Genomic DNA, 451,448 nt, shown 5'->3' on the forward strand with positions numbered 1-451,448 from the left:
AGGGACATTTTACTCCGCTTACAGATCATGGGGTAGAGTCTACCGAGAATAAACGCGGCACGGTCACGGACTGATTTTATATGCGGGCGGAATGTCATCGATGCATCCAGGGTAACGCCCAGGTACTTGACCTTCCTGGCCCAGGGTATGGGTTGTCTAAAGAGAGTAATCGGGGGTGCGAGATTCCTCCTCCTAATCCGGGAGGAAATCCGTGTGGAGCTTCTCCTCTGAAATAGCACCGCAGTACTTTTCGCTGGGTTGATGTCTATGCGCCATTTTCGGAACCACTGTCCTAGGACTAGGGCTGCGCTCTGAAGCTTCTTCGGGATTAGGGACTTATTTCTACTAGAATAGTAAACAGACGTGTCGTCGGCGAATAAAGCTAAATGGGTCGGCGGCGACCGGGGAATATCGTTGACGAATAAGCTAAATAGGAGAGGTGAGAGGACAGAGCCTTGCGGGACTCCAGCTGTGAGAGGTCGTGGGGAGGAGCGGGTTCCCTCGACTCGATATCGAAAAGAGCGGTTCGACAAGAAGTCCCGTATGATGAGCACGAGACTATCCGGCACGCCCATGTTGAATAGTTTGAAAATCAAACCATTGTGCCAGACTTTGTCGAACGCTTTTGCGACGTCGAAGAAGAGAGCTCCCGTGTATAACGGTTTTGGTCGATTAAGCCCCACAAGAATGTGCTCCGTGAGGCGGTGCACCTGTTGAACGCATGAGTGATTTGTACGGAATCCGAATTGTTCATCGATGAGAATGCCCTTGGATGAGACGAAGTCTCTGAGGCGTTTGTAGAGCAGACGCTCATACAGTTTGCCTAGAGACATGAGGAGGCTAATCGGGCGGTAGCTCGTCGGATGATTTTTTGGTTTACCGGGTTTATGTATGCCGATAACGTCCGCTTCTTTCCACACCGCGGGAAAGATACAGTTCGCCATAGCGGCATTGAAAATAGATGCCAACATCACGATGAGTTGGACGGGTAGAAGTTTAATATCGGAAATAATCGGGGTGACGGGTGGTAACGCATCCGATGGTGGCAAGGAGGCTCTGCGTTCTACCTCACTGTCTACTAATTCTACATGAACAGGGTCCACGGATTGAGTGCTGGGCGTGCACTGGGTTTGCAATGTATCGGCCAGCAGCTCTGCTTTTTCGTCATCATCGAACGCCGCGAGTCGGCCTGAGGAGCCTACGAGGGGGGGCATAGTTACTACCGTATCCGATTTGAGAGTACGAGCTAAGCGGTAGTAAGACCTTTGGGAGGGCGCGAGTCCTTCTAAGAAATCAGACCATCTGGCATCTCGGACTTCGGCGATGCGAGACTTTACGTCGCGTTGTAGGGCACGCATTCGAATACGATTTTCCGCGGTAGGATACCTGTCGTAGGCGCGTATCGAGGCGTTCTTAGCTCTAAGGAGTTCCCTAATATCGTCGGACAATTTGAAGCGGTGAAGGAAGTCCTCCGCTACAACTTGTTTCGATGACCTATCTAATGTCGAGGTGATGTGTGACGTTAAGATGTCTATGGCTTCAGCGGTATCCTGAGGAGACGGGATAGAGTCCGGGTTAAACGGGAGCGATGGTGGATCAGATTCAGCCAGGCTGATGCCCAGCGTGTGCCAATCCACCACAGTCCTCGTGACGGGAACGGAATCGGGAGCGCGACCGAGCTTCATAACGACGGGACGGTGGTCTGAATCTAACTCTGAAACTACTTCGATCGAGTGTAAGCGCAGAGTTACATTTTTTAATAACGCTATGTCGAGTATATCCGGGCGATGCGCGATATTTAGTGGGTAGTGAGTCGGGGCTAGCGGAGCGACGATATCGAAGGCGAGATCATCGACTAACGCGTCAAGCCGCCTGCCATTCGGGGTTGTGGTGTGTGAGTTCCACCTGATGTGTTTACAATTTAGGTCGCCCGCCAGAATGACAGAGCTCCCCATACCGAGCAGCGCCTCGATATCACTGCTTAGAACGATCTTATCCGGTGGAAGATAAACGGACGCGATAACGATCGGCGCGTGTCCCGTCAGTGAGATTCGGCACACTGATGCTTCGATATTAGCGAGCGCGGGAGGATCGAGCGGGACGCAATGCAGGGCTCTTCTATAGTAAATGACGGTACCACCACCACGGGCAGAGAGCCTGTCGTTCCTGACCATGTTATAGTTCGCGATTTTAGGGTCACGGCGCGCGGGCTTAAGTAGGGTCTCCTGCACTAAAAATATATCAATTTGATGGTCACGCAAAAAGTCAGAAACCTGATCACGTTGATTTGCGAGACCGTAAGCGTTAAAAAATCCTATCGTTACGGATAGGGGTTTTATTCTACTTATATACGCCATTGATTACCGGCGGAGTGAGGGGAGGACGTACGTATTTAATGACGCGTATACGTCGGCGTATTCCTGCACAACGGCGATAAAGTGTTGTGCAGTGGAGGCAGCGCGAATGGCGTCGCCCAAAGCGTTAACGCGCTCAAAGTTGATCGACTGAAAGAAGTCGATCGCTAAAGCGAGATTTTCGGACGCGGTCGGAGGGCAAGTCGCGGCAGAGGGACGAGTCGCGGGGGCGGGACTAATCGCGGAGGAGGGAGTTGTAGCCGTGTTCGTGTACGGCAGCGGTTTTGCCCAGGCCGAGACACTGGGCACCGCCGCCGGAACGAACGCTGGCTTAGCCTGCGACGCAGAGGGTGCCGAGGCTTTGATGTCTGGGCCGGAAGCTCGGAGGCGGTTTTGGCGGGCGACGCGGCGATTTATTTTAGGGGCTCGGGGGCAACCACGGTAATTCGCGGGGTGACCCTGTGTTCGACACAGGACGCAGCTAGGCGGTTCCGTCGCAGTTTTTTGGTCGCGAGCGCAGAGGGCCGTGGCGTGATCGCTCAAACACTTAACACATCGGGGGCGCGCGTGACAGTTACGGGAAGAGTGCCCGTACAATTGACAGTTATGGCACTGGCTAGGAGTGCCTTTTTTATGGGGGGCTTCGATGGCGATACCGGAGAGCCTACAGACGGTCTGTGTGTTGAAGATTTTCTTACCCTCGGGGGTAGGCTGGAGGGTGACTAGAACCATATTATATGGCTCCCTACCGCGACCGGTGTGCATACGGTGCACAGAATTCACTGGAAAGCCCTGTTGTAACAGATCGGCCTTGACGAGCTCTACATCTAACTCTTTAGGGATTCCGCGTATTACAACGCGGAGTTCGCGCTCCTCCTGGAGCGTATAAGTATGGAAACTTATACGTTCCTTACGGAGGTAAGAAGAGAGGGCCCTATGGTCGTCGGGTGTTTGAACCTTAATTTGAATGCCGTTCGCGAGGTTACGGGCATTCGTGAAATTTATATTTTTGGCCTTAAGGGCCAGGCAAACTCTATCCCAAGCTGCCTTCTCCTGAAGGATAACCGGGGGAGGGGTCTGGTTTTTATTTTGTGCCACCGGACACGGCGACGGAGTGGCACGGGCTGGGGGCGCAACGGGAGTCTGAGGGCGGGGGCGCGACGCGTTCACGGCTTTGCTAATTTTAGCGGCCGCGGGAGCTCGAGACTCCGCGGCACGCTTCTTACCCTTCTGTACCAGGGTGAATCCATCCGTCGATGAGGCGGGGGCGAGGTCGACCTCCATGTCCGAGTCAGAGTCGGAGCACGAGGAGGCGGGTGCAGGCGACCTACGAGCAAGTGTAGGTGTTTTAGAGGGCGCGACGGAGGCCGCGAATGATCGCTCAGCTGAAACGATGGTCACGGCGGACGACGCAGCAGCTTTTCTCGCCAGTATAGGCGACACGGGAGCGGCAGGCACGACAGAGGCTGCGGTGCTCAATGCAGAAGCTCTGCACGCAGGTACAGGCGACGCAGGGGCAGCGAGCGCGGCGGAGTCCTCGAGAGGGCTCACAGTGTGATTGGCCTTGAAGGCCAGAAACTCTGAGGCGAGCTGTGGGTGGCAAAGTCGGAGGAATTCCGCGAATACAGCGTCCATGATCGCTGAGTACCCAGGTGGGGCGGCCCCGGGTCTTGAAAACACTCGCCTTGCGGCGAGGCCCCAACTTCTCGGACCTGAGCGGTTCTATTGAACACAGGTGGCAATGCGGCGCGATTACTACAGGACAAAGAAAAAGCACAACAAAACAGAAAAGAAAAAGAAACAAAACAAATAAATACTTGCAGGAAAACACTTTGTCGGCAAATGTTCCACGAACACAAAAATTACTAAAACAAAACAAATAAAAGCTTCCAGGAAACACACTTGGTCGGCAGATGTATCACGAACACAGGCCGCGCGAACAATGGCCGGGCTAACAAAAGCCGGGCGAACAAAGACCGGGCGATCGAGTGGACGATGAGCACGTCCGCACGTGACGGGTGCCTCTATCGGAATGAAAAAGTACATATATGTATGGTGTATATGTATGTACGTCCATAGACGATACAACACTTTCGTGTCCGTAAGCCACCGACAATGAGAAATGAGGTCATATATCATCATTATATTCTACATCATTATCCTGCCCTTCTCCCAGTCTCCTGGGGTCGGCGCAACGTGTTTTCTCCTTCCATACTCTTCTGTCATATACCATTTCTTCGCTCATTCCCCTCTCACCCGTATCGTCTTTCACGCAATCCATCCATTTCTTCTTAGGTCTACCTCTTTCTCTATATCCTTCCACAATCATAGTTAACATTCTCTTACCAACCTCATTTTCATTTCGTCTCATCACATTTCCATACCATCCCAAACGCGCACTTCTCAGCTTCTCTCCGTTATATTCTATATGGTTTTTCAAATCTACATGCTCGATGCATCATGGCTGCCGTGTAGACCATGGTCCCTAGCCGTGCGGATGTACGATATACCCTACCACCGGTAAATAATTTTGAAGTTGTCGCGGCCTAAAGGTTAAGACGTCCGGTACATTCGTGTTGAGCGATGCAGCGGTGCTCGAATCCCGCAGACAAGTATCAATTTTTCTAATGAAATACATAGTCAACAAATGTTCACGATTGACTTCCACGGTGAAGGAACAACATCGTGTCATAAAAATCAAACCTGCAAAATTATAATTTGTGTAATTACTGATGGTAGGACCTCTTGTGATTCCGCACGGGTAGGTACCACCAATCTGCCTAGGGTGGGGCAGCCGTTGTAACTATAATTGAGACCTTAGAACTTATCTCAAGGTGGGTGGCGCATTTACGTTATAGATGTCTATGGGCTCCAGTAATCAATTAACACCAGGTGGGCTGTGAGCTCATCCTCTCGTATCCTAACAGGTTTTAAAACGATCTCAACGTATTTTTTATTATTAAACATATTAAGGCTGTCAAGTACAGCAGAGGACAGAAACAAATGTAATCCTTAGAGAAGGCCTTTGTCGAAAGACAAGCTGTTAAGAGAAATGATAAGCCGATTGCCGAGAATGTGTTTTAGTTTAAGTTTATAGTTTTTTTAACTCTATTGTTATCATTTTACGTTTAGTTAAACAAGTTAAAATTTAACACCAATAAAGGTTTATTTATTATTTAATGTTGTTACATTCCGTGAACCATTTTACACTCTGCATCGTGCCACAGATCCCCGGTTACGAAGATAACAAACTCACAAGCGATTATGGTCCTTCGGAGGTCAACTTTAAGAAGTAACAAAAAAGTAGTTATTGTTATGCAGCCTTGCGCATAGAATACTATACGAACTTGTAATAGGACCACTGACGACCTACATTCAGAGAAAAAGCTACATGGTAATCAGTGACGTAACCACAGTTGTGAGCCGCTCAGCGGGACCGGTCCGACGAGGCCCCGAATTCGTAACGAAGCTCGCTACTACTATCAATGTTGCGTAACCACACAGTCACTTGCGATTTCAAACGTAGTTCATTTGCGGACAGTCGTACAACGTTGTTATTGATAATGGTACGCAGAGGACTTCCACTTAGATTTTTTTTATTGGCCTTGTAGACAGACGAGCATACGGACCACGTGATGGTGAGTGGTTACCGTCGCCCATGGACTTCAGCAATGTTAGGGACAGAGCCAAGCCGCTGCCTACCGTTAAGTACTCTCACCAAGCCGTATTTTTAACTAAACTGTATTTCATTTTAGTAAATGAAGACAAATATTTTTTTATTACCTTAATAAATAGACGTGCTTACCTGATCGTGAGTAGTATCCACATGCTCATAGATGTCAGTAATGTCAAGGGCAATGCTGAGCTTATCGCTTAGGAATATCCTCGAATCTACTTTAAGAAGAGATGTTTTTTTTTTTTTTTTTATTGCCTTTGTAGGCAGACGGGCATACGGCCCACCTGATGGTGAGTGGTTACCGTCGCCCATGGACTTCAGCAATGCCAGGGGCAGAGCCAAGCCGCTGCCTACCAAAATGTAAGAGCGTTTAGGAAATTTCATGAAAGGAAGATCTATACAGGAACAGAATGTGCCTGAAAAAATCGCTGGGGAGTTTCCAGAGAGCTTTTTAGGCTAGGAATACTAACCATTTTTATATCTTAAGGATTTATGAGCTAGAATGAACCGGCAAGCTTATGTTTCACCCTTTGTTAACAGCTAAGCCCACCGATATGAAAACCGCCATGACCGTTCCCTTACTCATTACGTTGAGGACTCAATTTGACGTTACCCTGTAGTCTCTATAGCCTTAAACTATAGCGCACGGATCACTGCAAAAAAAATCATTAGTAATTGAACGAGGGGGAAGTAAACGAACGAGGAGGTAATCCTGATAAAGGGAGGAACTTATAGGGGGAAAGAGAAGTTGTACTGCTACTATGGAGGAAAAGTAAAGAAGATGAATTTCCGAATAAAATAAAATGATGAAGAGTTTAAATCGGAAATGTCCTCATTCGTTTGAAATACTCGCATGTCCCTTATCATACAATAATAGTAGAATACAAGATTTGTTAAATAAATAACAAAAAGTATAAAATGAATTTATATAATGTGATATGCTATATACGACCTCATAGCTGTAATGGTAGGTACTATATTATTATGCCACAAGCCCTTCCTGCGTGCAACTCTAGGGATGTTAAGGGCTAACAAACGAACGCCAATAAATAAAAAACAATGCAATTGCATCAGCGAACATACATAGATACGTGTTCTTGTTGTGTGACATATTAAAATAAAAAATACTATATCTCTCCCACAACTAAGAGGAATCGAATGATACCTCAAGTGTTGAAATTCGTCAAAAGGCTTAGGCTATGATTTTTTTCAAAGAATAATAGAAATTGTTCATTTGTCCTTCTTTTCCCGGTCACCAAATTCAAATAATAGACACTCCACACTTAAGGTGAATCTAATGAGATCTTACATGTCAAAATAGGTGAAAAGGCTTAAGTTCTCGAGCTTTCCAAAATATTGTTTTTTATTTTTTTATTGCTTAGATGGGTGGATGAGCTCACAGCCCACTTGGTGTTAAGTGGTTACCGGAGCCCATAGACATCTACAACATAAATACGCCACCCACCTTGAGATATAAGTTCTAAGGTCTCATGTATAGTTACAACGGCTGCCCCACTCTTCGAACCGAAACGCATTACTGCTTCACGGCAGAAATAGGCAGGGTGGTGTGACCTACCCGTGCGGACTCACAAGAGGTCCTACCGTCTGCATTATTGTTGCATTATGTTATTTTACTTTTTGTCGCGGATACCATATTGAAATTATATAGGCTGTAACGCATACCACAGAATCAGACATATTAACACACATGCTCGGCAAACTACATCCCTACAACAGCAGAAAAGGAATGATTAAAAAAGACAAACATTGAACACAGAGTTACAGCACTGTTTCTCTATACACTATGTCTAATATTTTGAGCCTTGGCCCAAACCCTCCCACGCCATTCCTAATCTTCTAATCAAACATAGTCCTTATTACTATAGAAATAAGGATCAATCAAACGGCAACTTCAGAGTCGTGCATTCACTTTTCTTTTCAAGTATCTTAAATATTAATGTTGTTGATTTTTCTCATCGTAAAGAAGGCTTTTGATCAAAACAAAACTCTCTAACGTTATATTGCTTAAGAAATTAATTTGTGCTATTTATAGATTCCCTTTTTAATAAGTAGAGCAGACCTTACTCAGGTAGGTATCGGCAAACAGTGTAGTCACACCGCGGCACCGCCAATAAACGTTATACGTAACAGCGTCAGTGGCTTGAGAAGTTGGTCGACCCTGGGACAACCTTTTTAGTATTCTCTCTACTAAAATTAAGATAACTGTAAAACAATCTCTCAGAACTCGCAAAATCTATTAAAACTTACATAGTTAACAATGATCGCATACCTTCTAAAACTACGATTGAAATTCTTGAATTGTGGCATCGGTTCTATTTATTTAATGGGGAATATATTGAATACAGACCATTTTTAACAATTACAGCCTTTGTATGGCATTTATATGTATAAATTTATATGATCTCAGGATTTTGTTCCTTAGAATATTGTATTTTTATTGTATTGTGCTCTTTGATCCTTAGAATATTGTATTAAAGTTTTACGTGCTTACATAGCATATTACAAGCCGCTAGCTAAGTTTAAAGAAGATAGAGGTAATTCTTTGTAAGTTAATAATTGGTGTGATGTGATGCACTTCAGGTGAAAATAGTTTAATATAAAGTGCCGGAGAAACATCCTTATTATGGATTTTAGATTTAAAAAATAAGATCTACCCACATCGGAAGGATCTGGCTTGAGCAGTTTGTTCTGCTTTTTTAAGGGTTTTGTGGGATATAATTTTAGATAAATAAATAACTTAATAATAAATTTAAAATCAAATATTTTAATTAAGATGTCGTACAACGCTTATGTTGTACTTATTGAATAAATCGTCGGCTCCAAGAAGAGCCACAGAACAAAGAATCTCCGAAACAGACTCAGCGGGTGCAACTTTTTTTATACGAAATGGTCGCATTGTTCAACTTAAATAGTTGATTGAACTTTTGAATATTCTTGGATATAGACGTCCAATAATATTGAAAGGGTCTGGAAAATCGACTAGAGATCTTGTCTACGGAACAATTCCTAAGATCTTCTCATCTTGTCAGAGACTGCCAACTCTTCGATATTATTATTATTTATTTATTTTATTGCCCTTGTAGGCCGACGAGCATACGGCCCACCTGATGGTGAGTAGTTACCGTCGCCCATGGACTTCAGCAATGCCAGGGGCAGAGCCAAGCCGCTGCCTCCCGCTATTATGCCCATACCAGCCTTAAATAACAAAACTCCACTTCATAATTCCTCGACGGCTTATTAAATTACCCGACTGTCTCTCATGATTCACTCTAAGGCTAATTGAGTAATTGCTCTCACATCGTATTAGCGCAATTTATACTAATTACTCAGAATTTGATGACGCTTAGGGCTACCTCTATCTTTTAATATTTGATTTGAACAATTGCGATACTCCTAAGTCATCAGTCACTATAGCTACGCGATTATGTACTCAATGTGTTCCCGAATGACTTCCACTACTAATTGTGTAGTAAAATTAAATCAGTAATTTCGGTTTATCACCGATGAACGTGGAATTGTAGTGAGTTTAGATGATGACACCGACAACAGCTCTTTACGGAGTAACTAAACAAGTTAACAATAGAGTAAGCTACCCACATACCACTAACTAATTGATTCCCCTTTTAACGTAGTGCCCCAACGGCCACAATACACCTTATGTGAGATATGGCGTCGAGTTTTTTAGCCAAGAAATGTTTTAAGAAGAAACAATTGCCCGGATTTTAGTCGGGTGCCTCAAGAGCTCAATCGAACTATCTAACAGAATGAGTCTGTCAACGATCGGAATTGTGACGGCTGATAAGATCCGTCGAGAAAATCACGGGCTGATACTATGAACTTATATTAGGTACTAGTGGTAGAACCTCTTGTGGGTCCGCACGGGTAGGTACCACCACCCCGCCTATTTCAGCCGTGAAGCAGTAATGCGTTTCGGTTTGAAGGGTGGGGCAGCCGTTGTAACTATACTTGAGACCTTACAACTTATATCTCAAGGTGGGTAACGTATTTACGCTGTAGATGTCTATGGACTCCAGCAACTACTTAACACCAGGTGGGCTGTGAGCTCGTCCACCCATCTAAGCAAAAAAAAATAACTAAGTGCCATGTGATGGGTAGGATAAATGGTAGGATAGATGACCTGCGCCATGACCACTGCTAGTGCTACGCGATCTTCATATACTCTGCAACACATATGCGTATGACGTTTTGTATATTTTCCTTCCTTTCCCCTGGACTCTATTATAATAACCTAAAAATGGACTTAAATCCATGAATATCAGGAAAAACAATTTTAAATATGAGATCGAAAACTGAGTCTATCAGGTTTTCCGATAGAATTTATTTTACGTCCGGTGACTCACCGCGGCACCATACCTACTGTTAGAGATATTCGCTTTCTATCAAGTGGCACGTGCTGATTTTCCTAAACTAAGAAAAATAACTTAAAAATCCAAATAGCCCAAGTATCTATTTTTTTTTAATTCATTTTTTTCTAGGCGTTGCGACGCCCCCAATCGTTTAGTTATTTAAATTAGTTGTAAGGTTAGTTTTTATATAGTTTATGTTCACTGATTGTCTTCCAATAAAAAATAAAATCTATAAACGTAATCTAGCATTCAACCAGAACTCGATATATGAAACTAGTGCTCAATGGATTTATTGGTAGGGCGGATAGTGAGTGAGAAGGAAGAAGTAATTGCACCAGTATTGATGAGTCTGCGATCTCATGCCTTATGGTGAGCGATGGAATTCGTGAACTCGGATACTTAGCGCAAACAAAAAAATACACTGATGACTTACATGTCTTGCGTACAAATTCTTCATAAACATTGAAAATAATTGCATTAAAAACAACTTTATCATTGAACATGATTTAAAATTGTGAAGAACATCAAAGGATTTACTCCTGTTTGTTACCGATGTTTAATACAAACAAAGTATCCCTTCGAATAAGCCTTTATATCTCTGTCAGCCCTAAAACCGCTCATGACATTATTAATGGGTCCTTACTCCCTAAGTGGTGAATTAACGCATGGATTTATGTACTGTGTGATGTACACCACCGGGCTTTGTAACGTAGCGCTTTTGGACTAAAGTCAAATGTAGGATCACCGGTTCGAGATAAGGTGAAAACAGTGTAGATTGTTTTCAGATAAAAAATGGTTATAATCAATGTAGATTCGAAAACAGGCTTATCCCACCATATCGACGCTTGAAAGGCAAACGTGACTAAGCGACAATAACTGCTTTGTACATAAATGATAGGCAATACCCATATTCGATGCGCAAAAAAAATTATTTCTAGGTCTATTAAACTCATTTCAATCCTACGGCTAGATTCGTTAAAATAGATTTTTTTTCAAGTATTTCAACTTTAAATTAGTCTACTGTAAATTTTATGCATTGTCGCTTAGTCACGTTTGCCTTTCAAGCGTCGATGTGTTTAGTTTTTGTTGTTGTATTAAGGTAATTACTGGTGACAAGGCCTATTCTGAGCTGACATGGGTTGGGACCTCCGTCCTGACTATATATTTTGGAAAACACGTGCGTTCCAATAATACGTTCACGACTGGCAGCTACGAATAACTTGCTTCTTACTCCTATTTCTATCTTACTCCAAAGTAAACGTCAGAATAGAACACCCCGCAATGTTTCTATAAATTTTTCGGAGATTGGTACAAAATGAACGCGCCGAGTGCCTTCTCTCGGAAACTGTGGAACCGGTAGTGGTCATCATTCTCACGGGCGTCACTCGCTCATAGCTTACGTCATCTCAAAAAGTGCGTGTCGCACAGCCCACGGTTTAGTAAAAACAGCAAAATAATCGTTCCACATACAACGATCCTAGTCAGGATTTTTTTTTATTGCTTAGATGGGTGGAGGAGCTCACAGTGCACCTGGTGTTAAGTGGTTACTGGAGCCCATAGACATCTACAACGTAAATGCGCCACCCACCCTGAGATGTAAGTTCTAAGGTCTCAACTATAGTTACAACGGCTACCCCACCCTTCAAAACGAAACGCATTACTGCTTCACGGCAGAAATAGGCAGGGTAGTGGTACCTACCCGCGCAGACTCACAAAGTTCCTACCACCAGTAGAAGAGAGAAAAAATCAACAAGTAGGTAAATGAAGCTTCAATAATATTTACCTAAGTTATTGAAACGATAGGATACAATTAAGATCTATATAATTTTATTTCATCACTTGAGGCACTTGTATAGCTCGTGTAACTACCCCGACCCTTTCAACTATAGACTCAACAACCCAATGGGCCGTGAACTGGGACGAAAACCATTGCACGTCCGGCCCCTCAGTACTAAGCTATGCTATGCTATGCTACGCCTACATATGTAGAGAAAGCATCCACGATCAAGTCGCTTAGAAACCCAAAATAATGAGCACACAAATATATAACTAAATAAATTTAGCATTCGTCAGTGTTTTAACAATTGGCTAGACATTACAATAGGACAGCTTCTCACGACACGTACATAATATTGTGTATAACATTATGTAGGTACCTCTGCACTCACACATTAACTCAATGATTCATTAACAATTTCTACACGTTTTTATAATCGATCATTAAACACATTTTCTGATGCTTGACTTTTTGTAAAATATTCACTTATTCACTTGCGAGGCATTTTTCTGATACCGTCCCAATGCTCTGGGTGTAGTCTTGTAGTCGTGTTTATCAGCTAAGCCTGGTAGAAGATCTTAAAAGTTAAAAGACAAAGAAGCATAGGGGCAAATATAAGGTTCACGTTTTGAATTAGACACTACCAACTGCCAGAAATGTCACGAAAGTCGGTCCAGCCGTTAATCAGAAGACACAGAAGTGCGGTCACCCAATTAACTTCCTATTTGTTCGTGTCAAGGAACCTCATATTGGAAACTTACTTAAGTTTTTAAATAATCAATTTTTCGAGGCTACTAATTGTAAATTGAATTTGACGGAGGACTCAACTTGCAGTTTCTACTAAAGCGAAACAAAGGTCCCCTCCTTCGTGGGAACGATGTATGTATAGATAAGAGGAGATACACAAGAGATATGAGAGTACGTTGTCTGCATTTAATTCATATAAAACTATTACTCTGATACCACCGTGGATAACGAAATTTTGACAAACATTCGTCTCGTGAAACCTGTATCTACTGCTGGCTTCTTTTGCCTTAAACTAATTCATGTACAGATTAAAAAACTTCAAAATGACTAATGGCTGACTTTTTTCCTATTTACAGACACGTTTTGTGAGTAAACAAAGCAAGAGCAAAATACACGTGCAAATGTCGTTAAAATATATTACATTGATTTTGAAGAAGCTGTTAATCTCAGAAGATGGGATAAACAGAATATTGCTCTTTTTTTTTATAAATCACGCCACGTTAGGAGGTCCCGTGATAAGTTCGTAAAGAACTTGTGTTGCAGGTACCAGATTACGGAAATAAATGTAAGGTTTTTATTATACACATACATATATTTAATATTCATCCATAACCCTGGAAAAGACATTTTATATTTAACATACAAATATCTTCCCTTGGGGGGATTCGAACCCGCGACCCCCTTATGTAGTCACCAAGTCACTTACCACCACACCAGACGGCCGTTTACTCGTACATTTGAGTTTTCAGTCAAGCTAGTATCCATTAACGGTGCTTTTAGGCACTACAAGCACCGGCCACCGTCCTCGTCGAACCCGTCGCTTGCGACGAAGGGCTCGACCAGCGAACTAACCCATAGACACAGCCCACTGAGTTTCTCGCCGGATCTTCTCAGTGGGTCGCGTTTCCGATCTGTTGGTAGATTCTGCGAAGCACTACTCTTGCTATGGTCAGTGTTAGCAACTCTCCGGTTGAGCCCCGCGAGCTCACCTACAAACGTTAGGGCGAAGCTGAAATAGCCTCTCAAGGCTATCAGCATAGGTAGGAAGAAAAAAAAGGCAAGCTACAGTCCCCATTGCCGTTAATTGGGAATAATTTAACGAAACAAGACTAGAGTATAATTTTTAATAATTTATTTTTATAGAACTCGTGTTTCCTTTGAATGGCCCGTCTACCTTCTAGTGAAGCAAAGTGGCGTGCTGAACGCAATTGAGATTAGTCTTAGCGTTTCCGGCACCATTCACACTGTGCAATCAACACCTCAAAATATTCTTTCTTTATCTGTTATTAAGAAAACTTGAACTATGACGCATTGGAAATAAATTAAAGGTTTTATAAAACCGCATTCCGGGCGGATGCCGTCACCTGCGAATCAAGGAAAAAATATAATTGAACCACGCGGAGTGCAATCGTGTACAAATTACCTGTAAATCCGTTCTATGCGTTCCGTGTAGAGGCATGCACGACTAGATACAAACATCTTAGATTAGATATAGCCTGTCTATTTCTGCCGAGATGCAGCCTCCCGTACCACTATGAAGGGACAGGCGCATTACAATACAAATTGAGACTTCGGCTGAAGACTTTGTCATTGATATCCATGCACCGGAAACTATTTGACTCGAGGTTTCCATTAAGCAAGCTACATTTACGTACATTAACGTTTTTAGCCAGTTCAGCTACTTAGGTGATGAGATTATTTACGTTTACGTTACGTTTGAGAGGGATGCTGAGTCCTGTTCTCACAAAAGGGCTGAATAATTGCACGGCAAGTACAAAACTAGCTAGTGCCTAGCTATAGCCCTAGACACATCCCGATAGATTCTCCACTATCTGTGCTGTAACAGCGCCCCTATCGACAAACGTTGGCAAACGTTCCAACTCCATACATAATTGAGTTAACTTTTACGCTATCGACAACGTTAAAAAACGCGCACTAAGCACACAGGCCACTGAGTTTCGGATATTCTCTGCGGGTTTCAGTTCCGTTCCTGTGCTAGACCACTCATCGATCCTCGAACTGCTAGACCTGCTTCGGGGCTCGTGTGGCTATTACCCAATCCCACCCCCGGGAGAGCCCATAACCGCACTCCCACGTTATTGAAGAAGGAAAAATATCCGGGCTGTCCATCTATGCATTTTTTTAATTTTTAATGCTTAGATGAGGCCGAGCCCAACTGGTGTTAGGTGGTTACTGGAGCCCATAGACATCTACTACATAAATGCGCCACCCACCTTGACATATAAGTTCTAAGGTCTCAAGTATAGTTACAACGGTTACCCCACCCTTCAAACCGAAACGCATTACTGCTTCACGGCAGAAATAGGCAGGTTAGTGGTACCTACCCGCGCGGACTCACAAGAGGTCCTACCACCAGTAATTACGAAAGTTATCATTTTGCAGGTTTGATTTTTATTACACGGTGTTATTCCTTCACGAACACCTGTGCATCGGACGTCTTATCCCTTAGGCGGCGACGACTTCAAATAATAAATAAAAGCAATTCGTCTGATCTTTAGTGGGACAACAATCATACAAGCCGTCGTAAGAATACGTGATACAGCATCGTGCGTTGTGTGAGTGCAGCTCGCGGCGCTGATGCAACGGCTGCACAAGGTCGCACATAATGCCGTGCGATTTACCTGTTTGCTCCAAGTACTTAGGTACTTATCACGCTCGTGGCTCGGCGACGTCACGCGCGCCGGCGTCTTGAGGGCCGCGGATTTGGCACGGTACACGGAAACCAACATGTTTGGTTGGAAATCGTTGTAAACAGACGTCAGCCGATGATAAGAGGTTACTGGAGTTCAGAGACATAGTACTGTTCCCAAATAATTTTCTCACTAGATGATGACCGAGCTTTGCTCGGTTTTTTTTTGATAACGCCATTTTGTTGTGTCTTTAAAGCGGTTAGTTGTCCTCAATTAAGAAAAATAGTCTTATTATTCGCCAATAGATGTCGGGAAGAGTTAATTATTGAAAACACGAATAAAACAACATTTTCTGAAAATAAATCGTAGCTAGATCGATTTATCGCCCCCGAAATCCCCCGTATACTAAATTTTATGAAAATCGTTGGAGCCGTTTCCGAGATTCATATTATATATATATTTATATACAAGAATTGCTCGTTTAAAGGTATAAGATAAAGAAAAATAAAACATTGATAGTATTAATTAGAATATTTAGGTATTTAATTTATAATAAGCTGACGTAACCACAGCTCGTAAACAATTACTTAATTATACAGTTTTTTTTTTGTTTTTATATAAAGTAATTGTTTTTTTTTGTATATATATGACGTCACAGACAAAGATCATACCGACGTGATAAAAAGTCTTACCCAGCACATTGCCTTCTATCCCCTGTTAGTTTAATGGGTATTGACTCGGACTGAGATTTGGGATGTTAAAATGAGATGTTTAACATATTGTGTGTTTAGTGCCTCCCTGTTCTCGTCACGCACAAGCCACATTGGGTTTTGGTTCTGTAGAATAATACTTAGGTAGATACTCTAAGCTCTTAAAATATATATAGTTATAGGTACGTATTTTTACTGGTGGTAGGACCTGTTGTTAGTCCGCGCGGGTAGGTACCACTAACCTGCCTATTTCTGCCGTGAAGCAGTAATGCGTTTCGGTTTGAAGGGTGGGCCAGCTGTTGTAACTATACTGAGACCTTAGAACTTAATATCTCAAGGTGGGTGGCGCATTTACTTTGTAGATGTCTATGGGCTCCAGTAACCACTTAACACCAGATGGGCTGTGAGCTCGTCTACCTATCTAAGCTATAAAAAAATTTATATTTATTTAATTTGGTTAATAAATATCTACAGATTTGAATGCGATGTCCAAAAGCAGTCAAGTCATCCAGCACGTGCGTAAAACTGTCAGTTAAACAAATTTGAGCTACATTAGTAACTACGTGACAAAATTGTGTATATTATTTAATTTTGAACACGTAGCGTTAGATAAAATGTAATTGCAATCGTGAAGATCGGAACAGCTTCGTCAGCAACGCGTGCACGACCTATCCGATGGTAAGATGGCGGGCGTGGTGACGTCACAGAGCGAGGCACTCCTGCGCCCTTCAAGCTAGATCTTGAGAGGCTTGAGGTCGAATTTTTAAATTAAAACTGTAATTTTATTAATAAGCAATCTTTGAAAGTCACCCGTACCGACCAGGTGTAAGCACTGACGAGCATAATTCACATGCGTTCAATATTAAAGAAAAAATTAAGTCAAATATAAGCAGTGAATTTGAAATTCTGTATAAATAAAAGTCTTTTTTTAATATAAAATAATTAAAATACTTTATTTCATAAATGAAACCAACTTAAGACTAGTATTCTGTTATTTTAATATTTTTTTTTTCATTTTAACTATATTTTGATGAAAAGGTGTAAATAAAAATGATTATTTTTTGCATGCATGTATTTTTTTTTTCTTATGTTTTTGTACCCATAGTTATCTTTGGCATATGGAGACATTTGTTATATATTCAGTATAGGGACGGAATTATTACATAACGCAATTCCTAAAAATATCTATTTCATAAACATACTTATAATATATTAACATTATAGATCATACTTTGAGACTCTTCGGTAACTTAATATTAACGCACCAAATCGAAGAGATTCCTGAACGAAAACAGAGATTTAGACAGTACACTAACTTTAAAATACATCAAATCAATTTCCTTTGCATAAAAAAAACTAAAGGTAAATAATTTCGCTTTGCTTAAAATTCATTAAATAGGTACATTATTTAAATATATTGTGGTAACTATATTTTTAAATTTAGAATCTAACAAAATGGCCGATATTTCAAAATGGCCAATATTTCAAAATGCAGACTTACATATCAATAGATTGTGCATTTGTTTAAATATTGACGCTTTAGAAAGTGCCTCTGCGCAACATGAATGTCGAAATTTTTATAATTCTGCTCACACACACACACACAAGGAGGTTGCGTAAAAATTAACATACGGACTGTTCAAGCGACACACCTCACAGCTTACACAACCGACCTCGATCCATGGGCACCATGAGCCGCCAATATTAATCAGAACCACTACACTAACAGTCCTTCATATAAAAAACAGATCATGGAGTTCTGGCGATGGAAAAAACCAAAATACAATGATCTAAAGCTGTATTGATCATCACTATCATAGAGGTCTCTGTTGTTTGGTATAAACCAAATAGTTAAGAACCGTGAATGATAAAACTTTTCATACAACGCTTAGATCTATGTTTCTTGGTCACTAGCAACGTCAAACATTCAATGAACCGTGACGCTAGTCAGCGTTCTAATAATTGACGGGTCAATTCGAATTGGATAGCTACATTTGAGGTAGAATTTTTCTCATGGACCTCTGCTGGTATGTGCTAACATATTTCGAAACTTGAGCTTAAGAATGGAGTCAAGGAGAATTGTCAATTCTATTGATGTTTCATGCGCTGTACATCTCACAAAAGCAGAGGATATTCTAAGTCATCAGTAGTTCTGTGGAAACCGTACGATTTCTTAAATATAATATCTTAAATAAATTAAATTTATCTTTTAGTACTTTGACTAACTTAGGGTCTTTTAACAAAACTATAATCGTCATATAATAATGACATTCCAACGGTAACAGATATGTGAAAGTTTCGAGTGTGTGATATAATCGTAGTACATTGCTCGCTGACTGCGTTCTAAATAAACAAAACTTTCAAACCGCGCAGCAGTGGATTATGAAACAAAACGTACCATCGGTACTCGCGTTCAAACAGTTTTCACTATTATAAGTGTTTATCTTTCGGAACTAGAAGATTGTATGTACGAATTTCGAAATTGTAATGTATGCTTTATTTTCAAAGGAAGAATGTTTGTTTTTGAATGAAACAGCAAGCCTTATGAAGAGTTTTTCAACAATTTAAAGATAAAAGAGTATCAGTCGAAGGAGGTTATCGCATACTAATTAAACTAAGATGATTCTCATTCGCAGTAACCTATCAATGTATTCTAAAAACGAGATTCCATATTCTTAATACCATTTAGACGTATCTATTCTCGAAACATACAAAAACGGACTCTATACATCGTGCTGTAAGCTTCAATTTCTTGAAAATTTATTAATGACCACGCAAACGTCAGAATTTTTTTGATACAAACCCGGAACATCCAACTTTCATTAGAGACGTCATTAAAATGTAATTTATTTGAAATCGTTTCTAACGACGGAAATTAATAGTTAATTAATTTATGAGCGTAACATAGAGGTGGGCGCGTGAGTTCACAGTTACTCACAGTTTATTGAGTCATATCGTTATGAGTCACTCAAATAAAAAGGATACAAATTGAACCCACTCAAGATTCAACCCGTGACCCTTTGGCAGTAATTACATCTAACAATAAGACAGCTTGCCTTAAAAAAAGCTTTTTAGGAAAACCTTCCTACGAAATAAAGATTTCTAAAATTCCTTCCACTCAAGGAAATGAACTTTACTTCAACGAAAAAAAAAAAAACATTTGACATTCGTTATGTTAACAAGATATCCTTTCGAAATATTTCGATAATACAATATGGACGAAAAACCTCAACTTAACTACAATTAAAATTGAAATAAAATTTAAAATATATTAAATAATCAACTAAAATATTTACCTCTCCGGCATCTACCCAACGATCGTGTCGTATAGAAAAAAAAAAAACATAAACGATCCTCAAGGCGTCACACGAACAAAACCCTTCCTCCTCGGTAATAAGGCACAAAATCGGCGGTACAATTTAATACTAGCTTAGTATTTGATACTAGCATTCGGTTTCACCTTCCTTCCGCTCATGGATGTAGTGTTCCACCTCTCGCAGCGAGTGAAACAGTCTCCAGGCCAGCACGACGCCTGCTATTTCCACTAGCGATATCAGAAGCGACGCTCCGGCGACCGAAGAGCTGATGATTTTGGTGTACACGGATGCGACCTTGGCACAGCCGAGACGCTCGTTGGCTTCCTTGTCGGTGAAGTCGCAGGAGGCCCGGTAGTAGCTGTCCAGGCAGCACGTCAGGGGCAGATCGTTTCTCCAGCTCCGATAGTCCCTGGCGTCGTTCGCACCGCAACACCTCAGTTTCCTTTCAATCCTCCCGAACGCTTTGAACACGTCAGGATTCGACTGGGAGTTGTAGTAGCCGTCGTAGACAGTGTCCTTGATGAAGCGGTCAGTGTCTTCTCCGTCCACAAACACGAAGATTAACGTGGCTGCGATCGCTTGTCCAACGATGATGAGGATCAGGAAGATCCCGTAGATGCCCAGAAGTCCTCGGCTCTCTTTGTTAGCGCCGCACCATCCGCAAAACGCCACCATCATAACAAACAGACCCAGCAGGATGAAGAGCCATGGCGCGACCTGTGGCCAGTAGACGCGGTAGTCCAGCAAGTAATGGTTGCTGTTTCTGAGACTGACGAACTCGGCTAATTGCACAAAGAACCATATCCCGGTCGCGGCGGTGACTAGACCGAAAACAGCGTAGATCACATTGACAACGTACAACACTCCTTTGATAAGTTCCTCCTTGGACATTTTGATTTCGTTCGTATCGTCCGCGCGCTTAGATCGTTGTCGACAAAATGAGAGGTGCAGTCGTTATGCAAGTAGTTTTATAAACTTGGTCGCCGCGCCTAAACGCTGCCGTGCAATAAGGCCGGCCACGAACTTACATTCGCCGAAACTAATATTGACATTTTACTGAAAATAAAAATCCACTTGTATTTTAACAATAACATACTTATGTTGCGTAATGCGTAGCGTAATAATCAGAAGAGTCTTGACATCAACTCGTAAACCGCATTCACGTATTTTCAAGTAATTTAATTAATTATAGTAATGTATTTGTTGTTTGACGAATAATAAGAAGAGTTATGATTCATGTTGTATTCGATGTTGGCAGTCAGGAAGTTTAATAATTATTGGAAGATAATTTAAATAAGTTTGTTGTTCTATGTTTCTGATGATTTTCCCTTTTAATTAACAGTAAATTATTTTCTGAAATCAAACTTTGTTGTTGTACATTATTGAAAGACGTCATATACTTTACGTAAAACATTTTCTGTAACAACAAAGATTGGTCGGACCAATTCGTCCGGGCTCATAAAATATTTTCCACGATCACCAATAAGCATAGTAGTAGCTAAAAGAATTTATGTGATATAATTATTTTTTTTTATTTCTTATACGCTATTATATTATAATACAATGTATATATTTCCTAGGAATACAAAGCCTGAAACAAAAGCGTAAGAGAGAAATAAGTTGTCTACAAACGGGCCTTATCTCGCATGACGTTTTCGTGAGAAAATTAATTCCATTGTATTTCCTGTACGAAAATATCAAATACTCTTAATGAGGAAATCCAGTTAAATTAAATTAATTACCCATTGTTATTTTCAGACCGTTTTATTACATGATAAATATTTAGCCGCAATATATTAGACATATAGAATGAAGGTTCGGAAGGACTTTTTCCAACCTATGCTAGTAGCCTCGAAGGGTTATCCTAGATTTGCCGATCGATTTGATGAGCTCACGGAGCCCTAACCTGACGAATGTCCTAACACAAACCCTAGTAAGAGCAGTGCTTCGCAGAATCTACCACCGGATTGGAAACGCGACTCACTGAGAAGATCCGGCAAGAAACTTAGTGGGCTGGGTCTGGAGGTTAACTAAAAAGACCATTATGATTTTTTTCTTTTAAAGAAGACAAGAAGGCGCTCTGTCTGTTACGAAAACGTCAGAGTCATTCAAAGACGTCCACAAACACAGGATCACAGTCGCGACTCCCTCCTCTAAAACTATCATTGGAAGAAATGCATGAATAATACTATCATGTTACTCTAGAATTTCATGCCCAGTTTCAACCTCCCTGAGAACTCTTCCAACTTTCCGAAATCAGGTTTATATTCTGCCAATTTCGGTTCAGTTTGTGAGCTATGACGTCGTCGTGGCCTAACAGATAAGACGTCCGGTGCATTCGTGTTGAAGCGATGCACCGGTGTTCGAATCCCGCAGGCGGGTACCAATTTTTCTAATGAAATACGTACTCAACAAATGTTCACGATTGACTTCCACGGTGAAGGAATAACATCGTGTAATAAAAATGAAACCCGCAAAATTATAATTTGCGTAATTACTGGTGGTAGGACCTCTTGTGAGTCCGCGTGGGTGGGTACCACTACCCTGCCTATTTCTGCCGTGAAGCAGTAATGCGTTTCGGTTTGAAGGGTGGGGCAGCCGTTGTAACTATACTTGAGACCTTAGAACTTGTATCTCAAGGTGGGTGGCGCATTTATGTTGTGGATGTCTATGGGCTCCAGTAACCACTTAACACCAGGTGGGCTGTGAGCTCGTCCACCCATCTGAGCAATAAAAAAAAAGAGCTATACACATTTCTTATATTCCTACAGTAAATGAATTATCATTCTGTATAAATGCCTCTTAATTGACTCTCATTAAAATAAACGAATATTAAACTAATTGCAGTAACCGGTAATTAAAGTGACTATTGCATTAATTCAGATTATTAAATTATAATTATTATACAATATACAAAGTTATTATCCACTCTATCCATTGTACCTTCGTGTAATAGAAACTCTTTCCTTTACAATCTTATGAATAAATTTTTACACTATTTAAACAGTGACATTTCATTGATCGACATTTGGGTCAAATTCTCTGTATAAGGTTTTCAGATCTTGTAATGACTTACAGGAGAGAGAAGCTCATAATTTTGGGTCGCATAGAAGGCAAGCGCGTCGTGGGCAGATCACCAGCTAGATGTTCAGATCTGGTTAAGGGAGCGGTTAGTGGTCCGTGCCACCCGTGTCCAAACACTGGAGAGGAAAGTCACATGTAGTCGCTATCCTCAGCAGTGAGGGACGATGAAGAAAAAGCAGAATGACGTACCATTAAGTAGGTCGTGATCATGTCTGCGCGGCTACCCCGAAATAAATCCATTAACTCGTTCTCATTATTCATTACACTTTAACAATTTCCGGCTCTTCGAATAGTTTATGTTACGGAAGGCTGATAATGTTTAATGACGTCTACTAGGTGAGAGCCATAAGCAATCTTCATATTTTCTTGTTATAACTCAATATTGACTTCAAAATCCTGACGGTATATGTCAAGCCTAATGTTGGACCTTATAGTACGTTCCGCGCATAACGTACCTTATCTGTGACACACTTTCAGGTACTACAAATAAAGCACTATTATTTACTTTGTGTTTGCCTGTGAATTTTTTTTATGTTGTTACGTAACTTATTGACGGCTTAGAGGTAGCTTCATTTAGCACGTCCTCAAATTTCTTGTTTAGTTGCAGGAATGTAAGAATTCATGATTTAACGTAATATATTGCGTCTTCAGTTAAAATTTAAGTTCAATAACGATGCTTTACGTAGAGTACAACTTTTACTATACTCGTTATCTATATATATAAAAATGAATTGCTGTTCGTTAGTCTCGCTAAAACTCTAGAGCGGCTGGACCGATTTGGCTAATTTTGGTCTTGAATTATTTGTGGAAGTCCAGAGAAGGTTTAAAAGGTAAATAAATATGAAAATGAAATAAATAAAAATAACAGTTGCAGTCGAAAATTCGACCTGATTATGGGTTGCGTTGGCCACTTAGCAGCAGTCAGGGCGTGCGCTCGACTACCGAGGCCAATATGAAACCATAAAGAAACTGCACACAAACATAAAAAAATAGATTTTATTGTAAGCCTTCTGTTAGTGCCTTATTTTGTTACCATAATGCAACATTACATATGTGAATTAACATCTAAAGACTTATTGATTTATTTTTACAAAAATATAAAGTTTTCCTCAGAATTTTGTATTGTATTTTTTTTCTATGTATCTAATATACTTTTCTACAGAAGTTCCATTTACCTAAATCGATAAGAAATTGTGAATAAAATTACCACAAGAAAAGTACAGATATGAGATTTCTCTTACAATCAAATTATTTCTAGTATAAATACTTGCCTGAGCACCTAAGGCAACCACATACTGTCGAGAATGGGTCTCACTTCATAGAAAGCTATCAGTTTAGGTTGACGGGTTTTGTAAAAACCATTGTTTCTTCTAAAAATAGAAAAAATTAACTTACTAAAACCTACCACACATCGTGGAATAATTACAGATTGCCGCACAAAAATGAACAACCAGTAAAAATGCAAGTATTTCGTAACTACATTTTATTAATAACCTTAAACTAATCGTTAGCGGTAGACCTTACTACTCATCATAACATGAGTCTTCTACTTAAAATTACGTCACACAAAACACATACATACACAAAAAATCTTTCACAATCTGTAATTTACAAAATTATCATCACAACATCTCATATTATTAGCAAAAATAATACTTTTGTAAGTCGTGATAATGGTGAATTTTGCTTGAATACATTCGACACATACTACAGTTTAAACCGCTTTACAACTTGTTTACTAAAGACATATTTACATACATACGTCGTGTATTAGAGAGAAAATGCTGTTTACGTAATGCTCATGTCCAGTTCGTGGCTTGCGCAAGCATCCAAAAGCTTGTGAGCTTTAGAAAATAGGTAGATACCGAAAGCACATATACATAATCATTTTGTGTTCTGTCACATGAAACACATTAGAAATATATTTGCCCTAAAATATTGAAAATACAACGTTTTGAGTTTACAAATAGTAAAAATTTGAGTTAACAATGAAATAGACACAATTTGAAACATTTTTTTCAGAGTGATTTGTTAATGCATTTAAAATATTGAAATGTTGTGAATTAATTATTAATTAGTCTATTGGTGGTTGTTTAATATCTTTGGCATTCTATCCAAATTTTTGAACTTTTGCGTAACATACCTTTCTATATGACACATATAGAAATTTATCACATCATTATTTAAATTCTCAAGTAACTTTTCAATAAAAGAAATCTTGAGACTTCTCCAGTCTCTCGACCTAAATAAATTAAAGCAAAACAGATTGAACCGAACAACTTTTACTGAAGTCTCCATAAGGAGATTGTCGCAGAAAAGTTATTTGATTCAATATACAAACATCGATCCAAGATCACTCGTTCAAACCCGGAACTCCAATGAATCATCACTAAGTCAAAACCAATTAACACTGGTTACGTAGTCCTTATAGTAACACCTTCTTGCTCTCCGCTTCGTACTGAGCGACTAACACTTTGGGATGATGTCGATTCTTCAGTTTCCTCAGGAGCGCAATCATCACAAACAAATTGATGACGCCAATAAGCGCTATGAAGGCGGACGTCGCAGAGAATGCCTTTATCACTATGCTCGTGTACTCGGAGGCGACCTTGGAGCAGCCGTGGCGGCTGTTGGCCAGCGAGTTGGAGAAGTCGCAGATGATGTTGTAGGTCCCGATCCAGCCGTGGTAGTAGGTGTCGCAGCACGAGACCGGGAACTCATTCCTCTTGTTGATGTAGTCGCGAGGGCTCATAGCGCCGCAGCATTGCAGTCTCTTCTCCATGACGCCGAAAGCGGACTCTATCCCGTGGTCGTTCTGAGCGTGGATGAACGCGTCCCATATCGTGTCGCCGACGAAACTCGCCGTCCCATCAGAGTCGGCCAGCGTCAAGGCAATTATCGCGATCACAATGAGCAGCAACACCGAAACTGATTGGAATATAATGTGCGTCACCAGCAGTCCTTTGCTGCGCTTGCTAGCGCCGGCGAACCCGCAGCACGCCGTGAACATTGCCATCAAGGCCACTACACAAAACACCCATGGTATCGCCTGAGGCCAGTACACGTTGTAGTCTAAGAGGTAGTGATTTGTGTTCCGAAGGGAGGTGATGCTGACTACCTCGACGAAGAACCATATCGAGGCACAGGCGAGGCCGAGGCTCAGGAGCATCTGCAGCGTGTTTAGAACGTACGTGGTCGCGGTGAGGACGGTGGAGGCCATGGCGACGTGTGCGCGCGACGACAATTCACAATGAAATAGCGTCGTGCGCGCGATTCCACTGTTTTATAAGCTGCGTTTAGTTTGAAGGACGCGTGGCGGTCCACGCCGTGAATCACCGATAGGCTTTCCGCATATACTAAGATTTTATTAATTCCGAGAAATACACTGTATGTACCGAGCAAATGAATGAAACAATTAAGGTACGTCGGGAGATTGAACTGGAAACGCTAAACGAAATCTTGTATACGACATATTTATTGGCGGTTAGGCGCAGTGTAGTCTTACAATTACATACTACAGATTAGAACAACGCGCTTCAGATTGAAATGTAAATTAATCTTTGTTTTAATGCAGTTAGGGCTGTGACTTCATTGCAATGTCATTCACATTGCAATAGCTTTCCACCCAGGCTACTGTTTGAGGTACCTTATAAAGTCGACTGTTAAAGGCAACGCCACACTGTAAGTTAGGAGCTTCGATCAAATAAACGCGAACAATATGCTGAGTAGTTTAAAAAACTTAAGCTTTAATTATTATGTTGTTCTAAACATTTATGACTCACTACATTTTAATATCATATTATTTAACAGCACCAGCGCCGGTATATCGGAAACTAATTCGATATAGATATCGTGGTAAGCACCCATTAAACTATTGCGTTATTAATTATTTTTTAATGATGAAATCCATCCAAATTGAGAAGTGTGATTAAAGTTTATCTGGTAACGGGAAGCCGGAAGGCGAGCCTGGTCGGCGGCGCTCACAAAATTAGAACGAGCTGTTTTAGGGTAGAAACAGTCACATGGGTTTTTTTTTGGTCAAAAGGAAATCGCCGGACTCCCACCCTCCACTGGGTATGTGGAAATCGAACCGACTAAAACCTTCTGTCGCTCAACAACCAGAATCCAAACCTCGCATGAGACAGAATCATGAAAAGGCAAAGGGGGGAGAGTGAAGCGTTTAGTGCGGAGCACATCTCTCCCATCACCCTCCCCCTCGGGACGCCGGACCGGCGGTCATCGGCGCCACGACCACCAGCGCTCTTGGTCGGCAGGCTATCCGGAGCCCGCCCAGATGGCGCCGGTTAGAATGGGTTATCCTACGGAATAAGTCACAAAAGTGGGACAACCGGTAATATTTATTATGTTTAACATTTTGAAACATTCAATCTGGGGACTGTTAATCAAATATGATGCTTAGAAAATCATTCAGCCAGCATTTTCTCGGTACACTTGCCTCGACTGACTTGTGGACAAATGGAGTATTCCAAGATTAATCTGAGCGTGAAACATATTTGGTTGCCGGGGTCTGGGTGTTTTTGTTTCGTATGTCATTCCGGAGCAAATCCTGCGCATACATATAACCAATTATTTTAACAATTTATCTAAAGATTAGACTATCATTTAAAGGTAGTGAATAACGAAGCTAAAACTGAGTTCCTTTAGACAAAGAGCAATACCACACTTGGACGGGAACACGTGTTTGCTTAGCGACAGCGGCAGGCGGCGCGGGGCAGTTGGTGGTCGACCATGTTTTTGAGGCCAAACAATTACCGATTTTACTTATTACTGTTCATTATCTAGATGTAAATAACTTAAATGCGATGCACCGGTGTTCGAATCCCAGGCGGGTAGCAATTTTTCTAATGAAATACGCACTCAACGAATGTTCACGATTGACTTCCACGGTGAAGGAATAACATCGTGTAATAAAAATCAAACCCGCAAAATTATAATTTGCGTAATTACTGGTGGTATGACCTCATGTGAGTCCGCACGGGTAGGTACCACCACCCTGCCTATTTCTGCCTTGAAGCAGTAATGCGTTTCGATTTGAAGGGTGGGGCAGCCGTTGTAACTAAAAAAAATACCGCTATCCAACTAGAGTTATGAGTTCTAAGTCTAATTTTTTTAGTAAAACGGTAGCCCCTTTCAGCAGTCGGTAGCAGCTATCTTTCAAACTAAATCCTATTCGCTTACTGCTTCACAGACAGAAATAGACAGGGTGGTGGTACCTACCCATGCGAGCCCAAGTCATCCTTATTTAATGTAACATAGCTCCCGGGTAACTTGCTCGAGTCCGATCATATCCCAAAAGATGGTTGAACATCAGTAAACTTTTTCAACAAAACAAACAAAACAAAAGACCTCAAGGATCAAAGCGACGCAAATTTTTTGCCCAATAAGTTGTGGCTCAATTCAAAAATAAATATTTTCAAACGTCGTGTGGTGCCAGCGGACCAGAGTAGCATCACCCCATATCTTCCCGGGGCTGTAGGAGCCGATAGAGAGAGTGCGATAAAGACTAGTCTAATGGATAAAATTCGCTCGCACTAAATTCTTATTACCTTTTATCCTATGATCTAGAAAAATCCTAATTAGCGCATCAAAAAACGCGACTGTGTTGTTGTACAAATCCCAAACGCAAATACAACATTTCTAATTACAAAAATTCTGCCAACAGAGCAATGTCCGCTCGGTGGAAGATCTTCCCTTTTCGTTATCCCTATACTATTAGTTATTATTTTATTACTAGTGGTAGGACCTCTTGTGAATCCGCACGGGTAGGTACCACCACCCCACCTATTTCTGCCGTGAAGCAGTAATGCGTTTCGGTTTGAAGGGCGGGGTAGCCGTTGTAACTATACACTTAGAACTTATATCTCAAGGTGGGTGGCGCGTTTACTAGTTACTAGCATTTAGTATCTAATGGCTCCAGTAACTATTTAACACCAGGTGGGCTGTGAGCTCGCTCGTCTACCCACGTAAGCAATAAAAAAAATACTAGATAGTAATGACGTGTATTGTGAGAGCACACGAATGCTGATATCAGAATCCTACCTGCTCCTGCCGCAAAACCGACATGTGTTCCGGTTTGACTCGCCGGCCGGGCGGCTGCTGAGAATTCGACCTAAAGTCCAAGGATGGGTGGCGACATTCATGTTGGGACACCTAAAGGCTCCTATAACCACTTATTGACAGACGGACTAGGGGCTCACCAAAGGCAAGTAAAAAGACGTAAAATTGTCGAAGACTGTGTCGGTATTCGAACCCCGCAGGCGGGAAGCAAATTTTTAAATAAAATACGTACTTGACAGATGTTCACGAATGACTTCCACGGTGAAGAAATAGCATCGTGTAATAAAAATCAAACCCGCAAAATCGTGTCACAAGTTAAAACGGATTTTCATTAAGAAGACCTACAAATCAACATGAATGTGGTAATGGTCTTATGAGGCCGCACGGCTATGTACCATCACCCTGCCTATTTCTGGCGTGAAGCAGTAATATTATTATGTGTGCCGGTTTGAAGGGCAGGGCAGCCGTTACGCTGGAAAACTGAGGCTTAGAATTCATGTCTCAAGTTTTAATTACGGTATTTACGTTGCTGATGCCTATGGGCTCCAGTTACATCAGGTGGGTCATGAGCTCGTCCACCCATCTTGGCATTAAAAAAAAGAACTAATGTCCGTAAAGATTAGTGCCAAGCATGTTGGGTACGGTGGCCACTTAATATCCAAATGGACTTTGAGCTTAGTTGCCTGTCCACGAGTTTTGCCTTGATTTCGTAATTAGTAATTGTCATCATGGTCCAAGACCAAATAGCCAGTAATTGAGGAAACTATGACCTTCCGGTAAACAGCGTGATTGTTGAGCGATAATAATCGGGCCAGCAGGAATAACCCGAGTGTGATTTACGCGCTTCCCTTAATCAAGATCATCCATCCCAAGGTCCTGCATTGCCTGCACCCAACGCTCTTACTAAATCTGACCAGCAGATACGAGTAGGTACTATAATCCTGCCTATATCTGCTGCGCCGTGATAACACATACCCTTTTAACATCTTATTTTCTTACCTCATAAGGCGGGCACTTTATTCGCGTCGCGGACCCATAAGTGTATGATATCCGCTTAACATAAGGGCAGGTGAATTTAGCTCATTTATAAACAAAAGCAGAACTAAACAAGCTATGAGAAAAGAAACAAAACAACATAATTTTGTTTTTTTTTTATTATTAATAGAACAACAATAATTGACTAATTTAATCTTAGTACTTATTTCTATATTTACACAGTGACTACTAATTTACACATTTATATCTAAAAAATAACAAATTCCTTCCAGGTCAGAGAACTCACTTATGTAAGCACAAAACTCAAAGGACCATACAACTACATGCTTTTTTTATTGCCTTTCCAGACAGACGAGCATACGGCCCACCTGATGGTGAGTAATGGTAAGATGGTAGCCTACCAACATGCTTTATAACTAAAAACAAATATAATTAATAATTAAATCACAATTTAATAAATGCTGCACTGTTCGAGGTATTTCAGCCACTGCAACTCATTAGTTACATTTCAATTACAAAATGGTTTGCTAATAAAAGGAAACCATCACTTGTCATCTAATAACTTTAGCACAACAAAACGTTTTGTTTATACGCATTATTAACATAAACCCTGTATGGGCCTCCAACACTTAAAAACACAAATTAGATATCATTACTGAAACCACCGGTACCAGCCCAGCCGAAATTATAACAAAATAATAATTACACAGATACATTGCACCACGAATGCAAAATTAAACTAATACAACCAATGAATGTCATTACAACAACACTTTCTGACAATCAGCTTCGGTTTCGACGGCAGGTTCCAATTTCTTGGTCTTCATCTTCATGGACAAGACCACGGCAATCAAAAACCCAATTACGCCAACGATCGCCACCACGACCGATCCCACAGACATTCCTTTGATGAAATATTCGGTGTATTTGTCCACAACGCCGTTGCATCCGCTCAATTTGTTCGCGAAATGATCTGAGAAATCACAGGGCTTACCCGAATAGCAGCAAGATGCAGGGAAGTTGTTCCTTTTTGGCACATAGTCTCTGGGACTACTGACGCCGCAGCATCGCAACCGCTCTTCGAAGGAATTGTACGCGCCATCTTGGCTGTCTATACTAGTGTAGAAGACGTCCCACATTGTGCTTTTGAAGAATTCTGCGGTGTTAGGTCCCTCTGCGAGGGTAAGGGCGACGAGAGGAGCACCAACCAGCAACAATATGGACATCATTTGAAGTACCACGTACAGCAAAATCAGAGGTCGACTCTTCCTCTTCGAACCGCACAAGCCACATATGTCGGTCAGTATGGTCAAAATGGCCGCCATGAGAAAGACCCATGGGAGCACCTCGGGCCAGTTCAACGTCTGCTTCAGCTGGTAATGGATGGGGTTGCGCAGGGAGGTCAGGCTCACGACCTCAATGAAGGACCATATCGCTACACCACCGAGGACTGACGCGGACAGCACTTGTATGACATTGAATGCGCACAGGAAGACCGTGAGACACAACGAAGTCATGTTGGTCGCGGAACGATCGCTCACAATTAAATGATGTGTTTCGTCCGCAATTTGTTGTATTTATATTACGGCCAGTTGTATGGTGTTGATTCACTCGGTTTTATGGTGTATTTTTGACGTATGGGGAAATTTACGTATATACGCACGATATTGTTTCAGTGTTTTTATTTTTCATTGTTGTTTTGATAAATTTTTATAATTTAAATTTTTTGGTTCAATATCGTGGCCGATTCATTCCCACAATAGGCTACACAAGTGCACGTTATAATGAAATCAATTATCGGTTCAATACTATTTCAATACTATTTCAATATAGTCACTTAGTGATATTTAATCAATTAAATATCCATACTATATGGAGTCGGCACAGCATGCCCCCTTATAATGCAGCATAGGGAGCTCGAATGATAAGATTAGCATTGTTCTTGGACCGTAATTATTCCTTTATTTTGTAAAATGTACAGAACATGTATCTTGGGATGGTGGCACCATTTGATACCAGTAAACCGCTTTCCAATAAGTCAGCCATTCTGCAGACAACGATGTTGAATCTTTGCTATTTATATGAGCATGGGGGAAGAGTCTAGGATCCTTATGGTCCTCTTTCTATTAATGCGAGAAGTACTGGATGCAGAAAAATGAAAACAATTTTTTTTACTGTGACATCAAATTGCTGCAATTTACAATAGATGACGTACAATTATGTATGGCGTTTGCGAGTGGAGCATGATCGCAGGCGCGCTATTGTCACAAGGGCAGAAGGTCAACTACGTTTCCGCTCCGACGATCATTGTGTTCCAATTGACCATTGTCAAGGGCTCCGCAAAAAATATTTCACGTAAAATATATTATTGAGGATCATGACAAAAATATTTTAGGACTTTTTATGAAGTGTCATAGTAAAGGAGTGGAGGTCGATCCACGATCCACGGCACAGGACCGCAGAGGACTCTGTATAGCGGCCCACACAGCAACTATGCGAACAGATCTATAAGGTCTATTCACACAAAATATTCTAGTTTTCAGTGTAATCTTAGAATGTCTGTACTAGAAGAGTTGGGCATCAGTACAGATCTACCGTGACTTTTGCATATGGTACTTCAGCCATCAGATGAGGTCTAAATCATAAATCCATTCGTTTTTTGTACAAGAGCAGTGGAGTGTTTGACCCGCCTGATGGTTAACAGATAGAGTATCTCATCCCTTTCAAATTTCTCTTAAGAAGGATATGTCAAAGTATAGGAAAACCTATGGGGATGTCTTCATTCCACAGCCGATTTTAGTGGATGAAGATAGCGAAACTGATTACGAAAAACGCTCAGTGCTTGAAATTCCGGAGAGTACAGTTGGGCCTTGCTCCTATGGCGGGAGGAGGGAATGTAGAATAGAAACGAAATAGCTCATCCTATTTATACAGCATACAGCACTGACAAACACCTCGACAGCCAAGCCCCTCCGTATGCCCCGAGGTGCCGGACGATCCTTTGTGTACGTGACCAGAAACGTTATCAAATCCTGGGTTTTTTTGATGTAAACAATGTATTGTTTACCGAACCTGAATGAACGTAGTCAAATGATTTGTCATTAAATGTGTAACTCCATTGAATCATTGTACACAAGTTTTCCCTGACAATATTATTGATGCATTATAAAGAATACAATATTGCTTATCGCCTAACTGTACAATGTTACACAGATGGGCATTATTTGATTGTCTTGTTAATCACCTGGACTACTATACATACCATGGTACAGGTTCGATGCCCAGTCCATGTGAATATCTTAGATAAGTTGGTGAAAACACATGAACTATTCCACCAGTGGGTGGTAGGACGTCTTGTGAGTACTCACGGGTAGGTACCACCACCCTGCTTATTTCTGCCGTGAAGCAGTAATGCGTTTGCGGTTTGAAGGGTGGGGCAGCCGTTGTAATTATACTTGAGACCTTAGAACTTATATCTCAAGGTGGGTGGCGCATTTACGTTGTAGATGTTTATGGGCTTCAGTAACCACTTAACACCAGGTGGGCTGTGAGCTCGTCCACCCATCTAAGCAATAAAAAATATATAAATAAAACATGAACTAAATGCTGTTTTCGTAATTTTATAGCGGAAGAGACGACTGCTATCCAACACGGCAACCAGCTAAGCTCGAGCTAATTCTCGGGGACACGGCATACCAGATTACCCCTCTCCTGTTTCCCCCTATAATCACAACAGCAAAGATAAATCGAAGCGAGTTGGATCTGATGTATTTTCCATCGAGTCTGCCAGTCAGTAATCACCTAAAAGTCAATGTCAATGTCATGTTCATAGATACTGAATAAAAGAAAAGAACAAAACGCTGCGTCGTCGGCCCGATGTTACATCGCGTCTCTGACCGGACTTGAACACGTTACCCTAACTCCTCAACCGTTATTCCATGTTACATAATATTCATATAAAAGATTCATTATAACACGAAATAAACAATTAAGTAAATCGCAAAATAATAACATTTGTGACGTAATATCATTATAAACTTTGCTACAATACCTACCGTAAGAAATACGTAATGCTATCTGAATGACGTACCGTGTTCAATAATTGTGGTTTTCAAAACAAACAAATTACAATAAATTTGAATAAAGTTTTTGTGGCGTTGCGTGTTGTGAGCCCGCTCGCGACCGTACCACAGTCCGACTTATATTGTCACGTTACCATCTAATCCATATTTTATATATTTTTGGTAAATTAATAACGCTATCTTCAGATACTTGTTGATTCTAATTTCAGGTCTTGTGAAGATCTTTTTATTTTTTTATTGCTTAGCTGGGTGGACGAGCTCACAGCCCACCTGGTGTTAAGTGGTTACTGGAGCCCATAGACATCTACAACGTAAATGCGCCTTCCACCTTGTGATATAAGTTCTATGGTCTCAAGTATAGTTACAACGGCTGTCCCACTCTTCAAACCGAAACGCATTACTGCTTCACGGCAGAAATAGGCAGGGTGGTGATACCTACCCGTACTGCCTACACACAAAAGGTCCTACCTCTGGTAATAGATCTACATCGCTCACGCACCACGGTGTTCCGACAGCTGTCCTGCAAAGCAGGATTGGATGATCTCAAGAGAGTTGAGGTCTGTACGGGCTGCCTGAGGGAATACTTCACTTGCATAGGTCAAGATCAAGTAAGAACCTGACTCGGTTGCGGACTGAATTGACTTGTGGACGGAATGTCATCTCATCAATGTCGAGGATGACCCCAAAGTATTTGACCTTCGCGGATCAAGTGGTGGTGTCTGCCAGGCCTATAACTTAGCTAACAATATTTTGATTGTTATAGCGGGAATGGAGCTGCCGCGCCTAATACGGGATGGGTAACGTCTGTGCTTTTCGTGGGGTTGATGTTGGTGCGCCACTTCCGGAACTACTGTCCTAAATTGTTGGCTGTGATCTAGAGTTTACGATGGATGAACGACATCTTCCTACTCGAGTAGTAGATAGCCACATCATCCGCGAAGATGGATTGCTGGCGACTGGGGTATATCATTGAAATACAACTAACAAATAACAGGGAGAGAACGGAAGCTTTGCTTAATTTGTGTTGTTAGAGAATTGTGTATTCTGATAACATCCGCTTCATTCTACACTGCAAGAAGATGAAGTTCGTCATAGCGGCATTTAAAATAGAAGCCAACATAATTAGCAGTTGGGCGAGTAAGTTTTTTAAAACGCGATGCGAAATGCGCCTTTTCCCTGCTTGTAGGTTTTCGATTAATTATTTGACTTTGGTTGTGATAATGGGGGTAATGCGTGCGAGGGTGGCAGGCAATCTCTGCGCTCGCCATAAGGTAAAAGCTCCTAATACGGCGGTAGTCAAAATCGCTTCCTATTACGGTGGTATTTCTATTTTCGACATTTATTCTTGTTTTATTCAGTTTAAGCTCACCGAAACGGAATCTATTTATTCTAAATCTATTACTTCATAACATAACTGACATTTTCAAGTGTAGCATATAAACAACACTACAAGATCTATCAGTTTGTAGCACGGCATCAACGTGAGAGGAGTTTCCATACAAACGCGGAACAAAAAAATAAGTACACTAATATTTAGATACTAAGTTTTTTGTATTAATAAGTCGTTCAACTTTGTTTATGTGTTATTTATAGCATTTTCCTACTATTATACTTACTTTTTAAATAGCTTGTTTCATATATGTAACTCATTTTTTACTCAAAAAATCAGAAACAAAATACCGCCGTAATACGGTACGAATTTTATAGATTAATCCTAATACGGTGGTATAACTCCGAAATAGGAAATATACTGGGCATATTTAATTGTTTATAACTTTCAATTTATTAAGTTATTGAATTAGTTCCAAGTTTAGTTGGAATAATTATTAATCTTGTAAATTAGAAACCATATTCTGCGGTATGTATTATTCATTAAAAATCTAGTTAAATATGAAAACTGTCGAGTGCAAAATGTTGGTTTCTTAGAAGGGGTAAAAATAGGAAGGTGTATTTTAATTAATCACAAATCATTTATTTTGTATAACTGTTGACTTGAGTTTTACACATCTGGGCCAAAAAACTGTTATCGTTTGATTAAGTATTTACATTCTTTGTTTATCGAAATTTTTATGGGTCAGAATTAGGATTAAAAAAATACGAGTAGTTTTCCTATTACGGTGGTAGTTATTTCCAGGTAACTCTGTGTTAGGTTCTATGATCTCCTATTACGGTCATATTCATAGAACATAAAATTACAAGTTTTAGGATTCCGTAGAAATAATAGAAAGGTTATTTATACTTATTTTACACAAAAAGATAATACAATAAAAACAGATTTAAAGAATGTCTAAATACTATGTACAAAGGCGAGCTTAACTCTTCATGAGTTTTCTTCCAGCAAACCCTTTTCAGAGAGAAATACGATGTATAAGAGGGGAATAGTGTACAAGTGAAAGGTTATTAAAATATATTAAATACAGTGGATTTCATTAATAACGACCTCGGTTATAACAACGTCGAACTTACGTCCCTTGAATTTAAAGCATACTTTCGTAAGAAATTCATTCGATAAGAGCGACTTTGGATACTATAGCGTCAATTTCGGGTATAGCGATTTGTTTTTATGAACCATTTATGACAGATTCCCAGAAATCCCGTACAGATATTTCTATTGAGTCGGTAAAGGCACAAAGACTCATTCATAAAACTATTAAACTTTCTTATCTTTTGTTTACATTCACAGATGACCATCTGTGAAACATTCACAGATGGTCAAGCAAATGCTTTGTTTGTTTGTTCCTAAGCAGTCCTCAATAAATTTACCATTAAGTAATTCTATTTTGTTCATCTTAAATATGTATAGCTCTATTCAGACAGCAGTGGCAGCGGCCGCCGCATCAGCCACCGAACATTTTTATCCTTTCAAGCGATACTGATCTATAAAACAATGTAGATAAAGTTTAAAATTCTTTCAAAGCTGAAAGTGCTCTTCGCACCTTTTTTTTCTCCTACCAATGCTGATAGCCTTGGCAGGCTATTTCAGCTTCCCCTTGACGTGTAGATGATCTCATGGGGCTCAAACCGGGAGTGTTGCTAACACTGACCCTACGAAGAGCAGTGCTTCGAAGAATCTACCACTGGATCGGAAACGCGACCAACTAAGAAGATCCGGTGAGAAACTCAGTGGGCTGCGTCTATAGGTTGATTTCTTCTTCGAGTTCTTCATCGCAAGCGACGGGTTCGGCGAGGACGGTAACCGGTGCTTGAGGTACCTAAAACACCGTTAATGGATCGGGAAGATCCGTAATGACGTGCTTAGGGCGACGTCGACTGTTTACCATTCGGTCCACAAGATCGGGTAGGCCTTCGCATCGCTGTCGGCCGTTGCCACCAATGTCTGAATTGAGCCGAAAACTTCACTTACCTTAAGTTTACCATTAAGTTTAAGTCTAAAAAACCTTAGTTACTCCTTATATCATCAGCTATCTATTAGTGAAAGTCTCGTCAAAATCGGTCCAGTCGTTCCAGAGATTAGCCGGAACAAACAGACAGACAGACAAAAATTGTAAAAAATGTTGTTTTGGTGTATGTACCGTATATATATATGCATTTATATGCATGTGGTAAAAAGCGGCTATTTCAATATTACAAACAGACACTCCAATTTTATTTATGTGTATACATTCGAAATTCCCTAGAATTCTCATGTTAAAATACAATCCAAATCACTTTTAAACGCGGTAAAAATGTACTCTTCTTTCCGAGCCGACCTGTGTGAATACACTGTTATACTTACTAGGTACATTTGTATTATAAATTTCATTAAAAGTGGTCAATTAATGCAAAACTTACAATTTAACTTCTTCACATTTATATTATTTACTTAATAAATATTATATGTTCGGAACTTAATAAATATAATTTCTGACCCTCTGTATTAGGAACCGTCTACCGCAGTAATAGGCTCTGACCTCAGTCATACCTCCGTATTAGGGAAAATCGACCCGGCTATTTAAAACATTTTTTTAAATAAGTAATTTCTAGAAAAGAAACATAGACTCAAAAGTAATACGAAATTTAAATTCCATTTTTGACGATGAAAATTTTTTCCATCTTTAGAAATACTTACAAATGCTTATTTTTTTTTCTTACTTTCAAATTTTGCGAAATACCTCCGTAATAGGTGCTTTTACCTTACCTGTCGACTTATGCGGTGTATTCGGAGTCCCCGGTTTGAACAATGACGTTGCACTGCTCTTGCAGTCTATCGGCCAGTAACATTGGTTTCTCATCGCCATCGAAAACTGGGCGTTGGCCTGAGAGGTGTAGCAAGAGCATAGTGACAATAGTTGCAGAATGAAGGGTCCCAACTAGTCGCCTAGTTGGAACCCTAAATAAGTTTCCCACTTTGTATTTCGCGCTTCGTCTAGTCAAGACTTGGCATTCCGCAGTAGACGTCGCATCCGAATCCGTTTTGATAGAAACCTGAACTGCCGCGTTCCTTACTTTTAGGAGGTTCTTAAGCTCGGGGAAGTTTAAGTATTAAGGTTGATATTTAGTGCCCATGGCTACCATCATGCTTGGCGCGCAGGCTTGCTTTTTATGTTACAACAAAATCGAGACTCCTGCCACACGTCTCAGAGTGACACATTCCCGATGCGATGTCCATGGACTCCGATAACTACTTCACACCAGGAGGGCGTGAGGGCGTGAGGAGGGCTATCACCATCAATCTAATAAATGAATGAAAAATTCCCAGCGTCTTCTTATCTACATAATAAACATAAAATATATATTGCCCTTGTAGGCAAACGAGCATACCGTCCACCTGATGGTGAGTGGTTACCGTCGCCCATGGACTTCTGCAATGCCGGGGGCAGAGCCAAGCCGCTGCATACCGCTTAATACTCTCCACAAGCCTCGTTTGAAGAAGGACATGTCATAGCGCTCGGGAAACACCGTGGAGGGGAGCTCACTCCATAGCCGGATGGTACGTGGCAAAAAAGATCTCTGGAAACGCACTGTGGATGACCGCAGCGGTTCCAGATAATATGGATGAACTCTGCTCCGATGGCGGGAGGTGCGATGATAAAAAGGAGATGAGGGTATCATCTCAAGCAATTCCATAAAAATAACAATTCCAATATGACACACAGTCAATTTTATTTGATGTTATGAGTCATTCAACAACGACCAGCTTCATTCATCCGCTCAAAGTTTCTCAGAAAAACGAAGTAGCTCGTCGTAGTTGGTTGTTGTTTACGAGAATTGACGTCCAAGGCCGGGCAAGGTCAAGAAATACTATATAGCAATAATTTTATTGTTGAACGTTTTCTTCATTCATAGCTCTCGGTGGATGAACAAACTCACGGCTCACGTGGTTATAAGTGGTTACCGGCGTCACGTTGCTGCTTTGCACTAACAGAACAGGATAGCTGCCATAACAGTCCACACTAGCAGTAATGACGCAACATGTAAATTTAAAGTAAAGTTTTCTTTTTTATCGCTTAGATGGGAGGACGAACTCACAGCCCACTTGGTATTAGGTGGTTACTGGAGCCCATAGACATCTACAACGTAAATGTGCCACCCACCTTGAGACATAAGTTCTAAGGTCTCAAGTATAGTTACAACGGCTACCCCACCCTTCAAACCGAAACGCATTACTGCTTCACGGCAGAAATAGGCGGAGTGGTGGTACCTACCCGTGTGGACTCCAGTAACCACTCGTAGGTTGTAAGCTCGTCCACCCATCTAAGCAATAAATAAAAAAAACAAGTCAGTTGAACCAGTTATGCTCAACCAATCGCGTCCACAAACTGGTTTTAAAAGCTCAAAGTTAATATTGAGATCATCGGTACAGATTATAGCATCGACGAGAGCGTGACCTCACCTGATCTTATATGAGTCTTTTAACTCTACCGGAGCTCGTTGATAATATAAATTGAATATTGTGTACCCTGCAGAAATACATTTCACGCAGCTGATATGGACGGATTCACTTTGACGTTTGTAACTAATTAAAAGTAATATTTGGTGCCAATTTGACCGTTGTTGTTATGGTCTTTGAAACGAGCCAAGCACGCGATCAATTTGATGGTGAGTGGTCATTATACGCCACGCCTTTTAATCTCCATGTCACAGATCCTGAATACATCGATGTATGAGTACATTCAGACCACGAATACCACAATCATTATGTGACTAAGAACGGATCGGCGCCCCTTCCGAAGGTGCACTGGTCCTTAATGTAAATACTTGGTTCCCAGTCATATGTGAACAATGTCAGTCGTAATGTCATTTAAGACCACAATAAAATGACAGCACTATTTAATTACGTGACATTAGATCAATCACACAAAATGGCGCTAACACTGATTCATGTGATACTCTACTGTGTACATTCCTCAAACAAATCATTTACCTTTAAGATAATGTTGAAGGGCGAACATAAAAAAAAAAAAAATGGTTCCGTATATATAAACAATGAAAGGTTTAGTTGAGTTTTATTTTAACAGCCAATACGAACAGACGAAGGTCACCTTATCTAGACCAAAAACGTTTCTATTTCCGTCGCAAAGTAATAACGCATTCCTACCTGAAGAAATAAGTATAATAGCTAAAACTATCAAAAAACTACTTTAAAACTAAAAATTAAGGTTAATTAATTACACAATACGGAATTCTAAAATCAGATAACGTTACACCAAGCTAGGTGGTACCTACTATAGTTGTGGCGATGACTCAGACAAATACTTCGAAGACTGCGGCTTGTTCGTAGAATAATGTATTCAATTAATTTGGTCTGTGACTGTTGATAATAAGACTTGTTGACTCATTCACTCTTGGAATGGGTTTTTAATACAATCTGAGCGACCACTTCCTCATGATCCGTCCTCAGTAGGAGCTCATTGCTTCCGTATATCGAAAGAAGTGGCTTGTAGGACATAGGGTAAAGCCGAGATAGATGCCCCACTTTTTGAAATAGTCATGTAATTTTGAAAATATTAATTTTATACGAATAATTTCCATTAATATAGTTAGCTCAATCCTTTATGTTTAATTAGTATTAATTTTTTTAAACCTATCAAATACAGATTTTGCAGAAACTCGTTTTTCGTAGAACCTTTTTTTGGAGGATAGATGCCTACCTGTATGGATAGTTGCCCCACCAAGAAAATACTGAGTAGGATAGATGCCTGCAGTGCAGGATAGATGCCCTTTATACCGTGTAAACGAAAAAACCAATCCAAATATTAAGAAGTTCTATTCCTAACAGAGCAATTGTCTCCAAGAAACATGGGTCATAATAATAAAAAATATTTTGTATTTTTTAAGTCTTTCAATGTTTATAATTAAAAGATAATTCTCATATCACACAAATGATCATAGTTAAATTTTTAAAGCGTTAAGTAAGCGTAAGCGAAACTACAATTTTTTTAGTTTCAACATGCATTATCCTATTTTTTTATTAAATTAAATTTTACAAATATTTATTTAACAAAAATATAACTTGTTAATTGTTTATAAAATATTCACATTAAGTGTCAATGTGTACATTGCAAAATCATATTTTTTTAATTAAATTAACACAATAAAGATATCTTTATTATTTTGTCAAATTGAAGTTTAACTGGATAGTGCTTTCAATTTTCGGATTGCGACTATTTATAGTTTTCAAAACATTCAATGCAGATATATTTACATGCGTTTTAGGTTTATCCCTTAGATTTCTTTAGGGGCAAATCTATTGTTTTATTTCCTTTCATTTTATAGTAAAGTGGATTGTCTTCATATTCGCTGCTTGAACTGTAAATCATTTATTATTATTATTTTATTTGTGTTTTATGTTTTCGAGCCATATTTCAGCTATATTCTGAAATGGCAGAGTATAGAGGGATAGATGCCCCTAAAGGCACCTATACCCCAAAAAATCAGGGCAACTATCCTTTTTGATAAGGATAGATACCCAAATTTTTTGTAAATAAATTATAAACATAATAGCATTTATTTACACCTAGATGCAGACTCAATGAACCAATATATTCACGTAGTAAAAAATATAATGGAATTTTACACTAATTATAAAGTTATACCACGCTAAATATTAACCTTTAAATCTTTGACGTGTTCGTGAAATTCCGCGCGGAGAAAATTACATGCACGAGGAAAACACTTCGTCACCACGCGATTCTCAAATGGTATATAAGGTATATGGTGACTGTGGTTCCTACTTCTTCAATAATTTTTTTGTTATGAGTGCGGGAAGTTAGGTTTTTAGAACATGAGGCATCTATCCCGCTGCGGCATCTATCCAGGTTTTACCCTATCGTCTTCTCGCATTAAAACTGTACTAGAGGTCCCGCAGTAGTCGAAATTCAACTATAATTAATTGGAATTGTAAGTTTGTACACTATTATGATTGTATTTTATACTTCTATAATCACAAATTTCGCCAAGACTATACTATAAAAAATATTAATACAGACAAACAATATTTAATCTATTCTCATTTTGACAACAGACGTCAAGAACAAAAGTTTGACAATAAATAGTATGCATGCGTGTGTGCGTCAAATACATGGTATGTAGTGTGTGTAATGCTTTCTTTATTGATTTAATGTATCTTTTATGCATTATTTAAAAAAAATATTAGCTTTGTGCACTCCTTCTCTATATTCTCTATAAGTGTGGAAAATTTTATACTCCTTCGTCCGCGCAATTTTCGTAAAAAGGCGTACAAAGTTTTTGCTTCACGTATTAATATATAGATTGTATGTACACTTTTAATGCGAAAAGGTGATATGTTACTGGAGTCTTACTCTTTGTGATTAATTTGTGGGCTGGGTCGGGGATAAGTCGTAAAACCGTAAGCCAAAGCAAAGCTATCTGCTATGCCATGCAATCAAACTACACGGTTACTGCTAGTTTTACGGGTTAAGCTTGCGTTTATTAGTATTTTACGACCGACGATACTGTTAAGACTGTCGTGCGAGAGGTAAAGTAATTTCCATAAATATATCTATATATTAATACGTGAAGCAAAAACTTTGTACTCCTTTTTACGAAACATTTCGCGGACGGAGGTGTATGAAATTTCCCACACTTATAGAGAATATAGAGAAGGAGTGCAGAATGCTTTTTTTTTAATTATGCATTACTAATACATTAAATCAATAACAACATTACATTACACACACTACCATGTATTTGACACACACACGTATATTATTATATACTCTTTGTTTATTGTCAAACTTTTGTTATTGCTTAAAGTATGTGGCCAAATTGAGAATATGTAGTAAAATTATATAAAAATATTGTTTATCTTTAATATTATTTGTCTATAGTGTGGTTTTGGCGAAATCTGTTAATAAAGAAGTCTTTGACAATAGAACCTTAATAATGTTCAAACATATAATTACAATTAATTATAGTCGAATCACGACTACTGCGGGACCACTAGTTATATAAATTACACGAGGATATAAGGGGAACTCTGAAAGTTATGCGTGGCCCTCCTGTCTGAGCCCCCAGAGCTCACCTACGCGCTAGGGCAACGCTGAAATATCCTCTCAAGGCTATCAACATAGGTAGAAAAAAAATTACGCGTAGCCTAAATAGAAAAGGACACGCTTGGTAGGCAGCGGCTTGGATCTGCCCCTGGCATTGCTGACGTCCATGAGCGACGGTAACCACTTACCAACAGGGTGGCAATGCTCGTCTGCCTACAAAGGCAATAAGAAAAAAACGCTGTACCGACCATACGTAATGTGAGATATTAATAAGACAGGTTAGAGACAGAAGAAGATGAATACTTTATAAGCTATACGACGGATACAGTGATATTCATAGTCCGATGAACACCATTTTGATATCGCGTAATTAAAACATGGAGGCTGAATTGTGAGATGAGGCTGAGAGCACACACGGGAGAGCGAACCCGGCAGTCTCAGTGGCACCATCAGCCAGCGATGAGCTTGGATGTAAATTTAACATCCAATCAAGAACAACACTTCGCGCTGAAGGGTTCTGATAGCCCGCTGTTTTTAATTGTCTAACCTTAAATGCTCGTAACAGTCTGAATAAAACCCTTTGCCTAACCCAAATCTCGTTTAAACGATAATTAATGTTTATGACGCTGCATTCACTGAGCAATACCAGGACAGAGAGGTACCAATTATTATAATGAAATATGTACTTAAATGTGTTCATGAATTACTTCCAAGAATTAATTACTTTACTTGTTTTTTTTTCCCCTAACTAGCTGAGAGCCTTGAGAGGCTATATCAGCATCGCCTTAACTAGTAGGTGAGCTCACGGGGCTCAAACCTGACGACGTTGCTCACACGAACCCTAGCAAGAGCCGTACTTCGCAGAATCTACCACCGGATCGAAAACGCGACCCACTGAGAAGATCCGGCGAGAAATTCAGTGGACTGTGTCTGAGGGCTAATTTACTTGAAGGAATAACATCGTGAAATATGTATGTACATCGTAAATATTTTTGTCCATCTTTAAACGAGGCTTGTGGAGAGTATTTAGCGGTAGGCAGATTGGCTCTGTCTCTGGCATTCCTGACGTCTACGGTAACCACTCACCATCAAGTGGGCCGTATGCTCGTCTGACTACTAGGGCAATCAAAAAAAATAAAAAAAGCTAATTAAGTCCGGCAAAAAAATCTAATTTGTGTAATTACTGGCGATTATAAGCCCGCACGGGTAGCTATCACCACTACGGTTATCAGATTTTTTTTCAGCCTATAAGGGGCAAATGCTTAAGGAGGCAAAAAATACGGGAATTTAGTTTTTTACTCGGGACAAATAGAAAACAAATTATATAGTGAGTTTCCATATTTTTTTTATATTTCTCCGACGAGCAAGTCAGTTTTAACATATTTTTATCGGTTTTAAGATATTTATCAAAATCAATACAATTTCGTATGGTTCGAATACGGGACAGAGTTAGTCCTACCGGAACATTTTAAACTAGGCCTAAAATATGGGACGTCGCAGGAAATACGGGACGTCTGGCAATCCTAATCACCGCCCTGCCTATTTTTGTCGCGAAGTACGTTCCCGTCTGAACTGGACCCCCTTATACAATAGAATTAGAACTAGATAGACCTCATGTCTCAAGGCGAGTGGCGGAATTTAGGCTGTAGTTGTTCATGGGCTTCTGTAGTCACTTAACACCAGGTGGTCCATGAGTTCGTTGACCAGTCTAAGGAATTAAAAGCTTGTCAGAGCCCGATCCAATAATCTTTGTCGATGTTCTGTTCAGTCGATTATTTTACAAACCGAGAGATTAAGATCATCGAGGACAATAAAACAATCTAAAAACAGGACAATTAATGAATTTACACTAGTACGTACCTACAGGCTGAGCCGATTGATTTGACCTTGTAGGTTCCATTGCCAACTGACAATAAGAGGATTGTTCGAAACATTATTTGTCAATTTTACTCACTGTAAACAAATCTCAATTGTAAGTTCACATTTAACCTCATTTTCCGTGGAGATCGGCAGGGACATGTCGAAGCCACTTCCTACCGCTAAGAACTCTTCAAAAGGACACGCCATGCTCGAGGAAATCCTTGGAGGAGAACTTATTCGAAATAAATAATAATAAATTCTTTACTAGTCAAAGTGTAAGTCAACTGACTCTGGAAGTACTTTTTTGAAGTGAAACTTCTTTAAAATCGTTGGGTGTGACTTCAAACTCGATGAAACGAAAAAATGAAACGTGAAGTTAAAATATCAATTCACAGAGGGCGCTACCTATTTTTTTTTTATTGCCTTAATGTGTGGACGAGCTCACAGCCCACCTGGTATAAAGCGGTTACCAGAGCCCATAGACCTCTACAACGTAAATGCGCCACCCACCTTGAGATATAAGTTCTAAGGTCTCAGTATAGCTACAACGTCTGCCCCATCCTTCCAACTTCTACTATTTCACGGCAGAAATAAACAGGGCGGTGGTACCTACCCGTACGGACTCACGAGAGGTCCTACCACCAGTATCAGTACTCTAAGACTCTTCGAAATTATTCTCGAAGCTCGATCTTGTCATGCGACCACCAGTAGCGCCCCGCCATCCATCCGCACTGGTGATATTCTAACCCTATTGAACTACCTTAAAGTTGCTCCTGCATCGCCCATTCTAGTTTGACTCCTGACTATGTATTCCTACATCAAAGGAATTTCGGGTTCCATTTTGAAAGGCAGTGTAGCTGACATGCTAATTCATCCCAATCTCCCTCGTAATGCCTCGAATCTGGGACGTGGTTGAACTTCGTGGAATCACTGGACCTCAGAAGGGCCGCGCCGTCAACTAAACTTAAAACTGATATTATGAAGAGGACTCGATTATTGCATGGATCCGCTGTTATTTGCATACGACTATAACATACAACAGAGTTGGATATTTTTACTTGTAGGTTAATTACGTTTAGAAAAATGTTCAAGGGCATCCTCCACGTTATTAATAGGTAGGTTAATGTAATTGTTTAATGTATTATATTGTGATATTTTCTTCCTTACGTTATAAGTTAGATTAGTTTTCGTTATCGTGTTGTTTTGTCGTAATTGTAAGGAACGTTGTTGTACAAATTCAGCACTATATGTCTTGTTTTGTCGTGCGCACATAACTTATGTTGCAAGCCAGATTTTGTTTCTTTTTACTTGTGTTTTTTTATGTATCTTAAGCTTATGATGTGTATTGTGAAAATAATAAATAAATAAAATAAAACATTTTTTTCCGTGTTCACGTCATAGGGAAACACTGAACGCTCAACTGAACTACTGCCCCCTTTAAAATATTGATCACTGGAGGAAAACTAAGCGGCCGCGTGACGTATCGAGCATTACGAGCCGACTCCGGACCGAGCACGAGACGACTTTTTGTATTTTATAACACGCCACCTCGCGGCTTCCGCGGATGATGCTTATTTATATACTTATTGCTTAGATGAGTGAACAAACTCACGGCCTACCTGGTTACGGTAAGGTAGTTGCCAGAGCCCGTAGTCATCACAACTTGAATGCCCCCATTTTGCCACGTACCATCCGGCTATGGAATGAGCTCCCCTCCACGGTGTTTCCTGAGCGCTATGACATGTTCTTCTTCAAACGAGGCTTGTGGAGAGTATTAAGCGGTAGGCAGCGGCTTGGCTCTGCCCCTGACATTGCTGAAGTCCATGGGCAACGGTAATTACTTACCATCAGGTGGGCCGTATGCTCGTCTGCCTACAAGGGCAATAAAAATAATCTTGAGACATGAGGTCGATTTTTCGGTTGCATTGTACAACGGCTACCCCACCCTTGAGACTGGATCACACATAACTATTTTTTTCTTTAACTAAGTTTATTTTTTATTGTGTACTCTGCAATCACCGCGATGTGCTAGAAACAGATTTGAGATGTGTTCTCCAGTGAAAGCAGCATCGCCTCGATATGTAATATTATACTCGTAAATTCATGATACAATGGTTTAACAGTTTTATATAACTTCATGTTGTCAATTCAATAGCCACTTACGTATTTACACAAAGATTTCTTAACAACCATACATGGACATATATGGACATTTTTTACTGGTGGTAGGACCTCTTGTGAGTCCGCGCGGGTAGGCACCGCCCTGGTACACCGCCGTGAAGCAGTAATGCGTTTCGGTTTGAAGGGTGGGGCAGCCGTTGTAACTATACTTGAGACCCTAGAACGTATATCTCAAGGTGGGTGGCGCATTTACGTCGTAGATGTCTATGGGCTCCAGTAACCACTTAACACCAGGTGAGCTGTAAGCTCGTCCACCCATGTAGACATAAAAAAAAAATTAAAAAATAAGCGATAAAAACAAAAATAAAATCAGATAAAACAAATTGTGTACTGTATGTGCGTGTGTTGTGTGTCTGTGTGCATGCGATTGTCAATCCCGCCAATACTCCTACCGACTCGCGCTACAAACAAACACAAAATAATAATGCGGCTGTCAATTATTACGTTATTGTTCAAACGCATATTTAACCCACTTTAAAATTAGAGTAATGATAGATTAGTCACTAACTACCGCTCAATACAATAGATAGCACCGCCATTCATTATGGTGCGGTTCTTTGTGACCGTATTTAGCTTTAACTAGCTGATTAAATCTAAAACAGTGATGCTTACCCGATTCAGAGATACGACATCTCGAAATGCATGTCGCGGCCACCGCGATACTAATACGTACTGAATGTAGCCGCGTGTGAAGAATCTAATAACGACCACAACTGATTGTCATGCACTTATTAGAAAAATACAACTAAAAATACTTATTTACTTCGATAAAAAAAACATAATTAATATTCAGCACGTAATGTAATGCAAATCAAAGTAACTGTCATTAATACACCTAGAAATTTATTTGCCGGGACTTCTTCACACTTATTGACTTCTTTATTGCGCTAAATGCGTGGACAAGTTCACGGTTTATCTCATGCTATGTGATTACCGAAACCCATAGATATAATGTCGGGAGTACCGGCACCTATCTTGACACCCGGAGGTCAAATTCTCAATCATATTGTACACAAATACTCCAAACTTTAAACCGAACCATTTGGCTGCTTTGCGAACTAGTCATAATACATGTTTTATTATATTTTTTTATTGCTTAGATGAGTGGACGAGCTCACAGCCCACCTGGTCTTAAGTGGTTACAGGAGCCCATAGACATCTACAACGTAAATGCCTCCACCCACCTTTGAGATATGTGTTCTAAGGTCTCAGTATATTTACAACGGCTGCCCCTTCAAACCGAAACGTATTACTGTTTCACGGCAGAAACAGGCAGGGCGGTGGTACCTACCCGTGCGGGCTCACAAGATGTCCTACCACCAGTAAAATGATTGAATCTACCTGCACACGGCACAATAAAACTAGTAGATATTAAAATTTATTATATCCGATTTGATTTTAATACGTCCTTCCTTCATTGAGAGTCCTTTGTGAATACGACAGTTTAGTCAAAATAGATATGCGGGATTTGAACCCAGGCATAGGCGTATCACTCGACACGAATACGCCGGTCGACTTACCCATTAGGCCCTGCATGTATTCAAGCGGTGTGGAATATCTGTGATCACATACCCATGCCTTCTCCAATACGAACACCATCTAAGATCATCTATTTGACATAATATTTTTGAGAGCTTTTAAATACTTTGCATTGTGTGTGTATAATTTTATTTTCATAGTGAGTGCCGCAATGTCGCAACTTACAGAGAAGTCGTGTCTGTACATCAGTTAATAACAAAAGTCTAAACGTAAAATTCCCACTCGAGAAACAGTTTTCCAACAAAAGCTGACACAGCTATCTAACAATACGCGCAGTGGCCCAGAAAGAAAAGCTCTTTAATAAAGCACAATGAAAGCTCAATTAAACCGCTGGACGGCTTAAGCGAGCTTCGATGTAAGTCCGTCTGTCACAGTGCCACCGCTTGCAGCGAGTGCAGTCGAACAATAACTGATTTAATAACTTGCAGTGAATAAGTGAAAACAAAATAGAATTATATTGAATACCTTTATGAATACAATTGGTTTAATAATACATAATTACTGTACTAATGATACCGATTATAACCTAGGTAGAACATTATTTTACTTCAAATAATAATATACAAAATATCTCGCAAAAACTTTGGTTGTATGAGTAATACTAATGATCGTCAATAGAAGTGACGTCACGCATTGTTCAAAAGCAAACCGATAATTTAATAAATATAAATTGTGTTGTAATTCTAACTTAAGCGTTTAATGATCTTGCAAACGTTCTATGAAATATTAATTTGGTAGTAATAAATAGCAATTCGGAAGTTTCTTTTTAATAGAAGGTGGTCTGTGTGCTTAGTGCGAGTTTTTTAACGTTCTCGATAGCGTAAAAGTTAACTCAAATTTGTATAGAGTTGGAAGGTTTGCTAAGTTTGCCGCTAGGGACGCTGTTCCAACTTCTTACAAATTGGAGTTAACTATTCTCTCCACTCGATACACTCACGTTGTCTTTAGACGCACGCCTGCAGCTTTAGTATTAGAAACAGGCATGCTTCCCTGGTATTGGTACCCGTCGAACTCGTCAAAGAGTCCGACGTGAAGTGTCACTTCTAATCCATACATCAACCCGCTGAGTTTCTCGCCGGATCTTCTTAAGGGCTCACCAGGACAGGTGGGCGACAAAGGCTCAGCCAGGAGGGATGGGATTTGCTAACAGCTGCCCGAGTGCCTCCGAAGGAGACCTAACAACTCAAGAGCAGCTGCTTCGCGAATGAATTTACTATCGGATCGGAATCGCGACCCGCTGAGAAGATCCGACGAGAAACTCAGCGGGCTGATGCATGGGTTAGGTTGCACGACGAACTCTTTGTCGAGTTCGACGAGTACGGTTACCGGGGTCCCTAAGCCTGCTCCTAGTGTTAAAGCTGAAAGCTTCAGTGGCGCTCGGGCAACTGTTAGCAAATCCCACCTCTCTTGTCTAAGCCCTTTTTCGCCCACCTGGTCTAGTAAAACCGTAAGCACCTCCGGGCCACCAGTAATAATAGCTCCTTCTAAAAAAACACTTCTTTCCAGTCCAAAACTTGCCAAACAGACTGCACAAGCACGTTAGTTCAAGATCACCTTGACTACTTAAGATCTACCTACTTACACAGCTACTGAAAAATAATCTTAGAAGAGTGTCCATGAATTTGAAAATAGTTCAAGTGGAATTGCCAGATTTAAAAGATAAAAAAGCAGAGTTAATTTTTAGCACGATCTTTGAAGAATGGCAATAATGAGAAATCTTTATTAGCATTCGTGAGATCTGCTAATCTTCATCGCGAAATAATTGTTAAGATTGTAATGACATCCATTCACGAATAGCAACAGTCTGAAGCACCACATGAATCAGAGATATTCACACTGATTTCAAATCTTGTACAATGTAAAAGATCGGGATGTCAAAACGGAACTAAGTCACTACGTCCACATGTACTGTGCAATGTATATTTCGACCATTAAGCGCAGAAGGTCACAGGACTCTATCTACCCTGTAATCGCTAGGATTTATGATGATTCGTATCGCGACCCTCGCGGTGCACTAAATATAATTAAATTTTAACATTTGTTTTAAAACATTTCAAGGGAATTTTGGCGATAAAAGTATATATAGATAGATAGATATAGATATATGTATGTATGTATGTGGCGTCTGGAGCTCTCACAGATACCACGAGATAACCTCTTTTTATAAAACCTGTCTCACTCTTCGAAACAGAACGCGTGATTGTTTCGCGGCAGTAACAATTATATAGTGGTACCTGTCCAGGTCTGCTCATGATGTGTCCGATCTAGAACAAAAACTTAGTAGGAATCATCGATAGAAGATAAGTTGGTACTACTTACTGGTATTTCTGTTCCAAGGATTTGCAAACTTTATTTAGAAAGTTTTATTACTGATGGTAGGACCTCTTGTGAGTTCGCGCCTGCCTATTTCTGCCGTGAAGCAGTAATGCGTTTCGGTTTGAAGGGTGGGGCAGCCGTTGTAACTATACTGAGACCTTAGAACTTATATCTCAAGGTGGGTGGCGCATTTACGTTGTAGATGTCTATGGGCTCCAGTAACCACTTAACACCAGGTGGGCTGTGAGCTCGTCCACTCATCAAAGCAATAAAAAAAAAAATGTACGTTCTAGATGTTTATGGGCTCCGGTGATCACTTAACATCAGGTGGGCCGTGAGCTCATCGACACAATATAAAAAATAAATGCAATGCGTCCATACATCATCCATGCAATAATAAATAAAAAATCATTTCAGATCAAAAGACTCAAGAGTACCATTGAGGTGTCGACCATATGGTATAGATTGGGTAGGAGCATTCACTTTGTGACCTCTATGAGCTCTAGTAATAACTAAACACGGGTATACATGTAACAAGTACAGTACAAAATCAACCCTACAAACTAACTAAAACTGTGAATAGGTTCACACAGACCCTGCGCGTAGCTAACCGCTATGACCCTCGATCACCAAATCTGAAGATATTAACATAAAAACAACAGTGAGTCATTAGATTACTCATATTTATGCCGTTAAATAAGCCATGGCATGTTTTGTGGTACGCTTACCGAGTTACGTGCGGTCATGGAATTAGTTTTATTTAATACACAATTCGTACTAGAAGTGTTCGAGACGCATTGAATACTAATATTATTTCAGTCTTAAATTGTTTATATTTTAGATTGATTGTTTCATTTCATTCAAGTTTATTATGAAAATCAAAATGTATGGTGTTTTCTGTAATTTAGGGTTATAGTATTGTGAAGTAAAAAATTTGGCTTATTATTGCGACCTTTGCAACAAGGGAAGTTCACTATCAGCTAAACAATCGTGCCCAGACCCTTTTGATTCAGGGATTTTATTGCCTTGGTTACTGGTATTGGTCTTTATTTTGCCTACAGGGGTGGACAAGCCCACCTGGTGTTAAGTGTAAAGTAAATACCATCACCCACTTTAAGACATGAATTCTAAGGTCTCAGTTTTTAAAGTACAACGATTGCCCCATCCTTCAAACCAAAACGCACTACTGCACAAGACCAGTGGTAGAACCACCAGTAACTACGCAGATAAAATTTTGCGGGTTTGATTTTTAATGCACGATGTTATTCCTTCACCGTGGAAGTTAATCGTGAACATTTATTGTTAAGTTAGAAAAATTGGTATCCTCACGCCGGATTTGTACACCATTACTTCGCTCGATACAAATCCACGGAGTTCCTTATCATTTAGGCCAAGACGACGACGAACCTCCAATAGCATCAGAATTAAATTATCAAAACTATAATTTCTATACTGATTTTCTATTTTCGGTAATTTATTCTACTTACAAACCACTTTGTGAACATAATAATATCATCAACAAACAGAACGTAGATGGCACATCTAGAATCTTTAATTCTCGCGTAATCAGGACACGTTCGCGTTAGTCATATACACGTGATTTACATTAAAACAATGGCTCCAGGTGCAAGGGAGCTTGTATAGAAAGCTGATTGGTATGATAACCATTTAATAATATAATATTGTAGGAATGTTGTAACTCTGAGCCGACTCGCGCCTGTTGAAGCGCGTCTCTGAGGAGAAGTCGTGATTTTAAACGACTCTAAAACATACATTTGCTTAATTGCGTTGCCTTGTTTGAGATGTGAGCCAACAATCTCTCAGAGCGGCCTTAGGACATCATGATAGATTTTTATTAAGTTTTTATTACCTTTATACTTTACCATATCATTTTATCCGTTAGTATGTAAAGGAATCTTTGAACGTGATTTTGACCACCTTCAAAACGTCGGATTAACTCGAAATTTGGCACTTTATTAATAAAGGTCCTTAAGGACCGATGACAATTTAATATTTTAAACAGTTGAACCCGTTATTTACTTTCGGTAGTCAAAACAACAAATACATTTGAGCGTCTTCTTTTTTTTCATTTAGCAAATTGGAAACTTGTATTTGCGTGAATGTACATCAATAAATAATTTACGAAACGTCATGAAACTTAAACTAAAAAATAAAAATTAATTGTTTATAAAAAACTAATTTTTTTTATCCAATCTTTTTTTTATTGCTTAGATGGGTGGACGAGCTCACAGCCCACCTGGTGTTAAGTGGTTACTGGAGCCCATAGACATATACGACATAAATGCGCCACATACCTTGTAACCACCACCACCAACTAAAGAAATCCAACTAAAAACTTCCGCAGTTCCGTTCCCTCCATCTGGAACACATTACAGCATCACGGCAGAAATGGGCAGACTCTAGCTGAGTGCACGCCTACCTGTCCTGGTGAAACTGGAAAGGCCTACAGAACTCCAAGTATCCCTCCTCCCTAAAAAAAAGATGTGTGGTGTCGTGGGACACCGGATAGGAACGAAGTTCCTTATTATAAAAATATTAATTTTAAGTTCTATTCGAGGTATAAAGAAAATAATTGTTCGGGTATATATTTTTTATTAATAAAAATAAAAAAAAATCGCAAGGGTCAACCACTCCGCAGTGCAATGGAGCAGCCTCGCCCTGGGGGAACCGCCTGCATGCTCACGGTATCCCCTACGCCAGATAAGTATGATTTAGCTAGAGAAATACGAGAACGTCTATCAATTGTGTTGCATCTCGTCACCGCGATTCAGGAATTGTTGAATTTATGTGCAGCGTACATCTGTTAATAGTAGATTAAATAGAAAAAATCTTACGTTACGGACGTTTTCTCCCAGTTAGGGTACCCCTCCACATCGTCCCATAAGGAACTTCGTTCCAAAAATTCAGGTTGTGGTACCTACCCAGCGTGTTTCCAAGACGCCATTCCACGAGTAATTTGTGTACATAAAAACGTGTGCGTGTGTGTGTATATATAGACAAATAGGCCCCTGTCGTGGAGTTCCAACCTGGGAACATCCATAGCACTCGATGCAATCAGGCCGGACGTCGTACCCATTAATTAGGCCATTCGTTTACGAACAACCTCAAAGTTACACGTCGCACGCACATCGGTCACTATCGTCTTTTATTCACGTTATCTCAAGAATAATATAATATCTGTAATCCATAATAACCATGATTATTGTATATTTATCAATAAAAATAAAAGTGACGTAACTCAGCAATTTTAAAATTTCATATTTTTATATGAAAATTTTTATAGGAATTTTTTATTGCCCTTCTGGGTAGAAGAGCATCCGGCCCACCTGATGATAAGTGATTACCGTCGCTCATGGACGTCAGCAATGCCAGGGGCAGAGCCAAGCCGCTTCCTACCTAATTATGAGGAGTACTATTAACCACCTGTCCTGGTGAAACTGGAAAGGCCGCCGAGCCACCAGACATCCTTCCTTCATAAAAATAGTACTATTAATAGCTATAACAGATTGTCACTCATATCTCTACGTTACCTATACGACAGGTAAGTACGTAGGGGTGTTCAATGAAAAGTGGTAATGAGTATATAACGCAATTATCTTGTATTAAATGTTAGTTTATTTTTCGGCGTTATCATCTTTAAATCTACACCCCTAAATCTTTAGCAGAAATCGGTAGAAATCACTAGGAGGTAGGTACGGTCAATATGGAAGATATTCCATCAATTTGTTATTTATCCAGCCTACAAGAATGAAGGTATTCGATCATTACCACCTCTTGGCTGGTCCAGAAAAAAACAGCCCATGATCTTACTGGCGGATAGAATCGCCTTGAATTTCTTCAAAGTCGGGAGATAATAGTCTGGACTGTTTTCTCGTTTCTGGGTCATTATGGTGAAGCCAGTTTTCGTCCATAGGCTCGATACATAAGTATCACAAAAACCCAAGTAAGTAAGTACCACTGGTTAGTGGTACCGATTTTTGTCGGAAAATCGGTCAAGATCTTATTGTAACAAAACCAAAAAAGCAAATTCTCAGTCTCCTTCCTCCTTTCTTTGGTTCTGCAGAAAAAATTCTGGTCAGCCAGCGTCCTTGCACATTCTTCATACCCAAATGATTCTGTAAAATTTTATGGACACTTCTATAGAAATATTAGTTTCTTCTGCTACATAAAAAACACTAACACGACGACCCGCCAAGACAATGTTTTCAACTTTTTTAATCATTTGTTCCGTGCGAGGGTCGTCTTTAATGGAAGTTCTTCCTCGCTTGAACTCAGCACAACACGTAACCGTCTAATATGGAGAAACATGAACCCCTAGTGTTGCTATCAAGTTTTGATTTACCAGCTCTGTAGTAAAATTCTTCGAACAGACACATTTTATTATCGCGCGAACTTTAATTATATCTATTTTTACGTTCCGACATAACGCAAGAAAATGACTTCTATTTATTTAAAACAAAAGATGTATGATTGCTTTTTTATTATTCTTATATTTTCGGGCTACGTCTGACACTTTTTTCCAAGGAGAATGTATCGTATCATCGCTATTTATTTTATACCCCTCGTAGCATCACGAACAAGAACCCACAAAATACAGACACCCATCTAGATTTCGCTCAGGTTAGTCAAAGAACCCCACTGAGCGCTCAATTAAAGAAGGAAGGAATTACCGAAGAAAACAGAAAAATGTATTATTTTTTGGTTGTACTACTTAATCATTAGAAAATTGATTAAAGAATTATGCTAAGATAAAAACTTGTATCAGTTATATAGGCCACTTATCATTGTAAAGACTTGTGTTTATTCAAAAACAAATATGTGTAAGTATTTTTTTTATTATTATGACACGGGAACCTTGTTATAACAGCGAAGAGGCGCTTAGGAAGAACCGTTATTTAGATCGATTTATAAAGGATAAGGCGCCCGATGTGCTCCTCTGTCTGGGCTCAAATCCCGCAAGCAGGTATCAATGTTTCCAAACAAATATGTACTTACATCACGTTCACGACGGACTTCCACGATTAAGGATTAACATAATGTGGGAATGTATAAACCAAATCGTTCCGCTGAATGTCAAATACGGACTGTTTTAAATGTAGAAGCAAAAGTTGGAACGGATAATAGATGAGAGGATATACCAAGCTGATAGATGATTCATATCATAACAGGAATACAGAAACAGAAGTCACACACGGTCGGTTACAAGCGGCGAGGTTAATCTTTATAATAATTACCAAGCTAAGTGAAACTTTTCTCATCTCACAGGGTTGCTTCTGTTAATTTTGTCTCCGGTTCTGGCGTTAAAGACCTTGGAGCCGAGCCCTTCAGCGTCTCGATCAGGACGAGTTCCCATTGAAGGATGGGTCGATGTCAGACTCAACCATTTCAACGCAGCGAATACTGCTACGTTTCCCATGGTGAGCTAATACCGGACAATTCAAATCTGGTCACGCACATGCCAAATCTTGTTCCTAATTACGCCATGAAAATAACACGCGTCTTTTACCTGCTTTATATAAACTCGACTCGTGCGTCATGAGTTAATGATGTCCGAATGGAATCTTTAAGCACATTTATCCTTATAATTCTTATTTTATCATGTACCTTAGTAAGTGTCTACACCTGCTGACAGTACAGGAATACGTGACCATCGAGTTAGTCTGCTGATGAAGTTGGAATATCAGGAACTGAACCCTTGATTGGTTGTTAATAGACCTATCATTTGGCCTCATTTTAATCACCACCAAACGGACTTTACGGTCTTTTGAAAAATAAATTGAAATTTACTTTAATTTATGTTCTTTGATTACGTAGATGTGTAAAGTGTGACAGCCACGACCACTCTGCCAAGAGTGTAGGGATGAAGAAAAAAGATCGGTGAACGTGCTTACAGCCCAACTGTTAAATGGTGTTCAGTAGTTACTGGAGTCCATAGATCACTATGTGTCGCCACCCACTTTGAGACATGAGTTCTAAGTCTTATATGTATAATATATCGGCTGATCCAACCTTCCAACCGAGACATATTACTGCTTCACGGCAGAAATGGGCAGGGCGGTGTTATCTATCCATGCAGTCTCACTAAAGCCCTACCACCAGTACAATTGTCTTCACAATTGTCTTCAAAGACCACTATCATATTGTTGGAAATAACCAAAGGAATTATAATTTCCCCAGCGTTACTACTACAACAATGAATTCGCGTCCGAGAACATTGTTATCTTCGTCGGGGGTGAGTGGGCGATCTCCCCGGGGTGGGTGAGGTCCGGTCTTGCTTACGAACTAGCGGAGGCCACGAGAGCTGGACTCTTCTACACCGAGCATCGATATTATGGACTCACCAGACCAACTGAGTAAGTATTTTATCATCAGCAAGAGTTTGGCTTTTCTATCTACGGTCTTCTGATATCAACAGAGATTTCAGGTCGATAGTCAGGTAATTTTTTCGGCACGTTTTGATACCGAGGTCCTATTTATTTATGCCCCAAAAACATTTAGCGCATAGCTTTGATAAGATAAAGGACCATTACACAAATGTAAGCAAGACTTATATACTGTTATAGTGTTATACTGTATTATGTGACTGTTATAGCTTAAAGCGGGAGGTCATTTTTAAGTATCAAGAATCTAATCTTCTTCTTTTTCTCCACCTTATCCCACTAGGTGAGGTCGGCACTGCTATTTTTCTCTTCCATTCTCTTCTATCAGCCGTCATCTCAACACTTACTCCTCTCTCTCTCATATCGTCATTCACACACTCCATTTGTGTCTTCTTCGGTCGATCTCTTCTGTCTCTACCTTGCACTACGATTTCCATACATCTCCTAGTCACATGCTTGCAAGAAGCTAAGAACCAAAAGTTACTAGTAGAAGTAACTAGAGGAATACGGAAGAGGAGTGTCTAATGTTAGCAAAATATCCATCTTCTATATAAACGTCGAGCGTTGCATTTGATGTAACTGTGGATTTATGGCTGAAGGCTAAATATGGACATCAGAGCCTTAGCGCAGCGCTGTCGAAATTCAATATTCAAGGGTAGAGGAAAGGAGTTTATTTTTATTTTTATTGCTTAGATGAATGGACGAGCTCACAGCCCACCTGGTGCTAAGTGGTTACTGGAGCACGTAGACATCTACGACATAAATGCGCCACGCAACTTGAGATATAAATTTAAAGGTCTCAAGTATAATTACAACGGCTGCCCCATCGTTCAACCCTAAACGCATTACTGCTTCACGGCAGAAATAGGCAGGGTGGTGGTACCTACCTGTGCAGACTCACAAGAGGTCCTATCACCAGTAAAAAATAGCCTATTTCATTATTTAATAAACCTTTTAATTAGCTTTGTGAAATATGACGACTAAACCACAACGACCCAGGAAGCTGACATAATTGTAGTAATTAATATTCGCGGCATCGAATATTATGATAGTTTAACGGGAATCGAAGCCGGGCCCGCGTGCCGAACTAATGTGCTCGTTTGAGTCGATGCCAGGACGACTGCCGCTCACACCGTGCCGTACCCCCGTCGAACCACTTATTTGTTATTTGATATGTTTTTAATACGCTTTTATTAGATTCAGACGTATCATATGTATGTTAGTATGTAATGGAATCTTTTGAATCATTTTAGTATGTAACGCTTCGGTAGGCAGCAGCTTGGCTCTGCCCCTGGAATTGCTGAAGCCCATGGGCGACGGTAACCACTCACCATCAGGTGGGCCGTATACTCATCTGCCAACAAGGGCAATAAAAAAAGCATGATTTTGACCCCCTTCAAAACGTCGGATTAACTTGAAATTTGGTATACTTATTAAGGACCGATGGCAATTGAATATTAAAAAAAAAATTGAAAAAATTGAAATTCTACTAAAAAATGAGAAATAAATAATAGTTTAAAAAAACTAACAATAGATAGCTTATAGAAAATCCAACTAAAAAATTGAAAATAAATTTTAATAAATTTGAATTAAAAATAGTGTAAGAAAAAATGATTTTATTGTAAAAAAACCGTGGGGTGCATGGTATCAGTAGTTATAACTATTTTATGAACAGATATGAGTATAATATGAGAGTTAGGTTTATTTTGATAATATCTTGAAATGCACGGTGTATTCCTCCTTTTTTTCTTGCTTGCTGATAGTTTTTAATTTCTTTGTTTCTATGTTTTTATCCAGATAAACCTCTAACTACCGCTAAGGTCTCTTTTCTTTTTAGCCTCGTTAGTATATAGGCTAGGATATGGTACTCAGGAAGCGCCATGGAAGAAAGTTTATTCCAGAACCGGATGGAATATGACAAAATTTATATCTGCAATCGTAGCATCACAGCGCAGTGGCTTCAAATAGTAGGGATGAACTCTGAACTCTACCCCGGGGGTCAGTAGCGCGATAGTAAAATGGAGAGGCTAAAATGAAATTCAAGAATAATTACAAAATTATTTGTTGTGTATAGGTAATCTCGCAACCTACCCCGTGATAAGCGATTACCGTAGCTATTAATCACCATAACCCTTGACTTAGCTGTTACTCCAATATAAAGAGTTTTTGCTTTCTATTTTTTCTTGGTCGCAGAGATAAAAACAGTATAATTACACTACAGTGTAAATGAGCCCCATGCCGAGCGCTAACGACGCCAATCTACAACAAACCGAACATTAATTAGTCTATTCGGATTCCGAGCCACGACTAAATGATCCCCCAGATACGGAATGTTCGGGCCATTGCGTTCGCGTTCGGTGTAAATGAGGTCTTATGTTTATTCATTACAGCTAATTTATGGATTACGTTTTTCGATTTTAGGGTACCACTGGATTCAAATGTTTTGTAGATCATAAAATAATCATATTTCCATGGTTATCAATTTCTCTCATCGTGTCTTCCGGATAGCCTATTACACTTTATGTAATTAGTAGCCGTAAGATAACTGCTCTTACTTCTAAGGCCAGTTCAATTGCTTAGAAAGACACTTAAGTTCATGCTTCAAGTTGGCCTGATTTTAATTAAAAGATAACTGTAGTATAAAAATTAAAAAACATAATATATATATTTTTACTAGTTGACCCGGCAGACTTTGTAGTGCCCTAATCGATAAATAAAAGACCTAAACTTTTGTATAAAATATACTTAAAACAAACAAAAGGAATCCGTCCGACGGGGGACACATCAAAGGAAAAACAACATTGTTATTTTTATTTAATTCCGGGCATTTTCATATTTATCTACCTTTCAAACCTTCTCTGGACTTCCACATATAATTCAACACCAAAATTAGCCAAATCGCTCCATCCGATAATATAAATAGATAGATAAACAAAAAATATTACTGTTTATACACGTCGGACTGTTTATGATAGAATGTGGGTGTATTAAACCCGGTCCACACCCGCGGGACAATGGAGCATTGAGCACTGCGATCGACACGTTTGGAGAGCGGCCAAAATATCTATCGCCGTTTAAACAGTTTAGTTAATAGTTTGTAGTGTTTCTGTTCAGATTCCAATCTAGCTGGGAGCTGCAACGCTCTGCGGCTTCGTAATGATTCCGAGTTGTTTCCCGCACAGTGGTCCTTCACATATCCCAGCTACATCTAGCTCAGAGTCTTTTGCAGCTCTGTAGTGATCACGATCTCTTCTCCTACTTAGAGATCCAATCTATATCTAACAAAAGCTGCTTTACTACACTTCTACAGACGCACTCCTCTGCAGCTCCACTTGTAAACTCACATATCGTCTTTTCGCATTATAAGTGTACAATTTCCAAAAATATTCGAAATTGAGTTAATATGCGGAATCATTTGGTATCACCAGTATTTTTCTCATAAATACTGTAAAAAGAGCGTAGTTTAGTTTTAGTTTTTTTTTTTTACCTATATTTTGACTACTATAACATAATTAATACATAATTTTATCTTACTTTGAAAGACAGATAATGTAAGTGGTAAAAAAAAAATGTTGCAAAGATAATTAATATTAAAAATATCACATGTTAAACCTTTAAAACACTCTTCTGTAAAATTAGTAAATTTTGAGATTATACAGTTTTAATGCGAGAAGACGATATCTGAACTAGAGGTATTTAGATGAAAGCCCACTGCAACTCTGTACTGATCTCTCGAACAGCCTCGGGCACATTGCTATGGAAATTATAATATTTTCTTCCTAATTTTGCTTTCCGTTCACTGTCTGAACAAAACGTTCAATTTTACGCAAAGCTGACTTTAATTTGTGAAAAATATGGGGATGGCGTATTCTTATGCATACTAAGTTGGCTAAGGCGTGTTCTGCGATCCACTAAAGCCTTATTCTTGTAAGAGTAAAGGCTGCTTTAAAAAAAATTACAAGAACGTAACAGTTTCTGGAACGAAGTTCCTTATGGGACGATGCGGAGGGGTACCCTAACCGGGAAAAAACGTCCGTAACGTAAGATTTTTATTAGTAATGCACAATGTACAACTTAACTTTGTAATAACGTACAAATTAGTAATGCACACAGTGTACGACTTAACTTTGTAATAACGTACAAAAAGTAACATATTTTTTTATAATTCATTAACCACGATCTCAGAGCGTTCGTTTGCGCAATACACTAACTCTTATGCAAACAACCCTGAATGAAGTGTACCACAATAATTTCGCACGTTACCGAATGATCGTGGGTTGTTGCTAAACCTCCAGTTTTATTTTCTTTATACCTCGAATAGAACTTAAAATTAATATTTTTATAATAAGGAACTTCGTTCCTATCCGGTGTCCCACGACACCACACATCTTTTTTATTCAAGATATGTTAATCGACATTAATTCGTTTAATGAAACAATGTAGGTTAATTTTCTGTTTATTTAATTTGCATTGACGCGTGACCGCGGTGGGTCGCTCATCCACTGTACTGCATGTGGATCGACATCATCAACAGTAGAATATATACTGTTGTTAGACATTCTACTAACTAGACGGCGTTGGCTAGGAATAGCCGGTTTGGAAATAAAACTCGTTGTAGTTTTCCGTTTGAGTCATCTCTGTTGGAAATCCCTGTGAGTGGCGCCAAGCCCGGCTACAGATGCCAGCCAGGCGGCGAGACACCAGCTTCAGGTTCATGGCTCTCTGAATATACCTGCCTATCTGTCAATGTTGGCTCTCTGAATATACCTGCCTATCTGCTAATGTTGTTCTTTTTCTTCTTATCCTACATTAAACGGGGTCGATGTAGGATGTTTTCCTATCATGCTGCATAGGAAAGACTGGTCGCTTGCCTGATGTCAATCCTCCATTTGAAACCTATAACAAGTTGCTATGTAAACAATTAATAGCATCTCAATATAGCCCGTCATAGCCCGACCGTGACAGTGATATAGAATCATCCGAGATTACTTAAACACTAGTTTAATACAATTTCATGTTTTTTTTTTTTTTTTTATAAATAAATAAATATTTACTAACAATCACGTCACGTTAACTGGTCCCGTGATAAGTTCGTAAAGAACTTGTGTTACAGGTACCAGATAACGGAAATAAATGTAAGATTTTTATTATACACATACATATATTTAATATACATCCATAACCCTGGAAAAGACATTTATATTTATCATACAAATATCTTCCCTTGGCGGGATTCGAACCCGCGACCCCCTTGTGTAGTGACCATGTCACTTACCACTACACCAGACGGCCGTTAAACATGTCTTTTTTTTTTTTTTTCCTACCTAAGCTGAGAGCCTTGAGAGGCTATGTCAGCGTAACCCTAACTTTTGTAGGTGAGCTCACGGGGCTCAAACCTGATGAAGTTGCTAACACGAACCCTAGCAAGAGCCGTGCTTCGCAGAATCTACCACCGGATCGGAAACGCGACCCACTGAGAAGATCCGGCGAGAAACTCAGTGGGCTGTGTCTGGGAGTTAATTTACTCGTCGAGCCCTTCGTCGCAAGCGACGGGTTCGACGAGAACGGTGACCGGTGCTTGAAGTACCTAGAAGCACCGTTAGTGGATCGGGAGGATCCGAGATGACGTGTTTTAGGCGACGTCGACTGCTTTCCATTCTGTCCGCAGGATCGGGAATGTAGTTACCGGCGGCCACGATGAGAGGGTTCTCGTGTCGTGCCGCTTTATCGAAGTGGCGCATTGACGCCGACTGCATATACTTACTGGTGGACTCTAAGTCCAGGTCGTCATGGAGGTCGACGTTCCTGACGAACCACGGGGCTCCGACGGCTATCCTGCAAAAACGGGATTGAATGACTTGGAATGATTTTAAGTGTATGCGGGCCGCGTGAGCGAACACTACACTTGCATAGGTCATGACGGGGCGTATGCAAGTTTTGTAGAGTGTCACCTTATTTCTAAGGGACATTTTACTTCGCCTACATATCATCGGGTAGAGACGTCCTAGAATGAAGGCGGCACGGTCGCGTACCGTCTTGATGTGGGGGCGGAATGTCATCCTACTGTCGAGGGTGACGCCTAAATATTTGACCTTCGGGGCCCACGGTATGGGCTGGTCGAACATCGTGATTGGGCGAACGGCGGGGGCGGGGTTATTGACGCGCCTAGTCGGGAGGGGGATGCTCAGCATGGTGTTCGGAGGGCGACCCCTTTTGAAGAGCACCGCTGTGCTTTTCGTGGGGTTAATGTCGATGCGCCACTTCCGGAACCACTGTCCCATGGTGGTAGCTGCGGTCTGAAGTCGTCGATGAAGCAACGCCTTCTTCCTACACGAGTAGTAGATGGCGGTGTCATCGGCGAAGAGCGCCAGATGGGTCTCCGGAGACCGGGGTATATCGTTGATATACAAACTGAATAGTAACGGGGAGAGGGCGGAGCCTTGCGGGACTCCGGCTGTGACGTGACGGGGCCGGGAACGCGTTCCCTCGACTCGATATCGGAACGAACGGTTCGACAAGTAGTCTCGTATGATGAGCACGAGTCTGTCTGGCACTCCCATGTTATACAGTTTGTATATCAAACCGTTGTGCCAGACTTTGTCGAACGCCTTCGCTATATCGAAGAAGAGGGCTCCTGTCGGAATGGGTTTCCGCCTGTTCAGCCCTAGTAAGATGTGCTCCGTGAGGCGGTGCACTTGATGGACGCACGAGTGTCTGGCGCGGAATCCAAACTGCTCGTCTATAAGAATTTTATTCGCGGATACGAAGTCCCAGAGGCGTTTACGAAGGAGCCGTTCGTATAGTTTGCCTATCGCCGGAAGGAGACTGATGGGGCGGTAACTCGCGGTTTCATTTTTCGGTTTGCCCGGCTTGTGTATGCCGATAACGTCCGCTTCTTTCCACGCCGCGGGAAAGATGCAGTTCGTCATAGCAGCATTTAGTATGGTGGCCAACATCGTTATCAGTTGGGCTGGTAACAATTTAAGCGCGCGGTTGCGGATGCCGTCGGAGCCGGGAGCTTTCCGTGGTTGTAGGCTATCGATCGCCTCCTTAACCTCGGAAGTGGTAATGGGGGGTAAACATGTCGATGGTGCCGATATGTCATTGCCGGACTCGTCTCGCGTGTTGGGTAGCGCGTCACTACGCAGACGTCACCAGACGCTGGCACCAGTGTACTTAGTGCGAGTTTTTTAACTTCTCGATAGCGTAAAAGTTAACAGCTTCCCTTGGTTTGCCGCTAGAGGCGCTGTACCAGCTCCATACAAATTTGAGTTAACTTTTAAGCTATCGAGACGTTAAAAAACTCGCACTTAGCATACTGTACGCGCTAACTCATATACACTGACATTTGTTATGAGCAATTACCGTATTGTACCGAAAATAGAACGCATATTTTGACGTGTTTTGTCTGTATACGTCTTATATTCGATAGAGTGGGACGACGCGGCGACGGTTGCTTTTCGCTCATCAAATTAAAATGACAATAAGCAAAAAATGACGGATAATAAAATACATTTTACTGTTCTACAAGTAATATTTTGTTGGTCCTAAATACATAATTCAGGTTTATTTATTTATTTGTAGCTTGAAATATTTGGGTGCGTCTTATAATCATGAGCTTCTTGCAATCTATGTAGTAATACGGTACACGTTATATTAGCTCTACAAACCAAATCTCGAAGCCGAGATCATTAAACAGGATATCGTTAACACTATCAGCAGATGTGACCGGCCGATGACACGATCCTGGTCAGTAATTCCGTCACATGCATTGTCAGAATTTTAATAGGGTCAATTGTTCGTTGACCGAACGACCTGCGTGTCACGCTTCCGTCTTGTAAGGGCGGGCTGAGATTTTACATATTTGATAATACAACGGCTGCTCCGACCTTCAAGCTGGAACGCATTACTACTCAGGATGGTGGTACCCGTGCAGGCTTACAAGAAGTTCTACCACTAGTAATTATTACGCAAATTATAATTTTATTACACATTTGCAAAGTACGTATTTCGTTAGAAATATTGATACCGTCACACCAGTCAATACTAATACTTCTTGCGAGTCTGCGTAGGTAGGTTCCACCACCATCCTGCCTATTTCTGACGTGAAGCAGTAAAGTGTTTCGGTTCGAAGGATGGGGTAGTCATTGTACTTTAAAAATGGAGAACTTAGAACTCATAACTTAAGGTAGCTGGCAGCATTTACGTTGTAGATGTCTATGGGCTCCGGTAACCACTTAACACCAGGTGGGCCGTAAGTTCGTCCACCTAACGCAGCAATAAAAAATATAACATACATAACTGCGATCTGGGTCTGATATAGAGGCTACATCCGATGTTTTCAATTCACGCATTGTGTGTTTGTACTTGTTACGACCGGGATATTCGCGTATAGTAAACAAAACAAGGAAAGATTATAGTAAAATGTGTTTCCTTACTCGAATGTTCATTTACAAGAGTCGGCAGGGAAGTCACCTATATGATCTAAGTGGAAACGGAGTCCGCCTTGCAAATGACTATACTACAAACTAGCGACCCGCCCTCGCTTCGCTTCGGAAACTGTAATTTATTATTGATTTCTCCACTATTTAATGGATATTATTATACATATAAACCTTCCTCTTCAATCACTCTATCTATTAAAAAAAATCGCATCAAAATCCGTTGCGTAGTTTTAAAGATTTAAGCATACATAGGGACAGAGAAAGCGACTTTGTTTTATACTATGTAATGATGTATTATTTATGTTGATTGTTTCCCTCACAGAGATACGGGGCTGGAGTTCCTGCGCTTCTTGACCGTGGACCAGGCCTTGGCGGACCTGGCGCAGTTCATACAGTACGTCAAGAGCGACGCCTTCGAAGCAGGACAATTCAGGTTACAAAACTCCTCACGTTTGTCCACGATTGACTTCCACGGTGAAGGAATAACATCGTGTAATAAAAATCAACACCCGCAAAATTATAATTTGCGTAATCACTGGTGGTAGGACCTCTTGTGAGTCCGCACGGGTAGGTACCACCACCCCGCCTATTTCTGCCGTGAAGCAGTAATGCGTTTCGGTTTGAAGGGTGGGGCAGCCGTTGTAACTATACTGAGACCTTAGAACTTATATCTCAAGGTGGGTAGCGCATTTACATTGTAGATGTCTATAGGATCCAATAACCACTTAACACCAAGTGGGCTGTGAGATCGTGCACCCAACTAAGCAATAAAAATAAATAATTAAACAATAAAAAAAAACTCTTATTTCACTGGCTGTGTTGTGCTTCGAGGGTTTACATAGTCGGCCCGGTTTTAAACAAACATAATATGCAAATAAATACAATGTGTTTGGGAACTCGTGCCTCAGATTTTAGTAGAGTTAGATATATCGACAAATATCACACTTTGAATTTTTTTTATGCCACTTAAGCAAAACGGCGGCCATTTTTAATTTTATTTTACGGAATCACAGGCGCTTGTGCTAATTTAACAATATTTTGGTGTGAAAATTCTACAAAATTAAAAAGTCTCAATTGAGAGCTCATAATAAAATAAAGCTCTATATAAAATAAAACAAAAAAATAAAAATTGTATGTATATTGTATATATACGAAACATTTATCGTTTTGGAACGGAAATGGAACAAGAATTGCAGAAAAAAATTGTATTTTTCAAAATTAAAGCTATCAACCTATTATTTTTTTACTGTCTTGAGTACGATAGTTTAAAAGTAAAAATTTTGACCAAGTATTTAATAAAACTAATACTTATTATAATCGATACTAGTTTATATCAACAGCTATCTCCGTGTTGTTGAGGGCATGTTGTAGTTTTTATTGCCACAGGTTGCGTAGAGCGTCGGATCATCTCCTTCTCTACCCTTAAATAATTTCTGACTCTCATAATTTTTCTATTATTTTTCCTCGGATGTTCCAAGAGTCTTGCCTCCACGTGGTTTGAAGATACTTCAGATTTCGACTCAACCTAGTGTCAGAGAGCGTTCGTTAGTACTTACATTCCTCTAACAATAATCTATTACATAAACTGTTAAAACGGACTGGGATATTAGCGTCATCACTTTGATACATTGTCCAACGTGACTCAAACGTTGCCCGCCTTATCAATCCTATTTGACGTCAATAAATAAGTTCGATCTCAGTGCTCTTGTACTGAACGATTATTCTTAAAGCTTGTGGTTTCATATAAATATTAAATGCGTAAAGACTTCTTTGAAACGCACGTAATTGAAATACGTAATATAAATATAATAATAATGTAATGTTTTATCGCTGCTAGTATACAGGGTTTAGTAAGTAACCATTTATAAATCCACAACAGACTGCAGCGATGGAAATAAAATATATTATTAATTTACTTTTAAAAATTCGTCAGGCAGTGGCTTAGCGATGGTAGCCACTTACCGTCGAGTAGGCCGTGTGCTCATCTATATAAAAGGGCATTAAAAAATTTATTAAAATTTCATAAGCCAGCAATGAACACGCAGGTATCTGTTGTACGCCACTACATTGCGGGGTTGATTTGTCATCTCATTTCCTTTGTTTTCCATTACGTGTCGACTTTTACTGTAAATTTAAGTTATTTCTGAATAAACATTAGATATTTATTTTCCAATTTCGGTCTACTCCCTTTATACGATATAAGTCAACTAACCAACAAGTAGTACTCAACGGAAGCGTTCAAGCCGCCGAGTCTAACCTCCCTGTGGTCTATTAGAAACTGTTATGGGAATTTACTCTGGGGTCGTTTTAAAAAAGAAACTTTTAGGATACGAACTATTTTATTTGATTTATACAATAAGGATGAGATACGTAACTCTCAGAGCAACCCCAGCAGCCGCACACGTACCTACTCTAAGACAGTTGACTCTCTCTACTGACTGTCTCTACTGACTCTCCTCTAAAGTTTCTACCTCGGACCGTCTAGTCAGCGGGTCGAGGGTATCAGAATTTTAGGGATCAGTACAGAGATATGCACCGCGTGTCTCAAACCACCAAATCTCATTTTCAGGCAGGCGAAAGTGGCTTTGGTTGGGTGTTCGTATGCGGGCAGCATGGCGACTTGGATGCGACTGGCTTATCCTCATCTAGTGGACGCAGTCTTCTCTGATAGTGGACCGCTACATGCTCAAGAAGACTTTCCAGGTACGAAGACCAACTTTAGTAGGGATTCAAGACCCGAGATAACTTGACATGAGACCTCTACATAGGTTCACATGTCATATAGATATCATGTTATTATTAACAACTTTGAAGTAATCTATACTTCTATACTAATATTATAAAGAGGAAAGATTTGTTTGTTTGTTTGTATTGAATAGGCTCCGAAACTACTGAACCGATTTGAAAAAAATTTTCACTGTTTGGAAGCTACACTATTCCCGAGTGACATAGACTATAATATAATCTTTTTTGAATAAAATTAGGGATCCTTACTAAAACTCCAATAATGTAACCCAAAGTGTAAAAAAATAACCTAAATGTCGAACTAATCAATAAGTGTTATTTTATTTAAAAAAATAAAACAACGTCAAATATCGTTGAAATTTTTGTTAAAGACCCTAGCGGAGCCAGAGCGGGCCGCTAGTGTAATTATATGCGCGCATGGCATATCTCATGATCTTGCTTATTTCTGCCGCGAAGTCAGGTATTCTGGTTTGAAGGCTGGGATAGCCGATATTCAATACAATTGAGTCTTCGAACTCATGTCTGAAGCTGGGTGGGACGGTAGTCACGTTGTAGCTGTCTATGACCCCCGGTAACAGCCTGACAACACGTAGGTCGCGAACTCAATGCAAGAAAATAAATAGAGTGATCCAATAGTGACTATTATTGAAGTTTCATGTGATTGCAGAATATCTGGAGGTTATTACAGAGGCCATCAAGGTACAAGGCGGACAAAATTGCTTATCCAGCATAGAAGAAGCGGTGCAACAACTGACATTGTTATTGACCACGAGCGAAGGACCGGGACAAGCGTCGCAAATGTTCAAGTATATAATATTTTAAAGAATTCTTCAAGAATCAGTCTTCTGAAAGTCAATTCGTAAAATATTAAAAACATTCACTAAATATTTCATTGATATGTTCGTCGGTGTGTTTAAAAATCTAGTGGCTTTTTAGTTGTAAAATAAATTTTATATGGACTCTGAATTTTTTATGCAAACTGCAAAAAACTGGCAAATCTGAATTTAACAAACAAACAAAGATTATCAATAAGTAGGACACGAAAATTCTCTATTGATAACTTCTCTACTGGTTTTAAAAAAAAACAAGTAACATAAATATGATTCCCAGAGCTCCAAGATAATCCTTCATTATCACTGATTTTACTATTTTGACTTTTGTAGTAGGATTTTATAGTATTTAGCTGTTATATCTCTGAATAATAGCTGTTCGTAATCACAGTTTTTAATTAAATTGAAAATGTATGCTCTTAAACGTCGTCGTGGCCTAAAGGATAAGACTTTTTTTTTATGATTGAAGTATTATTGGTGGCCCGGTGGCCTTTCCAGTTTCACCAGGACAGGTGGACGAGCAAAGGCTCAGCCAGGAAGGGTTGGATTTGCTAACAGCTGCCCGTGCGCCTCCGAAAAAAGCCTAACGACTCAAGAGCAGCTGCTTTGCGAATGAATCTACTACCGGATCAGAATCGCGACCCGCTGAGAAGATCCGACGAGAAACTCAGCGAGCTGATGCTTAGGTTAGGTTGCACGTCGACCTCTTTGCCGAGTTGGACGAATACGGTTACCGGGGCCCCTAAGCCTGCTCCTAGTGTTAGAGCTGAAGGCGTCTAATGCAAGAGATATTGAATCTGATGGATCCACAAGCACGTGTCTAGTGCGACGACGGTGACTTGCTCCTGCGTGATCAGGATTCGAGGAGTCAGCGGCGGCAACGATAAGGCGATTATCGTGACGCATAGCCTTATCGAAGTAACGTTCCGACACTGACTTCATGGCCCATCACGGATAACTTTACTTTGCCAATTTTTAGTAGCATTATGTTGTTTTCAGGACATGTTCGCCAATCAACGCGCGCTCTACTCTAGACCTAGCAACATTTTTCTGGTATGGAATTACGGAAACGTTTGCATATTTGGTACAGTATGCGGTACCAGGCGACATACCAAACGCTTGCAGCGTAATTACAAACACTAGTGTCGGTAAGTGATAAAGCCGAATAACAGATGGCGCTGTTTCAAACTTTTACGAATATCCTTAAACCGTTTTCAAACAAATATTTATTATTTTCACTAACAACTAAACTTATCATTCATACTAATTTTAACTTTGCCTGTGATCAAGTAGTATTAAATGAATAAGTGAGAATTGAACTGCATACTAAATACATAGAAGTAGCGACATCTAGTGATCTTAGATGAAAGCGAACACAAGGAATGAAGCCTTCATTTTAAAAACGAACTATGATTTTTATTCCTAATTCCACAGCTAATCCGGTGCAGCGTTTGGCTAATTGGATAACCGCACAGAGCTGGACACAGCCATGTATCGAGACAAGATACAGTGAGGTTGTCGCTACACACAGAAACACTAGTTATACCTCAGAGAAGACCACAAGTTAGTTAACCCGTATTCATTACCTCACACAAATTAATAGTTGTCTTCGATCAAGAATACTATTGTGTATTTAGTTTATGATTCACTTTGTTTATTATTAACCTAAATAAAATTGGTGATTAAGCAACTTCGATGATTAGTTATGTTGTGGGGAAGGCAGTTCATGAATGTTATGTTTTAGCTCTTACTAGATGATGACCGATTTATACATCTTGTTGTGTCTTTAAAGCGGTTAGTTGCCCTTAATTAAGAAAAATAGTATTATTATTCGCCAATAGATGTCGGGAAGAGTTGATTATTGAAAACACGAATAAAACAACATTTTCTGAAAATAAATCGTAGCTAGATCGATTTATCGCCCCCGAAATCTCCTGTATACTAAATTTTATGAAAATCGTTGGAGCCGTTTCTGAGGTTCAGATTATATATATTAATATACAAGAATTGCTCGTTTAAAGGTATAAGATAAGATTATTATTTTTATTTAATTCAATTTTTAATGAATTTCGGAGCAGAATAGAATCAGCAGCTAAAGGCTTGTTAAAAGGAACATTTGCATTGTAAATGACATGTTAATTGTTAGTGACGGAGACAATTCAAGTTCTGACACACAGCTACACGGAACAGACAATACGAGTATGCTCAAATAAATCAAATGCTTGCTCGTAGTCATTATGTTCTATTGTAATTTATTACTAAGATTACCTGCAAATATGATCCAAGAGCAACCCAATGTCTTAACTTCATCTAAATCATATTGTCGATCACCTTACAAAATGTGTTCAAAGAAACTTGGAAAGAAATTCTATATGGGTATCCCTAGTGCAAAGTTCGGAAGTTTAAGATTAACAAATGTTTTCAATGTCTGTTTGAAGGTCCGCCACATATATTTATCTATGTGAATATGCAGGTACAAAATAAGAAACCAATTGCGTTAGCCCGTTTTTATTAAAACTTTGTGTTATAGATATAATTACAAACTGTAATTGTACCTCAAGCACCGGTCATCGTTCTCGTCGAACCCGTCGCTCGCGATGAAGGGCTCGACGAGTAAATTAACCTACAGACACATTCCACTGAGTTTCTCGCCGGATGTTCTCAGTGGGTCGCGTTTCCGATCCGGTGGTAGATTCTGCGAAGCACGGCTCTTCCTAAGATTCGTGTTTGCAACGTCGTCAGGTTTGAGCCCCGTGAGTTCACCTACTAGTTAAGGTTACGCTGAAATAGCCTCTCAGGGCTATCAGCTTAGGTAGGAAAAAAAAACAGTAATTATCTCTTAGAATAAGATAACAATAAAGTCACATGAAACTTAAACACAAACAGAGACCAATATCGCTGTCAACAAGGTACACATACATGAACAAAAAACTAACAAATCGTATGCAGATGTTGGATACTAAGTCGGTTTGATGTTCTCTTCGTCTGTGTACAATAAAGGCGTTCCATCTCGGCCCGCCATTTGATTTGCAGATTGCAACACGCGCCAACACCGTACCGTGACTAACAACTACCAGCAAATAGACTAATAGTGGCATCTTTTATGATTATCAAAACACAAAATATATAAAGAACAATGCTACTTTTCTGCCTCTCACCAATCGCCGGACTTCCGCCCTCCACTGGGGATGGAGGGCGGGGCATGTCAGAGTCGAACTGACTAAAACCTCCTGTCGCTCAACAACCAACGTCCAAACCTCGCATGAGACAGAACTCATGAAGAGGCAGAGGGGGGAAAGTGAAGCGTTTAGTGCGGAGCACATCTCTCCCATCACCCTCCCCCTCGGGACGCCGGACCGGCGGTCGTTGGCGCCACGACCACCAGCCCTCTCGGTCGGCAGGCTATCCGAAGCCCGCCTAGATGGCGCCGGTTAGAGTGAGCTATCCTACGGAATATCCCGCTGGACCAGAACCAGCGTGAGTCGAGGATAGCCGGCCTTCCATCACCCGGATGCTCTTGCGTAAAACGCGTGCAGAGCAGCTTGCACGTCGTCTTCTTAGGCCCCCCTCGCCGGTCCCCAGACCGACATGTGAGGGGGACCCGAAACACTTAGAGGGCCAGGGCTTGGGCGAGATCCGCCTCCCTGGCCCCCGCTCGACGGCGGCGGGATTGTGCGTCTCTCACGCGCCCTGCCGCCTCCTTCTGCGAGATGGTGCACTCGCAGAAGTCGAGCATCGCCTTCCACGACTCGTCGTCGCCGAGCATCGATGCCACGACACTCGGCAACGACAAGTCGTTTCCTGTTTTTGCGACGAGGACACGGCGCCACCCCTCCCATGCGGGGCAGGCAACGAGCGTGTGCTCCGCCGTGTCCAAGTCGCAACCACAATGGTGGCACTCTGCCGTCGGCTCGGCTCCGATCCGGTGCAGGAACTCACCGAAGCAACCATGCCCAGTGAGCACCTGCGTGAGCCGGAAAGTGAGGCGTCCTCTGTCACGATTCACCCAATCCACAAGGACCGGGCGAATCGCCTCGACGGTCCTACGACCGGCCGAAGGATCAGCCAGCCGTCTGGACCATGACTCCAGCACGGACCGCCGAGATTGAGCCCTCCGCGCTCTGACCACACAGGGGCTGGGACGCGCCACGCCCCGGGCACGAAGGTCAGCCCGCCACTGATAGTCAGCAGCGAGCGCCTCCGCTTCCAGAATCCAAGGCGGCGTCCCAGCCAGTACACACGCCGCCTCAAAGGAGATGGTGCGATAACCACGGATGACCCTGACCGCGATGGTGCGTTGCGGCCGTTGCAGCAGCTTCGCCACCCCCGCGGCCAGGGACTGGCCCCACACAGGTGCCCCGTATAGGGCCATTGATCGCACCACCCCCGTATAGAGACGGCGCGTCACCTGGTCAGGCCCCCCGACGTTGGGCAGAAGCCGGCTTAACGCGCCGGCCACCCCCAACAAACGAGGGACCAGGTTCTGAAAGTGAGCACGGAAGGTCCAACGACTGTCCAGGATGAGGCCGAGGTACTTCAACTGCACCCCGACCCCGATACGGACGCCTCCAACCACGATATGGGCATCGACAGGTGGCACTCTCCGGGGCCTGTGGAACCACATGGCCTCGGATTTACTGAGCGCCACGTCGAGGCCCAATCTCCTGATTTTGCCGACGACATGCGCCACCCCAGCGGTAGCAAGACGGGCAGACTCAACAAAACTCCCCCCCCGGGCCACGACTAACGTGTCGTCTGCGTAACATATTACGCTCAGGCCCGGGAGGAGGGCACCCCTTAGCACCCAGTCATACCCGATATTCCACAAAAGAGGGCCGAGCACCGACCCCTGTGGAACACCGCGCACGACCGGGAACCGGTGCAGGATCCCACCGTGTCCGGTACACGTGACCGATCTGTCCTCCAAGTAGGAACCCACCAGCCGGCGGAGGTAGGGAGGCACTCCATGTCGTTCCAGCGCCCCCCCTATCACGGACCAGGGCAGGGTGTTAAACGCATTGGCGATGTCGAGCGACACCGCCAAAGCCACCCCACCCCTGGAGACGGCCTCCTCCGAGAGGGCCCGCACGCGAAGGATCGCGTCTACTGTTGAGCGGCCCTCTCGGAAGCCATACTGCTCCGCCGACAGATCGGGTCCCACCCTGACCAGATGCTGAATGATGCGGGCCGCCAGAATGCGTTCCAGCAGCTTGCCCACCTCATCCAGCAACACGATGGGACGGTACCCAGCGGCAGTATCCGCCGGGCGCCCTTCCTTTCTCAACAGCACGAGTCTGCCCGTCCTCCACGATGAAGGAAACCGTCCCGACTCGAGGCAGGAGTTGTAAAGCCTCAAGAGTCGGTCCCCTAGGGCACCAAGAGCCAAGGCCCAAACCCGGCCATGGATGCCATCCGGGCCGGGTGCAGTGTCTTTCGAGCACATTTTGCGCACGGCCACACGGAGCTCCGCCCCCGTTATGCGGGGCACCTCAGCAGGGACTTCGCCGTCGTATTCCGGCGGCGCGTCCATAGCGGGAGCGACAAATCCTTCCCGCTCCTGCGGGAACAGCGCCGAGACGATGTCCCGCAGCTGCTGAGGCTGGAGACGCTCCGTGATCGGGGGGGCCCATGGGCGCATTTTATTCCGCACCATATGATAGGGCCGCCCCCACGGATCCTCATCCAGCGTCTCCAAGAGACCCTCCATGTGTTGGTTCTTGGCTCTTCTGATGGCCAGCTGCAATGCCCTCTGCGCGACGCGAAATGCACCGTGCAGCCGGGCCTCTGCCGCCGCGAACGCAACCGGATCGTTGCGCCGCGGCAGGCGGCGGCGGCGATGCCTGGCGCACTCGCGCCTCGCCCGAACGCACTCCACGCGGAGTTGCGCAATTTCGGGCGACCACCAGTACGCCTGGCGATTAGGAAGTCGAGGGCCGATCCGGGGCATCGACGCATCACAGATGCGACGCATCGTGTCCCGGAACCACCCTGCCTCTCCCTCGACCTCGACCAGGTGTGGACGCATGGGCGCCCACGCCGCCACCGTAGAGGCTTCCATCAGGAGCTCCTTATTCAGGCGCTTCAGTGCCCACTTGGGGAATGACCGGGACGCACCACGGGGGTGGTCCCCGTGGACGTCCGCGACTGCGGAGCGGGCGGAGAGATCAAACCGAATATATCGGTGATCTGACAGTGTCTCCGCCCCCTCCAAAACTCTCCAGTCGCGGATACGGCGTGCGATGGCCGGGCTTGCGAACGTAACGTCCACAATAGACTCGCCCTGCCACCGCACGCACGTCGCAACCGAACCTCTATTCAACAAACAGAGGCCGGCCGCGTTCGCCCACCTCTCCAGTAGCCTACCACGAGCGTCCGAGCGGGGGGAGCCCCATGCGACAGACTTCGCATTGAGGTCCCCCGCGAGAATCACTGGGCGGGGAGCAAGGCGGCGAGCAATCGCCCCGATCCCGCCCAGGAAATGCCCAAACTCGACAGTAGGCCTGTTCGGAGAGAAGTACGCCCCGATCACGACGGTCCCTTCCAACTGCACCGCGACGAACCCTTGGCCCCTGGTCACCATCGCCAGGGGGGGGATCGCCGCGTCTCTTCTTATGACTATGGCCGCCAGGCCGTCATCGTCCCCGAACCAGCAATCATTTGCCGGGGGAACGAAGTACGGCTCGGCGACCACAGCCACATCTATGGACCACTCCGCCATGCTCTGAGACAGCATGTCCTGAGCTCTGGCGGAGTGATTCAGGTTTCCTTGGAGGAAACGATAGATGTGGTCCATTACTGTTGAACCACATCCATCGCTCCCTCCCCTTCACCGCTGCCCCCGCCCTCCGGCACCGGCGCCGCAGCGGGGATTACAACGTTGGCCAGTGCTCCTCTGGCCAACTTTCTCTTCTGCCGGCGCTTTGCCTTGCGACGCCGGTTGCGTTCGGTATTATCACCGGACGGGAAGCACGCTTTGCCTCCTGCCCGATGGTTTGCCCCGCGCCCGGCTGCAGCGCACAGAGCGCAGTGCGGGGCGGCCGTGCAGGACGCCGCTTTATGACCCGGTTGGCCGCATCGGAAGCAGAGACCACTGCGGTCAACCGTGCTGGTGCACCTGGCGAGGCCGTGTCCAGTGCTAAAGCAGCGCAGGCATCTCCAGGCCCGCGGTTCTTGAAGACGCACGTGGGCTGCTATCCAGCCCACTCGCAGTCTCCCTGGATCCCCCGTCGATCTTCCCGGTGGAGGAGTGGCCAAGAAGGTAGCCGCCTCAACCGGATAGCGCGCCCACGCCGACCTGGCCCCGGAGTACCCTGAGCGGAGTTCACCCACGGTCACACTCTCTGGAGCACATCCACCCTGGGCGGCTATCGCGGCTGCCACCTCCTCTTTGGTGGCGCAGTCGTCCAGGCCGGTGATCCTAATCTCGGCCATCCTCACCGGCCTGTGCACGCGCACCTCTTCCTCCGGCAGCGCCACGCGGAGCGTCGCCACTAGTTTTTCTGCGATGCCAGAGCTGTCGGCACCGGGACACTCCAGCAGCTTCGCCCCATTGGCAGTCTGCCGGAAACGGAGGCCTTCTTCTGCCCCGATTTCTTCCAAATTTACAGCCGCGCGCGCCCGGGCCATCACATTATTATAGGTAAGGCCCTTTTCGGCGGCGGCCGGCAGCAATGTCACTACAACGGCAGCCGACCGCGCTGCACGCGGCTTCTTCTTCTTGCTTTTCTTCTTGCCAGCGGCCGGTGCTCGACCCTCGCGGGGAGCAGCCACGGCCGCTAGCGCTGTTTTACGGGCTGCAGCGGTCGGCGCTCGACCCCCCCGGGGAGCTGCCAGAGCCGCTGTCTGTCGCAATGCCTGGGTGCCCCGCCTCACCACTTCCGTCCAGCCCTCGTCCATGCTTGATGGGGGAGGAGGAAGGGGACGAGGCTGTGGTTGGGACCGTGGGGCGGGATTCTGGTCTCTCACACCTCTGTTGTTCTGGTTCCGGCCTCCACGCCGAACCACTCTCGCAGGTGGGGTAGGAGCGGAGGTCGGCCGGGCGGCCCGATCCCGCGGGCTGACCGCGGCTGTTGGCACCGGGATGCAGTCTCCGGAACGAATTGAGGAGCGGAGCATCTCCTCGAGGCCGGCAAAGTGCTTGCCGACCTCAACCGCCACCGCCCGCGAGATGCAGGCCACAATTTCCTCTCTGCTTGGGAGGCAGTCATCCACCCCCCCCATCCCAGCAGCCATATTGTTTGGCCTCTGCGACCCCGCAGCACGCGGGGGCGAAAGAGGCGGCTCCGCAATCCTAGGCCGTGGCAGCGCCGGCCACTCGTCCACCATCTTCGCAAGTGGCGAACGGATGTCGCCAGCCTGCGCTGGCGCAGGCCTTACCCTTCCTCTCCGTGTGGATGCAGAGGCAGCCGGTATCGACGGAGGCGGCGCAGGCCTTAACTCAACTCTCCGTGGGGGTCGGGGGAGCACGGGAGTGAGTGCTCGCGTCACAGGGGCCACAGGGATGGGCGCTGTCATAGGCGCCGCCACACTCATCGCAGCCTGCGAGGGCACGTTAGTGTCCATCGTCCCCACGGAGGGCCCAGAGCATGCCAGCGTAGGCACTGGCGACAGGGAAGTCTCTCCCCGCGAGGCCGAGGAGTCCCCCGGGATGCGACTCTCCCTGGAGTCAAGCTGTGCGACGAGGCCTTTGTTTTCAGCCTCCCGGCTCGCCACCAAGTCATAGAGCTTGGACATGGTGGGGATCAGTCTCGTCCTTACCATAGCGGCTCCCTCCCGAAGCCTTTTCCGGTAGCTGCTGCCTGGTTGGGCGCCCTTGGCAGCCACGGTTGACAGCAGTTTACCGAGATTGACCAGCGCGAGGTCGAGATCACGAAACGTCTCGTCCCCGCTAGCCAGAGACGCAACCGACGTCGACATCGACTCCACCGATGTCGCCGGTGACACGGCACCCCTCCTCCTTACTGGTGCCCGCTGGGGTGCGGGCATCGTGTCTTTCGACGCGGCAGGCCCCGAAATCACCGGAGCCACGTCCTCGATGGCCATGGTCTTTTCCGGCACCTCAGTGCTGGAGGATGACGCACCGCCGTCGTCGGAAGTTACTACGGGGGTCTTCCTTCGGCCCCTCTTTTTCCCCGCCGATGGTTTGGTGGGGATGATCGCACCCGAATCACTGGCGAGCGCAGAGCGCATCGAGCCGGCGATCAGGGAGCGCGTCGGTTCGACGGGAATTCCGCTGCCCGTCGCACAGCCTCCTTCATCCTGGCAATTGTTGCCCCCCCCAGAGTACGTGGGGCAGCGTGCTTCCACCGAGGTAGAAGCACGGAGGGATTCTCCGCCCGACTCGCGGGCGGTACCCTCCTGGGGTACTAACTTTTCACAATTGGCCATTGTCATGTAGGTGTTCCTTTTTTATTAACCAGGGGTTTGGTCCCCTAGGATCTACGACACCCTCGGGACTGGAAACCCTCCAGCCATACATCCCATCGCCGGGTGTCGAGCTTGAGATTGGGGCATTTTTTAAGAGGTTTACGTCCTCGCGGCTCCGACCAGTAAAGGTAGGAGCCCCCGTTCCCTATCACTGGGGTTTACGGTTTGGCCGACGGTGGCCGAAGCCTGTCCGCCGCCCACAACGCGGTGTGGAGCCACGCCGGCAAGCCGGTACCTCCCATATCTGGAAGGCTTTCCCCTGTAGCCGAAGCCGGGGACATGGCAACCCGCAGCCGGAAGACACAAAAGTGCCGCCAGCTCATCAGGCTCCCGAGAGCCAACCCCTCATCCCCTGAATGCCTCCCTTTGCCAGTGCAAAGGGCGTGGGGAGAGAGCCCCTCGCTCTCTCTCAAGGCAGCACCCGTTGAATACGGAGGCAGCCAAGGAGAGCTGGGTGCAGTTCTCTTGGTCGCGGCGTCCCACACAGATTCCTCTGCACGCGATTTTAGGGACGCACGCTTAAGCCCCACCGCCACGACAAGGCGGAACTACATTCGGTGGGGTGTTACAGACAGTAACACATCTTACTATGCATAATCTATGTATTTTACTGGTGGTAGGACCCCTTGTGAGTCCGCACGGGTAGGTACCACCACCCCGCCTATTCCTGCCGTGAAGCAGTAATGCGTTTCGGTTTGAAGGGTGGGGTAGCCGTTGTATACTGAGACCTTAGAACTTATATCTCAAAATGGGTGGCGTATTTACGTTGTAGATGTCAATGGACTCCAGTAACACTTAACTTAACACCAGGTGGGTTTGTGAGGTCGTCCATCCATATAAGCAATAAAAAAAACCTACTGCAATTTATTGGTTCCTACATAATATTATTGGATCTTAAAGAAACAATTTCACTTTATGACTTCAAATATACATAATAAAAAATATAGATCATAACTGTTACTTGTGCAAAGGAAATAGTTCCTTTGAAGGGTGGATTAGAAGTGGATTTGTAAACACTAAAAAGGGCATCCCAAAAATGTGATGAATCGTTCTTTGGAAAACAAAAAGCCAGTGCGTGTCACTTGTTGGATTTCAATCACCAACGCTAAACTTCAGTTTCTTGATGCACAGTACGTATTGTATCAAACTGTGAGGCTGACGTTGATAATTTGACTCCCCAATACACAAAACTTATTTGAAATACACAGACAGTAATAACTTATTTGAAATTCATTAATCTAAGAAATAGATAGAAATCTACATAATAAATAAAAATGAATTGCTGTTCGTTAGTCTCGCTAAAACTCGCGAACGGCTGGACCGATTTGGCTAATTTTGGTCTTGGATTATTTGTGGAAGTCCAGAGAAGGTTTAAAAGGTAGATAAATATGAAAATGCTCGGAATTAAATAAAACTAACAATTTTGTTTTTCCTTTGATGTGTCCCCCGTCGGACGGATTCCTTTTGTATGTTTCAAGTTTATTTTATACAAAAGCTTAGGTATTTTATTCATCGATTGAGGCACTACGAAGTCTGCCAGATCAGCTAGTTCATTAATAATATTTAATCACTCTTTTACACATTACGTGTTTTTAATTGCAGTGCGTCTCTGGACGTACCAAACGTGCGTGGAGTTCGGTTGGTACCAGACGACGACAAGCACGCGCCAGCCCTTCCTGACTACAATACCTCTCGAATACTTCCACCAAATGTGCAGAGATTTCTTCGCTTTGAAGTAAGATTACATTTTGTTTTCATTTGGACGTCCGGTGCATTCGTGTTGAGCGATGCACCGATGTTCGAATCCCAGGCGGGTACCAATTTTTCTAATGAAATACTAGGGTCTGAAGGGTAGGGCAGCTGTTGTAACTAGGTATACTGAGATCTTAGAACTTATATCTCGAGGTGGGTGGCGCATTTACGTTGTAGATGTATATGGGCTCCAGTAACCACTTAACACCAGGTGGGCTGTGAGCTCGTCTACCCATAAAAGCAATAAAAAAGAAAATGTTTTATGCAGGCAGTATTACAAGCATTGTGAACACAGCCATAGCTGATGATCACTGACCATTCAAACGTGTTTACATAATACACACAATTACACAAATGAAGATCAGTTTTTGTACCAGCGTAGTATGTTTATAATTTTAAAAATTTTGTAACAATTTTGTGATCGCAAATTAATCATGAAATTTGTTTCGTAATTATAATATTACTAGCGACCCGCCCTCGCTTCGCTTCGGAAACTGTAATTTATTATTGATTTCTCCACTATTTAATGGATGTTATTATACGTATAAACCTTCCTCTTCAATCACTCTATCTATTAAAAAAAACCGCATCAAAATCCGTTGCGTTGTTTTAAAGATTTAAGCATACATAGGGATATAGGGACAGAGAAAGCTACTTTGTTTTATACTATGTAGTGATAGAGTTGTATTTTATATCACTTCACAGCATCAATGAGAACCTTCTACGCGCAGGAATTGAAAGGACCAACTTGATGTTCGGAGGTTTGTCGCGACTTCCGGATAAAGTAGTCACCGTGATGGGGAGCCACGACCCCTGGAGTCCTATGGGACCTAACGTAGACCATCAGCACCATTTAGCGCCCGTGTTTGTTGTACCTCAAATCTCCCACTGCAGAGCTATCAGGTATCCTTTTGATGAGCAATGACGCTTTTGATTGAGATTATAAAATAATTAAACCAACTATTGTGATATTTGAGAAATACTGGTGGTAGGACCTCTTGTGAGTCCGCACGGGTAGGTACCACCACCCTGCCTATTTCTACCGTGAAGCAGTAATGCGTTTCGGCTTGAAGGGTGGGGCAGCTGTTGTAACTATACTGAGACCTTAGAACTTATATCTCAAGGTGGGTAGCGCATTTACATTGTAGATGTCTATGGGCTCCGGTAACCACTTAACACCAGGTGGGCTGTGAGCTCGTCCACTCATCTAGGCAATAAAAATAAAAAAATAGCCACGTACAATCGGTATCACTTAGTTTCATTAACCATGTCGACCACACACCCTCGAGACGTGATGTGGATGCACGGACTGTTCACAATATATCGTTTATTTTCACCGTCACCAGCCTGACGTCACTACTTCTTGGAAATCAGACAACTAGAATAGGTATGCTACGAATTAATTGACTGCTGCGTCTCGCAGATAGTGATGCTAACTACTGGCCCATGAGCTTCGGGTTCGATGCCCGATCGTGTCAGCGCCTTTCTTAAAGATATTTGTTAATCGATATCTGTCTACTGGCGTTTGTTTCCATTGTTCTCGACACACATACCCTGCATAGTAATTACTGATGGTAGGACGTATTGTGAGTCCGCACGGGTAGGTACCACAACCCTGCCTGTTTCTGCCGTGAAACTGTAATGTGTTTCAGTTCGGAGGGTGAGGTAGTCGTTGTACTTTAAAAACGGAGACATTAGAACTCATATCTCAAGTGTGTGTGTTTTTTTTATTGCCCTTGTATGCAGACGAGCATCCGACCCACCTAATGGTGAGTGGTTACCGTCGCCCATGGACTTCAGCAATGCCAGGGGCAGAGCCAAGCCGCTGCCTACCGCTTAATACTCTCCACAAGCCTCTTTTGAAGAAGGACATGTCATAGCGCTCGGGAAACACCCTGGAGGGGAGCTCATTCCATAGCCGGATGGTGCGTGGCAAAAAAGACCTAATATGTGGCAGCATTTACGTTGTAGATGTCTATGGACTCCGGTAACCACTTAAAATCATGTGGGCCGTGAGCTCGTCCACCTAAATAAGCAATAAATAAAATAAAATTAAAAAACATCATAAAGAAATATCCCAGCTCGGAGCTGATGGCTGGGATGCATGGGATATGAGGATACTTCTACTGGTGGTAAGGTTGGTAGGCAGTGCGCGAAGCTGACGTTGGCTTACCGCTGCCAAAATGACAAATGTATTTAATTACTGGACAATTAGGTCGAAATTAGATTGTCGAGCTGAATTAACGTTTAGTGACATGACTTCCAGGCCGACGGGAGACAGCGAGACCGAGGAGTTAGAGCGCACGAAGGTCGCAGTGCTGCAGAGGATGCAGAGCTTTGTGACCGGCATAGACAGCGGCGCGAGCGAACTGCGTGCGGTCGCTTCTATGGTCATTGTGATCTCGGTTCTGGCATTTATATAAAATAAATGTGTTGAGGTGATAAGGTTGTGTTTTGAGTGGCTTGATATTTTGAAATAAAATACATGAGTGTTGTGTAGCACTTTCTATAACACTGACCAATATCTATCTATCTATCTCTTAGGTTTATGGCGTTTCCTTTTAGATTTCGCCAATGTCAAGTGTATTTATTAATACTCTGCTTTCTATAGCGGGCTTCGTGAACGAGCAAGGTCACAGATATTCACTAAGAATTAAGTGAGTAGCTAAGAATGTTTGATGACAGGATCTCTGTTGATTTACCTAAAACAAATAAGACGCACACAATATATATACAGGGGTTAGTTCGATAAAAGGACCAATATGTTTGTGATTTAAAATAATAGAAATATGACAGTGATTAGCCGTAACGCTTTACATACAAGGAGTGTTAATAATCTAATGTTATACAAATAAATCGAACAAAATGCATAATGAGATAAACCGTTCATATTTGAGACTAGTTTCCGTGTGTTACCATGGATCTCTGCTAGAGAGAGCCACAGCGGATAACGTTACCGACGTTTTCATCAGCGTTAAGTACTAATTCTTTAATGCCATTGAAAGCCAATTTTTTATGAAAATAAATCTCTAATTGTCAATTTTTTTTAATCCAAAGTTTTTACCTTTGTTTACCTCTATTAAATTAAATAGTGCAGGCTGTGCAGCTACGTATTCTGTTTACTACTAATGTCAGTTTTGGATCTTGTCTATAACCTCAAAACACTCTAATTTCAACTCAAAGCGCGGGTGAAGAATACTTTAAAACTTGTCGTCGTATCTGTCAATGCGGTGTATAACCGATGCTGTACTACCTCGTAGAAAACTTTATTTCATCCCACCTCATCTCGTTTCATTCATCCCAGTCATAGTCTCAAATAAATCAGCTTCTCTTCAGTGCATCCATACCATTTCTCGCTCCATATTACTTTTCATATTAGGTTACCTTTGCCTTTCCTGTTTGGACCATAGATAAGACATATTTGTTTAAGTTGAACAAATGAAACCATAGATAATACAACTGCCAGGTCTTTTTGGCGGGAACGCGAGGAGTGAAGTTGTGTGAATGTATCTATTTTGTGTTTCTTCAGGCTTAAACGTGTAATAGCGGTGGTTAGTTAACTGTTTCTCAACCCTCCCTGTTATTATATTCATTGCAAGATGCCATTGGGAGAATTTTCTGTTCGTTTTTTTTTTTTTTTGTGTTTCTTGTACATACTTTATCTGTTTTTGGTTATTTCTATTTAATATTTTCATTTAGATACCAAAAGTTAAAATAACTACAATGATTATTTAAAAAAATGTTAAGAAAGTTTCAGTTAAATGGTCTATATTTTCAAAATAAATATTAAAATGGAAATTTCTGTTTTTTTTTATTAATGGCTGATATCGAAAAGATACACACCATTGGCGACACCCACAACGTGGCGTGACTGAGGTTCACTAGTTTTTTATAAAATTTAAGTTTTAGCCTTTAGTATGCCGCGGCCGGAACACAGAACCGCGCTGAATCGACTCCACGTGATTTTTTCAATGTTTCTTTAGTATTTACATACAGATAAGGCTGAAAATCAAAGAAAGGAGTTCCTATTCAGTGAAGTTATCTTATAATTCGACCAAACAAATTATTTTCGTTTCAAATTCGTGTGGTTTTTTTTTATTGCTTTGATGGGTGGACGAGCTCACAGCCCACCTGGTATTAAGTGGTTACTAAAGGCCATAGACATCTACAACGTAAATGCGCCACCCACCTTGAGATATAAGTTCTAAGGTCTCAGTATAGTTACAACGGCTGCCCCACCCTTCGAACCGAAACGCATTACTGCTTCACGGCAGAAATAGGCAGGGTGGTGGTACCTACCCGTGCGGACTCACAAGAGGTCCTACCACCAGAATTTTAACGCGTCAACCAAAATTAATGTTTACTTCTATAAACAATTTCCTCATAAAGTGTTTTTATTTATTAGCTTGTAACACAGTCCCGGGTCGCCCTGGGTTGGTGGCTCGGTCGACACTCACATTTGAAATAAAACTCGCATAATTTCGTAATAATTATAATGACGATATAACACAGGCGCGCCACTCGCGGGCCGCTCACATACAGACTTACGTATGGAATCATTTATTTATTACATATAACAATAAGATAAAGCTAAATAAACAATATATCATTTTATTACAAAATATACATTTTTCGTATTCGATAGCGGTTAACATTATTTACGACAGTAATGCTGGAAAGCGCCCGGATGTTGCCCGGATGCTGGCCGGACGCTGGCCGGACCGATGCGGGCCCGTGACGTCACGTCCGTCCAGTCCCGCGGGGCCCGTGCCTCGTCGAGTTCCGATTTTGGTTTAGTTTTTACGTATTTTATTGAGATGAGAGATCACCCTCCGTTGCTCGCCTGCTCCTGGGGGAATATATGCATTTGCTGTTAGCAGTTGTGGGGGCGGACACGAATAAAAGCAATGTGAGAAATAGGTACAATAGATTTTAGTCAAATTTAAACTATAACACAATTGGTATTAATTTTAAATATTAATCATTCAAATTTTAATTGACAATTAAATAAAATTATTAATTTAAAAATCTATTCATATCGAACACTAATCACAACGCATGTTTTTATTTGTTTCATGTTTCTATGCTTAGCTCGTACGTTTGGCCCCAAATGACGTCATATGCAGTGAAAGCGTGTTAAATGGGGTTTCAGAAATAGTGTGGCCGTCTAAAAAAACAAAGTTTAATATTTTAATTTTAAATTTCAATGGTATCTTTAGGCTATGAATTATTTAGTACGTCTAGTTGCGATGCACTGACCGGTGTCGCAGCTCCGGGCGCCGCGTCCGTGTCGGCGGTCGCGTCCGGCGCCGCTTGTTCTGGAAACATAAAATCATTATATCAATAAATAATAGTATTGTTACGCCATCTGTCGCCGAATAGCCGAAACGAATATCGAAAATTTTGGCAGCATCTAGAACACTCGAGAAGTACAACACCATCTATTGTCAAATAGCGGAAACACACGGGAATGTTCTCGACAATTCTAGAGATATCGTATCGACTATAAAAGCGATATAGAGATGGCACGCAGTCAGTCAGTAATCGGAACTACTCGAAGCGAAACAAGCGAATTGAGAATTGAGAATTTCAAGTGTTCGTTAAGTGTTCTAAGTATTGAATACAGTTTTAATTTATACTTTGGTAAAATTTTTATTTATCCTGAATTCTTAGCGCATAGTAATATTTCTACATTAGTCGGATATCTATATAGCCGTGTATATGGGGTGGGGTGCGTACGTGCTCGCAGGGCGCGGTGCGCGAGGCGGTGGTTGGTCTCGCTGAGCACGGCGAGGTGCTCCCGCAGGCGCGGCGGCGCGGCGGCGGGCGCGGTGCACGCCACCAGCAGCCGCCGCGCCGCGTCCTGCAGCCCCAGGGCCGCACCGGCCACGCGACACGCCAGCTCCTGCGCCGACACCTCGCCTTCTGTCCAGAGATATACTCCTCGTTATCGATACACACAATAGAAATAGTTATTCAATACGAATAAGAGATTGTATAGGTACAAATCTAAATCTCCTCCAGCCAAACCTACAGCGACCAAACTATACGTTACAAGATGTCCGAAAATCAATTCAAATTAATAATTTTACATAACGTTACAGCGACAACATACATGACAACCGCTCAGCCGTTCCACATGTACATATAACACGCGCTTACATACTCACAGGAGCGTGCCGCGGACAGGTGGGATAGAATAGTCCAGTTGGTCGATGTATTTTCACCATAGTTATAGTTGAGCCAAAATAAAACTGAATGTTCAAAATATCGTAGTTAAGAGAGACATGGCACTGACCGTAGCTGTCGTCCAGGGCGCCGCCCTCCCCGGCGTCGGGGGGCGGGGCTCCGGCGGCGCAGGGCGCGCACGTGCCCCCCGCCCCGCGCCGCTCCGCGCCCTCAGCCCCCGCCCCGCCCTCGGGCGACAGCGGCGCTAGTGGAACTACGCGACAGAAACAGCAGAATAAATATGAGGGTTTGATTAGTGGAGCCCGCGGACAACGTACACATCGCCGAGCCTCTAAACATGTGAGGCCGAGATCACAATTGCTTGTGTGAGGGCTGTTCCACCTTTCTAACCGCAACATATTTCGCAACAAAAATTGGCAGGACGGTGGTCCGTGCGGGCTCACTAAACGTTCTATTATCAGTAAGAAGCTATTAATTTGAAATAATTGAATTGTCTACGGTTCATAAATTTAATTAATTAAACTTTAATTTAATTAATTAAACAAGTTCTAAAATTTCGAATGTGTCTGAGACGCGTCAGTTGTCACGGTATTTTACGGTAGGTAGCGACTCGGTTCTGCCCCTGGTATTACTAAAGAAGATAGCCACTCACAATTAATGAACCGTATTGCTCGTCTGCCTACAAAGGCAATAAAAAAAATATATAAAGAAGTCAGCTAGTATAAACGTATAAGCAAACAATTACTCAGGTCGTCGGCGGCGAGGTGCCTGGCGGCGCGGGGCGGGCGGGCGCGCGCCAGCACGGCGGCGGGCTCGGACGCGCGCAGGCCGCGCCGCACGCACGACAGGATCTCGTCCGCTGCGGACAACACGCACGTCAGTACACACGCACCCAGCGAGGCGCCCCCTCCCCCTTCCCCTCCCCCTCCCCCTCCCGCGACACTCACCCTGCGCGAACGTCGCCAGCAGCAGCTGGTGCACGTCCGGCTCCGCCCTGTCGCCCTCCTCCTCCACGCTGTCGGAGCGGGAGAGCCGGTCGCCCGTCGAACGCAGCTCCTGGTCTATGTCTGTCGAGTGAACAACGGGCGGTCAGGCTCCGTAATGTAACCTACTACGCTACTACGCTACTACGTCAGAGCGGGCGCGCTTCAGAGGGAGCCTGGTGTGTTAGTAATGTTTTGGTGGTTTTTACTGGTGGTCGGACCTCTTATGAGTCCGCACGGGTAGGTACCACCGCCCCACCTGTTTCTGCCGTGAAGCGGTAATGCATTTTGGCTTGAAGGGTGGGGCAGCCGTTGTAACTATACTGAGACCTTATAACTTATATCCCAAGATAGGTGGCGCATTTACATTGTAAATATCTATGGGCTCCGGTAACCACTTAACACCAGGTTGGCTGTGAGATCGTCCACCCATCTAAGCAATAAAAAATAAATAAAAGATGTCGTGTACACACCGACGGTCCCCAGCGTGTCGGCCACGCACAGCTCGGCCAGCTGCTCGTAGTCGCGGCGCGGCACGCCCAGCATGTCGGCCACGATGTCGCGCTTGGCCAGCATCGCGCGCCGGATCTGCGAGTCCAGGCGCCGCAGGTACTCTGCAAGCAGGGCGCGCGGGTGAGCGGGGGCGGGGGGCGCGGGGGGCACGGGGGTGGCCCGGGGGGCGCGGGCGGGGGGGCGTACCTTCCGGCGTGCAGACTGTGCGCGCGGTGTGCACGGGCGGCTCGCGCACGGCCAGCGCGGCGGGGCCCTGCAGGGGGGCGGGGGGCGCGCACACGTGCGTGCTGATGCAGCCCACCGTCGGCCGCCGCGGCCTGCACACGCACAGACAACTACTTCACCGGTGACCAATTTCAGTCAGAACAAAAAATACACAATATCAAAATGTCATAACTCCAGACACTGGGAGGGCGCAGTGGGACCTGCAGTTAGACAGCATCCTTTTATATTGAAACTTGTTGGTTGAGCACTGACGACACATATGAGTCAATTATAAAATCAATAAAAACTGTTCTGTCGTCATATTTCACATCATTTCGTTACCTCATGGGAATGTACACACATATGACGTCACCCACAGCCCACACTTGGGCGCGCCGCGAGGAGAATCAACTCACGTGTGCTTCTCCTCTCTGTCGGACACTTCCTCCTTGTCCAGGGAGCGCCTCTCCTCGAGTCTGGTGGGGGTGTTGTCGTCCCTCTCGCTCTCGGCGGGGCTCCGGTCGGCGGAGGTCCCGTCTCGCTCTGGCGGCGAGGGCTCGTCGGCGGGGAGGGGCGACTTCTCCGACGCGTCGGAGGGGTTGCGCGACACGCTGGCGCCTGGCAGATGACACGACACGTTAAGGGCGACCTTGTTAGTTCTGTAAGATTCTTAAAAGGACAAAATATGTTCAAAATATCTAAATTATATTTCTTTCCATATATTATGTAAGTAATTTAAAAAGCATAAATATTGTTGAAATAAATGGTGCACGAGAAAGAAGTGAAACTTCTATAGTGGTTTACATCATTCCTCAAATTTTAAATTAAATCTACGTCAAATCACATTTCCCTTGTAATAAGGAATGCTGTGTATAAGAGAAACGACCTAGCTCGCTTTGTCCTTTCCCTCTCTCCACGGTCGAGTGGTTCGCGAGATGACATCTATTCTCTCACTCTCGCTCGTCCTAAATTGTATCTTTTCTCTCTAGCCGTAACGAATTTGTCGCGAGTTAAATTTTACTCTCAACACGCCTAAAGAAGTTTCACTTCGAAAAATAAAATTATGCTGACTATACTTTTTGATGTCGGTAAATAAGTTTTTTAACATTGCGTCAGCGCATAAACCAGTAAGGTCGTTTTGTGACATACTGACCCGTGTCGTCGACGGAGCGGCTGGTCTGGTGGGAAGGCGTCAGGCTCGACTTCAACTCGGTCAGCTTTGCCAGCGGAGCCTCTTCTATGTGCTTGACCCAGCTGTTGAAACAAACGGAGCAATGTAACACAGGGGTCGGGTGGCGGGGAAGGCGAGGGCGAGGGGGCGACACTCACGCGGCGTACTCCTGCGCGCTGCTGGCGGAGAGCTCGTGCATCTGGACGCCGTTGATGTTCATGAGGAAGAACGTGTTCCTGACGGCCGCGTTGGGCCGGAACAGCACCTTGTCCCTGCGGGTGAGAGCACAGCTGAGTCACTGCGGGGGCGGGGGGGCATGGTGCGGGGGCTTGAGGCGGGGGTTGGGGGGAAGAGCCATACCACTTGACGAGCGGCGACAGCAGCTGGTGCTGCGCGCTGCTGGACTGCGGGATCGGCTTCAGCACGAACTTGTCGCCCTCCCGCTGCAGCAGGACCAAACTGTCTTCTAGCATCAACGCCTGGAATGTACCGATTTAATACGTCATTCTTTTATTTATAATTTAATTGCTAAAATTGCTGGAAGATCTCATGGCTCGTCTAGTGTTAAGTAGTCACCAGAGCCCATAGACAACCACGTTAATGCCACCACCCTCTTTGAAACATGAGTTCCGAGTCTCCAATTTATGCAGAATTTTTTTTAACACAATTACAGTGATTGAAAATTATAGTTGTATCTACTAATTCAATATATAATTAACATGGTAATCATTTTTTTAATAAGATAAGGAGCGTAGGGGGCTCCGTGAGTACGGGGGGCGCGGGTGTACAGCACTTGAGACAGCTTAGACAAAGAACGAACAAGAAAATTAGTGTTTATTTATATTAATTATAAGTCTATGTAGAAAAAATATTTAAGCTAAATTTAAAAGGCCTGTTTAAGTAATGAATGCATCTGACTTGCACCGACTGTCGGAGGAAGTGACCGCAACAATACCGTACCGGGGACCGCCCGGGGACCGATCCTGAGGGCAGGTACAGGACGCTGAGCCCTGACAACCTTCAGACGCCTAGTCAGTGCAATCATCGAGTAGGATAATGGAAGTAAATATTGTATGAAGTTCAACTTCTGCACTAGTAACTCTAGAGAGGGGACCGTTCATAAATCTTAATAAAAAGTTGTCTCGGTGAAAAAAACACAAGTGTACGGTTTTCAGTGTGTGGGGCCTCACCAGCACGTGTATCTTCTTGGTGGAGTCTCCTCGGATGGCCAGGTCTCCCTCGAGGCGGAGGGCGCGCTGCGTGAGGTCGAGCCGGCGCAGCTCCTCCCACTCGCCGCCGGCCGGCACGCGGACCTCCAGCTTCTGCTGGATGCTGCGCAACCTGCAACACGCTCGGCGCTCACTCGCAGGCTCGGCGGGGGCGGGGGGACGGGGCGGGGGGGGCGGTGCGGGGGGACAGTGCGGGGGGTTGGGGGGGGGCGCACCTGTGCTCGTTCTCTGCGGTGCGCACGGCGGTGTCGACTCCGTGCAGCACGTCCTTGGCGACGGCGAGCGCGCGCCGCAGCCGCCCCACGTCCTCCGCGCTCTCCTCGTCGCCCTCCGATACCGTCTTCAGGATGTTCTCCAGCAGCAGCTGGTACTTTGTCAGCCTGTGGACGGACAACGCTCAACTGTACTGTGGACTCATCAACAGCAGATCTCCTAGGTGAACTGGTGTGGGACAGGCGGCACTGACCTCTGCCACACACAGGCCAGCAGGTCCCTGAGCTGCAGGCGCCCGCAGAGCGGCAGCTGCTCCTTGCTGGACAGGAACTGGTGCAGCTCCTTGTTCTTCCGTCTCCGCTCCCGGAGCACGTCCAGCGCGAGGCGCTGTCCGCTGCAGAACCGGGACAGGCACGGGGCGTAGCCCGGATCGCCCAGCTGAACGAATTAATTGATAATAATAACTAAAATGACTGCTTTAAAAAACTATGACTTCCCTCCACCGGCGATAAAGCGACCAGCGACCCAAATTTACCGGTGGTAGGACCTCTTGTGAGTCCGCGCGGGTAGGTACCACCACCCTGCCTATTTCTGCCGTGAAGCAGTAATGCGTTTCGGTTTGAAGGGTGGGGCAGCCGTTGTATCTATACCTGAGACCTTAGAACTTATATCTCAAGGTGGGTGGCGCATTTACGTTGTAGATGTCTATGGGCTCCAGTAACCACTTAATACCAGGTGGGCTGTGTGCTCGTCTACCCATCTGAGCAATAAAAAAAAACTAATTCCTTAATATTTTCACCATGAAATAGTAATTAATTTTGGTTTGAAAGATGGCCATTTCCAGCACGGGTACCACAGCAATGGTAAGCCCACTAGCGCCTGATGTCTGTGGTTTCCCGAAGGACTCGTGGGCGGACCGCCGAAGGAACAGTGATCATTATAATAGACTTGTTGAATTATTGAACTTTATGAAATACCCATAGAAGCATTTACTATTGTACCTAGTTGTGCCTTCCGACACACCACGCGAACCTCAGCGAATAAAGATCAAAAACACACAGTCCATAACCTGCAAGTAAGTTTATAATATCGATAAAGTTATTTTATTTCCCCCCATTCAATCGAACAGTAAATCCACGTACCGTCTCCAGAATAGCATCAGCTAATGGTCGGATGGTGACCAGCGGGTTGGCGGGCACCGCTCTGAGAGCTTTCAGCGAGCAGTAGAGCCGCTGGTGCCTCTCTCTCACGGCCGGTAAGTTTGGGAACAAAGCTCTCAGCTCGTCGGGGGGCAGTAAGCTCGGCTGCGCTTCTAGGCCGCGCAGGAACACGCCGCCCAGGACTTTGAGCCAGCGGACGTGGGAGCCCTCAGACACTATTAGCTCTGTGGAGGAGACGCGCACCCATTCATCACTAAACATTCCTTGACAAGCGACACATAGATTAGCTTTCATTGATTATACGTTAAGCTGCTTTCAGACTATGCTATAATATAATAGCTCATAACACAACAATATCGCAGACCATACATAGTTAAGGACACGTTCACACTACTGTACTATATATTATTGGCTAAGTATAGACTGCTATACTATATGGCACTATAGTATAGTGAAGTCTGAAAGCAGATTTAAACGTGATGGGAGATATTTTCACAGTTTCATTACCATACAGCTATGTATTTGTATTTAATTTCATATCTGATCATGAAAAAATTATTGACATTTCATATCATATTAAATTGTATTGTGTTTAATATCTAATATAATAATTTCACGTAGAAACAAAAACTTTGTACCCCTTTTTACGAAAATTACGCGGACGGAGGAATATGAAATTTCTTACACTTATAGAGAATATAGAGGAGAAGTGCAGAATGCTAACATTTTTTTTTATTGTGCATTAAAAATACATTAAGTGAAAATAAAAACATTACACACACTACCATGTATTTTACACACACGCATGTTTTATATACTCTTTTTTTTATTGTAGCAGTCAGTGATCTAATTGAGAATAGATTAAAATTGTTTGTCTTAATATTATTTGTCTATAGTGTAAAATTAAATTAATAAAATATAATAATATAAATTAGTAAAATAAAATTTATTTTCTATTTATTAGTTAGATTTTCTATAAAAGCGTATTTTGTTAGTTTTTTTAAACTATTATTTATTTTTCATTTTTTAATTAATTTTCAATGTTTTCAATATATTTTTTTAAATATTGAATTGTCATCGGTCCTTAATAAGTATGACAAATTTCAAGTTAATCCGACCTTTTGTAGGGTTTCAAAATCATGTTCAAAGATTCCGTTACAAACATACATACATACGTCTGAAGCTAATAAAAGCGTATTAAAAACTGTTCGCCGCGTTGGCACTATACAAGTAATGACGACCTGCGTCGAGAAATATTCATTAATAACTTGGTAGTAAAGAGTAGTTAGTGTGCACAACGCACCGTGTATGACCTCCTGCCGCTTGCGGAGCCTGGCGCTGAGGTCGAGCGCGTCCAGCACGTGGGGGGGCACGCTGTCCACCCACTGCGCGGCCAGCGGCTCGTCCTCCTCGGACCAGTCCGACTGTGTGGCTGCGGGACACAAAACAAACATTTATACATCTATTTTCTTATTTATTACATAGATGGGTGGACGATATCACACCTGGTGTTGAGTGGTTAGTGGAGCCCATAGACATCTACAACATAAATACCGCTACCCACCTTGAAATACGAGTTCTAAGGTCTCAGTATAGTTCCCCACGCTTCAAACCGAAACGCATTACTGCTTTACGGCCGAAATAGGCAGGGTGGTAGTACCTACCCGTGCGGATACACAAGAGGTCCTACCACCAGTAATTACGCAAATTATAATTTTGCGGGTTTGATTTTTATTATACGATGTTATTCCTTTCACCGTCGAAGTCAATCGTGAACATTTTGGTACCCGCCTGAGATCCGAACGCCGGTACATCGCTCAACACGAATGCACCAGACGTCTTATCCTTTTTTAATATTATATTATTTACTACAATTTATAACGTAGGTAATTTCTGCAGAAGCTACATGTCTTCATAAAACTTAATCAAAGACTACACGAGGGGGCTGCCGTGGGGCGAGGCCCAACTACGATCGTGCGTCACAAATAAGCGCTAAAACGCAACTTTCCGAACCAACCTCTACGTTCTTTAAGTGAGAGAGGAGATTGTAGGGAGTGCACATATTTAATTATTTTGAAGCAGTCGCAATTTAGAGTTTATCACCGACGGTTTCCAAATTATCGTTGTCACCAAGCTGGATAGCATTTGAGAAGCGCTGGCTGCTTACCTTGTTGTTCGGCTACGACGGTGTTGCTCTCATTGCTCCGGGATGATAAGCTCGAGCTGCTCGAGCTGCCGGAGGGGGCCGTCGGCGCCCCGGGCTCCAAGTCACTGCAAGCGGAGGAGGATTTTATTTTATTTTTTTATTGCTTAGATGGGTGGACGAGCTCACAGCCCACCTGATATTAAGTGGTTACTGGAGCCCATAGACATCTACGGCGTAAATGCGCCACCCACCTTGAGACACAAGTTCTAAAAGGTCTCAAGTACCCGGGACCGCGTGGTACGCTTACATGGAACATTCTAGTCCTATCCTTTCGATCGTTGTTGTAAGTAAATGTAGACTCGCTTGACGCATCCTTTTCTGATTTAGCAATTTCCACAAAAAAATCTATCAAACAAAATATATTTAGATCGCTTAGTTTGTTCAATAATACATAATTCCTATGACAATAAAAACTTTTTTTTTTCAGTTAAGAACGTTGCAAAAGATTTGTCTAAAAACTAACATAGACTGTTATGCTGTTTAATTTTTCTAATTAGAGCATAATTGAAGGTTAATATTTTACTGCAAGCCACGTTACACTGGTGTCCCGTGCTGTCGATGAGCAGATTTGATCAGAGCCCATCGGGACGGTGTGCTCTACACGCGATGATATAGTAAAGCTGTTTTCTGTTATGTAGGCTTAGTGCGAGTTTTTTAACGTGCTCGATAGAGTACGAGTTAGCCCAACTTTGTATGCAGTTGGAACAGCGCCCCTAGCGGCAAACGTACACAAATGATCCCATTCCATACAAATATTTCCTTAATTTTTTTTTACTGGTGATAGGACCTCTTGTGAGTCCGCGCGTACCAGCGCCCTGCCTATTGCTGCCGTGAAGCAGTAATGCGTTTCGGTTTGAAGGGTGGGGCAGCCGTTGTAACTATACTGAGATCTTAGAACTTATATCTCAAAGTGAGGGGCGCATTTATGTTGTAGATGTCCACGGGCTCCAGTAACCACTTAACACCAGGTGGGCTGTGAGCTCGTCCATCCATCTAAGTAATAAATAAAAAATAAAAAATATATGAGCTAACTTTTACGCTATCGAGAACGTTATAAAGCTCGCACTAAGCACACCGTTATTGTATGTAGTGAGTGAGAGCAGCGGCCACCCAAGTGAAATCTCAGAGGAAACTCAATCACAAACAGATTGAAATTGGCTAATCCCGTCCGGAGTTAGAAGCATTTCACTAATTGAGTTACGTGTTTAGATTACGTCAGAAGCTTTTTGCTGCGCATTGGACGGTCCGAAGATATTTCAGGTATGCATCAGACGCAGCTTCCACGAAGTGCTTCAAATAATATAATCCAATCCTAATTTTCCACGCTATTGGTCGTTGTTCGAGCATTGGTCAAACAACGTTTTCTGTGGTTCTAGACACACTATAGAATAAAAGGAAGGTAGGAAATTGCGAGATCGCTTTAAAAAAATCTCACGAAAATTTGAGAATAAACATGGTGCATTGACTTTATCTGAAGCTCGTGAGAACGTGGAGGAGAAGAGTTCTGTATTCTCCCTGCCCCAACCGGAGTAAAGGTTCGCTCATTTTAAATACAACCAGCCGTACTCGCCCGCCTCGCTGGGCATTTAAAATTAACATTATTATTTATTGTCATTATTATTAGGTAGTCCAACACTCATATAAATATTAGCCTATCCATTAAGCACATGTATTTTCTAGATGGATACCAAGTTTCAAGTCAATCGGATGCATGGTTCAGTAGTTATAACGGAACATCCGTAAAAACCACTGTAGATTTATACATTAGTATAGATGAGTCTAGTTACAAAGACGGACATAAGTAGCTATTGATCATACATATTGCCAATGTTGATGAAATCCCGAGAAAGATACAATAAATTAATTACCGACCTATGTAGGTTTCAGTGGAATCAGCCTCCGCGTCAATCGGCAATAGATTATTATCAAAAGAACTTTGATAGGTTTCTCTACTGCGTTGTATAACTATAACTAGATGATGATTTTTTTTGATAACGCCATCTTGTTGTCTTTAAAGCGGTTAGTTGCCCTCAATTAAGAAAAATAGTATTATTATTCGCCAATAGATGTCGGAAAGAGTTGATTATTGAAAACACGAATAAAACAACATTTTCTGAAAATAAATCGTAGTTAGATCGATTTATCGCCCCCGAAATCCCCTGTATACTAAATTTTATAGAAATCCGAGATTCATATTATATATATATTAATATACAAGAATTGCTCGTTTAAAGGTATAAGATATTCGTTTTCTTATTTCAATAAATAGGTACATACCCGACATACGAACTTAAAAGCCTTCCGCCATACAATTACGTCACGGAGGTTACATAGAACAATGACATTAAACACGTTAAAGACAATTAAACTATTATCTACCCACACGCTTGTACAGTGCGCAGTAATCGCAATGAGAAATTAAATTTGCATTACTTTATTAATCACCTTGACATGTACAACGTATTAAATTAAAAATAGGAGCATCTAATTTAATTTTAAATAACATTTTCAAAAGTAATTCTTTGAAAGTGTTATTCTATTGTATTTTATATAGATTATGTTGGCTGCGCTGACGGGCCGCATGCATTATTCTTATGCATAGCTGCTAAGAAGCAATTACTGAGCAATTTTGCGACAACACAGCTGTGTCTCTCGCTCCGGTAGCAAAAGGATAGCTTATGAGCATCACGCAGCAACCAATGCTATCCGTATGTTCATTAACAATATCCATAGCGTACGCATCGCAACAGTGGTCGTTATCTGTCGGCCGGGCTGCATACCGGGCCAAGAGATAACCAAGCGTTTCGTTTTATCTCCAACTTGCTTTATCAACAAAAATATATTATTTTGACGCTCCGTTTATGAGAGATCACGCTTTTTAATAAATAATAGTTTAAAAAACTAACAAAATACGTGTTTTATAGAAAATCCAACAAAAAAATAGATTTTTTTTTTAATAAATTTGAATTAAAAATAGTGTAAGAAAAAATGCTTTTTTGGTAAAAAAAAGCGTGGGGTGCATGGTATCAGTTATAAATATTTTATGAACAGATATGAGTAGAAGGGTTATTTTGATAATATCTTGAAAAGCACCCCACGCTTTTTTACAATAAAATTATTTTTTCTTACGCTATATTTAATTCAAATTTATTATAATAAAATTTCTTTTCTATTTTTTAGTTGGATTTTCTATAAAAGCATATTTTGTTAGTTTTTTTTAAACTATTATTAATTTTTCATTTTTTTTGGTTGAATTTAAATTTTTTCAATATTTTTTTTAATATTGAATTGTCATCGGTCCTTAATAAGTATACCAAATTTCGAGTTAATCTGGCGTTTTGAAACATGTTCTTCGACTAGTGAGCTTAGTGCGAGTTTTTGAACGTATCGATAACGTAAAAGTTAACTCAAATTTGTATACAGTTGGAACACCGTCCCTAACGCAAACGTAGGCAAACGTTCAAACTCCATAAAAATTTGAGTTAACTTTTACGCTATCGAGTACGTTAGAAAACTCGCACTAAGCACACAGAATAATATGACAGTTTCATTAAATGATTGCATCGTCATCGATCCTTGATAACTGTATCGAGTTTCAATACTTTAAGACGCTTTGAACTCTGTGAAAATGACTTTGTTGTGACGGTGAAAATAACTTTTACGCTATCGAGAAGTTAAAAAACCTGCACTAAGCCCACAAGTACAGAAAATCGATTAATAACAAGACGGAAGTATTACAGAAACATAATTTTATATAATATACTGTACCTCTCAGACAGCGTCCTCCGGGCCAGCATACCGACGGCGGGCTGTCTTCCAGCCGGCAACGACACATTCCTAGACACTCTTGGCGGCGCGGTCGCCATCTTTGTTTACGTAATTCAACACTACACTGAGACACTTATATTCAAAGCACCATGTTCCTTGACGCGGCGATCAGTTATGTATTGCTTCTTGTTTTGAACTTATAGGATAGGTATGATTTTAGACGAATTTCTTCACAGATCTACATGACATGAAAATACAGAAACTATGGTTTGCGTTTTATAATTGCGCGCGTCATCTAGTATAATATTTCTCATAAATTTCTATTCAACTGTATACTATAATTATAAGTTATTACTCTATTATCCAATTAAAAGACAAAGGTCCAATCATTATCCATCAGCACAAGAGTACAATATATCATTGCCGTATGACCATATGAGACAACTCAACGTCCTCTATGTATTCAACGAATGCCCTAGAAGATATGTTAATCAAAGATACGTGCATCTAGAATTGCTAGTGTTGTTTAAAACCAGAGTTATTTTTCGATTCATTCTTTTTTTATCAATGTTCTAACTGCAAATAAGCAGTAGGCAGCGGCTTGACTGTGCCCCTTGGATCGTTGATGTCCACGAACAACAGGGCCTATTTATCATGAGCAGATCCGTACGCTTTGCTTTGGAGGAACCCAAGTCGAAGATACGCCAGCGGGCTAATATCCACCGCAAGAAGTACCCACACTAGAACAATCTACGTGTAAATTAACATTTTATTGTATCATTAAGCCGTAAATCAACCCGATCAACACAGAGCAATTTAAGATTTATTTCATGCTAGACAGAGAACGCACTCTTTTGTATAGTGACGTCAATGTTCAGGAATTTAATCAGCCCACTGAGTTTCTCACCGAATCTTCTCTGTGGGTCACGATTTCGATCCGGTGGTAGTTTCTGTGAAGCACTGCTCTTGCTAGGGTTAGTGTTAGCACATTCTCTCAGGTTGAGCCCGTGAGCTCACCTACACGTCCCGGCGTAGCTGAAATAACCTCTTAGATTACTAGCGAATAGGTGGGGGGGAAAGGAAGGATAGTCCCGTATCTTGATGCTCCCTCACTTGGACGCAACGCAGCCACAGCTTCAACGGAATCGGATAAGCCCCGTGTGGAACAACAAGAACAAACAAAAAACTTATTATTTTGGAAAAAAATACTTTTGCTCACTCGACGCACACACAATAATATTGTTAATATCACGGTCATGCTACCAAACTACAACATTAAAGTTATAGTTCAGCTAATTCGTATGGTCATATAATGGCAAACAAAATCGAGTTTGTGACACCCGCAAAAACTCCGGAGGAAATTAATTTTGAAGTATCATCGGTAATTAATTTTAATGTGAGTATTAAATGAGCTGGTTTCACCGCGACGGACGACGCTGCGTGTTTTAATTATATATAAACAACGTTAGTTAGAAACGATACTTTCATTGCTTATTATGTTATTGTTCGAGACGAAGTTACAGCGCGTTTGAATGATATATACAAAGAGAAAAATGGAAAATGTCAATAAAATTATTTGGAAAATGCAATTTAACACGAGGTTTCCATTATCTATTTTGAATATATTTTTTTATTGCTTAGATGGGTGGACGAGCTCACAGCCCATCTGATATTAAGTGGTTACTGGAACCCATGGACATCTACAACGTAAATGCGCAACCCACCTTGAGATATAAGTTCTAAGGTCTCAAGTATAGTTACAACGGCTGCCCCACCTTTCAAACCGAAACGCATTACTGCTTTACGGCAGAAATAGGCAGGGCGGTGGTACCTACCCGCGCGGACTCACAAGAGGTCCTACCACCAGTAAACCAAAAAACAGTTTATTTGGAATATTCTTCAACCACCAGAATTGGCTGATGCTTGGCAAAAATGTACTTTGGCAAATGTACACTGGGCAATGGACGAAGCGGTTTCAGGTAGTATGGAGACTATTGGAGACGACAGAATCTATTCTCAGGGCACTCCTCACTCCTCACACAAGACGCTAATTGTTCAGATTCAAAGAACAACGCATCAATTTTATAATTTTCATAAATTAAAACGTTCATTTTTCATATGACAATAAATATCTCAAACAATAAATAAAGTTCACGCTCAATTTCTACAACGCAACACTAATATTACTTTTTTTATAATAGATCTAATAATACTTTTACTATTAACACAACACAAACCGATTTATCAAATAGAATAAGCACAACACACGACGACCGTGTACTGACAGATGTGAGGACGTGTAACAACGCGCACGCTGCTGTCACGGGGCCACACTATACGAGACTGGGATCTGTTAAGCGCCGACGAGACTATATTAAGGTTCTGTCGCGTGTGACGTCACGGACCGTATACGGCGGGCTTTGATGACGTATATAGATAATTGCCTTAACATTCTTACTAACTACGATATAATTAGTTGTTTACTTTTTAATTTGTGTCGCGAACCCCAGTTTGAAGAGTTCATGAGAATTAAATACAAAGCGGTTTGATTTTATGATTGTTAAGCTAACAGGTCGGGATTCATTTCCTAGTTTGTGTCAATATTTTTGGTGAATATATTATCTGATTGAAGTTCGATGTTTGTATTAATTATTAAGCTATTGCATAGCTTTTATCGCAGACCTTGAGCGCGGCGACCGAATCATGAAATTCCGTAACGAAAAAAACCTTCCACCCCTCACTCCGCCTACCATGTAGCTCGCGTTTAACACATTCACACGTTGCGCTTGTGTAGTGTTTGTGAATAAGCGCGTGGCGTGACGTCACACTGCATGCGCATCATGAAAATCTCTCGCGCGGTCTAGCTTATGAGTGTGAAGGGGACAGTTAATGTTTTGCCTTTATTAATGTTTAATATAGCGTGGTCTTTTTACATTATTGTTTTAATATTAAATTATCACTGTCTAATTATAATTTCATAAGTTGATAAAAAATGCTATGCAATAGCTTTACCGCGGCAGTCCCGAGTGCAACACGTTTTTCTTTGTATATATTTCCGATGATCATACACAGTCGGAAACACTAGGTTCGCGTCGCTGTATAACAAATGTATTTTTGTTTGTTTGTCTCGTCTCATTCAATACACAATGAAAGTGGAACCAGTTCGTGTCTAACATGGCTACCTTTTTTTCCTACCTAATCTGATAGCCTTGAGGAAAGGTTATTTCAGCGCAACTTTAACTAGTAGGTGAGCTCGCGGGACTCAAACCTGACGACGTTGCTAACGCGAACCCTAGCAAGAGCCGTGCTTCGCAGAATCTACCACCGAATCGAAAACGCGACCCACTGAGAAGATCCGGCGAGAAACTCAGTGGGCTGTGTCTGAGGGTTCATTTACTCGTCGAGCCCTTCGTCGCAAGCGTCGGGTTCGACGAGAACGATGACCGGGATGGCTTCCAGTAACCGCTTCATACTGGACGGGCCGTTTATCATCTGTCAAACAACAAAGCTGGCACAAACCACACCCACGCACACTCCCCTAATAGCTTACGTTATGATTCGCAAACATAATAAGCGAAAGTTTACATGGTCGTGGAAGCTACTTTGTTTTCTTACGGCGCGCCCTGAGATTGCACCCCGCACACTCGATCTGTCTCTACTCAATTTATGCTAGCTTCCATATGGAAAGTTTACATTTTTCCACGCCAGTAACTAGCCGGCAAGAATAAATTCAACTAATATTGTATGATTCAATTTGAACACGTTTTTGAAGATATGTTTAAAATCCGTTTTCGATAGAGAAACAGGCACCAGATTTAACGACCGCTTGTCGAAATTCCAAAGAACTTTTGACGGATGAACCAAATACTATATTCATTTTACATACAATCATTATAGACAAATTTCTTATATCAACTTCACTACATGGCAAAAGATAGTGGACTGAATTATTGATTAGAAAACCTTTACACAAATCTCAAAGAAACTACGCCTTCTCCTTTAAAGCCATTTAAAAAAAAAATGCAACGACGTCCCCCAAAACTGAAACTGAATAAAAAAGCAAGATCATACCACAAATATTTTTACCTAGTCCCGATTCCCCGACAAACATTCCTTCACTAAAACACTAAACTTCAAGACATCAAAAATACATAAAATAAAACATGAAAACACGCTCTTAACCCACATACGAATACTTCTACGCGAAATATAAACACACATACATGCGTGCACAAATTCAGGTCATCGAATAACAATAGTTTAAAAAAAATGAGATCATATCGAAAACTACGAAAAATATGATCGAAACATTTCGACGGGAGCAGTTCTAAATATTAAGCACGGTCCGCCCCGCGGATCTGCTAGTGGACCCCGCTTTATAATCTCAAGAGCCGGGCGGTTCAATCTCGACATTAATATACATATTTCCAGGGAAATCGAATAATCATTATTGGCGTGAGTTTCAGTATACTTGGCCAAATAGATAAGAAGTCCCACATACTGGCAGGCCTTCGATTAAGTCGTTCTTTCTTGTCTTACCCTAATCCCACTATGTCGGGTCGTCGTTTTATGTCCTCATTTTCCATTGAGACCTATCATAATTCACCTATGCTCTCACACTCTTCACTCGCATATGATTTTTCACAGAGTCCATCAATGTCTTCTTAGAACGACCATTTTGTGCATTTGCCCATTTTTTGTTAAACATTAAATATTGGTGAATACCACTAGGGTCTACTGGACCGTTCCTCTTAGCGCTGTTCCCTAGTTCTCTTCTAAATAAAATACCTTTTCCTCATACTATGTATCACGTTATGAAATAATCGATTTTCATCGTCACTATCCGCGATCTATTTAGTGGATCGAATCCGTTTCGCGCATCCAGTTCCAAGGAAATATTTGGCATCAGATCAAAAGATACACGATACTGTGTAACCGACGATTGATTTACGTTTCCACCTATAAAGCGTTCAGATTTCTTTCAATTAAGTCTGAACCGGATCGGTCTGCGAAACCGCCGCATATCTGAGACGAGGTCGTTCCAACGGGAGACATTAATAGTGCACCGGACAGGTAATTTAGAATTACAATAGTTGTGGTTATTAACAGGGCAGGGTCGAGTTGGGCAAGGGCTGTGGCGGGGGTGGGCGGAGCGGGGCGGGAGTATACTCTCCTATTCGAAGCAGGATAACAGACGTTAGCAATAGATAAAACCAAAATATGATCAGCAAATTGCATCTGAGCCCGTGCGAGATTGGCATACAAATTCGAAAATATCTATTTATTATTAACATAGAAGTAGAAACACAAGCATAATGTGCATCTGCGCTTGAACTAGGTGATAAAACCTGTATCTCAAGCAGCAGTGCTCCTCGTACAAAGAATACAACAGCTTTACTTCAAACCTACTTAAATAAAAACCGTCCGGTTCGGGGCTCCAAAATACCAGCTCAAGCCCAGGCTCCGAGTTAGAGTTAGATACTAAGACCAGATAAAGATAACAGTACCACGTGTCGATGATGAAGAAGTGGTTGTAGAACTCGATTAGTTATAGATCCATTTTTTTTCTGGCTTTAGCAATGTCCATATATTTGTATCACAAGCAGCCCTTTCGCGCGTACGTTATATTTGTACGTTGGCTTTTAATTTTTATAAAACAATTTAATGTCAATGAAATTGTGCCGGAACTTTGCAGCAAAACGGATTAATAATGACATTAATTACATACACAGGAAGATAAACTTACAAAAACCATAAGACAGTATTAAATCACAATTGTTTACTTCATCACATGTAACTGATGAATCTCATAAAACTGATGCTTCATAAACTTTTACAACTACGCAAACATTCGTTCAATATCGTCTTTGATTATTTGAATCGCATCAGCTATAAAAGAATAGACCATAGTCAATTCGTCCAAAAGAGTGTTATTTTGGGTTTTAATAACGATAAATTATTTCCTTTGAACGAAGAAATAACTTTAAAACCAATAACATAGAACGATATGATAAAGTTACAACAAGTTGCTAGCCTTATGCACTATCGCCATTAATTGACTACGCAACAGATAGTCAGGACAGTGGTACATGATAGCTCATTAAACGCCTTACCACTTTCAATACTTATAAAAAGGTTAGTCTATCTTTTGTTCTTTATCCAAAGCACAAATAAGTTATGCCCTCAAACTGAGAACCTCCTCAATCATGCTAATTTGAAGCCCACGTGTCTAGTACCAACAACGACCTAAAATACTTGAATAAAGTACTAAGATATACAAGGGCTAAAAGCAAGCAATACACCAACCGAGTTGGCACCTGTCAGTTGCTGTGAACAAATGGCCTAACGTGAACCGAAAAAGTGTCGAACCGAATCAAGATGAATAGTACCAACCGTCCATAAATCACATGGGGTGGTTACACTGTAAGAATATTTAAAACACAACGTTATAGACAACTAAACGTTCCCTCGAGAAGGAACAAGCGATGATAACCATGACGGCAGCGCGTGGGATGATGATAACACGAACTCTGTCATCCACCACCAGTAGCTAAATATAATTGTGTTCTATACGGTTCTAACATCTTACGGTTCTAACATCTTGCATTTTACTCTATCTATAGGCATGATTGCAAGGCTCTTTTCAGCGAACCAAGAATAAAATTACAACAAAGGAAAAAGAGGATTCTGATAAATGTACAACAACATAACAGTTCCAATGTTATTAAAGCGTCTAATATAAAAATTTGCAATCCGTGGAAAGAATCCATCGAAACAGAAGCAATCAATCAGCAGATAATGGAAACATTTCTATTTTACAACAAAGAAACGAATATTTTAAACAACATAGACATGAAACGCATCGAAATTGTATTGGCATTGGATACAAGTCGAAATATGAAAAAATACGATCAACCAGAAATTATGACTATTTGGGGCTCTGTTATACGAAGAGAAGATATATTAGGAATGTGGACGTTGGCGAGTTTCCAATCAAACGGCAAGGAAGTTATGAAATATAAAGCACATGAATAAAACGCACGTATTTTAAAACGAAGACAAATTGAATTTAACTAATGAAGTTCCAAGGCACCACTGGCACACAACACACATATGGATAATTTTGTCGGTTTCCCTTCATTAAACTCAAATCGTTTTATAGATCGCTTTCATTCTGTAAACTTTTTTTGAACCTCATTTTCGTAAATGCTGATTGCAAAACTATTGCAACTGCGGCTGTTAGGTACAGAGTTAATAATCGTTTAGAAGATACTATGAGATTTGAGAATGAGGTGTTCGCTCCAGATTGTTTTATTTTGTTGTAATTAAGTTGTTCAGGGTTGTCAATGGTAAAAGATCTCGTGGACGAAATCTCATGCGCTGGACTGATCAGATGACAATCCTCACCAAAAACCCTACTTAACGAGTGCATGCGCCAATCCTCAGGTCGCGAACTATGGAAAACAGCTGTCAAGGTTTTAATAAACAAGGATTCCACATGACCACGACTGCTCTGTCAAGAGTAGCCGACTATGATGATGATAATGAATTAAGTACTAATCTTAGCTTTTAACGCAACTATGCATTAAAATTATAGTAATAAAGTTTTTTTATCCACATGAAAGTTGTTCGACCTCACTTCACCACTAAGACCACTTATGTTCCCACGTGACAATAATTATTAATCTATACCATATGCTTCGAATCAAACGAAAACCATTTTCAAATATCTGCAAAATTCACAAAAATCTCAACCTACGGTAAGTCCATTGCAAAAGTTCCGTCGTCACGAGTACTAAAAGCTGCATCAATTACGTAACCCCTCACCGAGATACTCCATCAAAGTCCCAGATAAACGCTTATCTGGCTTAGTGGTCCTCGAAATGTGTCCCCGTGCAAATTGATGCTATTTCTGTTATTTTAGGTAAAGCTCTCTCGTGAGAGACCGGAGACCTTGAGACCTATCGACATACATTTGTTTAAAGTATTGCAGCTCCTTAAAATATTGGAAAGAATCAAATATTTCATCTTGATTAATGTCATTTTATTATTCGAAAGAACATAAAAACAATCTCTTGGCCTCTATTATCACATAATGCTTTCCGTCGAAATTAGATTCCGTAAAAATTTAAATTTGTGATATTCAAATATTGGGTCTTTATCATTATTCACCGTCCACTGTTGAACATTCACATCTCCGACAAACACACAGAAATTAATATAGAAACTGGGAATCCAATTTATTATCCAATATCATAAAGTCAACTTTATCAAGTTAATCATCACAATCACGAAATGGCTGGCAGCAAGATTCCCGTAACCTAAGGGTGCGTAACTATAATGAAGGCCTTTAGCACACAATGACGTTCACCACATCACATAACCACTCTTCGTCACACAATAATACGACATGGATTTAAACTTACTTTAGCTTAACATTGGTTGAAAACACATACATTGTTTACCGCTTATATTAATGTACGAAATTTTCTCAATTTCATCTCAGGGAACGATTTTATAAGTTATAAGGGTTGATCGTAGAGGGGTGAAAATTTACGGTTGTATGTATTTTTGTATGCTGTATCATAAAAAAATAAAAACCAAAAAATTTGATTAAAAAATAAATAAAAAAATTTAGGGGTGGACCACCCTTAACATTTAGGGGGATAGATGTTGTCCGATTCTCCACTCTAGCCAATATGCACGCTAAGATTCACGAAAATCGGTCGAGCCGTTTCGGAGGAGTTCAATCACGCACAGTGTGACATGAGAATTTTATATATTAGATTTAGAATTCATGGTCATATGGATCACATAATTTACCTAAACTGCATCCAAATTTAGAACGTATTTCCATAGCCACAAAACTTATCCCACATGTAAGAAAATCTGTAGGTTTCCATTGCGCGGAAACCTTCCGGTGCGGGCCCGGAATGTTTACGCTTATGGAAAACCATCGCCGGTTTTTATTGACGGTCATAATTCTAAAATGTGTCTGAAGGCAGTAAAGTCGCGTCGCGAGTATGATTCCTTTCAAGGTTCCGTGTATGTTGGAGGACTGTGAGAGACAAATTTTCTTGGAGACAAATTTGCGTCTTTACGAAAATTTGTCTCCAAGAAAATTTGTCTCTTGTATCATTCTGAATGCTTTTTGATATTGTAGACACATGTATGTATATGCGAAAAGGACGTTTTGAAAATTACAACAAGACTGTGGGAGAAAAAAGGCAATTACAGATAGGTAATGAATGACAAGGTAACAAAAGCTAACGAAGAACCTGAATAGTGGAAAATATGTAAGAGTGCCATCAGATGACCGAGCTAAATCCACGCATAATACCAAACTTTTTCAGACAAAGGAATTTTCTGAAACTAGATCATCTAATCTCATTCTAGCGCACGATGTGAGAAGGGGAATATGTTAAAAGGATGCCCACATTAGACTCTTTCATTCTAAACGATATTGGAACGTGTTATAAATTCGATCACACCAATGCATTGCAAATCGGGATGTGGTGGCACACATATGGCCACTAAACGTAGGAAGTCTCGCCTGCCGTAACCATCCTCGTAAACCCACACACACGAGCAAACATCACATTAACAACATATAAGGACTACTATGTGCTGATGCTGAAACTACGTCAAGACATTAAAGTATTACTGTACACGCGTTACCAACAGTTATGCGTCGATAAAAATTTATATCTAGCGCTAAAATCAGTGGGTGCTTTAAAACGATGCTTTTTCTACACTGTCAAGCTATAACGTCTGCCAAAGCGAAACATAAGCTTTTTGTTACCTTAGTCTGGCAAAAATGCAGGTCGTTTAAAAAACATAATGATAAAATGATGAATTATTAACAAGGTTTCGATCAGAAAGGCTCATTATTGTAATCCACAATACCGCACTTTTAAACTTTGTTCAAAGGTGAACAAGCCATATCAGAGTTAAAGCTTATCATGCTTAATAGCCAGCTCATGTTTAAAGAGCTTTTTGCTGTCAATTTTACTACGAAGTGTACTACGAGGTAGTCCGTAAACGTGAGCGCTTACACGTCATTACGGATCCTCCCGATCCACTAACGGTGCTTTTAGGTACCACAAGCACCGGTCACCGTCCTCGTCGAACCCGTCGCTTGCGACGAAGGGCTCGACGAGCGAATTAACTCATAGACAAAGCCTACTGAGTTCCTCGCCGGATCTTCTCAGTGGGTCACGTTTCCGATCAGGTGGTAGATTCTGCGAAGCACTACTCTTACTAGGGCCAGTGTTAGCAACACTCCGGTTTGAGCCCCGTGAGCTCACCTACACGTTAGTGTGAAGTTGAAATAGCCTCTTAAGACTATCAGCATAGGTAGGAAAAAAAAGTGAGCGCTGTGATTGCCTAAGGTTTTAAGAAACGCTCAATGGGGACCGGTGCAACATCACGGGAGCACCACGACACGGAGCTGTTGGCACAACGCCAGGAGTATTACAAGGAATTAGCGTCGCTTGTAATGCAATAAAACTTAGCACGCGTCATCCAGGCGCATTCGGTATTTTCAGGGTATATTTTAAACAGCTGCTTATTTTGGACAGACCCGATTTAAATGTTTATTTTTGGATAAGACTTTCTTTCTCGTCTTGGATTTATAGATCCATAATTATTAAGATTTTTGTCATTTATCATGTTGATATTAACTTGTATTTTTAGAATTTGTTTAGTATTTTTAATTTATTTTGTTGTTACTGTAACTCCAACGGTAGTTAATCAATAGAATGTTTGCTCATATCGTTTATTCGCTTCGCGTTGGAAGCAAAGGATCCCCCTTGGAGGAGGCTCTGACTACTGAGTAACGAAGCAGTAGGTTTTCAAGACCACAATATGTAATATAAAATTCAAAAGGCCGCAAACTTATCCGCGTTATCTAAATATTATTTTGAAGTCGTCGTGGCCTAATGGATAAAACGTCCGGTGCATTCATATATAGCGATGCACCGGTGTTCGAATACCGCAGGCGGGTACCAATTTTTCTAATGAAATACGTACTTAACAATTGTTCACGATTGACTTCCACGGTGAAGGAATAACATCGTGTAATAAAAACCAAACCCGCAAAATTATAATTTGCGTAATTACTGGTGGTAGGACCTCTTGTGAGTCCGCACGGGTAAGTACCACCGCCCCGCCTATTTCTGCCGTGAAGTAGTAATGCGTTTCGGTTTTAAGGGTGGGGCAGCCGTTGTAACTATACTGAGAGACCTTAGAACTTATATCTCAAGGTGTGTGGCGCATTTACGTTGTAGATGTCTATGGGTTCCAGTAACCATTTAACACCAGGTGGGCTGTGAGCTCGTCCACACATCTAGGCAATAAAAAAATAATAATAAAAAAATATTAATACGTGAAGCAATAACTTTGTATCCCTTTTTGCGAAAATTGCGCGGACGGAGGAGCATGAAATTTTCCACACTTATAGAGAATATAGAGAAGAAGTGCACAATGCTAATATTTCTTTTAAATAATGCACAAAAGATACATTAAATCAATAAAAAAAACATTACACATACTACCATTTATTTGACACACACACCCATGCATAACTATTTGAATATTGTCAAACTTTTCTTATTGCTTATAAGTCTGTGGTCAAATTGCAAATAGATTAAATATTTTTTGTCTTTATTAATATTTGTCTAAAGTATATGCATAGTCTTGGCGAAATCTGTGATTATAGAAGTAGTCTTTGACAATATAATCATAATAGTATACAAACTTATAATTTCAATTAATTATAGTCGAATTTCGACTACCGCGGGACCACTAGTAATCGTAATTATCTTAAATGGGAGGGGTAATGAAAATAACACTAACGGAGTGAATATAAAAAGACAAAAAGAGAGATTAATATCCAATCTAGAATGCACTATCTGGGCTAATGTCAAAAAGGCAAAATGGCAATTCATGTCTTACTTAACATGTGGTGCCGTGTACAGTTACAGACAACATCACAACCTGACCACCCACGCTGAGATATTAGGTCGAAACCTCTATAGCATTGGAATAATTGACGATACCTTACCCATCAACCCGATACGCATAACTGCTTTTACTGCAGAAACAAACAGTTTTGTGGTTCCAAATAAGGATCACAGGTGGAGACGTAGGAGTCAAATTGTCAATAAGATGAAAATAGGTTCTCGAAACGAAGGGTTTGAATATCAATTTCTTCTGAGAACTAATAGGCCAGCCAAACTGCCATCAGTGACATCATTTCGCAAAAAAAAAGTAATAGAATGTTATATACCCTGGCAAGAACCCATCATCATCAGCCTATAGCAGTCCACTGCTGAACATAGATCCCTCCAATTGCACGCCACTGAGCTTGATTTACGGCTTTTTTCATCTAGCTTTGACAAGCAGTAATAAATTAATCAGTAAATGTGGTGGTATCTATGAGTCCTTTTAACAAATCAGGCCAAAACTTGAATCCCAATAATCGCAAGAAACCTTGCACGAGCACCGTCGGTCTACCGAGCAATAACATAAAAGTGCTTCTTTATATATAAAATAAATGATTTTCGTTTATACTTTTATCCTCTATAAGTTCTCGAAGCATTTATCCGATTATGGACGAACTTGCTACACTTGTTATTGGCACTCCAACAAAGGCTTCTGTCATGGTACCATCAACGTACGACACGAGGGGTACACGAGAAATTTCATCATACAATAACACAATAAATAGATTCCAGCAGCGCAATGGCAAGACAAGACTCGGTTCCATACTATACTAATATTGTAAAGCTGAAGAGTTTGTTTGTTTGAACGCGCTGATCTCAGGAACTACTGGTCCGATTTGAAAAATTGTTTCAGTGTTAGATAGCCCATTTATTGAGGAAGGCTATAGGCTATATGACATCACGGTAAGACCAATACAAGTGGAGCACCATTAAATAATGTTTCAAAATAGGGGTTTAAATAGCTCCCTAACATTCTATAATTCAAAAATTTTTTCACTTTCTACGTAAATGAAGTGTTGGTAAAATTTAGCGTTATGCCAAAGTAACTATTCCAGGCGGACGGAGTCGCGGGAAAAAGCTAGTTTTCTATAGAGCCGCATGGAACCGGTGAGACAGCCGTTTTCGTGATGATAACGACCAGACCGGGGAGACAAAGGCTGTTTGTTCACTTTAATGTGGGCATCATATCGTTTCACGGCGAATAGGTAAGGCGCCCGGTGTACCGACAGACACAATGCAACGGCGCAATCTCAAAAATAGTATGACCAGACTTTGGGTGACTGAAACTAGAGTGGCCATCTTGGTGTCGCGACACAAGAATTTCCGGAAACGAATTCCTCAATTTAATTTTCTACTTACTATTTTATTCTGAGACGGACTATACCTTAGAATACAAATAACATAAAAGTATGTTTTGATAATTCGTAATTTCTTCAGTACGTCGTATTAAAACTTTACTGCTCTCAGTTTAAGAGACAAATTCGCTTAACACAGAACGACACAGCGCCCGCAATGCGTCGTCGACCGCGTCCCGATTTGTACTGAAATCTGAAATAGTATGAGCTTGTTACTGAAACGATACGTCCAGCAAGGCTTGATCTCTCGTAAGCAATAACATTTTCATCGACCGAGCTCTTGTCTTATTGGATTCAATAAACCAATTAAAGTTGCCACCTCGGTCCGTTACGCTGGGAATTTCGTCTAGTACAGTGTGTACTTTATTTTTCAAGTTTCAGTTATATTTTACTGTCCTTGTAGACAGATAGACGAGTAGCATAGCCGCCTGGCAGTAAGTGGTCACCGTCGGTCATGGACGTCAGCATACCAGAGGTACAGCTAAGCCGCTGTGTCAAAGTATTCGAATACCATACGCTGAAGATAATAAGGAAAATGGTGTCTCCTTAATTTTATAAATGAAGCGTAGCTTGAGATATCACACAAAAACCATTAAACTTGACCTCAGGCAGATAGTAGATTCGTTTGAAACGCAGGTCGATGTTAATTTGCTATTACCGGCATTGAGACCACTTTAAATAGATCCATTGTCTGTAAAACTGTTTACAAACAGACGGCTCACATTAAACTTTACGTGGGTCTTGTTTACGCAAATTATGAAGAAAATTATCAATGTTCCAAGAATTTACAGTTTCTAGTAATGATACCGAAATAACAACCTGCAATGCTGGGCGCAATTGGATTTTCAGATGATTCAATTGATGATAAGTGACTTTGCGGTAAGCATTTTGCTATTGTAGTTTTACTGAAATTATTTTTGTCGAGAACACATCCAAGTACCTCGTGATCTCAACGCTACTGATGATAAACAGCATACGAGATCCAAGAACTAAAAATAAGACAGTAACACTATGTAATAATGACGTCAACTATAGAATTTGTACACAATCACCAATAAAACTAGATGGTTTAACATAAAATAGCACTACATTATTGAAATTTTCCTACTAAAAAATGTATTATAGAAGAATACATTTCTTTTTTCAATAAAAACCATAAAATATTCAATAGAAATTGTTCTAACACAAACAAAACTCGATCTAGAATTTTGTTTCTAAATAAAATTGGTATTATAATTCCGTTCACAGAAAATTTGTATTTATTCTCAAGAGAATTAAAGGTGATAACCGTTTGAAATTCTATTTGAACTTGTAACAATTTGATGTCTGAACGCCTGAAGTTTGAATCTGGAGAGAACACGAAATAAGAAAAAGATGCACGCAAAATCGATAGCGTGCAGAAGGGTCGACTTAGAACTACGGTATAAATAGTTATTAATATTTCTCTATGGACTTTTTTGATAAAACATATAGATTACTGAGTTTATTAGGTGGTTACTAAGCCCTGTAATTACAACAGTTATAATACAGTTTGCCAATCACATTGTAATTATTTGCGAATTGCCTTTCGTTTTTTTTTTTCTTATTTTGTTGGACGAGCTCACAGCCCACCTGGTGTTAAGTGGTTACTGGAGCCCATAGACATCTACAACGTAAATGCGCCACCCACCTTGAGATATAAGTTCTAAGGTCTCAAGTATAGTTACAACATGTTACAACGGCTGCCCCACATTTCATTAGAAAATTGGTACCCGCCTGAGATTCGAACATCGGTGTATGGCAACACGAATGCACTGGACGTCTTATCCATTAGGCCACGACGAATTTAGTGCAACATGGGAAAACTAATGAATATAATACGATATTAAAACTAAAATGATGTGTGAATTTTTATCCTTCTGTAAATGTGACTAGACTGTGACATTTTACAGCTATCTCCTATACTAACTAGCTAGCTAGTGAATAGGTGTTTTCAATGGAGAGCGCTCGAGCGATGAGTTGCTATCGATTGTTCGTCCATAAATTATTCCAGTTAATCGGGACTAGCCAACTTTATTAATACAAATACATAATACGAATCAACAGAACGTTTGAATTTTTTAATTTACTGTCTGTTTTATTTTACTGATCTTGTTGAGTATATCAACGATTTTTGGGTTCCAGTTAAATTATTGATTGAATCTATACGGAATTCAGGTACCTAGCGACGTAAGTACTTAGTAACACTTCGATATTATTACTCAAGGTTCGCAAACTAGTAATGTATTTTTAACATTAAAATGTTGATGTGAAGTTCAACAATTCAATCACTATCAGGTCATAAACCAGTATTGCCTATAGCTGGATATTTTTGTGACGTCACTGAATTTGTCCAAAAAGGAACGATCTGAGCCTCCGAGTACGTTACATACATAATAACATTCAACTCAACGTATTTTATAGCGAATTAATTTCCTATTGATGTGTTTTTTACGGTATTCTGACTGCACGATCGACACTACGTGGAATTCTGTAGAACCTTTTGCAACGTTAAAAATTAAACACGAATGTTCCAATGCTCTCAAAATGTGGGTAATATTATTTTCTATTATAAACCTCATGTGTCCGCTATGATATAATTTCCTCAATAATTTCTTGAATAGCGTTAGAATTTCGTCAAGTTTTTTTTTATTTCAATTCTCACCTGGAGACTGTTTTTAGATAACATCTGTTACTATTTGATACCGTCAGCGCAAAAGTGATCTAAGCTTACCATCGTTAGTGTGGAGGTAATGAAATTTTAGTTAATTTTACACTGCGTCGTAGGCAAAAGTAATGTTCGCGCAAAAATAATGTTTACAACGCCATCTGTTATCTATGGTTGAAACTAGGGATAGGCCAGTTTTGCATCAAAATTTGTTGTTTTAAATCGATTTCAATACATAAGCATGAATATGAAAAATTATAGATTAGACAATTTTTGCGCGGACGGCCTTATTTATAAGTTCTATATTCGTGTAATATAGTTGATATTGAGCACTCACTGGTTGTTGTGTGCGGTGAGTCGGTTGGGGTCGCTGGCGTTGCGGTGCTTCCCGCGGCGGGGCGCGTCACGCTCGCGACAGCTCTCGGCGCGGTTCACGCCGCGACCGCTAGATGTCGTTGTACGCCAACTGTACGCCACAACACACATTCAAAACGTTATCAAACTTTGATAACAATATTAGCTATTGTTGAGGTATTGATAAGGTTGTGTTTTGTGTGGCTTGATATTTGAAATAAAATACGTGTGTTTTGTGTAGCACTTTCCATGACACTGGCAAATACATTTAAAATAATAGAAATATGACAGTAACTGGCCGTATGTAACGCTATGCATGCAAACAGCTATGTAATATCGAATCTGATCGTATAATGTAAAAGAGGGGTTGTTGTAATATGTTTGAATGCAACTATACACACACTAATTTTTTAGTTTACCTCTGGTTTCTTTTTTTTGCGAGTAAGTCTAAAAATATCATTATCATTAATAGACAGTATGTTCCAGTCCAGTTCCAGCACTGTGGTTTAGCAAAAGTTCAATCGTGACCACTTCCATCTAGTGTCGATTAGCAACAACACAGTTATATTTCACTTTAAGCAGATGCAGTCACTAGCCCTTTACATTTGGAATAATTGAGAACGGTTTAACTGTATCAATTAATGTATATTTAATATGTAGTTAATGTAAAACGTATCTTTAGATGCCAATGGAAAATTTCTAGCCAGGAATATGGTAAAATGGCAATATGACGAAGGAAAATTTGGCATCTACACATAACATACAGCTGTTATGTATTCAAAAGAGAGTATCTTTGAAAACCTCTGTAGTTACAGAGCGACAGGACATAGACAGAGCTAATTAATGTGATAACGAAAAATCACTCTTTGACCGTACCTACCTATTGTTGTTATTAGTATTATATAGTAATTACGGAGTTTACTAGAAGAATGTCAGTTTGCAATGAGAGACAGCGACCACAAACAATCAGTCAGGGGTGATCGTATCCACAGTGTGAAGTATATTTACCACCCATATCTCCAATACAACGGAGGCTGATCTCTGGCCGCACCACAACCTGGGCATCAACCATATTCAAGTGTCTATGGACTCCTACACGTCTGTGTGAACGTAGGTAGTTATCAGAGGTACAGTCCAGGCGTTTTCTTTTCAAACATGGGTTGAAGTAGGATATGCTACAGTGAAACAGCGTAGAAACAGGCTTTATCCCAGACTCCAAAAGAAAATGAAAGAGTTTATACAATTAATGTCAGAAGTAAACATACTTGGTTTCCTTGTCAGCATCTTTAGAGTTGACATCGTTACTATCAACGTCGACTTCGGGGGCGGACGGCTCGTCCGTCGAACCCTCCCTTCTTGACTCTCCTGGGGAAATTAAGGTCAATATTATAGAAAATGAATGAAATTAAATTCATAATGCACGGTACGATTACAACAGTTTTACGTCACGTCGTCCATGACCACGAACACTCTACTACATACACAAGCAGCATTCATAAAACGGGCAACATGTTTGTAAAATAGCAACTACGTTAATTCATTAGGTGTCGAAGAATGTCTAACAGATTTCAGAAGAACAAAATTGATAACAGCGCCATCTCTTATTAAGTTATAGAATTATTTTGGTGTTCTTGGAAAATTTACAAATATTTTGGACATGAACAAAAAAACTGATATGTAAATAATCAGAATCAACTTTACAATTGTTTGTTTAGGTGTTCTTATAATATTTCTATCCGCAATCAGTTTACTTGCCGACTTTCCACAACTTCATTAACGATTTAACAATTATAAAAATCAGCAAGACTTGTGTAAATTACTCCTGTATTATTCAATATAATACTCTAATAAACATACATACATATATAAATGTAGGCGTTTGTAACAGCGAAGAAGGTTGTTTCCCTAATATAATAAAGGTCGAACCGATTCCGTAGCAATAATGTATATTAATACACGGACAGAGCCGCACGGGGTCAATGTTAAATTGATAAAGCGCTATCAGCCGGACCGGACCGGGCGGCGGTGACCGCATGCGGAAACCACTTCGTCACACCGACTATACGCGTCATCGACACTTTTCTTTAGACTCAAACAAAAAATTGCATAGATGGGTGGACGAACTCACAACCCACCTGATGTTAAGTGGTTGCCGGAGCCCATAGGCATCTATGACATAAATGCCGCCACTTACCTTGAGATATAAGTTCTAAGGTCTCAGTATAGTTACAACGGCAGCCCCGCCTTTCAAACCGAAACTCATTACTGGTTCACGGCAGCAATAGGTGGGGCGGCGGTACCTACCCGTGCGGACTCACAAGACGTCCTACTACCAGTGTATTCGTACGCTACGCCTTCACGACACGACTATTAAATGTAAATGTCATTTTTACATTGTTGTTGGTTGCATTAAATAAAGATACGTTCTTATAGAGAAGTCCATAGATATAAGTTCGTGAATAATGCCGCTCAAGTTGAAACATGAGTTCGAAGTCTCAATAGTATTGGAATGGCATCAATCTGTCCCTTCAAACCGGAACGCGTTGACTGAGAGGTTCTAACCGCCTCCTGCCACGCGTACAGCTGTCTCGTCTCCGCGACCCAAATTCCGGATCCCACGTCTTCAGCCGGCCACGGCGAGCACAGCATCAACTAGACATTAGCCAGTGTATCTGAACGATTCGGAATGTATCGAGCCGTCGACATAAAACTCATACGAAATTAGCGATGATCTCACGAACCATGTACCCGTCATTGCTGTACACAGTGTATTTATAACGGCGGTATCGATATTATTGTTTTTAATGTTACATTTCCTTGTGAAGCCGGATCACGCCTCGCTCGTGTCCACGGCTGAAAGAACCACGCTGACGTTTGGAAACTACTTGCGCGCTGTTTTATGGCGCTATAACAGAATTCTTCCCAGGAATACCAACAACAGCCGTTATGTACAAAATTTAATGTCAATAGGACAGATGACACGGACTCGTTACTAAGATTATTTATTACTAGCTTTTGCCCGCGACTTGGTCCGCGTGAAATAGTTCACAAATAATGCTTTATTTTAGAATAAAATTTGGTTAGCATAAAAAACGTTATAGTGAGCCAACTTTAACATAGAGAAATATTATTATGCTGTCACAGACTTTTTTTTAGATCATTTAAAGGGGAACAATTCTGTCATACATTATTTTAGTGTAACTTTAACCGTTTCTGCAGCGCACGCAGCGGAAGCTCTCAAAAGGTTAAAATAACCCCGATTTTGAAACATTCTTTATCGGTGTTCCGCTTGTATTGGTCTTAGCGTGATGTTATATAGCCTATAGCCTTCCTCGATAAATGGACTATGTAACACTGAAAGAATTTTTAGTTCCAGAGATTAGCGCGTTCAAACAAACAAACACTGCAGCTTTATAATATTAGTATAGAAGTATAGATTCATTTTAATTTATTTAAACCAAAAATTAAATAGTTTTGTTCGTTAACGTTGAATATACATTATGACATGAAACACTTATATATAGACAGGGAAAACTAAAAACATTTATAATTACATGTTGACCTCGCAACGGCTTTTTTCCTGTGCATTTCTGTGCTCTAAGCACTGCTGTGTGTGTTTCAATAAACTGGAGACTGTCGCTAAAACACAGCTACCATCTCCAAAGCTATGATCAGTTATGCGCTAAATACCAGGTCGATCTTGACGACATGTACATGTTGTAAATTCAAATAAAATGAAAAATTCGGTTGTGCAAAAATTAGCAGCTAATCTAACATTGTTGCCTTCAAAACATTTTTCGTCATAATGAGTATGTACATAACGAACCTACTGCGTAATCGCTACACTGTCGCTACATCTCGGAACCCGTATATTATTAACTGCACAAAGCAGAGACATTATTCAACTAATCATTGACATTTATCAAAGAAACATTACGTGTGACTGGATAATTATTTTTCAATTGTTTTTTTATTAGCGGGTGATTCGCAGCCCACTTGACGTGAAACATGAAGACTCTACCAAATCAATATTCCCAGCCTGCGGCATCCACATGTGGCGTGTTATCTTTGGACTCCGATAACGGCTTGCCATCAGGTGTATCGTCTGCTCTTATACGCAAATAAAGAACAACAGTTCTGGGTTTACGAAGAAGTAAGTGCTCATGGCCGCTAATAACGTTAATGCCGAGTTCACAGTTCGAGTCGTTGCCTACTACTAAGGCCCTGTTTAAGGCTCCCCGCGCACTAGGCAGCCTGGCTGCGGCAACCGAAATATTTAAGCAGCCAATTATAGAAACCAATCGTCGCCCATTTATGATTCTTTCGTCGAACGATTTGGGACTTTATCTTGTAAAACAACGCAAAGCAAAGAAAAGACACTGGATTCATCCGCTTTTTCTAGAACGGCACACAAAAGGCTTATTCTATAACTATTTTAAAGATGTTCATACATACCCAGACCGGTTCTTTTAAATACAAGAGATTGAACAAGCATGCTGTGTCAAATAACTAACATTTGACAAAACGAATATGCATTGGCTGCTACAGCAAGTGCGCGGGGACTGACAGCAGCCACACAGGCGCGTTGTATTGGCTGCCGCAGCCAAGAGTTCCGGTCTACGTATGTGCGTGGGCTCCCATACACCGCCATATAATCGTCTGGCTGCCGCAACCTGGTTGCCGCAGCCAGGCTTCCTAGTGCGCGGGGAGGCTAAGGTCATTCAGGATATTTTTATATCGAGCCGAGCTCAAATCCTAAAGGCAGATACAAATTGTTCGGTAAACACGTACCTAACTAACGATTTCCATGTTGAGAGAATATCATCGAATCTATTTTTTTTTTCCAAATAATATAACCAGCTCACTTAAAATTTAACTTAATACCATAATTTAGCTTAATTGTAACAAAACAGTATTTTTATTATTCAAATGCAAGTTTTTTTTTGGGAGTCGAACTGACTAAAACCTCCTGTCGCTTAACAACCGACGTCCGAACCTCGCATGAGACAGAACTCATGAAAAGGCAAAGGGGAGAGAGTGAAGCGTTTAGTGCTGAGCACATCTCTCCCATCACCCTCCACCTCGGAACGTCGGACCGGCGGTCGTTGATTCAAATGCAGGTAGGTGAACATAAACTAATATGAACATCATTGAAGTCGTGTCCAAAATGAAAGCTAAACATTTAGCGAACGTAATTTTACAATCACGCATTCATCACTCGAGCGACAATCGACGAAGGCTAATCCTAATTTAGTACGGGAATCGAACCCCGACAATGCGGCCCGGTGACTCAACGAGGATACCCATCTATAAATAAGTACTTCCGGCGCGCGCGTGCTACTGAGCGTCTCCGAGTCTTCACAAGGACTCGTTTATAGTTTGCGCGGTCATACTCGCTCTGGGTCGACGGACATTTCAGTTTTCACTAGATTTTTAAATGAAAATAAATCTTCAAGCTATTCTTGCTACTTCCTTAACTTTCTCCATGCGACTCCTTCATCTATCTCTGTTTATTAGCCAATTTCCATTACTCCATTTTACTGGTGGTAGGACCTCTTGTGAGTCCGCACGCTCTTGTGAGTAGCACCACCATCCTGCCTATTTCTGCCGTGAAGCAATAACGCGTTTCGGTTTGAAGGGTGGAGCAGCCGTTGTAACTGTACTCGAGACCTTAGAACTTATATCTCAAGGTGGGTGGCGCATTTACGTCGTAGATGTCTATGGGCTCCATTAACCATTTAACACCAGGTGGGTTGTGAGCTCGTCCACCCATCTAAGCAAAAATTTTTTTTTTTTAAATCTGTAGTTATTAGTAGCATCTGTTGTGAGCTCCAACTAATTGCGTGTGCGATCGGAGTCTCAATTGTGTAGTCTAACCGCCATTAAGAGCGGAAGGCAACTACTACGCACCAAGAATAGGCAGCGTGTTACCTATTGGCGCGGACGCACGACACGACCATACTACCGTTTAACATAACCATCCTAATTATAATAGTTTCCCATCCAGTATTCATACAAGAATCCTTGGACAGTGTTACCAACTCTGGCGGTTCCCTACGCGCCCCGCTGCCAGCCACGCACCAATATTAGCGGATGACGAACAAAAAACAATGTACCTACCGTCTTACGTATGATTAATGAATTCTACGTTGGATTGGCAGGAGGCCAGCCGACTTGTAACCGTGTTTGTAAACTCGAGCTGTAATGCGATGTTGTTTTAATGTTTTCTCGTTACGAGAAAACATGTACATAGTTACGCGTATGTATTATAGCTACTTCTGAAAGTTAATCTATATATTATTATATAAAAATGAATTGCTGTTCGTTAGTCTCGCTAAAACTCGAGAACGGCTGGACCGATTTGGTTAATTTTGGTCTTGAATTATTTGTGGAAGTCCAGAGAAGGTCTAAAAGGTAGATTAATGTGAAAATGCTTGGAATTAAATAAAAATAACAATTTGGTTTTTTCTTTGATGTGTCCCCTCGTCGAACGGATTCCTTTTGCTTGTTTTAAGTTTATTTTATACAAAAGTTTAGGTATTTTATTTATCGATTTAGGCACTACGAAGTCTGCCGGGTCAGCTAGTTTATAATGGTTATAGCTCACGGGCATCGGCAATGCGAGGGGCGCAATCGAAGAAGTTAAGGCCATAGTTTGAAGGTAAAAACATAAAGCAATATGGTCGATCGCTAGACGTGAGCCGGTGACCGTTCTAGGAATGCGGTCCAGCCTTCATCACACTCCGACACGGATTAGCGAAGGGGCACAGTCGCCATTGCAGCGATCTAATCTAACGAAACAATACTACTAATATGTCACTGAACTTGTTCAAAATAAACCTTATCACTTGTTAATTCCGCCAAATCTATACTAATATTATAAAGCTGAAGAGTTTGTTTGTTTGAACGCGCTAATCTCAGGAACTACTCGTTCAATTTGAAAAATTCTTTCAGGAACGCTATGGGCTATATAACATCACGCTAAGACGAATACAAGCGGAGCACTACTAAAGACCGTTTCAAAATCGGGTTTTTTACCTTTTGAGAGCTTCCGCTGCGTGCGCTGCAGAAACGGTTAGAGTTTCGATAACATAATGTATGACAGAATTGTTCGCCTTTAGAAGATCTAAAAAAAGTCCGCGACAGCATATGTCTATATGTTAAGGTTGGCTCACTATAACGTTTTTTATGCTAACCAAATTTGTTCTAAAATAAAGCATTATTTGTGAACTATTCCACGCGGACCAAGTCGCGGGCAAAAGCTAGTTCAAAATTAGAAAAGAAAAATATTACTTTTAACAGGTTCTGCTAGTGGGTATTACGAGATTGCGTTTCTAATTTATTTACCTTATTTTTCATAAATATTTCAATACAATAAATCATAATAACTTCCCACAAAGTAAGGCAAAATACACAACTGAAATAATTCAACAAATTCAGAGTTTTTCTCTTTTAAACTAACTGTACTGTTAATTTGACGTTTTGCTACTATATATCCACAGGATGTTGTTATAACGATATTACTTACGTTAAAAATAACACAAGCAAATAAGAACAATTTATTAAATTATTTATAATATCGATCGAGTGTCGCGTGAATGAAGACCGGACGTCGTGTTGAAAGCTTTATAATTTACATTTTATTTATTGTGAAGATAATTATAATCATCATTATTATAACCGCTGTAGTATTCAACAGATATGTCCTGGATGTATATTTGTGTGGAATATATGCTATCCTACCCTTCGAGATACAAAAATAGCCTGAGCGAAAAAGTCCCTAGCTTCCTATTAGTTGATTCCCAAAAGAAAACTGAAAAACGTGTAGCAGACCGTATAGAAAGATCATCAATCTATTTGAGGACTGCTCTTCCCAACTATAAGGCCTTTAAAATTGGATAAAGTACGGTGAGTAGGAGTAAGACAGCAGTTTCTAAACATAAAGAAACATAATAGTGATAACTAAATAGAAATAATTATATTTGGCTTTAGTGATTAAATTACATAAAAAATATTCCAGTTTCTCTTACCTCTGTATCCACTGAACAACCATGAACTATGTCTCATCGAATCAGAAGTCTTCTTTTTCACAATGGGCATGTTATGTTCCACGACACTAGACTGTCTACTCCTACTGACAGGCGTCTTCACGCTCTTCTTTTTTCCTTTCTTCAAAGTTCCGCTGTGAGATTTCCTCAGCGTATTAACCTTTAAAGACTGACTCTTCCCACGAACTTTGCTTTTACTCCTCGAGGTCTGCCTACTCAACCGTCTTCTGTGTTCTGCTATCTGTTTCGGTGTGGGTCCTTCATCGTCACTGTCACTCTCTACTGGAGGCCTTGCGAGGCAGGTAGAAGAATGCCTTTTCTCTCCTTCGAGGAATAATTTGGTATAACTCAATATCTCTTCAATAGAAAGCACTTTCCCACCATCTTCTGCCACTGATTCTATGGGTTTAGTAGAAGTTGGAGTTTTTCTTCTTCTCAAGAAATTAAGAGCACTCACAGAAGAACCTTTGCTTGTCTTTCTGGGTTTAGGCGGATCTGTATTACTGGTTTTTCTGTCTTTTTTGCTGTCTTTTTTTATCTGATCCAGCTTCATAGTGGATCCGTGTATTGACTCTCTATCTTCTTCGCTCCAGAGGCTTTCTCTAGATTTCTTCTTATCGCTGTTCTTGTCGAAATCTCTTAAAAGTTCATCTCCTAGATTCTTGACGATTTCCAAAGGATTAGATAGGGACATGGTTTTCCTGTGTCCTTTCTTCCTCACTTCGATTTCTTCGTCCGTAATGGCGAGCTTGAGAGATTCCTTGCTAATCGCTGGGGTCTTGAGCCTCGGGATGGCGTCATCGCTGGCCGATATCGCATCGCTGTGACCGTCGGCTGATTCGTAAAGTGATTCGTCGCTTTCATCGCGACGCTCTGCACAAATATAATATTATTTCTTAAAATCTGAATACATTTTTATATATTTCTCGACAATAAAGCTTTTACAGTTTGGTTTATTGGTTAATAATAATGCGAATGTCTTTATATATTTAATCTAAAATTGATTTTCTATTCATAGCACTCAATTTAGTATTAATAACAGACAACTGTTCAAAAATGAACCGTTACATTGTCAACGTAATGAGATTAATCTTCTACGTTTGTGATCGATCGCCCGTGAAGTTTGTTCCCGAGACGAGACAATGACCCCGTTGATTGCAAACTCAAATTTAAATAATAACCGATCTGAATTGCATCACTGCCTTGTCGGCAATAACCGTAACGAGGCGACTCAAGACTAACACAATATTTTCTGAGTTGTAAGTTAAGTATCTGCTACGATAGATCACGACCAACATTAATTGCTGGTTGTCTATCCAACAGCCATCAGTCTATGGACCAACGAACACCATGAAATCGATGCCTCCAATGAACACTACTCTAATTAAAATTTTTCAAATTTTTGTTTTATTGATGGGGTTCGAAGCAAGAGTAAATCAGCTAGTTACATAAAAAGAACCATAAATGTATCTGCAATAATAAGGATTTTATCAACTTTCTTCGTTTAAACGCTCCTCCTGTAAACCAACGAATTTGGAGTTAGCGTAGTGTTCATTGGAGGCATCGAAACGATCTACCCTTGTATAAAAATAGAAACTACAACTTAACTTAAAATTACGATAACCCGTCGTTATCAATGTTAACCCGCTTTGAGATAAGAGACTATCACGCCTTAGGTAAACATTTATTTTTGTGCTATAATCTTTATTAAAATAACAGTATTAATCTGTGAAGCAGCCTGATATTCTCATTTAAATAACGCAAGCATCAACATAAAAAATCCTTAATCAAGAGATTATCAACAGCACGTAATACCGTTAACTTAAGTAAATGACTTACAATTCAAAACTTTGACGAAGCATGTTGCTGATAACTCTGTTTCTATAATCTGACTAAGGCGCGTGTTGCGGATAATAATATATACTTTTAGGTTATTAAAATAATATTTTGTGTAAATGTTTGAAAATAAATTTACTTATGATTTGTTAAAAAAAATCAACTAATAGTAATGACTGTTAAATTTAAATCTATACATCTAAATAAAATTGGAGTGTCCGATTCAAAACTAAGCTATTCTATCGTTAAATATCTCATCAAAGAAAAGCACGAAAGCTAGTTAAAGCTCGTATTATGTTACACACGATCACCACGAAGCTTTAGGTCACAGCGTGTTCACATCGCTTCGTGTGACTAATATGTGAAGCACGCATGTGAAGAGCCCGCATGGCGGCCTCACACAAAGACTCCCAAGCGATTTTGTTTTTATTTTGGCGGAGGCAGTCCTGTACAGAGCGGCCCACTTTACGCAGTCAAGACGACGTCTTCATCACTAGTAAAGTAGGTACGATGTAACTTTATTCGGATAGCTTTTTATTCTTCCATAGAGTTTTCGACAGACATGACTATCTTTCTGCTACAAAGAAACCATGTTCCTAATTGAATAGGCAATTTAGAAAAGGGCACATGTCGCATATTTTGTCAAATACGTTTTTTCATATACATGTAGTTTTGAGGCTTACCTACACCCATTTTATAATAATTCCAGTAATTTTCAATTGCTAAATAACACTAAAATATATCTCATAAGTTGTAATAATATTTTAAATTTTACACAGCTTTAGAAAATAATCAGTTTTTTTTTTCATTTCCTGAACATTTTACATTTTCAGAGATGTGCCCTTTTCGAAATTGAATATTCAATTGTATATCACCGTCATCGCTGATATGAAGACGCCTACCGAATCCGCCATAGAATATATTTTATTCTACATAAAGTATATTCAATGGCGCACCCCAGACCTGGTTTCAATAGGAAATATTATTATAATGAAGATAGACCACCACAGAGTCGTAACGTCCCTGAGCACGCGACCCTCAGCGTTGCCTGACCTAGATTCGACCTAATACTTTTATTGCTACCCATTGTACTACTGTATACTACTTAACTATAACCAATGAATGTATTGTTCTAATTGCCCCTCCTGTGTTAGTAACTCAATGTACGCTCTAACGTATTTATAAACGTATGCATTCCACATTTTCATCTAAGAGTCTGCCGTTGATATGTCAATGAGCTACAACAACCGCTAAATATTATATTACCTCAAAACTCGTTCAATCAGAAAGTAATAATTAATATCAGTTCAGCGGTAGAATCGATAGATTCATCTTTCCGCGTCACTATTATGTGACTACATCACTAGTGGCGCCTCAATCAAACAGCTTTTAGTTGAGTAAATTAATCAATTGGACAAAGATATAAAGACATTCACATTTAATTCAACCCTAATCCGTTTTTAATTCTGAATATAAATTATAAAGAATCGTCGTTAAGAGTACATACCTTGAGAGACCCTTATATCGAGTATGTCAGAATACCGTCGCTTCTCTTTCTCGCTCTCCGTCGACGTCTCCCTCTCGCTGGACTCGCGAGTCGGTTGCAGGAGGACGGTTTTCTTCTTCCTCAGTTTCCCATTTCCACCATTCTCGATCGGCTTCTCGACAGCCGATTTCGGTTCGCGTTTAAACCACATCATTTTCACGGTTACACATTTATTTTCACTGCTAACTCACTTAACACTTTCAGAGGCAAGTCCAAGTACAAGTTTCTTTCAAATCACACAGCGAGCGATGCGCGCCCCTACTACGTGTGCGGAACTCTCATTTCGGGACAACCGAATGTTATTTTTAGAAGTTTTTCCTTTAACACTTCCCGCAAAAGATTTTCAATTATTTTTAGTGCTATCCTTTCCTGTCGAATGACATCGTATCATTAATGACGTTATTGGCAACGTACGTTAATATGATTTAGTTATAAATAGTAACGAGATTGTCGCCCTGACGGTACTCCACGGTGCTCCATCACCACTCGATATTTTCATTCATTGAATTATTGTTTCTAATGATAACAACGTGTGGTTATTTTTAGTTTATATCCGATCGTTTTGACTTGTTCATAATGCACTAAAATGTAACGTATAATCTCATTTAATTTAAAAAAAAAATTTGAAAGAAAGAGAGATTCTAATCCCCTTAGCATTCTACTCCAGACTGGATCCATTCTGGATCAAATCCAATTACATTAGCCACGTGCCGGATAATATGTGAGTGCAACAAGAAACTTTATGATGTATACGTAACTTATTTTTTTTAAATTACGTATTCATACCACGCATTGGATTCAAAACAAAGTTTTTAGCTAGCATATTTTTAGGGTATTTTTTTTATTGTTTATATGGGAGGCCGAGCTCACAGCCCATCTGGTCTTAAGTGGTTTCTGGAGCCCATAGACATCCACTACGTAAATACGCCACTAGATATAAGTTCTAAGGCCTCAAGTATACTTACTACGGCTGTCCCACCCTTCAAATCGAAACGCATTACTGCTTCACGACAGAAATAGGCAGGGTGGTGGTACCTACCCGCGCGGACTCACAAGAGGTCCTACCACAAGTGAATGTTCAATATTCATTACTTACAGAGAACTATCGTCAAACAACCCTCGATAAAACGATGTGGAAATTGAGCGTTGTCTTATCAACGAAACATAACCGGATCGCGAGTCTAGTCAGAGCACGTGCCGATGTCCCGGCGCGGCGGAGTGACGGAAGGATACGCCCCGTCACTTCCGCGCCGGCCCACGCGCTCTCTTCCTACTCGTACTGTACGCCATTGCGAGATCGTCCTGCGTCCCCGTTCACACGACCACCGCAGATGGTCACAATTAGACTAAGCACATAGTATCAATATCAAGGCTCAATAAGACCTACCGAAGCCCATAGACATCCACAACACAAATGCGCCACCCACCTTTAGATATAAGTTCTAAGGTCTCAGTACAGTTACAACGGCTGCAGCGCCCTTCAAACCGAAACGCATTACTGCTTTACGGCAGAAATAGGCGGGGCGGTGGTACCTACCCGTGCGGCCTCATTATATTTTTGGGGGTTTGATTTTTATTACACGATGTTATTCTTTAACCGTGGAAGTCAATCGTGAACATTTGTTAAGTACGTATTTCATTAAAAAAATTGGTACTTGCCAGCAGGATTCGAACACCGGTGCATCGCATCCTACGACGACTTATTATTATTAAGGCTCAATATTAAGCCTCATAGTATCAATATATTATTCATCCGAGATCTCTCATTCATTGCAGAAAATAAGGATTGAAGTTTTGAATATTTTCATAAGTGACCTTTGTATATTCTATAAACGCTTCCAGATTTAAATGATCATTGTTCACATCGAGGATTTCAACAGTCGTCAATAAGAGCAAAAGATATCATTACGTAGAATGGCTGACCTGGTGTAAAGTAATCACCGGTAACCGCCGTTCTAGACCGGAAATTTAACTAAGCCATTTAAACTAATATAATAAACATCCCAAACATAGGTACTCGCGTGTTCCACCCTCAAAACAATTTTATTGGAGTTACAAAAGATAACAAATGACTTTTAAATTAAATTAAAGGTCATTGACCCGCGACGGGCCTACAAAAAGCAGCCCTAAAACATTGCATCGCACAAAACACTCAAACTGATTGATCATCCCCCTCTTTGTGTTTTACCAAAAACGCATCTTATTAGCTTCAAGGTAAGAATGAAAATAGAAAAGCTAATTTATTTTATTTTGTATCGTCATAAACAGCCCTAGTATTTCTGCGCGTAGATTCGTTTAACGACGAGCTTACGGCCCACCTGGTGTTAAGTAGTTACTGCAGCACTAAGACAACGCGAGTTCAGCTAACCTTTAAGACATGAGGTCAAAACTTCAATTGATGATTACTAAGTATCCAGACGAACATTTAAATCATCTGAAGATAATTGATAGCCGTCAGAGGCTATTTCAGCTTCGCCCTAACATGTAGGTGAGCTCACGGGGCTCAAACCGGAGTGTTGCTAACACTGGCCCTAGCAAGAGCAGTGCTTCGCAGAATCTACCACCGGATCGGAAACGCGACTCGCTGAAAAGATCCGGCGAGAAACTTAATAATGCTAAAGACACATTCAAACCAAACAAATACGCGTTAATAATAATAAAAAAACGATTTAATCTCGGACTCACTATATTTTCCAACGTTTTGCCGTACGTAGTCACGAAAGACATAATATACTCAAATATAACAATTCTAAAGGATAAACAGTTTTCAGCTACACAACTATAGGGTTCAAAATAGAAAAACCAGAAAAAAAACGCTGATTCATTAAATTTCCAGTGAGACTGAAATGAATAAAAAAACGTTTACCGCCAGACGAGGGTTGCAGGAAATGAACGAGAAGCAGTGAGGGATAACATAGACTATTCTGAAAGCTTTCGACATCCGTATGAATGGAAACAAGTTTAATTCGGTTAGCGTTATTGATAGCCATTGACGACGGTGACCACTCGTCATCATGCCGGCCGTCTGCTCGTCTGCCTGGAGGCCATAATTTAAAAAAAAACTTTTAATCTAAAAACGCGAACCGATATCCACAACATGACAATATGGCGTAACTTTTGCGTAAGATTCACAATTTACTTCACTAAACTCAACTAAAGGGTACTAAAACATAACGCTTCTTCATTTCACGAGATCTGGGACCTATAATGAGCGATCATAACCACATACAAAAGGGTCATACGATCGAGTACTTTTGGTTTCTCATCAGGCGACATATAGCACTAGGATTTAAACAGAACTGCAGGAAGCGACCAAACACCTAGGTATAATTAATGTTAAAACGTTATTAAAATTAGAATGTCTCGCGTGAGTTATTGATGATTCACTTTCCGCGATGCCTGCGGTTATTCCTAGATCCTTGCGTCAAGAGTCATTCATAATTCACAAACAACATCACCTAGTTGAGCGACATTAACTGCTGCATTATGCATGCACCCTTTGTGTGAACATTTTTTAGCTCTAAGCAAAGGACTAAACGAATTTCTGTGACAACTTCAGGCTCGATAACTCTCTTTATATACGTATATTGGTCATCAGACGTAAACAAAGCGGAAACGTACAGAACTCTGGTACGGAAACTTTCAAAAACTCGTCGGATGATCTTCGGAGAGTTCACGATACTACGAGTATTGGGGACCGAACGTTTCAAAAATGTTATTCTTGAGCGTACAACTGCCGTATCATGACATTAAGTATATTAACTAATTATAATTATATATTATTAAATGAAGGAGGTTACACATGATGCTAAGGCTGGCTGGTACTTTGCACAGAGAGTGAGTCTGGCTGTCCAACGAGGTAACGTAGCCAGTATCTTGGGGACTGTGCCTCCTTCAAGCGCATTGGAAGATTTGTTCTACTGTGTGGGTTGAGTTATGTTAAATTATTTTGATTTGACTTTTTCTTAATAATATTAAATGAAGGTAAGTTTATTCAAAACAGCCTTGGACTATAACACAGACCTAATTAACAAGCTAATTAGTACATAAATGAACTTGTTTACAACCGATTTTTTTTTAAATCATTCGAGATATATTTTCGAGTTCCCTACAAGTCGTATACGCCGTGATAGGCCCCGGAAGTGCATCGGCGGCGCAGACTACTGGTGACGCCCTTCGCAGATTAAACGTTCTGACGGTTCTGAGCGTCATTAGAGATCTTTGTGTACCTAGAGGCAGCGGAATTCAAGTTAAGTGAACGCTGCCGTCAAACTTGAGACGCGAACTAAAAATTACGATAACATGTACTCACTACCCGGTACTAAGAAAGGAGTCGTTCTGACCAGGCTCGGATAGGCAGTACAGTTGTCCAATTAATAAAACCCTGCCATTACTGTCGCGAAGCAGTCAAACGAAACTACTAACTTATTACTGGTGGTAGGACGTCTTGTGAGTCCGCACGGGTAGGTACCATCACCCCGCCTATTTCTGCCGTAACGCGTTTCGGTTTGAAGGATGGGGCAGCCGTTGTAACTATACCGATACCTTAGTACTCATATCTCAAGGTAGGTGGCGGCATTTACGTTGTAGATGGGCTCTGGTAACCACTTAATACCAGGTGGGCTGTGAGCTCGTGTACTCATCTAAGCAATAAAAAATAAAATAAATTAAAAACTGTGGGCATACGACAAAGGGAAGATCTTCCATCGATTGAGACATGCAAGCTTATCTTGAAAATGGCGTAAGCGAGTTTCAGGCATTTGTCAAATATCTCTTGTTAAATGATGGCTAGCGCCACAATACTTTAGATCAACTTTTTAACTTGATGACTGCGCACCAACATCAAGCAGCCCCTTTACGTGACGAAACGCGAAGCTTTTTGTGAAACGGTTCACGCGCAAACAACCTTTACGGCGAAGCGTCATTGTCTGTCAGTCCGTGGCTGGTGTACGTCAACAAGCAATGTGCTCGCTGAAAAATTTAAAAATACAAACACACGCACACACGCACACGCGCGCACACACACACACACACACACACACACACACACACGGTGCGCCTACAGAGATCCACCAACGTACTGCTTGTACAACTCTCTCTTGTTTTTCTTACAAATGTTTCGATAGAAACTGTCAATCTTTGAGTTCGATTGAAGACTGTTTCGGAGAAATCGGATACGGTAGTAACTATGCCCCCCCTCGTAGGCCCCTCAGGCCGACTCACGGCGTTCGATGATGACGAAAAAGCAGAGCTGCTGGCCGATACATTGCAAACCCAGTGCACGCCCAGCACTCAATCCGTGGACCCTGTGCATGTAGAATTAGTAGACAGTGAGGTAGAACGCAGAGCCTCCTTGCCACCCTCTGATGTGTTACCACCCGTCACCCCGATGGAAGTTAAAGACTTGATCAAAGACCTACGTCCTCGCAAGGCTCCCGGTTCCGACGGTATATCCAACCGCGTTATTAAACTTCTACCCGTCCAACTCATCGTGATGTTGGCATCTATTTTCAATGCCGCTATGGCGAACTGTATCTTTCCCGCGGTGTGGAAAGAAGCGGACGTTATCGGCATACATAAACCCGGTAAACCAAAAAATCATCCGACGAGCTACCGCCCGATTAGCCTCCTCATGTCTCTAGGCAAACTGTATGAGCGTCTGCTCTACAAACGCCTCAGAGACTTCGTCTCATCCAAGGGCATTCTCATCGATGAACAATTCGGATTCCGTACAAATCACTCATGCGTTCAACAGGTGCACCGCCTCACGGAGCACATTCTTGTGGGGCTTAATCGACCAAAACCGTTATACACGGGAGCTCTCTTCTTCGACGTCGCAAAAGCGTTCGACAAAGTCTGGCACAACGGTTTGATTTTCAAACTATTCAACATGGGTGTGCCGGATAGTCTCGTGCTCATCATACGGGACTTCTTGTCGAACCGCTCTTTTCGATATCGAGTCGAAGGAACCCGCTCCTCCCCACGACCTCTCACAGCTGGAGTCCCGCAAGGCTCTGTCCTCTCACCCCTCCTATTTAGCTTATTCGTTAACGATATTCCCCGGTCGCCGCCGACCCATTTAGCTTTATTCGCCGACGACACGACTGTTTACTATTCCAGTAGAAACAAGTCCCTAATCGCGAAGAAGCTTCAGAGCGCAGCCCTAGCCCTAGGACAGTGGTTCCGAAAATGGCGCATAGACATCAACCCAGCGAAAAGTACTGCGGTGCTCTTTCAGAGGGGAAGCTCCACACGGATTTCCTCCCGTATTAGGAGGAGGAATCTCACACCCCCGATTACTCTCTTTAGTCAATCCATACCCTGGGCCAGGAAGGTCAAGTACCTGGGCGTTACCCTGGATGCATCGATGACATTCCGCCCGCATATAAAATCAGTCCGTGACCGTGCCGCGTTTATTCTCGGTAGACTCTACCCCATGATTTGTAAGCGGAGTAAAATGTCCCTTCGGAACAAGGTGACACTTTACAAAACTTGCATAAGGCCCGTCATGACTTACGCGAGTGTGGTGTTCGCTCACGCGGCCCGCACACACATAGACACCCTTCAATCTCTACAATCCCGCTTTTGCAGGTTAGCCGTCGGAGCTCCGTGGTTCGTGAGGAACGTTGACCTACACGACGACCTGGGCCTCGAATCTATACAGAAATATATGAAGTCAGCGTCGGAACGGTACTTCGATAAGGCTATGCGTCATGATAATCGCCTTATCGTAGCCGCCGCTGACTACTCCCCGAATCCTGATCATGCAGGAGCCAGTCACCGTCGACGCCCTAGACACGTTCTTACGGATCCATCAGATCCAATAACCTTCGCACTAGACGCCTTCAGCTCTAGGAGCAGGCTTAGGGACCTCGGTAACCGTACTCGTCGAACTCGACAAAGAGTTCGCCGTGCAACCTAACCCATGAATCAGCTCGCTGAGTTTCTCGCCGGATCTTCTCAGCGGGTCGCGATTCCGATCCGGTAGTAGATTCATTCGCGAAGCAGCTGCTCTTGAGCTGTTAGGTCTCCTTCGGAGGCGCTCGGGTAGCTGTTAGCAAATCCCACCCCTCCTGGCTGAGCCTTTGCTCGCCCACCTGTCCTGGTGAAACTGGAAAGGCCTCCGGGCTGTTTTTTTTTTTTTTTTTTTCGAATAACAATAACGTCAGCACTGTTTAGGGCAATATACCCCGGGCACGGAACACACGGAGTACAGTGTTACAAAAGTTACATGATAGGCAGAGGCTTGGCTCTGCCCCTGGCATTGCTGAAATAGCCTCTCAAGGCTAACAACATTGGCAGAAAAAAATATTGCGCGAAGCCTAAATAGAAAAGGACACGCTTGGTAGGCAGCGGCTTGGCTCTGCCCCTGGCATTGCTGACGTCCATGAGCAACGGTGACCACTTACCATCAGGTGGGCCGTATGCTCGTCTAGCTACAAAGGCAATAAAAAAAAAAGTTAAAACAAACTGAACTAAACCAAATTCTTATATAAAAAATTCTTATATAAAAAATACTACTTGTAATTTGTTTGATGTTTTATACGCTAACTAATCGGAGCGATTGTAGTTATCGGGGGCACTTCGAGGAAGGTTACTTACATTGTGCCACTTGTAAGAGGCATAACATAGAAAAGTATGTTATTTCAATTAAAATCAGAATAATCTTCAAAGTGAGCTGTACTCACGGCTGTACACTTAAAACAGGTTAGCCATAACCTCGTCTACACATCCTCAGAAAAAAATATATACTAAGAACAAGCTGGGTTAGTACTTTGGTATCACCATCAAATCAGCCTACAGACGGATAGTACTGCATCTAGGCCTCCCCAAAGATCGCCACAATGATCGCCAGATCATCGGAGCGCCTTGTGAGAGGACTAGCAACGCTGCGGCTTGCGGTGCGTGGTTACCAATGCAAGACTTATTGGCCCCAACATCCATGCGTTTTACGAGACTGTCAGTTGATCCCACGTAAACGTACTCGTCAACAACCTTGAGACTTTACCGGTGGTAGGGCCTCTTGTGAGTCCGCACGGGTAAGTAACACCACCCTGCCTATTTCTGCCGTGAAGCAGTAATGCGTTTCGGTTTGAAGGGTAAATATACTTGAGACCTTAGAACTTATAATTCAAGGTGGATGGCGCATTTACGTTGTAGATGTCTATGGGCTCCAGTAACCATTTAACACAAGGTGGGCTGTGAGCTCGTCCACCCATCTAAGGAATAAAAAAAAAAAGAACAGAGCTTCCGATCTTTACAAGTTTGGTATACCATTCTACAAATTTTCGCTGCCAAGTTCCGCCACTGAATTTCAAAGTATAGTATTTCCTCTATGCATATGAATCTATAGACTCCGGTAACCGTTTACCGCCAGGTGGACCGCGCGCTTGTTCAACGCCATTACAAATAACGTTAAAACAACATAGTTCTGTTATTCCCCTCTCGCGTGTTACATTCGTGTTGAACTTCAAAGGAATGGCAACATACACGCATTATCTATTTAATGTGTTTCACGTATATCGGTCATGTGTTCAGGGTTGCCAGTTATAAATTATATTCACGATTTTTCTTTTCTTCGTCAGTTATTAGAAATAAATCTGTGAACTATGGCGTCTAACATACCAAAGATTTACCTGCATCCCTAACGACAATCTGATATTTCTAGTTTTCTACTTTGCACCACAACTCGATCACGATTTTTTTTATTGCATAGACAGGTGGACGAGCTCACAGAACACCCGGTGTTTAAGTGGATACCGGAGCCCATAGACATCTATAACGTTAATGCCGCAACCCACCTTGAAATACGAGTTCTAAGGTCTCAATATAGTTACAACGACTGCCCCACCCTTCAAACCGAAACGTATTACTGCTTCACGGCAGAAATAGGCAGGGTGGTGTTACCTACCCGCTACCACCTGGAAAACGCAAAGTATTTTTTGCAAAACACCTATTTGTTGGAAGTACTCGCGAATCGCCTCTGATAATACTATCAGGACATAATAATAACATCTATCTATCCCAAAATACTTTCCTAAACTCCCAACTACTGTGAAATCGGATAACGAATGCATAGAGCATGAACATACAAACAAACAAACCACAATGTCTTTAGATTTTAATTTGACGTCGCCTAGTTTCTCGCTCCAATAGATTCGAACCATTAAACTAATAAAAGCGGGCACGTGCCTTTGGCCTCGGACCCGAAGTTCTACAAATAGTGCAGCCATTAAAATTTCATGGGATTTCTCGCTTGTCACGTTGTTTTGCTCGCGTCTAACAATCATCGGTCGCGAACTTGCAAACGCACACTAAAACAAATATCTTCTCCTTCTTTTTCTCCACCTTATCCCACTAGGTGGGGTCGGCACAGTTAATTTTTCTCTTCCATTCTCTTCTATCAGCCGTCATCTCAACACTCACTCCTCTCTCTCTCATATCGTCATTTACACACTCCATCCATGTCTTCTTCGGTCGATCTCTTCCCCCTCTACCTCGCATTACCATTAAAACAAAAAATAGACGAGGCGAGGAATGGTTCGATGAAAACAAACCACAATTCGTTACAAAAAGCCTACTGATATTTAAAGTTCAATCGAAATTATATATTTAAGAGCTCCAGTGAACAATATGGTTTAAACGACATACGGAAACCAAATGATTTACAAAAGACAGAACAAACACTTAGTTTATCCAAAATATAAGAAGAAATATATATGAAACTTTTTTTTTTAATAGCTTAGATGGGTAGAAAAGCTCACAGCCCACATGATGTTAAGTGGTTACTGGAGCCCATAAACATCCACAACGTAAATGCGCCAGCCACCTAAGTTCTAAGGTCTCAATATAGTTACAACGGCTACCCCACCTTTCAAACCGAAATGCATTACTGCTTCACGGCAGAAATAGACTAGGTGGTAGTACCTACCCGCGCGAACTCACAAGAGGCCCTACCACCAGTAATTACGCAAATTATATTTTTTTATTATATTATATACATATATCAAAGTCAAGAATTGGTTATTTGTTTGAATAAAAGTTAAGCTCACCATAAAAAATTGGACACACTATTCCTTAAGGACAAGCAGAGGACGTTAGTACCAAACCTTGCACACACGCTCTGCCTGTATGATAGCCTGTTCTTTAATTAAAAGAATTTTTGGCTTTGGCCTTAAGCGACTTTCACGAAATCGGTGACATATAGAGAGCTACTATATATATACTCGTATGTTAAAGGGACTGGTACATAAATCTTCTACAAATTAAGAACAGAGTTCTGTGAATCGAATCCAAACTCCACATTTTGTCACGTATCGAAAGCCGCATTGATCGATCGATTACTACTGGGACGTGTATTTATAGTTGCAGAATTCTGTTTAAAGGCGCCGCACTTAGAGCCGGTTAGTGGAATTAATATTTGGTTCGGTCTGCGTGTGTGTTTATTGCAGTTTTTCTATGAAATGATTTCTCTGAGGAGAAGTTTTTATATGGCGTTGGCACAACATGTTCTAGCTGTATAGCCCCCAGATAAGCACATATAATGAGTGGGAGGTCAGGGACTAAGTACCTAAAACTAAGTAGATGACACTTTGGTACATTTTTTTTTGCATAGGTCGGTGGACGAGCTCACAGCAGACCTGGTGTTAAGTGGTTACTGGAGCCCATAGACATCTACAACATAATGCGTCATCCACCATGAGATATAAGTTCTAAGGTCTCAAGTATAGTTACAACGGCTGTCCCACCCTTCAAACCGAAACGCATTATTGCTTCACGGCTGAAATAGGCAGGGTAGTGGCAACTACCCGTGCGGACTCACAAGAGGTCCTACCACTAGTAAAAACTAAACAATTAGTGGGAGTTGACCGGGAGGCGAATGCTCGTATTTTTTTTTCTTCTTTTTCAACAACAAACAAACAAACAAATATTTCCTCTCTATAATATTAAGTATAGAAGTATAGATATTTAAATCAACAACTCCAGAATAAATTATCTCAATAACTATCGTATATGCTTCGAATACACAATTTATGGTAACGTCTCATAATTGGCACATGTCGCGGCGCTGGGGGTCACCAGTCCGCCGTGACACACGCCGGCGACTGACTTAGAACACTCTCTGCTCTAATTAGGCATCACATTCCGACATTTGCTTTCCGTTACATGAATGTCGTCGTTCAAGAGGATAAAACTATTCTGATAACAATTTAATATTAAATCTCTGTAAAAATCTAATGAACACAGCCGGATACAGGGGTCCATAGAGGGCCATCCCACAAATCCCATCCACATGCCTCCATAAATCCTTGGTCTAGGAAACTAAACTGTAAGTAAGACAGTCGTCCAAAGTAAACATCATTTGCATTGGGTTAAGATCTCTCGGCTCCGCGAATCTTTTAAAATTATTAAACTCGTTCGTTGACAATCCAGTCGATCAAATCACATTTTTTATAAGCAGAACTTGAGACGCAGTCACGTGAGGTCGGAGTCCTGATCGCAAAGGGGCTACAAAACTATCCTATCTGACAAATAGAAAGGCATGACTGGTACGCGGCATGTTGATATATAATTTCAATACTCAAAGAATTGAGATATACGTGTATTTTGAGATAAGTAACATATTGTGAGCCCGCACAGGTAGGCATCACCAACCTGTCCGTTTCTGCCGTCAAGCAGTAATGCTTTCTGGTTTGAGTGATGGAGCGGCCGTTGTACTACAGAACTGAGGCCTAGGACTCATGTCTTAAGCCAGGTAGCAGCATTTACATTGATATCTATTAAGTTCCGATAGCCAGTTAACACCAGGAGGGCTTTGAACTCGTTGACCCGCCCAACACATAAAATACTATTTTTGTATAGATATGATCATTTTTTTGTAACGTAAATCCTGGTCAGATACTCTCGTGGGAGAAAAGTATAAAGCATCTCTGTGTTCAATGATAACGTGAACTTTCCTAAAAGCATCATCAATAACTTGGAAAGCTTTCAAAAATCTAACCCGATAAAGGACTCTTTATTCGGAGTTAGAAAACATAAGTAGGTACTTTGCTTTTCATTTAAATCTTAAACAACTTATTTACTATCATCGATCTATAGATTATTTTTACTAAAAGGTATTAGTGTTAAGTGTTACTTTAGCTTATAAAGAAAGTCGTACACTAATTTCGTGCCCAATAGATATTAACTTGTCCCAGAATTCTAACGATCGCGAACATGAACAAAATATGAGTCCATGAAAACATTATGTTAATTAAATTCACAAGATTATAAAACCGTGTTTAATCGTGATTAGCGACTTCGTTAATTGGGATTGTCGATCACTACGCACAACCTAGCTCGCTTTGTCCTTTCCCGGTCGAGTGGTTCGCGAGACGCTGTCTATTTTCTCACTCTCACTCTTCCTTAATTGTATCTCTTCTCTCTAGCCGTAACGAAAATATCGCGAGTTAAATTTTACTCTCGACGCGCCTAAAGAAGTTTCACTTCAACAAATGCAAATAAATAAAATAGATGATGAGCTTTGCTCGTTTTTTTTTTTATAACGCCATCTTGTTGTGTCTTTAAAGCGGTTAGTTGCCCTCAATTAAGAAAAATAGTATTATTATTCGCCAATAGATGTCGGGAAGAGTTGATTATCGAAAACACGAATAAAACGATAATTTCCTGAAAATAAATCGTAGCTAGATCGATTTATCGCCCCCGAAATCCCCTGTATACTAAATTTTATGAAAATCGTTGGAGCCGTTTCCGAGATTTAGATTATATACATATATATTAATATACTAGAATTGCTCGTTTAAAGGTATAATAAGATAAATCATCGTTTGTTTTCTCGACGACTCAGTCTAACTCCGTGTGCTTCACGGAAACAATCGTCTCGATGTCGGTCCGGGAATAGCTCGGCGTCGTGGGCGGCTTACCCGGTACAGAGAGGAGCGTCGCGCGATGACGGACAAGGTGCAAGTTCGAGATAAAAACATAGAGTAGTACATCTATTGAGTAACCTTTCAACTATATTTGGGAACATTGGTTTAGATTTTATAAGGAAAATGTCCGATTCTTGTTCAAAATGGATAACGTCGTGCATGTCTCGGTCTTCGGACCGATTTCGATTCTCTTGGTATATATGCACCATGGGAAACCCTCTGAGATGATCCCGTCATTTCGTCTTTACCGTAGCACCGCCCACTACCGGAGCAAAGTTCACCCATACTATCTGGAATCGCTGTGTTCATCCACAGTGGGTTCCAGGAATCTTTTCTGCCACGTAACATCGGTGTTTCCCGCGCGATATGTCTTGTGTCTTTTCAAACAATTCTTGCAGAAACTACCCAGCGGTAGGCAGCAGCTTTGCTCTACCCCCTAGCATTGCTGATGCCCAAAAGCGACCGTAATCGCCCACCATCAGATGAGCCGTTAGCTCATCTGCCTACAAGGGCAATAAAAAAAACCTATCTCATCGGCAGACCATACCTAACGCACATTACGTATTTGCGCTCATCAGTGTGCTTAGTGCGAGTTTTTTAACGTTCTCGATAACGTAAAAGTTAGCCCAGTTTAGTATGCAGTTGGAACAGCGCCCCTAGCGGCAAACATACGCAAACGATCTCATTCCATACAAATATGAGCTAACTTTTACGCTATCGAGAACGTTAAACAACTCGCACTAAGAACACTGGTCACAGAATCGCCCGGTTTACTTAATACCAAAATTGTAAAAAAACGTACCGCATTCGTAAAGGGTATTACGTATCAGATATTTATTTATTAACGTTAGATAGATATTACATAATAAATAAACTTTTGTATTTGCGCTTTGGTTCGAACGTTGGGGCAACAATAATAACACATGTTCACGAACATCTTCCGACGAAGGAGTAACGTCTTGTAATTTTAAAAACAAACCCGCAAACTTTATAATTAGCGTAATGTGTGGTGTTTAGAGCATTTTGTAGGCCCGCAAGGGCTTCCGTATGGGCTTGCGCACGGGCAGATGTACTCTGCTCCGATGTCGGATGATGTGACGGAAAAAATAATCGAAAGCACCATCTTTAAAACAAATAGTTCACTCCCAATGCAGTACAGTGTAAACAGAGAGATGAGACTCAGTCAGTAAGTATCTACAGTCGGCATTATTGCGCCACTTTGAAAAGGCGGCACGACATGAGAACCCTCTTGTCGTGGCCGCGGGAAATTACATACCCGATCCATTAACGGTGCTTTTAGGTACCACAAGCACCGGTCACCGTCCTCGGCGAACCCGTCGCTTGCGACGAAGGGCTCGACGAGCGAATTAACCCACAGACACAGCCCACTGAGTTTCTCGCCGGATCTTCTCAGTGGGTAGCGTTTCCGATCCGGTGGTAGATTCTGCGAAGCACTGCTCTTGCTAGAGCCAGTGTTAGATCACTACGGCTTGAGCCCCGTGAGCTCACCTACTAGCTAAGGTTACGCTGATATAGCCTCTCAAGGCTATCAGCATAGGTAGGTTTAAAAAAAAATGTAGTACATTGTAAATAGGGAGATGATCCAACCGCTCCTATTCGGATCTGTCAGTTTATTAGACAACTGGGACTTAACTCTCGTGTCTCAGCGGCGGTCACTTTAATCTAAACCATTCTAAAAACGAATCTAAACTTCGATAACCTAATTTTTCAAGACGTCTATTTCGGTCGCCGCCGCGATGCACCCCGTGCCGATACCAATACAATACACACACGTAATAAAACACACATTCGACACACGTCGTGCGCCGCGTGTCTACACGTTTTTTTTTTTTTTAAATCATAACATTCGTAACAAAAGTGAGATCATTCTAGAAATACCAGATTCTTAAACCGGTTAGGTTTTAATGCTATTTTATTTTATCTCTTGTTTTGTTTATAAGAATATAATCGGAGAGTCCACCTTCACGAAGCGTGCTCACTGTAAACAGATATCAAATGAGAATTTACTGGTGGTAGGATATATTGTGAGTCCGCACGGGTAGGTACCACCGCCCTGCCTATTTCTGCCGTGAAACACTAGTGCGTTTCGGTTTGAAGGGCAGCCGTTGTAACTATACTTGAGACCTTCGAACTTGTATCTCAAGGTGGGTGGCGCATTTACGTTGTAGATGTCTATGGGCTCCAGTACTACTTAACATCAGGTGGGCTGTGAGCTCGTCCACCCATCTAAGCAATAAAAAAAAACTGACATGGCATGGAAATCCATAAAGAATGTAAATGGTAAGGGGGTGCAGTTCAAATCCCCTCGATCATCCCGCTAGTGCCATGAGCAAGTCTAAGAGCAGAACCTTAAAGTAACTGATCGAATACGCAGACGTTTTTCTGTCCACACAGCGGCATAGCTCAATCATTTTACTTACACAGGTCCCATACCCCTGGCCTTATTGTACTTAAACTATTAAATGATTCTGGTACACAACAATAGGAACGTCCTAGTCTGAGACCATTCAATCTATTACTTTTTGTTGCTACTCCTATATGACTCACCCATCGCAGCAGTTGCTTTACCAAATATCCTTGCTGTGCCAGTGCTGGAGGCACGTATATAAAATTAATATAAAAATAAATCTCGATTTAACGTACATCAATATAAACCAGTAAACTGAATTGCCTTCTATCAAAACATCCGGTAATTCGCTTAGCTACGTTGCTAGAACTTGACAACCTTGTGTTTTCTTTATCAATTAGTCAAACCTAACACTTTTAAAGAGTGGTTAGGCACGTTGCGGGTCCGTACGGGTAGGGACCTACTTCCTGAGAATTTCTGCAGCGAAGCAAATACGTGTGCTCTTACATTCATACAAAAATTTATTTTGTTCTTCAGTCCATCCATACTACATAGAACCACTGCCTTCATCCACCCTATGTACCCAGATATATTTTTAGCTGTATAAACAATTATAATTTTTTTTTATTACTTTGATGGGTGGACGAACTCACAGCCCATCTGGTGTCAAGTGGTTAGTGGAGCCCATAGACATCTACAACGTAAACGCGCCACCGACCTTGAGATATAAGTTCTAAGGTCTCAAGTATAGTTACAACGGCTGCCCCACCCTTCAAGCCGAAATGCATTAGTGCTTCACGGCAGAAATAGGCAGGGTGGTGGTACCTACCCGTGTGAACTCACAAGAGGTTACCAGAGGTACACCAGTATACGAACCGAGTTATGCTCTTTGTCATCCAAAGCCCACTGAGTTTCTCGACGGATCTTCTCAGTGAAACGCGATTCTGATCCGGTGATACATTCAGCGAAGCACTGCTCTTGCTAGAGCTAGTGTTAGCAAATTCTCTCAGTTTGAGCCCGTGAGATCACCTACACGTCCGAGCGTAGCCGGAACAGCACTTTAGGCTACCAGTAAATAGGTAGGGGTGGAAAATCATCAAATAAACCCATCAAATACAATAAAAACTTCTAGCCTTCGTTGAACACAGAGTGGACAGCCAAACTATGGACATCATAGATGTGCGCACAACGAGCAGAGTCGATCGTCTGGGAAATCACGTACAAACGTTCCAAGGGCACGTGATCGCAATACATTACCGACGTAACTAACCCCTTTGCGTCAATTATGACACACGTCATAATTGACGCAAAGGGCACGAAAAGTCGTCGTGGCCTAAAGGATAAGACGTCCGGTGCATTCGTGTTGAAGCGATGCACCGGTGTTCGAATCCCGCAGGCGGGTACCAATTTTTCTAATGAAATACGTACTCAACAAATGTTCACGATTGACTTCCACGGTGAAGGAATAACATCGTGTAATAAAAACCAAACCCGCAATATTATAATTTGCGTAATCACTGGTGGTAGGACCTCTTGTGAGTCCGCACGGGTAGGTACCACCACCCCGCCTATTTCCGCCGTGAAGCAGTAATGCGTTTCGGTTCGAAGGGTGGGGTAGCCGTTGTAACTATACTGAGACCTTAGAACTTATATCTCGAGGTGGGTGGCGCATTTACGTTGTAGATGTCTATGGGCTCCAGTAACCACTTAACACCAGGTGGGCTGTGAGCTCGTCCATCCATCAAAGCAATAAAAAAAAAAAAAAAAAAAAAAAAAAACGTCAAAACTGACAGTTGACAGACAAATGTTACGACGACGCTCCCTTGCGTAAACAATTAGCATGACCGTATAGTTATAGAAAGCGATGACATTATGCGTGGCTTGCATTAACTAAACGCATGGGTAAAAGCCTGAACGGTTGGGCACCACGGTCGTGTTTGTTTGTTCACTGAGTAAAGACCGCATTGATCCGTGAGCTACATTTCACACCTTAACGATTAAAAGCAAGTTTTATTTAGTATTTTTGTTTTAGAATTTATTTGGGTCGTTTTCTACGCGATTTAAATATTTTAGAGATTTATTCAATTTCAAATTTTCAATCAACATTTTGTGTAAATATTCTTATTATATTATACCTAAACGAAATACAAGTCGTGAACAGTGACTCAGAGCGATAATGCAGGTCTCGAGTGCTGTAGGTCAATACACATAAGCTTTGACCTATAATTCTCGACGTTTGTAAGAATCATGACCAGAGTTTTGACTATGAATGTGGAAGGCTTTAGACCTAAGAAGAAATAGACGGATTGCGTGAAAGACGATATGGGTAAGAGAGGAGTGAGCGAAGAAATGGTATATGATAGAGGAATTTGGAAGGAGCAAACATGTTGCACCGACCACAGGTGATTGAGAGAAAGGCAGAAGAAAAAGCAGGTGGTAGGACCTACTGTGAGTCCGCGCGGGTAGTTACCACCACCCTGCCTGTTTCTGCCTTGAAGCATTAATGCGATTCGGTTTGAAGGGTGGGGCAGCCGTTTTTTTTTTTTTTATTGCCTTTTAGTTACCTTAGAACTCATATCTCAAGGTGGGTGGTGACATTTACGTTGTAGATGTTTATTGGCTCCAATAACCACTTAACACCAGGTGGGCCGTGAGCTCCTTCACCAATCTACGCAATAAAAAAAAAGATGACGTAAGAATCATGAAGCTAACGTCACGGTCTCAACATCTGAATATCAGTACACCGTAGGACTCTAAAATGAGTGGATGAGTGAAACTTGATATTTTCCTACGAATTAATAAAGGAATGCTAGTTAAAATTATCGTGAGTTGAGTTTAGCAGAGTCTTCACGGTGTGATCTTTAGGGAAAGCTGTGACGTCATGACACAATAACTCTACAGGCTTCTATAAGTACAGTACGTAATGTTGGCTTCCGACAATACTCTGCACTGAAATACGTTAGTGTCAATGTTATTACCCATTTAATATACAAGGTTTATTTGTTCGCACATGTAACTATAATATTATACATTATTTATTAATCCATTATATATTCAAGGTAATTTATTAACGTTTTCAATCAGTTTTCCTCAAATCAAAACAATACGAACGTCACGCGAACACTAGTCATGCTGGAGTTTATTCGGTTCTTTGATAAATACATAGAAACGATATTTTCTCCGGATTTAGCGTGTCTTAGTCGAGGTTTAATCGCGCTTAAGATCTGGAAAAGCTGCTGGTAACAGGAAAGGTATACGGGAGAAGGCACAGACGCAGAGAAATCCAATGCGCTGGTCGGACCAAATACGCTCCACTCTAGATACTTCAGTCCACGTTGCTATCCACACAGCCGAGAACAGGCAGGAATGGCGCAGGATAATCTAGGAGAAAGTTATTAGAGGAGGCCACGACCCTCAGCACTGAGGATTATCGACGCAAGGAGGTGGAAGGGTTAATAAATAAACTGTATAAGATATATTTTTTATTGCCCGTGCAGACGAGCATACGGTCCACCTGATGGTGAGTGTTTACCGTCGCCCATGGACGTCAGCAATGCCAGGGGCAGAGCCAAGCCGCTGCCTACCGTTAAGTACTCACCACAAGCCTCGTTTGAAGAAGGACATGTCATAGCGCTCGGGAAACGTATATAGTGGTTTTAATTATGTACATACAATGTTTTACTGCATGTATTGGAATTTTCTGGTGAGTATTAGTGGTAAGGTTTAAGCCCTCACGGGTGGGTATTACTATCTGGTATACTCCTGTCGCGAAGCAGTCATGCAATTTTCTGCAATTAAATCAGAATTGTTGTATCAGGAAGAAAAGAAATCGACCGCTAAAAACCTGTGCAACGGAATTCCCAACACGCTCCGAGTCATAAATTATGTACAAGTGTGACCTGGTCGGCGGCCGCGCGGTCGCGATGGACACACCGCTCATGATCCGACGACACTCCTGTTTTATGCGATTTATATTGGGCATTTGTTTTGGCCATCACCCGGGCCTTCTAGTAGCTTCCTATTTTGCAGCCAATTGAGGCTTACATATGATTTCCAAGAAAGGTTTACGTCAGTAGCTGTAGAACCAATAGTTCTCAGTAATCTATTAAGCTCCAGCTTTTCATGTTTGAAAAGCTAATTTAAATGGAATTTAGGTACCTATACTAATATTATAAAGCTGAAGAGTTTGTTTGTTTGAACGCGCTAATCTCAGGAACTACTTACTGGTCCGATTTGAAAAATTCTTTCAGTGTTAGATAGCCTATTTATTCCCTATATCTATATTTTTTCCCTTTTGAGAGCGTCCGCTGCGTGCGCTACAGAAACGGTTAAAGTTTCGCTAAAATAATGTATGACAAAATCGTTCCCCTTTAAAAGATCTAAAAAAAAGTCCGCGACAGCATATGTCTATATGTCAAGGTTGGCTCACTATAACGTTTTTTATGCTAACCAAATTTGTTCTAAAATAAGGCATTATTTGTGAACTATTCCACGCGGACGAAGTCGCGGGCAAAAGCTAATAATTTGATAAAGTTTAAGCAATGGTGATCTGACAATATTGTGATTTGAGTTGTGAGCAATTTAATAGGAATATTTACTGCTGGACGAGCTCACGGCACACCTCACGCGAAGCGTCATATTATTGCGGCCACAAACTAGCCAACAGTTCCCGGAATAAAACCTCAAATAAAAAAAAAACCTGCCTAATCTCAAACCGAGTGCTCACTGTCGTTACAAAGAACAGTTTTGGTATCGTCGGGCCGACGCGTGTTTATATGAAACACAGTAATTCTAATAGTAATGTAATCGCTATTTATGGAATATATTGTGAGAACAAAACACAGCGCGGCTGGCGGCTGGCGGCTATGCGATATGATGTCATCGGCTCCAGCGGACACTCGCCAGCCTTTAGCGGTCTCACTACCATCATCAACCCTCTCTAACTCTTTGAGACACGCACGCGGAACCTCAACTGTACCGCTCAGCTGAGTCTCAGTGTAGACGAAACTACAGCGAACCCGATTGTAAGTCGTCACAACGGCCCGATGACGTCAGCGACGGAAAAAACGAATTTTATTATTTTTACAAGAGAATGAGGTCGCGTCCTGTGGGTCTCCAAGGACTCGTCAAACTTCGATCGTGCTGGAAGGACATGCTTCTTAATTACATTTTAGTGCGAACGACCAGTAATATAAAAAAAAAACATTAGTACTTAAATACAAGAATAACCTTAAATTTAAGTAAAACCGCAACCTAACCTACCCCTCAAACCGGAAGACGAGATTGCTCCGTGGAAACATATGGTCGGAATATGGTCAAAACCAACGCGATTTCCTAATTAATACATGTTTTTATTCAAAATTAATTTGTGCTAAATAGTTTCTGAACCGAGTTTCAATATGCGCAGATCGACTTTTAAAGTTTCTGAGAATTGCGGACAACAACAGCTATGTATTCAAGTTGTCCTCGTCGAGTTCGCTCCAACAGACTTACATGTCAAAATCAATCCGTAAATTCGTAAATTGATTAAAAACCTCGTAAATATTCAAAACTTCGATTCAAACACCGTAACAGGGCGACAATCTTAAAATACGACAACTTCACACGCACTGAATAACAAAAAAAAAACAATTGTACCACCAACACGACACGGGACAAATCTTTTATGACAAATAAAAGAAATCCGAATAACGACTGACACTTTTAGCCGCTGCACTTCTTGACACTGACACTGACAACCGTCACAAATTAAAAGACACTTTCCCAATTAAAACTCTTGTAAATTTATTTTTAACGAAAATCACGTCACCGCCGCACCGTCAACGCCGGGAGACTGACCTGTCTTGTTCGCTATAAACAATACGTGCGAGCGAGACCGAGGCTAGTTGCACCTGTGCACTTAAAACTGAATGATTGTTAGAACGAGACGACAATAAAACAAACCGTTAACGAGTAAAGGACGGTATTATTTCGAATTTCGATTTCGTTACGCGGCCTAAAGTATCAAACGTTATTGTTTGCCTATTAATTTTAAACTGTAGTGCAAGCTTATTAAAGTTTATTTTAGTATAACATTTAACTTGATTTTAAGGCTTACGTACAAATGTGAGTCAGTTACTGTCAGGGTCAACATATGGCGGAGAGAGACCGTCTGTTCGCCAAATTCCAAGACTCGCGGCGTTATTGTGCTTGTACAAGTTTGTATTGAAAATATTAAAAATAGTTTTGCTGTTTGTAAAGCAAACCGATCATTACTAACAAACGCCAATAAAATTATTATTTATTGGTGAGAAAATGTCCACGTGGCCAATATAAAGAAAATGACTTATGGCTACGCTTTGACTTGTAAATTAATCAAATATTTACGAAAACAAATCATTGGTCTTGTACTATAGTTACTATGTTATATGCAATAACATAGTTTTCATTTTTTTTAAAAAACTTTTGCCTGGGAGAGATTTGTTTTAACGAAAAGATCTCTCATAATAGCAGTTTAGTTGTGTGCGTAAAGTGAATCCGAGTAAAGATATCCCGAGTACTCATACTCAAATAGTTTTTCGAAGAAAAAAATTAACCTCAAAACTGTTTCAAGAAATCAACATTCTCCGAAAGCATCGTGGGCCAATTTAAAAGGAAACCAATATCCGTGATGCTCTCCGAAATAAATGAAGATATAGTGATCAATGAGCACTCCAGTTGACCGCCTACCCGGGGGCACGTAGATTGACTGACGCTTCAAAAGTAGTCGTCGTGGCCTAAGAGATAAGACGTCCGGTGCATTCGTGTTGAAGCGATGCACCGGTGTTCGAATCCCAGGCGGGTACCAATTTTTCTAATGAAATACGTACTCAACAAATGTTCACGATTGACTTCCACGGTGAAGGAATAAAATCGTGTAATAAAAATCAAACCCGCAAAACTATTTTTTTGCGTAATTACTGGTGGTAGGACCTCTTGTGAGTCCGCACGGGTAGGTACCACCACCCCGCCTATTTCTGCCCTGAAGGGTGGGGCAGCCGTTGTAACTATACTTGAGACCTTAGAACTTACATCTCGAGGTGTGTGGTGCATTTACGTTGTTGATTACTATGGGCTCCAGTAACCACTTAACACCAGGTACGCTGTGAGCTCGTCCACCCATCTAAGCAATAAAAAAAAACAGAATCAGAAAAAAAGTGTTACGCTATATACAACGCAACGTCACGAAACAAAAGTTCTGAAACGCTCCAACAAGGCCGCGCCGAGACGAGATGGGAGACCTTCGTTTTGACAACAACATTACCCACGATATCCGCGGTACGAAAGGAAATCATTCATACGTGTACCGCGCAGACACGTTCTGAAGCGTGGGAGAGGAATCTTGTTTATAGTACGTGGAAACGCGAAGGTTCTGCGGAAAAACGCGTTGTTCTTCGTAACGTCTGAGCGGAGCGTTAGACGAGGGTTAGCAGCTGGGGGCTTCGGTGACGTTCATGTGGAGGCAGCGGTACCCAGTACCTGTACAGCCAGAGGTAGCTGATCTGAGGCCTGGTCAGCAGAACGACGATAATACTGCCTCGTTTTGCCACGTACCATCCCACTATGTAATGAGCTCCACTCCACGGTGTTTCCCGAGCGCTATGACATGTCCTTCTTCAAACGAGGCTTGTAGAGAGTATTAAGCAGTAGGCAGCGGCTTGGCTCTGCCCCTGGTATTACTGAAGTCCATGGGCGACGGTAGCCACCACCGCCCTGCCTATTTCTGCCGTGAAGCAGTAATGCGTTTCGGTCTGAAGGGCGGAGCAGCCGTTGTAACTATACTGAGACCTTAGAACTCGTACCTATCTCAAGGTGGCGCATTTACGTTGTAGATGTCTTTGGGGTCCTTAGAACTAGCAATAAAAAAAAATTGCTTGCGCTGTTTCAATAATGAGTTATATTTAAGAACATTGCCATTAAAATAAGAGCCTATTTCAGGATTACTTTCGGTACTAACAAAAGATTATGTAGGTACACTACAGTACAGCTATCATTACGATACTGCGAAAGAGCGCTATTAAAAAAAACCCAACGTTAATTATTCTTCCATACAAACAGCATCGACATGTGACATTGTTCAATAAATCAACATTAACGTTCTTTGAGTTCACGCATTCCTTCGCAGTTGTATCACCGCGGTGTTTAGGTGTCCGCGGACTGCAGCAAGGGCCGTCAGCTAGCGCTGGCAGTGGCATTTGCCGTTACAAGCATAAGGTCGGATGTTTTTACCCCAAATGCGCGTTAAAGTCTTTATACTATAATTTTTACATAAATTATTTCATGTTCATAATGATCCATCATAAAAGTTTATTGTCGACACTATTTCTACCGTGAAGCAGTAATGCGTTTTGGCTTGATGGGTGGGGCAGCCGTTGTAACTATACTCGAGACCTTAAGACTTATATCTCAAGGTGAGTGGCGCATTTTACGCTGTAGATGTTTATGGGCTCCAGTGACCACTTAACACCAGATGGGCTGTGAGCTCGTCCACCCATCTAAGCAATAAAAAAAAATACGTATATGACATAGATAGTTTATACAGTATTGAATTGTAATCAGTAATACCAGGCAGGTTGTTACTACGTAATGTTGCTACTACGATTGAGGAGGAAAACTCGAGAGGGGGCCGGGGTGCGTACTCATTTCCACTTATAAACGTCCGAACACATCAAGATCATTGTAGGATTCCCTCAACTGAATACCGCAATCTAATTAACAAATCGAATCCCCAAGTGGTTCCGAGTAAGGCTTCCCCACCCTTCAAGCCGGACGGTTGTGTTGCGATAGACGAGTGGAGTGGTGCCCAATGAATTTCTCGCCGGATCTTTTTGTGGGTCGCGATTTCGTTCCGATAGTAGATTCGAAGCACTGCTCTTGCTAGGGCAAATTCTTTCAGGTTGAACCCGTGAACTCGCCTACCCGTTGGGGGGTAGATGGGATAGCCTCTCAGGCTATCAACGAATAGGTAGGAGAAAAAAGGGGGCACGACGGCACCGACCGAGCGGGTTCGACAACAATGCTTTCTATTGCCCCCAAGCTGATGACGCGCCAAAATCTTGACGAAGACGGCGTTAAGTTGCTCTTCATTTATTGCAGGTTAATGAGTGCATTGTTATTTTAATTTCCAGATCGTTCAGTCAACTACTAATTAATCTCAAACAATTCGTCATCAACCAAACACAATGGACAGATGACATAATGCCTAAAAAAACAAACTTCAAAGTTTGCATTTAAAATAAATCGGATCCTATTATACGACACGATCTGAATTTTTTTTAAGTGTTCATAATTTACGGGCGGGTACTTTTTTTGGAACTTCTTCTATTTCGTTGTGAACCCTAGTCACAGTTCGCTGTGAGTTAAAAAGATCACACATATATGTAGTAGTGGAATTACAAAGCAAAAAACGAAATAAAAGTACCTAATAGTATATTTTTAAAACCTTTAAGTTGAATGTTTGATTTGTTATTTACATAGACTTTTACTATTTCCCAGCGTAGCCCAAATATAAAACATTAAACTTATATTATTTTTGATTTGGAGTTGTCGTGTCGGATCGTAGAGTCTAAACATGACGGTACATTCGAACCCCTGTCTTCAGCGCGACAATGTAAATGCTGTCATTGTTTACACAGACACGTGCTGACCATCAGCAGGTGACGTCAGGACGTCACGTCATACTGGATTGTTGGAGGATTGTCTAGCAATTGTTTTTGAAACTATATCAAACTTGGTCTATCCTCATTACATTTAAGCCTACAAGTCTAACGCTAGGTTTTTTTTTTTGCTTAGATGGGTAGACGAGCTTACAGCCCCCGTGGTGTTAAGTGGTTACTGACATCTATAACTTAAATGCGTCACCCACCTTGAGACAGATACGAGTTCTAAGGTCTCAGTATAGTTACAACGGCTACGCTGCCCTTCAAACCGAAACGCATTACTGCTTCACGGCAGAAATAGACAGGGTGGTGGTACCCATCCGCGCGGACTCACAAGAGGTCCTACCACCAGTAAAAAAGAAGAATACAAGTTTCGTATAACAACATTTGGCTCGTCAGTCTACTCAGCAATTTCTCCCGCTTGGTGAAAGATCTTTTCTTTGTCGGACCTCTAAAGTCTATCCAGTAGACTAATGGGTAGATATTTGATACAAACTTCTCTGTCGTGTGGGCTAGAACCTCGTTATTATTGGGTTCGAAGGTCGACGAGAATACGAACATGTCGGGCATAGACAGCAACAGAGTCAGGCCACAGCCACTAATCCACTGAACATTCCTTACAAACCTAGTTTAGAGAAGGACAAAAAGCACTCCCTGACAAGACACTGAAAAACCCCGCTACCAATAATATTAATGGCCTGTATGAGTCGTCCATCACAATCAATGATAATAACTCCCGCGTTACCTCGGTGAAGTCTGAGACATCCTAAATGACCTTGACCCTCCGCCCACGACCGAACCGCCGCGCGGATTACATCACAGAGCGCTATATACGTGCACTCGAATCTAGATTTCAGATAGACTATTTGTTAAACACTAATTTTCGCCCACATTCACTCACATCGCACCAAGATTTTAATCAATTTCTCTATTGTTTTATTATTTATATGCTTCAGAAAAATACAGCAGTTAACCTCTTTTGATTTTGTATATCTTCGAAATACGTACAGATACGCTTTAGTACTGAATGATCTATCTCTGTAGTCTCGTGCCCGAGGACCGCTGCGAGGGACACGCGCGAAACCACCGTGGCTACAGAGGAAGTCACAATAAAATTAACGGTATCAACAAATATAAAGTTTATTAATTTATTAAATTCAAAAAATTATCCGTTTCCGCAAAATGGCAACGACACATGCAAATGTAATGTGTTACTGTCGCGGAATATCAATATGTTCACCGGGGAATTGTGACTTCAGTATTCATGTTTTGTAACGTCAAGGTTAATGGGAAAACTTATTTTGGGAGGGCACGGTACAGAATTACAATTACAAGTGACTTTTTTTTTAACATCAACTTTAATATATTTATTGAGAGTTCAAACAAGGCGTGAGGAAGATGGAGTTATACGCAACTCCACTTGAATAACTAAAACAAAAAAACATATGGACGAATTGTTATCAAGAATGTTGTTGTTCGGAACTTGTATAATATATTATTATATGCAAGCTTATCTTGATAATGTCGTAAGCGAGATTCAGGCGTCTGTCAAATATCTTGTGTTGTATGATGGGTACCGCCACAACAGAAAACCTTCCTCTTTAAATCCGTTTCGAATTGAGTAAATTGGGATAACTCATCCTAATATTCAAAATGTGCAAATTTAGAACCCGGGACCGAGGAGGCAGGTGCGAAGCTAAATATAAAGCCGAACACGCACCAGATGCGAGACCGTCGCAGATGCGAGCTAATGATAAAAAAACCAGACCCGATTTCGGAGATCACGAGTGTTCTTTGCAGCTTTTCAAACACCGACCATATTGAATCTTATAAATACTAATATAAAGCCAAATCGAAATATTGTATCAACATCAATGAATAGTGTTCGAACCACACTCCTCACTGGTGGTAGGACCTTTTGTGAGTTCACGCAGGTGGGTACCACCACCCTGCCTATTCTGCCGTGAAGCAGTAATGCGTTTCGGTTTGAAGGGTGGGGTAGTCGTTGTAACTAAACTTGAGACCTTAGAACTTATATCTCAAGGTGGGTGGCGCGTTTACGTTGTGAATGTCTATGGGCTCCAGTAACCAGTTAACACCAGGTGGGCTGTGAGCTCGTCCCTCCATCTAAGCAATAAAAAATAGAAAACTAAGTGGAAGACCGTAGTGTCCTCGTTCAGTCTAAGTCCAAGCACCAGCGCCTTTCGCAACGTGCGCTCACCATGGACCAACAATTTCGTTATATTTTGTTCCCCTACTTAATCGATAGTAGCCTAAAGGGCTATTCCAACTACTGCCGAACGGGTAGGCGGACATTATCATCAAAAATGTCCATTTAAATTTGAAATCCGTAAAGTAATGATACACGTGAGCACGCAAGGAAAGGACACGACCCTCCTATCTGCTTATACCATCTATTTCCAGTTCGGAAGACAGCAGACTTAACTTTTACTCGGGGATGGCCGCAGGATTTTCTAAGCGACAATGCAGAAGTTATCGTCTAATATGGCACAAGGACCACTGACTTGGAAACAGCGAGTTTTACTGGTGGTAGGAGCTCTTATGAATCCGCACGGGTAGGTACCACCACCCTGCCTATTTCTGCCCTGAAGCAGTAATGGGTTTCGGTCTGAAGGGCGAGGGTGCCTTTGTAACTATACGGAGACCTTAAAACTCATGTCTCAAGATGGGTGGCGGCATTTACGTTGTAGATGTCTATCGGCTCCAGTAACCACTTAACACCAGGTGGGCTGTGAGCTCGTCCACCCATCTAAGCAATAAATAAATAAAAAGAGATGGTATGGCTCTAGGGGCCCACGTAGACCCCTACATGCAAAGGTCAGTCCTTTCTTGCTGGCGGTGCGTTCATTAGACAACGATACGGCCGCTCCGTGTGACATCTATTTACCTGAATTATGTGGATATGTAGCGGCCGTGACGTCACACAACAGATGGCGCACCGTCGTGTAAACGTACGGGCCAACACACGACACTTAAACGAAGCGTTAATGAAAATATTTTTATTATTACTGCATTCAAATTACTTAAATGATTCTCATCCTACGAACAGGACTGCGTGACTATTTCACGACAGACGTGGGTAGGACCAAGATAGTAAAACTATAGATTTTAGTTTTATTACGAACAGGTATTTTTTAAGCATGGAAGTCGTTCATAAACACGTTTTAGTTACGTAACTCCATGGTAATTTACGGGACGGGCTTCTTGCTCGTTTGTTAGGGATGTTTCAAAACATGATAGCGAACCTACGACCACTCAACCAAGAGACGCGCTAGCCGCTAGACTATTATCGAGAAGCCGGCGCGTTGCCGTGACACTTACTCGGCCGTATGTTCCGCCCGTGACTCACCTGTTGCAGTTCACGCGACGGATTTACCCTTGTTGTTGTTGTCTCTAGCTACACGATTCGGTATTTCAAATGCACACACTAATATTAGGTATTTACTTACATCGTTTTATTTAATTCAATGTTATTTAGTTGAGTATGTAGTTTTTTGTTGCGCAGACGAGCGATCGAGCTGACGGCCCACCTAGTGTAAAGCGACTGCCAAAATCTTAAAACATCATAACGTTTTACGCCGCCACCCATATCGACACATGAGGTCGAACTGTTTTTTTTTCATGAATGTGAGCTTACTGGTGGCGCGGTCTTTCCAGTTTCACCAGAATAGGTGGGAGAGCAAGGGCTCTCAGCCAGGAGGGGTGGGATTTGCTAACAGCTACCCAAGCGCCTCAAAAGGAGACCTAACTGTTGCTAACCAAATGAATCTACTACCGGATCGTAATCGTGACCCACTGACAAAATCCGGCCAGAAACTCAGCGGACTGATGCATGGTTTAGGTTCGAACTGGTATTCATGCCAGCTTTGCAGAATGAAGTTACTTACCCGTGCAGACTTAAATACCACCTATCACTAATAAAGTCAGTTGACGATCGTAGTTCCTACACTGGTATATCACTCGGAGAGCGTTGCCGCCAATTCTCCGGTCAATCCCTGAGAGGTCTAGCCGTCTATACCGACAGTTAAATTGAATCAACGCAACATGAACCAATTAGCTTCAAACGTCCCGACTGACATATTGGCCATGAGGAAACTTTTTAAATCATTTTTCAATCAGATCAAAAGTGAGTCACGAGATTAAATTGCGAATATATTCTACTCGCGTCTTCAACTAGTCGAAATAAATGTTAGTATAGGCAACCGACATATATAGTCGTTGTGTAGACGACTTAAGTTTTGACGTCGTCGCCGTCGTGGCCTAAAGGATAAGACGTCCGGTGCATTCGTATTTAACGATGCACCGGTGTTCGAATCCCGCAGGCGGGTACCAATTTTACTAATAAAATACGTGCTTAAAAAATCTTCACGATTGTCTTCCACGGTGAAGGAATAACATCGTGTAATAAAAATTATACCCACAAAATTATTTATTTTCCGTAATTACTGGTGGTAGGACCTCTTGTGAGTCCGCACGGGTAGGTACCATCCCGCCTATTTCTGTCATGAAGCTGTAATGCGTTACGATTTCAAGGGCGGGGCAGCCGTTGTATTGTAAATACTAAGACCTTAGAATTCATACCTCTATGGGCTCCGGTAACCACTTAACACCAGGTGGGCTGTGCGCTCGTCCACCCAAAAAATTGAAGTATACAAGTATCGCTCTTTATTGACGCGAACAACTTGGTGACGTCACGTCTTGCTTATATTAATATTACAGGCTGAAGCACATACCCCATCCCACCCTTCTGACCCCTAAATATGAATGTAGGGTGAGCCAGGAAAACAGTGACAACAACGCTGTTTAGGAACTACGCGTAGCCATCAGGATGTTTAGTGCGAATTTATTACCGTTCTCGATAGCGTAAAAGTTAACTCATATTTGTATGGAACGGGATCGTTTGCCTACGTTTGCCGTTAGGGGGCACTGTTCCAACTACATACAAAATTTGGTTAACTTTTACGCTATCGAGAACGTTAAGAAACTCGCACTAAGCACACAGTACTCAATATCAGCGAATCACTGCTCTTACTAGAGCTAGTGTTAGCAACGTCCTCAGGTTAGAGCCCCGTGAGCTCACCTACTCGCCCGGTTACGTTGGCATAACCCTCTAACAGGTTACCAACCACATAGGTATAAAAAAAGTACTCAAGATCAATGCTAAAGGAAATTGGGTATTAAAATATACTACCATTTCTACTACTAAACTATCTACTATTCACTAAACTAAAGCGTCTGTGAACTGCCACGTAAAACACATAAAAACACAAAATAATGTATTTTTGTTCAACAAAGGTACACTGTTGTTTGTTTCAGTTTAGTTTCGTATAATTTTTCCGTAAAAACCATAAACCGTAAGTAATTCTTATTATAGAAAATGTCATCATCGCCAGCTCATGCGAATAATTGAATAATTGTCGATAATGTAGCGAACATTAAATTATGAAAACTTAGGTGACTCGATTTTACGTTCTTGGATTTAATTAATCCGTTTATTTTTATGGTGAAGGTTCACACTGCCATCTAGCATCGAATATCGGTACTATCTCAAAACAGTTCCTTGTGTTTGCGTTAACCGTTTGATAGATGGCGCTGTTATCAATTTAATTTTAAACTCTGTTTTGATTGGCTCATTAATTTACTAAAGTTCATGCAAAGGCGTCGTTCATTTCACGTCGTCAAAATTCGTCCATAATCTTTGACACTTCATTATTAAGATTTTACAAAAACAAAAATACTATTTCCGAATACTTTTTTATACATTACATTTAAACTCATCAGCACCTACTAAAGAATAAAAAGAGGCAATGGTTTAAGAAACAGAAGGATGAAATATTAGTAAGCTGTTTTGTCATTATCTGCTTACATGTACGTGTTAACTATACTTACCAAGGTGTATATTTTAATAACCGCCTCACGCACTCACCTGAAATGAATGAAGAAGAAACCGGTTAGTGAAAACATACTTGTGCACAGTTGTAAGGTAAGTACCTACGTTTGTAATACAGGTTTGAATACAAGTGGCGCCCAACACGGTACTAACAAACGCATTTTGTGTTGATGTTGGTGTTGACTGTTTGATCCATCAAGGCCCATGAGATCGTCCGCTCGGGAAGGGGACATGACCACCATGTTTGTCTGAGGAATACTTATTTGAATCTGAGACTAGACAAAAGCTATATGAAATTCCTTTTAAATAAATATATTTTTAAATATAAGACCTTAGCCGCGTTGTTTGAAATTGATAAAATTTAAAGTATTAAATTAAAATTGCATTAGACTTTGGAATTGGTTTGATAGAAATCGCGCCAGCCCGTAGTAACAACATTTCTAAACTGAGAACTTTACGTTAAAAAATAATAGTTTAAAAAAACTAACAAAATACTCTTTTATAGAAACTAAAAAACTAAAAAATAAAAAATCAATTTTAATAAATTTGAATTAAAAATAGTGTAAGAAAAAAAATGATTTTATTGTCAAAAAAAAGCGTGGGGTGCATGGTCTAAGTACCTAGTTATAAATATTTTATGAACAGATATGAGCAGAAGGGTTATTTTGATAATATCCTGAAAAGCACCCCACGCTTTTTTACAATAAAATCATTTTTGCTTACAATATTTTTAATTCAAATTTATTTTCTATTTTTTAGTTGGATTTTCTATAAAATTATATATATTTTGTTAGTTTTTTTAAACTATTATTTATTTTTCATTTTTAGTTGAACTTAAATTTTTAAATTTTTTTTAAATATTGAATTGTCTTACGGTCAAGTATACCAAATTTCGAGTTAATCCGACGTTTTGAAGGGGGTCAAAATCATGTTCACAGATTCCGTTACAAACATACATACATACGTCTGAAGCTAATAAAAGCTTATTAAAAAATTACGACAATTTTTTATTTTATTTACATTACTGTTATAAATTAATTATACCCTAACTATACAAATTATTCATGCGTCTAATATGTTTTTTTTTGCAACCTCAGCTGAAGCCACCCATGGCATCGATTTTCCATTAAGTAATGTAATTCTTGAATCGCCTGCTACAAAATAGATATTGGGCGGTATTCGTTTCTTAATACAAAGATTGGTTAGACGATTTTCAGATATTGTAATTTTTCCGATCCAGTGGTAGATTCTGCAGAGCACTGCTCTTGCTAGGGTTAGTGTTAGCAAATTATCTCAGGTTGAGCCCGTGAGCTCACCTACCCGACAGCGCGTAGCTGGAATATCCTTTTAAGTTACCAGCGTAGGGGAAAAAAAGACAATGTAATTGGTACCTATTATTATCTATACGCTGTTCTACATCATATTATTCATTATAACGACACGCATTTCACATTACGCATCTTTAAAGCAAACTTGAATTGCATTAAGTGAGGCGATGACGTATACAGACGACTTAGTGATTAGCATGGAACCAGCTGACCTCAAAGCCGCCGCCTAACTTGAGACATGAGGTCGATATCTCAAATGCACTGGTACAAGAACTAGCCTATATATCAGTCCAGTACAAATCCTGCCTGGAGAAACACTGTAGGTGTTAGTCACTTCGAGTATCATAATAATTTTGAGATAGGTTCCTAAAAAAAACGAAAATTCTAATCTGCAATCCAGTGAGGTTAGACTTTAGTAAGAGTTGTTTGCATAGAACCCGAGCGGCCTTGGAGCGACGAACCGACCAATGCTTTTAATTAAAACGCGGGTAGATTGATTGAAGAGAATCAATGAATGGCAAATAGAATTCCTTTTTTTTTCTCTTATGAATAGCGCCAAGAGCATTGTTGATATTCAGATAGAATATCAACCAAAGGAGACAGTTTAGGACGTGTGACTTCCTGCGACACAAAGCTACACGCCTCTTGTGTTCTATCTGACGTGCTCCTTGTTAATTTTGCAGTCTAGTTGTAAAGATAATGAAATTGCATTAGTGACATTTTCAAGATAAATTTACTTAGATAGAAGTTCCGAAAAAGAATATTCGAACAGAAAATTGGTTATTTATTTATTAATAACCAATTACTTAGATCAGTGATTCCCAAAGTGGTCTATATCGACCCCTAGGGGTCTATGACAAACTGCAAGGGGTCTACGTCAGCGAAAAAAATTTGGGTGTCCACGACAGTGGATCTCAACACATACACTGATAGTACCTATTTACTTACATCATACTATCTTATAATATCAAGACATCATTAGCCGAGAAGATTTAAGATTAACCCTTACAAAATTGACGCCAAATGTTGATAATTAATTATTAATTAATACGTGAAGCAAAAACTTTGTATCACTTTTTACGAAAATTGTGAAAAAAAATTTAATCGAATTTCGACTACTGCGGGACCTCTAGTTAATTATTAAAGCATCAGGTTCATCCTTCTCACTAAAAATATTGACTTATTGCTTATGTTATTTTATTTATAGTTTATTTTATATTTATTTTATGTTACGTATATTTTACATAACAGATCCAACATTTTATTTTGAGTAGTTTTAATTTAAATTCAATTAATAAATGTATAAATTAACATGTGTTTTTACTTTAAGTTTTTAACACTAAACTGTACTACAGTTAGAAATTTACAGGAAATCAATATCAGGGAAATAGGGGGTCTACCCAACACGGAAAAACATGGCAAGGGGTCTACGACACAAAAAAGTTTGGGGAGCTCTGACTTAGATAGTTCGATGAGCTCACGGCCCACTTGGTGTTAAGTGGTTACGGTAGCCAGACACCTACGACGTTAATGCCGCCACCCACCTTGAGACAAGAGTTCTAAGGTTTTAATTTTTACAGTAAAATGACTACCCCACCCTTCAAACCCAAACGCATTACTGCTTCACGGCAGAAATAGGCGAGGCGGTGGTACCAACCCGTGCGGACTCATAAGAGGTCCTACTACCAGTAATTACGCAAACTATATTTTCGCGGGTTTGATTGTTATTCTTTCACCGTTGCATCGCTTGATACGAATGCACCGGGCGTCTTATCCTTTAGGCCACTATTATTTCTAAGATGCACCAATATGTCAAATAGCCTAGTTTTGACGTAACATTTGCCGATATCTAAAACATAAAGCCGAAAAATAGAATGACAACATTTTACATCGGGGATATCTGCGAGCTCTGTTATTACGCTTTCCAACGTAAGGCACTAACTAGGGCTTCGCGACTGAAATAGATTCGGATTCGGTACCGGTACGTGCCCTACAACTCTTCAGAATCAGTTTATTATACGTATGATTTATAACTAAATAGTTGATCATAAAATCCCAGACATTCCTTTTAAACGTCCATTCACAATTGGTACACTGACCCGCTTGCAAGCTACAGCCGACAGGCGTCAATCGACACACGCAACAAATCTATTTTTAGCCTTTATTACCTTGTGTTTGAGCTGCTTTTAGGGAGAAAATTGCGCAATAGTTTCTTTAAACACGGGGACGGGATGCGGATCATTCGGAATATAAATTGAATTGTCGGGAAAGTTTACAAAATTAATGATAGTTTAAAGCGTGGGGTGCTTTTCAGGATATTATCAAAATACCCCTTCCACTCATATCTGTTCATAAAATATTTATAACTACTGATACCATGCACCCCACGCTTTTTTTATAATAAGAAAATTTTTTCTTACACTATTTTTAATTCAAATTTATTAAAATTTATTTTCTATTTTTTTGTTGGATTTTCTATAAAAGCGTATTTTGTTAGTGTTTTTTAAACTATTATTTATTTTTCATTTTTTTGTGGAATTTCAATTTTTTTTTTATATTGAATTTTCATCGGTCCTTAATAAGTATACCAAATTTCGAGTTAATCCGATGTTTTAAAGGGGGTCAAAAACATGTTTTTTTTTTATTGCTTAGATGGGTGGACGAGCTCACAGCCCACCTGTTGTTAAGTGGTTAGTGGAGCCCATAGACATCCACAACGTAAATGCGCCACCCACCTTGAGATATAAGTTCTAAGGTCTCAAGTATAGTGAGTGACAAAGGCTGCCCCGCCCTTCAAACTGAAACAATGCGTTTCAGTTTGAAGGGCGGGGCTTCACGGCAGAAATAGGCAGGGTGGTGGTACCTACCCGTGCGGGCTCACAGAACGTCCGACCGCCAGTAAGAGTTACCCGATACTTACTAACGGGTCTAATAAGAACGTCCAGCATCTATAAATTGAATAAATTTAGGAATCATTTTAATTTGGGTCCTGGCTGCGTGCGCCGTCGAACCTACCAGTGATCTGTAGTTTGTCAGCAGTAAGACTCCTCAACAGTCGTTTGATGCTGCGTCGCCGCCGCACCCCGCCCGTCTCCTCCGCCCCGCTCATGTCGGCACTATCCTCGCTAATACATCACTCATCTCTCAAACTCACTCTTAATCAATTATAACTTTGGCTATTGGTCATATTTTTTTTGTGCTGTGTTAATTTCTGGGAAAGTTTCTTCGCGATATTGATTGAAGTTAATGTTTGAAATATTCCGAATGTTAGCTTTCATTATTAAAGGCCAAACGTGTACGGTTCATCTAATACTAGCTAATACTAGCGACCCGCCCTCGCTTCACTTCGGAAACTGTAATTTATTATTGATTTCTTCACTATTTAATGGATGTTATTATACATAATTATAAACCTTCCTCTTCAATCACTCTATCTATTTAAAAAAACCGCATCAAAATCCGTTGCGTAGTTTTAAAAGATTTAAGCATACATAGGGACAGAGAAAGCGACTTTGTTTTATACTATGTAGTGATTACAAATCTGAAGAGTTTGTTTGTTTGAGCGCGCTAATCACAGAAACTACTGTTCCGATTTTTAAAATTCTTTCAGTGTTAGATAGCCCATTTTTTGAGGAAGGCTATAGGCTATAACATCACGGTAAGACCAATACAAGTGGAGCACCAATAAAGAATGTTTCAAAATAGGGGCTTAAATAGCTCCTTAACATTCTACAATTCAAAAATATTTTCACTTTCTACGTAAATGAAGTGGGGAGTAAAATTTAGCGTTATGCCAAAGTAACTAGCTAGTATAAGTATATTGTTGTCGAAGACGGGTGCATAAGTCGTTTTAAGGAAAACGGTTCTCGCCGCCGACAACCACAAAGTACCTACTTAAGCCTCGTTCGAAAAGGGCTAGTTTCCACAGTCGAACACGTTCCGAACGTGATCCAAGTGGTCCTAAGTAACAATGGGTATGAACTCAACGGAGATGAAAAGTAGTGTTCATCTCGAACTAAATTCATTGAAACTATATTGACGACTAGCTGTGCCGGCAGACTTCGTAGTGCCTCAATCGATAAATAAAAGACCTAAACTTTTGTATTAAATAAACTTAAAACAAACAAAAGGAATACGTCCGACGGGGGACACATCAAAGGGAACACAAAATTGTTATTTTTATTTAATTCCGAGGATTTTTATATTTATCTACCTTTTAAACCTTCTCTGAACTTCCACAAATAATTCAAGACAAAAATTGGCCAAATCGGTCCAGCCGTTCTCGAGTTTTAGCGAGACTAACGAAGAGCAATTCATTTATATATATATAGATAGAAGATAGATAGATAAAGAGAGCCAAAGATCTCATATAAAACATATTATCTAAAGACAACTAACAAGACATTAACAGCAAATTACTTTTATCCCGATGATCCTTGTTAGAGAATTGGGCCGGACTAATATATTGTATTATCTTCGGTCCTTGATACGTGTTCAAAATTTCAAGTGAATCGGACGTTTTGAAGTTGGCGGTACGTTGAAAGATTTCGCTCTATTAATAGAAAGAAATACAGAATAACTCTTGAAGAAAAACCATTACAATATGTTGCAAACCCATACTCAACTGTATAGAACTGGATCCACATATAGGAAAATATTCTATCAATTCATCTGTACACTGCGCATCAGCAAAAAACTTAACGAATGAAAATTGCCTTGTCGATGCTAAGTCGCATAAAGCTTTGCTGTAAACATTGCTCTCATTCCAGAGCCTTTCAGTCGGATAAAAATGAACATTTCCCGTGACTTTCTCCTAGTTTCCTATTGTCACGCTGTCGATGTTACTGCAGAAAGCTAATGTCATGATAATGTCAGAGCTAACGGAAAAACCTGAGGAATAATGTCACAGTACGAATGAATAAACAACACGGCTTTTATCTTAGTGTGGGTGGGTACAGCACACGCACACTAAAATACACATTTATATATATTTTTACTTCTATTTTATTTCACGATAGTTGCGGATTCAATGTATGTATTTAACAAGTTTTGTAATTTGTAATTGTTTACTCTTCACTCGTGAAGAAGATGAAATTATTTGCTGATTGGTGATTTGCTGATTGCTGATATTATGCTGATAGCCTTGAGAGGCCATTTCAGCGTTGTCCTAGCGTGTAGGTGAGCTCTCTGGGCTCAAGCCGGAGTGTTGCTAACACTGGCCCTACCAAGAGCAGTGCTTCGCAGAATCTACCATCGGATCGGAAACGCGACCCACTGAGAAGATCCGGCGAGAAACTCAGTGGGCGAACTGCCTGTGGGATTCGAACGCCGACACAGTGGCATCGCTCTAGGTATACCAGTGCAAGGCAGCCCCATCTTTTAATCCACGTTGACTACATATTCCACGCCATTACATATATATACTTTATTGAAACTATTAGATAACGTTCAATAAAAACCCACAGTATGTAGGTATAATTTTTAAATTTACATTTAAAATACACGACTACACCTCGTCGAAGGTGAAAAAGCGGCCAAATTCGCATTTTCATGGTCTCTGCCTCCTCGCTCGCGGGACGTTAGCGATTTTCGTTGACATTTTTAAATGAAATCAGGTCACTAAGTTCCCGCCCCCAAATATACCGCAGGCAACGCACGCTTCGGAGAAGATCAGGCCTTTACACTTCAATGACTAACACAGTCTTTCGAGATTAATTATTCAACAGTGGATGCTTTTCAGGGCTTATACATCTATATATATAAAAATGAATCGCTGTTCGTTAGTCTCGCTAAAACCCGAAAACGGCTGGACCGATTTGGCTAGTTTTGGTCTTGAATTATTTGTGGAATCCAGAGAAGGTTTAAAAGGTAGATAAATATGACAAATGCTCGGAAATAAATAAAAATAACAATTTTGTTTTTCCTTTGATATGTCCTCCCACGTCGGACGGATTCCCTTTGTTTGTTTTAAGTTTATTTTATACAAAAGCTTAGGTCTTTTATTTACCGATTGAGGCACTACAAAGTCTGCGCGGGTTAGCTAGTTATATTATAATTTTAAGAGTAAGATAGACTTTTGTATTTTTTATTTCACTTTATTATTGTATAGCTAACTTTTACGCTATCGAGAACGTTAAAAAACTCGCACTAAGCACACTGATCTCCCAAACAATGAATAACGGTATGAATATTTATTTTATGATTGAGTTTCGACCTTCACTGCAAGTTGCACTTTATAAATGATATTACTATCTGATAACCAACGGTACGGTCTTATCGTTATGTGTGGTGCCCCGTACACAATCAGAAACCGATTCCCTACAAGAGCATATTTACATAAATGAAAAACGTTAAGCTTTGAAATGTTCCAAGGTATTGGTAGTATACTTTAAAATAATAATTAAAAAAAAACAGATTTTATTCTGTTTTCACGAGTCGTAGGTATTATTATACTAGCATTACTTTCACTGTTTAATGTCGTATTTATTATTTTAATTCTATATTAACTTTTCAAACCATACAGTTTTCGTGATGACGGATGACTTGATAAAAAAATAACGATTTTATTTAGCACGTTCATGGGACGATAATTTCAGTTTAAAAAAACGGTTAAACTAAAACACAGCTAAAAATTAAAACTAATATAAACTGTATTGTGATTTAGTTAATTATTATTACAGGCACAAATCAGCCCTTCGTGTAAACAAAATATCGTGCCATATCTATGCTTAATGTGACCATACGCCCCGATTTGGGCGGGACAGTCCCGGGCATTCTGTCCCGCTGTCTCCAGTGAGGCCGACGTAATTCCGCTTTTGCAAACAGACCAAACGATAAATTTATTTTTCAATTCAACACAGAGCTAGAAGAGTTTAAATGGGCTAATTTAACAAAAGAGGTACACACTATGACAGAGTACTAACAATTTTTTGTTTAGTGCTTTGATTCTTTTGTATTATTCTATCTTCTATAAGAAAATACTTGAATATTTTTTTATTGCTTAGATGGGTTGACCAGCTCACAGTCCACCTGGTGTTAAGTGGTTACTGGAGCCCATAAACATCTACAACGTAAATGCGCCACCCACCTTGAGATTTAAGTTCTAAGATCTCAGTATAGTTACAACGGCTGCCCTACCCTTCAGACCGAAACGCATTACTGCTTCACAGCAGGAACAGGCAGGGCGGTGGTTCCTACCCGCGCGGACTCACAAGAGGTCCTACCACCAGTAGTAAAGCACTAAATACTTTTTTTAATTATATAATTCCGCAGATGTCCCGCTTCGACAAAATAAATTAATGGTCACGTTATCTATAGTACGTACGTACGTCCTAGTACGACCCCTAGTGCCGATGACACGTCCGACAAAGCCCTTTGATCTCACACCGGCTGCTCCCTTCCTAGCGGCTACTGAGGCTGTTCCGGTCAATGAACCCGCTACCTATGATATTATAATTATGGTGACCAATAGATGTATTTTGTTTTACAGCCTTTCACTGCAAAAAATGCAAGAATCTAACACGAACAATAAAGTAGTCGTTATTTTTTTATTGCTTAGATGAGTGGACGAGCTCACAGCTCACCTGGTGTTAAGTGGTTACTGGAAGCCATAGACATCTACAACGTAAATGCCACCACCCACCTTGAGATATAAGTTATAAGATCTCAATATAGTTACAACGGCTGCCCTACCCTTCAAAGCCGAAACGCATTACTGCTTCACGGCAGAAATAGTCAGGGCGGTAGTACCTACCCGCGCGGACTCACAAGTGGTCCTATCACTACTAATTACGCAAATTATAATTTTGCGGGTTTGATTTTTATTACACGATGTTATTCCTTCACCGTGGAAGTCAATCGTGAACGTTTGTTGAGTACGTATTTCATTAGAAAAATTGGTACCCGCCTGAGATTCGAACACCGGCGCATCGCTCAACAAGAATGCACTGGACGTCTTATCCTTTAGGCCACGACGACGACCATTGTTAAATTATGAAACCTGCTGGATTTGGTAGCAATACAACCAGACACTAAAACCACTTCTATATTTTTGCCACCGGGTTCGTTGGATTTGACAGATGGTATTTGAGATTTCAAGTGTTTACTTCATACCCAAAGATTACAAATGTCTCAAGTTTGGAGCGACAGCCATTTACTTTGTGTTGTCTATGGCCTTCACTAACACTACAAGAACAAGCGGCCGTGAGAATGTTTGTCTATTCCACGATCTTGAATTAAGAAAGGCCATTCCTCCAAAGTCAAGATCGTCACTCATAATTTAATAATAAAAAAACAACATTACAAATCATGACACGGCAAAATTCCATAATTATTTTTTTTTAATATATATTTCACACTAAAATTATAAATCATCTCAGATTGTAATTTACGACGTAAAAAGAAACTACTTTATAATTTTTCGGACAATATTTATCAGCAGTTTATTATAATATCAACCTTTGTACGCTCGCGATAGAAAGTGTTTAAGTAATGCTTCATTTTTATTATAAAACAGAGCATTTGTTACAGAATGCATTCATAAGAAAAGTGTTATTTAGTTTCGGATTTAGTGCGTTTATTGTTGGTCATCGTTTTGTCGATTACAACACTTTTACGGTTGAAGGCGTTTTAATGACTACAATCCATAAAATAATGTTTGATATATCGAGGGGTAAAAGGCTATTCGGTTTAAGCGATATTTCGCTTAATAAGCGACATTTATCTTTATAATACGCACTCCACCAAGCTACAGAACGGGATCGATGGAGACAGCTGGTTGACGGAATCGGACGGAGTCACGATCCTCAGCAGATCTTTATAATTAAAGGTCCGTTTTATTTGGTATTATTATCAACAATTCTATGTTTTTAATTGAACTTCAATTAAGTCTACTCCATTCAAATAGCTCAAGAAGTTGTTCTGTTATGATATTTTTTCAAAATTTTAAACTTCAAATGGCTCTCCTGTACAGTTGCCAAAATGTCGCTTAAGCCGAATAAACTTTCACCACACGACATTATGATTACGCGTGTGTTCCATCTAACTTACAAACTAATACTTGGGCTTGAGAAAGCACATATATCAGTCGGTACTAATTATGAAGGACACATCAACGCACGTCCACGCACCAACGCGTCTAGTACCATAGAGCCTGACGTCAAGAAACGTTTGTTTACCATATGCAGCTACAGATTTCTCGAATACTTCGGACACATTGACCGAAATGGTAAAGAATGCCACAAAGAACGTAAAAAACTGGTAAAAAGGTACAAAAACAAACCCCGACGACGCACTCCCGTTGGCTGGAATAATCATACAGTCGAGGTTAGACCGCAGACATTCCATTTTAATAGGAAACCAGTCTATGGTAATCCTTCTATGTAGAAGTATTGAGAACACCCAGGAAACGAGAGAGGAGAACATTACAATAAATAATAGTTTAAAAAAACTAACAATATACGCTTTTATAGAAAATCCAACTAAAAAATAGAAAATAAATTTTAATAAATTTGAATTAAAAATAGTGTAATAAAAATGATTTTATTGTAAAAAAGCGTGGGATGCTTTTCAGGATATTATCAAAATAACCCTTCTCTACTCATATCTGTTCATAAAATATTTATAACTACTGATACCATGCACCCCACGCTTTTTTTTACCAGAAAATCATTTTTTATTACACTATTTTTACTTCAAATTTATTATAATTTATTTTCAATTTTTTAGTTTTTTAAACTATTATTTATTTTTCATTTTTTAGTTGAATTTAAATTTTTTCAATATTTATTTTCAATAAAAAAATTTAATATTGAATTGTCACCGGTCCTTAATAAGTATACCAAATTTCGAGTTAATCCAACGTTTTGCAGGGGGATCAAAATCATGTTCAAAGATTCCGTTACATACATACACACGTACGTCTGAAGCTAATAAAAGCTTATTAAAAATTATATAAGATTCGTTAACAAAACACTTTTCGCGGCGAGTGCACACGCCGGCCCGCGAACAGACGAGCCTGGCGTTCGGCCAACAAATGTTTAATATGTTGCCGCGCTGCATTATACACCGCGTGGATCTAATCACATACATTAACTGATCTATATCACCGTTTCAGTTGGGATTGGCGCTAAAATATTTACAGTAATAACTAAGTCCGGCTTCGTATACATTCAGGAAATTCTTTTTCGCACACGCATTTCAGAGAAATCTTTTCATTTCATTACATTTCGTTTCTCTGCTAGTTTCAATAGTTTTGTCTTGTTCACATGCGAAGTAAGACACAATGAAAGAAGGAGAAGAAAAACGACTGACAGATTTCTTTTAAATCATCCCCACCTTTGTTAAAGTCATAATTTAAATTGAGGCTTTTAATTATTAAATCTGTTTTGTATTATAATAATTTGGAAAAGAAATCCTGACTTTCGTCGCTAAGTTATTTTTAAAACAACCAACAGTTAAAAAACATGTCTTCAAAATCAAGTTCAAGTTATGACATGTCCTTTTTGAATTAGTTCTAAAAAGTCCTTAATATGGGGCAGACAGTGATTTGGCTTGCCGTGGGTGATGTCCATGGTCGTTCGAGACTACATTTGATCCGATACGCTATATATTTCTGCCTTCGATAGCAATAAAGTACGCCAGGTTTAAGCCCCGTGAGCTCACCTACTCGCCCGGTTACGCTGATATAACCTCTCAAGGCTATCAGCTTAGATAAGAAATTATTATGGCAATAAAATTGCCGATTTCCGAATATTAAAATAAAATGTTTCTGTAATGATTTAATGAAATGTTCGCCACATTGGCTCCAGTATCATAATACCGCAGTGTAAGCAAGTTGTATTGCAGATCGTTGGTCTAAATAGGGGTTGAAATATCAATCAAGTAGAATTCAAGTCAATAATACAGTAGACAGTGAAGTGTTTGGGGCGCGGGTGGAGCCTGGCGCTTCGCCAGCTGGTCAAGGTCGAGCGTAAAGCTACGGGCACACGATACAACCGGAGACGTTACGTGGCGTGATACGAGCAAGGTCGCGCTGTGTTTTTTTTTATGATTGAAGAACTACTGTTGGCCTGGAGGCCTTTCCAGTTTCACCAGGACAGTTGGACAAGCAAGGCTCAGCCAGGTGGGGTGGGATTTGCTAAAGCCACCCGACCGCCTCCGAAGGAGACCTAACAACTCAAGAGCAGCTGCTTCGCGAATGAATCTACTACCGGATCGGAATCGCGACCCGCTGAGAAGACCCGGCGAGAAACTCAGCGGGCTGATGCATGGGGGCCGCCGTGTTGCTACACAATGCCTTGCACCGACAAGTGATCGCCCAAAGAAATATGAAAATATACATTAAATTATCGAGAAAAAAACCTTAAAATGAACCTTAACTGACATAGCTTTTTTTTACCGATTTAAACATATATTTTTTTCGATAATATCCTCTTTATGTCTGTATTTGGTAATATCTCCATCAAATATCAACTAAGATCGTTGTTTTTATCATTATTCTATAACTATAAATTTTAACTAACAGTGCCTAAATAATTTAGAAGCCATTGAAATATTATAACAAAAAAAAAAAATGTATCTTATTTATTTTTTATTGCTCAAATCAGTGGACGAGCTGGGCAGCTCTGGCCTTAAATGGTTACCGGATCCCATGGACATCTACAACGTAACTTCCGCCATTCGGTTTGAGACATGAGCTCTAAAATCTCAGTTTTACAGTACAACCAACGGCTGCCCTATCCGTCAAGCCGAAACGCATTAATAATTTTACGTATATTTTCATATTTTTCGCGCGGTCACTTATCGCTGGAAAGCGCTGTATAGTTAATTAATGCACATGACAGCACATGATTAATGAAAAAAAAAGAAACCTTGCATCTATAAGAGTATTATTTTTCCATTGCACTAGATGGACGAACGAAATCACGGCTCACGTGGTGCTAAGTGTGTACACAAGTCCATAAATACAATCTGATCTTGACTAATCTCAATTAAAATCAAAATGTTTTTATTCAAGTTTAACATCTATACTTCTATATCTATACTAATATATAAATCTACAATGGTTTTTACGGACGTTCCGTTATAACTACTGAACCATGCTTCCGATTGACTTGAAACTTGGTATCCATGTAGAAAATACATGTACTTAATTGACAGGCTAATATTTATATGAGTGTTGGACTCCCTAATAATAATGACAATAAATAATAATGTTAATTTTAAATGCCCAGCGAAGCGGGCGAGTACGGCTAGTTTGCTAATAAATCATCGCGACTTCAACATTGATTGCATATGGACTGCCTCACCCTTCGGGACACAAAGCTGCTGCAGGTCAGAAATAGGCAAGGTTGTACTTATTATTGACAGTATCAGTGCCAAACAACATCACAGAGAACTATGACCGCTATTCCAAGTTTTCACGGTAGGCAGCGGCTTGGCTCTGCCCCTGGCATTGCTGAAGTCCATAGGCGACAGTAACCACTCACCATCAGGTGGGCCGTATGCTCGTCTGCTTACAAGGGCAATGGCAAGAACCACCCAATTTACATAGCGCTGGATCCCAGTCTTCCAGAACCGGAACCGTTCGCTTCGGGACCAGTGCGTATTCCCGATCTGAGAAACGTACGGCAGACCGTAAAGACAATTAACTAAGAGCTCGTGTGTACACGTGCTTAGAGAATGAACGAATTTGTGTTTTATTTACGAAACAAAACAGACGTTTTGTAATGTAAAAGAATTCACGTAATGTGCGCTCGTTAGAGCGTCTGATCGAAAATTCTCTTTCAATTTAATTCTGTATTTTCAAAATAAAAATGCAGTTAAATCTAAATTCACTTAAACGTTTACCGAATTGAATTAAATCGTTCTTTTGTTTATGTCAACACTTATGTGGATGGGATTATTAATGCGAAACTGGACCGCTATTGACAAACAATAAGCTTAATGTATATTAGTATCGAAGATTCAGATTATAAGATGGAATCTATAACCGTAATTAAAACTACTAGTGATCACCTGGTAGTCGAAATTCGATTATAATTAATTGAAATTATAAGTTTGTACACTATTATGATTCTATTGTCAAAGATACTTCTATAATCTTAAAGATACTTCTATAATCACAGATTTCGCCAAGACTACACTTTAGACAAATATTAATACAGACAAATAATATATTATAATCTATCTCAATTTGATCACAGACTATAAGCAATAAGAAAAGTTTGACAATAAACAAATAGTATGCATGCGAATGTTGTCAAATACATGGTAGTGTGTGTAATGTTTTATTTTTTATTGATTTAATCTATTTTTTATTCATAGTTTTAAAAAATATTAAAATTCTGCACTCCTTCTCTATATTCTCTATAAGTGTGGGAAATTTCATGCATCTCCTTCCGCGCAATTTTTTCTTAAAAACGGGTACAAAGTTTTTGCTTCACGTATTAATATATAGATTAACTCTTAAAAATTAGGCAGTCAAATTGGCTTTTGATAAAGTTAATAGGTCGCGGGTAAGTAAATAATGTGACTTATAGGTCGTAGTGTTAGTTTATCGTATGCGGCACCAGTGTTCCAACACGTCCGCATCACTCAACGAATCGCACTAGTCATTATCGGTATCAGCTTTTTTTAAAACGTATATACACGAAGACATCTCTCTCGTTTTTTCAGTGAATAAACTTGAACTAAATGCAGTGGACAGTTGCCAACGTGAGTCACGCAGGGTTCCCTCTGTACGTGACTCATCCCGTGTCAGGGTTGAATACGTTTTATTGATGACCGTAATCTTGAAATTCTAATTATATGTCAAGTGTCGTTTTACGTGTTTTGGCCAAGAATGTCGGTTGACGCGACGATTGCCGGCGCCGCCCTCCTGGAGGTCAGGTGGTGAAGACTCAATGTCAACGAATTAAAAGGCTCTTCATTCAAACAGATTCAAATGGTTGTGCGAGTCAGCACGATAGTACTAGCACATGCCAGCTAAAAATAAGCCACACCATAGAAATATGGTGTTTACATAAATTTCGACTTAAAGAGTGTTTGCCTTCTAAGTTGAATAACATTTATTCTTAAACAAGAATCGATTTCTGCGCGTTTACTTCTCATTATACGGTGCATAAACTCTAAATCTATGCATACGATGCATAGATTATAGGAGGAATATCTTTACACCATCAGTTTTATATAACAAATAGATAGATTACAAATTTTAAAACATTGCAAGTCTTTTTTGTTGTTGTTATAATTGGGTATACAAATTACTAACGCAGCTCACCTCATCTACAAGGTTTTAAGCCTTTACACAACAAATTTTAGTGCTGACTGAATTGCCCTAAATTATTTAACCGTTCATGACTTCGGGCCCGGCGGTGGACAGAAAACCGAGTGGTCATATATTTCGGTAAGGCTATGGTCGGAAATTTGTTGTTCCAGACGTCTATAAGATTTTATGTAATTGTCATGAGGGTCATTCAAAAGTAATCCGAAAACAAAAAAAATGGTGCGCATGCCACATGGTGCGCATGAAAGAAATCTTGTCTTGTGGTAGGACCTCTTGTGAGTCCGCACAGGTAGGTACCACCACCCCGCCTATTTCTGCCACGACGCAGTAATGCGTTTCGGTTTGAAGGGCGATGTAGCTGTTGTACTGTAAAAACTGAGACCTTACAACTCTTGTTTCGAGATAGATGGCGGCATTTACTTTGTAAACGTCTATGGGCTCCGGTTACCACTTAAAACCGGGTGGGCCGTCCATCCATCTAAGGTATAACAAAGTGAAACTTCTTTTGCGGTGTGTAATATTGTGGTTTTCTTTATTTTTTCGATTTCATAGAGCCGTACAAAGCGGAGACTAGGGAATGCTGTGTCCACGGTCCAATGGTTCGCGAGACGCACTATTATCTCACTCTCGCTCTTCCTAAATTGTATCTTTTCTGTCTAGCCGTAACGAATTTGTCGCGAGTTAAATGTTACTCTCAACGGGCCTAAAGAAGTTTTACTTAGAAAAAACACGAGTCTAGGAATCAAATTAATCGAAAGGAACAAATACAAATCACAATCGTAACACCACAAGACGGAAAGGTCAAAAGAAATATTTACGAGTTACACAAATACCGGCGATCGTGGGTCGCACAGATGCGCGGCGTCGGACAAGGCCCGTATTGAGGAAGAACTTCAATTAATTATAAAAGGGTCACGTGGGTGTTAAAATTATAAAAGCATAGATAAAAGCCACGATGGTTGAATGTGTAAAAAGTTGAACCTATTTACGTTTTCTTAAAACTTGACTTGAAACAGTTTTTCATTGAAAAACATTTAAAATGATTTAAGTGCCTAAAACAGATGCCTAATTAACAAAATAATTTATAAAATTTCATATTCAAGCTGCATGTTTCCAACTACATAGACGATCAAATCCAATTGCCGGTTTCTTAGATTCAGAAAGAGTACCCTATCAGAATGACTTTTAAAATAAATTAAAAATAGTCAAGATTTTAATATCAGTTTAATAGTTTTGAACTAAAGCAAATTATATTGAAACATTTCACTATTTATTTAATTTTCCATTCGTAAGGCACATAAGCAAAGCAAGAGCCCAATAAAGTCCCTGTCGTAATGGTAACAAGAAACATAAATCTTATTTTTATCAAATAACTAGCTGACCCGGCAGATTTTGTAGTGTCTCAATCGATAAATACAAGACCTAAACTTTTGTATAAAATAAACTTAAAACAAACAAAAGGAATCCGTCCGGCGGGGGACACAACAAAAGAAAAACAAAATTATTATTTTTATTTAATTCCAAGCATTTTCATATTTATCTACCTTTTAAACCTTCTCTGGACTTCCACAAATAATTCAAGACCAAAATTAGCCAAATCGATCCAGCCGTTCTCGAGTTTGAGCGAGACTAACGAACAGCAATTCATTTTTATATATATAGATAGAAGATAAATAAAGTTTCAAGCCATGACCTCCCAAACTATCGTCCCAAATGCGGCTCCAGTCGGAACTAAAATAGTGAATATTTGTGGACGCGCGCCTTCAGCCGGATGCGCTTCGAACGTACTTGTGTAACGGCTATTCAATTATTTTCTACTACTCGACTGTTTGATAAATTTTTCATGAGTCTGTCTCGTTTAAAATTTAATCTTTTTAAAGATTAGGGCGCTAGGGTAGGGCGGTTTTATATATTATTATATATTTTTTGTGTATGCTTTTGTAATTTAATATAAATTTCATTACACCTACCACTATTCACTCTGCACTACCTTTGGTTGACTGGTAGAGAATGCCTTTGGCATTAAGTCCGCTAATGTAAATTTTACATGAATAAATAAATAAATAAACATTACGATAACTATTAAAAAACACAAAAATGTTTTTTTTTTCGGCTTGAACATGTAACTTGTTTATTGCGAGACCCGCATAGTATCGCTATACCACGAGCGGCATTAACTGTAGTAGAATAACGTGCGAATTAATGCTATTAATACTCCTAATAGACATATTGTAATATCACCCGTATTATATTAGCTAAGTTAAGCACGCGACCTTAAAATCATCCGACGATACAAATTCGCGACCAGGTACTCCTTACATGATCTTACAACAAGTACCCACCATGTACTACTACTATATTGCAATCAGTGGACGGATAATTAGGAGTAGAGCATAAAATAGATGCGACTAATCCTACATCACACATATCATTAGAAATAATTGTAGAATTCCCCAGAGTCTGCGATTTGCATAATGTGAACACTAGGAACAAACATAGGCTTGCGTTGCCGGCGGCTCGAATTAAGAAAACAAGCAACTCTTTCAGGGGGCTGGGTGTACAACTTTTCAACAAGATCCCACAAAACGTTCAACTACTACCTGTTCATAAATTTAAGAAAACTGTCAAGGAACGTTTGTGCAACAAGGCATATTATAAAGTTAAGGATTTTTTACTAGATGGCACTACGTGGGAATGAGGCGTTCGCTCCTGGCCTTTTCATTTTTCATTATTATTATTATTTATTTGAATTGTATTTTTTTGACTTGTTTTTTTGTATACTGTAAATATGTTTTCTTGTTTAAAAAAAAAGAAAATAGTTGAGAAAATACAAAAAAAAAAAAAGCCCGCTGAGTTTGTTTCGCCGGTTCTTCTCAGGACTGTGGCTTTTTTTGGAACCGGTGGTAGAGTTAACATTTTCTTTTACATTTTGACATTCAACAAGTGTGTTTTTGATGACATCCAAGTTGAAATAAATGATTTTGAATTTGAATTTGAATTTTAGCGGTAGACAGCGGCTTGGCTCTGCCCCTGGCATTGCTGAAGTCCATGGGCGACGGTAACCACTCACCATCAGGTGGGCCGTATGCCCATCTGCCTACAAAGACATTAAAAAAAAAAAAAAAACTCACGCACCAAGGGTTCACTGTTTCAAAAAAATTTAAACTTCGCTCTAATATCGTGACTAATATTAAAGGGATATAAAGATGAGAATATGAATTGTTAATTTGGTTGAGTATTTAGGCGTTTTTTCTGAGTTTTTAAACTAAATACATATGTGTGTTTCACGTATCATCTAATTGACAGCTGACCAGAACGTTGTCGTTAATAGCCTCTGATCGACAGCGCAATTGGGTCTTTGAAAACCAAATAAACAGAAGCGGTTTCGCAGCAGATTAGCGTCGGGAACATTCCGCGATTCGCTAATATGACATGATATACATACATTAAAATTTGGCAGAGTTCGCCTAAAACAGTTTTAGTCTAAAACACATTGTTGGCGTTTTGACGTATTAACCACACGTCACTTCCTGTGTTAACCGGAAACGCACTTGCATTACTTTAGATTGTTTATCCCAATTAATAGAAACTGACCTTAATTTATGGTTACACAATCCCTATGTGCGTTACACGCTGTACCTAAGCCTGTAGGCATTTTGACATACACATACGGGATAATGTTTTCGTCCTTGTGTTCCGCTGCAAAACTACAAACATTTTCATCAAAATATTTGCTTTAAAACAAATTTTTGTGTACAAAGTTAGAGGACCGAATTTATTTATTTCTGTGTTCTGTTTGTTTGTGTGTGTGTGTCTGTGTGTGTGTATTTCTGCGTGCGTGTGCGTGTTACGGCTCCAAACACGAATCTATTTATGAGTTTCCGTGGGCATGCCATTTGCTAACGCAAAGATTAGCTACAGTGCAAGTCGTAGGCGGATCGATTATTTGTTTTTCGATTCAGTAATCTAAGCTCTCAGCCTGAATAAAGTATGATCAACTCATAGTTATGATGCAACAAAATAAAGATTAGAGTTTAATTATTCTTTTTTTTTACACGGTGGTCGATAGCTGCCTATGTTTTCGATATAAGCATATTGATGACACCGCTGATTCAGTTTAAAAATATGTTACAGCTTGAGCCCAATACTTAAAAACGAATCTAGTAATATTTAGAAGTTTAAGACTACTTTAAAGTAAGCCAAAGTAATTGTATTGAACAAAGAAGTGCTTGTTGAATAAGGATTAAGGATTAAAAACAAGTTTCAAATTTTATCATATTCTAATATTTTTACAATCTAAAAGCTCACACTTCGCGTGGTCAAGCAAATGATCCATGCGATTGCAACATCTAAGAAGACAGCATACATTAACGTTTCATGAGCCCTCTACGTTATTAATCTTTGGACATTAATCATAGAGCAACGCGCGAATGACTCGTTACAGAAGCTGGTGCAGTCCCCTTTGTTTTACGATCTTCCGTCCACTCATTTACACAGTTTTTCATGGGTAAAGAATTTTTAATGCCAATCCGACCAGGAATGTACTAGTGAGGATATTTAAGAGCAGGTGCTTAATTTCTTAAAACTAGTCAATTAAAACACCACACTACCATTTAATCAGACAAAGTTCAAGTTATCACAATATGACATGACTTAAAGTGAGGTGCCATTGCCGGTCCCAAGCCCGGATGAGAAAAGAGGAGGGTTGAGTAGAGCTGGACATTTCTACCGTAAAACGTCAACGCCGAGCACTGGGCGGCGGGAAATAACCCAACCCCCGGATCCAACCAGAGACCCGGAGCGGGACCTGTTGCCGTGAAGGACTAAATCCCTTCGAAATACTGATGTGGAAGGACGTGGGAACTCACCACAATTACATCCCAAGAGAGTCATGGACAGAGAAACATTTAAACTGTTTCAAGACCATGACCACGACCCTCAGTAATGAGGAAACCGACGCAAGGAGGAGGAAAGTGAGGTGGTTCAATAGCTTGTCTGAATTCGATGACGATTACTGGTGGTAGGACCTCTTGTGAGGCCGCGCTGGTAGATACCACCACTCTGCCTACTTCTGCGTGAAGCAGTAATACGTTTCGGTTTGAAGGGTGGGGCAGCCGTTGTAACTATACTTGAGACCTTAGAACTTATATCTCAAGGTGGGTGGCGCATTTACGTTGTAGATGTCTATGGGCTCCAGTAACCATTTAACACCAGGTGGGCTGTGAGCTCGTCCACTCATCTAAGCAATAAAAATAAATGTACCTATGGTTTTGAATGTAATTGCTAAAAGACACAAGTTACTTGCGTCTTCTTGCTCTTATCCCACATTATAAGGGGTCGCCCCAGCGTTTCTTGTTATCATGGTGTATAGGGATTTGGCAAAGCTGTACAACCAGTCACCCGTCTTGACTTCTTGATTTTTCCGTCCCGTCTTGATTTTTCTTCTGTTCCATTACAACATTGATAGTGACCTCACACTATTTTAAAACAAACTAATCATAAATACATCATGTATTTCATGATCATAGATATTTAAACAAACCGTACTTTACACAATAAATCTTGTCTCAGTGCATCTCTCAACGCGATTAAATAATGAAATTACATGTTTTTCTCCTCAAATTCTTGGTGAGTGCATTAACTATACATTTAAGTACGTCATGCGTCGTGTTGATACAGATAGGCGTCTGTTTGATGATTTTAAAACGATTTTTACTGTTCGCGAATGACGTAAATCTTGCCTATCTGTTCCGTAACATCCACACGTTTGCAGAAGCGCGTGTGCGCGTTGTGGATATTTAAAAAAAAAATTAATTCCAGGTAGAATTTCTAGTCCCGGCAGACTTCGTAGTGCCTCAATCGATATATAAAAGACATAAGCTTTTGTATAAAATAAACTTAAAACAAACAAAAGGAATCCGTCCGACTGGGGACACATCAAAGGAAAAACAAAATTGTTATTTTTATTTAATTCCGAGCATTTTCGTATTTATCTACCTTTTAAACCTTCTCTGGACTTCCACAAATAATTCAAGACCAAAATTAGCCAAATCGGTCCAGCCGTTCTCGAGTTTTAGCGAGACTAACGAACAGCAATTAATTTTTATATATGTTGTTTGGTCCCTCGACCTTCAAATAAAACACCGGGTATGATTTATGAAATATTTCCGTGTTTGGAAAGTTGTCGTCGCCCGCATGGTAGAAGACCGGAGTTGTTGGGAGACCATAGCCGGGTTTGTCGGGCTGATGAGCACGAAAGGAAAAGGATTCCTGATGGACTGCTCAGGCACAACGAAGCTTAGGTCCCGTAGGGTCTAGGCTTAGAGGGTGTCAGTCCGGTGGTGAGGCGACGCAAGGTGACTCCCGAGACGAAATCACTCGGGATCTTCCCGGGGATGAAACCCCGTTCTATCACCAGGACGGGTACCGGCGAAGGCGGACTATCGGCGCGCACTATGCGGTACGGTAAGGTTTCGTTTGGCCAGAGTGGTGGACCCTCGATGGCGTATAGTCGATAGTCGGTTCTGAGGGGTGGGCGCCCGAGTCAGACATAGCCACCTGGACACGCTGGACTGGACTGGCTACACCCTTGGACCGGGTGTCCGTACACGGATCTCCCAACATTAAAACAAAATAAAAAAGGTGGAACCAAGAGACCCAACTCATCATTGATTAATTGTAATAAGGAGCCCACTGAGTTTCTTACCGGATCTTCTCAGCGGGTCGCGTTTCCGATGCGGTGGTAGATTCTGCGAAGCACGGCTCTTGCTAGGGTTCGTGTTAGCAAGGTCGTCAGGTTTGAGCCCCGTGAGCTCACCTACTAGTTAAGGTTACGCTGAAATAGCCTCTCAAGGCTATCAGCTTAGGGAGGAAAAAAAAGTAATAATAAAAGGCAATACGCAATACTGCATAAACGGAAAGCTCCGTTCTTTACTATAAATTTTAGGTATCTTAAATAGTCCATTTCGCATTATATTTGTTCTTTATCATTTTACGGACTTGTGTTCCCTGTTTTATCTCTTTTTTTGTTTTTAATTGCCAAATTAATAATGGTAAATTATATTGTTTCATTTACTTACGTAAGTTATTTATTTAGTCCCTGAAATCTATCGAGATTTAAAATCAACAGTGTGAGGGCCTGATGTGCTGACCCCGCCCTTGGTAGAACAATAACAATGACAGCGAATGAAATAACTTAAATTTTCCGTTAAATTCCAACATCAAATTCTAATTCAATATAAATTTATATGAGAAGTAACACAGCCAAAGAAAATACAAACTTTGACGAAAGCTGAAATTCCTTACAACAAATTTTCCTAAATATCCAAGAAGCGAGACCATGAAAAGCCGGGAATTCGTAAAACATTTACCCTTGACCGACCCTCTCAGTCGAAAGGCAATTACCAAAACATGTCAACATCACTTTTGATGTGGCGCAGTCTATAAGAAGACAGTCGGACAAGTCTACTAAACGGTGAGTTAGTATAAAATGTTTTCTCGTGTGCCGGAATCATCAGATTTAATAGTGTTTTTCTCACAAGCTCATCGCATAATAACTAAGAAGGGCAATGGCACACATGTACTCGAAGCTCATGTTCTATGCTTGTCGAACTAAAGATCCAATATATATTAATGAGGGACTCCCAAAGGTATTTCAGACATATTTGTGGCACTTAAAAGAAAAAATCGAAATTCTAAAAACGAAATCGGTATCAAACACTGTTTATTTTCCTTCAACTTAGTGTAGAGCGTTACTACTCAGTGTAGCATTGTTATTTAGAATAATATTCAATTTAATAAAACATAACAAACTACATAGTATCTAGATTTGTAAAAAAATATTTTGAACATATTTTGACAATCTAAATATTTACAATAATAAAAATGCATTTAAGTTAGAGAATTTCATCTACTTTAGATACAATCAAACTGACTGCTAACAAATTACACTGTGTCCAATTACACAACAATGTCGGTCGAGTGTCGAGAGGAAATGCGAGAGTAGAGTAACTCGCCGACATTCGCCAACATTCGCCGACATCCGAGGAAACTAAAACCATGCAACGTCCGGATGTTCGGCACGTGTCGCGTTCCAATGTTTGCTTTGTATATTCATTTGTTATTGTAATTCATAATTGAGTTTCGTAAAATACACAAAATTTGCTTATTGAATTTTGAAGGTGTTGATTGAAACTGGCACACGAGTAAATATAATACATATTGCTATTGCTTTCCTGGCGTAGATCGGCGGTTAACGAAGCTGACAAACTAACACCCACTTTGTAACACGCCATTGAAATTTCAGATACATTTAACTAATTGGCTTCTTTTTATTGCTTAGATGGGTGGACGAGCTCACGGCCCACCTGGTGTTAAGTGGTTACTGGAGCCCATAGAAATCCACAACGTAAATGCGCCACACACCTTGAGATATAAGTTCTAAAGTCTCAAGTATAGTTATAGTTAGTGTTAAGTGGTTACTAGAGCCCATAAACATCTACAATATAAATGCCACTACCCACCTTGAGATATGGGTTCTAAGGTCTCAATATAGTCAAGACGGCTGCCCTAACCTTCGAACCGAAACGCATTACTGCTTCACGGCAGAAATAGGCGGGGCGGTGGTACCTACCCGCACGGACTCACAAAACGTCCTACCACCAGTAAAGTGGCTGTCGTACTTTTAATGCTACATGATTTCTTGATAATACACATCCACTTTCGGCTCTTTCTAGTACATTTCGGATTTAAAGAGATCCCACTACATTCCAGTCGTCACTGCGTTGTCATGTCATGTCGTACATTATGCTGTGACTGTCGACAACGCGCCGTATCTCTTCCTGTCCAGATATTGGCTGTGAGCGAATATTTTTTTAGCACATAACATGTTATTCAATTATGCAAGTATTACGTTTTGTAGTTAACGAGTTTCGATAGTTTCCCACATTCCTGTAGTAAAAGCCGAGACATTGAAAAGCCCTTATTAAATTCGATACAAAAAAAATGATATCAAAGCTATGAAATTATCAGATATCAAATGCAAATTCAATGAATGAATATGTGTTAGAGGAAGTCAGAAAGTGGCACCTGTGACAGAGAAGCTGAGAAGTACGCGTTTGGGTGCTATGGACATGTGATGAGACGAAATGAAATCTAGGTTGGTAAGAGAATGTTAACTATGAATGTTGAAGGATATAAAGGAAGAGATAGACCTAAGAAGAAATGGATGGATTGTGTGAAAGACGATATGGGTAAAAGGGGAGTGAGCGAAGAAATGGTATATGATAGGAGAATGGAAGGAGAAAAAATATTGCGCCGACCCCAGGTGACTGGGAGAAGGGCAGGAGAATGATGAAATGAGATATCAAACGCGAAACCTCCAAACTGGATCGAATTCAAAGAAAATAACAATATCACGTTACTCCAGAGATTCATTCGCAATTTAATAAAACGCCAATCAGTCCGCATACTCCCAGAGGAATGTATCGACGTTCGATTTCGTAACAAAATTAATAAACACAAAAATAATGCCTTTTACAAGCGTGTAGCGAGCAAGTAATTTTAAATGGCTAACATATCGCTGATGCTCTCAGCCTAAAGCACCCGACATGTTTTATTTGAGGAAATCGGAAACTCCCGGAAAGTAGCGACCTCGGGACGGTAGAAGTGCTTGATTACATTTCTTGTGGCGGATACAAAATATCTCAGTGACTAATCTTGAAGTGCTATAGTTCCACTGGTTCCGAGAAAAGCCAACGCATGATTTTGATGTTCCCAGAGTAGCGCTTCACACCCGGGCCCGGTAAATAAAACGCAAGAAGTCGTCGTGGCCTAAAGGATAAGACGTTCGGTGCATTCGTATGTAGCTATCCATCAGTGTTCAAATCCCGCAGGCGGGTACCAATTTTTCCAATGAAATACGTACTTTACTAATATTTACGATTGACTTCCACAGTGAAGGAATAGCATCGCGTAGTAAAAATTAAACCCGCAAAATTATAATTTGCGTAATTACTGGTGGTAGGTGGTCGTATGAGTCCGCACGGGCGGTTACCACCACCCTGTCTATTTCTGCCGTGAGGCAGTAAAGCGTTTCGGTCTGAAGGGCGGGGCAGCTGATGGACTGTAAAATAGCTGAGGCTTAGAACTCATGTCTCAAGGTAGGTGGTGGCATTTACGTTGTAGATGTCTATGGGCTCCGGTAACCATTTAATACCAGGTGGGCCGTGAGCTCGTCCATCCATCTAAGCAATAAATAAATAAAAAACGCAAGGCTATCAGCGGCTAGCATTTGGCAAGATCAAAGGTTCAAGTGTTCTCGTTAGTTTGTGTTCCAGATATATACACATACAGATAACAACAAGGGCACCCAAATTCCAAGTGCTAAATATGTTTAACAAGAATACTCCGATATCAACCATATCACTTTTTGATATAAGGCAATTTTTTGTATTCTATTTTCTGAAAACCATTTCCGACAGCAGTGTGCGCTTGGCAGGCGAAGTGAACTTAAAAAACAAACCAAAAAAGGCATAGTGAAGTAAACGTCCAGCCTTTTGCAAGCGGAACTGTGGAACCGCTTTGTGACAGAAATAGTAATACTGAGAAAACAATCGGGAGCTCGCTCAGCACAGCGTTACAGAACTTGCGCCGATAACGTCCTGAGTCAGTAGATCAACGTGGAGATCGTAGGTTCGACACTGGCCGCATTCCACAATTTTGACGATTATACCTGATAGAAATCTATTTTATAGGCAGACAAACTCGCACTCAACCTGATGGGAGTACTGGAGACTCTACTATATTTTCATTTTAAATTAACGGAACGGATAATTGATTGTCAATTTGGTTTGCTCTTCTGCCACTGTGAAATGGCCACAGGAGCTCATAGCAGTGCAAACCCCTTCCTGGCTGAGCCTTTGCTCGCCCACCTGTCCTGGTGAAACTGGAAAGGCCTCCGCGCCACCAGCAATCTTTCAATCATAAAAAAAAGTATTGCAAACGGGATTTTCGCGACTCACAGAAAACCTGGGACATGAGGACGAAGACTAAACTAAGCTAAACTAACTAAACTATATTATCAGCTGCCTCTGTCTTCCACATCCAGAACCCCTACTCAGGTGGTCCCCCAATCGGCTCTTCTAGCACCAGTAATTGCGCAAAATTATAAATTTTACCCGTAAACAGAGTACCTTCCCATTTTTTTCCGTAACATCCGGAGATACCTTTAGGGTTTCCAGGTACGAGGCAAAATTAAATATAAGCACAAAGAATTTCAACGGAATTTTTATTGACTTAAATTTTAATTAAACACAAAAGAATTTAATTTAATCTTTCCTGAACCAACAATGAAGGATTTCCTTACAGTCGAAAAGCCCTTTTTTAATTTAATCCGGAATAATTATGTACATTCTTAGGAATGTGTTTGGTGTGTACTCCCTGCGCCTCACATGAGGTCGAAATAGTAAAGCAGCACGTTTTATGTGGCCACATAAAAATAAATAAAAAGCCAACCGATTTTGTCCCAGAGGGAACATTTGCAGAGACCATTGGGTAAATGCTACGGGTATACTTAACGAAGGGGTAAATGTTATAAGCACTTATTACCATTTATAATATGCTAATATTTCAAATCAAGAAATATGTTAAACACTACAAACTATTTGAACTAATTCTTGTAGATTTGCTTAGGTGAAACAAATAGTAAAGCAGTATCTACACTAATGACGCATTAAGCGTAGCTAAATGGATATAACACAGATTTATTGCTCTCTCTCACTTCTCAAATGGCCGACACAATCAAACCGCGACCTACATATATTAATGAAATCACAGCACCCTTACTCGACGTGGTGAGCTTTCAAGCCTTGCCTCGCCCACCGTGAGCCTTCATACAACTCATCCGCCACGAAACATTAACTAAATGAGGGGTCAAACGACTGCACAAACAACCCCAGCTAATGTAGGTCTGGGTGGCACTTTGGAGAAGCTTAACGACAAAGGGAAGATCTTCCACCGAGCGGTTGATATTGCTCGGTAGACCGACGGTCCGAATGTTGTTGTTCGGAACTTGTATATATGCGCTTTATCTTGAAAATGTCGTAAGCGAGATTCAGGCATCTGTCAATTATCTTGCGTTGTATGATGGCTACCCGCCACAGCACTAAGCACAAATACTGTCGAGAGTGGGGACCCTGGATTGCTTTTAAATACTGTGACATCACTATAAGTATTGAAACTAGCAGAGAAATTAGAAATTATGAAATTGCAATTATTTATAACACGGGGGCGCGAACAGTTTTATTGACTTATACCGAACTAGCGACCCGCCCTCGCTTCGCTTCGGAAACTGTAATTTACTATTGATTTCTCCACTATTTAATGGATGTTATTATACATATAAACCTTCCTCTTCAATCACTCTATCTATTAAAAAAAAACCGCATCAAAATCCGTTGCGTAGTTTTAAAGATTTAAGCATACATATGTGTGTATATCCGGATATAGGGACAGAGAAAGCGACTTTGTTTTATACTATGTAGTGATACTCAATCTCCAAACAAACGAGAAGAAGAGAAAGAGAAAAGATTCAAAATAAATATTCAATGAATTATGGAACGAAGTCATAGAATTTTAATAGCATCTCGACGAGTGGCATTACGTTAGATTTTTTTATATTGGATATTTACGAGATTGGGCTTCAAAATTATTCCATTGATGTGACATTCGTGTAATATTTCAATGCTTGCTTAGCAAAGGGCACAGTTTTGTGTTACTATATAATATATTTATGCTGTTTTTTCAGAGCCCTAGAGGAACACGTTTTAGAGTCTATTGATTCTGTGACCGCTTCACCCCGGGTAGACCGTTGTAACGTCACTCATGGTATGGTAAACAAAATGAACGCCATACACCACAAGTTTTACTGGTGCTTTACTGGTGGTAGGACCTCTTGTGAGTCCGGGTAAGTACCACCACCCCGCCTATTTCTGCCGTGAAACAGTAATGCGTTTGAAGGGTGGGGCAGCCGTTGTAACTATACTGAGACCTTAGAACTTATATCTCAAGGTGGATAGCGCATTTACGTTGTAGATGTCTATGGGCTCTGGTAACCACCTAACACAAGGTGGGCTGTGAGATCGTCTACCCATCTAAGCAATAACAAAAAAAAAAGTTTACGAGTACTATCATAATTTAGAACCGCGCTGTTGTATCGGTTTATAAAAGATCTTTACGTGTTGAATTAACTCTGGCGGCGAGGTCAGCGCCGGGTGAGGTCAGTCAGTCCGATACGTTTTATAAACAAATGTAAATTTTACGGGTTAATTACGGAAAAAAAGACGAATGTTTTAGATTTTTTTTTGTCATCTTAGTTCGACGTGCTGATGGTCCACATAATTTTAGGAGATACCGTAATATCAGAAGCACAACTAAGTCACTGAGGACACTATTCAAAGCTCTGCTGGCCAAACACTAACAAGAGTATTTTCATACGAGGGCCCGACGATATGGACGGTAAAATTATTACTGAAAACGTATTTTGTATAAATACATCGGTTCTATAGATGGAATCAACTCTGTTACCATTCGGCGCTCAATGTTCAAAGAACTTCAGAAAATTCACAGCTCTCCTCTTGGTACGAATCAGACAGAACCAATGACTCAAAGCCAAACTGACACGGACATTAGATTAGATGGTGATCGGATGAAAGGCGATTGCATGCAGCAGAGATGCGAATGGATAGAATACGAAATAAATATATTAGAGGAAGTCAGAAAGTGGCACCTGTGACAGTGAAGATGAGAAGTGCGCGTTTGGGATGCTATGGACATGTGATGAGACGAAATGAAAATGAGGTCGGTAAGAGAATGTTAACTATGAATGTGGAACGATATAGAGCTTCCTTTTCAGGTAGACCTAAGAAGAAATGGATGGATTGCGTAAAAGACGATATGGGTAAGAGGGGAGTGAACGAAGAAATGGTATATGATAGAAGAGTATGGAAGGAGAAAACATGTTGCGCCGACCCCAGGTAACTGGGAGAAAAGCAGGATAATGATGATGATTAGATTAGGTGGTGCGTTGTGTTGTGTTAGTGGCATCTTTTGGAAACTCATGATAGTCGTAATTCTAATGCCACGGACTAGCTTGTGCCGACGGTGAGCGATGCGAAAATCAGATTATATCGACAAGTCTTTTATGGTGTTTTTATTTTTGTTTTTTAATTGCTTAGATAGGTGGACGAGCTCACGGCCCACCTGGTATTAAATGGTTACTGGAGCCCGTAGAAATCTACAACGTAAATGCCGCCACCCACGTTGAGACGAGTTTAAGATCTCACTTTTTACAGTACAACGGCTGCTCTTCAAACCGAAACGCATTACTGCTTCACGGCAGACATAGGCAGGATTGTGGTACCTACCCTTGCGGGCTTACAAGACGTCCTACCAACAGTAAAGCACCATTTTTAACACCATTGTCCGCATCGGACTTATGTAAAGTTAATCTATACATATAAATAAAATTGGGTGTCTGTTTGTAATATTGAAATAGCCTCTTTTTACTACAGGCATATGAATATATATATACGGTACATGCACCAAAATAATTTTTTTACAATTTTTGTCTGTCTGTCTGTTCCGGCTAATCTCTGGAACGGCTGGACCAATTTTGATGAGACTTTCACTGATAGGTAGCTGATGATATAAGGAGTAACTTAGGCTACTTTTTTTAGACTAGCTTCGTCCCGCGGCGTCTCCCGCAGTTATTGTCGTACCGCGCGCAACATGGCGGGACTCGCCTATCAATAATATAATTTAATGTTTCCGAAGCGAAGCGAGGGCGGGTCGCTAGTTGACAATAAAACTATAAAGTTTGACCTTGCCTGTATCCCTTCGACTCTTATTTTGATGTCTTACAGCGCGTTACGTAACGTGTTTACAGAAAGTTTCACGAACGCAGCTTTTCAAAAGCTTATTGTTGTTTGCGGGCCGCTAGCGCCGCGCGCAATAACACTGCCCTATTTTTTATCCTCCTAATGTTTTGATTTCCATTTTTCTTATGTATTTTCCGTACTATTTTCGATATTAGTTTTGTTTACTAAAACTCACTGGATAGCTGCTGGGTTTTACTAGCAAAAAATTGTCTTGGGAGAGGACGGGCTTTGGAGATGCAGTCCATGTCGGATTGACAATGATATTAATTACTAGTTTTAGCCCGCGACTTCGTCCGCGTGGAATAATTACTTGAGCATAACGCTAAATTTTACCAGCGACTTCATTTGCGTAGAAAGAAAAAAAACCGATTTTGAAACATTCTTTATTGGTGCTCCGTTTGTATTGGTCTTAGCGTGATGTTATATAGCCTTCCTCAATGAATGGGCTATCTAACACTGAAAGAATTTTTCAAATCGGACCAGTAGTTCCTGAGATTAGCGCGTTCAAACAAATAAACTCTCCAGCTTTATAATATTAGTATAGATTGTATGGTGGTTACGATAAAGTCGAGTTAGCCGAAAAGTCCGATATATCAATAGGTAATAACAGTCAGGGCCTGGTAATTCTTGACGCGTATCGTGAAGGCTCATCTCATTCTGAAGCCCTAATCTTTGGGTGAATTGAATGGTAAACAACGCCACAACCAGCAATGCCAAAGTGGTATCTGCCTCCGATTTGAACACCGGAACTGTCACATCGCTCGATACGAAAGCACCGGACGTCTTACCCTCTGGGCCACGACGACCACACAACATCGCAGCAATCATTATTATCAATGAACTATGCGAATTGCTGTTAACGCATGACAAATAATTGAACCGTTTGACGCACACACACACAAAAAGGTCGCATGTTACAATTTACTGTTTTAGAAATGAACACTTGAACTACGAAGAAGAAAATCCAATTTCATCTAAGATAAATGCTTGATACAACTTATTGTAACTATTTCTGTGTTGCTTTCTTTCAATTAGCGCATCGGTTTTGTTAAGTAAGCACTCCTACGTGTTATTAATCACGGGCGAACCCGGAGATCGCCGCTTCAAAACGGATATATATACATATTATGTACATTTTGCAATTTCCCTCAGACACCGCCCACTGAGTTTCTCGCCGGATCTTCTCAGCGGGTCGCGTTTCCGATTCGGTGGTAGATTCTGCGAAGCACTGCTCTTACTAGGGTTCGTGTTAGCAACGTCATCAGGTTTGAGCCCCGTAAGCTCACCTACTAGTTAAGGTTACGCTGATATAGCCTCTCAAGGCACTCAGGTTAGGTAGGAAAAATAATGCAATTTTTTTTGTAAGTGGTACAGTGTGTTTGCGAGTGTGTGATATTTTTTATTTTAGAATTATTGTGTTGTAAAATGCAAATTAATTATGTGACTCGGTGGCACAGTAGGTAGTGCCCCTTACTGTTGAACCGAGGGTCGTGGGTTCGAATTTCATAACAGGCAAACATTCGTGTAATGAAGTTTATATGCTCCATATATTTAAGAGTATCAACATCGATTAACTTCATGTACAAAGATCGATAATTCTAGACGCATTAGACGCTGTGGTAAGTTTAATTAATTTTTTTTGTCGTCGAAGGCAAACGGGGTTTGTCTCATAGTAAGTGATCGCCATGGCTTATGGACGCCTTCACGACGCTAAGGCCTTATATATCGAAGCTGGTCTGCGCTAGAGGATGTACAGGATATTTTAAAAACAGATCAGCTCTCCTGACTAGGCCCGGTGGCGGTCAACCTCTTAAATGAGACCACTTTCTAGCGGGAGTGCTGTTAGCTCGCAGCCCGTAATCATGGGCTTTCAGAGATCGGTTTAGGCTGAGAGGGAACCCATTGTAACTCTTTTTAAGTCCAATGTATCTTTTTATCTGTTTGCCTTTTGCAAAAATCGTAAGATGGAGCCATGATATTCGAAACTAATATTACAATGTTATAACATTTTCGTAACAAATTTAACAATCGTTCTAATAATAAGACACAATGCTGTATTGTTATGAAAATTAACAAAATTATCCTGTTTCGTTTGAAAAATTTTTTATGTGCAAAATAAATAAATTTGTAAGCATCATCGAAAATATGACCAATATCCGTGGCAAAGTTATTTTTGCATTAACCGATAACTTATCTCAACTCACTAATCGATACGAAAACATCCAATAAAAGTTGCACTTGACAAAAAATAAATCACATCACTATCGAACACACCAATCAGCGACGAGAATTCGAAATTCGAACACTTTAACCGAGAGATAAAAAAATCGTATTATTATTTTTATAATATATTTTTTAAATTTCGTTTCTTTTCGTAAATTGTTTTCGGGAACCGACGCGGCGTCGCTTCGGGACGTGAGCGCGGCGCGAAAGCTCGGCCGTCACTGCGGAACCGAGCTTTCAGCCTTTCAGTTACAGGCCGGTGTGACCAGAGCGACGGAGAGCTTCCACGGACGTCGTGAAAACTTTACGTGGAATGATTCACCCGAACAAGTTTCCGAATTATTTCTGTCTCGAGTGAAAAATTAGCATCCTCCAGCGACACCCGTCGGCGCCTACACAAGCTACCGTCATTATTTTTCAGTGAAACAATTCGTCGAGTTACGAAAAAAATTCCAAACTCCATTAATCATTTCGTTATTTTGTTTTACCTAATAATAAGTTTCCGTTGGCCTACAAACAATTTAATGTTACATTACTCTAAATATAATTTCAATGTTTATGATCGAGTCCTAAGCGATAATGGCCATGAGTCGATGCGGTCCGGCCGCGCACTACCGCTGATATATGATTCACCAAATGTTGATTTATATTAGATATTAGCGGACCCGGCATGTCTATGGGTCCATGATCTATGCGATTGTCTGAGAATTTCTGAGAAGTCTGACATTTTTCATTACGTAGTAGTATTATTGCACGCCATTAATTTATTGACGACTAGCTGACCCGGCAGACTTCGTAGTGCCTCAATCGATAAATAAAAGACCTAAACTTTTGTATAAAATAAACTTAAAACAAACAAAAGGAATCCGTCCGACGAGGGACACATCAAAGGAAAAACAAAATTGTTATTTTTATTCCGAGCACTTTCATATTTAACTACCTTTTAAACCTTCTCTGGACTTCCACAAATAATTCAAGACCAAAATTAGCCAAATCGGTCCAGCCGTTCTCCAGTTTTAGCGAGACTAACGAACAGCAATTCATTTATATATAATACATAGATAGAAGATAGATTTATTAGAAAAGACGAGACGAGCTCTCACTCACTGAGGACACGGGGGGGGGGGGGGGGGCACCGAGCGGCCGAGCAATGTGGCACTAGACATCAGCGAGTACCATAATGCAAAGGGAAGATGATATTGTTCGGTAGACCGACGGTCCGAATGTTCTTTTTTATCCTATCTAAGTTAGTTACCTTAGAAAGTTATGGCAACGTAACCTGAGCAATTAGGTGAGCTCACGGGGATCTAACCTGAGGACGGTGCTAACACTAGCCCCTAGCAGAAGCAGTGAATGTTGTTGTTCCGAACGCTTCTATATGTAAACTTATCTTAAAAATGTCACTAGCGCGATTCACGCATTTGTCAGATACCTTGTATTCCGTGTTGGCTAGCCGTTGCCCGGATACTTAACTTTACGAGTTCGTCCGGGCCTTGATGAAACAATTCCTCGAAGCAACCACCCTTTCCGAAGATCAGACATAAATCCCTGTGCATGCATTTTCACACTAGATGGCGCTCACGTACAAAATGTTTATATTTTACACTTCTAGGCTGTGCTAGACTTACCTTGAGCTGGTGCGAGGATCGCGTCCCAGGGTGCCTCGTCTTCAGCCTTGCGGAAACTGCGCTCCACTGCGTGCAACAAATGGGAAAATTTTAAAATCTTTATCGAAAAGACGCCATCTAGCGACGACACTAAAGTACTAAATAGTAACTAGTAACAATAACAGATGGCGCTTAAATAAAACATTATAGCTTTATTAATATAATGTATTATTTTATTCACCATAAAATAAAGTTTAGAGTTTAGCCCAGTAAAACACAAACTGAGTTGCCCTATAAAGAGAAACAGCATTTAAAGCTATTGCTTCACCAGTTTTTATGTTGTGTCATATATTTCAATATACAAAAATGATACTCACTGTTGAGGAAATGCGCCGTGCCCGAAGCCTTTCTTGATTTCTTGTCGTTCACGTCTTGAGCTGTTAGAATAACAATTAATATTTATAGCGAAATGATAAGATCCACATAAGAACCTACTCGCTGCGTTCGGTTTACGCAGTGCTTAACACAATTAGACGTGCGTTATTCGGACCCTCGGAAGGACACTTTTAATTTTATCGTGACGGATTCGCAGTTTTACTGGTGGTAGTACTTTTTGTGAGTCCGTATTTCTGCCGTGAAGCAGTAATGGGGTTTGAAGGGCGGGGCAGCCGTTGTAACTATACTGAGACCTTAGAACTTATATCTCGATGTGGGTGGCGCATTTACGTTGTGGATGTCTACGATATCCATCAGAGTTGTCAGCGAGTGCTACTGCAGGAGGGGCCCGGGGGCTCGTCTGGACCGATACCCACCGTTGGGTTGATTGTTGGGATGCATCCGCTCCATGAACCGTGATATCCTGTTGGTGTGGTGCTCCCCGTCGAGGCAGCAGCCCTCCTCCACGGACTTGGCGCAGGCGCGGTGGACCCGCAGCTTGCAATCTAAACAAGAGATCTATAGAGTTCCAGTGATGCAGTGCGGGTAGTGCGGGTAGTGAGTGCGGGGGGAGGGGGGCTCGTTACCGGCACACACGTAGGCTTGCGGCGCCAGGCCCCAGATGACGTGGTCGCAGCGGTGGCAGTGCCCCACCGACGTCAGCGCCTGCAGCTGCAGGTGGTGGCCCCTCACCACGAACTGCAACAGGCGGAGCGGTGAGCGGGGGGCTCTATAGAATCGCTTTGATGTTTAGCAAATTTGTACCAGTCTCAACGATATAGATGTTGAGTTATTAAATTCACAATTTCTAAAAATTAAAAAACGGTTATCTATCCACCCGCTAGCTTCCAAGTGAATTGAAATATCCACGGCGGGCTGCGCTGGCGACTCACCGGCTGGGGATGCTGCTTCATGATCTGCTTGACCCTCTGCTTGTACAGCTTGTCCCTCTGCAGGAAGGAGGCGCGGGCGCCCCCCACGGCGGCGGCCACGGACGCGGGCCTGGGGACCGACAGGGATCTAAGTCGCTAAGTGCTCGCCAGAAAGTCACCATCTCAGACTCAGAACGAAGACGAAAAAAATATGTGTGTGTGTGCAAGTAACACACGGTAGAAATGAAACTTATAAAATATTAAAATAATCGCAAAAGTCAACCATATTGCAGTGCAAATCAAATGTGTAACATCTCGTCACCGCGATTCAGGAATTGTTGAATTTATTGGCAGCGACATTTGTTGATAACAATCTAAATAGAAATTAAAATATCTCAGGGCGCTCCGAGAGCCACGACGCGTGCACGAACGTCAAAAACACACTGAACTAGTCGGGGACGCGAGACCGCGTGGAGCGCTTCGTGACTTGTCGGCGCCGCTTTTCGGCAAGCCAATCGCGGCACACTTATTGTTTCGTTTCATTTCGTTTCATCGAGTTTGAAATCACAACCATTCTAAAGAAGTTTTACTTCAAATAGTACAATCATTAGAAGAACCTCAAAATGCAATATAATATTTCTTTCAATATTGATGAATAGTTCTTGGGACGTTCGTTAGAAACGTACTTGACTTTTTTGCTTTCTTTTTCATGATAGATGCCTGCCACCATCTCCTCCTCACTTCCCTCGGTTCCATTTCACTGACATTACATTAAATGGACCATTATTGCTTATAAGCACTTCTTAAGTTATTTTTATTTTAGTTGGGAAAACGCAGAGTCCGCCGCGGCGGGCGCTGCTCCGGCTACTGAGATAACGCGACTAGTTATGACCTTTATCAGTTAAGATAAAAATACGTTTACAAACAACTAATTACATGCAATTCATTTTCATTTACTATCTATATCGAGATTCTTTACTGGCGATAATGATTACAATTAATTAATCACTAGGAAGTGTTCTGTACATTCGTGACGTAGGGACGACAACGTTTATAGTATTTAATAGTATGCTTTAAGCATTCGTCAATTTGCTATTTGCAATAACTATACTGAGACCTTAGAACTTATTTCAAGGTGGGTGGCACATTAACGTTGTAGATGTCTATGGGCTCCAGTAATCATTTAACACCAGGTGGGCTGTGAGCTCGTCTACACACATTAGCAAAAAATAATAATGCAGCAGTGCCTGGACTGCTGCGCGGTGTCACTAAGCTATGACAACGATTATGGGCACAATGTTTTGGTGCAGCGCCGCGTAGTGTCGAGCGGAAAGTAATGGAGCATGAATTTTCTTTCGGCAAACTGGCGTTACGCCCTGTATGTGCCGTGCAGGGTGTTCGCCAGAGCTATTAATGATTTTGCAATACGAGCTCGCGTGAGCTCTCCGCATGACCTTAACGAGTCACATTGTACTAACAAATTCTACAACAAGAGTGAATTTATTATAATTTTTTAAATTAATTTTGAAGTTTTATTTCAGTCAGTGAATGAGTGATGAATATCTGTTAATTTAAATAACATAAGTAATTTTGAAAACCGTGTACTGTATGTATCATTTTTTATTTATTGCTTAGATGGGTGGACGAGCTCACAGCCCACCTGGTGTTAAGTGGTGTAAGTGGTGGAGCCCATAGACATCTACAACGTAGATACGCCACCCACCTTTAGATATAAGTTCTAAGGTCTCAGTATAGTTACAACGGCTGCCCAACCCCCTTCCCTCTTCAAATCGAAACGCATTACTGCTTCATGGCAGAAATAGGCGGGGTGGTGGTACCTACCCGCGCGAACTCACAAGAGGTCCTACAACCAGTAAATTTCACTGAATGAGTATAACAAAGTGCTTCTTTAAATGAATATGAGCTAAGTCCGCAGCTCCACCGAGCAGAGCACCGACAGCGTCAGCACCCACCGGCAGTGCAGCGCGAGCGCGGCGGCGATGAGCGCGGCCAGCAGCGTGTTGTGCGCGTCCTGCGCGGCGGCGGGCGAGGGGGCGGGGGCGGCGGGCGCGGGGGACGCGGCGCTCACCGCGCGCAACTGTGACGTCATCACCTGCTCCACCACCACCAGCTCCTGCGGGCAAAGTGCGATTCTTAACATCCAATAGATAAAATCAACAGAGACAAAATATTAAATCGGCTCAGAAATGATTATTCATGATGTGTTATCACCAGTGGTCGGAATAAGTAGATTGATTTTATATACTTGCGTCAAGATATTATAATGTGGACATGTCATTTTATCCATAATGATTATTTTTTTAAATCGAAAAAATATATTTTTAATACAATTTCCATATTTATGAGATAAAAAAGTAACAACAAGCCCTGTCTAAGTTTTGTCTCATACCGACAAGCGTTATTTCTAATTCAACAAAAAGGGACAAATTACGGTGTAACTATTCCAAGGTGCTTTTGTATAAAATAAAATACTGATTTTTTTCACCATTAGCTAGCACCGGTAGCGTAGATTAATATTATTAATACTTTTTTCACCTTAAGCACAGATTCATGTTAATTTCAAAATTCCGGAACAAATATCACAATAAATATGAAGTTCCGGTATTTTGGAGGCATATCTATATTATCTTCTACGTTTGACGTCAACGACCTTAAATCAATCTACCTATTCCGACCTCTGGTTATTATAGTAGTCGGTCCGTGTCGGAGGAGTAAGCACAGGGAAATAAATATATCATTGCATCCATGTGGTGGCTCAGGGCCATGTGTGTGGACACTCCTACGAGGTTCCCGATGCTATGGGGCGCGGTAAATGGTGATGGTAAAAGCCTACTTACTAAACGACTCCCCTGCACTTGCTCAACGCCCCATCCCTGTTCCGGGTAGGGGTGGGGCGGGGGAATTTACGCAGTGAGTAGTACAACCAGTTCCGTAGAACTGTTGTCGTACTGCACGTTAGTTCACCCCACAAGCTCGGCGACAACGGATCGTGTGGAGAGGGAAGAATTCTCAGTCTGTTATTTTGCCACCTCCTTCTGCGAGACAGTCACTCGCAGAAGTGACCAATCCGGTGCTATTTGTGCGACCGGGACACGGAACTGCCCGGACTGGACGGTGAGCCTCGCCTCGCCGGCCGCTAAACCTGTTGACGTATTCGTCAAACTACGAAGTCTGGCCTACAGCACGGATTTCGACCCTCCGCGTTCTAAGTGCCTCCGCCTCGATGGTATCCTGCCCCCCTCACCTGCGCCTTGTCCAGGTCGCAGCGCTCCAGCAGCGCGTCGTGCGGGCCGTACAGCGTGCCGAGCCCCACCTGCCGCTTCACCTGGAACTCCGACAGCTGCGAGCTCAGCTCCTCCTTCGCCTTCTGCCGCGCCTTGCGGAACACGTTGCGGACCAGCTCCTCCTTGTCGTGCTCTGCGGGACAGACAGGCCTCGGGGTCACACACCATACTCAAACTCTGCGTGAGGTGTGTGACAATATTGGACCCACCGTTAACTAGGATATGTTCGATTTCATTCGCCATGTTTTCGTCGACGCCATTCAGCTGTAGAACCTGTAACAGCGCCCACATTAGTGTCTTCCTGCGTGAGTGGCGTGGTGCGGGGGGTTGGGGGGGGGGGTCTCACCGCGTTGGGCATGAGGAACGTGGAGTGTATCTCGTAGGCCCAGCGGCGCAGCGTGGCCGCCGTCACGCCACTCGCCGACCGGTACGCGTCCGTGAGGATCAGCAGCAGACTGGCGCACGCGCATCTGACGAGACACAATACACTATCGAAGTTGCGAAAGGTGGTACTAGTGGTAGGACCTCTTGTGAGTCCGCGCGGGTAGGTACCACCACCCAACCTATTTCTGCCGTGAAGCAGTAATGCGTTTCGGTTTGAAGGATAGGGTAGCCGTTGTGTCTCTTCTGAGACCTTAGAACTTATATGTCAAGGTGGGTGGCGTATTTACGCTGTAGATGTCTATGGGCTCCAGTAACCACTTAACACCAGGTGGGCTGTGAGCTCGTCCACCCATCTAAGCAATAAAAATAAATAAATAAAAGAGTAAACTCGAGGATTATGAGGTGGACCTACCTCCTTTCTCCCAGTAGCCAGTTTAGCAGCACCGCGGTCCTGGCCTTGGACTCGCGCACCGACCGCAGGTTCGAGAACAGCCCGGAGTATGTGGACGTGTCCTGCCAAAGTACAAAAAGTTTAAGGATGCAGTCATCGAGTAAATGTATCACAATCTCAATAAGTAAGTCTACTCACCGAGGCGGGGGAGTCATCCTCCTCCATTGAGATGATGGCCCTCTGGGGATCGGCACACGGCTGCACAACGAATAACAATTGAGGCCGGAGTACTTCCGACAGTAGTACACTCGCGGATGAGCCAAAGATTTCCAGTACAAGTAATCAAAACAATAACTATCATTACGCATATTTCAAATTCAATACCTTTAAATTAACTTTAATTACTCATCGGGTTGAACTTAATAATGTTTAGTTAGCAGAACACCTCGTTATGGCTGAGTGAACAAATGTCAGTATAAGCCGCGCCAATAAAGAAACGAATCGAAAATGGCGTCTATGTACCTACACTGAGAGATGGTAGGGTCAACAAATAAAAAGAAAGTCGCGGCTTATAGCGCGTGACGTCACCTGCGTGTTGGTGTGGTAGGGGGGCGGCGGCGTGCCGGGCGGGGGCGGGGTGGGCGTGGGGGCCGCGGGGGCGGCGCCGGGCAGCGTGTTCGCTATATAAATAAAAACAACTGATTAGTTATGAGGTAAGAGCGTCATACATTGCGGCCGTATAGAGCTACTAACGTTAGTTTGTATGTTCAAGTGGAACCGCTCATCAGAATGTAACTAAAGAATGTTTTATAAGCGGGTAATAGATACTTTTCCTTTTGTGAATACGCAAGCTAAAGCGAAATCAACTTGCGTCAGCAGCCGAGGGTCATTCGAGACCCTGAGGTCAGTGACTCCGTGGATTAGCGAATTTCGGAATTGGTATCTATGTATCGTCTCATGACGATCACGAGTTACAGTAAGCGCGCGAGTTCATGTCCATTCTGAGGAATGCGGTAGTGCTGTGACCTAATTAATTATGGTAATGTCGATAATAACTACCGATTTAGCCAACAGCTGTCAATTTGGTTTAATGTAACTAGGTCATTTTGCAAATTATAAAATAAATGTGATAAGTAATTACTTATTTATTTCTAGTAGAGAAAAATATTTTTTAAATTCCAATTCAATTACTATCAGATGAAAAGACAACCGAAGATCAGAGTCCGAATCAGTGTAGTTTTTTTTCTACCTGAACTTGTTAACTTGTTGGAAGCGGAGTAGTCATGGTTTATTCACCTTGAAGTAACACAATAGCGTAAGCGTAACTTTTCGGTATCAATAAGCGCGCGTCACAACTGTCAAAGACAACACTAGAAGTCAGACAAACGCGGGGAGGCGGGCGGAGGCAGGGCGGGCTGCCCCCCGCGCGTCGCCTCTGGCCCCGATGGACATGAACTCGCGCGCATACTGTAGATACTTACACCTGGTCAACTCGCAATCCAGCTGCTCCGGCGAGGACCTGCTCCTGGTGTGCAGCACCGGCACGCCACTCCTGTTGTCCGTCTGTATAAAATTAAACTTTGAAGCACATAATTACAGCTTAATTTTTGGTGAACTTTCTTGATTCAGAAATATACATCAAACTGGGTTTCAGTAAAAACTGAACCTTATTGGCTATAACCGAAAATTGATTTACGCGTGCTTTGCGTCAACACGGCATAATATAATGATTGCTTAATTCCTTTTTAGAAGTCACCATGGCATTCAATAGCTATAAACTGTCATTTTGATACATGAATCTGAATAAGAAATTCCACACTTGTAACCAAACAAAAGAAACATATTTTTAAATGACCAAATTGTTCAATCTATTCATTTCTCTCTGTATTTACTTCCTTTGGTTTGAACAGTGTAGTGCATAACACAGACTTACAGCATTATAGCATAAAGCATTCACATCGCAAATATTTTTCTTTTTGTTGGTTTTTTTAACACAAAATATTAGTCACACATACAGTTAAAACAAATACCTAAACATTTTGAATAGACGAACACGAAAGCCTAAACACGAAATCTAAAACTTCGTTACGTCTTATAAAAAAAATCAATAAATAAGATTAATTGATAAATTGTGATTGTAAAAAAGCTTCTTGCAATTAAAAAAATAATAATGTAATTAGAGATGAATAATTAAGAACAACCTGTACCATATTATTAACTCCACCACCTAATTTTACATGGTACGAGTTATCCTGAATTTCACTATAAAGTACCGTTTACAAAAAAAAAATTGGACAAATTAATGATGATCAATTTGATTAAATTAAAATAAAGTGTTTTTTGTATGAATTTAGAATGTAAATATATACATCTTCAATCGTGTGGAAAATTCAAGAGAACTCGTTTAAAAAAACCGACCGTCAAAATTACCTGCAGCGGCGGAGGTGGTAAATTCACCAACGGGTAACTCATCTGCAACGCGATCGAATTGGGCTGAGGACCCTCGAGCTCCCCGTCCAGAGAGTGAGACGACCTCCGGAACTGCCTCGAGTGGTCGTCCTTGTAGCCCGGCATGGACTGGTGCATCGGAAACTGAGGCCTCTCGGGATAATACCTCCCCGTGTTGTTCTTCTGTGCAAAGCTCGTAGAGCACGGCTTAGGTTTGGCTAGGGGATTGACCGGCGTGGTCGGTGGGCTCAACGGGCTCCTCTTTGGTCTCTCGATCGATCGCGGAGGCAGAGGGGGAGGGGTCACGTTATCCAGACAAGTGGTCGGCACCAGAGGCACAGTGTTGTTGTGCGCGTGACGTCGCTTGGTGTCATCGTCCGAATTCTGTCGCACGAGCGGAGGTTGGTTCTCTTGCTGGTTCTTGTTGCTCTGGCGCGCCTGCCGAAGGTTCCTCAAGGATTGTCCGGTGAGGTTGCTCAGGGAGCGCGGAAGGCCGCTGAGGAAGCCCGTGTTGTGCGAGAGGGGGCTCTTGTCGAGGCTGCTCCGGGTGCGAGTGTTAAGGCGCGGCGTGGACGGCGCGGGTGAGGTCGGCTCGGGCTAAAAGCGGAGTACTATGAAGCTGATCGCGTCGTCACTCGAAAGCTTCGTGTGGAGATCGTGGTTTATGGGTAAATCAATCTTTAAGCGACGTACCGTTTCAATGTTACGTTCTGATCCGAACCTCCACACGCCTCGATCGGGTACCGTGAGCAGCACAGACACGACAACAACCACCGTAAGGCGGGCGAAAGTCAATCATCTTTACATTGAATCTGTTTCTATGACGTTTGGCTTATTTGTTTGTCCATAATTTCGTGATTGACATACGACATGAAGACTTCCTATCTCTGAACTCAACGTAATATAAACCATTGAACACAGTTTTAACACAACTTTAAATTAGTGCTTCTTGCATGTGACACCACTTGACCAATTAGAACTATAAATGATTATAGCATCAAACCCAACATAACATGGGTCGCACATCGGACGTCTCCTATTCGACACACAAAGTCGATGCGAGGTTATTTATTACGCTGACTGTACAACGGTCACTGACCTCGGTGACGTCACAAATAAAACAGCATGCACAGAAAGCAGACGCTTTACGACATGACGTAACGAACGAAACGTGATCTTTGCTAGCGCGTGGGTGACTTGACTGGTTTTGGCCTTCAAACCTCCAAATCGATGTCAAATTTCGTTTAGAACAAAATGGTAGTGATTTTTTTATAAACCAAAACAAAGCATTTTTTTTTATTTGGGTACTTGCTGACCCGGCAGACTTCGTAGTGCCTTAATCGATAAATAAAAGACCTAAACTTTTGTATAAAATAAAATTTTAAACAAACAAAAGAAATCCGTCCGACGTGAGACACATCAAAGGGAAAACAGAATTGTTATTTTTATTTCATTCCGAGCATTTTCATATTTATATATCTTTTAAACCTTCTCTGGACTAACACAAATAATTCAAGACCAAAATTAGCCAAATCGGTCCAGCCGTTCTCGAGTTTTAGCGAGACTAACGAACAGTAATTTATTTTTATATACATAGATAGATTATTAAATTTATAATTCAATATGGGTACATAAAGCTTTAGTAATCCCGACCCTGACCCGGACGCGACACCCACAAGGACCACGCATCGCCATTAGTTGGCTTTAGCTCGGGAGGAGCCGGGGGGCTGGCGCGCGCGTTACTCAGCGTGTTAGTCAATGGTCAATGGACAGCACGAGCTCTGTACGACTGTTGTTGTAAGACAATTAACTTTCGCCGCCCACCAAAACAATCGAGGACCAAACAATGTTGAACTACACATTATATTTCGATTTTTTTTTCGTCACATTTAAATGAAATTTTGTTTTTCCGGATTTTATATTTTTCGGTGTATTATTATTATTTAAATTCCTTTTTTTTTTCATTAACAAGATTTGGCGACTATTGTACTGTGATTGGTACCTATAATTGAAGTGACATTTATCACGTACTTTGTCAATTGATTGATGATCAGAATTGGTGATCACTTTTGTTGTTGTTGGTACAACTAGGTAATTAAATAAAGTAGGCCGCCTAGCGGTAAAAATCCGATCATAATTAATTTAAATTATAAGTTTGAACGGTTCTATTGTTTTGACAATGATCACAGATTCCTCCAAGGCTACACAAATAATACTAACAATATTAATATATTCTCAATTACACAACAGACTTTAACAATAAACGAAAGAGTAGAATTATATATGCGTGTGTGTGTCAAATAACACGGTAGGATGTGTAATGTTTTATTTATTGATTTAATGTATTGTTTAAGCATAATTTGAAAAAAATATTAGCAATCTGCACTCCTTTTCTATATTCTCTATAAGGTCACTCACGGACCACCTGATGATACCGGAGCTGATGGAGATAGCACCGTGAGAGCTGCCACCAACCTTGAATCGCGAGGTCTAGCTTTCCATTGCACGGTATGATTGTATGATCCTTCGAACCTGATCGCATTACTATTTCGCGGCAGCAACACGCGAAGCTCTCTACCCGTGCGGACTCACAAGTTAAAATCGTACACTTAAAACCGGCCGCAACTATCATCTCACACGTACCTTCTACTGTTAATGAACGCACATCGAACATATCACAAGAAGTTTTTTTTTTAAGAAGAACAAGAAAATCACAAGAAAAAATCACAAGAAGTACAATAGAAACGTTTGAACACACGACTACAGCTCGCATTAATAAATTATAAAGTAATCATAAGTATCGATTATTCCAATGTCAATAGTTTAATTAGAACAAAGAATTAATGTTGCAGAAGTGAACCAAGACACGCGTGTCCTTGGTTCATACCAGTTTTGGTGAATTTTCACGATTTTTAATCGTCTGTTCATCAATAAAGTTCCAGTACTTTTTATGGGGGACAGATGACTGAAGTTACCTACGTTTATCGTTTATGATGTAAGTACATTTGTAACAACTCAAGTTGCACACTCGTGAGCCTACGCCTCGTGCTTAACCTTGACATTACGACATCGCGCAAATATCTGATATTTGTGTTTTTTGCTACTTTATATGGTGAAACAAAATTACTAATCCGCTGAGGGGAGTAAAGCTCTGGTATGCCGATGTTAAATGTATGCCGGAAGACGTAGCAAGAATAGGCCTCCCACAAAACGGACCGACGACCTATTGAGGTTCGCGGGGATCCGCTGGATGCAAGCAGCGGGGGACCGATCTTTGTGGCGAGGCTTGGAGGAAGCCTATGGTCCAGCGGTGGACGTCTGTTGGCTGATAGAATAGAATGCTGATCAGTTAGCGTGCTGTCTGAATCGATTTACTTCGATCGCTGTCCACCTTCAATAAAACTTGAGAAAACATGTGATGTGCACTCTCGCATGAAGCCGTCCGCGTTTATCGAAACTTTGCACTAACTCGACCCCCCCCCCAACCCCCCGCGGGACGCTCATGCCTATTATCGTTACTTATGTACATTAACATTAGTGACAGAATATTAAATCACGAGCAAGATCTCGGCTGGTGCTACTACAATAACATTGACAATAGCCGACTAAGTATCAGTCTCACTAATGATTGTTTGATTTACACAGATAAAATAAGCCGAAATAGTGTTTTAAATTTTTTCTTATAGTATTGCATAATTAGTATATTATTTGTAGCAGTCCCAAGTAAGGAATCAATGAACAGACAGTTTCCGCGATAGGAATAAATTAATTTGGTCCTCAATTGCTGTGTCATGAAATATTAAAATTAAAACTTATTAACAAAAAGATGAAGTGACTCCGGGTGTTACGAAACGGAAATAAATAAAACGATTCGGCAGCAAAATATAGAAACTTTGCACTCTTGTGCTCCGATATTAAAATTTACTATTGTGTTTCTATCATAATAAAGTGATATATTAAAAAAAAAAATATATATTTTAAAAAGAAAGTGAGAAATATGAGAGAATTTCATAACAAGCAACTATTATATTATAGCACATATAAAAAGTCGTAGATTTTTTTATTATAAAGTAATTTTACCATTATTATAGATGAACAACTTTTTGTAGCGAATTTAGAAAGGTCATAAGACGGTGAAATTGTGGGTACTCACAAAAAACTAAGTACCCTACTTAAGGAAAAAACAATCTCTCGCACTTTTCACTTCGAAATGTGTTAAAATTATTTCTCATTGTGGTCCGGCGTACCTGTCCGGCCATGATGCTGTCGATCTCGTGCTGCAGCTTGGAGCAACGCAGCTCGGCAGCTTCTAGCTGAGCTTGTTTTCGCACGTCGGGGACTTTTGATAGTTCATCTGTAACCAACACGCGGTTGGCGTCACCCTTCGATCTCTTCGAACAATCAATAGATAAAAAATGGGGGAAACCTCCCGAGGTCATAACCTCCGCGTTCTCTCGGCTGTGTAACGGCTGTTCCACCCTGCAGGGACCACCAGCTCCTCGAGTGACCGGAGAGGGTAGGTAGATATTCGTTCACATGAAAAACCTTTCAATACTCACTACGAAGGTCTCTGATGTACTTCTGTTCTTGCTCCAGCATCAACCTCATCGTGTGGACCTTAGAGACTTCCAGCTGACGCTGCTTCTCCGACTAGAAATGTATTAGAAACAATTTTAAAAGACTATTCTTTAAAATTTGCCTTTACGGCATATATTTTCTTTTGTATAAAACAGGGGGGAGATACAAAATTTCTTTATTTCATTTATGTCTTGAACTAACCGATAAGATAAATATTCCCATGTGGTAGGTACAACCAGTCAAATGTGCCAACAAAGCCAAAACAAAGAGTTCACTTATTAATTTGGAATTGACAAATACAATGATTAATGAACAGTGTTTTCAGGTAGTATGGATGACTTGTGCTGCGATAGGTGGACTGATGCTAAAATGGAGATGATGGGATCATCCAAAACATTCCATCAGAGCACAGCGCACTGAACATACGATACAAAATCAGACAGAATCGAAGTCTCTTCACCGACCTAGATTTCCTTAGACACAACAGTCTTAAAGTACAAAAAGCAGCTGCATACGGAACCCTAAAAAGTTTAAGTAACTACAACCACCACTTTTCAAGAGTTTATATCAAGTCTTGGCGTCTTTCGTTTGCTTGGGTGAGTCCACGCCGGAGTGATCATTACGTCTCTATGCTGTGTGCCCCTATTCGCGCGTGACGTTGTGGTACATTCACAGAGGGCTGATTTCCTTAGACAACTTAAAGTCAAAAAAACAGCTGCATACGAAACCCTAAAAAGTAAAAGTAACCACAACCACCACTTTTCAAGATGTCAACTCTTGGCTTTCGTTTGGTTGGGTGAGTCCACGCCGGAGTGATCATTAGGTCCCTATGCTGTGTGCCCGTATCGGCGCGTGACATTGTGATACATTCACTTAGGGCTCCGTCACCGCTGGTCGGGGAGGCCACACGCGAGCTCAGCCGCCGCCGGCCTGTTTACACAGATGTCACGTCTCGCGCAACTCACATAGTGGTCGCGACTTGCGTGTGTACGTCGACATTGCCGCGTTTATTGGAAACGAAATGCTCGTCATTAAATTCGGAGGTTTCTTTTGTCGCAATTTCTCGACATTATCAGTTTGCATATCAGGATAGCATAGATTGACATCGAATATTTAGTAACCTTCTAAAAAAACGATTCTGAAGACATGGGTGGATAATAGGGATATGATACAATTTGTTAATTTTGAGAAAACCGTCAACAAACGTTTGTTACTTCTACTTTATATTCGTACAAAGCTCCTTCATCACGTGCAATTTCAAAAAATAGCCTTTAAGCCCGAGGTTTAAGGTCAAATATGGTTTATAGGCACATTGCACCTTCATTTAGATGAAAAACTGAAAAATCTTAAAAATGGTACTTAACCACTTCATCCACTCATGTCTCAATTATCTATCTGAGTTAGGTATTGCCGAAGCGCACGTGTCACGGCAACGAGTTACCACCGAACGATATGTACTCATCCGTGACAAAACAGAAATTGGCGTAGATAAGCAAACGGTCTTTCATCACAGCAACAGTTCGCTTTGGTTTAGCCGAGGCTTTATTAGTTTTTTTAAGGAATTTTATGACCTGGTAACTAAGACCTTTAAATCATGTCTTATTTTAAATTATATTCTTATTTTTATGAAAAATGATAATATGAAGTGAAATGAAATGAAATGAAGTGAAGATGATTAATTTGAGATATTAATCAACTAGGATGAAATTAAATGAAATGAGATGAGATGATATGGGATGAAATATAATCTCAGTAAAATGGTGGTCATTTACTGTGATTTTTTCAGTGGACTTTTTGGAGGATCCCGAGAAGTTACGTCCAGCGGCTTTGTTTCATTTTCCTACATTTGTGCACTTTCACAGTTAATAAACCACCGTTATTACACAAACCTGAAGAAACACTAAACAAACAAAATAAAACAAATCACACAACTTCACTCCTCGCGTTCCCGCCAAGAAATCTGCTTTATTAGTTAAACAGAGACTCACGTTGACGGGCACCGGCGCTGTGATGGGAGTTTTGTGTCTTGAAGTGTTCTGCTGCACGGTGAGCACGGTCGTCGGGTTCGCTGCAATCAACAAACAAATCGATAAGCTATCCGCGCATTCGGCACGCGGACTCGCAACTGACACTATTTATAAATATTGGATATAATCAGACGCAGATAGCCACCTGGCTTCATACTAAGTCACCCCGGAGTAAGGGAAGCAGAGACTAATTTATAAGTTTAAAAGTCTATGGATAGATATTGATCAACCAGACAATGAGCAATACTGTTTATCCCCCGAATGTGCCAGTGCAGAGATGAACCACTGTAGGCAGTGCCTTGGCTCTATCTCTAGCAATCCTGACGTCCATGGGCGACGGTAATCACTCACCATCAGCTGAGCTGTATGCTCTTCTGCCTACAAGGGCAAAAAGTTAATCAAAGAAAAAGTAAACATATCCTTATGCTTCTAATCTTATCGATTCGCAAGATGCCCGTTATTCTACCATAAGGCTTGATCTTCGGAAAAAATCTCATTTTAATGCCTTTGATATATTATTAATGGCCAGTTGTTCGGTTACTTTAAAGAAATACCTCGTATCATATGGACAACTTGCTGGTGAGTGTGATGATGTACTGGTATAGAGTCGACCCTCAGGATCCGGTCTCCAGCCCGCAGGCCGGCCCGCCACGCTGCGCCGTGCTCCTTCACTGATTGCACGAACACCGGATTGTCACCTGTGAAAAGAAAATCATTCCTTGTATTTAATACTGACACCGGTGGTAGGACCTCTTGTGAGTCCGCACGGGTAGGTACCGCCACCCTGCCTATTTCTGCCGTGAAGCAGTAATGTGTTTCGGCTTGAAGGATGGGGCAGCCGTTGTAACTATACTGAGACCTTAGAACTTATCTCAAGGTGGGTGGCGCATTTACGTTGTAGATGTATATGGGCTCCAGTAACCACTTAACACCAGATGGACTGTGAGCTCGTCCACCCATCTAAGCTAAAAAAAAAAACCCTAAGTGTCTCACAATGAAAAGTTTCGTAGTCAAGTTTCGCGTGAAGTTTTTAATGATTTGAATACTTAATAACTTCAATTTACGTATTTTTATGGAGTCCAATAAAATCTTGAACTAAAATTAACAGTGATAAACAATTCGTTTAATGACGCCTGTAGAACAGTTTAGACGCTGCAACTAGAACACAGCGCTTAGAGTATTTAGTGGTGGAAGATCTTGAGATAAGAAGTTGTAGTTTCCTATGTAGGTATTAATCAAATCAAATCTTTTTTTTATTCAACATAAATGAAAGTACATACTTGTTGAACGTCAAAAAGAACTACCGTCAATTCACAAGAAACAAGCCTCCGTCCTGAGAAGAACTGGCAAGAAACTCAGCGGGCATGTCTTTTTTTTAATATTAGATTATTTTTTTTTATATTAATTTTTACAATGAGTATCATAACGTAACAATTATTGCAACACCAGTAATAACAATTTTACATTTCGCAGGCTTGATTTGTACTATACGATGTAATGGTTTTATTGCGAAAGTAGTCCGTGAACACGTGTTAGGTACGTGTTTAAAAACTGGTACCTGCCTAAATAATCACATTATACGGTATCAATAACGCGGATGTTGATTCTTCTTAAGCGACAAAGAGTGGTCGGTACCTGAAACCTTCATTCCATATCCATGCTCGTCGCGGACCACGGTGACGGTGAGGAGGTCGTCGCCGCCCGGCGACACCGCCCCGCCCAGCATCACCTACAAAATAACAAACATTCGTTATCTTAAACAAGTACGATGTGCTATGAAATTAATATATCCTCTGCTTTGTGTTGAGCTAAGAAAAATTTTGGCTGACCGTGCGTCAGTCCACGGATTAATAATAGGGACCATAGGCCTGGTTATTACCGCTGAGACTTTGAACTCTTGCCCTTTTTTTATTGCCTTTGTAGGCAGATGGTAAGTGTTTACCGTCCCTCGTGGACGTCAACAATACCAGGGACAGAGTCAAGCCGCTGCCTACCATTAAGTACTCTCCGCTAGCCTCGTTTGAAGAAGGACATGTCATAGCGCTCGGAAAACACCGTGGCGGGGAGTTCACCGTGCCTTGAGGCACTTTATAAGATCTATTACGTAAAGTTTTCTTATAATAACAAACAAACCTACCGTATATTGCTAAATATATTTGAACAAATTTTGATGACTTCATTTCATCACCTTCAGAAAAATAAAGGCAATAATAATATTAAACTACAAACTATCAACAGTACAAATAAAATCCGGTGTGCATGTGGCATGGTTTTCATAAAATTCAATGTCCTATCATCTCCGACATTGAGCCCCTAAGATTGCGGGAGGCAATCGCTATGGCTGGTCCACGAGCGAATCTGATTGGTCGTTAGCCAAACAGACGAGTGATGTACAAACATTTATGAATTAAACTGGCTACTGTAGCTACTACTAAGACTCAAACTAAACAGGAAACGTAATATATTTTCAAACGCAAAGTGTATGTCGCGATCACAGTATTAAATTTATATTGTTCTAAAATGTCCGTGTTTATTGTGTGTAGACACTATGATATTTTGATTGTATTCGCAGGTATCAGATTATAAGTGATTGTTTTCAGTTATGGAAACCGGCAATGGCAGAGATAGTTTACTTCTCTACCACTGATAAACATTTTACAATCTAATTGTGGAGCTAATGTAATTCACATTAGGGTTCGTCTAGAAGTCGCAATATGATTATAATCAATAACTCTTTAAGATTTAGATTACTTTTATGTATTATATTTTCTCGTGAATAAACAAATAAATAATAGTTTAAAAAAAACTAACAAAATACGCTTTTATAGAAAATCCAACTAAAAAATAGAAAATAAATTTCAATAAATTTGAATTAAAAATAGTGTAAGAAAATAATATTTTATTGAAAAAAGCGTGGGGTGCTTTTCAGGATATTATCAAAATAACCCTTCTACTAATATCTGTTCATAAAATATTTATAACTACTGATACCATGCTGCCGACGCTTTTTTTACAATAAAATAATTTTTTCTTAGGATTTTCTATAAAAGCGCAAATTGGTAATTTTTTTTAAACTATTATTTATTTTTCATTTTTTTTGTTGAATTTCAAATTTTTAGTAATTTTTTTTTATATCGTATTGTCATCGGTCCATAATAAGTATGCCAAATTTCGAGTTAATCCGACTTTTGAAGGGGGTCAAAATCATGTTCAAAGATTCCGTTACATACTAACACACCTACGTCTGATGCTAATATAAGCGTATTAAAAAAGAGGATCGGTTGGCAAATAGAACAGACAAAAGTACTAAGCTTTTTCTGAGTGCCTATCTATCTATCTATCTATTATTATACAGTTCCTCAGCAACACAGCAGACAGCTTCCGTGAAGAGCTTGAAAAGAACGGACGCGATTTTATGCACCGCCCTACTTTTTGTAATGATGTAATCTCAGTTAATTAAACACAATAATAATATGAACTTATCGTTTCTAACGTATTATCGTCCGTACGTATTTTAACGTCCGTCTGGTGTAGTGGTAAGTGACATGGTCACTACACAAGAGGGTTGCGGGTTCGAATCCCGCCAAGGGAAGATATTTGTATGATAAATATAAATGTCTTTTCCAGGGTTATGGGTGTATATTAAATATATGTATGTGTATAATAAAAATCTTACATTTATTTCAGTTATCTGGTACCTGTAACACAAGTTCTTTACGAACTTATCACGGGACCAGTTAACGTGGCGTGATTGTTAGTAAATATTTATATTTATATCGATATGAGAGTTCCTCGTTGATGACAGTTTTGGTTACACACTGGCTAGCGAAGACACCTCAAGTTATAGACAACTATCTCTCTGCTATGTCATGTGGGAGCGTGTTTTTTTATTATTGCTTAGATGGGTGGACGAGCTCACAGCCCACCTGGTGTTAAGTGGTTACTGGAGCCCATAGACATCTACAACGTAAATGCGTCACCCACCTTGAGATATAAGTTCTAAGGTCTCAAGTATAGTTACAACGACTGCCCCACCCTTCAAACCGAAACGCATTACTGCTTCACGGCAGAAATAGGCAGGGTTGTGGTACCTACCCGTGCGGACTCACAAAGGTCCTACCACCAGTAATTGCGCAAATTATAATTTTGCGGGTTTGATTTTTTGTTGCCTGAAGTTGTCGAAGCCGTATAAACCCCCATTTATTTATCTAAATTCCTTCCCTAGACAAAATGAAAAAAAACTACACCGCTCCCTAGACGGCAGCATAAAGAAATAGACACATAAACAGTTTTAAAGAGATAAAAATCATAAAACCCCGTTGTGTTTGCAGCTCGTTGTTTGGATTTAGAGTGGATAAACCAATAAACATTGCCTTTATGTGTTGTTGCCAGTTTATTTTTTGACATTCATTCAGTAATATAATATGTATCTGCGTTCATGTGCGATTGTGCTGAAGACTTCTTCATTAGTGGTAGGACCTCTTGGGAGTCCGCACGGGTAGGTACCACCACCCCGCCTATTTCCGCCGTGAAGCAGTAATGCGTGTTTCGGTTCGAAGGGTGGGGTAGCCGTTGTAACTACTGAGATCTTAGAACTTATATCTCGAGGTGGGTGGCGCATTTACGTTGTAGATGTCTATGGGCTCCAGTAACCACTGAACACCAGGTGGGCTGTGAGCTCGTCCATCCATCTAAGCAATAAAAAAAAAATAGTTGTATCAGAACTAGTCACACAAATTTATGAGATTTTTTTTATTGCCCTTGTAGGCAGACGAGCGCACGGCCCACCTGATGGTGAGTGGTTACCGTCGCCCATGGACTTCAGCAATGCCAGGGGCAGAGCCAAGCCGCTGCCTACCGTTTCTGTGCAACTTTGGATCTTTGCCGATATTGAGATAACGTAACAGAATTTATCAATAGCCGTTCCAACAAACCCTCGAATTCGCTACCCGTCCTGGTTAAGCCTCATGTTTCGGCACCAACAAAATAAAAATAATCGACTTAATTCCGAGCTTCCATCGCAAAAAGTCAATGAACATTAATTATTTTTGCATTTATTGTATGTACCCTTTAACACAAATTCATAGACTCTAAGTCAACAAAGAAAAGTGATGGCTTTAACTCTAGCTCGAAAGAAAACAATCGATAAATGTTTCCGATTCTACAATACCAAAAACATGTTTTCGGCAGGTTTTACTGGGAGAAGGGCGTCTTGTGATCCCGTACGGGTAGGTGCCACCCTGTCTATTTCTGCCGTGAACAATTAATACGCTTCAGTTTCAAGAATAGGGTAGCCGAGGTACTACCAAGACCTCACATGTCTCAAGGTGGGTGGCGGTATTTACTTTGTTATTGTTTACTATTGACTCCCAATAACTAATTGACACTAAGTAAGCCGTGAAGCTCGTCCACTCATCCAAGCAACAAAAAAAATCTACATAATTAATTAAGATTCAAAGTGTATTAAGTTACTCAAATTAAAAAACAACTAACTACACGTAAAACTTCGTCTACCTACCTCAGTGAAACTTGGCGAATGCCGCGAATTCTAAACAAAAACTTATCGACCGATCATATGGTAGGTAGACCTCCTCTAGTTTAAATTTTTTTTATTTTATTTATTGCTTAGATGGGAAACGAGCTCACAGCCCACCCGGTGTTAAGTGGTTACTGGAGCCCATAGACATCTACGACGTAAATGCGCCACCCACCCATAAGTTTTAAGGTCTCAGTATAGTTACAACGGCAACCCCACCCTTCAAACCGAAACGCAAACGCATAATGTTTCCCAAATACAGTTTTGTACTGCTTTGTTAAAAACATAAGAGCTTACTCTTTGCTAATTAACATTTTGTTTGTTGTATTTAATGTTTTTACAAAATACGCCCGGCCAAGTGTTAGCATTAAAACTGTTAAGGAACCCTGACCACAGATCGCTGACCGCTAAACTAATGCAATCTCCAAAAGGGCACTTGTCTTTTGCGATCAAATCACAATGACACTCAAGACTACTTTTCCTACTACCAAAATAAATTCGCATGTATTTCGTTCATTCCGTTGATAGCTGAACTAATCCGTTTCAAAGTCAGACCCGACGGCCTTAGCGCGGCACACTTGACCCACTTCATGTGGTATGTCATGAGACAACGCACACGCTTATCATATTACTCTATTTGAAACTGAACTTAAGCCTAAAGTAAACGTTTGATTATAAATTATTCGATAACAAAGACATAACGGTGCAAGGGTTTCAATCCCAACTGTCTTTACGGAGTCGAACATGAAAGTGGCCAGAGGTAAGTAGGCAGTGGCTTGGCTCTGCCCCTGACATTGCTGACGTCCATGAACGACAGTAACCATCAGGTGGGCCGTATGCTCGTCTGCCTATAAGGCAATAAAAAAATTTGGATCTTTTTAAATATTTTCCTGTATAGACGGACGAGCAATTTCACGACCCATCTGGTGTGAAATGGTTAGCGAACAACAATGGACCCAATGGAGTCCAAATCGTATTGTATGATGGCTATCGCACACTTCAAACCGGCAGCGGTATCACGTATTTCGCAGACAATTAGCAGAAGACAAATATTGTGCAAATATTGCTGTCAACTGTCCATTTCGTATTACGGACTTACAACAAAAAAGCAGATCGCGGACCATCACTAGTGCTGCCTCTGCAGAGCGATTTGTGAAACTTTAGTGCATTCTTTTCCATACAACTAACAACAACTGGCATAAAGTCGGTATTACGGATGCTTTTGTCTGCCACACAACAGCAGATATTTAGCAATTTCGTTTGTCAAATTTGCGACACCTTTTGTATCTGGTGCTGAATTGTTGCTAACTATCTGCAAGTGTAAAATTTGTGAAATTAAATTATTTTAACTTGATTTAGGTAAGTGTAATTGGTTTAGAATAGTTTAGATCTTTATTTGTGTTTGTGTTTTCCATAGTATTAACATTAAATACCACGCTGGGCAATTTAAGTACATTAATAATGTTGAGGTTATAAAGTTTAATTTTTTACAAATTAATATTTCTTCTAGATATGTTACTATGGACAGAGCTCCAATGATAAATGGGGCTTTGGAGTCTAAGGAAATTAGGTCGAATACATACGAATCAGTGCGTTTGCGACGCTGTCTTCGCGATCAAGCCTGACCCCTTAATCTATCGGAAAGTTTGTTCAGAACACATTACAGAATTTCGAAACATCAATATTTACAATTGTGCTCTGAATGAAAGCCGTTAATAACCTAGATCATCAAGACGAACAAGAATAGAAAGTAAAATGCAAGGTACTTATATATATTCAATTTAACATTTTAATATGTGTAAATAATGAAGAAAATAAAAGATTCACAAAATCTTGTCTTCAAAAGTAGCATTGTTTTTTTGATTTCAAATTTATTCTTAACTAAATGTTTGAAATAACTTGTTTATACAGGTGTTAACAGCATTGCAAAATTTGATACCAGAAATCTGTGGGAATGAGCTTTTTGCATTTTGAGTTAAACTGTAGTAAATGCAATGCCATTAGGGAAGTGGCTATGGCATTAAACAATCTTTCAGTTTTATTGAAATATTCAAAGTTTCCGCAAACAGTACAAGTTATTATAAATGGGTAAGTTAAATAATTATCTTATAGTATAGAGCACAAGAGTTCCACTGATTTTACAATTTCCACTAGTCAATCATATAGATCAGTTATATTCTTGAAACTTTATAACTATAGCTATATTTAGCTATATATAGCTATATTTTAAACAGAGTTCTGAGAAATGTCAAGTTCTGGTGAAACTGGAAAGGCCTTCAGGCCACCATTAATCTTTCCCACTTATTTTTTTTTTTAATTTAAAATTTGTCTTATTTTTATAGTACATAGATATTTGAACAATAATAATTTTGTGATTGAAAACATAATATAATAGTAAATAAATTTCTTTTCATTATATATTTTGGTAGGCAGCGGCTTGGCTCTGCCCCTGGCATTGCTGAAGTCCATGGGCGACGGTAACCACTCACCATCAGGTGGGCCGTATGCTCGTCTGCCTACAAGGGCAATAAAAAAAAAAAAAAAAAAAAAAAAAATTATAGGTTTTACAATAAATTTTGCTTTTCTGAGGTTTTGGGGTGTATAGATGGCACTCATTTGCACTTATCAGATCTTCTGTATATGAAGAAAGGTTTTAGAACCGCAAGCATTATCATTTCAAGAATGTGCAAATAGTAAGTATTTTGCTGAAGCCTATCATTCACAATAACAAACATTTGATAGTACTTATCTAAAGAATTAAATTTTTCAGATCTGTGATAGTGATCTTAACATTTTAAGTATTGATGCACCATTTCATGATACATTTGTCTGGCTTAACACTGAACTGAATATGCTTATGCAGGACCTGCACCATAATGATAAAAAAGTTTTGTTTTTAGGCAAGTAAAACATCATGAGCTCTGTCTCAGTAACCTGACTACAAAATAATACTCAATCTAAAAGTATATTTAAAACTGGGAAGGCCATTAATATATAGTACTATAGTAATGTTTATTGTCATACCAGGAACACTGTTGACCATTGTGAGTATTGAAAGCCAGTTGGAGATGCTTGTTGGCACATAGAGTACTGCATTATGATTATCATATGATGGCCAAGACCATAATTGTTAGCTTGTATTGCATAACATGGCAAACACAAATGGGTTTCCAGTGCCCCAACTCTCTGATGAAGATGCTGAAATTGATGTTTCTTATCAAATTCATAACATTGTATATTTTGGGAGAGAAGAGGAAACACAGCACTTAGCACCATGTCAACATTCAAGGGTGGTTCAATTGGATTGTGGAGAACAGACATTAAATTTATCCAACCTCTGTATTCTAGTAATTTTATGTAGATATTTTTAAAACTGCTGTTCTTAATTATGTAAACTGAGAGGGCAAGAATAGCCTAATTATTTCTGCTTATAATTTTTTAATTGTGCTTAGTGGAAATATACAAACTATTTGAAAGCAAAATTGTGAGGTTGTTTTATTAAGACAATGTTTTAATCTGTCGTGCTCAATTTGTTCTGTATCATTTTATCTTTATGTTAACCCCGTTTGTATGTTGTGTTGTTATATATATTATTGTATATACTGCTGTTTTAAATAATAGAATAGAATGAATAACAAATCGACTAGCTATAATTCTTCTAGATTTTGTTGGATACTTACTTACAAAATGAAAAACATAATTCATAATTTAGACAAAATGTGGATCAACCACCACTGATTATTGTTCATTATGATAAGTTTGATAATTTTTTTTTTTTGTGTAATTTCGTTTTATTTGAATAATAATTTTTAAATTAGCAAATCATAGTTTGTTTGTAATACATGTCCAACTTCTTGCCGCATGAAAATTGAAGCCACAATTGAAATATAATATCGACTGTGCCGATAATAACTTCAAAGAAATACATATAACTAAACTTGGGGTCGAGGTAAGTAGGATGATAGCAAGGTGATAGCTCTATAACCCTATAGACTAGAAACAGAACATGCCAAATACTGGTATTCTACTAATGGTAGGACCACTTGTGAGTCCGCACGAGTAGGTACCGACACCCCGGCTATTTCTACCGTGAAGCAGTAATGCGTTTCGTCTTGAAGGGTGGAGCAGCCGTTGTAACTATACTGAGACCTTAGAACTTATATCTCAAGTTGGGTGGCGCATTTATGTTGTAGATGTCTATGAGCTCCAGTAACCACTTAACACCAGGTGGGCTGTAAGCTCGTCCACCCATCTAAGCAATAAAAAAAAAATAGTCATTTTGAAATGCTAAGTTGAGAGTAGTTTTATTAGCGTAAAATATACTCATGAGTTTCATAAAATTTACTGTAGTACCAGCCTGAAGTAAAACGTATATATTTGGATTTGCTTGACTATTATTAAGTAAAAAGCGCTATTTTGTTTTTATGGTAACATAAACTATTACGGACACAGCTAAAATTAAAAAAAAATGGATCATAGTATTTTAAACAAGGTTTTTGCCGATATTGGTCAATTCCTTAAAAAAATTTAACTGAGATACATATATCTCGGCTGGAAGATGCGCGGCCTCTGCCTGCGTACGAGCAGCCTCTGCTGAAATGAAAGCTGCATGAGCCAGTGTTTCGCCTTAGTTTCCATTTTCTCCTCTTTCTACAACTACAACCCACGATGTGTCTACTCTTGTTTGTTGTCCGCTAGAGTCTAGATAATATAATGATTGATTAACATTCTTACTGCAGTAAGTGAGTGCAAAGAGTACCTGGTTATTGAATAAAAATAACTTACTAAATATCGGCCTGATATTTGCAATGAAGCTTCTCTTAAGATGGCTTCGTCGACGAAAAACTGGACCAATTATAAAAATAAATATTTATTAATTGTCTTAAAATATGAGATTCATTTGTTTAAAAATATATAGAACATTAAGTTAATGTCTCTGACATGCAGTTTCCTATTCACGTCATATTGCCCATGACCTTGGGTGAACATTATTTTGAATAGTCTGCACAGCTTTTATTTCCCCTCAAGCTGTGAAAGAGTGCACTATATTTCTGCCTACTCTTGCCAAGTCAAGCAAATCCACTATCTATTACGTGATAAAGAATAGCAGCATCTCTCCTAGAATATCGTCGACTGGTTGGATAAAACCATCAAACTAACTCATTTATTTTAGAATTTAATTTGAAATCGTCGTGGCCTAAGCGGTGTAGTAAAGACGGCCGACTTTCTAATACCGATGCGATTGAACCAGTGTTATAATCCCGCAGGCAGATATCAATAAATCCAATGAAACATGTAGGACATATATACATGGAGGACTTCCACGGTTAAGGATTCATTCATCTTTTATTTAAAATCTAACTCGCAAATATTCTTTAAGAAATCGTTGGCGGCAGGGCGTTTGATTAACCCGCAAGACCACCATTCCGCCCATTTTTACCGCGAAGCAGTAATGCGTTGCAGTTTAAAGAATGGGGCAGCCGTTTTTGTATACAGTTGAGACTCAGACCTTGTTTCTAAAGGTGGGGGGCGGCATTCACGTTGTGAGGTCTATACCTCTTAACACTAGATGGGTTGTGAGCTTATGTACTTACTTAATTGATAATGAAATTAATAAATTAGGCTATAATTTTGATCCATTATTTTTTAAAACAGGTACGTAACGTACTTATACAACTATTTTTTTATTACAAATTAACAAATGATTACAAAAAAAATGTTATCAGTGTTTGATATTACACAATTACATTTTTATAGCTATTATTCAAAATAAAGCAAAAATTATTATTAGATCACTTATTTTTAGTAACGCTTCATCGAAAAGAACAGAATTAGCAGCTCTCACTTGGCGTTTCAAACGTGAATTCCACTTGAACATTTTGAAATGTTTTTAGGTGACGCGCTTTTATAAATTCATTTGCTGGTTTGTTCAGCAAAAAAAAAAAAGTTATGTGGCTTTTTAGTGCCAATTATTGCTACCCGATTGCGACTGGCGCTAGTTGTATGATAGAAAACTGCAGTAAGCGGTAAGCGAACAATCGCGGTACGTGATACGAAATAATTTGACGTTTTGCGATCGGTCGCGACGCGTCTGCACAACATCTGCAAAATTGTGGCTGTCGCAAATTTTTACGTGATCAGGGGGCGGGACACATGACTGTTCCACGGCAGAAAGAGGCGGGATAGGGATACCCACCCCTGCCCGCCTATAACAGACCCAACCAATTTTTTCGCTGAGTTCACAAATGAAGATTTAATCTCATAAACGTTGTTTTTCCATCATAATTCCTGTCGTGTGTATTGGAGGTGGATGATGAGTTTTGTAAGACCGGTTACATCCCGGGAACACCTCCGCGTCTATGCGATTCAAGTTTTAAGGGTATGATTGATACGCATGATTCCAAGACAAAATTAAATTAATTCCGATTTCATGATTCGGGCGGCAGCATTGATTCACGTTGTGTCTTGGTACGAGATTGATACATTGGCAATAAAGACTATTTTATAATACCGTATGTAGAATATGTCTCGAAGTAAGGAAGTAGCCCCACTGTTGCTTTAAGAATTACCCCTTTGTTAAGACCTGTGTCTATTGGCTGTGGCTTCTGTTCACGATTAAGTGTCCATGATTAGAAGTCCTATATGTTATGCATCTTTAAATATATAACATATATTTTGGGGCTATTGTTTGTTCGAACGACTTTTAAATTTATTTCTATGAGTTTATAAAATTAAACAGAGTCTTTTAGTTCAGAATAAGACAAATGTGCTCTTTCCGTCTCTTTTAAATCAAGTGCATACCTTAAAGTATTAAAATAAAAAAACTAAAAGATTAAATTTTTTGAGTTTACAAAAAAATTAGAATTTTGGGCTAAGTCACTTCAATTCTAAAGGTGCGATATATGATCCTTGTTGATTTGATAATGTTCTAACTGTTCTTAATTCAAGGCAGGGTTATTTTTCAATCACAACCTTATTTTTCAATCACAACAACTTCAAACAGACACGTGACTCTAATGAGTCACGAAATGAAAATGGGTAATGAAAACTGAAACACGATAATTCGTGTTTAGGTTTTTCAACTTGTTCGTGTCTTCGTTAAGAAAACAGTCTCTACGGTTTACTTTCCCGGAAACTGTGGGCTTAGTGCGAGTTTTTTAACGTTATCGATAGAGTAAAAGTTAAGCAAGCCAATTTTGTATGCAGTTGGAACAACGCCCTTAGCGGCAAACGTAGGCAAACGATTCCATTCCATACAAATATGAGCTAACTTTTACGCTATCGAGAACGGTAAAAAACTCGCACTAAGCACACTGATGTAATATTCAATAAAATTATCTTTCTTATTGATGTTGACGGGAAATGAACGTACAGTCCAGATAAGCCGTGGTTTCCGTTGTCCATGAACATCGGCCATCGAAAGGACAATCTTCGCTTAGCGGTCAGGCCCTTCGAAATATTGCGTAGTGTTCATTTCTCAGACGTCAAGCCAGCAATTGCGCCTGACGTAGCTGAACTCAGTTTCGACAGCAGGCGGTGCGATTGTAAAAAACGAGACGATCAGAATCGATAAAAAAGAGTCAAATCAAGCAGAATCACTTGGCCTCAAACTTTGATTCAATCATACGAATATTAGCCCGATGTTGAAATAGAATTCACGACACTCGGCCCAGCAGTCAGGGGCGCCAATTACTGCGCCACCGAGTCACTAGGTATAAACGAACTGAACGTTGGAAGAGTCATTGGATATTCGCAATAAGTTTATAATCAGATAGGTTGGATTAACACTAAACATACCATAACGGGTCAAATGACCCATTTTGAACTTTTGCATTGAATATGCACGTATCATCTTATTTATCTTATTTATCATGTACATTTGATTATTTCTTACCAATTAATCTACAGTTATTATACTATTTGTTTTGTTTATTTTGAGTGATACTTGTCGTATACCACTATCTACCCGCTATGGTAGAAATAGATACCAGAAAGTGTTTGTATGATTAATGTTAAAATTAAAAACGTTACCTTTCGCATTTCCTTTCGATCAATGAACGACAATCTTTGCCCAAAACATTGAAATTTACAAAATTCCCATTTCAAAGGAAGCTTTGTTTTAAACTACCCTCCTTTTCTCACACATGCGCGTATACACTCACACTATAATCACTGTGTACACGGCACACAAAATCGCACAAATACTTATATATTGTTCTACTACACGAGCACAGGCACAGAGAACCACCGCGGGTTTGGATCCCGGCACGACTACTGCAAGACATTAAATCGTAAACAACGGTTTTACATAAGAGTTCCAGGAACGACATTTTGGCACGGGATCCGGTCACGTCACGGGCTTATTAAATACAATGACAGGCCATGCCGCGGTGACAGCCTTGACCATCGCAGACTACGATTATAATTGGACATGATGCCGTCAGCACGTGAGAGCATAGCTATTTACAACGCACTGGAGTTTTGAGCGACAATGTTGTTTAGTTTTATAATTTTCTGCTTCGGAGTGCTCAACTACTTTTACATTCGATAGATAGACGCGATCAATATCGATCGACTACGCGGAAGTTTTGTTATTGGTTATTAGTAAATTTGTAGTACAATGTAAAACTGTGCTTCAAAGACCTCCTCAGTGATCTGCGTGTCAAAAGAGCCTGTGAAATATCTACGAACTCAAATATTAAAAATTAAGGTTTTTTTTATTGCTTAGATGAGTGGACGAGCTCACAGCCCACCTGGTGTTTTTTTTTTTATTGCCCTTGTAGGCAGACGAGCATACGGCCCACCTGATGGTGAGTGGTTACCGTCGCCCATGGACTTGTGCAATGCCAGGGGCAGAGCCAAGCCGCTGCCTACCGCTTAATACTCTCCACAAGCCTCGTTTGAAGAAGGACATGTCATAGCGCTTGGGAAACACCGTGGAGGGGAGCTCATTCCATAGCCGGATGATACGTAGCAAAAAGACCTCTGGAAACGCACTGTGGATGACCGTAGTGGCTCCAGGTAGTATGGATGAACTCTACTCCGGTGGCGGGCGGTGCGATGGTAAAAACGAGATGCCGGTATCATCTCGAACAATTCCTCAGAGCACTGCCCATTGAACATACGGTACAAAATACAGAGGGAACCGAAGTCCCTCCGCAGACCCAGAGGTTCCAAACGATTAAATGGTTACTGGAACCCATAGACATCTACAACGTAAATGCGCCACCCAACTTGACATATAGGTATAGTTACAACGGCTACCCCACCCTTCAAACCGAAACGCATTACTGCTTCACAGCAGAAATAGGTAGGTTCTACCACCAATAGGTTACATGTTACAAGGTTACACGAAACGGGGACGTCTGAGAGTGGATGGATTTAAGATGAACGAAAGCTCCTTTGAAGGAATTCCACCAGTCCTATATCCTTAAAAAAGAGATTTCAGATGAGCAGTTTGAAACTGTATGTTTAAATACCAATCAACTTTATTTCTGATCAAACTTAAGACAGGAGGCAACAATAGGTATTTACTTATCAGTGTTCCTGACATACCCGATTATCATACAATGGACCTGGATGTCAGTCCTGGAGAAATCATCGACTCGTGTGCTTTTGATGGCAATAAAAAAATCGCGATCGCGTCTAAATAGAGAAAACGGTAATAAATTTTGACATTCGCCTCACTCCATACGGTCATTAATCAAAAACAATCCAAACTCGTGACTTATCCTTCTGAGGGTGGAAGAACAATTTACAAATTTGTATTTTGATTAGCACCTTAATCAGTGTGCGTCTTGAGATTTGGATAATTGTGAGTGAATTTTGTGTGTAACACAGCAAAACAGAAAACATAGGAAAATCAGTTTTAAAATAAAATAAAAAATACAAAATCGAAATTAAAATACAAATCCTTCAAGAATTCGTTAATTAGTTTTAACAATTTACAACTCCCACGGTTAGTCGCCTAGCCGATCGCGTATTTTTCATTATAAATTAAAAGAAAAGCACAACTTCTGAGACCGAACTTAAGTCAAATAAACGTGAAGATATATTCCCGATTACAATATACGTCGAAAAATTATGATACGGTTGCATCAGCTCCGTGATACTGAGAATATATTCATACTAACATATACATCTTGAAATTTCGAAAGTTTCATCGCGTACACAATCTCACCGTAACAGGTAAAACGACAAAGATACTCAACTACGTAGGTATTTAATAAGTACCATACATACTTCGCTAAATAAATTAACGTATTATAGAATGATCTGTACGATTATCATATGATATACATAGTATCTTTTAATAAAATATCATCGACATTACTACATGAGGCCCCACCCTATTTGTATAAAATCCACTGAAACATAGGTTTTCATTCTGCATACAGGAGGTGGAAACTGTGCACCACATGCTTTGTGAGTGCGATGGTCTAGCAATCGATATGCCAGAAAATTTGCTACTCAGACACTACAATGTGGAATAACATGAGTTATAATTATGGGTTTATATTAGGTCAGGTCGAGTCAGTTTTCTTTTGTTACTACTTACTTCTATTTATACATTCTAGCACAAACTAAAGCAACCAAAATATTTGTCAAAAAAAAACATTTTGATTATTCTACAATTTACATCTCTACGGCTACGGCTACTAGTAGGTTAGTACGAGTATTCCACTACGAACGCTAATGGTTCTGTCAAAAAATCAAGTAAACAACGTTAGCAGGTAGTGCGAGTTCGCAACAAGTACTATAGCCTATCCTTCTCTTTTTATCATCACAATAAATGTAAACTTTTTTTCCGGGCGTGCCGGACTCCTGCCGGCTAAAACCACCCCGGTGTCCACCCACACGTGCGCGCAGGGCCGCGGGAATCCAAATTCTTCCGCAGCCCCACACCAGTGCTGGCCCGGTCTGTCCAGACCTCGTCTCCTGCACGGGGTAGTGAGGCGTTTAGCTACTCCGTGCATCGCCTTAGAGGCACGCGCCGACACCCGCACGCGCCTCCGTCTCAGGTCCATCGAATAGGGGGCGAGGGCTTTCCCAAGTCCCTGGCCCCTGGACCCATTCATGGGGGGCGGAAAAGGGCGTTGTCCGCTCTTCTCCTGCGCCCGGTGCGCCTTCTGCGGCCGGGGAAGGGAGTCGAGATCTCCCTCTCCCGTTCCGCTGTTTCCTTCTGCGACATCACGTCCTTGCAGAAGGACACCACGGCGTCCCACGACTCTGCGCTGCCGACCATCCTCCGCACTACGGCTGGCAGCGACAGATCGCTTCCTACTTCATTTGTGAGGACACGGCGCTGCTCCTCCCAAGCTACACACTCGGCGAGCGTGTGTTGCGCCGTGTCCTCCCCGCAGTGGATGCAGTGGTGGACAATAAATGTGAATAACCCAAGCTCAAATTTAAAAGATAAAAGTCAAACCGTCTTGGCAATGATACGCATTACACTAATCATTACAAGAAGCCTTCGTTGTCTACAAGCCTTCGTTGGGCTTAAATCGCATAATCATCACCACAGGTTTTGGTGCAGTGGGACTAGCTTTCCAAGCACAACAGCCACGGGTGTGAACAGTGCTTTTTGCTTACGCCTACCATAGCGTTTCTCCCGCTCACAAAGACCCGTCCTGCATTGTTCGCACTAAGCGAATTCCCGCAATCATCATCGATCCTCCTTTTAGTAGACATATTCGTGGAGCATCTTACGTTGATTCATAGTCTGGTAAATTATATACAAGAACGGCGTGCGTAATTAGACTATCAGATAAGGATATTGGTACGGATGGACGAGTTTTAAAGACAGCCTGATTATATCTATACTACAGGGGTTTTTACGGATGTTCCGTTATAACTACTGAACCATGCATCCGATTGACTTAAAACTTGGTATCCATGTAGAAAATACATGTACTTAATGGATAGGCTAATATTTATATGAGTGTTTGACTCCCTACACCAGTTGCGGGGGCGTTAATAAAGAGAATCTTTGTGGGGGTGAGAAATAATAATTTTAATTTTAAATACCCAGCGAAGCGGACAGGTACAGCTAGTTATATTATAATTTAAGAATCCACAACAACATACCGATTTTAAATTAGAACGCGTGTGCCTTTCAGAACGTGTGTGACGTCCGTGCGATAAATGATTCACACGACATCCAGACCAACCGACGCCGGTCGGTTTTGTTTCGAAAGATCTTATCGGCACGCGAAACGGAACAACGCAGGGGCAAGTTTGGACAGATAAAAACACCGCATCCAGTTTGTTTACTAATGTTTTTTTGTGTTATTTCAACTGTATACGATTTTATTTCTATTATATTTTAGTATTGTGGTCCTTTTTCAATGTATCTATTGATGTAGGTCCCTTTTTTCAGGACCCCTGTTTTGATCCCTTCTATCATTAGGATTTGACGTATCATACAGTAATAATGGTTGTTGGAACGAGCCTCGGGGGAGGCCTATGTTCAGCAGTGAAGATCTATGGACTGAGAGATAGATATAAATTAAAGCACATAAGTTAATCACCATTAGGTTGAAATTGTTAATTTGGTGTAGTCTAGACAACGACTTGGCTGTTTTCCTCTTCTTGGCTCTGTTCTGCCTCTAAAGACACTAAATCGCACAATACAAAAGTACTAAAATTAAACTTGATCAAAACAGTATACACGTCTACTACTTGTAAACAACAAAATCCAATATTCTTGGTGTTAGAACGAAACAGAGATCCGAAATTACGCATTCGGCGTATAAAGCAATTACGTCTAGACCGGACGGCATGACCAAAAATCTGAAACGACAGAATATGCAGGAAGTCTGCCAATATCAGAACGCTGCCAAGAAAATTGCAAACATTTTTTATATTGAATTGTGAACGTTATGGAACGAATTGCCAACTCAAAAATTAACTTCCGCTTTTTTAAAAATGCCTTCCTCTGTATCTCACTAATGAAATAAGGAATAGCCAAATTGCGGTTTGAAATAAGTTTTGTTTATTAGTACTTCTATAGTTGCGTTAAGTGTGAGCGTGTTTTTAATACGCTTTTATTAGCTTCAGACGTATGTATTTTAGTATGCAACGGAATCTTTGAACATGATTTTGACCCCCTTCAAAACGTCGGATTGACTCGAAACTTGGCATACTTATTAAGGACCGATGACAACAAAATATTTAAAAAATATATTGAAAAAATTGAAATTCAACAAAAATTGAAAAATAAATACATAATAGTAAAAATAACTAAGAAAAATACGCTTTTATAGACAATCCAACTAAAAAATAGAAAATAAATTTTAATAAATTTGAATTAAAAATAGTGTAAGAAAAAATGATTTTATTGTAAAAAAAGCGTGGGGTGCTGCACGGATTTGCAGGATTGCTTTTCAAAATAACCCTTGTACTCATATATGTTCATAAAATATTTATAACCATGCACCAAATTTATTAAAATTCTTATATTTTCTATGTTTTAGTTGGATTTTCTAAAAAAGCGTATTTTTTTAGGTTTTTTAAACTATTATTTATTTATTAATTAATTGAAATCTACATATAAACGAATTTCAAGAAATAAACTTATTTCAATCTCAAACCATTACCCTGTTATGATATCGTAAAATAAAGATTGAATTGAAATAAAGATTATTCTCCCCGTGAAATCAGAACACAGAATCAGCACCAGGAATAGATCGGATGATAGACAAGCAAGGGCCTATCTTTTTTTAAATTGGATTTCAGTACATCCGTACTCATTTCCAATAACAAATCATCTGACCGTCACATTTAAAAACATTAATTATTTCGCAAGGAACCTATAAAACAACATACACGACAGATCGTAAAGTTTTACGACGCTATCGTGTAGTGAGTGGACTACAGTACAACGCATGCGCATACGTATTCACAGTTGCACTTTATAGCATTTAAGGTGAATTGAAGATCAAAACGAATTTTATGCATGTTTAGATTAATTAAAATTACTAAAATTGAATTATTTTTGTTGTTGCTACAGACAGCTCAATACTAAAACCCCCACAGACATAGTCCACTGAGTTTCTCGTCGGATCTTCTCAGTGGGTCGCGTTTCCGATCCGGTGGTAGATTCTGCGAAGCACTGCTCTTGTTAGGGTTAGTGTTAGCAACGTCGTCAAGTTTGAGCCCCGTGAGCTCACCCTACTAATTCAGTGAATCTACAATAACCCCTCGAGTTTACTAAAATAAATAGAAAAAAAATCAATATAAAAAAAACTAAAACAACGCCCTAAGCACGTCTTATCACGTCACGTTTATCAAGAGCATTAACTTAACTCCAAGTTACGTCACAAAAAAATCGAAAACCACGGATAAGAGTCGCGCATCATGATTTGGGAATATACGACGAAAGGAAGATCTTCCACCGAGCGGGTAATATTGCTCGGTAGACCGACGGTCCGAATGTTGTTGTTCGGAACTTGTATATATGCGCTTTATCTTGAAAATGTCGTAAGCGAGATTCAGGCATCTGTCAATTATCTTGCGTTGAATGATGGCTACCCGCCACAATGACATCTATTTTGTTTCTCCATGTTTTTGTCCGATTTTTTTGTAGGCTTCAGCATTCAGTCTTTTGATGGTGACAGGCAAGGTAGATGGCAAACGTCCCAGAGGACGCAGTTCCACGAGATGGTTGGACCAAATACGATCTTCTCTGAACATCAACTTTCACAATGCCCTTCATGAAGCTAAGGATCGCAGCAGATGGAGGGAAATCGTACGGGAGAAACTGATGCAGCGTGGGAGTCACGACCCTCAGTAATGAGGAAAACGATGCGCGGAGGAGGCTTCAGCAATGAACGTCTTTTGCACAAAGGAAATCCGATCCAAAGTTCTTACGTGCTATGAAGAAAAGGTGTTTAACAACGCACTACACTTAAAATTGGCCGAAATAAAACTGGGGAACTCGCCCTCCGTTAAAGAGCGGTACAGCCATGATGCAGCAAAGATAAGTCTTGTAATATCCGAGTACAATATGAGCATAGAATTACAGCGAACGTTACATGTGGAAGTAGGAAAAGTGGTTTATCATAGCCAAGGTCACAGAACCGGTACACTTGAGGCGCTATAAAAACAAAATAAAAACGAAATATCTTGTAGATCCTGATTCACACAATACAAACGATGACATAAGAATGCGCTCACAATGTAACGGTTAGTTCGTACGCTCGCCGTGAATCACTCGCATGGCACACACAATCTAGAACACCATTAGCTTAAACGTTATTTTCCCACGGTTTCCGCTCAAACATTTATAGATTATTCGGTAATGTGATCAATGACATTGTTGTATGACATATTATTATGTCAATTAGAAATGAAAACCTAAAATAATATTAACAACAACCGATTTCCCGAGCGCTATGACATATCCTTCTTCAACTTGTGGAGAATACTTAACGGTGGGCAACGGCTTGGCTCTGCCCTTGGCATTGATGAAATACCTGGGCGACGGAACCATTCACCATCAGGTAAGCCGTATGCACAAGGGTAATAAAAAAAACTTGCATCTGCATGAAAGCGCTCAAAAATCATCTAGATCGACAGTTTTTTTTGAGTTTTAATTGTTTTATTACTTAGATGGGTGTACGAGCACACAGCCCACCTAATGTTAAGCGGTTACCGGAACCCGTAAACAACTACAACGTAAATGTCGCCACCTATCTTGAGACACGAGTTGTAAGGTCTCACTTTTAATTGTACAACATCAGTACTTTTAACAGTACAGTCCAAACTAAGTTAAAGATCTCCCGGCACATAGCAAACTTCACCATAAGCAACTATTTTAATTAAATTCGATCCATCAGTTTCTAAACAACAAAAATCACAAACAGCTTGAGATTAAGGTAATGTTCCCTTGAAAGACCAACCGTGACTTGTTACAGATGCACCAATGGACTCCAAAACCCTCAAGTGGAAGAGATATCGAAAGAGAATGAAATGCCACTATTGTAGTTATCCAATTTTTCTTCATCAGCCTTCGAAATAAAGTATGAGTAAAATGACTGCAAACACACATACTGCTATTTTGTGCCTACCCTACATGTTACCTTAATACATTCTCGAGTTTTATACATACCAAAGCTACTTCCATAAACTTTACATTGACAAAGCCACACACCATAAACACGTTCAAACACAATCATTTCACAGTTACTTATAAACACGAGATAATCAAACGTTCCGACCACAGTTGTTTTGTTATTGGTTAATTTTGCGTTTGAATATCGGAAAAATCCTTGTTAAAAGATACGACAATTGCAAACTGTCGGCGAACACAAAGCTCTGGAGAAATAAAAACAATCAATTTTACCGATAACCCAATTTGACCTGTATTATGTATAATTAATAATGGTGGAGTAGATAAGCCTACTTTCGTCTCTTGTCAGCCGTATGTTCTGAAGCTATATTTAATTATTATAGGCGAATTAAGACTAGAACTTCCAAGCTAGTTTGTTACTGTAGTCAGAACCTCCGATCGTAAGTGGACATTTATAGCCATCGGTAATGATTTTTTTTATGGTTGAGACATTACTGGTGGCCTGGAGGCCTTTCCAGTTTTACCAGGGCAGGTGGGCGAGCAAGGCCTCAGCCAGGAGGGGTGGAATTTGCTAACAGCTATCCGAGCGCCTTCAAAGGCGACCTAACAATTCAATAATAGTTGCTTCGCTTTTTCTTTTTTTTTCCTACCTATGCCTGATAGCCTTGAGAAGCTATTTCAGCGGAACCTTAACTAGGAGGTGAGCTCAAACCTAACGACGTTGCTAACACGAACCCTAGCAAGAACCGTGCTTCGCAGAATCTACCACCGGATCGGAAACGCGACCCACTGAGAAGATCCGTCGAGAAACTCAGTGGGCTGTGTCTGTGGGTTAATTTACTCGTCGAGCCCTTCGTCGCAAGCAACGGGTTCGACGAGAACGTTGACCGGTGCTTGAGGTACCTAAAAGCACCGTTAGTGGATCGGGAGGAGATTGCTGCTTCGCGAATTATCGGTAATGCAAGGAACGTAGTTCAGCCTCGCCATATTGCCAAAATTTGATTAATATCAAACTAATAAAATGTTGATAAATAAAAATTAATACAGAAGAAGTGTCCGGCCGCGATGACTCATCAACGCGGAATGACTTCAAACGATTTCATTATTTACGTAGACTCGTATCAACAAGGCCGCTGCGCTTACACGACGACGGAAACGTCTCGGTAACCTTTACGGGACTTAGATAAATATGTTTATAAACATATTTAATTGATTTGTTGATAAACGTTAACGGGGTCACAGTGGTATTCCGTCTCGATTTGTTTCAGGCAAAACAACAAATACCTACTATTCCAGCGATTTACCGTTCTCGAACCGACGACAAAATCCAAGAGAACTTTTTAAAGTCATCGATACCTAAATTTATATAACAACCAGCCGTACTCGCCCACTACGCTGGGCATTGAAAATTAACATTATTATTTATTGTCATTATTATTAGGGAGTCCAACACTCATATAAATATTAGCCTATCCATTAAGTAAATATATTTTCTACATGGATACCAAGTTTCAAGTCAATCGGATGCATGGTTCTGTAGTTATAACGGAACATCCGTAAAAACCACTGTATAGATAAAATTAAAAATATGAAACAGTAAAAGTGTTTTCCTCAGAGAATATTATTTACGTGCGTCGATCACGCTTCGATGCACTCCGTAGGAGCTCTCATTTACACATTACAACGCTAATTGTTGTGTTGTAACGGTGGGGGGAAATTGCGTGATGCACATTACGAACGAGCTCTGAATGTCAGGAACAAACATATCTCTATATTTATTATTAGTTGCAGTTTAAAACGATTTTTACGGGTAATCTCGTGTTAATTTTAAACATCAATTCTGTTTCCATATATGTGGTCTAGTTTGAAATGAAAGAAACCGTCATACGATACATAAAATTGACACTTAGATTTATTTCTCAAAGCGGGTGGCGGTACGCATTACGTTTATGGGTTCCTGTACCCACTTTAAGCCGGGTGAGCCGTGATTTTGGCCAGTACCCATCGAAACTTACTGGTGGTAGGACCTCTTAAGTCCGCAGGTAGGTACCACCGCCCTGCCTATTTCTGCTGTGAAGCAGTAATGCGTTTCGGTTTGAAGGGTAGGGCAGCCGTTGTGACTATACTGAGACTTTAGAACTTAGATCTCAAAGTGGGTGGCGCATTTACGTTGTAGATGTCTATGGGCTCCAGTAACCACTTAACACCAGGTGGGCTGTGAGTTCGTCTATCCATCTAAGCAATAAAAAACAAAAAAAAACGCATAAAACCACTAGAATCACGGTTAACCTTAAAATTGAAATGCAAGTTTTCCTCTGCAGTACTCACAGGTATAAATTCAGTTTGCTGATAGCAGTGCGCCGGCCTGGATCCGCAATGCAGATGAACTTAAAATGAAACTGTCTAGCGCGGACTAGACGACGTAGATCGACTGTGGGACCATAAAATAGGATCTAGTTTTTACAACAACCCTTAGACGAATTTGTGTCTAGTTTAAAGGATATGGTATGAAATCTTGAAAAATATTCCTTCTACAAGTTTTACGAGAACTATAAATGACGCGCGTTCCATTTTTCTCGGTTTTAGAGTTGCTTGTGTCATTCTTTGGTCCTTAAACTACCAGTCTTATAGCAACGGTTACCATGGCAACTTTTACTACGCTTATACTTTGCTACTTTTTTTAGGATTGAAGGATTACTGGTGGCACGGAGGCCTTTCCAGTTTCACCGGGACAGGTGGGTCTTTGCTACTGTGTATGCTATGGTATTTGTAAAGCACGAATTTGGGTAGTGAGCGCCTATTTATGGTATACTTGTGTTTGTGTGAGATTAAAATATAGCTACAGTATCTTCAGATGTAGATTCGTATTCACGGACTCCTGATACGATTGCAGAAGCCCGTAATTAATGCTATCGCGAGCCTTGAAGCTTTAGGGCTAAGTCTTCGCTTAGCGTCGTTACGGCTGGAATTGCTCCGCGTTAGTCATGCGGACCAGAAATTTAAACTATTTTTACGATATAATCTCGTGTTAATTATCTTCGGTTTACAATTTTAGACTTTTCCAATACTTCAGAGTTTTCGTGACCAAGGCGACTGTTGTTCGTCAAATTAAATTTAAGCTATGTGCTGACTACCGTCTATTTTTTGTAGAAGCGGTTTCTTGAGGTCTGGCCGTTTATTTTTGGGATTTCGTTTTCACCATAAGAGGCTGCCAGATGTTAGATAAGCGCCAGAACTGTGTCGTACAGCACAAACACAGTTGTTATATTAGAATAATGAATTTTCAGAAAACAAACATACAACCTCTGTACTTTTTTCCGACTGAGAGACCGAATCCACTTCGCATACTTTACATTTTCTAAGACAGCCAGACTGACATTAATTTAATCCAAAATTCAATAACACACTAATCCTCAAATTACTCGACTTCCACGGTGAAGGAATAACATCGTGTAATAAAAATCAAACCCGCAAAAATTATAATTTGCGTACATAATTACTGGGCTATGCTCGTCCACCTAACTAAGCAATAAAAAATAAAATAAACCTTACCACCAACGATCAATCATAGTGCAATTGTACAACAAGCAGCCACACAGCGTACGATCACTTCACCGACAATGATTATGTCATCCATATATGTAAATAAACCTCTATACACATCTAGAACTCTTTCGATGCAGACTCGATGCGCCAACAGCTCACCTCACATTAATTCGTTGGCCGACATGGGATCTAAGTCGTGATGATATTGTAACAACAGCTGTGCTATACTTCAAACCGCAACACGTAGCATATTCGCGCCAGAAATAAAAAGGTTGGTATCAAATACACCTTGACAGTGAAATCTTATTGTGTATTGCGAAAAATAATGCGAGATTTAATGGTATTTAACTTAAATTGTGGCCTAAATAAATAAATAAAAACATCACCTGTACAGTACCTAATATATTCAAATATAAAAAAAGGAATTTAGAAATTGCATCGATAATACTTGTAGTCCACAAAGAAAAGTTTGAGAGTATTGGCTGTACACAGCCGATGAAGCCCAAAACACGTCATCTCGGATCCTCCCGATCCACTAATGGTACTTTTAGCTACCCCAAGCACTAGTCATCGTTTTCGTCGAACCTGGCGCTTGCGATAAAGGGCTCGGCGAGTAAATTAACCATCAGACACAGCCCACTGAGTTTCTCGCCGGATCTTCTCAGTGGGTCGCGTTTCCGATCCGGTGGTAGATTCTGCAAAGCACGGCTCTGCAAGAGTTCGTGTTAGCAGCATCGTCAGATTTGAGCCCCGTGAGCTCACCTAATATCCCGGTGACGCTGATATGGTCTCTCTAGACCATCAGCTTATCAGAAGTAGTCATTATTCTACCCCTCAAAACGTACCACCACAAACATTAACAGGACGAACCAGAAACGGATAGTTATTTTGCCATCGACGACTGGAAAACATAGATATATAGATATTTCTAGAGGTAAGCTCGTATTATTCTCCAGACGACATCTAAATAGATATAGAGACGGGAGGTTTCTCAAGCCCGTGACCTTTTTTCCGATTCCACCGATCGACAAGTAGGCAATTGTTGACTTAAAAAAAACAGTAAAAAAGTACAGTAACCCATCAAAACAGCTGTTGACCTCAAACCATCACATGAACAATAAAAATTAATCGTAAGCCGTTATAGATATTCCAATACTCGCTGATGATGTGTGACGAATGTATCGCGTTCGAATGTGGGTTACGGCGATAAATTGAATTCTTACGGAGCACAGTTCGAATAAGTTAACAAATGAAAAACAAAATCAGTTAAAATCGGTGCCGTGTCGGAACGAGTCGTCTTGTGGAAACGAACAAGAGAGTAGATAGATTAACCTAATGTTGACACCCGTATCCATTGGGTAATAAAAAACATAAAAATCATTATAAAAATATTTTATAAAGGAATGTATTTCATGACAGCCAGTTCGTCTGCCAATGTAAATTGGCTGTTCACCAGGTAACCGTAATAGTCTGGAATTGTCCACATTTTTGTTGACAAAAAAACCACATCACTAAAAATGTTCACGATTGACTTCCACGGTGAAGGAATAGCATCGTGTAATAAAAATGAAACCTGCAAAAATTATAAATTGCGTAATTACTGGTGGTAGGACCTCTTGTGAGTGCGCGCGGGTCGGTACCACCACCCTGCCTATTTCTGCCGTGAAGCAGTAATGCGTTTCGGTTTGAAGGGTGGGGCAGCCGTTGTAACTAAACTAGAGACCTTAGAACTTATATCTCAAGGTGGGTGAAGTATTTACGTTGTGGATGTCTATGGGCTCCAGTAACCACTTAACATCAGGTCGGCTGTGAGCTCGTTCACCCATCCAAGCAATAAAAAAGAAAGCTTTTTTTGTATGCTCAAATCGATAACATCGCTGTTATTAATATTTAGTATACAAAGCGTCCATGGTCTAAAAAAAGTTAAACGATTGAAATACTTTCTCACAGCCAGACATCACTTTGTTCCTGACGTCATCAAAGTAGCGAAACCTACGCTTTGTATTTCACAAGAGCGCACACACACACACACACACACACACGTTTACGACGCATCAAATCAACAAGTCAAACAAAGTACAAACTACCGACATTCCCGTTTCACATCGTAAAATGTTTACATTACTTTAAATAGTTTTGCACCAGTTTTGGGTAACTATTCGTGGACGGGTCGACGTTGTGACGTACGCGACTAGTTTAGATACACCATTTAACGTGTTCTTAGTTTTGCACGATACGAATTCTATATGCAATGTGAAATATTCGCAGCGAAACCAACACATTTCATCTTGGTCAGTCTGAGTGTTGAAGTCATTTCATTCCTATACAATTGCACTATGGAGGAAATTTGAGGGTAGGTGTATTGTATATCGACGCTTGAAAGACAAACGTGACTAAGCGACAATAACTGCTTTTTACATAAATGATAGGTAATAACCATATTCGATGCGCAAAAAATATATTTCTAGGTCTATTAAAATCATTTCAATCCTACAGCTACTAGCTAGATTCTACTACAGCTAGATTCGTTAAAATATTATTTGTTTTCAGGTATTTCAACTTTAAATTAGTCTACTGTAAAGTTCACGCATTGTCGTTTAGTCACGTTTGCCTTTCAAGCGTCGATATGATGAGTATATTCTTTAAGGTTATCTCTAACAGGATACTGAAGGATCTTATCGAGATCACATTACAGTCTTCAAAATGATCAATATGTAATAAACATAGCAAGTATATTTTATCAAAATTAGCTATCATTACATTTCCAAAAACATTACTACCGTACAGTTCGCTGGAACGAAATCTTTCATCGGTGTCATGGACAGAAGGCGTTACATTTGGTCGCAATTCTAGATCTAGAAGACATCAATATTCAGGATGTGTGAGCCTAGTCGACCTAATTAAATTACAGCCACTAATCGCACCTAGTTTTTAACCGATTCAAAAAATGAAGAAGGTATCAATTCATCTGCATTATTTTAATGTGCGCTACCTTAGAAATATTTTTGAACAACCTATTTTGAAATATATTTCTAATTTGAATGAATTGAATGAATAATGAAATTTATTTCTAATTAATATAAAATTTATTATTTAAAAGCTGTTGCTACTCGTGTGGTCCCATTTACCAAGATTTGACCAGTGATTTTTGAGTTACCTACATATATTAAAATCGACTTCCACTACATTGATGATATTCTCACTTTGTTTTATTGAAGTGTGTTTTGGGTTTTTGTTAATTTTTTTTGGTATTATTATTAGCATGAATTCACATAACGAGATCGATACCAAACAAGCATTATATTGAAAGACAATAATCCCTCACGACATAAACAATGTTAATACATATGTTGGTAACGAGTTAATCTTGTGTTACAATGTTGCCGAGACTGGACAACGAGCACGGTAAGTATATGCAACAAAAAATAACATAAAACATAAAGATTGAAAATACTAAAAGAGTTGCATTCCTGAATTAAAAACGAAAGTGATTCTTTTATTTCTGGATGCGAAGCCATCGCTCGAATATTTATAGACGTGCAGACATTATTGCTAATAGGGTTCCGCCTACATTTGAAAGATGATAATTAGAACTTGGCGTATTTTAACAGGATATTTAAGGAAGCTATCCCTAAATCGTACAAAATCTTTGATATACACAGTATTTATCACAACAAACCCTTTGCTTCCAAAGTCCTAATTAATTGCTCAGAATCTCAGAAGAGCTCTTTAAACGAGATGATTTCTAAGTTTGTGTTCGGATTGTGTTTGATCTACACTATTTTTAATAACTTGCTGTATAGATAGTTATTAGTTTACGTTTTTGAAATATGAAGACTTCCCATAAATTGGAAACTTAACTGGGTAAATCAACTTTAACTGTACCATAATACCCAAACAAATAAAAATAAAACAATAATATTTAGCTCTTTAAAATAACAACGAAAACATATCAGCATTTCTTCACTATTACACATGCACTACTTATTATAGAAAGGATAATAGTAGAGCACGCTTAAATTTCAAAGCTGCCTCAAAAACCTTTTCTTCTATTAAAAACCCAAAAAAATTTACTTGTTACGTAACAACAACAAAAATTGAAACTATCTATCTGATCACAGCTGAAAGAACCTACTGCCAATAATAATGATCATAATAATATCTTGCATACTTTCAAATATTGAATCTATAAAAATACTGCGACAATCTGGCAACGTCCTACGCGAATTTTTTTTGTATCGCAGACTCGAACGCAATTAACCTCCATACGAATTAGATATATTTAAATATTGAAATGAAAACTGTCGCAGAATGTACAGTTTGAAGCTAACATTTATTACTTAGGTGGACGGGAACGACGCACTAATTAGAAAGGAGGAATTCAACGCGTAGGAGAGTTAGAACATCTCCATGGAATGTTTGAAAATTTCCAGCGGACTTCGGATGCTATTTGATCGCCCGGATATACGAATGATGGCATAAATTTCGCTAAGAATGTAAACGAGTATGGAGTTGAAAGAGAAAGTTGATAATGAATTGTGCAATGGTGTATCAGGTGTGATTTTCGTTTTTTTTTTCTACCCAGCTGAGACCCTTGAGATGCTATTTCAGCGTAACCATAACTAGTAGGTGAGCTCACGGGGCTCAAACCTGACGACGTTGCTAACACGAACCCTAGCAAGAGCCTTGCGTCGCAGAATCTACCACCAGATCGGAAACGCGACCCACTGCGAAGATCAGGCGAGAAACTCAGTGGGCTGTGTCTGAGGGTTAATTTACTCGTCGAGCCCTTCGTCGCAAGCGACGGGTTTGACGAGAACGATGACCGGTGCTTGAGGTACCTAAAAGCCCTGTTAGTGGATCGGGAGGATCCGAAATTATGTGTTTGGGGTGACGTCGACTGCTTTCCATTCTGTCCGCAGGATCGGGAATGTAGTTACCGGCGGCTACGATGGGAGGGTTGTCATGTCGTGCCGCTTTATCGAAGTGGTGATTTTTGTTTAACGCGAAGCACATGACGCTCATCGTTGAGACATATCAATTGTGCATTCTGCTTTGTAGGCTATGTTAGTTTTTCTTCTAAGCGAAACTAGAACCTCTTTTATTCCCCGATTCTGTGATGTCTGAACATCCGCCAACACCAAGTTGAAACTACAGAAAAAAAAAATGTGCCAAAGATTTATTCCCTGTAAAATCTGCACACGCAAACAACAATATACAACATGAATTTTAGGCATGTAAGTATGTGACTAATTATAATACAAGCATAAAATTAAATGTTAAACAACACGGACGCTCCCAATTACACCGATTCGTTGTTTTTATTGTCCATTTCCCATACTGAAGTATTGTGATGTGAATTTCGGTAATAATAACGACACACATAACAAACATCGTATTTCAATTATTTTGACTAGGACGGATCAGTTTGACTAGAACAAACATTCCTTAAGGGAGCTGTTAGGTATAGACATTCGATTAGAAATAGTTTTAACATTAGATTAGCAAATTCTACATTCTAATGAACATATTCTGCACTTGTTACAAATCGTGAATATTTTTTGTAATTTCCCTACCTATTCGGTGGTTGCCTAAGGGACCATTCCGCCTACGTACGGTTGAGTAGGTGAACTCACGGGCTCAACTACAGAGAATCGGCTAACACTAGCCCTAGCAAGAGCAGTGCCTTGCAGAATCTACCACCGGATCGGAACCGCGACCCACTGAAAAGATCCGGCGAGAAACTCAGAGGGTTAACATGATTGATAACATGGGTGAAGAACTTAAAAGCCTTGCCAAATTATGCTAAATGTGTTCATTTTTGTCAGACGTAGCTGTCATAAACACGAATCTTATCGAATTAACAGATTTACTGCAACATAAACAATTGACTTTTACATTAATTTCATTAAATCTGCATGATAATTACATTCTGTCCAAATAAAAGCAGATATACAATTTTCTCGCTGGCATTATAAGAAATTAAGTTTTGTGGATGTTTGAAATTCTGATTTGCCCCAACGAACAACCGAATTTAGGAATATAGGTACAAATTTCAAACAGTTTTTTTACATAATGGACCCTCGCGGTTTTTAAAAACCAAAACAAAGTATCCATACTGCACACATTTGAACGTTTTACGTTCGAACGATTGGTGTTAACGTTTAAAATTCTGAAAATAGATGAAAGAGACTGCAGAACCGGCGGTATAAATTATTCTAAATAACCTTACGTATTTCCTTTGTTTGTGAAAATAAATCTAGACGGAGCCGCTTGTAAATTCTGTAGGTAAGCAGCATTCACATATTCAGACATTATTTCAACTCAACGTCAAACATACGACATTTCATACATCTATACTAATATATAAATCTACAGTGGTTTTTACGGATGTTCCGTTATAACTACTGAACCATGCATCCGATTGACTTGAAACTTGGTATCCATGTAGATAATACATGTACTTAATGGATAAGCTATTATTTCTCACCCCCACAAACATTCTCATCATTAACGCCCCCGCAACTGGTGTAGGGTGTCCAACACTCATATAAATATTCGCCTACCAAGTTTCAAGTCAATAGGATGCATGGTTCAGTAGTTATAACGGAACATCCGTAAAAACCACTGTAGATTTTATATACATATTAGTATAGATTGCAATAGAAATCCTCAGAAACCCTAGGTTGGATTTTCAAAGGCTTATTGCTTTAGCTTCACTTTAGTTCTGGATTCATTGATGTGCAGGTCAATTGAAATTCCTTAGGATTGAAATCTATTTTCAAATCACTATTTCACGGGCAGGTGTACAACTGACAAATATTTAATCGGAACGTTTCTATCGCTATTGAACGGCACGGCATCCATACAGAAGAATAGAAGTATTTTCTATCGCGACCTCAATGTATCATCATCATTTATTCCTTCCTATTACCCTCTGCTGGGTTGTAGGGCTCCAATCAAATTTTTCCATTTACATCGGTCTTGGGCAGTCTGTTCTAGCTCCTCCCACGTCATGCCCATGTCAGCATACCATGTCGATGTATGCTATAATAAATTTGGTATAAATATTTCTGGTAACTATGTCTACAAAGTAGTATAATTATTTACGGACGGATTTTTTTGTGTTTCAGAATAGATCGAATTAAGCGAATCTCGTGAAGTCGTCGTGGCCTAAAGGATAAAGACGTCCGGTGCATTCGTATTGAACGATGCACCGGTGTTCGGATCCCGCAGGCGGGTACCAATTTTTCTAATGAAATACGTACTCGACAAACGTTCACGATTGACTTCCACGGTAAAGGAATAACATCGCGTAATAAAAATCAAACCCGCAAAATTATAATTTGCGTAATTACTGGTGGTAGGACCTCTTGTGAGTCCGCGCGGGTAGGTACCACCACCCTGCCTATTTCTGTCGTGAAGCAGTAATGCGTTTCGGTTTGAAGGGCGAGACATCCGTTGTAACTATACTTGAGACCTTAGAACTGATATCTCAAGATTGGTGGCCCATTTACGTCGTACATGTCTATGGGCTCCAGTAACCACTTAACACCAGGGCTGTGAGCTCGTCCACCCATCTAAGCAATAAATTAAAAAAATATTTAAACAGAGGTACAAATAACTTTCTTCTTCAACCAATCCAGGCAGCAGCATTAGCTGAAGTAACCGGTGCTATTTGGCATGCAAATATCAAATGGAGGTAAAACGACGTACCTAATCAAACTAACAAAAATATCAAAATGAAACACGTCTCAATTCGAAAAGCCATGTAATCACCATAAACATGCGTCTTCCTCGTAATTACTACATGACCAATTGTGTTTCATTAATACATTCATTAATAAAAAAAAACGCCACAGACTGCATCGTCTGTTTGCAAGCGACGTTCAAGCAGCTAAGGTCAACTTAATTGACATGGATAGCGCCACGCACGTTCAGAGAGTGTGGTCGTGTTTCACACATTTACCGGTCCGAACTGAAAGCTTGTGGTTTAAAAAGTGTGACATTCGGTATGATCACATTAGTATGTACTAGCGACCCGCCCTCGCTTCGCTTCGGAAACTGTAATTTATTATTGATTTCTCCACTATTTAATGGATGTTGTTATACATATAAACATTCCTCTTCAATCACTCTATCTATTAAAAAAAAACCGCATCAAAATCCGTTGCGTAGTTTTAAAGATTTAAGCATACATAGGGACAGAGAAAGCGACTTTGTTTTATTCTATGTAGTGATGTACGTTGATCCTGAGAGTTTTTATAAAAAAACATTTTTTTTCAATGACTCTGCTCTTACGGAACCTGTTGTTTCAAACAGTCGTCCAAATTGACTCAACAGTAAGTAAACGATTGATCGATTTGTGCGCTGGTCCTACCAGTTCTTCCTACCCACTCTAACCGGCGCCATCTAGGCGGGCTTCGGACAGTTTGCCGACCAAGAGGGCTGGTAGTCGTGGTGCCGACGACCACCAGTCCGGCGTCCCGAGGGGGAGGGTGATGGGAGAGATGTGCTCCGCACTAAACGCTTCACTTTCCCCCTTTTGCCTTTTCATGAGTTCTGTCTCATGCGAGGTTTGGACGCGGGTTGTTGAGCGACAGGAGGTTTTAGTCAGTTCGACTCTGACATACCTCACCCGCCATCCCCAGAGAAGGGCGGAAGTCCGGCGATTTCCGCCTGACAAAAAAAAACCAGTTCTTCCTTCAATAAAAACGTTCACGTGAACAGCTGCTTAGAAATAGTATCACTAAGACTTCCGGTTGTTTTACTTTCAGAGCTATTTCGACTTGGCCTTTTTTTTGAACAGTCCGATCCTCACACGAAATGTCCATGCCTAGGGGGCACGCGGAGGTATGGAACTTGACGGTCTACATAATCTACATAACATGTTGGGAACAGATCGCGGACCCAAGAAATTTCAACGTGGCCTATCATTACTTTGTCTCCGAAAGCACTCAACGGTAAAGGGTGATAAATATCATTATCAGAACTTATAAAATTGTGTATTTACTATTTAACTAAACAATTATTTTTGCTAATAAGCAGAATTTTTTTAATCGTTATATTTACTCGGTCAGGATCTTACTCAGATATATATTATTTTATATAATAAGGTAAAACACATCTCTGATTGTGACCTCGGTCACGATACCGGTCGTGGCGATGAGCAAGCCGAGTGAACGTCAAGCTGATGTCAGCTGGGCGTCGAGAACTCCTTAAGGACGTGTCGTATGGCAAGCTAAATAATATTTATAGCTATTAACGCAGGTGGGTCACGAGGGCACTTGTTTACGATGTTTGAGATTCATTCAGCTAAAAGGGAGATCACCCTCGTAGTGATTACCGATGAGAGTGGGACACACGGTACAATTAAATTATGGCCTCACGACTCAATATAAATGGCGGTAAGTATTTAACACCAAGTAGACGGCGAGTTCGTCTGCCCAACTAATAAACTAGAAATTTTGACGTTCAGACAAACTGTATCTCACCTACGCCAATACGATATTCCAAAATATTGGTTCATGAAAATTCACTTTCAGAAAATAAAACCACGTTAGAAAACCACAAACACCTCTGTAACATTAATAAGTAAAAAACGAATTTGCTCGGTTGTACTATAACAGCGCCTTTATAATATTTGTATGACATGAGGATGGCTTCGCTCGCCCATGTTACGACCTGTTATCCTGAGGAAGTTCATTTCCAATTGATTGAAGATTTTTTTTAAACTAAAAGTATCGACAATAACGTCTATGACATAATGTTGGGTGATAAATGAATTTGTATAGGATCGGTGAAGCCGGCAGTCAATGCCATATTTCAGTGTTTAAAGATTCTCGCGAAAGAAGAATGCAAGATTATGCTATTAAAAATTTCACTATTTATTATTTTAGCAAATTTCCAGACATTCGACATTAATTTTTCTCTAATAGGTATATGTCCTCAGAAGCAACAATTTTTTTGTCAAATGAGATGGTAAGCTCACGATCGAACATATTATTAGTATGAGGCAGCGAATTTAGTACATTTACCGACCTTCAAACGTAAAATGTTGCAATAGGACAAAAAGCAAACGAGAAAATCAAACAATCATTGTGAAACATTCTCATTCGGCACTTGAATACCCTTTTATAAACACTTATCACACATCTTAAGGTCAATTAAGTCGAAATTTATTTTGAGCCTTTTATTTTCATCCTTGCTTATGGGTTATATGGCTTTTTTTTTACTTAAATGTGTGGACGAGCTCACAGCCCACCTGGTGTTAAGTGGTTACTGGAGCCCATAGACATGTACAACGTAAATGCGCCACCCACCTTGAGATATAAGTTCTAAGGTCTCAGTATAGTTACAATGGCTACCCCGCCTTTCAAACCGAAACGCATTACTGCTTCACGGCAGAAATAGGCAGGGCGGTGGTACCTACCCGTGCGGACTCACAAGAGCTCCTACCACCAGTAAATACCTATAATCACAATTGCAAATATATTACCAATCCACGGGAAGCGTATTGTATTCTGGTATCTAATCCCACATGCAGGTAACTATTTTTCTAATGAAATACGTACTTAACATTATGTTAAACCTTTACATTATGTATGTAATACAATTAATTATCTTAATATCTAAATAATAATTATCTTAATACAATTACGGTTTTTCCTTCATGTAGTTGTTGGTAACCACAACTGCGTCGAAAATAGATACGTAATTCAATTTCAGATTCAATAGATTTGTTACAATTGTTTGGAATCCGGATGTAAGTACTCAGTTTTTGTCTGTAATATTTATACATAACATTTCCGCACAGGATACGATCCTACTTTGAGAATATTAAGTGTTTTTTTTTTGCCACACAAGTGTTGGCGAGCTTCAACTGATTGTGATGGAATACTCAATCCGTAATGAAAATCCGTAACGGAATACTCAATCCGTATGAAAATTTACAACAAAATCATGTAATCGATACAAAAGCGGGTCACGTTATCATCTTATCAGTAAACTAAGTAGTACTAAGTCATGCGTTCATTGATTGTCTCTACATACTATAGAGTACTATAGACTATGACAACTTTTTAACAGCTTCAAATATAGGAGGAGTTAGTTACTTTTAGCGATTAACTTAATTAGAAATACATATTTTTTTTGGTCAGGAGGAAATCGCCGGACTTCCGCCGTCCACTGGGGATGGAGGGCGGGGCATGTCAGAGTCGAACTGACTAACACCTCCTGTCGCTCAACAACCAACGTCCAAACCTCGCATGAGACAGAACTCATGAAGAGGCAAAGGGGGGAAAGTGAAGCGTTTAGTACGGAGCACATCTCTTCCATCACCCTCCCCCTCGGGACGCCGGACCGGCGGTCGTCGGCGCCCTGACCACCAAATTAGAAATACATGGTGTTTTAGTAAAAAAAAGGTTTTTCAAACTTTTTGAAAGTCATTGATAACGCAAGTGTCCAGTGTCTTGACATACGATTTCAGAGGAAGAAATAAATAACGAACAGGAAGGTAGACAGATTTATGAGCTGCTAACATCCCACACAGTATTTACCAATCATTACGGGAGGAACGTAGTAATATCAAAATCTTAAAAGAAACCGATGCTACCTATTTCTAAATATGTACAAAGATCTCGATTCAGGACTTGTACTTTTCTTCTTTTTTTTTATTGCTTAGATGGGTGGACGAGCTCACAGCCCACCTGGTGTTAAGTGGTTACTGGAGCCCATAGTCATCGACAACGTAAATGCGACACCCACCTTGAGATATAAGTTCTAAGGTCTCAAGTAAGTTACAGCGGCTGCCCCACCCTTCAAACCGAAACGAATTTTTGCTTCACAGCAGAAATAGGCAGGGTAGTGGTAACCACCCGCGCGGACTCATAAGAGGTCCTACCACCAGTAAAAAATGCCACCACCAGCAAATGATGCTCTGCATCACTCGTAAGCGACAGTAAAGGGTAAATTTTAAGGTATCTACTCAGTGCTTCTAGCTGATCTTCAAGCCGTCACTTGTAAATAATGGATACATATTACGAAAGCTTTGGTTACGCAGTAAAACGATGTCATCAATCATGTCATCACAGCACACACACACACAACGTATCGATTAGCAATAAAATCTCTACTTACCTATACATTACTTGCTTAACACCTACAGGTTGTAATTAATTCGGTTTTTCCCTACGTAGCAGACGGTCGTCTGGTGCTAAGCTGTTACAAGGGCCTATACACATAATAACAAATGCCGTAACCAATCTTATTAAAGCTTCAAACAAATGCACTTGAAGCTTATCCAAACTGGGGAATTAACAAAATTTTATGTTTACATTCAGAAGTCAATGCATTGTCTGCAGTAAACGTCTGTGAGTGCCTAAATGATGATAAATATGACTCAATCGATCGTGCTAAAGAAATAACTACACACACTTGAAAAACATTACCCTCCTTATGTGACCGTTGGGTAAACGCACTCCAAGCTCAGTAAAGAGATAATTGAATTTACTATGCTTACGTAGCCAATCATGATGACCTAAGCTATTAGAGATCTATAAATACATAGTCTAACAAAGCGTGTGTTGTGTAGTCCAGTGTGAAATCCTACAGCATCAGTTTTTGTACTCCAATAAACATCGGGAACACAACAATACGTTTATAAACGCTAATCAGGGATGTCACATCGCTTAGATTTTTTAATACATAATTTAATCCAGCCCTTAATTTGCATTTTCGTTAATATTTAAAAATGATTTATTTTTTATTTTTTTATTGCTTAGATGGGTGGACAAGCTCACAAGCCACTTGGCGTTAATTGGTTACTGGAGCCCATAGACATCTACAACGTAAATGCGCCACCCACTTTGATTCAACCACTATTTCTATAGATGAACAGACAAGCTCCAACTAGTTTTAAGTTGTTACCGTCCACAACAATGACAGCCCTACTCATCTTAAAAGATAAATTGGAAATCTCACATTGTTTAACCGCCGTCTCACCCTTCAGACCTGAACGCAATACTGCGTAGAGCTAGAACTAGCCAGGATGGCACCTACATGGACGGGCTGGTAGTAAACCCTACTACTGCCTAAAAACAAACACTAAACTGTTTATACTACTACTATGTCGTGCATGTTTCGTAAAGATGTAAGTGCACCGATCTGGTTTGATAAGAATACGATAGGCCATTAGTAAATTAATCGAGTTTAGGCTTATTAGACTTATGTGTGACACATAAGTATCATTCTCATAGGGTCTCTTTTAACATATTTAATTTGATATGATACGAACGTAAAAACGAACAACCCCTTAATAAACAGCAAACACATGACCTTGAAAACACTTCGCCTTAAATATGTACTACTTTCACTTCGTCAGTCCAGTACTCTAGTATATAGTGACTCTCTATAAAGCCAAATTTCGGTTTCCAATCTAAGCCAGTGTTTATGTTAAGGGTATTTGGTATTCTGGATCTTTCTACGTATTTTCAGAACACAACAGCCAGCAACATAACAACCCGTCTTTTCATAGCACAAGAAAACAATACAACTCACAGTTTAGCGGTGTAGCGGGTTCCAAACTGTAAAATCTTGGTGGAGATACTCTCGTTACTGATATCAACACGCTTTTTGTTTTTAATGTATCGCACTGTTTATTTGTTTTGTGGTGTACAATAAACAATTCTCTCTCTCTCTCTCTCTCTCTCTCTCTCTCTCTCTCTTTTTGTAATTTAAATTTTTTATAAGAAACGCCGTGTGTCAGCCCTAACCGCAACCTTTCACATCGCGTTGAACCAGACCCCTACGGTACGAGTGTCCGATTTCATTCATCAATGTACCACATACGATCGATGTTGCCAACATAAAATGGAAACATAACGGAAAAAGTTTCTATTAAGTAAGTTATTGATACTGACTAAAAACCGAATTTTCTCATAAAGTCTTTAGTTACTATGATTTATATACATATAGTATATGTGTATACAACATTTGCAAAGAAATACGATTCCTTGAAAAAATTTACTTAATTCTGATCATTCCGTGAGTTTAGTAAAAATGTTCGAAAAACGGAGATATATTATTTTAAACTTTCGTGTCTGTCTACATTACACAGGGTTATTATCTTTTTTTTTATCTCACGGGTTCTTACCAGGATTTTCATATTTGATGAAATAGGGCTGGACTACCCGTGTCTACCCATGAAGCGCCATGCTTGAAACATCGCCGAAATACCGGCAACTCACTAAATGTGAAAATATTGGCATAAATAATTCGAAAATCCTTGCAATATTTTCCACTTTTCAATAAACGACACAGTGTACATGGATAACTACTCAATTCTTTAACTACAGGAATAACAGTGATAACTTGTTACTAGTATGTTATTGTTTGTTCAAAACCTTTGCGGACGGAAAATAATAATTTAGAAGCTTGTCTGTGCTAACTGATACCCTAAATGAGGCAGAAATTGACGGCAAAGAGTATGCGGTATATTTGGTAACGCTTGCGAACAACTAAAGCTATTTCTTCGTAGCTGAAATTCAAGTTTTCCGGCTCCGCTATCACAATAAATCCAGGCGAGTTCATGTGAACGATCCGTGAAGGGCACGGTTTGTTCACGCCGGTTACGCGACGGCTAGTTTCACTCACCGAAAACGCTCAAGTTAACTTTTCTAAAACATGCAGGTAGGTATTCGCTTACTATTGTTTCCACGTACGCAACCAGTGATAATACAATATACGATTTCATTTTCAGTAAAGAAGTCTGTTCTATATTGCCAAAGCTTACTTATAGTAAACGGGTGATGAAATGTATTTCCAAACATTAAATATCGAGTGAATAATACACGTTTAACTATGTTTTATTAGTTATGAAAAAGATGAATGTAGTATTTAGGTTTGCTGTAATCATTTTTTTTTTATTGCCTTTGTAGGCAAACGGGCATACGGCCCACCTGATGGTGAGTGGTTACCGTCGTGGACTTCAGCAATGCCAGGGGCAGAGCCAAGCCGCTGCCTACCGCTTAATACTCTCCACAAGCCTCGTTTGAAGAAGGACATGTCATAGCGCTCGGGAAACACCGTGGAGGGGAGCTCATTCCATAGCCGGATGGTACGTGGCAATAAAGATCTCTGGAAACGCACTGTGGACGACCGCAGTGGCTCCAGGTAGTATGGATGAACTCTACTCCGGTGGCGGGCGGTGCGATGGTAAAAACGAGATGCTGGTATCATCTCGAACAATTCCTCAGAGCACTCCCCATGGAACATACGGTACAAAATACAGAGGGAACCAAAGTCCCTCCGCAGACCCATAGGTTCCACACGATCCGAGATAATGGGATTATCGACAATCCGAACGGCCCTCCTCTGTATGGAGTCAAATAGAAGAAGCTGGTATTTGGGAGCCCCGGCCCAGAGATGGGAGCAGTACTCCATGCGAGGCCGGACTTGTGCTTTATAAAGCAAAAGTCTTTGTTCAGACGTGAAGTACTGCTTCGCTCTGTTGAGGACTCCCAGCATTTTGGACGCCAACTTGGCTTTGCCTTCCAAATGACTCCGAAGCTGGACATCGCTCGAAATGTCGACCCCAAGTATCCCGATACTCTCGGAAGGTTGCAGGGATACTCCTTGGAATTGCGGCGCCATGACAAAGGGGTCCTTCTTCGCAGTGAACGCGCAAACTTGTGTCTATATCGGGTTGAATTGAACCAAGTTCAATTCACCCCATTCGGAGACTCGCTCCAGAGAGTTCTCCACTTCAGACACAAGTTTTGATCGTCTCTCTTGCACCACGCTCCGTGAGAGACTCTGATTGCCGATATATCGCGCATTCCCCGTGCTGTCATCCGCATAGCAATGCATGCCATCAATAGACAGCATGTCATTGATATACAGGATGAAAAGCGTGGGGGAGAGCGCCGAGCCTTGTGGAACGCCAGCGTTAATGGTCATGGTATCAGAACATTCACCGTCTACAACGACCGTGATGCGCCGCCCATCCAAAACGCTAGCGATCCACTTGCAGAGACCCTCGGGGATTCCGTAAGATGGTAACTTCGATGAATCATGTCAGCTATGAAAACGTTTCTGAAGATAATGGGCGTTACTGATTTTTAGTAGTCTAGATGGGACATGAGCTGAATCCACTAACGGTGTTTTAGGTACCTTAAGCACCAGTCACCGTACTCGTCGAATCCGTCACCTGCGACGATGGGTTCGGTGAGTAAATTAACCCACGGACAGAGCCCACTAAGGTTCTACCCGAATCTTCTCAGTGGGTCGCGTTTCCGATCCGGTGGTACCTACCGACGGGGACTCACAAGAGGTCCTACAACCAGTAATATCACCAGTATGTGATATCAACATTAGGAATTTTTGTGTCTTTAATATCTAATGTCTCTGTTTCCGACACTACAGATATCCCAATTCAAGACTAGACTAAATGCCTATTCGTGATTTGTCCACAATTATTTATTCAACAAAAATTTTACAAATTCAAATAATACAAGTGTTATCTAACAGATTACTATGTTAAAGAAAAAAAAACAAACATTCATTTTGCTGTTCTAAATATAACTTAATCATAATTTGCCAGTAACTAAACATGAAATACATATTGTTACATCTCAGTGAATGACAAATTTTCTTAGCTTTGTAACGTTGATGCTACAGACTAGTGTAGTAAGCACTTATATAACACAATAATATATGCCGTGTCGGTGCATCTAATTGCTTCAACACAGTTTCACTTCCCCAGATCAAAGAAATAGTCATGTGTGGTACATTCTTTATATCTTTACTCAGTTTTTGTTCAATCTGTTGTAGCAAACAGTTCTGATTTTTAGATATGTAAAAGTTAAATGTAACTAAATGAGCTCAAGAAATACTTTATATTTGTTCTTAAAGTCGTAATTATAGAGAAAACTAAACTAAAACTGTTGTCAAAAGTTGTTTAAATACTTACAATTTTTTTATTGCTTAGATGGGTAGACAAGCTTACAGTCCACCCAGTGTTAAGTGGTTACTGGAGCCCATAGGCAACTACAACGTAAATGCACCACCCACCTTGAGATATAAGTTCTAAGGTCTCAGTATAGTTATAGTCAGTATAGTTATAATTTATAAAAATATAACAAGAAAATGTATAACATATTTTTTTAAATGTTATTAAAAATTAAAATCATGGTCTGTTTAATAAAATCACTTTTTCCTCAAGTTTTACTTTGTCTGCATTTCTTTATTCCAGCTATTTTGAAAATAATATGACATCAAACAATAGATTCTGTTTTATTTGATAAGCTCCACAATTGGCTGTGTTATGGGAGAAACTACCAGCTACCTTAGCTACAACTAGCTATCTTTTCTTTAAATTTCTGGGTTTTCCAAACATGAACTTGCTAAAATGATGAATATTAATTATACTATGAATCCATGTTTTAAAGGATATTTTTAAATTAGATATAAATGATTGTGTAAATCATTAACATTCTTGTAAGTGGGCTTCAAAAGGAAGTTGGCATCTTGCCAAAAACAGCCATAACTCAGTTATGCGTGTAACAGATTATGTATTAAGTATATTTCATATATTATAAGAACACTGTTTATTTTTTATTTAGAAGTATCAAAGGAACCATTATTTAAAGTTAATTTTTTAGTACAGTAATATAGACCAAAAATTTAGATATAATAAGATCAATGCAATTGTATGACTTTAAAAATATGTAAGATTGCTTCTTATTATAATAATGACTCATAATTCAGTCTATCAAATGAATTCTATTTTACTGTTGATCATTTTTGTTCATAAAATATTTTTGAATAAATCTGCATTATATGATCTCTGTAACCAGTTTTGATCATTAGTATTTACTAAAACATAACCTACCTAAGTTTTCTAGTATTATATCAGTTCCTGATTGAAAATATTGTACTAAAAACCATGTTTTAATCAAGTTGTTACAAAATCATGTTGTAGTAGTTAAGGCGACATTCTTTGGCCGTATGAATTTAATACAATAAGGGACAGGATATAACAGTAACATAGGGCGAGTGATGTCCTAATCTACTTCATAGGTACATACTTTGATAACGATATGTTTCACTAACAACGTTGATGTTCGTGTACTTTGACGCAAGTACATTAAAAGACATGCAGTGCATTTCATAATGAAAATAATCGTAGATTACGATTCTCAAAATACGAAACTATGATGTCACTGCGGATGAGTGTAGCCTGACAACCTACGCGACTTATAACATTGTTCAACTTAAAAGGGTTGCCTCGAATTACTGATTACGACCCCTGGATCGGAAACTAGCTTGCATTTCGATAATTTCGTTACAAATCACCACCAAAACAATAATACGCGGCACACTTAACAGGGAGTGACAACATCCTAACATTTTACTTCCATCTCTTTTGAACTTTCACGATAACAAAATGATGGAAAGGGACCGAATACTGTCAAAACTTTACCTATTTTTTACCAATTCCACAGTGGCCAAATCTTTTTAAATTAAATAAAACTAATAGAACTAGTAAACTGTGAACGAGCTTACCGTAATCAAGTGTACATAAATCCAAAACAAACGTCGGGATGATTTTATTGGTAAAAACAAGAAACACAATCACAAAAACTTTTTAGATAAACGTGGTATCACAAAGTGACACTTGGCCAACACTCGCACACAACATGCACTAGCATAGGACACCGCAATGACCGACACACTTTGACACTAAACTTTACTTCGAAGAGTTAACAAACGACAAATTGCTAATACCTATTTCGAGACGTCTGTCGTGCCCATGGAGTTAATAAGTACCTACAACTGGAGTGCTGTCTAATGCCGAGAAATCGGTCTCGAAAGAGAATACTTTTTGGTCGCGGTGTCCTTGTCTAATGTGGTGACCATATATAATTTAATTATAGGACAAAATTATACACATGCATAAGTTTTGAATTTACCTTAAGTAATTCTGTGTAACCCTATGTAAATACAAAACACGTGCTTGCAACCTTTTATTTATGTAAATTCAATTCTAAACATTGCTTCGTCGTCATGGTGACTTTTTTTCGACGGTTTTTTTTGGAAATTGCTGCGTTGTCGAAAATCTAGCACTGAGTTTTATTACAAACATCATTACCTCAGTTCTATTACTTAAACTTCCTCAAACTCGTGTTTAACGTCCGAATACTCAACCGCGACTTAAATAATATATTATGTTGAACTTAATTACGCAATTCCTACTTTAATGTACTGGCTAAGTGGGCCGTGCAAATTAATATTTGACACACTGAGTGAGACACTGCAACACACATGGTCTGCGCGTATCGGGTGCTCTTTTCCTACATTCACATCTTCAATTGATTTAAAATTGTTTGTATTTTTACTTCTGTGCTATTTTAATGACACGTGTATATTAAGTCTACTAGTTACATTTTAGGAAATAAAACACAATGGGTAATAAAATGAAATGAACTGAAATTCATTTATTTGTTATATGTAGACAATTAAATAACTCTTAAATGACAAGTCAATACACATAACACGATACACATAGTACTTGATCTCTATTTACAAAATATTGGTTATACATATTATTATTATTAAGTTCAGTTAATTTTCTGTAGTCTTATAATATAACATTTCCTCTATTTTAAGTAAATTCTTTTTTTTCAACGAAATACATAATTTATTTTAATCAATATCTAAGTGGACCATGAGTATCATTAAAATTTCGCAATTTAAATTTCAATTCAATTAAAAATCGCCATTTTTCTTTAATAAATCTAAAATCGACTTTATATTTACAATCACTATTTCGCGACTTTTAAGTTTTTGTTTCAATACCTTAACATCTTGTCGTAATTTTGCTTTTCTCGGGGTATTTTTTATTTCTTGCGTTTGAGTACTTGATTCTTCTTGTTTGACCTTTATATAGGACATTTTCCAGAAATTCCAACGTCATATTTACTAGAAGATCCTACTCGTTCGCTTAACGTCAGGCAAATGATATACATGCTTCCGTGCGACGCTATTCAATACAATAAAAAAAGTTCAAAAAATACCACGTGATGGCTCTTATAAAATGAAAAATACATTGCAAAATTATAGTTTTCACGATTGTTTTTTCAAATTTAGTATATGACATAGATTAAGTACAATTTACAAGACAAATGGTATTAAATATTATAATGAGAAAAAATATCTCACATTTTAAAAATATATGCTCACACTAGTAAAAATTTATCAATGAATCTGACATATGGAAGGATATTCCACAAACTGGAGACGATTCTCGCTTAAAACCACTTACATTAAAAGTGTTCACCATGATTACACGGAAACTTTCACGATTTTCGAAAAAAAAACAAGCCACAAGCTGTATCAGTGCCATTTTAACTTCGCACTACAAACGTAAATAGACGCCATTTTTCTTTTAATCCATTCATAGCTCTTTTTCGGTGATGCCAACAATTAATCTGGCTTCCCACCAAATTCAACATGAAAACCATCAGAAATCTACGTACCTACCATTAAATTTTCCATTAAACAGAGTTCTTATTAACATAGAACAATAATTTTTTTGTTAATAAGCTTTATTAATATATGATGTTCTATTAAAAATCAATATATATCATATAATCAATACTTCTTATATAATTTATTTTAATAAATTGTCATCATCAGAAACTAATTTCACCATAACTTTGTACGTTTATTTTGAACCAATTTAATTTTTGACGTTGATGGAAATTCTAAATTCTCGCAACATTTTCTAGTTAAGTTTAAGTCACTTCGTTTAAATAATATGTATTTAGATATATTATTGTCATAAAATGTTTAAAATCCTGTAAAGTGGATTGATTTTAAACTTTTCGATAATTTTCAACAACACCCAAGCTACTAAAAAATCCACTAACCACTAAAAGCCATTTTTGATAACGAAGACGGGGTCCAAATTCCGAGATTTTATGGAAAATCCTCTAAGCTAGCAACACTGCTTTTTGTTTGTAAAATGTGCGAGAGGGACACCACCACTTAATAATCATTCTCTTTTCAGACCGTTTTTCCTTACATCTTTTGCTATTTAAAAATAAACTTTAAGCCATAGAGATAAAGTATATTTTTAGTTTTTATGTCAAACGAAGTAAGCACTCCAGTTAGAATAGTAACTCTATGGTCGTGCCACAATAGATTTCGGCCATTTTGATTGCTGCTGAAAAGAAAGAGATGAATGCTATGTCTATCACTTTTATTTTATTTTGCTGTATAATCTATGACTTTTCGGTGGAAATGCAGAATGTCAACTTATGTGATTTTTTAATTTTGTTTGGTATCAATGGTGAAATTGCTAAAACGTTTTACAAATGTGAAAGTGAATAATTATAATAAAATGAAATAAAGTCGCTAGAGTTGACTACAGGGTTCTTCCAAAAAGTCCATTGAGCCTTGAGCTTCTTACCATTTTACTAGTAGATCCACAAGGCATCACCCATTCGGGATCTAGCCAACTCATAAGGCATCACCCATACGGGATCTAGCCAACTCATAAGGCATCACCCTTGTTAGCACTTCGTCTCATCACGTACATAGAGCATAACTTCGCTGATTGCAATTTGGACCTCAAGTTTTAAGCATCCTTCCCATCCAGTAATCGCATCTTCGTAGTCGCATCACAATATTTATGCGAGCAACTGAAAGATTTCATATTTCAGAGAATTTACTTATATTTATCTACTTCTGAAGGGGGACTTTTCACACCAGGATTTGCTGCAGCAGTCAATAAACATACGTGGTATTGTACGATGTTAGAAAATGACTATGAAGAAGATGTTATGACAATGTCAGGCAAAAACCTCGAATCTCGTTAATGACTTGAAATTTACAAGTTAAGCTTGAATACATTTAAGTTCAGAACAAGAAAATTTGGGCAATGATTTGGTCGACTAAAATCAGCTGTTTTGTTGGAAAATCTGAGGATTTTTTTTCTTTTTCTTTAACTTCAAAGGCAGTTCAACCCCATCGTCTATTAAAAGTGTTGTTGACAAAACGAAATCAGCTCGTTCCGAGATTTGGCTAAAAGACTATGGAACCTGGGAATTATTCTTTAGGTAGATCGGTAACGCTGCCGAGAGCAATATTTTTCGGTCTGTTCTCCCACCAATTTGGAAGTCTGTTGAAATCTGGCCTAATAATATGAAGCAACAGGACGATCTCCTGGTGGTTTTTTTACAACACACAACAGGGGGTCAGACGAAAGATGTGCCCCCCTGCAATTCTTGAAGTGGAATAGTTTAACATTCGAAATATGTGACTGTATGGCCTATCTCTCCTTTGCCTTCAAGTGGCCAAAAACGTTTTCTAGTCTTGCGGTAAATTTAAATAGTCTACAAATGTTAATTTTTTTTAAAATTGACTCAGTTTTTAGTTCAATTTCATCAAAAATGCTAATTCATACAGATATATATGTACTACTGATTTTGGTGACTAATTTTAACGGACGTTATTTTTTTAAGAAATCGTTATAATGCATTTATAAAAATAAAATTTGTTTTCAGATTTGTATCTCTGAATGCCACACAAAAAGTACAACAACCACACAAAGATGTAAGAAATTCCAAAAACAATTAATCACTACCTTTATAACAAATGATAAGTATTCAAAAGTAGCCTCAGAATTTATAATCTATCCAGTGCCATCCGAAAAGAAAGAGACTTAAGTCTGTCAATAAAAAATTAGACAAACAACTCACGACACCAAGATTACACCCTTGTTAGAACTATTACACGACTTGGAAAACGTACTCTTTTTCTTCCTGTTCGCTATTAAGTTCGCTTTACTCGCCAAGGGTCTATTCCAACCTCACTGCAACTGGTTGGTGAGTTCATGAGGGTCAACCTGAGAGAATGTTCTGACACTGGCCTTAGCAAGAGCAGTGCTTGGCAGAATCTACAACTAGATCGGAATCGCGACCCACTGAGAAGATCCGGCGAGAAACTCGGTGAATTGTGTCTATGCGTCAGTTCACTCGTCGAACTCTTCGTCATAATCGACGAGAACAGTGACCGCTGCTTGAAGAACCTAAAAGCACCAAGAGTGGATCCGGGATATTCGACAAGACATATTTCGGGCGACGGCGCCTTTGCGTTGCCCCGTCGCCTAGGTCGGTTAAGTAATTAGCAACGAGCACGATAAGGGGGTAATTGTGTCGCGCTGCTTTTTCAAAGTAGCGTTCTGATGCTTCCTTCAGATACTTACGTATCGGTTCATTTAAGTCGTCGTGATAATCGATATTCCTCACGTACCACGGTGCTCCGACGGCTATTCTGCAAAAACAGAGTTTATACAAACAAAGAGGCCCACAGTATGGACTAGCCAAAGATTTGATAAAGAATTGATTAACGGTAGGCAGCGGCTTGGCTCTGCCCCTGGTATTGCTGACGTACATGACCGACGGTAACCACTCACCATCAGGTGGGTTGTATGCTCGTCTACCTACACGGGCAATAAAAAATAAACCTCAAGCACGGCAGTACTTTCGCACGAAGAGGACGGAGCCTTGCGAGACTCCGGCCGAGATTTGTTTCGGGAGAGAGTATATTCTCACAACTCTATCCCGAAACGAACGGTTCGATATAAAATCTAGTATGATGAGCACGAGACTGTCTGGAAATCCCATGTACAGCTTATAAATTTAGTCGTTATGCCAGACTTTGTCGAACGCCTTCGCGATATCGAAGATAGGAGTTCTCATGGGGAGTGGTCCGCTTCTGTTTAACCCTTCTGAGATAAGGTTTCAGAGGCGATTGGGTAATAGTCGCTTGTAGAATTTGCTGGAAGGAGACTGATCGGACGGTAAACGGCGAGTTCGCTTTTAGATTCTCCAGGTTTACGAAGAGCGCATAAAATAAAGTCAACTTCGTAGAGTCGTCTAGTTCGTACTAATTATTCTTAATTTCATCATTTATTCCAGCTGCAACGTTCCGTTTTGGTCTTCCAGAAGTAATAGGAGATGCCGGCAAAGTCTTCGGGAAGGTTCTGGAAAAAATGTTTGCTCACAAAAAGCTCTTGGGTGTTCAATCTGGTATTTACTAAGTAAAAATCTAAACTTACATTTCATGGAGCAGTATCAAGGAAATATTTTTTATTGTTTGTTATATAATGATGAGGTATTGACTGTAATAAACTATTTGAAGCCCGGTGTCTAACTAAATAACATTGTTCAATTAATGATTATGTTTTACCTTATACAAACTGATCTGTAATATCCGTAATAACCGTCCTGTGAAAAATTGATAAATTTGCTTATTTTCTTTTTGTAAAATTTCTTTGTTCGCAAACGTCAAATCGATAATTATAATGCGATTCTCAAATGGTGCGACTATTAACGAATAACAATTAATTTTTGTTACATATTCATTTTTGTTACTATTTCTCTCTGTGAGGTCTGGTAAGGTTCACTCCGGGCCAAATCACATTTATAGATATCATCTATTTGAATTAAGTAATACAAGAGAGTCTTCATTTGAGTACCATAGAAAGCCAGATAAGTTCTTGGCCTAGCTTGTGTTATATTAATGCCCTGGCCGGTCTTGAGAAATAAGGTCATTTATAATGTATCACGGGTGTCTTACTCATCAGGCTGAGATCCATATCCAAGTGGTCCATAAATGCGGTTTCGCAACTCCCACGGCCTCGCCGCGCCGCATGACCTACGCACTAACCATCCATTAGTGAGCACGTGGCTTGTGGGGGACTTAGAGAAGCGGTTTCTCTAAACACCAGTTAGCAAGGAGTACCATTGTGCCATTTTTAAACGCAGACAAAAAAGTATTAAACTATTTTTTTTGCAGTTACTCGCACTGACTACATGTGAACTTTTTACCTTAATTGTTTTTCAAGATTTTTTTCGTCAATATTAATCTTGCTTTATTTCATAAATAAAACGTTTGTGAAGTCGTCGTGGCCTAACGGATAAGACGTCCGATGCATTCGTGCTGAGCGATGCACCGGTGTTCGAATCTCAGGCGGGTACCAATTTTTCTAATGAAATACGTACTCAACAAATGTTCACGATTGACTTCCACGGTGAAGGAATAACATCGTGTAATAAAAATCAAACCCGCAAAATTATAATTTGCGTAATTACTAGTGGTAGGACCTCTTGTGAGTCCGCGCGGGTGGGTACCACCGCCCTGCCTATTTCTGACGTGAAGCAGTAATGCGTTTCGGTTTGAAGGGTGGGGTAGCCGTTGTAACTAAAACATGAGACCTTAGAACTTATATCTCAAGGTGGGTGGCGCATTCACGTTGCAGATGTCTATGGGCTCCAGTAACCACTTAACACCAGGTGGGCTGTGAGCTCGTTCACTCATCTAAGCAATAAAAAAAGTCACTACGCTCATAACAAATATTTTTTTTACTGGAAAGCATCAGAAGTAAAAATAGTTCATGGAGTTTTTCTCTCTAAATGGGGTAGCGATGCCCGATTCGTATTGATAATTTAGTGTATCGAAAAATGGATGGCGACATTTAAATATTTTTATCGATACACGCCAATGCGTATATCGTATCAAAAATATCGTTTTGTATCGACTGCTTAGAGTGATACTTGTTCTATCAAATACTAAGACAGCAAACAATACATAGATTCAAAAGTTTAACAACATAATCTTCTATTGTAATACTGCGTTTAAGTGCCGGCTTACAGTATTGGAACAGGTACGATGTGGGTAGGTCCTGAAACAGATACTATTTCAAATGAAGGGCTATTAAGGTAGTTCCACAACCAATGGGAGACTGCAAGTATCAAAATTCATTGAAAATCAAGTAGGACTTGATCAAATCTTAGTACACTTCTTTATAGTTGCGCATCAACCCATCAGAACGTTTGTTTTCTTTAGCTAATAAAACGCTGACAGAAAATCGATATAGATTAAATTCACCACGGTTGTCGAGATTATAATTGCTTAAAAGTTTGGATGCTAAACATTGGCAGTTGTAAAAAAACGTGTGATGCATAGTGCTTACATAGTGGTTGTACATACAACTAAACCTAAACTAATTAATTTTTTTACAGACTTGAAACAATAACTTTATTTTGTAAATTATAACTAAAACCGGATTTCAGACAATAGTTTCACTTTACATTCCAATACGATATTTACAAAACCAGTGCAAAGCGACTTAACGGGCAGCGCTAAGCAGTAATCTTTCTCTGAAATTGGAGGCTGGTCACATTTGACAAAAACGGTATGATCAGATCAGAATCGATATACGAGCACTGAAGTATAATGTATACGAGAAATCGCTACTAGCAAACTCAAAATTTATTTGAAGTACCCCTCTTCGTTTTTTAATTGAATATCAGACAGCTATAATCTTAATACTAATTTGTTAGGCGAGTTTTTTTTTCTACCTAAGCTGATAGCCTTGAGAGGCTATTTCAGCGTAACCTTAGCTAGTAGTAGGTGAGCTCACGGGGCTCAAACCGGAGTGATGCTAACACTGGCCCTAGCAAGAGCCGTGCTTCGCAGAATCTACCACCGGTTCGGAAACGCGACCCATTGAGAAGAACCGACGAGAAACTCAGTGGGCTCATTAGGCGATAAAGTGAATTTATATTATTCAATGGGAATTTGTAAAGTAGTAGTTTCATTTTCCATTACAGGAAAATTAAGATATCACAATGTCGACTAATTTTATATTTTATAAATAAAGTCGAAGCTATTTCTGTTACATCGAAACGGTTGAACTTTTCAGCTTGTTCATAGGTCACGGAGAAGCTGTAAAGACTTCAGGCCAATAGCAGTCTCTCCAAAAAAAATGCAATGCAATTAAAATTTATTTGAGGTGTCCTAAAATTACTTGGATGGGTTGTGTGTAAGAGGATATTTGAGACAAGGATGTCAGTGTGGAGATTACTTATCATAGGTCAAAATGGAAGAAGACATACTATGCTGACCCTACATATTGTGGTATAAAGGTAAAAAGAAGAAAATATGTTATTTTATCTGAAAATGATTATATTTTACAACTACATGCAAATGACAAAGGCAAACTGAATGTTGTTATTCGCAATTTACAAATTAACCTTCAAAATGTTGTTGGCACGATTAAAGAATAGAGGAATATGATTAATGTTTCTTCTATTCTATAATAGCGCGTAATAGAATTAAGTCTAATGAATCATGTCTGGCGTATATTTATTTCTGTTCACGATGCAGATAGTTAATAAGTTAATAAGCCACCTTTTTGCCACCTATCTACCCTTAGCCTCGAGGGGCTGTTTTGGCTTCACATTGGTTGATGGGCGAGCTTACGGGGCTTAACCTGAAAGGATGTGCCGTATCACACTGGATCGGAATCTCGATGATAGATTCAGCGTAGTACTACTTTTTCTACGACAGATGTTTGCAAATCCTCAGATTAATAAACTTCTTAGCATGAAAAAAAAAGTCTGTCTTCCCGCCAATTTAAGACTCAGATAAAACGTTTTCTTTTTTATTTAATTCCTTGCGTGACATGCATCTGCCATTTTGGCCAGTCTTTGAGCTATTATCATAAAGTGCCTAACCTAACTGGAAAAGTTAGCTGGTAACTTACTCCTTTCCTGTTTCAAAACGTCAACGTGAATAAAATTTATTCTTGAACGAAATATTAAAGAAAGCGCGATTTAATGTCAGTTTTAAACTCAAAACACTGTTTTTCAAGAATGATTGAAGAATCAAAGCTTAGTTTTCTTGTTTCTGATATTGTGCATGAAAATCAAAATAAATATTGCAGGTTATGTCTCGAACGCGTAGACGATGATTTCTTGAGATTTGACGACTACTTGAATAACGATATTGATTGTTTTGAGAACTTAGCCGAACTTCTGAAGATGTTTTTAGGGGAAGAGGTTGGTTAATTAAAAGACGCAATGTCTGTATTAAAAAAAAAGTTTTTTAATCAAGAATTTAGTGAAGGTATTCATGATTCATACCGTCTACTCTCAAAACTTCGTTTGGTATAAAATAAGTGTTCATTTGCTTAAACATGTTACCTAGTGAGAGAACTTATTATGAGGCCCCCTGGAGCTATCTTCCTGCCACGAATTCTACTGCGAATCATCGGTTTTAGTGTGATAAGTAGGACATATTACAATACTACGTACCTATATACGACATATAATACGGGTATCACAATTGGATGGCGGCGTCTACGTTGTGGTTCGTTTGTGCTCCAATACTTCACGCCAGGTTGGCTGCGATCTATCTTAATATTTAGGAACCACACACAATTGTCGGACGCCTTTATATTTGGGAACTTTTTGTTATTTTCCTGTCCACTACTCTTCATCTCCAAACACCTTGAGCTGCCCCTCTAAACCTGAGCACTAAAAATACCTCTTATTTTTTATTATTGTTACATTTCAGATTTGTCAAGATATCCCTGGTATAGATGTTGTATGCGTGAACTGTGCTGATAAAACACTGGCAACAATAAGTTTTATTAAAAATTGTGAAAAATCCACACAACTATTGCATAAAGTATTTGATGATCTTAATAGAACATTGAATATTGACATAGAATCATCTGAAACAGGCGAGAGGCTTTACATTGTTGTAGGCAAAGAAGATTCAAAACTTGTTTTTGCAAAAAAAGATAAAATAGATAATGTTAAATCTATTAAAGTTAAATGTAGGGAGTGCGATGAAATATTCTGTAACATACAACAACTTAAAGAACATAATGAAACTACTCATGACAAATACACTTGCACCAAATGTTTAGAAGTATTTTTAACTGAAAATGATTTAATTGAACACGCTGACAGCACTGAAAACTTTACATGTCCTGAATGTCACCAGTACAGATGTACTAAAAAGAGTCTTAAAAAACATCAAGATGAACAACATACCAATTACATATGCAAGGGATGTGGTAAGACATTTAGAGGTCTACATAAATTACAGAGCCATGAGTTGAGACACAAAGTCAAGAGTACATGCCCAAAATGTGGCAAACATTATATTACCAAAGAATTTTACCTGCGTCATATAAAGCTATGCCTAGAAAACCAGTTGGACCCTCATCCAATGAGAAGTAAATTGGTGAAGACACACTTTTGTGATAAATGTGGGAAAGGATATAGTACTCCTGGGGGTTTGAGAGTTCATGAAAGATTTGTTCATGGTAATGCCAAACCACACATTTGTAAATATTGTAACAAGGGTTTCACAGCTCCGAGCTACTTAAAAATACATTTGGTTACACATACCGGTGAGAAAAAATTCCCATGTGAAATTTGTCAACGAAAATTTGTTTCCAAAGAAGCTCTGTTATATCATACAAGACGTCACACAGGGGAAAAGCCCTACAGTTGTCAATTATGCGATGAGCGATTTGTTAATGCCTCCACTAGGGCTGAACACATAAAATTTAAGCACATTGGCCCAACATTGTTATGTGAAATTTGTTCTCAAAAATTTGTGACACCATCATTTTTAAGACAGCACATGAAAAAGCATCACGATCCAACTAATAAATTGTATACAGAATGGACTTCAATACCTTCCAGTATTACAGAACAAAACGTCAGTATATCTTAGAGATTACCTATTGTAGGTGTTAATTAGTTATGGTAAGAGTTACTAAAGCATTGTATTTGTGTGAAATTAATAAATTGTGTTGCATTTTTAGTTTTATTTATTGCAATCTAATCCATTATATGTAATTATTATTAGTCCATAAATTTGTTTTCATTCAATAATACATCATTGACACTAAGAATTAGCATATTTGTTTTCTTTTATAACACCAAAACTGATAAAAGAGCTACCATACAAAACAATAGGAGGAAATCCTGCTTTACAGTTTTATTTTCGTCTCTAATATAAATATAATTTTATTACCATCTTTACCTGGTAGGTACAGACAATCGAATCAAACAATGTAAACTAAGGTTGAAAGTTTTGGCTGTGACCCTTATTAGTACCACATATCTATTCATGTTTCCAAAAGGCATCAAAGGATTCACATTATCCCTTTAAAAATAAAACCAAAATGGAACTCATATAAAGGTTTGTAATAAATACATAGATTGTTTTACATCATTCACACTAAGATGATCAATATTTATATCAGGCTCTAGTATATAAAGTTTACTTTGTGGATTATAATGTCTTTCCAGGTGCTTTTTCAAACAGTATGTAGTTATGAATTTTGTGTGGCAAACGGGACATTCTTTTGAAGGGCCTAAATGTTTTCTTCTCTTATGTTCCATTCTTCTAGAGGCTGAAAGAAAGCTTTCTTCGCACATGTCACATGGAAATGGTTTCTCACCAGTATGAAGTCTGGTATGATAAACCAAAGCTGCTTGTGTCACAAATCTGTTCCCACAATGCTCGCAGTGATAATTTCTTTCTTTGGTGTGTTTAACAGTGTGATTCCTAAGTCTACTGACAGCATCAAACTTTTTACTGCACCATTTGCATGATAATGAGTTACCAAACCCATGTTCTGTCTTCAAATGTGTTCGCAAACCATTTTTACGTGCATAGCCTTTTTTACATATGTCACAAAAAAAGCTTAATTTCTTTGAGTCATCATTACCACATATTTTTAGATGAAACTTCAAAGTGTTTTTATTCAATAGTGATTTATCACAACGAGGACATTTGTACACTTCATGCTTGTCTAAGTGGACTTTTAAATCTTTGCCAGAGGGGAATTGCACAAAACACAGTTTGCATATGGCTGCTAAGTGGTACATTTTGTCATGTCTATGTAGTAATTTCTCAGTGCTGAACATTTTTGGGCATTTTTTGCATTTAATTCGTTTTGGATGATGCATTCTTTCAATGTGTCCTTTTAATAAGGAATATGTAGAAAAATCTTTGGGACATTGAGGACATGAACATTTTGTGCTACAACGGTTCTTCATGTGTCGCTTTAACATCCATTTTGCTTTGAACCTCTCCCCGCAATCATCACAGGTGACATTTTTGTTTTTGACCTTGACATATTTCTGTCTGCTTTTGATATTGTCTTTAATTGTAGTCAATGCTTCTTTCTTGTTTGTCACTTGCTTCTTTCTGCTTTTAAGTATGGTATTGTTTTTTCCCATAATGATGTATATTGTTTGTGCATTTGCTCTAGTTGTCTCAGACAGATTCAAGCTGAAATCAAGCTTATTCAGGAAATTTTTCCACATGCTTTCTGAGTATTTTATTAACCTTTTAAATAAATATGAATTTATTGTCATTGAAACACAGTTAACGCATAGGGTTTGCGGTAGATCTGTTTCTATAGGTACCTAAAACAGATTGAACTATGTGAGTGAAAGGTAATTCTTCTGAAATTGTATCATTGAAGTATTTTAAGAATATCATTATGATTAATTTATTCTGATAGATGATGGCAATTAGATAAGGGCAGTTTTCTAATACACAATTGAGTAGATCACGGTTAATTGAAAGCGAAAAACCTGCAGAAAGTTTTCTCACAAATAAATGGAACACTCACATCTAGTTCTAGAAACATTTCCTCAAAAGTTAGTTCTTCGTTACAATAATACTTATCTAGCTTAGCGCTATCTTTTAAATCAGTTCCATCGTTTTGTGTTGAAGTGAAACACAGTCTACAGATGCGCTCAGTCTCACCAGCAACAAACTGAGAAGCCGGTTTCATTATCTCCATAGCATTAGCCATTTTTTGCGGGTATTAAGTTTGAATATAATATTGAATATAATTTTTTAACTTTATAAGTAGGTAAAATAAGGATTTTTACCAATAATATGTACGGTACGGTACCGTAATTTACTGTATGTAAGTAACATACATACACATACCTACATCATTCATAGATTATACACTTAATTGACCTACATTCTAATTTTTTTACATTTCACAGCTTTTTAATTTATTTGCATTTGGTTAGCAAAGGTAGTTTAGCCCATAGAGCCAAAAATTTAAATACACGTATTAAGTACCTAAGAAGTCAATACTAAAGATGTTAAGCGGTCAATAATTCACGATTATTACCTATACATTTAAACGTACAAAAAACAGCAAATTGATAAAATTAAACAAAACATAACTTCGCGTTTTGCGTTCCCGCCCAAAAGCTTCAAGGATGCGATCTTGACACGTCTTTAAGTGTTTATTTTTTAAAGTACACTATTAATATGTACGATCTGCAAATAGGTAGGGTGAATGAAGTTAGCCCCTCAAAAAAATTTTTCTTTCCTATTTTCTACTTATTTTCTATTAATTCGTTTGTTCATCATTTGTTCATGATTGTTCATTATCAATAATTGTTTGTTCCTCATTTATTTATTTAAAAATAATTATTAAAAATATACCTACAAGTTAGCCCCTCAGTTGCAATTTTTAATATTTTTTCGTCCTTAATGACTCGGACATATTCATTTTCGATTGTTCTTATATAAAATACGTTTGTTCTCTTTCGAAATAACTCATTTTTTGTTTAATTAACTATTTGTATTAGTATGCAAAATATGTGTACTGCGCATGTGTCAACTATAATGCCTAAACCTTCTATGCGGTTTTAATTGTGAAAAAAAAAAACAATTATAAATCCTGAAGGATCAATTAATTGGTACATATACAGTTTAATTAAAAAAAAATAAAAATAAAAAATGAAATAATGTGCATTCGCGTAAAGTTAGACCAAATGCATTTTTTCCATACTCCTACCTATCGTTATAAAGGTATAAAAAAAAGATAGGTTAAGAGTTCACATAGGTAATATAAACAAATAAGTAAATATGTTCATTATTTCTCTTTTAAGAGATAATGTAGGTATACATTATAATAACTTTTTTACACAGTCGAAATTATATTCATAACATTAGTAAAATAACATTTTAATATTTTTTTTATAGGTTATGTATTGAAATTGTTGGAAAATTATTTCATGTTTTAGCTGGAAAACGACATGGAGAATTATATGCAATACAAGATAATGAGCTCCATCAAATGAATTCGAATGAAACCAAACTGTTTACCATCCAAATTCGATTGTCGGGCAGATAGAAAACGAAAATTCACTCATAGTGAACCTCGGCCTGCATTTGTGAAACGGCAAAGACTCACTATTATCAAGGAAATTGAAGAGACGACTAAAAATGAGATGTGTCGTATTATTATACCTTTGCCATATTGTAGTCAAGGTAGGTGTAACTGTCAATAATTAGTTACACTCACAGATCTCATAATCAAATAACAATATCAGAAAAAAGGAGAATAGTTTGTTAGTTAGTGGAAGTAGCCAGAATGGGTAAGTGGACCTCAGTTCCTATTACATAAGGTTCTAGGAAGTTTGTGATAATGAAAATTTATCACAGTGTAATATAACTTACTTACTTTAACAGCAAAGGAAAACATTGTGATGAAACCTGCACAGGTCCTAATAACATTTACCTAAATGTCCTAATAACATTTAGGTAAATGTTATTAGGATTTTCTTAGGTGTGTAATCCACCAACCAGCACTAGGCCAGCGTGGTGGACTAAGGCCTAAAAACCCTCTCAATGGTAGTGGAGGCCAGTGTCCAGCAAGGGGAGATTTATATGGGCTGATGATGATGACTAGGAAGTTACATACTACTACTACTACTACAGTACACATATAATCCTATATATTTACAAACTATAAGTTTGTTGGGTACCTAGAAATTGCTAACATTATTTTGTATTTCCAGATGTTCAGCCACTTGAAAATAGGTGTAGTAATGACAAAGCTATCCAAGTAGCTCCAGCACAGGAACACAAAGGCAAGGCAAGTGTGTATTGCCCCATCACCCCTTAATATATCTGAAGCAAGTACAAGTAAACAATCAGAACAGTGATGAGTCAAATGCACCAGCAACAGAAGGATCAGCTGTTGACTATGAGTTATCTCTCTATATCTCCACTCCATCAAAGACTTGTGCACTTCAGAGTATAGCTCTCAAGAAGACTACAAAAGTTGAAAAAATGAATCTGTTAACAACTTCATCTAAAGTGAAAAATAAACCACATTTATTTATTGGACTTCCACAAGAATTATATTTCATAATAGGCTTGATTGAGAAACATACAAATGGTTCTGAACAAAATATTATATTATGTTTGATGAGAATAATATTAAATAGAACATTCTCTCAATTGGCTGATGATTTTGATTTATCTGTAAGTCAAGCAAGCAATATATTTTTCAACAAACTCCCAGAAATTGCAAATGTAATATCACCCCTTGTTAAAAAAAAACAATACAATAAATATATATGCAGGAAGGATAATTGATGTCAACTTTGTGGAAAATAGAAAGTTTTTAGACAGTTTGCCACCTCTTACAAGACGCTGTAATTAAATAAGTAATCCTTAGTAGGAATTTTTGTAAGTATTTTCACTTTTCATTCAAAAACTACTGAACAGATTTTAATAAAACTTCTATGCTGGTCTTCTATGGCTAGCAACCATCGATGCTAGCAACTCATTATTATTTTGATTCTGTTTATCACAAATGTGCCAACTATGGGCTTATATATTATATGAAAAGGAATAAGATTAATGTTATGTAACCTTTGTACCTGTAAGTTAAGAATATTTTTTAAATAAAACATATTTAAATTGAAATATTATTTTTATTAAATCACATTCACTTTGTGCACATTAATATTTTGTACTCCCTAAAAGGAAAATAGGTATATAGATTTTTTTAAGAATTTAACATTACATTTTTGTGTTAGATTAGAAAAATGTTATTCTTCCAAAAAGAAACTACATTATCTTACAACTGTGCAACATACTCGGGATCAAAATCAATACTAATTATAGTGACCTGATTATTTTTTTCAAATTTGCTGCTTGCTACGCAAAGGTAGCAAGTTTTACTTTTAGCACAATACATAATAATATGCATTTGAACTTGTGCATAATATCTTTCACATCATTATTTATTTACTGAATTATTTAAGAATGATAGGCATATAATATTTTAAGCTATCTTTGTTTATAATTTTTAATCTATGATTTAAAAATAAGTTATCTTTAATATTTTTTATTTTGTGATTTATGGGGTGGTTACAGTCATTATTATAAAATTAGAAATTTTGAGGAAATACAAATGTTTAATACAAATTATTTTGATAATCGAAATAAATTCATATCAATCCAAATTCATATTTGGATTGATGAACTATGAAAATTGTATGGTATGTAAACAGTAATATATTTATAATGATAATTTATTCCATGCAGTGTCGGTTAGAGAAGCTGTGCAAACTAGAATAGTTTAATAAAGAATAAGAATAAACTTTTCTTCGAAGCTCAATTCTCCAGGGGGTTTCTAATCAGCTATCTATCTATCTCTGTCTTTCCTGTATGAAATTTTGATATGTCGTAATCTTGGATAAATCCAGCAAAGCTAAATAAAGTATTTACCTAAAAAATATGTTTATGCTTAAAGTCACGCGTTTATGTTATTCGAAAATATTAAGCTCCAAGCAACATTCAGCTCCAACTAAATTTATTAAGAAACAAATTTTTCAATCAATTTATTATTATTAATTAATATTAATTGCAATAAATATTAATTAATCTTCTTCTAAAAATTTATTATTCTAATGTATAGAACACTGCGTGTACTTCAACTGCGGCATGTTCAGGCACAATTACATTTGTTTGTATAAAAGAAGTTGTAATTGCTATAATCATCAAAAAATGGCTAATTGTGTAAAAACTAAGACGTACTTTTTTAAGTAAATAATGTAATTACTGCGAAACAATTCACAAAATATAGCATAATATTCACAATACATATTTTAGTGACTTTTACATGACTGATATTAATATATTTTACTTTTAACTTAATTAACTAACATTGTTATTATCCAGCCTAATAATAGATGGCGCCAACGCCAACATCATTTGCTTATCAATTACAATACATATTTAATTAAATTATTACTGTTAATTATAATATAAATTATTATTAATATTTATGTTCTTATTCATATTTAATTATTCATACAGACATTTGTGTTTTTAAACAATAAAATAAACAATAAACATATTTTGAACATTTTCACATCAAAACAGTGTCCGTTAAAGGTATATTAAATATGGTAGAATAAGTAACAGTTTCATCTTGCTAATAATAAATAATTAATAACACAGAATAAACTAAACTATAAACTTATTATTATGTTAATTATTGCCAATAGTGGAGTTTGCGCCCGTATGTACATATTGATTTGAATGGTAAGATTTTCATTGCTTTAGTTCTTAATTTCGACTAAAGCAACATTATTTCGAACAATGAATATATTCTAAATATTTTTATGTCCAAATGACATTAACTAACCATCTAGTATCATTTTAAAGTAAAATGATGTTAATTTATCATGAGTCGCAATCGAATTGCAACGTTAATTTTGAAGTTAACTTTTAATACCTACATGAATATAATTTTTTTTTGATAAGTATTCAATATAATTTTTTATTTGGAGATAAATTTATAAATCAGAAACTTAGATATTGCACTTTTTTCAATTCTACTCATATATCTACCTATATAAATAAATAAATAAAAGGCTATATTTAAAAAATATATACATGGCTGTGTTCGTACATAATTTTTTTTTGCTTTATGTCGTTGCATATATTAATAAACAAATGACAAACGATTAGAAGTTTTCGTCGTTCAGTCTATAATACCTGACAACAAAGAAATAATTTCATTGCCTTTATCGATAAAGTTATATTAGATAAAATTAAAAATAATTACTTTATTGTCAATACTTAACTAAAAAAAAAAAAAAAACTAAATTTAATGCATGTAGTTTGTTATGTTAGTAATTGTAACCACTTTACAATTACAATTACTTTACACTTAACAATATGTATTGTTTAGATGCTAATATATTTTTTTAGTTTTCAGAATATTGTGTGATATATATTAATATAATGCCAGCAAAATCAGTGGTACCTGTTGATTTGGCAGTTAATGCGTTAATAAAGTATATAACATACTTTAATACTGACAAATTGCCAGAACATAGCTCGAGAGTATGGCAAGATATATCTGATGAATTAAAAGGATTGTGGAAAGTCCCAACTGTAAGGATTAATGTACGACAAAATAGAAGAAAAATTTTAACACTTGCTCGAGAAAAATGTGGAATTTTTATTCAGAATAATGAAAATATTTCCTGTAATTTGAATGTTTCATCTGCCAGTTCTGATCATCATACTACAAATGATTTAAATGACAATGACAGTAATAATAATAATGAAAAAAAAATTGAATCTACTGTGAGTGACAACGATGATGAGTGTGAAGATTTCCACGTTACAATTACACGAGAGCAATGGAATCGAATGAAACATGACAAACCATTTATTTATAAAGGTCGCAAGTACTACGGTTTTGAACCTGGTGTGTGGACAAATATTGTTTCATTCGCTTTTTGGGAACAATACCGTCTCAAATGTGCTTTTGTATTTAAACGTGCTAAAATTAATGGAAGTAATAATTATGCAGTCATGAATGGACGATGTATAGATCGCTCTTGTCTTAATTCTGTTTGTGGAATTATTAAAGATCGTCCTTTAGATGACGGGCCTGTTGTTATTACCATGAGGTGTAGGGACACACGTTATTCTAAGCATGCTGATGTGAAACGTCCTCTTAATGGTAAAAAACGTAAAGAAGTTCAGCAAAAATTACTACATTCTGGTATTCTAGGTTGGAGGAAGGAAGAAGCTAAAACAATTTTAAAACCTGGAGATACTGGATCACCTTTTTTATACAACTTAAGCACACTTCACCAAGCTAAAAAAGAAGCGAAAGATGAAGAACTTGGAATTCATTCTGATGATCGAAGAGATGTAATATTAGCTATACGCAAGATGAATCAGGATCCATCGTATGTTAATTCTATTTCATGGATTAGTGATACACCATTTTTTGTCTTCTACGCAACTCCAACACAATTTCACACTTACGCAGAATATTTGCGAATTCACAAACAACACTCATCAATAGTTATTGATGCAACAGGTGGATTAGTTAAAAAACTGTCAGATTCTCGAGATAAAAAAACTGGTCATATATTCCTGTATCAAATTGTTATTAATTTTGACCATACTACGATTCCGGTATATCAAATGCTATCAGAAAAGCATAGTGCAAGGTTTATTGCCTTTTGGCTTTCTGAATGGACAGAAAAAGTTAATTTACCACAGCAAGCAGTCTCTGATGGATCTCGAGCTCTTTTAAATGCAATGTCTATTGCATTTAATGGTAAATCTTTAAAAGATTATATTAATTTTATGTTTGAAAGTGTAACTACCCGTGCTAATTTACAACCACGTACTTTCATTAGATTGGATACAGCACACTTTCTTCATGCAGTCAGCAGTTGGAAATGTTTTCAAACTGCCCTGCATAAAATCGTGAAATCTTTTTTTCTATACTGTGTGGCATTGATGATTGATTGTGAAGAACTATCTAAATTGGAGGAAATTTTTATGATGATATTAATAGTGTGTAGCTCAGAGTTTGAAGATACAATCATTGCTATGGGTGACCGGATGATAACTCCAGGTGAAGCTAGAAAATATTTAGAAGAATTAGTGGCAAGACGGAATCTTGATCTTGCTGTTATCGATTCTGTTGAAGTTGATCCTGATAAAACTGTAATTTTTGAAGAATTTGATGAAAAAGGGTGGTCAGTAGCTCTTGTAACGTGGATTGAAAATCTTTGTAAAAAAGTTAATACTACAATTTTTACTGGTAAAAAGCTTAACACTCATTATGTCCCAGGCCTGTATGCCGATCTCGTCAATAAGATGAAAGATTTTCCACTTTGGACAAATGTATGCACACCTAAGACTATGTCACGGCCGACTTCTTGTTACATTGAAACAGACTTCAAAGACCTGAAAATGAATTTGAGGAAAAAAGTAAAATTACCTACGACGGTAAACAAGTTTTTAAAATTACATATTAATGACATTTTAGGTGGAGTTAATATATTCCGATCGAAACTAACCAAATTTATAGTCGATAATTCTTCCAACGAGTATCAAAAGAAACCAAAAGAAGAGAATGAGTATGAAAACTGGAAAGGATTAGGTAAAAATGAAACTGCGACAGATTATGATTGGGCAACGGATTATGGAAATGTGTCGGATCAGCTTGAACATAATGATTCAGCTACCGTGTCGGAGAATCCTATTGACTTGGTGAAAGAAACAAATCTAGCAGAGAAGAATATTGATCAAAATTACTCTGTAACTACATTCAACATTGGTGATGATCATAATTATAGCTCTATAAGTATTGAAGTAAAACATGAGGATTCAAATATAAACACTAGCGTTATTAATAAAGAAATCAACAGTTCTGATGAAGAACTATCATCTATACATAAAAATAATCAAAATGATTCTAGTTACAACCAAAATTTTGATGAAGACGAAAATTATTGCCTCGATATTAGTATCACTAGTGTAGAAAATCACGAAACTATTGATGTTGGATTATTAAATACTGACCTTCAAATTGTTACTTCTACTGATTCTCTAGATGATAGTATTTCAAATTTATCCTCATCAACAGTATATCTCGATAAGGAGAAAAAAAATATTCATGAATTTTTGACAGTAAAACAAGATAGTGAACCTTTATCTTTGGCATTAGAAAACATGATGAAACAAAAAATGGTGAAGAAAAAAAACGGTCATTACTTCCAACAATGTCCAGAATTTGCTCTATTAAATAATTTAGTAGATGATGAAAAATCTAAAGTTATCAAAAAAAGAAAAGATTTTTTACTTCGCAATGGTAATAAAACCGGTCCAGTTCAATTTAAAGGAATTAAACAGACAGCATTAAATACTTGCCCCTTTGACTCAATAGTTCAAATCATCTTCACAGCAGCAATCGACAATACTCATTATCGGCACTTCATCAATAACTCTGACCTTTCAATATTTAAATTCATAAAAAGTTTTATAGAGACCGGAGCAACACGGAAAATTATACGAACAACGAATGGCTATTTTACATAATATTTATGACACAAAAAAATTGGAAGAAGATAGTTTCAAATTTAAGGTTGCTCCCTACATAAATTGCCATGATAACGTCATCCAGCTTTGGAACAAATTGCATGAATCTGCACCAAGTGTTATCGAAACAACTTCATGCTCAAATAGTTTGTGTCAAATTTACACACAAAATATTCCAACTTTAAGTGCTAACCACAGAATCATAACAAGACATGGATTCAGAGCTCTTGAAAAAGCTTTACAATTTTATCATAAAATTTTCAAAGTTCGTTGTCCATTTTGCTTTAAAGCAATTGCAACTCGTGTCACTGTTCCTCAAAAATATCTTTTTATAGAATTAGATATACGGGACGAAAAGTGTCGACCTAAAAGAAAGTGTAAACTAAGTGAGCTTTATTTATTTAAATTTGCAACTGGAAAGTAGTGAGGAATCTAAAACTAATTTACGTTATAGGTATATTTATTACACTTGTTAATATTCGTATTTTATGCATATTGTTGTAAATAACATCAAAAATTTATACATTTTCAGAATATCAGGCGTTGTGGCGTTTATCACGGGTCATTACTTGGCTTATTGCAGACGATTAGGAGGTAATTGGCAGGTATACAACGATCTGTCAATAAAACCGGAATCTGTACCTGAACATGCCGAAGTTGAAGTGCACGCAGTGTTCTATACATTAGAATAATAAATTTTTAGAAGATTAATTAATATTTATTGAAATTAAGGCTAAACTTTCCTTTTGGGTCCGTCGATTTGGAAGTTCACAATATTAGTTGTGGATAGTATTCATAAATAAAAAGCTGTTTGCAAAATTTCAAGTTGCGGAGACTCACGGCTTACGAGATATGATTTTTTAAAGTTTCCGTAAATAATAGAAAAATTGTCAAGGTAGATGTCACATAGACTTGCGCAAAACATCACTTCCCAATGTAATGTGATATGACATCACTTTTACAGATAGGTGATATTACTCGAAAACATTACACATCACTCTTAACATTACTCGGTGCGTTCAAAGTGATGTGTATAAACACATCACTTAGGTAATGATTCGGGTGTATAGATACAATGTATTCGTCGTCACAGTATCTATTGAACGCACCGAGTAATGTTAAGAGTGATGTGTAATGTTTTCATCAATCATTACCTAAGTGATGTGTATAAACACATCACTTAGGTAATGATTCGGGTGTGTCATTACAGTAGTGTATTACAATACAAAGTATGAACTTTGTATTGTAATACACTGTTATATTACTTGACAGATTGACTTACTTAATAATATAATAATTTTATTTTTTACTTAATATAATTTATTGTGGGATGAACGGATTTCATATGGCGACTTAGACTGCAAATTGAGCTCGACAATAATGTTAATATACGAGAGCAGTAGATGCATTGTTTCGGCGCGATATCCTCAAAGTGCATCCAAGGAGGACTGTACTTTCATTTAGACGCCGTTATTTCTTTCACTTATTAAACACGCATTAAAACAAATAATAAAACTATCTTCAAACAAGTGCTTAAGTAATTCAAATCAAACACAAAAATTAATATGAAATATTACTAAATAATTACGAGCGACAAGCGATTTTACAAAAGTTGCGAATAAAAAATTAAGTAAGTACTTGCGGGGAGCTACCGGCTGGCCGTATGAAAAATATAAACACAAATACCTATATTAAAATTCAGACGTACCATAGGTATAAAAATGTACCTAGCGGCCAGGACATACGGTTCAAAATCACTAGGAATAATTCCGTGTCGCTTGCTCATTTATTTTGCGTCGATCGGTCTGTCTCGCTCGCTCGGTTCCGTTCGTGTATTAAGCAACATTACACGACAAAGAAAGAAACATGTTGGGTGATAGTGTGATGTTTGTTTCCTTCGCGTAATGTGTGATGTTGCATTACATCGTAGAGTAATATTACCCGAGTAATATCACTCGCATTACTTACACATGTCTAATGTCACATTTGACGTTTCACGTTCCATTCACGCTAAGCGTGTATTTTATTTTGTTAAATTTTATGTCATGTTTTTACCGAAATATATTTTATTATTTTAATATATTTACATAGTTTTGTTGTAATTAATGTGCATTGTAACTGTTTCTGTAATAAGCAATTATATTTTATAGCGTCTTTTTATCTGTCTCTGTAACAAACTAACTTTTTAAATAAGATTGAAATATAAAACAGTAAAATTGCTCGTGATTTGGAAATAAAATTGCAAAAATATTGGAAAAATATCGAAAACCGAATCAGCCCACTTTCCACCTGCTCTTGTCTGCCCTACCCTTAGAGTGTATATAAAAAACCGGAGGCGCGGAGGGAGAGCAGTTCTCGCCCGCTGTGGCGGAGCACGAAAACAGTGGGAGGCGGAGCGGCTGAGGCTGGTCGCCGTAGGCAACCATCAAGCCGAAGCTGCGGAGCGGAGCACGAGTGACCATGCTTCGGCACGCAAGGGCGGAAGGGCTGCTCTTCCCGCAGCGCCGGAGATAAGGCGGATTCAAACTTAAGCTCCCTTGGAGTTTAACTAAATAATACAGTTTTAATCTAAAAAAATAACCATGGATATCTTCATAACCATGGGGATCTGCGGCATGGTGATGGTGCAGTGGTAAGCCCTTACACCCTTCCCTCCACAACTCAAAAACAATGGACCATAATTGAAATTTTAAACCATGTTGAATAAATAGTGACTACACTAAATAGTAATTCTAACCTCAAAACATTAACCGTGGATATCTTCATAACCATGGAATTCCGCGGAGTGGGGATGGTGCAGGGGGTAAACCTTTACACAGCTTCTCTAACCGACACTGCATGGAATAAATTATCATTATAAATATATTACTGTTTACATACCATACAATTTTCATAGTTCATCAATCCAAATATGAATTTGGATTGATATGAATTTATTTCGATTATCAAAATAATTTGTATTAAACATTTGTATTTCCTCAAAATTTCTAATTTTATAATAATGACTGTAACCACCCCATAAATCACAAAATAAAAAATATTAAAGATAACTTATTTTTAAATCATAGATTAAAAATTATAAACAAAGATAGCTTAAAATATTATATGCCTATCATTCTTAAATAATTCAGTAAATAAATAATGATGTGAAAGATATTATGCACAAGTTCAAATGCATATTATTATGTATTGTGCTAAAAGTAAAACTTGCTACCTTTGCGTAGCAAGCAGCAAATTTGAAAAAAATAATCAGGTCACTATAATTAGTATTGATTTTGATCCCGAGTATGTTGCACAGTTGTAAGATAATGTAGTTTCTTTTTGGAAGAATAACATTTTTCTAATCTAACACAAAAATGTAATGTTAAATTCTTAAAAAAATCTATATACCTATTTTCCTTTTAGGGAGTACAAAATATTAATGTGCACAAAGTGAATGTGATTTAATAAAAATAATATTTCAATTTAAATATGTTTTATTTAAAAAATATTCTTAACTTACAGGTACAAAGGTTACATAACATTAATCTTATTCCTTTTCATATAATATATAAGCCCATAGTTGGCACATTTGTGATAAACAGAATCAAAATAATAATGAGTTGCTAGCATCGATGGTTGCTAGCCATAGAAGACCAGCATAGAAGTTTTATTAAAATCTGTTCAGTAGTTTTTGAATGAAAAGTGAAAATACTTACAAAAATTCCTACTAAGGATTACTTATTTAATTACAGCGTCTTGTAAGAGGTGGCAAACTGTCTAAAAACTTTCTATTTTCCACAAAGTTGACATCAATTATCCTTCCTGCATATATATTTATTGTATTGTTTTTTTTTAACAAGGGGTGATATTACATTTGCAATTTCTGGGAGTTTGTTGAAAAATATATTGCTTGCTTGACTTACAGATAAATCAAAATCATCAGCCAATTGAGAGAATGTTCTATTTAATATTATTCTCATCAAACATAATATAATATTTTGTTCAGAACCATTTGTATGTTTCTCAATCAAGCCTATTATGAAATATAATTCTTGTGGAAGTCCAATAAATAAATGTGGTTTATTTTTCACTTTAGATGAAGTTGTTAACAGATTCATTTTTTCAACTTTTGTAGTCTTCTTGAGAGCTATACTCTGAAGTGCACAAGTCTTTGATGGAGTGGAGATATAGAGAGATAACTCATAGTCAACAGCTGATCCTTCTGTTGCTGGTGCATTTGACTCATCACTGTTCTGATTGTTTACTTGTACTTGCTTCAGATATATTAAGGGGTGATGGGGCAATACACACTTGCCTTGCCTTTGTGTTCCTGTGCTGGAGCTACTTGGATAGCTTTGTCATTACTACACCTATTTTCAAGTGGCTGAACATCTGGAAATACAAAATAATGTTAGCAATTTCTAGGTACCCAACAAACTTATAGTTTGTAAATATATAGGATTATATGTGTACTGTAGTAGTAGTAGTAGTATGTAACTTCCTAGTCATCATCATCAGCCCATATAAATCTCCCCTTGCTGGACACTGGCCTCCACTACCATTGAGAGGGTTTTTAGGCCTTAGTCCACCACGCTGGCCTAGTGCTGGTTGGTGGATTACACACCTAAGAAAATCCTAATAACATTTACCTAAATGTTATTAGGACATTTAGGTAAATGTTATTAGGACCTGTGCAGGTTTCATCACAATGTTTTCCTTTGCTGTTAAAGTAAGTAAGTTATATTACACTGTGATAAATTTTCATTATCACAAACTTCCTAGAACCTTATGTAATAGGAACTGAGGTCCACTTACCCATTCTGGCTACTTCCACTAACTAACAAACTATTCTCCTTTTTTCTGATATTGTTATTTGATTATGAGATCTGTGAGTGTAACTAATTATTGACAGTTACACCTACCTTGACTACAATATGGCAAAGGTATAATAATACGACACATCTCATTTTTAGTCGTCTCTTCAATTTCCTTGATAATAGTGAGTCTTTGCCGTTTCACAAATGCAGGCCGAGGTTCACTATGAGTGAATTTTCGTTTTCTATCTGCCCGACAATCGAATTTGGATGGTAAACAGTTTGGTTTCATTCGAATTCATTTGATGGAGCTCATTATCTTGTATTGCATATAATTCTCCATGTCGTTTTCCAGCTAAAACATGAAATAATTTTCCAACAATTTCAATACATAACCTATAAAAAAAATATTAAAATGTTATTTTACTAATGTTATGAATATAATTTCGACTGTGTAAAAAAGTTATTATAATGTATACCTACATTATCTCTTAAAAGAGAAATAATGAACATATTTACTTATTTGTTTATATTACCTATGTGAACTCTTAACCTATCTTTTTTTTATACCTTTATAACGATAGGTAGGAGTATGGAAAAAATGCATTTGGTCTAACTTTACGCGAATGCACATTATTTCATTTTTTATTTTTATTTTTTTTTAATTAAACTGTATATGTACCAATTAATTGATCCTTCAGGATTTATAATTGTTTTTTTTTTTCACAATTAAAACCGCATAGAAGGTTTAGGCATTATAGTTGACACATGCGCAGTACACATATTTTGCATACTAATACAAATAGTTAATTAAACAAAAAATGAGTTATTTCGAAAGAGAACAAACGTATTTTATATAAGAACAATCGAAAATGAATATGTCCGAGTCATTAAGGACGAAAAAATATTAAAAATTGCAACTGAGGGGCTAACTTGTAGGTATATTTTTAATAATTATTTTTAAATAAATAAATGAGGAACAAACAATTATTGATAATGAACAATCATGAACAAATGATGAACAAACGAATTAATAGAAAATAAGTAGAAAATAGGAAAGAAAAATTTTTTTGAGGGGCTAACTTCATTCACCCAAATAGGTACCCTCTCGAAATTACTGTTTTTTTAAGAGATTTTATGACCTAGTAACTAACACCTTTAAGTCATGACTTATTTTAATTTATAATCTTATTTTAAGAAAAGTGATAACATGGAGTGATATAAAATGAAATGAAGATGATTAATTTGAGACATTAATCAACTAGTATGAAATGAGCTGAGATGATATGGGATGAAATCTAATCTCAGTAATATGGTGGTCATTTACTGACATTTTTTCAGTGGATTTTTTGGAGGATCCCGAGATGTTACGTCCAGCGGCTTTGTTTAATTTTCCCACATTTGTGCACTTTCCCAGATATTAAATAATTAATAAACCACCGTTATTACACATTTAAACCTGAAGAAACACTAATAGACAAAATAAAACAAATCACACAACCGCCAAAAAGTCTCCGAGGTTGTCAAATAAGCAGACTATAGATTACACACTTAATATTTGAGAAAAAATATGGAGGGTAGAGGTAAGGAGAGCCGTCTCATATGGGAGAAACTTGAAAAAGTGTCCCACTTTCAGCACTTTTGAGTCGTCGTAGCCGGACGTCCGGTGCATTCATGTTGAGCGATACACCAGTGTTCGAATCTCAGGCGAGTACCAATTTTTCTAATGAAATACGTACTCAACAAATTTTCTCGATTGACTTCCACGGTGAAGGAATAACATCGTGTAATAAAAATGAAACCCTCAAAATTATAATTTGCGTAATTACTGGTGGTAGGACCTCATAAGAGTCCGCGCGGGTAGGTAAAACCAACCCGCCTACTTCTGCCGTGAAGCAGTAATGCGTTTCGGTTTGTAACTATACTGAGACCTTAGAACTTATATCTCAAGGTGGGTGGCGCATTTACGTCGTAGATATATATGGGCTCCAGTAACCACTTAACACCAGGTGGGCTGTGAGCTCGTCCACCCATCTAAGCAATAAAAATAAATAAATAAAATCTAAATAACAGTTAAAAAATCCTTGAGAATGGCGATAGCATAGGCACAGGGTATTATATAAATTGAGCAGTTGTTAACTGATTGAAGAATGCTGAGTGACGTTAAATAAAATACTTTATGTAATTTTGTAGTGCTTACAGGTCTGAATTAAAAAATCATAAGATAGAGAAATAAAAAAGGAAATAAGTCCTGTAATGAGAAAGCAGTGAGAAAGGCAGCTAAGCGTCATATTGTTGCATAATAGATTATACACTTAATATATTTGACTTCCAGTGTATTGTTGTGAACATGTGAACGTTGTGTCATTTTCACAATTGACAGCGGAAAGAATTTTTGAAGTGAAACTTTTTTATCGACGTAAGCAGGAAAAAACTTAAGTAACGTTTTTCGGTTATGCGCCATCTTAATTTCTATACATTCCTGAATCGCGGTGACGAGATGTTACACAGTTGATAGACGTTTTCGTTTTCTCGATAAAGAGTCCTGTTTATAGAGTATATATATACTAAGTTTATTCTTCCATATTAAATGAATTTCTACTAAATGTCCCTGCAATATATTTCTAAAAGACAATTCAATTAATAAAAGACGAACAAACAATTTTTACATTCGAACATTAACGAGAAAACGACGAACAATAAATAAAAAAAAACCGAAAATCAAAACCGGCGCGCATGCGCAAGTAGGCGTGAGGTGATGGTTTGCTTCTTAGATATAAAATAATTAATCATTAGGAATTTAACTGTTTTTATGAACAAACAATCACCAATAGTCATCGAACAAACGATAATTGATCAAAATTAATTAATCTGAGCGATAAAAATACAGATATGTATCTAGTAAAGGAGGCCAACTTAAGGTTGATCATTTGTTTAATTAATTATAAATAAATAAAAGACGAACAAACAATTTTCACACAAGAACATTAACAAACAAAGGACGAGCAAATAATAAATGAAAAAAAAAAACTGAAAATCAAATAAAGGGGGCCAAATTCAGTTAGCCTCTACATATTATGTAGATAGGTACCTAAATGGTTTGATTTAATCTATTTTGATTCGATGCAGTCATTCCATAGACCTTTAATACTTCAGTGAGTCATTCGCATTAATAAAGGTATTTGGGGGCGGATGATCAACACAAATAGAGGTGCGGAAGAGTCGAAATGATCGATAAAAATCGTATCGTTGTTGTTCGGAATTTGTAAATATTCAAACATATATTGAAATTGTCGTTAGTGAGATTCAGGCATCTATCAAATATCTTATAATCTACGATCGCTCTACCACATATTCATCTGCAGCTTGGTGTGAGGTAGGGAGATGTTATTTCTCCAAAATGGTTCATCACTGCATTGTAGGATGTGTTCAATGCTTACTTTCGGTTTGCCGACGATATCACGACTATGGCTGATACCTTGCAAGACCACAGTAGAATTTTTGATACTGTTCTGAAATTTTATCGAATGTTTATGTAGTGGCCGTAAATATAGGGTGCTCTACGCTCGAAGTTGTTGATAGGTATATTTGTCGGCGCGCGGCTTAGATCACAAAGCGCATCCGCACCCTTTTTCAGCGAGCGCCGCCGGCACACTTGCAACGGTCGACGGCAGGCGGCTTGGATCACAGAGGGCGTCGGCACTCTTTGATGGCTCGGGTCACCGGCATATTTGCAACGATCAACGGCAGGCGGCTTGGATCACAGAGCGCACCGGCACCCTTTGATGGCGCGAGTTGCCGGCACACTTGCTGACTATAAAAAGAGTTGCTGTACAATCCTTAACTCATACGTCATGGTTAGGAATGACAGACTCACCGCCTCCAAAGGCGGGACTGCCATTTACTATAGGCGGGCCCTGCACGTTGTCCCTCTCGATACTCCCTCGCTCTTACATATCGAGGCGTCAGTGTGCCGTATCTCGCTGACGGGACACCAGCCGATCGTCATCGCATCCGTTTATCTCCTCCCCGGACAAGCCCCTCCTGAGCAGTGACATCGAGTCACTGTTCGGCATGGGAGACTCCGTCATCCTGGCAGGCGATTTAAATTGCCACCACACTAGGTGGAACTGCCATCGTACGAACGTTAACGGTAGGCGTCTCGACGCGTTTATAGACGACCTCACTTTTGAAGTAGTCGGTCCCCCAACTCCAACATGTTATCCGTATAACATCGCGCTCCGTCCGAGCACTATAGACCTGGCATTGCTTAGGAACGTAACTCTGCGCTTACGTTCCATCGAAGCACTGTCAGAGCTCGACTCAGACCACCGACCTGTCGTTATGCAGCTCGGTCGCCCTCACAACCCAGTCACTGTTACGAGGACCATGGTGGATTGGAATAAGCTGGGCACGTGCCTAGCCGAAGCCGCCCCGCCAATCCTCCCTTACGGCCTGGATTCGAATCTATCCCCCGAGGACACCGTCGAATCCATAAACATCATTACCGATCACATCTCTTCCGCGATCATTAGATCTTCAAAAGAAGTCGATGTGGAGGACAGCTTCCACCGCATCAGACTATCCTCCGAACTTAGGAATCTCTTAAGAGTTAGGAACGCGGCAATCCGGGCCTACGATCGGCTTCCCACGCATTCAAACCGGATTCGGATGCGTCGTCTACAACGCGAAGTCCACTCCCGCCTAAGCGACGCGCGTAACGATAATTGGCATAGTTATTTAGAACAACTCGCGCCCTCCCACCAAACATACTGGCGACTAGCTAGGACTCTCAAATCCGAAACTACGGCTATCATGCCTCCCCTCGTACGCCCTTCAGGCCAACCACCGGCATTCGATGACGATGACAAGGCTGAGCTGCTGGCCGATGCACTGCAAGAGCAGTGCACCACCAGCACTCAACACGCGGACCCCGAACACACCGAGTTAGTCGACAGGGAGGTCGAGCGCAGAGCTTCCCTGCTGCCCTCGGACGCGTTACCCCCCATTACCACTGACGAAGTTAGAGACGCGATCCACAATCTCCAACCTAGGAAGGCATCCGGCTCCGACGGCATTCGCAACCGCGCGCTAAAACTCTTGCCAGTCCAACTGATAGCAATGTTGGCTACAATTTTAAATGCCGCTATGACGCACTGCATCTTTCCCGCGGTGTGGAAAGAAGCGGACGTTATCGGTGTACATAAGCCGGGCAAACCGACAAACGAAACATCTAGTTACCGTCCGATTAGTCTCCTCCCGACGATAGGAAAAATTTACGAACGGCTCCTTAGGAAACGCCTCTGGGATTTTGTTACCGCGAACAAAATTCTCATAGACGAACAGTTCGGATTCCGCTCTAAACACTCGTGCGTACAACAAGTGCACCGCCTCACGGAGCACATCCTGATAGGACTAAATAGGCGTAAACAAATCCCGACCGGCGCCCTCTTCTTCGACATCGCGAAGGCGTTCGACAAAGTCTGGCACAACGGTTTAATTTACAAACTGTACAACATGGGAGTGCCAGACAGACTTGTGCTCATCATACGAGACTTCTTGTCGAACCGTTCGTTTCGATATCGAGTAGAGGGAACTCGTTCTCGTCCCCGTCAACTGACTGCCGGAGTCCCGCAAGGCTCCGCGCTCTCCCCGTTATTATTTAGTTTGTATATCAATGATATACCCCGGTCTCCGGAGACCCATCTAGCGCTCTTCGCCGATGACACGGCTATCTACTACTCGTGTAGGAAGATGTCGCTGCTTCATCGGCGACTCCAGATCGCAGTAGCCACCATGGGACAGTGGTTCCGGAAGTGGCGAATTGACATCAACCCCACGAAAAGCGCAGCGGTGCTCTTCAAAAGGGGTCGCCCTCCGAACATCACTTCGAGCATCCCACTCCGTAGTAGGCGCGCAAACACCTCCGCCGTTAGTCCCATCACTCTCTTTGGCCAGCCCATACCGTGGGTCTCGAAAGTCAAATATCTAGGCGTCACCCTCGACAGAGGGATGACATTCCGTCCCCATATAAAAACGGTACGCGACCGCGCCGCGTTTATTCTAGGACGACTCTATCCAATGCTTTGTAGTCGAAGCAAACTGTCCCTCCGCAATAAGGTAACTCTCTACAAAACTTGTATACGCCCCGTCATGACGTATGCAAGCGTAGTGTTCGCTCACGCAGCCCGCACCCACTTGAAATCCCTTCAGGTTATTCAATCACAATTCTGCAGGATAGCCGTCGGAGCGCCATGGTTCCTTAGGAATGTGGATCTCCATGATGACCTGGAGCTCGACTCATTTAGTAAGTATCTACAGTCGGCATCGCTGCGCCATTTTGAGAAGGCGGCACGACATGAGAACCCTCTCATCGTAGCCGCTGGAAATTACATACCCGACCCAGGAGACCGAATGGTAAACCGTCGACGTCGCCCAAAGCACGTCATTACGGATCCTCCTGATCCATTAACGGTGCTCTTAGGCACCACAAGCACCGGTCACCGTCCTCGTCGAACCCGTCGCTTGCGACGAAGGGCTCGACGAGCGAACTAACCCACAGACACAGCCCACTGAGTTTCTCGCCGGATCTTCTCAGTGGGTCGCGTTTCCGATCCGGTGGTAGATTCTGCGAAGCACTGCTCTTGCTAGGGTCAGTGTTAGCAACTCTCCGGTTGAGCCCCGCGAGCTCACCTACAAACGTTAGGGTGAAGCTGAAATAGCCTCTCAAGGCTATCAGCATAGGTAGGAAAAAAAAAAAAAAAATCCTTAGCTCAGAAGCGAGCGAGTCACCGTATCAGACAGAACGCTCCTGCGTAATATACGCTCTGAGTTAACATTTCTGGTTTTATTGACTTACGAAGACCATCCGCTGACCATGTCGCTACCCGAAAGTGGAAATACTCCAACATATTTACCTGGGGCAAACTGTCCAGCTAGGTAGGTCTCACTTCCAAAAAGAGGTCAATCGTTGAATTGAACTCGGATGAGCAGCATTCGGGAAGTTACTTAGAATCTTCTTATTATAAATATCACAGTGCTTCAAAACGATAATTGTTGAACAGTGTGTGTCATTGATTATATATGGCAGTGAGACTTGGTCGTTGACAGTGGGTCTTATCAGAAGGATCAAAGTCGCTCAAAGAGCAATGGAGAGGGCTCTGTTTGGAGATTCCCTACGAGATCAAATCAGAAATGAGGAAATTTATAGAAGGACCAAGATAGTCCATAGCCTGACGTATTGCGAGATTGAAACCCATTGTCACTTCAACGAGCAATCTGTCCCCACAGATGGCTGCTGGGGTCGAAAAATTCTCGAATGGTGACCGCAAACTATAAAACGCAGCCTGGATACACCTCCTACGAGGTGTACCAATGGCCTCTTAAAGATCACGGAAATATTCTGAGTCCAGGCTGAGCAGGACGAATAACTGTAGTGAACCTTTGCAGAGGCCTGTGTCCAACTGTGGTCGTCTATGGGCGGATGATGATTTTGCAAACCTGGATTGTGATTTTGATGTTTTCAGGAAAAAATGTGGATATAGTGCCAATTGAAAGATTATCTGAAATCTACATATTATTAGTTTGGGAAGCTTAACGACGGAGGGAAGATCTTCCACCGAGCGGGTGATATTTGCTCGGTAGACCGACGGTCCAAATTTTGTTGTTCGGAATTTGTATGCGAGCTTATCTTGAAAATGTCGTAAGCAAGATTCAGGCATCTGTCAAATATCTTGTGTTCTGTGATGGCTACCGCCACATAAGCTAATATTTTGAAAAATTACCTGCGCTTCGCCTACAAATGAGCATGGTGCTATTTACCTTACTGATACTGCCTTAATTTACTCGTATCGGTGCAGTGCAGAAGAAAACTTCTATAGCAATGTGAAGGATATTAATAGCGTTGTTTTGAGTTTATCCTTATGTATCGATTTAAAGTCCCCAGTGCGATAGTTCAACTGGGAATTATAAAATCGAATGTAGACAAAAGGGCGATATGTTTTTAATTAAAATAGAATCATTTAGAATTCAATAACAAATCGATATTGAAAAACCAAAACATTGATATTTCATTTCGATCTATCGATTTTTTTAGCACCCCTATATTATTTTGTATTTAGCTTGTTTAAATGTCAAATTAAGTGTAATACATTTAAATAAAATACTTAAACCTAAGTACAATTAAGTACATACATACTTTGATACTTTATATTTATGTTAGTTATTAAACGCAAAAGCACCGGGACGTTTGCATTTTTGACAACAAAGTAAAGGAAAATGACAAATATGGTAATCTTTGATTTTAATTACCTTGGCGCATATAATACTTTGCCTACTAAAACTAAATGTAAGCTACTAATTGTTAACCGAATAACCGAATTAAAATAAAAAGAAGTGGTAATAAATTTTGCTATAAATGCAACCGCTGCCTAATAAGATCACGGTAAGTAAATCGAAATATTAGTATCTGTCTTTTCTAGTAAATGTTATCGTGACCATAACGCCATTCGCTTGAAAAACGACTAAACTATGGCTTTAGATTTAGATAAACACTTCATTGCCTGTTTTCTTAATTGAATTTAATGCTCTGCAGAAATCGTTGGCCAAGGTCATCCAAAGTTATTTACTCACTTTTTTTGTTACATTTTCTTAATCATGATCATAATATGAGAGTTAATAATTAATTATTAACGAAAATCTTTTATTAATTCTATATATTTAAATTTATATCACATATCTATCTTTTTTAATTCTTGTTTAGAAAAAAATAAAATCTAAAACTCCTAATTAAATATATAATACATGATGCTATTCGAACTATGGATAGCGACTTACGCGTCTTATCTGAGTGGAGTAACGCGTACGGCCTTAAACTGAATCCAACAAAAACGCAGTGTATAATTGTTGGCAGCCAAAGGACATGCAGTAAGATAGAGTGGACACATCTGCCCCAATTGTCTCTTGACGGGATAACCATCCCGTTTAGTGACACCGTTAAAAATCTTGGTGTTATCATTGACCACAGTTTGTCATGGGGACCACAACTGGTGTCAGTCAGTCGCAAACTATTTTCCTCTGCAGGTTCCTTACGTAGGTTGCGTAATTTTCTTCCAACATCTACTAAAATTGCACTTGCACAGTCTCGACGAACAATAAATAAAAAAAAACCGAAAATCAAAACCGGCGCGCATGCGCAAGTAGGCGTGAGGTGATGGTTTGCTTCTTAGATATAAAATAATTAATCATTAGGAATTTAACTGTTTTTATGAACAAACAATCACCAATAGTCATCGAACAAACGATAATTGATCAAAATTAATTAATCTGAGCGATAAAAATACAGATATGTATCTAGTAAAGGAGGCCAACTTAAGGTTGATCATTTGTTTAATTAATTATAAATAAATAAAAGACGAACAAACAATTTTCACACAAGAACATTAACAAACAAAGGACGAGCAAATAATAAATGAAAAAAAAAAACTGAAAATCAAATAAAGGGGGCCAAATTCAGTTAGCCTCTACATATTATGTAGATAGGTACCTAAATGGTTTGATTTAATCTATTTTGATTCGATGCAGTCATTCCATAGACCTTTAATACTTCAGTGAGTCATTCGCATTAATAAAGGTATTTGGGGGCGGATGATCAACACAAATAGAGGTGCGGAAGAGTCGAAATGATCGATAAAAATCGTATCGTTGTTGTTCGGAATTTGTAAATATTCAAACATATATTGAAATTGTCGTTAGTGAGATTCAGGCATCTATCAAATATCTTATAATCTACGATCGCTCTACCACATATTCATCTGCAGCTTGGTGTGAGGTAGGGAGATGTTATTTCTCCAAAATGGTTCATCACTGCATTGTAGGATGTGTTCAATGCTTACTTTCGGTTTGCCGACGATATCACGACTATGGCTGATACCTTGCAAGACCACAGTAGAATTTTTGATACTGTTCTGAAATTTTATCGAATGTTTATGTAGTGGCCGTAAATATAGGGTGCTCTACGCTCGAAGTTGTTGATAGGTATATTTGTCGGCGCGCGGCTTAGATCACAAAGCGCATCCGCACCCTTTTTCAGCGAGCGCCGCCGGCACACTTGCAACGGTCGACGGCAGGCGGCTTGGATCACAGAGGGCGTCGGCACTCTTTGATGGCTCGGGTCACCGGCATATTTGCAACGATCAACGGCAGGCGGCTTGGATCACAGAGCGCACCGGCACCCTTTGATGGCGCGAGTTGCCGGCACACTTGCTGACTATAAAAAGAGTTGCTGTACAATCCTTAACTCATACGTCATGGTTAGGAATGACAGACTCACCGCCTCCAAAGGCGGGACTGCCATTTACTATAGGCGGGCCCTGCACGTTGTCCCTCTCGATACTCCCTCGCTCTTACATATCGAGGCGTCAGTGTGCCGTATCTCGCTGACGGGACACCAGCCGATCGTCATCGCATCCGTTTATCTCCTCCCCGGACAAGCCCCTCCTGAGCAGTGACATCGAGTCACTGTTCGGCATGGGAGACTCCGTCATCCTGGCAGGCGATTTAAATTGCCACCACACTAGGTGGAACTGCCATCGTACGAACGTTAACGGTAGGCGTCTCGACGCGTTTATAGACGACCTCACTTTTGAAGTAGTCGGTCCCCCAACTCCAACATGTTATCCGTATAACATCGCGCTCCGTCCGAGCACTATAGACCTGGCATTGCTTAGGAACGTAACTCTGCGCTTACGTTCCATCGAAGCACTGTCAGAGCTCGACTCAGACCACCGACCTGTCGTTATGCAGCTCGGTCGCCCTCACAACCCAGTCACTGTTACGAGGACCATGGTGGATTGGAATAAGCTGGGCACGTGCCTAGCCGAAGCCGCCCCGCCAATCCTCCCTTACGGCCTGGATTCGAATCTATCCCCCGAGGACACCGTCGAATCCATAAACATCATTACCGATCACATCTCTTCCGCGATCATTAGATCTTCAAAAGAAGTCGATGTGGAGGACAGCTTCCACCGCATCAGACTATCCTCCGAACTTAGGAATCTCTTAAGAGTTAGGAACGCGGCAATCCGGGCCTACGATCGGCTTCCCACGCATTCAAACCGGATTCGGATGCGTCGTCTACAACGCGAAGTCCACTCCCGCCTAAGCGACGCGCGTAACGATAATTGGCATAGTTATTTAGAACAACTCGCGCCCTCCCACCAAACATACTGGCGACTAGCTAGGACTCTCAAATCCGAAACTACGGCTATCATGCCTCCCCTCGTACGCCCTTCAGGCCAACCACCGGCATTCGATGACGATGACAAGGCTGAGCTGCTGGCCGATGCACTGCAAGAGCAGTGCACCACCAGCACTCAACACGCGGACCCCGAACACACCGAGTTAGTCGACAGGGAGGTCGAGCGCAGAGCTTCCCTGCTGCCCTCGGACGCGTTACCCCCCATTACCACTGACGAAGTTAGAGACGCGATCCACAATCTCCAACCTAGGAAGGCATCCGGCTCCGACGGCATTCGCAACCGCGCGCTAAAACTCTTGCCAGTCCAACTGATAGCAATGTTGGCTACAATTTTAAATGCCGCTATGACGCACTGCATCTTTCCCGCGGTGTGGAAAGAAGCGGACGTTATCGGTGTACATAAGCCGGGCAAACCGACAAACGAAACATCTAGTTACCGTCCGATTAGTCTCCTCCCGACGATAGGAAAAATTTACGAACGGCTCCTTAGGAAACGCCTCTGGGATTTTGTTACCGCGAACAAAATTCTCATAGACGAACAGTTCGGATTCCGCTCTAAACACTCGTGCGTACAACAAGTGCACCGCCTCACGGAGCACATCCTGATAGGACTAAATAGGCGTAAACAAATCCCGACCGGCGCCCTCTTCTTCGACATCGCGAAGGCGTTCGACAAAGTCTGGCACAACGGTTTAATTTACAAACTGTACAACATGGGAGTGCCAGACAGACTTGTGCTCATCATACGAGACTTCTTGTCGAACCGTTCGTTTCGATATCGAGTAGAGGGAACTCGTTCTCGTCCCCGTCAACTGACTGCCGGAGTCCCGCAAGGCTCCGCGCTCTCCCCGTTATTATTTAGTTTGTATATCAATGATATACCCCGGTCTCCGGAGACCCATCTAGCGCTCTTCGCCGATGACACGGCTATCTACTACTCGTGTAGGAAGATGTCGCTGCTTCATCGGCGACTCCAGATCGCAGTAGCCACCATGGGACAGTGGTTCCGGAAGTGGCGAATTGACATCAACCCCACGAAAAGCGCAGCGGTGCTCTTCAAAAGGGGTCGCCCTCCGAACATCACTTCGAGCATCCCACTCCGTAGTAGGCGCGCAAACACCTCCGCCGTTAGTCCCATCACTCTCTTTGGCCAGCCCATACCGTGGGTCTCGAAAGTCAAATATCTAGGCGTCACCCTCGACAGAGGGATGACATTCCGTCCCCATATAAAAACGGTACGCGACCGCGCCGCGTTTATTCTAGGACGACTCTATCCAATGCTTTGTAGTCGAAGCAAACTGTCCCTCCGCAATAAGGTAACTCTCTACAAAACTTGTATACGCCCCGTCATGACGTATGCAAGCGTAGTGTTCGCTCACGCAGCCCGCACCCACTTGAAATCCCTTCAGGTTATTCAATCACAATTCTGCAGGATAGCCGTCGGAGCGCCATGGTTCCTTAGGAATGTGGATCTCCATGATGACCTGGAGCTCGACTCATTTAGTAAGTATCTACAGTCGGCATCGCTGCGCCATTTTGAGAAGGCGGCACGACATGAGAACCCTCTCATCGTAGCCGCTGGAAATTACATACCCGACCCAGGAGACCGAATGGTAAACCGTCGACGTCGCCCAAAGCACGTCATTACGGATCCTCCTGATCCATTAACGGTGCTCTTAGGCACCACAAGCACCGGTCACCGTCCTCGTCGAACCCGTCGCTTGCGACGAAGGGCTCGACGAGCGAACTAACCCACAGACACAGCCCACTGAGTTTCTCGCCGGATCTTCTCAGTGGGTCGCGTTTCCGATCCGGTGGTAGATTCTGCGAAGCACTGCTCTTGCTAGGGTCAGTGTTAGCAACTCTCCGGTTGAGCCCCGCGAGCTCACCTACAAACGTTAGGGTGAAGCTGAAATAGCCTCTCAAGGCTATCAGCATAGGTAGGAAAAAAAAAAAAAAAATCCTTAGCTCAGAAGCGAGCGAGTCACCGTATCAGACAGAACGCTCCTGCGTAATATACGCTCTGAGTTAACATTTCTGGTTTTATTGACTTACGAAGACCATCCGCTGACCATGTCGCTACCCGAAAGTGGAAATACTCCAACATATTTACCTGGGGCAAACTGTCCAGCTAGGTAGGTCTCACTTCCAAAAAGAGGTCAATCGTTGAATTGAACTCGGATGAGCAGCATTCGGGAAGTTACTTAGAATCTTCTTATTATAAATATCACAGTGCTTCAAAACGATAATTGTTGAACAGTGTGTGTCATTGATTATATATGGCAGTGAGACTTGGTCGTTGACAGTGGGTCTTATCAGAAGGATCAAAGTCGCTCAAAGAGCAATGGAGAGGGCTCTGTTTGGAGATTCCCTACGAGATCAAATCAGAAATGAGGAAATTTATAGAAGGACCAAGATAGTCCATAGCCTGACGTATTGCGAGATTGAAACCCATTGTCACTTCAACGAGCAATCTGTCCCCACAGATGGCTGCTGGGGTCGAAAAATTCTCGAATGGTGACCGCAAACTATAAAACGCAGCCTGGATACACCTCCTACGAGGTGTACCAATGGCCTCTTAAAGATCACGGAAATATTCTGAGTCCAGGCTGAGCAGGACGAATAACTGTAGTGAACCTTTGCAGAGGCCTGTGTCCAACTGTGGTCGTCTATGGGCGGATGATGATTTTGCAAACCTGGATTGTGATTTTGATGTTTTCAGGAAAAAATGTGGATATAGTGCCAATTGAAAGATTATCTGAAATCTACATATTATTAGTTTGGGAAGCTTAACGACGGAGGGAAGATCTTCCACCGAGCGGGTGATATTTGCTCGGTAGACCGACGGTCCAAATTTTGTTGTTCGGAATTTGTATGCGAGCTTATCTTGAAAATGTCGTAAGCAAGATTCAGGCATCTGTCAAATATCTTGTGTTCTGTGATGGCTACCGCCACATAAGCTAATATTTTGAAAAATTACCTGCGCTTCGCCTACAAATGAGCATGGTGCTATTTACCTTACTGATACTGCCTTAATTTACTCGTATCGGTGCAGTGCAGAAGAAAACTTCTATAGCAATGTGAAGGATATTAATAGCGTTGTTTTGAGTTTATCCTTATGTATCGATTTAAAGTCCCCAGTGCGATAGTTCAACTGGGAATTATAAAATCGAATGTAGACAAAAGGGCGATATGTTTTTAATTAAAATAGAATCATTTAGAATTCAATAACAAATCGATATTGAAAAACCAAAACATTGATATTTCATTTCGATCTATCGATTTTTTTAGCACCCCTATATTATTTTGTATTTAGCTTGTTTAAATGTCAAATTAAGTGTAATACATTTAAATAAAATACTTAAACCTAAGTACAATTAAGTACATACATACTTTGATACTTTATATTTATGTTAGTTATTAAACGCAAAAGCACCGGGACGTTTGCATTTTTGACAACAAAGTAAAGGAAAATGACAAATATGGTAATCTTTGATTTTAATTACCTTGGCGCATATAATACTTTGCCTACTAAAACTAAATGTAAGCTACTAATTGTTAACCGAATAACCGAATTAAAATAAAAAGAAGTGGTAATAAATTTTGCTATAAATGCAACCGCTGCCTAATAAGATCACGGTAAGTAAATCGAAATATTAGTATCTGTCTTTTCTAGTAAATGTTATCGTGACCATAACGCCATTCGCTTGAAAAACGACTAAACTATGGCTTTAGATTTAGATAAACACTTCATTGCCTGTTTTCTTAATTGAATTTAATGCTCTGCAGAAATCGTTGGCCAAGGTCATCCAAAGTTATTTACTCACTTTTTTTGTTACATTTTCTTAATCATGATCATAATATGAGAGTTAATAATTAATTATTAACGAAAATCTTTTATTAATTCTATATATTTAAATTTATATCACATATCTATCTTTTTTAATTCTTGTTTAGAAAAAAATAAAATCTAAAACTCCTAATTAAATATATAATACATGATGCTATTCGAACTATGGATAGCGACTTACGCGTCTTATCTGAGTGGAGTAACGCGTACGGCCTTAAACTGAATCCAACAAAAACGCAGTGTATAATTGTTGGCAGCCAAAGGACATGCAGTAAGATAGAGTGGACACATCTGCCCCAATTGTCTCTTGACGGGATAACCATCCCGTTTAGTGACACCGTTAAAAATCTTGGTGTTATCATTGACCACAGTTTGTCATGGGGACCACAACTGGTGTCAGTCAGTCGCAAACTATTTTCCTCTGCAGGTTCCTTACGTAGGTTGCGTAATTTTCTTCCAACATCTACTAAAATTGCACTTGCACAGTCTCTTTTACTCCCCATTATTGATTATGCCGACGCCAGCTATCTTGATCTAACCGAGGCCCAGCTAAATAAACTTGAGCGGCTTCAAAATTTTATCATAAGGTTTATATTTGGTTTACGCAAATATGACCACGTCTCTGAGTATCGAGTTAAGCTCAAGTGGCTTCCTATTCGTTATCGCCGGAATGTTCATATATTGTCTCTTCTTTACAGTGTCCTGTTTAATTCCTCGTCCCCGCGCTACCTTCAGGAACGTTTTGATTTCCTACATACTGCAAGCTCTCATTCACTCAGGTCATCGGAGAATTTAATGCTGAAGTTTCCGGCTCACGGGACGTCATTTTATGACCATTCCTTTGCGGTTGAAGCTGTCCGTTTATGGAATGCGTTACCTTTAAGCGTTAAACAATCGTCCTCGCCGGAAATTTTCAAGTCCAGATTGAAATCGCACTACTTTGCTTCTATGATATAGCTGTATAAGTTTCTACTTCTTTTGTATTTTATCTTGTATATTTTTAGTATTTATTTGTATTTAATCGTATGTAAGTTTATCTTATATGGTATTTATTTTTCACATGTGTATTTAAGTATATATTTTTATGTAAGTTTATTAAGATATAGCACCGTCCAGTTAACTTATTCCTCTCCCTGCAAGGTTGCCTGGAAGAGATCGCTTTCAGCGATAAGGCCGCCGATTTATATACCGACTTTTGTTTTATTACTTTACTGTGTACATATTAAGGTGTTATATAAATAAAGAGTTATTATTATTAATACATTTTGTCGACAGTTATTTACATTACTTAAGTTTGCTCTCTTCTCAGATCCCGATGATGTGCCCTATCACGCTTACAGAACCGAACCTGGGAAAACGTCAGTTTCAACTCAACAACATGGTCAATGAAGCTTACAAAAACAGTATTTCATTTGCTGAAATTCAGAATTTACCAGAGAAGTCTCCAGTAGATAGATTATTCAAGATAGACATGGCGTCCAAACTGCGAAACGTAGACTTCATAATCCAAAACCTCCGAGACGAGGATATGTTGTATGTGAGTCGAGCACTGAAGTCGAAGTGGTTGTTGGACCCTGCTCATGAGGCTATGATGACGCCCCAGTGGTTGGAAGATGAACTGTTTCCTACAATGTTTACAACGGCTGTCAGCAAGATGAAGAACTGGTTATATTTGAATCTCAAAGATGAACTACGTTGTCAAAAATTCTATCAGTTCTACAAAGAAAAAGAATTTCATTATGCTATGAAATTTTTCGTACATTGTTCTCAGGATTACATAAACAGTGAAGTCCGTGACATCTTGGGACGTTTGTCTCCACAGCACTTTAAAATCCTGTGTGAGAAGTGCCCGCAGGTTGCGGAGATGTATTTCAATGAAGTTCATAGTGATGACGAAATACTAACAAAATTCTTGGATAACCAACAAGCTTATTATATTGGTTTAAAAGGTATTTTAAAACAGGATCCAACTACATTTTTCAAAATATCAGAAGAGATTTTTGAGAAGAAATATAATCCTTCGCTGACTAGATACATCATGAAACATCACAGAGATAAGTTTAACAGAAAGCCTGAGCTCTATGCAGCGCTGTTGCTGCACACCAAGACATTAGCTCAGTGTCTGAGTGCCGAGGAGTGCAAGCAACTTGTTCTTAGGCTAGCTCGGGCTAATTATCTTAGCTACTGGTTCACCTACAGCAATGTGGAACCACTAATCAAGAGACTGAAGCCTGAAGAACGAGCCTCCTTTAAGAAACAAGTATTTGTGAACAAGGATGTGGGTACTATTGTGGAAGAATGGCCGTATAGTATTCCAGCTCTGCCTACACAGCCATCATATTTAAATGGAACTCATGTTTTTGATGACCAAGAATACTCTCAGGGTCTGTGTGAATCAAAGCTGCTTGGTATTAAGAGACTAATAAAAAAGAAATGTGCTAAATGGTCTGAGTGTGACATAGTACAATGTGAAGCTTTGAAATCATACTTAGATCAGCTCTTTGATGAATATAGATTTACTGGTTTCAGTAAGACATTCTATGAAATATCCAAAAGGATCAAATCTGAAAGCACATACAAAAACCGTGAATACATGATGCTTGTTCTGGTAAGTAAAACTGGCGGCAAACCAGAATGTGTTGCTTCGCTCCTAGAGCTGTTACGGCAGCACAGTAACGAGCCAGCCAACTTGAAGGCTGCAGTGGTCAGGAGCCTTGTGAAGCGCGCTGCAGTGTGGCGTCTACCGCAGGACACGTGGGAGACCCTAATGGTGTTCGCACAAGGACTAGGTCTCGACGGAGGCCCCGCTGAAGCCGAGTGTCACGAAGGGATGCACGCTGTTGTCATGCGGCAGCTGTTGGGCAGCGGGGAGGTTGAGGCTCCCGTGCGCGAGGCTTTTTTGCAGAATTTCTCTCTGTTCGACCAATATTCCGTGAATGCTGACGAACGCCAAGTGATTAAAGAGCGACTTCCCAATCTACTCCTAGCTGCAGTTGACGCAGAATCAGATCCCCAAGTTCGCGCCGGGCACCTTTGCCTGCTACTAGACACTCTGCAGACTTACAAAGTTCGGGTGGAAACGACAGCCCTGATCCCTGCTGTAACGCATCTAGCGGCACTCGACTTCTCTTCTGCTGAAGGTATACTGCGGCGTCTCTTTAATGCAAAGATTGCTCGCCGCATACTATTCCGCGAGAATTTTACTCTGATCCAAACTGATGTGTCTTACCTGAATGCCCTGCGTCATGACACTTCTGTTCTAGACGTGAACAAGTTTGTAGAATTAATTGAAAGAAAAAAAATGCGTCCTGAAAAGTTTCTGAGGAAACTGTCGATATATTTCACAGAAAGAGACGGCCTGGCCGATGTGTACCTTGCATCCTTGAGGGGCCGTGTGGTGGCAAATTCCGAGGTGAAGCAGTCCCTGGCACGGCCGCTGTGCATCCTGCAAGGAGCAGATCTGACATTCCTCAGAGGACTCGACACGAGCCAGAAGCACATCGCGCTGTTAGCAGCAGCTGTTAGAGCTAACATGCATGTCGGCAGACGCAAGCTCCGCCTGGACGAGACCAGCTTGACTGAAGTTGGTGCCAAAGCCGCGGCCAACAAGCTTCTATTGTGCCCAGCGTCACAAGTAGACAGTAACGTACGATTGTTGCTTCAGTGGACACGTACTATTAGATTAGCTTTGATATTGGCTGAGAGGAACGGAAAAGAAGCAGAGACGTATGCAGCGGCGGTCAAACTGAAGTCTATTGGAACGCTTAAAACAGCCCTAAAATATTTTTACCGAAAGGGTAATTCACTTGATTTACGTGTATGGGAAATTATAAGACCTGTTTTGGAAGGAACGGATCTCTCACTGAAGACCCGGACTCACCTACAAAAATATATCTTAACAATTAAACGTGTTCCCCTTAAAATTAAGCCGGAATATTGCGCAATCCTGTACAAGATGCTCAAAACGAGTAATCCGCGCAAGGCCACGTGTTTACTTTGCTGCATCGAACATTTGATCCTGAATACTGAAGAAACCTTCATTGAGTCGACGCTCGTCGAATTTTTCAAAGAGGTTGAATCGTTGCGGTATTCTGTTAAAACTTGTGATTTGCTTCAACGTTTTAGAATCTTGATCAAATATTTGCTACTGTCTAAGAATGAAAACGCCCAGAACAAAAGATTCGAAAATCTTGGCGTGCCGCTCCTGAACTTCTTAAGGACCGCAATCGCAGGTGGCTACGGCTCGTTCACCGAACTCTTCGAGGAGGTCCTTCGAACCTTACGCTATCATAAAGCACTCCTCGACCCGATTTACCAGTCCCCATTGCCAATACTAAAGAAAATCGTGGCTTGGATGCACGAGAATTTACCTCTAGAGCAAAATTTCAACTGGTTCATAAACATTCATTTGACCATGTTGTATTCGAAAGCCATACGCGAAAGTATGGTCTTGAACCCCGAAGTGTTTGACAACAAAACATTGATGCGATCGCGCGGTGTGGATCTGGTTGGCCGTTTGTTCGGCACATACATAGCGCAAGAGATCAGAGAATTGATTCCACGTTATTTTGCTTCCATCGTTGAGATCTATCGCGGCGGACTGGAGAAGTACTTCAATGACTACTTCGAGTACGACGCCACGAAGCGGCGCCTCGCCCTCGCTATCGCGGAAGGGGTTCTCGAAGAGAGCGAGGGCGTGGAAGCGAAGATAGCTGTGTATTTTCTGAAAGACGAGTATTACTCCCTAGAAACCGGTGAAGCGAGCGGTATCGTTGATCAAATGCGACAAATTGAACACACGGAGACAAAATTCTTTGTATATGCGGAGCTATTTTGAGAAATCGTTGGATTTTTGTTAAATGTGTTTTGATGTTTTGTTTGTGCTTCAACATGTACCTATATATATATATATCTATATACATATTATTTTGCTGTTGTAATTGACGAATATACTGCGTCATAAAACAAAGTGTATTGTTTTTGCAAATAAAAATTTAAAAAAGATTTGTCAGTGTTTGTTACCTGATTGTCTCTGTCTCTACCTCTGCGTCTATATGATCAAACTCAGAACTTGTGTCTGCGACAGTACAGTGTGAGGTTAGATAGTAAAAGCTTGTAAAAATGTATTCATTTGGAAGATGGTAACGATAGGTTACAAATTTCTGACTTTTTTACAAGTTTGGTTACTCCATCCAAAACTTGTGACCTAGAATCATGAGTTTCAATTTATACGTTTACTAATGGTATCTATGATCGTTCTAAAATGTATTGTTGTTGCTCTTGAAGGCAGATACGGATCAAATGCGGAGCTCATGGACATCGGCAATGTAAAGTCAATAGTTATGGTAGGATAGTTCAATAGAAATACATATCTGGTGAACATATTCATGTTCATTGCCATTTACTGCGTTGTCAATCTTGTATATGATTACTCAGTGTATATTATATTTCAATTAAAATAATATTTGTTATTTTTGATTGTATGGTCGTGTTCTGCGCGTTCGCGTAGGTATTTTATTGAGTTCACACTATACAGTTGTTGGATATTTCTGCAAAGATTACTGGTATAGTACCATCAATGAACAACATGCGGTATTCAAGTAGATTGTGGATAATTAACTGATTTTCTTAATTTTTTGTTCTCAGATCCCCACGATGTGGCCCATCACGCTTACAGAACCGAACCTTGGGAAACGTCAGCTTCGACTCAACAGCATGGTCAATGAAGCTTACGAAAACAGTATTTCATTTGCTGAAATTCAGAATTTACCAGAGAAGTCTCCAGTAGATAGATTATTCAAGATAGACATGGCGTCCAAACTGCGAAACGTAGACTTCATAATCCAAAACCTCCGAGACGAGGATATGTTGTATGTGAGTCGAGCACTGAAGTCGAAGTGGTTGTTGGACCCTGCTCATGAGGCTATGATGACGCCCCAGTGGTTGGAAGATGAACTGTTTCCTACAATGTTTACAACGGCTGTCAGCAAGATGAAGAACTGGTTATATTTGAATCTCAAAGATGAACTACGTTGTCAAAAATTCTATCAGTTCTACAAAGAAAAAGAATTTCGTTATGCTATGAAATTTTTCGTACATTGTTCTCAGGATTACATAAACAGTGAAGTCCGTGAGATCTTGGGACGTTTGTCTCCACAGCACTTTAAAATCCTGTGTGAGAAGTGCCCGCAGGTTGCGGAGATGTATTTCAATGAAGTTCATAGCGATGACGAAATACTAACAAAATTCTTGGATAACCAACAAGCTTATTATATAGGCTTAAAAGGTATTTTAAAACAGGATCCAACTACATTTTTCAAAATATCAGAAGAGATTTTCGAGAAGAAATATAATCCTTCGCTGACTAGATACATCATGAAACATCACAGAGATAAGTTCAACAGAAAGCCTGAGCTCTATGCAGCTCTGTTGCTGCACACCAAGACATTAGCTCAGTGTCTGAGTGCCGAGGAGTGCAAGCAACTTGTTCTTAGGCTAGCTCGGGCTAATTATCTTAGCTACTGGTTCACCTACAGCAATGTGGAACCACTAATCAAGAGACTGAAGCCTGAAGAACGAGCTTCCTTTAAGAAACAAGTATTTGTGAACAAGGATGTGGGTACTATTGTGGAAGAATGGCCGTACAAGGTTCCTACTATCCCTAAACAAACACACGATAGTGGGAACCATGTCTTTGATGATGAAATTTTATCGACACTAGCTGAAATAAGTTACAAGAAATGTTTTTTGTCAAGTAAGTGTCGCATGGAGTGTGCTGCCATGCAGTGCATGCCGATTCGAACCTACTTAGATCAGCTCTTTGACGAATATAGATTTACTGGTTTCAGTAAGACATTCTATGAAATATCCAAAAGGATAAAATCTGAAAGCACATACAAAAACCGTGAATACATGATGCTTGTTCTGGTAAGTAAAACTGGCGGCAAACCGGAATGTGTTGCTTCGCTCTTAGAGCTGTTACGGCAGCACAGTAACGAGCCAGCCAACTTGAAGGCTGCAGTGGTCAGAAGCCTTGTGAAGCGTGCTGCAGTGTGGCGTCTACCGCAGGACACGTGGGAGACCCTAATGGTGTTCGCACAAGGACTAGGTCTCAACGGAGGCCCCGCTGAAGCCGAGTGTCACGAAGGGTTGCACGCCGTTGTCATGCGGCAGCTGTTGGACAGCGGTGATGTGGAGGCTCCCGTGCGCGAGGCTTTTCTGAAGAATTTCTCTCTGTTCGACCAGTACTCCATGAATGCTGATGAACGCCAAGTGATTAAAGAGCGACTTCCCAATCTACTACTAGCTGCAGTTGACGCAGAACCAGATCCCCAAGTTCGCGCCGGGCGCCTTTGTCTGCTACTGGACACTCTGCAGACTTACAAAGTTCCGGTGGAAACGACAGCCCTGATCCCTGCTGTAACGCATCTAGCGGAACTCGACTCCTCTTCTGCTGAAGGTATACTGCGGCGTCTCTTTGATGCAAAGATTGCTCGCCGCATGCTATTCCGCGAGAATTTTACTCTGATCCAAACTGATGAGTCTTACCTGAATGCCCTGCGTCATGACACTTCTGTTCTAGACGTGAACAAGTTTGTAGAATTAATTGAAAGAAAAAAAATGCGTCCTGAAAAGTTTCTGAGGAAACTGTCGATATATTTCACAGAAAGAGGTGGCCTAGCCGATGTGTACCTTGCATCCTTGAGGGGCCGTGTGGTGGCGAATCCCGAGGTGAAGCAGTCCCTGGCACGGCCGCTGTGCATCCTGCAAGGAGCAGATCTGACATTCCTCAGAGGACTCGACACGAGTCAGAAGCACACCGCGCGGTTGGCGGCAACTGTTAGATGTAACATGCATGTCGGCAGACGCAAGCTCCGCCTGGACGAGACGAGCTTGACTGAAATCGGCCCCAAGGCCGCGGCCAACAAGCTTCTATCGTGTCCAGCGTCGCAAGTAGACAGTAACGTGCGATTGTTGCTTCAGTGTCCACGTACTGTTAGATTAGCTTTAATATTGGCTGAAAGAATTGACAAAGAATTTGAGGCTTTTGTTACGGCATCTTTTCTAAGACCTGCATCTATAGTAATGTCTGCCATAAAGTATTTTAAACGTGCTGGTTCTTCGGTCGATATTCGTGTTTGGACCACGGTTAAGCCTATTATAGAAAAAACAGATTTTTCTAAATATGTTCGGAGGAGCCCCCATGAATTTATAGCAGATATAAAATTCATTCCACCAAAAATTCAACCAGAATACTTCGTCACTATTATCCAGACTCTAAAAATGCTCAACTACTTACCTGCGCTCTCACACATGTACTCACTAGTGTTGAACCTTAATCAAAATTTTGTTGATCACACGCTGTTGGAGTTCCTTGATCGATTTTCTTGCGTTTCGTCAAAAGACACAGAAAGAAAGCTTAAGGTTACAAAGCGATATATCCGTATTTTGATGAAATATTTACTTATGTGTAAGTCTGAAGAAATACAAAAGGAGAGGTTTGAAAAATTAGGGTATCCATTTTTGAAATGTCTCGAGTCAGTCAACAGAGAGCACGAAGATGTTATTTTCGATTATATCGGCGTTATGTTAACGTGCATTCGTTGCAACGAAATTTTCGATCCCAGCTATGTGTCTCCGCTCCCAATTTTGGACAAAATTATTTCTTGGATGAATCTCACTTTCCCTATCGAAAAACATTTAAAATGGCACTTGTCGCTTCACCTCACGAAATCGTTCTATAGAGCCGTGAAGCAAAGTGTTGTGGATGCGCCTTGTGTTTTCGAGGATGAAAAACGAAAGAGAACAGAAGGAGTCGACCTGGTGGGCCGATTGTTCGGTCGGCTAATAGCAGCCGACATTGAGGAAATGACATCGAAGTATTTTGATTCATTTGCCATATTGTACCAACAACTGTTAATCGAGTATTATTCTGATCAATTCGAGTACAGTAAGTCGCTGACGGAATTCATGATCTCGGTGATGAAAGGGATCTCAGAGACAAACAGAACCGGTGGAGTGGTCGCCTTACGTTTCTATAACGACATAAGACTGAGGTACTGCATAGAGGAAGACATCAACGCACATATACTGAATGATTTTAAATTGAAAAATGACAATGAAATCAACTTCTTTATGTTCGGTGAATGTTACACATCTTTTTAGACGGATATTAACCCTTTGACTGTCGTGTAGTTCACCAGTGCCCTCCGTGGCGCACTGATGTAATTATGTCGATCTCTGTCCGAAGGCGCCGGAATATTTAGTAGACTCGGGAAAAGACGAATCCGAAGATACCTACTGAGCATGAATCTATTTCTAAGAGACCTAAAAGACTAAAACATACATTAAAAATACAAGAAGACAAAGGAAGGGAATCCAGGCGCTTAGTAATAGAATTACAACAAATAATTACAACAGTGCGCCACGAAGGGCCCCGGTGACCTACACGGACGCTAAAGAGTTAAAAGATTGATATCAACATATTATGAAGTGCATTTCTTGAACAGTTTTTATTTAATTTTCTAACATTTTGTTTAATTTAAATTATATAATTTATAATATAATTTATCCAACGGCATTATTCTTGCTCCTGTTACACATGAGGGTAATATGTTTTTTAAAATCTGGCCAGTTTAAACCAAATACGGAAATGTGGATCTCATGATGCCGATTGCGATGCAGGCATCGAGCTGGTTGCGGGGGGAGGGAGGTTGTGGGGGTACGCCAAGCAAGCGCGTCGGTCGTCGGTATGTGATTTGCAACCCAATTGAGATACTATTTTGGAAGGTTTAACGTCCTCGTAATGAGGACTCCATTGAGCGGTTGGTGGTGCAAGGGAAAGTCTCTCAAAGATGTCCAACACGATGGTCGACCTCATAAAATCTGTGACTCACTCCAACATAAATGATTGCTCTCACTTTGCGAAACATCGTGCTATATGGCGTCGCATCGCGAGAGCATCGGTATCGCAGGATCCGACTGATGCATGACCACGACCACTCTGTCAAGAGTGTACGAATAGGAAGGAAGGAACGTCGAAGAGAAGATCTTACCGATCGAGTGATATTGCTCGGTAGACCAACAGTCCGAATGTTGTTGTTCGCAACTTGTATATAAGCAAGCTTATCTTGACAATGTCGTAAGCGAGAATGAGGCATCTGTCAAATATCTGGTGTTCTGTGATGACTACCGCCAGACTATCAAATTGTAACATTTATATGCATGTGTATATTTAATTTGGTTTACTTTTTCTGTTACTTTAATTAATTTTTGATTGGCTTGATTTTTTGTTTTGCTCGTGATTTAACATGTTTTTATTTTTGAAGACCTTTAATTGGTTTTCTGTTTGTATCTGCTGTTTTTCTAGGCCTGGTCTTGCTTTTTTACACAAATAATAAAAAGGTTTATATTTTTTATTCGTTTTATTACATAACTTACAATCAAGCAGCTGTAGGAACAGTACAATAAATATAAATACATACATCGATAACGATCGTCGGCGTTTCAACAACTCTTAAATGCATAACGTATATAATTAAAAACATAGAGAAGAATATGGAGGGTAGGCGTTACTTTGCAGTAAATTATACGAAGGACACGATGTTGCCAGTATTTAGAACATTCAACGAAATGGTAGAATTGCAAAATGTTACCAAGTATCAAACCCAGAGTGTACATTTATTTGAAGGTTGGAATTAACCCGAGTGCCCAGTGACAACTGCAAACAAGGGTGTGGGGGGGTGTTGTCGGGAATTCCACTATCGAAGAATTATAAATATAGTTTTTTTTTCTGTTCATTAACATTTAGTACATAACATGACCGTAAAGATATCCTTTTTACACAATAAACTAGAATACACAACATAAAACTACTTTTCTTTGTTAAGTGCTTCGATAAATTCCTCTAATTTCTCTTGTACTTTCCGCACTCGTTCTGTGAACAAAGTGACCAGTTAGAGCACAGCGGCAAGAGCGGACAGTCGGTCCAGTTCCGGTTGTACTCACTTAGTTCCTCTGCGAGCTCCACCCGCCTGCCGGACAGCAGCTGCTTCTTGAGGTCCGCGTCGGCCGCCATCTAGGGACAAAGGGATCAGTTGCAGCGGCGGGGGACCGACGGGGCCCAACAGGTGTCAGCACAACGTGCGGGGAGACAGTAGACAACCGAATTCCAGCGCACTAGTGCGTGCGTGTGTGCATGTGTGTGAGTGCGCGTGTCTGCGTGTCTGTGCGCGTGTGAGTGCGCGTGTCTGCGTTTCTGTGCGCGTGTCTCTGCGCGTGTCTGCGTGTCTGTGCGCGTGTGAGTGCGCGTCTCTGCGTGTCTGTGCGCGTGTCTGCGTGTCTGTGCGCGTGTCTGCGTGTCTGTGCGCGTGTGAGTGCGCGTCTCTGCGTGTCTGTGCGCGTGTCTGCGTGTCTGTGCGCGTGTCTGCGTGTCTGTGCGCGTGTGAGTGCGCGTGTCTGCGTGTCTGTGCGCGTGTCTGCGTTTCTGTGCGCGTGTCTGTGCGCGTGTCTGCGTGTATGTGCGCGTGTGAGAGCGCGTGTCTGCGTGTCTGTGCGCGTGTCTGCGTTTCTGTGCGCGTGTCTGCGTGTCTGTGCGCGGGTGAGTGCGCGTCTCTGCGTGTCTGTGCGCGTGTCTGCGTTTCTGTGCGCGTGTCTGCGTGTCTGTGCGCGTGACTGCGTGTCTGTGCGCGTGACTGCGTGTCTGTGCGCGTGTGAGTGCGCGTGTCTGCGTTTCTGTGCGCTTGCGAGTGCGCGTGTCTGCGTGTCTGTGCGCGTATCTGCGTTTCTGTGCGCGTGTCTGCGTGTCTGTGCGCGTGTGAGTGCGCGTGTCTGCGTGTCTGTGCGCGTGTCTGCGTTTCTGTGCGCGTGTCTGCGTGTCTGTGCGCGTGTGAGTGCGCGTCTCTGCGTGTCTGCGTTTCTGTGCGCGTGTCTGCGTGTCTGTGCGCGTGTGAGTGCGCGTGTCTGCGTGTCTGTGCGCGTGTCTGCGTTTCTGTGCGCGTGTGAGTGCGCGTGTCTGCGTGTCTGCGTGTCTGTGCGCGTGTCTGCGTGTCTGTGCGCGTGCGTGCGTGCGCTTGTGTGTGTGCGTGCGCGTGCGTACCTCATCGAGCACTTCCCGCAGCTCCCTGTCGAGCCTGGCGGCCTCCCGGTTCCCGATCTGCTGTCGCAGAGCGTTGGCCGTGGTCTCCAGGGTCTGCTGGATGCGCCAGAACAGCACCACCTCGCAACACTCCTTCTGCAACATTACTCATTTATTACTCATAGTGTGTTCACCGCGGCCGCTGGTCCGTCAGCGAGTGGTTCAGACCGCGCCCGCCGGGGACCCCGGGGGGTTACAAGTCGGTGCTAAAGTTTTGTAAACTTTTTACTTTGTTACAATAAAACGGACAATAAATTGTTTATTTCTAATAAATGCTTATGACTGATTCGGTGGTTAGTTAGCGTCTCTTAGTACAGGGCGGGGGTCGGGGGTCCGATACCAATATCGGGCCAAAAATCTGCGTGTTGAACAGGTTGTTTGTTTGCTCTTTGCTGGGTGAGTAATATTTATATATGTATATGTTTAATCGTATATGAATATGTACATCTGTCTGTACGACGGGGACGGGAGGGGGAGGGGGTCCGCCTGCGTCTTGTCTCTTGTTATTATTGTTAATTAGAATTAACTGACAATCAATGTCCACTTCTTTTTAAGCATTTGTTACCAACGACAGTATGCGTTGTTTATAAGTTCCGGGCGCGTGCACGCGTCCCTCAGACTAGCGCAGTGGCGGTGGACTCACCCCGGCGCCGTTCTGTTGGCTGTACAAGTAGAAGCTCTTCCTGCAGTCCCGGGCGCGGGTCAGTGCCTGCTCCAAGAACTTCCTGCAACGTGCCACATTACGTACATAATTTTAGTATTGATTGTGTAGGGCGAAGAGTCCCTGGACAGCGCCGAAGAAGCATTTCACAGTTATAATAAACTAAACGAGCGGGCGGCACTCACCTCAGGTACAGCGGCTTCCACGTCTCCCTGATGTAGTCGTTGTCCACCTCCACGCCCTGCCGGCGCAGGTTGTCCCGCACGGCCACCACCTCGTCGTACCTGCGGGCCACACGCGCGGTCAGCAGGGTGCACTGGGGCCGAGGGGCAGGGTCGGGGGGGTCGGGGGGTGCTCACGTGAGCTGCGGGCGCGCGGTGCCCAGCTGCTCCAGCTCGGCGGCCAGCAGGGCGCGGCGCCGCTGCTCCTCCGTGGGGCTGCTCCAAGACAGCCAGCGCTCCCGCCATCCCGGACCTGTGGACGCGGGAGCACCGGTGAGCATTGTCGACTCGCTGTAACCTTACATTTTTTTATGATGGGTGGACCAGCTCACAGCTCACCTGGTGTTCAGTGGTTACTGGAGTCCATAGACATCTACAGTGTAGATGCGCCGCGCCACCCACCTTGAGATATAAATTCTAAGGTCTCAGTATAGTTACAACGGCTGCCGAACCCTTCAAACCGAAACGCATTACTGCTTCACGGCAGAAATAGGCGGGGCGGTGGTACCTACCCGCGCGCACTCACAACACGTCCTACCACCAGTAAACAGATATTACTCGAACTGTGAATGTCTACAACGTGATGTTTTTTGGGGCCCATGAAATTTAAATTTTTTATTTATTTTTTTATGATTGATAAAATACTGGTGGCCCGAAGGCCTTTCCAGTTTCACCAGGACAGGTGGGCGAGCAAAGGCTCAGCCAGGAGGGGTGGGATTTGCTAACAGCTACCCGAGCGCCTCCAAAGGAGACCTAACAACTCAAGAGTAGCTGCTTCGCGAATGAATCTACTACCGGATCGGAATCGCGACCCGCTGAGAAGATCCGGCGAGAAACTCAGCGAGCTAATTCATGGGTTAGGTTACACGGCGAACTCTTTGTCGAGTTCGACGAGTACGATTACCGAGGTCCCTAAGCCTGCTCCTAGTGTTAGAGCTAAAGGCGTCTAATGCAAAGGTTATTGGATCTGATGGATCCGTAAGGACGTGTTTAGGGCGTCGACGGTGACTGGCTCCTGCGTGATCAGGATTCGAGGAGTAGTCAGCGGCGGCAACGATAAGGCGATTATCATGACGCATAGCCTTATCGAAGTACCGTTCCGACGCTGACTTCATGTATTTCTGTATAGATTCGAGGCCCAGGTCGTCGTGTAGGTCAACGTTCCTCACGAACCACGGAGCCCCGACGGCTAACCTGCAAAAGCGGGATTGTAGAGATTGGAGGGTGTCTATGTGTGTGCGGGCCGCGTGAGCGAACACCACACTCGCGTAAGTCATGACGGGCCTTATGCAAGTTTTGTAAAGTGTCACCTTGTTCCGAAGGGACATTTTACTCCGCTTACAGATCATGGGATAGAGTCTGCCGAGAATGAATGCGGCACGGTCGCGGACTGTTTTTATGTGTGGGCGGAATGTCATGGATGCATCCAGGGTGACTCCCAGGTACTTAACCTTCCTGACCCAGGGTATAGGTTGGCCGAAGAGGGTGATCGGGGGAGTGATATTTCTCCTCCTAATGCGGGAGGAAATAAGCGGTGAGTTGGCTCATGAGATATGAAATCGAAGTCTCAACGGTAGTGTGTAGCGGCTGACCCACTTTCAAAGTAGAGCGAAGAGGACCACAATAGGCGGTGGTACACCGCGCGCTACAGTACACACGCTACTAATGAATGCGACCTCTACCCCACGCATCCCTTAGCCACCTTACGTCACTCAGGAGAGGGGATGAGGGTGCACTGTTGTGGGCCCCACAGCCAACAACGTCATTTATAGAATAGAGCTGGTATATGAGTGATCAAGGTGACGAAGTACCAGGTACAGCGTGTGCCCACAGTTTAAGCGTAGTCATAAGAGACATTAATAGACACTTAATTTGTTATACAAAATATAGAACAATTTTAAAAAAATATTTAAATATTTTCTAATATTTACAGCAGTTAGTTTTTATTGTTTCTTCAAAAACTTTTTTTTAATTATAAAGAATAAAATGTTGAAGGTTGGTAGAGCGAGTGTGGGTACGCACCGGTGAGGTCCCGCAGACGGTCCCGCGCGGCCCCCAGGCGGTCCCCCAGCGCGGCCTCCAGCAGCGCCACGGCGCGGTCCCAGTGCGCGCGCGCGCTCACGCAGCGGTCCTGCAGCGCGTTCAGCTGCAGCACGCGCAGCACGTCCTGCGCGCGCTCCTCCCAGTCGTGCCGCAGCAGCGCCTCGCGCACGGCGTGCTCGCGCAGCCCGCGGAACAGCGGCTCGGGCTCCGCGGGCTCCGTGAGGCGCGAGAACTCGGCGCGCAGGGCCTCCCGCCCGGCCTGCACCGACGTGCCGGGCAGCTCGCGCTCCGCCCACTCGCGCAGCTTTATGTCCACTATCGTGTTAAACTTGTCTGCAACGAGTTCGCTGTTAGATAACTTTTGAAAACCCTTTTCTCATTTTACATATACTATAATATAGTTATTATTAAAGTGAAGCTTTTATTACATCGTCTCAAACTTTTTCGTCCGTGTGTTGCATGTCGCGTGACGGTCGGCCGCGGAGTAGGGATAAAGTGCGAGGCGCTCGTCAGAGCAGCCAAGGCCAATATGGCGGCGCATATAACTATACGCGAACTCGCAGCAGCTGACCGTGTAGTGTATAGAGTATTACTCATTTGTGCCAGTGCTCCACGCTATTTTGTTTGTTTTTGTAAGTGTTTAATATAAATGTTATTTGTCAGAGTTAAATGTCTATAATGTGAAAAAAAGTTTCACTTTTACCGTGATTTCATAAAACCACACAATCCTTTTTTTACCTATTTTTTTTTAATAAAACCAATACTTTTCCAGAAAATAAACTACATTCTATTTACTTATCCAAATGTAAATAATAATAATCCTTACATAATCAATCACAGAGTACGGAACTACACTACACAGGGTGCGCCACAAAAGGTACATCGAGCCGAAATCTGTACCCAGTGTTCTGTTAGAACAATTGATTCGACGACAACTGTTCCCAAGTAAACAGTTTTAAAATAAATAGTACTTAAAGATAACGAATGAATTAATCTTCTGCCAACACTTGAATAATGTTTTAAACAAGGTACCCTAATATAATGGTGAAAAATAAAGTTGGGTATAATAGCCGGCAAACTTCTTGAGCATTTGTTGACGTAGTGGGGGTAAGTTCGCGCATGGTACACTCACGTGCAAAAACATTATTTACTCTGCGTCATAATGCAATTAAATTATTAAAATCAACATATGTATTTATTTATATGTTTATTAGAACATCAACAAAAATATAGGTTAATAATTTTAATAATTGAATCTTGGGGTAAAATAGATATTCCTTCTATTAAGTAAAAACTAGAGCTGTTGCTATGTCTTGGTTCAGTTGAAGCGAAGCTGGTATTTGTAATTTTTTTTTCGTTATCATCATCTTGACCATCATCATCGTCACTGTTTTCATCACCAGAGTCGCTATCATCGTGATGAGTCGACATAGTGCTCATCGGTGTAGTTTATAACTCGGTCGGTTCCGTCTTCTTTTTTGTCTATAATTAATTATTTTTTGAAGATATTCGATTCGTAGTAATCGAATGTAACTTTTTTCAATTACCAGCTTCCGATTATTTTCTGTTTTTTTTCCATCTGAAGCCTAGCTCTTTCATAATTCGTCGTAAACTTCATTTCGAGCCATTAAATTTTATATCTTCTTTAAATTTTTCGAAGCCTTTCTACGGTACGGAGTTTCGCTGCTTGTTATGTAGTTATTATGAATACATCTTTTTATTACAGATTGAATGAAACTATCCATTCCGGTAACTTTCTTCTTCCCTGATCTTTTCTTACCCGGAGTCCGAAACACGACGAGCAAGCCAGAGCCTTTAGCTTCGTTAATAATGCACCTAACAGTACTCACTGATGTTTTTGTTGCTTCCGAAGTCTGTTTTACTTTTTCCATATCATTCTTCCCCTGTTTTATAATGAAGCAATATACGTCGTACATAATTTTTCTACCCTTTCTTTTGAATACTACACCAGTTTGTCACTGCATAGTGTATTTTTTATAAAAAATTAACAAACACTCGAAAAATAGCAATGGCAACGAAGTCAACAAGCAATTATAACAAATAACTTAACGATTAATAACGATAGACTTTCCACTGTACGCAAGCGTACTTTTGGGAGCAAGCGGAACGAGGGCGCGGTGCGGGACGCAAGGTTCGACTGATCTACCAATAACGCGCTCGATACGATTTCCCCTGCCGTCGCGCCTCACCCTCACCACCAAAGTGATCTAAAATTCGGTTCTGCGCAGTCAAGGTCATTTGCTCAAGAAGTTTGCCGGTTACTATACACAAAGGGATGTGAGTTTGTGATAAAAAAAAATATTGCTAAGGTGAGTGGACGAGCTCATGGCTTGAAACTGACTGAAACGCGAGTGTACGACCAGCCTAATGGAGTTCGGAGAAATACAAAAGGTGCACGTGACGTCACACACACGCATACAAGTCGCAGGCCTCTGGGCCCTGAGGGGTTTTCTGATTATGTGGGCACATCATACAGCTTCTATTCACTTTGCAATAAAGGTGAAGGTTAGTTTAATAGCATTTGCATAAGGTTGAATTTTGCAATTTTAAAGCCTTGTGCAGTTACTATTATTATGTTGGCATTTTTTGATGTGAAACATCTATAGCCGCACGTAAAACCGATTTCTGGCGTGGCGACGCATGCCGTGGCGACGCGTCGCTATGCGCAATCGACTGTGCGATTCTCTCCCACTCGATCCGGCGTTAAGCTATCTCTCTCGCTACACTGAGCTCGGATACCTATAGTGTATACTCCGTAGTGTATACAGTGTTGTTTACTACAGTACACATAACCTGTGTTTTACTTGAAAATAAATTATTTTTTCGTAATATTTTATTTTATCATTATGAAATATTTAGTTCCTATCACAATCTGTTCTTTTCTGCATATTACTTTTACAAAATAATGTCGATGTTTCATAACAGCCAGGCGTCCCGTGACGGCTCACATTTTTTTTGTATTCAGTTTAAAATGAGTGAAACGATATTATTATTGTCTATCTCTTTCTGACGCATTTAATTGACTGAACGTCCTACCGGTCTTTTTGTTGTATAGTTTCTTGGCTGTCAGTGAGTTGTGTCAATAAATAAATTCGTTTTTGTATGAAACTACAAATTTTTTTTAAATGTGGTTTAAATGTCTGATACTATAGACAATCTACGACTTGATACACCCATTCTACGCTGTCTGTACTGGGAGGGACGCTTACTGAAGTCGATCCCGGGGGGGCCGGGGGGCCCGGGGGGCGCGGGCTCGGCCTTCAAGTGTATCTGACGGAGCGACGGCTCTGAGAATTGTTTATTTACTTTACTTTCAACTATTTTGATAAAACAATTCTATTTTATTCAAATTGGTGTTGGATTTGTTTTATCAACTTAAAAGGCAAAATGCGGCTCATGACGTCACCTGTGAGTACACGGACGGTTTCACTGCCCACAATAAACCCAAATTACAATATAATAAATCGATTATTGATGAGGTAGCTGGGCTGGCAATTGCTACACTTTCTTTTTCCGAAAAGATGCCTTACAAAATCATTAAAATTTGAACATTTCCCTATCTTGTCATTATTGACCGAAATTGTTTTTTTTGTCTTTTTTTTTATGGCAATAACTTTACGTTTTAACTTTATGCCAGTTTGAAGTAAAATCGAAGTTGTTAATAATAGATATGGATTGTCCAGAGGCGTGTCCCGTTGGAGTGGTGGGGGGTTGGGATGGCTCACCTTGATCGTCGTGCGCGGCGGCGGCGGCGGGCAGGTAGATGCGGTCCATGACGGTGGGCGCGGCGTGGTCCCACAGCGCGTCCCGCAGCGCGTGCTCCCAGCGCTGGGCGGGCACGGCCGACAGCTCGGCGGCCTGGTCCAGCAGCTCGGCGCGCGCGCGCTCGAACAGCTCGTCGCGGTCCAGCTCGCGCTGCCTGTCACCATCAACCCTATACTGCTGGTAGGACTTCTTGTGTATCCGCACGGGTAGGTACCACCACCCTGGCTATTTCTGCCGTGAAGCAGTGACGCGTTTCGGTTTGAAGGGCAGCCGTTGTAACTATATTGAAACCTTAGAACTTATATCTCAAGGTGGGAGGCGCATTTACACTGTAGATGTCTATGGTCTCCAGTAACCACTTGGCACCACGTGGGCTGTGAGCTCGTCCGCCCATCTAAGCAATAAAAAAAACCCTTACACTCTAAGCCAGTGATGGGCAAAGTACGGCCCGCCGAGAGTCCATCCATCCTAAATATTCTAGTCAGCATTTTGGCGCGCAAAATAAAATCTAACGTTTGTGATTGAAAATCTTCGAATTTTTAACGAAAGCCTCAATTCGTCAGGGGCGTTTTGAGCTTTCATTATCTCATAATTAACTTGACATCATTATAATTATCTCCGCAGTCTGTCACAGGTATTAGTTTATTTATTGGAAAACTAGCGGCCCGCTCCGGCTGCGCTCGGGTCTTTAACAAAAATTTCAACGATATTTGCGGCATAACTATAATAGTTAGACATGTGCTGTCGCGACACTTTTTGTAAATAATAATGTGTTCTACAAAGTCGTAGTACATTATTTTATTCTATCATCAATAGTTTTCGCAGGGCACGCGATGTAAAGAATATTTTACGTATATTTTTTACACCTTTGGTTACATTACTGGAGTTTTAGTAAGGATCCCTAATTTTTTTCAAAAAAGATTATAGCCTATGTCACTCGGGAATAGCGTAGCTTCCAAACAGTGAAGGCATTTTTTCAAATCGGTTCAGTAGTTTCGGAGCCTATTCATTACAAACAAACAAACAAATCTTTCCTCTTTATAATATTAGTATAGCTGTAGGGTGCGGTGTGAGTTTGTTAGTTAAAGATAATGTTACTTAAAAATGTTTATTGTTAAAATATAGAGAAATTAAATTAAATGTTAATGTTATGAATGCACCCGGGTGACGCGGTTGTTGATCGTGCACTGACGGTTTGTGGAAATGAAGTTAACGCGTCACGCGAATTATGCTGACAAAGGTGTTCGGTAATATATCACCGAACATATTCCGGGGCAACAAAATAGAGTATACTTTAATAAAATAATTGTTAGTAAATAGATGATTACGGCTTACAAGAGGATGAAAAACAAACAAAAATAAAATTAAAATGTTAGTATAATAAAATTTAAGAACTTAGGGTCCATATAGGTTTTCTTGGTATTGGAGAGCACGCTTTGTTTGACACTTTGGCATAAATGTTCACATCACCAGGCGAAGGGTCCACCACAGAAGCACGCGCATTAAACCTAAAGCACTATTTACATTCTCACAATCACTACACTGTTGAAGTTCGATGCCGTCAGAGATGATTGCCCGGTTCACACTCAAGCGTCGTCGTCGCCAGAGTAGCACGCCGGTAGCCAGCACGATGACGATGACGATGATGTATGTTAGTTAAAATGTCCAACAATATATTTTGCGACCCTTTCAAATTGTGCAATAAATTAGTTGTAATAATGGACATTAAGGTAAATTCTTGTAGAATCGATATGTTGTTTACTTGCTGTTGAAGTCGATTTGACATGTTTTCTAGGTTAGTTATGTGTTTATTAATAGTCTTATGTTGCTTAGACATGACTTCTTCTGTTCTTTTTAGTAAGTTGTATTCAGATTCGACGATCGAAGTTTGGTTTTTCCATAAACTCACTAAGTACTGTTCATTATATTTTACGAGCTCTATGTCTTGCGAGTATTTTTCTGCGAAATGTTCATCTAATACTCCGAACAGAGAGTTAGCAAGATATCCGACACCGTTGATAAAAACACGACGCTGTCTATAGTGCTCATTCAAATGTTGATTCATAAGTAGCTTATTATAGTCAGTTAATTCTTTGTATTCGTGGATCAATTGATCGACTATTATGCTACACTGACCATCTTCCAGGACTTTGCATGATTTATCTGAATGTGTTGTCGCCTTTTCGAATGCCTTCATTCCTTCTCGATATGGAGACATGTTATAATATACAACCAAGTTCCAAGTGTTCTTTATTAAATTTAATTTTGTTACAGGATCAAAATATAATGATCGATCCCCTTTCAACTCGGTTATGTTACAGGCATCGCTGGTGCATAATGACATGAAAAATATTAATGCCATCACCATACACGATAGTCTTCCAAGTCTTGATTGTTTTTGCTTGTGTTTTGTAGGTTGAGACGAACAATCATTTTATTTTTTCTTATAGTCAAAATTGTCCACTTGCTCAGCTGATTCAATGAGCAATTTAGACAGTTTGACGACAGGTCGTTGTATAATGCCATTTTTTGTTTTGAGTGTTACCACCCTGACATAGCCGTCGTTGCCGGGAAACACTTCTATGACTCTACCCATGAGCCATTTTCCAGCCGGAAGATTGTCTTCATAAATAACCACCATATCTCCAGTCTTCATGTTTGTTTGTGGCTTCACCCACTTCTGCCGCGTTGTTAATTGTGTTAAATAGTTTGTCTTCCAATTATGCCAAATCTGTTTGAATATGCTGTTGGTCAAATGCCATCTAGTTCTAGCGTCCTCTTTTGTTTCTATAACGGTTACCCCCACCCTTCCATTTAAGAAATGTGCTGGTGACAGGTAATCCAGGTCTTCTATGTTTTCTGTTAAAGAACACAATGGCCTAGAGTTAAGACAGGCCTCCAGTTGTGCTAAGATAGTGCAATACTCTTCAAACGTTAACTTTTGTTCTCCTACGACTCTTTTTAAATGCCACTTCAAGCTCTGCACGGCTCGTTCCCACAGGCCTCCTGCACTCGGCCAAGAGGGTGCGTTGAAATGCCATTCAATGTTCATTTCTGCAACTTCAGCCAAAAGACTGTCACTAAGGACATGGCATAAAGTATCATATTCTTCCTGTAGCATTCGGTTGGCTCCAACGAAGTTCGTGCCTTGATCGCTGTATAAGTGGCGCGGTGCCCCCCTTCGGGCCGCCATCCTTCTGAGTGAAGCCAAGAATGCTGAGCTCGTTAAGTCAGAGACTAAGTCCAAGTATACCGCCTTCGTAACCAAGCAAACGTATACGACGATGTATCCTTTGGTTGTTTTCACACCTCTTCCTTTGTTGATCTTGACATCGACAAAACCAGTATAATCTACTCCAGTATGGTAGAATGGCGCAGCCTGGTTGACTCTAGCAGCAGGAAGATCACCCATTAGCTGGTACAACTTCTTTGTATCATATCTACGACATGTTACACAATTCCTTAACTGTTTTTTGGTTGTATTGTATCCACTAGTTATCCAGTATTGTTGTCGGAGTGTTGTTAAGGTAGGTAGAGGCCCTCCGTGAAATGTTAACCCATGTGCTTCGTTTATTAATAATTCGGCTAAACGGCCTTTGTTGGGAATTATTTTGGGATGTTTCATTTCAGCACTCATGTTCGCGTTCTTTAGTCGACCTCCAACACGTAGGACACCGTCTTGATCGATGAACGGTTTTAAATATAATAATTTACTGTTCGACGCAACTTGTTCATTTTTGCTTAGTTTTTCTATATCGGACCTAAATTCCGTTCTTTGAATATGTTTTATAATAGCTGATTTGGCATTGCGCAGTTCTCGTAAAGTTAGGTACGACGGTAATTGTTTACGCTGCACAATAGGTGTCAATGCTCTTCGTATCCATGCTAATACGCGAACAATTTTTTGAAATGTGCTAAATTGTTGTAGTAAATAATCAATAACATATTGTTTGTTTTCATGTTGTAAAACGTGTACTAACGTCTTGTTTTTTGTTTCTTCTTCTGTTTTATATATTAATTGTTCCTGTTCCCTTTTAAATGTTTTTAGCCATGACGGTCCGTTCCACCATAAAGCATGGTTTACCAACTGATCGCCAGTAAGTCCTCGGCTTGCCGCGTCAGCGGGGTTCTCGCTTGATTTTACGTATCTCCAGGTTTCAGCTGGAATTATGGATGTTATAGCAGTAACTCTATTAGCAACGAACGATTTCCAACGGTTTGGCTCTCCATTCAGCCAACCTAAAACGACCATCGAATCACACCAGCAGTAGAGCTCCAATCGACAATTTAAACTTGCTTTGATGAGTTTAATGAGCTTAGAAAGCAAATGAGCCCCACAAAGTTCAATCCGTGGTAATGTTAAGGCTTTCTTATGGGGTACGAGCTTCGACTTGGCTGCTAGAAGCGTTATGTTCTGTAGATTTTTAGACCGAGCGTACACCACACAAGCGTAGGCAGCAGTGGACGCATCACAGAATCCATGTAATTCAATAATATTATTCTCTTCTGATAAGATCCACCTGGGTAAGGTACAATTGTTGATGTTATCGATGTCTGTCGTCAATCTTGACCACTCAATATGAACATCTTCAGGCACTAAATCGTCCCACATCAGATCTTTCTTCCATAGTCTTTGGAATAGTAATTTTAGTTTTGTTGAAAGCGGTGTTAACCAGCCGAGTGGATCAAACAATTTAGATATTTCTGATAGTAAATTCCGTTTGGTAAGTTTTGTTGTAGACTTCAAGAAGTTGCATTTAAAGGTAAAGTGATCTTCTTTCGGATTCCAACGTAAGCCTAATGTTTTCGAAGTGTCGTCCGCCTTAAAGTAAAAAATTGTTTTATCGTTACATTCTTGTGTTTGTTCGAGAAGTTGATGTTTGTTTGATGACCATTTTCTGAGATTAAATCCGCCCGACTTCAAGAGCTCCTTTAAATCTGATATCAATTTTTTACCTTTCTCTATAGAATAGCACCCGTGGAGGAGGTCGTCCATGTAAAAGGATCCTTCTAAAACTGTTGCTGCTTCCGGATATTTGTCTCGTTCATCTAATGCCAGTTGCTTTAACGTCATCATTGCTAGAAAGGGTGCTGCTTTTGTTCCGTAAGTGACTGTTGTTAGTTGGAATGACTGTATCGGTTGTTTTGGTGACTGTCTCCATACGATTTTCTGAAGTTGTTGATCATCGCTATTTATTAAAATTTGTCGATACATTTTCTCAATGTCAGCGGTAAATGCATACGGAAACTGTCTCCATTGTAATAAGAGAACCTGTAAATTCTTTTGTAGATTAGGTCCTTTATGCATAATGTCATTTAAACTCCATTTAGAAGATGTTGAAGCTGACCCATTGAACACGACTCTTAAGCTTGATGATAAGGATTCTTCACGTAAAATACCGTGATGAGGCATATAGCATTCTTGTGTTATGTTTCTGTTGTTTTCCGGGATCATATGTCCTAACTTAGCATATTCGTACATAAACGTTTTATATTTTAGTGCCAAATCCTTCTGTTTATTAAACTTATGTTCTAAATTTTTGAGTTGAGCAATCGCCATTGGTTTCGATTTACCTAAATTATGTTTTAAATCTTGCTTTAGAGGCAATCTCACTTCATATCGACCATTTTCAATGCGTTTTGTTGTTGAGCAGTAAAAGTCGATACATTCCTGATCTTCTACGGAAATATTCGTCGATTCGTTGATTTCTTCCACCTCCCAAAATTTATGTATATCTTCCACGTTATTGAGAGCCACATTACAATGATAAGTTTTAATACTTCCGCATAAAAACCATCCTAACTGTGATTGTTGAGCCATGGGTTGTTGTAAGGTTTCTCCTTTAATCACTCCTCCCAGAATAATGTTAGCGTAGATATCCGCACCGAACAGTAGATCGACTGGCCGACTCTTGTAAAACTCGGGATCAGCTAAATTGATATTATTCAAATATGACCACGCTGGCTTAGAAAATGTTTTCTTTGGTAAACTTTTTATTAAATTGTTCATAATGAGTGCCTCTAGTTTGAAATTGAAGTCATTGTTAATTGAGGAGCATTCTATGATTACCTTTCCTTTGCAGCTGTTTTCGTTTTGGCCTACACCAAATATCACCCCTTTGCATCTTTGACGATTTAATCCTAATGTTTGGGCTGCTGCTTCAGTTATCAAAGATATTTGCGAGCCTTGATCTAACAAAGCTCGCATGTTGTAATAGGTTCCATCAGCCGCTTTCACCTTCACCAAAGCAGTAGCTAATAAAACTTCTGAACTCTCATTTAGCGAAGCGTTAGAGGTTTTTGAAACATTCTCATTTCGTGTTATGCGTTGTTTCGCAATGTTTTGTTCAGTTGACACCGGAGCTGACAAGTTCATGTATTTCGTAAATGCTTCGTGTAATGTAGTGTTATGCGGAGCTAAGCATTTCCGACAAGTTAATGTTGAAGTGCATGGATTTCCATTATGACTAAAAAGACAATTGATACAAAGTTTCAATTTGTTTGCAGTTTTGAGTTTCTGTTCGTCATTCATCAATAAGTAATTCTTGCAATTATAAAGTCCATGTTGTTTATTGCACAGTGGACATTTGAAATACGAAATATGCATTGATTTCGCAATCGGTCTATTTCCATCACTTTGTTTAATAAAATTGTTTGATTTGTTGAATGGATTATAATTATTTTTTCGAATGTTAGAAAATGCCTGAGGATAATTTGTTTGATTTAGAGGCCACTGAGGTACTATTTCTTGTTTTCGACGCGATGCTTCAAGACTAAAAAATTTTGTTTCCAAAAATTCCAGAAATTCTTTCAAAATTGGTAGTTCTCTGGAGTTCTTCAACGATTGTATATAATCCGTGTAGGTCTCGGAGTCTAACTTTTGACCTAGTATATGAACGATTATAGGATCCCATGATGTTATATTAACCCCTAAGTTTTTTATGGCATTAAGGCATTCCTGAGTGGTATCATGCATTCGTTTAATTTGTTGTAAGGATTGTTGTTGCATACTTGGGAGTCCCAACAAAATGTTTATGTGAGATGAGAAGATTAACTTTTTGTTGTCGTATCGATGATTTAAAATATCCCAACATACCAAATAATTATCGCTACTTATTTGAAGGTGTTGTATGAGCTTTTCAGCATCTCCTCTTATTTTACTTTTCAGGTGTTGCATTTTTTGGCTCTTAGATAGAGATGGATTGTTGTGAACAGCTTCCGTGAATAAATTTTTGAAAGAAACCCACTGATTATAATTTCCGCTGAAGACAGGTATTTCCAATTGTGGAGTAGCATTCGATCTATGAGCTACCGACCACATCTTTGTGTTCAATGTTTTCTTGAGAGTATTAAATTTCTTCTCGTATCTATCGTACACGGCGGCGTATGTTTCATTTTCTCCGTCCATCTCGGATTCGATTTCCCAGTGAAGGCTATCGATAGCAGCCCATCGTTCGTGTAGTGTTTTTAAAGAGTCTTCAAATTCCCATTTATCAGCAATCAAATCTACGTCTATGTTTGATGTTGTTCGTATAAAGGCTTTAAAATTAGCATATTGTCTTTTTAAGAAATCATCTAATTTACTGTTTGTGCCTTGGCTTCTTTTCATTTGTTCAACCTGTTGGCTTTGCCCACTGGTTCTTGTTTCTTCATTTATTTGTTTTGACTTCACTCCTGCTGGCGTCCGGGAACGGGCACCAGCTTCCTCCCCTTCTTGAAGAATGCCTACTTGTTCTACTAGTCGCTGATACTGCTCGTTAATCATATTCTTGGTTGCCTCATACGTTTGATATATTTTTTCATACTGTTGTTCGATGAAGTAAGGATGAGTCTTACTTATTTCGGTTTGTATACGGTCATGGTTAAATTGGCATTCTTGCCAGTAGCTCTCTAAAGTACTCAACCTTCTCTTAAAATAATCAGCCGACTTTCTATCCGCGCTATCCTTTTTTATGTTGATACTAAGTTTGACAATGTTGTCATAAATCATGGATTGAATTTCAATGAGTTCTGCCATGTTGTATATTTGTTATTATTAAGGAATAATAAGGAATTTTATTACTTGATAATCCTGTTGTCAGCTTACGAAACTCAGCCTCCTGTTCTCGACACCAAAGTTCTTGTTATGTTATAGTTCTCACACCACACACGCTCACAATAAATGTTACGCTAGTTCAAAACCTCATTCGACGGGAACACTTTTTCACGGAATTCACCGACGCGCAAGGGTCTCTCGAAGGACCAAAATGTAGGGTGCGGTGTGAGTTTGTTAGTTAAAGATAATGTTACTTAAAAATGTTTATTGTTAAAATATAGAAAAATTAAATTAAATGTTAATGTTATGAATGCACCCGGGTGACGCGGTTGTTGATCGTGCACTGACGGTTTGTGGAAATGAAGTTAACGCGTCACGCGAATTATGCTGACAAAGGTGTTCGGTAATATATCACCGAACAATAGCAGTATAGAAAAAACCACTCTTTTCGCCTATCTATCACACGCCTCACGTCTCACACGCCTAACAAGGCGTAACAGTAAAAGGTGTTTTGTTTATTGAAAAGCTTTAATACAAAATGCATTTTTTCTATATAATTCTGGCCCTACTCTAGAATTTCTTAAAATTTGTGGCCCGCCATTAAAAATGTTTACCCACCACTGCTCTAATCTCTAGGACTTCCCTACTGCCTCGAAAATGCTATATAACTAAATAATTATTTTTTGAGGATCCACTGACAGAAGTACAGTGCGATCAGCTGGGGTGTTATTAGCACATTCACAAGCACATCATGCGTATCTAGCTGCGACTGACCACGCTCAAAACCGTCGGACGAGAAACACCCCACTAGTGACGTCACACGGGACTATGGTAGTATGCAACAAGTCAGGATCTCATCGAGTACCTCGGGAACGTGTTCTTCCATTCGGTCTCCAGGTTGAACCTCATGGCTTTGAAGGCGTCGGCTTGCTGCTCGACGGTCGCGCGCACCATCCTCCAGAAGCACTCGGCGACGGCCAGCGACAGGTTCCTGGTGGTCACCTGCGATGGGGTCACCAGACCATTCCTGGGGACGACATCATCAACTCAGTCGTGGCTCCTGTAGTGCGACTTCAGAAGTGGAACAGTCGGTACACGATACAATCCAAGGTTAAGTGCCATTCATGTTGGAATGTCCATGGGCTCCGATAATCACTCGACATCAGACGGGCCGTGAGCTCGTTCACTAAACTATGTAATAAAAAAAAGTAAAGCTATTGCATAGCATTTTTTATCAACTTATGCAATTATAATTAGAGAATGATAATTTATTATTAAAACAATAATACAATAAGACCATGCTACACTTATAAACATTAACAAAAGCAACACATTAACTGTCCCCTTCACACTCGTAAGCTAGACCGCGCGAGAAAGAGATGGGCAGACTTTTCTTGATGCGCATGCAGTGCAACGTCACCCGCGCGCTTATTCACAAACACTACACAAGCGCAATGTGTGAATGTGTTGAACGCGAGCTACATGGTAGGCGGAGTGGGGGTGTTAGGTTTATTTTCGTTACGGAATTTCTTGATTCGGTCAAAACCCGCGATAAAAGCTATATAATAGCTTAAAAACAACGCATTTGAAATTTTTAGTTTTATCTCCCGGTTGGTGGGGGTGGTATTCACGTGGAATTTTTTTTTTTTTTTTTTTTTTTTTTTTTTTTTTTTTTTTTTTTTTTTTTTTTTTTTTTTTTTTTTTTTTTTTTTTTGTATTGCTTAGATGGATGGACGAGCTCACAGCCCACCTGGTGTTAAGTGGTTACTGGAGCCCATAGACATCTACAACGTAAATGCGCCACCCACCTCGAGATATAAGTTCTAAGGTCTCAGTATAGTTACAACGGCTACCCCACCCTTCGAACCGAAACGCATTACTGCTTCACGGCGGAAATAGGCGGGGTGGTGGTACCTACCCGTGCGGACTCACAAGAGGTCCTACCACCAGTGATTACGCAAATTATAATTTTGCGGGTTTGGTTTTTATTACAAGATGTTATTCCTTCATCGTGGAAGTCAATCGTGAACATTTGTTGAGTACGTATTTCATTAGAAAAATTGGTACCCGCCTGCGGGATTCGAACACCGGTGCATCGCTTCAACACGAATGCACCGGACGTCTTATCCTTTAGGCCACGACGACTTCTTATATAATATCCCTGGGCTCCAATTATCGACCAACTAATGAGCACATTTGCCTGCTTACCCAAAAATACTTATAGCTCTAGTCATATATTATTTGATTTGATATAAAGTTACTTGAATAGTTTCGAGGAGCTGAAGAATCTCTCCTCGTACTCCCTGATGCCCTGGATGGAGTCGTCCCGGCGCGAGCGGCCCGTCACCACGGCGTAGTAGCCCAGCGCCTTCATCGGGAACAGCTTGCCCTCCAGGATGCGGCGGATCTGAAACGTAGCCCCCGCCAGGGTCAGTGACCTCGCGGCACCCCCGCCCCCCCCGCCCCCTCCCGGTCGGTTGGGAATCTCACCCGGTTCGGATTGGCGAGGTTCTCTTCGGCCAGATCCACCTTGGTGAGCACGAAGATCGTTCGTTTCCCCTGTGGGTCACAGGAGGACACCAGGTCGGTCACGTTGCTGCGCTCTGCGTCCACTGACCCGTCCTGGAAATGAAAATAAATAATTTACTGAATCTTTTTTTTTATTGCTTTGACGGGTGGACGAGCTCACAGCCCACCTGGTGTTAAGTAGTTACTGGAGCCCATAGAAATCTACAACGTAAATGCGCCACCCACCTTGAGATATAAATTCTAAGATCTCAAGTATAGTTACAACGGCTGCCCCATCTTTCAAACCGAAACGCATTACTGCTTCACGGCAGAAATAGGCAGGGTAGTGGTAATTACCCGCGCGGACTCATAAGAGGTCCTACCACCAGTAAAAAGTTGGTTCTGAGATCGTGCGGCGGCTGACACCCAGGGGGCTGGTGGCGGCGCCTACCTGGATGCACAGGATGATGGCGTTGGGGTTGTCCATGTACTGTCTGGTCATCTGCTTGATGGCCTCGCGAGTGTCCGCCGCCATGTCCACGGTTTGAGTCTGAAATAACAACGATGATATATTAATCAAAATCTTCATCATCATCATCATTATCCTGCCCTTCTCTCAGTCACCTGGGGGCGGCACAATATGTTTTCTCCATCCATACTCTTCTATCATATACCATTTCTTCGCTCACTCCCCTCTTACCCATATCGTCTTTCACGCAATCTATCCATTTCTTCTTAGGTCTACCTCTTTCTCTATATCTTTCCACATTCATAGTTAACACTCTCTTACCAAACTCATTTTCATTTCGTCTCATTCAGCTTCTCTGTCACAGGTGCCACTTTCAGACTTCCTCTAACATATTCATTCCGTATTCTATCGATTCTCGTTACTCCACACATCCATCGCAGCATTTGCATCTCTGCTGCATGCAATCGCCTTTCATCCGCCACTTTTGTTGTCCAACAAGCTGATCCATACAAGACGGCAGGCCTTATTAAGGTCTTATATATCTTCCCTTTTAGGGGAAGAGGAATGTGTGAGTCACATATGGTGCCCGTGACTTGTCGCCATTTCATCCATCCTGCGTCAATTCTGTGCCTCACAGTACGATGCAGTTCACCGTCGCTTTGGATAACAGACCCTAAGTATCGGAAGTCTTGACATACTGGCAAAGTTGCTCCGTCGAGAGCAATGAGTGTAAAATTGGAGACCGCCAAAATCACAGAACATATGTTCGGTTTTCGATCTGCTGATTTTTAGGCCAACACTCTCCAACTTGCATCGCCATTTCTCCAGTATATTTTGAACCTCGAGCCGTTTTCTCCGACGAGCACTGTCATCGGCAAACAGCATACACCAAGGGGGCTCTTCCTGGATCTTCGATGTCAAGGCATCCATCAGCAGCAGGAAGAGATAGGGACTTAGCGCAGACCCCTGGTGTAAGCTCACTGCCACATTGAACTCGTCGGAATTCCCCGCGGTGGTTCGTAAATACGTCCTGGCTCGACTGTACATGGCACAGATTAACCTCACATACTTACCAGGTACCTATACCTTTCTCATTCAATGCCCACCACAAAACTGCTCTAGGTACTCGGTCGTACGCTTTTTCCAGATCAACGAACACCATATGCAGATTCTTGTGCACGTCGCGATGTTTTTCGCACACTTGGCGGAGTGCAAATATGGCGTCCGTTGTCCCGCGACCAGGCATGAAACCGAACTGGTTTTGGGTAATTTCACTTTCATCTCGTAATCGCTTTTCTATCACTTTCTCCCAAACTTTCGTACTATGTGACATAAGCTTTATTCCCTGATAGCTGCCACAGTCTTGCACTTCCCCTTTATTTCTGTACATGGGCACCAGTGTACTGGTGCTCCATTCCGTAGGGATCACTTCTTCTTGCAGCAGCTTATTGAAGAATAAAGTCAGCCACTTATATCCGTCTTCTCCCAATATCTTCCATACTTCTACTGGTATATCGTCTGGTCCTTCTGACTTTCCGCTTTTCATACTTCTCACTCATATTAATCAAAATCTTATAAACTAATATATATCAATATATCGATAGAGGTGATATTGTTTCCAAATTTTAAACTTTAAATGGCTTAAAGGTAATTCATTCTTTGAAAAAGTTTTTCAATCAATGTCACCCCAAACGTAGCATCGTTTTATGCATTATTCAATGCTACATATTGATTGCATCCTGCGTGAGGACCCTTGACCCCCCACCGGACCTACCGGCGGCACGCGAGTTACAAAGCGAGGTGGCAGTGCAGTTACCGAGATGACTCCGGGCAGGTCCACCAGCACCATCCGGTGCAGGCCGGGCCCCTTCACCGACATCGAGATGACGTCCGACGAGACCGTGCGGCCGCCGCGCACGCTGTTGCGCATGCGCAGCTCCACCTCCCTGCCGAACATGACGCACTTCCATTCAAATATCACTCATTTATTAATTTCAAACTTTTTTTTTTACGTGACGTCCTATAATTCGATGGAGCCGGCTGCACGCACGAAAAAACGACTCATGCGGCGTTACCTCGCTCTGAGGCGTTCCATTTAAGGCTTGAAGTGCAAGCGAGAGCGCGCAACGAGCGACAAAGAGGCATAATCGGCCTCCGCGTTCGGCAGCGTTCGACATCTGTCTCTCCGCATCCGCGTGGACAGCTGCTATACATTACATGTTACATACATTTACATGTTTTCGTCAAGTATGAAGTTCAGTGAAAAGTGAAGTGGTGTTAATTGTCCATACAAAATATCTATCAAACAAAAAAATTAAAATTTTCTTTTGAAAAATGAAACTACTCCATCAGTATTTTCTTATGACGTTGTCACGTTCAACTGTCGTCAGTACAGCTCACAGCCCAACTGATGTTAAGTGGTTACTGGAGCCCATAGACATCTACAACGTAAATGCGCCATCCACCTTGAGATATAAGTTCTAAGGTCTCAGGTATAGTTACAACGGCTGCCCCACCCTTCAAACCGAAACGCATTACTGCTTCACGGCAAAAATATGTGGGGCGGTGGTACCTACCCGTGCGGACTCACAAGAGGTCCTACCACCAGTTAAAAACCAGTTTTATTGCCCTTGTAGGCAGACGAGCATACGGCCCACCTGATGGTGAGTGGTTACCGTCGCCCATGGACTTCAGCAATGCCAAGGGCAGAGCCGCTGCCTACCGCTAAAATTTAACTTTTTTACTAATTAAGTTTGATTTGATTTGTTGTTCAATTAATTGTTTAAAACACCTATTGTGACGAGTGCACTCACTTCCTTAAGTCAGCTAAATCTGATTCCTTATTGAGATCAAACTCTCTGGAGGAGTCCCTGAACTGCGCTACGTGGTACGGGCCCTCGGACAGCGTCACCTTCACCGGGGCTCTGGAAACACACAACCCAGTTTTATACTTCACACACTTCGGAGTAAAGGAGTGTATGGAAACCAAATATATATTTTTAATAAATCACTCACAATCTGGTCGTATATTAGGATTCCATCTTATGGGTACCAGAGACTAACACACATATTTATATATATAGGTAAATATAGATATAGATATGTACTAAGGGTTAATTATAAGAATTTTAATATGATTATCTTTACTATGAAAGCAATAGAATTTATAGGGATGGATTGTGACAGTATATGAGAAAACAGAAACTGAGAATCTTGCCTAAATGAAGCCACGATTCCGCTGTCTTTAGGAAATAAAAATTTAGTATTCAATACATAAGAGTATAAAAGTGTGTAAAACATATTGGCATGAGGGCATTCACCCCTTAGATCAGCTGATTTGTTAATCATGTGTAAGTGCAAATAATTGTTGAAGTCGGTACGTCGCCAGAGCAGTAGAGTGGTCCCACTGACCTGGTGCACATCTCGCCAGCGCCGCGCGGGAAGATCCTGGCCTGCGCGATCATCTCCAGCACGGAGGTCTTGCCGGCGGACTGGTCGCCCACCACCACCACCCGCGGCAGCCGGTCCGCGCCGTCCGCCTCCCAGCCCGCCAGCTCGTCCAGCACGGACGAGTACATGTCGATCAGTGACCGCTGCAATACAACTACTTGTGTGGGCATCGGTACAGTTATTTGGACCTACTTCTTCATCTCTAGTTACGTCAGGATAAAGATGTTTGTGGACAATGTGGAAATAAGCTTATGTTCAGATCCAAGCAAATAAGTCTGTGTTTGGGTTAACACAGCATTCTCGTGGATCTGAAGAGTCAGGTAATGATGTTGAAAGGCAGGAAGGAATTGCACAATAAACTTAACCATTTATGGATTACATTTGGTGGTAGGACCTCTTATGAGTCCGCAAGGTTAAGTACTACTGCCCTGCCTATTTCTGCCGTGAAGCAGTAATGCGTTTCAGTTTGATGGGTGAGGCAGCCGTTGTACTGTGAGAATTGAGACTTAGAACTCACGCCTGGATGGAAAAAAAATTTGTAGGTGAAAGATCTCATAGCTCATCTTGTCTTCATTGATTAGAAAGATATACCAATGCCACATATGCATAAAATAATATCATTTACTAACTAAGTATAATAAAGAAAAAATACTTCAGAGGCAAACATTAGGTTAGTTTTCAGTTTCAATTTCATTAATCATTATTTAATTATGCTGAATAAGGTCAAGACAACCGGTTAAAGTAATAAAATCATAATCTCATAGGTTCTTGATAAGTGTGATATTCAAATCACTCTAGCTCTGTCAAGCTGGTACGAGAGTGTTGGATATAATGACACATCTCTGACTGACCTTCATCTTCTTAGTGGAAGGTTGCCTGCCTTGTTTCAGCAGCATGTTCTGCTGCCTCAGCTCTCTGTTCTCTTGTTCTAGCCGCTGCAACTCCCTCTGGTAGCGCGCCTGTAGAGCCAGTACTTCCTCTTGCAAGGCGTGGACACGTTTCTCTACAAAAACGCATGTTTTCTGAACTTACAAAGTTATTGACATAAATGAAAACCATTTTTTACTCATCATATTTGATATATCAAAAGTGTACTAAGTTATTTTTCATTTCTCAATTACATGTATGATGTGTCACCTACCCACAATTTAATTTATCATTAGAAGGATTACATTCGGGAATATCAGGAATTTTAAATTTAAAAAAATAGTTTAAAAATGAATCAGGTTTAGATGCCAAAAACAGAGACTACACGTGAATATTAAGTTATTTTTCTAAGTCGTCTAATGGACGGTAGGCTTCTGACTTTGATCAATAACCTAAATGCTGCTTGCTACCCACCTTGAAACATGATTTCTAAGGTCTCAATTTTACAGTACAACGACAGCCCCACGTTTCAAACCGAAACGCATTACTGCTTCACGGTAGAAATATACAGGGTGGTGATACCAATCCGTGCGGACCACGAGACGTTCTACCACCAGTAATTTCTTGATTACTTGATTATTTGATTTTATTTATATGATACGCCGGTAAAAGTAACACCGTCTATGACCGAATAGCCGAACGAATATCGAAAGTACTAGTAAAATCGAGAAGTACAACGCCATCTATTGTCAGATAGCAGAAATATACATCCAAGCTACTCGACTTGTCCAGAATGTACTCGATAAATCTAGGGATGTCGTATCGACTATAAAAGTGTTGCAGAGATGGCACGGATCGCCTGAAGCGAAGCGGAAGAAGTTAATTGAGATTTTAAAGTGTTCTGTAAGTGTTCTAGGTGCTAATACAGTTTTAATTTGTAGGTCGGCAGTATTTTTATTTATCCCGAACCCCAGCTTGTAACATATGCAATGTTATTTCTTCACTGTGGAAGTCATCGTGAACATCTGTTAAGTACCTTCAACAGTTGGTACCCGCACAGGCGCTACGGATACACCCGGGTAAACTGAGTGACATAGAAATGTGAGCAAGTCGCGGACTCACCGTAGTGCGCGGCGTCGTCGGCGGAGCGCGCGGGCGGCGGCGACGCGGGCCTGCTCTGGAGGTTGTTCACTATCTTCGGAGCCGGCTCTGAACAATACACTGCATTGGATTATCTTGTGTTCATAAATCAACGTTCAATAAATAGTTTATCAATATTTTATTATTTCAGTAGGTAACTAAATTCTATTTTAATACTTAATGGTTTTTTTTTGTTGCGTAGATGGGTGGACGAGCTCACAGCCCACCTGGTGTTAAGTGGTTACCGGAATCCATAGACATCTACAACGTAAATGCGCCACTCACCTTGAGATATAAGTTCTAAGGTCTCAAGTATAGTTACAACGGCTGCCCCACCCTTCAAACCAAACGCATTACTGCTTCACGGCAGAAATAGGCAGGGCGGTGATACCTAACCGTGCAGACTCACAAGAGGTCCGACCACCAGTAATCTTCTAATGTGAATTTTTAGGTATGGCAACACCTACATTGCCACTCAATTTTTTAAATAAATTTTACTAACTACAAAATACATTTATTATAATTCTCAAAAGTTATGGCTCACCTAATCGTTGTTGATTGTTAACGGCTGCGGCCGCCACGGCATCTTCGTACCTCTGAGCTAACCACTCGCGCAGCTCGGTGGTCCTGGCAACACCAGCTTCACGGAGTCGTGGATCTAATTATGACGTTTTGTTACAGAAGTAGCATCTCAGACCGGGGAGGATTTAGTCTGAAGTCTGTTTATGTTTTCAAATATTTAAAGGACAACATGTAACACAAGGAAAAATAGGCAAGCAGCCAAGTTTCCCAGATGTGTCAATTAAACTGCTGGAAGTCAGATGAATACATTGTTCTGACAATGGAACATGGGGAAGCAACATGTGAGACTTGGGTTCAAGATCAGCTATCCATCTCTTGGTTTAGGGCATGTTAGTTTAGGGCATGGACAAAGATATTTAAGATGTAGAGGTACCAGCCCATATCAACTCAAACTATTACGTAGGGGCAAAGTCAAGAAAACTTAGTAAGATTATATATTATAACTGTCTAGTACAGAAAATGGTAAAGTTGTCTTTGTGGAGGCTAGGGTAGCAGCACTCATGTGGCCAAACTAGTTAATATCATATGAAATCCTCTGGATTACAGTCATGGCTTATCATTGGCCAGGGACTAGAGAGTAAGGTAAGACATTAAACAGAACAAGGTTGGAACATAAAATAAATTTGTAAGTTTCATCACTTAAAACACCATTTCAAGATTAAAGACATTTTTCTGTATTTATATGAGCGTAATGTGGCGTTTTTGTACAATAAAGCTTCTCTACTATTAAAAGTAAAGTTCTCTACCTTTTCATTTTAGTATTGACAACTTACCAATCTGCAATTGATCACCGATTTTATCTTTTGCTGTAATCAGTGTAGTTGTAAATCTATCCCATTGTTCATTGTCGGGGAGCAGGTCATTTAACCAGCCCATATCTGGAAGACCATCCTTCCACTCGGCATATTTCTGGAACAACCAAATAGATTATCAACCAGTTTTCCTATAATTATCAGCAAGACATTTTTATACATTTTTAATAAATGTCTATATGCTCATGAAAGTTTAATAAAACAGAAAAATTTGTTTATATAGCCTAGGAATACTTTATATGATGATACTGGTAGTAGCTGCTATAGGCATTATGAGCCTGCTTAGATGAGTGGGGGGTGATCTTGCCTATTTTTAGTGTGAAAGAAACACTTGGTGTGTTTTGAACTTAGTGGTGACACTGAACTGGTAATTTATGATTGTATTGTAATTATATGTAATTCTGGATTCAGGAAACCCATTAACCCTAGAAAGACAAAATCAGATAATTTTAATCATAAATTAGTTTTGACGTGATGGCCTCTTATAATATGATGGAGCCGGCCGCCGTACGAAAAAACATGACTCATGAGGCGTTCCATTTAAGGCTTGAAGTGCAAGCGATAGCGTGCAACGAGCGACAAAGAGGCACAATCGGCCTGCGTGTTCGGCAGCGTTCGACATCTGTCTCTCTCCTACTTGAGTGAGCGATGAATCCACGTGGACAGCTGCTATACAATAATACATTTACATGTTTTCGTCAAGTATGAAGTTCAGTGAAAACTGAATGTAGTGTCAATTGTTTATATCAACGATAATTGCGATAATTGAAAAATGAAACCATTCCATCAGTATTTTCTTATGACATTGTCATGTTCAACTATCGTCAGTAAACCGACTTTACAGACAACCGATTTTTTTGTTTAGGATTAATATTTTTAAACATATAACAAGAACAACACAGCTAGATGCAAAAATAAATCTCTGATTTTAAGGATTTTTTTGATGTGTGATGATGTATGTGTATTTCCATATATTAATTTTTATTTTTGTAAAGACGAGGAACATACAATATACATAGTGCTAAACAGTTGTTCAGCCTTGTAGTAAATGTCTCACCTTATTCAACGTCATGCCTCCACCAACGGCACCACCGAGAACTAAGTAACGAATTTTCAACACTCCTCTAATAGCCCTTGCAACAAGCATACCATAGCATCTTCTCTGCACATGGCTCGTATCTATTGGTTTGTACAGTAGCATGCTACGTCCAGTCCATATTGAGAATGCTACTGCTCGTTTGTCGATGCTGACCCATGATGTGTTCTTAAATGATGATCTGGAAAGTTTTTTTTGTACAAATTTACTTATGAATTTTCAGAGGTAGTTCTGATAAGAACTTTTTTCATTTTAGTTGTCTACAACAAGAATCTATTAAATTGTGAACAATTTATTTATTTATATTACAAAGTTATTTTTGGTTTATAATTTATGTAGTAGTAAGTTCTAGAGTTTCCATTAAGTTTATAATAGAATCCTAATAACTCAAACATGCTACATATAAAATCTTACATTACAATTCCAATTTAAAAATAGGTAATAATGTATAATTCTAACTGAATTAACAACAGTGACAATCATTGGCTTTAAGCATCACCATCACACATGTCTTGAGGGATGCGAGTGTGTTGGGGAGTGGCCACAATATTAAACTCGGTTTTCCATGGTTAAAGAATGAAACTAAGTACAAATTTTGATGTCTGGAAAACAGCTTTGGCCTCCTGGCTGTGGCTTCCGTGAAAAATTCGGATGGTTGATTTTCAAATTGTAAATATATAAAAAAATATTGAAATATTAAGAAAAAATATGTTTGTTAAGTGTCGTACCTTACACGATTATGTAGTATTCTGGACATTATTTATTTTGGTTTACTGAACAACATAGGTAACCAAAAAATGTTTTTAAAATGATAAATTATTTCATAACCTTAACCGGTTCAGAAAAGGTAATCACGTAATACACATAAGAAGTTTGTAATATGTAACAAAAAATATTAATGTATATTTATATAACGCAATCAACTGTATATTTATAAAGAAATCACGGATTTTCAATTCATATTTTGGATTTTTTGACAGATCATCTATCAAATCAACTATTTGAATTTTGAAAAGTGGAAATAAAAGACATTTCCATTACATTATCTTTGCGTTTTATTTCTGCCATATTAAACATTCGATGAATCATATTTTAATTACTTATGGAATTTTGTTGTATTGGTAACTATCATTATTTATAAAAATGACTCGAATTTTATCATAAAGTTTTGTTTTGGGGAAAATAAAATTATAAAATTAAATGTTCTTGCACTGTTTGAGCATATTGTAAGAAAAAGTGTCCACACTGTCCAAGTTGTCCATCGGAAATCGACCAACTAGAGTGGCGCAACCGTAGCCAGTGGTGCAATTTAAATGATAGTGCCAAGAGCTATCAAAGTAATATACTGAATAAAAAAAAATGTGTGCAATTCACACGTGGTAGAAGTGAAACCTTCCAAAATTAAAATACAATTATCCTAAACGTCTTAGGTATATGTAAAATTTTGTCATTAGTAAATAATTGTAAGGTAGCGCCCTCTGTGAATTGATATTTTAATTTCACGTATAATCCTAAATTAAAATTCACTACAAGAGCTTTCATACACACGTTAGTATTAAAAAATCTCACAGATGGCGCTGTATTAAATAGTATGTATATTTCTGTCTCATTCTTTGCTGGCTTCATCCTACACATTTTTGTATTTGTGTCTCTTACCTGTCGTTTTTTCCGTTGCATCAGGTTTGAAATCACAATGATTCTAAAGAAGTTTTCACTTCAAAAATAAAGATTTCCGTTTTATTATGAAAAAACTGACATAAACAGACATCGAAATAGAATAACGTTGATAAATGATTTGAGTACACACATTCAAGACATTTCACTGCGTTTTGCTGTATTTATACCACTTGCTAATCTACTGCTATTTTGGTGAGTTTTTGAGTTGTAATTTGCTGCTTACAGCTAGACACTTTATCAACTCCCATTTAAATCCCTTAAACAACAATTTTTCTTAGCTCTATTCTCTGCAATTTATGGTCTTTATAGTAGTTTTTTACTTCGATTAAAATGGCAGCCCCATTTAGTGGCCGTCAGTAAAATGTCAAAAAAATTTATACAATTTTCAATGAATTTTAATTTATCACAAAACTGGGTTCATTCGAACCGTTGTTCGTCATAGTGTTGATAAAAAAGCGCTCGAAAAAGAACTTTTAATTGTGAAAAGTGTTAGAAAACTTATCAGTACCACGATGGAGTGTATTTACTGAAATTTTACTTCGGCTACTACGTAAGTGATTCTCCCTTAAATCACAAAGATATCGCAGGTTCAATGTTTACTATCATTTAATTGTTTATTCATACAGGAAGTGATGATATCACGACCGGATCTTGAACTTTATTGTGGAAATTAATTGTCAAGTGATAAATTTTATTTTTAGTTCTAGTATAACTACACGCCTAACTGTACCGTATTTTTTTCCTTGTTCTGATATTAAATGTCGACATTTAGTGTCGTTTTATGCGCACTGGTGTTATAAAAATAATGAACATATAAAGCCGATGCTGCTTTAAGGAAGTTTTTTTTTTAAAACGCTATCGTTCTTTAGTATACCTATCCTATATAAATATCGACGCTTGAAAGGCAAAAGTGACTAAGCGACAATGCTTGAACTTTACAGTAGACTAATTTAAAGTTAAAATACCTGAAGAAAAAATTGTTTTTTAACGAATCTAGCTGTAGCAGAATCTAGCTAGTAGCAGTAGGATTGAAATGATTTTATATAGACCTAGAAATATATTTTTTTTGCGCATAGAATATGGTTATTGCCTATCATTTATGTACAAAGCAGTTATTGTCGCTTAGTCACGTTTGCCTTTCAAGCGTCGATATAAATATAAATGATAATGGTGAACACCTTTATTGATAGATATAGAATAATTCTGATAACAAATAGCATTCTTTTAACATCATTAAATGTACAATACAAAAAATATTTTAGCAATTTTGCTGTGTAGCATGTAGCATATTATTAACCTTTCCAAGAATACAATATAGAGTAAATGATATTTAGACTTTAAACCAACAAAAGACAATTAATATTCTCAGCAACAAAACAGGCTAATTTTAGATTATTGAAAAAAATAATTAATTGTAAACAATTACAAGTTCCTTGTGCCTGAAAATGTATTTTAAAAAGTAATATGCTTATTCACTCTTTATAAATTTTTCTTCTATCTTTAATTTTTTTTTGCTTAGACCACAGTTGAGCTTACAGCCCTTCTGGTGTTAAGGGGTTACTGGATATTCATTAATATATATTAAAGCAGTTTTATAAAAGGCATAGATGCAATACAATACTCTATTTATTTATAGGTTAATTGGCTTAGTATTTGCAAAATTAATATTGTAGCTATAAAATGTGTTTGTTATCATAATAATTAATTTTCCTCATATAAGGGATTCCTCACATTTTCCTCAAAATTAGTTCAAAATATCTATTATGATTAATACATTATTTATTAAATAAGAAGCATTTTAAGCACAAAATAAATCAGTTTTATGATTGATTTCACATTTAAACATTTCATTGTTAGATAGTGGAGTAGAATAATTTAGTTTTTAGTTCCCCAACCAGTGTAGTGTTTCTGTTTAAAAGGTGGGGCAGTTGTCGTACTAGAAAACTCAAATTTACTCATATCTCAAGGTGGTTGGGTGGTTAGCAGCATTTATGTTTGTAATGTCTATGGCTCCAATTGACACTTAACAAGAGGAGTACCGTGAGCCTACCCATCTAAGCAATAAAAAAATTAAAAATAAAACATATTATTTAGTCAAGGCTAATGGCCAACTGAGCAGTAGTAATAGTTTGGTGGTAAAACTGGTGGTTGTGGTGGTAGTAACAACAAACTGCCAATTTCTGCATTTGCACATTCCAGCTGAGAAGTACTGCTTAGGATATCAAACAAATTATATCAAACAAATGGAAGTTTCAACCTCAGAGCTTAAACTGATCCAGGTGAACTGCCGTGTTGACCTTACAACAGGTTGACTGTGAACTCTCATTTTAATGGCCTTGACTACAACACATAGTGTATTATGTTGAAAAAAAAAGAGTGTAGACACGAATATGTTATAAGGATATGAAATATCTAGCTTAAAGTCTGTTAAAGAAATACTAACTACATCTATACACGGAAATTTTAAAAGCTACAAGGTTAATATCGATACCAAAAGTTTGTAAATGTCTTGTAAATCTGTTAGGAGTGTTAAGTAATATAATTTGAGATCGACAGTTAATAATACTTTGTATTTGTGTTTCGATTAATTAGCATCACTGAATGCTGGCTTTGTTTGTGAATTTTTAAAGGGTAAATGACTTCTTTATGTTTGATTTTAAGTTAAGTTTGAATTATCTTAATACAACTACAACTTTGCGGTAGGCAGCGGCTTGGCTCTGTCCTTGGCATTGCTGAAGTCCATGGGCGACGGTAACCACTTACTATCAGGTGGGCCGTACGCTCGTCTGCCTACAACGGCAATAAAAAAAAAACTTCGAAGTCGTCGTGGCCTAAAGGATAAGACACGAATCGAGCAATGCACTGGTGTTCGAATCCCGCAGGCGGGTACCAATTTTTCTAATGAAATACGTACTCAACAAATGTTCACTATTGACTTCCACGGTGAAGGAATAACATCGTGCAATAAAAATCAAACCCGCAAAATTATAATTTGCGTAATTACTGGTGGCAGGACCTCTTGTGAGTCCGCACCACCGCCCCGCCTATTTCTGCCGTGAAGCAGTAATGCGTTTCGGTTTGAAGGGTGGGGCAGTCGTTGTGACTATACTGAGACCTTAGAACTAGTTAGAACTATATCTCAAGGTGTGTGGCGCATTTACGTTGTAAATGTCTATGGGCTCCAGTAACCACTTAACGCCAGGTGGGCTGTGAGCTCGTCCACACATCAAAGCAATAAAAAAAAAAAAAAAACTTCCATCTTGCTCATGGGGTCACGGGCTCACCGGCTCACCTTGAGAGAATTGCTGACACTAGCTCTAGCAAGAGCAGTGCTTCGCTGAATCTACTACCGGATCGGAATCCCTAACCACTGAAAAGATCCGGCGAGAAACTTAGTGGTCTATGGGCTAGTTCGCGTGTCGAACTCTTCATCGTAGTGGACGAGTTTGACGAGGACGGTGACTAGTGTTTGACGAGCCTAAAAGCACCGAGACTGTATCTGGGGAATCCGACAAGACATGTTTTGTGCGACGGCGGCTTTGCTTTGCCTCGTCGCGATCCAAGCGATATGGCTTCTCACAAACTGTCGCTTGCGTTATCATAGTTATCAAGCTATCAATGTTATTGCAAGTGATTTTGGTCAGGACGTTCGACATAACGGCACAAAAGACCCGCTCTTTTAAAAATTTCTTAATGCCAAAGTGTGATTATAGATTGTTTTTACGTAAAGCGTTCAGGGCTCATTCGAATCCCGCAACAAATGTTGTTGCATCTTAAAACTATAAATAAACTCGGAACAATTTGTTTACGCGCTCCGCAGTCTGCAGTCTGTAATAAACGCAATGTTTATAATTGTACTTGCTGAGGTCAAATGTGTTTATTATTTTGACCGAAATTAACTTGTTTCGATTTTAAAAAAAAGTATGTTGCCTCTAATATAATTTTTGTCTGTGTTTATTTAGTGTGATTAATGATATGGGGATTTTTTGGCGGGAACGCGAGGAGTGAAGTTGTGTGATTTGTTTTATTTTGTCTATTTAGTGTTTCTTCGGGTTTAAATGTGTAATAATGGTGGTTTATTAACTGTTTAATATCTGTGAAAGTGCACAAATGTGGGAAAATGAAACAAAGCCGCTGGACGTAACTTCTCGAGATCCTCCAAAAAGTCCACTGAAAAAATCTTAGTAAATGACCACCATTTTACTGGGATTATATTTCATCCCATTTCATTTCATTTAATTTCATTTCAGTTGATTAATGTCTTAAATTAGTCGTCTTCATTTCATTTCACTCCATAATATCATGTTTCATAAAAATATGAATATAAATTAAAATAAGACATGACTTAAAGGTCTCAGTTACCAGGTCATAAAATCCCTTAAAAAAAAAAAATAATGATATGGGTACGAGAGTAATAGTTTTGTTCACTTTAGCTAAGGGGCTCTGTGGCAGGTTGGGATACTAGTGTTCACATATGAATCGCACGTGCGCGCCGTAGCTCCCAGCGGGCACGCTCACTGTGGGCACGTGTATAATTTGCGTGTGTGTTCAACTAGTGGCGCGACGCCATCTAAGCAGTTTGTATTTATTGAAAGAGATAGAGATTAGGAAGCTCTTGGCAGTCAATGTGGTCACGCACTCGTCAAGAACATAGCGGGCCCTCTTGTTGACATATCAGTACTCACTAACGAGGATCCTTTATCATAATTTCGGTAGGCAGCGAACTTGGCTCTGCCCCTGGCATTGCTGAAGTCTATGGGTGACGGTAACCACTCACCACCAGGTGGGCCGTATGCTCGTCTGTCTATAAGGGCAATAAAAAAAAACTTTAATTTGAAATTTGATTTATCTCGGACATTTCATATTAGGAGTAATTAATAGTGAAGTTTCCCTTTATATGTTTACGATTGTTATAAATACACATTTATGCTGCATAATATATGTGCACATAAATATCGATTAACAACTTATCCAATATGACGCGGTGGTCAGTAGCTAGCGGCCCTGACTTTTGCGACGAGGGTCGTGGGTTCGGTTCCCACATCGGCAAACATTCGTGTGATGAATAGGTTTGTTTGCTGTTCGTCTGGGTGTTTTTTATCTATCACTACATAGTATAAAAAAAGTCGCTTTCTCTGTCCTTATGTATGCTTAAATCTTTAAAACTACGCAACGGATTTTGATGCGGTTTTTTTTAATAGATAGAGTGATTGGAGAGGAAGGTTTATATGTATAACAACATCCATTAAATAGTAGAGAAATCAATAATAAATTACAGTTTCCGAAGCGAAGCGAGGGCGGGTCGCTGGTATATGTATATATTAAAACGTTAAGTATGTATGTCAGTCTCGTATAGCATAGGAAATCCTTATTTGGGACTGGATGACCGTGCGTGATTTGTTCCCAATAAATAAATAAAAAACATTATATTTTACATATTTCCAGTTAGCGTAGAACTATATTTGAGTGAGAATCAGAGTAGCTGCTTGAAGTTCGCGTATTTTATGAATAATGGTCATAACATATCTTAATTTAAGTATTTATAATATAGTTTCTCTCCGAGTGTATGTTAGTGACCTCCTCTTAAACGTCTCGAACGTGTTATATGTTTTTTGTGTGTTCCAGTGGTTTCGAGAATTATTTAGATTCACAATTGAATATTGTTCTAACTTTTTTTCATTTTAATTGATCAATATGGTCAAGATCATAACGGCCTATAAAAAAATATGTAATTTTCGGATTTAAGACGTACTATGTTGGTCGGGTTCGCTGACGGTTATATAGATAGCCCGAGAGCCCGTGGGATCTACCTGTATGTATTTGACCAGACCTGAATTTTCGTACATTGAGACCCCTATACCTACCATGCATGAGGTGGGGACTCACTAAGCTCAAAGTGGTCGACGCGCCGAGCGCTCAGGTAGGACAGGTACCGATTTTGACGGATTTTAAATCCATTTGACCACGTCTGCCGTTTTGAAATTTTGAAAATATATGATTATTATTATCGGAAAATAAGAATGGCAGACCATTATCGCGCATGTTACTTTGTGGCAGACCACTTTGAAAATGCTAAATTGCATTGAAAATGCAAAATTTTGAAAGTAATTGACTAGATCTGCCATTGATTTAATAATATGTTGTTTATTATAGTCTTAAAAACTTATATTGATCACGGCAGACGTCTACATTGCGTACATACATCAACATATAATAAAATCTTAGCTACTACCCGGCCAGATGTATATTATGTTTTCCGTTCACTGTTTTAGAGGAATATAATTTACTTGCGATTTACTTTAGCAATGTATTTACCGAAATTAATATTTTTTTATATTATATATACTAAACTTCATTAGTTAGACAATAAGAAGTGAATTTTTTATGGAATAATTATAAATAATACGGTACAATGCTGATCAAAAAAGAATTCAATTCCTCATTTTTATTTCGTCAAGACAAAATTTAAAAGTGTTAAATCAGTTAAAAAAATATATCATGCATGCATTACATATTATATATATATATCAATCTTCATTCATCATCATCATCATCGGAGTCATCTTTATCGTTAGGCGACTCGTCTTCATCAACCATTGAATCGAATACTGCAAAAATAAAACATAAATTGTAAAATGAACGTAAATTCATCTGAACATGTTCGAGAAAGAATTGTTATCAACTTACCAGGAACATTGGTGATTAAGTCACTCACAAAATATGGAAGTTGGTCACCTTCGGACCCTTTGAAGGCATATATGTTGTCCTGCTCAATCCAACCATACTCCAATGGGTCTAAAGTTGTGTGTTGCTGTTTGTAAGCATTTCTCCAAATAGAAGAAATATAGTGGGCCCTCAAAAGTTGTTGATAAAGCTCACTCTTATGCGGTGGTATTGAGCTTGCCTCAAATTTTTGATTTTTTTTTCTATGATTTTCATTGATGTCTGAATATTTATAGTTGCTAACGAATAGCTGGAACCTTCCATCATCTACATCACTAGATTTTTTGGCATTGTATAGCTGGCAAGTTAAATGTTGAATGATAAAAATGAGGAATTGAATTATTTTTTGATCAGCATTATACCGTATTATTTATAATTATTCCATAAAAAATTCACTTCTTTATTGTCTAACTAATGAAGTTTAGTATATAGAATATAAAAAAATATTAATTTCGGTAAATACATTGCTAAAGTAAATCGAAAGTAAATTATATTCCTCTAAAACAGTGAACGGAAAACATAATATACATCTGGCCGGGTAGTAGCTAAGATTTTATTATATGTTGATGTATGTACGCAATGTAGAGGTCTGCCGTGATCAATATAAGTTTTTAAGACTATAATAAACAACATATTATTAAATCAATGGCAGATCTAGTCAATTACTTTCAAAATTTTGCATTTTCAATGCAATTTAGCATTTTCAAAGTGGTCTGCCACAAAGTAAAATGCGCGATAATGGTCTGCCATTCTTATTTTCCGATAATAATAATCATATATTTTCAAAATTTCAAAACGGCAGACGTGGTCAAATGGATTTAAAATCCGTCAAAATCGGTACCTGTCCTACCTGAGCGCTCGGCGCGTCGACCACTTTGAGCTTAGTGAGTCCCCACCTCATGCATGGTAGGTATAGGGGTCTCAATGTACGAAAATTCAGGTCTGGTCAAATACATACAGGTAGATCCCACGGGCTCTCGGGCTAAGAGTATCATGAAGGTTTTTTGGTCTGGTTATTGGCAGTTTCGATTTCGCTGGAAGAGTATATGTGCTATCGGCTAACATTTGTCAAGGGGCGTACATATCCTAAATGCTGCAGTCCAGTTTGAAACATCAGAGGTTTTTTCCTACCTAAGTTGATAGTCTTGACAAATAGGTGAGCTCACGCGGCTCAAACCTTTTTTAATTTATTGCTTAGGTGCGTGGACGAGCTCACAGCCCACCTGGTGTTAAGTGGTTACTGGAGCCCATAGATATCTACAACGTAAATGCGCCATCCACCTTGAGATATAAGCTCTAAGGTCTCAAGTATAGTTACAACGGCTGCCCCACCCTTCAGACCGAAACGCATTACTGCTTCACGGCAGAAATAGGCAGGGTGGTGGTACCTACCCATGCGGACTCAAAATAGGTCCTATCACCAGAAAAAAATGAATGATTCATAAAAAGTAGGTACATTGTATCACTCAATGAACGAAAAAGGCGTGATATAATAGAAGATCTGTATTTGAATAATGTATTGTGGCGGCTAGGAAATACGATATGTTTTTGTATGGCACCTTTGATATGATTATTACACCTTGGAGTGGATATAATTATGTAGGCGTTCGATGAATTTAACTCTGACTTCATTTTGACTTATAACAACATTCGATCTTAATATTATGTAGATATGTAGTGCGGACTGAGATAAGAATAAATAATAGTTTAAAAAAATTAAAAAAATACGCTTTTATAGAAAATTCAACTAAAAAATAGAAAATTTGAATTAAAAATAGTGTAAGAAAAAATGATTTTATTGTAAAAAAAAGCGTTTAAAGCGTATTTTTTTAGTTTTTTTTTTAAATATTATTTATACTTCATTTTTTAGTTGAATTTGAACTTTTTCATTATATTTTTAAATATTGAATTGTCATCGGTCCTAAGTATGCGAAATTTCGAGTTAATCCGACGTTTTGAAGGGGGTCAAAATCATGTTCAAAGATTCTGTTACAAACTAACGTACCTACGTCTGAAGCTAATAAAAGCGTATTAATTAATAAAAACATTGCATTTTCGTTTTTCTGTTATTATCATAAAGCTGTGAAATTAAATTCGTGCTTCAGGATTCTTCGAACACTATGGCATAAGAACTATAACAAAATTTTAGCGTAGACTGCGGCGGGGTTATGGTCGCGTTAATAATGCCCATGGTGGTAGTGACTATTCCTCTTCAGAAGGCGGAAGCTCGTCTGAAAAAGTAGGCAGTAAAAAAAAGCTAAGCTACAAATTATATCTTTACACGAATCGTCTTCTCGCATTAAAACTGTATAATCTCAAAACTTACTAATTTTACAGGAGAGTGTTTTAAAGATTTAACATGTTATATTTTTAATATTGATCATTTTTGCAACATTTATTTTTTATTTTTTACCAGATACATTATCAGTCTTTAAAGTAAGATAAAATTATGTATTAATTTTGTTAATAGTATGTAGTCAAAATATAGGTAAACAAAAAAAAAACTAAACTACGCTCTTTTGACATTATCTATGAGAAAAATACTGGTGATACCAAATGATTCCGCATATTAACTCAATTTGAAATATTTTTGGAAATTGTACACTTTTAATGCGAAAAGACGAAATGTGTTTGTTATTCACAATCTTATTCTCACATATATAGGTATAGGTTGACGTATGATTTATTTTAATTCAGTCTCAATGTAACACATATCATATTACAATATTATCGGTAATATGTTTATGATGCATCCGTTACAGTAGCCACATTGCTGCGTAGATAACTGCGTCCTTGATAAAGGCGTGTTCGGATTGCACTTATGAGTTCATTTATATATATTTTTAGACGACCTCACAGTCATACTGGTGCTAAGTGTTGACGGAGCCGAAAGGTTATGCTGTAAATGCCGTCACCCACTTTGAGACATGAGGTTTTAATTGTAAAACCTTGCCAGTGTGGCCGAAATAGTCAGAGTAATGGTACACATCTGGGTTCTACAGTTCGTCCTTTCACTGATAAAGAGCATGTGTGCGTTGTATCGCTGCCTTGCTTCGAAGTCTGACGTCTATAGGATAAGATAAATGTTGTTCCACAAAGACTCTTAATTTGGGCGGTGGCATACACGCTGTATGTTACGTTCTCGATGCGCTCCGAGATCGTCTTTCCATTAAAGCACGTACAAATCAAAATCGTTGTAACTTTATTTTTGCAGAAACAAAATGGCGTCAGTTTGGAAGCGATTGCAACGCGTCAACAAACGTGCGGCCAAGTTCCAGTACACCGCCTCGTATCACAGGGTCGACTTGGAGACCTCGCCCAAATGGTAGGATTTGCCACATGTTCGTATCCGCGTCATCTGGACAGATGAGAGACCGTAATCCTGTAGATAACTATGTAGAAACTGTACATCAAATGCCATGTGAATGCAACGGCCTAGTAAGGAGAATGACTATCCCGATCAAGATGTCTGTAGGCTCCTATTCGTTAAATTTCTAGGGATGTATGCAGATTAGAAACACACAAAAGGCCGTTTAAGTTGCGATCATACAGCAGGATTGATGTCTTAATAGGATACGTACTCTGCTTTGATATGAATATCGGAGCCAAACTGCGTTGTCTAAAACTAAAACATTGCTGCTTATGTAAAGGCTGTGCAAAGGTCTTCGAACAAAAAATGGGTTAATTAATTGATCATTCAATTTTACTTTGATAACCAGCTACCGACAGGCGAGGGCGGACAAGCGACAAGCTTGTGAATCAAAAGCACTGCTGTTATACGCCTTATATGAAGTATGCTAGTCTGTCTAAAGCAGGGGCTCCCAAACTTATTTTGTCTACTGCCCACGTTGAGAATAAATTATTTTTTAGCGCTCCCCTTTTTTCACCTACTTAAAAACCTCTATAGCGCAAGCTCAGTCGGTGTCTAAGAGTCCCCCTAGATGAAATCACAAATCGCCCCCCAAGCCTCTATACAACGCTCTTATTTTTTTGTGGGTGTCTTCCCCCCCTTTAGACCCGCAGCGCCCACAAAGGGGGCGTTATCGCCCCCTTTGGGAAAGGCTAAAGCAACAAAAAATATAGCGATGATATTTTGCCTCATTCACTGAGAAATTGGTGCAAGGCAACATTCTGATCTCGTTGGATTATTTTTCAGGAAACCTAATAAGTTAAGTGTAGTCTGGACGCGGAGATCTCGGAGAGTCATCAGCGAGCCTCTAGAATGGGAGCCAACTCTCAAGGACCCTTTGAAGTAAGCACGAGAGTTGATTATTCTGAGTTTGTCGCCTCAACGGTTCGACTGATAAATAAATAAATCTGTATTGAGGAAGGACGCTGGGGACATGGGCGTTATCTGCTGCCAGTTTTTATTATTTTTATTGCTTACATGGTTGGACGAGCTCACAGCCTACCTGGTGTTAAGTGGTTACTGGAGCCCATAGACATCTATACCACCCACCTTGAGATATAAGTTCTAAGGTCTCAGTATAGTTAAACGACTGCCCCACCCTTCAAACCGAAATGCATTGCTGCTTTACGGCAGAAATAGGCGGGGTGGTGGTACCACCAGTAAAATACCATGTTGATAGAATATTTGTAAGAAGTGATTACTTTGTTTCTTGTTGTCAGGGGATCGGTGATATACAATCTACCAGAGAATCACACCGTGGCGGTCACTCTCTTCAAGGATTCGCGCACTAATGAACTGGAGGACAAAGACTGGACTTTTGTACTGGAGGATGTGAGTGCTTAAAGTGTGCAGGTTGACCATTCATAGTGCGCCCTCATTCCCTCCCGCGGGTGAACTAAGGTGGCTGAGGGACGCGCGGGTTAGGGGCAGCAGCGTTCTATGATATTTGCCCACACTTATAGAGAACTAGCTGTACCCGTCCGCTTCACTAGGCATTTAAAATTAACATTATTATTTCTCACCCACACAAAGATTCTCATCATTAACGACCTCGCACTGGTGTAGGGAGTCCAACACTCATATAAATATTATCCATTAAGTACATGTATTTCGTACATGGATACCAAGTTTCAAGTCAATCGGATGCATGGGTTCAGTAGTTATAACGGAACATCCGTAAAAACCACTGTAGATTTATATATTAGTATAGAAGTATAGATATAGAGGAGTGTAGAATGCTATTTTTTAAATTATGCTTTAAAAAACCTTAATTCAATAAAAAAATCATAGACACACTACCATGTATTTGACTCACACACGCATACTTCTTTGTTTATTGTCAAAATTTTGTTATTGTTTATAGTCTGTGGTTAAATTGAGAATAGATTAATATTAATCTCAGTAAATGACCACAATTTTACTGAGATTATATTTCATCCCATATCATCTCATCTCATTTCATTTAATTTCATCCCAGTTCATTAATGTCTCAAATTAATCATCTTCATTTTTTTTCATTTCACTCCATATTATCATTTTTCATAAAAATAAGATTAAAAATGAAAATAAAACATGACTTAGTTACGAGGTCATAAAATCCCTTAAAAAAAGATTAATATTGTTTGTCGTTAATATTATTTTTCTAAAGTGTAGTCTTTGCGAAATTTGTGATTAATAAAGTATAATAGTCTTTGACAATAGAACCAGAAATAATTTTCAAATGTATACATTCAAATAATTATAGTCGAATTTCGGCTACTGGGTGACCAGTGTGCTTAGTGCGAGTTTTTTAATGTTATCGATAGCGTAAAAGTTAGCTCATATATATATATTTTTTTTTGTATCGAACGGGATCGTTTGCGTACGTTTGCCGCTAGGGGCGCTGTTCCAACTGCATACAAAATTGGCTTAACTTTTACGCTATCGAGAACGTTAAGAAACTCGCACTAAGCACACAGTAGTAATATTTAATTCACGTCCTTACGGATCCATCAGATCCAATAACCTTTGCATTAGACGCCTTCAGCTCTAACATTAGGAGCAGGCTTAGGGACCTCGGTAACCGTACTCGTCGAACTCGACAAAGAGATCGCCGTGCAACCTAACCCATGCATCAGCCCGCTGAGTTTCTCGCCGGATCTTCTCAGCGGGTCGCGATTCCGATCTGGTAGTAGATTCATTCGCGAAGCAATTGCTCTTGAGTTGTTAGGTCTCCTTCGGAGGCACTCGAGCAGTTGTTAGCAAATCCCACCCCTCCTGGCTGAGCCTTTGCTCGCCCACCTGTCCTGGTGAAACTGGAAAGGCCTCCGGGCCACCAGTGAACTTTCAATCATATAAAAAAATATATATATATATTTAATGACCGCTACTTTAAGGTCCATTTTCGTCTGCAGGTGTCGTTGACTGGCAAGCGGCGTCGGCTGGCCGTGTGCTCCGTGAACATGCGCAAGTACGCGAGCCTGGAGTCGTCCCAGCGGCCGCTGCTGCTGCGGCTGGAGCCCACCACGCACAAGATTGTGTCCGCCTCCCTGTCGCTCACGTTACATTGCGTGCTGCTCAGAGAGGGACAGGCTACGTACGAGTTTCCTCTTTATCATTCCTCAATAGTGGTCAATGCTTGGTTCCCAAGATCATGGTATGGTAGGCAGCGGCTTGGCTCTGCCCCTGGCATTGCTGACGTCCATGTGCGTCGGTGACCACTTACCATCAGGTGGGCCGCAATAAAAAAAAAAACATTTTGGGCATTCGAATGAGGGTTTTTTTACAAATAAACAACGCGTGTTCACGAACGATTTATGCAAACGAATAACTACAGCATGCTATTGTAGCTTGATAGATCCATCTATCGGCTGTCCAGTTGCTTAATATCAATCGCATTAGCAACGAAATGCGTGCTCACGAGTGCTCAGGGAGGCTCAAATCCCGCTATTGGCTTGCAGGGACGAGGACATGCAGTCGCTGGTCAGTCTGCTGTCGGTCAACAACAACTCCGACATCGCCGTGCTGGAGGACCTGGACGAGGACGACTACACGCTGTCCGATGACTCCACTCGCCAGGTGACGTCACCGGACCAGCCCACTTACACTTCAATACATTTACAAATCAAATAATGATTAATATTTTACTGGTGGTAGGACCTCTGGTGAGTCCGCACGGGTAGGTACCACCATCCTGCCTATTTCTGTCGTGAAGCAGTAATGCGTTTCGGTTTGAAGGGTGGGGCAGCCGTTGTAACTATACTGAGACCTTAGAACTTATATTTCAAGGTAGGTGGTGGCATTTACGTTGTAACCGCCTAATACCAGGTGGGCCGTGAGGTCGCCCTCCCAATTAAGCAATAAAAAAATATACTTTAATTTCATGGTCAATCTATTTATTTTTATAATTCTTAAAATATCAAATGAATGTGTCTACTTACATGATGCACTATTGAATTTCCAGATGTTGGACTTCCGTCAGCAAATGGAAGAGATGACCCAGAGCCTCACGAACAGCGACCTGGCGGACACCCCGTGCAGCGTGCAGAGCCTCAACCTCGACCTCACGCCGCAGCAGGCCCCGCCCGACTCGCCCACCACCCCGGTGCCCAGAGACGACAGACTCGATTTAAAAATAAAAATCGATTTACCCAAAATCGATTCCGTGACTTCCACCCCGAAAATCGATAAAACGGAATTCAAGCCTCTAGTATTGAAGCCCAGGACGATAACGAAAAGGAACCTTAAGCCTTTGGAGTTAAAGACGAATCTCAACAGCATCGGGCTCGAGAAGGACGATGAGAACAGCTACGACAGCGACCAGACGCCGACCGCCGACGTGGACAAACTGCTCCCGGGGAGGTTCCACAGAGACAAGACGCCGGTGAGCTTCATCACGCCCTACCACTAACTGTGCACCCGGGGACCGCACATAAGGTCCGCCCCCCATTGATGGTATCTACTCGTGACCCGCGGAGACCTGGTCGGCCCTAGGCCAGTGGCCGTACTTAGGCCGCGAAGTCAACGGGTCCTAGAGGTCACAGCTAACTAATGCCTGCGTCTTAGTAATATTTTTGTTCCTACCTAAGCTGAGAGCCTTGAGAGGCTATATAAGCGTAACTTTAACTAGTAGATGAGCTCACGGGGCTCAAACTTGACGACGTTGCTAACACGAACCCTAGCAAGAGCAGTGCTTCGCAGAATCTACCAGCGGATCGTAAACGCGACCCACTGAGAAGATCCGGCGAGAAACTCAGTGGGCTGTGTCTGAGGGTTAATTTACTCGTCAAAGAACCATGACCGGTTTTAGTCAAAGCTGTCAACACTGTGCTCCGCTACGTTCCAGGTCCAAGACCTGCTGGAGTGGTGCCAGGCGGTGACCCGCGACTACAAGACCTGCCGGGTCACGAACCTCACCACCAGCTTCAGGTCCGGGCTGGCCTTCTGCGCCATCATACACCACTTTCGACCAGACCTCATGTGAGTACCCTGTTAATCCTACTATCAATACTAAGTTCGATTGGAAACGAGTCTTATGGATGAGATCTGATCCTCCTCTATACTCCGGGCACGTGGTGACATTGAGTGACGTCACTACAGTCCCGCCGTTAAGTGTCGCACATCGACCTTAGGAAACGGGCGGTCGGCTAATGTCGGCTTCGTAGAGCGTTGTCCCTGTCTGTCTCTGCTTCATGTTCTGAGTTCCAAGTAAAATCTTCATCAATCTCGTCCCGGTTTGTAGAAGTGCGTAAGTGTCTAGAAGGGCCAGAGCTGGTCCGGCGCTCTAAACATCTGCTTCTTGTATTTGCTGTATCTTTATAAAGATTACGAATTTTAGAAAATCATTTTACCAATATATTTTGGATATGCTAAAGAACCAATTTAAAATAATTTGAACCCAGCACGGCGGGGCCCGTTGCCGTATGACGGGGGGCCGCGGGGTCATATAGTTCTCGTGGTTTGGGCAGGTATCGCACAATATGGACCCGTGGCGAGGCCTGGGGGAAGCCTGTGTCCAGCAGTAGACGTCTGTGGGTTGAAAGAAGAAGAAAAACAAGTATTAGCGAAAATGGCCTTTGTTGACCTTAGAGAATCATATTCGTTTGACACTTATACAATAAAATATTTGAGTTTCCTTTTGGACATTGCTTTTTTTATTGCTTAAATGGTTGGATGAGCTCACAGCCCACCTGGTATTAAGTGGTTATTAAAGCCCATAGAAATCTACAACGTAAATGCGCCACCTACTTTGAGATATCTAAGGTCTCAGTATAGTTACAACGACTGCTCTTCAAACCGAAACGCATTGCTGCTTCACGGCAGAAATAGGCAGGGTGGTGGTACCTACCCGCGCAGACTCACAAGACGTCTTATACCACCGAGAGGAGTAGTGTGGGGGGGACCCTCGGGGATAGCTTACATTCAAATCTGAGGAGTTGCTCGTAACGCCGGTCCCCAGCGACCTGTCGGCGCTGGCGGGCGAGGGGGCGGAGGCGCACGTGCGGGCGGCGCTGGAGGCCGGGGCCGCGCTGGGCATCCCGCAGGTGCTGGCCGTGGCCGACGTGTGCGCGCGTCCGGCGCCCGACCGGCTAGCCGTGCGTATGCATTCATACATTACATCCTTACTTAGAAAAACTAGGTTTCACTAACACTTTTGCACTTTTACAATTGGTAAACGATAAAAGCCATCCTTATTACGCGTTAACACCTGAAGAAATTAACTAATTTTCCTTCAAAAATAACCATCACGTGTGAGGCACCCTAGGGCGTCGGTCCCCGGCCCCAGTACCTCCGCGTGACGCTGTGTCCGTGTGTCCCAGATCATGACGTACCTGTTCCAACTGCGGGCGCACTTCACGGGCGGCGAGCTGCAGGTGGAGCAACTGGGTGAGTGCGGCTGCGGGTGAGGTCCGTGGGCCCGTGCGCCGTCGACTGACGCGTCTGTCGCCCGCAGGTAACGACGAGACGGAGTCGTCGTACATGGTGGGGCGCCACGACACGGACGAGTCGCTGCCCCCCGAGCTGTTCAGCCGCGAGATCAGCACGCGCCGCTCCAGGACCGACCGCGCACGACCCAAGTCAGCTACTTGAGTTTTATTCTCATTATTTTTTTTTATTGCTTAGATGGGTGGACAAGCCCACCTTGTGTTATATGGTTACTGGATCTCATAACGTAAATGCGTCACCCACCTTGAGATATAAGTTCGAAGGTCTCAAGTATACAACGGCTGCCCCACCCTTCAAACCGAAACGCATTACTGCTTCACGGCAAAAATAGGCGGGATGGTGGTACCTACCCGCGCGGACTCACAAGACGTCTTACCACCATTCGGGTTATTTACACTATTATTGCTCTATAGAATCACAGACTGATAACTCTCATGTTATTAAGTCGTTGCCGCAGTCCTAACTTATAAGCCTAAATAATGATTGAGTTTTTATGAACATTTTGCTGGACAGGTCTGAAGAACTAGAAGACAAGAAGAATAGAGTGGAGGAGCGCGGCAGTCCGGAGCGCGGCGGGGTGCGGGCGCTGCTGGGCCGCGTGCTGTCCCCGCAGCAGCAGCCGCCCACCTGGTACACGGACCAGGTCGGTGCCGCTGGTCACGAATAGATCATCTAAATATAATGTACCAGTAAACGCCCTTAGCAGCAGGGGGCGTACTGGGGGCCGCCGCCCTGTCGCAGCGGGGAGCACACGGCGGGCGCTCCGCCCCGCGTCAGGAGTATCTGTGCTGCAGGGACAAAGGCCGATATGCACACTTCCGTACACTTAAATCTTAATCCATAGGTCGCTGATTCATATCCGGCTCGAAGGACCATAAAGATGTATGCGCTGCTGAATGTGGCGTGCACAACTTGAGATTTAGATAGGAAGAAATCACTGATAGTCAAAGAATATCCGTTTATTCTATACTTCGCTAACAAGTAACTAATTGTATCTATGTATGTTGATTTGGTGAGTACCGCTGTATATGAGTGCTGAACGTCTACTGGCACTTTACACTACGGTTTGAGTAAAGCGATGTCAAAGTGCTGATGTGAATGCGCGTGTGCGCTGTACGATCTGCTCATCACGTAAATGTTTGCCCGATGTGGGAATCAAGTCTATGACCTTTGGCACAACTGACACCGGGCGTTAACTGCACTAATGAGTCAGTCAAATTGTATTGTAAAAAAAGAGGATCCAGTGATGAGACTCCCGCTGATAGTCACGTGGTCCGGCTCTGACCTTATCTGGAATTGTAAACGCAATGTGAATCATGTCAAGTGTAACTCCCGCAGCCGCTACCCGCTCGGCCGGAAAAGCTGATGACCCGCAAGGAACTGACCGATCCTTTCGGGTCCGACGAGGAGGACGAGCCGGGACCCCGGGGGACGCCCGAGCCACGAAGCAACGGAAAACTGGAAACAGGTGAGCATCCTCCAACGCCGTGGCGTTCTGTTGTGGAAATAGTTTTTTTTTTTCGATGTGTCAATCAAGAACAGCCCATGAGGAAAATGTGAGATGATATGATTGTGAGTCGTGAGGTGCTCCCCTCCACGGTGTTTCTCGAGCGCTATGACATGTCCTTCTTCAAACGAGGCTTGCGGAGAGTATTAAGCGGTAGACAGCGGCCTGGCTCTGCCCCTGGCATTGCTGAAGTCCACGGGCGACGGTAACCGCTCACCATCAAATGGGCCGTGTGCTCGTCTGCCTACAAGGGCAATAAAAACTCGCTCGGCCACCGGCACACGTTACTGAAGCCGCCGCGTTACTAAAGTTGCGGTTGTATCAGAAGACGCCGGAACACCCCGCATTCCCTCGCCCTCTCGCCCCCCGGCCCGGGTCCACGTACCCCGCAGTGACTAATGTGTACAATGACAGCGGTGGAGCCCGCGCCGGACCCGCCGCGCATGGAGCCGGCGGCGACGGACCCCCTCACCCCCCCGGCGCCCCCCGCCGAGCCTAAACCGGAAACGCCGGTCGCAGAGCTGCCCAAGCCCACTCCGGTAAGTAATAAATCCATTCAACAAAATGTAGTGTCGCCGCGCGCTCTGCTCGTCCCGTCCCCCTCGCACGCGCGGCCCCCCACGATGCGTGCGAGGGGGACGGGACGAGCTGGTAAGGTTTTGAGTTTAGAGTGTCTGTTTTAACGTTCCGCGGCTTAATTTCATTGGAAACGATTTTAGAGTAGCCCTTAACGGAAGTTAGTTTCGAAGGATCCTGCACTTAGTGATGCTTCGGTAAATATGCGTAGTTACGAATGTACAAAGAAATGAAATTAAACCGCCAATTTCAATACAGTTCTTATGTATTGTGTTTTGTGTGTGCGTGTGTTTTTTTGTTTTGATTTGTATTTTATTTCACTTGAGATTATCGATATCATGAAAACATTCCATTGAATATAATTAATGTGTAAATAATTAATGTGAAATATAATAAAGTACCGTCGCCAGAATTACTATTATATGCAGTAAAACAAACAATCAAATAGTCGAATAACGTAACTGACATTCGAAAAGTCAAATCATCATTTCTTTTCATTGTACCATCGACATCGCTTGACGTTGCGTGGCGGCTTGGATCGAACGCTTGTGATTGGACAATGCGTCATTGCGCTTCGCTGTGATTGGTCGATGCTTGCGCGCGCGTTGTCGCCGCCAGCAACTGTTGTCGCGGCACGATGAGCTCAAAGAGCGAGCGAGACAGCTGCTCGAGGCCACCAAGAGAGAGGCGAGAGAGAAAGAGAGGATCAGGCGACAGAACTCTAAGGAGGATAAAGAACTCAATGGCGTTAAGAATGGCGACTTGAGTCCGAAGAAGGTACGTGGCTCTTGTACTAGCTTTGCCTGCGGTTTCAGTTGGATGGTTTGAGGTTAGTTGACGATAAGTAGCCCCTCGATTGTTTGACTCGGGGATCCGCCTATGAACGCCGTGACTTATAAATCTATAAATCTATATATATAAAAATGAATTACTGTTCGTTAGTCTTGCTGAAACTCGAGACCGGCTGGACCGATTTGGCTAATTTTGGTCTTGAATTATTTGTGTTAGTCCAGAGAAGGTTTAAAAGGTAGATAATAGATGAAAATGCTCGGAATTAAATAAAAATAACAATTATGTTTTTCCTTTGATGTGTCTCCCGTCGGACGGATTCCTTTTGTTTGTTTTAAGTGTATTTTATACAAAAGTTTAGGTTTTTTATTTATCGATTGAGGCACTACGAAGTCTGCCGGGTCAGCTAATATCTGAATATAAATTAATCGAAGCCATAAATATTTTAAATAGTTTTCTAAGTGTAAATTGATATTGAAATATAAAGTTAACGAACCATGAATGTTAAATTGATGCGTGATTTTAATGCGCAGGATGTTATTAGATCTTCCATTCATTAATTCAATTATAGCTTTGAATAAAAAATAAAACTTAAAAAAATAGATTTAATTAAAACTATGTAGTTTAAATAAACTCGTTGTTATGTACTTACAGATAATGACGGAGGAAGAGAGACAAGTGATGCTGCGGGAGCGCGCGCGGAAGCTCATAGCCGACGCGAAAGCTGGACTGGTCAGGTATTAAAAGCTCTACCTTTTAAAGTGTTAGGATGAACTTGCCTGTCTAAATTCTTTGAACGCTAAAGGAGGTTGAGTGTTAGTCGAATAAATAATTATATTCCACTTCGACAAAGCGGCACGACACGAGAACCCTTTCATCGTGACCGCCGGTAACTACATTCCCGATCCTGCGGACAGAATGGAAAGCAGTCGACGTCGCCCAAAACACGTCATCTCGGATCCTCCCGATCCACTAACGGTGCTTTTAGGTACATCAAGCACCGGTCACCGTCCTCTTTGACCACCATTGAATTAACCCACAGACACAGCCCACTGAGTTTCTCGTCGGATCTTCTCAGTGGGTCGCGTTTCCGATCCGGTGGTAGATTCTGCGAAGCACGGCTCTTGCTAGGGTTCGTGTTAGCAACGTCGTCAGGTTTGAGCCCCGTGAGCTCACCTACTTGTTAAGGTTCCGCTGATATAGCCTCTCATGACTCTCAGCTTAGGTAGGATAAAAATAAATAATAATAATTATTGATTGCAGTCCGAGTTCGCCGCTGTCTCCGTCCCGGCCGCCCCGCGCCGGCGCCGTGGAGATCATCAGCAAGCAGTCGGTGCTGGACGAGCTCGCTGCAGGTAGGGGACGCAGGGGACGCGGGGGGGGGCAGCCGTGCCTATGGTAGAATTATTGTGTCCGTGCAGTTTAGGTCATAAATCATAGCCCGGTTCATAAAGCTTATGAGTGGAAGAGAGAGCGAAATATTCGCCTCTGTGCTATACCAAATGTCTCTATACCCAAACTGCACGGACATAATAATTTTACTGTAGTGTACTAGAACGTTGAAACATTTCCAGAGGACAGACAGAGCGAGGACGCGAAGAGCACCAGGAGTAACTCGTGGGGCAGTGACGAGGCGCGGCGGTCCCCCCTGCAGTCCTTCACCGCGCTCGTGGACAGCCTGTCGCCCGAGGACCACGCCGCGGATGAGGTACACCCGCTTGCTTTGACTTAAGCAATAGACACCAGCTTGGCTTTGTCCCTGGCATTGCTGAAGTCCATAGGCGAAGGTAACCACTCACCACCAGGTGGGCCGTATGCTCGTCTGCCTACAAGGACAATAAAAAAAAAAAACGACTGCCCCTAAAAGACGGTAGTGCTTGTCTTTTTTATTGTTTAGAGCAGTGGTGGGCAAACATTTTTAATGGCGGGCTACAAATTTTAAGAAATTCTAGAGTAGGGCCAGATTTATCTAGAAAATATTCATTTTGTATTAAAGCTTTTTAATAAACAAAATACCTTTTACTGTTACGCCTTGTTAGGCGTGTGAGACGTGAGGCATGTGATAGATAGGTGAAAAGAATGGTTTTTTTTTTCCAATAAATAAACTAATACCTGTGACAGACTGCCGAGATAATTATAATGATGGCAAGTTGATGATGAGATAATGAAAGCTCAAAACACCCCTGACGAATCAGATCTTTCATTAAAAATTCGAAGATTTTCAATTATAAACGTTTAGATTTTATTTTGCGCGCCAAAATACTGACTAGAGTGTTTAGGATGGATGGACTCTCGGCGAGCCGTAGTTTGCCCATCACTAGCTTAGACAGATAAATGACCTGGTTCTATGTGGTAATTGACACATAGACACCACAACGTCGATCCCGTCCTCAACTTGAGACTTGAGGTCTATATTTCTTTTCCCCCTTTCTCACTCGATATTTGGCAAAATTTGACACTGTAAGTCAGCGGTCGGGGAACCGGGGTAAATTATATAAAATGGGGTAAAATTAACGGGGGTTATATATAAAATTAATGGGGTAAAATGAAACTTTTGTGAGTAAAAAATATATATTGAAGTGAAACTTCTTTAGAATCGTTAAATTTTTATTAGTTATTGTTTTCTTTTCAAAATTATCATGGGGGCATTATAATAATATGAAAGATGCTAAAAATAAAGCGATTTCGTTTTTTTTTGTTCTTCGTCATGGGTTTAATATCAACTTACACAAAAATATTTTGGGGTTATAATTAAAAACGTTCCCCGACCGCTGCTATAAGTATAAGATCAGTGGACGCCGACACTGAACCGCGGTCCGTCCCGAGCAGGGCAAGGAGTCCGGCTCGTACATCCAGAGCGAGCTGGAAGCCTTGGAGCGAGAGCAGGCCGCCATCGACCTCAAGGCAGCCGCCCTAGAGAAGCAGTTACGCCACGTCATGGAGGCCGCGGACAGCACCGAGGTATGAGCCGAGACACCAGTCTGGTAATATAGCCGGCTCCCTTCTGGGGGACTTGTTTTTATACTGATGGTAGGACCTCTTGTGAGTCCGCACGGGTAGGTACCACCACCCTGCCTATTTCTGCCGTGAAGCAGTAACGCGTTTCGGTTTGAAGGGTGGGGCAGCCGTTGTAACTATACTGAGACCTTAGAACTTATATCTCAAGGTGGGTGGCGCATTTGCGCTGTAGATGACAATGGGCTCCAGTAACCACTTAACACCAGGTGGGCTGTAAGCTCGTCCCCCCATCTAAGCAATAAAAAAAAGCTGTAGCAGCCCCGACACTCCCGCGGGGTCCCCACGCGCGAACCCCACCCCCTGTCCCATTCATACCGCGTCACCAAAAGTTCACACACTGACACTTTCATCTCAATATTCACAGTAAATTGTTAGAGTAAAATTGAAATTTCATTCACAGAAAACATGGCGCAATAACTTGTCTTGTGTGCATAGTGCCGACGAGCCGGTAACTTGGTCTAGATCCCCCCCCCCACCTTCTCCCCTCCGCTCCCCCCCCGTGGGGACTAGACCCCTAGTATCTAGATATAAGTTAGAATTGTGTGTGTACGTACTGTATCTACCGTTCTCGAATTAGAATTTGTAATAGACGGGTCGTTTAGATAAATGTAGTGTATTCGTTGAAGTAAGTACTGTTATTTGCGGATATGCTTAAGATTGCATCGTAGAGTTGCAACATTAGGAAAAATTAATTTAGCGTCACCTGTAGCAAGCGATACGGAACTCACCACTCAGCGTTGGGTCATTGGTTAAGTCCACCCGTTGCTAAAGGGAAAGGTGATCAAATAGTCACTATCGCTTATATGTGCTGACCACGGGTGAGGAGTACTCCCCGCCACATGTAAACCTTGAGGAGTGAGTGATTGTTCATGACGATGGTGAAGAAGAAACCACGCATAACAGAATTTTGATAGTTTTATTTAAATACTTGTAAAATACATTATATTATTAACAAAGATTGACGCGTGTCTCGGCTGCTTGTCGACGAACACGAATCTCAGGCCGCGGGCGCATCCTCCTCCCGCTGCCTTCCCTCGTCCCCCTCCCTCGCCCTAAACGTCGTGAACAGTGATTTTGATTGTTATAGCAACGCTGGTTAAATTACACATTTATAATTACTTTGAACGATGCGTTTACAAAGTGGAATCTTAACTTAAACAAAATTTTCGGTAGGCAGCGGCTCGGCTCTGCCACTGGCATGCTAATGTCCGTGGGCGACGTAACCTCTCACCATCACGTGAGCCGTGTACACGTCTGCCTATAAGGGCAATAAAATAAAAACGTTTGTTCCAATAACAGTATCGCAAATTTTCATAAATTCATGTTTGAAACTACGAAAATTCGCGAAAAAAGAATATTTTTATAATTTTTATATCCTGGTGTGGGGGTGTTTTTTTTTATTTTTATTATTACCCAAAATAATAATGTTGCTGTTTGATTTTTATTACACGATGTTATTCCTTCACCGTGGAAATCAATGGTGAACATTTGTTAAGTACGTATTTCATTAGAAAAATTGGTACCCGCCTGAGATTCGAACACCGGTGCATCGCTCAACACGAATGCATCGGACGTCTTATCCGTTAGGCCACGACACCTTCAACCTTTAAGTACACTACATACAGATACACGGCATACAGATGTGTACATTAAGTACACATCTGTATGCTGTGGTGTCTAAGTAGTTATGTGTGCTCTGGAAATAAAGTAATATATCTTACAGGAGGAGGACAAATTGATGTCGCAATGGTTCAACCTAGTCAATAAGAAGAACGCACTCCTGAGGAGGCAGATGCAGCTGAACATATTGTGAGTGTGGCCTGCCCCCTACCCGCCCCCCCAACCCTCCCACTCCCCCACTATTCATTCGTTCTAAATTGGATCTTGAAATTGGACGCTTATTAACACAAAACCTATTATGAGAACCGTTATTGTAGTGTTTTACGATGATTAAATAAATTGATATAATCAAATTGAAATAGTTGTTCGATCCGAACCCGGCGCCCTCGTGGCGGCCTAGGGCTCCGGAAACCAGCACGAGGTGCCCGTCGAATTTGTGTCGCGATCCGCGGCGCCGTATGTACTGTTTTAACAAAATATCATCTAATCACTCACCGGAACCGAGGACCTGGTCGTCTCACGCCGTATCACTTAGGGAGAAGGGTTCAGGGCAGGAATGGATAAGGATTAGCGATAATGCAAACCGTTAGCGTAGACATATGCGGGTACCATCCCGCTCGAGAAGCAAGACAAAGTGACAGCTGTCAACTCGCGAAGGCACCGTAACTTTTTTTTTTTGAATTTTATGATCTTGTAACTGAGACCTTTAAGTCATGTCTTATTTTAATTTATGTTCTTATTTTTAAGAAAAATGATTACATGGAGTGAAAAATGATAAGAGATGGTACGGGATGAAATATAATCTCAGTAAAATGGTGGTCATTAACTGAAATTTTTTCAGTGGGCTTTTTGGAGGATCCCGAGAAGTTACGTCCAGCGAATTTGTTTAATTTTCCCACATTTATGCACTTTCACAGATATTAAACAGTTAATAAACCAACGTCATTACACATTTAAGCCTGAAGAAACACTAAATAGACAAAATAAAACAAATCACACAACTTCACTCCTCGCGTTCCCGCCAAAAAGTCCAAGGCACCGTCAAATCGCGACCCGTGTTGCCGCGGTAAAAATTCAAATGCCCACGGATTTGGTTTCGAACAATATTAGTCCGCGGTGGGGCTGTGTCGGTACAGAGTGTCGTGTCTGCTGTGCGCAGGGAGCAGGAGGAGGACCTGAGCCGCCGCTGCGAGCTGCTGGCGCGCGAGCTGCGCCTCTCCCTCGGCGTCGACGAGTGGAGGAAGACTCCCGGGCAGAAGAGGAGGGAGAGGCTGCTGCTGCAGGTACTATACCATACTTACTGCTGGTAGGACTTCTTGTGAGTCCGCACGGGTAGATACCACCACTCTGCCTATTTCTGCCGTGAAGCAGTAGTGCGGTTTGAAGGGCGGGGCAGTCGTTGTAACTCTACTGAGACCTTAGAACTTATATCTCAAGGTGGGTGGCGCATTTACGTTGTAGATGTCTATGTCACTCAACACCAGGTGGGCTGTGAACTCGTCTACCTGTCTAAGCAATAAAAAATAATAAAAAACGCTACAGCTTTTGGTGAATGGTCACGACCGAGTGACCGTCATTGGCTCGTGAATTCCTTACTTTACTGCCTTGTTAAAGTTGCCCTTACAGACGAATGATCATACTAATGTGATTCCACAGGAGCTGCTGTCCGCGGTCAACGAGCGAGACCGCCTGGTCCAGGAGATGGACGAGCAGGAGAAAGCGTGAGTCCCGTCCAGTCTCAATTGTACTCAAGAGATTTTGTTGTGGATCAGTGAATTTGATCAGCTTTTTTTTTCCTACCTAACCTGAGAGCCTTGAGAGGCTATATCAGCGGAACCTTAACAAGTAGGTGAGCTCACGGGGCTCAAACCTGACGACGTTGCTAACACTGGCCCTAGTAAGAGCAGTGTTTCGCAGAATCTACCACCGGATCAGAACGGACTGGTGCTTGAATTACCTAAAAGCACCGTTAGTGAATCGGGAGGATCCGAAATGACGTGTTTGGGGCGACGTCGACTGCTTTCCATTCTTTCCGCAGGATCGGGAATGTTGATCAGTTAGTCCGAACCAGGCAACGGGGTAACCGAATCATGTCTGGTCAGAACCCTCGGATTCCTTCTCGGTGCTTTTAAGACCCTTAAGCATCGAAGAGTTCGACGAGTAAATTAACCCATAGACACAGCCCACTGAGTTTCTCGCCGGATCTTCTCAGTGGGTCGCGTTTCCGATCCGGTGGTAGATTCTGCGAAGCATGGTTCTTGCTAGCCCCGTGAGCTCACCTACATGTTAGGGCGAAGCTGAAATAGCCGCTCAAGGCTATCAGCATAGATAGGGGTAAAAAAAACACGGTGACGTCGCGTGTTGCAGGATCGCGGACGACGACGCAATCGAGCGGAACCTGTCGCACGTCGAGATCCAAAGGAAGAACAACTGCATCCTGCAGTAGCGCCGCCTGCATGCCAATATGTAACCTAACACGCGCCCGTAAGGTTCAAAATTGACTAACTAGCGAGCGCGTCGTAGCGCGTGGCCGGGTCAGTAAGCCGATGTCCACGGACCGATCGAACTGTGACCAGATCTAAAAACATCTGTTTTGCTGATGAAATAAAAAAAACTTTTTTTTTTTTAAATTGACTACACCGAAGCCACTAAACAACAATTCATGAACTAAAGCGAAAAATGTATTTAAATGCCTATTTGTGTTTGTGAACGTTTATATTTAGACAGATAGGCGTGTGTGTACTGTAACTAATTATAATTAATATAATTATATTCGCTTAACGTAACGTTATAACGAGACGTGACGTAACGTAAGGTAACCTAACGTGACGTAACGTAACGTAACGTTGATGTATATTTGTCGCGTGTGACGTTGAGCACGCGTGGTGTCGGTGAAGGCCCGCGATCGGTGTTGCTACGGGTAAAAATTAATATAGTCTTTTGTTTCAGTGTGACCTCAGTAATTAATTTTTATTTTCAATTTTTTTTTATAGGCAAATGAAGTACATTTTAAATTACAAATTGATTGTGATTATATTAATAATTTTATGACGACTTTTAGTAATGAATGTCCGTGATATGTTTATTGAATTATGACCTTTACGTGTAAAGGAATAAAGATTGTTTTTGATGATTTTAATGGTGACATATATGACGTAATCGAGGGGGTTGGTGATTAATTATTTTAATAGTAGCTCGACAGGTGTGAGCCCGCCCGGTGCGGCATTATCTGCCGCGACGTCGCATGCGCCGGTACGACGGAAGTTACTGTCTCCGGTGCTGTCCATTGACTGTTGTTTCATTAATTCCCTTTGTTATGTCATATTATCTTCAAATATTTTTTTACTTTTTTTTTTAAATATTAATTTAAATATTTTTAATAGATCAGCCCTAATCGTGAAATACTCATGTAACTGTATAAATCTATTTATGATCATGTGTGATCATGTGTGTACAAACGTGTGGTTATCGCTTATGCATTAGTAATTTATTTTTATTTTAGGTAATTTATTTGTATTGACAGACGCGTGTGTGCTAGCAGACAAAAAAAAACAATAATTGTTAATTAGGAAATACCCTAAAATCGCGGAAAAAAAAAAAAAAATCTAATAATTAGTATGTAATCGAAAGTAGACCTTATGTGGGTGAACGAAGACGTAAATTCCAATGCGTTCACTTGTATGAATGTTTTCTTCAAAGATAAAAAAACAGAACATGCCAATACATTTATTGAATGCTTTTTATTTATTTTTTAGCTTAGATGTGTGGACGAGCTCACGGCCCACCTGGTGTTAAGTGGTTACCGGAGCCCATAGACATCTACAGCCCACTGAGATATGAGTTCTAAGATCTTAGTACAATACAGTACAATCGAGCTAAATAAGCTTTCCCCTTTCAATAAAATGACTGCCCACTGACACACTACAACGGTATTCACCAAAATTCAAATTCAAATTCAAAATCATTTATTTCAACTTAGATGTCAGTATAACACACTTGTTGAATGTCAAAATATAAATAACAATGTTAACTCTACCACCGGTTCCAAAAAACCCACAGTCCTGAGAAGAACCAGCGAAACAAACTCAGCGGGCTTTGTTTTTTCATAGAGATGTGGACTCATTTTTGTGTGTGTTTAAGCAAATAACAAATACATTCAAAGATTACCAAGTTACATTCATGAATGTGGCTGAGGTGACTTTTCGAGTAATGAAACACACAAATGACGTCATTGGTGTTGTGAATCGATGTGCGAGGGAGATAGATGTTAGTAGTTCTTGATGTCATGCACGAACTTTGAAATGGCTAGATTATTTTAAAGGTGATTTCAGTGCTGTTTTAATATGTTGAGCTGTTATCACAGTAGACCGTGGGCCGTGGACAGTAGACAGTATTCCGTGATAAGTCGAAGAGTACAATATATCGCCATTAAAGAGGTTTTTTTAAATATTCTAAGCATGTAAATAAAGTAGTGCAAAATTATTTTAGTTTTATTCATTTTAAATAAGTTAGTTGATGTGTTTGTTTGTAGGAAATTTCAAAGTCACCGTACAATTGTGTAGATTTCTGCTCAGTCGATGTACAAAAAGATATGTTGACTATGTGATATGAGCTCATCGGTGAGATCGATTCCCGATCGGGGCATGTGTCAAAATCTATATGACATTATATAAATAAAGTAGCTTTTGCCCGCGACTTCGTCCGCGTGGAATAGTTCACAAATAATGCTTTATTTTTTAGAACAAATTTGGTTAGCATAAAAAACGTTGGAGTGAGCCAACCTTAACATATAGACATATGCTGTCGCGGACTTTTTTTGAGATCTTTTAAAGGGGAACAATTCTGTCATACATTCTTTTAGCGAAACTTTAACCGTTTCTGCAGCGCACGCAGCGGATGCTCTCAAAATGGAAAAAAAAAAACCGTTTTTAAAACATTATTTATTGGTGCTCCGCTTGTATTGGTCTTAGTGTGATGTTATATAGCCTAGCCTAGATAAATGGGCTATCTAACACTGAAAGAAATTTTCTAATCGGACCGGTAGTTCCTGACATTAGCGCGTTCAAACAAACAAACTCTTCAGCTTTATAATATTAGTATAGATAATCGAACCGTTATTCGGTTCTTAAACTAGATTTTCCTCGCTGTGGTAGCCAAAGTTACATAGGTACATCATGGTACATACTCAACCCATTGAGTTTCTCGCCGGATCTTCTCAGTGGGTCGCGATTCCGATCCGGTGGTAGATTCAACGAAGCACGGCTGTTGCTAGGGCTAGTGTTAGCAACACTCAGGTTGAGCCCGTGAGCTCAACTGACGGTTCGCGTGAAGTTGGAAGCCCTTTAGGTAGGATTAAAAAATGTTTCATTCGAATGTTTGCTCGACGTGGGAATCGAACCCACGACCCCGTAATCGGACGCGAGTCGCCGATTTGTCAAATTTGCTTTTTAAGTTTCAAGTCGCAAGTTGTCTAGCTTCATAAAAGTTCACATTGATCCAAGCTACACTACGACTGAGCAGATTTAGACGAAATTAGCGCTTAACTTCTAATTGGCAGATTCGTATATCGCATAGCAATTAGTTAATGGCTAATCGCGTATTTAGTTTCACTGTCATTTTAAGTACGACATTCGCTTTTTTTTTTATTGCCTATATGTGTGGACGAGCTCACAGCCCACCTGGTGTTAAGTGGTTACTGGAACCCATAGACATCTACAACCTAAATGCGCCACACACCTTGAGATATAAGTTCTAAGGTCTCAGTATAGTTACAGTATAGTTCGCTTAGTGAGCCTGGGCTGAAATGAGCGTTGGCCTAATGCAGTTGAATAACGCGTTGCTCACATACATAGTTGAAAGGATCTTTCAGTTTTTTTACGGCTAAAATAATTGCTGTAATTATGATGCAGATAATATGTATCTGAGAATTATAAATGTAATTATAATTTGTTGATGCAAAGTACATTGTGGGTACTTAAACAGTGAATGATACTTGTTGATTATTGGTGTTAGCGGCACACGTTGGTTGGCTGGGCTAGTTCGCGCAGCAAGCCATTCTTTATGTTGTGCTATCTCAAATGTGTTTTAGAAAGGTATTTTATAGTTAATAGAGCAAATAATCAAGATTTTTCTTGACTAAGCAAGCATTTAAGTGTTTTTGTATTGAATAAATCGATTGATATACAATAAATACAGAGCGCTTGGTAAAGATAGTAACATTGGCTGTGCGGGAAAAAGATAGATAGAGTTGTGATCTACTCTCCGTTTCCACCATTACTTTTAACTTAAAACTTAGTAAATGCAACGAGTAATGAAGTTAGAAGCAATGAAGACGTTTGAACCTAAACGAATTTGTAATATTTTTTCTTAATAAACGGTGATAGTTCGTTATCAGATAAGTTATAATAAATGATTATATCAATATTCTATAATAGAAGTGGACGTTTGTGTTTTTTCATTATCAACGCGTTCAGGTGTGGTTATTTCGATAAATTTGGAACTTGTAAAGTTTTCTTTAGTGGGGATATTTGGATAAATTTCAGGTTTGAGCCCCGTGAGCTCACCTACTAGTTCAGGCGACGCTGATATAGCCTCTCAAGGATATCAGCTTCTTCTTCTTCTTCTTCTCTGTCGTTTCCTCATTGCTGAGGGTCGTGACCACCTTGGTCCAGTTTTTGCACCAGCTTCCTCCAATGCTGCCTGCATTCGGCCTGCTTAATGGCGCCCGGGACGCTGGTATCAGCTTAGGTAGGAAAAAAAAGAGGATAAATTTGGAACTTGGTAAAGTTTTTCCCACTTCAGTGGGTATTCATAGTTCCATCAAAGTAAAGGTGACGTGCGAATAGATTTAAAATGTGGGTACTTGTCAATCGTTTAGCGATAATTGCACCCCAGCATTGCGGGGTGTTAGGCAGTAGAATCTGTAAGGTTCTCGTACCGCAGGGGCACGACTCAGTGATGACCTGACGAATTTGTTGTACTAACACTTGGCGTGAGCAGCCAGAATTGGTGTTTGTGTCGAACCTCTGGAAAGCCCACACCGAGCAATGGATGCTAGGAATCTGGTGACGTATCCTCACGAAGCAAATCATAATAATATGCAAACCATTTTTAATCACCTTAGATAAAATTATTACTTAAATGCTTGCTTGTAAACTTCATCTAATAAAATAGTTAATGTATTCATTCATCTTGCCCTCGCTATGTATTTGATAATGTATAATATAATAATATAATTAATATTTTATAATTAATGTAAACTTTGGTACACTTTAGCCTTTGTCTAACGTGATGTATCTGTTTAACTTGAAGCTAAAGAAAGAGCTTACACAAATGTAGCTACAATTTATCGTGGCTATCGCAAAGTCAAACTAGGAGATAATTGGGTAATTATTTTTAATAAAATGTTCCTCTTGTGTACTTTTTGTGTCAAGATGTACTCTAGAGATGCCTGTTCAATATTACGGATCTTTTTATGAAGAAATTGTAAACGAAACTGCCACGACGCTTATCGCAATGTGTAAATAAAATCTCGTAAGAAATGTCTTTTTGTTTTTCTGATCTTATCATCAATTGTTTCCTCATTCTCTTGACCGTCTCCTGGAAACACTTTCGAACTATTCCTATTAAGCAGCTTTTTGTTCACCAATGAAGACTAGTTATTAGGTTAACTATGATAACCTATAACTCCTATAATAAATAATAGTTTAAAAAAACTAAAAAACACGCTTCATATAAAATTGAACTAAAAATTAGAAAATAAATTTTAATAAATTTAAATTGAAAATAGTGTAAAATATATTTTAACGTAAAAAAAGCGTGGGGTGCATGGTGTTATTAGTTATAAATATTTTTCTGACAGATATGAGTAGAAGAATTATTATTTCAATAATATCATAAAAAGCGTGTAAATAAATATCTTATAGGGTGTTTTTTAGTTTTTTTAAACTATTATTTATTTTTCATTTTTTAGTTAAATTTTCTATAAAAGCGTATTTTTAAAAACTATTAAGTACTTTAACATCAATTCCTGCCGTTATCGACAATATATAAAAATTATATAAATTGGCAAAAATCTTATTTTGCAAATTGAATAATGGAATAATCTTATCAAATTAGTGTATTGTCATCGGTCCTCGATAAATCTACAAAGTTTGAATGAAATCTGGCCGTTTAAAGTGGGTCAAAATCTCGTCTAAAGGAGTCAGTTACGAACATACAAACATACATACAAGTGAAGCTAATATAAAGCGTGTAAAAATGGGATTCTTGACTACATTGCTTCCTTCAAGCAACGTGGACTTACAGAGATGACCAGCCGTTCCCGGGAAGAGCCTTGTGACGGGTCTCTGGTGGAGGGTAAACTTTCAGGGTTAAAATTGAAGGTAATGTTGAAAAGATTTAAAAAGAATAAAAAAACATTTGGAACTTTTTTTCCAAAAAACAATTTACAAACAAAAATCACACTTAATCTTGTCATGTTATGTAATTATTGATCAATGGCGGGCACTTACTCGCCTCTCGTATGGTTTCTTATTACACTTAAATATTATTAAGTGTATTATCTATGTATGGTACATGGAAGGACAGAACTGATGGTAGGACGTCTGGTGAATCCGCACGGGTAGGTACCACCATCCCGCCTATTTTTGCCGTGAAGCAGTAATGCGTTTCGGTTTGAAGGGAGCCGTTGTAACTATACTGAGACCTTAGAACTCATATCTTAAGGTGGGTGGCGGCATTTACGTTGTAGATGTCTATGGGCTCCAGTAACCACTTAGCACCAGGTGGGCTGTGAACTCGTCCGCCCATCTAAGTAAAAAAAAAACATCCAATTCGTTCGCATGACAACCAGGAGTGCATAGTGCACCAGTAGTAACTCAACGGGTTTTAATCTCCTTTAAAACCCTTCAAAAAACGCAGCACATTGATAATAATAACGGTGCACCTGCGTATCTGGTAAGTAATATTGCGAGTAAACATCTACTTTTTATCGAATCTCTGTGTATTTATGTCGTCCTGGTACATAGCTTTCCGCGCAGAGGATGCTAAAAGACAGCGCTGGTGGCTATTAAATTAAAAAAATATTTGAAAGTAGGTACGTGAAACGATAATTGACCGGTGGCTATTAAATAAATTAAAGAATACTTCAAAGTACATACGTTGAAACGGTAATTGAGGGGCTAGGTTAAAAACGTATAAATATAATAATAATTTGAGTTTTAAATCGGAAAACAAAGAACAATATTTTATCACGCACCGATTAGTGGTTCTAGAAGGCAGTTATCGTGTAAGAATTGTAAATAGTATGAATAAATATAATAAAGTAGTAATGAACGTAATTTTCATTACAAACGTTATAGGGTTTATCTCATTTAAAGAAACCTTCTTAGCGGTATGGAGTCCTAGTAGTTGGTTTGACACGACGAACGTGACTTTTGTTGCCACCATTTATTATATACGTGAAGCATAAACTTTGTATCCCTTTTTACGAAAATTGCGCGGACGGAGGAGTATGAAATTTTCCACACTTATAGAGAATATAGAGAAGAAGTACACAATGCTAATATTTTTTTAAAATAATGCATAAAAGAGACATTAAATCAATAAAGAAAACATTACACACACTACATACCATGTATTTGACGCACACACGCTTCGCTAGAAGTAATAGTGTTCTGTGCACACACGCATGCATACTATTTATTGTCAAACTTTGGTTCTTGACATCTGTGGAAATTGAGAAAAGATTAAATATTGTTTGTCTTTTTATTAATATTTTTTTATAGTAGCCTTGGCGAAATTTGTGAATATAGAAGTATAAATTACAATCATAATAGTGTACAAACTTACAATTCCAATTAATTATAGTCGAATTTCGACTACTGCGGGATCTCTAGTTTAAGTAAGTTAGCGATCGATTTTAAAAATAAAAGAATTTTCGATAATATTTGAAATTATTTTCAACGCACATATGGCAAGATAATTGCAATTTTGGATAATATTTGAAATTATTTTCAACGCACATATGGCAAGACAATTGCTTATTACCACAAATATAAATACACTGCATGTTTAGCTAGTACACAAAAAATGCTTTTATTCCTCATGTTCTTACACAAAAAATAACATTATATCAAATTCAGTTAAACTTACGCGTTTAGCATTTCACTTATAAATAAAAAAATAGTTAAAAAATATTGCAACTGCAATGTTTTCTCGGAACAAAATGAAGTTGATAAATGCGATTCGCATAGATTCGTTTTGTGGTTCCTCCTATTAACATATTTGTGATTTATTTACTCTTTTTTTTAAATACTTTTTTATTTTTTTCTACTCAGAAATTTCAAAACTTAGTGATACTATAATTGCAAAAATATTATCATAAAACATTTGTGTTGTGTGACAGCATGTGTGTTATTTGCAACAGCAATGATGTAGTTTTGTTTTGCGCCGTGTTTTGATACGTGTAATGTTCACATTAATTTTTATGTATGTTTTGAGATCAGAAACTAGGTTTTATCATCATTACTAGCATTAATGCTACACAAATCTTTATAGGAGCTACTCGTGACTTTAATCTATTTGACACCAGGTGGCATTGTAATGTGAGATATCTTTTTGCATTTATGCGAGCCTAGTACTTGATTTCTCCGAGGTAACGTGACTTGCCCTCTTTATTTATTTACTACACTTTTTTACGTTTGTTTGTGTGTTTGTCTACATGATACTGTTGACCCTTTATTTCTTTATTTATTATTTTAAATAAGAAAACCAATGCATGATTGATGTTTTAATTAAGTGTTGAGAAATGGTGAGACGTATATACATATAATATAACAATTAACGTTTTTCTAAACGTAAACATATTTTTAACAATGAACGAAAAATCAAATAGTAACTTCAAAGAAAAATGAAAATCACCGTGGTTAATAGTTTTTTGTACAAAAAAAAAACATGTCCCTTTATTTTTTTATCGGCAATATAAAATTACAAAAATAATAAAAAAAAAGTGTGTGTGTCCGCTCCGACGCACGACTGGAGTTTACTGGATATAAATATAAATTTGTGTCAGTTGAATACAGTAAAATATGGAAGTTACGTATTCTAGTGAGAATGATCCGGGAGTTGCGGAACACGTGGATGCGGTAATTAAGTAAGTCTATATAATTCACTTTTACAATTAATATATAAGTTGTCCATTCACTGATAGAAGGAATTGTTTATATTTAATAAGCTTTATTAATAAATGATTTGTAGCGGGTTATATTCGGGTATCAACCCACTAACAGTTGATACGTTCAGGAATCGAACCCGAACGGCGTCCGGCCACAAGCAAAACGATGTCGGTAAATTAAACGAAACAATACGAGAAATAGTTCTATATTACGACAACACGATACACTACAGATTATTAACAAATTAACGAGACACAAAACAAACGACTAACAAATATATGAAAATACAATAATGAGAGAAACGCGCGATCAGTACGAGGCTTTGTGGCGGACTGCCGGCGCAGCAGCCCGGCGTCACCTGCGATAACGCGGCCGCGCGTTGGCTCCTGATTGGCGCGCGCACGCATCACCTGGCCAATCAGGCGCATAACGCATTTCGTGTGACATGCTATACTCTCTAGTACGATTTTGGTCCCCATAATTTTCATACCCCGGGCCTATATATGTAAATCGATTCTTAAGGAGTAAACTCCAAAAAAAGCTTAATGTTAATACTAATATAGGTAATTTTTATTAATCAATTTTGACCACTAAATTCTATAGTTAAAACCATTAGCTTGTGAAAACTAAAATGAGATACATATGTTTCCGATTCTATTTTGTGTAAATATCTTGAAAAAACAGCGTCAATTAGTGCCATATCTCGATTCTTTTGGATTGTTGGTAATGCGCATGCGCGTTGCTTGTATATGAATTTATGAATATATACTATGCATTGGCGAGGCGGAGTGGGATTAGATAGAGAAAGATGAGAGAACAGAAAGAAAGAGGGAGAAAGAGAAAGGTATTATTTCGCTTGTGTATACCACTGTAGCACTTCCGTTAAATGTTTTTCTTACGGTTTTAGTCTTACATTTTTTCAGTTCGGTCGCACAGCAAATCCCTATCTCCTTCAAGCCTGCCGTGAGGTACTTGGTTCCAAGAAAGCAAAAAAAAAACACAAAGAATTGTGCTGAAGTTTCATAACAATAGTCCTTTATTATTATAAAATGCTATTATTAAATTAGTTCACACCGTAACACATGTAATTGTTCAATAAATAAGAGTTTAAAATAACTAACAAAATACGCTTTTATAGAAAATCCAACTAAAAAATAGAAACTAAAAAAATTATATTGAATTGTCATCGGTCCTTAATAAGTGTACAAAATTGCGAGTTAATCCGACGTTTTGAAGGGGATCAAAATCATGTTCAAAGATGCCGTTACATACTAACCATACATACCTACGTCTGAAGCTAATAAAAGCGTATTAAAAAAGCAGGGCGTCACTATAACCTTATTATCGGGTTTCTCGCCGGATCTTCTCAGTGGGTCGCGATTCCAAGCGCTGCTCATGCTAATAGCATAGCTGGAATAAACACCTAGGCTACCAGCGAACCGACGTCAAACTCAGTGGGCTGTTTTATTTCTTTTATTTTTATCGCTTTGATGGGTGGACGAGCGCACAGCCCACCTGGTGTTAAGTGGTTACTTCAACCCATAGACATTTACAACGTAAATGCGTCACCCACCTTGAGATAAGTTCTAAGGTCTCAGTATAGTTACAACGGCTGCCCCACCCTTCAAACCGAAACACATTCACGGCAGAAATAGGCAGGGTGGTGGTACCTACCCGCGCGGACTGACAATAGGTCCTACCAGCAGTATCTATGGGTTTTGGGCGATGGCCGCTTTGCTTTGTCCCGCCGCCTGGGTCGCATAAGTACCCACGAGTATGTTAGGATGTGTGGTAATATCTGGTTTATTTATTCAAAATTAGTTAGTTTTGTTATTATTATTGAAATAATGCTGTCAATTGCAAAAAAATCCGAGTACTACTTCGTACTTATGTGAGCCTGGTGTTGGGTTTTAAGATCGTGATCTCTACGTCTGTGTCTTTTAGGCCCGTAATATCCTATCGTAGTTTATTTTGTGGTCACTGACAATTATTTCCTAATTTCAATAATTTTGTTACAAAGTAAATCTACCCGATGATATGTAGGCGAAATAAAATGTCCCTTAGAAATAAGGTGACACTCTACAAAACTTGCATGTCGTCCGTCCAACCGTCATGACCTATGCAAGTGTAGTGTTCGCTCACGCGGCCCGCACTAACTTAAAATCATTCCAATTATTCAATCCCGTTTTTGCAGGATAGCCGTCGGAGCCCCGTGGTTCGTCAGGAACGTCGACCTCCATGACGACCTGGACTTAGAGTCCATCAGTAAGTATCTACAGTCGGCGTCGATGCGCCACTTCGATAAAGCGGCACGACACGAGAACCCTCTCATCGTGGCCGCCGGTAACTACATTCCCGATCCTGCGGACAGAATGGAAAGCAGTCGACGTCGCCCAAAACACGTCATCTCGGATCCTCCCGATCCACTAACGGTGCTTTTAGGTACTTCAAGCACCGGTCACCGTTCTCGTCGAACCCGTCGCTTGCGACGAAGGGCTCGACGAGTAAATTAACTCTCAGACACAGCCCACTGAGTTTCTCGCCGGATCTTCTCAGTGGGTCGCGTTTCCGATCCGGTGGTAGATTCTGCGAAGCACGACTCTTGCTAGGGTTCGTGTTAGCAACTTCATCAGGTTTGAGCCCCGTGAGCTCACCTACTAGCCACGGTTACGCTGAAATAACCCCTAGGGCTATTAGATTAGGTAGGAAAAAAAAAACAAAGTAAAGCTAGTAAAAGTTTAAGCGGCACCTGTTAAATTATACCGTTTTTAGTAATACTTAATGCCTTAATCAATGAATAGGTAATGTGGGTATGTAATAAATAGCATGCGTTACATATTAAAATGGACAATCAAATTAAATATTGATGTCCTGGCCTTGTGTTTTGTTTAATATGTTTCCACTGAACTTTACCAGTCAAAAACTATTGTTTCGGGATTATCAATAAACAAAACGCAAACATAATTTTTTTCATATTATTTTCACAGAAAGTTTACTCATTCCATATTGTTCTGACCGTGTGTCAAATTTGCAGATTACGTAGAGAATGAAGAAACAAACAGCTTTCCATGGATCCCATGGATAACTTTATTCACAGTCCAAAACACCTACCAGGGACACATACATACGAAGAGCCTCTAGTAGACTTATGTTTCTCTGAGGAGGCGTTTGAAGGCATCTGTGGGTCGAAATCGCGTTCTAGTGAGAAGACCTACCTGGGAATTTAGTGGGCTGATGGTATAAGCTAAGTATCACGTCGAACTCTTCGGCGATTTCCCTCGACCAGATACAATAAGATATTAGACATCCGTGGCCCGAATGTCGTGTATGATTCCGACTTCCGTAATTATAAACTTTATTAAAAAACAAAACAAAATTTAAAAGTGTGTTAACGAATCAACGTCCCAGCGGGGTATTCCGTAGGGTAACCCACTCTAACCGGCGCCATCTAGGCGGGCTTCGGACAGTCTGCCGACCGAGAGGGCTGGTGGTCGTGGCGCCGACGACCGCCAGTCCGGCGTCCCGAGGGGGAGGGTGATGGTAGAGATGTGCTCCGCACTAAACGCTTCACTTCCCCCCCTTTGCCTTGTCATGAGTTCTGTCTCATGCGAGGTTTGGACGTTGGTTGTTGAGCGACAGGAGGTTTTAGTCAGTTCGACTCTGACATACCCCGCCCAGTATCCCCAGAAAAGGGCGGAAGTCCGGCGATTTCCTCCTGACCAAAAAAAAAAAAAACGAATCAGCGTCGCGTCATACATTGATGGCTGCGATTGGCTAACGATGACGTCATATCGCACGAACCAATCACAAATCAGGAAACGCAATAGTGGCACCAATTGTCAAAATTTAAAATTATTACACGAAGAAAAACAGATGGACGCGCGTGTCATTTCTATTTTGTAAAATAATTAAAAATAATATAATGAGTATTTGAAGAAGTAAACGCATTTATTCATTTTCTTGGCCACCTCAAGATACCTTTAAGAAATAGACGAAACAAAGTGTAATTGAAATTTGAATTGAATAGTGAACTTTACACCCAACAATGTACAGACCTACGTGTTTGAATCATTACATTTGTAAATATATACTTGGAGACCGATGCCTCTGTGGTAACTCAAAACGTGCTTCCGGCAGTACTGGAGGTTTCCACAAAATTTATATGGAACTAGCTGACCCGGCAGACTTCGTAGTGCCTCAATCGAAAAATAAAAGACCTAAACTTTTGTATAAAAAAAACTTAAAAAAAACAAAAGGAATCCGTCCGACAGGGGACACATCAAAGGAAAAACAAAATTATTTGTACTTATATAATTCCGAGCATTTTCATATTTATTCACCTTTTAAACCTTCTCTGGACTTCCACGAATAATTCAAGACCAAAATTAGCCAAATCGGTTCACCCGTTTTCGAGTTTTAGCGAGACTAATAGCAGTCACTCACATTCGCACGAATACGCAAACCCGCAAGTGTAGGACGACATTTGCAAATGATTAGCAAAGTTTTCGCTGCATTCGTGGTTTTCCAAGCTGTGTCTTTTTTTAACAGACAGAGTGTGAGAGAGACAGTGGTTTTTTAACAGACATCAAAACGCGCGAACCGCGATCCTTCGCGTAGTCTCCCACACATTCGTGTGACCAACTGACCAGTTGCGCCCAGGATTGCGAAGGCAACGGACGTTTCGCTATTTTCATAGATCTTGACGTCTACTGTGTAGCGTATCTTCATCAAAAGAAATCCCATAAAAACAGCATGGCTATTAATGATGTCTGGGAAAGAATTCAGAACTCTTTTTCTCTTCAATGTTCTATTGACGAATTAAAAAGGAGGAGAAATTCGTGAGACATTCGTAAACAAGTGTAGGAGGAAGCGCAAACGGGTTCGTAAGTAGCGAACCCATTTGCACAGCCGCTAAGTTTGCGAATGAATGTTTGACGGCCCTTCACATGCGCCATTCGTACATTGTACGAATGTTTGCGCGCATGTGAGTGGCCGGCATAACGAACAGCAATTCATTTTTATATATTATTATATAGATAGATATAGATTAAAAAGAGAAGATGTAGATACATGCAAAATTATTGAAAAACCAACCTTTTGGTTTTATTAAAACTGTTGTCTCTTTTCCGAGTTATATCGCATTGTCAGGAAATCTGTAAATTAATGACAGATGAGTAAGTTCAGAGGATTCAGAAGACGGTAGTCTATTTTGCATGAGGTGCGGCTGGTGCACGACCCCAATGCTATCTAGCTAACACTGCCTCGACTGACTTGACCTTGACATGTCCTTCTTCAAAAGAGGCTTGTGGAGAGTATTAAGCGGTAGGCAGCGGCTTGGCTCTGCCCCTGGCATTTGCTAACCCCGCTCGACGCACAAGTCTGCCCCCGCTCGACGGCGGCAGACTTGTGCGTCTCACGCGCCCGCTACCTCCTTCTGCGAGATGGTAACTCTTAGAACACTTCAGGAACACTTTACAATTCGCAATTCACTTCTTCCGTTTCGCTTCAGGTGATCCTATCATTCAGGTGATTAATTTTTTTCAAAGCAACGGCTTTTTATAATCAATGCCTATTGCCTTCGGCTCTACTGGCGATAGTCTACTTCATATCAGTTTAAGAGAAATAAGTAAAATGTTTATAATTTTCGGCCTGAAGACTAAAGCAACCTTTAAATGGTACAATTTGGAACCATATTCCTTAAGATTCAAGGCGATTGCATGCAGCAGAGATGCGAATGTTGCGATGGATGTGTGGAGTAACGAGAATGGATAGAACACGAAATGAATATGTTAGAGGAAGTCTGAAAGTGGCACCTGTGACAGAGAAGCTGAGAAGTGCGCGATTGGGATGGTATGGACATGTGATGAGACGAAATGAAAATGAGGTTGGTAAGAGAGCGCTAACTATGAATGTGGAAGGATATAGAGAAAGAGGTAGACCTAAGAAGAAATGGATGGATTGCGTGAAAGACGATATGGGTAAGAGGGGAGTGAGCGAAGAAATGGTATATGATAGAAGAGTATGGAAGGAGAAAACATGTTGCGCCGACCCCAGGTGACTGGGAGAAAAGCAGGGGAATGATGAAATGATACCTTAAGATTCAAGGTTTAGGAAAGAACGCTTTGTACTCATTACATTTTAAATATTTTAATTTATTATTGCCCGTGTAGGCAGACGAATACACGGTCCACTTAATGGTATTCATCGACGATCACGAACTATGGCAATGTCAAAGGCATAGAGTCAAGGCGCTTTTAAATTAGCATTGTGTTATTAGGCTGTTGATCACACATTTTAATCGAAATTACAATCTAAACGAATTAATTAATAATTAATTATTTTTGGCATAACCGACGGAGGTGACAAAGGAGTAAAACTTAAATAAATGTTTATTAAATTACTTTATATGAAGAGTATGTAATTAAAAGGAAAATGTTTAAGCGCATTTCATAAAAATAGGTTTACTACGAAAAATGCTGCTCAATTATAATATTTAGCAGTTATAACCGAATTCCATATTGGGGTTTGTAGGTGATGTAAATAAAAGACGAGATTTTACTGAGGTATGAGCGCGTCTGATTGTCGTTCGCGCGGTGCCGATGTATATGCCCGACTGACTGTATTAAAAAATGCCACAGTTCTTCAGACCATCGTCGACGATCGGGTGCGCTCGTGTATTTATTAAAGAAATAAACGTGAATCATAATTAACAATGAAAACATGTAAACTGTTATAAAAACACATAATTCTAAATGTAACTAAATAAATAATTAAAATATTGATATGTGTCGCCTACAGGGTTTGCATTGAGAACATCAAAATATTTTAAGAATCTTAATTTCGTTATCGTGTTGTTTTGTCCTGTAGCTATAAGGATATAGCTGTAAGGAACTCTGTGTACAAACTCAGCACATTTGTCTTGTCCGCTTTTAGGTACCACAAGCACCGGTCACCGTCCTCGTCGAACCCGTCGCCTGCGACGAAGGGTTCAACGAGCGAATTAACCCACAGACACAGCCCACTGAGTTTCTCGCCGGATCTTCTTAGTGGGTCGCGTTTCCGATCCGGTGGTAGATTCTGCGAAGCACTGCTCTTGGTAGGGCCACTGTTAGTAAAACTCCGGCTTGAGCCCCGTGAGCTCACCTACACGTTAGAAGCTTATATAACCTCTCAAGGCTATCAGCATAGGTAGGGAAAAAAATGTCTTGTTTAGTCCTGCGCACATGACTTATCTTGCAAGCCAGTTTTTATTTATTTACTTGTTGTTATTTTTTGTGTATCTTTTTAGCTTGTAATTGTGTAGGTTTTGTGTGTCTAATAAAAAAAATGAATAAATAAAAATAAAAATTTAACAGGTTAAGGACCGGAGCGGTCCTTGTGGGTGATACTATTACCTTCAAAAATCGCAAAAAAATCACGGTCCTTAACCTGTTAATGAACCTATACAGCTTAATTTCATGTTTATTACTTTAATTTTTCCTTACTCGTGGTCTTCGTGCTCCTGGATGACTCATTTTTTTACTGTACACTAACGATGACCCTAGAATTTGTTCTTAATTATGTCTACGACTCGCCAGGATCGAATAAAATATTTACTATACAAATGTATAAACGGCTTAAGAGATTGTTATGGGAAACGAAAAATTTTAAATATCCCAAAATTACTTAAATATGTGTTTAGATCGTTTTCGGCTTGCAACATGTAATTAACCTTGCTCATTACGTGGGTCAATTAATTCTTCATGACTTCATATAACAATTAAATACAACTTATACGACATAAATAACGCATTTGCAAATCGCGCAGCCTGACCGACGACATTACTATTGGTGGTCAAGTTGGTGGGAGTTGGTTGGTCGTCAAGTGGTGGTGGACAAGTTGAAGGAAGCCCTAATCTCTGGTACGAACGTAAGCTTTTTATTAAATACTAGCTTTTGCCCGCGACTTCGTTCGCGTGGAATAGTTACTTTGGCATAACGAAAAATTTTACCGCCACTTCATTTACGTAGAAAGTGAAAATATTTTTGAATTATAGAATGTTACGGAGCTATTTAAGGAACAGCAAAATCACGCTTTTTAACCGCCTTCAAAAAAGGAGGCGGTCAATTCGACCACCATTTTTTAATCTTACATATATTAGGATAATAGATCACAGAATGCCCCAAATCGGAGTTAGGTAGCTTCAAATAAATCCTGATGGTTAACTTGACTGACTTGAATTTTAATTATACCATATTAGCTAATATGTTAGCGTATTTATTATATTATGTATATTATTTATCATGAATGTAATATTTGTAAGTATTTGGCACTTTGTGCGTCTTAGGCTTAGGCCAGTTCATATCGTTCGATGTTTTCAATGAAACTTCAATTAAGTTTACTCCATTTAAATAACTAAGAAGTTTGTTATGTATGATATTTTCTTTTTGCCCAAATTTGAAACTTTAAATGGCCCTACTGCGAAATTAGAAAAACGCCGCTTAAACCAAATACATAGCCTTTCCTCGATATTATTTCAAACTTTCAAGCTGTTACGAATTAATCGTGTTGTATGAGGGAAGCCAGATGAAGTGAGACTGCATTAGGTCGGTTTTTCCTACCTATGCTGATTGCTGATTGCCTTGAGAGGCTATTTCAGCTTCACCCTAACGTGTAGGTGAGCTCGCGGGGCTCAAACCGGGATGTTGCTAACACTAGATCCCTAGCAAGAGCCGTGCTTCGCAGAATGTACCACCGGATCGGAAACGCGACCCACTGAGAAGATTCGGCGGGAAACTCAGTGGGCTGTGTTTGTGGGTTAAATTCGCTCGTCGAGCCCTTCGTTGCAAGCGACGGGTTCGGTGAGGATGGTTACTGGTGCTTGAGGTACCTAAAAGCACCGTTAATGGATTGGGAGGATCCGTAATGGAGTGTAGCAGTGCGTCGTAGAATTTACCATCGGATTGGAAACGCGACCCACTGAAAAATTCTGACGAGTAACAGTTAGGGATGTAAACCGGTTCGAAGAAAACCGGAGAATAACCGGTTTTTATACATACCGATAAATACCGGTTTTTATTTAAGAATACCGGTTTTTTACGCTTTACATTCACAGTTCACACCAGTGCTACCAGATCAAATAGACAAGCTACAAATATAAAAAAAACCGTGTTTCAGAATCAAATTACCGTGCATTACATTTAAAAACTACGGTGCAATAACCACATTAAGGTTGGTAGACTTTTCGCGTACGAAATGAGGACCGTGACCCAAATATCCACATATCTGCACCCAACACTCAGAAATGGCTTTCGCCAACCAGAGCACATGTTGTCTGCAAAAGAGATGATGCATCGTGAACTGGGGAATCTTCTTGAAGAATTTTCAACACTCGCTTTATCATCGGAACAGCCAGAAAAAACCACAAACAATTTTAAAAAGCCTGGTATTCTGGATTTTTTGCATTCGCGAAAAAAGGATATTCCGAACGCCACGGCGGCCGCAGTGAATATAGTGCGAATGTATATTGAGACTGAAGCCGCCACAGTAAACCACACCGAAATTGCTGGCACGTACTAACATCCAGAAGGAGCAGGCTTCTGAATGACGCAGTGGACCAACTATGCCTCTTACATCAAAATTTTGATTTAATACAATAGTATTAAATCAAAAATAAAAATCTTTTTATTATTGGATAATATATATGATCATTAAAAGCCTATATAAAATATGCTCATCCAATTAATTGTATGAAGAAAACTCTTCGTTTGTACGTAAATTTGTTTTATTTAGCCTTTATGGAAAAAACCTAAAAAAACCGGTAATAAACCGGAGCCAGAAATTGTAATCGGTTCACATCGCTAGTAACAGTGTGGGATGTGACGAGATAGATAGAAATTCCTAAGTTATAAAATGGGGGGACAGCGCGTACGCAGTCCCCACTACCAAAAATTACGCGTCCGAGTTACCCGCATTAGGGGTAATCGCAAGGGTCAACCGTTCCGCAGTGCAATGGAGCAGCCTCGCCCTGGGGGAACCGCCTATTTGATCACGGTATCCCCTACGCCAGGTAAGTATGAATTTATTACGAAAATTTAGGTTTATGTATTTAGCTGTGTTACATCTCGTCAGCGCGATTCAAAAAGTGATGGAAAAAGTTTCGGTGGCATCTAGTGATGTGAATTGGAACTAAACGGAATTTTTTGTTCGATCAGACCTGACGTGCGTGGTTCGCTGATTTGTTAATAGATGGCGCTGTCATCAAAATGAACGTTCATCATGAATATTTGTATGCATGTTGTGGTCTAGGTGAAGGGTAGATAAATACACATAGGGAAACTTAGTAATCGGTATAACAGTAATACCGGTAGAATATATATTTTGTTTAAGCTAAGACAATTTTGATTACCTGCCGCGACAACTACCTACTGCTTCTGCTGTCTCAACTCAGATAGTCTCTCGGTGACCTCATTGTATTCGACCATGACGACCTTGCGTTGTGATATAGCATCCTTCAATTCCTTATCCTATTAAGATACGATACAGATTCAATAAAACCACCAAAAGTTTATTTTTATTTTTATTGCCTTTATGGGTGGACGAGCTCACAGTCCACCTGTTGTTAAGTGGTTATCGGAGCCCATAGACATCTACAACGTAAGGGACGCCACCCACCTTGAGACACGAGTTCTAAGGTCTCAGTATAGTTACAACGGCTGCCCCACCCTTCAAGCCGAAACGCATTACTGCTTCACGGCAGAAATAGGCAGGGTGGTGGTACCTACCCGCGCGGATTCTCAAGAGGTCCTACCACCAGTAATGTCTACATGTAAGTCTTCTAGTCTCATTAATTTTTTCTTCTCTTTCAGACCGCAATCATGTCTCCAAACATAGCGACCATTGTACCTTCACAAGAAACTGAAAATGAGTACGAAAAGCTTGAACCTCCTCAGGCATCGGAGAGAAAATACGAAATTATCTATTTTAATATCTTCACGTTTACTTTTGCACACTTATCTGCGCTGTACGGCGTGTACTTGTGCTTTACCAGTGCGAAACGGGAGAGCTTAATATTAGGTAGGAGTAGTACATACGTCTAACGATCCCAATAGCGCAAAGTATTGACAAGTAATCTGCTCAAGTCCTATCATCATCATTCTAATTATTTGTGGCCCGAAACAATAAGACCTTTACCATGTTATGTCATACTGTAATGGGGAATTTATATTACGAAATTAGTGTCATGCATGTTGAGCTCAGTTTCACGAAAGTAGTTTCGATATATGTGAAAGTAATTTCGTAAAAAAATTAGTGTCGCGAAATCCACAGTATCGCAGTAACCATGGCGCCATCAGCATCAAAGCTATATTTTGCTATATTCAATGTAGCTAAAGAAATGCTTATATACCTAAAAACTTAAAAAAAGACTATCAAGAAAAAAAAGACGTTGGTAGATTCGAGGATGGTCAACAAGAAGGCATGTAGGTGCAATGAAGTTAGTCTCTGAATTAGCAGATGAAGATCCTGAGAGTTATAAAAACTATTTTCGAATGATTGAAGATAATTTAGATTTTTTACTGTAGGTGTTTCGGGACCCTTGTCATTGATATTGATTAATAAGATCTATATTTTTTTCTGTACTCCATCGTTGGTTTGCCATTTTCAACGCTTGAAGCGCGCGCGATCTAAAAGTACACACGTCCGCACAGCGCAGGCCATTTCGGGACATTAGTTTCACGTCGCGTCTACACTATGAAATTAGTTGCATGACACTGATTTAATATCGCGCAGGGCACGAAACTAATTTGCATGCATGAAATGCATTACGAAAATATTCAATTACACGTGAAACTGATGGTAAAAGTAATGTCACGAAATTAATTTCATGCCACTAATTTCGCAATGTAAATTCGCCTTTACTGGAGCACCCGCACTGGAGTTCGGGATAAATAAAATTCTACCAAAGTACAACTAAAAGCTGTATTCAACACCTAAAACACTCAATAAACAATTTAAAACTCTCAATTCGCTTCTTTCGCTTCGCTTCAGGTGATCCGGTCGCAGTTTCGCTTCGAGTAGTTCCGATTACTGACCGACTGCGTGCCATCTCTGCAACGCTTTTATAGTCGAGACGAAATCCCTAGAATCGTCGAGAATATTCCACAAAATTCTAGTATTGTATGTTTCCACTATCTGCCAATAGATGGCGTTGTACTTCTCGAGTGTTCTAGATACTATTAGATCCTTCGATATTCGTTCGACTATTCGGCGATCGATGGCGTTACTCTTGCCGGCGTAACAATACCATACGTTATAAGAAATTTCGTGTGCTTTCCTATTCTATATCTGTTGGTTTATGTAATAAATTTCTGAATTGATATTTTAGGTTACATAATAGGGGTGTTAGCAGGATTTGGAGTAACAGCCGGAGCACACCGCCTGTGGACCCACAGGACATACAAAGCCAAAATGCCACTGCAAATCCTACTCATGTTATTCTACAGTTTTGCCTACCAAAATTCAGCCGTTCATTGGATCAGAGATCATAGATTGCACCATAAGTACAGCGATACTGATGCCGACCCGCATAATGCCACGAGGGGCTTCTTCTACTCACATATGGGATGGTTATTGGTAAAGAAACACCCTGAAGTTAAGAGGAGAGGGAGATCCTTAGATATGTCGGATATTTACAGTAATCGGGTCTTGATGTTTCAGAAGAAGTGAGTTGTGAATTTACTTTAATGTTTTTATTGGAAGATCTCGGTTTTTTTGCAATAACTCAAGAGCTGAGCAAAGAGTTATATGATGTTATTATAGTATATACTGTATACACAGGTATAATAGGTATAATCCAAATACCAAGCGACTTCCATTTGACATCATACAGAAAAGGGCCGTTCGCATTGTCGGTAATCCCATTCTCACGGATCATTTGGAGCCTCTGGGTTTTATTTATTTATTTATTGCTTAGATGGGTGGACGAGCTCACAGCCCACCTGGTGTTAAGTGGTTACTGGAGGCCATAGACATCTACAACGTAAATGCGCCACTCACCTTGAGATATAAGTTCTAAGATCTCAGTATAGTTACAACGGCTGCTCCACCCTTCAAACCGAAACGCATTACTGCTTTACGGCAAAAATAGGCAGGGTGGTGGTACCTACCCGTGCGGACTCACAAGAGGTCTTACCACCAGTAATTACACAAATTATAATTTTGCGTTCTCCTCCACGGTGTTTCCCGAGCGCTATGACATGTCCTTCTTCAAACGAGGCTTGTGGAGAGTATTATGCGGTAGGCAGCGGCATGGTTCTGCCCCTGGCATTGCTGAAGTCCATGGGCGACGGTAACCACTCACCATCCGGTGGGCCGTATGTTCATCTGTCTACAAGGGCAATAAAAAAAAATGTTTGAGATGATATCACCGCACCGCCCGCCACCGGGGTAGACTACCTGGAGCCACTCCGTTCATCCACAGTGCGCTTCCAGAGATTTTTTTTCCACGTACCGTCCGGCTTTGGGATGAGCTCCCCTCTACGGTGTTCCCCGAGCGCTATGATATCTCCTTCTTCAAAAGAGGCTTGTAGAGAATCTTAACATTAGGCAGCAGATTCGCTTTGTCTCTGTCGTTGCTGACGTCCATGTACCACAGTAACCACTCATCATCAGGTGGGCCGTATGCTCGTCTACCTACAAGGACAATAAAAAAAAGATGTTAGAAGAGTTATAAGAATTAAAAAATAAAACACGTCATTTTCAAAAAAGCTGACGATTACATGACAATAGAATAAACCAGTCTTTCTCAAAGTGGGCGATAACGCCCCCTGGGGGGCGTTTGAAACCTAGAGGGGGGCGTTAAGGGGCCCACGAAAAAATGGGGGGCGTTGATATGGGTTAGGGGGGCGCTGTAAAATTTGTAATTTCATTTATTTTAAATTATTTTATAGTATTTTAAATTTTACTAAAATTAAAACTCACCTACTACACAATAACGAATAATTAGTTTATATTTCTACCCTGTATGATGTTATAAAAACTTAAAAGAATTAACATAGATTTCGTAGGACAGCCCACACACCGTACGCAATCAAGTTGTAACAAGTTTCTGCGGAACATGATCGATGATAGTTAAAAAATTAGAGCAATTTTACCTTAATTACATTGCACCAGAAATTATTTTAAAGATTAGAAAAAAAAACTACCATGCAGAGTTTTAAAATATTACTCATACGTAAACTTGAGGTTTTCTTTACTTTCTTTCTTGTTTCTAACTTAAGGGCATTTTAAAGCATTTTCCTAGCATTTTATAAGAAATTACTGATGTGAGAATCATAATTTTTATATAAAATGGAAATACGTATATAATTATTTTTCAAAAACTTGTCTTAGATTATTATTTTTTACAATTTACCCATTACCGTCCAATGTCAAATAGTATAGTATAGTAAGCCTAAACAGCTCACTTATTGTAAACATTGTACTATTTTATTTCTGTATAATAATAGGTTGGGAAAAAGTTTCTTCGCATTTTTTAAGAAATTTCACAACATTTTTTAATATAGTTTATTCACATTTAACTAAAGTATGTCGGTATCATTTTGTTCGATAGCTTTTTGCCATCTTTTAGGTAGGGACATTATCCCATTGCTATAGAAATTTTGGGGCTTCTGATCAAAATACCACGACAATTGGTTTTGGCAGTCCTCTCGTGATGTTAACCTGACACTGCCTAAAGAATTCTGAAGAGACCGAAACAGGTAGAAATCTGAAGATGCAAGGTCAGAACTATACGGCGGATGCATTAACACCTCCCAGCCAAGCTCTCTTAATTTTTGCTGAGTGGCTAAAGATGTGTGAGGTCTAGCGTTATCGTGATGAAAAACCACACCCCTTCTGCTGATTAATTCCGGCCGCTTTCTCTCAACTTCTTGCTTTAATCTCATCAGTTGTTCGCAGTAGAGTTCAGAATCGATGGTTCTGCCTGGTGGTAATAGCTCATAATGTATAATGCCCTTCCAATCCCACCACACACACACGCATCACCTCGTTGCGAGTTAACCCGGGTTTCGCCAGAGTCTGTGAAGCCTGACCGGCCTTTGACCACAACTTTTCTCGTACGTTCTTATCGTACGTGATCCACTTTTCATCACTAGTTATCAGCTTCTTCAAAAATGGTTCGGTTTCATTACGTCGTAATAAAGAATCACAAATGAGTACACGGTTCATTAGGTTTCTTTCAGTGACCTTTTTTGTGTACCCAGTTTTTTATAACCATAACTATTTTGTGGTCAATTCCCAGTTCTTCAGTTACGTTGTAACTACTGATATGCCGATCTTGCCCCACTTTTTCAAAAATGGCATCGATTTTATCCGTAATGAGGCGACCAGAGCGACGTGCATTTTTGACATTAAAATTTCCGGATTGAAAACGCTTAAACCAAATTTGTGCTACTCTCACAGACACAGCACTAGGCCCATAAACATAAGTTCATACATTTTAAAGCTATTGCATAGCTTTTATCGCGGGCCTTGAGCGCGGCGCCCGAATCATGAAATTCCATAACGAAAAAAACCTAATACCCCTCACCCCGCCTACCATGTAGCTCGCGTTCAACACATTCACACGTTGCGCTTGTGTAGTGTTTGTGAATAAGCGCGTGGCGTGATGTCACACTGCATGCGAATCATGAAAAGTCTGCCCATCTCTCTCTCTCGCGCGGTTTAGCTTATGAGTGTGAAGGGGACAGTTAAGGTTTTTCCTTTATTAAGGTTTAATATAGCGTGGTCTTGTTTTATTATTGTTTTAATATTAAATTATCATTGTCTAATTATAATGTCATAAGTTCATAAAAAATGCTATGCAATAGCTTTACCGCCGCAGTTCCCGAGAGCCACACGTTTTTTTTCGCCGGAAATCGCCGGGCTTCCGCTCTTCACTGGGGATGGAGGGCGGGGCATGTCGGAATCGTACCGACTAAAACCTCCTGTCGCTCAACAACCAGCATCCAAACCTCGCATGAGACAGAGCTCATGAAAAGGCAAAGGGGGGAAAGTGAAGTGTTTAGTGCGGAGCACATCTCTCCCATCACCCTCCCCCTCAGGATGCCGGACTGCCGGTCGTTGGCGCCACGACCACCAGCTCTCTCGGTCGGCAGGCTGTCCGAAGCCCGCCTAGATGGCGCCGGTTAGAATGGTCTATCCTACGGAATACCCCGCTGGGTCAGAACCAGGATGGGTTGGGGATAGCCGGCCTTCCATCACCCGGATGCACATACGTAAAACGTGTGCAGAGCAGCTAGCACGTCGTCTTCTTAGGCCCCCTTCGCCGGTCCCCAGGCCGACATGTGAGGGAGAGCCGAAACACTTAGAGGGCCAGCGCTTGGGCGAGATCCGCCTCCCTGGACCCCGCTCGACGGGGGCGGGCCTGTGCATCTCTCACGCGCCCCGCCGCCTCCTTTTGCGAGATGGTGCACTCGCAGAAGTCGAGCATCGCTTTCCACGATTCGTCGTCACCGAGCATCGATGCCAGAACACTCGGCAACGACAAGTCGTTTCCTATTTTTGCGACGAGGACACGCCGCCACCCCTCCCATGCAGCAACTTCGCTACCCCCACGGCCAGTGACTGGCTCCACGCGGGCGCCTCGTATAAGGCCATTGACCGCACCACTCCCGTATAGAGACGGCGCGTCACCTGGTCAGGCCACCCGATGTTGGGTAGAAGCCGGCTTAACGCGCCGGCCACCCCCAACAAACGAGTGACCAGGTTCTGAAAATGAACACGAAAGGTCCAACGACTGTCCAGAATGAGGCCGAGGTACTTCAACTGCACCCCGACCCGATACGGACGCCTCCAACCACGATATGGGCATCGACAGGTGGCACTCTCCGGGGCCTGTGGAACCACATGGCCTCGGATTTACTGAGTGTCACGTCGAGGCCCAATCTCCTGATTTTGCCGACGACATGCGCCACCCCAACGGTGGCAAGACGAGCAAACTCATTTTTAAATAAAAGAACAGAAGATTAGTTAGACATATGCTCTCGCGACACTTTTTGTAAATAATAAGGTTTTCTAGAAAGTCCTAGTACATTATTTTATTCTATCATCAATAGTTTTCGTAGGTACGCGACGTAAAGAATATTTTAGGAAATTTTTTTTACACCTTGTGTTAAATTATTGGAATTGTAGTAAGGATACCTAAATTTTTTCAAAAAAGATTATAGCCTATGTCACTCAGGAATAGTGAAGCTTCCAAACAGTGAAAGAATTTTTCAAATCGGCTAAGTAGTTTCGGAGCCTATTGAATACAAACAAACAAACAAATCTTTCCTCTTTATAATATTATATTATATAGTATAGATATTAATTATTACAAATAATAAAAACGCTGACTTAGGCGGCGGTTTTTATTTGAACCAGTTCTAAATTATAAACTAAAATTCTGTGAAAAATTACCCATATTTGTCTATAATACGAAATGATATTAATTTATTTTTCGTAGTTTCCTTCCTTCTTGCGTCGATAATCCTCAGTGCTGAGGGTCGTGGCCTCCTCTAATAACTTTCTCCTGCATCATCTTGCGCCATTACTGCCTGTCCTCGGCTGTGTGGATAGCAACGTGGACTGAGATATTGAGAGTGGAGCGTATTTGGTCCGACCAGCGCATTGGATTTCTACCTCTGTGCCTTCTCCCGCATACCTTGCCTGTTACCAGCAGCTTTTCCAGATTGTCACCTCTCTTTCTGGCAATATCTCCAAAGATCTCGAAACTTCTCCGCACGCATGTAGTCCTGAGGCGCATTGGAATCTTGAGCTCGGTAAGAATGGATTCGTTAGTTCTGTGTTCTGTCCAACGAATCCCGAGCATTTTCCTCCAGCACCACATCACAAACGCGTCGATGCGTTGGCGATCGGCTTTCTTGAGGGTCCAAGTCTCTGCGCCGTAGAGAAAAATGGAAAAGACGAGGGAGGTGACGAGCTGCTTTTTGGTATTCCTCGAGATGTTTCTGTCCGCCCAAACACGGTCCATTTGGGACATAGCTCTCTTTGCCATACTGATTCGCCTTCTGAGGTCCTTTTCGGAGGATCCATTTCTAGCTAATAAATTTTTAATTATCTTATGATGAGAATCTTATATTAATGAGAAAGATATTCAACAAAAATAGTTTCGTTCTAATAAATTAGCATAGTAATAGTACAGTGAACTAGCAATTTATTTTGGTAATTCTGAATTTAAACAAACATATTGATGAGAAGAATTCATTTTTACTTTGAAAATTTATAAATACACGCTCTGTAGCGATGTATGGACATATAATAATATGAAGAAACAATAATAGCATCTACAAATACATAATTATGTACTACGTGGTACTACATTTACTAAAATTAATACAACATTTATTAATTAAATTAATGAAATTGTGGTTTTAAAGTTTTAGGGGTGTATAAAAAATGGGGGGCGCTGAAAAATAATTGATTTTCAAAGGGGGCGGTAAAAGAAATAAGTTTGATAATCACTGGAATAAACGGAAATTTTTGTTTATAACAAAAACTCTACTTTCAGATACGCAATACCGATCACGGGAACCATCTGCTTTGTTATCCCCACTCTCCTACCGATGTACCTATGGGGGGAGTCCTTCAAAAACGCTTGGCATATCACAATACTGAGATACATCATTACGCTCCACGTGGCGTTCTTAGTGAACAGCGCTGCGCACATCTGGGGGTACAAGCCTTACGACAAACGGATTCTGCCAACGCAAAATCTCTTCGTGTCATTCATGGCTTTCGGAGAAGGATTCCACAACTATCACCACGTGTTTCCTTGGGACTATAGGACGGCGGAGCTTGGGAACAATTACTTGAATCTGACGACCATGTTCATAGATTTTTTCGCTTGGTTAGGTTGGGCCTATGATCTGAAGTCAGTGCCTGTCAGTCTTGCCGAGAGCCGAGCTAGAAAGACGGGAGACGGAACTGGTTTGTGGGGCTGGGGAGATAAAGATATGAGCGAGGATCTCAAAAGACAAACTGTCGGGGAGAATTGAAGGAAATTACATTATTGTTCGTTTATTTATTTGGTGGTTTTAATTTTATTTTTAAAATGGCCCAAAGCGCTAATGTTAGGATATTCGTTGGAAGGGAGGGTTACGAAAAACTGAAAGTATAAATTAAATGTCTTTCGCCTCGTACTTACCAGTCCCGATCCTGCGGACAGAATGGAAAGCAGTCGACGTCGCCCAAAACACGTCATTTCGGATCCTCCCGATTCACTAACGATGCTTTTAGGTACCTCAAGCACCGGTCATCGTTCTCGTCAAACTCGTCGCTTGTGACGAAGGGCTCGACGAGTAAATTAACCCTCAAACACAACCCACTGAGTTTATCGCCGGATCTTTTCAGTGGGTCGCATTTCCGATCTGGTGGTAGATTCTGCGAAGCACGGCTCTTGCTCGGGTTCGTGTTAGCAACATCGTCAGATTTGAGCCCCGTGAGCTCACCTTCTAGTTAATTAAGGTTACGCTGAAATAGCCTCTCAAGGCTCTCAGTCTTTTTGTAAGAGGTTTTAAAATAGTTGTCTGGTGGACATATATAAAAGTCAGCTTTCATGATTTTATGTACCTTGAGTACCTGATACCTGGAAATTGGCCGTCTAAGTGAGGTAGCAGGTAGGCATGCGTTCTTAGTACATACTAACACTACGCAAGCGGCCACATTTCGTTCGTCAGAAAGAAGAAACACATAACTGCTTCACGACAGAAATAGGCGGGGTGGTGGCACCTACCCGTGCGGACTCACATGAAGTCCTACCACCAGTAAGTATTAAGTGGGTCCTACGTGTAGAAAAGAAAATGTCCACGGCCATGCAAATGAATAAACAAAAACAAGTACCAAGATCACATAAACACGAGTAGTTATGTGTTGTCTAAACTTGCGCAATGTACGTGAGATTGAGATTTGAAAGTTTAATGGAACTAATTTATAAGTACTAAAGATTCTTACCTTATTGTGTATGTACGTCTCTACTATATTACTATATCTGCTTAGATATCATATTTCCAGCTGATTTTACACTACAAACATGAAAGGACTTTTTGGCGGGAACGCGAAGAGTGAAGTTGTGTGATTTATTTTATTTTGCCTATTTAGTGTTTCTTCAGGTTTAAATGTGTAGGTGGTTTATTAACTGTTTAATATTTGTGAAAGTTCACAAAAGTGGGAAAATGAAACAAAGCCGCTGGACGTAACTTCTCGGGTTCCTTCAAAAAGTCCACTGAAAAAATCTTCATAAATGACCACCATTTTACTGAGATTATTTCATCCCTGATCATCTCATTTCATTTAATTTCACTCCATATTATCATTTGTCACAAAAATAAGAATATAAATTAGAATAAGATATGACTTAAAGGTCTTAGTTACCAGGTCATAAATTCACTTAAAAAAGCCAAATCATCGTTTTGAGTAGGTACCGTACTAGGTAGGACCTTATAGGTCTGCGTGGAAACACACCATCATTGTGTTCACTTGTGCTCATTCCTGTGCTCCTGTTAGAATATTAGTTAAGCAGAACCAGCCCATATTACATTTTTTTTTACATCTTACTTAATTAATTTTATGTTATGTTATATGTCAAATCAAATCAAAATAATACTATAATACTATTACTTGGTTTACGTCAAAGACAATAATTACATTTAAAAACGACCGAAATCGGACGCTGATTTGTGACTAATAGCTATTAAGCACCTGATAATAAACTCTTCCTTACGCGAGTGTAAACTTCCTCATATTTTATATTCTCCTGGGTGTTTGGCGTCGTTAGCATTTTCTAAAGCCCACCTTTTTATACTTATAGCCTCCTGGTAGCTGGCTACGAACTACGCTAGTTGCTTTCGATCGCTCTTCGATTATTATTGCCATTAATTACCATTTGTCTGGGTAACAATAAAAAATAGCGGTTAAATTTGTTATTATTGAAGTGAAACTTCCTTATCGGCGTTGGAAAAAAATTTACCGTCACATTTTTCGGTTACGCGTCACATTTTTCCGTTACGCGCCATCTGTTTTGTATTCATGTCTATGATAATAAAATCCTTTTGTTTAAACTTTATCTAATTTAACTTTTGAAGTGAAACTTCCTTATCGGCGTTGGAAAAAAATTTACCGTCACATTTTTCGGTTACGCGTCACTTTTTTCCGTTACGCGCCATCTGTTTTGTATTCATGTCTATGATAATAAAATCCTTTTGTTTAAACTTTATCTAATTTAACTTTTTTGTATTTTCATGTCTATGATAATAAAATCCTTTTGTTTAAACTTTATCTAATTTAACTTTATTTAACCAATTTCTAGAAAGTTGCATGTAGATCATTTTTCGAAAAATAAGGCCATAAACAAGTTTCACTTCTTACGTGTGTACACTAGTACACGCACACATTTTTTTTTTATAATTATTTGTTTTTCGTACGATGTATTGAAAAAATTAACTAATCAAAGTAGAATTTAATACTCCATTTTAACGAGTCATCACAGAAAAAACATTAAAGAAATTTAAATTCTGCCGTTCTCGAAAGGCTTCATAGATGGCTCTGTGCTATAGTTTCTCTATCCCTTTCCTAGTGTGGTCTGAGTAACTCAATAGGAGGAGTAACGCAACAAGTGTCACATCGTTGGTATCTCTTGGCTTTTATGTTCTCTTGGTACTGACTAAGTAGATTCTTCTGTGACACAAGTATTTGCTTGCGCCTCTTTCGAGGGAGTTCTTCTATACAAAGAACTCAACAAAAAACTTACTTTGAATGTATGTTTTTTCGTGTTGAGCGATGCACCGATGTTCGAATCTCAGGCGGGTACCAATTTTTCTAATGAAATACGTACTCAACAAATGTTCACGATTGACTTCCACGGTGAAGGAATAACATCGTGTAATTAAAAATGAAACCCGCAAAATTATAATTTGCGTAATTACTGGTGGTAGGACCTCTTGTGAATCCGCGCGGGTGGGTACCACCACCCTGCCTATTTCTGCCGTGAAGCAGTAATGCGTTTCGGTTTGAAGGGTGGAGCAGCCGTTGTAACTATACTGAGACCTTAGAACTTATATCTCAAGGTGGGTGGCGCATTTACGTTGTGGATGTCTATGGGCTGACTTTTTTAATATATATTTTGATAGTGTAGGGGAATTCTACCCCGCCCCGCTTAGCTCATGCAGTTATAATAATTTAATTAGCAATATACGTTAGTGTCTCAAATATTAAGTGTGTATATATAATCTATGCGTTAGTGGTTAACGTTTAGGTCTCCTTCGGAGGCGCTCGGGTAGCTGTTAGCAAATCCCACCCCTCCTGGCTGAGCCTTTGCTCGCCCACCTGTCCTGGTGAAACTGGAAAGGCCTCCGGGCCACCAGTAATCCTTCAATCATAAAAATAAAAAAAAAAATGAAAAAAAATAGTGGTTAACGTGCTGCGATCCACCGCGGTCGCTGATGCGACTGAACATATAGTTATACTTATATAGTATTTTATTGACCACTCTGATGAGTTTTCCGGAGAACAACCCAACTCAACCAACGCACAATGATCCTCACAACACTAAAACATCACAATAGTTTTGTCATAAAAAAAAATCATAGCAAACGATACCACTGACTCTAAATGCCCGTCATGATAATCGCCTTATCGTTGCCGTCGCTGACTACTTCCCGAATCCTGATCGTGCAGGATCCAGTCACCGTCGACGCCCTAGACACGTCCTTACGGATCCATCAAATCCAATAACCTTTGCATTAGACGCCTTCAGCTCTAACACTAGGAGCAGGCTTAGGGACCCCGGTAACCGTATTCGTAGAACTCGACAAAGAGGTCGACGTGCAACCTAACCCATGAGTTGTTAGGTCTCCTTTGGAGGCGCTCGGGCAGCTCCCTCCCTCCTGGCTGAGCCTTTGCTCGCCCACCTGTCCTGGTGAATCTGGAAAGGCCTCCGGGCCACCAGTAATCTTTCAATCATAAAAAAAAAACCCTAAATGCGACATAGCGAATGCTGTCATTCATCCACTTTTATGGAAATAATAATTTTTATTGCAATTACAATAGTCGTCCAATCTTCTTTAAAGCACGAATTGTTTGATCGCAGAAATTAACCGTGCGTATTAATATATGTTTAAATAAATAACAATAAGATTAATCTTTTTTTTAATTAAACCAGCTAGCTAACCGTTTTTGCTTGAGAAGTATTTAATTTATTTTTAGATGGAAGTTTTTAGGTAGATAACTCTCGAAGTCAACCACGATGTGAACTTCTTAGAGAAATAAACGTTTAGTATCCTTATGTTTATGTTATCCTGGTCTCTTGTTACGTTTTTTGGGTTATTTTGAGGTGAGGTGTATATCGCGCTACTCGGTCGGTCGAATGAAAAGTCCTACCAGCCTGGAGAAGCTAGCATAGCCCCCTGAATCTACCGGTGATGAGGTAGGAAAGAGAAGGGTTCGAATGATAAAATGAGAAACGAAATCAACAATCTTAAAGTATGAAGAATTTTTATGTTCCGTATACAATAATAATACTAGCGACCCACCCTCGCTTCGCTTCGGAAACTGTAATTTATTATTGATTTCTCCACTATTTAATGGATGTTGTTATACATACATATAAACATTCCTCTTTAATCACTCTATCTATTAAAAAAAAACCGGATCAAAATCCGTTGCGTAGTTTTAAAGATTTAAGCATACATAGGGATACAGGGACAGAGAAAGCGACTTTGATTTATACTATGTTGTGATGTAGGGATGTTGTGTAATGATATTGATTTTTCAAGTGACTAGGACTATAGATAAGATGTTTAGTACAACTTAAAAGCAATAATGCCAGTGGCAAAGCCAAGTCGTGGCCTGTCGAAAATTATGTTTTTCATATTTTATACGAGTAGGTGAATTCGCGGTCTACTTAGCATTAGGGCCTCAATTATTAAGTGCATTATCTATGACTAGGCCTGGTGACTTGTGATTATATGTATAGTGATTACTTTAATAGGATGGAAAAACTAAAGTGGGAAGCGATAATAACTTTAGAACAAATAGTACTTCCTAGTCAACCATAGGTGGCGCTAATCTATAGAAATGTTCGATATACCTTTTAGTGTTCCTGTGCTTCTGGTACATGTTTTTGCTAAACAAAGATGACGTTCTTCACATTGATACCGTCTCAAAGTGAGGTCATTGAGTCATCTACTAAGTAGATCTGTAAGCCAAAAATGAAATAACTCTCCAAGTCTAAGCGGCATTATAATTCCTTTTCTATCTTTCACTTATTTTTATCCTTTTTTTCCCTGCCTATGCTGATAGCCTTGAGAGGCTATTTCAACTTCTTCTTGACGTGTACTATGAGCTCACGGGGCTCTAACTGGAGAGTTGCTAACACTGGCCCTAGCAAGAGCAGTGCTTCGCAGAATCTACCACCGGATCGGAAACGCGACCCACTGAGAAGATCCGGCGAGATACTCAGAGGGCTGTGTCTATGGTTTAATTTACTCGTCGAGCCCTTCGTCGCAAGCGACGGGTTCGGCGAGGACGGTGACCGGTGCTTGAGGCACCTAAAAGCACTGTTATTGGATCATTGTGTTTATTTGTCATTTTTTTTCTTCGTACGATTCATTTTAACCATACTTGTGCATTTTCACAGAAGCCAAACTGTTAATAAGCCCAGATTATTTCATGTTTCAACAACTTGACTTCTCGCATTTCCTCCATGAAGCAGTAGTTGTTGATAAAGAAATTGTTGTAGACAGTGTTTGAATTTTTTTTATATTATTGCCCTTGTAGAGCATACGGCCCACCTGATGGTGAGTGGTTACCGTCGTCCATGGACTTCAGCAATGCCAGGGGCAGAGCCAAGCCGCTGCCTACCGCTTAATACTCTCCACAAGCCTCTTTTGAAGAAGGACAAGTCATAGCGCTCGGGAAACACCGTGGAGCTCATTCCATAGCCGGATGGTACGTGGCAAAAAAGACCTCTGGAAACGCTCTGTCGATGAACGCAGCGGTCCCAGATAATATGGACGAGCTCTGCTCCGATGGCGGGAGGTGCGATGATAAAAAGGAAATGAAGGGATCATCTCAAAAAATTCCTCAGAGCATTCCCCATGGAACATACGGTACAAAATTCAGAGGGAACCGAAGTCCCTCCGCAGACCCAGAGGTTCCAGTGGATGGGCTATTAGTTTCTACTGTACTTGATAAGTACGTTTCTCGAAGCCATTGGATGTAGCAGTTACTACGAAGGGAAATAAGACAACAAAATATTATCATTTATATAATATCAAATACTATGGTAATATTATTTATTATAATTTTCAATAAAGTTAATCTTAGGTATTAATTAGTTATTTTGGTCATATACAAAATTATCTTAAAAGTTAGTTTCTTTTAATGCAAAATGAGAATTCGTATAAATATTATTTTGCTGAGAAGGTCCGACTTGGGGATTGCGTAATGTTTATTTTAATTTTAATTATTTTGTCAAAGCTGCTTTGCAATAATTAGAGCTATTTTGTAACGAATAAAAACAAAATAACACTTAAATAGATATGAATTATTTTCCCCATTCTTTTAATTTCCTAAAAATAATTAATAATCATTAAATAAAATTTTGTATTTACGGTCGGCGTTGACCATTTTTCTGTAAAATATAGTTCAATTAAAAACAAAATCCTTGTATAAATATTTAGCCAGTGTAGTACGTTTTTTTAGCTATTTTGGTGTACATCTTGTTTGTGATGGGTGGAAGAGCTCACAGCTGGCATGGATCCAAGTGATTGCTTATAGACATTAACAGCATGAATGCAGCTTCTCGCCTTGAGGCTTGAGGTCGAATCTCTTTTGTATATAAGTGGACCCGTCCTTCAAACTAAACGTGTGTTTTTTCTTGTGATTCATAGGATATATACATATTAGTATATAGACAGACATCGCATATATGCTCATTTTTATGATTTTAATTATAGCCATAATGCAAAAACCTTTTGCTTCTTCAAGCTTAAGCGGATCCTTCATTTTGCATCAAAAATAATATCTTTTGTTCGAAGCACTTTGGGGTATTATTAATATTATAACATTAGTAACAATTGATCTACTAAAGAGAAAAAAGTGACCTTAAAATGGTCGAAAAGCTATTAAATGGAAGTAAATTTTCTACCATGGCAACTCTCCATGGATTTTAATCTGACCAGCAGATTCATTATAATATTGTAGAGATATTTGCATTATAAATATGTAATTTCTTTTTTAATATCTTTCGAGAATAAATCCAATTATTTTATTTTTAATATTATATTTTTTTCAAATAATATTTAATTCTAAATTAAGTAGGTACCTATGCTATATTACAATTAAACTCTAATTTTAGAATTTATATTTTTTTTAGTGTGGGGCCTTTTTATTTTAAACGATTGTTTAGCACCGAAAAAAGTTTTTTTTTTAAATATTATTTATAGTAATTTTATAGTTCGGTTAACGTGATTAATGTTAATTTACATTTTAATCATAATATGTATTTTGTCAGGAATTATTATACTTTAGACCGCTTACTGAAACTCACTGTGTTGCCAATGTACAATTGTAAATTTCTTAGAAATTTCGCACTAACACATTTCTACCAACAAATTGAAGGAAATATTACTGTTCCCGCTGAATAACTTTACTTGTCATGACTTCTGCTTACGTTCCGTTAGCTCCGCTACTAAAGAGCTCGAAATCGTCTTTTCAAAACATCCAAATTATTATAATCTGTTTAGTTTAGATAACATTGGAGTGTTCCGCTGATAATTATGTTACAGGTTATAATAGTGTTCGCGCCATTATTTGACAGATGAGTGCTGTCAATCTGACATTACGGTCGCGTGTGATTGTTGGCTGTGATGGGAGGAGCTTCGGCCTCTTGTGCTGCTGCCTCAGCTCTTAATTTGCGGTATTTCCCTGTAATTAGAATATTGTCTAGTAAAGTCAATGTGAACGCTATTATTATTATTATTATTTATTTTTATTGCGTAGATGGGTGGACGAGCTCACAGCCCGCCTGGTGTTCCTCCTTCTTGTGTCGATAATCCTCAGTGTTAAGGGTCGTGGCCTCCTCTAATAACTTTCTCCTGTATTATCTTGCACCATTCCTGCCTGTCCTCGGCTGTGTGGATAGCAACGTGGACTGAAGTATTGAGAGTGGAGCATCTTTGGTCCGACCAGCGCATTGGACTTGTGTTAAGTAGTGGTAAATGCACCACCCACCTTGAGATATAAGTTCTAAGGTCTCAGTAGAGTTACAAACGGCTGCTCCACCCCTCAAACCGAAACGCATTACTACTTCACGGCAGAAATAGGTACGGTGGTGGTACCTACCCGCGCGAACTCACAAGAGGTCCTACCAACAGTAATTACACAAATTATTACGTTAGGAAATCAAAATCAAAGTTTGCTATTTATTTAAAACTAATTTTAAAGTTTAATCTCTGACTGACTGATTCAGTTAGTTGCGCCGGGAGTCGCGGGTTCGAATCCGGGCAAATATTATGTGCTGAACAGGTTTTTTTGCTCTTTGTCTGGGTGTTCATTATCTATCTATGTATAATATTTAAACGTATATAAATATCTGTCAGTCTTTGGTACCTATAACACAGGGAATCCTAATTTGAGGCCAAATGACGGTGCGTGATTTGTTCTCTGCTATTTATTTAATAATAAAAACGTCAGAACAAACCTTGGAAATAGTTTTAAATATATTTCCTACTCACGAAAACCGAAGAAAATACTAACATAATACCCTTTTAGTGAACAATCTAAGGCTAAACTATTCAATAAAGTTGAAACTCACGTGATATCTTCAGCATAATGACACCCCACCATATAGACCAGCCCCAACCGACCAGGCAGAAGAGAACCGTGAACAGTTGACCACAACCAACGAGCAGGTTGATCACGAATGACCCTGAAACAATCAAGGTATTGTAGGAAACATGATCGGTCATTTTAATTGGCCGACAGACGTATTGTGTAGATCAGTTGTGTGCTTACCGAAGAACATAAACATATTTTATTTTTATTGCTTAGATGGGTGGACGTGCTCACAGCCCACCTGGTGTGAAGTGGTTACTGGAGCCCGTAGACATCTACAACGTAAATGCGTCACCCACCTTGAGATATAAGTTCTAAGGTCTCAGTATAGTTACAACGGCTGCCCCACCCTTCAAACCGAAACGCATTACTGCTTCACGGCAGAAATAGGCGGGGTGGAGGTACCTACCCGTATGGACTCACACGAGGTCCTACCACCAGTAATTTGGATGACATGTAACATACTTATTGAATGTGAACTCTTCCGGATAAGAAGTGGTTAAGCAACACAACTAACTAAGCCTAAACCCAAACCCTAAACCTAAACACTAAGCCCTAAGTCATTAGACAAACGTGTTATTACTTAACTATTATACATAAATCTATATGTTATTACAAGTGAAGGCAAAACGGTTAAGTCTTAATTTGTCCTCTGTTGTCAACCGTTTGTATTTTGTTTCCTTTTTTTATAACCTGGCAACATTTAGTGTTACATAACCAGATTTCAACCAAATTTTGAGTACATCGAAATATATGAATAAATATATAAAATAGAACAGATTTGTTTGAAAAAAAAAAAGCGAAGAACACAGTTAACATTACGTAGTATACCTAGTATAACATAAATCCTTATTAACGAAACAAATTCAGCATTAATAAAAATGTTCGTTGACCCACCTATTCTGTGTCTGGCTCCGTCGTGGACTCCAAACCTCGGTATGCCGAAGCAGAGACAGAACAATCCGCTACAGATCGTCCCTGGAACACGAAGAGATGATAATAAATACGACATTTGAAATCCCGTTATAATTTTAATAAAATATTTCTTTTCAACACTATTATGGAACGGTCCTCGTATGCCTTCAAAGGTTATGTTGAGTCTCTATATCGGGCAAGGATTAATAAGACACGTATTCAGTTAAGTGACTAACGTATATTGGGATTACAACCTAACGTGCTATCGACAGCCCGAAAATCCGGAGACTGACGTAGCATCTTTGCAATATAATTACCGCTAACACATACAAAATTATAATTACTAGTGGTCCAGCAGTAGTCGAAATTCGACTATAATTAATTGAAATTATAAGTTTGAACATTATTATGATTCTATTATCAAATTATATTATCACAGATTTCGACAAGACTAAACTTTAGGCAAATATTAATAAAGACAAACAATATTTAATCTATTCTCAATTTGACCACAGACTATAAGCAATAAGAAAAGTTTGACAGTAAAGAAATAGTATCAAATATATTAAGTGTATAATCTATGAAATAGTATGCATGCGTGTGTGTGTCAAATACATGGTAGTGTGTGTAATGTTCTTTTTATTGATTTATTGTATTTTTTATGTATATTTTTTATAAATTAAGAGCATTCTGTACTTCTCCTCTATATTCTCTATAAGTGTGGGAAATTTCATACTGCTCCGTCCGCGCAATTTTCGTAAAAAGGGGTACAAAGTTTTTGCTTCACGTATTAATATATAGATTAGTTGCTATGGGGACATTTGTGGTCCCTACAGTTAGGTAGATGAACAAGACTCACCAAGGCCGGGAACGATTATGTTGAACAGCAAACAGAAGTATGCTAGAGCTATCGGCAGTATCGGGATAGCTCCACGCATCACACTCGTGTGCTCAACCAAAGAAGTGTCGAGTTTCTTCCGGGTATCCTGTTTGAAAATCAGAACAATTCAATAGCATTTAGAAGACGCGAACTTAATATAAACGTTGTATTCGTCGCCATTTGCTGAACTAGACGTTTCACTTGTCAGCCCGTAATGTATATCTCTCTCCTTCATGGCTTCCTCATTACTGAGGGTCGTGACCACCTTGGTCCAGTTCTTGCACCAGCTTCCTCCAATATATAGAACAGTCAAAATTCTAAGTGAATAAACTCATTGAAACCCGCATGTTATCCGCTAAATTTAAAACACATTTTTCGCTTCAAATGGCTTGATTTTAGGTTGATTTGTCAAAAACTCGAGAATGTTCTGAAGAAATCATAAACAAATATTTAGGAATTTTAGTAGTGTAGTACGAGTAGTAAGTAGTAAGTGCTTAGTTGGTTGGCGCAGTCTCCATTATTGATTGACACTGTCGAACGAAGTTGATGAGCTACAGAAATTACGTCACGTGTCCTCAAATGTGTACCAGGCGCTCATAGTCAAGAGAAAGTGCAGCCTTGTTGCTCATATTGGCCTTTGCGTATTAGTAAAATTTGCTTAATATTGATTCAAGGATCTCGTTGTAGAATGAAAATATTCAGAACATATGTTATCTAATTAATTTCTCCCAAATTATCTCACTAAAGCAATTTAAAAAAACAAATGGAAAAATGTTACTACTCCTGCCATCTATGAGCGAATATTTCTCTATACAGAGAACTAGCGGGCTCTCCGCTAGCTCCTTGCATTTATGAAGTCCTGGTGTCCCCATAGCCAAAGAACCGGATTCCGGTTCCGTTCCTCCAGATAATAAATAATAATTAAACTACTTACTTGTTTTGTCTTAACTCTTACATAAATGTTGAATTTTTTAGTAGGCGTCTAGTAGCATTCATATAGATATTATAAGAAATTTACTACGGAAATTTTCAATTTATTTGAATTTGATACTAAATTAGATTTTATTTAGCAAAGCAACATGCAATGCGTACTGTATCTACTTATATCTATCTACATTGTGAAAAATGAAGTTCATATTACAATTTTAGCTTTTGTCACAAAATGTATCATGCTCGAATACACCTGAAGTCTTATTTGTATGTCATGTACATTGTATGTCGTACGTAAATCGCGACTGTATAACAGGGAATCTATCGCTAAATAATAAATAGAGTTATTAGTTGAGAGATATACAGCGCCATCTATCATACGTTGGTGGTATTATACCAGTAATCTACCCAGCACTTTCACTTTCAAATAATATGACAAAAATCGCGCGAGTGCATATTACGAAAAAACAGTTAAATAATAAATTTATTTCGATGATTATGACTTTGGATTCTTATCGAAGGCAAGGTTGTCATTAGCCACAATATCGATGTACACAAGGTTTCCTTACTTAATTTCCTTCTTGTATAGAAAACCATACGTAACTTCCTTGTATTTATAAAGTCCTGGTACTTGTTTTGAATGTAGAAATGTCACAGCGATTTCGCGTTTTTTGCAATTTTTATGTGAGTTTTTTTTTGCCCTACCTACCTACCTCTATTTCGACTTCTTCAATATCGATGTCTCTTTTCATGAATTCGGTTGATAGCATTATTTTAGATTTTCGAGGACGTGGCGAGGGCATTGGTGTTAGAAAATCGGCAGTGGACATAATCGTTATATTATATCACTTAAATTTGGATTTATGTGTAAATAAACAATTGTAGTCACAGAGACTTAAATTATTTAAGTATTTCTTTACGACTTTAAAACTATTTTAAATTAGAAACAAATTATTATTGTAACAGGTAACTTCTTCACAAAAACATAAGTAAGTATTTTCTTCTAGTTATAAACTAAAACCCGATCAATCATACTGTTGATAGTAAATAACAGAGATTTGAATTTCAATTTACTCAAACTTCTGATGTGATGCTGTAAATTTACCAAAGTCAAGGTACTTTTTAATTTATTGGACATTACATTACATTACAAAAACACATTTCATAAAATTTCTTGAATAAAATACATGAATTTTTATTTTATGTATTTTTCGATCACAAAACGCATATATAAAGGCTTTGATGGAACTTTTTCGACCCGTTTATTACGCGTGTGAAAATAACACTGATTGAATTTCATTGTATAAATAATAACATTTGGCTGATTGTTCGGTTAATGTAATGACGACTTGACCTTATGTCTGTTGTATTTGTCTGTTAGTACATTCTGTTTTGAATCCAATATTTTGGTTGTGTATTAGTAACTGTGTCAATAACATTAGATTCGTTTATTGCAAAAAAAAAAGAAACATGTGTGCAATTCACACGTGTTAGAAGTGAAATCTTCAAAAATTAAAATACACTTATCCTAAATGTCTAAGTATATGTAAAATTTTGTCATTAGTAATAATTGTAAATCATCTTTTATAGTATGAGGTAGCGCCCTCTGTGAATAGATATTTTAACGTCACGTATAATCCTAAATTTAAAATCACTACAAGAGGTTTCATATGAACGTTAGTATTAAAAAATCTCATAGATGGCGTTGTATTAAAAATTTTCGACACTTCCGTTGGATACCTGCCTGACGTTACATCTGTAAAAATTTTACCCTCATGCGCCTAAAGAAGTTTCACTTCAAAAACACAGGAAAGCTTATATCTTCGGCTATTCTACCCTTCAGCCCTATGCATAGCTTCCTAGCGGCAGTAAGAGGGAGAAAGTACACGTACACGTACACTGTCAATAAAGACCTACGTTGGTTATTACAGAAATATGTAATTTTAGGCGGTTTTATTTTTAATATACGATATGATTTTAATTACTTCATCGTGAAGTCAGTTTGTAAGCATGTGTTAGGTACGTAATTGCTGAGATCAGTGTCTGTGATTTCAGCTTAGGCATAATTGCATCATTCGGTGTCAGTACAACGTCTTACCAAATGGACCCCTTGTGAGTCCGCAGGTACCACCACCCTGCTTATTTCAGCCGTGAAGCAGTAATGCGTTTCGGATTGAAGGGTGGGGCAGCCGTTGTAACTATACTGAGATCTTAGAACTCATATCTCAAGGTGGGTGGCGGCATTTACGTTATAGATGTCTATATGCCTCAGTAACCATTTAACACCAAACAGGCTGTGAGCTCGTCCACGCAGCAATTCAATAAAAAAAAATTAGTCTTGTATTAAAAAAAAAACACTAGTGCTGATGGGGGACCCTTGTTTTTAAAAGCGTGTCCTTAGTCATAAAGTTTTGTTTATTATTACTGTGATGTGTAACAGTGAATTATGGATTATTTAAAAATGCCAAATTTAATATTGAGGTTGTAGTACGGGCCACGCACCAGGCTCATTGCCAGATTGTGGCTCACTTGTATGTAATACAAAGATACAGAGAAGGAAGGAGAAAATCACACGGAGGGGGATAACACTTTTTTGTTACGTGACGATTTATTACAGTCAAATCCTACCGCAGGCCGCGTCAAGAAACTGCGTTCTAAAATAACTGACTTAACGAACCGTTGTATTTGGAAAAATACATTTTACGAATCGAACTATATGTGAGGCGCTTATCATTCATTTGATTACCTTTTCCTCCGTAAAAAAAAAAGAAACACACAAAACAAATGCTCTACAAACTTTAAAAACGACGCAAATCACTGAATTTCCCCGAAATCTCAGTCATTATTAATTCATTTGAAAAGCACAAAAATTGAAAGAAAATTGGTCCGTAATTACAGAATAAGTTCGCATCGAGTCCTTGGGTCGTGAGTCAGTCGCGTGTTCACTGGCCACTCGCTCATTGATGGTCAGATCCGAAGGTCGAGTTGCACGTTTTTCTTGTAACGTGACTCTTAGAGTCATTATTGTATAAACAACAAATATGTCATTAATAAACAATCACTATACACTAAGAAAACATTTAAATATTTCATGAAAAAACAGTAAAGCATTTTTTTTGCCCTTGTAGGTAGACGAGCTTACGGCCCACCTGATGGTGAGTGTCGCCCATGGACTTCAGCAATGCCAGGGGCAGAGCCAAGCCGCTGCCTACCGCTGAAATGAGCAAATACTTTAGTGTTATATTCGTCGTATAGTCGTTTAGAATTTAGACAAACTAACCTCGGGTGGTAAAGTTGGTGAGAGACTTTTGTTCTTAGAGAACTCGCTCGTCCTTCTACTGGAGGAGTGCTCGGACTGTCGACGGCACACGCCGCGGAGCCACGAGCCGAAGCGGTTGTTGCAGCAGCTGATGATAGATGTAATCTTTATTGTCATTGATATACTGGCGTGACCAGGTAGTGCGAAGGGAGGGAGCAAATGAATGGTGGTAGGACCTCTTGTGAGTCCGCAAGGGTAGGCACCACCACCCCGCCTATTTCTGCCGTGAGGCAGTAATGCTTTACGGTTGGAAGGGTGCGGCAGCCGTTGTAACTATACCTTAGAACTCATATCTCAAGGTGGGTGGCGGCATTTACGTTGTAGATGTCTATGGGCTCCAGTTACCTTTAACACCAGGTGTGAGCTCGTCCACCCATCGAAGCAATTAAAAAAACAAATGAATGAAGAGAGCTGGGAACTAGGGGCTAGTGGCGTAAATTGGGAGAAACCTATGCCCAGCAGTGAACGACTGTACTGATTATAAACGAGCTCATCTCCTACCTGATGTTAATTCACCGAAGCAGGGGCTCTCGGCAGAAACAGGTGGGCTCATAGACTCATAGACTAGTCATAAAAATGTCTTATAATTGTAGTAATTTACCTGAAGTCCAATAAGTGGTTCATGATCCTCATGGTCTCGCCCGCCCCGATTTGAGATGATCACTACCTCCGGAAATTTACCATAAATTCAGAGATTTCTTTTTTATTGCCCTTGTACGCAGACGAGCATACAGCCCACCTGATGGTGAGTGGTTACCGTCGCCCTTGGACTTCAGCAATGCCAGGAGCAAAGCCAAGCCGCTGCCTATCGCTTAATACTCTCCGCAGGCTTCGTTTGAAGAAGGACATGTCATAGCGCTCGGGAAGCACCGTGGAGAGGAGCTCATTCCATAGCCGGATGGTACGTGGCAAAAAATACCTCTGGAAACGCACTGTCGCGATATAAATGTAGTTTGGTATCCTGTCTTAATGATAAACTGCAGGAGTTCAGATCCCACCTGCGAGGAGTGTGCGTCCTAAAAAAACTTTGATGGACTATGTGAAATAGGATGTGCCTGAAAAAGGTGCGAATGCAGGGATGACGTATGATAAGATTGAATGGATAAAGATTACCAGCGCCGACCCCATATAGTGGGATGGGGGCAAGAAGAAGACGAGCTCTCCAGATTTTCAGCAGATACGAGTAGGCTCCACAACTGACGTCACAACATGATTTTAAGCAGATACTGGTGCCTACTGACGTCAGAACATAAATGCCGCCCTCGCTTGAAATTTAAGCTAATTCTCATTAGACAACGATCATCTAACCCTGCAAGGCTTGAACCCTGCTAACAGGCTAGCCGGTGCTAATGACTTCTCACCTCGTATGTGTCCTATCACTCAATATACTGTCTCTTCTGTCCACTTGGCTTTTTCTTCTCCCACAGCATCCAGTGTCGTCGGCAACGGCGGGAGTCAAGGCAGCGTTGGCCGGCGACATGGCAACATTTGCCGTTGACATGGCAATGTTTCTCGGTGACATGTCGCTGACACGCTGATTGCGACCGCAACAGATTATGTCGCGGAATTTCCTTTTGCGTTTCACTTCGTCCTCGAATTCGACTGAGGCCTAAAGGTGGAGAGTATATTTTGTTTTATTAATAACTAACTTTTTCCCGCGACTCCGTCCGCCTGGATTAGTTACTTTGGCATAACGCTAAATTTTACCCCCACTTCATTTACGTGAGATTAGCGCGTTCAAACAAGCAAACAAACTCTTCAGCTTTATAATATTAGTATAGATAAATCAACAAATACTATGTTATTTTGTGAATACCCTTCACGGCTAACTTCCACTATCCTTTTTAGAGGTGTGAAGAGTTAGAGAGCCGTAACCGAAAATAAATGAGATTGAGACTCAGAATAAGTGGCAGTATTCACAATTAGATGCTTCTCCTCCTCCTTGCGTCGTATCCCTCATTGCTGAGGGTCGTGACTACCCTTTTGTATCATCTTCGCACGCACGATCTTTCTCCATCTATTCTTGTCTCTGGCGGTGTGGAGGGCGTTGTGAAACGTGGAATCAAGAGCGGTGCGGATCTGGTCGGACCAACGTATTGGGCTGCGCCCCCGAAGTCTTCTCCCATCTACCTTACCAGTCACGATGAGCCTCTCGAGATTGCTACCATCCTTCCTACCAATTCCTACCAATTAGATGCTTACAGGCTATGATAACCAGTTCACACCAGGCGGTTCGTGCCTATTTACGGCAATAAAATAACCAATTGGAACGTACTCACAGTCGGTTACTCTTGGCAGAATAGTCATGGTCATGTGAAATCCTTGTTTATTAAAGCCTTGACAACTGTTTTCCACAGTTCACGAATTGAGACTTGGTGCACATTTTATTTAAAGTCACGAAAAAGTAATAAATAAATACCTTTCCTGTTGCCGTTTCAACGTCTCTTATCATCTCTTCTTTTTCTTTTTTTTTGCAACAGTTAAGTTTTTCCATCAGCCCCATTTTCTTTCCATGCAAAGTTTCGGATATTTCTTTCTGCCGGTCCTCTTTCATTACGCTCTCATTGTCTTTCGACGCCTCTAAATTTTCTCGCGTTAGACTTTCTTCTTGTATTTTATCGTCATTTTCTTTCGGTCCTTTGACGCAGCACGGGCAACATTTAGATTTGCATTTCCCCATGATTCTTTCGCATAAGTTCGGCGGTTTTGGATGTTCGTCGCTTGGTATTGCGGGTTCGAGGTTCGTTTCTTGTTTTTTCGATTCTCTTCGAGTTCTGGCCGGTGGTATGGGCGTTGTGCTAACGCTTTGAGGAAATCTACAAATAGAAGGTCAGGGAATTAGAAATTAAACTCAATCAATAGATATTGATACAAGTTTGGGTGGTCTTGAAAAAAAAATACGTTTATTGTTAAGGCGAACTATTCTAATGTTAACAGAGTCAGAGTTACCTCGTGAGTCCGTAATTACTGGTGTTAGGACCTCTTGTGAGTCCACGCGGGTAGGTACCAACACCCTGCCTATTTCTGCCGTGAAGCAGTAATGCGTTTCGGTTTGAAGGGCGGGGTAGCTGTTGTAACTATATTTGAGACCTTAGAACTTATATTTCAAGGTGGGTGGCGCTTACGTCGTAGATGTCTATGGGCTCCAGTAACCACTTAACAACAGGTGGGCTGAGAGCTCGTCCACCCATCTAAGCAATAAAAATAAAAACGAGAATTGTTCTATTATAATTGACTTTTTCAAATGATATTCATAATAGGGCACTTCGTTTAAATACGAATTCACATTTTGTTATTAAATACTTAACAAATTTTATTTAACATCATGCACCATATCAAAACACCGAGTATTGAAAAAGCGCAAAGTTTTTCTTTATATTTTAGCACTAGCGACCCGCCCTCGCTTCGCTTCGGAAACATTAAAACACACATGAAACCAAAAAAAATAAAATAAATAAATAAATAAAGTAGCCTATGTTCATCAGGGACAATGTCGGCTTCTAATGGAAAAAGAATTTTTCAAATCGGTCCAGTAGTTTCGGAGCCTATTCGAAACAAACAAACAAACAAATCTTTCTTCTTTATAATATTAGTATAGACAAACATTAAACAGATAATGTCAGGAATGTCAGATTCGTTTCACTAACGCTTAAAATATCACACAAAATTACAGTCGCAGTGTTTCAGACGGAAAAATCTTATATATTTTTAAAATTGCAAGCTACATTGTAATCATACTCAACTGACACAAACTACAACAAAAGACAAACACACATACGTGCAAAGCTCCAAGTGTGTACACATGCTTTAAATTTACCAACACAAAATTTAATTCGACAATTATAATTAATCACACACACACACACACACAAACAAACATATCGCGTGTTTGGTTCATTTCTATATTTATAAATTTTATTAAAACACACAGTCATGCGATCACCAAGAACACACTGTTACCTGAGCAACGTGGACTTGCCAGGGTACCTAGAAAGTATTTTAGAAGTCATCATCATCGTATAAGCCAAAAGACGCACATGGTTACAGTACCAGGCAATAAATATCGAACATCGATATTTAGAAAGAGACAGCCGTTTAATTTTTTTTTGCGTTAATTTATAATTGCGTCTAATTTATAATTTACGTAATTACTGGTGGTAGGACCTCTTGTGAGTCCGCACAGGTATGTACCGCCACCCTGCCTATTTCAGCCGTGAAGCAGTAATGCGTTTCGGTTTGAAAGATGGGGGAGCCGTTGTAACTATACTTGAGACCTTAGAACTTATATCTCGAGGTGGGTGGCGCATTTACGTTGTAAATGTCTATGGGCTCCAGTAGTCGCTTAACACCAGGTAAGCTGTGAGCTCGTCCACCCATCTTAACAATAAAACAAAAATGTTATAAAGCGTTACCTGTGTGCGACGAAACACTAACGATCCGCTATCTTTAAGGAGACTAAATCTCAATCAGGTAATTTGCAACAGATATAACGCTCTACGAAGCAAAAATTAACTGTCTCTTGCCCGCGGTCGATGTGCAATATTTATCGCCGGGTACTGTACTGTACTCTGGGGATTGGTTTGAGAGTGTTTTGCCAATTGCAATAACTATTCTACCGCCTTAACGTGTTTTATTACCTAGGACCATTGCTCTAGAGTGATTTTTTTCCATGCATCATTTGGCTGTATGCACTCTGCTTTACTTTCAGAAGATATGGGTATGGGTGAACGATCTCACAGCTCACCTGATGTTAAGTGGTTACTGGAGCCCTAAGACATCTACAACGTAAATGCGCCACCCACCTTGAGATATAAGTACTAAAGTCTCAGTATAGTTACAACGGCTGCCCCGCCCTTCAAGCCGAACCGCATTACTGCTTCACAGCGGAAATAGGCAGGGTGATGGTACCTACCCGGGCGGACTCACAAGAGGTCCTACCACAAGTAGAACCAGGTCTCCACTCAAGAACATGTTTACTCCAACGGTTATCAGTTCTCTGGCTAATATGGTCAGCCCATTGCCACTTCAGCTTACTGATCCGCTGTGCTATGTCGATAGCTTTGGGTCTCTGTGGGATCACCTCGTTCCGGATTCGATGTCATGACCAATTCGCATTAATGCATATGAGGTTGAAAGTATTGCATTGAGATTCTGTCTTACACCGCACCGCGAGCTTGTTCTGAAACTCAATTTGCGTTATATTCTAAATCTATGATTGTAAACACGGTATTAGGGCTTTTGACCTTGCCCTAATTAGTGGTGCCTTGACGGCAAGCATACGTCAGTATAGCTTAAGTAAGTTTCTGAAAAACAGGTCCCCTGCAATGAAGGCAAGAAAGAAAGAATACCGCAGAAAGTTTCTCTTACTACTACCACGACCAATTAATGTTTTCAGTGTTCGAAAAAAAGACAGTCATAATTATTGAGACCTTTTGGTGCATTGATAAATGACGGGTTCATCCTGTGTTAAGTGGTTGAAGGCCATATCACAACGCGAGTATCGCCGCTGCCTTTAGAGATCAAGTCATAGTCTCAATTGTGTTCTATGCTGTCTCATCCTTCGAACCGATACGCGTGATTGTTTGGTGGCAGAAATAGACATGACAGAAGTACCTGCCCAATACAGGGTGTATATACTTTTTTTTTATCCTACCAAAGCTGATAAGCCTTGAGAGGCTATTTCAGCGTAACCTTAACTAGTAGGTGAGCTCACGGGGCTCAAACCGGAATGATGCTAACACTAGCCCTAGCAAGAGCCGTGCTTCACAAAATCTACCACCGGATCGGAAACGCGACCCGCTGAGAAGATCCGGCGAGAAACTCAGTGGGCTGTGTCTGCGGGGGGTATATACAAGCAAATAATTATGTATAAAAATAGTGACATCCAGTTGCGTCTTTGCAGCTAATGAGCTGTTGTGGTCATTTTACCCTAATTACCAATTAAGTTACAATTTACAGGGGCACATGTATCGAAACTATTTGATTCAAAAACCGACACAAAGGTTACCACGGAAACTGTTCTGTATTCGGACCGTGTTGGATATTGTTAACGTAAATAGCAGTTTTATTTACAGTCAAATACGTTGTAGATTCTGAGTATATCGCGGATTCCATGTTTGATTTCCGATCTGAAGCGGTTGCTTTGTTGAAGATGTTAAGCTTATTCAAAGTAGGTTCGGATGTACTGGTCTTGGTGTCTTTCTTCCTATGCATTTGGAATGTACAATTAAAAGCACTGGATGCAATATTTACCCGCAATCGTTGCCATATCTCTTCGGTAGGAGTTCGTTTGGTAATATAAACACAGTCCTGTTCTGTATCATATTAGAAATCACTCTACAAATTAATATCAAACAACACTATATGCGTATTAAATAAACAAATATAAGAGTAAAATATGTTTTGAACGTTTGAAGTGTATTATAATCGCAAAACTATATGTTTGTTCATGTTTGAGTCGATGTTGAGATGTCTTCACGAGAAAAGAGTAGATAAGTTTCGGTAAATATGAAATAAATAGATACACCGCTGTATCAAATCGTGAAGTGTTTTAATGTTTAAAACACTTTTGATACATAAAATTGTGGTCTTTTTCGCGCCATTTACGTAGGGCGGGCGTGGCTTTCGCCGCGCTGGTTCGTACTGATTTGTAAAACCGATTTCTCAAAGGTTTCTTTGTGTGCCCAAAGGAATTACGTTCGTGGCGTGTTTAATGACTTATAATACACACACAAAATATATTTACTAGTTATTTTAGCGGTTAAATATTTAATTAAAGTCATTCTATGTTATTTATGACTTGAACAGCCATTTGTAATTAGTTGGTCGGTGTTGCCACGTTCGAATTAATTTGGATTAAAACGAATTGTCAGTTAAATTCTTTTTAGTTGTCGAATAAAAGCGTAATTTCTAAAATTTGCTATAAATATTCAAGATCTTTGTGTGAGTTAATCGATGTGATAATTAATTTAACTTGTTGTATCGAAACTAATCTTTAATTTGTAGAGATTATTATAAAATTTCGATGGCGAAAATATTTATCTTTTTTTCTCAAGGCAACGGACAGACGTGATTTACATTCATAATAGGAGATGGGTCTAGGGAAAAATTGAATGACAAATTTTGTTCCGAACAAAAAAAATTAGTAAAACGCGAATAAAAACACAGAGTACATTTTCTACAATTTACTAATAAAATGAATGAGTCGAGAATGTTTCTCATCAAACGGATTGTTAGTTGAAAAATGGCAACTTTCGTGTGGTGGCAAAGGGAAAACGATTCCAAAGTACCAGAATTATTCTTAAGTGGTGTAAAATTGTTAGACGTAAGAGAGCATAGCCAAGGCGTCACCGGATTATCTGTAATATAATAGACAGCCCATCTGATTGTAAGAGTTCACTATTGCTTCAAATCTTGTTTGAAGAAAGTCATGTCATGGTGTACTAAAATAATCGTGCATTCTTTGCCGTAATTTTTTTCTTTAAATTCATTAATTAACGCAATATTTATATTGTATTGGACTAGAAAATAACGAAACTATGTATTTCTAATATACTCTTTATCTTATCTCTTTCACTCACCTTCGAAGTGTCTGCTAAATAAACAAGAACGAAAGAGACAAAACATAGAGTATGCTAGCAATAGTTCCGATTCTATCAATACAGAAAATCTAGTGACGAAGATCTCGTAAATTTACTAAAATTTAATCGATTTTTTTACATTTTCCCTCCTCATTAACGAATGAGAACAGCTTTTGACAGAGTTAAATAGAAGTTTTACAACTTGAGGTCAACGTAATACGTATGTAGGACGAGGTAGATCAATGTAAGACGTGTAGCGCGGTACAGGAATTGTGTAACTTTGTTAAAGTGCCTTCAACGGTCTTTAATGTTTTAGTAGGGCGATCTTACGGTCTATCTGGAACTATGTGGCTATCAGAGCCAGTTGATATCACGCATTTCAAAATTTTTGGATATCGACTTCAATTCAAAAATGGACCTAGAACGACCTTTTTCAGGGACTCTTAATAATCAAATGACCAAAAGTAGCTTATAAAGGGACAAACTTATTCATCGGTCTCTTTCACTCATTCCCCTTCCTCAACGTCTTTACGGGGTTGAAAACTTTATTCGATGTTTTCCAAAAAAACATATTTTTTCGGGTTGTGTCTGTATCGTTCTGAAGGTGCTATGTGTTCACTCACTAAGAACTATCAATTGTATTGTGTAAAGTTTGCCTTATCCTTAAAATTGACACGCACTACCGTTTCTTGACAGATATAGACAGAATGGTAGTACCAATTCATGCGCCGTATTCCTCAGTTCTGAGGATCGCGATCTTTACGGAGCGCTTTGGTTCGGACTATGTTCCTCCATTCATTTTTCTCCTCTACACAGTGGATAGCGACACTGATGTTGGAGTCCAATGTCGTTTTAATTTGATTGGACCAGCGCATGATATTCCCCCTTGACCTCTTTCCTTCCACTTTGCCGGTAATGAGTAGTTTTTTGATATTGTCACTTTTCTTTCACGCTCTAACTCAAGTAATATAGAAAATTTTTGCGCGTACAGTTTTTTTTTATTGCACGATGTTTTTTTTTTATAAATTTGAAATTCATTCATGAACACGCGCGTTGCTCGTGTCTTTATACAGATAAATTGAAAACGCCTTCTGGATTTGAAGCCTGACATTGTCGCATCGCTTAATATAAATACACAAACAAGCCGGTTTCTCTCGTTTTGAGTACTTTGTATATAAAGATCCGAATTTGAAACAGTGACGATCAAGCCCTTTACGTATGTACATATTCGTAAGTTTTACTTCTGTTGAAGACGTTGTGACAGCTCACCTAATGATAAGTGGTTACTGCTGCCCGTAGACAAAGTTAATGACAGGTTCAAGAATTTAGTAAAAAAATAAAAATGGTTTGTAACATTATGTGTGTGATCCATTTCACTGCACACTCACAAATAATCCCTCACAGCCATGCATTCATCCGCTCAATGTGGATATCTAATGAGCAGTCACTATAACTCAAAACAAAAACAAAAAAAATTATAATTTTCTAACTTCTAATCAGCACCTCGAGTTTCGTGCCGTGTCACACGCTGACGTCAGCAGGGATGCCAATATTTAATCTATAGTAATTTTTTTCGCAACGGAAATTAAACGAATGTGGGTTAAAGTAATTCCGCGTAACCTTAATAGTGGGGGAGAGGTGCCAACCCTCCCATTGTGTGTGTGTGTGACGAGTGTGAGTTGTCAAGAAAATTCACGATTTTGACATTCTATTTACGGGAACAATGTATCTGACGTAGATTATGTATATATGTGGGCGAAGTGTTGTTAAAAGTAATTGTATTTTTAATACGCTTTTATTAGCTCCAGACGTATGTATGTTTGTAAGGGAATCTTTGAACATGATTTTGACCCCCTTCAAAACGTCGGATTAACTCGAAATTTGGTATACTTATTTAAGGACCGATGACAATTCAATATTTAAAAATAATAATTAAAAAATTGATATTCAACTAAAAAATGAAAAATAAATAATAGTTTTTTAGTGGATTTTCTATAAAAGCGTATTTTGTTAGTTTTTTTTTAAACTATTTTTTTTTTGACGCATCTAATGTAAAAAGTGGGCAGATGTTTGCATGAGTGCACCAGACTCACCACAAGTCCGGAGGAGTGGCAATTTCTCGTGGCGTATAACATCTGCTCACAGCAATGATACGAATGACGACCACGACCACTCTGACAAGAGTGATACGACAAAGGAAAAAAGTATCAAAATGTTTTTTTTTAATTAATTAGGTTGGCTCGTTTCTAATTTAATATTTGCATTTTAAAACGGTTAATTTAGGAATTAAGTTTATGGTTTTTTTTTTCTGTAAACGAAAACTGACCGCCCTCCTGATGGGAATTGGTTAGCGGATGGACCTTGGTAATGTCAGTGACACAACGAACTGCTGCGATGGAACGACCAAAAATATGCTAAAAGAGCAAAAGGAAATACTTCGACGCCTTAACGCGTTTCTTATTTTAACCTTACTAGATGATTACCGAGCTTTGCTCGTTTTTTTTTTATAACGCCATCTTGTTGTGTCTTTAAAGCAAGTTAGTTGTTCTCAATTAAGAAAAATAGTATTATTATTCGCCAATAGATGTCGGGAAGAGTCATAAACTTGATTATCGATAAAGTTGATTATTGAAAACACGAATAAAACAAGATTTTCTGAAAATAAATCGTAGCTAGATCGATTTATCGCCCCCGAAAACTCCTGTATACTAAATTTTATGAAAATCGTTGGAGCCGTTTCCGAGATTCAGATTATATATATATATACAAGAATTGCTCGTATAAAGGTATAAGATTATTTATTTTAGAAAAAAAAAATAGACTGTAGTTAACTTAATATATATGTTGATTAACATACTGGTGGTAGGACCTCTTGTGAGTCCGCGCGGGTAGGTACCACCGCCCTGCCTATTTCTGCCGTGAAGCAGTAATGGGTTTCGGTTTGAAGGGCGGGGCAGCCGTTGTAACTATACTTGAGACCTTAGAATTTATATCTCAAGGTGGGTGGCGCATTTACGCTGTGGATGTCTATGGGCCCCAGTAACCACTTACACCAGGTGGGCTGTGAGCTCGTTCACCCATATAGGCAATAAAAAAAACATTATAGTTTTCAGTATCCGAAAAAAAAAACTGTATCAGAAACGTCGAAATTTCGCAGAAAATACTAAACAATCATTTGGCCTCAAACTAAGATTCCCTGTACTGTTACAGAAGGTATTATTACGACGATTAGCATACAAACAGCAGTAGTAACTACTTACTTACTTACTACTACTTACTCTACATATTCGTTACATATACATTAGAAAACCAAAAGTTATAAAGTATTATAACTTTTGGTTTTCTAATGTATAGCGTAAAATGTGTCTCTCTGCCAATCAGTCCAACAACCAGTACAACTTGTAACAGTGTGCTTAGTGGAACGTTTGCCTACGTTTGCCGCTAGGGGCGCTGTTCTAACTCTATACCAATATGAGTTAACTTTTACGCTATCGAGAACGTTAAAAAACTCGCACTAAGCACACTGGACTATGAGGTTTTGTTTTCGAATTTAACCCAGTTATTAGGTTCTGAATACTTATTACGATGGATTTTTAGGCGTTTTTAATTAGGCGGTTTTAATAAAACTCAGCTGAAAACTGTGTACAAATTTTCCGTATATGAAGCGTCCCTAGCGTCTGTGACTTAGTATGCTAATCAGCCAAGCGTCACGCGAGGGTCGCCGTTCGATACCCGTGCTGACCCCCACTTTATAACTTAACACCACTTAAAAAGCTTAATTGTTTTGCATGTAACGTGATTAATATTGATTTTTGGTGAAGTCAACACTTTCTTGAGTTCCGACAAAACTGAGCACAGTGCATTCATTTATATTTGTATAATGTTATGTTCGCTAAAGTATTTATCTAAGTATGTTCGCAAAAAAGTTATTAGGTGAGGCGGCTTAACATAGACACATCTTTCTATCTTTAAAAGTCATTGTATGTATGTTTTTAAGCGGATACTGGAGCCCATGGACATCTACAACGTAAATGCGCTACCCACCTTGAGATATAAGTTCTAAGGTCTCAGTATAGTTACAACGGCTGCCTCACCCTTCAAACCGAAACGCATTACTGCTTCACGGCAGAAATAGGCAGGGCAGTGGTACCTACCCGTGCGGACTCAAGCCCTACCACCAGTCAATGTCCCCTATAGACTCAGAAAAGATTGGATCGATTTCGGTTAAGCTTCCAGCAAATCATCAGATTGCATTATCCTCTAGATTCTAGAAGTTGATGTTTTTGGTACCGATTAGATCAAAGATTGGCCGGCTAAGAGGACTGGGTATCGCAAGCTTAGATAGATCATCTTTTATTTATAGCATTAAATTGTGATATAGATAATGCCTTACGAGCTTAAGGAAATTCAGGTACAGTAAGTATCAATAACATTGTAATTTGATTGTGCTGCAAATAGGATCTCTCTTCTCTATTCACTGAGCGGGTGTATGTATGTGTGTACATATGAGGCCGTCAGCGCAAAAGGGGCCTAACCCGCAATTCATATTCGTGCTTATGTATTCCAATTTATTTAAAACACAATAAATTTTGATGCAAAATCGGCCTATACCTAGTTTCATCCATAGATAACAGATGCCTTTGTGAACATCATTTTAGCGCGTATTTTTTTGCTTACGAAGTATTGTAAAGGTAAATTGGAACCTCATTATCTCCATACTAAGTATGGTAAGCTTAGGACACATTTGCGCTGACGGCCTCGTATGTACTTGTTTCTATTCCAGATTTATTTAAATTGAGTTGATATTTTTGAGAAATTCCTCCAACACTAGACCAATTTCTCGCAACCATTAGTAATAAATAGCTTGTGTAATGTAGGTTAAATGCATGAGTATTTCAATTCCCCAAAGGCCAGTTGGTTAAGTGAAAACTTAATGTGTACAAATTCTCCAAGGAACTAATTGGACAATAGACTTTCACAATTTTATAATACGACCTATGAATATAAATAGGAGGATATGTAGTCAATTATGTGCGTTACATAATTAGTCGTAAAAAGTTTAGCTTTGGTTAGGTGAGACAGCTATTGAAGGATGGTAGGACAGGACTGACTTGTAGGTCATTTGGTATTAATGTACATCTGAAAATTATCTGGGCTACCGCGTCCTGTGCTTTGCTCCCAAAATACGGCTATATAAAATCACGAGTGATTTCCGCCATAAATAATGGAAGTAGTATATTGGACTATAAATATAATTGCGTAAAAACTGGGCCATTGTAACCGACACAGTTTGAGCTGATGTTTTTACCATTTAAGTCGCTAAATATAGAAGCTGGTATTCAGGGTTAAGTTATTCGAACCTCATTTGTTATTTAAGGTACTGTTTTAGGATGCTACTGATGATAAGAATTTTTTTAAAACTTTGATTAGCTTAGTAAATACTGTACTACGTATTATGTGAAATAATGTCAATATTAACAAAACTGCGCCAAAATACTGGCTGAATTTAAAATTAAACAGGTTTTTTCGTCAGTTTAAATTTAGGTAAATTAATAGAAAAACAATAGGGCTAATTTCACCCTTCAATAACTGCAGGAAATGTTTAGTCTAATGCAACTTTTATAATATGTAAATTACACTCACCCTCCATTGCTTTGTGTTGATTTGTCCGACTCGTCCGTCGTATTGTTATCGAAGATAATTTTGCTTACATCCGGCGCCGGTACATTAGAACTTTGCACTTCTATATCTGCCCCACCTTTCACTATAGCTACATTAACTTTCTCTGCGCTTTCTTTCTCTATATTTTTCTTTTCAGTCACCACCATAACTACGGGCTCTACTTCTTTTTTCGGTTCAGGTTTTGGTTTTTCGGGAACTTCTTTCGGCTCTTCAACTGGTGTTATGATGCTGTCGACTATTTTTGTGGCTTCGGACCGGATTTCAGTCACCATTTTGTCGTTTTGCTTAACGACTTGATCTTTTATGTTCGTCAGTTTATTTGAAACCTCATCTTTAGCTTCTTTAACGTCCGCCGCAGTTTTCGTGGCGAAAGTTTTAAACGTACTTTTAGCTTCGCGAGACTTGGCTGAAGCGGTTAAAATGTTTTCTGTAGAAATTTCGGGTTCTTTTAGAATGTCATCAATTTTCTGCTTTACCCTCTCGACTTGCGGATTATTGTATGGAGGCTGCAATGGTTTCAATTTAACATTGTCTTCCACGAATATAGTCCTGTCGTGACTTCTAGCTGGTTTCGGGGGTCTATTATCTTCGATTTTGTCTTTTTCTTTCGTATCCTTGATTTTCTCTTTGTCTTTTTCATCTTCCTTTCCTAGTAAAGATTCTTTAGAGCTCAGTCTCTCAAGCATAGCCTTTTCTCTAGCTTTTTCCAGTACAACAGGTAACTGATTTGTAACTTTCGTAACTACCTCTAGTGGTTGTGATGTAATCGCGGCAGTTGTCATTGACACTATATTTTTCTTAGTCATAACAACTAGCTCGCCTTTGTCGTTAGTGATTCTGTCGTATTGAGTTTCGTTATCTTGCTTTTTAATCTCTTCAGTTTCAGTTTCGGTCGAAGCTGTTTGGTTTTTAGCTTCTGTAACTGTTTCTGGTAGTTTTGAATCGTCCTTCTCAGAGCTCGAACTTTTTTGTGGCTTACTCTTTTCTTTTAGTGAATCCTTTTTTATTCCAACTTCGTTTACTTTGCCATTCGGTTGCGATTTTTCTGTTAAATCCTTTTTACTATTAGTCTTTTTCAGTGGCGGTTTTTCGTTTAGTGTTTTACTGCTGGGAGTTCTAGTGAGGCTTTTAATACTACTAGTTCTGCTTATAGGCTTTTTTGGTTCAGGCTTGGAAACGGTAGTTTTTGAAACAGTTTTGTTGCTTGATGTTCGATTTACAGTTTTTGCAGGAGGAGGTTTAACTGTGGTTTTTGTACGTTTTTCAGGACTTGGATCCCTACTGACTGATCTGCTAGGCTGTCTAGAATTCAATCTAGACGAAACAGGTGTATTATCAGCTGTTTTGGTCGCTTTCCTTGGTACTGTGGATGGTTTTGTTGGAGTCCTAGCCGAACTTGGCTTCGGGTCTTCTGTTGGGCTTTTGTTTGGTGTGCCAACAATAGGGGAAAGCCGTTTGGCGTTAATAGTCTTATTTGAAGGAGGAGGTCCGCCTTTGCCTGGTGAAATCGGAGGTTTTCCTCTAATGTGAGCAGGAGATATGTCTAAATTCTGAGTACTCTTACTCATGCCTCTTTTGTCGTGAACCTGACTGCCTACTCTTATTGTCTCGTGGATGCTGCTTGTGCTGTTTGAAATGAATCGTTGATTTTGATTTAGGCCATTCCCAATAAATCTTCTGCCGTTAGACATATCGCGTTTGGTTGTTCTAGTAGGAGACACAGAACTCTGTCTTTTAGGTATTTTGGAATTCTTAGGAGAACCGTCATTTGATTGCGGTTGTGATTTCGAAACTGTCCGAACCCTAGATCTGTGAGTGTTAGGTTTAGGCACTACATTTTCAACGTTCACAATAGTTTTATTACTCGAAGGAACATTTTGGATATGCAATATCGCCGCCGGAGAATTCGATCTAGATCTAAGCTTTAATCTACTTGGTGAATTAGTTCTGGAAGTAGATCTAGACCGAATTTTCTTATCTAAAATGCCCATTTCCTTAAGTAGAGCCTCTTCTTCTTCTTGTCTCATTTTTTCTGCTTCCGCTTCATGTTTTTCTCTATTCAACTCACTCAGTTCCCTTACTTCTTCTATGTTTTCTTTCAGAAAATTTCTGGGGGAGTGAGTTATATGGATTGGTGGGGGAAGAGTGACAGTTGCCATCTTGTCTATTCTTGGCAAGGAGTTCGTTCTTCTTCTGGGTGGAGAACTAGCTCTGGAGTTGGTTGCGGAGGTTTTCGGAGTGCTGTGTCTTGAAGTTTCTTCTCTAAAGCCTCGACCTACAAAACGGAAACAATTATTTAAATTGCAAATTTATAATTGAGCTTAATTGTCTTTTGTAATCAATTAATATTCATTTGTTATTTTCATAACTGGTTTGGAGCCTAATGTGTTGATGTTTCTGAAGACAAGACAAGTATTTAACTTTTATAGCTAACATTTATATATCTTGAATACAAACAAGAATCCAAACTGCGCTGTGGCAACAGTGAGAACTTTCGATACAGAACAACAGATCAACGTTTTTTCTGTCACAAAGCACTCATGGGTCCGGTTTGAAGAATGGACCTTTATTATCCACCATTGAGACCTCGATCTCATGGATTCTGGTGATCACTAAACACCAAGTATATCATTCCAGCAAGATAGTTTTATTTATTTATTGCTTAGATGGGTGGACGAGCTCTCAGCCCACCTGGTGTTAAGTGGTTACTGGAGCCCATAGACATCTACAACGTAAATGCTCCACCCACCTTGAGATATAAGTTCTAAGGTCTCAAGTATAGTTACAACGGCTCCCCCACCCTTCAAATCGAAACGCGCTACTGCTTCACGGCACGGCAGGGTGGTGGTACCTACCCATGCGGATTCACAAGAGGTCCTACCACCAGTAATTACGCAAATTATGAATTAGACGCAATTATAAATTAACGCAAAAACAAAATTAGACGACTGTTCCTTCTAAATATCCCACCCACCTTGAGATATGAGTTCTAAGGTCTCAAGTATGGTTATAATAGTAAAATTGCGTTCAGTCCTTCGGACCTTACCACGAAACGGGGAAACTCTTCCCGGCTTAATCTCCACGGGAAGAGAGCGAGGACTGCTTGGACGGGAGGCGGCGGGAGGGTCAGCTAATATCGCGAATGACTTCTCTGTCTTTCTCTTCGCTGTTGACACGACTCTGTGGAAGAAGGATATGTCGTATTAGAAAACTGGTGCATTATTTTGAAATTATTGAAAGGCTTTCCGTTCTAAAGGTATTTAAACCACAAGATTAAGCAAATTAAGGTTGATAATGATCTACTTATAATTGTTAATTATTGAATTGAAATTGATTGAAAGTAATTGCCCGGTATTTAAGGCAAAATTAAATAAATGACAAATCAAGACGAATATATTTTGATGCCAGACATTGTTCAATTTGTCAAAAAATAATTACTACTTCTGCGGTATGGACAGCATAACAGTAGTATTTGAATTAAACTACTTTTCATATTTTACTTTCAATGTCGCAATGTAATTACAATTAAAACTATATATGTATGCTATATGTATGTTGTATCAGTGTATCGATATATTTATATCCTCGATATGAGCGAACACAGAGCTTGTAGCCTTTTCTTCTGGTGGCGATTACATTGCAATAACGCAATGTAACGTAACGGTAAAACTCCGTTAATCACTTAGCACTAGATGGGCCGTAAGCTAGTCCAACAACGTAAGTTAAAAAAATCCTTGTCCAACTTAACAGAGCCGTCAATGCTCATGCGTGGCCAGGAGTGTTCACGGTGAGCTCGTCTGACGATGACGTAAATAATGCGTCATTGATCGAATACTGGTGGTAGGATCTCTTGTGAGTCCGCACCGGTAGTTAGTAGGTTTCACCAACCTGCCTATTTCTGCCGTTAAGCAGTAATGGGTTTCGGTTTGAAGGGTGGGGCAGCCGTTGTAACTATATTGAGACCTTAGAACTTATATCTCATGGTGGGTGGCGCATTTACGTTGTAGATGTCTATGGGCTCCAGTAACCACTTAACACCAGGTGGGCTGTGAGCTCGACCATCCATCTAAGCTATAAAAAACAAAAATATTCAATATCTTGAAGCTCGCAGCTATTTGACCGAAAGCCGTGTATACTTTCATTTTGAAATAGCTTAGTTACTCAAGTATCATCATAATAATATATTAGTTGCTCTAGGTATACCACACTACAAGTGAATTCAATTTTAATTTCTCCGCTGAAAACTTTAGATGAGAAGTTTTAGGAGAGTTTTCAGCTGAGAGCCTATTTACCATTTAGGTTAGCCGTATGGCCCTTTCCCGACAAAGGCGATTAAGAAAAATTGTATTCATAGTCTGAGTGTATGAGCGTATCTTGTATGTTACCTACGCGCATAACGCACGAGAAAACATAGCTAGAGCTCGCTAAACAACGATTTAAAATATGTAGCTAAAACAAAAAGGGTTCTACAGGCCACTTAAAAAACAAACTAAATCGCATTCAGAGCATAAAAGCAGCAATACACAAATATTTTATTATGAAATTAATGAGCTCGGGTGTTGCCAACGACGTGTTTGGTAAATCGGTTTTTATTGCCAGTAATTTGGCGCTATTTTCTGAAATGGTAGTTTTGTAACCTTGTACCACAATTATCGGTGAGATCCAAGATAACTTGCTGATTTAAAGTTTAGCTTATATGACAGAAGGAAGGTTTGAAATGGTGGTATAGCACTGCACTACCTTTGGTTGACTGGTAGAGAACGCCTTAGGCATTAAGTCCGCCAATGTAAATTTTACATTTTTACATAAATAAATAAATATAGCGCATTGTGGTCCGTCCGGGTAGGTACCACCTCTCTTTCTATTTCAAGCCAGGTTTCGTGGGACATTCGATATTCAATAGAATTGGGTCTTAATAATATACATTTATTTTATCTCTCTCTCTCTCCCTCTCTCTCTCTCTCTTTGTAGCTATTTATCCTACATGGTGGTGGGATCAGCTTTCCTTATTCTACTCCTCCATTTCGCTCTGTCTTCATTTTTATTATTATATATTATATGTCTACATTTATTTCAAGTCTAAATTACCAAAAACAATGTAATAAAAAAGATAGAAAATATCGAGGCTTGGAAAAGGTTACCGACACAGCTATGCTTAACAGTGGCGATTCCATCAGTGATTGGTGTACACCAGCATCAGACCTGCGCCACTTTGAGAAGGCGGCACGACATGAGAACCCTCTTGTCGTGGCCGCTGGAAACTACATACCCGATCCTGTAGACCGAATGGTAAACAGTCGACGTCGCCCAAAACACGTCATTACGGATCCTCCCGATCCATTAACGGTGCTTTTAGGTACCTCAAGCACCGGTCACCGTCCTCGTCGAACTCGACGAAGGGCTCGTCGAGCGAATTAACCCATAGATACAGCCCTCTGAGTTTCTCACCGGATCTTCTCAGTGGTCGCGTTTCCGATCCGGTGGTAGATTCTGCGAAGTACTGCACTTGCTAAGGTTCGTGTTAGCAACGTCGTCAGGTTTGAGCCCCGTGAGCTCACCTACCAGTTAAGGTTACGCTGAAATAGCCTCTCAAGGCTATCAGCTTACATAGGAAACAATAGGGAAAGGTTATCGACACAACTATGCCTAACAGTGGCGATTCAATCAGTGATTGGTCCAGCATCAGACCGATCAGCTATTCATTTCAATATATCAATAGTTTATGTTTTTACAAAAGTTTCTATTACATCCAAGATCCTTATTAAGTCTTTGAGGACATTGTTGAAGATGAAGGATGACATTGTGGCCTCTAAAGAATCCGCAAATAATTAATAAACAAGTGAATCAAATAAAATCGCGCCAAAAAAAAAACATAACACACTAAATTTCATAAATTCCTTTGTTAATGATTTATTTATTTAACGAGGTGTCCGAGTACTAATTAATGTCTTACAATAATTATTGTAATAATATGTTAATGTTTGTTGCATCAATATTTATGAATAAATATTTAAGAAATGTCGAATACGTGTTAATGTATGAGTTTTTGTTGTATTAACCTACTCTAGTTCAGTAAGTACACGCTGGTTCTGGCCCAGCGGGGTATTTCGAAGGGTAACCCACTCTAACCGGCGCCATCTAGGCGGGCTTCGGGCAGTCTGCCGACCGAGAGGGCTGGTGGTCGTGGCGCCGACGACCGCCAGTCCGGCGTCCCGAGGGGGAGGGTGATGGGAGAGATGTGCTCCGCACTAAACGCTTCACTTTCCCCCCTTTGCATTGTCATGAGTTCTGTCTCATGCGAGGTTTGGACATTGGTTGTTGAGCGACAGAAAGTTTTAGTCAATTCGACTCTGACATACCCCGCCCAGTATCCCCAGAAAAGAACGGAAGTCCGGCGAATTACTTCCTATTTATCAGGAAGGATACAAACAGTAGATGTGAAAGGAAATAGATCTTCAGGCACCACGTTGAAAATGGGTGTACCTCAGGGTTCCATTTTGGGTCCTTTTTTATTTCTAATATATATAAACGATTTGCCTAGTTTTATTGAGTCCCGACACGAGGTCGTATTATTCGCAGATGATACATCTTTATTATTTAAAATTAAACGACAATTACAAGTCTATGACGAAGTGAATGATGCGATTTCGTGTGTGGTTCATTGGTTCCGTATCAATAACCTATTTTTGAATAGTAAGAAAACGAAATGTATTAAATTTACTTTAAAATGTATTAAATCATCTTTAAATGTGAGACAAGTAGATAGTAATGTAATTGTTTCTGAGGAATCATTGGAGCTTGTTGAGTCAACCGTATTTCTTGGTATAACAGTGGACTCCAAACTGCAGTGGGGACCTCATATTCATAAATTGGCGAGTAAGCTTAGCTCTGCAGCATACGCAGTAAAAAAAATTAGAATGTTAACAAATGCGGACACGGTCCGTTTAGTTTACTTTAGTTACTTCCACAGTGTCATGTCCTATGGCATTTTGCTATGGGGCAATGCGGCCGATGTAGAAATGATATTTATTCTGCAGAAAAGAGCTATACGTGCTATTTATAACATGCACTCAAGGGAATCCCTGAGGGAAAAATTTAAAGAAATTAAAGTTCTCACTATGCCATCCCAGTACATCTTTGAAAATTTGATGTATGTTCGTAAACATATTGAGGAGTTTCCTAAGATGTCGGACATACATAATAGAAATACTAGGAACAAACACAAGCTTGTTGTGCCGATGAGTAGGTTACATAAGATACGAAATTCATTCGGGTGTTTGTCTGTGCGCCTGTACAACAAAATCCCACAAGATGTTCAGAACCTACATATACATAGGTTTAAGAAAACTATTAAAGAACATCTGTGCAATAAAGCTTACTATAAAGTCAATGATTATCTAGAAGATTGCACAAAGTGGGAATGAGTTGCTCGCTCCGGGAATTTCAATATTGTAAAATTGTTATGTTATAATTACTTATTGTAATATGAATATTAAAAAAAAAAAAAAAAATATTTAAAATAAAAATAAAAATCTAATATTAAAAAAAAAAAAAACATGCCCGCTGAGTTTCTTGCCAATTCTTCTCAGGACGGAGGCTAATTCTTGTGAATTGGCGGTAATTCTTTTGACGTTCAACAAGTATGTACTTTCATTTATGTTGAATAAAACTTTTTTGATTTGATTTGATTTGATTTGATTTGATTCCTCCTGACCAAAAAAAAAAACAAAAAAAAAGGTAGTAAGTAATCCTATACTCGATATTCCCGAGTCGGAAACAGAAGGTAGAATATAAACGGTAGGCAGCGGCTTGGCTCTGCCCCTGGCATTGCTGAAGTCCATGGGCGACGGTAACCACTCACCATCAGGTGGGCCGTATGCACGTCTGCCTACAAGGGCAATAAAAAAAAAAAAAAAAAAAATTAAAATTTTTACACTATTGCCGACGTTTCGAATATTTGACAGTTTCCGCGGCCACGGGTGACAAAGGTTTACTGGTGGTAGGACCTCTTGTGAGTCCGCGCGGGTAGGTACCACCGCCTTGCCTATTTCTGCCGTGAAGCAGTATAGCGTTTCGGTTTGAAGGGTGGGGTAGTCGTTGTAACTGTACTGAGATCTTAGAACTTATATCTCAAGGTGGGTGGCGCATTTACGTTGTAGATGTCTAAGGGTTTCAGTAACCACTTAAAACCAGGTGGGCTGTGAGCTCGACCACCCATCAAGGCAATAAAAAAAATTCCAATAAATCCTCTACTACTTGATACCTCTTTCTTTTGAGAAAGAGAGGAAGAGGTATCACACCGAGGGGGGATGACACTTTTTCCTTATGTGACCATTTATACCAGTCAACTCCAACCGCAAGCCGCCTTAAAGAACTTCGTTCCCAAAACGACATTAGACTAGTGTTTTTTGTAATGCCGCGCTAATTTTTATATTATCTTCATCTCATAGTGCCGTCATATACGTCACACGTCATTACGGATCCTCCCGATCCATTAACGGTGCTTTTAGATACCACAAGCACCGGCCACCGTCCTCGTCGAACCCGTCGCTTGCGACCAAGGGCTGGATGAGCGAATTAACCCTCAGATATAGCCCTCTGGGTTTCTCGCCGGATCTTCTCAGTGGGTCGCGTTTCCGACCCGCTGGTAGATTCTGCGAAGCACTGCTCTTGCTAGGGTCAGTGTTAGCAGAACTCCGGCTTGAGCCCCGTGAGCTTAACTACACGTTAGGGTGAAGCTGAAATAGCCTCTCAAGGCTATCAGCATAGGTAGGGAATAACGTGCCGTCAGCTTAATGCAGTTGACTTGGCCATGTCAACCATGGCCATGTTGCCTATCCTTATTACCACAAATTCAAAGCTTTCTACTCAGTAAAGTATTCATGGGTAGGATTGGTGTAATGCAAATAATAGTAGTGCAGCTTAAAAATCATATTAATGTATGACGCCAATACTAATTGTGCCGACCCTAGAGATAATGAATAAGAATAAAAATAAAGAATTAATGAACAGCCTTATTCATAGAAACGCTGATACATTACGTGTGTACCAGAACAACAGCTTACAGCGGGCGGGAACTGTACGCAATACGCAACGAATACTTTCGCCCGATACGCGCTACTGGTCGTGTGTGGTAGCGGACATAAGCGGAAGCGGAGAGAATGGGCGATTGATTTTAAGTCGCTTACTCTTTGCTTTGTGCCAAAATTGTGATGAAATGGATTAAAATTTTATTTTTGTTTTCTTTGTAAATGCAACATTCTTATCAAATTTAAAAAATAAAATTTCGTATTTCTAAATCTATTTTGCGTGAATGTTTATGTTGAAATACAAATCATAGAACTAAAAAGGCATGAAATAAAATATCAAAAGTAGAAATAGAAAAAGTCCCTTCTTATGGCACGTGTGAATGGATAAATGTAAATATAAGCCAAGGAGAGTTGACGTCAGGCTGGGCGTAAAACTCATGCCTAATGCCAATGCAGCATGGTGGGAAGCCATCTCCCAGATCTCATTATATGGGGAAGTGATGGTGAGAAGAAAAAGTCCCCTACGTCAGGCAGAGAGCGTCCACAACTCCAGCTTCATCAGTTATGTTGATCTATTTTATCTTTTCAATGAAACCTTAAAAATATTAACCGTTCTGAAATAACATTGGAACTTCCATTTTGTGTCTATAGGTGGCTGCTGTCTATATGCTTTAGTGACTTAACAGTATCGTGCTCCGTGTATATCACTACTACAACAGCCACAACTCGTCAAATGTGATAAATTTAAAATTAATTAAAAGAGAAATAAACACGCCAATATTTCATAACTTGAGCCGATAAAAATACGCACAGCCCTCTGTAATTATAGGCAGTAGTGCAAGCTGTACAAGTGTATTGACCCACTGGTCATATGTGTGACTGATTTTTGAAGTTATAAGTAGATGTTGTTTTATTGCGTTGAAAGTAATTAAGAAGAGCGCATCGCTTGAGCAAAAAGTACCGCACGTGCATTGTATTATAATTCAAAAACAACAGTATAATTTAAGTTCGTAAATATTTGTTAATCAATGATTTAATAAGTCACTTAGAGTTTGTCGTTTCTTTAAGCTACTATTAGAGTAATCTTCTAAAAACTGTGCTATAAACTAAAATATAGCTAACGGTAGGCCGCGGCTTGGCTCTACCCTGGCACTGCTGAAGTTTATGGGCGACGGTAACCACTCATTATCAGGTGGGCCGTATGCTCGTCTGCCTACAAGGGCAATAAAAAAATATTCAAGACGTCTTTACATCATTCAGTCAAATTTGTATTTGCTTTTTTTAAATTATTAATTGTAAATTTGATTGCTGTTGTCATTACTACATTATTGTATTAGGCGATGCGTATAAAAATGTCTTTAAGGTTATAAATAAAGTTAAAAGCCTCAAGAAAGGTTCATTTCAATACCGTGCTTGTGTACAGATGTCAGAGCACAAAACGCCTTAGCACAAAACATACCTAAATATGAACGTATACTTATGAATGCTTCTTTTCATACACGTCGTCGATTCTATCATTGTGACAATGAATCGCAAACACGTGTTTTTGCCAATAATATTAAAGCGTTTAAAAGAGTTTAAAAAATGTAGCTTCTTATTCGGACCACCTCCAGCGCACTTCGGGCATGTTTGCATTCAATCTATAAATTATAATGTGCAAGAAAGTGCGACAGCAGCGTGATCGGACGGTAACTGGAGGGATTTCTCCTGTCCTTGCCGGGTTTGTAGGCGATAACCTTGCCCAATTTCCAAATTCTCGGGAAGTGTCCTGTGGACAGAATGGAATTGAACAGCCGCGTCATATATGACACGACCGTTTCAGGGAAGTGGAAAAACTTCAGATGCAATCTCTACTCAGTGTGCTTAATACGAGATTTTTAACGTTCTCGATAGCGTAAAACTAAAATTTGTATGGAGTTGGAACGTTTGCTTATGTTTGCCACTAGGGGCGCTGTTCCAGCTGCATACAAATTTCAGTTAACTTTTACGCTATGGATAAAGTTAAAAAACTCGCTCTAAGCACACAGATTTTACACTGTGACGTAACAATAATCTTGGGCAAGAACTTTGCGAATAGCATTTGATTTAAGCAAGTATTTAAAATTTAAATTTCATTACTCATTCTCAGGTTCGAGATGTTAATTTGTTTAAATTGTAAATAAATATTATATTAATAAACATTTTCTTACAACTTTTCTTAACGGAGATTTTAACTGTCGAATTCATTCAACTTTCGAAATCTGCGTTCCTGATGATACTATTGATGAAAAGGACTTGATGTGTGAAAGAAGATATGCGAGAGATGGGCGTGAGAGCAGAGTTGACGTACTTCTGAATGGAAAAATAAGATATCTTGCACCGACCCTACATACTGGTATAAGTACAAGACTAGCATGATAAGATAAGGACGTGTCCATCATGTCATTGACTGCTGTAAATTGTGTGTTCCAGTTACATGGTTAGTCCAGCCAAATTACCAAGCATTTAAGGCTGGCAGCGACTCAGCTCTGCTCTTGGTATTGCTGAAGTCCATGGGTGACGGTAACCGCTCAACATCATATGGCCGTATGCCCGTAAACCTGCAAGGGCAAAGGTAGACAGGCAATGTAGACAGATACTGCAAGTTTCGCTAATCGTTTTCCACCAGGCGGGTCGTGAGCTCGTCTCCTCATCTAGTAATAACACATACAGATCAAAAACTGAAAAAAGCAAGCTTAAAAAAGCGTGCTTGAATTAACACATGAATAACATTTTCTGGTGGTAGGACCTCTTGTGAGTCCGTGAAGCAGTAATGGTTTTCGGTTTGAAGGGCGGGGCAGCCGTTGTAACTATACTGAGATATTAGAACTTATATCTCAAGGTGGGTGGCGCATTTACGTTGTGGATGTCTATGGGTTCCAGTAACCCTTAATAGCAAAACAACGCGGATCTCTTGTGCCTTGGGCCATACACAAAAGCAGTTTTAACTAAACCGCAAAGCACATAATTAAAGCAGGCGCGTTGTTCTGTTTCTGTTATATTATAGCGTCTCGCCAGCAAATTGTTGTTGTACAATTCGATAATTACTTAGAGCTATTAAGAAATTAGGTTGAAACTTTGGTTCGTCCGGGAGGTGGCTCGGTGTAATGACCAATAGAAATAACAAGAATGCGCTTAAAGTGCACACGCGGATTTGTTTATTACACTTTACTCTTACCGAAGTCGTCGTGGCCTAACGGATAAGACGTCCGGTGCATTCGTGTTGAAGCGATGCACCGGTGTTCGAATCCCGCAGGCGGGTACCAATTTTTCTAATGCAATACGTATTTAACAAATGTTCACGATTGACTTCCACGGTGAAGGAATAACATCGTGTAATAAAAATGAAACCCGCAAAATTATAATTTGCGTAATTACTGGTGGTAGGACCTCTTGTGAGTCCGCGCGGGTGGGTACCACCACCCTGCCTATTTCTGTCGTGAAGCAGTAATGCGTTTCGGTTTGAAGGGTGGGGCAGCCGTTGTAACTATACATGAGACCTTAGAACTTGTATCTCAAGGTGGGTGGCGCATTTACGTTGTGGATGTCTATGGGCTCCAGTAACCACTTAACACCAGGTGGGCTGTGAGCTCGTCCACCCATCTAAGCAATAAAATAAATAAAAATTACCATTGGTTCAACTGTGATTGTTTAAAAATGTGTAGACATTGTATGTGTACGTAACCTTAATATTGTTCCCGAGCGATTTCCACAAACAAGGTATTTTTTTTTTTCGGGCCGGGGACCGAACCTCCTACGAGGTCCCCGCGCCTAGGGGGCGCGCGGGTTATGTGAGACTCAAAGATCTGCAGGTGTTGAGAGCAGACCGCGGGCCCAAGGAATTTTAGGGCCCACCTACTAAACGACTCCCCTGCACCCGACGTCCAAACAAACAAGGTATAACATATGGTAATAACAATTTAACCCGAAACATTTTAACCATGGTTATTGACTGATGACAACGTGTATCGTAAACCCACTTAAGTAGTTACAACAATCTTAAGCTCTTTTTTATTTTTTATTGCAGTAGTTACAACAATCTTAAGCTCTTTTTTATTTTTTATTGCATAGGCGGGTGGACGAGCTCACGGCCCACCTGGTGTTAACTGGTTACCGGAGTCCAGAGACATCTACAACGTAAATGCCGCCGCCTTGCCCACCTTGCCCACCTTGAGATATAATTTCTATATAAGATATAAGGTCTCAGTATAGTTACAACGGCTACCCCACCCTTCAAACTGAAACGCATTACTGCTTCACGGGCGAAATAGGCAGGGTAGTGGTACTTACCCGCGCTACCTACCCCCAAGAGGTCCTACCACCAGTAATCTCAACGCAAAGCCGTTGCAAGTGATCAAGTTTAAGGGTAGGTTAGTTGCTATAAAATGATATTGAGATTACAGATTCACGTCCCAAGTTGAGTGGTGGTAGTAGCCACTTACATCTAGTTGGGCCGTGTGCCAGCTATTTAGAGAAAAAACGTTTTTAATGGTATAAAATTACGCAAAAAAACACGATAAATTTCCAATTTGTTAAAATTTAGTTTTTGCAATTGAATTTGACGAGTAAATCGGTATGCCACTCATTTGATAATAATTGGGCATTTGAGACGAGTCGTCCAAAAATATATTAGATATTATTAGTTTTGATCTCATCACATCTTCGTAGAGCATAAAATAAATCATACATCAATTTTCTGATCATAGTAAATGTCGCTTAACCCAGAACGAGCATAGTGAAATTTCTCCTATCTTAGAATTTTCAAATAGAAACCAATGTCGGATTTGTGGTTAGAACAGCATGTGCTAATAATAAAGCTGCGAAGAAAGTTGAATCGACAGAAAACTCTCGAAACACCACAAAATACAAGTACAAGATCATTTAACTTGAACTCAAATGTTAACAAAACATACTGGTTGAGTCTTTTTTTTTTTCCTACCTATGCTGATAGCCTTGAGAGGCTATTTCAGCTTCACCCTAACGTTTGTAGGTGAGCTCGCGGGGCTCAACCGGAGAGTTGCTAACACTGACCCTAGCAAGAGCAGTGCTTCGCAGAATCTACCACCGGATCGGAAACGCGACCACTGAGAAGATCCGGCGAGAAACTCAGTGGGCTGTGTCTGTGGGTTAGTTCGCTCGTCGAGCCCTTCGTCGCAAGCGACAGGTTCGATGAAGACGTTGACCGGTGCTTGTGGTGCCTAAAAGCACCGTTAACGGATCAGGAGGATCCGTAATGACGTGCTTTGGGCGACGTCGACGGTTTACCATTCGGTCTACAGGATCGGGTATGTAGTTTCCAACGGCTTCGATGAGAGGGTTCTCATGTCGTGGTTGAGTCTCAAAAGATCACAGTTTACAGAAAAATTCGTGAAACAAACTCATTAGCTAGTTTTTTTTTTTTAACTTACCGTCGCTCATTTTTTTTCGTTTCGAACGTTTGCCTACGTTTGCCGCTAGGGGCGCTGTTCCAACTGCATACAAATTAGAGTTAACTTTTACGCTATCGAGAACGTTAAAATACTCTCACTAAACACACTGATCATGTAGTCGATAGATATATGCATGACACAATGGATGTAACAGAAGTACATCTCCGCAAAACCTACGTTTGAAATTACATTACAGCCCACCCGTGCGTGAAAAGGCATAGATTGAGGTGTGACTCCGTGTCGCAATACGCATCCACCAAACATCCCACGGCGTCTCTATTGTTTTCATTTCCACAAATTATCTCCGTGCCGTGTTTGTTTAGCTATAGGACGCACCTCAATCTAAATAAATTGTGGTTTAAAAACTAAAAAACACGGTTAAATAGCAAACAGAATTGACAATCAGGCAAGACAAGACAGCAGCTTGGCTTTGCCCCTGGCATTGCTGATGTCCATGAGCGACGGTAACCATTCACCATCATGCGGGCCGGTTTGCATACAAAGGCAATTAAAAAAATGTTTGTCCTATTTATACTTATCAGGATAACCTAAGTAATCAAATTGTTACATTTTTTTATTGCTTAGATGGGTGGACGAGCTCACAGCCCACCTGGTGTTAAGTGATTACTGGAGCCCATAGACATCTACAATGTAAATGCGCCACCCACCTTGAGATATGAGTTTTAAGGTCTCAAGTATAGTTACGACGGTGTTACAACGGCTGCCCCAGCCTTCAAACCGAAACGCATTACTGCTTCACGGCAGAAATAGGCAGGGCGGTGGTACCTACCCGTGCGCTATTGTCGTCATTCCTTGATACGGATACAAATTTTGAAGCTAATCGAATATCTTGAACTCAATGAAAATTCCCTTGATTACCCTTGAAATTTTCCACTAAAACTTTTACGCTATTGGCGACGTTTAGAATACTTGACAGTTTCCGCGGCCACGGGTGACTAAGGTTTACTGGTGGCAGGACCTCTTGTGAGTCCGTGCCGGTAGGTACTACCGCCCTGCCTATTTCTGCCGTGAAGCAATAATGCGTTTCGGTTTGAAGGGTAGAGCAGCCGTTGTAACTACCTGAGACCTTAGAACTTATATCTCAAGGTGGGTGGTGCATTTACGTCGTAAAGTCTATGGGCTCCAGTAACCATTTAACGCCAGGTGGGCTGTGAGCTCGTCCGCCCAGCTAAGCAATAAAAAAAACCATGGGAAAATAAAACCAAAAATAAAGATTTGTCGTTCAAAATTCGGATTATCTTCTGCATGAAAATAATCTCATACTTGTTAGCCTTTGTTCGGATATAGCAGTGGTTTTCCACGCGAGGTCCGACCATTGCTTTATGGAGCACCAGTCTTTGACCAGGCGTGAAGTACCGCTTCGCTCCGTGGTCACTGGGCATCAAACCATGCTGCGATACGAACGGCAAACTTTCTTGTCCTACATTTGATTTCTCGAACAACTTTGAACTACGTTCTCAGAGTATATTGAACGTTGAAAAGAGACAAATAACAAACCGAAGATTATCCAGTTAAAATTTGTTTTAAACTGTGATTAGTCATCATAAATCTAGTCATACAAACTCATTAATATACAATCAAAAACTGATCGTTGCGAAATGTCTGTGGGCGGCTTTATATGCATCTTCGAGTATGAAGGTCGCCTTTTACTTGTGCCAGGTTAATTCACCTCCCACTGGTGCATTGGATTTTATTTCACTTCACAAAAAATATTAAAGAGCCGAAACACAAGGGATCTGACGCCTACAAAATATAGCATATTCAATATATTGACAGGCCAAAAAATGTTTTTACTGACTTCAGTTACGATGACAATGACATAGTTATGGACAGGCCCTTGACTCCTGATAAAGCACATGGCGCTCGGGAGGAACTCATAGAGTTTGATTGCGATTATAAGTCGTCTACTATTGGAGATTGGCCTCCCCTCAGTTTGGGCGCAATGGCCAGTCTCTGGATGACCTACTCACAGTCAGTCTCCCGCTAGTTAGCTTATGACGACCATATTGCTAATGGCGCATATATGTATCAATTTTCTTAAAATCATACCAAAAAAAATACGTTTAAAATCATTGTCGTCGCCGCGAATTACACTTGCGGCCTTTATGTTGTAACTAAACAAGTCGCCAATATCGGTTTTTTGTAGTTCTGCTTTGTCGCGTCGGGTGCTTACAACGTCTAGTTTTATTTGCTCAAAATCTTTGATTATATCGGGTCACGAAATTTCGCAAGTGTGTTTTTGTTCTTTTATGATAGCGTTTCACATAATAGGCCAAATTACCTAATCGGAGTTTCTGACTTCTGGATCGACCAGTGATTAAGTGACAGAAGTTTATATCCAGAGAGGATTGGAAAATGATCATTTAGATATAGGCTCCGCACTAATTGAACGTAGTGCAAAATGAGCACAGAAGACACATTATCAGATAATAGTTTCTTTAATATTTCTTCTTCAGAGCAACATGTCCTCTTATCATACTGCATAGGGATTTGGCATGAGTTATCCACCACCAGTCTGACGTCAATCCTCCTTAGGTTATATCTTCAGTAGCATATCCAACGTAACGTGCCATAGGGAGGAACTTATCTATTTCTACGATTGGTGTTACTTTTACTTCGTCATTTTCGGTTCTATGATTTGCATTTTATTATTATAATCCACATTAAAAATAAAATTTACAAACACAAAAAATATCATAGTTCATAAAAAAAAAATTCCTTTTTCTTGAATTAATAGTCAAGTAAGAGTAAACTCATGGGGTTATTCTGGCTTGGCCCAATGTATAGGTTCGCAAGGCTCCGCCTGGACGACTTTATCAGCATCTACCCTAGCACTAGCAGTGCTTCCTCGCCGGATATTCTCAGTTGGTCGCGATTCCCATCCGGTGGCAGATTCATTCGCGAAGCAGCTACTCTTGAGTTGTTAGGTCTCCTTTGAGGCGCTTGGGTAGCTGTTAGCAAATCCCACCCCTCCTGGTTGAGCCCTTGCTCGCCCACCTACCCTGGTAAAACTGGAGAGCTTAAAAGCACTGACAGTTCATCGGGAGGACTCAAAATAACGTGTTTAGGGCGACGGTGCATTGCCCGGTCGTCTGGGTCGGTTATACATAAAGGCAGCCACGACAAGAGGGTTATCGTGTCACACCATTTTTTCGAAAGAGCATTCTGACGCTGTTATCAGATCTAATTATATTTGAAAATAATCATCAGCTTGGTTGTGACAAAAAGTTCCCAGGATTTCCAATCAGTAACAGTAACCACTTGCATCCAGGGCCAATGAATCATTTGCCCTCGCCAGTCATAAAATAAAATACTACACAAACGCTGAAGATAAACTTAGGCGGAGTCGAATAATTTCTTAACAACATCCAATTAGTTTTACGTAACTACAACAATTGTATAACAACGTGTCTTGAGATAAAACCATCAATTTCGAACTCTTGAATACATTAGACGAATTTAGTTGTTTTAAAATAGGTTTGAGTGTTCGAAGGAGCGGCGCGTTGGTCTCTTAATGCCGTTTCAAATTTAAAAATAGCCGATTCCTTGATTTTTATTTTGTAATATCCGCTGTTAGAATGTCTTTATTTGGTATCTTTCTATAGGGACTAGAGCGTTTTAAGAACACAGTTTCCAAACGTTGCCTAATCTATATATTAATACGTGAAGCGAAAACTTTGTATCCCTTTTTACGAAAATTGCGCGGACGGAGGAGTATGAAATTTTCCACACTTATAGAGAATATAGAGGAGATGTGTAGAATGCTCATATTTTATAAAAATTATGCATAAAAAATACAATAAATCAATAAAAAGAACATTACAGACACTACTACCATGTATTTGACGCACACACGCATGCATACTATTTATTGTCAAACTTTTGTTCTTGACGTCTGTTGTCAAATTGAGAATAGATTAAATATTGTTTGTCTTTATTAATATTTTTTATAGTGTATCCTTGGCGACATTTGTGATTATAGAAGTATAAAATACAATCAATAGTGTAGGTACAACAAACTTACAATTCCAATTAATTATAGTCGACTACTGCGGGACCTCTAGTCTATATATTAATACGTGAAGCAATAACTTTGTATCCCTTTTTACGAAAATTGCGCGGACGGAGGAGTATGAAATTTCCCACACTTATAGAGAATATAGAGAAGAAGTGTACAATGCAAATTTTTTTTTTAAATTATGCAATAAAGACACATTAAATCAATAAAGAAAACATTACACACACTACCGTGTATTTGACACCCACATATATACTCTTTGTTTATTGTCAAACTGTTGTTATTGCTTAAAGTCTGTAGTCAAATTGAGAATAGGTTAGTATTGTTTATCTTTAATATTACGAGTATTTGTCTATAGTTTAGTCTTGGCGAAATCTGTAACAATAGGACCACAATAATGTTGAAACTTATAATTTCAATTAATTATAGTCGAATTTCGACTACTGCGGGACCGCTAGTCAAGATTAAACTTTGACAAAATTATCTTCATTCTTTCCGTAAGTGGTTAATCACCTCGTTAAAGAAAGTCGTATAGTGCCTTCAGTCACTGGCAGTTCTTGGACAGTGAGCTCGTCTCTTAGCTTAGTGCAATGAAAGCGTAAGTACTTTTAGCAAGGTCATTTACTGAGCACGTAATGTAAGACAGAGGTAGCTGGGGTCGCCCCCACGCCGCACGATGCCATTGACACCACGAGTTAATAGATTTTTAATTCAAAGACAAAGAGTTCGACGTGCAACCTAACCTAAGCATCAGCGCGCTGAGTTTCTCGCCGGATCTTCTCAGCGGGTCGCGATTCCGATCCGGTAGTAGATTCATTCGTGAAACAGCTACTCTTGAGTCGTTAGATCTCTTTTGGAGGTGCTCGGGTAGCTGTTAGCAAACCTCACCCCTCCTGGCTGGGCCTTGGCTCGCCCATCTGCCCTGGTAAAACTGGAAAGGCCTTCTGGCCACCAGTAACTACTCAAACATAAAAAAAGATTTTTAATTGCATTAATTACATCACGCGCCGTGCAAAACAGTTTAGTGAAATTTGGTTTTTGTTCGGCATTAGATCTACATTTGATATAAATCAATTTAATGCTACTGTAATGACTAAATGTCCCAAAAAGATTTTTGTCTTTTGTTTAGTCCAACTATATTGTGTGTTATGCATATTGGCATAAGAACATCTGTTGACTACGTTAGAAATAAGCAACACTGCGTATTATCTGATATAATAAATAACAACAGCGAATAAGTATACTTTTTACGCAATGAATTACAATAAAAACACAAATTTTAATACAAATTAGGTACTATTATAAACTGTACGCTCCGTCGAATATACTTTTTTATCTAAACCTTGAACACAAGATGGCGTGACGTTCATTATAAGTACTTTAATATTAGTATAATTAATTTATGGCTTCTGCTATCAATGACAATATTATGGTGTATTATTTTTAGTAAACACAACCTAAATGTTATTTTAAAAGAATTTCTCTTTTTAGTTTAATTAATTAAACTATTTAAAAGTTTCGAAGCAATCTGAATCTGATTTGAATTAATTGACGAGAGGAACTATAGCGTCAAGCTAAATTATAGAGTTAACTCTGAATGACTATGAATATGATTTTTACTACCTATCTTAAAGACAATAATATAAATTTTCATAAATAGCTTGTCTAACTTACATCTCACCGTGTAGAATCGGTTTGACATTGAGACCTTGGTTCAGTCAGAACTAACTAAAGCCGTGACGACAATGAGATTTTTTATTTGAATTAAATAAAAACCACTTCTTGCACTTGTAATCATATGATTTTAGATTGCGGGTAATTTGTGGCGTAGTTTGTTTGTGTACAAATAGAGATCGGGATTTATACTGAGCTGCGGAATCCTCTCCGGATCACGTCATTACGGATCCTCCTGTTCCATTAACGGTGCTTTTAGGTACCTCAAGCACCGGTCACCGTTCTCGCCGAACCCGTCGCTTGCGAAGGGCTCGACGAGAAAATTAACCCTTAGCTGCTTCGTGAATGAATCTACTACCGGATCGGAATTGCGACCCGCTGAGAAGATCCGGCGAAAAACTCAGCGGGCTGATGTTTAGGTTAGGTTGCACGTCAAGTTCGAAGAGTACGATTACTGGGGTCCCTAAGCCTGCTTCTAGTGTTAGAACTGAAGACGTCTAATGCAAGGGTTATTGGATCTGATGATGAATCCGTTAGGAGCCTTTCTGATGAATATATGAGAAGAGCTCAGGATCAGTACAGAACTGATCATTTCATATAGTAGTATAGTATAAGGACCTTTTTTTTTTTGGTCAGGAGGAAATCGCCGGACTTCCGCCCTCCACTGGGGAATGGAGGGCGGGGCATGTCGGAGTCGAACTGACTAAAACCTCCTGTCGCTCAACAACCAACTTCCAAACCTCGCATGAGACAGAACTCATGAAAAGGCAGAGTGGAAAGTTAAGCGCTTAGTGCGGAGCACATCTCTGCCATCGCCCTCAGTATAAGGACCCTCGGCGAGACGTTAGTTTTAGATGTCAGATCTACTCGTGTTCGAAATAATTCTAAAGTATATTCAAGGTAACTGAATAGTAAAATGTTTTGTTTAAGGAAGTAGTAATATTACACAAGCAAAAACGATGGTAATTTTTTAAGCATTAAAGGTCATTTTATAATGCAGCACGCTCCATTTAAGATTCACAATGACGGTCGCTTCAATTACACTATTTAATATTACTATGAAACTATTGATTCTAGTACAAAAACATTAGGAATCCATCCGACGCTGACCCTGCTGTTGGATTGTTCGGAGAATCTTAAAGATAACAGTGGAAGGTAGTAGAAATGAACAAAAAAGTTACAATACAGAAGGGCCTACGAAGAATAAATAATAGTTTAAAAAAACTAACGAAATACGCTTTTATAGAAAATCCAACTAAAAAATAGAAAGTTAATTTTAATAGATTTGAATTAAAAATAGCGTAGGAAAAAGTGATTTTATTGTTAAAAATAGCGTTGAAAAACGCTTTTTTTTTTCCTTCTATTTTCAATATTTTTTCTAATTTTATTTTCTAATATTGAATTGTCATCGGTCCTTAATAAGTATACCAATTTTCGAGTTAAGCTGACGTTTTGAAGGGGGTCAAAATCATGTTAAAGATTCCGTTATATACTAACATACATACGTCTGAAGCCTGAAGCTAATAAAAGCGTATTAAAAAGTAAGAAGAGAAGACCATATATTATATGAGAAGAAGATATAAAGAAAGTAGCTAGTACAAATTGTGTTAAAATAGCCCAGCCTAGAGGAACCCTTCACTGATTCACAGTAAGCATAAGCGACAGGGTGGTACCTAACAGCGTGGATATATATTACGCACCAGTAACATATTTTCTACGGACCCATACAGTGAAAACAGTAATGTACCTGACAGATTAATATTCCAAATCCGTCCCGTCGCTTGCGAAGGGCTCGACGAGTAAATTAACCCACAGACACAGCCCACTGAGTTTCTCGACGGATCTTCTCAGTGGGTCGCGTTTCCGATCCGGTGGTAGATTCTGCGAAACACGGCTCTTGCTACGGTTCGTGTTCGCAACGTCGTCAGGTTTAAGCCCCGTGAGCTCACCTACTAGTTAAGGTTACGCTGAAATAGCCTCTCAAGGCTATCAGTTTAGGTAGGAAAAAAAACCAACTCCGCTGTCTTCAGCTGCGTAGGTTTTCAACACCATATATATGTCAAGAGAATGCAAACAATCTCTAGAATACTAAATGAGATTAGCGCTATTTTTACGATAAATATAGTGTTATTTGTAGTCAAACCCGACACGTTTTGCTGGGTGCTCTATGAATTGACTTTGGTTCGACCGCTACCGAACTTTAGAGGATCACCCGCTAGGCCAATGATTTTCTGAAAATTACGTCGCAATCGATCGAGCCATTTCGAAGTCATAAAGAGCATGCATACACACATCGACTTTTATATATTTAGATTCATATTCGTTTGTCAAAAATTCTCGAAAATTCTAATCATTTTTGGTAACTTAAAAGAAATAATAACTATAGAAGAAATTTTGTCGGAAATTTTCTTGAAAATTATTCGTATGTGAGTTTTTCTTTTTTTTTTTAATTTTTTTTTTTTTATTGCTTAGATGAGTTGACGGGCTCACAGCCCACCTGCTGTTAAGTGGTTACTGGAGCCCATAACATCCACAACGTAAATGCGCCACTCACCTTGAGATATAAGTTCTAAGGGTCTCAGTATAGTTTAGTATATAGTAGTAGTTTAGTCTATAGTATAGATTGTAATTAAATGTTGACATTCCGAGCTCGGATTCATATTATTATGTTATGATCTACTTTGGCTACGTTTTCTTACTTACGTAATATGAATAGGTACCCAAAAGACTATTATGATTAACATTAGTTGTGATAGTTATGAATTGCCTTTGCAAATTATGTGGTTTTTTTCTAAGCAACGATAATATGTCAGTACATATAACAACGAAGTTGTATGACTCAACGTCATTAAATAATATCCATATATATCTGAGCTCAGTATTATGATTAACATAACGTTATGTAGCTCGCAAAGTCATCGACTTTTGATTCGACTAAAATGGTAGCTTGTATATTTAACGCATAAGGATTCGAGAATTATACAAAAATGAATATTATTATACATGCCGTGTTCAAGTTGTCTCAAGAGGAGAGCAATAAAATATTACTTTAAGCTTTTATTAATTAAATAAATAAAAATATGAATAATTGGCGGACGTATTGACACTAATTTGTAAACCATTATCATGTCTATTGGCCTTCAAGATTGTAGATAAAATTAAAATAAATTTCTTTATTTAGACAGCAAAAGAGCTTAGAATCGATCTTATTTTCACTTGTTCTAATAGTAATATTACAAATAAAGCAGTAACTATCATAGAACAGATTGAGGCCACGAGGAAGATCGCCTATGCGGCGAACCAAATAAAAGCGACAGTAAATTGCTCATTACATGAATGCAAGAGGGCCTTCCTCTCATCAGAGAAGAGAAGCTTGCCACAAGCACCCGAAGTGATGACCATGACCACTCTGTCAAAAGTGATACCCACAAAGAAGAAGAAACACAAGAACAGTAGAAATCTAGCAGAAAACCCGGACGTTACAATCATTAACATCTGCTGAAGGAAATAAAGGGCTTCTTACGCGTTACCTATGACTACATCAGAAACATCGATCTTTTTTTTTGTATGATTGACAGATTACTGATGGCCCGAAGGCCTTTCCAGTTTCACCAGGACAGGTGGGCAAGCAAAGGCTCAGCCATCGATCTATTAACACATCGATGATCAGAAAGAAAAAGATCATCATCAACACTTCAAGTAATCAAATGTAAATAGTTTGTCGAGTCATTTCCGAACGATAATGCGAGTCGGCTTTCCACTGACCAGAGACCGAATCGCCTTGAATGGTTATGTCATTGTTACGTCTAGATTGATCTAGAATTTAGGCATTGAATTGTGTTATAGCAGATTGTAGTATTAAGAAATCTGCAGCCTTATCGCACGTCGGTTTATTATATAACATTTCGGGTTCGTAGTGCGTGATAGCGGTGTTTACCACCGTCCAGATATTAGTCCAGCATGCATTCTGGTTCTATATATAATAACAGTGTGCTTAGCGCGAGTTTTTTAACTCTTCAATCGAATAAAAGTTAACTCAAATTTGTATGGAGTTGGAATGTTTACATTCGTTTCCCGGTAGAGGCGTTATTCCAACTGCAAACAAATTAGAGTTAACTTTTACGCTATCGAGAATGTTAAAAAACTCTCACTAAGCACACCGATTGTGTAGTCGATAGATATATGCATAACACAATAGATGTAACAGAAGTATATCTCCGCAGAATTACATTTTTTTTCTACGTATGCTGATAGCCTTGAGAGGCTATTTCAGCGTAACCTTAAGTAGTAGGTGAGCTCACGAGGCTCAAACCTGACGACGTTGCTAACACCAATCTTAGTAAGAGCCGTGCTTCGCAGAATCTACCACCGGATCTGAAACGCGACCCACTGAGAAGATCGGGCGAGAAACTCAGTGGGCTGTGTTTGTGAGTTAATTTACTCGTCGAGCCCTTCGTCGCAAGCGACGGGTTTGAATGGCGTGTTTTGGGCGACGTCGATTGCTTTCCATTCTGTCCGCAGGGTCGGGAACGAGATTACATTAAGAATAGCAAGACTTGTTTTTCCAGCATTAATTGAATATTTGTTTCGATTTAGTTATCATGTGATATGCTTTTCTTATTTGCTAAGATGGGAGAAGCTTATAGCTTGTCTGATGCTGCCTGGTCATCGGAGCTCATAGACATCAATCACGTTCATGCCCTCACTCATCATAAGATATGTCTTCTAAGTCTCCGTTTTTACAATACAACGGATGTCCTACCCTTCAAACCGAAACCCATTAACTGCTTCACGGGAGTAGTAAGCAAGATGGTGGTATAAATTATTAAAATTTTTACATCCCACCTGATTTAATAAGAAATAGGTGTTGTTACCTTCTAATACAAATAAAGATCTACTTAACCAGTAAATTATGATATTTAATAGAAAAGTATATAATCCAATAACAATGAGAGTTCCATTTAACTTTCTAACTAGATTCATTCAAATATTCTGAATAGAATTTATGAACTTCACCTAAAAACGATAATGTGGCGTAAAATTAACTGAAAAGACGAGTTTAGCAAATTATTTTAATTTTATTTTCAACGCTATTAAAATACACCTAATTCTTTTTTGACTAACAAACTAGGTACTATATAAAATAGTGCTTCTTCTTCGATTATCGCGATTCATAAAAACTATTTAAACCTTTTTTGTATGGTTTGATTTCGAGTTTTTTTTTCTAATTATATTATTATGTAGTATTGCCGGGGTTTTAAATTTTTAACAGATTTCGTGATGACGGACGATTCTAAAATTATATTTTAAAGTGAAAATATTTTTATCGTACGAGACGATTTTGAACTATGCTCGCCGCGTGGTACGTATATAAGTAGTAGTCATCTATATATTAATACGTGAAGCAAAAACTTTGTATCCCTTTTTACGAAAATTGCGCGGACGGAGGAGTATGAAATTTTCCACACTTATAGAGAATATGCACAATGCTAATATTTTTTTTAAATAATGCATAAAATATACATTAAATCAATAAAGAAAACATTACACACACTACATACCATGTATTTAACGCACACACGCACTATTATTACATACACGACTATTTATTGTCAAACTTTTGTTCTTGACGTCTGTTGTCAAATTGAGAATAGATTAAATATTGTTTGTTTTTGTAAATATTTTTATAGTGTAGTCTTGGCGAAATTTGTGATTATAGAAGTATAAAATACAATCATAATAGTGTACAAACATACAATTCCAATTAATTATAGTCGAATTTCGACTACTGCGGGACCTCTAGTATTAATAAATCCACCTAACTTTCTCGTGACGTATGATGAGCTCATCTTAAATAATATTACTAAGATCTCGTCTCCACGGAAGCGTTAAGTCCACTATTTATGGACTAAATTTCTTCTTCAGAATTGTATTCGTGTTTGTGTTTTAAAATATACTTATAAATCTTATAATCTATATATATAAAAAGGAATTGCTGTTCGTTAGTCTCGCTAAAACTCGAGAATGGCTGGACCGTGGCTAATTTTGGTCTTGAATGATTTGTGGAAGTCCAGAGAAGATTTAAAATATGTAAATGCTCGGAATTAAATAAAAATAACAATTTTGTTTTTCCTTTGATGTGTCCCCCGTCGGACGGATTCCTTTTGTTTGTTTCAAGTTTATTTTATACAAACATTTAGGTATTTTATTTATCGATTGAGGCACTACGAAGTGTGCCGGGTCAGCTAGTATCTTAAAAATAATTCTTATAATAAATCAAATCTCAATAATATCAAAATAAATCTTATAATAGTAGTTTTTGTCATGATTTCTTTGCCTTTCAGCTAACAATAGGATCAAAGGACATGAGTACTATCAGGGCCACACCCAAGGAATAATATTACAATAAATATTACACTCAGTGTTTTCTTAGTAAGTGACGTGATTATTCCGGGATTCAAACTCTACCATCAAAAGTACTCCAACGACTATTTAGAGACAATATCAAGCGCATTAGCCCTTTCTATTGTTGTTTAGAGCTCTATGCGTAATACTGTTATCTAATTATTATAATTTTTTAAAGGTCGCCAAGCGTCTTAAATAGTTACCTTAGTGCTTAGATTTGCCACAACAATTTTTGTAGGACTCAGTTTGAAAAATTGGCACAGATGTAATGTAATAGAGATTTTTGCGTCAAGTTTTAAGGGGGTGATGAGGCCCTCGTTCTGATGTCTACATTTATAAATTGAGCGCCTTTTTAACATTCGATAGTACGTCAGTTCGGTATCCGTATAACTATAAGTTTTCATAACACCAAAATAATAGGTACTTTACTAAACAATGTGTCAGATTTCGTTAAAAAATCGAAGCACGATCATATAGTCTGTACATAAACGGCAATTGCAGGTTTATACATACATGACTACATATAGCTGTGTACCAATTTTGGTGTTGCGTGGGAATAAATGCAATGTTCTCGATTATCTTTGGCTCCGTCCCGGCTGGTTTTTTATTTGAAAAATTTCTTCTTTTACATCTATATTTTCTTGACAAAGTAATAAATCTTTAGGCACTCATATACGTAATGTATGTACATAAGTATGTAAAGTGATTATTGTGTTTGAAAAGTATATTTTTTTTGTGGTTAAAATCAGAATTTTTGACAATAAACTCCTTGGTATATCGTGACCTTGAAAATGAAAAAGCGTTTTTTTTTTCATGCAAAAAAGATATATTGATTAAGTATTTATAATTTAAAGTGCAACTTGTGTTAGCTTTAGTACAAATAGGCAGGATACAACTGCCCGAATAAACTCACGATATATCCTACCTGTAAGTTTATAAAGGAAAGAGAAATTTAAGTTTCATATTTCTAAATATCGGAATAATAAAGAAAATCTAATCTCTTGTTGCGAGGAGGTGGTCACGACCCTCAGTATTGAGGAAACCGAAGCAAGAAGCAGATATAAAATTGTTTTAAGTTACGTGAATCTCTTCAATATTTTTATTTAGATTTTTTTTGGAAGTTACAAAAATGGATATTAGCTAAATTAAGGCGTTAATTCTTTTCAGTTTTCTAAAGGACGCTTTGTGTGGTATTATTATATGTATTATATAAAAAGTTATAGATTTTTCTATTTTTATGAGCGAAATTAGTTCCCATCTGCGCGGCAACAACAACAAATACTCCAAAGCTTAAAATTTATTTCTTTTAGTTAATCAGTTACTTAAATGGTAATAATTTCGACTATTTGTTTCATTATCAATTTATTTCGTAATCCATTTCATTTTCCGTAGCTTTTAAGCGTGTTTAAAATTAATCATAATCGTTTTTAGAAATATGCATCGAAAACTAATTTTAATCATCATATCAAATTAACTTTTAAACAGCTTAGTTGTCACTATTTAATTTATAAAATAAATTTTAGAGTACAAATTAAGCACATATTATTTGCATTTTTTTTATTGGTTATCCTCCAATACTAATAAAATTATTTCGGAATCAATTGAATAATAGGAAAGATTGTTATAAAGTTTTTAATACGCTTTTATTAGCTTCAGACGTATGTATGTTTGTAACGGAATCTTTGAACATGATTTTGACCCCCTTCAAAACGTCGAATTAACTCGAAATTTGGTATAACTATTAAGGACCGATGACAATTCAATATTGAAAAAAAAATTGAAAAAATTGATATTCAACTAAAAAATGAAAAATAAATAATAGTTTAAAAAATTAACTTCGCTTCAATAACACTATTTAATATTACTATGAAACTATTGGTTCTAGTACAAGAATCTATCCGACGCTGACCTTGCTGTTGGATTGTTTGGAGAATCTTAAAGATAACAGTGGAAGGTTGTAAAAAAGTTACAATACAGAAGGGCCCACTAAGAATAAATAATAGTTTAAAAAACTAACAAAATACGTTTTTATAGAAAATCCAACTAAAAAATAGAAAATTAATTTTAATAAATTTGAATTAAAAATAGTGTAAGAAAAAATGATTTTATTGCAAAAAAAGCGTGGGGTGCTTTTCAGGATATTATCAAAATAATCCTTTTACTCATATCTGTTCATAAAATATTTATAACTTATACCATGTTATGTTATAAAGTTTTTTTTTATATATTTGAATATTACTCACGGAACAGGTGTATACGCCGGTGATGTCTTCACCCTCGTAGGCAGTACTTTAAACGCCCCTTCATCCCTGGACACTGCACTGACACCCTTAGAACTATCAGACGTCCTAGAAGACAGATCGAAATATCGATCCTGAGCGTGGATCAGCTGGGTCACGGTGAAAGCTTCGTCTTTCAAATCGATTTGGGGCCCGAACAAATCGTAATCGTTGCAACGAAAGAATCGATCGTCTTCTATATCGTTCGTGGGGGAATTTATCGATTTTATCGTTATATCGAGATTCTCGGATGTGTTTAGTCTGAGCGATCGTTCCGTGGCGAAGGCGTACGGCGTGTTGGCCAGTTCTTCTTCGATACTGTTGTAGCGGCTTCGGAACAGCGACGGTTGCTCCCCTCCACTGTCGTATTTCCCCCCGAAGAGGTCGTATTGTCCGAATCTGTTGTTTATAGTGTCGAATTTGGGATCGGCGATGTCGTCCGCGCGGGGACTGGCCAATGGACTCATGTTGATCTGTACAACGCCGTGCTCGTCCTTGTATTTCAGTTTCAACGCCATTTTATTGTTTCGCGTTCGGCATGATTCGGTTTTCGTTCATCTGAAATAGAAAATAAAACGTGTGATTGGATTTTTTGTCCAGATATTATTTATTTTTAATACGCTCATACATATGTATGTTAGTTTGTAACGGAATCTTTGAACATGATTTTGACCCCCTTCAAAACGTCGGATTAACTCGAAATTTGGACTAATGACAACACAATATTAAAAAAAAAATTGAAAAAATTGAAATTCAACTAAAAAATGAAAAATAAATAATAGTTTAAAAAAACAAAAAAATACGCTTTTATAGAAAATTCAACTAAAAAATAAAAAAAATATTTTAATAAATTTGAATTAAAAATAGTGTAAGAAAAAATGATTTTATTGTAACAGAACGCGTGTATTTTTTTGTTTTTTTAAACTATTATTTATTTTGTTGTGGTTGTAGAGATTGTTTAGTAGCCTTTTAGTGGTAAGTGGTTACTGGGCAGTGCGTGCGAACTCACAGCAGGGCTTATTTTTTATTATGTAAAATTAGTAAGAGACTTATTCGTCATGAATGAAGTGAAAATACCATTCTTAACCAAGATGACAGGAACTCACACGATAATAGACTATATACCTATTAATGAAGAGAGAGGTCTCCTATATCCAGTTAGCAGAAGAGGTTTATATCCAGTGGACTGTTGATGATGATCGTTCTTGTAAATTTTGCGTATTATCGCACGGTGCTGCGCCTAATTCTGCCAAGCAGCAGCCTTGCTTTCCAGTTTGGAGTGTTGAACAGCGGTTTAAAATATAATTGAGACTTGACGATTCAAGCGGGTGATTATGCACACGCTGTGATGCCCATGGGCTCCGGTAAGCCTTCGTTATCAAGTAAACTCGTTAGTAGTTTATAGTAATTGAATACCGGTCTCAATGGGTCACGATTCCGATCCGGTGGTAGATTATGCGAAGCACCGCTCTTGTTGGGGCTAGTGTTAGCAAATTCTCTCAGATTTTTTCAATTCTTTTATTGCCCTTGTAGGTAGACGAGCATACGGCCCATGGACTTCAGCAATGCCAGGGGCATAGCTAAGCCGCGCCTACCGAAAGCCCGTGAGCTCACTAGGACGTAGCTGGTATAGCCTCCTAGGCTATCAGTGAAAAGGAGGGAAAAAAACACCACTTAGTATACTGTTTATTCATAGCTTCTAATTAAACAATTGTATTTTAGCATATAACATGTTTGTTGTCTTCTTAACTCTGTGGCATATGAATAGATTGGACAGATTTGATAAGTTGGGTCTTACTTTTGTATTCTAAAAAATCGTTTTAAGATGAAACTATGTCATTTCAATTGCAACATTAAGGGTCAGTCGGGTTAGGTCGATTCGTAATACAGCAGAACCGATATAAAATTATAATTTAGAATTAATTAAATCAGACACGCCACTTTCGAGAACGGGTTTATGCAAAAGATATCAATACGGTATTAGCATTTTTAAAAGCGTCAGGATGATGTTATGCGCTTAGAGAATTACGTAAGTTACGCTTCTGACCTGTTGCGAATTGATTTTTCTTTATCGAGGTCACTTATTTTAATTAATATCGGATATTGTTTAATTAAAATGATTTATATTGATTATATTGACGTAGTGTGTGACTATTACTGGTGGTAGGACCTTTTGTGAGTCCGCGTGGGTAGGTACCACCACTCTGCCTATTTCTGCCGTGAAGCAGTAATGCATTTCGGTTTGAAGGGTGGGGCAGCCATTGTAACTATACTTAAGACCTTAGAACTTATATCTCAAGGTGGGTGGCGCATTTACGTCTTAGATGTCTATGGGCTCCAGTAACCGCTTAACACCAGGAGGGCTGTGAGCTCGTCCACACATCTAAGCAATAAAAAAAAGAGAAAAAAAGATAATGTTGGATAGTTCCCTTAATTCCGAGGTTTTTAAAGTAATTCATGTATACCACGGCTGTAAATCCTGTGAGCTAAGTGCGAGTTTTTTAACGTTCTCGATAACGTAAAAGTTAACTCAAATTTGTATGCAATGGGAACAGCGCCCCTAGCGGCAAACATAAGCAAACGGTCCGACTCCATACAAATTGAAGTTAACTTTTACGCTATCGAGAACGTTAAAAAACCCCTACGGTCGGTCGTGGTTCAGTCCTGGAGGGGACACTAATTATGTATAGATAATATTTATATCTCTTAACAGTTTCTGATTAAAGAATCAGAACCTGTGCACAAATAACAAAAGTGAAAGTGTTTTTGTTTTTTTTTATACTCAATCAAAATTAGCTCTACAGATTTAGACATAGAATACTTTTTAGCATGAAAAACGACCCGGGTAAAACCGTGTATATCCGCTATAACAAATACAACAGTATTTATGTGCCGGGTCAATATCACTACACAGTATAAAACAAAGTCGCTTTCTCTGTCCCTATATCCCTATGTATGCTTAAATCTTTAAAACTACGCAACGGATTTTGATGCGGTTTTTTTAATAGATAGAGTGATTGAAGAGGAAGGTTTATATGTATAATAACATCCATTAAATAGTGGAGAAATCAATAATAAATTACAGTTTCCGAAGCGAAGCGAGGGCGGGTCTCTAGTTTTACATATTACGCATTTGATCTCAAGACACATCAAGTCGTAAAATAAACGAGCGATGAATTCTTCCATTTTAATTACTCGAAGTAAAATTTGTGACGTAATTAATTACAAGCTTCATGTTTATTTATGTATTGAAATAGCTTCGGTATCGCTTCATGTTAATAAATAATAAAAAACAAGTGACCTAATTTCAAACGTTAACTGGTAATAATCCTGGCGTGATTACTGTAATAATATAAGCGTTCTAACATATGAAATACAACATTTTTCATACCTATGTAAATACGTTATTAAGACGGAGCACAGTTTGCGAAGCGATAACGAAGCTAAATTTTTTTTTGACGTGACAACGTCTTATAATTCGATGGAGCCGGCTGCACGCACGAAAAAACATGACTTATGCGGCGTTACCTCGCTCTGAGACGTTCCATTTAAGGCTTGAAACGCAAGCGAGAGCGCGCAACGAGCGACAAAGAGGCACAATCGGCCTCCGCGTTCGGCAGCGTTCGACATCTGTCTCTCTCCTACTTGAGTGAGCGATGCATCCGCGTGGACAGCTGCTATACAATAATTCATTTACATGTTTTCGTCAAGTATGAAGTTCAGTGAAAAGTGAATGTGGTGTCAATTGTTTATAGCAACGATAATTGCGATAATTGAAAAATGAAACCATTCCATCACTATTTTCTTATGACGTCACGTTCAACTATCGTCAGTAAACCGACTTTACAGACAGCCGATTTTTTTTTCATTCTCTGTATTAGTGCCATACACCTATTAAGTTAAGTCGGCTGAAGCTACTTTTATGATGAAACAAACAAAAATTGAAGTGTATGTCTGTGATTTATACAACGGTTTTATAATCTGATTGACTCGGTGGTGCAGTGGTTAACGGTTCTGACTGTTGCGATGGGGGTCGTGGGTTCGATTCCCACATCGAGCAAACATTCGTGTGATGAGCAAGTTTGTTTGCTCCTTGTCTGGATGTTTATTATATATATAAGTATATTATATTGTTACGCGGTGGGGCTCGGGATAAATCAAACTTTCACCGAAGTGAATTTTCGCTCAATTTCGTTCAATCGCAATTCACTTATTCCGCTTCGCTTCAGGTGATACGTTCGCTGTTTCGCTTCGAGTAGAACCGATTACTAACTGCCTTCATGTCATCTCTGCAACGCTTTTTTAGAGAACATTCCCGATAGGGCGAGTCGTTTCGATATGTATTTCCACTATTTGATAATAGATGGCGTTACACTACTCGAGCGCTATCGATATTACTAGTTCTTTCGATATTCGCGTCTACTATTCGATGACAGATCGCGTTATTCTTACGCCAGTGCGCTTACGTATTGGCTCGGGAATGAACGAACGATGGACGAAGTGTGAAGAATCTTCTGCCCGTTTAAGCTAACAAAATATATATATCAAAGAGTCAATGAATGAAACTTTTATAATGAACCCTTTACATTAGTGAGTTGGACACATTGACCAACTGTTTCGGTAATGTAAAATAAAAAAAAAAACAATAAATCTTTTGCTATTTTTATTTTAAAGTTTACATTTAATAATTTTGTTTCCTTAAATTATTGTCCATAAAAGTACTGTATGTCTTAGCTCGCACTGTGTCTATAACCTTAATATTTCCTCGCATATTTTTCACAAAGACCTAGTGTAGCAGCTGTGGCACTATTAAGTGTTTGCTAAAAATAAAATAAATATATTTAAAACAAAATCGTCCAGTTCAGAAACACAAGGTCGTATTTCAATTTTGGAGAAATTTATTTTATAACAAAATCTTCTGTGTTTTTCTTTAGGGTCTCAATGGCATACATAAAACAGATTAAGGAGGGATTATGGTGAAAGAGACAGAGGGACGATCATAACAACAGTGAACATTCACTTTCCCTTAAGCAATTGAAGCAGATGTACCCTGCGATCTTCAAGTAAAATAAACTGTTCCTTCACAATGCGCTTACAACACTACAAAAAATTTGCATACGTTCCGTCATGACTCAAGCAAGTGTGGTGTTCGCTCACGCGGCCCGCACCCACATAGAATCTCACCAGGTCGGTGATTGTGACGAAGAGTTCGAAGAGCAACCCACTGAGTTTCTCGTCGGATCTTCTCAGTGGGTCGCGATTCCGATCCGGTGGTAGATTCAGCGAATTCAGCTCTTGCTAGAGCCAGTGTTAACAATTCTCTCAGGTTGAGCCCGTGTCGAACTCCGTAAGCAATACGTATTTAACGTTCTGTTACGTGCTGGGGTTCGGGATAAGTAAAATTCTACCGAAGTACAAATTAAAAACTGTATTCAGTACTTAGAACACTTCACAAACACTTTAAAATTGTCAATTCGCTTCTTCCGCTTCGCTCTAGGTGATCCGTTCGCTATTTCGCTTCGAGTAGTTCCGATTACTGACTGACTGCGTGCCATCTCTGCAGCACTTTTATACTCGAGACGAAATCCCTAGAAATGTCGAGAATAATCCACAAAATAAATGTCGAGTATTATGTGTTTCCGCTATCTGACAATAGATGGCGCTGTACTTCTCGAGCGATCTAGATTCTAATAGATCCTTCGATATTCGTTCGACTATTCGGCGATAGATGGCGTTACTTTTACTTTTACCGTTGTCATTCACGATTGACTTCAACAATGAAAAAATAACACCGTATTATAAAAATGAAACCCGCACAATGTATGGTAGTAGGACGTGCGGTAAGTCCACACGCGTGGGTATCACTACCCTTTGTATACTGCTGCGAAGCAGTTATGCGTTATGATTTGAAGGGTGGGCAGTAGTTATACTATAAAATAAAGACTCTGAAGAAAATAACACTCAGTATGGAAATAGTAGTGCAAGATAGATGGGGGAAGAGGTCGACCGAAGAAGACGTGGATGGAGTGTGTGAATGACGATATGAGAGAGAGAGGAGTGAGTTTTGAGATGACGGCTGATAGACGAGAATGGAATAGAAAAATTCGCTGTGCCGACCCCACCTACTGGGATAAAGTGTAAACAAGGAAGAAGGTGTCTCATGTCATCAAGTGGGTAATGAGACAGTTTAACCCTAACAGTAAATAAATAAGCGATCTTATTTGGAACGTAGAATCTAAATGACCATTCCCCCAAATATCGCCACCGCTAGACATAAATAATAATATGATGGTAAGATTCATGCGGTGTGCGGAATCGAGGACGCGAAACGTCCTTGGAACATTTCCTTCGCACTTATCGTGCAGCGAGATCTCGTCCAGTTGGGTGTCAGGGTCAACGGACGTGAGGCGACCATAAACGTGGTTTCTTTGGACGTTTAGTAGGTTACCGTTTTTGGTGCACATTAAGCTAAGTTGATTTGTAAGTGACAATATACTTTTAGCCTTTTTTTTATTTATTGCTTAGATAGGTGGACGAGCTCACAGCCCACCTGGTATTAAGTGGTTACTGGAACCCACGAACATCTACGACGTAACTGCGACACCCACCTTGAGATATAAGTTCTAAGGTCTCAAGTATAGTTACAACGGCTGCTCCACTCTTCAAACCGAAACGCATTACTGCTTCACGGTAGAAATAGACAGGGTGGTGGTACCTACCCGTGCGGGCTCACAAGAGGTCCTACCACCAGTAAAAGAACCTTGCCACGGAAAAGTGTGTTCGACCATTCTTATTCAACAACAGATTAACGGTATTCTCAGAAGGCGCAGAATCGGATGGTGGCTACAGTCGAAACAAATGCCTATCACAGGATTTTGGTCTACATAGAAGCATGAAGGCGTACTTGTTTTTACGCTATTACAGGAGTTTGAGGATTTTACACATTGACTGTTTCCACCTCTAAAGAGATGAGGTTAAAGTGTAAATAGTATAACAGTTTTGTAACACTATAAACGAAAAGGCATGAATGCTTGGCGACAGAAATAGGACGGCCAATATTGACCCGTGCGTGTTCACAATAATATAACAACGGTTTAATTTTGTTACACGATAGAATTTTTTATCTGACTGCAGCATGTTGATACAAGTACAGTCGCGAATAGCTGCATCCTTATCCTCTAGATTTTTTAAAATATTTTAGTGCTTCGATGGGTAGATAAGCTCACGGCCCGTTTGGTGTTAACCGTCACCTCGAGACTAGAGTTCTAAGGTCTCCGTTTTTACAGTACAACGGCTACCCTTCAAGCCGAAACGCATTACTTCTTCACGGCAGAAATAGGCATGGCGATGGTACCTACCCGAGCGGACTCACAAGGCTGGCAGTAATGTCATGACAACGATCGCGATCAGATCCAATAACCCTTGCATTAGACGCCTTCTGCTCTAATAGCAGGAGTAGAGACCCCGATAGCCGTACTCGTCTAACTCGACAAAGAGTTCGACGTGCAACCTAACCCATGCATCAGCCCGCTGAGTTTCTCAACAGATTCATTCGCGAAGCAGCTACTCTTAAGTTGTTAGGTCTCCCTTGGAGGAGCTCGGGCGGCTGTTAGCAAATCCCACCCCTCCTGGCTGAGTCCTTGCTCGCCCTCCTGTCCTGGTGAAACAGGAAAGGCCTCCGGGCCACCAGTAAAACGTCAATCATAAAAAAAAAAAAACTCTCCACAAGCCTCGTTTGAAGAAGGACATGTCATAGCGCTCAGGAAACACCGCACCTTTATGATCTCAATGAAGGTCCATTATTAAGTATGTAATACTATGTACAGTAATATATGAGGTGCCGGAGTATCGATGTACCTCGTCTTCGAATGATCAATAACTATATCACTTGATATACAAAGTTGGTTATCGCCTTACAAACTCAAAGGACCATCGACCTCGCGGTAATAACTCGCGGACTTACAAAGGGCATGCGGTACATTGGTCCTTTGCCCGAGGCTTTGTTATAATTAATAACGATTATAGATTAGCAATGAAGGGCCGTCGCACTCCGGTGTGGTTGTCGTGGAATTCTTAGTTAAATAAATAAATGTTCGTCTGTGCTGAATGCGCCTGCGCGCCTTTTATCCGGTGGAGATGAAACTTATCCGGTGTACAGTACCCGGCGTTAAATATTGCACATCGACCTTTGGGAAGAGACAGTCGGCTGATTTTTATTTTTTATTATTTTTTATTTATTAGGCTCACAATACACATTACAAAGCTAAAAGATACATAAAAACACAAATAAAAAGAAACAAAATCTGGCTTGCAACATAAGTTATGTGCGCACGACAAAACCAGACATAGTGCTGAATTTGTACAACAACGTTCCTTACAACTATACGACAAAACAACACGATAACAGAAACTAATCTAACGGGGGAAACTAATCTAACTGAGGCCTTGCCAGTTTCACCAGGACTGGTGGGCGAGTAAAGGCTCAGCCAGGAGGGGTGGGATTGGCTAACAGGTGCCCCAGCGCCTCCGAAGGAGACCTAGTAACTCAAGAGCAACTGCTTCGCGGATGAATCTAGCACCGGATCGGAATCGCGACCCGCTGAGAAGATCCGGCGAGAAACTCAACGGGCTGATGGGTCTCTCAACATGGGTTAGGTTGCACGTCGACCTCTTTATCAAGTTCGACGAGTACGGTTACCGGGGTCCCTAAGCCTGCTCCTAGTGTTAGAGCTGAAGGCGTCTAATGCAAAGGTTGTTTGATCTGATGGTTCCGTAAGGACTTGAACCTATGTATGTGTTAGTCATTGTTTTAGCGCGGTGGTGTGCGGTTGGACTGTTATTGTTCACGGACATCTGTCATAATGCGGGAATAAAACTATAAAAATTAATCCTGTAAATTTGATCCGGCATATTTAGGTGCTATCATACAGCCTTGCTACACACCACCCACCTTGAGATATAAGTTTTAAGATCTCAGTATAGTTACAACGGCTGCCCCGCCCTTCAAACCGAAATTCATTACTGCTTCACGGCAGAATTAGGCGGGGTGGTGGTACCTAACCGTGCGGACTCACAAGAGGTCCTACCACCAGTAAGATTAGACGACAATCGTTTTTTAATCACATGAAAAACATCTATCATAAGCCTCGCAAGTTCAATGACTCCCTCCCCCTATCCACACGTCACCGACGATTTCTAATTAAACGGTTTTCAGCCCTCTCCACCCCACTAACGTTATAAGTGAAGGTTTAATCAAAAAACATACGGCAATGCGGCCTCCGCTTGTGATCCGAGGGACTTACTAACGTCTTTGTGATTCATTGTGTTTAATTCGTGCCAGTTAATGACCGATAATAAATTGTGTTTTTTAGAAATTATATTTAAATACGAATTACATATTGATTAAATGATGAAATATGAATATTATTTTGCGATCTTACCAAACAACAACTAAACAAAAATAATAAAATAAAACAACATTTTCTGAAAATAAATCGTAATAGCTAAATCGATTTATCGCCCCCGAAATCCTCTTTATACTAAATTGTATGT

General features: G+C 40.0%; 13 protein-coding genes, 5 long non-coding RNA genes, 2 other non-coding genes and 1 pseudogene across 38 annotated transcripts; 9 read left to right on the forward strand and 12 right to left on the reverse strand.

The window, feature by feature from the left end:
- Positions 1–17,226: 17,226 nt before the first annotated feature.
- Positions 17,227–20,662, reverse strand: LOC101735959 (CD63 antigen). The gene has a single exon (XM_004923662.5). It carries the CDS (start codon positions 20,509–20,511, stop codon positions 19,747–19,749), a length of 765 nt encoding a protein of 254 aa, XP_004923719.1. The 5' UTR covers positions 20,512–20,662; the 3' UTR covers positions 17,227–19,746.
- Positions 20,663–24,172: 3,510 nt separating this feature from the next.
- On the reverse strand, positions 24,173–26,170 carry LOC101736086 (uncharacterized). Its single transcript, XM_004923663.5, has one exon. The coding sequence runs from the start codon at positions 25,922–25,924 to the stop codon at positions 25,130–25,132; it is 795 nt and encodes a 264-aa protein (XP_004923720.1). The 5' UTR covers positions 25,925–26,170; the 3' UTR covers positions 24,173–25,129.
- Positions 26,171–29,918: 3,748 nt separating this feature from the next.
- Positions 29,919–31,363, reverse strand: LOC101736223 (uncharacterized). The gene has a single exon (XM_004923664.5). It carries the CDS (start codon positions 31,293–31,295, stop codon positions 30,540–30,542), a length of 756 nt encoding a protein of 251 aa, XP_004923721.1. The 5' UTR covers positions 31,296–31,363; the 3' UTR covers positions 29,919–30,539.
- A 22,375-nt stretch (positions 31,364–53,738) lies between these two features.
- On the reverse strand, positions 53,739–53,940 carry LOC119630533 (U1 spliceosomal RNA; annotated as a pseudogene).
- Positions 53,941–55,945: 2,005 nt separating this feature from the next.
- LOC101736355 (putative serine protease K12H4.7) lies at positions 55,946–83,254 on the forward strand. 3 transcript variants are annotated; one of them, XM_038020079.2, is made up of 11 exons: positions 55,946–56,052; positions 56,498–56,649; positions 57,410–57,585; positions 66,379–66,489; positions 68,626–68,759; positions 69,469–69,607; positions 70,631–70,779; positions 71,066–71,194; positions 80,660–80,792; positions 81,515–81,712; positions 83,076–83,254. In XM_038020079.2, the coding sequence occupies exons 1-11, from the start codon at positions 56,049–56,051 to the stop codon at positions 83,230–83,232; spliced, it is 1,482 nt and encodes a 493-aa protein (XP_037876007.1). In that variant the 5' UTR covers positions 55,946–56,048; the 3' UTR covers positions 83,233–83,254. The 3 variants fall into 3 exon arrangements, with proteins under 3 accessions (XP_037876007.1, XP_037876006.1, XP_062531567.1); XM_038020078.2 differs by lacking the exon at positions 55,946–56,052 and adding an exon at positions 56,074–56,195; XM_062675583.1 differs by lacking the exon at positions 55,946–56,052 and adding an exon at positions 56,216–56,221.
- A 2,033-nt stretch (positions 83,255–85,287) lies between these two features.
- Positions 85,288–252,369, reverse strand: LOC101742925 (rho guanine nucleotide exchange factor 11). Of its 6 annotated transcripts, XM_062675585.1 has the most exons (41): positions 252,325–252,369; positions 249,922–249,937; positions 207,617–207,710; positions 206,536–206,679; positions 205,943–206,022; positions 203,936–204,026; positions 203,624–203,730; positions 199,359–199,973; positions 198,410–198,506; positions 197,517–197,608; positions 197,127–197,186; positions 196,950–197,050; positions 196,500–196,623; positions 196,363–196,426; positions 196,114–196,286; positions 194,822–194,982; positions 192,870–192,978; positions 192,564–192,675; positions 192,354–192,482; positions 191,919–191,978; positions 191,563–191,628; positions 116,111–116,210; positions 114,829–114,957; positions 94,639–94,742; positions 93,775–93,903; positions 92,454–92,695; positions 91,565–91,749; positions 91,314–91,478; positions 91,060–91,210; positions 90,230–90,348; positions 90,028–90,141; positions 89,852–89,952; positions 89,115–89,316; positions 88,681–88,811; positions 88,455–88,595; positions 87,946–88,065; positions 87,744–87,857; positions 87,108–87,251; positions 86,549–86,734; positions 86,048–86,127; positions 85,288–85,658 (listed from the first exon to the last, which is right to left on the reverse strand). In XM_062675585.1, the coding sequence occupies exons 3-41, from the start codon at positions 207,705–207,707 to the stop codon at positions 85,635–85,637; spliced, it is 5,157 nt and encodes a 1,718-aa protein (XP_062531569.1). In that variant the 5' UTR covers positions 207,708–207,710; positions 249,922–249,937; positions 252,325–252,369; the 3' UTR covers positions 85,288–85,634. The 6 variants fall into 6 exon arrangements, with proteins under 6 accessions (XP_062531569.1, XP_062531570.1, XP_062531571.1 ...); XM_062675586.1 differs by lacking the exon at positions 252,325–252,369 and having other exon boundaries at positions 249,922–252,320; XM_062675587.1 differs by lacking the exon at positions 252,325–252,369 and having other exon boundaries at positions 198,410–198,491; positions 249,700–252,320.
- On the reverse strand, positions 122,391–147,464 carry LOC134201226 (uncharacterized). The gene is made up of 3 exons (XM_062675594.1): positions 147,210–147,464; positions 126,237–126,644; positions 122,391–123,766 (listed from the first exon to the last, which is right to left on the reverse strand). The coding sequence occupies exons 2-3, from the start codon at positions 126,427–126,429 to the stop codon at positions 122,841–122,843; spliced, it is 1,119 nt and encodes a 372-aa protein (XP_062531578.1). The 5' UTR covers positions 126,430–126,644; positions 147,210–147,464; the 3' UTR covers positions 122,391–122,840.
- LOC134201228 (uncharacterized) lies at positions 161,666–190,839 on the reverse strand. Its single transcript, XR_009976415.1, has 2 exons — positions 189,916–190,839; positions 161,666–161,841 (listed from the first exon to the last, which is right to left on the reverse strand). It is a non-coding gene; the product is annotated as an uncharacterized LOC134201228 (long non-coding RNA).
- LOC105841273 (uncharacterized) lies at positions 212,519–215,120 on the forward strand. Its single transcript, XR_001139495.4, has 5 exons — positions 212,519–212,876; positions 213,028–213,279; positions 213,429–213,605; positions 214,079–214,210; positions 214,288–215,120. It is a non-coding gene; the product is annotated as an uncharacterized LOC105841273 (long non-coding RNA).
- Positions 252,370–253,472: 1,103 nt separating the features above from the next.
- LOC101736560 (uncharacterized) lies at positions 253,473–255,362 on the forward strand. Of its 2 annotated transcripts, XR_005246165.2 has the most exons (3): positions 253,473–253,628; positions 253,704–253,752; positions 255,120–255,362. It is a non-coding gene; the product is annotated as an uncharacterized LOC101736560 (long non-coding RNA). The 2 variants fall into 2 exon arrangements; XR_002430191.3 differs by lacking the exons at positions 253,473–253,628; positions 253,704–253,752 and adding an exon at positions 253,759–254,309.
- A 3,253-nt stretch (positions 255,363–258,615) lies between these two features.
- On the forward strand, positions 258,616–260,825 carry LOC101743210 (gastrula zinc finger protein XlCGF46.1). Its single transcript, XM_062675964.1, has 3 exons — positions 258,616–258,742; positions 258,932–259,046; positions 259,564–260,825. The coding sequence occupies exons 2-3, from the start codon at positions 259,029–259,031 to the stop codon at positions 260,737–260,739; spliced, it is 1,194 nt and encodes a 397-aa protein (XP_062531948.1). The 5' UTR covers positions 258,616–258,742; positions 258,932–259,028; the 3' UTR covers positions 260,740–260,825.
- Positions 260,826–261,196: 371 nt separating this feature from the next.
- On the reverse strand, positions 261,197–263,035 carry LOC101743347 (zinc finger protein 432). 3 transcript variants are annotated; one of them, XM_062675963.1, is made up of 3 exons: positions 263,014–263,035; positions 262,655–262,980; positions 261,197–262,445 (listed from the first exon to the last, which is right to left on the reverse strand). In XM_062675963.1, the coding sequence occupies exons 2-3, from the start codon at positions 262,838–262,840 to the stop codon at positions 261,201–261,203; spliced, it is 1,431 nt and encodes a 476-aa protein (XP_062531947.1). In that variant the 5' UTR covers positions 262,841–262,980; positions 263,014–263,035; the 3' UTR covers positions 261,197–261,200. The 3 variants fall into 3 exon arrangements, with proteins under 3 accessions (XP_062531947.1, XP_037875824.1, XP_037875825.1); XM_038019896.2 differs by having other exon boundaries at positions 262,655–263,035; XM_038019897.2 differs by lacking the exon at positions 263,014–263,035 and having other exon boundaries at positions 262,920–262,984.
- A 7,664-nt stretch (positions 263,036–270,699) lies between these two features.
- LOC134201229 (uncharacterized) lies at positions 270,700–274,682 on the forward strand. Its single transcript, XR_009976416.1, has 2 exons — positions 270,700–271,666; positions 271,745–274,682. It is a non-coding gene; the product is annotated as an uncharacterized LOC134201229 (long non-coding RNA).
- LOC134201227 (uncharacterized) lies at positions 274,671–276,720 on the reverse strand. 2 transcript variants are annotated; one of them, XR_009976413.1, is made up of 2 exons: positions 276,117–276,720; positions 274,671–275,586 (listed from the first exon to the last, which is right to left on the reverse strand). It is a non-coding gene; the product is annotated as an uncharacterized LOC134201227 (long non-coding RNA). The 2 variants fall into 2 exon arrangements; XR_009976414.1 differs by having other exon boundaries at positions 276,010–276,538.
- Positions 276,721–290,267: 13,547 nt separating this feature from the next.
- Positions 290,268–301,529, forward strand: LOC101743491 (uncharacterized). 4 transcript variants are annotated; one of them, XM_062675590.1, is made up of 2 exons: positions 290,268–290,904; positions 292,425–296,119. In XM_062675590.1, exons 1-2 carry the CDS (start codon positions 290,878–290,880, stop codon positions 295,950–295,952), a joined length of 3,555 nt encoding a protein of 1,184 aa, XP_062531574.1. In that variant the 5' UTR covers positions 290,268–290,877; the 3' UTR covers positions 295,953–296,119. The 4 variants fall into 4 exon arrangements, with proteins under 4 accessions (XP_062531574.1, XP_062531576.1, XP_037876036.1 ...); XM_062675592.1 differs by having other exon boundaries at positions 290,405–290,750; XM_038020108.2 differs by lacking the exon at positions 292,425–296,119 and adding an exon at positions 296,762–301,529 and having other exon boundaries at positions 290,571–290,750.
- LOC101736701 (dynamin-like 120 kDa protein, mitochondrial) lies at positions 301,521–330,229 on the reverse strand. Of its 4 annotated transcripts, none has more exons than XM_021346324.3 (22): positions 329,650–330,229; positions 328,883–329,102; positions 327,787–327,922; positions 326,976–327,089; positions 326,414–326,500; positions 325,276–325,427; positions 324,386–324,567; positions 323,788–323,898; positions 322,791–322,920; positions 320,957–321,055; positions 320,488–320,619; positions 320,259–320,404; positions 318,863–319,024; positions 309,923–310,116; positions 309,407–309,484; positions 306,156–306,509; positions 304,272–304,386; positions 304,098–304,196; positions 303,895–303,976; positions 303,213–303,347; positions 302,123–302,192; positions 301,521–302,051 (listed from the first exon to the last, which is right to left on the reverse strand). In XM_021346324.3, the coding sequence occupies exons 1-22, from the start codon at positions 329,676–329,678 to the stop codon at positions 301,987–301,989; spliced, it is 2,892 nt and encodes a 963-aa protein (XP_021201999.2). In that variant the 5' UTR covers positions 329,679–330,229; the 3' UTR covers positions 301,521–301,986. The 4 variants fall into 4 exon arrangements, with proteins under 4 accessions (XP_021201999.2, XP_021201998.2, XP_062531577.1 ...); XM_021346323.3 differs by having other exon boundaries at positions 326,414–326,512; XM_062675593.1 differs by lacking the exon at positions 309,407–309,484.
- Positions 330,230–330,916: 687 nt separating this feature from the next.
- Positions 330,917–362,207, forward strand: LOC101743627 (EH domain-binding protein 1). 2 transcript variants are annotated; one of them, XM_038019736.2, is made up of 23 exons: positions 330,917–331,148; positions 340,536–340,646; positions 341,478–341,573; positions 341,951–342,062; positions 343,625–343,806; positions 344,171–344,288; positions 344,674–345,093; positions 345,556–345,689; positions 346,669–346,804; positions 347,030–347,096; positions 347,164–347,287; positions 347,670–347,799; positions 348,495–348,624; positions 349,078–349,202; positions 349,858–350,016; positions 350,683–350,765; positions 351,292–351,383; positions 351,603–351,736; positions 352,858–352,989; positions 354,770–354,855; positions 355,826–355,949; positions 356,323–356,387; positions 357,034–362,207. In XM_038019736.2, exons 2-23 carry the CDS (start codon positions 340,543–340,545, stop codon positions 357,110–357,112), a joined length of 2,832 nt encoding a protein of 943 aa, XP_037875664.1. In that variant the 5' UTR covers positions 330,917–331,148; positions 340,536–340,542; the 3' UTR covers positions 357,113–362,207. The 2 variants fall into 2 exon arrangements, with proteins under 2 accessions (XP_037875664.1, XP_037875665.1); XM_038019737.2 differs by lacking the exon at positions 349,858–350,016 and having other exon boundaries at positions 330,928–331,148.
- Positions 362,208–373,639: 11,432 nt separating this feature from the next.
- On the forward strand, positions 373,640–384,938 carry BmorLPTQ (acyl-CoA Delta(11) desaturase-like). Its single transcript, NM_001287401.1, has 4 exons — positions 373,640–373,744; positions 376,692–376,899; positions 378,209–378,545; positions 384,395–384,938. The coding sequence occupies exons 2-4, from the start codon at positions 376,701–376,703 to the stop codon at positions 384,879–384,881; spliced, it is 1,023 nt and encodes a 340-aa protein (NP_001274330.1). The 5' UTR covers positions 373,640–373,744; positions 376,692–376,700; the 3' UTR covers positions 384,882–384,938.
- On the reverse strand, positions 375,739–375,900 carry LOC119630527 (U1 spliceosomal RNA). Its single transcript, XR_005246272.1, has one exon. It is a non-coding gene; the product is annotated as a U1 spliceosomal RNA (small nuclear RNA).
- A 6,196-nt stretch (positions 384,939–391,134) lies between the features above and the next one.
- LOC101743920 (protein stum) lies at positions 391,135–442,445 on the reverse strand. Its single transcript, XM_004923714.5, has 10 exons — positions 441,861–442,445; positions 416,070–416,203; positions 412,985–415,298; positions 402,181–402,577; positions 401,123–401,370; positions 399,723–399,849; positions 395,492–395,618; positions 394,615–394,695; positions 393,698–393,811; positions 391,135–392,808 (listed from the first exon to the last, which is right to left on the reverse strand). Exons 1-10 carry the CDS (start codon positions 442,412–442,414, stop codon positions 392,723–392,725), a joined length of 4,182 nt encoding a protein of 1,393 aa, XP_004923771.3. The 5' UTR covers positions 442,415–442,445; the 3' UTR covers positions 391,135–392,722.
- Mir2807a-6 (microRNA mir-2807a-6) lies at positions 423,944–424,038 on the forward strand. Its single transcript, NR_107417.1, has one exon. It is a non-coding gene; the product is annotated as a microRNA mir-2807a-6 (primary transcript).
- Positions 442,446–451,448: the final 9,003 nt, after the last annotated feature.

The sequence above is a fragment of the Bombyx mori genome, chromosome 24 (assembly GCF_030269925.1).
Source record: "Bombyx mori chromosome 24, ASM3026992v2".
NCBI lineage: Eukaryota > Metazoa > Arthropoda > Insecta > Lepidoptera > Bombycidae > Bombyx > Bombyx mori.

Coding starts and splice junctions, on each gene's coding strand:
- LOC101735959 (XM_004923662.5), bottom strand. CDS start 20,511: ATGTCCAAGGAGGAACTTATCAAAGGAGTGTTGTACGTTGTCAATGTG.
- LOC101736355 (XM_038020078.2), top strand. CDS start 56,159: ATGTGCTCCTCTGTCTGGGCTCAAATCCCGCAAGCAG. Junction 57,586..66,378: donor GGACTCACCAGACCAACTGA/GTAAGTATTTTA, acceptor TTTCCCTCACAG/AGATACGGGGCTGGAGTTCC. Junction 81,713..83,075: donor TCCCACTGCAGAGCTATCAG/GTATCCTTTTGA, acceptor CATGACTTCCAG/GCCGACGGGAGACAGCGAGA.
- LOC101743491 (XM_062675590.1), top strand. CDS start 290,878: ATGCAACCGCTGCCTAATAAGATCACG. Junction 290,905..292,424: donor CGCTGCCTAATAAGATCACG/GTAAGTAAATCG, acceptor CTCTCTTCTCAG/ATCCCGATGATGTGCCCTAT.
- LOC101736086 (XM_004923663.5), bottom strand. CDS start 25,924: ATGGCCTCCACCGTCCTCACCGCGACCACGTACGTTCTAAACACGCTG.
- LOC101736701 (XM_021346323.3), bottom strand. CDS start 329,678: ATGTCCAGAATACTACATAATCGTGTAAG. Junction 323,899..324,385: donor GCTGGCGAGATGTGCACCAG/GTCAGTGGGACC, acceptor GTGTGTTTCCAG/AGCCCCGGTGAAGGTGACGC. Junction 306,510..309,406: donor CCCCCCCGGGATCGACTTCA/GTAAGCGTCCCT, acceptor AACTCGTTGCAG/ACAAGTTTAACACGATAGTG.
- BmorLPTQ (NM_001287401.1), top strand. CDS start 376,701: ATGTCTCCAAACATAGCGACCATTGTACCTTCACAAGAAACTGAAAAT. Junction 376,900..378,208: donor ACGGGAGAGCTTAATATTAG/GTAGGAGTAGTA, acceptor TTGATATTTTAG/GTTACATAATAGGGGTGTTA. Junction 378,546..384,394: donor GTCTTGATGTTTCAGAAGAA/GTGAGTTGTGAA, acceptor CTCTACTTTCAG/ATACGCAATACCGATCACGG.
- LOC101742925 (XM_062675585.1), bottom strand. CDS start 207,707: ATGCTGGGCGGGGCGGTGTCGCCGGGCGGCGACGACCTCCTCACCGTC. Junction 194,983..196,113: donor GCGACCTGGACAAGGCGCAG/GTGAGGGGGGCA, acceptor CTTTGCCCGCAG/GAGCTGGTGGTGGTGGAGCA. Junction 192,483..192,563: donor GCAAGCCTACGTGTGTGCCG/GTAACGAGCCCC, acceptor TCTCTTGTTTAG/ATTGCAAGCTGCGGGTCCAC.
- LOC101743347 (XM_062675963.1), bottom strand. CDS start 262,840: ATGGCTAATGCTATGGAGATAATGAAACCGGCTTCTCAGTTTGTTGCT. Junction 262,446..262,654: donor AAATGTTTCTAGAACTAGAT/GTGAGTGTTCCA, acceptor AATCTGTTTTAG/GTACCTATAGAAACAGATCT.
- LOC101743627 (XM_038019736.2), top strand. CDS start 340,543: ATGGCGTCAGTTTGGAAGCGATTGCAACGCGTCAACAAACGTGCGGCC. Junction 340,647..341,477: donor TTGGAGACCTCGCCCAAATG/GTAGGATTTGCC, acceptor ATTATTTTTCAG/GAAACCTAATAAGTTAAGTG. Junction 352,990..354,769: donor AGGCCGCGGACAGCACCGAG/GTATGAGCCGAG, acceptor TATATCTTACAG/GAGGAGGACAAATTGATGTC.
- LOC101743920 (XM_004923714.5), bottom strand. CDS start 442,414: ATGGCGTTGAAACTGAAATACAAGGACGAGCACGGCGTTGTACAGATC. Junction 416,204..441,860: donor CCGGCGTATACACCTGTTCC/GTGAGTAATATT, acceptor CTTCTTCCACAG/AGTCGTGTCAACAGCGAAGA. Junction 402,578..412,984: donor TCAACACAAAGCAATGGAGG/GTGAGTGTAATT, acceptor TTCTATTTGTAG/ATTTCCTCAAAGCGTTAGCA.
- LOC134201226 (XM_062675594.1), bottom strand. CDS start 126,429: ATGATGTGGTTTAAACGCGAACCGAAATCGGCTGTCGAGAAGCCGATC. Junction 123,767..126,236: donor CGATATAAGGGTCTCTCAAG/GTATGTACTCTT, acceptor ATATTTGTGCAG/AGCGTCGCGATGAAAGCGAC.
- LOC101736223 (XM_004923664.5), bottom strand. CDS start 31,295: ATGACTTCGTTGTGTCTCACGGTCTTCCTGTGCGCATTCAATGTCATA.